The sequence below is a fragment of the Leptidea sinapis genome, chromosome 14, assembly GCF_905404315.1.
Source record: "Leptidea sinapis chromosome 14, ilLepSina1.1, whole genome shotgun sequence".
NCBI lineage: Eukaryota > Metazoa > Arthropoda > Insecta > Lepidoptera > Pieridae > Leptidea > Leptidea sinapis.
The window spans coordinates 7,789,573-8,295,691 of record NC_066278.1 but is presented as its reverse complement, the minus strand read 5'-3'; the positions used below and the strand labels follow the sequence as shown (position 1 = coordinate 8,295,691).

General features: G+C 37.5%; 7 protein-coding genes and 3 long non-coding RNA genes across 11 annotated transcripts; 6 read left to right on the top strand and 4 right to left on the bottom strand.

The window, feature by feature from the left end:
• Positions 1–4,092: 4,092 nt before the first annotated feature.
• LOC126968131 (3-ketodihydrosphingosine reductase) lies at positions 4,093–11,657 on the top strand. The gene is made up of 3 exons (XM_050812997.1): positions 4,093–4,779; positions 5,953–6,194; positions 9,500–11,657. The coding sequence occupies exons 1-3, from the start codon at positions 4,230–4,232 to the stop codon at positions 9,707–9,709; spliced, it is 1,002 nt and encodes a 333-aa protein (XP_050668954.1). The 5' UTR covers positions 4,093–4,229; the 3' UTR covers positions 9,710–11,657.
• A 1,286-nt stretch (positions 11,658–12,943) lies between these two features.
• Positions 12,944–23,774, bottom strand: LOC126967848 (uncharacterized). The gene is made up of 9 exons (XM_050812533.1): positions 23,746–23,774; positions 22,658–22,815; positions 21,991–22,148; positions 21,335–21,443; positions 18,456–18,541; positions 17,478–17,618; positions 16,162–16,261; positions 15,257–15,409; positions 12,944–13,055 (listed from the first exon to the last, which is right to left on the bottom strand). Exons 1-9 carry the CDS (start codon positions 23,772–23,774, stop codon positions 12,952–12,954), a joined length of 1,038 nt encoding a protein of 345 aa, XP_050668490.1. The 3' UTR covers positions 12,944–12,951.
• A 6,964-nt stretch (positions 23,775–30,738) lies between these two features.
• Positions 30,739–35,058, top strand: LOC126967845 (pupal cuticle protein C1B-like). The gene is made up of 4 exons (XM_050812532.1): positions 30,739–30,750; positions 32,903–33,082; positions 34,391–34,546; positions 34,912–35,058. Exons 1-4 carry the CDS (start codon positions 30,739–30,741, stop codon positions 35,002–35,004), a joined length of 441 nt encoding a protein of 146 aa, XP_050668489.1. The 3' UTR covers positions 35,005–35,058.
• Positions 35,059–37,297: 2,239 nt separating this feature from the next.
• LOC126968139 (protein farnesyltransferase/geranylgeranyltransferase type-1 subunit alpha) lies at positions 37,298–43,650 on the top strand. The gene is made up of 5 exons (XM_050813013.1): positions 37,298–37,732; positions 38,289–38,412; positions 39,315–39,405; positions 40,331–40,470; positions 43,033–43,650. The coding sequence occupies exons 1-5, from the start codon at positions 37,603–37,605 to the stop codon at positions 43,532–43,534; spliced, it is 987 nt and encodes a 328-aa protein (XP_050668970.1). The 5' UTR covers positions 37,298–37,602; the 3' UTR covers positions 43,535–43,650.
• Positions 43,651–49,401: 5,751 nt separating this feature from the next.
• On the bottom strand, positions 49,402–52,040 carry LOC126968130 (asparagine synthetase [glutamine-hydrolyzing]). 2 transcript variants are annotated; one of them, XM_050812995.1, is made up of 2 exons: positions 51,966–52,040; positions 49,402–51,120 (listed from the first exon to the last, which is right to left on the bottom strand). In XM_050812995.1, the coding sequence occupies exons 1-2, from the start codon at positions 52,001–52,003 to the stop codon at positions 49,455–49,457; spliced, it is 1,704 nt and encodes a 567-aa protein (XP_050668952.1). In that variant the 5' UTR covers positions 52,004–52,040; the 3' UTR covers positions 49,402–49,454. The 2 variants fall into 2 exon arrangements, with proteins under 2 accessions (XP_050668952.1, XP_050668953.1); XM_050812996.1 differs by lacking the exon at positions 51,966–52,040 and adding an exon at positions 51,613–51,908.
• Positions 52,041–94,054: 42,014 nt separating this feature from the next.
• LOC126967844 (uncharacterized) lies at positions 94,055–155,074 on the bottom strand. The gene is made up of 6 exons (XM_050812531.1): positions 154,870–155,074; positions 151,990–152,116; positions 149,875–150,020; positions 140,878–141,019; positions 138,910–139,051; positions 94,055–94,105 (listed from the first exon to the last, which is right to left on the bottom strand). The coding sequence occupies exons 1-6, from the start codon at positions 154,904–154,906 to the stop codon at positions 94,055–94,057; spliced, it is 645 nt and encodes a 214-aa protein (XP_050668488.1). The 5' UTR covers positions 154,907–155,074.
• Positions 137,807–358,189, bottom strand: LOC126967924 (uncharacterized). Its single transcript, XM_050812628.1, has 6 exons — positions 358,068–358,189; positions 355,077–355,203; positions 353,336–353,481; positions 344,070–344,211; positions 340,739–342,243; positions 137,807–137,889 (listed from the first exon to the last, which is right to left on the bottom strand). The coding sequence occupies exons 1-5, from the start codon at positions 358,102–358,104 to the stop codon at positions 342,024–342,026; spliced, it is 672 nt and encodes a 223-aa protein (XP_050668585.1). The 5' UTR covers positions 358,105–358,189; the 3' UTR covers positions 137,807–137,889; positions 340,739–342,023.
• On the top strand, positions 270,088–271,016 carry LOC126967925 (uncharacterized). Its single transcript, XR_007730097.1, has 2 exons — positions 270,088–270,236; positions 270,784–271,016. It is a non-coding gene; the product is annotated as an uncharacterized LOC126967925 (long non-coding RNA).
• On the top strand, positions 273,074–274,001 carry LOC126967928 (uncharacterized). Its single transcript, XR_007730099.1, has 2 exons — positions 273,074–273,222; positions 273,768–274,001. It is a non-coding gene; the product is annotated as an uncharacterized LOC126967928 (long non-coding RNA).
• A 79,355-nt stretch (positions 358,190–437,544) lies between the features above and the next one.
• LOC126967927 (uncharacterized) lies at positions 437,545–438,471 on the top strand. Its single transcript, XR_007730098.1, has 2 exons — positions 437,545–437,693; positions 438,239–438,471. It is a non-coding gene; the product is annotated as an uncharacterized LOC126967927 (long non-coding RNA).
• Positions 438,472–506,119: the final 67,648 nt, after the last annotated feature.

Genomic DNA, 506,119 nt, shown 5'->3' with positions numbered 1-506,119 from the left:
ATTGCTGCCATCTATTAGGAAGGTCATTTATGTCTTTGCGATAGAACTGTGGTGATCTAGATTAGACAAACTGTGTAAAAGCATTTAGAACTGCCTCCTGAGAATAAAACTTTTTATCACGTAGAAAATTGTCCAAATCACGAAAAATAGTAGTGCGTTGTAGGAAGGTCTGGCGAATATGGAGGGTGACCATTGGTTTCTAATTGCAGTTCCTGTAGAGTTAAAACGGTTTCTCGTGCTGCTCATACAACACATAATCATGGAGCAATAATGTTGAAGAGCGATTCATGAGTTGGTACTGTTTCACTACTAGTTTTGCTATCATTGTTCGGAGTCCGGCACAATAGACATCTGCCGTTATTGCTTGACCAGATCGGAGAAAGCTATAGTGAATAACACCATGCTGAGATCACCAAACAGTTACCATTACCCTTTATCTATACTTCTACACTAATATTATAAAGAGGAAAGATTTGATTGTTTGCTTGTTTGCATTGAATAGACCCCGCAAATACTGAACCGATTTGAATAATACTTTCACTGTTGGGAAGCTACATTATCCCCGAGTGTTATAGGCTTTATTACATTTCCAAAAAAATAGGGATCCCTACTAAAAGTCCAGTCCAGAACGTACGTATTTTTAGGACGGGGTATCAGCTAGTAATATATAAAATTCTCGTGTCGCGGTGTTTGTAGTTAAACTCCTCCGAAACGGCTTCACCGATTCTCATGAAATTTTGAGTGCATATTGGGTAGGTCTGAGAATCGAAAAACATCTATTTTTCATCCCCCTAAATGTTAAGGGAAGTTATTATTTTATATTGATTATTATTTTTTTTAATTTTTTTACATTTATTTTTTAAATATGTTCGATTATGAGTCATCATTACATACAACTTCAAATTTTCACCCATCTACGAACAACAGTTACTTTTGTATCGCGATTTTAATATCGGCAATACAACGTTTGCTGGGTCAGCTAGTATGTATATATAAATAAATAAAATAAGAAAGAGATTTAAGTTTCGCGAGACTTTGACACGCGAATATTAAATCTCTTTATAGCACATATTTTGCTAATAAGCGCCATCTCCTTGCTCTAGATTTCATTAACTACTAATGTATGTTGGGAAATATTAATATCTAGTACCTACACGTAACTTTGCTTCTAAGCTATACGTAATTTTCAAACATCTTTAGATTATTACTAAAATGCGTACCTATTTAAATCAATCTAAAATGTGTAATTCATTAGTGGTACAGTGTGTTCTGAAAATATTTCTTAATAATATTTAAGATTTAATATTAGTTTTATATTTAATTGTTTATTGTTAAAATTTAAAAATCCATTAGGTTGATTCCAATTAAATGTAACGTAATTAAAATAAGTGTATTATTTATCGGCATATCAATAATCCAAACATTTATGTATCCCAAAATTACAGTGCAAAAGTTTCATACGATCTACTTCAATAGGCTTGCAACATAAACGCAAGAAAACTGCTGTCATTATAGTTCAAATGTCAAAATAATTAAAAAGAATACGATTTTTCCTACAGTTTCTGCACCGCAGCATTCCTGCAAAATAATTTCAAAAAGCCCGCCGAGTGGAATACCGATATGTCAAAATTGTACATTTATTACAGGCGTGGCGTTGCAGTTGCAGTGAGTGAGTGCTGTTGCAATTTATTATTGGAAAACCTCTAGAGAATGGCGCCGCCTCGAACTTATTGAGGAATTCCTGCCTGGAAAAATGATATTTAAAAGTATAGATAGGTTATGTAGACAACATTCGGTGTTTAAAAATGATACACTAACGCACACATGAATTTAGCATTGCAATAGCACACTACAATACAATAGCGATAGTAAATGCAATTATCGCAAGCAAAAAAGTACATTAATTAATTCATCAGATATGATTTTTTACCGTACACTGTGATTTATGCCTAAATTATAAATAGTAAAAGCTATAAAGTAGTAAGACTGCATTGAACATAGGTAGATAATGTGTTATTGATTTTATAAAAAAAAAAGACGTGTGGCACTCGAGGACTGCCGCGGTAAAGCTATTGCATAGCATTTTTATGAACTTATGCAATTATAATTATTTATTTATTTTATTTATGCAGTATTTATTTGATAAAATTATTTAAAAAAAAAGGAAACGGGAAGTGAGTAACATTTTACTTGCCAGATTTGATTACAGACAGACAACGGGACAGGTGAAACTAAATAAAAATGCTTGTCATAATAATAAAAATTAAAAAAACGTGATAAAAAAATAATGAAATTAAAACCCCAGGCTCGAACCTGTGACCTTCTGCGGGAAAAGCATGCGTGTAGCCGCTGTTCCGACCGTGGCAAAATATCTATATAGATCTAGTAAGTAAGTGTTAGGTTATTTTCGTTACGAAATTTCTGGATTCGGTCTCCACGCTCAAGGCCCGCGATAGTAGCTATGCAATAGCTTAAAATATTTAATATAATATATAGCCACATTGATGATATCAATTATATATACATAAAATAATAAGAAACATACAGACACCAAAACAAAACCGAAAGGTCTACAGTAAGAGTCCCATTTTTACAATTTTACTAACGACGGCTCCCAAAAAGTTCTAAAATTACAATTATTATTTTTTGTATTTTTTATTATTTATGATTTTATTTCTTCTTAATTTTTAAAGAGTGAAAGTTGCAAGGTAATTATGTGATAATTTATTTTATTTTAATTTTTTCTCCTTTCAAATTTTTTCTAAAACTAAACCTAATATATAAATGCAGAAAATATAATTTTGCTAGAATTACCATATCCATTGTCTTTTTCTGTTATTAAAGATCATTAACATATGAGTCACGTTGAGATCAATGTTAAGATTCTGTTTTAAGTTTTTGCATTTTTAAAGTAAAAATCAATCAAACTATAAACTAGGTAATAAAAATAGGTTCTAAGTAAGTAATCACCAACATATTATATACTAAAACTTTCTCCGAAACACGATGCATCTAATGGTGCAAGAATTATTCGAATGGTTCAGTAGTTTTCGGAGTATAACCGAAGGAAAAAACCGGCCATACATTTATTAGTACAATATAGATTGCAGAGTCTATCTATATTGTACGTCACAGATTCCCCGCGCAAAATGGCGCGTTTGAATAGCCGAAATATATTGCCGGGAAAGAATATTTATTTTTTAATTGAATAATAATAAGTTAATAATATATAAATATAAAGTTTTTATTTATAATTTGATGTGTTTGATAATTTTGAGGATGTAAGATATCGAATTTACGTATTTCTAAAATTCATGTATATACCCTATCGGCGCTCTCTATCGGAGGTTTCATGTACGTCGAACTAATAATATAACGCCATTTGTATCAAAGAAAATGTAAATATTACGTAATAAGGACTGCCTAAGCAAAAATTGAAATTTAGTTTAGTATGAAACGTGCAGTCATTTGACATAAGTTTGATATAGTAGTAATTACAGTATCGCGATTGGCCACGAAGTATAATCTGGCTAAGTTTGAAAGCGAGTTGCATAAAACCTAGTGGATTTCGGCTATATCCTTTTTTTTACAAGATTATAGCCGACAATATGTCAATAAATGCACGTTTCATACAATCGAGTGAATGACTTCACTCGATTGTACAAATTCACAGTCAATCAGTTTGTCGTAGAGAGTTTCACTATTTATCTATGACTTAACGTCCGGTGGTGGGGAAAGCGCTTGGGAAAGGTAAGCCAAAGATTGTTTTTACTCTGAAAGGTAGGCCTTTGAGTCAGGGACTCAGTTTGGCTCCGGATTTTGGAAATAAAACATTGTAAGCAGAAGCTATGTCAGTTTTAACTAAAAACTTTAATTTGCTTTCAATTGACTATCCCAAACTTGCATCCCGTGCCACTAAATAAATGTCAAATCACTGCACGTTTCATAATAAACTAAAAATCAATTTTAACACAGTACTGCCTCACATTTTTAAATTTATTTAGTGGCATGGAATCCAAGTTCATAGGCCTCCCGCCTCTTATATTATTATTTACATCCTCTTTGAGCCGTCATCTGTCATTCTTTCTTTTTTTTTGAGTTAATATATAAAGTGCTACTACTAAAATGATATTTTTATGTTAGATTAAAAAGATCATTACCTAATTAATTTACTACTATCACTAAAAGAAATAAATGTGGGTATTTTAAGTCTTTATAAATTAAGAGAAATGGAATTACTTACACTGTTGTATGCAATTGTGACCATAATAGTAGTTTTTGTTTGCGTATTATATTTTTCATTGGAAAGAAAAATTGTTTACAAGAATTTGTGGAATAAGCATGTTATAATTACGGGTGGATCAAGTGGAATCGGTAGAGCTGCATCAATTGAAGCTGCAAAATTAGGTGCTAATGTTACAATTATTGGCCGAGATGTTAATAAATTGTCTGAAGTTGTTAAAGAAATAACTGATAAACACATAGTAAGTAAGGAACAGAAAATTCAGTATGCTTCATTGGATATAACGTCTGATTATAAAACTATTGAGACTTGTCTATCAGAACTAGAGTTAAAAGTAGGCCCAATCTTCATGTTAGTAAATTGTGCTGGAATGTGTTTATGTGGTCAGTTTGAAGATATGAATGTTGATGATATAAAACACATGATTGATTTAAATTACTTTGGTACGGCATATCCCACAAAATATGTTTTACCTGGAATGAAAAAGCGTAATGAAGGCTTAATTGTTTTTGTGTCCACTGAAGCAGCATTATTAGGTAAGATTTAAATGAATATTAATATTTATGGAAATAATTATATTTATATATAAAGTACAACTGTACCTATAGTTTTATGCTAGTGTAACTCAATCATCAATAATGAATTGAGATCAAGTTCAGAATTAAATTTGTATTGGGCTAACCTATAGTGTGCCAAGTATTTATAGGTTTTTTCTTTGATAAAGATCCTACAAAATAAAATTGAATTCACACAAGGGGATTGACCATGGAAGTATGGACTTTGCTTTCACATGTGCCTTCATGAAACAGACCTAATAAGTAGAATATAATATTAACTATACATCATCAAAGTAATGAAATCTGTAGTTTGCTGTATTTGCAAAAAAAAAGTTTAAAAATGTTAATGAGTTTAGGTTATATTTTTATGAATTTTTGTCAAAATTGTAACATACATAAATATACAGCTGATTGTAGATCAATTCATATTACCAATAAATATATTTTGTGTTGAGTTTTTATCAGAGAATACATAATTAGTATTACATTCTTATTACTTCAAGAAAAATAGAATACCTTTGTCTAACCTTGGTTAAACCTACTTTTAACGTAATTGTTCCAACTTTGTCTGTTTGTCAGTAGTCACTGATTGACACAAAATTCAAATTGATTAATCTTCTTGTTCAATGTTTTTGAATGTTATTTAATTATTATAATAAAATACACTATATTTTAATATGCCCCTTTTATTGTAATTTTTAAGATTTGATTTGAATTAAAAAAAATATTTTATTTAAAGGTAATAAAAAAATTGTGTACAGTACTTTTTATCATAAAAACATTTTTGTCCGGTGAAGTTATGGCTTCATATTTAATTAATCCTAATTTGTAAAAAAATAAATAATTTTTGACACTATTTCAATAACATATCTCATTGCTGTCATTGTTTAATGACAAGATTTTATCTATCCATACTTTTGTCCAATATAGTTATAGTCCAATGCTTTATGTTTTTGTAGATAGGTTATTGAATGTATGTAAGCATAAAAGGATAGATTTGTCTTACCATCAGTAAGTAAAACTAAGGATAGATAGGTTATTGAAAACCGCCGTTAATGATTTAGAATTTCATTGACTTTTGTGCTTATTTTATAATTAACTGAGCTTTACCAACAGTGTCTGTAGAATAAATATGTAATACTAAAATTATAGGTATTTATGGCTACAGTGCTTATGGAGCAGCAAAATGGGCGATCCGTGGTTTGGCAGAATCTATTTTTATGGAGCTTGTCGGCACTAATGTGAGACTTACATTGGCTTTCCCCCCTGATACTGACACTCCAGGATTCAAAAATGAAGAACTGACAAAACCAAAGGAAACTAAGCTTATTTCTGGTTCTGGTGGCTTGCATTGTCCAGAAGAAGTAGGCAGGAAGATGATGTATGATGCTTTGGTAAGCATTATGTTTATTCTAGTTGCAGTTAGTGCTGAAATACAATGATGCACTAGATTAACATCTTTGAGTGCCCACAAAAATGGTTTTGATATTAAGCCTTCATAGCCTTTGAGTTGAACTGCTGGTTAAGACCTGGGCGTAGCCAGAAGAACTCTGTAATGGAATGATGCACAACCTCTAATTTGCTAAATAATCTCATGAGATTTTGAAGACTGTGATGAATCTGACACATCCCATAGTTTAAGCGAATTAGTGTCTTCTTGCTTTGTCATACAAACATAAAAAAAAAATTAAATGATAAAAAATATCAGCAAATGTTATTTTTACAATAAAACAAAAATTCATCAATTCCATACTAAAATAAACATAAAAAATTCGATATTAAGATGTTAGTGATAGTGATATTCAAATGTTTTTTTTGTGAAAAGGCAGGTGTTTAAAATTATTTTAATCATCAAATAAGGCTAGTTTAGAATGCCTTAATCTAAAAAACTTTCATTACTTATACAAGTTTTTAAAATAAATATATTAAAATACCACTTACGGACAAGTCTTGAAAGTCCGACACTGCCCTGCAGAGGTCAAATCAGAGGAGCATTTAATTTAATGAACTAATTTAAAGCCTTTAAGGAAGGTGTACTCGCTTTTTTGAAAGTACCCATGTCGTATTGTCCCGGAAGCACCGCCAATCAATCAAGGAAGATCATTCCACAGTGTTGTGGTAAGTGGAAAAAAGTTCCTTGAAAACCTCACTATGGAGGAACGTCACACATCCAGATGGTGGGGCTGAAATCCTCATTTGTGGCGTGTTGTACGAAGGTGGAATTCGGCGGCAGGAATCAGGTGAAACAGCTTTTCGGAACAATCCCCGTGATAAATACTATTTTTATAGCGGATAGGATATATATAGGAGACACACAAAAAAGGGATGTCTCTATGCAATGCGAAGTGATTTAGCTTTCGCCCTGGATTCCCGACAATTCGAGTAGCTCAGCATTGTACGCGCTCAAATGGTTCGAGCTGATACTGGGGTGATGATGTGGCCGGGCCTGCGCGTATTTTGGGTAGCCTTGAAGTATGCCGCCCAGCTTCCTCTAAGCCAATTTGGCTTTGTCTTCCAGATGACCGCGGAAATGGCCATCGCTCGAGATTTTAGGACCCAGAACCTATTCCGATACTAGATGAGGCATTAAGGGAAGTGTTCTGGAAGAGCAGTGATACAACAAATGGGGTTTTTTTTAGTAGTAAACGCGCAAACTTGAGTCTTGTTGAATTGGAAAAGGTTGCACTGGTCGATAATTTCCCCAGAGACCTGCATGCCTCGTGTATACAGCATCACCAGTACTGTCGTATACATAGGAATGTATGTTGGAGGTGTCCATCATATCATCAGAAGAAAAAGTGTAGGATATAGCATACAGACTTGGGGCACTCCGGCGTTCACGGGCTTCAGGTTCGAGCAATAACTGTCGATAACGACCTGTATTTTGCGCCCAGTAAGGAAGCTGGGAGGTCCAGTTGCATAAACTCTCGGGAAGCGCAAATGATGGATGTTTTGAGAGTAGCACCTTGTGCCATAAACGATTAAAGGCCTTCACAATATCCAGGCTAACTGCCAGACCTTCTCCCTTGCTTTCGATAACCGCCGCCCCTCTATGTGTTAGGTATACCAGAAATTCGCGAAAAATCCAGTAGCTGTAAGGCCTCTTGATGGTCACACGTTATGATCAGGTTGGTCATTTACATATAAGGGATGGTGCAAATACTGTACGAAGATTGTGTTGAGTGGAATGCCGTAACTGTTACCTTACATATCATCCTAAATAGGACGGAATATGTTATGGTTACATCATTTACTTTCGAAGACTTACTTTTTGGAAAATATTCCAGTAGTTTTTAATGTTATATTGATTAAGTATCTTAGAATTTACATGATTGAATCACGTACCAGTGGGAGGCTCCTTTGCACAGGATGCCGGCTAGATTATGGGTACCACAACGGCGCTTATTTCTGCCGTGAAGCAGTAATGTGTAAACATTACTTTGTTTCGGTCTGAAGGGCGCCGTAGCTAGTAAAATTACTGGGCAAATGAGACTTAACATCTTACGTCTCAAGGTGACGAGCGCATTAAATGTAGTGCCGTTCAGAATTTTTGGGTTTTTCAAGAATCCTGAGCAGCACTGCATTGTAATGGGCAGGGCGTATAAGTTACCATCCGCTCCTGCTCGTCTCGTCCCTTATTTTCATAAAAAATTACTTAGTAAGGTTTATTGTTTTGAAGAATTTATTGACTTCAAAGAGGATTCAGTAAGAATGTTGGTTTAGTTGAAGAAAAAATAGCTTATGACATTTTTTATTTCAAGAATTGATCGTTCATATACAGTAAAACTACTATATATTTTGAGTAAAATATATTGATTCTTGGTTACTAGGTAATCGGACAGTGTGTGTTATGGGATACACACAAATTTCCTAGTTGATAGAAGCCGACTTGGCAATGTCCATTTAAAGACACATTCAATAAGTTAAAAACTAAAAGTAAAATATTTTTTTTCTCTACTCCCTTTAAACCCTAGACAACAATACTGCGAAAAAAATTAATAAATCGAAAAAAAGGCCTGCCAAGTATAGGGGTTAAGAAATGCCATTCCAGTATCCATGGTTTACTTTCCCCTGGTAAAACCGAATGGCTTGGGATGTAATAGTTAATTTACCGTAAAGTGTGAAAGCAATTGATTTAGTAAGTTAAAAGGTAGTAATTTACACCTCAACACCACCGTAAAATATTGTATGCGCTGGTTCTAGGTGATGATTTTTTATTAGGAGGCCGGTGTAAGGAAACAAGAGAGCAGGACTTGCCAGAGCAGCAGCGATTCTTCCACCACGTGCCGGGTCGCGAATTTCCCTCTTTAGTTTATGAACTCTTTGAATGGCCACTCTTTCTTCCGGAATACAATAATAATGAAACTAGGGATCACAAAACACTTGATCACGAGATTACACGTAACGAGACGAATTAATGAGTTATCACGGCGTTGACAAGTTCAATACTAATTACTCCTCGCGGAACGCAACGACCAGCTGTGCTCGCGCTCGTAAGAGGGAGGGAGAGGGTAGCAGGTAGGAAAGAGAAGGAATTAATGCTCTTCGTGCACCCACAATATTTAATGTATTAATAAATTAGTTAATTAATTCTGTGACTGTATCACTATTTATAAAAACCCTTTAGGCATATTTGGCCTTAACACATTATTTCTGTTTTATAAACAACACTATTAAAAATTATTTATTTCTTTTTCAGAATGGTAAATCATACTCCGTGTTTGGCCTGAGTGGCCAACTCCTGTCATTGATGTCGTGTGCGAACATAGACAGCGTCACTCAGGTGTTGTTACAGATAGTGTCCATGGGCCTTCTCCGAGCAGTTGTGGTGATGACCATGATATCCTTCCACAAGATAGTAAGAGATGGACTTAAGGAGAAGAGAAAGAATAATCTGAAACAGGATTAAATGCAAAACTATATTATCTTGTTCGCTCCAGAGAGAGAGAGAATAATACAATATCGTCTGTCACACTTTCATTTCACGTCTTTCAATTCAAAACTTTAGCCATGTTTCCAATTTGTGAATACGAAGCCACGTCCTACTGACTGGAAGCTAAAGAGAAAACAGTCCCGATTGTAATTAGTTAAAACTGTTTCTTCGTGAAAATTTATTGAAGTAGGCGTTACTTTGCGGAAATCCATAATTATTCAAATGATTTGAGTTTTCATTAGTCTTAATGCCGCCAATATTTGTCTTTAAACAATTCGACACGTATTTCGCCTCTACACGAGGCATCCTCAGGACATGTTGAGTCGCCAAAATCTGGCACGAGACTGAAACAAATGAGCCAGAAACCGCTCTGTTATACCCTCGCCCCATGAAATGACGCGCTGTGATTGGTTGACTGTTGTGACGCCTTACCCCCGGAAGAGATACGTAACAATGGTGAAGGGACCAAATTTGTTTGTTCATTCAACAATGTAAACATGTCAGTTTTGTGTTTTATTATTTTTAATTGCTCTAACAAATTCAAGCGAAACGCTTTTTCACATGTATGTAAAATATTTAAATTATTATTGTTTCCGAGTGAGTGACCGGTGTCAATTAAATGTTCCGCGAAGTGTGATTTTTCGGGATGATTATTCTTAAATGCATTTGTCGAATTGTTTAGAGACAAATATTGGCGGAATTAACACTAAAGAAAACTCAAATCATTTGAATGTTTCTTCGTGTGTAAGAGCTAGTTTTTATTTTCTCAAAATTGATTCCTTTAGAATTGTTTTTCATGTCATTTCTAATATACTAGATACTACTACCGCTTCGGAAACAAATGGCGCACTGAGAGAGTAGAAGCGGCGCAAGAAACTCTCCCAGCATTTTTTTGCGCTCTATTTAAGCAAATATACAATATTGTATTGTCATTGCTATTGCTATAAAATAATCATAATCTAGTCTCAGGCTGTCGGCTCACTTACATATTCAGCTATGGAGTAGTACGATTTACGACAGAGTCGTTTTTTAATAAAACATTTAAATTTATTTATAAATAATGCCTGAACAGTGGCTGGGACTTAATTATAAAAGTGTATACATTCACCCTTAAAGCTATTGTGTATCTTATGAAGCCTACTAGAATTAGTTACAAGGAATCCCTAATTCCTAGTGTTATAATAATAAAAATCAGTATTAAGAGCAAAAAGGTGACGATTTTTGTAAACATATATTAAAGTTTCATAAATGTAATGACAAATTAACAGTCATAATATTTATATCTTTAAACTTTTATTTGAGAGACTGTCTATAATCAAGCTGGTATATAGCACGAACAGCTCTCTTTTGCAGAGCAAACACTATATCAATGTCAGCAGCATGACTCCACAGTTAAATACCGTACGTCCATGATGCTGTAAAAATAACTCAATTACACTATTCTAGCGGTCGCAACATTCGTGTACTCTCTAATATTTCTAACAAGATCTCATTCAAATGCACATCTACATTTATAGGTATCTATTTATATTGTGGCTTTTAGGTAATCATATATACTTAAGTTGTTATTCGTGCCTTAATATGCACATAAGTGATAAGGGGACAATAGTTATTAATATTACAAATATATTATGTATTAAACGGGTGTAGCCATGAAATGTTAATAACCGCGAGTGGCATAAGAGATCTCTACAACAAACAATGACAACCTTTACCTTGAAAAACACTCCGTAAATCTATACATTCAAAGCCCAATTAAAGGTCTGCATTAAAAGTTATTATTACCTATATTGCTGAGACTTAAAAATAAACACACATAAGTAAGTTACATTAGGTTATAAATAATGCATTTATTATATTTGTAACAAAGTGCATACTATGTATATATTATTATGTTATGTGGATATTATATTTTAAATATAAATGTTGTTTTAGTCGTTGTATCCCAAAATAATAAGTGTTCTGTTATGTTTACTTTTGTCTCACTTATTTGACGAAATTATTCTTAGATTATGTTTTAGACTAGACTTTTCTATGACGAAATTTGAATTTACTACCTAAATTAACAAGAATATTGGGGGGATGATTGTCATTTCCATTGGACTACGTTTCACTTAATAATAATAACTAATGTTAAAATTGTGTTTCGTTACAAACTCCAAGAACTATTAAACATGGCTGACGTAGGGAAGACATCGAGATATTTATAAAATGTATTCCACTCCACTCTATACTAAACAACATATTTTGGTTCATGTTTGATCCTCCTGACAGAACACCGCCGCAGCCCTTCCTGGGTGAGGTTCTCATTGGCCAGCCAGCTCTATTAAGAGCGACTGGCGCGACAGACATGAAAGAAAGAAAGAAGTTGACACTGACTCATGTATACCAGTGGGAGGCTCTTTTGCACAGGATGTCGACTAGATTCTGGGTACCACAACGGCGCCTATTTCCGTCGTGAAGCAGTAATGTGTAAACATTATTGTGTTTCGGTCTGGAGGGCGTCGTAGCTAGTGAAATTACTGGGCAAATGAGACTTAACATCTTTTGTCTCAAGGTGACGAGCGCAATTGTAGTGCCTCTCAGAATTTTTGTGTTTTTTAAGAATCCTGAGCGGCACTGCTTTGTAAAGGGCTGGGCGTATGCAATGACTATCAGTTGATCGTCAAGCTCGTCTCGTCCCTTATTTTCATTAAAAAAAAATGCAAGATATGCGCTTTAATATTATATTATATGGGCCCAATGCTGGTCACAGGAGTATTGCTGGCACACGCCGCACGGAGCGTTACGTTTCGTCAAACTACATCGAGTCGAAACTCATTGTAAGGGAGACGGTGCCATAGATTATTCTAGAATCTCGACCATGTTTTGGTGTGAACGGAACTTCGGCTGTACAAAAATACTTAGAAAGTTACGGTCTACTGGGCGGTTCGACAATTAGTAGGTACCTAGGTAGTTATTGTTAAATTGAGTAGGAATATAGATACCATTGATTGAAGTGCAAAACACAGAGATACGAAACAAATCAACTGAAAAATTGGTGTAGCTTTAGCTTACATAACGAACTGTGACTTCGTTTGCACTACCGCTACAAACCATTAACAAACAGTTGGTGTTTGAAGTTTGAACGATCGTGGACACGAACATCTGTTACAAGTAATGATCACCAAAGCAATAGCACTCCAATTTTATTTAAACAGAATAATTCAAGCGTCAGTTCAAGTTGAAGAACAGGAATTCTGCTGATATTGAAGTTTAAAGCCGCGGCCGTTGTAGACACTGTCTGACCGGAACCACACCACGACCGGCCCGTTGCTGTCGTCTGTAACACACAATAGTTGTATATATACAGGATGTCCCAAAGTTATGGGACATGCAGGGAAAGTACCTTAAATATCGAAGATAGGCTATTTTACTGAAAGAAGACTTTATGTTATTTTTAATAGTTAGTAATTCTGCATTCAAAGATTTTCTAAAAATTACATGCCTCGTCTGGGAATCAAACCGACTTAAATGTAAAAAAACACCCCTACTTTTATGATGTCAATCGAAAGAATGGCCAAAAACTAATAACTCTTCTTAAGTAACATAGTATTTTAAAATAAAGTAGTCAATTAAGTGGGTGTTTTTTTGTAAAATAATTAATTAAATGCTCAAAATGTGATCTCTCTTGTCTTACGCAAATCGCCAATCTTTTAATGAGTCCGCTGCCTGTTGATTTTCTTATCATTTTATGGTGAATACTCGATATGATATGGCACAATTCTGTTTGTAACTCGCCCTCGTTCTCGTATCGCTTTTTGTATAGGATATCTTTCACATATCCCCAAAAGAAGAAATCGAATGGTGTAAGGTCTGGGCATCTGGCCGGCCATCTAATCGGTCCATTCCTACCAATCCAAGTAGGAAAACATTCATTTTACGTTGTTTCTTTCTTTTAAAATATTATGTTACTTAAGAAGAGTTATTAGTGTTTGGCCATTCTTTCGATTGGCATCATAAAAAAGGGGTGTTTTTTTTACATTTAAGTCGGTTCGATTCCCAGACGGGGCAAATAATTTTTAGAAAATCTTTGAATACAGAATTACTAACTTTTAAAAATAACATAAAGTCTTCTTTCAGTAAAATAGCCTATCTTCGATATTTAGGGTACTTTCCCTTCATGTCCCATTACTTTGGGACATCCTGTATATTTTTTTATATAATCCCTTATAAAATTCTCACACAATACCTTTATTTATTTACGGTGTGTGTGGATGATGCAGCTACGGTACTCAATAACTTTTGGTTTTGTATTAATTAACCTTTACTTTTTTGACTTACTCGTGTAAGGCATTGGCTATTTGACGTTTGAGTATGTTTGTTGCATCACTTTACATATTATATTGTAATTGAAATGATTTGTAAAACAATGAAAATGTAAAACTGGATTAAAAAGAGTGGCAATGAGTTTCTTGCTAATCCTTCTCATCAGCTCAATCCTTTACGGAGTAGCGGTAGATTCAATAAGAAAAAATATTTTGCTTTGACATTCATAAGTGTCATTTCCTTGACCTACATGAATAAAGTGATTTTGATTGGATTTGATTTGTACCTTCTACATCTGTCCATGTTGCTTTTATTTCAGTTCAATGTAATATATTTTTAAATTTTGAGTGCTCAGATGCAACGACTAGTTGTCCGAATTAATTGACACAACAAAATTTTACAATATTGTTTAGGTAGTATCCCAAATATACATACTTATTATATTTATACCTGTTACCCGCGACATCGTACATAAATATGTCACGTGTGTGAAACTAAGACATGAAACTTCTTAATGAAATATTATTAATTTTTTTATAAATATAATAAAAAATGAAAAAAATCCATTTTCGTTCTGCTACACCGACAATCTTGAAAATATATCCATATTGCTAAAATCATAATTTTGCGCGGATCTTGGAATTCAAAAATAATCCTTATTAAATTCATTCTCTGCAACCCTCAGAACTGAAATGATATCCTGATTGTAACAACGATTATTGTAATGTTAGTAATCGGCCATCTTAGATTTCACAAAATAATCCCGGACTCGTTTTACAACATTCCAAAAATCTCGGAGGTTTTATTCGAAAGAATACGATATGCCCTTCCTGTAACAATGCATTGCCGCTCAGGATTCTTGAATTGAAACCATAATTTTTAGGAATGGCATGAGCTACGGCGCCTCTCAAACGGAAACACAATGCTTGCACATCACTACTTGACGGCAGAAAGATAGGAAGATATAATTTTATTGGCCGTTTTTAAAAGACGCGACGCTGTCCAAAATAAGACGAAAATTTAAATCTACGCTGCCTAGCCCATGCTTCTTGTTGGCCACATTGGTGCAATTTATGATGAAAAGGCTTAATAGGGCCGAGTGAATCGAGAACCTAAATCGTAATCGTAAAACTAGTGCTCGGGTCGTTTGGACCGCGAAGGACAATTTCTTGACTTTCGCATTAAAAGAATAAGTAGGTACTTAGGTATGTTTACCAGTCACGGGCGCATCTAGTGTAAAGTCCTGAATTACGGTTCCATCGTTGAATCTGTCACCACAAAGCCTGACTGCGGCTATGAGGAGCCAGTCTGTAGGGCAGTTGAACACCTCCACTCCGGCCTGTCGCGGAGGAATCACTGGTAATCCTTCTGCAATATATTTTACATCGAAAAATGTCTCGGTTGAACACCTATCTCAACTTATTTAGTGGTAAAATTATGTATTTATTGATTTCAAATACAAATGTAAACATAATCATAGATTCACACAAATATAAATATTCAGAATGAGCTCATTCGATTATATACACATGAAAATAATTACAGTCGTAGCAGAAATCACCGTCTTCTGGCCGTACCCGCGTGTCGCACGGCAGCACCCACTGCGGCGCCCGTGTCGCGAGTTATGAAATTGTTTAATCGCCTCCTAGAAGCCCGCTCTGATTGAGTGTGTGCTCCAACTGTGTGAGTCCTGGCTCAATAGTGTCTAGCAATAGCATTATACTTGTTTAATGTAATTGGTATTGTAATCTTTTTAATCAAAATAAATAAATAAGACTGACGTCTAGAATTCCTCGACGGAACATGTCGAAACAAACTTTCTGTCTTACAGATTACTTTCTGACATCATCGCCACCCGCCGGTACAGTATTAGTGGTAGTATTATACGGCTAAGAGACCTTGAAGCTCATCTCTCATGGTCTCTTGACGTCTCTGATATGGATGAATTGTATTTACTGTGCCTGTCAGGCGAGCCACTAGCCCGTTTGTCCAGGTATTCTAATATAAAATATTGCACAGGGCGCATGTAAAATAATTGACTAAAATAACCATCTAATTTATGACACAACCTACAGAGTACAATAAGAAATTTTGCACTATAAATAACTTATAAAACATACCATTATCAAAATTTACGATCTGCATAGCACCAGCATTTGTATACGTGATGCTACAGGTGTCCGGTCGTCGCTCTACACACATGGCGTAGTTCAAATTATTCTGAAATGACAATAGTTTTTGTTACATGCTTGATTTTTAATTTTGGTTGTTTGTAACAACCATTTATGAATTGAATTCATTACCATACACTCATGGACAAATTTAAAGGAACGCAAAAAAATGTTTACTAAACAAAATATACATATTTTCCACAGAAATTATCTTTATTAATTTGGTTTTACAAATTATTTGCTTATTTCAAATTACAAAGGTCAAGAAAACTATTGGTCAATTTAGAAAAACAACAAAATTAAGTTAAAAATATTAGGAAACAAGCACATTTTATTCTTTTTTTTTGCTTATAGTTTAGGAAAGTTCTCTCAAAGTAGTGGTGCCAGGATTACTTTTCCTAATTTATCTTCCAAGCCTGTCCCAGACATGCTCTAAAGACTTTATGTCAAGCGAGCGTGCTGGCCACCTCACAACATCGATATCTACATCTCGATGGTATTCAACAACTACGGTCGCAGTGAGGGGTCATCCATAATCATCCATAAAAACAAAATCATCTCCTTTTAAATGTCAATCACATACCGTGCCGCCGTTACGTTTCATTCTCAAGACGCAAAGTTCCGTACTTCTCCCCATACCATATTTACCCTACACCATTTGCCTCTTTCCAATGATGTTGCACTGTGGGTACCTCTCCACCGGGCGTCTCCACACTTTAATCCTTTTATCATCTGGCTCATCTTTCTTAGGCACAGGACACATCTGTGAATAGAACTTGACTCCAAGCCTCATTGTTTCAATTTTCACGATTTCGACTAAAATCAACTCGAGCTACTCGATGACATGTGGCAAAATGTGTCTTTAATAGGAAATTGTGAGTTTATTCGAGCTGATTTCAGTCTTCTCACAGTTTCAGTACTTTATAACGCCTCAAATTCCTTGCAGCATCGTTCTTATCTCAGAAGTCCTGTTTCTAAGCACGCTATTGACAATAAAACGGTCATCTCTGGTAACAGTTCTCTGTTTATGTCCCTGTCCTTCTAGTCTCGTAAACTGTCCGGCCTGCTGATTCGTCTTGACAAATCGGTGTATCACATATTTGGGTAATCGTAATGTTTGGGTCACATGTTTGTAGGTATGCCCAGTTTCAATTAAAGTAACAGTCCTTGAGTAGGAATCAGATCTGGCATTCTCAGTTTATTTGCCGCAAAGATTCACATTATGTATAATAAATACAGGTACAATACCTATTTAAATCACTCACCAGATAGCTCGGTTTCTTTCCTACAATTGTATCAGATCTATCTCTATAGTTAAATGACTCTAGATGCCCTTGTACTGCCGTGAAGTATTGGATGCAGCCAACTGGAGCTGCTAGATCATCCGCCGGTGTTAATTGAGTAACCTGTAAACACTCAACAATAGGTTATTACTTTAAAGATTGCTACTACCTAAGTGGCACCGAGTAAAGGGTATACCCTTAAGCAATAGCTTTAACTGAGATCAGTTATAATACCTTTGCTCTAGATAGAGCAAAGGTATTATAATTACCTCACGAATAAATTAAGTCCAAAGACAAGGTAGCTACTCCCTCGACTGTCTGACCGACCAGATCAATACGGGTTTCTAGACGTTTTCGCTTAGAAAAGTCGTATCGGCAAAGAATATCAAATAGTACAAGTATTTTTGTTATGGAAAAGGAGGTCACCTGGTGTTAAATGATCACTGCCACCCACATTCTCTTGCAATACCAGAGGAATCACAGGAGTGTTGCCGGCTTTTAAGGAAGGTGTACGCGCTTTTTTTGAAGGTACCCCTGTCGTATCGTCCCGGAAACACCGCACAAGGAAGTTCATTCCACACCTTTGTAGTACGTGGAAGAAAGCTCCTTGAACGCCGTACTGTGGAGTAATGCCAAGTGATCTAGCCTTTCATAGAGCCCTGGACAATTCGAGCAGCTCTGCGTTGTATGCGCTCAAATGGTTCGAGCCGTTCATTCACACGTTCTTCGGAACACTCGTATCAAGTAACAAGTAGTATCAGCGTCGTCGCACTTCGGGGGCACGAGGTAATGACGGAAAGCAATATCGCGAGCGGGAGTGAGCGCGTATTTCGTCGAGGTCCACAGATGTTTGCGATGCGTAATATTGTGTGCAATATTGCTATAATCGGTTTCATTGTAATTATGCAAATAAAAAAAGCGGTCCCTTAATATGCTAGGTAACGTACTTTAGGGACATACCTTTATAGAAAATAATCTATTATCAGCGGTTATACTTTGAATAGACAAGTTGACTGGCCCCTCCACGTGTCCAACGTCGATGTAAACTGTCAAAGTACATATTTACAATTAATGATCTGTCTCTAACTGAAAGCTCGTCGTAACTCTTTAGCAGATTTAGTTCTCTTCTTCTGGGTTCTGTGTCCGAAGGGCGTTCTTCCATCCACCTGTGTGGATCTCAAACACGGCGTCATTGTCGTCCTCAATCATTATCCGACCTCTAACTGCTAACCCAACATTATTATTTTAGAATTCAGTCAATCAATCCTGAATTTGAATATTATGTCCTTCTTCAATTCCATATCGTACTATAGAAAACTGTTATCTATCATATTAAAAAACATAAAAACAGATAACTACCTACTTCACCTATATGGATTGAAAAAGAGATCAAAAAATAGCTAGCAGTACTCTGCTTTGCATGCGTTAAAATATGGTTAGAGCTGATTCTAGTGTGTAGCAGACCTAATATTACACGAGTGGCCGGATCTGCGTTATGTAGAGCCCTGGAATGTGGGCTGACTTGAACTATTAAAATATGTTTCTTTTTATGATTATATTATATATTTCGAGACCCAGTATTCCGAAACGAGGCAAGGCATTACGGGAAGTGTTGTCTAAGATTAGTTAACGCACAAACTTGAGTCTTTTGAACACGGTTAATTCCGCGACAGAGGACACAAGCTTGTTCCGTCATGAGGCTGTATGTTGACGACACGTTGTACGACGGTGTGTTGTGCTTGACCATTTGAACAAACCGATATTTTAAAGTCAAGAGCGCATTCTACTATATTTGAAATAAGGTACTTGATGAGAATATTACTTTAAAGATTAGAATACTACTTAGATTAGAATAATACTTAGACTATACATAGGCTGCACTTTTTCCACTGTTCCTGTCATATTAAAATCTTTTTAATTGAAAACTCCTTGGTTTTAAAAATCGAATACCATTTATTTATTTAAAAAAAGATTCTCGGTCTTGTCACAAGGTCTTGTCAAACTTGTTTAGTCGTTGAGAAAATGGAATTGACTCGAGAAAATTCTTGAGCGATGATTTATTATGACTTTCGAAGTGGTTTAACACAAAAACAGTGTGTTGGCTGGATGATTTCTGCATTTGGTGATGAAGCTCCATCTAAAACCACAATTTATCGCTGGTTTGCTGAATTTCAACGTGGACTTGTCAAGCTCAGTGATGATACCCGTCAAGGTCGTCCAAAAACTGCAGTCACCAAAGAAAACGTTGATGCTGTGCGTAAGCTGATTGAGGAAGATCGACATGTGACATACCGCGATTAAGGCAACTTTAAACATTGGCATGAATCAAATACAAATAATCTTGCATGAACCATTAGCTGTAAAAAAATTGTTTTCCCGATGGATACTGCATTTGCTCTGTGAAGAGCAAAAAGCGGCTCGCGTTACTTGGTGCGTCAGGACTCTCGAAAGATTCCTCGCAGGATCCTCAAATGCTGTGTACAACATCGTATCAGGTGACGCATCCTGGATATACGCGTACGAACCCGTAACAAAAAACCAGTCACGAGTTGGGGTGTTCGAAAATGAGTTAAAGCCAACAAAAATTGTTCGTTCACGGAGTGTTGCAAAAAAAATGGTGGTCACGTTGTCTCCAAATCCGGCCATGTTGCGACTATTCCTCTTGAGGGACAAAGAACGGTTAATGCAAAATGGTATGCTAGCATTTGTTTGCCACAGGTCGTTTCTGAACTCCGTAAAATGAACTGCAACCGCCGCATCATCCTCCATCACGCCAATGCAAGTTCTCACACCGCGCACAGAACAAAAGAGTTTTTAGAGCAAGTAAACATAAAATTATTAGACCATCCGCCGTACAGCCCTGACCTAAGCCCTAATGATTTCGATACTTTCCCTAAAATAAATAATAAATTGCGTGGTCAGAGATTTTCATCACCTGAAGAAGCTGTGGACGCCTATAAAACGGCTATTTTGGAGACCCCAACTTCCGAATGGAATGGTTGCTTCAATGATGGGTTCCATCGTATGGAAAAATGTGTCAAATTTCGCGTAGAATACTGATCTAAAAAATTTCCATTCTTTGAGTTAGGAAGCTAATCAAATAGGTACCTACCTGTCTTTATTTATTATTATGAAATGTACAATTTATAAATATATTGATATGAAGACGAGTTAAAGGAAAGACGGCTATGAAAAAATTTTCAGACAATTTCAGAGCTACCCTGGTATAATTTTCAGGAAACTGGTTTCCAGGCAAAGACATGACTGGTTATACCCCTTTGGACAAAGGTCAATCTAGAGTGAATGTGATACACTTCATGACAAGAATGACAAGATGTGCGAGAGAGAAGGCATCTAAGAATTTAGAAGAAGCTCGAGCGAACGTTCTAGATTGTGCACCAAGTACGTAATGTTGCGTGGAAAGAGAAAATTCTAGACTTGTGTGTTACAATAGAACATTGGCAAGCCTGCTTAGGAAGCAATCATTAATGTTGTTCCCAGGCATTAAGAAGCGGACCGGAACGCGGCCACGCAGTTCAGTCGCAAGAGCACCAAACCTGGTGTTTTATTATGTGTAGTACTTATGAAGCATATCTATTTTATTAACTCATGTACTATGTACGCGTTCCGGGGTGTGCCGGCCTCGTGCGTTATAATGACACCCTCGCAGGAATCGCTGCCATTCTCCCCTTGGTGAACTTTGTAATTATATATGACATATCTACCATCACCTGCAGTCACCCGTGTACGGTGTAGGTACATGCTCATACTTCATTTTGTTAATACAATCAGACCCTTCAATTGATAGCTGCGTAGAGTTGTACAATATGTATAGTTACCGTGTTGTCCTGTGTTAATTCCACATAAGATGGGGATCACGTTATTGGCGTTTTGTCCGGTAACTATGAATTGGTCCTGTTCGCAGTTACCACCTGTTGGAGGTAGCATCTGAAGATTTAAATTTTTCCATATTTATTTGGTTTTAGGTCTACTATTAGTAATTAGAACAAAAAAAAATATAAAAAAGTATAAAAATGCGTAGATACTACCCATATTATACTCAGGGGTGTGCATTGGTTTTCTAGCAAGACTGTGGATCTAACTAGTCGTAGTTGAGCTTTGGAATAAGCAAAGATTGCTCACTGTAGGTATTTAGTATTCAGCGTAAGGAAAAATTTTATAAGTGGGTGTTCAGTAGAAGTTTGGTAATAAAGTAACGGAGCCAAATTAAACTACATTAACTTTAACATTAGTACTATATTTATTTAGGTACATAACAAGGTAGGCACTGCCTAATTGCCTATATGATATACACGGCACTGATTATACTATACCATATTAAGGCGGATGCAACCTCCATGTAAACTCTCTTGATGAGTGGCTAAAGCTGATTTGTGTGGTTTAGTGTTACCGTGTTATAACATCACAACCTTTCGATTGATTGCAAATTGTATGTTGCTAAACATATTGTTTGATCTACACTCTAATTGCTTACCTCAAAACTCTGAAAATCCAATCGAATCTGTGTAATATCACGTGACGCCTTATCGATAGATGCGGTACATGACATTCTGTTAGAACTTGGAGATGGGAAGCCAGGATTTGTGAACCATCCGACTGGCGCCGATGTTCTGCTATCACAACTAAATTGAACTGAAATATACAATAGATAACTTTTCTATTCTTATATTTTTTAAATCATCGCAGCAACGCAGAAGAATTGTTCCAGATGTATTTCTGGAAGAATTGTTGCAGATGTACTTCTGGCTGTCTACTCTGTTCTTTGGTTTCCATAATAAGTCATCTACTTATATCATTATCATTTAATTTTTATTTTGCTATCATCACAGTTCTCACCAAAGAGTAAAAAATTCTTTTAATGGATACGCTATCTACATCGGCTTTGAAGGAATCTCTTTCCATGGTTTAGAATGACTCGATAGCAAGGTACATTATGTATATAGAATATTATATATATTTATATAGAAAGGTATTATAGAATATGAAAACAATATAGCACTGGAGGCTACAGATTAACAATTAAAATAATAAATAGGATGTACTCCACTTGCGACCAAATTGTCAAGTTGTAAAACCAGCATCTGATTATGTCTTTTCTGTTTCTGATTCTATAATTCTATTCTTTTATGTTATCTACTTACCGACACAACAAGATCCGAACCCGTCAGCACAGCTACCCAATACCATTCCGCCAACTTTTTGGCAGTCAAACTCATGCAGACAAGTCCCTTCCAATCCGTTGCTCGAAGAGCACGCCACGTGATCAAATTCAACAACTTCAAATATGTCCAAGAATCTTCTATCAACGGGTTTGTTGTGATATTTGCGTTGCTTTGCATCTCTTGAGATCGGGCACGGTTTTCGAATTATTTTCCGTTTTGGACGTAATTTCGTAGAGTTTGAGTTAATAATTTCAATATGGTTGTTAGCTTGTTTTACATTTCCGTTTTCAACAAAAACTGGAGTGTCCTTATTTGGCCCATATTTATAAACATCGATAGTATCTTTAGTCAGATTTGTTAGTTGGATTACTTCTTTATATTTCTTGCTTTCAAATTTCGTTTGATTAACAACTGCTACTGGTTCAAATGTCTTGTAGTAAACGAAAGGCTTGTTTGCATTAAGGTTCACATTTTCTATATTAGCCGAATACCAAACTTCACTGCGGCTGGAAACTACAAATAAAATGCTAACAAAAGAACACAACCTCGAGTGACCCATTACGAATTATATCTGTATCAGGTAAAGAATGAAGTTAATTTTATAATAACGTAATTGGTTCAGTACCCCCGGTTGTAGTGACGGATCTAATAATAACTTAGACAACTAGAAATTGTGCCATACTTATTTGATCTACTTTTCCTTATTCTAAACACGGATTCTAACAAACGTTGGGTTCACTACTACGGGTAGAGTTGGGTTTTTGAAATTGGTCGTAAATCGATCATAAGATGTGTATTAAAAATTGTCACCCAATATATTCAAAAAAATTAAGGACAATATTTATTTATCACACATAGCAACTATCATTACAGGAGACCTAATACGACAGTTACAAACAAACAAGAATAACATATGCAATCAAGAAACAAATGAATTTAAAACTAATCATACAATATCATTAAAAAATAAACCAAACATTACATTAGAAATAATAAATCATACCAAAAAGTATAAAAAAACTTGAACATACAACTATTTACCATAACATACTACATAGTACATATACCCTTGCGAGTTCACTCCTCGTATATACATCATCCAAAAATGTTCACTTTGCTGTGGAGTTGATTTATATGGCGAAGGGCTCTAGTTAAAAGCGACTTTGCCGACACATTTGTTCTCTCCATCGGAACGATAATATGTGTCCTCTGGTTTGCCTTTAGTATATACTGCTGAACTAGTTATTCAATTTAATTAAATGCATTTGTAACACTTGCGTATAATATGATACATACGAGTATGTGCTAAGTTGCTTATTATACTCGAGGCTGTGGGTCGCAGTAACGTAAATCATTCGAGTTATTATCTACAGTGATTATTGATCTCTGTAGAGCTAGGAATTAAGGAACTGGTGATGGTTCATCACCTAACATCAAATGAATCTGTGAATAACGGACCGTCGTTGTCCTAAAATATACGGGTATCCTCTATCATACGTCGCACAGCACTGATGTTATCTTCACTTCAGTAGTCGCTGTTAAAGGACGTGCCTCACGCGGATCATCATTGAGAATTAAGATTGCTACGTCCACGCTTAAAATCGTTAAACCAATAATTGTAAATAGTGGTGGCTTCATTAAGAAATGCTAATCGCGGCCTATCATAACTTTGTTCTTGAGTAAGTCCACAACGAAAGTCATAATAAATCAGTGACCGGAAATTCTCACGTGTAAGTTTTAGATTTGCCGCCAATTCACAAAAACAAATGAATGCAATATACTACATTCGGTTACCAAAGAGTTCTAAAATTTAAATTCAAAAAAAGTTTTCATTAGCAATGTTTCTAACTGGCCAGTTCTAAACATTTTCAGTTTTACCTTGTGCAACCGCCAGACACAATATCATGAAGCGATATTATCTTGCTGTTTTGTTGTTAATATTCAAATCCTAATAGAGAGTGATATTTTGAAAGGTTATGGTTAGTAAGTCTGTGGAATAAAAGCATAAAAAAACAATACGTTTTCAACAGCACGGCACAGAACGAGACATTTCTAACAAATGCTCTCATTTTCTTACTGTACAGTTTCGGTTTTCATGTACGTACTGCTACTGAGTAGGTATTGAACGATTATTATTTTTACAGTACCTACCTAGAGATTAATATAAACAAATCGAAGATAAGTAAATTTAATATACTCTTATATTGCCCTTATATTGTATCCGTAAAACAGAGCTGAGTGTAAGCTAAGCGTAACTTTGATTTCGTTTTTATTGTAATTTGACAGCTGAAATTAAACTGATGTTAAGGTATCCCAATGCAAAAGTCAAGTTCACGTTTTATCACACTCATCTATGCTTTACGTAAGTATAGCCTGAGTAAAGTCTAACAACGCTTTATAGATCTCAGCCTCAGCGTAAGTGCGGCGCAGTGTGAACTTCGTATCGGGGTCATATCATAATACTATTATATGATACCAAGAATATAAGTACCTACCTCAGGTCGTTTTGTATTATATTACGACACAGATCATCTTCTTGTACTCATATGCCATAAAAAATAAACTTGCCTATGTTATTTCGTGTGATAGAAAAATATTACTAATATGAATGAGCAATGAACCGCCGCGGCCGTTCGCATATGATATTCGGTAGGAATGTAGGAATTAATTTTGCGGCGGCAACAAAATATAATTAATAGGTCTTAACCTATGAAATTGCCGTTCTGCAGTACTGGCCATTTCAAATCAAAATAATTTTTGTATGGCTAAGAATTCTAATTTCAAATAAATTTTATTTTAAAAACATGGAATTCCTTTTCCAAAAGTAGTCATTTGTATATTGATTCATGTTACATTTTTAGTGCACTTCAATCTTTTTCGTCATCATGGATACGCTAAAAATTCCAGTAATTATGGCATATGAGTACCGTCGTGGCAGCTACGCGGCACAAGCGGCACACAACATCAACGACGTTTACGGAGCTAACACTACAAACCAAGGCACCACCGTTATTGGTTTGCTCGCTTCCGTTCCGGAAATTTCGACCTGAAAAATGAGCCTCGCAGTCGTCCGAAGACTCTGACTGGTCGACAACGACGAATTATAGGCGATTGTGGAAGCTGATGATACACAATCCCCGGCTGAATTAGCAGTAGCTTTTGACGTTAGCGTCAAAACAATATTGGTCTATTTGCGTCAAATTGGCAAGGTAAAAGAGCTTGACAAATAGGTGCCCCACGAACTCAATGATCGCCAGTGCGAAGCACTGCTCAACAGACACACAAATGAAGGAATTTTGAACCGCATTGTTACCTGCGATGAAAAATGGATTCTGTTTGATAAGCGCTCAGCAAGTTGGTTGGATCCTGGTTCAGCACCTAAACAATGCCCTAAACGAAAACTTTCTCCTAGAAAAGTGATGGTCACTGTTTGGAGGTCTAGCACCGGTGTGATTTATCACAGCTTCTTACGAAACGGGGTGAGCATTACTGCAGATGTGTACTGTGAAGAACTGAACAAAGTGATGGAGAAGCTGGCACATCTTCAACCAGCATTGGTCAATCGCTCGTCTCCGCTGCTCCTGCACGACAACGCGCGACCTCATACTGCACAGCAGACGGTCTCCAAGTTGCAAGAACTGGGGTTGGAAGCTCTCCGTCATCCGCCCTATTCACCAGACCTTGCGCCTACAGACTTCTACTTTTTCCAGAATTTGGATAACTTCTTGGCGGGAAAAAAATCAATACCCGAGAGGCAGTACAAAATGCCTTTGTAGAATTTGTTGCCTCTCGTCCAGCTGATTTCTTTAAGAAGGGCATCAATAAACTGCCACTGCGTTGGCAAAGATGCATTGATTGCATGGGTGATTACTTCAATACATACAAATAAAAAATACATGAAAAAAAAAATCGTTTAATTTTTTTCATACAAAACGGCAATTACATAGGTAAAGACCTAATATAATGAGTTCCCATTTTATACTTTACAATAATCAATTACTTTCACAGCTAACACTATAACGGTAATACGCGTGGTAAAAGCCGCTACGTGAAGAAATAACAATAACACTAGATAAGGTATTAAATACTCTGGGTATACAAAAATACATAGTTTTTAAATTAAATAGTTTCGGACACCGTATATATATTAATATATATCGTTTGACGGCGCTAAATCTGACTTTTTCGTGTAACGCTAGAAAATCTGACGCTAAGCTCGTGTAGACAGCCCGCGCGAAGAGCGGTCCAAACGCGCGCATCCGGGGTTGGTACAAAAGCTTCGTATGGCTTCTAAGACGGTATTTGTAGCGACATGGCGTCGCTACGTTTCGCAAGGGTGAAAATATATACTCATAGGCTGTGGTAAATCGGCATTTGACGACGTTTGCTCAGCATCCACTCGCTGCAATCGTAGTCTTGACGACTTGACGACGTCGACTTTGCGACTTATTGGTTGGCTACGCAGGGCGATCTAGGCGTGGATGGCCACACGCCGTCCTTATTGGACCTTCTGCTGAATACACATCCTGGTTACTACCAAGACCGGCTACTGCCAGATATACGTCATGCTCTTGGGACGTCCAACCATTACCAGGTCAGGAGTGTAGTGCGAATTAGAATTTATTGCATCCTACCCTTGGTGCAGGGTTTGTTTCTCTTCTGATGACCCGAGTGCCTTCACGATCGGCGATGTAATCCGATCGGTGGCAGATCACAGCACTAGAGTTCAATTTATCATAAAACAGCAGCTGGCTGTAAACAACAGACTTATTGATTCTGGGTTGCGAACCAAAATACAACCGTGCCTCTAGAATCTTAAAGTGGCAAAGATCTTCGAAGGAAAGTCCTTGTAGGTTTGGGCTAGGTGTGAAGGTGGCTGTGAGGCCGTGGTAGACAATTACGTATTTAAAATGGATTTAATTTATTCACACAATTTAATACATTGAAATAGTATTTAGTAGGCAATGAAAATAATAGAACTAGATTTAGAAATCAACTAGACTGACTGCTCTCTGAATGTGTTTTATCTATACTTAATAATATTAATAATAATCCATATTAATATATAAAGAGGAAAGATTTGATTGTTTGTTTGTTTGCATTGAATAGGCTCCGCAACTACTGAACCGATTTGAATAATTCTTTCACTGTTGGTAAGCTACATTATCCCCGAGTGTTATGGGCTCTACTACATTTTCAAAAAATTAGGGATCCCTACTTAAAGTCCAGTAATGTAACCCAAGGTGTAAAAATACGCACGCGAACGACGTCGCGGGGTTTCAGCTATATTATATAAATCATAATAATAAAACATCATCAATTTACAAATTATTTTATTAACAGTCTGTGTAAAGTGAGTAAGTCATTACTTACTGTATGAGTGTGTTAAAAACCGGATGTTAATTTAAAAAATAATTTAAGAGTATTATTTATATAAGAGTGGACGGGCAAGTGTCTCAGAGATGGGAAGTGGTGAGACAACCGCCCATGGACATCCGCAGCAACAGGTGTCAAGAGATGCGTTATCGGCCTTGAAGGTGGGAGTGTGTCTGTAAGGTGTCTAATTCGTATCGGTTCGGGAAAACAGCAGCCGGTAATTGATGCCACAAATTGGCTGTACGAGGCAACAAGTTCCTCGCAAATGCTTTGCACTGGATGTCGGCTAGATTATGGGGTACCGCAACGGTGCCTATTTTTGCCGTGAAGCAGTAATGTTTAAGAGGGGACCCGGGTCAAGCGTAATTTGAAAAATAGGTATTTGAAGAAACTATTGCCCTCGCGCCGCGCCCGATATACTGGGTATCGGTCTGAAGGGCGCGGTAGCTAGTTAAATTACTGGGCAAATGAGACAACATCTTATGTAGGTGACGAGTGCAATTGTGCCACTCAGAATTTTTGGGTTTTTCAAGAATCCTGAGCGGCATTGCATTGTTATGGGCAGCGCGTATCAATTACCATCAGCTGAAAGTCCTGCTCGTCTCGTCCCTTACTGTTATAAAAAAAATGGTGTGACTGTACCGGACGTAACGTGGGTGGCAGTTTGACGTAATAACCGATGGGATCCGGCTGCTAGTATCAACCTGAACAATTCCTCTGAGCGCTCCCCGTGTTAAATGCGGAGATGAAGAGAGAACCCACATCTTTACGCAACGCCAAAGAATCAAGCCTATCCGATATTACTTGATCGTCGATGATTCGAGCCGCTCTTCGTTGCATGCGGTCAAATGGAAGAAGCTGGGGAGCGCCCGCCCAGAGATGAGAACAGTACTCCACGTGAGGCCGAATTAGTGCCTTATATAGTACCAAGTGGTGGCTTGTAGCGAAGTAGTGTCGCCTTACTAGATGAAATGAAATGACACCGCAGGCTCACTAATAGGGTTCCCGTTGATTACTATTCAATCACGGATCTCTAAACACTTAAAAAACAATTAGTTATAACCAAAATATTATGTTTATTGTTTTTCAAAATACTCTCCTTAACATTTTAAACATTTTTTCAAGCGATCGAACCATTTTTTAAAACAGCAGGACCACAGATCTGAAGGCATGTTTTCTACGTGCTGATTGAACGCTATCACTGCCTCTTCGGAATTGGTAAAAGTGAAACCTTTCATCAAATGATTTTGGGGAAAGTACAGAAATCACAGGGTGCTAGGTCGGGGCTATGTGCAGGATGGATGACGAGTTGTACTTTTTCGGAAGCTAATAACTGAGGTTTGTTGGCCGTCTGTGAACAAGCGTTCTCATGATTTAGGTCGTAGGAGAATGCGGCTTTTTAGTCGTCTTTCGCGAACATTTTTAACACCCTGGATAAACAAATGGTAGAACACCACTCGGCATTAATATTCTATTGATCTTCAAGTGGAATTGTGTAGGTGGAATCCGTAGCTGAGAAAAAAAAAGCGATCATTTTTTTGCCAACGTTTCTTGCCTGCCTCGCTCTTGTTGGCCTGTTCTCATTTCCAAACACCCATTCACAAGTTTACTGTTTTTTTTCGGACTCAAAATAATAAATCCACGTTTCGTCTCCTGTGACAATGTCATAAACAGCATTAGAATATCGTACTTCATTAGCATCCGTGAGCACCATTCCACGCGAGCCCGCATCTGCTCCGCTGTCAGTTCACGAGGGATCCAACGACAACAAAGTTTCCGTACTTTCAATTCTTCGTGTAAAATTTTCTAAATTTGGCTCATATCAATCCCCAATAGTCCCCAATAGTCCCCAATAGTCGTCGATTTGTTTCATAGGTAATCCGCGGGTTTTCTTCAATTAGCCGCTTAACAATAGCCACATTATTTTCGTTGACGGCAATTGAAGGCCGCCCTTCACGAAATTCGTCATGTAAAGAAACCCGACCTCTCTCAAATTCAGCAACCCATCGCCTCACGGTGCTCAAGCAAGGTGCTTCTCTCCCAAAAGCATTTTGAAGACAAGCGGCACAGTCTTGCGGAGAACTTTTAAAATCATAAAAAAATCATCGCTCTAAAATATTTTCGACTTAATTCCATTTTCGTTGCGTACGTAGAACTTTGAGGTGTGATAAAAAACAATTGAGAAATGATTTACCGCAAATTGTTTTTTTTTTATTACTAAGAAGGTTGCACCGTTTCAAAAAGTATAACATTCGAAATTCAAATAGATTCGATTACCTAGAAGTGCAAAGCTTTTAGTGTGCCCCATGTAAACTGTGCACGAAATATACACAAACTGTGCACGATTTCAAAGTGCATTTTATAATCTCAAATAATTACATTACCATAACACAGCGAAGTTGTAAATATATTAATGGAAAATGGGTCACACGTCACACATGAGCAGCCTGCTATCATATTGTTAATACTAATGCAGTTGTCTTGACCCAAGCCGCTAGCGTGGTGTCCTTGTCGACCACACCTGCGTGCTTACTGCTTTTATCAAAGCTCAGCTGACACGTTATGTATGAATGTGTGGTACTTGGCCCCTGTTTACTAATCAAGCCTGTACCACGTTAATGGTATAAAAGCCCAACACCAGCTCTGACAAGCCACATCTCTCCTGAGCTTTGATGGATAGAAACATGATTGCTAAGGTAAGGTTATTTAATATTTAACGACATTTTCTTAATTATTGTTTGTTACTTGTCTTTGGAAATTGATTTTATTATATGAACACCATATTTTATGATTAATCTTCATATCTTTACATAAATTCGATCTGCCGATCTAGTTTAAGCTTTCACTTCGAGTGCTTCGGAGAGTTACTGAAACTGAGGCCAAAACGTGTAATCAGCATTTGTGAGTGGTTTCTTAAATGTCATATGGATAAGGCTAGTTACTGAATATTTAGTAGGTATACTATCAGCATAGGAAGTTTTGCCACCATATTTCAAAAAGAGGTATACACCATTTTAGAATGCGCGGAGTCCAATATCTAATAAGGCTACTTAAACCAAAGCATATACATTTACTCTGACAGTCAGGCAGCATTGTTGTATTTAAATTTTTGTCAAAAACTGCCTGCCTAAACACATTAGGCATGAAAAATAGAGTGATCCTCAGTTGAATCCCAGGGCATGCTGGAATCATAGGCAATGAAATGGCCAATGCGCTCGCAAGAGCTGGAGCTAAAGAAGTCAAATATGGTCCAGAACCTATTTGTGGACTGCCTAAGAACGCCATTCGTCACACCCTGAGGAACCAATGTATACAAGAAGCACTTAAACGCTAGAGGATCTCAACAGGCTTAAACCATTCCAAAGCACTGATAAAGGCATTCAATAATAGAAATGTGAATGAAGCTCTATGATTGAGCAGGAAAAACCTTGCATACTTACCAGGATGCTAACTGGACAATATCGCCTAAACAAGCTTCTCAGTGTGGTCGGAATAAAAACGAAAGAACTTGCAGACTTTGCCTTCACGCCGATGGAACGCCTCTTCATCGCCTCTGCGATTGCGGTCCACAAATGCATAAGCGTAACAAAATGTTTGGCGACAATACCCTGCTAGGTGAAGTTTGTAATACTCGCGTCAAGAAGATACGGCGGTTCGTAAATGCGGCAGGGCTTGATGACGAGCTATAATTGTTATGAGTGGCGAACACTATAGTTAAATTCTGGACACGGTTTCACTCTCATTCGGACTCGACAAATATCCACCCTCTCCAAATAATAATAATACTATCAACAATAATTCAATAGGAAGAACAATGCAATCTCTTTTCTCATTTTGTCAATTGTTGTATTACTTATAAAGTGATATATGACTTGTTATTTTAAATATTTCACATATTTTTATTAATAAGAAAATTTAATAATCACTGACATATGAATATCGGCCAATTTATTTACACGCTTTTTATTAGCTTTACCTGTATGTATGTTTGTTCAAACCTATGGGTTTATCAAGGACCGATGACAATACATTACTTTGTTAAAATTATCCTATTTTTCAAATTGCAGAATAAGATTTTATTTATATAATTTTCATCTATCGTCTAAGGCATATTGATGTTAATTTTAAATTTCAACCGTTATTGTTAACCGATTCATCTCATATTAGAACATTTTCGAATACCAAAGAGATTTATTTAAATTAACAATTCAAATAATAGTTTTAAAAACACGCTTTTATAGAGAAACTAAAAAGTAGGAAATATTTTCTGTTTTCGTTCGGATTTCTATAAAATGTTCTTAATTTCTTTTCAATTACTATTTATTTTCTTTAATATATTTTTTGCAGTAAGTTTTTGCTTTAAGTCTTCGCTTCAACATAATATAATATAGGAGTCGGACGGCTGCCTGGGACTACACTTACGTAGCTACGTAGATAACGTTTTTTTTTATTTATGAATATATTTATGAAGTAAAATATTTATGAAAATAAGGGACGAGACGAGCAGGCCGTTTAGCTGATTATAATCGATACGCCCTGCCCATAACAATGCAGTACCGCTCAGGATTCTTGAAAAACCCCAAAAATTCTGAGCGGCTCTACAGCTGCGCTCGTCACCTTGAGACATAAGATGTTAAGTCTCATTTGCCCAATAATTTCACTAGCTACGGTGCCCTTCAGACCGCAACACAGTAATGTTAACACATAACTGCTTCACGGCAGAAATAGGCGCCGTTGTGGTACCTATGAACTAGCCGGCATCCTGTGCAAAGTATCCTCCCACTGGCTTACATAATAGCTTATAACTCCTTGGGTTTTTTTCGATATGTACATCTAATCTTCTTTAAGGTATTATTGATCGCGAGCGTCGCCGTGGCTGCCCAGGCAGGTCTGCTGGCTCCCGCCGGCGCCGTGTTTGGGTCTCCATACGCGTACAGTGGCTACAGCGGCTACAATGGTTACCCGGCACAGCCCGCCATCGCAACACAACAATCCAACATCATCCGCTCGCCATTCAACCTGGGACAGGTGAGTGTTCTATTATTTAAACACGAAATAATTTATATTATTTATACACGACTCATATATTAGATGCTTTCTCCTTCGTCGGATTACTCTTGACAGAGCAGTCGTGGTCACGTCGTACGACGAACGATTCTATGCCAGTTATCCCTGGCTGTTGCTTCTCTGGCACATGTGTTGAGGGGAGTATTGGTTAGGGCTTTGATCTGGTCTGTACAGGGCATAGGGGAGCGTCCTCATGACCTACTGCCGTTGACCCTTCCCTGAACAACAACAAGTCTCTATATGGCATGCTCTCCACGTCGTGTGATATGTCCGAAGTATCTGAGGATACGGGCTCTGACTATAGATGAAAGCCTTTCTTTCACCTTGCGCTCTTCAAGTATCGAGACTATATAGAATGCAGCACCTTACAAACTAATTTGCTATGTATATTACAGCTATTGTAAAATACTCTATTTGATTGAAAAGAGTGCCTGTTGAGTTTCGTTAAATGTTCTTCTTACGAGCTCAACTTTTTACGAACATATGGTAAATTCAGTAATTTAAAAGAAATATTTATTATGACGATTCAGAAGTTTAAGCCTATTTCAATAAAGTTTAATTGTCTTTGACAATGTAACGAGATATTTATATCATTTTATTCAGGGCATGTATTATCGTGAAAGAAATCGAGGCGGTGCACATATCTTAAAATTAATAATGCGTTTTTGGTCAAGTTGTTACATTATTATTTGTTTTTTTTTTTTTTAATTTTGCTAGCGACTTGATGATTGAAATGTTTAAGGAATCAACAATACACGATCTGCTCTTGGTACCTATACCGGTATTGTAATCGTATCGACTTAAAGTCTATAAAGTCCCAGCCTATGTTCAGATAATGTAGTCTCAATAAATTTAAATATTTTATCTTTTATTTTATATTTTATCGCTGTAAAAGTAATTGCTCAGCTGCGGACAATCTAAGAATGAGACAGCCTGGAACAACATTGTGACTGTCTTCACAAATATCATTCCAATGTAATGTATAAAAGAGCGCAAAATATAAAACTGGAAGAGTTTCATGCGCCCGCTTCTTCTCTCTTGGAGCGCCAATTCTGTTCGAAGCGGTTGTACTGATTTAATTGACAATAAAATGAATTCTCAAGGAACCAATTTGAAGAAAAGTTAAACAAAAAAATATTTACCATTGAAAGTACATTTTAAATAATTTTCAGTGTGTCCGACGGACGCAACTGTTGACAGATAATATTATGTTTTGGTTTGACCCCGGTAGAGTTCAACACAAATTAAAAGTTTAGTTTATTGTCGCAGGTATCAACATACTCCAAGGCCATCGACACGCCGTTCTCCAGCGTTCGGAAGGCTGACATCCGCGTGAGCAACCCAGGGGTGGCCATCGCATCGACGTACCCTGGACTAGCGGCTCCTCTTATAGCTCACGCGCCGGTCGTGGCGCCCGCTGCCAGGGTAATTCATTCATTGCTTAATGCTAGGAATGTGGGAGTGACAAGTTTTCAGGTCACGTGACGGTAAAGTGGATCGAAAAGTGCCGCTGCCTGTCGAGCAACGTCTGAAGAGATTACAGATGCTCCAGGGTTTAAATAAGGAAGGGCTTGTTTGGAAGACCTCGTCAGATCGACCTGGAAACACTGCGCCAGCAAGTTCGTTCCAAAGTCTTAAAGATGATGCTGTAACTTGGTATGCGTTAACGTGTATAGAGTTAGTTATATTTATATGAAAAATACTTTAAAAGAGTAATCCTGTTCGCTTGTTGATGCTAGCTGTGAACGACTCCAACTTAACATTAATGTGAATGTTTGACATTGTCACAGGTTGGAGGACTGTTAGGGGTGGCGTACTCCGCAGCTCCGGCCGTGTCCCACATGACCTACACTAACGGCTTAGGACTCTCCTACGCCTGGTGATCTTATCCTCTTTCATTAGTATTAAGTTTAACATCATAATCAAATGAAAAATTCCTCGTTATTTGTTACCTGTTAAGTGTTAACATTTTGTTCGTGTGTACTGTCTTATATTTATTGTAATATACTTTTTTAACATACTATTGCCTTTTACTTAAAGTGGGAATGTCAGTTAGTTTATTTTACATCATGTTATCAAAGGATATTTAATACGGTATATGAAAGACTTTGACCTATGAAACAAACATACTTACAGGCGGACTCAACATATGCAATGCATTCAATTTAAATTTGAATATTCCAAAGTCACGTTTTCCACTTGCTGACCTCTCAACATCAAACAATTTATCCAAAATGAACTCAAATAAACATACCCCATTGAAACTCAAACTCTTAGCTACTGATAACACAAAAGGTGTTGGTGGTAATGTGCGTGTGATGTCGCACTGGAATAGCACCACCCTATTTCCTCCTGTGGGAGTCGTAAGAGACTAAGGGATAGAAAGAATGGAGGATGGGCAGCAGCGTCTTTCTAAGAGAGCATCACCATCAACTGCGATCACCAACCCGCCTGCCGCGCTCATGGTGCCTACGGTAGCAGCCACATAAGCGACGGGGCAGGGTGTGCTAAGAATCACCAACGAAGACCATTGGCCCTAGCAACATATAATGTCAAGACACTGCGGACCGACGAGAAGTTGGAGGAACTGGAGGAAGCTTTGAGCAGATTACGATGGGATGTCGTGGGGTTATTATCCTAAATTCCGGACACCTGCTCTACTTTCGGAGGGGCGTCCAATTGTCCCAGGGTGGTGTCGGGTTCCTCGTCCCCGGGGAAGGCTTTCCAGTATAGGCAGCTAAATATATAGATTCACCATTGAGCTTAAGTCATTGACTCGCAATATACGCCATAACACAGATTATGAGAAGGCGGCAGGGGCGTGTATATCATATAGGCAATTAGACAGTGCCTACCTCGTTAAAATTATAGAACCAGTGTTAAAGTTAATTGAGTTTAATTTTTTTTCGTTATTCTTTAATCAAACTTATATTCAACACAAACTTATTAAATTTTATTTTACGCTAGATATTAAATACCAAAGCTACCTTCTGCCTACCTACCTGTAGGCACTCTCCATATTGCATATTCGAAGCAAGAAGCATTTCATACAACTTATATCGTACTGGCGGTCTAAGACGCAACAGCGACTAGTTAGATCTACAGTGCCCACCTTGATAGAAAAACCAATGCACATACATGACCGCACCACACCTGTTACCAACAAGGTTGAAGAACCAAGAGCCAAAAAAACCTTACATTATAGCGAAGTTATCCCAGACGTTAGCCTGTACGAGATTAGTATGGCTCTAAAACAGCACAAAAACAACAAGGCGCCGAGTGATGATGGAATTACAGCTGACCAACTGAGAGCTGGTGGTACTCCTGAGCTTAAGATCCTCCAGAAGCTATTCAATTCCGCCATCCTTGAGGGCAAAATGCCGCTAGCATGGCAAAGAAATATAGTGGTGTTGTTCTTCAAAAAGGGCGCCATGTAGGTACATAAGCTGTTTTCTAGGGTTATCACGATTCGTCTCGTACGCAGGTTTGACGACTTCTCGCCCCCCGAACAATATGGATTCCAAACTGGCTTTAGCACCATAGACCACATACTTCCGCTGCGGTTATACAGAAGACGGAGGAGTATAACCAGGCAAAGAAAGCTTTTGATTCGATCGAGACCTGGGCGATGCTTCAGTCTCTCCAACGGTGCCATATTATTTATCGATATATCGAAGCGTTGAAGTGTTTGTATGGAAACGCTACCATGTCAGTCCTTCTCCAGGCAGAAGCATCGAGAAGATATCGAAGCATATCCCACTGCAGTGGGGAATCAGCCAAGGCGATGTCGTATCGCCGAACCTGTTCCGCTGCGGTGGAACATGTTAAAAACATAGTTTACAGCAGGTAGTGGCCGGAGTCACCTTTTAGGCAAATAATGCCTGTTAATTGATAGCTCAGTTTGAACTTTTACTAGAATGACCTAGACTATTGTTAAATGAAACTTTACGTATTCACTTGAACTATTCTAGTTTCTAGCTCCTAGCTTATTATTATTACTAGTTGCTAGCCTCATTAACAAAAACAATATATAAAATAACAAAAATATACTACTATTACTATTACTAACTTCCTAGTTGCTACCAAAGATAATTTAAACACTACGTTCAGTTGCTACTATTCTACTAACTACTATCAAAGAGAATATAATGACTACGTTACTACTATTAGGTACTAAACTGAATAATATTTATTAGAAATTGGACAAATAATTGGTGAAATTAGTGTGTAATGTTCTAGCAAATTGCAAGCAATGTACCAAAATTACATATCAGAGTCTTGAGTCTTATCATATCAAACTCATTAAGCCTTTTGGTTCTCAGTCACAGATAAATTAAAAGTTCTATTTCTTTAGATAGTGTAAAATTCTTAGTATAAGTTAAAGTAGGGTCCTTGGTCAATTACAGTCATTCAGTAACTCCTAACTGAGTAGTTACGCGGTACTCACATATCATATCACACCTAATATTTAAACTAACATTATGTCGGATTACGGAGACAGTGATGCTAATTGGATATTTTACCAAGACCGACCAGAATGGAGCGACGTAACCCCTGTACCCGAAAACGATGGACCAACTCCTGTTGTTGTTATTAATCACTCAGAGAGATGTGAGTATAATTTACAAAATTACTATTAAATTAAATCATAAAACTGTAAATTTATAACAATATGTTGTATGTTCCTTTTTTTCTTACTTTTTTATGATGATCGTTTAACTTTTAACTTGATCTTGTTTAAATTTTGTTAATATAGACTAATTTATTAGATATAGATTATGTAGTTTTATTACTCTATTCCATCTAATTTAAAATTTAATCTGGACATGTTAGAAAGGCAGACAAAATCCAGACTAGAGTCTAAAAGTCTGGAGATATCTGGATTGATCTGGACACATGGTAAAATTATGAAAATGGCGCATTAACTTGTAATACGAGTGGTAGCATTATAATCGCTGACTAAAGCTCTATCAACTACAATATTTTAACCTCCTATTTCATGCCAAGAGATACTAAGTTCTACCCCTTTTTTGAATCAATACCAATTCCCACATATATGATGTCCTAGATATATTTTGTTTTTATCATTATCAAAGATCTGTCATATTAACCTAGGAACACTCCTAAATGTGACAACACATACATAATATGATAATTTTAATTACAGTTGTAGATGTGTACAACTACTTTAGGGCTGTTCTTCAAAAAGATGAGAAGTCGGAAAGAGCATTAGAATTGACTAAAGATGCAGTAGAACTGAATTCAGCTAATTACACAGTTTGGCAATACAGGTTGTAATTTATTTTATTTTATGAGCTGACTTACTCAGGATTTACTAAGCAAAGATATATATTAAATTGAAACTCATTAAATGGTTTATTTCCATAATAATTTGGATTTTATTGGTCCCAATTAGGTATCAATGTGTTTGCAGCTGATCTGATACTAGGTGATCACAACATACCTGGGGATTTAAGATTGTTCCCAGATGTAAGGCTTGTTTATATAGACAATTTGTTATGTTTTTAAAGTGATAACCCTCACTTCTAGGATTAATACACAAATTAAATTTGATAACAAAATTTTATAAATGATGGATGACTCTAAAGCCACAACCTCTGATAGATGAAGCCACAACCTGAGAGTTGAAGAAAGCATACAAGATTTTATGACAATATGTCATTCGAACGGTTAGCTCAGTTGGCAGAGCACTGGCACGGAACGCCAGAGGTCGTGGGTTCGATTCCCTCATAGTTCATAAAATTTTGTTTTCAAATTTTATTTGTGTATTAATCCTAGAAGTGAGGGTTATCACTTTAAAAACATAACAAATTGTTTATATAAACAAGGCTTACATCTGGGAACAATCTTAAGTCCCCAGGTGTGTTGTGATCACCTAGTATCAGATCAGCTGCAAACACATTGATACCTAATTGCTTGTTTATATTTCAAACAACCTTTTAATTTTATTTACTCAAATACTACATTTTAAACTGTTTATTGACACATCCATGGCTGAATTGCAAGGTGTTTTTGTTTGGGTTGTTGTGTTTTTACATCCAAGCTCACTGTAAAAGCTATTTCATATGAATGTGTGTTAATATTATATGGATTGTAATATGTAAAATGTAGACAGTTGGACCTTCATTTACGCAATAAGCTTTTTGAATGACTAAAAATATTGATGTTTCAGACGAGATTTATTAAAAGCACTGGGCACTGATTTAAGATTAGAATTGGATTATGTAGAATCTGTTATAAAGTTGTCACCTAAAAACTATCAAGTAAGTGTAAAAAAATTTACTGTATCTTTTTCATAATACTTACACTTTTCTGCTAAGAGTTTTCCATACATGTAAGTGAAAATGGAGATGATTATTAGTGATTTTAACCAAATGCAATAATTAATTAGTTGTATTTTAATTTTATTTTGTTTCAATTGGAAAATATTAATACTAGAATAGTCTAATAAATTTTGGTTGCATTGGTTTCAAACAATAAATATATTTATTAAAAAATGAAAACAGTCTTTATTCTCTGGTCTAACATACTAGCACTATTAATAATAAAATTATCTTATTCTAATGTGTACAGTCTATTATTAACATCAGTCTCCTCCAGGCATTGTTGATTTCTATCACTTGCTACTCTACACCATCATCTTGGAAGGTCTATATTAGTATAGTGTACCCATGACATTTCAATGTCACTAAAAGCAGGCCGTTAAACTGTAAGAAATGAAGTCTATTGACAACCTACCATTCATTATATAGCTGATAGAATAGAATGGTTAGTGACCCTGACTACTAAGCTAGAGGGCCCGGGTTCGAATCCCGGTAGGTGCAATCATTTATATGATACATATGGATGTGTGTTTCCGAGTCATGGATGTTTATATGTATTTATGTATGTTTAAGTAGGTATATTCTATTAAATATATTGTTGTCTTGTACCCATAGTACAGGCTATGCCTAGTTTGTGGCAAGATAATTTGTGTAGAAGTGTATCAATATTATGTTATATAATATACTAGTGAAATTGTAATATCACGGCTTTGACTATGCCTGTGACATATCTACTGCACTCAATAACTCTAGTGGTTTTTATTTATTTATTTATTAACATTCATTTGTGTCATTTCTTTGACCTATATGAGTTAAGTGATATTGATATAATTTGAATAACCAAATAATTGTAAATTAATTTCAGGTCTGGCATCACAGGAGGGTACTGGTTGAGTGGCTACAAGACCCTTCACTAGAACTTGACCTCACAGGCGATGCCTTAGAACAAGACCCTAAAAACTATCATGCCTGGCAACATCGGCAATGGGTGATAAAAACTTTTGGGTAAGATTAATGCACATATTTATTGTTCTTGGTTGATTGGATTGGAAGACAATCAGGCCTTTGGTCACTTGATGTTGAGTGTCTACTGTGACCACGCTAGAGATATTATCTGGACTCATTATTACATACATACAAAGAGACAAACACTTTATTTAAGGACAGGCAAGTATTCTTTAAAAAATATTCAATGTACAGTTTTTATTTTCTAAAGACTTAATATACTTTACTAGCTTTTATCTGCTACTTTAGGCAGTATTTTTTATTTAATTTAATATACTTACTTTGCAAATAATACACTACAAACTGCTGTGGGTAATACATTTTTATAAGCTACCAACTATAGAACTTTCATCCCACACAAGTCTAACTTTTAAAAACTCTAGAGAGAGATGTATTTATTTATTTCTTTATATGTGCCTAAATACAAAGTTTCATGGTGCCATCAAATTTCGACACCCTATTTATTCGCGATAAAAGGTCCTTTCCCAAGCTCTCTTCTATGCCTGTAATAAATTTCATCAAAATCGGTTCAGTGGTTTAGGCGTGAAAGCGTAACAAACAAACTTACATTCACATTTGTGATATTAGTAGGGATGTTTGAGGAGAAAAAGTGCTTGACAAGCAACATGTTCATCTGGTGGTAACATTACAAACCCAACATTATGAATGGCACCGCAATTCCGCTCGTCGGTTTGAGACATATGTATGGTCTCATTTACCAAATAATATCACTAGCGACAACACCCTTCAGACCAAATTCAAATATTTTTATTCAAAATAGGATTTAAAATCACTTATTGAATGTCAAAAACTAACACCCATTCAAAAGAGACTGCCTCAGACCTGAGAAGAATGGGCGCAAGAAACACAGCGGGCATTTTTTTTAAATATAAAATATGGATTACAATGTGATATCGTACAATAAACATTTATAATTAAAGAGCCTGAGGGTATTCGCTTTATTCCCAGTCCGTGGTGTCATTAAGAAAATCGTTTATGCTATAGTAATATTACTACTTTACTTCAGAAAAAGGCCCCGCTACCTTTCACTGTTAAAAATATATTTAAATGGTGCTTCAAATTACTTGTCTATCTGCCCTATGCCTTAATTTTAACCAACAACTGAAATCTACAGTAGGTTCCAATGAAATTGTAAAAATGTCATATAAGAGATGTTGATACATGATAAGTAATATATTTCTGATAATGTTATATATGTCAATAGGCATATAAGTGAATTTGCTAGAAACTGTCATAACCATAATGTAAACACCAGGAACAAACATAAACTTATAATGCCTACTTATTAGGCTAAGTCGAGTAAGTCAGTCTTTTGTCTGGCGTTGTATATGCTTTTACAAAAAGATCCCAAATAAAGTTCAAAACAAATGTATGGCGAAATTCAAAAGAATTGTTAAATAATGTTTGTGTGGTAAAGGTTACTACGGACAACATAAATGACTTTCTTAATGATACCACTGATTGCGAATAATAATAATAATATTGACACACTTTTTACACAAATTATCTTGCCCCAAGTTAAGCATATTATATAGCCTGTGTTATGGGTTACAAGACAATAATATATTTAATACAATATACTTACTTAAACATACATAAATTCTTATAATCATACATAAATACATTTAAACATCCATGATTCGGAAACAAACATCCATATTCAACATATAAATGCTTGCACCTACCGGGATTCGACACAAATAGAATAGAATAGAAATAGGGCGACCGCCCACAGGCTATTAAATAATAAATTTTATTGTACGATTAAACATTATAACCATATTTTTATTAAAAAAAAAGAAGCCTGCTGAGTTTGTTACGCCCATCTTCTCAGGTCTGAGACATACCTTTTGGAATGGATGGTAGTTTTTGACATTCATTAAGTGATTGTATATCCTATTTTCAATCAAAGTCAAAGTCAAAAAAATCTTTATTCACTGTAAAACTTTATAAGTTATTTAGTGCAAGTCAGGATGAAGTACGAAAGTTACAGTAGCATTCAAATGAGTATAACAATTTTCATTAACAAAATTAAGAACATTTATTCCAACTATCTTTATCATTCAAATAATCTTTCACATTATAATAGGCCTTAGATGTTAATTTATTTTTTACGATACATTTAAATTTTTTAATAGGTAATATTTAAATATCATTTGGGAGTTTATTATAAAATATAACACAATCCATTTTAAAAGATTTAGCAGTTTTACGTAGCCTAAGTAGATGGAATTGCGAGTTTATGTTTGTTTCGAGTCAAAATAAGTATTTGAATTTGAGGACAGTACAATATGCTAAAATAGTGACGCACTGTTTGCTTTCTAAATTACGGGGCCAGAAGAATATCATAGTACGTGATATCAGTAATGATAAATAGACCAGTTTTACATTTTTATTACATTAATGTGTGCTTATCTTCTGGTAAACACTTTGTTATAAGAACCTTATAAAAGACCTTCAATTCTGTGACATAGCTTAAAATTGGTTGTAAATTTAATGCCTATATTAGCTACCATTTACACATTAAATATTTCATTTCAGGCTCTTTGATAACGAAATGGATTTCGTAGATAGCCTTATCTCTGATGATGTTCGAAATAATTCTGCTTGGAATCAGCGCTACTTCATAATGAACAACCACCATGGATGGACGGATGAGAACGTGCAAAAGGAAGTCGCTTACACATTAGAAAAAATTAGGTTTGTTAAAAACAATGAGAGCTCTTGGAATTACTTGAGAGGTGTTCTGTTGCATGATTGTAAAGGAATGAGTGGGAACAACGCTGTCAAATCATTCTGTGAAGAACTTTACAACAAGGACTGTCGGTCTCCTTACTTACTTGCTATGTTGATAGACTGCTGTGACGAAGCTGTGAAGAATGAGGAAATGAATGATTTGTACAATGCTGAGCGGGCTATCGAGCTGTGCCAGGCTTTAGCGAACAAGTATGATAGGATGCGCTGCAAATATTGGAATTATTTGTGCAATAAGTTCAAGAACTTTAAAAACAATGCTACAAATAAAACTGATACGAAGAATTAAACTATGTATTTATTTTAATAATAATTAATATAATCTGGTCGCAACAAATGCATATTAAGCAAAATTGTCAAATGCTGTTAAATAATGTATTATGTCAATGAATATAGTTATCCGGTCAGCTTGTTTTATTGTTTGTCACGTGACACTGCATGGCTCGCGTGACGTGTTACCACCTCGCACGTGCACATGTCTGTCTGTTGCATCATGTCCAAAATGCTCGTTTCATTTTCTTTGTCCATGGCTGAAGTGTATTGTGTGTGTTTTTTTAATGAAAATAAGGCACGAGACGAGTAGGACGTTCAACTCATGGTAATTCATACGCCATTACAATGCAGTGCCGCTCAGAATTCTTGAAACACTTCAATAATCTGGCACCACAATTGCGCTGTTAAGTCTCATTTTCCCTGTAATTTCACTAGCTACAGCGCCCTTCAGACCGAAACACAGTAATGCTTACACATTACTGCTTCATGGCAGAAATAGGCGCCGTTGTGGTACCCTAAATCTAGCTGGCATCCTGTGCAAGGGAGCCTCCCACTGGTGGTTAGTAGATAGTGATAGTAAGTTTATGATACGTGAGCAACACTGAAAATGTTTAGAACTGGCCAGTTGCTAATGAAAACTTTTTATGAATTTCAATTTTAGAACTCTTTGGTAACCTAATGTAGTATATTGCTATATTCATTTGTTTTTGTGATTTGGCGGAATTGGAGAAAATTTCCGGTCAATGATTTACTATGACTTTCGTTGTGGGCTTACTCAACAACATAGCTATGATAGGCTGCGATTAGCATTTCTTAATGAAGCCCCATCTCGTGCCATTATTTATAATTGGTATAACGAGTTTAAGCGTGGATGTAGCAACCTCAATGATTGTCCGCGTGAGGGACGTCCTTTAACAGCGACTACTGAAGATAACATCAGTGCTGTGCGACGCATGATAGAGGAAGATAAGAGAGTGACCTATCAGCAGATACGGGCAAGCCTAGGCATTGGTATGAGTCAAGTTCAAAAAATATTACATGAACATTTAGGCGTCAGGAAGCTTTGAACCAGATTGGTTCCCCATACTTTAACCGACGACCAGAAACACCTTCGTATGGACTGGTGTCGTAAAATGTTAGATTAGTTCAACGGCGGTAACTCAAATGCTGTATTTGACATCGTCATAGGTGATGAAAGCTGGATATATTGCTACGAACCCGAAACCAAAAGACAATCAGCTCAGTGAGAGTTTCCTTTCGAGGATCGGCCAACTAAGGTAAAGAAAGGAAGCAGTCAAGGAAAAAAGATGATTGCCTCATTCTTTGATCGGAAAGGTCATTTCGCGACAGTTGTGCTAGAAGATAAGGAAGGAAGGAAGGACAGTTACGGCAGACTGGTATGTTAATCGCTGTTTGCCTGTTGTCTTGGAAAAAATTCGACGCCAGCGCCCTCGAAGCAGGATGCTCCTTCACCACGACAATGCTTCAGCGCACTCCGCAAAACGGACTGTTGAATATTTGACTATGACAGGTGTCGAGATAATTAGTCATCCGCCATACAGTCCTGACCTGGCGCCCTGCGACTTTTATTTATTCCCAAGAACTAAAGATAAAATTCGAGGTATTCGCTTTACGAGCCCTGAAGATGCGGTGTAAGCGTACGAAAATGCCATAGAAGAGACCCCTAAGGAAGAATGGGGCCACTGCTTTTCTCAGTGGTTCCATCAAATGCGGCGTAGAGAGGAACGGAGATTACTTCGAAAAACAAAAGTATGGGCAACTTTCTACATTAAGCCGTTTGTCATTTTATAAATATTTTCAGTGTTACCTGGGTATCGGGGCGTTATTATTGTTCAAGCTCATTATCAAGTGCGAATGTTTGTATGTGTGGATGTATGCGTTTGCTCATTCTCTCAACAACTACTGAGTGGATTTTATGAAACTTTACAATATACATCAGAATAACACATATCTCACAATTTATAAAGATATTGTGTGAATTATCTAAAATATAACGATAAGTGTCAAGCAAGTAGGAAAAAATCTAGCATTTGCGACATATTCTGGCGTGCGCCACATTGACATATTTTTCAGTTACATTTATGTGAAGAACGTGTGATGGTGAAATACTAACATATGATTTATATTGTCTATTCTATTCTTCCTACTGTGGCTTCTGTGGAAGATATACCACAGATTTGCCAGAATCACGTTAGATTAGACTACCAAGCCTTGAGTATATGTCTTCTAAGTTTAACGGTAATAAGTAATCGGTGTTGAGATTACATAAAGTTTAATTTTCTAATAATATCTGAAACAAATAATATACATGCTTGTAAGACTATAAACGACATACACAAATAGAAATAATTAATTAATATAAGTACTAAATAATATTTACAACTTAATCTTATTTATTTTAATATATTTACACAAAACATTTACAAAAGGAGTGTAAACTAGGGAGAGGAGACATTTAATGGAGGTTGGACGGGGGACTTCAGCGGGTATATAATTGTACAGAGAAGATTGCATTAAGGGACAACTAAAGAATAAATTATCCATGTTTCCCTCATCAAGGCCACAATCACATAGAGAATGATCCCTAATTCTACGTTTAGCTAGAAAGACTGGAGTGCAGGCGTGGTTTAAACGTAAGCGGCATATAGTTGAGATTATTGTTTTATTATGAATCCTACATTTTGAGAACCAAGGTTTTTGAGGAATTTCTGGTTTCTGAAACGGGCAAGAGGCTCACGGGATGGGGAGAGGTGAGGAAACCCCCCATGGACCTCGCCGAAAAACTAAAACTAAAAAAAGAGACCAGTAGGAGGCTCCTTTGCACTGCATTATACGGTGTAAGCATTATTGTGTTTCGCTCTGAAGGTCGCCATAGCTAGTGAAATTACTGGGCAAATGAGATGAAACATCTTGTCTCAAGGTGACGAGCGATAGTCTAAACCCATCGAGATATAATAAAATAATGTATGGTGGAATTGCGTATCTTACATAGTTCTACAGAAAAGTCCGCGATGGCATAATATGTCTATCTCTTAAGGATAACATAGGATAACATCCATATCCATTTTAAATCTATAAAAATTAGCAATTACATATTAAGCGGTAATGTATAAGCTGTTTAGGTACACAAATACGATATTAATCCGTAACAGTTTATTACTACATATTATAAAATCATTATTTTCCGATGGCTTTAGACTGCATTATTCCCGAATACTTAGGTACATAATTTTTACCGTTGGGTCAACTAGTATCTCATAGTTGTATAAAAATTATCTAAGATACTATAGCTTATTGCAGGATCTTTTGGGTATGGCCTTAAATTGGCCAACTTGTATGTACCTACCAGTTATTTATTTATTTATAATAAGATTTTGCCATCGTCTGTGACAGATTAGTTTGCGTCGCAATTAAATATTTTAAAAATGCCGTTGTGCGTTGTGAAAAAGTGTAAAAACAATAATATAAAAGTATTTGTGGATATAATATGATTATCTAAGAGAGAAAAAAATGTGTAACTGATATACCCCGTAACCGCACACACACTAGCATAAAGGTGCTTCACTTGCTAATGTCACGGCGCGGAGTCCTTCTTTTTTTACTAGTCCGCGATTATTTATTATACTTTCATTAGTTCACCAATTTGCCACATGCACTTGACAGAGTATTGTCATTGTAGTATTTTAAAAACAAATAGCTACTACTTTTGTATTGAATACTTATTATGTTTTCTTTGCCGAGATTTAAAGAAGTCAAATTATACGTGTTTCTGTCATATTTATTTAGGCAAATCAGTCATTGGCTAAAAGTGAATGAAAACAATAATAATATAAGTAGGTAAATAGTCTAAATCTTATAACAGTTAGTAGTAAAAAACTTCAAGCCGAAAATGTCGACAATCAATAAAATGAATTGAGTATTATATAAAGACTGAAACAATAGTACCCATGGCGTGATCTCCGATAACTCACCTAACTTTCAAGAGCTGATCCCAGTCAAAATGTGTCAGTCCATAGCAACAGACGCTGAACGCGATGAACCGACGGTACTAAGGTCCTTAAAAGAACAATTAAGGCGCATCACTTGTTCGTGTAAATTTTGTGAAAGGTATCGAGATAATCCAGTTTGTGTCAAGGAGGAAATTATCCCTAGTTTGAATAACCAAGAGGTTCAAACAGTTGAAGGTCGTACTCGTGACCATACCTTTCATGAACATCATAAGGAAGTACAAAGTGAACACTTCTGTCCAGGATGCTTTGTGGCTTACCACTTATTAAACGAGCAACCGAAAACATTTAAAGATGAAGAAACTAAAACTGATATTATGTCTAGTGACAAATCTACGGAGAAAAATATTGCAAACCTCGATAGAACGACGTCTATGAATAAGGTATTTACTGTAGATCGGACAGCCATGGGCAATATAATGAGTGAAGATATTCCTGATGTTAAATTATGTATGAAACATTGCTGTCGTAAGCGGAGTCAGGATAAAGTTAAATTTAATATTAATTGTTTATATAACGACAGTACTCCAGTAGACGACATTATATTATGTAACAATAATAATTGTTCTGGGTTCAGCCTTGAAAAGTTTATGAAAACGATTAGACCACCACTTAATGTTGATTTTTTTACCGAAAAGTAAATAAACTCTAATGAAAGGTATTTTATTTTATCAAGAATTGAAATGAGTAGTGTCTTTTATTCGGCAAATTTAAATTAGCATGCATAAAGTTACTTAAAATTTAAAAATCCTTAACAATATAATTTTTTTTGTCCTTTAACCATTTAAACAGGAGTCCAGTAAATCGCTTCTGTGGTAAGTTTTTTATTTCCAGAGGTAGATGATTGAATAGTTTTATACCCATTGCATAGCTACTAGGTACTATTTAGGTATAATGTTGTTCTGGTACAGTGGCCATACACGAATCACTAGTCTTCCGATAATCCGTTTGATCGAGGATTCAATTCAATGGCCCTTCCAAATAAATGTTTATTGTTTTACAAATTAACATGCTTCAAATATATGGATACATATTGAGCAATGTCTTAGATTAAGGATTTGTCTCCACTCCAATCCAACTAGATACCGTATTACCTAGGAACAATAGCTTTTTGTATTGTGGCATAAAGTTGCCATTTTAGTTTCAATTATTAGTGTTAGTTAATTACTAGTTATTAACAGAACTAGTGGCACGTCAACATCCCACATTTTTCGAGACAAGCTCGAGTACGCCCAATTGGGCATAGTATTAGTTGCCGCACATTGCGTCTACGCCTGCTGTATCTAGTTGGAGCGGAGCGGAGACCAATCCTTAATCTAAGGACAAAATATTTAATTTTTTAAAAGTCTACATGAAAAGGTCGGACCAACTACACATATAGAACGAATATATTTTTTTTGGGCAACAAATGCTTGTTGGACTGTGCTATTTCCCCATATGATAAGACCGTATCTGAGGACTGACGACATATCCGTGGTACGGCATTAAAGATTCATCTATTTTTTTTATGGAATAGGAGGACAAACGAGCGTACGGGTTGTTAAGTGATCACCGCCGCCCACAATCTCTTGCAACACCAGAGGAATCACAGGAGCATTTCTGTCCTTTAAGGAAGGTGTACGCGCTTTTTTTGAAGGTACCCATGTCGTATCGTCCCGGAAACACCGCACAAGGAAGTTTATTCCACAGCTTAGTAGTACGTGGAAGAAAGCTTGAAAACCGCACTGTGAAGGACCGCCACACATCCAGATGGTGAGGATGATATCCTAACTTGTGGCGTGTTGTGCGAAGGTGGAAGGTGGTCTTCTAAGGACATACTCAAATCTACAAATTCTAGAGCGAAGAAATGAAATAATTTTGTAAAAATAGTATTTATTGATAAGTCAATTTTTTTAAATAATCATTTATTCACGACTTTGCAGCATAATGTTTAATAAATCGCGCTGAAGGATCCGTCACTTGTACCCATTTTGGCATCCAATAATAAGGTGTAAAGTTATATTGATCTGGAAATGATTTTTCAAAAATATACCTATAATATTTTGCTTCAGGTGTAATGGGAGGAACACCACTCGTATATACAGTCTCATTAGATGGCAATCTTTCTGTAACTATTTCTGAAATTGTTGTAAACAAAGATTTCTTGATAGAAGCGACTCCATCACTAAATGCTTCTTTGTGTCTCCAAAGTATTGAATCTGGTATAAGTTTACTGTTTGCGAAACTCTTTCGAAGAAGATGTTTTTCGACGCCTTCCTGAGGTTGTCTTAATAAAGAGTCTATACTTAGATAGTGGCTAGTAAACTGGATATCGAGGAAGGGTACTCTTAGTTCTAAGCTAAATGCACTAGTTGTTCTATCTGCTCTCAGACCGTCATACAAGTAAATATCTGATAACAATCGAACACTTTCTTCGTGTCCATCCGTTGAAGTTGGAGCATCCCTGAAATATATATATCCTTGTGCTAATTCATCAGCGCCTTCACCACTGAATAATACAGTGGTGTTTGTTTTTTGTTTAATATATCTAGATAAAAGATACATAGGTAGGCTTGCCCGTATAGTAGTTATATCAAAAGTTTCCAAATGATAAATGACGTCGTCTATATGTTCTCTGACGTCGGCTTCGTCAAATATTACTTCATGATGTTCTGAGCCAATATATTGAGCTACTGTCCGAGCAGCAATTATATCTGGAGAATCACCCATACCGATGGCGAATGTTTGTATGTCATATGGCAAGTTGATTTCTTTTGCTAATTTAACAACTAGAGCTGCTACAAGTGATGAGTCTAAGCCCCCGCTTAAAAAGCAGCCTATACGTCTATCGGACATTAGGCGCTTTTTACACGCCGCTTCTAATAACAAAGCAGTTTTTTCATAAACGTCAACGTTAAGCCCAATTTCAGAAACATATGGTACGAATTTTGGAGGTGTACCTGGCTGAAAGTATTGTTCAGTTTTGACTTGTTTTACCGTGTTGTCATCTAAAATACTCCATTCTTCAAAATGTCCAGGCTTAAACTGACCAAGGAACGACCCATTGGCGGATTTTTGTTTTAGGCCAATAAGGCCTTTAGCTTCGGAACAAATAGCCATAACACCGTTTGTCTCATCGCTCAATTTGAAAAGAGGCCGAACACCATAAGGGTCCCTGGCTATAAACACTTTTCTTTCATCACCATCGACGAGGCAGAAAGCGAACACTCCATCGAGCTGTCTAACAGTTTCAGCAATTCCAAATTTTTTGTAACAATGTATTATTGCTTCGACGTCGCAGTTGGTTTCGTAAGGAAAGGCATATTGCTCGCCCAGTCTCTTGTAGTTATATATTTCACCGTTGCAAATGAGAGTGACGCGGGGATACTTATGTAGGCGCATAGGTTGCATACCATGCAGACCATCGACAATAGCAAGCCTGTGGAATCCTAATACGACCAGCTGTTCACGAGCATCTTGCTCGATACGCCACGCATCAGGACCGCGGTGCACAATATTGGAAAAGCATTTAATACAGGTTGGTGACAGCCCTCCCTTTATTCCAAATGTTGCCCATATGCCGCACATTGTTAACCTGAAATTTGATAAATAAATAATTTAGGTACGTATGTATTTTTTACACATGTGAGTACCTATCAACGTAACTATTTTCACATCAACCAACATATTTTCATGTCTTATAAAGATTGTTTTTATTAAACAGGACGTCTAAATTTTTAAAATTAATCTAAAACAGCTGGTAGATAATGTTTAATAATAATACTTGGCAAACATGTTATATGGTGCCTTATAAGCAAACAATTTCTAGCAAGTTAATAACTTTCATAGCTCCTATTTCACTGTTATTTTAAATATCGACTTCTCATTTATTCTTGGCTCTAATACAAAATCTTTCAAGTCTTCAAGGGAAATTAACAAATGCACAAATTTCATAACCAAACATTATAAGTATTACAACAAACCTTAATGATTACACGAATTTAATTCTTAACCAAACCAAAAACCAAAGTTAATAACTTAAACAACGTATTTTAATACATCAAACTGAAACTCATTGGTAAATTACCTTGCAATCCGTAACCGTTTCAGTAATCACAGTACCTGCCTACCAATAAATACTAGATACTAAATATTTTAATTTTATTACTATGGTCGAAGGATCGGATTCAAATTTCAATTTGTAGCCACTGCTGTCAGCTGTGCTAACAAGTAACAACTATTATTGAACAGGTTATGTTTAATTTAATCGAATAACCTTGACTTTATTCGTTCATTGTATAGTGTAGCAGTGAACACGAATTTAAATACAGACATGAGAAAATTTCAAGTTTCAACCTTATGTCACGTCTGTTAGGGCTTTTACGTCTGGGGATATCTATTATTATTATGTAGTCGAGGTACGAATGTCATAACTCATACCTCGACTTTATTGCATCAGCTTGTTTCCAATTTAGCATAGAAACAAATATCGTAGAAATGTGACACCGTCATCATCCACCATCAAATACAAATATCGACAGCTGTCACTTGTCAGTAAAATCACGCCTATGACATAGTATGTCGTAATAATACAGACAGTACAGTCAATGTCATACTTTAGTATTCTTTTTTTGATGTCATGGGCGATGGACCATAGACTATAAACTATCGAAGTTTTAGATAAAACTTAGTTCAATTTTTTTTATTATATATTTATGTATATATATAAATCATAATATTATTTACATTTGAACATACTTGTTCTAAAATAATAGTGAGTAAATAAAATCAAATATCTCACTTACTCATGTAACGTTCCATCCTCAATTTACTTTTAACCACGTAATTTGTTGAGTTTTGTTTTCTTTTGTTATTGAAGTGAAACTTCTTTAGAATCTTTGTGATTTGAAAGTCGATAAAATGAAAAACACAAACAGGTAAATGAGACAAAAACAGGTAAATGGTTAGGATTCAGCCGGGGAGAGAATGGGATAGAATACGCCGTCGCCACTACTATTGTTTGTATGAAATTGTGCATTGTAAATTACTAAATGACTATATTAAACTTCATGTTTATGGTGAATTTTGTTATGGTCAGGTAAATTTTTGCTAAGTCTATTATTAAAGTCCGATCGGTGATCAGCACCATCTATCGAAAACCGTAATGTTGTCGTATTATACCTACTCGATAGATTAAGTATTCGTTTTGGAAAGACGAAATAGTAACAGAATGTGACACTAGATGTGTAATCTATTACTTACTATTTATTTTTAAATTGAACCAAGATGGGGTCTATGGTTCAACGCCATCTAATAAAGTTTAGTACACTAACGTACCATTACCAAGAATATAATATTATAATAGTAATATATTCAGTAAGTAAATAATTCAGATCGCACAGCGCGATTAACCTATATTTTTATTCACCCAGAAGTTGCCTCTCTTTCTATCGCGTGACTGACGACATTTGGGTTGTCTTCTCTACCTAAAACTGTACCTAGTATGAGGTCTTATAAAAATAGCTCAGATCTTTTTATAATATAAATCTGTAAGTAATCGTAATCTTAAATCTTTCGTTTTCAAACGTACTTTAGTTGCAGATAGTAATGTTTGCGTTGGAAGACCACGACATAGTTGAACTTATTTAGTACAGGAAATACATAGGTAGCTATCATGAATGGTAATTTCATTAAAATAATAATCACTCTAAATTTTATTGTTTCAGCGTCATTAGGAAGCTATTAGGATCGCTATGACTTTAAACATGCTTTGCTTTATTTATGTTTCTCCATTTTTAAAAGATCAGTCGGATCGCTAACCAAGTGACTAACAAAGGTCGCGCGTGCGGCAATGCTCGCTGTGGGTCCTTACTGGCAAAGAGAATTTAAACACTACGTCTACTGCCTGGCACACTACGTCTACTGGCTGGCATACTGTGTAGAGGCTACCACGCGTACTTACGATTTCGATACCTTTACGGGGAGTGAGCCTGTCTCATCAGCATCATGTCATGATATCTCTCGGCCTGCATTACCCACAACACTTAATTTTTATAAGTAACGCTAGGCAAAAGGAAAATACAAAGAAAATTGTTGCCTTATCTGTAAGGAAATAAAGTCTACGTTTTATGGAATGAGAAAAAAAAGCATTTTTATCTTATTAAACCTTAGAAATATTGATCAAATTTGTTATTTATGACATGAGTGTTCGCTTTCTGCCTCGTCGATGGTGATGAAAGAAAAGTGTTTATAGACGGGGACCCTTATGGTGTTCGGCCTCTTTCCAAATTGAGCGATGAGACAAACGGTGGTATGGCTATTTGTTCCGAAGCTAAAGGCTTTATTGGCCTAAAACAAAAATCCGTCAACGGGTCGTTCCTTGGTCAGTTTAAGCCAGGACTAATTTAGGTGAGAGTTTTGAAGAATTAAGTATTTTAAATGACTACACGGTAAAACAAGTCAAAACTGAACAACACTTTCAACCGAGGTACATCTCAAAAATTCGTACCATATGTTTCTGAAATTGGGCTTATAGTTGAAGTTTATGAAAAATTTGTTTTGTTATTAGAAGCATCGTGTAAAAAGCGCCTAATGTCCGATAGACGTATTGGTTGCTTTTTAAGCGGGTGTTTAGACTCATCACTTGTAGCAGCTTTAGTTGTTAAATTAGCAAAAGAAATCAACTTGCCATATAACATACAAACATTCGCCTTCGGTATGAGTGATTCTCCGGATATAATTGCTGCATCAAAATGGCTGGCCGCTATTACCTATAAGATAATTCGCATCAGCAAAAAAGGCATGGCAAATCTTCAACCCCAGCATTGACTGAAGACAAGGACAAAAAACTTGCAACGCCAATTAAAAAAAGGGAAAAGGTTGCTCCTGACACAAAATTTTACAAAAAAACAACTGTGACGCCTAAAAATAAGATTGATCTTACTAAAAATAAGTTTTCTTTTAAATCGCACAACTGGTTTTGCTGAGATTCTGTTCGCACTGATTAAAAACATAAACTTTGTTATGTTTCTCTCTTGTTTCTCTATTGATATGTGACATCTGACGGTCACACTGGAAACTTGTGTCCAAAGAAGATGTAAATACTACGTAGTAAGAGGCGGAACTGCCTAATATTGCCACAAATAATAACAACTTACAATATTATTATAAACCAAGATGGCACAGTACCAAATAATCGCGATGCAAATTAATTTTTTTTTAACAAAAGTAGTAATTTATAAAAAGTATAAAGTTAAAAAATATATTATACTGAACGTTACTTTTCATGTGTGTAATTATTATACAATATAATTAATTCGCAATTGTTGCATGTTGTATGGCCTTTACCCGTTGCCTCATCAGAACTTGACAAAATAAAAAAAAACATTATGTTATCTATCTTCGATTGATGAGGCTGTATGGCTGACGACCCTTTAATTACATAAAAAAACGTTCTTTTTTATGTTAGGTGGCGGGAAATTATTTTGAATATTGTGTATGTACTTTCATGTAATAAAATTATAATTTTAAACTAATTACTAAAATAAATTTTATGTTTCTGCGAAAGTTACAACACTTCTTATAAAATGGATTCTCCCGCTGACCTACAAATGGAAATATGCTTCCTTAAATCAAATCTTGAAGAAATTGTGGACGGCTTAATTGCTCAGGTTTATTTTGCTTATTAGGTATAATTGATATTTTTACCTATTATTTATCATTTTTGATAATCAGGTATATAAAAATTTTAGGAATCTTCAATTCCGACATTGGGTGCTGAATACGAGCATAAGTTGAAGGAAACGTTAAGTGCGTTGCGCAATCCGCGTTCACTTAATAATGAAATTGAACGTCTAACACAGGAAAATAGTAAGTGATTTATAGTTATCTTTCTGATATACATTTTAAATATATAACGTACCAATAATTATATTTATGTTGAACTGTGAACATGTGGTCTTAGATCATATATACGTCTAGATAGACGATGACAGCTGTGAAAACGACGAAAAAAATTGAGTTTAGAACTAACCTTTATTATGAGCAATTCATGCACTAACACAGTGTCAAACAAATCGCGAGTATAAGACGTAGCTTGTCTACTTACTCTAAACTATTATTCCTGGCCTGTTTTATCGGCTGTCTAACAGCAAGAGACTCGTAGAGTATCTAGACGTATAATAATTAATGATCTAAGCGTGTGGTCTCTGGCTTGTCAGTCATCTGTGGAATATGAAACAAATCAATATGGCCGAAGTTATTGAAACTATAATAAGTAAAAATAATGAAATGATTTACCAAAGAAGGCTTGTTGCCAGTGACGTAGCGTGCCTGGGCGGGGCCCTATGTAAAAATTTGCTTGGGGGCCCTTATTTAAGGGTTAAGATTTATCACAAAAGAAAAAAAAATGTTTGCATAAAATTAAAATAAATATTTATTCATCATAATTACCTATCTGTCAGATTTTCCAAATTTTTACAAACAATTCAAATTAAATATACACTCTCTTTGCCTTTTTTACGGCAATCAGCAAAAGTTGTTATTAATAATTATTACTTGCGCACGTCGGGGGCCCCGTATAATTTATACGGCACATACGGTGGTAGCTACGCCCCTGGTTGTTGCCTCCCGAGTAACAACCGATAAAGAAATAATGTTAATGCTTGTATGTGGTGCGTGTGAGAAGGAACTTGGAATCTTGGGTCTCCGAAATATTCTGAGAGAGATAGAAATTAAGACGAATGATATAATTATTACTTTTAATATAAGTCTATTTTATATATAATATGACTTTAATAGTTGCGGGCGCCGAGGAGTCCACACACTCATGGACCTACGGCTGATGACTTCATCAGCCGTAATTAAGTGTCATATGCCGTTTACTTAAACGGCATATGACACTTAATATATTTGTTTTTTCAAGGTGATGAACTATTACGTTTGCATTTCAAGAGTCCTGTGAGACTCGTCGAAATAGCCGAGTGAACGCTACGTTCACTCTGTCACTTCATATCATAAAAAACCTTTAAAAGTAGAAGATAAACTCCAGCCTTTTTATTATACATATTAATGCTGTTTTAAATAATATAAATTATAATAAAATATAGCCTGTACAAGTACAAAATATATTTTGAATAAGGAGAGTTCGCTTTATATATATAGCGACATGAAGGTAGCGGGTTACTATAAAATGCAGGACTTTATTGGAGCCACTGAACGAGTACTACACAGTTAAAAAAGTTTTTTTAAGCTATTTTTGGGAGCCTCTTTTGCACAGGATGCCGGCTAGATTTTGGGGACCACAACGGCGCCTTTTTCTTCCGTGAAGCAGAAATGTGTAAGCATTACTGTGTTTCGGTCTGAAGGGCGCCGTAGCTAGTGAAAAAATAAGGCAAATGAGACTTAACACCTTATGTCTCAAGATGACGAGCGCAGTGGTAGTGCCGCTCAGAATTTTTGGGGTTTTTCAATAATCTTGAACGGCACTGCATTGTTATGGGCAGGGCGTATCGATTACCATAGCTGAACGTCCTGCACATCTCATCCATTGTTTTCATAAAAAAAATGTATTCAACATATTATGCGCGCTTCATATTCAAAGAAGACGTATTATGTAACGAAATTATGATAACCGTAATAGTAATGCCACTCCAGTGCAGTTATCAGCACAGCGCATGCAGCTGAAGCAACAGTGTGAAGACATGAACGGTCGTCTCGCCAGAGCCCGCGCCGCTCAGAGTGAACTTGTGACGTCACTGCAGCAAGACGAACAGGACATCGACATTGAAGTGTAAGTTTATTGTGTTATAATTCGTTTCAAATATGTCTCGCCCAGTATCGGAATAATGCATCGCATCGCTTGGCGTTGTGAAGAGCCGTCGGTTCATTATGATTATGTCTCTTATCAACTTACAGTATAATATCTAAAGTGATGTAACAAAAATACTCAAACGTCATAATTTTTATTTACACAAGTAAGTCAAAAAACGTAAACGTAAATTAATTAGTAAAAACAAAAGTTATTGAGTACTGTAGATGCGTCATCCACACACCGTAAATAAAAAATAGTATTACGCGCATTTTATTAGCGATTACATAAAATATAATAACTTTAATTTTAAAAACATGAAGCGGAATTTTTGGCAACAAGATCATCCTGCCTCCAAATGCAATAAAAGTTCACAAAAAATCACAAAAATACTATTCGCTAGCTTATCGCCAAACGATGACATAACAACTCTTTGTTTATTTGTCCCAAAGTTGAAATTGGGACAAACAATGATGATGCAATGAGATGCAAGCTCTGTCCCGTTCTATCTCAGCCTAAGTTGTATATTGCTTGTTCTTTCTATTTGTAATGAAGTAACAGACGCTACTTCTGCAGAGTTAATATTCTAAGGCAAGTATACACTGCTTCACTGCACACGATAATATTGGTTTAATTTTTGTGTAAAACCGTTATGTTATTAACCCTGTAAATAAAGTAATTTGTTTATTTTCAGACGCAAATACGAAGATACTTTACGTGGAGTGGCAGACCAGTTCCGACAACATCGGGCTTATATCGTAAGTTATATTTTGATCGTTTAAATATTATTATAGATTTGATCGTTTGTTCATTGTCTAAGCTTTTTGAGACGTTGCGACTTAAACGACTTAAACCTTTACAGATATTAAGAATCTGATTTATTTTTATTTATTTATTTGTAATATTTTCTAAACCATATCTTATAATTTGTTGGTCTGAAGTATACTATAAGATAAGACAAGTACGATGAACATAAAAATTGCAAAAATACTCCCGTATTACTTTTGAAAAATAAAATAGCTACAATAAAAAAAAAACTAAATAACCTATTAATTGAAATAAAAGAGAGAATATAGAATCTGACTCCAGAGCATCATTTTGGTTTCCATGTAAAACACTCAACCATAGATCAAGTGTATAGATTTTCCAATATTTAAAGAAAAAGCATTAGAAAATAAAAAAGTGTGCTCCACAATAGTTTTTGATGTGGTGCAGGCTTTCGATAAAGTTTGGCACGAAGGGCTTATTTACAATAAAAAGGGCTTTACCAACATCATTTGTGGATATTCTTGAATCTTACCAATAGATATTTTAGGATTAGGCAATAGGATATTTGTTCAGAAATTAAGGAGATAAACGCTAGAGTACCTCAGGGAAGTGTATTTGGTCCGGTCCTGTACCCACATATGACATTTGCGACGTTGACATAATTATCCCTATTGCGACCTTTGCTGATGATACTGCTCTAATGCGCGTGGGTTGTAACCATAAAGAGGCAGTAGAGAATGTTCAAATAGCGGTAAAGACAGTAGTGGACAAATAAGGTTTGTAGTAAATTAATTGTAGAAAAATGGAGAATTAAACTTAATGAATGCAACAAGAAAATTAGAAAATAGTACCATACGAATTAAATACAAAAAAAACGAAATATCTGGCATACCCAAACTCTTGACATAAAGCTCCGTTGGAAGGATCATGTCAAGAAAAAAAGAGAACAATTAGAACTTAATTTTAAACATATATATACTGGCTTCTAGAGACTCTAAGATGTCAGTATAAAATAAAGTTTTATTGAACAAGCAATTCTTTCAACGTGATTGATATAGAACTGTTTATACAGTTCAATACGTTGAAATATATATGCTAAGCAATTTGAGGTTGCGTGTGCCCGTCATTTCGACTAAATATCGAGCCTGAACTATATTTTATTTAATTTTGATTTATTTTAGAGTACCTATCTTGTAGGTACTTGTCTTCTATAAGGAAGCAAATTCCTTTTGTATAAGTACCTACATGTCATTACAGCTAAGAGTGGCAATGAGATTCTGGCCACTTCTTATATCATATGAAGCTCAACTTAACCGAAGTGGCGGTAAATGGTAAAATGTTTAACTTTGATATTCATAAGTGTCATTATTTTGAGCTATATAGAAAATAGATTTGATTTGAATATGTGATTTTAGTGTTTTTCAATAGTAAATTTTCTCAAATTAAGTAAAACTATAACTTTAGAACAAGGATGAAGTTAAGTCAAACATCGAGATGATGAAGAATTCAATGAGTGAGTTAGAATTGGAAGAGCACAGAGTTGAAGAGCTGGTGAAAACCATGGAGCGACAGCTGAGCGATCTACAGCCCGCTGTTCCTGAACATGTGTTGGATATCCTGTAGTTATCAAACTCTTTATATCTATTTAAAATTATTTATACACTGATACACCTTCTGGGAATGTGCCTCCGTCTTGAAGTGACCACTGGGCTGAAAGTGCGTTACTATTTGGTATTTGTTATTTATCCAACAGTGATATAGTTTAGTTTATGGTTGGTCGCGGGCCCTGGTGTAGTACACGGCTCTATGTATCACTCGGGCTATCTCGTGCTCGCTTCTACAGACGGCACCCTCCTCTTGGTAATCAGTGTATGTAACGTTCTGCCTGCTATCTCCTATTAAAACTTTCGTCACGTCCGTCTACTACTCTCTACTGATATGCCGCGGCCGCTCGGTGGACGCGCCCTATCACTGCCTTAAATATTTTCAATTCAAATGTAGTTATTAAAGTTTGTTACTTCATAACTTAATGGACCGCATTGCTTTTTACATTCCTGACACATTGTGATATACTTATATTAATATATTAATTACTTTTTAAAATTGAATTGCAACTACAAAGAAGTGACTGCTCTTATCGTACAACTCGGATGCGGTAAGAGACTTATTCTGCGACAACGCTGAGGTCGTGCGAGTATCGATCATTTGCACGAATATTACAAAACTAAAGAGTATTTTGTTTGTTTGTATCTACGCGCTAATCCGAGGATCTACCAGTCGGATTTGAATAAATATTTTTGTAGCAATCTATAGTTGTTATGTCTTTCAGCATTTTTGTAACACGAGCCGGAAAGGAAAGCGTTCGTTGTCGTAATAGTAGTAGGTACGGTATACAAACTCATCCTAAATTATTACTAATAGTCAAAGAATAATCCGCGGTGACATAATATTAAGCTTATTTTTATAAATACTACATACAAGTACCACAATATTATGTTCTCTTGCAAATTATTCTATACTACATCCTATTGATATTATGTGATATATGTTTACTTTTGTTTCTCTTATTAATATTCAATATTTATTGTTTTAGTGAGATTTGTATTAGGTTTCAGTTGCATGTATTGCAAGTTTATGCCTATGCACAACTGTTACTGTTTGTCTCCTAATAAAGTAAATAAATAAATATGGTTTAATGTGAAAACAAATCCTAAAAAGTTTATGAGCATTATTGTTAGTCACGACGTCGCATCCTCACGAGTTGGTGTCGTGAGGTTAGGGGAGTCGTGAGGAGGTACTGCCATCTCTAATAATCCAACACTCGGGTCGGGTCTGTCTGTAGCAGCAGTGCAGCAGTGGCGTGCGACACACTCCCACACAGAATAGGTAATCCACCCAGTCGTATGTATAAACTCAAGGGCCCGCTGGGTTACTTCAACACGCTATTGTTTTTATACTTATATTGTGGTAAATCGCAGTGTTTGCGTAACGCTCGTGCTTCACTAGTATTCGCCGTAGCGTGTGATGCGCCCATTTACCGACTTTGCCCGAGCAAGGCTCTTTGTCGCGACAAAATTCGCCGCTTCATAATAGCCTATACACATGATCGGATTTGGTACGGCCGAACCATCGGACGCGGTCCAGCCGCAAGTTTTAAAGGCATTTGTTTGTTTAAATATTTGGTGTTTGTTTATTTATTTAATACGAAAAGACTCAAGAAATTGACTCCACAATAAACAACAAAAGCACAACTGCTACTTAAAACGATAATAGCAACGACAGCCTAGAAGGTGTCGTTGAGATTATCGTAAAAGTGACGTTTGATTATTTGTTCAATTCGAATATTCGTCTCTGACATTTTCAACTAAGAGTAGGTTAGGACCGATAACATCGAATAATGTTTCGTTTGTTCAATCATCGTTTCGACATTGAATGCGATGTCACGATATATCAAATATCGATTTAAGGAGTAGGCCCCCATTAGTGGACCATATTCGATGGTATGTCTCATTGTCCATCGCACAAGATTCCGGTCAAACCAAATCCGACCATGTGCTTGGGCTATTATAATTCACATCGGTCGCGCGGTAGGCGATCTAGTTGACTGCGTAGAAGTAGCCAAGAACACCGCGCTAACTATGTTTTTGGCGGATCTTCGCCCGCTAGTGAAGCCGCGCCATGGGACACGAGCGATATGGAGAACGATAATCGGTGACACGCGTTTTAATACGAATCAGGAACTATTTCCATCCAATCAATACTTATCCGAAATTAAGTAGCAATCATTATGAGTTTCTTATTATCGTGTTCCACTTAGGTGTAAGTTTCATTCCAGGGGCAAAAGTGAACTAGAAAAGAAATTGAATGATTTGACAACTCAGATGGAAGCTCTCCAACGTGAACAAGATAAGATCTCTACATCAAGAAAATAATTTTAAATTCCCTACATTTTAAACATTTTTACCTTTTCGGGCAAATGCTCTTTGTTTGATTATTGAAATAATAAATTGATGTTTTTGCATTGCAATATTATTTTATTTATTTGAGTTAGCTCACTTTATTAAGCAATAAATCGTACAAACTATTGTAGAATATACTAGTCTTATAATATAATAAAAAATAAAAATGAGAATTTATTTGCTATAGGGAATGACAATAGCAACATATTGCAACAATACCTACTTAGTTAACGTCATGAAGTCACATCAGTTCGTAAAGGGTCTTTGACATCGGGAGAAGAACTGAAAAGAAACTCACAGCCCAATTTTTAAAACAATATAAAAATTGCCAAGCCTACTACAACAATACTATACAATATTAGGTGGCCTGCGCAGAACTATTCATTATTTTCTTCTACATACTCTACTTTACTAAGAAAGTCTTCTTTGTTAAAGAAGTCTTAATATGTTTTTTAAATTTGCGCTCAGTGAGTCCTAGTACAGTCTGGCATATATACCTATGAACGAGTACTTAACACTAGCTAACCTATTACACGGTGGGAGGTTGTCTATAAAGGCGATGTCTCACAGATGGCGTCACCCTCAGCTTTTACCAGTATTTTGCCACGTCGAACCGGGATCGCCTGCAAGGATATGAAAACTTTCCGTTGAGTGCTATAGTGAGGGCATCGTGGTACGTAAGGAACGCTACGTTCGCCAAATACCTAATTAATAAATAGAAAATATAGACGCCTTCGTATCAATACAGAGGAGAACAACAATCAAACAGGAGTTTTGTTCGAATATTTATTAGTATCGTATCATTCTTCTAAGAACCTTAGCATATTTATTTATTTTGGTTTTGCAATATTTTTCTATTTAGGTGGAAACCTAAATAGAAAAATATGTAAATAATTAAACTGAAAAGTTTAATTATTTGCATGTTTTTTTAGAAGAGAAGGACAAACGAGCGTACGTTTCAACTCGCCTACATTCTGTTGCAATACCAGAGCAATTACTCGAGCGTTGCTGGCCTTTTAGAAAGGTGTGCGCACTAGTTTTGGAGGTAGTAGGTACCCATGTCGTATCGTCTTGGAAACATCGTACAAGGAAGCTCATTCCACAGCTTGGTTGTACGTGGAAGAAAGATTCTTGAAAGCTGCACTGTGGAGGAACGCCACACATCTAAGATGGTGGGCATGGCAACTAATTTGTGGCGTGTGGTGCGAAGAAGGAATTCGGCGGCAGGTATCAGGTGGTACAGCTCTTCGGAACACTCCCCATGATAGATGCGGTAGAACACACACAATTAAGCGACGTCACTACGCTACGCAAAGTGATCCAGTCGTTCACAGAGCACTGTGTCTCAGACAATCTGAGCTGCTCTGCGTTGTACGCGATCTAATGGTCGAGCTGACACTGGGGTGCGCCAGACCAGTGTAGTGTGAGAATTACCTTTTAACACACAAAATGTACACATTGATCTCTCCAACTCATATAGAGCCAAGGTCGTATAGAGCACATTAAAGGGGATTATAGTCACAGTCAAAGTTTTCAATTAATACCCGAATCTCCAACATCGCATGGCGACCCTGCCAGTGCTGCCTGTCGGTCGCGCTGCACAGATGGTTTAATTGTACAGTTTACAGATGTGAAGTTAAGTTAAAAAAAACTTTAAAATCTATATAACATATAAAAGAGAATGTATGTTTGTATGTTCCCTAATAACTCCTAAACTATTCAACCGATCTCAATGAAATCTTTTGTAATAGATTCGTTGAAGCTCAAGGAAGGTTTACATATATAATTTATATGGCAAAACAACGTTTGTCAGGTCAGCTAGTTATTAATATAAACTTAATCTTAATAAATTCTTCATAATCACAATAAAACCTAGTAATCAAAATTCAAGTAATACTAAAGTGAGAAGAAGTACTTGTTGGCGGTTGCTGTGCTCCTGCTGAGGAAAACTGATAGCCTGATGATATGGGTGCCTAGCAAGGTACCGGGAGATGCAGGTGTCTGAAAAGGATAGTCAATATGAAGGGGTTGATACATCAATCAGGTCACAGGACAGGAAACAACGAAATTTTGGCAAGGATAATACTATATTTTCGGTTTAATTAATTGTAATAATGCCTCGGCTAAATCGTGTAAAGCTTTTGAGGGGTGATGTATCTGTTTTACAAGATCCTAGAAAATTATCAGAACAAATGTATTACGAAATTCAAAAAAGGTGTTCGTTTGTAACAATATTTTTTATAAAAAAAGAAGCTGAGTACCTATGTTGCGCCCATTATTCACAGGTCAGGTTTTAGGAATGGGTGGTACTTTTTGACTTTCAATAAGTGATATCATATGCAATTTTGAATAAAAATATTTGCATTTGTAATTGTTATGGATTTTAGTCTAATCGCCACTTTGTGTCGTCGCAACGCAGTAAGTCCTTCGCGGCCCGAACCGCTCGCCGAATTTTGGTTCATTTGTTCTTACCGCTCGCCGCCCTGCGCTCATCTGTGTGTGTCCGTCTATCAAGGTGGCCCGTGAGCCAGTTAAATTTATGTTTTTTTTCTTCATATTTTTAAGGGTTCTAGGTCTCTATTAATTATAATAAGATTTTTAATTCCCGAGGAAGCATTTATGGCTGACAATGTTGTGGATAAAGCTAATAATATACATATCATATAAATTATAATTTAACATTTACCGGATTGTTAAAACAAGAAGTTAAAAGTAAAGTTATTTTTCATGTAACGGTAGATTTGCTTGACTGAAAGATTATTCTATTAATCAGATTGACGAAAACGAAATTAATTAAATTATATAATTCTTCAATCTCATTGGCATTTTAACCTTTTTATCAAGAATTTTTAAACAGATATCAAAAATTTGAAAAGTTCATTTATTTTAAGGTGTTTAAATGACATTGAAATGGAATAAAATGAAATATATCTTAATTTCACACCACAAAATAATTAAATATAACAAAAATTAAGAGTACAAAAGAAGCAATACGCGGCCTTATCGCTTAAGAGCAATTTCTTCCAGGCAACCTGTATCTACTGGCTAAACTGAAATATTTTTAAATGATAAGATAAGAGAAGGTGGTGTTATACATATAATATAAACACACACATACAGTAAATGATACCAAGAAAAGAACGAATGAATTTGTCACAGTGATGATAATTAATAATTAAGGGGCATTGTTTTGAAAGATTGGAATATTTGAGCCTTTCTGATTTCTGTGGGAAGATAATTCCATAGCTTACGCAGTAAATGAATTGTTAAATAAGGAAGTTTTGTGAGCAGGCGTACAAAGCAAGAGATTTTCGACAGACCGAAGATATAGTTGGTGAGAATTTAATCCTGAATATTATTCCTTGAGATATATACGAGTTTAAAGATCAAATAGGACACAATAGAGTATGAAAATTCCTACGCAAGCTAAAAGGAACCCATTCGAGTTTTTTTTTGCGATATACAGACACGTGGTCATGCTTCGATGGTCAAAATATAAAAATATGTGCACTTTGCACAGGATCCCGGCTCGATTATGGGTACCACAACGGCGCCTATTTCTGCCGTGAAGCAGTTATGTGAAAGCATTATTGAGCTCATCATCAAACATCGTATCGTAGTAGGGTAATTATTCTATAATATTATGGGGCACCCATTTTTTAAGCTTTTTTTATTTGATCGATTTGATGTAAATACCTTAATTACCAGTCTTCTTTGCTTCTTTGCACAAGATGCCGGCTAGATTATGGCTATCTCAACAGCGCCTATATCTGCCGTGAAGCCGTAATGTGTAAGCATTAATGTGTTTCGGTTTGAAGGGCACCGTAACTAGTGAGATAACTGGGCAAATGAGACTTAACATCTTATTTATCAAGGTGAAGAGCGCAATTGTAGTGCCACTCAGAATTTTTGGGCTTTTCAAGAATCCTGAGCGGCACTGCATTGTAATGGGCAGGTCGTATCAATTACCATCAGCTGAACGTCCTGTTTGTCTGGTCCCGTATTTTTATAAAAAAAAACAAATACACATGTTCTGCAATCGTTGAAGCATCCAACTGCAGTTCGGTTAAATGGGCATATGAAACATCATCAGCGTAGTCAAGAATGGACAAAAGAAGGGATTGAGCGAGCCAAGTTTGCGTGGGAATAAAAATTTTAGAGTATTTTTTAATCAGTGAGAGGCAGCATAGAGCTACCTACTAACTTCTTTTATATGATGGTGCAAAGACAAATTTAAATCATATGAATAAGCCCAAGGTCTTAACAGAGCATCAAGCATCAAGAATAAGAGTTCCTCCTATGTGTAGGAGGAACTCTTATTCTTTGGGGGAAATGGGAGTTAGATAACCCCATTCAATTTTATAAGTTAGTTGTGAGCTACCAACAATTGAGTTTTCGACGGATTCACTTTTGGACCATGGGTGGTAGGTACTCCATTCCATGATTGTTGTAAAGTAATGGCACACCCTCACGAGAAGATAGTGAGTATATCTGGAGATCGTCTGCATACAAATGATAGCAGTAAGTTACATTTTTTGATATATTGTAAACAAAAATTGCAAAAAGAAGAGGACACAGTACACCACCTTGTGGAACTCCAGCGGATAGGTTAGACCAGGTCGAAGTGTTATCATCAATCTTAGTCCTTTGCCCTCATAAATATCTTCGAAACCACCCTATTATATCATTGTTTGAGATACGTAAGTGGAACTCAACAACCTCAGCAATATATCAAATTCAACAGTACAGAAGCCATTACTGAAGTCGAGTCGTGTAAGTATTGCGAGCTGTTGCTGAGAATTTTGAAGTGAATGAGAAGTGCAGTAGTCGTACTATGTCTTGGACGAAAACCAGATTGGAGAGGATTAAGAACACAATGTTTGTACATTTATAATAAAATTAATTACTATTTGCAAAAATACCGAATGCAGAATATAATATCATAAAACTAGCTGACTAAAGATAAAAAAAAATATTCTTAAGACACATACTCTGTATCTTTACGAATAAAATTTGCAGAGTTGGTTTAAGATGTATTGTTTTTCAGATACTAAAATTACACAGTTATGAAGTAGGTACATTAATATCTAAAAAGCAAAACGTGTTAATATCTAAAAGAAAAGTGAAAACGTAAATTGCAAGACTTATGTGCAATAAGAAGGCTTAGCAGTGTCGGCGTCAGAATGTTCAAACCGGTATGATCACAGAACACAGAAAAATTGGTGTAATAGAGACATCCATCACGATTAACACTTAATATATTCGACCTTGATAGATAAGCATAAGCGGCATTGTGTGAGGATTTGAGGCTCTACTCGGTGGTGACGTTCCGAGCTCGCATTCCAGCAACTTATAAATTATTTTCTTTCTCTTTGCTTGTAACAGATATATTAATTAACATATTTACATCAAATAGATCAAATAAAAAAAGCTTATAAAATGGGTGCCCCATGATATTATATAATAATTGATCTACTACGATACGATGTTTCACGAGTGTTTCGTGATAACGCAAGACCACAGACGGCTCAAGAAATCGTCGTAACTCTCGGAGCTGCTGTTAGAACCCGGCCGTCCTCATCTGTCCTCGCCACACCTGGAGTCAATCGACTACCATTGTTTCGAGGTTTGGACAATTTTTTACTTAGTACAAAATTTTCTGCTCAAGAAGCTGCAATACAAAATGTCTTCACAGAGTTTCTTGAGTCCAGGTCCCTAGAGCTCTACCGCAAAGGCATGACCTGCCCGAGACGATTCTATGCGATGCCAGCAATGCATAGATAGATAACGAGAGTTAATGCTTCGTTAAGGAATAATATATTATTTTAAGCAGCTGCGATGTTTAATATTTTATACAGTAAAGCTAAAACGTAAAAAAATTTAAAATTTTAAAATTGATGTTTACTTTTTGAGAAGACTGAGACCCGGTTTGTATCGACTCTGTAAGATAATAAACATAAATAGAAGGATACTAAAGATAAATATTGTGATGGCTATAAATATTTTGTTGTGTCATTAAATTTATATCATACTTTCCAGCAGTAATAAACTTTTCAAACATCAGCTCAGCGTTGGATATTATTTTTATATCTTAGCCTAACTAAGATTCGTATCAGCAGGCTGGTCCACAAAAGAAAAACGATAAACGTTCTCTCGATCATAAACTTTATTCTATCGTCGTTCGTCATAGGAAGCCATACCTTAATAACGAACTAGGATGAGTGACTGCCGAGGAAACCGAACGACAGTGAAAGATGATTCAGTGTGGAATGGTCAACGATCGAGCGAGAGAGATGAGAGGCTTACGGAGTGCGGTCGCAGGAGTGGGTCTCAGTAACTGCGAACAACGAACGAAACAAAGCCGACGAAAGGTTTAATAAGGAGACCATACCCACGTTTCTTATACCTATATTATTATGTTGCCTGTGCCGTCCACAGACTAACTCCTTACCACAGACTTACCTCGTAGATTATAATATAGTGTTCTGTCCTGTTTAATAAATACCAGCGAATATAGTATTATGAAGTTTTATTCGTGCAAAAAGGAATAAATATGGTTAAGCACAATTTGTATATTTAATTACATAAAAATTTCTAAGCGATGTACTTCAAAGATATATTTTAACCTAATAATTTACTTTGTATGCGGCTTCAAGCGAATACTTTAATTAAGCATACACAAATTAAAACAAGACTGCAATCTTTAAAATCGTTTTTTCATGAACACTGTTTGACACATTTCTGTTCTCTCAAGTCTCGGAGTTACGAAATGCGAGCCAATATGAACTTGTAGTTTCAAATGATACCTAAATTATTGAAATGAATCATTGTATCAATAGTGGCAACCTCAAGAGATTTCTTCCCCGCACTGTTATTTGCTGAGATCATCATTCATGTCAATGTAAATGTGTCTATTCGTTTTTAAACCTTAAAATTGACTCATATTAATCAATTACTACGACAAATATACCCTTCCCTCAAACAATTTGCTTATTGTCAGAAAAAATAATAGGCCCTTACCTACATATGAAATTGGCATTGTGTATGAAAGGAGTATAAAGTCGATTTTTCTTTTTCATTAATTAATCAAAGTACATACTTTGATTACCTACTATATAGATAGCAGTGGTACCTACATAGGTACCACTGCTATCTATGCACCCCATAGGTAGTTCATTGATCCTTTTATTAAATTTTTAAATACTTACTACTTTGATTAAAATAACTCTGAAGGCGGTTTGGGCTGACACGTCGGAGTTAAATTTTTATCCTTCTAAGAAGTTATCCCCTACTGGCTCAAAAATTTTTCAAAAATTTCCAACGATAAACTTTGGTAACGCTGTCATGAAGTCCCAATCAACCAACGAAAAATATAGTCCGTAGGGATCCCAAACGTATACCAAGGCAACCCCAAGACTGAAACCCTCAAGGAACACGTTAACGCGGCCGTCGAAAGCAAACCTGGCGGAGGACTGTCAATGACGAAGCGAAAGACATCAGAAAGACCTGGAGTCAAGAAGAGAGTTGCTCAGGATTGATCGCGATGGAGATGCACTGTGGATGCCCTCTGCCCCAGCTAGGGGTTACAGGAACTCAAATGAAATGAAGAAATTATCCAAATTCCGGAAAAAAATGGTAATCTATTAGAGCAAGGTCCGGAGAGCAAGGTGATGTCGCAGACATTCGTATCTGCTTTAGTTTAGTGTGCAGTGTGTATTGTGTTGTCTAGCGTTGTCCTGAAGCAGCAGTGGCCCAGAGCGATTGACCAGTCTCGGTCGTTTAGAGCAGTTAGTTCTTCCATCATACACTGGCCTGCAAAAGTAAGTATCACACTTTTCAAATTAATTTTTTTTCTTAACTATAGAAGGTAGAGATTTAAGATTAAAAACGTTTTATTGCAAATTTTATAGGCTTTAATTCTTAGAAACTAAAATTATCTTTGTAACATTTTTAACCTAAAAAAGATAAAACAATGAAAATAGACATTTTTGGTTTAGTGTAAAAAAATTCAACTAAAATGTATTACATGTTATTTAATTTTTAATAACTGGTATTGCCTCCTCGAGCTATGATTACAGCTTCGAGCCGGTTTGGCATACTGAACACTAGGTTTCGGAGCCGATGTTGGGGAATATTCTCCCATTCTTCTACCAGGGCCTGCTTTAGTGCCCTGAGGGTAGTGGTGAGGGTGGTCATGAGGGTGGTGGTCTGCGATTTCTGACTAGCCTCCCAAGCTCATCCCATGCATGTTCAATCGGGTTGAGATCAGGACTTCTTGATGGCCAAGCCATCACGCTGATACCGACCTCCTGAATATACTCTTTTACGATATGAGCCGTGTGTGGCCGGGCATTATCATGCATCAGCATCGATCCATCACCCATATTTGCTAAATACGGCCCTGCATACTCATTGAGAATCTCTTGAGCATATCTTTGCCCAGTGAGGGTGCCATTTTCTATGACTACTTGCTCTGTGCTCCTTCTGAAGATATGCCAGCCCATACATGTACACTGCCTCCACCGTATTGGACTCTTTCTGAGATGCAGGCTTGAAGGTATCGCACACCAGGTCGACTGTAAACACTTCGCCTTCCATCAGAAGTGTAAAGGGAGAATCGAGGCTCATCTGCAAACAAAATTCTTGACCATTCTTCTTCATCCCACTGCATGTGTTCACGGGCGTATCGCAGTCTCGCACTCTCGATGCTGTCTCTCGAGTTTTGGGCCACTCGCTGGTCTTCGGGGTTTCAAATTTGCTTCAGCAACGCTTCTTCTCACTGTACTGTCACTAATGTAGTCCCTCCGGGTTTGAAGTAGCTGTTGCTGGACTTCAACTGCATTTTAGTGGCGATTTCTTAACACAGTAGAAATAATATAACGATCTTCTCGGGCACTGGTACACCTGGGTCTGCCATTACAAGGTCTCCTCAGATGGTGTCCAGTCTCTTCGTACCTTCGCTTTACCTTCTGGACCGTTCGTACCGTCACACCCACCATTCTTGCAGTGCGACGCATACTGATGCCTAGTTCCAGAAAAGCCATGATCCTAGCACATTCTTCAAATGAAAGAGACTGATATGTGCTTTTTAGCATAAATTTTTAAAACAAGACCCATCGATCTCGAAAAAAATTTAAAACAGAAAGAAAAATGTGAATGGTAAAATTGTAATTTGGAAACGTCCACTTTGAAAAAGGAATGGTTTTGTTTTTGAAGTTTTTTTTCAGCCAATTCTTAAAAGAAGGTTACCGACTATAAAGTTTTTATGTACAAAATTAAATTCTCTTCGGAGTCCTTTTTATTTCGAAAGTATGTCTTGTGAACTTTTTAAGTTATCCCAATTTTAAAAGTGTGATACTTACTTTTGAAGGCCAGTGTAGTTTGCTAACAATATATACCTGCTGAAATCGTTTGGAAAGCAGAATTTGTAAAGCTGTATTGAGCGACACCATCACTAGTTCACCTAACACTTACAATTTAGTTTTTCTGAGTAAATTGCTTGGGAAAGGATTTGGCTGATCCTCCAGGGTTCAGCCATGGCGACGAGCGCTACTGATTATCGTACAGGATCCCATTTTCTCCCCAGCTAATGATCCTATCTAAAATCCCATCATTATTGTGCAGGTTTAGCAATGTAACGCAGCAGTCGACAAAGATTCAATATTTTTTACTTCCTCGATTTGCTTTAAGTGGATTAACATTTCTATCACTCACGCCGAAACCTGCATCTAACTCTTAAGTAGTTTGGAATGGATCCCCTTCTAAAAATGCCTTTAATTCTTTTTAGACCAATTTTAATGTGATATGTAAAAAAATACAAACAAATTACCGACTTTAAATGAACCCACGAAACGCTTGATGGATTTATGAGGTTTTTATTGTAACCCTTGTCTTAATTATACTTCAATCTTTAGTAAGTAATATACGAGAATAAGCAATGGGATATTATTAATCAGGCGATGGCATTGTTCATATTAAAACCTATTTATTGTTCACTTAAACAATGTTCTATTCCAATTATTAGCGACGTGCTAACAACGCTAGAATATCAAATATACATTTTGTTGGATCGAATCAACAATAACTTCAGAAAAATTATGTGTCACAGAACATTGGCAATATTCTCGTGTTACACACGTTGATTTACTTTGGCGTTATATCTACAATACAAAAAGAGCGAAATAAACGTGGAATCATTCAAGTGGATATATTTGATAACCATTTCGGAACACTTTTGATCCTTTTCCCAAATTATTGTGTCGTTGATTTTCAATAGAATAGTTTTTTGGTAAATACCTGCCTTCATTTTTGTACTAATAATGAAGTATTGCTCAACGGCGCGAGTTGTTTTTGAAATCGTTAAAACATTAGTAGAAATTTTAGTTTTTCTGAATATGTGATTATTACATAACACTAGGTACAGAAGGTACGTCACTTTGTCAGTGTGGAAATATTTATTGAAGTAGGCGTTACTTTGCGGAAATCCATAATTATATAAATGATTTGAGTTTTCTTTTGTGTTAATTCCGCCAATGTCTTTAAACAATTCGACACGTGTTTCGCCTCTACACGAGGACTACTCAGGACGTGTTGTCTCGCCAAAATCTGGCACGAGACTCGTCCGACAAATATTGTCGGAATTTACACTAAAGAAAATTCAAATCATTTATATACGTGTGGAAATAGGTTATATCGCAGTCCATTAGGATCTCAAAATTTCACAATATTAATTGGCCTATACTCAACCTGTTCCACAGACAAACTAAATTAGTTAAACAAAACTTCACTCATATTCAATATTAAAAGAAGCCAAGTTACGTATGGCGAATGAAACAATATTCTATCTGTAGTCATGTACTTAGTAGTTTATCGTAAGTAGTCTGTTGGGAAATATCAAGAAAACTTAGTATATATAATGTACATTAAATGATAGCATTTCTGTGATACAGAAAAAGGATTGTGTGCTTTTATGAAACCACGGTAAAAGTGAAACTTTTTTTCACATTATGGACATTTAACTAATTTTATATTTACTACCTGTAGAAAGCAAAAAATAGAGAGTTGTGGAAGAAGATGGAGGAGGCATATACCCCGATGGGATCAAAATTATAATTTAAGTAATATCATTAGTTTAAGGTATATTTTTAAGTTACTAACACATTAAATTATGTAATCTATAACTCTTGAATAAATATGCTATTATTATTATTATACCATACTCATCCATGCACTGCAATAGGGCGTCGTGCTCCAGCGTGTCACAAGTCTTTTTAAAATCTATAAAAATAGCTACCACCAATATTTTTTTTTCATTTATTTTATAAGTATTCACATCATTAGTAAATGAAGTAAGCGCTGTTGTTGTACTTCTGTTTGTTCTGAATTCATGTTGTATGTTCAATATAATATTATTGTTTTCCAAAAATGCTACTATTTCTCTGTATTTTTTTTATCGTGTTTACGATTATAAAGAGTCTGTAATTTGTATAGTCTGTGTGTAGTCCTTGTTTGTGTATTAGTCTAATTAGTGACAGTTTTAACTCTTTTGCGTACATTCCTGTCTTAATAGTTAGATTGATAAAATGTGCTATAACCTGAGATATGTCTTATAAGGTCCCGAACCCTAATACCATTGGACGCAGGCGCCTTATTTGCAATCTTGTTAATTGGTCGATAATTTTCTCTGCTCTAAACTGAGTTAGTTCGTATCTAAAACTAAATTAGGATTCCTTTATATATGTTTGCCTCTCGAAAAACTTGCGTTGACTGATTTTGATAGGAAGGAGGCTATTTTTATGCGGAATATTAGTCAGGTTCCGCTAAAAAATAAAAAACAAACAAATGAAAATTTAGTTCCACTTCAGTTTAGTTTGAACAGTATATAAAATACATAAAATTAAGCACGTACGTAGGTACTATGTATGACACAGCTTATGCTCTCAAAAACTCAACGTCGCAAGTTACCACTTGTTATCAAGAATATATCGTCCTCACCTGTGGCGTAGCGTGCTTTGGCGGGGCCCCAAATAAAAATTTGCTGGGGGCCCGGGTTAAGATTTCTCACAAAAGAAAAAAAATGTGGCATATAATTAAAAGAAATATTTATTCATCATAATTACCCAAATTCTTTACAAACAATTCAAATTAAATATACACTGTCCTTGCCCTTTTTTTCGGCAATAAGCAAAAGTTTTTATCAATTTTTGTTTACGCACGTCGGGTCACAATTATCATGACAATATGATGCTACTATTTTTATCACGTTCCTTACATTCACATCTGAAATTCATACTTAAATTCCCAGTGAGTTTCGATCTTATTTGTATCAATATTAAACAACATCCACATCGGAAGTAATGGATAAAATTTGGAATATAACTACAGACAAACAGACGGCTAGCTGACGCTGAACAAATACTATAGATAACATTATTAATTACAACAAAACAACCATTTGTAAGCGATTGTCTCAGGAGATGCCTTAAGTACTTGAACATTTAAGTCGACTTAAACTTAACTTAAACCGCTTAGATTGCTTAGAGAATTATTATTCACTCTCAAACGGGCTTGGCATTTAAAATAAAATTAACTGATGCTTACCTACGGTCTACTCGTTATATACATTATATAAGTATTTGGGTTTGGGTTTTTGCAATTCAGTGAAAAACAGTGGCAAACCGAGTAATCATCATTATCATGGCAGTCGCCAGTCGATCAAGATAAATACATCGAGCATTGGGTAGTGCTCCAGGGGATGGTAAGATATTCGCGTTATTTATAGCTGAAGTACTGGGGCACTGACCTTACGGCCTGGCCACGACTTTACGAGCTTAGCGGCGAGCGGAGCGACTGCCATGCCACGCACTCTCTATTAGCGTTTGAGTTGCGACCGAGGTGGAAGTATTCAGAATGGTGTTATTCAAAGCCTTTGCCTGATTTGCCTATTTTTATGAAATTAAGGGAGGAGGCGAGCAGGACGTTCAGTTGATGGTATTTGATACGCCCTGCCCATTACAATGCAGTGCCTTTCAGGATTCTTGACAAAAATTCTGAGCGGCAATACAATAGAGCTCGTCACCTTGAGACATAAGATGTTAAGTCTCATTTGCCCAGTAATTTCACTAGCTACGGCGCCCTTCAGACCGAAACAATAATGCTTACCTACACATTACTGCTTCACGGCAGAAATATTGTGGTACCCATAATCTAGCTGGCATCCTGTGGAAAGGAGCCTCCCACTGGCCTCAAAAGCAAGATATATAAATTCGAGGGAAGCAGTTCATGAACTTAATTAAAATAATCAACACAGTGTTTTACTAAACATCTGTCTATTAGAAACAATAAACCTTCAGAACCTTACTTTTCATAGTAATATATAAAATAAAATACAAAAAAATATTTATTATTTAGAATAATCAGCCTTCGTAATCTTAAGCAACTAGTCATATTTATATATAATAATTTGTTTTTTTATTGAACATTTTAGTTCATTTGTTCTTACCGCTTGCCGCCCCGCGATTTCTAATCCGTTCGACTCCTAACACGCATAATATGTCCGCAATGCAAACAACTAAGTCAACCAATAGAGTTGAACGGGTGCGTGCACGGGAAACGATCAACATATTGCAAACATTAATTACTGCCAACTGTCAATAACAGGCTGATGTCCTGGGGAAGAAGTCATTCAAATATAAGTTGGTCTGTTAACTGTTCCTTCTCAATATAACTGATGATGTATATTGTAAGTAGTGCATGCATATAGACACTTTAATAATTATCCAGAAACGTTGTTATGGGAGTTTTATGGAAGTTGTGGTACGCGTATCTGATGCTAAGTAATCACCGCACATTCTCATATACATTCTATTTGTTCCACTTGGGTAAGACGACTCTGAAAGTCTTTAGTTGGGCGCAGCAGGTATAATCAACATGATCCCAGAAAATGTACAAAATACAAATTATGTTCGTAAGCGTTTTTATGGTCAAGACAACTTTAGAAATATATTAATTAATGTTTGTTTCTCGCGAGATTAGTGCGTTAATTTTCCTATCCTAATCATTTTGGAACAAAACGGGTTATGACAAGCATTATAATTGTCTATTAAAACTTTTCTATACATCTAAAAAAAGTCATTTATACCTTTTCTAGATTTTAACAAAATAAAAAGTATTTGCAAAATTCGTGAGTGGCCAAGTTTCCATACCGGTGACTGAATCTCTAAGGCTGTCTTGCACATAATATATTATATTCTATTAAAGCTCCCAGCTCGCTTCATATTTTCCATCATCAACAACACTCGTCACTTTTCAACATTCTACTTAAAACCTTAAGATACTAATATTTTACAAGTAAACCTTCCTCATGAGTTACTGCGTCCTTGAATACCGCGTTAAAATCAGTTCAGTAGTACAGTATTTTCGCGTATGTTACACATTTAAATAAAACACTTAAAAAATTGAAACGCATGTAATAATTGTAACTGTGTTTTTACATTACATTTTTGAGTAAAGGTTACATTTTTTTTTAATTTTAGTGATGCGACGTTTCAAGATCTTTCCATACCTCGTTTTGGAATATTGGAATACAAAAAAACAAAGGTATCGTTTAAATAAAAACCTTTTTAAAGGATTAAAACGCGTGAAATAATTATTGTAACTGTGTTTCTTCATTAGATTTTTTTTGTTCAGTAGTTTTTGGGTTTGTAGCGAACAGACGGACAGACACGGCGGGGTCCTTATTTTATAATATTATGTTGGTTGTTATGATTTACTGCTATAGCGGCTCAATGTCAACATTTCCGCTAAATTGAAGTTTGTGAGAATTACTTACCTTACAATGGAGTCTTAGTAATGCAATTTTGAAGGTTCTGTTGTCTAAAACTTAACAAGCACCAACAACAACAAAGTAAAAAAGTTTGCATCGGCATTAAGTAAATATTTCTGAAGCTGTTTCGTCAGGTTTCCGTACCTAATATAACTTTTTCAATAACAGTATTTGTTGAAAATAACGAAGTTATATCACGCGCTCCTCTTTAGGTAAGACAAAATATGTTTAGAATATTAATGAGAATAATGGAATAAAATCATTTCTTTCATTTATTATCATTTTATAAATGTTTGAGCGTTCACTTTGTTGCGTTTACTTTTATTTTATACATTTTGTAATAATTTTCATTTTAAAAGAGGATTTAGTGGCCAATACAAAAGAGGCTGTGTGTTGTCAAAACGTCCTTCGTGGAAGTACCTCAATATTTTCATGGATATTTCTGATAAAATTCAGCCACTGCCTCGTTTTTCACACGCTCTTGAGAACATGAATTACGACGTAATGGGACTCTGAAGTAAGAAGAAACAACTGTACCTAGGTAACACTGAAAATGTTAAGAAAATGAAAAACGGCATAATGTAGAAAGTTTTACTTTACCACTACTTTTATTGTTTTTCAAAGTAATCTCCGTTCCTCTCTACACATCGTCGCATTTGTAGGGGCGTTGGTGTTAAATTAAATTACTTGTAACAAACAAACGCACTATATTCACATTGATCAGAAGGTTATATATATCTAATCACTATGTGCCAACAATCATAATATAATTTACAGAACAATGTATCTCAATCAATAACGCCGGCAGTGCACAGGTTGAGTTGCCACGTAATCAATCTGACGTAATCCAATCGCATTCAGTAAAAGTCTAAAAACGATGGAACCACTGAGAAAAGCAGTGCCGCCATTCTTCCTTAGGGGTCTCTTCTATGGCATTTTCGTACGCTTTCACCGCATCTTTAGGGCTCGTAAAGCGAATACCTCGAATTTTATCTTTAGTTCTTGGGAATAAATAAAAGTCACAGGGTGCCAGGTCAGGACTGTATGGCGAATGACTCATTATCTCGACACCTGCCATAGTCAAATATTCAACAGTCCGTTTTGCAGAGTGCGCTGAACCATTATCGTGGTGAAGGAGGATCCTGCTTCGAGGGCGCTGCTATCGGATTTTTTCCAAGACAGCAGGCAAACAGCGATTGACAAACCAGTCTGCAGTAACTGTCCTTCCATCTTCTAGCACAAATGTCGCGAAATCGCCTTTCCGACCAAAGAATGAGGCAATCATCTTTTTTCCTTGACTTCTTCCTTTCTTTACCTTAGTTGGCCGATCCTCGAAAGGAAACACCCACTGAGCTGATTGTCTTTTGGTTTCGGGTTCGTAGCAATATATCCAGCTTTCATCACCTATGATGATGTCAAATACAGCATTTGAGTCACCGTCGTTGAACTAATCTAACATTTTACGACACCAGTCCATGCGAAGGTGTTTCTGGTCGTCGGTTAAAGTATGGGGAACCAATCTGGTTCAAAGCTTCCTGACGCCTAAATGTTCGTGTAATATTTTTTGAACTTGACTCATACCAATGCCTAGGCTTGCCCGTATCTGCTGATAGGTCACTCTCTTGCTCTATCTATATATATGCTGATCTTCCTCTATCATGCGTCGCACAGCACTGATGTTATCTTCAGTAGTCGCTGTTAAAGGACGTCCCTCACGCGGACAATCATTGAGATTGCTACATCCACGCTTAAACTCGTTAAACCAATTCTAAATAATGGCACGAGATGGGGCTTAATGTCTTTTGGTTTCGGGTTCGTAGCAATATATCCACCTTTCATCACCTGTGAAGATGTCAAATACAGCATTTGAGTCACCACCGTTGAACTTATCTAACATTTGGCGACACCAGTCCATGCGAAGGTGTTTCTGGTCGGCGGTTAAAGTATGGGGAATCCAGAACACAACTGCTCTGAGCACTCCAGTGGAAAATGAACCCACGTTTCTACACAATGCCAAAGAATCAAGCCGACCGGAGATGACGTGATCGTCGAACCTTCCATACTAACCTGCAAAGACTAAACCTACAGATTGGTTTACCAAGAATCGAGGCATACATCTACAAACTGTTTGAAAAACTACTAAATTGATTGAGACTGACTGATTACTTGAGAAGAATTAAAAAAATAATACTTAAGTAACATAGATGATAGTAATAATATACTTCGGTACCATAGATAAGAGTAACAATATACTTCAGTTGCATAGATAACAGTAATAATATAGCTCAGTTGCATAGATTACAGTAATAATATAGGTCAGTTGCATAGATAACAGTAATAATATACTTTAGTAGCTTATCTAAGAGTTTTAAAAGTTCTAACACCTGGGGGCAGGAAACTCTATACTTTATAACCTGTAATAGAACAAATATTTTAAGATTTAGTCGAAATGGTTATAATATTTTTTTAATTGAAATAATGAAATCTTGAAAGTATTGTCAAGGGATGACAGGACGTTTTGACAATTAGGGGTTAAAGTTATTGAATAATATTGAATATTATACAATAATTTATATTTAGACTTCAGGGCTTCAATGAACGTTATTGCTTTGATGATGAATTTATTTTTCGATTGCTTCACCGGTGCCTTAACAAGATCCCGTCAAAATGATACGTAAAATTTTTTGTTAAGTTTAATTTTATTAACATTAAAAACAGTATGAAAATAGCTGTGGAAGAGATCTAACTAAAATACCCCGAGCCCATTAACCGCTTTATTTCCACGTATTGCTACGACCCACACTTATTTAGAAGGGTCCCTGTCCACATTAAAGGTTCCATTAAGAAGGGCAGTAACTAAGTGTCAATAGAAATTTCATTATTAAAGATGTGACCTCGATTCAGGTCTTATTCATCTACGACATCAAATACATTCAGATAATGTACTAATTTTAAGGTACAATGTAAATGGCCCATTATTAAGGTCTGAGAAAATGGGGAAGACAAAAAGGAGTCCGGCAAGGATCAATTCTAAGACCAACTTTTTTTACCTTATTTTTTCAGCGAACATAACGTCTCAAATAAAACACTAACTAATATTATGCAAATGACTTACAGGTATACATTTCGTTCAAACCTTCAGAAATAGATAGCACTGTTTCAAAACTAAATGAAGATCAATCGAGAATGTCTACTAACAGTAGTATCTTAGATGTTTTATGCTGTAAAGACCAAAAACGATTACGATTATTACACGATACCAATATGATTATTGGTAGTAAACATCAAATATCTCCCTCCATATATTGTGCTACACTTAAGAATAGCCCTAGGACTAATACTCTAGGATAGCTCTAGGACAATGTGAGTGAGTCTAGAACTATGTCTGTGACTCTAGGACTACTCACAGAATATGATCATCGCTTTGAAAAGTATATTTCTAATTTAAACAGGAGCTGTTTTTTCAAATAAAAAAAATACATACAAAATTTGACCCTACCTTAAGGAATGTTTGGGTATTCAACTGGCAGAGTCCCTTTTTTTATAAAAACTTAACTACACGGATATAATGTTCGCTCCAAGTTTACTCGCAAGAACTCAAAAACTTATTGAAAGAGGTTGGCCCTCGTGCGCCCGTTTGTTTTAATATCTCCACAGCTGAATATCTAAGTGATCGGACAGCCTGGAAGTAGATTATGATTATTTAATAGCAATAGCAATGATAGTACAATATTGAATATTTTCTTAAAAAGAGCGCAAAAACGCTGGGAGAGTTTCTTGCACCGCTTCATCTCTCTCAGAGTTTGTTTTTTTCCGAAGCGGTAATAGTAGTATCTAGTATATAACACATAACGTCAAAAATAATTCTAAAGGAATCAATTAAAAAAAATGCCTTTTAAGCATTTCTATCTCTATCTATAACAGCCTACTTAAATAAACACTCAATGTCGCTTGTCTTCTCTTGGATGTAATTAATCATAGAACACCTTCATATTTGTATGACTTGTACTACAGCGAGTACAAGTAATCGACCAGAGTCATGTAACGGCTGATTTTAGAGGAAGCCTCTGGTTTACGTCAGGGAATGTATGGAATAACATCCGTCATCAAATCTCGATCCTCGCCGGCCAGGTAAAATGTGTTTTCTGTTTTCGAATTCGTGTGTCAGTTTTATCAACGCTTTATAATATTGGCAACGCTTTCGAGATACCTCTGGTGTTACAAATGGGTATGGTCTGCGGTGATCACATACGATCATACCCATCTATCTTACCCATATGCTCATTTGTCATCCTCATCCATAAAAACAATCCAATAAGAAACCTGCAAAATATACAAGGTTTTCGTACATGTAAAGCGTTCCCTAAAAAACCATAAGACCCAACCAAAACCCATCAAAAAGAGTATTTAACTGACATAAATCTATAGTTAACACGTTCGTTGCATTACGAGATCTATCAGAGAACTTTTGTATTGTGCGTTGAATATAATAGTGTTGTTTCACTCCTTGCGGGAGGATCTAACGTGTAAAGTTCTTTAGGTATGAGTAGGACAAATATACATATTTGCTTCCTACTTAAAGATGAATTCAAGGACATTAAAAAAGAAATTAGAGATGGATTAGGTCCCTAACGCACAGTACTGTAATTATTTTCATTCCTTGCGTTAGAAGGTATGTCGGTACTCGTGGAATCGTACGCCTCGTAGACGCAAGAGAGGGAAGGTGGGCGGCGCGGGCGCTGCGTGACTCGTTTTAGTGTTGTCCTAGCATCGACGTGGGAGGTCAAGCGCACATTTGCGAAATAACACTCGCGTATATACCTACGTGTTGATTATCATTTTTGTTATACAATGAGTGCTTTTAAAAGAAAAAAGTGTAAAAAATCTATTTATTTTGGTGAGATTTCCAACAAAAAATCAACGCCGGATTATACTGCTGCATCGTCCAGTAAAATAAAAATTTTGGAAAATGTTGAAATTTGCCCTCCATTGGCTAATAATGACAGTGATTCTGATTATGAAATATTTGACGCACCTAAAAAGAAAATGGTGAACCTTTCTACGTTGGAGCACACACAGCTAAGTAATGAAAATAATATATATATCAGCCCATGTACTGGAAAACGATTTAGTGTGCTTCAGATATCCAGTCCAAAAAGTAGTAACAATAATACCACATTATTGATGACGAATATTACACCGACTATACCTACTGATCCTATGACACCTACTCGAAGATTTTGTGGTACTGTTTTTCGTAACCATAGTGGTTTATCTACTCCTAGCTCGTGCACTCAAATGCTAACAGAAACATCCAACACAAATGCTAAAGCTTCTCCTGCCTCATTGAATGCTTTATATACATCAAGTAGGTGCTCGTCTTTGAATAATATTTCATGTTCGAACTTATTACCTTTAGAATTTAATGAAAGCAGTATGCAAAAATTGATTAAAACAACTATAAAGGAAAGAAGAACCACAGGTAATACAAACAATAGTCCATTTTCTTTTGAGTTTACTTTTGAGGATGATGCGCTCACTTATGACGAAAAAGCAGAAAGAAAAACGTCTAAATGCAACTTGAACAATAATTCACAAAAACATTTAGAAGAGAGAAACACTGAAAAGCAACAAGAAAATAATATAATAGGACAAGATAAAGACCAGAATAAGCAAAATAGAAGTCTAGAAATACAGAATGAAAAAGTGGAAGAACTTGATCAGGACGTAGAAAACGAAAAAATACAAGAAGACGCTCCGGAGACGCAGACTGATGAAGCAACCAATACTGAAATAGAAGAAATCGTTTCAAATGGAAGTGATGATGATACAGGTGAAAATCTCTCATCCGATATAATAAGTGAAGATGAAGATAATATGTCTGAAAATATATCAGAAAGTGAGGGTGGAGAGCTTGAGGGTGATAAAGATTGGATTGACATTCCCGACAATGACGTATTGAGCTTCGATGAGAGCATACTTGATAGCGTGACAAATGTTCCTATTCGTAATAAATTGCCCGTCGATATTTATAGTTTGTTTCTAACTGACGATATTATTGATAAAATAGTAGAAGAAACTAATAAATACGCAGATAAATATTTATTAGAAAAAGAAATTATAGCAAAATCACGCTCTAAAGCTTGGAAACCTACAGATGCAAATGAAATGCGTCAGTTTTTCAGTGTCATACTTACGATGGGCTTAAATAAGGTTCCACATTTTCACGATTATTGGTGAAAGAAATCCATTTACAGAAATGAATATATATGCTCTCTCATGGGAAGAGATAGATTTATCTTGCTTCTAAAGTTTTGGCATTTCAGCGATGAAAGAAATGATACTGAAGATAGACTCTACAAAATTCGACAACTACTTAATATGTTAAATAATCGTTTTAGAGATATTTTAACTCCAGGAAAATTTATCGTGATAGACGAATCAATGATTCCCTGGCGCGGGAGACTTATTTTTCGCCAATACAGCAAAAATAAATCGCATAAATATGGAGTTAAATTATATAAACTATGTACTCCTCAGGGGTACACTTTAAAAACCATAGTATATACAGGTAAAGAAGGAAATAGCAGAGAAGTGAACCATGGAAAAAATGTAGTTATGAAGCTCATAGAGGGTCTAGAAAATGAAGGATGAGTTTTAGTAGCCGATAACTTTTATTCTTCTCTTGATTTAGTACAGGAACTCTTACAAAAGAAAACATTTTACTGTGGCACGCTAAGATCATCAAACCGAAGAGGACTTCCCAAGCAATTTATGTTTAAAAAATTGAAAAAAGGCGAAGTTGAAGGGATAATGCTGCCTAGTGGTGTGAAAGTTATTAAATGGCACGATAAATATATAAATAAAAACACTTTGCATAATTAATAAAACTTTTTCAATCGACAACTGAGATATTATTTTATTCCCATCACTACTTACTACACATATTGAACTATCTTCCGTTGCGGTACGAGATACAATCGATATCATTTTTTCTTTGGTATTTGTAGTTTATTCAAATGTCATAACTGCGTGCGAACCTAGCAAAATATAAAGCAATAGGCTATCTTTCACCCACAAAAACTTCAAAATATATTTGATTGTTTTTTTGGAAGATATAAACTATTTTGAAAACTGTATCTTTAGGAGACCGATTAGGTCTCAAACGCACCAAATGGTAGGTTAGTTTGGAGATCTTTTAGGTCTCCAAAGCACCAGCTGAAAGTTTTTTGAAAGTGATGGCGCAGGGAACGTGTTAAAGTATAAACCTCATTTAAAGTAAACATTAACAAAAAACAACTTTACATTAATAACCAATATTTTAAAGGCACACTTTTATGAATAATGTTTTATGTGGTTGATTGTTTTCACTACAAACTTAAAATAAGAATTAGTATAATATAATATTAGGTCTTTACATATGAAATTGGCGTATTTCGTACTGGCCACTTTAATCACGATGTTCTCCTCTTTGGTAAGGAATTCCAAAGTCAAATTTGTACGCCTATTTACTCATGTATTTGTGTTTCGATGACCGTCATTCATTAATTGTTTTTTTCGTCTGCTTTTTTCTGTTTGCGTCACTCATTTTACAAAATCGAAAACTTAAAGTATCGCATTATTTACGAGTACGAGTTCCGCCGTGGCACTAGTGCTGCGGAAACGACTCGAAGGGTGAATGATGTGTATGGCGGTCATGTTGCAAAAGAAAACACAGTTCGATTTTGGTTCCAACGTTTTCGTTCTGGAAATTTCGACCTGCAGAACAAGCCCCGTGGACGGCCTGAGACCCAAGTTGATAATGAAGTATTGAAGGCTATTGTGGAAGCGGATCCATCGCAAACCACGTCCGAGTTAGCTGCAGGCTGCGGTGTTAGTGATAAAACTGTTTTAATTCACTTGAAGCAATTTGGGAAGATTAAAAAGCTTGAAAGGTGGGTACCTCACGAATTGACTGAAGCAAACCGGCAAACGCGCGTCGACTGCTGCGTTACATTACTGAACCGGCACAATAATGAAGGTATTTTAAACCGAATCATTACCTGTGATGAAAAATGGATTCTTTACGATAATCGGAAGCGATCAGCGCAATGGTTGGAGTTGGCTGGCCAGCCAGCCAAATCCTGCCCCAAGCGAAAATTAACCCCAAAAAAGTTACTTGTAAGCGTTTGGTGGACTAGTGCCGGTATTGTTCATTGCAGTTTTCTCAAATCTGGCCAGACTGTTACGGCTGATATCTATTGTCAGCAATTGCAAACCATGATGGAAAAGCTAGCGGCTAAACAACCTAGGCTTGTCACTGCTATTTCAAGACAACGCTAGACCACACACTGCACAACAAACGGCTATCAAATTAGAAGAGCTTCAATTGGAATGTCTAAGACATCCTCCGTACTCCCCGGACCTTGCTCCAACAGATTACCATTTTTTTCGAAATTTGGACAACTTCTTGCAAGGGAACAAATTTAACTCTGATGGGGCAGTCCAAATCGCCTTCACAGATTTTATTGATTCCCGTCCGACTGTTTTTTTTAGTAAAGGGATCAATGAACTACCTATGAGATGGAAAAAGTGCATAGAAAACAATGGTTCATACTTTGATTAATTAAATATATTATATTTAAAAATATTCGACTTTTTGTTCCTCCCATACAAAACGCCAATTTCATATGTAAGGACCTAATATTTGCATGCCTACCCAGCAGATTGAAGCACCTATAATTATAATGCCACACCAATGTACCCACACAATCTATGCAAATAAATGACTTGATTTGATTTGATTAGAAAAAAAAATACGAGATAAACTTTTACAAGAAGCTAATGCAAGTAATTATTTGAAAGTTGAAAAATACCATTTCATAGCAAGCCAAAGTAGAAAATAATTATCAAGAAGCATAAATAACGATTCGTGTGGTTATTTAAGAAAAAAATATATTTGACTGTGAATTAGTCTTTGTAATGCCGGACAGACGTTTCAACGTTTTGTTGATGAGATTTTGTGAAGGCTAGATTTTACTTTAGCTTATCTTGACGATGTTTTGGTCAGACTTCGAGGCATGGTCATCAGTCGATCAGAAGGGTCAAAACAAATACCTTGGAAGGTGAAATAAAAAAACTAAAAAAGAAAAGAAAAGAGGCTAAAATAAGCTATAGAAAGCTTTACAACTCCCAAGACATTCCTTTGAATCTGCTAGAAAAAAAGATCTTTATCTTCACCGATTTCCTTGCATGTTGAATTTTTACCGGCGATTTTTAACTGGAGCAGCAGCCCTCCAAGCGAGCTGGCTCTGTTAAAGGAAATCTATTTAACTTTACAGATGTTCAGCATAGAAGATGCATTCGTTCTGTTACACACGATCTGTGGTGCTAAATTGGCAGTTGTTACGGATACGTTGACAGAACAATCGGCGCAGTCCTCCAGCATCTCAAAGCTCAGCTCATTGCATTGTCTTCTCGAGAGCTTAGCCCGTCTCAGGTGTAACGATTCACCATACGATTAATGAAAGTATTCAATATGTCCGGCACATGTTAGAGGCTCAGCATTTCGTATTTTATAAAAATCACAAGCCTCTGTCATTTGCTTTTAACACTAAGAAGCGAATATGCTCACCTAGACCGTTTCGACATCTTGATTTTATTGCTCAGTTTCACAGGGATATCATATCGGTTTATGTTGAATTCCTCGGTGGGAAAGTAGACGTGGTTACTGACATTATTTTGAGAATAGAAGCCATCGCTCAGCCGCTGGAAAAGGTAGCAGCATGACAAGCGCTAGAAAATTATAAGCAAAATCCAGTCCAACTAAGTAAGGCAGGCAAAGTCGCGTGCGGGCTCTTGTTTTGCAATATTTATGGCTATAATAATGCTTCAAGCTGCAGGTGGTCTTTATAATATTAAACTTGTTAACTAAATTTACAGTTTATAATAACAATGTTAGTTGGCGCAGGGTCGCCTATAATGTTTACGTGTCACTTGTATCTCATTTGACCAAATAAAGCCTGTTTACTCAAAATATACTAATCAAGTAGTCTACAACTAGAAAATATCTATGAGACAGGTTAGCTGGTAGCTATTTGGAAACGTTTATATTTATTTATTTATTTATTTTTTTGAGAGGAGGAAATACTGTTACGTATTTACGCCCCGGAACGGGGCGTAATATGTCGGACTCGAGTGTCCGCGTAAGCGGACGCCCCATACCGACTAAAACCTCCTCTGTGCTGTTAGCAGCCCTGGCTTTCACAGCGAAGTAGGACGTGGGCCGTCGAGGCCGCAAAGACGGTTTGCGATGGTTGACCGCGCCTACGCCTGCGAAGGCGGTGTGTGCGTGTCTGTGTCGGTGTTTGTGTGGGTGTCGCGTTCGCGATGGTGATGTCGTCATCCGGGTCTACCGTTACGTGTCTAGGACGTCTTATTGGGTTGAGACTATGGTGAAGGGGGGTGTACCCGCATGCCTTCCTAACCAAGATGTTGGGATGGTTAGGCGCCTTGTCAAAGAAGCGTCGCGAGATCTCTTTAAAGTGTTGAGCTATCGTCGGAAGCTCTAGGTCGCGGTGAAGGTCAACGTTTCGGATGAACCACGGGGCTCCGGTTGCCATGCGCGTGAATTTATTTTGAACTACTTGCAAACGACGTAAGTAGCTCGGTCGGGTGTGCGCGAAAACGACGCTTGCGTATGACAGTATGGGCCGTACGATGGTTTTGTACAGCGTCACTTTGTGTTTGAGCGGAAGTTTGCTTCGCCCACACACAAGAGGATAAAGGCGACTGAGGACAAATCGGGCTCTATTGCATACCGTATCAATATGTTTCTTGAAGTTCATATTGCTGTTGAACGTGACTCCTAAGTATTTGTTATCCTTCACCCACGGTATGGGTGTTTCATACAATTTAATGACGTCGGTCGGTCGTTTTTTAGCGCGGATGCTATTCGCGTTACCGAAGAGTACCGCTGCACTCTTGGTGGGGTTCACTTCAATCCGCTATTTTCTGAACCAGTTGCCTAGTTCATCGACGGCGGCTTGAAGTACTTTAATGTTCCTGCTCAAGGTTGAGCGGCTCAATAGAGCGGAGCCAAAGTAGAGTGCCGTATCGTCAGCGTACTGAGCGAGCTGGACACTCGGAAACTTGGGAATGTCGCTCGTGAAGAGCGAGAAAAGAGTGGGAGAGAGGACTGAACCCTGTGGCACGCCAGACCTGATGGGTCTGGGTGAGGATAGGGTGCCCTCTACTCGATATCGGTAGGAGCGATCAGTAAGGTAGGCTCGTATGATGCGCACGAGCCTGTCTGGCACTCCCAGTTGATACAGCTTGAATACTAAGCCGTTGTGCCATACCTTGTCGAATGCCTTCGCGACATCGAAAAACACGGCTGCCGTGGTAGCGTGAAGTTGACGCCGTACGAGAATGTACTCGGTGAGTCGGTGAGCCTGCTGGGGACACGAGTGAGCGGTTCTGAATCCGAACTGTATGTCGGGTATCAGGTTGAGCTCCGCGATGTAATGATTAAGACGCGCGAGAATTAATCTTTCGTAAAGTTTCCCGATCGAGTTAATTAAGCTAATAGGCCTATAGCTACTCGGATTAGCTTTAGGTTTATTGAGTTTTGGGATACCGATAACAATGGAATCCTTATAGAATATTAAAAATGGTAACCAATAAAGTAATAAAAGTCGAGGGTAGGATTTTAAGAACCCTATTGTTTATAGTGTCAGGCCCCGGGGCCTTCTTGGAGTGAAGCTCCTTAATGATTAGCTTCACCTCTTCGTAAGAGGTGGGTTTTATTACATCGCCTGAAGGGCTCAGAGAGGAGCGACGTTCAACTTCACAATCAACTTCGTCAACGTGTGTCGGGTCGGCTGCTGCATTTGGAGAGCACTGACTCTCGAGACTATCGGCGAGGTATTCAGCCTTCTCATCGTCATCGAGCGCCGGCTGCAGCGGTCTGTCCAAAGGAGGCATGACAGTGGGCGGCTCCTGTTTGAACGCGCGAGGCAGCTTCCAGAAAGCCACATGTGATGGCTTAAGGTTGCCGAGCAAGCGGTCCCAACGTTCGCCGCGGAGTTCCGCGATACGTTCCCGTACCACCCGCTGTAGGTAGCGGAGGTGGCGCCTATTCTCGACCGATGGATACCTGTCGTAAAGTCTAGTGGCTCTGTGCTTCTGTGTGAGTAAGTTCCTGACCTCTGGAGGCAGGTTTAGGCGATGCGGTTGCATCGTCGGAACCTGCCTGGAGCAGGCCTTGATCCTATTCTGTATATGTGACGTCACATGAGAGATAGCACTGTGAGCCGTGTCGACCGAGTCGATGACGTCCGGTATAAGGTCAAGGTCGTCGGACTTGATAGACTCGAGATCCTTTTCCAGCCGTTGCCAGTCGATCACTGTTTTCGTCGGTGGTTGAAAGTTAACCGGTGGGCCTAGATTTAAGACGACGGGCCGGTGGTCTGACTCTAATTCGTGAAAAACCTCGATTGAATTTACATTGAGCGTTACGTTCTTAAGTAACGCAACGTCTAGAATGTCGGGTTGGTGCGCGACGTTATCCGGATAATGTGTTGGTTCGTCGGGTGCTATTACTGAAAAGTTCAGCGTGTCTGTCAGCAAATCTAATAAGATTCCGTTTCTATTTGTGGCTCTACTGTTCCAGCTGGAGTGTTTGGCGTTAAGATCGCCGCCCACTATGACTGCAGCCCCGTGGCCGAGGAATGCTTCTATATCTGTGTATAATACTTTTTTATTGGGCGGAAGATAAGCTGAAATAACATTGATCGGCTGGTGAGTCGCCATACTGACTCGGATGGCAGAGGCCTCGATGTTAGTGAGGACCGGAGGATCTATAGGTATACAGTGTAGAGACCTTTTAAATAAATGAGGGTGTCGCACATACGGGTGGTGCGATCTTTTCTGACTAAGTTGTAATTAGCGATACGCGGATCGCGTATACGTGGTTTTAGAAATGTCTCTTGCACTAAGAATAGGTCTAATTGATGTTCGTGAGCGAACTCCTTCACCAAGTCTAGTTGAGGCTTAAGGCCTTGGGCGTTAAAATACGCTATACGGAGCGTATGTGGTTTAACCCGTCCGCTTACGTAATTAGGCATCGCGAATGTTTTTATACTTTCGCCTTATATCGGTGAGGGCACGGAATATTTTGCCGTTGTCTGCCATAACTTGCAGGAGCGACGGCGGGTCGCCCCGGACAGCCTCGAGCCTGCTGGCCAGCGCTGTGATTCATCTATGTCGAACAGCTCTGACAGTTCGAACATGAAGGTAAAGGTGCTGCCGCCTTGGTTACCTGTTGCCGCGGACGCGGGCGCCGGTGGCCTCGGTCGCGGGACCGACGCCGCCGGGCGGGACGCTAGCGGTGGCCGGAGGGGCGCGGGGGCCGCGAGAGTGGCCTTTGTGGCAGCGTTAGCAGCCGGAGGAGACCTCGCCCAGGCGTTTACCTTCGGAGGCGGCCCAGGTTTGAAGGTCGGAGTGAACTCCACCTTCTCTGCTCTGCCTTGCGGCTGGCGGCGCCCTGGGTGACGCTTGTGTTTGGGTGCCTTGAGACACCCGCGATAGCTCGCGGGGTGCCCCTTCTCCCCGCACAAGACGCAGGTCTACAGAATGTCGGCCTCGTCTAACTCTCTGGGGACGTTTTTAATAACGACCCTCAGACGCTTCTCCTCAGGCAGGGCGTACGTGTGGAAACCCACACTCAGCTCTCTAAGAAGAGATGTCAAAGCGCGGTGGTCCACTACCTCTTTGGTCTCTAATTTTATGAGAGATTGGTACGCCCTCGCCTGGAAGGAGAGCGTCTTCGGGCTCCTATTTTTGATAACCAACCAGCGGCCTCGGTCTCCTATAAAAACAGGAGGCGGGCGCTTGGTCGGAGGCGGTACGCGGGCTTTAGCGGGCGCGGGCGCGGACGTGGGAGTGGAGCCAGTCGTGGCCGCGGGTTTCTTGGCGGGTGTGCCATCAAGAGAAGGCGATTCGCGACCGCGCTTCATCTTGCGACTGACGGTGATGAAGCCGTCAGCATCCGACGCGACACTCTCCGCTCTCGACGGTAGAGCGGTTTCCCGCTGGGCCGGTGAAGCACTGGAAGCCTGAGGGGCTTCGGTGCGGTCAGGACTGACCGCGGGGACCTTAGGGGTCGCCTGCGCGTCAAAGTACGCTTGAAGGACAGGCGGACGGGCTGATCGGGTGATCATTTTCCTTGGTTTGACCGAAGCTACGGAGCTTGCGTCGGAGTCATTACTTAGTTCCATTTCGGATTCCCCGTCGGAACCCGAAACGTCAGATGACGAGTTATATTTTTTGGATTTCACTCTAAAAGCGGGATCCACTGTCTGATCTATAGTTTTTTTAATAAGCGGAGCGATCTTCTCCGAAAATAACCTATCTAAGAGAGCGCTGAAGAAGCCCTCGTCGGGAACCATTGGTGAAGCCATGGTTGTCATATTTATTAACTAGGTTGGGCGGGCAACAACCCCCGCTGCCCGAGTCAGGCAGAGGGGGAATATAATAATTAAGTGGACAACTATAGTTAAGTTGTACACTTGCACATTAATAAATAATATTAATAATAATAAAATATGCAAAATTAAAAAAAAAAAAATAATAATAATTAAGCCTAAGACTTAGCTTTGCTGGATGTAGACTGGCTGGGCCGGAACCCCGATGCACGCTGTGCAGGCCCCCGCGGAGAAGACACACACGGCACGAACTGCAACTCACAAAACACACGATTAGCGTGCAGAATCGCGAAACACAGCACAGGTGCTAACTAACACGATCGTAAAACCGGGTAATTAACACAGATAATAACTAAGCTACGTTCCGCGAAGGAACGCAACAGGTGCGAGACTCAAATAGTCCCGAACAATAGCGCGCGATAACAATAGCTAGCCCAGGTGGCCTGAGCAGATAGTGCGATAACGCAGGTAATAAAAATATTCGAAGGAGGACAGATAACGCGGCACGTGTGCTCGCGTTGCCTGCCTGAATCGAACTTGTTTATATTTATATTATTAAAATTATACTGGATTACTCAAAATCAGATAAACTTTATTCAAATAGGCTTAAACTAAAGCGCTTTTGAATCGTCACTATAAATATTTAATTTTAAATTACTGAATCTACTATATATGTGGAAAAAGTAGAGCTCGTGAGAACAACACACAGGAAATCAAAAGCCACTCCTTTTAATCAACATTAATTAGAGTATTTTGTAATAACTCTAATATAAATATAACATAGCAAATTAGTTCGTAGACTGCTACATCCATTGTCCATTAAAGTTTGAAATCATTATTTGAGGAAGGTTGTGATTACTGTCAAAAATAGTAATTGTGTCCAACAAATACAATAATTTATTAACTGACTGAGATTGTTGCTCGACATGCTATATGTCGAGCAACAATCTCAGCACCAAACCGCTTCCGCCATCACGTGGTGACCTAATTGTATTTATTAAATTTAACACTATAATTTGAATTAAGTAATAATAGTGAAACCAGAGATCTACTGGTATACATAACATATTGGCTTGGCAGAGATATAGGGAAGGTCTTTAAGAACGAGGTGTGTCTCCACTTCAATGATTTTGGCAGCCCGAGAAGACTTTACTGGCACGGCAGACAGGTCATTGTCAATGGTGGATATTATGATACATTGGATGCTTCCAACTTACATAGTTAGACCGATGGCAATAATGATGACGCCGTGTGTCCAGCCTTGCCGACTGCACATCTCTCTCGGATACCGTTGACCTGTGCCGGAATAAATTGTCCAGCAAAAAAGTAAACTTACCACTTTTTATATAATCCTCTTAAGAACATTTTGGCATTTCTTAATCAATAAAGACATGGTCCAAAATACGTACTTTACATAATTGGCGGTTTTTTTTATGAAATAGGAGGACAAACGAGCGTACGGGTCACCTGGTGTTAAGTGATCACCTCCACCCACATTCTCTTGCAACATCAGAGGAATCACAAGAGCGTTGCCGGCCTTTAAGGAAGGTGTACGCGCTTTTTTTTAAGGTACCCATGTCGTATCGTCCCGGAAACACCGCACAAGGAAGCTCATTCCACAGCTTTGTAGTACGAGGAAGAAAACTCCTTGAAAACCGCACCGTGGAGCACCGCCACACATCCAGATGGTGGGGATGATATCCTAACTTGTGGCGTGTCGTGCGAAGGTGGAATTCGGCGGCAGGAATCAGGTTAAACAGCTTTTCGGAACACTCCCCGTGGTAAATGCGGTGGAAGACACACAATGAAGCGACGTCTCTACGTAACGCTAAGTGATCCAGCCGTTCACAGAGATTGGGTTCCCGACAATTCGAGCTGCTCTGCGTTGCACGCGGTCAAAATATTCCAATACAAAAATTGTCCGAAACATGAGCTTTAGTTATGGTAAGCTTATTTATTATGATAATAATAATATTAAATTTATAATATAAAATGGAACCTTAAACAAAAAAGTAATTTAAACATAATTAATATGTTAACTAAAACTATATAATATATCCGACAATTCATTTTAACTCTACAGGAACTGCACTAAGCCATTGGTTAAAAAATATTTCACTACCATTTTTGACTTACATTTTTCGTGATAAAAAGTTTTCTTCTCAGGAGGCAGTACAAAAATGTTTCATATAGTTTGTAGAATCCAGATCACCACAGTCCTATCGCAAAGGCATAATTAATGATCTTCTAATAAGATGGCAGCAATGTATTGATAATATTAGGAATTATTTTCATTAATAAAATATGTTCAATAAAAATAAACGAATTTCTATTTTACAAGTACCCACTTTTTCAGTACACAAATCGGCAATTTCATACTTTAACCCCTAATATATGCAAACTAAACTTAAACTATAAAGAAACCAAAAAAATAATTAAAAGAGACCTAGTGAAATTGAAAAAAAAAGGACAATCAGATTGGAGCAGTGCAATCACTATACACCCTAATATAACTGTTTCAACACCATGTAAGGATCCTTAGTTATGGGACTATATCGTATAGGCAATATTGTTATTCTCTCAACAAAACCACTGAACCTTTTCGAGTTTCCCACTGTGATTTGTTTCTGTCTTGTCAGTGTAATTGTTGGCATTGCTCCAGCTATTGTTAAACAAATTCTTGTTTCAGCAACTCACCACATTGCTCAGCAAATATTATTTTCAATTGTTGTGAAGATTGTTGTGCTCGTTATAAACTGTAGAATACATTAAACCTTTATATATCTATATTTATTCCGTTCCATTTGAGACATTTCATTTTAAGCTCAGGTAAGCTGAAAATTTGTAAATATTGAAATATAAATTACTAACTTTTACCCGCGATTCCGTCCGCGTCGAATTGTAACAATTCCAATTAAATTGGATAGCAAATTTTATTTTTAGAATACTTTGCAAATAATACACATACAAACTGTGGCAGCTAACTATAACTTGCTTATTTTAATACATTTTTAGAAACTACTTTATTTTGTTTTTCCATTTTTTGCTAAAACATAAAAATTATGCGGGTTTGATACTCGCCCCTTAAAGTGTCTCATGAGAAAAATATTATTTTCTTAAAGTACCTACTTCTGTTGTATACTTTTTAGCGTTATATTTCTTACTTTCATCCCTTATTTCAACCCTACACAGGTCGAAATTTCAAAAACGCTCGAACAAATATTCATTTATTTCTTATCAAGTACCTAAGTACAAAGATTCATGGTGGCATTTTTGATAATGACGAACTACCATACACACTTCCACCCCCTTTTTCAACCCCTCCAAACCTCTTATTTAAGATAAAAGTTAGCCTATATCCTTTTCCAAGTTCTAGTCTATCTCTGTACTAAATTTCATGACAATAGTTTCAGTGGTTTAGACGTGATAGCGTCTAACAGCGACAAACAAACTTACATTCACATTTGTAATATTAGTAGGGATAATTTCAACAGCTTTTATGAAGTTAGTGCTAATATGTAAAACGTTATATATCAAGAAAAACGGTTACGATTAAATAAAATAAGATTACACCAGTAAATCCATCCCCATCATCGATGTGTGGCGGTCCTCCACAGTGCGGTTTTCAAGGAGCTTTCTTCCACGTACTACAAAGCTATGGAATGAGCTTCCTTGTGCGGTGTTTCCGGGACGATACGACATGGGTACCTTCAAAAAAAGCGCGTAAACCTTCCTTAAAGGCCGATAACGCTGCTGGGATTCCTCTAGTGTTGCAAGAGATCGTGGGCGGCGGTGATCACTTAACAACAGGTGACCCGTACGCTCGCTTGTCCTCCTATTCCATAAAAAAAGTAAAATGTAGCTCCTAGTTATAAATTATTGCTTTATCTATATTATAACAATCTCAATTATTACGTGAGCTATGCCCACGGCGGCGGCGTCATCGCCAAAAATCAAACTATTATTTTGATTATTAATAATTAGAAAAGCTAAAGTAATTGTGCCAATCAAATTAATTTGATCGGTAGATCGACAACGCATTTCTTACAAAACTTAGCCTTTTTTGGTCTTACTGCAACTGCCACACGTTTTGTGTAATAATATGTATAAAGGTATGAAGTCGCTACATAAAACTTTGATACAAAAAAAAGCGGCCAAGTGTGAGTCGGACTCGCCCATGAAGGGTTCCGTAGCAGCCCGTAACATAATATAAATGTTTTTGTAGGTCGTTGTAACTATTTATGATATATTAAAGAAACTACTTACTAGATCTCGTTCAAACCAATTTTCGGTAGATATTTGTATGGTAATGTATATCATATATTTTTAATTATTTATTTATTTTAGAAGTTACAGGGGAGGGGGGGACACATTTTACCACTTTGGAAGTGTCTCTCGCGTAAACTATTCAGTTTAGAAAAAAACTAATATAAGAAACCTCAATACCATTTTTGACCATACGTACAAATAATTTTGAGCTTCAGTGGATACTTATTCTAAGGAACCCCCAAAATTTATTGTTTTTTTTTTCTATTTTTGTGTGAAATTTTAATGCGGTTCACAGAATACATCTACTCTCCAAAATTTAACAGTAGGAAAGAATTGGCTGTGACATACGAACGGACAGAGATGACGAATCTATGAGGGTTCCGTTTTTTGCTATTTGGCAATGGAACCTTAAAAATGCCTTGAAATTTAAACAAAAACAACCGAAAAAAGGTATATAATACGAACAACTATAGCAGACGTTTGATACATTTTACCAAATAGGAAATTGCATCCGACCCCACCACAAACACTATATATTGTCAATAGTTCGAAGCAGATTTCACAAACGCCATGATCAACTTATCGAAACAAGGTTGAAATGTTTGAAATAACCTCGAATTATAGCTTTGAGTGGTTATTTTCTTCAAAACATAACAACAGTGTTATTTAAAACACAACGTATCATTTGGAAAGTGTCAGATCTGGATATCTATTGTAACATATCTAAATTTAATTTTATGCAGTCATAGTATTGTAAATATAGTTATAAAATTTGTTTTGTTTGAATATATATATAATAAATAAGTAATATAATATATCTTCTTATATTCAGGCGAGGTGCTACAATGGCGAAATAAAATGAACACCCGGTACAACTACTTAACCTTAAAAACCATACCAACCTTAAAAAAAAAAATAAGAATATATAATTCACCTAAATAAATAAATGTTCCATAATATCATTTCGGAACATAAGTAATGTAGTAGCCGCGAGCTTGCGTAGGTACTTACACTTACTTCAGCCACGCTACGCTGTAGCCGTCAGAACTCGTAAGCGAATAGCGTCCATATAAGCGAGAAGAAGAAGTCTTAAAAATTTGTTTTTTGTTTTATAGATGTATAATTTCTTTGTTTGAAAATATCAATTATTTGCTAATTTGCTAATGGGTAGAGAACTTACAGTAACACTTAAATGTAAACATGAAAATTATTTGAAACCATTATTAAAATTTCAATTCAACAACTCATTGTCTTGACTAATAAAATATAGATTTTGTTTTTATCAAAAATTCTGTGGGACAATTTTTTGATTGACATTATATTTTGAAAAATTTGAAATTTATATTCGAATAATTGAATTGACTAAACCCCTTATTCATAATGGTTCGCTTACTTTAAACAGCCGCTTAGGAGTGTTTTTTCTCATTCTGACTTAGGTCAATAGAAGAAGACAGAGTTAGAATTAGCAATGCTTTAAGTTAGCAGACTATTATGAATATGGGGGTAAGCGTTTACGACATCTTAACCCATTTGTATTTTCTTTATAATTACTATGTTTGATTCTAATTACTTTTTTGTGTAATTTATTACTTCTTTCAATGGTTTAGACTTTTAACAAATTTATAAAGCAGCACTTTTGTACTATGGACAGAACAACATCTTTTGGGTCAAATACTAATAATTAAAAAGTACTATAAATGTATACATGTAGGTAGATATTATATAGAGTGTCTATGGACTTCACAACTTCTGGATGTTTTAACAAGACACAGTGAATCAAAGAGGACGTAAATACTACGTAATAAGAGGCGAGACTGCCCAAGTAAAAATTGAAATTTAGTTTAGTATGAATCCTGCAGTCATTTGACGTAAGTTGTTAGTTTGAGTTTGTTTTTAAAAGTAGTAATTACAGAATGGCGATCGGCGAGAAATTATAATACGGCTAAGATTGAAAGCGAACAGTTGCTTAAAACGTAGTGGATTTCGGATATCTTCGTTTTATACAAGATTATAGCAGTCTTCTGTCAATATATTAATGACTGCACGTTTCTTACAATCGCATTTTTCTTAGAGAGTTTCGCTAGGCTGCAATGAAGTGTGACTGGGTTTGACCAGTAGCAGTGGGCAACACTATGACTTGTATAAAACAACTGAATGTTTCACTGGCAGCCACCTTCCTATTGTAATCGGTGTGAACATCTTCAACATGACAGTTGGCGTTGTTCCAGTAATTGTTGAAGCGATTCTTGTTTCCGCAAAACATTCTGTATTTGTCACTGTTTCTTTGTTGTAACAGTGACTACCAACGTGTTGAGCTGTGCTATTATTTCATTAAATATAAATTAAGGCTGGGGACTGAGCCAATAGCCTTGAGGAAACGAGCGGAGCTAGGTTACCTCTCTCGCAAAAGATCGCCATAGTTTTAATTCGAAGTTAGAAGCATTTTTAATTTATTACAAACATAATACAATTTTCTTTACAAAAATAACAAAACTTTGCCATATTAAATAGTATTGGTAAACAGTTAATAACTTTTCATACAATTGTTATGAAGATAGAATAATTAGAATGGCTCCAACTGAAAGAGTTAGGGGTACATTAGTGATTTTTTTCGCAATGTCTATTAAAGATACACATATAAGGAAAAAAACAAATTCCTTATAATATTCTGTAGACATATAATTATTTATTATAAAAATAAAAGCTGTACATAAACCGTTAATAAATGGTTTCGATTATGCGCTATTATGACGATTTTTCGGGATAGCAGACTTAAAGTTTCATTTATAACTTCCATAAAAATTTACAAGCATATGAGACCTATAGACATGAGACATAATATAGAGAAAATTATCTAAAACTGCTTTATCCTGTGTTGTTCCTGAGACTGTTTATAATTGAACCTCCCGTTATTATGCCGCTAACGACTTTAGCTCCTGTTCCCTGAAAATTTGCAAATATTTATTAATTTATTACTTATCACAATTAACCATAATATCATAACTGAAAAGTTAATTAAAACTTATCAGTTAAATCAAGGAAAAATCCAAATTTATTGGTTGTTCGCCCTTTAATTCATAAATATGAACCGAAATACTCCTCCGTCTCCAACTAAGCGATTGTGAACATTAAGTCAAGTAAATCTACAAGTGGGTGGCTCCTTTGCACAGGAAGCCGGCTAGAATATGGGTACCACAACGGCGCCTATTTCTGTCGTGAAACAGTAATGTGTAAACATCACTGTGCTTCGGTCTGAAGGGCGCCGTAGCTAGTAAAACTGAGGGCAAATGAGACTTTACAAGGTGACTAGCGCACTTGTAGTGCCGCTCAGAATGTTTGGGTTCTTAAAGAATCCTGAGCGGCACTGCATTGTAATGGATAGAGCGTATCAATTACCATCAGGTGAACATCCTGATCGTCTTGTCCTTTATTTTCATTAAAAAAAAAATAATAAAGTATGTAGGACAGGTACTTACAATAGCTTTGCCAGCTTTCTTTAGTCCACTTGCGCTTACTTTAGGGTCTGCCTCCACCTCGTTCATAAATAGACAAATGAATGCAACAAAAACAATAAGGAAATTGAAGAATTTCATTTTAAATCTTGAAATAACGATTAAATTAACGATATAGACGAACAAAGTAGAATCCTGTTCTGCGTTTTATTGAAAATAATCCATCATTAAATTAGTTTTTACAGCCATGTTAAAATTATTTTAATGACAAATATTCAATAAATTATTTGCACGATTTTAGAATTATTATAACCATTATAGTTATAATTATTATAACCATCATAATCAGCCACCAGTGGGGGGCTCCTTTGCACAGGATGCCAGCTAGATTATGGGTTCCACAATGGCGCCTATTTCTGCCGTGAAGCACTTATGTGTAAGCATTACTTTGTTTCGGTCTGAAGGGCGCCGTAGCTAGTGAAATTTCAGGGCAAATGAGACTTGATATCATATTTTTTTATGAAAATAAGGGACGAGCAGGACTTTCAGCTGATGGTAATTTATACGCCCTGCCTATTACAATGCAGGGCCGCTCAAGATTCTTGAAAAACCCAAAAATTCTGAGCGGCACTACAACTGCGCTCGTCACCTTAACACCAGGTGACCCGTACGGTTGTTTAATAATTAGGTGAAGAATCTGGTTTTAAAGTTAATTCAATATCAATAATCTGATGCAATAACTTTTTATATTCTACCCTCAACTCATCTATAGTTTCTGAATCAGCTAAAAACTGTTCATTATTTCGATTATATTGATTCGAAACTAGAAACATTGACGGATAAATTATACAAACGATTTATTCTTTTAAATATTATTTCCTTTTCACCGTTTAACATACTAAGCTGTTTAGATAATTTGTCATGATCCATTTTGTCTTTACTCATTTTACTTGAACAAAATTTATATGATTAATATTAAGCTAATTGGTTGTTGTATGAACACACATACACAACTAAGACAAAATACAAATTCACCCCTCGAGAATTTCACTTACGGTTATCTATACTAATATTATAAAGCTGCAGTGTTTGTTTGTTTGTTTGTTTGAACGCGCTAATCTCTGGTACTACTGGTCCGATTTGAATGATTCTTTCAGTGTTGGGTAGTCCATTTATCGAGGAAGGCTATAGGCTATGTTTAATTTTCAAAATTAGGGATCCGTAATAAAATTGCTATTTTGTAACACAAGGTGTAAAATCGAAAACCTATTTTTGCGTGCGCTGCAAAAACTATTGACAATAGAACAAAATGATGGACAGGCTTATAATATAGGCAATATTTTATTACTTATAAAACTATCGCGTGAATTATACTTTATATGGCAAAACAACGTTTGCCGGGTCAGCTAGTTTGATATAAATAGCTACTATTGAGGACACGTGTTCGAACATTCGAAAATTTTATGATGATAAATTAAATAATCATTTGAATTAAATATCAAATCGTGTGCTCATAAACTGGGTTATTGTAAACTTTCCGCTATTTACAATTTATAATAATCACGAACATATTACTTCTAAGGATGTATCACTGTATATTTATTATATTTTAGTGCTTTTGCCAACTTCAAGTGTCACTGTCACCGTTGTACATGGGGTACCCTGGCCAGTACGGTAAAAGAGAAAGACGTACTTCTGGGCTCTTTTATTGCCTCCTACTCGACTGTTAACGACGACAATGAACTGGCGGTTAGTGCTAAAAGAACCGTCCTGTTGCCTATTACTAGGAAGCGGAAGTTTATATTTATTATAATCGCTAATAAAATGGCCACAAAATACCTTTATTTATTTACGGTGTGTGTGAATTGATGCATCTAATGTACTCAATAAATCTTGTTTTTACGTATTAATTTATATTTACTTTTTTTGGCTTATTCGTATAAGTCGCATTGAGTATTTTTGTTGCATCACTTTACATAATATTATATTGTAATTGAAATTATTTGTAAAACGATAAAGGTGTAAATGGTGATTTACACATTGTGTGTGATTTTACACAAACAGCATTTACACCTTTTGGCAATGAGTCTTGCTACTTCTTCTCATTAAAGCTCAATTCTTTTACGAAGTGGCGGAAAATGTATTAAAAAAAGTAAACTTTAGACATTCATAAAGGTCATTTTCCTGACCTACATGAATAAAGTGATTTTTATTTTTTTGATTTATTCCAGACGTCAGCCGGTATGACATTTTTTAAGATAGTCGAGGATACTAAAATTGCACTCACCTTGAGAAATAAGATGTTAAGTCTCATTTGCCCAGTAATTTGACTAGCTACGGCGACCTTCGAGATAAGTATGAACCTAAAACAGCTTAAAAATATCAAGGCGCCGGGTGAAGATGGTACTATAGCCGAGCTACTAAGAGCTAGTGGAGGATCTTCAGCACAGGAAGTGCTGAAGATCGCTGTTCGATCCAGAAGCTGTTCAATTCTACCATCGTCGAGGGCAAAACGCCGCAAGAATGGCACAGAAGCATAGAGGTGATGTTGTTAACAAGTGGCTTCCGATAATTTAATTGTTGTTTTTAAATATTTACCTTACGCTTATATCGTGATTGCAGTAATCGTAATGCATAGATAATTGTTTTCCAACAATATTTTTCAGTGTTACGCTAGAAACACACAGTGCAAAATCCGAACTACAACACTGCACGAAGGAGGTAACATTGCTACCATAAGCACAAACCGCTGCGTTCAGAAATCAATTGTTACGATAACATCATACTTCAAACCACAACTCAAGCCAGACCCCGTTAAACGCCGAATACTGTAAAAATGGATTGTGCAGCCTGTTGCAAGCTTATCTCTGATGAAACGTTTCTACAATGCACGATTAGCACCTGCAAAAAAACATACCACGAACTCTGTACGGGTATTTTGGAATTGGCTTCTATGAATGCTGATGCTTGAATCTGTCGTGAATGTGCATGTATGTCGAAAAGAGGTGGTGATAATAGCCTGATACCCGTAGGTTCCAGTAAACAGCGCAGTTTTGCCGCTATTAATAATGTAACCTACAGGAAAAAGGCGATTGTGGTCACTCCTAAAACGGAAGAGGAAGAAACGGAAAATAATGAAGACCTGCGTCTGGAAAATTCAACAACTGCAGGAATTGTTGGCCTAAAATTTCAACTTAGTCAAGCAATTTCAATGCTGACATCATACCACGCAAAGTGCGATAGTTACTTTAGTGCGTATTGAAACTGTCACGACAGCTGTCACCGATTACGACCAGTCTAAAACGTGTGATATGGTAACCAAGAAAGCGGGGATTCTCATTACGCCAGAGGCGGACTTGTTCCGTCGTGCTGCCCCAGCCAATCAATAATCTCAAGCCAAATTCGCGTGAACCTCGGCAAATCGCCGGGCAGCACCCCTCGCGCCCCTCTCGGGCATCTATGGCTGCGTCATCGATTGCTTACCAACCGGTTGCTCTAGGTCAACAGGAGGGCCTCGAGGCAACTGAGGAATGGACTGAGGTCCGCAGGAGACGGCCTTGAAAACATAATGTACTTTGTGGCACTGCGAGCCCAGTTGCGACATTTTTAAAAGCGGTTGAACCCCGTAAATACCTACACCTCTGTAACATGGAATCGAGTACGGAAGATATATTGAAGTACTTACACCAACTCTGTTCTACGGAAACCTGCACTATTGAGGAATTAGTACCTAAAGGTCACAAGTCAACAAGTCACTATAAAATTGGAGTTCCAGTGGCTGACTACGACAAATGTTTTTCAGAAGATGTCTGGCCAATCAATGCGAGAATCAAGACCTAGATTAATTTTCGTAAATCATCAGGAAATTCAGGCAACTCGGAAGCCAGACGTCAGACCTTTCGGAACGCAAACTAACAGCTGCAATAAAAGTTCAAAAGTCCATGGTGCCCTCAATATCCTTTGATATATATATGTCCTTTGATATTTGAATACAAAATGGATGGAACTCCTATCCCCAAAGTAGATAAGGTAAGAGATCTGGGCGTAATTTTTGACACCCAATTAACCTTCAGAGATCATTTCAACACAGTAGCAGCTGACACATTTCGAAGATTAGGATTCGTTCTGCGAAATTCTCGAGACTTCCATAATCCATTCGTAATACGATTACTATATTATGCCCTAGTCCGAAGTAAACTGGAAACAAGCAACTGGCCCTGGAATCCTTACGAAAAAAAGTACAAACTAATATTATAAAAAGTGCAGAACCTTCCTAAGATATCTGTAAAAACGTTGCTATGGATATTATCCTTTCATGTATCCAACCAAATTTCTCCTAGGTTGTTTAGGTTTGAATTGACTTGCGACCTTAAAATTATGTGTCGAATTTTATGAGGAGAGGTTGATGCTCCAGATTTTCATGAGCAATTGTGTCATATACGTGTTCCTAAATTTAATAAACTTCTTAACGAAAAATAATCTTTTCGTGGTCCTGCCTCATCGCACTGATGCCCAAGCCATGGCACCTACATCGCGTTCATTGGCATCTTTCAACGCGCTCTTGAACAAGAATGCTCAATGGGATCCATTCAATGATGAACGAACTTCCCTAGCTTCTAATGTACTAAGGTACGCGGAGAGCATTGATATTGTATAATTAATTCAATCATTCTTTAATATTCGTTGTTTGTTTGTAATTTTTCCTTTTAGTGTTTCGTCCAATTAGTGTAAGGGGCACTGTCGTGCTAATTAGACAATAAATAAATAAATGTTCTTTAAAAGCGTTTTTTCGCCTTTTTAAAGAACTAACTTTTTGATGTTCTTCAAAATGGCGAAAAAACGCTTTTGAAGAACTAAAGTTCTTGACCGACTTGATGACCTATATCATTCCTGAGCCATGCTATATTAAACTGTTTTCAAGGTTAATCACGATTAGCCTCGAATGCAAGTTTGACGACTTGGAAGTCCCCTTCACATGCCTTCCACACAAGCCGGATTCCGAAAAGGCTTTAGCACCATAGACCACATACATACGCTACGGCAGGATAAACAGAAGACGGAGGAGTATAACCAGCCACTTTACTTAGCATCGTGGACTATGAGAAAGCCTTTGATTCGATCGAGATTAAGGCGGTTCTTTAGTCTCTCCAGAGGTGCCACATTGATTATCGATATATCGAATCATTGAAGCGTTTGTAAGAAAACGCCATCATGTCTTTCAGTCTCCAGGATCAGATCTCGAAGCCTATCCGACTGCAGCAGTATTGTCAGTGTCAACTTACGGTACGCCGACGTAATCGCGAACTATGGACTACTAGAAATCTTATGTTTGCTCAGATAGCAGTGGAGGGCTCATGGAGTTTCTCTTTGGGATCGAATTAGAAATGAGGACATCCATAGGTGACCAAAGTAACTGACATAGCGCAAATGGTTTCGAAACAGTAGCAGTGGGCAGGGCACATAGCTCGACGGACAAAGCTCGTATGAGATCTACCTTGACGCACGTGTGACAACATGTTCAGGGTTCCAGGCTTGTAATAAAATCTCTTCAGCTATATTATTTGTATCTGACTGGATGAAAATTGAAATTAAAATGGTCCCATCTTAATAAATTAAACAAATTAGTAAGACGGTGTTTCAAGCTATTTTTCATTTGTTTTTCCTTCGTCAAAATGAATTAAAATAGCCCTTCCGGTAAAAGAGAAAGCTTATGTACTCTACTCTTGAAGACGACGAAAAAGAACGTTGTCAGAGCTCAATGCCTGAAGCACAGTTCAGACAGAAAACTGTTCGGCGAGCTCTGTTTTCCATGGACGTCAAGTAGTCGAGCAGGCCGGATGGCATTTCTCCCATCGTGCTAAGAACATGTACCCCTGAGTTGACGCCAGTGCTAGCTCGTTTATTCCAGCACTCTTAAACAAAAGGCGTAGTTTCGGACTAATGGAAGTCCACCCTTGTCCATCCGATCCAAAAAAAGGAGACAGTTCGGATCCGGCAAGCTGCAGGCCTATAGCCATTACCTCCCTGCTCCCCAAAATCATGGAGAGCATAATTAACCGCCAGCTCATCAATAAGAAGAATAAGAATAACTTATTTAAATCGATCATTTAATATATGCATTGTCATTAAATTACTATAAGTTTGAATATTTTACAAGCTTATACGAGACTTATAAGACTGCATTGTGATTATCATTGAATCGCCACACTAGTCGCATTGTATTGTGGGTTCAAATGGAGCTTTAATTAACAATAAATCAATTACGTTGGCTCAGTACCTACGGCTTTCGCCATGGTAAGGTTACACTTACACGAAGTTAAGAACAAATGAACTTAAGTCAAAAGAGTAAATGTAAATTAATACAAAACAAAAGTTATTGAGTAGGTACAGTAGATGCATCATCCAGACACACCGTAAATGAACAAAGGTATTTTGCGGGAATTTTATTAGCAATTATAAAAAAATATAATATATGTAATTTTAAAAACACGAAGCAGAGTTTCTGGTAACATGATCACCCGGCCATCCACCACTTGAGGGTTTTCTCGCTACATTCGTAGAAGATGGAAGCAGACATCCTCTCCCTGTTGAGGAATCTTGAAGAATCTCGTAAAATAAATACACCTGCATCTGTGCTTCAGTGGGACTTTATAGTGCAGTGTTGATTTTTGGATGTTCAACCGTTCCACAGTTGGATGAAAGATCATTTATGATTCGCCGGCCGGCAGCCGCTAGAGGATTTACCTGTGAACAAGATATCTTTCATCCATCTCCCTGTCTGAGTTGGGTCTTAGCATTGCCTAGGTACGTGGGCTTAAATTGCTGCGGTTTAATTCTCTGGAATTGGAGTTTTGTTTTGAGTGAAATAGTTTAATTCTTGCTTGAGCCACAATTTTAATACCATTATTAATAGAACATCATCTAATATATAAAATTCTCGTTGGTATACCGGTGTTTGTTACCAAACTTCTCCGAAACGTCGGAACTGATTTGTATGTAATTTTGTGTGCATATCGGATGGGTCTGAGCATGGGCCAACAACTATTTTTCATACGCCAAAATATATTTTATTACTATTTTTTTTATTTTTATTTTATTATGATTTAGCATTAAAAAATACGTACAACTTCAAATGTTCACCCATCTACGATCAATGCCTATTTTTGTATCGCGATCTTAATATTATTCTATACCATCCACAGATACGTAATAGAGTTGCAATATGGAAATCGAATATAATGATTATTGTAGTACGATAAATTTTATGTACAATATATTTGTCAGGTCTTAGAATCGGTCGTAATCTATTTTCTATACCAAAAAAAAATTAATTATGAATTTTTTTATTACTTTATATGGCAATACAACTTTTGCTGGGTCATCTAATTGTTCTTATATTAATAATAAGGTGCTGGCTATTTACACGTCTCACCACGTACTTCTGTGTATATTAAGATTAAAGAAATTTATTTTAATCGTGTTTCCTCTTTTAGTGCATTTCAAAAAGCCGGAGCTGACGTCACGTCGTAATCGACATAAATCGATAAACGACGAAATCGAATAACTTTATTCTTAATGATTTGAGGCAGGCGTGACAAAGAAGTAATACGACGGAGAGACACAATAGAGATAGAGTGCATCAAGTCCAGGACGTGTCACTTTTGTAAAGGTGGTGTTCCATTTGTTAATGGCTGCTATTGTTTGAGTCTGCTATGTGTTTCATATGACATATCAAACCGCCTTGGAAAATCTTTTCATATTGATATGAAACTGGGCCGAAACGTGCGTCATTTATTTCATTCAAACATAATATGCGGGCTGAAAAGTTGTAATAATAAACTTAAATCTAACCCAGAATTTTTTTAATGAAAATAAGGGTCGAGACGAGCCGGACGTTCACCTTGAGACATAAGATGTCAAGTCTCATTTGCCCAGTAATAGTCCTAGCTACGGCGCCCTTCGGATCGAAAACCAGTAATGCTTACACATTACTGCTTCACGGCAGAAATAGGCGCCGTTGTGGTACCCATAATCTAGCCGGCATCTTGTGCAAATGAGCCTCCCACTCTCCTTGGCCAGTAGTTGTTACTGAACTATTGTTACTGAAGCACACGAACATGTTGTTGGGATGAAAAATGTGAACGTTGAAGGAGCTACTGTGTTTTTGGAGTTTAAAAAAAAAATAGTGAAAATCTAATATATCTCGAATCACAAATTATGCTTGAATAACAACAATTATTATGTTCAAATAAATGATCAAATTATGATTATATTTGCACATTTTTTTTTATATATTGACACACTTTTTACACAAATTATCTTGCCCCAAGTTAAGCATATATAGCCTGTGTTATGGGTTACAAGACAATAATATATTTTATACAATATACTTACTTAAACATACATAAATTCATATAAACATACATAAATACATTTAAACATCCATGACTCGAAAACAAACATCCATATTCATTCATATAAATGCTTGCACCTACCGGGATTCGAACCCGGGACCTCTAAGCTTAGTAGTAGGTAGGTTCGCTGACCACTCGGCTATACAGGTCGTCGACATACATAATATGTATTACGGCACAATTAGTCAGCATGTAAATTAAAAATATATATTAAAATTTTAAAATATTTTCCTTCCAGTCTCGTTGTTTAATGTGGTAAATAATATAATAATATATAGTTAAAAATTTAAATCGTACCCTTATATTTAAGCACCTACTCTTACAATTATTTGATAACTTACTACCATTTAATGGCGTTACTAAAGATCTAAGGAATCCCTTTTATCCCACGTTCGTCCGACTCAGCCGTACCGACTGTACACCTTACAAAGACGTTCTGAAATAATTTAACAATAAGTAGAAAGTTCTAGAATTTCTTGGTTCCAGCTTGAAATTGTTTAATAAACGAACTTTGAATATTTCACTGAGTTATTAGCTGATTGCAAATGTTTTCTGACCAGCTAACTAGCCATTTATTATTATACTTATTTATTTGGTCACAAAAATAGAAATACTTTGCTCACCAATGAGAATAAACAAGAAAACATTTCAATATTGATCACTGCTTCTTCCTTGTGCCACGACTGTCACCAATACATACATACATTACATAGCCACGTACGCTTGCAACCATCCGGATATTGAAGGACTTCCGCAAGAATGGTGTTGAGAATAACGGAAATACGAATAAATGACGAACATATTATGATAGTGAAACATGATCATGTTGTATACAAAGAAACCAGCAGTTTAGTTAACAAAAACTTTCAGATAAAATGTAATAATTTGATTGGCATAGGTAGTTGCAGCTTGTGGAAAGATTTCCGCAAGTACATTTACAAACATACACCATATTCACGCGTTGTTTCATGTCCGCTGTTCCTCAACTCATGGTGGTCTATAAGTCACCTGCAGGCGATATTTTCAGAGCGGCTGAGTCACTGCTAGTACTTCTAATTTATATTTCTACAGCGTACCATTTCAATTGTAACCTGTAATTCTTCTTCTCATTCGTTACACTCTTCATCATTTGGGGCAGATATGATACGCCCCACGAGCATTCGTCACTTTTCCCTGCTGGCCGACAGTCTGGTCAACTCGTACAATGGACCGCCCACTGCAGACTTAATTTGGTAGCTCCAGCATGGGTGACCTTCCTCGCCCTCTGGTGTCCTCCATTTTGCCCTGCACGACAAGGCACTCGATGGACTCACACTCGCACCCAGAGACCTGTCCGAAAAACTTAAGAATGCCACTCTGTACTTACACCGAAAGGCGTTGTTTTATGCCAAGTTCTTGGAGAATGGAGACGTTGGTGCGAAACTCGGTGCATTTAACTCCCAGCATTCTCCTCCAGCACCGTACCTCCAGAGCATCAATTTTCTTTTTCTCGACTCGTCGCAAAGGCCAAGTCTCTGTAGCATACAAAAATATGGGTAAAACAAGTGTTTGGAGCCGGATATTCGTAGCTTTTGTCATGTTTTTGTTCCTGTAATAGTCGTACCTGTAATATACATAACATACTCTGTGTAATAGCCGTATCATTTGATTTGTTCAACAAGAGGCGTCACTTCTTTAACATTTTATCTACACCCATGCTTTAAATCCCTATTAAAGATTCTGAAACAGTTAGCTTATTGCCATTGCCAACATTAAAATACCCAATGTTCTAATAACCATTACATCACCCAAAAGAGTGTTGTAATGTTGTACTTAATTTCATAACAACACCCCTATGTTTTTTTTTATCCCTTCATGCGCAAAGAGTAGCAACATACAGCCACATTCTTATTGCTCGATGCGTGGTATCTGTATGAATTTCAAAAAAAGAACCACACACCAGAACGTCGCACGCCGTAAAAAAAAAGTAGGTTATTCGAATCCCCGCCATTTTTCTTCGATATTTTTTTTGTTTTGTTTACAAAAAATGAGCGATTCATTTTAAACGCTGCAAAAGAACGTTATATTCGAGTGAATTTTAATTATTGCACTATACAAAATGTAAATTACTACTAACATAAATAATTGTTTCATTAATACTTATTTTATTTGCATATAATCAGTAACGAATGATATTAGGTTACTACTAGGACTGGTGTTTTAATGTTAGCAGTAAGCTAACTGTTCCAGAATCTTTTAGAGGATTCATATTCTGGGTGTAGATAAAATGCAACTGTTGATAATTAGGTATTAAAACACTCATGTGATACTATTATGACACTCGGCTTCGCCTCGTGAGATAAATCCACATTCGTGTTTTAATACGCCTTATTACACAACAGTTGCATAAATAACTATTATGTCAGATCCACCAGTAATGTATCCACACATCTTCGTATCTTCTATGTTAGTAACCACAGAACAGTTTAAAGTTCAGTTCAGTTCCGAGCGCGCTCGGTAACGTACATGCTCACTGAACTTACGAATATAATTTATATTCGCGATCTGCGCGGGAACCGCCGCTGCACGCTATTATGACTATGAGTTCCGAAAAACTCATAGCCAATGAATTGCTGGCATTCGTTCAGCACGCAATCGATAGTATGGGCGAGATCAGCATCATCCAGATCTGTGCATCAAATTTCAAGAGTGAGGAGATCATCAACGCCAAGACGTTCCTGTACGAGGTTTTGATGAAAACCGACCAGATGCCGTCCCGCAGGAGGGATGAAAGGTGAGAGAGAAGTCTTCAGGACATGAAATCTTCTGAAAGTGACTGATCCTGACGACGTACCGTCTTTCGTGGCAAGGAACTTGAACAAGTTACCGCCCATCACCTTCGACCATGTCGACGTCACCAGGTTGCTGAAGGACATCACAAACCTCAAGGCATGCCTGGCAGAAGTAGTGTTGAAATAAGAGGCATCTCAGAATACCATCAGGGACCTGCAAGCTGAAGTTGCGACTTTGCGCAATAATACTGTTTTAAGTAGGTCAATAGAGGCCAATAACATCAACACACGACGTGGGGCTTGCATTGCTTCTCCAGCGAGTATTGAATCAGCTAAATTCGACTAAACACCGGCCGCTGCACCCGCACGTGTAAGCGTTAATGTACTTGCCGCCCGTCCCTCACCTCCTCCCCTCTCGGAGGTGTCGCCTGCTGTCGTTACGTCAACACCTCAACGTGACTATGCTGCTGCCATCCGCCAGCCGTATGTAGCTGTATGTATGCTGCTGCCTACCCAGAAAGCGGACAGTGCTGAGGACAGAAAGTGGAAGCGGGCACGCCCGCAACGAACCCGCTTGTAGAGCTGTGTCGAAGGGTCTGACCGACAAGGATGGCTTCGTTAAGGTGGAGCGGAAGAAGAGGAGACCTCCTAGTCATAACCAATATAGCACAGCACCGATAGGACAGAACCAGCTCCTGCGTCCCGTAATCCCAGCGACGTATATCTACGTCTCTCGCTTTCACCACACCACCAAGGCCTCCGACATTGTTCAGTACTTGGTGGAGAAGACAAGGTTCTGGTTGGGGGTCGAAAAGTTGGTGACGCGTCACGCAGTAGACTTCAACTCTTTTGTTGTTCGCGTCCCGACAGAACATATATCAACCTTCCTGGACGTGCAGCTGTGGCCGAAGGAGGTCGTGTTCCGCAGGTATCGCGGACGTCGCCGACCGCCGAAAGCTACCGAACCCGCGCCTCACATCGCCGCGAAAATGCGACGTAGATTAAAGTTATATATCATATGTATGTTAGACTATAAGGTATTTATTTAATGGGCCATGTAGCCTGAAATAAAGGAATTATTATTATTATTATTAAAGATATTTAATCTGTTCTGTATTAGTAACGGCGTCGTCCAACGTGATTTTAATAATAATAATTAAAAGGTTTCAAAAAGTTTACACAGATCTTATAAGTAATAACAATATGAACATCAAAGAACCAAAAAGGAAGTCTATTCAGCATTATGTTGGGAATTTTACTTATCAACGCTGCACTGGTATTCTCTAGACACCGTAGAAGCCAGATATTGAGAATTAAATATTTATTAATTAAATAGATATCCAATCTCCCAAGTTTACTGCTACCATAAACATTGGCAATGAAAATAATAAAATTATAAAAAAAACGAAATACTTGATAATTTACACCCGTGTCACGCTATTAACTGACCGTACACTCGTGTCCTAAGCAGCATCACCAGAATATCAAATGGAATGTGTCTGTCTGTGTGTGGAACGGAATCATTAAATATTATTAAAATTTCGTTGAACATTTTGTGGTGAACAACAGAATGGCTGTTACTTCGCAATATCCAGAGATTAAATAATATTAGAACTTTTTATGTACAGAAGAGGTATTTAATATTTATCTTAATATTAAATATTTATATAACTTTTTTTTCTTTTCAACCAGAAAGCATTGTTTGAAATTAAACTTCTCCCAATTAATTTTATTAAATAAAATTTAAATTAATTGTTATATTATTTAAATCAGCGTAAATTTAAGAATAATTAAGCAAAATATATTACAAGATTCAGTGTCAGGGTGAGTCGCTATGGTATGGAGAAGAAAAAATTTGTAATAAATATAATAAAATATAGAAAAAAAAATCCTGGTTAATAAGTTACTTACCCTTAAAACATTTTGAAAAAAGAATTAAATTTTAAATAAGTCGAGTTAGCCTTTTGTGGGGCGGATGTGTTTTGCTTTAACAACAAGATCCCAGATAATGTTCAAAACAAATGTATGACTAAATTTCAAAGAAAGTTAAAAAAATTTTTGTATGGTAAAGGTAAGGTAAAGTGTAACATAAATTACTTTCTAAATGATAACACAGATTAAGAAGAAGCGACCGCCCATAAAATATTAGATATTTTAATTTGATTTATCTATGAATATCACAAGAAGCGGCACTTTAAGTATATAACAAACAGTTGCTACGGTAATAATGGTAAACAGGTTCTGTATTTAAAATTGGCTTAAAAATATGTTACAGTGTCAACTTTTCCTCGGCTAACTTTAATATTTGTACACGGGGTTGTTAGCTGTTGATATTATTCGACTTAAGTCATCATTATCATCATTTCAGGCGGAAAAGCCTCCTCCAAAATAGACTTAAGTAATAAAAATATTTCATTGTTGAATATTTTTATTGATTAAATTTTGTATCCTGAGGATTCTCAGAGTTGATTTACGAGCCCAGAGCCCTAAATATTAATTAAGAAATAAAATAAAAGTTCACACTAGTGTGAACTTTTTCTTTTTCTTATTCCCATAAATTTAGCAAATATTGAATAATTTATCGACATCAAAGAACAGCCAACATTTGCTGTTCTAAACTGAGTTCCAATTTGAAATTAAATTTCTCATAAAAAGTTCTAATTTAGGTACTTGATAAAAAAAACTTTTGCCTCCTTCCAAGTTTCCGAAGATGTTTAATTAAAACTGTGATTATAAGTAATAATTAATCGTTGTCGATACAATTATTAAAGGTTTTGTGAATTGTTAATAACCCAAAAAATTAAAATATGTATGCAATTCAAACGTGGTAGTAACGAAACTTTAAAAAAATTTGGCTTCTAGATTATCAGATGAATGTAAAATTTCGGGAAAAGGATAATTATTGTAGGTTATAAAAATTTGATAATTATTTAAATTATTTTCATATATATTACATAGATTTATTCCGACTCAGTGCTTACATTTGCAATAAATGCTACAAGATGCAGTAAACTATGAAATAAATACTTTGGTGTTAATATGGTCAAAATATCTTTGGAATACTGCGACACATACTGTTTTTGATCTTGTGCTGATACAGTCTGACTGCTGCACATTTTCAAATTAAATTTGACGCCCAATAACTCAATCAATGTTATCTCTGTATTCGATGCAAAATTTACATAAAAACTCTAAACTGCATATTAAGTCCTGGTACATGTTGCTAAGATGACATGACTATGAAAGCTATGATAGACATTACTATCACCGCTACCATAGTTATGTTCTCCTGGTGTCTATGTAGTAATACATTGTGCGCAACTAGTCGTCGTAAGTTTACTTCATACGCTTAGGCCCAAGCAAACTGTGGGAGTTTGCCTTGGTAAACACGAGTGGAGGGGGTATGAAACACAGCACAAACGAACCACTAACACCAACTAACAACAACAACAGTGGGTCAGTACTTGTATAATAATTTTAAGATGAGATGAACCTCTAAGCTGCATTCATAAGCTGCATATCAGCAATGCAGCTTAGAGGTTCAACCTCATAGGTTCTGATACATGTTGCTAGGACTAGGACACATGAACCGCTGTGAAAGACATTACTATCACCAGTACCATATTTATGTTCTTCTGGTTTACATACCTGCATATATTCCAATTGCTGTATTTAAATAATTCTTGAACAAATGTACTCAAATAGTTTCGTCATCACCTACTATTAAAACTATGATCATGGGTGATTTCAATATACCCGATACTATATGGCAAAGCTATCATACGAAAATTGCTCTCAAGAACAACGATAGGTTACATTTCCTCAATGATTTTATGAACAAAACTAACTTAATGCAATATAATAAAATTACAAATTGCTGTAATAATGTTCTTGAATTAATACTTACAGATCTGAATGTAATTAATGTGACTCGCACTGTTCCTATAAGCAGACCAAAAGATAAATTTCATCCACCAATTAATTTTACTATAGATTTATCCAAGCACTTAAGAGAGAACACACTTTTTCCTATATTAAATTTTAGAAAAACTGACTACGCGAAATGTATCACAGAAATAGGTGACATTGATTGGCTCAGTGCTGATTCATTACAATGCAATGATTTTGTAGATTTTTTCTATAACAATCTCTGGGATATAGTTAATAAGAATACGCCTTCTGGATCACGTAAAAGTACTCGACATCCTACATGGTTTTCCAAACCACTAATTAAGACATTGAAAGAGCAAAGTAAATATCATCATCGATATATTGTAGTAATACGTCGAGCGCATGACGTCAGAATATGTTAAGGTATACTCGCGTCATACGTAAGACAATCTCTTCTTCAATTATGATCGCCTGATACAAATACACTGTATAATGCTTCCTATCTCATTTTCTCCCACGTTAAATCGTTTGAATTTATGTGTCAGTCTCATTCATCATGCCGTTGTCTCTATCGTCTCGCTTTTTCGTTTCATCAAGTTTTAAATCACAACGATTCTAAAGAAGTTTTACTTCAAAAATTGATCTTTGCGAACAAATTTGAAAAATAAATAACGAATAAAATATAATATATTAATCCAAAATTTTTCGTAAATGCCAGATGCCGTTAAGAACCAGATAGATAGTTATTTTATTGTATTAATAAGTTATTTATATTAATAGAAATGCCAACATTTATTGATGTGAATGAAACATTGTACTCGTTTATTGTCTTCAATCGAATTGAGAAATTGTAAGGCAACACGCGGTTATTTTAAAAAACTTCACTGTATTCTTTATAATGTTTGGTTTTTCTATTGATATCTAGTTAGATATCTGTTTGCTCTACGAGGTGTATAAAAAGACTAATGGCAAAGAATTAACATGAAAATGCTGATTGGAAATCATAATATTATATTAACAAAAAACTTCTCGGAGTAGTTACTGAAAAATAGAGTCCTGTTGGACTCCAGACTGTAGATAATTCAATAAAGAACATTATGATTTATATACTTAGGTTAAATCTAAGATATTATAACACACTGCTTCTCCACAGATTGCTGAATATTTGTGGCATTCCTACAACAAAAAGAATCCCAAAAGGATGGAGGTTCACTCGACATTTTATCAGTTACCAACTCGGTTATATTCCGCTCGTTAAGGTCCTCGTCCTCGGAGAGACGTCATGTCAGCCAATCAGTACCGTTTGCAAGGTGACGTATATATATAACAATTTAATAGATTTAAGGTTGCAGTAAGAGATATCTCGCACCGATCGCAACAAATAACATTTTTTAATACAAAATTCCGGTTTTGTGCTGGTGAGTGATTCGAATTAGTGTTTTTGTTTATATTTAAACAACAGTATACACGCGCAATTAAAATCTAATAGAACATTGTCAAAGGTAAGGTATTGGAGCCACCATTTGCATTGCTAATTGCTTTATCAAAACATATAAACTACGAACTTTTAAACGTTAACGAAACTGATCTTGAAGATCTGTGGGCGTCTCCGTATAAATAGTTTTATTATTAATCTTCGCGTGGTTTACATACCTGCATATATTCCAATTGCTGTATTTAAACAATTCTTGAACAAATGTACTCAAATAGTTTCGTCATCACCTACTATTAAAACTATGATCATGGGTGATTTCAATATACCCGATACTCTATGGCAAAGCTATCATACGAACATTGCTCTCAATAACAACGATAGGTTACATTTCCTCAATGATTTTATGAACAAAACTAACTTAATGCAATATAATAAAATTACAAATTGCTGTAATAATGTTCTTGAATTAATACTTACAGATCTGAATGTAATTAATGTGACTCGCACTGTTCCTATAAGCAGACCAGAAGATAAATTTCATCCACCAATTGATTTTACTATAGATTTATCCAAGCACTTAAGAGAGAACACACTTTTTCCTATATTAATTTTAGAAAAACTACGCGAAATGATCACAGAAATAGGTGACATTGATTGGCTCAGTGCTGATTCATTACAATGCAATGATTTTGTAGATTTTTTCTATAACAATCTCTGGGATATAGTTAATAAGAATACGCCTTCTGGATCACGTAAAATTACTCGACATCCTACATGGTTTTCCAAACCACTAATTAAGACATTGTAAGAGCAAAGTAAATATCATCATCGATTTAAAGCCTACAACAACCCTCGCGACTATGATCAGTATGCTCTGCTAAGGACTCGCTCAAAATTATTGATGAACCAATGTTTCCGGTCTTATATATGTAATATAGAGTGCAGACTCAAAAATAATGTGAAAGCATTTTGGCGATATACCAAATCTAAGCGTATTACCAATGAACTGCCTAAGTCAATTAGATATTTGAATAAAACTGCTAGCTCTGGAAATGAGATATCGAATCATTTTGCTGAATACTTCTCATCTGTTTACAAATCTAATAACTCAACTACAGCGTATAATCCAGATTTTCCAAGTTCCAGTTACTTAATATGTTCAATTATATTTTCTGAATATGAAGTACATAAGCACATCAACAAAATCGACATTAACAAAGGTAGTGGACCAGATATGATACCACCAATATTTATTAAGATGTGTGCGTCGTCTCTGAAAGTACCGTTGACAATTATTATAAACAAATCACTAAGTGAAGGGGTTTTTCCTGAGCTATGGAAAATTGCTAAAATCACTCCCATACATAAAGCAGGTGACAAAACTAACGCAACAACCTACCGGCCTATGAGTATATTAAACTGTTTTGCCAAAATATTTGAGAGTATGGTTTATAATTCAGTCTATAATCATTTCAAGCATAGACTCAATCTGGTTCAACATGGCTTTGTCAGTGGGAAGTCTACTGCATCCAATCTGTTAACATATTCAAATTACTTATGTCAATCTTTTAATAGTAAATCCCAAGTGGATTCAGTGTATATTGATTTTTCTAAAGCTTGAGTACTGTTCCTCAGTCTGGGCACCCATTTACAAAGCTGACAAAAATAGTATAGAAACAGTTCAAAAGCGATTCATTAGAAAATTATGTATGAGAATGGGATTAAGACGAGCCATTCCTCGCACTCGCAAGCAAGCCACTCGTATGCCTACAATTTTTGCAATACCGCACTGTTACAACAATGTCGCATATAATAATCCACTTCATCGTATGTGCCAATTATATAACGAGTTAAGTAGTATTAAAAATTGTGAAATCGACATATTTAATCAAAGTTTATATAATTTTAAAATAACAATCAAGAAGCACTGTAATATAGAACTCAAATATTAGTTGTACTTACATATTTTCAATGTGATTGTAAATAATATAACGCTGTGTACAATAGTTAGATTTACAATTTTATATTAATAAGATTTTTATTTTATATTTCACATGTTTTACTTTGTAATCGTTTTGTACCTAAATTAAATAAATAAATAAACCAGTGGGAAGCGCCTTTGCACAGGATGCCGGCTAGATTATGGGTACCACATAGCAGTAATGTGTAAGCATTACTGTGTTTCGGTGTGAAGGGCGCCGTAGCTAGTGAAATTACTGGGCAAATGAGACTTAACATCTTATATCTCAAGGAGACGAGTGCAATTGTAGTGTCGCTCAACATTTTTGCGTTTTACAAGAATTGCACTGCATTGTAACATAAAAAAATAGATTTAAGGAGTTTGTATAAATTATATAATTATTTGAATCGAAATATATATTCCTTACTTTACCCAAGCAGAGTCTGCGGTTGTTTAACAAACCAGAGAAACCTTTGTTTCTAAATATTATATAGATTTGACAGTCTGTTAGAGGCACGCCCGCGCCGCACGAGTACCGAATTGACGTATTGATAAGAGAAACATGCCCTTTTGAATTGACAACTGCCTGGATTGGCTGTGTTGGCATTCTGGCTTAGATCGCTTGCTATTGATTATGAGAAAAAATACCAGTTTATTGGAGTGCCATAAAATTTGATGTAGTATTTATTTATCTGCCATTGATAATCTGTTTTTGATGACTAGGCCATATGTTGTCACCGACAGTCTGTCTGTCACACGAGTGTATGCATTTTGATAAAGATTGATTAGTGTAGTCGACATTAACAAATGATTTGTTGCAATCTTGTTGGAATGCTTTGTTTACAATATGTTAAGTAACAAGTTACTTTAAACAGCTTCATCTTGGAAAGTTCCTTGGTACTGACAACCGGGCCGAAAGAATGATATTTACTTATCACGTTCAAATATATGCACGCGGATAATTTTTGAAAATCCATTTTTATACCCCAGTTGAAAGTACGTTTCCGGCATCATTTTAGAATCGGAGTTGTGCATACCACTACGCGCCGCTAATATCAGGCAGCTATCAATTTTCAATGTGTTCCGATTTCAATGTTTGTATATTCTGTTCCGTACTTTCTACCGACCGACTGTAAAGTAAAGTAGTCCACACGGACAGCAGTTTGATGACAATATTTTTATTTAAAATAGGATTTGAAATCATTTAATGAATGTCAAAAACTACCACACATTCGAAATAGTGTAAGATCGGGCACAAGAAACTCAGCGGATTTCTTTTTAAGCCGGTTTTTTTCTTACGAATAGACTTACAAACTCCCTTACCGATTAGTAGGCATAACAAGTTTTTGTTTGTTCTTTAAGGCTGCATTTAGCGCTGACCGTCGGTCGAGCGTATCTCGTACCATACGCGCTGACCATGCTACGTTTAGTGCTCAGCTGACAGCTACCTTGATTGCGCGTGTATAATTGGGAAGACGTAGCTCTACGCGCGTAGCAATTAAGGCGACACTAAATGCCAGCGACCTTGAGCGATATGAGTTCACGGCTGCCGGCCCGCCTTCTATGTAACAAAGCCACTATTTTCAAAATTCTTAGGTGGAAAACAGTTTATATGCTTACAATCCTCTTTAATCATTACTCATCTGAATAAATTAACCTACACAAAAAGTACAAGCTATAAGAATAACTTTTCTGAGAGAAGTACCGAAAAAATGCGTCACGCCATGCCAAAAAACTTGTTTAACTTCAAAGAAAAGTGGTAGATCAAAAAGGCTCGGCAGTGTTAACTATAACCAACAGCAAGCATTAGCAACCTACAATAAGACATAAGGATATGTGTAACAGGATTAAGTAGTGTTCATAGCTCGAAATACAATACTTTCACCACAAAACTTGTCTAAAAACACCATGTTTGCGTGTTTTCTGCTTACTCTTCGCCTCAGCCAGAACTGAACGCGTTCATATGTTGTAATAGTTATAGCTACGCTCCACCGACGACAGCGTTGACCGTCAGTCAAGCACTAAATGCTGCATTATTAAAAGTCTGTCGAAAGGACGTCAAATATCTATGCGTTCAACTCGTGTTAAATTTTTCCAATGTGTGTTAAGTAGCAGATCATTTGCCAATTAATAATAATAACTTAAATAAGTTACATTCATTATTTTTGTTTTTATTTTATTCAAAGGGCAATATCAATCATTTGGGTGAAAGTGCATTTTCCACTGCTTGAGTATATTCAGGCCCTCGACTTCTTCTTCCGCTTCATCCATATTATGAATCAGTAATATTTTCCCCTTGGTGAACAAGAAATAAAAAATAAACTATTTAGCAGGTATGTTTGTTTATAATTTGGATGAAAAATAATTATGCACTAAGAGGATAAAAAATTTGCTTGAAGTTTGTAGATACACTTGATTATATCTAAGTATTTTAAGGAAATATGATTGTTTACTTTATAAAGCTTTATTTAGAAAACACATTAATATTCATTTCTTTAAGGACTATTAAAGTTAGAACTGCAGATGAATATAACAGAAATAAAATTAGTATGTTAACGTAACAGTTCATAACTATTATTGCTGAATAGCACACATTTCATGTGCTCGATGTTCTGCAGAAAACAGCAATTCCCTGAACTCTCATTGACGTGACATTATCCATTTAGATTTATTTGTTATTCTTGTGCACGATTTAATGGCACCATAATGTGCTCAATGAGATACAATTTATATAAAACTAGCTGACCCGATAGACGTTGTTCTGTACATAATAAAAATAAAATACTGTTTTTGTATGAATTTGTCAATAATGTTTCATTACATCATGAATTATTTCGTAGGAAATATGTCAATACAAAAGAAATATTGGAAATAAAATAATAATGGGTCCCTAATCGAAATGAAAACAATTTTATCTCTCAAGTTGGACTAAACTGCACCCCATGAAGTAATCCCCATTCTAATCCGTTCATTAGTTTAGGAGTTTATTATTAAGTTTATATATTACAACATATTTTTATAACAATAAGGCACTAGACGAGCAGGACGTTCAGCTGATGGTAATAGATACGGTCTGCCCATTAAGCTACGGCGCCCTTCAGACTGAAATACAGTAATGCTTACACATTACTGCTTCACGGTAGAATTAGGCGCCGTTGCGGTACCCATAATCTAGCCGGCATCCTGTGCAAAGGAGCCTCCCACTATGTTACAAACAACAATAAGTACCTAGCCATAAACACATATGGTTATTCATTCGGTTTTAAAAGTTAAGTTTAATTCGCTGGAATTGTAATTTTTGAATACTAATTCCGTCGTAAAAAGAACGCAGCAAAAACAACTGGGGATGCTTTGTTTGCTAATGAACTTTTTATTTTCGCATTTTCTCATTAATTGAATCGGTAGAGGAAATTTCGACATAAAAATGGTAGACGTGTCACTTTGGTAAATACTTATGATGAACTGAATGTTTTGGTAGAGGCGTACCAAGGAATTGGGCATAGCTTGATGCTAATATTTGTATGTAATCTGTAAAATCTGACTTAACTCAGCTACAAAAAGATGCGATGAAGCTTTACGAATGCCATGTTAAACTGGCAGAGAAATGAAGGGATTTTAGGGCAAATTGTGATGTGTGATATAAAGTGGATTCTACAATCTGCATACTAGTCGGTTAAAGGCCGTTTTCAATAACGTATCTCTAGTTACGGACGTATTGCTATCACCGTTTTAAGACAAGATCTTATCTATACATAGTTATGTCGAATATAGTTATAATATTAGTTATAGTCCAATGCTATCAGTCGATAGGTTATTGAAATGTAAGTAATAGTTAAAATCCTTTTACGATTACTTACATATCATAGAGAAATCTATCCAGATTTCTCTATCGCTAGTAAGCTAATCTAATAATCTTTTATTGGGCGATGAATCTTTGACAACATGATTGTTAATGTCGATCGAAAATAATCAAAACAAATTTTTTAATGAAATTCATATTCATGTGTTTAATACACCAGTGCCAGGTTTGTACAAATATGACTGCAGCTTCGGAGGCTTATATGTCAGACAAACAACAGGTTATAGTGACGAAAACCGACGTTAAAGCGCATAAAAAGTCCTAAAAAATCTGCACTAGCCGAGCACTTCCTCAAAGAAGACAGCTGCATATAGACAATTGATTTCCTTGGACTTTTTATTATGGAGGATGGTTTCAAACTAGCACAAGGTTAGAATCAAGTGGCCGCTCTGCCGTATAAACACTATGAAAAGATCCATATGTGTGGATGTCGTCATTGCTGTATGTCGTGAACTAGTGCGTCAAAGACCAAGATGAATTAGATTGCAGGTGGACAGATTGTTGTACTGTTGCGATTCATGCAACTGGATCGTAATATCAGCTTCAAATAAATAATATAACATCGCGAGTACCTGTATCAACGGGGTGCTACGAGAGATTCCTCCACGTGTACGAAAGGGCCTTAGGTCCGAGGTGGAATGTTCTTTTTCCTCGGAACGAAGACTACTGGCCAGTGCATCATGCGTATCTGTCAGTAAACTTCTGTAGATATATGGACTCTACGTGACTGATGGCAAAAATATCTCAAAACCCAATCCAAGGTGTCATACATGGCGTGCCGATGGATGCGTTACTGAGGGAATTTGAAAAATGAATGTACTACCCGCATTGATAATATATCTTGTTATTTTCTAAAAAAAACATGTGAAAATCTTAGCCGCTCCCCTTACATACTTTTTCAAACTCTGCTGCTCCACATGCATATTTCCTAATGCCTTGAAAAAGCTCTAGTTATATATAAAATATATAAAAATTGTGACAAGTCATGCGTCATTAATAACCGCCCCATTGCAATTTTACCCACTACACCTAACATTTTTGAAAGAACAATTAACAATCGACTTGTAAAAATAAGTTCTTAGTTTCGTCACAATACGGCTTTCGACGTGGATTATCTACCGCAGAACATAAACTTACATAATACAGCAAAAAAACATGGACTCCCAAAAAAGTGTATAGCTATTTTTCCTACATCTCGCTAAGACTTTTGACACTGTTTCAATTCCCAAGCATACATAAACTTAATGGCTTTGGAATTCGAGGGACTCCATACGATCCGATTTCAGAGCTATCTTACAAACTAAAATAGTAAAGATAGAAAGTGTCACTAGCGATGACTTGTATGTTGAATATTTCCTTTGGTGTTCCTCAAGGAAGTATTCTAGGTCCCTTTCAATTTCTCATTTATATAAACGGCCTTAACATGAACCCCCTCTCGAACTCAACAATAATCTCATACGCCGATGACACTGATTTACTTTAAACACTAAGTCTTGGGCGGACGCCTTCACACTGGCTCAGACTGGTTACGACAAAGTTGATTCAATATTAACTACTGTTCTTCTACACAACATGATCATAACACGTTTACTATGAAAGTTCATCATCACATCACGACATGGAACGGAACCCACAAGACACTATGGATAGATTTAAATAAAACACTTTTAAAGGATTAAAACGCGTATAATTGTAACGGTTTTACATTAGATTTTAGTAATTTTGAAAACGAGATCTGGAAAGGTTTTGAAACGTCTTGTTTTAATAAAACACTTTTAAATGTTTTAAAAGTGTTTTATTTAAATGTGTAACACTCGCGTTAATCAAAGAAAATACAATATTGAGTTAGAAAGAGCACAGAGAGCCGTATTACAGGTCAGCTACTTTCGTCCCTTTTAATATTACACAACACAACTACTAGCTGAGAGTGATAAGTCAGGCAGTTGTTTGTTTTACAAACAATACTCAAAATGCACCCCGAAATTCCTTTTTGTTCTACTAATTATACCAGTAACCTACGTGCAGACATCGTTTGTATATTAAATCACTTTCGTAAAACACACTCACAAAAATTCTTTTGATTTCTAGGGACATTTCTTTATAATAAATTAAATTATTTCATTAAAATGTTTCCTATGAATAGCTTCGATTGTAAACACACAGTTAAAAACGTGTTGCAAGGAAAACCATATTATGATGAGACAGAAAATATTTTAGCAGTCAGAATATTAAAAATTAGAATATATGTAATAGAATATAATATTATAATCAATAATATGTAAAGGTTACAATTTATTGTTTAGTTGTAGAATATAAGTATTTTGAAGATTTGCATTTGTTATTTCAAGTAGTTTACCTATTTAGTTTAGACATCACTAAAGTACATAATAGCACTAATGCAACATAATATTTAATGAGTTCGCTGGATAGATAACAACATGAAGTTCACTGAGACTGAACAATATAGCTCGTGTACAGTTATTTTCCGTACTAAAACGGTCCCTAGTGTGAGGGCTATGTTGCTGATGAACCGGTAAATAAAAGAACCACTTGAGCCAGTGAGCTGTGAATGTCAACAACATTAATTAATTATGATTTGTTTGTAACGCACATTTATTTATATCGGTGCCAAACATATATGGAATTACTACTACTCCATTGATTACATTTCGAAGTCAATTATACGGAATATATGGGGAAAAATAGAATGTTGATGTACACAATCATATTGATATTAACGTAGGTAAGAACTTATTAAGTGTAGAAATTAAAGATTTGAAGAGATGTTTTACAGAGTCCATAATGGAACAAATCAAACGTCAATTGTCGGGAAGGCTGACCATTGACATTGCTGCAAGACGTACGCGTGTTTGGAAGTCCGACTACGAAACAAATTCCAATCAAATCAAATCAATTTAGATTTTTTTTACCGACCTTGAAAAGGAAGAGGTGTCAATCAGAAAATTTTTAACCGACTTCAAAAAGGAGTAGGTGCCAAGCCAAATGTACAGCTACCTACACTCGTAACGCGTGACTTTGAGCGGGATAGCTTCGTCTAGAACCTTGTGTGGTTCTAGACGAATCGGACAGGCACCGACTTAAACTCTATCGGTAGCACTTACAAACAATAGTATTTTATTAATATTAAAGGTTAACCCCCGTATTCATAATAGTCTGCTAACTTAAAGCATTGCTAATTCTCACTCTGTCTTCTTCTATTGACCTAAGTCAGAATGAGAAAAAACATTCTGACTTAGGTCAATAGAAGACCTAAAGGCTGTTTAAAGTTAGAGGACCATTATGAATAAGGGGGTTAAGATTTGCAGAAGAGGAGTATTAAATTCAGTTATTTTATTCATTTCAGTTTTTGAAATCGGTTTTTTAAACGAAGTTCTTTTTTTGTAACTATTCATAATAATCTTGAATGCTTATAGTATTTTTAAATCACGCAAGAATATTTAATATTGTATTAAAATTTATAAATTTAAAGGACCCTTCACATTAAATTTAATTATCTACTAAGTGATATTTTCAAAGTAATAAGGTAACGTGAGAGACACTTTGTTTAATGGCGCCCATCATTTAACTTAATATTCGTAGGCATTACATTCACTTGTAATTGACAACATTAATTGGACGTTCACTTGATTGTAAATAATGCCCATTGACAAAATGACGTACAATTGTTTTACATATTGTTTACATTTACGAAAATTTAATATACTTACATTCACAAAAATTGTCAACTTTTTGCTCTTGATAGTGATTTTCATTATTATAACACTAGAAATAAGGATTGCTTGTAACTAATTCTAGTAGGCTTCATAAGATACATAATAGCTTAAAGGGCATACACTCTTATAATACTTACCAGTGGGAGGCTCCTTTGCACAGGATGCCGGCTAGATTATGGGTACCACAACGGCGCCTATTTCTTCCGTGAAGCAGTAATGTGTAAGCATTACTGTGTTTCGGTCTGAAGGGCCCCGTAGCTAGTGAAATTACTGGGCAAATGAGACTTAACATCTTGTCTCAAGGTGACGAGCGCAGTTGAAGTGCCGCTCAGAATTTTTGGGGATTTCAAGAATCCTGAGCGGCACTGCATTGTAATGGGCAGGGCGTATCAATTACCATCAGCTGAACGTCCTGCTCGTCTTGTCCCTTATTTTCATAAAAAAAAAAAAAGTCCCAGCCACTGTTCAGGCATTATCTATAAATAAATTTAAATGTTTTATTAAAAAATGGCTCTCGTCGTAAATCCTACTACTCCACAGCTGAATAAAGTGATCGGACGCCAACTTGTCTGTTATTTCAGAATGCCTTACAGAATACACTTTTACTGTTACAAAAACTATATATACAGACTATAAAGATAGGATTAAATCAGAGTTTGATATGTAAATGGGTCACATTACAAATGAACGGGTATTGATAGATGGTTGTAAGTAAGTTCACATCATTCACTGGGCACAAGTATATTTATTGTACTAAAGGGTCACGGAAGAGTAAAAAAATAAGGGCTCCGTGTCACCTTACATAACAGTGAGGCACCAAAAGAAGCCGGTAAACGTGGAAATATATAGCCCTGCGCATATACTTACACTAATACAAGCCGATCGGCCGCAATTATGAGATTTGCCAAAGTCTGTGACAGACCAGTTTGCGTCGCAATAAAATATTTTTTAATGCCGTCGTGTGTTGTGAAATAGTGTTAAACCAATACTATAAAAGTATTTGTGGATAAATGATTATTTAAGGGAGAAAAAATTGTATAACTGGTATACCCCGTAATCACACACACACTAGCATAAAGGTGCTTCACTTGCTAATATCACGGCGCGGAGTCCTTCTATAATTTAACAATTAATTAGAAACAGTATACAACACCCCAAGCAGTGCTTCCTTTCGTAGATTTTACAAAAGAAGATTGATTACCTACTAAATATATCTGTTTCAGTCCAATATAGAATTGGAATCAAATTTGAAGTTGATGAAGAAAACATACGATTTAATAATATTATTGTTAACTTAGATTAAGGATCGGTCCCCGCTGCGCTCCCGCTAGATACCGCAGGCGTAGTCGCAAAGTGCGGCAACTAATACTACGCCCAAGTGGGCATACACGAGCAAAATTTCGAACAATGTGTGACGTTGACATGCCACAATATGTTCTGTTAAACTTTGCTTATATTTGAAACTAAAATGCCGGGTTGCATATTAAAACTTTGTATAAATAATGCTACAAGAAATAAGAAAGACACTGGGATCACATATCGTCAATAAGTATTTTGTATTTTATTAGTTTTTAATAAAAAAAATACGAAGCGTATGTTACAAAATTTGAAAGATGCCATTCAGATGCCACGCACACAAGCATCTAATAGTTGCCGTCATAAAAAAGCTATTGTTCTTAGGTAGTACGGTATTTAGTTGGAGTGCAGCGGCAACCAATCCTTAATCTAAGTTTCTAAACAAATCTGTAGGTATTGAAACACTCTACCTACAGTTTTAGTGATATACAGAAGTGAAGTTGATTCCATTTTCACATAGAAACACGTATTTCATTCCACTGAAAACATAATCCTCTCAAGGATATCCTCTTCCGTCAAACTTAAGCATGTCCATAATCCTAGAAAATAATGGAACTGTGAATCGGTCGGAGAGATGTCTATATATATCTACGTCATCATTATGTAATGTAAGTATGTTTGTTGCATCATTTTACATATTATATTGTAATTGAAATGATTTGTAAATCGATAGAAATGTAAATCTTGATATAAAAGAGTGGCAATTAGTTTCTTGCTACTTCTTATTATTAGCTCAACCCTTTACGAAGTAGCGGTAGATTCAATAAGAAAAATATTTTTTTTGACATTCTTAAGTGTAATTTCCGTGACCTACATGAATAAAGTGATTTTGATTTGATTTGACTTAATGTTTCGTGCCATGTTCAAAAATCAAACATTTGATGAGAGGTTTCACTTTTACCAATTCCGAAGAGGCAGTATATATATCTATAATATGACGACCTGTATAGCCGAGTGGTTAGCGATCCTACCTACTAAGCTAGAGGTCCCGGGTTCGAATCCCGGTAGGTGCAAGCATTTATATGATGATGATGTTTGTTTCCGAGTCATGAATGTTTAAATGTATTTATGTATGTTTATATAAATTTATGTATATTTAAGTAAGTATATTGTATTAAATATATCATTGTCTTGTAACCCATAACACAGGCTATATATGCTTAACTAGGGGCAAGATAATTTGTGTAAAAAGTGTGTCAATATTATTATTATTATAATAGATAGCGTTCATTCAGCACATAGAAAACATGCCTTCAGGTCTTCCTGTTTTAAAAAATGGTTCTATCACATGAAAAAAATTTTAAAATGTAAAGGAGAGTATTTTTAAAAGCAATAAACATAATATTTAATTAAGCATATAATTTATTTTTTATTATTTATTTAAACATAATATTTAATTATGGTTATGGTTTGTAAAGTGGCTTTGATCCAGTTCATTTCAGCCCTGTTACACTGCGACCAATGTGATCTATTGTGATAGCCACTGTTAACTATAGCTCACTGTAAACATTGATTCCTTTCATGAATCTTATTATGTCTTTTGCAGTGAGCTGACGTATCTCAAATGGTTGAAGAATTGGACTTCCCAAAGAGATACTACGTTTACGCATTAAAGGACCAAATTCAGAGAGAATGTGTAACGGGGTTTCATCTGCACTATTACAGAATCTACACGCTCTGCAATCTCTGAGACCTAAGATTGAGAGGTGTTTGTTTAATCTGCAGTGCCCCGTTAATGTCCTGGTTAATATGCGTAATTTTTCTCTACTTAGCCCTAGTGCCTCATTCGCAGCCTTTTTGTTGAAGGCTTGTATTAGGGTTTTGGAATGGGTTAAGCCCGGAGTGTTGCTCCAGAGTTTAATGCACTCTTGTGAACATGATGTATCAAGGGTTGATTTAACAAGACTCCTTGGGACACCACAGAAGGGTTCAGGGCCAAATTGAGTACTTTTAGCGCCAATTCTTGAACTGAAGGACCTCTCTCTCTTCTCTGGAACCCATCGAAGTGTAACTCTGTTCATTCCTCCCAGGGTATTCAGTATAGTCCGGCAGTTGTCTACAAGTTTTGAGACTGTTCTGTGGGAGTCTATAGCGGACAGAGCCGCCTGACTATCTGTGTGGATATAAATACACTTGCCGACGTAGCCTTTATTTAGGACGGTTTCCGCACATTCTATTATGGCGTATACCTCCGACTGGAAAACGGAGGCAAGATTTCCCAAGTTGACAGATTTGCCAAATTTGGGGCACTCTCCGAAGATTCCACAGCCAACGTCAGATCCCGACTTGGATCCATCGGTATACCATTTAAGGCTCCTTTTTTCCAAGTAATTCGATTGTTTAACCAGTCCTCTCTTGTGGGGAAGTCTGATGAAGTCAAATTTCGGCAGCATGGCGTCACTCACCATGTCTAATACAGGATTTTTTAGTAAGGATTGCTCAAACAGCCGCAGCGAGTTTAAGAGCCAGTTAGTCCGCATATGGGTCATTACTCTATGCATGCTGGCCCTCGACTCCTTTTGTAGATATAGGTTTAGGGGCAGCAGGTTCAGAAGTGCATTTAGGGCTGCTCCCGGCGTGGACGTCATGGCTCCTGTTGTTATCGCGCATGCAGTTCTTTGTAGGCTTCCTAATTTGGCAATAACGGTCTTTTGGGCAATTTTTCTGCACCAGACCACAGAGCCATATTATATTTAATTAAGTAATAAACATAATATTTTGGTTATAACATGTTGTTTTTTTAAGTTACGCAAAACTTTTAGTGTGACCTACGTATATGTTAATATTATTAACAACTGCTCCATAATATGTGTGCGATTGCTAAATCTGTTCAAATATCTCTCATTTGTTTGGGGAGCCTATATTCATTGGCATTTATTATTGTATAATTATAATGTATAAACATTACTGTGTTTTGGTCTAAAGGGCGCTGTAGCAACTGAAATTACTGGGAAAATGAGACTTAAATCTTGTCTCAAGGTGACGAGCGCAATTGTAGTGCCGCTCAGAATTTTTGGGTTTTTCAAGAAACCTGAGCGGCACTGCATTGTAATGGGTAGGGCGTAAACGATTGATTCAATTTAAAAACTGCCTCCCATCCAATTCCTTGCTCTTGCCTCAACTTATTTATATATATTTACTACATAGTTGACCCGACAGACGTTGTTCCGTTGATTGTTTGTTTGTTTGCATAGAATAGGCTCCGCAACTACTAAACTGATTTGAATAATTCTTTCACTGTTGGGAAGCTACATTATCCCCGAGTGTAATAGGCTATATATATAACATTTTCAAAAAAATTAGGGATCCCTACTAAAAGTCCAGTAATGTAACCCAAGGTATAAAAATACGTACGCGAACGACGTCGCGGAGTATCAGCTAGTAATAAATAAAATAATATTTTTTATGAATCTGTCAATAATATTTCATAACACGAAGAATTATTTCGTAAAATATGCTCCCTGTTGTTGTTATGAAATTGTTTTACACCAGAACTGTCAAACCATGCGTCAATAATGCAAAACTATACGTTATTATTTAAGTACTCGGCCACAGTTTATTTACACAAACGTAGACAAACATTTCATAGCTTATCCTTTAGCGTTCCACAGGTACATAATTATGTTATCAAGAAACGTAACATAACACCACCGGTACATATGGTCCAACAGCGAAATCCACCCGACCTCACTCAATTTCTTTCCTTATATTGTTATCAGGAAGTGCTATTTACCTTTGACAACGGTATGATTGACATACAAAAGTTAACGGAAAAAGGTTGCGGGGTCTTCAATATTTATCGGCCGCCGACGTGATAGTGAAGTGCGTAGAATTTTTACCCAATATTTGATAAGTTGTAATTTTAATAATACATCTAGACAGTGTTTGCAAGTCCAGTGCATAAAAATAATTATGACATATATGATATTTAGTATTTGTTGATATAAATTCGACTTGAAATTGCGTCCATTCAAATTTAGCGACTATGTCGCGTTGTTTCTTGTGTCTGTTTTTTAATTTTTGTTTATCTTGGAATATGTTTACTTTACTTGAAAAACTATCGTTACATATATTTCACAAGTTATTTTGTCCAAATATAGCATAGTTACATATTATATCATACACAAGCGATCTAGTACTTCAGGCTTGATCAAGGTCAAAGGATTCTTCTTACTCTTTCTTTTAGTTTTGTTTTAGAAAGAATATTTGAAGTTGATAATATAACCATAAACACTAATAAATAAAACCAATTGTTTTCATTGATAATACTCATTTATTATAAAATATAATAGTTATTCATATGTGTGTCGTGTGTGTAAAATAATATAAAACACAATATGAATAATTTATGAATGGTCTTATAGTTTGTTTCAATAGCTTTCAGAAATATTTCCTGAAATTATGCTAATTATAAGTTTTTTTTTACTATACATAAAATAATATGCATAGATACGCGTGTAATTAGCTTATTAAAAAAAATAGTGATATAAGTAATGTCAATACTCGAAATAAACATAAACTCGTGATTCCAGCTACTAGTCTCCGTTAAATTTCTAAATATTTTAAAGTGGATTGTGTTATATTTAATAATATACTCTCAATTACAAATAAAAATATAAAATTATAACGAAATTAATTTTAATGTACCGTAAATAATAAATTAATATCTAAGATCTATCTATCTATCTTTCACATTATAATGTGAAAGTTCAAATATATTTATTCAAAATAGGATTTCAAATCACTAATTTAACGTCAAAAACTAGCCCCTATTCGAAATGGTATGCCTCAGACCTGAGAAAAGCGGGCGCAAGAAACTCAGCGGGCTTTTCTTTTTTTTCTTTATAATTTTGTTAAAATATATTATGTATTACCGTACGCTAAAACTTATATTTAAACAGCCCGAGGGCGTTGGCTCCACTCCCAGTCTTCGGTATAATTAAAAAAATCATTTATGTTATAGTAACCTTTACCACACAAACATTCCTTAAGAATTCTTTTGAATTTGGTAAAACATTTGTTTTGTACATTTTCTGGGATCATGATAATGATAATAGAAGTTGGGATCGTTCACATACTAATGTTCATTAAATTTATTGTTATTGAATATTTTGTTATAGATACTTATTTTATAACATTATTTAAGTTTAACTTAACTGTTTAACTTTTGTACTTCATCTGACTTGCACTAAATAACTTATAAACGTTTTATAGTCAATAATTTTTTTACTATATTCGATTGAATCTTTCGAATAATATCAATATCTAATATATAAAATTCTCATGTTGCGGTGTTTGTAGTTAAACTCCTTCGAAACGGCTTGAACGATTCTCACGAAATTTTGAGTGCATATTGGGCAGGTCTGAGAATCGGACAACATCTATTTTTCATCCCCTTAAATGTTAAGGGTAGTCCACGCCAATTTTTTTTTCTGACATTTTTTTTTAAATTTGTTTGATTATGAGTCGGCATTAAAAAATACATACAACTTCAAATTTTCACCCATCTACGATCAACAGTTACTTTTGTATCGCGATTTTAATATCGGCAATACAACGTTTGCTGGGTCAGCTAGTTTACTATAAAATACGTCACCATTGTGGGGTAGCATGTTTTTAAACGCAACCCCAATACAATACTGATATATAACACAGAAGCACATAACCACTGACTATGTTTGAATGTTAAAATGCCTGTTTTATTGTTGTTCATTAGCAGGCTCGCTCGGTCCGCAAGCCATTCAGGAAGCTGTTATCCCCAATCTAGCTGTGATTCGCCCACTGAGATATCCACACATTCTTGTATTCATGCCTTATTTGGTTTACCTGATTCATTTAAAAATAAAATAATAATTGTAGTTTTAGTATAATGTATTGGTTATAATAGTAAATAAAACCTCCTTAGTACGGCAGTTCTGAGTAATTTTTTTTTTCAAATGACATCTATAAACATTTTAGATATTATTTTAAAAAGTGTAAAACAGTGAATTGTTTGATATTCAATTGTATTTCCATTTGGCTTTAAAGTAAAGATGGACACATTGGAAATTGAGTGATTAGTTGATCACGAGTTCTGGCGCGCGCAGAAGAACCAGCTTGCAGTACCAATGGTGTGTTTGGAGAGAGAGGATACGTAATACGATTGCCAGACGAAGTAATCGTAAATATTGATAAATTAATTAGAAAAGTAGAAGCCGATTTGATGTTTGATGTTGTCATACCTACAATCATACCATTACATTAAACTGGACGATGCTTTCCAGCATAGGCGGCTAAATATACAGATCTCCAAGTCATTGACTCGCGATATACGCTGCCATAACACAGATTATGTGAAGGCGGCCATAGAGCATAATAACGGCTCTAAAGTATTCGCACGAGATTTGTTTATTGTATAGACGTCATTGTGTAAACTCATAAAGAAATAAAAATGATTATCGATAGTAAAAAATACAAGATAACTCATGACATTTTGTAGATATATAGCCTCAAAGATAACTATGCATATAAAATAAAAGTTAATGATGTCCTAGCGATGCAAGGAGGATAAGACAAGACAACACCTGAGATGACACTCCATTTGTATTTTGTTATGATCTTAAATGGGTCAAGAAAATAAGCTAACTCATCCTTATAACAAGTATTTCTGGCGCCAGTCCAAAGTAGAAGGGAAAGGACGACATTGAATAGTTTATAATAGTTTCTCAAATCTTCGACATAACTTGAAGATATGACCCTTGATGTGTGTACTATGTTATAAAAACGTTTAATAACAAGATTTATTCATTAGAGTGTAGAGAGGTTAATGTATGTAATATTTATCGGTTTTTCTTTCGTTAGTGCTACGGTTTGTACATAAGTATAACCTTCAACAGTTTTAGTGAGATTCACCCAATTAAGGCTCAGAATCACGCCAACGACCTTCAGAGTTTGGGCGGAGCTAGCTATCTCAATTCACAAGCGCACACCAATTACAAACAAATAATATAATTCGTGTCAAACACAACGACACGCGTCGCCCGCACACCGACCCGCGGACGTCCGTTTGTAGTGAATATAATATAAAGTCCCTTTTGTCAAAGTTATGTGGTTTTACCAGTAGTTCATTTCAATCGTTTATATTACATGGTATTTTACGTTTTACAAAAATTTTAAGCGTTCTGATTGGAGATTACAAATCAGTCCCTAACATATATTTTTTTTAAATCTCCCAGCTAACTCATTACAGAGCATTAGGCCGTCAAAGATGATCATTTCACAATACCAGGCGCCTTCAACTACTAACAAACACCCAATGTTACGGCATTCAGGAGATATTTGTAATATTGCAACAGCAAGGAAAAAATAACTAGCGGCAATTGGCAACCAGTCCTCAGATAAATTATAACTATTTCTTAGGTGAATGTGATAAAGGAAAGAAAGAAAAAATATCTCGTATTTTATAGTGTAACGCTATGAATACCGAGCTAGTAAATGCAAATTTTAGAAGGATTTCGATTCGTTACACATGAATTAACACGACATTGTGTCTCGCATTTGAATAAAATTATAATACTTTATGAAAACATAATTTCTAAATATTAACCAAGACTTAATAACCAGTTTAATATGAGTTTCATTGACAGATTGACATGTTCATTAAAGTTAATAAATATATAGGTTTATTGATAATTCGACATATTCCTGTTAGTAAGTGACAGGGGTTATTCAACGGAATCATACACAAATAACTATTTAAAGGGTTATTGGTAATTCGACGTCAAGTCACCTGACTTGAATAATATACATGATACAAAAGTGAACCGTTATCGAGTTATCATGTTTTTTAGCTTTTTTCGAAAATGTAGTATAAAAAATTTATTTAAAAAAAAGTATCAATTGGTATTACATTTTTTCAAATAAAAATATAATAGTAAATGAATGATTGTTACTTTTTTAACTCTCACTGAAAAACTTTTTTGGTTCACTTTTGCTCAATGCATATGTTGGGGTTAATACGTCGAATTAGTGGTAGGTGTTGTAATTTGGAACCCTGCTATGTTTTTTTTAGTATTTTAATAAAAATGTTTGACTAATTTCCTCGAAAAGTGACTTTCTATATCTTAAATTTTATTAACTTTTATTTAAGAAACGAATTAACAAAATAAAATCACTCATTATAGGAAAAACATTGTTTTATTGAAAGAATTAAAAAATGTGTTTATCGGCTTATTGCTGGTATTATGGAACTAGGGTTCTAAACTAGAAGTATGGACCAAATCGATTTTTTTTATTTACAAATATAATACTCTGTGTCGCACCCTGAGCATTCAATATGTGCCCACAACCCACATGATTGGCACTGAATCCAAGTTTCACCACGTTGATCGTTGGAGTAATTTTCAGAGCAAAAAATGCAACAAGTATCATTGGTTTGTTGCTTGGGCATTCCTAATAGCATATTCTAAAATTACAATGTCACCTGAAGAGACAGAAAAGAATAGAACAATTCAGAATTAGAAAAGGTAGAAGAGGTAGACTCTTGGCTATTCGGAGGAGACGAATAGCCAACAACCACCAAGTTGACGAGCTCTTCCCCGGCTTCTTCCCCTCTGCGCTATGGATTTAATGGACTCCTTAAGTTGATGTTTGCAAGGAGATCCGGTCAATAAAGTAGCGATAGATGACTTGCGCCCTCTGTTAGATTTTTTGTAGTTATACTTCTTTAAGCGCGATATGAAAAAATGATGAGAGTGAAATTTTAAGATGCGCGCGCATCATTGTACACCAAAGAAACAGGTTGAATGTTGCTTCTTAAAATTTACAGACGTTTGCGTCATTCCTTTTTTTTTTGGTTTCTTCGTCCATTATTAGGACAGGCAAAGGGTTCAAGTCCAGACAGATTATCTAATAATAAATTGTCAAATCCATCTTTGCAAGATTTTTACAAAATTCATCTTTCTAAAGACGTTGAATAGCACGAGGATAAAAGCACACATACACTTTTTATTCTTAGGTGTAAAAGAAAAACAGGGTTGCTATCAATCATTTGCGAGGAAGATCGATTTACTTTTCAACTAGGAATCAGTTGAGATTCTGGATATGGCATTTGAGCAGCAAAATGTGTACTGGTAGACGGTAGATGAGGGTCATTATCAGTAGCTTGAAGAGTGGCTCCATCAGAGCATGCTATATAGTCAGCTTATATAGCTGGTAAACCAGTCTCCCTGAACCCATTTACAGTAATCGCTCCGGTTTGGCACCTCAGATAGGCACGTCCCAATAACTCAGCTATTTCGTATGGCGTCCACATCCGGTTGGAATTTAGTAACCACTGTCTGATAACCTCATATTAATAGGTTTTCAAGGACTCTGACCAATCAAGAGGTTGCATCCTGTGTGTTGAGTGTGGTCAAAGAAATTATCCACTGCTTCTTTTTGGAGCTTCAGCTCGAGCATTGGAAGTTCCTGTTGGTAATCGATCAGAAAATTTTTCTTTGTGGTGTAATAAGAAATGATCAAGCATAAGGCAATATTATTATTAAGCGGATGTTCGATATCATTGCTTACGACACAAGGTTCTACGCAGATCTGTTCAGTGGTAGGGGAGACCGAGGGGAGTTGAAACAATTTTCACATTTTGTTTCATACACCAAATACTATAGACAGAAATCGTATGATATTAGTACCAATCGATAGGTCATTCTCTACACTTCCACATGACTAACATAAAGAAAATGTAAGCGTTAAATATTGTGGTGAAAAATTGACTTAACCGAACTCCTCTTATACCGAAGTAAGATGGAACAGGGTTCGAGGAGAGATGTGACATGTGTTTTTTGAGAAGTATAATTTCGAGTACGGTAAAATCTTTTTTCAGGTTGTAACTCGAACCCAACTCACGGAAAAGTTACTTCTAGCTACGATCACATATTTCACGACTTGCCATACCTTTGTTAGTCTTTCTTTTATAATCAGTACGCATTCTAAAATAAAATAAACAAATTAAATCAACGTAAAAAAACCATAATTTTTTTGCTCGTTATTTATTGACTGCTGCCTGATATAAAATTGAAAATGAGGAGAGTTGAAATAGACTGTTTCAAATCTCCTCAGTAAGAAAAAATCTTCCAATTTTTCTTTAATACACAATCAAGAAGCAAATAAACAGAAATCAGTTGTACTAAACATTTATATAATACATTTTTAGTTCATATGCCAAAAAACCTTATCAAAGTATAGACATCAGGGAAGTGATTGGATAAGTGCCATTTCCAACTCGCTAACGGTTTTAAGTTCCAAGAAATCGACACTGTTTCAAATCACCTTTGTTTCAAATCTTCGCGGTCTCCCCTACTATTTACATTCTTTTAATTTTTCCGGTTAGTCGTTTAACTATCTATTATATTAAACTATCACATGAAATACTTACATTACTTATGGGTGCCCGATAGTAGATGTCAGTGGTGTCCGACAAAAATAACAACAATATTTAAGACAATAATCAAAAGTGGAAACACAAATGCTGCAATACGATCATTCGTCTGTAGAATGCGTTATAGATATAATGAATACTTCACCAATTTAGATATTTTTCATCACAAGCAATCGACTTTATGAAGACGATTACAAAATTAAAATATGAACATAGAATACAGGCACCCAAAATTTGTACAACTTCCTTGCTATAGGTAAATGTGAATAATATATATAATAGAATATTCGCATATATAATATATTTGCGAATATTTAATATATTTGCGACATTGTTTCGTGTTTTTAATACTGCACACCATATTTATATGCCGATCACTTTAAAATAACGAGAACAATTTCTTCACCAAGTGATTCGATTATATTTGAGAACGATCTAAATAAACATACCAATTGGTGTGAATCTAATGGCATGCAACTCAACTGTAGTAAACGTGTACATATTAAATTTACTCGAAAAAATAATATTATTATAGTAAGATATGAACTGTATGGTAATACTCTTAAAGAAGTTGATCTCATAAGAGACTTGGGTGTTATACTTGATAGTAAATTGACTTATCTTTACTACATAGAAAGTGTAATAAACATAGCGTCAAAAAAAAATTAAAGAATATAAAACAAAAATCAGTATTTACACCAGCCTTGTCCGCAGTCATTTAAACAAACTTAAAAAATAAAGTCGAGTTGAGAACCTCCTCCTATTTGAAGTTCTTCTTATGAACTGGAATTTCCAATTCATCATCTTTTCTTTGTACCTGTATATCTCTTGCGCGTTTATTCTTTTTTCTCTTTTAACATTATTTCTGTACACTCAGAGGATCATAAAAAGATACTTCAACACATTTAAAAAAAGTTTATTTACTTATTCTTTCAGGTTACATGATTATAATTATTTAAGTAATGATATATCTACTAGAATATACCTATTGACTAGACATCACTTTTGATTTTTGTGACACTAACTGTCACTTCGGTATCACTTTATCTTACACACTTTTTTTCATGAACAAATTGCAGTAAAAGTAATTTCTGTTCAAAACTTGACACGTAGATTAAGGATTGGTCTCCGCTGCGCTCCAACTAGATACCGTACTACTTAAAAACAATACTTACCTTTTTTATTACGGCAACTATTAGATGCTAGTTTGCCTGGCATGTTTACAATTTTGGACCATACACTTCGTGTTATTTTACATTGAAATTAATAAAATACAATATACTTACTGATGATATGTGATCCCAGTGTCTTTCTTATTTCTTGTAGTGTTATTTTTACAAAGTTTTACTACGCAACCAGGCTTTTTAGTTCCAATTATTAGCAAAGTTTAACAGAACATGGTCAGACATTGTTCGAGACTAGTTCGAGTAGAGTAGTAAAAGTTGCCGCACTTTGCGACTACGCCTGTGGTATTTAGTTGGAGTGCAACGGGGACCAATCCTTAATCTAAGACTTAACAGTTTTATGGTTCGAGTAAATTATTGGTTTCGGCCCGTACACCAGAAATCTCTTTATGCAATAATATTATGAGATGTAATATAAACCCATTTGCACAAAACGAGCACCCAAAACTGTTCTATACAACTATGGATGACGATCTTAAACAAAAGAGTTTTTATAAGCATTCAATGTTTTAGAAACAATTGTCTACGTATTGAAAAGTACTGGTACATAAAATAAAATGTTCCAAATTTAAAAAAAAATCAAAAATATTCTATTCGATTCGAGCGTTTTCTTGCAGTTTGTATATAGATTCAATAAAAACGAACTTAGTAATACTCACCGCACCTAATGCAGTTTTCACTTCAAAAACAGAAACTTGGATAATATTACAGTCTCGCGTGACGCAAGAGATTGTGGCCTAGGTTTATAGATGCAGTGGGGGGTACAGCAGCGCAGTAGAGAGTAATGTTAGTGTGTGAGAGGAGAGTGTGGAGTGTGTGGCTCGACAGCGGGCCCGGGGCTGGTGGGAGCAGGCCGCGACGTCCTGGGCCAGGACCCAGGCCATGCGGCGGATTAGGTCACCAGCCGCTGGCGAGCAGATGCGGCCCACGCGGGACACGCAGCCGAGGAACGCATCACGGGCACTGGCAACACAATAGTACTGGAATCATTTCCTGTTGCGACTATCATGTCATATTTAAATTCAATCGCTGTTTACCGAAGTGAACTTTTTAGAACTGAAGTGAACAGTACATAGTCGTACACTAATGTAAAAATATCGTGAAATAAGAAATGCACTATTACGTAGGTACACATTTTTTTATGTAGAAGAGTGGAAAAAAATATAAAAAAGTGAATATTACCGAAAAACCACCGTAAATACCATCCCAGAGAAAGGCATAGTTTAAAACCAAATCTGTTTGTAACTGAATAACTTTTTAATGCATCCCTAAAAAATTTATCTTTTTATTGTATTTTTAAGTAATTATAAGTAAGCTTATACGTGAAAAGTGATTCAACAACCCTTTCGCAGACGATCCGTATGATTTCTGCACCACTATACGTAGGTCACACTAAACTTTTGCGTAACTTAAAAAAACAACATATTATAACCAAAATTTTATGTTAATGGGTTTTCAAAAAACTCTCCTTTACATTTTAAACATTTTTTCATGCGATCGAACCATTTTTTAAAAGAGGAGGACCACAGAATTGAAGGCATGTTTTCTACGTGCTGATTGCAAGCTATCACTGCCTCTTCGGAATTGGTAAGAGTGAAACCTCTCATTAAGTCTTTGATTTTGGGGAAAATACAGAAATCACAGGATGCTAGGTCGGGATTATGTACAGGATGGGTGACGAGTTGTACTTTTTCTGAAGCTAAAAATGACTTAGTTTTGTTGGCCAAGGAGCATTTACATGATGTAGGAGAACGCGGCTATTTGGTCATCTTTCGCGAACTTTTTTTAAAATCCTGGGTAAACAAATGGTAGAATATCACTCGGCATTAACACTCTTTTGAACTTCATGTGGAATTGTGCAGATGGGACCCGACCTCTCTCAAATTCAGCAAACCATCCCCTCACGGTGCTCAAGCAAGGTGCTTCTCTCCCAAAAGCATTTTGAAGATGAGCGGCACAGACTTGCGGTGAGAGAGAACTTTTAAAATCATAAAAAATTATCGCTCTAAAATCTTTTCGACTTAATTCCATTTTCGTTGCGTACGTAGAACTTTGATGTGTGATAAAAAACAATTGATAAATGATTTCCAATTGTTTTTTTTTATTACAAAGAAGGTTGCAACATTTCAAAAAATATAACATATGAATTTCAAATAGTTCCGATTAGCTAGAAGTGCAAAACTTTTAGTGTGCCCCATGTATAAGACATGAATGTTTTTGAAATCCTTGTTATATCTGTTTTTAAAATCTGGTCTGACCAGGATCCGATCGTATTGACTGATCCGCGTCCCGGTACAGTTTATAAGCCCTGCCCACCATGGTATAGTTTTAGTTTTATTTTAAAGCGTCAGAAACGCGCCCATGTCATGAGTTAATTGAGTATGAAGTTTGGTTGAGTATAACAAAAGTGAGTCTGTGATTTTAAATTTTCATTTTATGAAAATAAGGGATGAGAAGAGCAGGACGTTCAGCTGTTGGTAATTGATACGCTGTGCCCATTACAATGCAGTGCCACCCAGGATTATTGAAATACTCAAAAATTCTGAGCGGTACTATAATTGCTCTCGTCACCTTGAGACATAAGATGTTAAGTCTCATTTGCCCAGTAATTTCACAAGCTACGGCGCCCTTCAGACCGAAACACAGTAATCCTTACACATTACTGCTTACAGAAATAGGCACCATCGTGGTACCCATTACCTTACCTTTGACAATGTTCTATTAGATTTTAATTGCGCGTGTATAATGTTGTCTAAATATATACAAAAGACCTAGTTCGAATCACTCACCAGCACAACTCAGAGTTTTTATTAAAAAATGTAATTTGTTGCGATCGGTGCGAGATATCTCTTACTGCAAGCTGCAACTCATCCACGCAGCCAGTCCAGTCAGCTGACACCAACCTCCAACACGATGGCTCTTTGAGGAAATCTGTGGTAAAGAGATGATTGAGAAGAAATGATTAACAATTTAAATTAAAATCTTAATATACCAATTCTTTTAGACCCTAATGGTATTACCCGCCGCGATAGCAAGCGTCCTGATGGAATGACGCTTGTGGCTTGGGCACGGGGAAGGGCGCTGGTGTGTGATCTGACTGGCGTCGACACTCTGGCTCCTTCTCAAGTCTCTCCGTCCAAGTTACGTCAGGGGCCAGAGGCGCGGAGAATATACAAAGTACTATCTTTATTTATCTATCGCACCTCAATTGGGCTACTGGAAACCCAAGCGATGGCAGCTATTTCGGTTAACGGATCAGCCTAGCTATCCAACGCGGAAATGCTGCCAGTATTCTTGGTACGCTTCCACGTAATGATAATTTTAGTTTTATGTAGTCGTAGTATTGTAAATATAGTTATAAGATTTGGTTTGTTTAAATAAATACATTAGATAGATATTTAACGCAAAAACCTAATGTAAAAATACAATTACTATAACACGCGTTTTTATTCCAAGTCATGGCGAGAGAACTTAGACAATTGGTTCAGCTTGTTAAATATAAATATACTTATTACAACTATTACTTTATGATTTTGATGGCCGTCGTAAGTGTTTATTTTTTTTTATAAACGTAATAACGGTCTAATATACATAATATCATAATAGACGCAGTGTTAGTTGGCCCCCCACAAGATGGACCGACGATCGCCGGAATACGTTGGATGAGGACAGCGCAGGACCGATTATCGTGGAATTCTTTGGAGGAGGCCTTTGTCCAGCAGTGGATGTCTTCTGGCTGATAATGATGGTGATGATGATACATAATATCTTATAATAGGACAAACGAGAGAGTCACCTGATGTTAAGTGATCACTTACTTTGAAATATTTGTTTTTAAATATTGACGGAAATCTTTGAAATATTTGTTTTTAAACTTTGTCCGTTCCACTTCTACTATGTTCCCAGCACACAATTTGTACATTTCGTAATTTCATTTCGTTCTTGAACAATTGTATAAATTAATCTTTTATTTATAATCTCTCTCTTTTATTTTTAAAATGAAAATCAACAATTGAAATTTCATATCTCGGAACGGGAAATATTTTCCGTTTCCCATTTAATATGTGACTTAAATTGCTTGGAAATATTTATTAAACACATTATTTAGGTATATCAAATTCTAAATTTTCAAACTCAAATATTTTTATTAAAAATAGGATATAATATCACTTATTGAAAGTCAAAAACTACTATCAATTCGAAAAAGTATGCCTCAGACCTGAGAAAAACAGGCGCAAGAAACTAAGCGAGCTTCTTTTTCAACTTATATTTAAAGTTTATAATATCTACCGATATATTAAAACTATACAAGTTAGATTAAAAAGAACTGAAGGATCCTGTGATGAAGATTTGATTTAAGGAAATGTCATTTTTTGTGAAAATTTAATCAACTCGAAGTATATTTCGGAGTCGCCCGGATATTGGATTTGGTAATCCTGAAAATACTCCGCGCTTGTTGACGTCAAGTAAGATCACCACAGTTATAAAAAAGTTTCAATGGTTGTTTGCATCTGAATAATTGGGAGCTAGCTGTAGCAATATTAGGCGTATTAAAGTTAATACAGCCGGTTAATAGAACCTAATGAGATATATAATATATTAATAGTAGAGTACCTAGTAATGAAATTCTGCGAATTGGTTAAATGCTGCAAGTAAGGAAATAAATAATAAAAAAAGAAATTCTTTATTGCCATACAGAACATTGCAAAAATAAAATGTATAATTAGGCTAAGCGATACAGCAAATAGGCAAAATGAGAAGGCTCAGCTTCACCTGGCATGGGATCATGGATTCATGTCTCCATGCAACGCTGGTTTTCAGCCATCCCCTCCTCCATCGGGTATTTAGTGGGAGTGGATGTATTATGGCTTTCCCGTTACCTCCTTAAGCTTTCTTTATATTAAATACAATACTTAAAAAAAGTGTTTTAATTACCCTTGCAAGTGTGTCTATGTATGTGTACGTGCGTGTTTGTGTGCCACTCGCACACAAACACGCACGTATGTGTATGTGAACGTATCATTGTATGTGAGTGGGGGCGAAAATATCTAAAATATTATTACATGTTTATTGCAGAGTGAACGCAACTGTTATTGAACACAACTTTGTTCAATTACTATACACGAATACACTTACGCGTACATAAATAATCACGTTGTGAATTATTTTCAAGCCAATAAGCATAGTTTCAAGTTTGATTTGATGCCCTGTGAAAGTTCCGTCGTTGGTGATAATTTGTTAAAGTGAAATTTTAATATTATCTCAAAAATAGGCATTTTAGATATCTTTTTTGAGTAAAATAATATTTAGATTACCCTCTTTTTGGACTATTTACAAAATTATTGCAGTGACAGACTAGTGAGTGAGCGGCTTTGACATTTGACGTTAAGGACATTGTCAATCAAGAGTGTTTGCATTACATTGCGCTTTAGTGCATTGTTTAGTTTGACGTACATCGACGCTATCCAACTCCGTGAACAGACTGGCTGATGTTTGAATTCTAGACATTTTTACATTTTCTTTTGATTTTTGTGTAAAATTTTTTTTTTTCAAAATGTCTGAAAAATCGAAATGCGCTTGTTGCTCTCTAAACATACTTCCTGGCGATTCTACTATGGCCTGTTCAAAATGTTGCCTGCTCTCTATATATATATCTGCAAAATTAATGTTTCAAAATGGGCATGCCCTTCATGTAAACCCAGAACTGGGAATGCAGATGCAACTCCAGTACGGGCTACTAAAGCAACTTTACAAGCTGAAACTTCGAACATCACAACGAGGAAGAAATCCTCACCAGGGGCGACACTTACTGTTGATCTGAAGGACAGTAGCCCCGTCACGTCTTCCCAAGTGAAACAAATTGTTCCGAATGCTATAGACGAACTCATGAAGCATTTAAATAGTACTTTGGCTGGCTTCGTGAATTAGGAACTAAAATCTATAAAAGAGGAAATAGGGGAGATTAAGACTTTTATAAACTTCTTAAGTCATCAATACGATGATATGAAGAAGATGGTATTGACAAAATTGGATGTTGTTGATAAAATTAATAAAGAAAATGAAGAGTTAAAAATTAACTTAAGAGAATTAGATTCGAAACTTAATATCTTGGAGCAGCAATCTCGATCATCTAATATCGAGGTGCAATGTGTAGCCGAATTCAGAGGAGAGAATCTTGTTAACACAATCGTGAACTTAGGTAAGGTGATATCTTGTGAAGTTATTGACACCACAATGTAACACGTATCGCCAAAATGAACACATCAAATACACGACCTCGATCCATCGTTGTTCAGTTCGCTAGCCCACGACTCAGGGACACTTTTCTTGCCGCATCTATTAAGTACAACAAAAATAATCCCACCAATAAGTTGAATAGCAAACTTCTGGGTATTGGTGGCACTCAGGAGAACATATATGTTGTGGAACACCTGTCACCTGGAAACAAAGCTCTCCATGCTGCAGCGAGACTAAAGGCCAAAAAAAGAACTACAAGTATGTTCGGTCAGAAATGGCAAGATTTTCATGCGCAAATCAGACGATTCCGATTTTAAATATATAAAGAACCATGATGTATTAAGCAAATTAGACTGAATTGTATAATTTAGTGGTAAGTTATTTAAAAGTATTAGCACACAAAAAATTAAATTCGATCAATTAAAAATTTATTACCAGAATGTACGAGGAGTTAAATCAAAATTAAATGAAATATACTGTAACTTAACAAACTGTGACTATGACATTGTTGTGTTATCCGAGACTTGGCTTAATGAGAGTGTGTATGATAGGGAAATATTTTGTGGCCGTTATGTTCTTTATAGAAGGGATCGTTCAGTGACTTCTTTTAATCGCAAAACTGAAGGTGGGGCAGTATTAATTGCCATTTCAAATAAATTAGCGCATTGTTGATTATGAGAGCAGACGTGAAGATGTTTTTATTAAACTAAATATATCGGTAAATAATAAAAATATTAATATTTGTCTGTGTGCCGTATATTTGCCATCACCACTGAAACCAAATGTACTTGAACACTTTATTGACAATGCTGGCAGGGTTTCAGAACTAGAAGTTTACGTTATGGTGATAGGAGACTTTAATCTAGGCACCTTACAGTGGTTTGACAATAATGGATCATTAATCTATTCCCCATCCCATATTTCGTGTAATATGCAAAGAATGCTTTGGGACTTTATAATGGATAACGATTTAAAACAATTTAACAATTTGCCTAATATAAATAACCGGATACTTAACTTGCTTTTGTCACGAATGCCCTACAGAATGCATCTCATGTTATATCTAAAATAGATCCACATAATCCTCCATTTGAATTTTCGATATCTTTTAAAAAAAACATAAATTTTTTGAAGTACAATAATGTAGAAAAATTAAACTTTATACTAACATTGCTATAGAATTAAACAAAATTAATTGGGAGGAAACTTTTCGTTCTCTGACAGTATATTAGATGGTTTCTTCACTTTATAACCATATTGATAGTAAAATTAATAAATTTGTCCCAAAAATTAGACCTAAAAGTGTGAAATATCCTCCTTGGTACTCGAATGCGCTTATCAAAAGACTAAGATAAAAATATAAATTAAGAATGAAAATAAAAAAATATAATAATCCAATGGATGAAATTCAATACAAAATATTGAAAAGGCGATGCGACATGTTAATACAAAATTGCTACAATTCATATATTTCCTTTGTCGAAGCTCAAATTAAATGTAACCCAAAATATTTCTGGAGTTATCTAAAAATGAAAAGGGGTGGTTTAAGTAACTATCCGGCAGAAATGTCTTATGGTCATGCAAGTTCAGATAAAAGTTATACCATTTCAAATTTATTTGCTTCACATTTCTCATCGGTTTATACAAGGCCTTCACTAAAACGTCTGAACGATGGTCTGACGAAATCACGTGGCAATTATCGCTCGATTAATTGATACTCGGCAACATGGTTTCATTAAAAACAAATCGACAGCAACAAATCTTGTTGAGTATACAGAAGAAATTGTGGAAGCAGTCGATGGTAAAGCACAAATTGATGCCGTATACACCGACTTCAGCAGGGCTTTCGACACCGACAATCAAGAAATTTTAATATACAAATTGCAGAAGTATGGAGTGTCGGATCCCTTGTTGAGTTGGTTTCGCTCATATCTCTGCAATAGGCAACTAAGAGTGGTTATCAATGGGTATACTTCGGAATCATACATAGCGACCTCAGGAATCCCACAGGGATCGCATCTCGGACCGCACCTCTTTAATGTGTTTATTAATGATATCTCTGAGTGTTTTAAGTATTCCAAAGTTTATCTTTTTGCTGACGATCTCAAGGTCTGTAAAGTTATCAAGTCACTGAACGATTCCTATCATCTGCAGGAAGAACTTGATAGTTTGGAAAATTGGTGCGAGCTTAACGATATGTCACTTAATGTAAGAAAATGCGAACATATTAAATATAAGAAAAATAAGAATGTGCTGCCTACGTCGTATCACCTTAATGGAGTCATGTTGGAAGAAGTCACGTGTATACGTGATCTTGGAATTCATTTTGATACCAAATTGAATTTTAACACTCATACAGATAAAATCGTACATAAAGCTTCAAAATTTGTTTTAAGAGAGGCAAAGAATTTTAAGGACCCAATGACTAAAAAATTAATGTACAACTGTTTGGTGAGAAGTCATTTAGAGCACTGCAGTGTTGTTTGGTCGCCACATTATAAAGTAAATGTTGCTAGACTTGAGCGTGTCCAATAAAAGATGGTACGGCATCTTGCGTTTGGTCATGGAGTTCTTAAAAAGATTAAAACATATGAAGAGCGACTATCATATTTCCACATGAACTCCCTAGAAGAACGAAGAAATTATTTGGACATAGTATTTCTAAAAAAAATATGCACTGGCCTAATTAATTGCCCCGACTTGCTCAGCAAAGTTAGATTTCAAACCAAATAGAACTCCAAGATCATGTCAGTGACAAATCTTATTTTCATTACCAAATTGTCGCACTAATCTAAGAAAATTCTGCCCATTATCACGAATGTAGGGTATACATGATCAGTATAACAAGGATTCCTTACATATTTTCGCTTCCTCAAACTTTAAGAAAATTATTCTTGAAAGAGATATCTTTAATAATATTACCCAAACAGGATCTTAAATTTATGCTTACTAATTTTTCTACTATTTTATGTATGCAATAAAAAAATAAGTGTATTGTTATCTTAATTAAGTAAAATTCTGTGCATGCTGTGATTTCCTGTAAGTGATAAGACACTTAGCATTTTGATTTCGAATTGTATTGTTTTTATTGTTGTATTAGTGTACTTGTTGTTGGAAATCCTAATAAATAAATAAAATAAAAATAAAAATAAACATTGATGTCCTATATATTGTACTGGGATTAGTTCTAAACACAGAACAGAAAAAACTAGTATAAGTGGCATCATGTCATTTTACTATGGAAACCGACGCGGACGCCGCCAAACTCACACATTTATCTATTAAACATGTAATACACACACTGAATTCCTCCTTTATAATAGGCCTAAATTCACAATCACGAAAAGACATAACTTCAATTTTATTTACATCAATTTCGAACTTAATACAATTACGCCTAATCTCATATTCTTAAAGTGATTATGACAACCTCAGAACTTTTTCTTAAATTGCGAAAAATAACATATAAAAACTTGAAGTAATACGAACTCTGTAACCATAGATTACTAGATTACTTCTGTCAAAATACCTAGTGTTGTCCGAAAATGAATAAACATATCGATAAGTTAGTGAAAACTAGAAATGATGTCGGGATAAGGGTCGATAAAGTATATTAACGATAAAGTACATCGTAAGCTAAAATAATGATATGCTAATATTTTTCTTAGGTATAGTTTAAAAGGATGGGCATTATTTAGCTCAATTAAAAAAACAAGACAGCGTACACGAATAGTCGCGGAAAGTTACAGTATCAATGTTATATTTATATACACGCATAAAACATAGTTTTTTTTTATAAAAAAAACTATTGTATTCATGGTTATTCTGTATAAGCCCGGAGAAAGTAAGACATGAAATTTTATAAATCGTACTGCTTCCATACGTAATGCGCGTGCGGAAAGAAATTTTCCAAAACAAGCAGTAACGAATGATTAATAGAAAGAGAAGCTATAAGTACTGATAAAGTATTAATAATCTTGTTAGTCTTATGATATGTTATATTATGATGTACATATGCTACAATTATGGCAAACATTTCCAGAATTAATGGTTTTCGATCTATTTTTTACAATTCTATGGCGTATTTCCTCTACTCCATGATGTGATGAAGTTATTCTTCTACTCCATCTCGACTTAACCTTATCGGTGAAACCCCAATAAATGCCAAATATTAAAATTTAATTAAAAAAAATATTTGTCTTTATTTAAAAATTAACGCTTATTTAGTTTAACTAGAATCTTACACATATTTGTTAATTAATAATAAGCTGTACCTAAGAGACAATTAAAACTATTAATTTTAATTCGTCGTAGTCTCTCTTATACACAATTACCACAACCATATTATAACATTATGCTTACTTACACCCTTATCGCATGGAAAAGAGCAATACTCGAATACAATTTACAAAGATAAAATTTATTTCGATAAAATTATATCGATACGTACATGCATGCACTTGTTGAGAAGAAAAATATTTTTATTGTTTACATTAATTATTCTAACATAAGTTACATCGATTAAATGTAAAGGTAAATGAACCATACGTCATAATATTATGGATCATTTTTCACTGTATATTTTGCACAACACATAAAAAATATTAATTGTATTTAAATCGGCAAAAAATATGATAACTGATCATAGGAAATCCCTCCGTGGGACATATTTTAATTGCAGCTCTGATTTCTACAGTCAAAAATGGCACAATAAGGCATATTTGCATTTTTTTAAAAGATAATTATGCTTCACTTGACATCAAATGACTAGTCTCACTTGAGCCTCGAATAGGTACATTTATACACAATAGTGGCGACAGGGTAACGCCCACATGTCTTTCTACTAGTCTTTTCTGTTCCGTGGTTCTACATAATCTTGCGTTTAGTTTAATGTCATGTTTTAATTCCTTTTATCAATAGTCAACCCAAGGTGCGCGTGTTAGATCTCAATTATGTATTATTGTTGTGTGTAATTTATTATGAAGCCTTTTGTAGATATTACCCTAGCTTTACTCAGGATAACTTCAAGGTCGACCCAGTTAGGTCGTGGCTATAATTTACATAATTTCATAGCAGTCTGTCGGTATACGCGTGATGAAGACCAGTGTTAGCCTGGTGTAATGCCTAAAGGGTGAGTATAGTAAGATATGCTTCCATGGAGTTATGGACCACGTTAAAGTATCAATAGTCTAAGCGAAAATTCTTCTTGATCGATGTAAGTATCGGCGAGATCGAATCAGAAAAGAGGAGATACAAAGTCACTGACATAGCCCAAATTATTCCGAAACTGAAGTGACAGTCGGCAGGGCACATAGTTCGACGGACATATGGCCGGTGGGGCAGAAAAATCCTAGAAATGGCGACCATGTACCGGAAGACTTAGTGTTTGTAGGCCCCCCACAAGATGGACCGACGATCTAGTCAAGATCCCCGGAATACGTTTGACGAGGGCAGCGCAGGACCAGTCCTCGTGGAGATCTTTGTCCAGCAGTGGACATATTCCGGCTGATGATGATGATGAATGTTAGTATTATGAAGTTATGACCAACCTCTTCGTAACCCGGTCTCGTTGCTGCATAGGAACCTCATCAGAGCCCGCGCCCCTCCGATCTGCTGCTGCACCAGTTTCTGTCCGTCCGTCGGCAGACACCTCCTGATCCACGTGTCCATACACGACATGCCCGTCTGGTACGCCCTGGTGTACAATATAGTTCATTCGCGACCTCAATGCGGTTTAGCGGTTCATATTAATATTTTGTCCATTTTAATGTTCATGTCCGCATTATTGTGGTTCGGTCTCAAGGGCGCCGTAGATAGTGAAATTACTGGGCAAATGAGACTATATTAAGTCTGTATGCCTCAAGGTGACAAACGCAGTTGTAGTGCCGCTCAGAAGTCAGAATCAATTAAATGCCTGTTTATTATCAAATCAAATCAAATCAAAATCAGTTTATACAAGTAGGTCACGAAAATGTCACATATGAATGTCAAAAAAAAAATCTTATTGAATCTACCGCTACTTCGTAAAGGGTTGAGCTAATGAGAAGAAGTAGCAAGAAACTCATTGCTACTCTTTTATATCAAGATTTACAGATCATTTCAATTACAATATAATATGTTAAATGTAAAATGATGCAACAATCACACTCAAACGTCAAATAGTCAATGTCGTCCACGAGTAAGTCAAAAAAAATAAATGTAAATTAATACAAAAGTTATTGAGTACAGTAGCTGCATCATCCACATACACCATAAATCAATAAAGGTATTCTGTGAGCATTTTATAAGCGATTATAAATAAATAAACATGCATATATCCATACATATATATATACACAATAACTTTAAAGAATCTGAAACCGAGTCCCCGGCAACAGGATCATCCCGCCACCACAAGCAGTGACATTTAAGCGAGCATGATGAAACCTGTTACGAGAACTCAGCAAACAACAATAAAATAATCCTAATACATCCATATAATCCTACATATCATGCAATACTCACCAAATACCTCTACTTACAATTTGACAATTCTGCTTAAACTTGTAATTAATATTATATTTTTACTAACAGTAATCAAAAGCTCAATCCTTTAGGGTAATCTAATCAAAATCACCTTATTCAGGCAGGTCAAGGAAATGACTTTTCTTTTTATATCCACCTCCTTTGAGGGTTGAGCTTTAATAAGAAGTGGCAAGAAACTCTTTGTGGCAATCACTCACAAATCATTTCAGTTACAATATATGTAAAGTGATGCAGCAATAATACTCAAACTACAAATACTTAAAAAATAAAATGTAAATTAATACGTAAAAAACAAGAGCTATTGAGTACATTCACGGCCGACTACTACTGTATCAACAATAATACCAGGCCATGGTACGGTAGATGCATCAATTCACACACACCGTAAGTAAATAAAGGTATTTAGCGACCATTTTATAAGCAATTATAAAAAAAAAAAATTTAAAACCATGAGGTAGAGTTTCCGGCCACAAGATCATCCTGCCACCGCAAGTAGCGCCCGTTAACGAGCATGACGTATGGGCCAGCCATCGCCTCCCTCGACCATATTTTAGGGAAGGGAACGACCCGTCCCAGGTCGCCGCCATTATTATGTATAAATAGCTCATTTGCACTGTATGATCATTTATACGTATTAAAAAAACTACTTACTAATCCTCGTTCTAACCAATTTTCGGTAAATCAAATATTTTTTTTAGTTTTATCATTCTCTTACTTTAGAAGCTACAGGGCCCCCATTTTACCACACATTTTACTACTTTGGAAGTGTCTCTCGCGCAAACTATTCAGTTTAGAAAAAAATAATATTTGAAACTTCGATATCATTTTTGAAGACCTATCGATAGATACACACACGTATGGGCTTGATGAAAAAAATTTTTTGAATTTCAGTTCTAAGTATGGGGAACCCCCAAAAAACATTGTTTTTTTCTATTTTTATGTGAAAATGTTAATGCGGTTCACAGAATACAACTTCTTTCCAAGTATCACCGGTATTGTTCTTATAGTTTTGTAAAAAAGTTGCTGTGACATACACGGACAGACAGTCAGTTCCGTTTTTTGCCATTTGGCTACGGAAACATTCTTCCCTCCCTCCACCCCTTTAAAATCTCTCACATTTCTCTTCCACTACAACTCACAAGCAATGTGCGTCAAGTTCTTCCTGAGTCCTCGGCAGCCCCACTGGAGTCTTCGGGGTGGTCTGGACACATATCTTCAGCTCGCTGGGGTCACAGCTGTCTTCATTTAACTGAGCACCACCTCCATCTATGAACAAACAATCGCAATTACACGGAGCATAAACTTGAACCCTATCTGTCACTAAAACATACATTGACGTTTATTATAGTATACTAGCTGACCCAGCAAACGTTGTATTGCCATATAATATAATAAAAATAATTCAATAATTAAAATTTTGGGGTATAAAATTGGGGGGTAGTAAAAAATAGATGACGACCGAATCTCAAACCTACTAATTAAATTGTACATAAAATTTATTGTACTACAATAATCATTATTCTTATTCGATTGCCATCTTGCAACGCTTTGGCGTATCTGTGGGTGGAATAGAATAATATTAAAATTGCGATACAAAAATAGGTGTTGATCGAAGATGGGTGAAAATATGAAATTGTATGTATTTTCAATGCTGAATCATAATAAAATAAAAAAAATTGGCAAAAAAAATAAAAAAATATATTTAAGGGTGAGTGTTAGGGGTATGAAAAAAAAATGTTGGCCGATTCTTAGACACACCCCATACACAGACAAATTTTCAAAAAAATTGGTTTGGCTGTTTCGGAGGAGTTCCTTAATGAACACCGGGACACGAGAATTTCAGATATAAATGAGAGATCTCTCGCAACTCAGTTCTTCAACAATTCAAGTCGGTCAATTTATTCAGTCCTTACTTTAGGGTCAATTAGCCAACCTAGCACATCTCATAGACTCAATATGAAAAATCCGTCATGTTTTAAAAAAAATAGAATAACTTGGCCCATCGCATGACACAACGTATCTTTTATTTTAAATTAAAAGTACAAAGCAGATAGTAATTTCTCATCTAAATTGAAAATATACCTTAGTAAAAACTGCTTGTATTCACTAGACGTATGTTTTTATTTAAAATATTGACATATTTTTTTAAAATATATTAATAAATAATACTATATAAAATGTATTTAGCTTTAAATATTTATCTAACATAAATTTAACATGTTGATGCAAATAAAAACTTTGACTTTGATGTAACTTTGAGATAGATGGAATATCCTTTTAGAAAGACTGAGCACTGGACTATTAAGCTATACATAAGATATTGTCCTTAGGCCAGTACATGTACAATTCTTCAGAAACAATTATGGCTCAAATTCACCTATCCAACTTATTTCAACATTTTTCATTATATAACAGTAAATTCCATAGTAGTATTGATATAAATTTTAATACATTTCGCAATTTAAAAAAATACGCTTTTGAACCCTTATAATTTGGATGTATAAACTTATAGTTTTAGTAATAGTAAACATACGTATTCTAGTAGTATTTCATAATAAATGAAGACAACGCTGTGCATACCTATAAGTTAGACATAGTAAGTATTAAATATAAGAAATTTTACATTATAAGTAGTCATAATATTAATTGTATACCTAGTTGGTAAGCCTTTTTTTAGTAAATAAATAAATAATTATCAATGTAAAGGCGAGTCTATCAAGGCTTCAATAATAAATGCAATTTCTATTTATTTCCCTCAAAGTACAAAACGTTTGTATGACAACTTTTTGCAGACCATGATACAAGTGACCGGAATACTAATCCCAATAATATATATATAACAATACTAGCTGACACAGCAAACGTTGTATTACCGATATTAAAATCGCGATATAAAAGTAACTGTTGATCGTAGATGGGTGAAAATTTGAAGTTGTATGTATTTTTTAATGCTGACTAATAATCAAAGAAATTTAAAAAAAAAAATGTCGTGGACCACCCTTACCATTTAGGGGGATGAAAAATATATTTTGTCCGATTATCAGACCTACCCAATATGCACTCTAAATTTCATGAGAATCGGTCAAGCCGTTTTGAAGGAGTTTAACTACAAACACCGGTAGTTCTTTCTCACTGGTAGGTAAGCAACTGGGTTGGGAGTTTCTTATCATTGTTTCTCCCTATGTCAAAGCCACTTTACGTACTGATGTATCTTCATGATGTTTACCAGCTGTTGTTTCAATATGTTATGTTATAATTACTCCCTATTTTCTATAAATATATTTCTATCTTTCTATCATTATGATCCTAGAAGTATGTACGTATGAAGGCTATAAAGGGCTCACTTATACACACACTAAGCACTGGCTGTTTCATCCAAAATAATTATCTAGTACCTACTTACTACTTTATAAAGTAATTTAGATAGTAAGTAAATAAAGAAATTGTCTTATTTTAGTATTTTTATTAAGTACTTGTAATTTAATTAATTTCATGTCGAGTTAGCCCGTAAATCGGGTATACGATGTTATATAATATAATTTATTAATGTGTAAATTTATCGAAAAGCAACACATTGTATACATCGTGAGCTTCCAACTAAATAAATAAAAACCTGATTTTTTTTATTATGACAATAAGGGACGAGACAAGTAGGACGTTCAGCTGATGGTAATTGATACGCCCTGCCCATTACAATACAGTGGCGCTCAGGATAATAGAAAAACCTTAAAATTCGAGTGGCACTACAATTGTTTTCGTCACCTTGAGACATAAGATGTTAAGTCTCATTTATAATTCCCAGTAATTTCACTAGCTAGAAGCTACGGCTCCCTTCAGACCAAAACACAATAATGCTTACACATTACTGCTTCACAGTTCACGGGAGAAAAAGGCGCCGTTGCGATACCCATAATCTAGCCAGCATCCTATGCAAAGGAGCCTTCGGCTGGTACAAATCCCACGATTTAAATTGTTTAAACAATTAAATTGTTTATATGTTAATATAACATTTAACTCACCCGCTACATAAGTGATTACAAGAACAACGAAATACATTTTGTCTTAATTACAATGGCACAATACACTTAATTAATCAGTGTGAACTTTCATCACTTAACTCAATCTTCTAATTTGGAACACGATTACTACAAATATTATTAAATATAAATAGCGCGGTCTACACTCGATCGTAGCTCGTAGCAACTTATAACAGCGGAGCGTGTGTTCCGGAGTAAATCATGAACAATACTGAATTAACGGTGAAGCTGCGAACTGAACATCTCTCCCGTGAACCGTAACGAATTACGATGGACCTCTCAAAATATTATTTTTTCTTTCGTTGTTATACGAAACAATATCAGGGAGTTTCATTACACAGGTCTGTTCATACCGTGTATCTACAGTTTGTAAAAAGTGTTATTTTACTTCATCGCTGTAAGTCCCCTCCATAGGATCCTTGGAGGATTTTAATTTGTACACGATTTATATATTGTATGCAGCACCTTACAAACAAATTTGTTTCGTATATATAGCCATTGTAAAATACTCTATTGGATTGAAAAGAGTTGACGTCGAGTTTTTTGTATCTTTGTTTTTACGCGCTCTACTTTTTCCGGACATATGGAAGATTCAGTAATTTAAAAGAAATATTTATACTCGTAGTGACAATTCAAAAGCGTTTACTTTAAGTTGACTTTGACATGGTTTGATGTACTGTACGAATTATGGCCAGGAAGCTGTGAAAGGTATGACAGCATGGCGGTGCATTGAGATATTAATGTGTGGCTTAAAACTCTCGAAGAGAAGTTCCTAGAATTACTTGACCTGATTTTCGCTACCCAATTTCAGTCTCCAAGTGGAGTGGCAAGTCACAAAACATTGTGATTCATAAAAAAACTTTTATTTTTATATTTTTTTGTATTGTGGGGGAACTCTGATAGAAATTAGCGATCACTTGTCCGTCGGTATTTGACATAATAGAGGTCAGAATTTTTTTTTTTATGGAAAAGGAGGACAAACGAGCGTACGAGTCACCTAGTGTTAAGTGAGTACCGCCGCCCACACTCTCTTGCAAAACCAGAGAAACGACAGGAGCGTTGCCGGCCTTTAAGGAAGGTGAAGGACTTATTTTGAAGGTACCCATGTCGTATCGTCCCGGAAACACCGCACAAGGAAGTTCATTCCAAAGCTTTGTGGTACGTAGAAGAAAGCTCCTTGAAAACCGCACTGCGGAAGACCGCCACACATCCACATGGTGGGGATGACACCCTAACTTATGGCGTGTCATGCCAAGGTGGAATTCGGTGGCAGGAATCAGGTGAAACAACTCTTCGGAGCGCTCCCCATGATAAATGCGGTAGAAGACACACAATGAAGCGGTGTCTCCACGAAGAGCGGTGAAATACGACGAAAGGGTTTTTTTTAGTTATAAACGCGCATACTTTAGTGAGGAAATGCGTTGTCGGTCCTTCAATTGGGTTACTAAGGCCGGGAAACCATCTGATAAAGCAGCTGTGACAAGCATAAAGTTTCTTGCAAAATGCGCGTTTTGGAATTGCAGTCATTAGACTGATATGAATAATATTTCTCAGTTAGACGTTATGTGCGGTCATCACGTTCAGCTGAGAATACAAATTATCCATCAAAGAGTGGAATAAACTGTTTGCTAAATGACATACGGATAGTAAAAAGACGGAGTAGGGATATATACTTACGTGTTATACGTATATTGAGTTTTGCTGACGTTAGAATAATAAATAAATATCAAGTTTGCTCCTATATTCACTGATTAGACTCTGGTGGTCTCTTAGCATTTATTGATTGGGCAACAGCTGGCATTCATAGGAGTAGACAAAAGCTATATGAACTATATAGTGAGAGATCATTTTATAATCATGATGCATCTTTTCCCGCGTATGTTAATCAATACTCTTTATTATTTAAAAATGTATGTTCTATTGAAAAGTTATTGATTAGATAAATATTTGTAAGTGCATGTATTAAAATAAAAAGATATTACTTACTATACTATATTAGGTACTAAATGTGACTCTGAACAAAACGCCACTTTGATTATAATCTAACTAAGTATATACAATACTTAAAGATAACACTTATAAAGGTTTAAAACGCGTGTAATTGTTACTGTGTTTTTACATTAGGTTTTTGCGTAAAAGTTAAATTTTAATTTTAGTTTTGACAACCCGACGTTTCAAGACCTCTCCAGGTCTCGTTTTCAGGGGGACTAATACATAAACACATATACAAACATGCGTTTTAATCCTTTAAAAGTGTTTTATTTAAATGTGTAAATAAATCAAAGAAAATACTAAATGTACAATACAACAATCCACTTTGTGTAGGAAGCTGCTTCTGCTTTGAAGATTCGTTTCTGATAACCCAGTATTTATAACAAACACTCTAGTCTCCTCGCATATTTTGAATAATGTTAAGGAACGTTAACAAAATTTTAATTTTAGATTTGTTAGCCCCTCATAAATAATTATAATAAATTTCCAGCCATGAAACAAACCTTCGATACGTAGAGAATTTCGGTAAAAATATTAAGTTCGATAATTAATGAGTTTTTCATAGTTGTAACATGGCGTGTTTCATTACTTTCTGAAATATAGATACTAAAAACAAGCAAACTAACATTTAAGTCGGAAAGCACTTTGTACCCGAATAACTAGATGGTAGGTAGGTAGGTGTTCACGTCAAAACTTATAGTTCGGTGTATTTTTAATTAAAAGGTGATAAAGTTTGCGAGTGAACAAAAAAGCTTGACCGAATATTTGTAGATGCGATGTAGACATGTCTACCCCTTTGTTGCGCTTAGCCTGGGCAGCCCAAGCTAGTAGGGAAGATGTTCACTTAGTCGTGGCCACGCACTAACTACTATTAGCTTTACTAAGAGACTAACTATGACTGCAGGTATTGTTGCGCTTATCAAAGTAATTTGTGAAGCCCGGAGGGAATCACGGAATGAACTCGGTATTTGCTGTGATTTAAGTCTTATGATTGTATGTAAAATACAAGACTGGTCAGGAAGTTAGCCTCTATGACATAATAAATAAATAGAAGAAAGTGGATAATTTAGTATTAATAAACATGAAATATATAACAACACCATTAAATTCCGTCCGTTAAATTGTAAGACTTTTAAGTCGATTGACAATTTACCGTATAATTATAATATCCCTAGTGAAATTGGCGTGATCACGGCTTTGACAATATTCATACGACATATATAATACTCGTACTAGCTGACCTGACAGACGTTGTGCTGTACAAAATAAATAAAATACTGTTTTTATGAATTTGTCAATAATATTTCATAACATCAAGAATTATTTCGTAAAATATACTCCCTGTTGTCATAATTAAATTGTGTCACAGCAGAACTGTCAAACCGTGCGTCAATAAATTCTCTCACAGAAAAATGTCCATACAAAACAAATATTGGAAATAAAAATAATTATGGGTCCCAAATCGAAATAAAAAGTATCCTATCTCTCAAGTTGGACTAAACTGCACTCTATGAAGTAATCCCCATTAAAATCCGTTCATTAGTTTAGGAGTCTATCGCGAACAAACAACGTGTCATGTAATTTTTATATATTAGATTATGTAGCTATGTAATGGAATGTTAGAACGTGATTTACATCTACTTCAAGATGTCCGATGAAGTTACTAAGTTGGGAACATATGAAGCACCAATCACGTGAGCCTCTTGCCCTTTTGCCACTTCTTATATATAAAATATGATTATGCCATTTTGTTCCATGACTTTTTGCCATCTTATAGGTAGAAAGGTAGGGTACGGTGGAAGTAATAGGTAATATGATCCCCTTACTGTAGAAATTTTGAGACTTCTGATTAAAAAGCGACATGTAGTTTTGGCAGTCCTCTCTCGATGTTAACTCTGCTTTAAGAAATCTGAAGACAATAAAACAGAACTATATAACAGATGCATTAGTAATTCCCAGCCAAACCCTGTTTGTTTTTGCTGAATGGCTAAACATGTGCGTTATCCTGATGAAATACCACACTCGTTCTATTGATCAGTTTTGTCTTTCTCTCAACTTCTTCTTTAATATAATCAGTTATTCACAGTAGGGATTCAAATTGATGGAAAACTCATTATGAATAAAGCCCTTACAATCCCCCGTACACACAACATCATCTCATTGAGAGTTAAGCCGGCTTTTGGTACACTGTGTGAAGCCTGACCAACCTTTGTATACGACCTTTTTTTTAAATTCACATTTTCAAAAATGGTGTCTATAAACAGAGCAAGATCATTGACATCAAAATTCTCGTATTGAAAACACTTAAGCCAACCTTGTGACCAACTCTTACTAATACGGTGAACTTCCGTCTTCCGTCTCTAGGAAAAAAAAATCAAGTTTTGTAATATTTTCTTATAGTACGTGTACTAATAAATGTTTCAACTCAAAATACATTTTTGTTGAGTAGTCAAACGATAAGGATCGTTGCACGCGGTATGTTCCCTTAAAGCCTCGCCTAGTATACCATACAATGCTAGACTATATGGAAGGCTAGACTAGACTAGATTAAATTGGCTTCGAAGAAGTTATGCGTCATAAATAGAACACGGCAATACTTCAAGCTGGCCCACATTCTAGCGATCAACAAAGCGCAGGTCCGGCCACATATGGAGTTTTGCTGTCATCTGATCTGGCGTACCCCAGTACCGCAGAGACACAGAGCTGCTCGAATTGCCAGGGTCTATGAACGGCTGGATCACTTGGCGTTGCGTAGAGATGTCGTTTCGTTGTGTGTCTTCTATGACTATCATCGCATTTATGAAGGGGAGTGTTTCGAAGAGCTATTTGAACTTGTTTCAGATGATATGTAGAGCCCTGATTGTAGGAGGCTGTAGGCTTTAATTTTACATAATTTTAATTACTGCTGCCTATTTACTGACCCGTAATTTATAATAAAATAAAATAAAGTAATAAAAACATAGATATTTTGTGTAAATACAATAAATTGTGTTTTGTTCGTAAACATTGTGAATTCTATTGAACCGCCAAACGGACAATGACCCAGTGACCTTGCATCTAAATTTTGTTGTTTTTCTCTCTCTCTGACAGTGTTTTGTTGTTTATATAGAAATGACGCCATTTAATAATATTACAAATCGATATTTCCATGTGAAATGATTTAAAAACTTTTATATCTAACACCTGGACAGGTGTAACGTCAAATATTGCCCTCTCAGACTTTGGTCAAACAACTTTTTGGTTTAGATTTTATTTCATCTGGAGCATCAAAATGCCTATATGCCCGTAGCATGGCCTCAACTCGCCAAAAAGAGAAAAAACTCAATAAAATATGATCGAGGGAGGCGATGGCTGGCCCGTTGTAGTGGCAGGATGATCCTGTAAACAGAAACTCTGCTTCATGTATTTAAAATTAAAGTTATTATATTTTATACAATCGCTAATAAAATTATCGCAAAATACCTTTATTAATCTACGATGTGTGTGTATGATGCATCTACTGTACTCAATAACTATTGTTTTGTATAAATTTACATTTACCTTTTTTGGCTTACTCGTTTTTGGAATTGACTATTTGATATTTGTGCATCACTTTACATATTATATTGTAATTGAAATTATTTGTAAAAAGATTAAGCTGTTAATGATGATTTAAAAGAGTGCCAATGAGTTTCTTGCCCCTTCTCCTCATTTAAAGCAAAGGTAAATGTAAAAAGAAAGGTAAACTTTTAACATTCATAAGTGTAATTTTTGTGACTTACATCTATAAAATGATTTTGATTTGATTTGATTTAACCTGAATCCTGCTGCCGAACACCTTCGCACGACACGCCACCGACTAGGATAGCATCACCACCATCTGGATGTGGAGCGTTCCTCCACAGAGCAGTTTTCAAGGACATTTTTTCCACGTACAACCAAGCTGTGCAATGAGCTTCCTAGTACGGTGTTTTGAGGTGTCCAGGACAATACGACATGGGTACCTTCAAAATGTAAGCTCGTACACTTTTCTAAAAAGCCGGCAAGATCCTGTGATTTCTCTACTTGACGTCAGGTGACCCGTACGCTCGTTTTTCCTCCTCTTCCATAGAGAAAAACTATACCGGGAACATTTGACACGCCGATGGTACCTTAGATTTTAGTAATATTATATATAAATAAATAAACTTAATGTAGACACAAATGCGATAAATACTGAAAAATTAATAAGTTTTTCAAGGTAAACCTTATGATATAAAACATAAATAACTCTTGAATATTAAGTAAATGTATAAAATAGAAAACAGAGAGAGTAAAAAATAAGTATTTGAATCACGTAACATTTTACGATAAATTTACTTTGTAAATGGAACACCTAAATCAATTTATAACGACGAAGGTCTTTTGTTGGGATGAAAATTTCATATTTTATTCGAACATTAATATTAAAACCAAGCATTAACTTAGTTTTATACTTAAAGTATCGGTTCGTCGACTGGCTTGAGTTGAGTTTGAAGATTATTGATAATGATGAGATGTTACAAATATCACAAAAGATACGATTCTCGCGATTGTTGTCCAACCAACTGAACTTAAACTTAAATATCATCCATCCCCAAGAAAATGGTTATGTTTTATGGCTCTTCCAGTACAATACAACATGGGTATCTGTATATAAAGGGTATGCAAAAAAAGTTAGGATTACTTTATTTTTTTACGATTGTAGTGTCAATCATGATAGGCTTTCGTTTATGTTATGCTAGTTCATTAACTAATTATACTACCGTAATAGAAAAACCTGTGTGAAAGTGAGATAACTGTCTTAACAAAAATATCTTATCTTTACAGTGCACAGGACGCCGGCTAGATTTTGGGTGCCACAAGGGCACCTATTTCTGCCGTGAAGCAGTAATGTGTAAGCATTATTGACTTTCGGTCTGAAGGGCGCCGTAGCTAGTGAAATTACTGGGCAAAGTAGACTTAACCTCATATGCCTAAGGTGACGAGTGCTATTGTGTTGCCGCTCCGAATTTTTGGATTTTTCAAGAATCCTGAGTGGCACTGCATTGTAATGGGCAGGGCCTTTCTAATACCATTAGCTGAACGTCCTGCTCGTCTCATCCCTTATATTCATAAAAAAAATCTTAAATCCTTGCATAAAAACCTATGTGTGAGAAAGAGACGGAATAGATGAAGACCATGAAACCGAAAACGCAGTAAACACTCTATTTTCTTAAAATATAATTAATTAAGAATTATAATAAATTAAGAATTATAATAAATTAAGATTCTGTGTTAGTTATGGTTTTATTGCACAGTATGTCTGTTTGATTAATATTTCCTAATATTCAAATGGATCCTAGCTGGCTAAAAACCTCCGTTATTCCTTTCCATTCTTTCCCATTTTTTTATTGAGCTGCTTAGTCTCAGTTTTAATAAATCTTACTCCAAATTAATTTAACGTTATTTTAATTAGAATATTAATTTTAATATGTAAGTTGTTATAACCTAATTACAATACGCCAACACAAACTCTTAAATACACGATATGAACTAAGTTCGCAATAATTTCAATCGAGCGTACTAGAACCAACATCGGAGTGTTTTGAAGATATTTGAGTTAAAAGAAAAATTTATTGTTCTCTTAGTCACAACAAACTTTAACGGTTCGTCGATAAGAAAAAAAGGGACCGTGATTGTTTACATTTACTGAGCTACGATATTTTAAAGGTGTAAGAAAGTCAAAGTCAAAGTAATAGTGCGCACGTCTCATTGACCAAGGATCATATAATAAAATTTCATATTATCTGCAACGCGGTGTTCAAGGATCTATCTGCCATGCTGCTGCCTCGTATATAAATAACTAAACTTGGAATGAGATTCAGTTTTCAGGACGATTACAGCATGAGCACATTAAAAAAAACACGCACACTATCTTAAAATACTGATAATACTCCTGTGATTCCTCTGGTTTTGCAAGAAAGTTTGTGTGGCGGTGATTACTTAACATAACCCGAACACTCGATGGCCCTACTATTTTTATAGAAAAAAGTTTTGCCAGAAGGTAAATACAGCACAAGGTAGAAAAAAATCGCATCGTTCACGACTCCCGGTAAAATAGATGTTTTGATAGGCGCGTCGCTGTTTCCTCAGACCAGACGTGGCTCGCAATGGTTGTTCAATGCCGCCCGCCGTGAACACGGTACTTGGATATATAATTATGGGTTCCGTACCTACCGCACTGCCTCGCGCGACGTGTCTTACGGTTTGTTGCGCCACAGAACTTACCTCTGTAGACGCTTTAGTTAAGCGATTTTGGCAGCTCGAAGAATTGCCTAGCCCGCCCGTGTAGCGTCCCGATGACATTGAATGTGAACATTTCTACTGTTCAACTACCGAGCGAGACCCTATCAAGCGTCGGTACATCGTCGGCTTACCCTTCCGCGAAGATGTTTATACGTTAGGTGGTTCGCATGAAATCGCGCGCAAACGTTTTTTTATGTTTAGAATGTAAATTAGAAGCATCTCCTAAACTCGCCTCGCTTATGATTCTGTAATCAAGGAGTACATAAGCAAGGACTATTTATCCCCTGCCCCCGCGCTTAGAGACGAGCCCGCGCTCCCGTCTTACGTCATTCCGCACCACCGTGTCGACCACGACGATTAACCGCTACGCCCGGTGTTAGACGCGAGTTTTAAGACCACGTCTAAATTGTCTCTTAATGACATATTGCACATTCGTTCTTATTTTTTTATTAAGCGACAACTACGGTCATCAGAAATCATGTAAACCCACTGTTAAAATTGTACACATATAAGATATAATTTACTATCCTCCTGTGCTATCGTTAGTCTTATCTTCCCTAATTACAAGTTAATCCGATACATAAAAGCGTGAGATTCATCATTGCCATAAATACGGAATTATGTTTCGTGAGTCAACTTAATTGCTTAGTTTCTATATTTAAATATAAAAGAAAAGCTGTAATTATTAATCAGTCTCGCATAAAATAAGGTTCAATGACCGAAAGCCAATTTATCTCTGTTAAAGTTACAAAAGTATTAAATTTTAGTTCCTTACAAGAAATCTATGAACACCGTAATTAAAACTATCCTGAAAGATACCATTAAGAGACACATTTCTTCAAAAAATTCTCAAGGTTAGCTAATTACTTAATGCCGAAAGACAACTCATCGGAGCCCTGTAGGGCTGGTCATTGGATCACTTCTCAAATTATACAAAAATATTTCCACTTAAGTGCAGTTAAATAAATGTTTATACTTTATTATTTATCTATAGAAGTTGAAGGCATGAAGCAGGTAAGAAGGGAATCCACTAATGAATTACATATATAAGACATATTATTTACAAATATAATATATGTATGTAAGTGATGAGGCGAGCTAAACCTCGGTCTTATAGAATCAGACGTGAGCCACCCACCCATTGCAACACAGAGACACTCAGAGTTCTGGGAAGACCTAAAATTCACACTGTGCTAAGAAACCTCCAACAGGTAAAATAAATTTATTACTAACAGCAGCAGAAACAACGTACTTAAAGAGGGAAAAAAATAAAAAGGATGGAAAATAGAAGATGGAGCCACAACCTGAAAGTTAAATAAAACATACAAAGATTTACGAATCATGCGTCACTCGGATGGTTGGCTAATTAATTATTGTCGTTTTTTCTCCCTAAAAAATACAGTCCGTAAATTTTTTTGGTTTGATCAATAATTAGTCATTGTGCCTGTCTGTATGATAAATAATTAATAATGACACTATCAGCATGCAGCTGTACAGTTCTTGATGGGTCCATAGTTACCACAGCGTAAGAACGCTACAATAATCATTTGTATGGTCAACATTTTGATACTTTGACATCAAATATTTATGCTATAAATTTCTTCGTTTCGTTAATAAATAAGTAAGCATCCACTCTGTACTACTCTGTGGTTTCGGTGGCATATGAAATAATTTCTAATTTTGTTTGCGTACTTTTTGAGTTTATCCATTGCAACCAACATTACAAAAAACAAATCTTCTTTCTGTATATAATGTTTGTTAAGATGTATATACAAAACATTGCTAAGTAATAATATTATGTATTAGATTTACATTGTTGCTTGTTACATTTTGGTAGAGTTCTTGTTGCAAGCTTCGACATCCTCTCTTAAATGTCGTTGCGTGTTGCCGCGTCATGGGGCAGGTTGCTTCCTTCCTTGAAGTATGGGCGAGGGAGGCAGTGACTGGTGCACGCGTCGGGGACGTGTTCGTAAACAGGCGCTTCCCATGATCCCATTATCAGTTATTCATTTTAAAATTAACATATTAATGAATGCCTACAGTAAAAGATTGTTGCATAATGTTAATGTAAAGCCCCCATGACACCCTTACTATGTTCAGTGCGTGTGTATTAATCCATCTACTATCAATAAATCTTGTAATATTTATTTTTTATATTTTTTTAAATTATTCCTATAAAAATGACGTTTAATAATTTTTCTTGCACTGCTTCACATAGATTATAATGAAAATGATGAAATTGTAAATGTTGATTTGAAAGAGTGGCGATGAGCTGCTACATGTGATTTCCTCTCATTAAAGGTCAATCTTTTCCGAAGTGCTGGTAAGTAAGTGTGTGGTATTTTATGTGTACCTCAAAAATGTATGCGCGTGATTTAGGTGTGGCAATTACCACGTGCCAATTAAAAAACGGGCAAAAGTAAAGAACGACCTTCCTGGTATTCCTCTGTTCTCTTCTTGCAAGCGGTGTTGATGTGGACTGTATCTTGGAGCACGGCACACACTGTATTATCGAATAATCGCGGCGTAATTCACCAGGTAGCGAACATCTGGGTATTAGCGGTGTGTCCTTCGTGTTTCAACGAAGACAGACTGTCGGTGTGTTCACTCGCGTGGTGCCACGGACGAACTGTCCTTACGCTTGCACGGAAATATTTTCTCTGGCTAACCTTCCACTAGATGAAGTAGGTTGTGTAGATTGATAAGGCTTAGGTACGAGAAGGATGGATATGTAAGGAATAAGGTATGGCGCGGGAAGTATGTAAGGGTAAAATGTTAATTTGACATTCATAAGTGGCCTTTATTAATCTACCAGTGGAACTATATTGCACAGGAAGCCGGCTAGATTATGGGTGGTACCCATACAGTACTCAACGGCGCCTATTTCTGCCGTGAAGTAGTAATGTGTAAGCATTACTGTATTTCGGTCTGAAGTGCGCCGTACATAGTGAAATTACTGGGCAAATGAGACTTAACATCGTATGTCTCAAGGTGACGAGCGCATTTGTAGTGCCGCTCATAATTTTTGGGTTTTTCTAGAATCCTGAGCGGCACTGCACTGTAATGGGTAGGGCGTATCAATTACCACCAGCTGAACGTCCTGCTCATAAATTTTTTTAATAAATTTGATGATTTGTATATTTTTATAGCGTATCATGAAAGAACTAAAGTTTTATTCACCGATTCAATTCTCTTCTAAAAATGTTTTCTTAATGTAAAGTAAATTTATTGTAAAGTTTCGAACAAAGTAAAGGTACGGGATGCCGTTTCCGTTCTTGTTAAAAGCTACGAATATCTTTAAAGTGAGCGCTACGATGACCTACAAATTTGGCTAAATTTAACAAAACAACTGAGCACGTTTCACCGCACAACTACTTTTACATTATTTTAATTTCCTAGACAATGTTTTTTATTCTAATCTACCTCCTGATAACTTAACCTTCTCCTGACTCAGTTGGCTGTCAGTTGATTACTGACGTCTATAATACAAACGATTAGTAAGCCAGCTGATCTTTAATAGTTGACCAGTGTCGTTGCCTTCAAATACCATATTCGTACATTGCATTCAATTATTCACTGAAGTATTTGTAAATTCAAATAAAGTGTTTATTGTGAAGAAGGCGTTTTATTCTACTACTAAAATCTAAAACTACTGTCTGTAGCACGTAAGTAATTAATTGCTTACACAAAATTAGTTTCAAAATCAATTCATTAAACAATTCGATAATCGATTTCATTGGCAAAAAAGTATACAATTATTTTTATATTTATATTTACAGGAACGAATATGAGGCGAATTGTGAGTGGAGCTTGACTGACTGGTTTATCCGACTAATTTCCGAAACGGCTGAGCCGATTTTGACGACACTCTCAGTAGAAGTTGGCATGATATAGCCAGTAATTTCAGAATATGAAATTGTAAACAAAACATGAAAACTGTGATAGACAGACAAACTGTAACAACAATAAACTGATAAATAAACCACGATTACATCTCGCAGCGAGGATGGAATATTCCTTTGCTCAATAGTCCGGGAGATTGGCTATTTCACGCAGCCACGACCTCTGCTCATAAATATCGATATATTGGTATTAAACTCAAACGTATTGTGTACATGTTGCAGCCCACCTACCTATATACTATACCTAAATAATTGAATGAATGAATGAATTCATGAAAACCTTTATTTGCAAACAATACAGTATATTAATATGGCAATTGCTTTTACTCTCTAGTTTCTTCGTTTTCCGCTTGTCTTCGGACATAGGCCTCCTTCAGATCCTGCCATGTCTGTCTATCCATAGCAGTTCTTCTCCAGGTGGATTCTACCACCTATCCACTATTTTTTTCAATGTCTTGTATACCATTCAAAAAACATATTTTGTCAATTGTTCTTCATTGTCCCTTTTTGCATAAACTCAAAAACAAAGCCTTCAACATCTGTATTCAACCGATATAAGTGTGTTCGGTATCAGGAATAATATCTGGGACTGTACTAAGGTTTCCTATAGTCGCCGGTTTTGGCTCTTTAAATAAATGAATATATGTAGGCACTTGCAATCAACCCAGAATCATGAGGAAAGAAGTAAATGCAATCCACTAACCTTTGAACACTCCCACGTCACTCAGGTGGCGGCGGCGCAGCAGCTCCAACGGTCCTGACTCTAGTGTTCCAGGTGAACGTCACTGGCGATCGCAAGCTTGCAAAGTTTTTATATGTAGACACTAGTATTGAACGTCAACACTAGACTTGATGATCACTGGTTACTCAGGGTAAACACGGTTTACATATGTAGTGCTTTCGACTACGCCCGAGCAAAGATCAATTGTCTCTGTCCGCTTGTCAACCCAAGCGCGAATTGTGTCATCGGATAGTGGAGCACGTACAACTACCCTCATGATTCCTAATAAAAAACAGGAAGTACCGTACATACCCCCCACCGAAATCATTGTAATGATATCCAGATAAAGGAAAATTAAAATATTTATTTATGTATTTAATAAAATTAGAGTCATCTAACTAATAAGATATAAGATAAGGAAGATAATAAGTATTATAAAAAGTAAATTATAACTATGTATACCTAATAAACCTAACCTATTTATGTAACAACAATACCTACCATTACAAATGTTAAGTTCTAAATATTTAATGATAAAATGGTAACGGACATAACTTATTAACTGGCCGCTTAAAACAACGATTAACTGTCCGGACACTGACTACGCGAACGTCGCCGTCAGGACCAGGAAACGTTTCAATGACTCTACCTAATGGCCATTGCAAAGGGCGAGTTAAATCCGATTTAATTAAAACAAGGTCACCAACCTTCAAATTAGGTGGGGATACATGCCATTTTGACCGTTGTTGTAATGTGTGTAAGTAATCATGTGACCAAAGTTTCCAAAATGATTGTGAACATTTTTGAATATATTGCCACCTAGACAATAAATTAATAGGAACGTCCTCTAAATTGTGCTCAGGCACTGCGAGCAGGCTCTGGCCAATCAAAAAATGTCCAGCAGTTAAAACTTCAAACTCGTTTGGGTTATCTGAAAGAGAGCAAAGCGGTCGTGAATCATCATCACGGCTTCAACTTTACAAAAAAGTGTTGACAATTCCTCAAACGTGAGGGACTTGTCACCTGCGACAAGCAGTAAATGATATTTCGCCGACTTTATGCCGGCTTCCCAAAGACCTCCCATACTGGGGGCGCTTGGAGGGTTGAAGTTCCATGTAATACCTCGAGCTGAACAGCCATCAGAAATAGAAGTTTTTACTCCGTTATTACTAAGAAATTTAACGACGTCTTGTAAGTGCTTGTTTGCTACAAAATTTGTACCGCAATCTGAGTACAAACTTGAGCACAAGCCACGACGAGCGGTAAACCTATCTAGACAGGCTAAGAAGCAATCCGATGACAGATCAGTGAGGACCTCAAGGTGTACTGCTTTTGTGGAAAAGCAGACGAACGAACAAAGATATACTTTGTATAACTTAGCGTTACGCCTCTTGTGCTCTTTTACGTTAAAGGGTCCACCAAGGTCAACACCAACGTGATGAAAAACCTTATTGGGTTCTAACCGAGGCTTAGGTAACGTCCCCATATTCGGCTGAGCCAACCGTGGACTACACTTGAAGCACGTGACGCAACGTGAGAGAACGTACGAGGCCCTACATGTAAATAATTACGATGGAAATGTTCAATAATCAAAGTTGTAATGTGACTACGTTTAGGTAAAAGCAAGGGATGTTTACGACTAAAAGGTAGACTTGCCTGTGAGATTCTACCCCCCACCCTGAGAAACCCTGCTTCGTCCAAGAATGGAGATAAACTTTTCAAGGTTTGAATTATTAATGTATTATTTTTAAGTGAATTAATTTCGTTGGAATAAAATTGTTTTTGAGTTAATTTAATTATAAGGTTATGCGCGGAATTTAATTCAATAGTTGTCAAAGTTTTAAAATATCTATCACATTTTTTATTACGTGAGTTGTTAATGAATCGCAAGCACCAAGCGGTGACGCGCTGCAATTTATTAAAAGTTGAAAATTTTAAAAACAATTCATGATCCGACGGTTCTTTATTACTCAACAAATTAAAACTCTCTGTATTTGATTTTAACTCGTCCCTAACATAAAATGTGGTAATCGGCCACTGTTGAAAGTCTCTCGTGAGCCATTCTGGTCCATGCAGCAAGAGCTGTTGGTCGGCGAGGAGGGCCGCGGGTACTGTGCCGCGCGAGCACACGTCCGCCACATTCTTGTCGCTACTCACGTGATACCAACAGTTTGACGGCGCTGCTTCGATTATTTGGGCAACACGATTGCTAACAAACGTTTTTAATTTGTAAGGTGGCGTTTGCAACCATGCAAGTACGACACTAGAGTCTGTCAGAGCTATGATTTTGTAATTAAAATTGTTAACGTTTTGTTTTAAAAATAATATTAATTTTGATAATAAAACACATCCCATCAATTCTAATCGTGGGATTGAAAGAGGTTTAATTGGTGCTACCTTAGTTTTACAAGTGATGAGCTTAGTTTTAACAGCGTTATTCGTGTCTACGCTACGAACGTACAGACAAGCCGCATACCCGCGCGTCGAGGCATCACAAAACGCAACTATCTGAACGTCAGAAAAGTCCGTTATTAATAAATGACGCTCAATGCGGAGCTCAGACAAAGTTGACAAAGATGAAATAAACGTTTTCCATCTCTCACAAAGATCAGATGGCAGGGGTTCATCCCAGCCTTTGCTAAGTTTCCATATATCCTGCAGGAGGCATTTAGCCAAGAAAACACACGGTGCTAGAAAACCTACAGGGTCAAAAATGCTTGCTAATAATTTTAATACTGAACGTTTAGTGAAATTATTATCTCTTAAATTATATTGAAACGAGAAACAATCGTCTTTTGGATCCCACTTTAATCCAAGGATTTTTAAAGAAGACGAAGAGTCCAAGTTTATAGACGCGCACTGGTCAACTCCAACCCGAGCAAGAAGCTCAGTCGAGTTGCTCGCCCACTTCCTGAGTGTGAACCCACCGCGCTGCAATATGTCGATAACGTCATCTTGCAACATGCAAGCGTCTTGCACCATGGGTGTAGATCCCAGAAGATCGTCGACGTAAAACCCGTGTAGCAGCAAGCTTGCTGCTCGCGGGTGTCTCTTCGCCTCGTCGTGTGCCAGCTGACGTAACGTACGCACAGCTATGAACGGTGCACTACGTAAACCGTATGTATTTGTTTTTAATTTAAATACTTGTATGGGCTCATTAGGTGACTCCCTCCATAAAATGTGTTGATATTTACGCTCAGAGGTGTCTGTTAGAACGCATCTGTACATTTTTGTAATATCCGCTGTAAAACAAATGTCATAAAGTCTAAAATTGATTATTATTTTTAAAAGATCTTGCTGTAATTTTTTGCCGATTAAAAGGTTGTCATTTAACGAAACTCCATTCGAAGTTTGAGCTGAGCCATCGAAAACGGCTCGAACCGGTGTAGTTGTGCTGGCGGTGCCAACCACTGGATGATGCAGAATAAGGTATTGACTGTCCCCGGTGTACGGCTCCATGTGACCCAGCTGCTGGTACTCGCGCATGAAGGCTACGTACTGGTCGCGGAGACCATCGTCCCGGGCGAGGCGGCGCTCCAGCTGCAGCAGGCGGCGCTCGGCGACGGCGCGGGAGTCTCCCAGCGGCGCGCGGCGCTCACGCAGCAACAGCGGGCACACGTACCTGCCAGTTGCGTCGCGATACGTACGCGATGCATATATATTTTCCGCTTCTTGTTCCAGGGGATCTGGAGGTGAGGCACACGGTGAGGCTTCAATCTCCCAGAATCGCCGAAGACAAGTATCGATGACTTCATCGTCCTTAGTGTACGACACTAAATTTGACATCATAGAAACGCTTAAATTATTTGAAGCACACGGTACTTCAAGTCTCCCTGTAATTACGTACCCGAATACGCTACTCAACGCACACGGAAGGGAGGGACCGAATACGATTCGATTTCCATCATAAATGTGTGGAAAAACGTCTCCCGATAAAATAATATCAATTACAGAACGTCTGTAAAAGAAAGGATCCACTAAAACTAAATTATTATATTTTTTAACAATATTTTCTGAAATATTAGAAGTGGGTAAATCAGAAGTTATTTTTGAAAGGATTACGGCATCTATTGTGAATACCGGATCACAGTTATACCTAGGTTTTAATGTACACGTCGTCATACTATACGTTTTTACATTTTCACCCGATAAGCCATAAATATTGTAAGGACATTTATAACGTCTTAAACCTAACCGCTCTAAACAATTTATAGTAATAAAGTTAGATTGTGCGCCTGAGTCGATTAACACACGACACGGCTGCTCATTACCGAAAACATCAACAACGTTAACTATAGCCGTACCTAATATAACGGAATATTGTTTGCTATCTGATAACAATGAGTGGCAGTTGTCATTTCGCGAGTGCATGATTGGCGCGTCAGCAGGCGCGGGCGGCGCAGGGAGAGGGTGCCGGCCGGCGGCCGCGGGTGCACTGCTGTTATAGTCGACATGTAACAGAGCATGGTGCGTTTGTCCGCATGTGTAACATCAAAACTCGCTGCGGCACTCATCAGCTGTATGATTTAGTTTTAAACAATTATGACAAATCCCTAAAGTATTAGCACGGCTAATACGCTGTGTTGGTGTCAGTTTACGAAACTTTATACACCTAAAAATCATATGATTTTCGTTACAGTGAAGACATGCATAATTATTCAATTTGTTTTTGTTGTTAGTTGTTTGAATGTAATTTTTACGTGAAGTTAAGTTTTTATTATTATTATTAGTGTTTAAATTCAAATGTTGTTTGTTACGTTGTGTGCCATTATTTTGTATAATTGTATTTGAAGTATACATTTGTGAATGTTCCAATACTTTAACATGATTTTGCACAAAGGATATTAAGTTTTCATAACAAGGAATTGTTGTTTGATCAATGCTTTGCTCAAATAATTTGCGAGTATTTTGATCAAGTGATTTTAACGCAATATGGCAGATAACGTAACTATGAAGGTTAGGTATATTAAGTGAACAAATTGCCTTGTAGGAATTTTCAAAGATTTCAATAAAATTATTTAGACTTAAAGGAGATTCCTTTAAAATGGGTGGAAAAGTTAACATCAAGGTATTTACTAGCCAGCATACGTTGATCTTGGTACTTATCAAGTAGGGCTTTCCATACCACATCATAGTTCGATGATGTAATCGGTACACTTTTAATAACACTTGGGGCAGAACCTTTAACACATGACAACAAATAGTGAAACTTATCAATGTTTGATATGCCTTTTTGGTTATGAATTAAGGAGCAAAATGTCTCATAAAAGGTTGTGAAGTTTTCTATGTTTCCGTCAAAGTAGATTAACTCAAGTTTAGGTAACCTAGGACGACTATTTATTTCGGTTTTAGACGAATTATCTGACGAGTTATTTTCTGTTTTTAAGTCAAGGTTTTTAACACAACTTTTGATTTGGAAGAATAAATCATCAAAACTATCTAATTTTAGGATTTAACAAAACTTCTAGTTCAAATATATTAATTGTAACCTTTTCATATTTCCCGCGAATAGAATTAATTTCAGAGGCACGAAGTAAAAACATGTCGATGTCAATAGATTCAGGATTCGAACATATTTTCAAAGAAGTGTCGTATAGTTTTTGAACCTGAGAGAATAGTCTGCTTAACTGCATTATGAGTACAAACTTTGTGACCAATTTCTTGTTCGTCTCCTTCGACTTCAACTTTCCTGCGGGTAGCCATTTTTAAGCGACGCAGTTACAATATTACGTAGGTACCAAGTTTATATTATTTAGTATAATAATTAATTATTAAGGATTTTGCTAAGTATTAATGTTACAAATAAGTAAGTTTATCAACGAAATGATTTACGTATGTGTAGGTAGACTAAAGTATCTACTTGTAACAAAATAATTAAGATTTATCTGTAACTAGAAAGATTAAATAGTAATATTAAAGTTAAATCAAAGTATTCGAAGGACCTATAAGAATGAAATGACCAAAATCCGACTACGTAGGCCAATATCCGGCTCCGAAGGCCAATGTTCGGGCTCAGGAATAATATCTGGGACTGTATTAAGGTTTCCTATCGTCGCCGGTTTTGGCTCTTTAAATAAATGAATATATGTAGGCACTTGCAATCAACCCAGAATCATGAGGAAAGAAGTAAATGCAATCCACTAACCTTTGAACACTCCCACGTCACTCAGGTGGCAGCGACGCAGCAGCTCCAACGGTCCTAACTCTGGTGTTCCAGGTGAACGTCACTGGCGATCGCAAGCTTGCAAAGTTTTATATGTAGACACTAGTATTGAACGTCAACACTAGACTTGATGATCACTGGTTACTCAGGGTAAAGACGGTTTGCATATGTAGTGCTATCGACCACGCCCGAGCAAAGATCAATTGTCTCTGTCCGCTTGTCAACCCAAGCGCGAATTGTGTCATCGGATAGTGGAGCACGTACAACTACCCTCATGATTCCTAATAAAAATCAGCAAGTACCGTACAAAGTGACTATAATGTAAATATAGAAACTGGAATCTTCCAGTGATTGAACTAGACAGCTGTCCAGTTTGTTATTTACTAGCTTGCATCCGTGGCTTCATCCGCTGGGTTTATTGATAACTAAGTAGCCGATGTCCTGCCGCATTCTTCACACGATCGATATCATATTAATTTATTCAGGGCTGCCGCGACGTATGAAGTGGGCGGCACATTGTGCTATACACAAGTGAATCAAAATACTGGAGTTATATATCACCTCCAATCAAAAGCTCTTCATCGGTCACTGCTTTCAAGAAAAAACTCAAACGACACTTGCTAGAAGTACAGATAAACTGTTGAGTATCTTGTTGTGTTTTTAAGGTTTTGTTTACCTACTTTAAATATCCTATTAGTTGCTATTGTTAAAGCACTTACGAGATTTTTGATATTTGATTTAATAGTTTATTTATTGATGTATGTAAGAATATATTTTATTTTGTTTTAAAGGTCAAAGTTAGGGAAATGACTTACCTATTATTTATTCCAACCTATTGCTTTTTTATCTGTATGAAAACTTTTGCCGATTACTTACCGATGTTATGATATATAGTTATGATATTATGTTCCTTCAATAGATAACTAACAGATTTTTTTTTATATAAAATTGTATTATTGCATTGCCAATGTTTAGAGTAGCAGTAGACCTGGGGGATTAGATTTCTATTTTAATTAATAAATATTTAATACTCGAAGTCTGGCGTTTACGGTGTCTAGAGAATACCAGTGTTGAGAAGTAAAATTCTCAACATAATGCTGACTAGATACCATTTTGGTTGTGTCATTATTTTTATTAGTTATGATGTTTTGTAAACTTTTTGAACCAAATATACCATTTAATTATTATTATTAAAATCGTGATATTTTCAAACTAATCTAAATTTAATAAAGCTAATAAATAAAAATAAATTTAAGTTAGTTCAAATACAATAAATTCTGAAAGCGACATAATATAAGTATAAGTAAGAATTTGCTAAATACACAATAATTATATAATGTGTATCGGTTAATTTGAACAAATTAGTCTAAAGTCATAGAGATCTTGAAATCTCTTTAATGCAATACATCCCGGCAATTCACAATGTATGTGTTATTCTGACGTACAAGCTACATTGCTGTCAAGTTCCATCAAAGTCCGTTTCGCAGTTTTTGAAAAATCCATATGTCCTCACAAACTTTCGTATTTATAATTCAGTCAGTGGTATTCCATACCATATGGTATGGAATACCACTGACTGAAATATTATATTATGAAATACTGATAATATTATCATTAAAATTCCTGCAGTAACAGACATACACACACAAGCTTTGTAATTTATTATATAATGTAAGATTATATATTATACAGTGTAGAGATACAATGGCGATATTAAACAAACACACGGGTAAAGCTTCTTAACCTTAATCATAAAAAAATAAAGTACACCAATTTTCCATAACATCATTTCAGAACATCCTGTATGTAATCTAGTAGTCGCGAGCGAACTGTTATGGGTCTCTTTTGAGTTCGCTTTTTAAAAAAAACATTTATTTAACACAAAGAAATATAATATATTATAAGGAATATGAAGACTTGATTATACAATAATAGTTTTAGAGACCCTTGGGCAGAACCGTAACTTATGAGAAGCGAGCACGAACTGGCTGCCCGCGCGCAGCTAGGGCTTATATTACTGATCCAATAATGCTGGTTGAGATGGAATACCAATTAAGTCAGCATTAATACCTACATAACTGGGGTATAACACCTCCCCCCTTAGAAGGAACTTCGGGGAGAATCCGAAGTTACATCATCTTAAATTTTCGTTCTAATAGAAGGTGATGGAATTTCGTGAAGTCCGGAATTATTACTTTCTATATCTTCTGATTTTGTTTTAAATATTACTTTTGGTATCGTTACTTTAGGTCTGCTGCCAGGTCTTACACATTTATAAAATTTATACGAAACATAAAATAATATTATTACACAAATGAATATAGTTAGAACAGAATAATGTATCCCGTATTTAATAATGTGTGGACTTTCTATAATTTTGTCTATGTTCTGAAGTTGGTTTAAGAAAATGTGTTTATTTAATTTAAAATCATCTAAATCTATGTTCTGTAGTTCAATAGGGGATACATTATAACTGAGTTGATTAAATTTAGTTATGTTACAACAGTTATCACTTAACAAATTAAAACTTGGATAACCAATGGGTACAGAAACATTTAACGAATTATACTTAGGAATTAAAGTAGTACTTTTACAATATCCAATACAATTACTGGGTAGCGTGAGTATGCCGGTACCTAAAATGTCAAATTCGAAAATTTTTGAGTTTCGACAATCTATGGAAACTTTGTTCGATGCAGATTGTATGAATAACCATTTGTTGTTCTCTATGGATTTCCAAATATCTAAATGACCGTAAATAAATTGGTATTCACAATTTTTGGGTGTTTCACTTATCACTTTCGTCATAAATTCACTTTCACAAATGGGTTTCATTCCTGAGGAGTAAATGTTTGTTATATCACAAATATAGTTTCCAGGGACAATATTCTTACAAATATCTAGATCATTTAAGGTACAATAATGTGTTTTGTCTTTTGTCATTGCTATGTATTTAGAGCTGGGTAATATGAGACTAAAAGTATTGGGCTTATCTAGATTATGTGGCGTTGGTAGAGCAACACTGTGAAATAAAACATATTCAGTGATAGAGACTAAAGGTATCTGTAATATAAAAAATATCTTATTGTTAGTATAGTGATAAATTAGCCTAGATACATTTACAATAACATTAATGGAACTTAAATCTAATTTTCCAGGTAATTTCAGATCGTTAGGCAAATATTGATGGTTATCGACGAGCTCTTTAAATAATTGTTGCGGGGTAATTACTGATGGATGCAGAATATTTCGGTCGCCAAATAGAACTGCATTTGTTAAATCTTCCAGTTGGAATGATAAAGTTAAGATTGAGGTTTCTAAATTATTAAGAATTTGATACATATTAAAATGTAACAACATTTGATTTGTTGCATTAGTGACGTTTGCTAGTTTTATTGAGAGTTTGTCGATAGCCTTATTTAAATTGATTTCATTGACCCTTATTTTGTTTACTGTATCATTATATGATGAGATTGTTGATGTAGTTAATAAAATATTGTTTTTCATCAGTGAAGCCAATTTAATTTGATTTTCATGTAGAGAAGTAATGGCATCATTAAACCGGAGACCGTCGGTTTCATCTAAATTTCCGAATATTTGTTTTATTATTGTTCCTGCTCCACCTATCAAAGCTCGTTTTGATCTTTTCTCTAATAAATGTGAAATGGACGAAAATTCCTTATACATATCTGAATATCGCGCAACCAAAGGACTTATCATATTATGACAGCTTATTTCGACTTGAGCCAATCCAGTCTTTTTACATAAATCTTGAGCTATGGTCAGGGCTGAGTTTATGTTTTCAATATGTGAGTTGAAATGGGATAAGTCAAACGGCATTATGACGTTTAGTTGTCCGCTGTTGATTTTCAGGTAACCAAGATAGTCGAAATAAAGTCCGGGGCTTGAATCTATCTGTTGTATGTAATAGTCTTTTTGGTTTCGAGCCTGACATGGTATTCTGTAAATTATAATATATATATATACTTAATGTAATGGGTGTATACTAGTAATTATTTTAAACATAAAACATTATTCTAATAAACCTAGAGGCTAACTTGTGTTTCTTATTCCTAACGGTATGATTAGGTAAAGGTGAATATCGTATCTAATAAAAAGAAACAAAAACAAATTATAATAGTGAGTATATGATTAATTTTAAATAATGCAACTATGTAATCCTTACACTACGGGTCAAGTTCGACATTTGCCGGTTTCACTTGATCTACATGGTGTGTAACATGACGCCGGTTGATGAGTAATGTGAGAGTGTTATTTCCGTTTACTTTAACTATTTTGTAAGGGCCCTTCCACACCGGGGAGAGTGCCCGTCTGAGTCTAAGGTGATTTTTCAAGTAGACGTATTGACCACTTTTATATTGGACCGGACGAGTGTGAGAGTCGTAGTAGGTTTTAGATGACTCTTTTGAACTCCTTATAAATTCTAACGCTTTATCACGTGAGTGCTTGAGGCGATTTTGGAGCATGCGGACATAGTCTGGGTATGTAGCTCCTGGGGCGTCATTATAAATTGAGTTAGGGATGAATGGCTTACAGCCAAACATTAACTCAAATGGTGAATAATGCGTCGAGGAGTGTACGGATGTGTTGTACGCGAGCATGGCTGTATAAACGTATCGGGGCCAATTTGTCTGTTCGTTATTTATGTATGATTTTAGGTATTCTTTTAAGGTTGAGTGACTTCGTTCAAGAGCACCTTGAGTCTGAGGGTGGTAAGGTGAAGACCATAAATTTTTTATTTTAAGGAACTCACATGTCTTTTTGAATAGGTCTGACGTGAAATTGGTACCCTTATCAGTGAGAATCATCTTGGGTATACCAAATATAGATATGAAGTGTAACAAGCATTCGCTTGTTTCTTCGGCTGTGGTACTCCGCATGGGATATGCAGAAGAGAACTTCGTGAGGTCATCTTGGACAGTAAGGATATACTTTAACCTTGCAGTGCCAGCCTCAGGCAGTGGACCTACGACATCGAGAGATATGCGTTGGAATGGAGCAGTTGAAGTGCTTGTGATCTGCATTGGGGCTCTATTTATTTTCCTTAAAGCTTTATTTTCCTGACATGATTTACATTGTTTGACATATGTTTCGATGTCACTACGCATACCTTTCCAATAGTACGTTTCTTTAATCCTATTGAGCATACGGACGGATCCCAAATGACCTGCCGCGGGGATGTCGTGGTTTTCATACATAATTTTCTTTATTTCGGATGGGGAAGGATATATAATATTATTATGATAGATAACTATTTTTATGTTTGTTTCATGGAATAAATAACTCAACATATTATAGATTTTAATAAAGGAATGTTTTTCAAATGGGTTTTTCAAATCAGAAATGCTAATTTCGGAGATATTTTCAATTACTAGTAATTCGTTTCTAATATGTTTAAATGTTTCATAGATTTCAGGATATGTAGCATTATCAAAGTGATGAACTCTGGTGAATAAGAGGTAATAAATTTTGTTGCCGTTATTTATTTTTATAAATTTGAATAATTCCTTTTCACTGCTAGTAATAGTATCGGAATTTTCTGAGTTGCCTAGGATTTCTGAGATGTACGGGTTTGATTCATCCAAGTCAATTGAAGTGGGGATTAGGATTATTTTTGATGGGCTTTTCAACAAACTTTCATTGCGTTCTTCGATACAAGTGTCGAAGGTCTTATCCTTATTTGATATTGATTTTAGGAAAGTTGAGTAATCGTCAATTGGCACATCCGGGGATGTACTAGTGGATGGTATAGGATCATGTACCTGGATTTCAGGTGTACCTTGTTCTATTAAACAGTCGGGTAGATCGTCTAAGTTTAATTGGGGTAAGTCAGCTGATTCTTGTTGAGGTAAGTCAGTTAAGTTTTGAAGAGGTAAGTCAAGTAGTTCGTGTTCAATTTCATCCCTTAAGGTGTCAGGAATATTGGAAGGTGGATTTAATAAATCTTCCTCAGGATTAAATGAGGGTGGAGAGATGAGTAGGTCCATTAAATCTCTATCGAGATTTTGTGATCTTTGTTCGGCGTTCGGATAAGTTGTTGTGGGGTTTGTCGATTGAATTGGATTCACAGGAAAACGAGAGAGAGCGTCTGCATTGGAATTGGTTCTGCCTTTTTTATACTGAATATCGTACTCGAATTCTTCGAGTTTTAGTCGCCAACGGATGAGTCTAGATCCCGGATCTTTACAATTAAATAGCCATTGTAGTGGTTTATGGTCGGTTAAAATTTTGAAACGATGACCATACAGATACGGTCTAAAGACTTTTGTGCCAAAAATTATGGCTAGACACTCCTTCTCGGTGACACTATAATTACACTCTGCTTTATTAAGTGTACGAGATGCATAGGCAATTGGACGGTCCTGTCCTACGTTACCTTGGGATAGGATAGCAGAGATAGCAAAGTTTGAGGCGTCGCAAGTTAAAAGAAATGGCTCTGTGAAATCCGGGTAAGCTAATATCGGTGCAGTAATCAATTTGTTTTTGAGTGACTCAAAAGCCAATTGCTGTTCATTATTCCAGCTGAAAGAAGTGTCCTTTTTTAGGAGAGAAGTTAGTGGTTTGGCCAATTTAGCGAAATCGGGAATGAACCTTCGGTAATACGATACTAACCCAAGAAAGGATTTTATATCCTTGGGGGATTTTGGAGTTGGGAATTCGGAGACTGATCTAGTCTTTTCGGGATTCGGTTTAACGCCTTCTTCACTAATGATGTGCCCCAAATAGGCAACTTCTTTACGGAGAAACTCACATTTTTCAGGTTGTAATTTTAAATTGAAATTTCGGAGTCTATCAAAAACAGATGTAAGGTTTTTTATATGTGAAGCTAGATCATAAGAGTAGATAACTATATCATCCAGGTATACGAAGCATCTAGTACCTTGGAGACCAGAGAGACAATTATTCATCAATTTTTGGAAAGTTGAAGGCGCATTTTTAAGGCCGAATGGCATCCTAGTAAATTGAAAATGGCCCTGAGGCACTGAAAAGGCTGTTTTGGGTGCGTCATCTGGGGAAATGAGGATCTGATGAAAGCCCGAAGCCAAGTCGAGAGTAGTAAAGTACTTACTTTTCCCTAACTGGTCCAGGATTTCTGAAATTTGGGGAATTGGATATGTTTCCCCAATTGTAATGTCGTTTAGTTTCCTATAATCAATTACAATTCTCCATTTGCGTTGCCCCTGGGAATCGGCCTTTTTAGGTACGATCCAGATCGGTGAGCTCCAGGGTGATGATGATGGTTTTATAATATTTTGGTTAAGCATTTTATCAATTTGGGTTTCGACTTCCTTCTTATGACATTCAGGGAACCTATATGATTTTGTGTGAACTGGAACATCGGAGCTCGTTTTGATTCGATGATTAAGTGCAGTAGTATAAGTGAGCTGATCATTGGGTAGATGGAATATGTCGGAGTACTGTGAGCAGAGTTCAATTAGAGCTTGGGATTCCTCATGATTTAAATGACCAGTCCTTAAAGAGTTTATTACTTCTGTAGTTCGGTCAACGAGCTTGGTGAAGGTACTGTTAATTTGCAAGGCTGAGGGATATAGAGGTTCAAGATTAAGTTTCAAGTTTGGATTAATGGTTATAGGGGATTCCGATATGTTTGCGACCGTTACGTTAACACGTTTGTTTTCTTTGACTCTTACTATGCAGTTGGATAGAAGTAGGTTATGGGAAAGATGTTGATCCAGGATTAGGCCTTCTTTAAGGTCAGTGTTTTGAATTGAACACTCGATCACAGTCTCTGTACGAGGTGGAATTACATAGTATGGATCATAAAAATGAAGTGGTATTTTAAAATTACCTATTTTCAAAATGTCTGTGTCATAGTCGATGTTACAGCTGAATGATGTAAGGAGGTCGGTACCTATAATGCCATCATATGGTAAATTTATATTCGATATGACATGAAACCTATGACAAATCGTTTTCTTTTCGGCCAGCTGTAATTTTAGACCAAAATGGCCAAGTGTTGGTGTAGTTTCCTCACCTGGATCAATTCCTTTAATATTAATCGATTCCCGTTTTAGATGTTGTTTATATAATATACTGGACTGTTTTATTAGTGATATAGCTGATCCTGAGCCAACTAAGAGCGTAAGGGGAACATGTGAAACTTGCGTGTTTAAAAGAACGTGTGGTAACAACCTTTTAGTTGTGTCTATATTTACTTCGTAAATATTTTGATTGTGAGTGTTTCCTTGATTTGGGCTAGACATGAAATTGGAGACATCGTCGGTTTGGGGCTGGCTACCCTGTTGGTTGATGTTGGTTTTAGGGTGAATAGTACTGTCAATTTGGGGCTGGTTACCCTGTCGGTTAGTACATGGTAAGATAGTAGTAACACTGTCAGTTTGGGGCTGGTTACCCTGTCGGTTAGTGAAGGATTTAAGGTGAGTAGTACTGTCAGTTTGGGGCTGGCTACCCTGTCGGTTAGTACATGGTAAGATGGTAGTAACACTATCAGTTTGGGGCTGGTTACCCTGTCGGTTAGTGTTGGATTTAAGGTGAGTAGTACTGTCAGTTTGGGGCTGGCTACCCTGTCGGTTAGTACATGGTAAGATGGTAGTAACACTGTCAGTTTGGGGCTGGTTACCCTGTCGGTTAGTGTTGGATTTAAGGTGAGTAGTACTGTCAGTTTGGGGCTGGCTACCCTGTCGGTTAGTACATGGTAAGATGGTAGTAACACTGTCAGTTTGGGGCTGGTTACCCTGTCGGTTAGTGTTGGATTTAAGGTGAATAGTACTGTCGGTTTGGGGCTGGCTACCCTGTCGGTTAGTACGTGGTAGGAATTTGTGAATTTTGAGTGTTGTGTCGATTTTGGAAGATCTCCGGCCCGGACGGCACAAGCGCGGGCCAGGCCTTAGTTTAAATCCTGACCTTGACCGGGTTGAGCATCATCAACCTCGTCTTGGCCATAGGCTTCACTAGATGTGTTTTGAAGGAAATTGACACGTGAGGGTGGTCTGAGAGGCCCTTGTTTCTGAAAGGTATTTTGTTGGTTACGGAAACGATTGTTATAGTCGCGTTTCCGACACACTGATATATCGTGACCCGGTATTTTACAGTATCGGCAAATGATACTTGATGATGGGATTGTTGATCCCCGAAAATTAGAAGTTGAAGGCTGTGAATTGGTGTTTGGATTTGGTGACCTTTGTGGTTGCCGATACTGATTCAAAGGTTTTGGTTTGTGCTCATTATTAGGATTTCTGTTGAAAATACTTTGTTGAATTCTCTCTTCAGATATCGCGAGGTTTATGGCCTCGTTAAGATTCTTAGGCGACCTGCATCTCACAATGTTCGAGACCCGTGGGTGAAGGCCCATAAGGAAATGGTGGAGGGCAAGATCCTCCATAGCGGCTGTACGACCAGGTAACTCTTTAGCTTTAGTGTTAGATAAGGAAATTTCGGTTAATAATTGTGAGAGGCAAGTTTCCACTCGAAGCGAATACTGGCTAACGTTTTCCTGTGGGTTTTGCCTACTTTCTTGTAAGTCCGTAAGAAGATGTGAATAATGTTTGCGTTCACAAAACTGGGTTTTAAGAAATTCTCTGAGTTGATCCCAGGATGTGAATTCCTTTATAGAGCAAGCAATTTCTGCCTTTCCATGCAACTGGCTAAGAATATATTTAAAAAGAACTGGTCTTTGTGAGTCGGAAGCTAGCTCATATGCGTTATTAGAATTAATTATAAATGAATTGACTGATTCCCGGCTGCCGTCGTAAGGTTTAATAAATTTAAATAGGGTATTTAGGTCTAATTCAGCCATGACTGTTGCTGCGAGAGTGGCTCTAGTGATTCTTGGCGAATGTATTGGTGATTTAGTTAGATCGGTGGAGGCCTCGTCCACTTCGGGGATGTTAATATTTAATTTAGTATCTTCAACCTTGGAGACTTTGGGCATATTACGTCACGCGACACGTCGCAGGTGTAATGATGCTTGACATAAAATATATAAGATCTTGTAAAATAATTAACAAACTAATTGATTATAATAATTTTAACAAATAGTCTGGAGGGACCCTAATAAACAGCTCTAGACAAAACAATGACAAAAGACTTACGATAAGGCGGCTAATACGGCGAATGCCTCGAGCATTGATGCGATAAGACGTGATTCCCGAAATGCTGACTCTTCAGTCCTTCACGACGATTGTGTTGCAAGTTGCACGATGAACGACACTGCACGATCACAGGTTCACGATTTTGTGGATAGAGACTTTTTGATTTATTGGATTGTATATGATTTAAGATTACTGGAGATTTTGATTACACAATGAATAACACTTTTCACAATCACAGGTTCACGGTTTTATGAATAGCGATTTTTGATTTATTGGGTTTAAGATCACTGGGGATTTTTTGATTACACGATGAATAACACTTTTCACGATCACAGATTCACACTTTTATGAGTAATGATTTTTATTGGTTTATGAATAATTTAAGGTCACTGGGGATTTCCGTATCCCACCGCTGCCACCAAAAATGTTATGGGTCTCTTTTGAGTTCGCTTTTTAAAAAAAACATTTATTTAACACAAAGAAATATAATATATTATAAGGAATATGAAGACTTGATTATACAATAATAGTTTTAGAGACCCTTGGGCAGAACCGTAACTTATGAGAAGCGAGCACGAACTGGCTGCCCGCGCGCAGCTAGGGCTTATATTACTGATCCAATAATGCTGGTTGAGATGGAATACCAATTAAGTCAGCATTAATACCTACATAACTGGGGTATAACAGAACGTAGACACTGACACCTACTTCTCCCACGCTACGCCGTAGCCGTCTGAACTCGTAGGTGAATAGCGCCCTATAGGATGATTAAAACTTTGTTTTTCCAAAATTGTACAATTTTTTTATTTGAAAATTTGAAAATTTCTCTACCCACACATATTCTATAGCGCCACGCTATATATCGTAGAACCTTGCATATACCACAAACACTATATATTGTCGAGACAATAAGTAGCCTGTATGTTAATCCAGCGTGTATTATGTTAACAATGTCGGGACGAGCGAGGCCGTGCCATGCCCGTCTCAGTACTTACTAATTGTGCTCGAGACTCATAAATATGCATATTGAGGCTCAGTGGTGATCCGCTCGTGAACACCACCGGCTTCATCAAACTGAAACAAAATTACTCTCTGACGTCATTGACGGCACTAATTGGGAATAGAGCGACCGCCCACAGGCTATTAAATAATAAATTTGATTGTACGATTTAAATTGTAACTATAGTTTTTTTTAAGGGACGAGATGGGCAGGACGTTTAGCTGATGGTAATTGATGCGCCCTGCCCATTACAATGCAGTGCCGCGCAGGATTCTCGAAATACCCAAAAATTCTGACTACAACTGCGCTTGTCACCTTGAGACACAGGACATTTAGTCTCATTTGCCCAGTAATTTTACTAGCTACGGCGCCGTTCAGATCGACACAGTAATGCTTAGACATACTTCACGGCAGAATTAGCGCCGTTGTGGTACCCATAATCTAGCCGGCATCCTGTGCAAAGGAGCAACCCACTGGTTATATTTTTATACTAAAAAAAATAATCCAGCTGAGTTTGATGCGCCCGTTTTTCTGAGGCATACCTATTGGAATGGGAGATAGTTTTTGATTTTCAATAAGTGATTTAAATCCTATTTTGAATAAAGATATTTGAATTTGCTGTGGTTCCCACTACTACGTGGGTAACACTGAACTTTAGAACTGGCCAGTTAGAAACATTGCTAATGAAAAGTTTTTTGAATTTCAATTTAAGAACTCTTTGATAACCTGATGTAGTATATTGCATTCATTCATTGCATTGCAGTCATTTGTTTTTGTGAATTGGCGGCAAATCTAAAACTCTTGTTACACATGAAAATGACCTAACGCAAGAAAATTTTCGGTCAATGATTTATTATGACTTTCGTTGTGGGCTTACTCAACAAAGCTATGATAGGCTGCGATTAGCTGTTCTTAATTAGCCGTTTAAGTTTAACGAGTTAAAGCGTGGATGTAGCAATCTCAATCATGTTCCGCGTGAGGGACGTCCTTTAACAGCGACTACTGAAGATAACATCAGTGCTGTGCGACGCATGATAGAGGAAGTTATGAGAGTGACCTATCAGTAGATACGGGCAAGCCTAGCAATTGGTGCGAGTCAAGTTCAAAAAATATTAGACGAACATTTAGGCGTCGGGAAGCTTTGTACCAGATGGATTCCTTATACTTTAACCGACGACCAGAAACACCTTCGCATGGACTGATGTCGCCAAATGTTACATAAGTACACTTTTATTTATTCCCAATAACTAAAGATAAAATTTGAGGTATTCGCTTTACGAGGACCCTAAGGAAGAATGGGCCCACTGCTTTTCTCAGTGGTTCCATCGAATGCGACGATGTGTGTAGAGGAACGGAGATTACTTCGAAAAAGAATAAAAATATCGGCAACTTTCTACATTAAGCCGTTTTTCATTTTCTAAACATTTTCAGTGTTACCTAGGTTTTACAAGCTTATAAGAACTCCTTGCTCATTACTATTAGAATATTAGTAGGATTCCATGCTCATCCCACGGGAATACAAAAAGTATTTTCGGCATAAAAAGCAGCCAATATATTAATCCAGGATGTCAGTTGCCCCCATGCCAAACTATATTATATTTGATCCGGCCGTTTGAGCGTGAAGAACCAACACACTTCCACACTCACAAACTACCGCATTCATAGTACAAGTAGAAATAGATATATTTTAAATGTAAAGGGGTAAGGTTACAATTTGAGGCATGATTTTTCGAATAATACGTTGCAGGGTACACTATTTGGGCAAATTTCAGTGATCTTTAATTTGCTCTAATCCCACTGACACGCGAATAATATTTAAGTATGTGTTTTTGCTTTTTGTAGAAGTTAAAAGTGTTCATATTAGATGTTTGATTTTAAAAAATCTTCATGATATCTTTAGTTTACTTGACAATCTTTTTTATTAATTGTATAAAATAGGATAGAATCTTAACTGCTCTAATAAAATGAGGATAAAACAGTTGAATGTGTGAACCAAATACCTAACTTGTATCGACCCACCCAAATAAACATACAATGTAAGTTAAATTATCCTAATTATAACATTATAAAGTATTTATTATATTATGCATTCGTAGCTATTTTTATTTCCCTTAAAGAACACACCTTTTGTGCAAGAGTAGTGACGTAGATTTATAATATATAATAACAATATTAAGTCAGTTTTGTCAGTCGAAAATTTACTACTAAAACTTTTCTCGTTCCTTATCGTTATTTTTTATAAAAATAAGGGACGATGCGGTGCCGTTTAGGATTCTTGGAAAACCCAATAATTCTGAGCGGCACTACAATTGCGCTCGTCACCATGAGGTATAAGATGTTAAGTCTCATTTGCCCAGTTATTTCACTAGGTACGGCGCCCATCAGAAATCACAGTAATGTTTACACATAAGTGCTTCACGGCAGAAAAACACGCAATTGTGGTACTCAAAATCTAGCCGGCATCCTCCCAGTGGTCCCATATCGTTTGGTGGCATATTAAATTAATTCATAGAATGAGACGTAAAAAAACTTCATGCGAAATTTGTGATTATAATGCCAACATTGCCAATTGTAATAGAGAAACAATAATATGAGAAAATAAATTAATAAATAACAGAGACAAGGATAAATGATGGAATAACACAGCTCTTACAGTTGAGATGGTAACTCTATAAAAAGATTTAGTACGTGAAGCTCATTGCTCACAAAATAATATTTCATTGTCATTCCGAGGACAGCTAAAAAAGATGCTAAGAATCGGTAGCTTACATGGCATGATCTGTTAGTTATTGTATTCCATTTAAGTTCTTTTATTTTATGAAATTGGTGTTTTGTCCAATTGGTCTCTTTCGTTTCCATTATCTGTTATGAATTGTCGCGTATTAAATTGTTAGCAGTTTGAATTTCCTTTGACATCTTAATGATCACAATATGAAACAAACACACATTACATGTAACCTAACATATTATATTAGTGATAAATATACCTTCCACCATGGTCTACCAGTGGGAGGCTCCTTTGCACAGAATGCTGGCTAGATTATGGGTACCACAACGGCGCCTATTTCTGCCGTGAAGCAGTAATGTGTAAGCATTACTGTGTGTCGGTTTGAACGGCGCCGTAGCTAGTGAAATTACTGGGCAAATGATATTTAACATCCTATGTCTCAAGGTGACGAGCACAGTTGTAGTGCCTCTCAGAATTTTTGGGGTTTTCAAGGTTGTCATTATAATACAGTGCCGCTCAGGATTCTTACCATTGTCAGGGCGTATCAATTACCATCAGCTGAAAGTCCTGCTTGTCTCGTCCCTTATTTTCATTAAAAAAAATGGTGCCAACGCTGCGGCATCCGGTTGAAGTTTTAATGATGTTCAAGGGATAACTACTGTAACCAAGTAAATTTTAATTTACAAAAATGGCTACCACTGAGAAAGCTTGAAGGATTTTTCCGCTAGTGGAAATGCATCAAACCATCAGATTTAGAGAAAAAGTTCAAATAAACAGAAATGTTAAAAAGTTCAAAAATGGATTTCAGATGAAAGTTTTGCTTACCAATATACACGTGGCGACTGCAGCTTTTATCACACACAACTGCACAATATTCAAAAGTTCTAAATCATACCCTTACATTTTTCAATCTCTATATATTGTCAATGGTTGAATCCAGAAGACCAGGTCATTACCTGCACTGAGCGGAAATTGACTTAGCAAAAGCTATTGGTGAGTGTTTGGTTTACATTGCTGTCGAATCGACGTATCAGTGAGCTCAGTAAATAAATAGAAACAGTTATACTAATAACTGACTTTAAACTCAAGATTGTTAACAAGAAGCTTTTATAGCTCACGGTGGATTCAGCAGAAAATTACAAAAAAGTAATTGATCTAATTAGACAAAAAGGATTAACTACAATAAAATAAACAAAATCCTTCAGAATCGTCTCCAAAACCTACACTATAAAACAGCTCACGATGTTATTGAGAAATAAACAGAGAAAACGGGGACAAAATTCGAGGTGAAATTATAAATGCACGTTTGGGTACTGACAAAAATCCGACATTCTTTGAGCTTAACAGTTAATTAGACCTCAGCACTAATCCTGTAAGATACTTGTCATACTTTAGTGCAAGTGCTTAAGACAAACGAAGGGAAGTAGAGACAGAGATGATAATAATACCGAACCAAGATATCCAATCGTGTCTTGCCATAAAGCCATCATCGCCAAAAGAAGTAAGACTACTAAACCCCAAAAAGTCTCCTGGATTCGATCATACTACCCCACGTATCCTTAAAGGACTTCCCAAAAAAATTAACGTATATAAATAAATACCCAAAGTTATGCAAGGTGTCGGAAATCATTATGATTCATAAAGACAGAAAACCCCCACACAAATGTGCCTCATACAGGTCCAAAAGCTCGAGTCCTCTGAAAGTTATGGGGAAATATTATTTCTTCTCCTTTAACTAAAGAGTTTTACTGGAAACATAAAAGTTATTTTCCATAAGTTTTTTCCATATGTTTTAATCTATTACACTATATTTTAAAAACAAATCACATTTAAACAAAAAAACAGCTTACAGGGCCTATTTCAGGTTTTGCCATTTCTGTCAGAGAGATTTTGTTTATCTATGAAAAATTGTAACCTAAAATAATCAACTGTAAAACGCATTTATTAAGTAACATCAAATACTTTAGTCCTTTGTCGCATGCCAAATGGTACCGTCAACATTTATAGCCCGAGGATATTGGCAATATTCTGAGATACAAATTGTCTCAGAAATTCTTATCTGAATTTAGTGTTGACTCAATCCGGCAAATTCTATATTGCATGCCTTAAGCACGAAGCGCGTAGGTATGTTCTACTAGGGCCTTAAAATCAAAATATCAACGTTTCATAGCATAAAATCGTATACAACAATTTTATTTTCCATATAAGTGATATAAAAAGCACATCGTCAGAAAGTTAAATGATTGTTGGAATTATTCAAAAAAATTAAAACGATATGTGATTGATTATTTTGATGTTGTAGTTAATAAACATTTAATCTTCTCTCCGGGCTAGTAGGGGCTAACGATCACCCATGTATATTTACATATAAAAAAATTCTTTTGTAAGCAGTTGAAATGTCTCATAGTTATGGACAACTTATTTAAAAGAGCTTATTAGATGTAACTTTAAAGAGAAGTTTCAGATGCATACAAATCGTTTTAAATACTTAGTGATTATGCTTTGTAAGACTTACTGCAGTGTCGTGCTCACAGTAAGGAGTTTTACAGACATATTGTCAGATCTGTAGACATTGAAGGTATTGATATTATTTGTGGAGTTGGCGTGATTTTTATTTTAGAAGATATTTGAGATTACATCTAGTATAGCCATCAGATATGTTAGTGTGTTTACTTTCTTACGTTGCTTGCATGAGTAAGCCTCCAACTTTAGATCTTCCTTGATCCAGCGGGAATCTTCATTTGTCGGGGTAATGTTCTTGCTTGCATATAGTATTATTCGCACGTTCTTTAATAGTCTTCAACAGACCATGTCTTGGAATGTGTATTGGTAGTACGATACACTTAGCCGAGCATACGACACATCGCTGTCTTTTGAAGTGTCTTGAATATGTCCGACGGCTCCTCACTTTGTGCAATGACAATCAAATCACTTGAATTCTATGCAAAATTCAATTATTAATATTCATTCTGGAAGTAGGCCACAAAAATAACACTTAAAGAAGTCTCAAACTAATATAATAAATTAATCTTTAAAAATATTTTCCAACACGTTGTATTTTAGACTTATTATTAATACACAATTCATTTTAAGTTAAGTAAAGTTGAGCAGCTTTGATCCAAGCCAGCTTGTCGTCGACATAATCAGATATTTTGTTATTTTGCAAACGATTGACGTTTCTAACACAATGAACGCGTTCCAAGTTTGAATTAAAAATATTAGATATTTTTAAGTTATAATAATATTTTAACTGTCGAACAATGAAACAAATTAAAAATGGATAATTGTTTGTGAGATCCATTATGATAGATAACCCAGATGTAGTATGTAATATATATACAATAATTATAATTTTTTTAAATTATTTCCGAGATCAGATATTAATATATACGGCTTGAACGATTTTCATAAAATTTGGTATACAGGGGTTTCGGGGGAGATAAATCAATCTAGCTAAGTTTCAATTTAAAAAAAATGTAGTTTTATCCGTGTTTTAATGAGAAACAGCTACAATAACATTAGAATATAAAGATAAATTTCGCCACTGTATACAAGACCATTAATATAGCTCAGATGGGATATTGGGTGATCCGGAAAGCAGAAGACCCCGGTTCGAATCCAGACGTCCTATTAGTTTTTTTTTTGTTCAAGTTTTGTACATTCTTCAAAAAACCGAACAAGGCTCGGTCGTCCGTATATTATACTTTATTAAGCACATAACTTAATCTCATTGCATTTATAAGAAGCATATTTTTTTCGTTTTCTAGTAATTGAAAAAACAAAACAAATCATTTTCTTCTAATTCTAGTATATTGACTATAGCCAACGGTGTTATAATCAATCTTCTTGAATATTATCTGTAAAAAGGAGTTCCTACTCTGTGATTATTATGTTCAAGGGCTATGTGCCTAATGAGTCGTTAAATTATACCGACACTTGAACCCGGTCAGCTATAAACATCATCCATCACCTTATATTTGTCTGTGGTACATAATATTACTGATTACGTCATCATTCGCTTATATGGCTGCCAAAACTCTGACTGCTGGCGACGGTAATACAGAATATTAATAAAGGGTTATTTTTGAGCCAATTATTACTGGTGAGATATTTCTTCAGTTATACAGTCCTAACTAAGTTTTTATCCGAAAGAACGATGCCCATTAACCATACCAACTTCGACTACGATTGCGAACATAGAAAAGTATATGTTGATTACAATATGGACTCTAAATACGAAATATGATTATTACATGGGTGATAAAGAGAACCGAATCGCTGCGATTGCATTACACGAAGTAGGTATGGAGCCAAATACAATTTTTAAAACTCTCCATACGCTTGGTATAAGTAAAATATTTGAATACCAGGCTATTAATAGGTACAATGAGACCTCCTCTGTTTATGACAGAAAAAGACTTGGGCGTCCACAAAGTGTTCGTACGAAAAAGGTGGTCAAAGCAGTAAGGGAAAGAATTCAAAGGGATCTTGTCCAAAAGCAAAAGATTTTTATTTCGGGAGATGGATCATATAGGTATATGAAGATAGAACCATGTCGCGTACCTTAAAAGATGACTTAAGAGACGTACTGATCATTTCTTAACAGGTAATTTAAAAAAGAATAGGGTGGTAAAATCGAAACAACTACTGAAACGGTACGCAAAGGAAGGTGGCAGATTTTTTTTACAACTGAGCAACTTTTACACAGTCAAAATGTGCGGTTTTGTTCTCAAAGCTCTAAGGAAGCTTCCCTCTGCACTCTGTCGACTATTAGTCGACAGAGTGCAACGTGGGCACTATCCGACTTCAGTGATGGTTTGGTGGGGTATTAGCTATGAAGGAGTGACGAGGAGTACTTTAGTGAAAAAGGTATCAAAATATCGGCACAAGTGTATCAATATACCATTCTTGAGAAGGTAGTAAAACCCCTTAACAAAACCATGCTCAATAACCAAAAATGGTCCTTCCAGCAAGACTCGGCGCCGGGTCAAAAAGCTCGGTCTACGCTGTATTGGTTGGAAATCAACGTTTCGGACTTCATCAGACCTGAAGACTGACCGTCGTCTGGTCCCGATCTTAATTCGCTGGATTATGATTTATGGTTACTTTTAGAGACTATGACTTGCTCTAATAATTAATAATAATTTGGAATCCTTAAAACAATCCGTACTTTGATTGGCAGTGAAGAATTTTCCTACGGTTTTTTTTTATGAAAATAAGGGAAGAGACGAGCAGGACATTCAGCTGATGGTAATTGATACGCCCTACCCATTACGCAGTGCTGCTCAGGATTCTTGAAAAACTCAAAAATTCAGAGCGGCAATACAATTGCGCTCGTCTCCTTGAGACATAAGGTGTTAAGTCTCATTTGCCCAGTAATTTCACTAGCTACGGCGCCCTTCAGACCGAAACACAGTAATGTTTACTTATACTGCTGTTTAATACGCATTCCAAAAACAATGACTGACCTGAGAAGAACAGGCGCAACGTACTCAATGGGCTTCTTTTTTTATAAAAAATATGGTAATAAAGTAATATCGTACATTTCAATTTATTATTTAATAGCCTGAGAGCGGTCGCTCCATTCCCAATGATACCACATCATTAAGAAAGTAATTTATGTTATAGTAACCTTTACTTCACAAACGCTTTTTAACAATTCTGTTGAATGCGTAATACATTTCTTTTGTACATTTTCTGGGATCTTTTTGTAATACATCGCCCTGCAAACGACTTACTAACTCAACTTAGCCGAGTAGTAGGCATTAAGTTTATGTATGCTCTTGGTGTTAACATTCTTCCGTACATCAAAGAGAATAAGGTTCTTAATAAATATTAATTGAGCGATTAAATTTGTTAGGTTATTAGATCAAAGTTCAAAGCAACACAAAATTATGTTCAAATAAATATCTCTATGTACTGTTGAAATAACTTTAACTCTAAGAAAAATTCGTATTAAAATTGGGTTTTAAACGATACGCCCTTGGTAGAATTTGCAGTTTAATGCTTGCAGAATTTGTTCTACATGTAATATATACGTTTACAGTGAATAAATAGAGATACCACTATAAAGATGGGTAGAACAAAATATTATTTGAAAAAAAAATACCGGGCTGAACTCCAGGGTTGCCTGAATGAATGGTTGAACATTAACTTTGTTCATTTTTGAATATTTTGGACTGGCTATGGAATAATTACGCATCAATTGCTTTATTTAGTATGACACTGTCAGTAAATTTTGCCAAAACCCATCTGTCTACAGCATGACAAGTACTACCTTAATTCATTTCAACCGCAGTCCTCCTGAAAACGTTCTCTGGAAAGGTCACGAAACGTCGGGTTTACTAAAATATAACACTGATACTCCGTCTTCTGTATAACCTGCCGCAGCGTATGTAAGTGGTCTATGGTGCTAAAGACCTTTCGAAATCCGGCTTGTTAAAGAGGCTAGAAGTCATTAAGCCTGCCCATGAGCAGATTTGTGATAAACCTAGAAAACAGCTTATGTACAAGGCTCAGAATAGATATAGGTCTAAATTTCCTCAAAAGCGTTTTCTCTCTCTTTTCTATCTCTATCTAGTTTTGAAGAACAGCACCGTTATACTTCTATGCCATGCTTGCTGCGTTTTGCCCTCGAGGATGAAGGAATTGAATTGCTTCTGGAGGATCTTCAGTACAGGAGTAGCACCAGCTCTCAGAAGTTTAACTGAACATTCCATCATCACCCGACGCTTTGTTGGTTTAAAGCTGGTTTAGGGCCATAATAATCTCGTACAGGCTGATGTCTGAGACTTTTTCGGTAAATAAGTGTGCGTGCTGTATGTACACCGATTACGCTGAGATTAATGATCTGATTTACGTGATTCTTCTTTAGTTCGATGCAGAATAAATGCGATTTTGTCCCTGAAAATTTTAAAATAGTTTGGCCCAGTACTTTTCATTTTATTTAACGAAATTTTTTGTTTACGTGGATTGTGCTGTAGCTTGTGTACGGTTTTTTTAGGAGTTCTCATTCAGGTTGATTATATATTATTATTATTAACTGACACAAAAAAGTAAAAAATAAAAAAACTACTTCAAAAACTAAAAATGTATTGAATAACTTTATAAAAATTTAATATAATACACATCTTATATATTAATAAATAGTATGTAGTATATAGCTACGTATTTGATTATTAATGTGTGATTTTTATAATGATATTGAATTAGTATAACTAAATTTATAATAAGTTCCAGTCTATGCATTCTCAAAAATCGTGTGAAATGTTATTATAATGTACAAAATTAATCGTTTTTATTGTATGTATTCAATTTGTGCAGGGCTACGTTACACTACGTTTTAATCAATGAAACAAGAGTTCAGACACGTTCACGCAGGCTGGGAACAGAGACGTGTAAATAAAGGTAATTGTATAAATAAAAGGTGCCTAGGTGCAATAAAGTTCTGCATTCCATTATTAATAATTTGATGCACAATCGTATTTACCTATAATTTTATACAAATGATTTAAGTACGAGCTAAATAGTATTAGTAAATTTAATTCTTTGGAATTTTAAAATGTTTGATGAAGGCACAACATCAGCAATTTTGATTATAGCTTTATGTTGACCAAAAAAATAAGTTTATTAATGTGTATAAAAAGAACTTATTGCTTTAAGCGATTAAATAAATCAATCCCAAGAGCTATTATTGTAAGGGTCACTCAAGTAACACAATTATGTTTTATTAAATATCAGTAGACAAAGGTTTTCAACCAATGTGTGTTGCCAGTGATGACTTACGGTACGCAAATGTGGCCGCCAACTACAGGCCTGATGAGAATGCTCATGGTTGCTCAGAGGGCAATGGAGAGGGCTATGCTCTGAGTCTTCCTGCGAGATCGAATCAGAAATGAGGAGATCCGTAGGAGAACTAAAGTTATTGACATAGCCAAAATGTTTGCAAAACTGAAGTGGCAGTGGGCAGGGTACATAGTTCGACGGACAGAAGGCCATTGGGACAGTAAATCCTCGAATGGTGACCACGTACCGGAAGACGCGGGTTTGGAAGGCCCCCTACAAGATGAACCGACGATCTAGCCAAGATCGCCGGAATACGTTGGATGAGGGCAGCGCAGGACCGATCGTCGTGGAAATCTTTGACACATATTTATCCAACATAATACTTGTACATGCACTATCTGGCATAGGTGTTCCTCACTCAAAGAAGATCACAATATCTACTATCTTCCAACATTTTTGTAACTGAAAAATATCTTTACATTTTAATTTTTTTATTACACTTTGATAACGGAAACTGTTAACAAACTTTGAATTAAAATTGACTCAATGTGCGTGACTGTAATCCTGACGTGTTTGCGTGATCGGTTCATTGGTTCAGTCGTCAAAAGTAGAACAAACTCACATGCACAATTTCTTAATGAAAATTACGGACGAGTCGAGCTTCCTGTGCAATGGAGCCCACTGGTAAACTCCGATATTGAAATTGTTATCATCCAACTATGGGACGACCTGTTGATATTTTTATCTTTGTATCTGTTTATATTGTGGGTTTGCTTTGAAAACAATTTTTTTTTAATTTGAATATGTACTTACTGACATATAATGACATTCTGATTATTGTGATATTAGATTATTAGATAATTGGAATCACAACAAAAGCATCTTAAACATGAAATTATTGGTAAATTAGACACTGTTATTATTATAATGTCTTCATAGTTTTTAAATTAATCCAATAATGTTCTGTTTAAAATATTAAATAGATGACCCGCCATTTTAAGTAAAACATCAAAGAACACTGCCTCAACTTGCTTCGTAATTGAGTCAGTATTTAAATGGACCGCAGAATGGAGTGGCCGGCACTCTCTTGTGCTCTTAAAAAATATGTCAATATTACTTTTTGCCTGCCAGCTAATCCGATTTTCAAGTTTTGTTTGAAAAGTACAAGAATTACTTCACTGTTGGGAAATTGACAGTGACAGATGAAAAGTACAACTTTCGAACTTGGGCTTGTTTCATGAGCAAAGTTAGTCAACTATATACAACATTCGGCTCTTTTTGTATGACAGAAGATACAAAGTTGTTACCATATTGTTATTATATATTCACTCATTCATGCAATCTGTTCTTATATAAAAAAATTGGTAAAACTTATTGATAAACTAATTAAATACTCTTTTATTACAGTATCATTTTCTTTTGTAAGCAATGATGCAAAACAGCTTCAAATTCAAATATTTTTATCTTGAATCTGTGGCAGTGTTGTTATGGATATATAATTTCGGATCTGGATATGGATATGAATATTGGTAAAATATAATATCGGTTTCGGTTACGGTTATGGATATTAAATTATTTCGGGTTATCCGATAGTTTCGGTTACGGATATAAATTTTTTGAGGAACTGTAAAATGAAATACAAATAAGATTATATTCGACTTTAATTTTAGACTCTAAAGTTACGCCTAAATAGGCGCGCGGTAGTCTGCCAGCCGGGCAAAAACAAAAACTTGTCACGACGTGTCATATTTACTATAAAGCATAAGTGTAGTATTTAGTTAGACTCCGCTCTATCCAAAACTATCCAAATCTTTTATCTCAGATTCGGTTACAATTACGGATATTTGTTTATTTCGGATATCCGATAGTTTCAGTTACGGATGTGGATATCCATAACAACACTGATCTGTGGTAGGTACCTATAATTAAGAAAGTCATTTCACTATTTCAATTCGCTGACGGCACATGTGAACTAGCTTACGGCCAATATCCAAAAGGTGCTATCAATAATCTTCAAATAAACTTTGATAAAATAAGTAAATGGTCGCATAATATGGGATTAGCATTAAACGCCAAAATTACAAAATTAATGTACATAAGTACAAGTCACAATAGACTAAAATACGAGCCCAGATTACTAGCACACAGACACGATTGCCTTTATACTAAACATGCATAGCACAAATCACATATCAGTTGCAAATGCGAAGCCATTGAGGCTGTAAGGAAACAAAATTATCTGGGCTTCATCATTGACAATAGAGAGAACTGGAAACATCAAATTGATATAATGTTTGACAAATTAAGAGCCTTATTTGCAAAGTTCGCTGTGATAAAGGCTTAGGCTCATCTTCAACAGTACCACGACTGCTTAACCAGTACAATGAGATAAATAAAGAAATAGTGAACATAGACATATTTTCCAATAGTCTACAGGAATTTAAACCTAATCTTCGGAAACATTACAATAAATAAAAACCACTCGGTATTTATAGAAATATATAAATAAATATATTTTTTTTGTATAATTAGTAGTAATTAGTTACATAAGTTTAATATGTAATAATTAAACTTATGTATCTTAAAGTCTATAATCAACTTTAAATCGTTATTAAATTTTATTTTAAATTATGTTGGTAATTAGTTAACAGTTAGTAATAATAAATATGTAATAGTTAATAACGATTGAGTTCCGTATCAGATTCGACTGCTACTATATAAATCTTTGGCTGAATCAATTAAAGGTAGAGTAGAGGTCAAGCTATGGAGGACCTGTAAAAGTTAAGTCAGATATTAAAAAAATACTTAATAATCTTACCTTGTCACGAAAAAATAAAAATAAGTGTACGAGTATAGAGAGTACTATAATGAGAGCCTGTATTTAAAAAAAAAGACGAAAGCAATATAATATGCACTCGTAGTATGGGAGACTCAAAATTACAAGGAAAAAGAAATTAATAAAACAGGCCTTTACAAATTTGTTTCTAAAAATATTAATAAATCCAGTGTCCTGATATTTGTTTCCAGTGAACTCCTAAACTAATGAACACATTTTAATGGGCATTACTTCATAGAGTGCAGTTTAGTCCAACTTGAAAGATAGGATAGTTTTTATTTCGATTTGAGACCCATAATTTATTTTATATCCAATATTTGTTATGTATAGACATATTTTCTATGAGAGAATTTATAGACGCACATCCATAAACGACACAATTATTATGAGCTAGATAAACATACAAACAAATATGTACGCGACTTGATAACCTTTCTTTTCATTATAAGTCGGTTTAAACTGGGTTACAATGTTGTAAGAGCACATCATCCTAATATACCTTTAAGATATTCTAACGACGAGGACGTGCATTACCGTCAACGATCTCAGTTTTATTCCAGATCGTATGCTGTAACGACGCTATTTACTTTAACACAACCTGTGACGTAACTTGACGATTCAAATATTATCTATTATACTTAGTCTGGCCATAAATACTGTTACAATTAAAAACAAACGAAATATTACATTTGAATTTGGAATCTGTCATTTTTATATGATTGTTTATTGAGTTTTCTCATTTTGGCGCCAATACATTGTACAATATCGCACCGGATCGAACGGAATCGCTGTGATTGCATTATACAAAGTGGGAGCCAAATGCAATTTCTCTCCATATGATTGATTTTAGTAAAATGTTTGTGTACCGGGCTATTAATTGGTACAATGAGACCTCCTCTGTTTGTGACAGAAAAAGATCTGGACGTCTACGTAGTGTTCGTACGAAAATGGTGGCCAAAGCAGTAAGGGAAAGAATTCGGATAAATCCTGTCCGAAAGCAATAGATTTTATCTAGGGGGATGAATATAGCACCTAGAACCATGCTGCGTATTTCAAAAGATTTCTTAGAAATTGCAGCCTATAAAAGATTTACGGGCCTTTTCTTAATTGATAATAATTTAAAAAACAAAAGGGAGGTAAAATCGAAGAAACTACTGAAGCGATACAGAAAAATTTTGTTTGCCGATGAGAAAATTTTAACGATTGAGCAACATTTTAACAAACAAAATGACCGCTCAAAACTCTAAGGAAGCTTCCCAATTAGTTGACAGAGTGCAACGTGGGCACTATATGGCTTGAGTGATGGTTTTGTGGGGTATTTATCTATGAAGGAGTGATTGAGCCATACTTTTGTGAAAAAGGTATCAAAACATCGGCACAAGTGTATCAAGATACCAGGTTGGTAACGAACGTTTCAGATTTCATCAGAGCTGAAGACTGGCCGTCGTCAAGTCCCGATCTTAATCCACTGGATTATGACGTATGGTCAGTTTTAGAGATTTTTGGCTTGCTTTAAATGCCATTATAATTTGGAGTCCCTCAAACAATTCTTACGATTAACAGTGAAGAATTTTCCCATGGAAAGAGTGCGTGCTTCGAAGCGAGAGCTCTTCGAGTAAGCATTTTATTTACAATAGAAACTTTTTTCTTTGTTTCAGTATATATGGCAAGATGTATTGATTACAAACAGTATAAATAGTCCAAAAATTCTTCGTTTTGTGAAACATGTAAGCCACTTAAAATGTTATTTTATAATAAAACAAGATGTATGACTACATAAGTATGTAGTATTACATCTTATTACGTATTACTATAAAGTAAAGATAAACATTTTACTATTTACCACCACTTCGGAAAAGGTTGAGCCATAATGAGAAGAAGTGGCAAGAAAATTATTGCCACTCTTTTAAATCAATATTTACCAATTCAGTATCTCTCATTAATGTACCTCTCCAAAGTGACGCAACAGAAAAAGAAACAGTTTCAATCTACTTGTTGTGCCAAAAATTATATATTAACAAAAAGTGCTCGTTCATATTTGATGTGCACAGTACTTATTGGTATCAAAGTCAGTCATAAAACTCATTTTCTCAAACATGCATGGAAATATTGTCATTATTTTCGAAAAAAAACACGCGAAATATCGAATCTTCGGACAAAAACAAATCAAATCCATTGCAGGAGCGTTTTTTGAATTCGGAACATTACAAAAGGGCGTGCTGGGGTTATTAAATATTCTTTGATCGGATCTCTTTTGTTATTCTTACCATACCATATGGTACTCTTTGCGTTTGCCTGTCGGCACAGATGATAAATAAAATTGGTGGCAAGGCTGAAAATTCGTCTTGATTTGTTATTTACATACCTACTTAATAAATATAAATTAAATAATTATTAAAATGAGCTCCAATGGTTCAGAGAGTGAAATGGAGATTGATTGTACTTCGCCAGATTTAAGATCAGAAGCCAAATTGGCAATGGAAAACCTGCGTCCAGCGAAGTTAAAAGAACCATACATGAAAGAATATTATGAAATTTTATGAGTTGGAAAAACGAGAAAAAAGTGAGCATTTTCTCCGAAACAGTATTTTTGGCGTATTTTAATGAAATTGCAAAATTAAAAACCAGTTCATTTTAAAAACGGCTGGCAATAACTTGAAAAATTATGGGAATTTAACTACTTCAATGCATAATATAAAAGTGTGTTTTATTTCCCTGCATTCTTTTGAGAAAAGCTCTATATATGCCTCGGCGGGAAATGGCAATTGCCTGTCTCGTATTTAGCCTTCAAATTCATCCCCTTCCTGCTATTGCCTATTTCCCGGCCTTTGCAATAATGTACTATTAACAAAATTCTTTCGTTGAACTTTATAACAATTAAACTATTGAGTACCACCGTCTCAAATGAAACGACACAAGTTGTTAGGAAAAATGATAGGAATAAAAACACTGCGATGAGATTACACTTGATTTTAATACTATGAGCGATAACAAACAAGACAAGTACGTACATTACCGATGACCATTAGCAGAGAACAGGAAGTTAAAGGGCTGACGTCTATTTGACATTACATATGTCACACTGAGCACAGACAAAATAAACTTTTAGGTTGCGTTTACATTTAAGCAATAGCTTCAACACTGGCCCTTAAACGCAAGCTAAACATAAACTACAACTTAACAAAGTTACATTCTAACTTAGTTCAGTTAAAACACAAACATTATAAGTTAACCTATGAACTTGTTAGCAACTGACTTGTGAAATAATTATGCTTTTCTTTACAAAGTGCTTTAGTTAATATGTCTGCTAACATATTTGCAGTTGACAAGTATTTTATTTCAACAACACCTTTATTAACAATTTCTTTAATAAAATGATGACGTATATCAATGTGCTTTGTTCTGGAATGAAATACAAAACTTTTACATAACTTAATAGCAGATTGATTGTCATTATAAATCGTGATTTTAGCCATGGTACCAAAAACTTCAAATAAAAATTTTCTAATAAATAAAGCTTCCTTACATGTGTCTGACAACGCCATGTACTCTGCTTCAGTGCTTGACAGAGCAACAGTGCGCTGCTTGCGGCTCTCCCAAGCAACAACGGACTTGCCCACGGTAAAAATGAAGCCAGTAAACGATTTACGGTCGATGTTGTCTGACGCCCAGTCAGCATCTGCGTAGGCTGAAATGTTCAAACCTGATTTGGAAAATACAAGGTTAAAATTAATTGTACCTTTCAAATAACGTAGTATTCTTTTGGCAGCTTTCCAGTGAGTTTCGCCGAAACAATCATTGAATTGACTGAGGTAGCTAACTGCATGACTGATGTCAGGTCTGGTGCAAACTGCCACATACATCAAAGAACCAATCAAACCTCTGTAGTCGTAGGTCTCGTACTGCTTGGGTTCTTTGGTAAGTTTAAGACCTGTCTCCATGGGTGTTGCAGCTGGTTTGCAGTCCTCCATGCGAAATTTTTTCAGTACCTTCTGGATGTAGTTCGACTGATTTAGGTAAATTTTGTTATCTTCCCTCATCAGCTTCATGCCAAGTACATGCTGAGCTGGCCCTAGATCAGTGATTTCGAATTCCTCCTGTAGTTCCTTCTTTATTTTATCTTTTCCTTGAAAATCTGGTGATGAAAATACAATCAAGTCGTCCACATACAACGCTATGATCATCATTGATCCATTTTCACACTTAAAGAATACGCATGGCTCAGAAGTCAAGCGGCAGAACTTTAATTTGTCACAGAGCACCTTAGTAATTTTATCGTACCAAGACTTGGAAGCTTGTTTAAGGCCGTACACAGCCTTGTCGAGCTTATATACCATATCTTCGCTCCCTTTAACCTTGAAACACTCTGGTTGCTCCATGTATACTGTTTCCTCAAGATCTCCATTGAGAAAAGCAGTTTTCACATCAAGATGTTCCAAATCCAAGTTGTATTCTGCTGCTAGAGCAAGAAGCATTCTTATTGTGGAGTACCTTACTACAGGTGAAAAAGTATCCTGGTAATCTATACCATATTTCTGGGTATAACCTTTGGCAACCAAACGAGCTTTAAATTTTATGAGCTCACCATTAGCACCATATTTCCTTTTAAAAATCCATTTACATTGAACGGGCTTATGGCCAGGTTTACGTTTTGTCAAAGTCCAACATTTGTTCATAATGAATGAATTATACTCATCTGTCATTGCCCTCCGCCAACTGTCTGAATCCGGTCCCTTCAGTGCTTCGGTTGCAGTCTGCGGATCATCAGGGTAACCATCAGCCAGTGCCACAAAATTAGCAATTAGGCAGGACCCATCAGCTTCTTCGTAGGAGGTGTCTTCCTGCTCTGCTTGAGCCAGCGTGTCATCTCCTGGAACGTAAGTATAATCCAAACAGTTCTCCGTTTCAGAACTTGTGTTATCGCTCTCAGAATCATACAGTGTGATCATGCTGATCCTCTGTTCCTCTCTCTGTGATAATCTCATGTCATCAGATTGATCAGAACTCACAGTGGATGATTCTGATTGCTGAATTTCATTAGAAATCAGACTGTTGATGTCAACAATAGGATGTTGCTTGAAACTATCATCATGTGACATGTCTTTGTTCCAAAATTTATTTTCTATGAACACAACATTGCGAGAATTGACACAGTTTCTGTGGTTCTCAGTATCTATTAGTCGGTAGCCTTTCGACTCTTCATTGTATCCCACAAAAATATATGGTTTGCTTTTAGGATCAAGTTTCCTCCTATTCTTTACCATAGAATAAGCTACACAACCAAAAATTCTTAAATGGTTTAGATTTACCTTCTTGTTTGTCCACTTCTCCTCGGGGGTTTCACCAGGAACGGCCTTGGTAGGACTGCGGTTCTTTAAGTAGACTGCTGTGTTCACTGCCTCTGCCCAGAATTTCTTTTCCAGTCCAGCGTCACGCAGCATGCATCTAACCTTCTCCATCACCGTCCTATTGGCCCGTTCCGCGACGCCATTTTGTTGTGGGCAGTCGGGGATGGTCTTCTGGTGTTTGATCCCGCAGGTCTTTAGGTATTCCTTAAATTTAGAACTCATATATTCTCCGCCTCTATCACTTCTAAGAACTTTTAACTTCTTCCCAGTTTCATTCTCCACAAGGGCTTTGAATTTTTTGAAATTAGCAAAAGTTTCATTTTTTGATTTCAAAAAATAGACAAACTGCTTTCTTGTGTAGTCATCGATGAAACTAAGTATGTACCTAGCACCACTTATAGAGGGAACCTGTATGGGACCACATAAGTCTGTATGTATTAAACCCAGCACTTCTGTCGCTCTACTACTTGATTTCTTAGGAAAAGGGAGTCTACTTTGCTTTCCTTCAACACAAGACACACATTGCTGAAAATCAGAAGTATTAAAATGAACGCCAATTGCCATACCTTTTTGCAAAAGTTGCATACTTCTTAGATTAAGGTGACCGAGCCGCTTGTGCCACACTTCCTGGGATTTCAAGTCTGCCGCAGCTGATGCCATCATACTGCACTCCTGTTCCTCTGCAGTACAAACGCTATCAGACACAGTATCTAGCTGATAGACACCATTGACATGGGTACCTGTAGCTAAAATCTCGTTATTATCATAGATAGTACATGATGTACTATCAAAAGTAACAATATAACCTTTTTTGGTCATGGCACTGACTGACAACAAATTAGTACTTAAATTAGGAACATAATAAGTATCACTTATTGTCCTTACACAGTCTTTCAGCTGCACTTTTACTTGACCTAACCCCGCAGTGGATAGCTTTGCACCGTTTGCAATGCACACATCCACTGTTTTTTTCGGATCACATCCTACCATCACTTTTGCACTGTTACACATATGATTAGTGGCTCCGGAATCAATGTACCACTTGTTACTATTCACATTCACAGAGAGAGCCGTCACAAGCGCCTTGTTTTTAACAGGAACCTTCTTCTGCGAGCTCCTCGGTGGATGCCTCGTTCCCAGGCTGCTACTGTAGTTGCTTGCATTTGCAATCTTTCTCTCCGGACAGTTCCGAGAAAGGTGTCCTTTGCCGTTGCACTTAAAACATTTGAATTGTTTCTGTGTGTGTGTGGTGACTAAGGCTGTACCACCTTCGTTCTTGTCTTCACGCCTTTGTACCTCTTGTAATAGTTTAGAGGAGATGGTATCGGTCGTCAACTTGGAACTAGAATTCTCAATTGCCATGATGAGCGGGTCGTAGTCTTCTGTGAGTCTACTCAACATTATCACTGCAACAAATTCATCATCCAGAGGTGATTCTATTTCCTCCAGTTGGTGAGAAATCTCCTTAATTTTGTGTAGGTATGACTCCATCGAGGGATTTTCACTCAACTTGGTGCTGAAAAGACTCCGCAGCAGGCCCAATCTTCTGCTCAGACCACGTCCTTCATAAGCCTTTTTCAGTATGTTCCACGCCTCAAACGCGGTTTTGGCAGAACGGATGTACGGTATTACCGTCGGTGCCACAGAGAGCGCGATCCTCGCCAACGCTTTCTCACCTTTATTTTTGTCGCTTTCGTTATTGGTTTCAACGAAGTCCCACAATTCCTCGTGAATTAATAGCATGCGCATAGTAAACTTCCAAGTGGAGTAGTTTTCTGCCCCTTTTAGTTTCTCCATACCTTGTGCAAGCGGGGACGCCATGTTGTTCACCGAAGCAACGAAGTAACGCGTGCGTGATGAAAAATTGGTACGCGTAATCTCGCCGAAATAAATATTTTTTCCTATTCTCCCAACCACGCTCTGCTACCACGTTAGGAAAAATGATAGGAATAAAAACACTGCGATGAGATTACACTTGATTTTAATACTATGAGCGATAACAAACAAGACAAGTACGTACATTACCGATGACCATTAGCAGAGAACAGGAAGTTAAAGGGCTGACGTCTATTTGACATTACATATGTCACACTGAGCACAGACAAAATAAACTTTTAGGTTGCGTTTACATTTAAGCAATAGCTTCAACACAAGTAACTCTTTGTTACAATTATATGATATTATTATATAGCCGCGTGGGCTGCCTACTCGTACTCGAACTTTGCGTCAGATTTATCGTTACACGGGAACGTCAGATTTAGGACCACAAACCTACATGTGCCTACATGATATAAATACTTACACAGAGTGGCAGGTGCCGCGCGCTCCACAAAACCAAAATATAAACAGTTTTCGGTATGGAATGACGGTTTCGAAAACTATTTATTTTAAAAACGATGTATTTTTGAACACCAAGGGTGATTTATACCTTTAATTTGTATTTCTTATTTTTTCAAGTAGTTGTAAAGGAATTAATTATTATGAAGTAAAAATATTTATATTATATTTGTAAACAAATCTCAAATTTATAAACGATGTGGGGTGATAAGCCGCGACCATCGGGTTCCGTCCGAGCACTCTTCCAATCCAAATTCCAGCCACCGAGCCAAATTTAATTTATTAATCCCAGAGGTGCCAAATATAAGTCAAATATAATTTAAATAATTATATTTTGTTGCCGCATCAAAATTCCGTCCTAGCGAGATATATCATATGCGAACGGTGGCTACAACGTAATAAATTAGTTAAACTTTTCGATCACACGAAATAATATAGAATAGTTTCTATTTTATGACAATAAATGAGATAGATGGATAATATAATATCCAGCGTCATATCTCATCCATAACACTGTATAATTTATTATGGTATGACCCCGATGTGATGTTCTCAATTATACTCCAATAACACAAAAATCATACACATGTATAACAATATAAGGGGAATATATAAGTATATTATTTTTTTATTTTCGATTTGTTTATATTAATCTCGTAATTGACAGCCCTCCCACTGGTAAATTCCACAAATCATTGAACCAGATTAACGCTGAATATCTTTTCCGGTGGCAATTATTATTAGTACATTATTCTACCCACCTTCTACCCAGTTGTCACTTCAATACGTAGGCCCTGTCCGAGCAGGTAACGTGTTCATTATATTTGTTCTAGGTTTGAATTAATTGAATTTTGCTTGTGACGGGTTGTCAAGAGCTGCAGATCAAAGACCCCAGACCCCAGCTGGATACAAAGGTTCGACGTTCAACAATGGTTTAAAATAGAGCGAAAGTCAACGGGAACGTTTAATTACAGATTTTATAAAATTCGTTCATATTTATTCAAGAACAAACTGAATTTGTGGAGCTTTACGAAGTTTATTTGTAGCTTACACGTTTTGTATTTTGCGTTTCATCGCGGTATTTTTTTAGAATTATAATGGGATGTAATGTCTCGTACAATCATAATATTATAAAGTACTGTTTAAAAGAAGGTCACCATTATAAAACTGAAATTATTTGGAAAAACATTCTGTGACACTTTTCTCTTTTATTATAAATAACACAGTTAGCTATGCATCGATTGCTAGAAACCTACGCTATGCTAAATATATTCATGCTATTGAAAGTGTTCAGAATATTTTTTTAAAAGATTCAATTACATATTACAAAAAAGCGACATACCTCAATGAGATTATTTAACCAAATAATTGAAGTATGTGTGCCTAAAATTGAAGTAGCACTCAACTTGTATTTTTGTCTATATTATTTTGTATGTATCAGTTTATACTTTGTTGATGCAAAATAAATAAACCTTAAAACAGCGTAGAGAATACAGAAATCAAATTTCCCTTTTTATAATACTACTACAAGCGTTGTATCGTGCAGGTCTAGCGCGCAGCCGCGAGTAAGTAGAACATTTTCCCTACTAGCGTTGCATCGTGTAGGTTTAGCGAGCAGCCGCTTCTAAGTAGAACATCTTCTCTACTAGCGCTGTATCATGCAGGTTAAGCGCGCGGCCGCAATTAAGTTAAACATCTTCCCTAAAACGACTGATTAACAGATTAGTATCAGGTTAGTATAGATATACACGATATTTAAAAATTTATTTGCCAAAGTAGTTTCACTTTTAACATGTGTGCTTTATACGCACGCAATTTTTTTTTTAAGTTTTAATTGTGACAGTCGCTTGTTTTTGAATTTTTTACCTTTTTATGTACTTGCAAAAAATTTTCAAATATATATTGAAAGTAAACAGACCTCTATAATCTCACCTAAAATCTTTACAAATGGTATTGCCTCTTTCATATTAGGCATAACAAATCTGACAGATTTAGTTGTTTTTTTTTGCAGTATTTTTCACATGATTATATTTTCCAAGGTAATACATCTCTCTAAATTATTAATATAGATAGGAACCGGAAATGGCTCCAATATTAAGTCCCGTGACATTCCCATTGTTACAACTGTAACGGATGATAGGTAAATTACCATTGATGTCAGCCCACTTAACATTAATTACTCGTCACTCGATCTTGTAATCTTGTATAGCTGTCGCTAGCATCCTTGAGCACGCGTTTGTGTTATTGTCGGCTCATGGCTTAGATAGAGTATAGGATCCATAGTCTAAGGCTCATGTACATTCGTTTTACAACAAGTTAAGTGGCGCCGTGGCACTTATGTGCCCCCACGGGTGGAATAACGTGACTTTTTTTGGAGCGACGGAATTACGTCGTTTGAGTTTGTTTTATTCAATGTACCGATATATTATTGCATAAAATTGGAGTCTAATGTGATAAAAAGGGATAATTATATCACTTTTGTCCTGTTATTGATAGTATTTTGCTCGTTTTAGGCACATAGTCGTAGTTCAATAAAAATGGATAGAATGGAATGTCATATTATTGACTGGTTTCAGGAGCCTGACGATCAAAAGATAGTGGTGTAGAATACTTTGCCAGTAGTGAGGATGAAAAAGACCACTTTATAGAAGAATAACATGAATCAAAGTCTAAACAGGAAAATGATGAAGGTAACCAGATACCATGAAATGTAGTAACACCAGACACTGATATACTGCCATCGTCGTCAGGCATTTCAGATGAAGACACGCCAATAAGCAGATGTATATATAATATAAGATAATATTTATTATTTAGACAAAACAAATTTTATAACTATATTTACAATACTACGACTACATAAAAATAAAACTATCATTACATGGAAGCGTACCAAGAATAATGGCAGCATTACCGCGTTGGATAGCAAGGCTGATCCGTTGACCGCTGCTGAAATAGCTGCCAGCGCTTGGGTTTCCAGTAGCCTTATTCAGGCGCAAAGATAGTATTTTGAACATTCTCCGCGCCTCTGTATCCCACGGGCCAAGTGTTTCGACACCAAACGGCACAAAGATGTATGACTCGCTGAGACCAACATATTTGCGACGCTTGCTGTCTTCGGCACCAACTGACGTAACTTGGACATGAGGAGCCGGAGTCTCAACGCAAGTCGCGTCCCACACCAGTGCCCTTCCCCGTGCCCAAGCCACCAGCGTCATTCCATCAGGACGCTTGCCATCGCGGCGGGTAATACCATTTGGCTCTAAAACAGCTGGTATATTAAGAGCGGCAAATGCCCTGCGGATGACTTCATCAATGCTGGCGTGATGAATGATACGGCCTGCCGATTTTAGGCAGGATAACCCGTGGCGTCCAAGAGCATCTACCTGAACGCCACATCTACATTGATGTGGTTCATTCAGTTTTATACCTAGCCAGAGTGATACGCATACTGACAATGTCATATTGTCAAGTAGCGTTCCAATCGGCGCAGAAGGCAAGGCTTGTAACCAAAAGCGCGACTCATTTGGTGTCACGGCCAAAAGACGAGCACGCACTGATAAGATAATTAAATCACAAATTATGATGATGAGTCACCTATGATTACTAAAATGACAAATTTATGTTTCTATGCGGACTTGTTATAGGTTTTTTTTATGCTTTAGGAAAGAGTGTCGTATTTATTGTTTTTTTGTTGGAAGCAGATGTTTTTTAGGTTTTTGTAATAAGCGTAAATAAAGACTGATTACATTTAACTTATTTTTTATTATTAATTCTACTTCAGTAGAGAAAAAAACAAAATTATTTTGGGACACTCTAGTGCTCCGCGCGTTTAATCGTGTGATTAATACTTGCGCGTGTAACGGAGTGTTATTTGTATCACAGAGGTAGAATGTTACAATATTCAGAGCGATAACGCGGATTCCGTAATGGTATTTTCCTGAGTAACGTCGGATGTTGACGCAATCAAAAGCCTATCAAAGACGCAATCAAACGTTGGAAGAGGGCCCCGCACAGGACGGCTGTTTTCTGGTGGTCACAGGAGCTAGCCGTCCTACGCACCGAAAGCATAGGGGCTCGTAGGGCCTATGTGCGGAGTCGGCGTCGGAGAGGCGACACGCCTGAAATAATGGAGGGCCTTCGAACGGTATATTATGACCGAAAGAGGGCTCTCCAGTCTGCGATCAGGCAGGCTAAAGAGAAGGCCTATGAGGACCTTCTCGATGGCCTGGAGAGGGACCCGTGGGGGCGCCCTTACCATTCAGCTCGAAACAAGTTGAAGGGTGGGGGGCTCCGCTCACGGAGGTCTTGGAGCCAGCGCTTGTAGAGGAAGTGGTCGCGGGGCTCTTCCCCACCGCAGTGGACCTGATCCCACCCAGGATGCGGGAGGGGGAGGTTGTGGAAGAGGCGACAGGGGAGGTCCAGGGCGTGACAAATGTGGAACTGGGCCTCTGGCTTGATCGCCTCAAGACAAGGAAGAAGGCTCCGGGCCCGGACGGTATCCACGGCCGTGTCCTGGCCCTGGCCTTCCCATATGTCGAGGGGGAACTCCGGGGACTGTTCGACAAATGTCTTAATGTCGGGCGGTTCCCGGAAGTATGGAAGGAGGGACGCCTATGCCTCATCAAAAAGGAGGGTAGGCCAATTGATTCTCCAGCGGCTTACCGACCTATAGTCCTGCTAGATGAGGTTGGGAAGCTGCTGGAATGGATAGTGGCCTCACGCCTAAGTCGCCACCTCTCTGCCGAGGGCCCGGACTTGTCCGAACACCAGTTCGGTTTTAGGAAGGGCCGCTCGACGCTTGACGCCTCACAGAGCTGAGGGCTCATGTTGAGAGTGTGGTGGCGGATGGTGAGAGGGCGTTGGCGGTCTCCCTGGACATAGCCAACGCCTTCAACAGTCTCCCGTTCGGCGTAATTGCTGAAGCACTCGACTTTTTCGAGGTGCCTTGGTACTTGCGCCGAATAGTCAAGGACTACCTGGTTGGGCGCCGGGTAGCCTACGTGGCGGGAGACGGGAGGATGAGGCGGCGTCCCGTAGAGTGCGGAGTCCCGCAGGGGTCAGTGCTGGGTCCGCTCCTCTGGAACATGGGCTACAACTGGGTGTTGCGAGGTGCGCTTCTACCCAAGATGCGCATCTTCTGCCATGCAGACGACACCCTGGTGGTGGCCTCGGTCAGGACCTCCCTTGTTGTCGAGCGGATCAGGCTATTGGGGCTCAGGGTGGCGTTAAGTAAAACGGACGCCATCCTGTTACACGGCCCAAGGAGGGGCCCACCTCCTGGCACTTTCATCGAGGTGAACGGAGTGCGTGTCCCGGTGGCCCCCTGCATGAGGTACCTAGGCCTTGTGCTGGATGGCCGTTGGGGCTTTGAGGCGCACTTCAGGCACCTCGGAGAGAGATTGGTTGGGGCGGCTGGAGCTCTCGCGCGTGTATTACCAAACGCGGGGGGGCCGTCCCAAAGCGTCAGGAGGCTGTAAAGCGGGGTCGTGAAGAGCATGGCTCTGTATGGGGCCCCCATCTGGGCAGATGCCTTAAACAGAAAAGGCAATGGGTCACTCCTCCGCGGGCCGCAGCGAGTGATAGCGAACCGCATAGCCAGGTGCTATCGGACGGTATCATTTGATGCGGCTTGCGTTATCGCGGGCACTCCGCCCTGGGCCTTGGAGGCTCATATGAGCGCCGCCCTATACCGCCTTAAGGCGGAAATGGGCGGCGAAACGTGGAGGGAGGCGTCTATAAGGCGCGCGGCTGACGCTGCCATTATGCGGCAGTGGCGGGAGGAACTTGAGTCCTCCCAAGTGGGCGCGCGCACTATAGGCGCCATTCTTCCAGTCCTAAGCGACTGGAAGAAAAGACGAAAAGGAGAGATCTCCTTCCGCCTGGCTCAGGTGTTGTCGGGCCATGGCTGCTTTGGACGATATCTGTGCCGGGTTGTGAGGAAGGAGGTATCGCGAGGAGGATACGGCCGATCACACCCTACAGAACTGCGCCGCGTGGGAAATGAGGCGTCAAGACCTGAGGACAGTGATCGACCAGGACCTCTCGCTGCCTGGCATGGTCAAGAGCATGCTGGACAGCGAGGAGTCCTGGAATGAGGCTTCCTCCTTCTGCGAGCACGTAATGCTACAGAAGGAGGAAGCCGAAAGAAACAGAGAGAGGGCATCAGTTGCCCTTCAGAGGGCAGCAGGGCGGGGCAGGAGGGGGAGAGGGGTCCAAGAAGACCTCTCAACCCCAGCCCCTAGCAGCCAGTTGAGGGCCACTGATGGCCTCTTCCCCGAGGTTCTCCGATGAAATGCCCTGCAAAGATCCCGGAGAACCTCTCAAAAAGGGGAACTCTCTGCTTTCGAGGAGGTTTTAGTGGGTATTACCAAACTTGACCAAATTCTAGCTACGTAGAAGATGGTGTAAGTGGTTGAGTCCCACACTCCCTGTGCCACATAGTGCACAGGGGTAGTATGTAAATGTATTTCCTCCTCGTTAAAAAAAAGAAAAAAGTTAGGTTAGGTCCTGTCCGGGAGCTTTCATGTCCCGGCCCGCGAGCTAAACCCCTGATGTTTGTATCAGGGCCCTTCGGTATCTTTATTTTTCTATGTATTACAATATTTAGTTTCTTAATGCTAGGTATATTGCATATATTACATTATTACTTTAATTATTTTAGCTTATAGTCTTATACATCATAACATTTCGTAAACTTATTTATATAATGCTGATAATATATATTCTTAAATATATATATCACACATTTTTGCTTAACTACTTTTATTTCTATCTATTACCTTACTGACTATTCTTTCACAACAACAACACAACTCTATAAATTCAGATTGGTATTTCTTATTGCTAATTAAACTATTTACATTCTTTTGCTCTATGTCTAGCCCTAATTTTTGTTCCGCCTCGTACCTTTCCTTAGCATAGATCGGACAATGTAGTAAAACATGTTGAATGCTTTCAGGTTGTCCTGGTTCACAGGGGCACGATGGGTTATCTTTGCACTTGAATCTATGCAAATATTCAGAGAACCCACCGTGGCCCGTCAGTATCTGTGTTAATATTCCTGTCATTTTTAATTTTTTAACAACTTTGTAAGCTTCAACAGCGTCCGGGAAGAACATTTTGGTCGTGCATGCAGTTTCACTGTTTTTATATCTATAATTCCATTTGTCGAGCGATTCCAGTCGGATTTGTCGCTTAACAAATGAAATTGGGCAGCGGTCGTATGCCGGTTTCCTTTTAGTTAGGTTTTTAGGCCTTTTAGTTTAGTTAGGTTAGGTTAGGTTAGGTTAGGTTAGGTTAGGTTAGGATAGGTTAGTAGTTTATTTTTTTTTTTTTTTTTTTATCCTACCTCCAACATAATCGGAGCCTATGTTCGTCCTATTGTTCATTCATGCCAGTTCTCAGTTCTTTTATTCCTCTCGCACTTTCATCCTTCATACATGGTCTTTCTATCTTTCGTCATCATTTACTCCTTAAATGGGCATGGGTGCCCATGTCTATGTCCTATCTTATCTACTTATTTGATTATATTGTTCTTTCTTTAATGTTTTGATTATATTTTACCCCAAGGGGAAAAATAAAACGCTATATATCTTTATTTACACTTCATGTAGCCTACTATTTTACCTCTTATTACTATTAAACTTTAATGTACTTACGGGTTATTACTTTTACTTTTACATTTTTATACGTTCTAACTCTTACTATCTATGTTATGCTTAGCTCTAATATGCTACACGATATTATGCAAGCATTATTTAAATACTTTTATTTCTATTGATCACCTTTACACATATTTTTTCACAATATTGTATAAAAATGTTTCTGTTTTTTGTTTTTATAAAGGTACTAATAGAGTCGATCGTTAACTTTTCACCCAGTACTTGTTCGAGATCTCGCATGTTGCCAGCGTATGCAGGAAGGCCCTGGGGGTGTACAAAAAATTAGCCAGAGCCGCCAAAGCTAGTTGGGGTCTCCACCCTGAAGTCATAAGGATAATTTACATGGTTAAGTTAGGTTACGTTAGGTTAGGTTAGGTTAGGTTATTTTTTTTTTTTTTTTTTTTTTTCGCTCTACCTCCAACATAATCGGAGCCTATACTGCGCGGTTTTCTCTTTCATACAAGTTCTCGCATTTATTCCTCTCGCACTTTCATGCTTCATACTGTATCTTTCTGATATCCTTCGCCAAGCACGCTATATATGGGGGGGGCACCCATTTCTATCTAACTAAACTACCTAACCTATCATTTATTTGTCTTCGAAGGGGATTTACATTGATGGGTACTTTATTTCTATACATACTTATATCACTAAATTTTTTCTTAATTTTAATGCTTGACCGAAATATTGTACATAATATTAGGCAAGCATTATTTAATTACTTTTGTTCCTTAATACAACTTTCTTACATATAATTTCACAATAGTGTATAAAAATTTGCCTATATTTGCTTTTTATAATGCCACTTATGGCATCAGCGTCTAATATAACACCCACTTGCTGTTCGAGATCATATCTCTCTTTCATGAAAACTGGGCACTTCAATATTATATGGGACACCGTTTCTACCTCATCAGGATCGCATACGCACGATGGGCTAACCTTGCACTTAAAACGATTCAAGTACTCAGAAAAGCCACCGTGCCCCGTCATAACCTGTGTCGTGATATTCGTTGGGACCTGCTTTCTTATAATTCTATACGCCTCAACTGCGTCCGGGAAAAATAGCTTCGTGGTTGAAGCTGTTTCTTCTATCTTATATCTCTTATTCCACTCGTCAAGCGTAGCCTGGCGCAGGCTTCGCCTGACGAATGAAATAGGGCACAAGTCATAATCAGGTCTCCGCTTCAGATTGAGAGCCGCATTCTTAGCGAGTTCATCAGCTCTCTCATTCCCTGCTAAGCCTATATGAGCCTTAATCCAAAACAAAACCACTGTTTCGCCTTGGAGGAATGCTGATCTTAGATTTCCTCTAGCTTCTACGGCTAGGGGATGCAGAGAGCTGTAGTTCCCGATCGCTGTAAGGGCCGCCATCGAATTACTCAGGATTGCAAATGACTGTCCAGCATTTCCTAAAATCTCTCTCGTTGCTCTGCATATCGCGGAGGAGCTCCGCCTGATAGACGGTCGCATAATTCGGGAGAGCAAGTTTCAGGGCCCTAGTTTCGCGGTTCGCACTCCAAAATGATAAACCAGCGCCCACCTTGCCCTCGATCTTGCTCCCGTCCGTAAAGATACGAACATTATGTTCGCTCTCGGCATCGAACTGTTGTTGGTTTGCCAGGCTTTTAATTTCTAGGTCGATATACAGAGCTGGGTGAAGGCAATCTTTGGCGGAGACCATCAACTCTACTTCTCTGCCGCATAGCTTGTCGTTAGGCCGTCCCTTTCTAGCCTCGTATAGGGAGGCTGCTTCACTTACTCGAAGATCGAGTGGGAGCATACCGCTTAAAAGGAGCGCAGAGTTCAGGGACACAGTTCGATATGCCCTGCACATTTTTTGAGCAATGCCCCGTTGCACCGCTCCCAATTTTTTCCGGACCCCAAGCTTCTTAGCCGCCGGAGCCCACACACTGGAGGCGTATAGGATAATGGGTTCCATTGTCGCAACGTAAATAGTTTTTATGACTTCAGGGTGAAGTCCCCAACTGACCTTTGCTGCTCTGGCTAGCTGCTTATATACCCCCAGGGCCTTTCTGCAGACATTGGCTACGTGTGAATTAAAAGTCAGCTTGTCGTCGATGGTTACACCCAATATTTTTAGTTCTTTGATGATCGAAATGCCAACCCCGCCCATGGACAGACGCGGGGCGTCATATTTAAGTCTTCGGGTCAACACCATCGCGTTAGTTTTTGTGGAGCGAAGCGCAATTTATTCTTAACACCCCATGTCCGAACGTGGTCCAGTGCAGCATTGGCAGATCGTTCAACTTCCAACGTTGTGTCACCATCGAAGACAAGCATGACGTCGTCCGCGAAGGCCTGACAGTGATACCCCCTGCTCTCCAGGTCCTTTAGGAGAGGGTCCAGCAAGAGGTTCCACAGTATAGGTCCACCTATGGAGCCCTGGACGCAGCCTTTTTTTGTGGTTCTTATGTGCTCCTCACCAGCATACCTAACCCTGACCCTCCTATTTTCTAAGTAGCTATCGATGACTCGCCTCAAATTCAGTGGACAATTTTCCTCTGCCAGTCGGACCTTTATTGCTGGCCACCAGGCACTGTCGAAGGCTCCCTCTATATCAAGTGATACAAGCGTTATGATTTTCTTCTTATCAAGTTTTCCGTTTATATGCTGCATCAGTGTATAGAGGGAGTCTTCGGTGCTCCTCTGTGGCATAAAGCCGTACTGGCGAGTACTCATCCTTGGGATTAAATAGAATTTAAGACGAGCCACCAACAACTTTTCGAGGATCTTGCCCAGTATCGGCAAAAGACCAATCGGTCTATAGGCCTTTGGCGTCGTATAATCGCTTTTCCCCGGTTTCCGAAGGATAACAACGATAGCCTCCTTCCATGCTTCCGGGAAATAGTGAAGCTGTAAGCATTTATTAAATAGAGACAGAGCTAAATTTGTGGCGGTTGTAATGGCTTGCAAGCATATGTCGGCTCTGAATCCATCCACTCCTGGAGCCTTTTTGGAGTTAAATGACCTGGCAGCTAGCGTTAGCTCAAGCATCGTAAACGGTGGGTCACAAGAATAATTTTGGTCTCCAAGGTTTACTAGACCGGCCTTCCTCCTAGTATCGCAATGATCTGCTTTATCGCTACTTGCGTCATCTTCTGGATAGAAGGTTTCTGCTAAGAGCTTTACGGAGTCATTAGCATTTAGTACTTTCCCATTGCTTACTAGCGGTACGTCTTCTTTTCTTTCGCTTGTCCAGCCTATAACTCGATAAATACCCTCCCAGACCCCCTCATTGTCCTGCTTGGCGCAGAACTCCTTCCAGCTCTCAACTTGCGCTCTCGCTGCCTCTCGTTCGTACTCCTCTTTTAGTTTCAGGTATTCTTCAGAGACCTTCGACCTGCGGACTGGTGCAGCACATCGTATCCTCCGCTTTCTGGTGGAGACTTCCTTTTTCAGGTTTTCAAGTTTGTCGGACCACCACGGCATTCTCAGAATCTCAGTTGATTTCCTCAAGGGCATTGATTTAGTACAAGCATCTTTGATTGCTGTCGTGTATTTATTAACTATTTCCTCTAATTGTTTTGTTGTTGCTAGTTTTTCTATTACGTTTGTAGAGATATTATTTTCTTGAATCAATTGGCTAAGTTATTTTCGAAAGTTGGTCCAATTAGCTTTACGTGTGTTGTAAACTCTTGTTAATCTATGTATTTTGATGCCCTTGGATCTTTGCAGTCTGATGTTAAAAAGGATGCCGTTGTGGTCGGAACTCGTAAGTGCTTCGTCTATTTTCCAGTCATCCACCAAGTCCAAGATGTCAGTTGAACACGCGGTGATATCTACGTGGCTGCTGAACCGCTGGCTCCCTCTAATGGTGTCGAAGGTCGGAATTTCCCCTTGGTTTATGACGTTGAGGCCCATTTCCTCGAGAGCCCCTGACATTTCCTCACCCCTATGATCTTCTGATATGCTTCCCCACCATGGGCTTTTAGCATTGGCATCTCCCCCAATTACCAGGAATCCGGGTCCCACTTCTTCCACAATGGCTTTAAGCCTTTCTATATAAGGTTGTATGGGCTGGTCTGGCTCAAAATAGTACGAGACCAGGGCGATCCTCCAGGCGCTGGTCTGGATTCCCACTACTGTGATGTTATGTGTAGTGAGCTTGGGGTACTGAACAACGTTTAGGTCGTGGTCAAAGATCGCTATCGCTGCTTTAACAGTACCTTCTCCCGTCTCAGTGCACTGGAAGATACGCACACCTCTATGACTTCTCAAAGCCTTCTCAGCTCCAACGTAAGGTTCCTGGAGGAGTGCCGCTGCAACTCTACGCTTCGCAGCTTCCAGAAGAAGCTCATTCGTTGCCAGTTTCTTTTTTTGAAGGTTCGCTTGAATGATCTTATAGGGGTGTTTGTCCTTTGGGGTGTTCTCAGCAGTATGACACAGTTGATCTGGCGAGTTTGTCCCATTTACGGCGTAGGGGGCAATCCAAACTAAACGCATTATGTTCCACATTCTCATGTTTTTCTTTGGAACAATTTTGACATTTAGGTGGGATACCCGCAAGGCGATCAGCGCACTCTGTACGAAGATGTGGACCGCCACAGTGGCTGCACAAATCAGTCGATTCCCTACAGAAGCGCTTACCATGTCCGAAGCCTAGGCAGCGCGTGCATTGCACTAGCGGGGTTTGGTCTTCGACCTTCACCCTTTGTAGGTCTATATGTAGAAATCCAGTCTCCGTGGCTCTTCTCCAGATCGTAGGGGATACTTTGATGACTACATTATTAACATGAGGGTTCCTCGTCCTTTTTCTGTATCTAACCTCCGCCCTATCCTCTTCTTTTTTGAGGTTCTGGAATAGATACTTATTTTGACTTCTCAGGGCCCTTATTATATCGTCATCAGTATTAATGGATAATACACCCTTGAGTATTAAGAGTGGGTCCTTATTTTTGACTTCCTCTACGATCAACCCGCCCCCTTCTTCTACTATATTTTCCCTTAACTTTTTCAGCTTTTCCTTATCCTCACACCCAATTATAATTTTCCTATCTTTAGCCTTCCTTATTCTGTCTATTTTTATTCCTTCCGTTTTTGCCCTTACTATCTGCCTAATCTTATCCATTACTTTCTCCCCTGTGTCTTGCTCATTATTCGAGGTGACTATTAGGGAGTGCATACGCACTGGTGTTTGCAGCTTATCCTTTTTCTCTCCAGCTTCTACACTCGCGTAAGTTGCCCTCCCAAGTGCGGCTTGGTGATCTGCCAACCTTTCCTTTAACTCTTCTATTTGAGCCATGCTTTTAGAAATCATCTCGCTATGCGCACAGAGGAGAGATGTTACTGTTTTTTCCGCTTCCCTGTTTTCTGGTGTTGGTGGAGGTATTAGCTGTGACGATGCTGCTGCTGCTCCTGTTTTCGCGGATGTTGTTTCTTTCAGTAGTTGATAGAGGTTGTCTACCGCCATTATGATGCCTTGTTTTAGATCGGACTTTAAGTTTCGGGATTGGTTAACGCACATTTTTGCTTTTTGCACCCAGACCCGCGCCTGTGACATTCTGTCTCCCGATTTGCGCTTGCCTGGGGAAATCCCTGGTTGGTCCGAACCTCCTTGTCCTTCTTTTTGTGTCGCAGTCAGTTGAAGTGGTTGTGTTTTGGAGGTATCCGCCTGTTTTGTTGCGGAATCTTCACTCGCAATGCTTGTAGAAGCCTCCGATTTTCCAATACTTCTTCTAACGATTGACTTCGATTGACCTGCACTTTGCGGCGATTTGTCGCTATCTGTCTTTTTTGGGGGGGTTCTAATGCCAAACATATTGGAGGTGAGTGTCAAAGTGTAAAATTATTATAATTTAAAAATATAAAAATGTAAATAAAAATATGATTGTGTCAAAAAGTCAGTATATAGGGCAAAAGACTCTATATACGTTAAATTCAAAGAGATACAATCTTGCCCAGCAACTTTGAGTGCGTAGTAAAAATATATACACATGTATTAAGGGCTGAGTATATAAAGCAAAAGACTCTTAACACGTCAAGATAAAACTATACTAGCTTGCCCAACAAGCTTGGGCACGTATAAAAAGGGTCTAAGTGAGGTATTAAAATATACAACACAACGAAATTAAAACTAACTTACAATCTAAATATATCTAAATTATATAATAATAGTCAATTTGAAAAAGTTTACAAATATAATCATCAATATATGGAATCGTATTCCTGAGTGAGATACCCACAAAAAAAAAAAAATCTCTATCTGAAGCTAAATTCAAAATTGAAACCCTCTTCAAAATCGGTTGAGAAACTCCGGAGTTACAGCTAATTTTGTGTTTCCAAGGCACTAGAAATTTTTCTAAGTCCAAAGGGAATTTTGGGGGTAGGGGGCTGAGACTATGCCAAAATGATCAGGGAGGGTCCAAAGGGGTTCACCTAAGTGAAGCCGTGAGGGGGGTTGATAGGGGGGGGAGGGGTAAAATTTTGTTATTTTTGCTCTAGCACCCCTAGTTTTTGAGTTATCTGCAAAACAAATTTTTGTGCGGTTGGTTTTCGAAACAGATATTTTTGAAAAATTTATTATGAAGTAATTATAATATATAAAAGTTTAGAAAAATTAGCTTTAACTTTATAAATAGACGGAGTTTCACAAATTGTATTGCACTTTGGATTTACTACTTAAATTATAAGGAATACATTTTTTTGAAAATTGGGGGTTGAATACAAAAACCGCAAAAAGACTCAAAAATGGCCAAAACTATGTTAAAAAATGAAATGCCGGTAATATGAGTATTTTTAGCGGTAACAGTGTTATTTTCTACACCCCTGGGCGTTTAAAATTCTTTTAATTTTTGTGAATTTTGGAAAAAAATAAAAATAAATTAAAAATATAAAGAGTTTCCAAAATATATCGAGTTTGGGCTCATTAGACTCGAAAAAATTTAAGGAATACGATTCCAAAGTCAAAAATTGTAAATATCTATATACCTAAGCACAAATATACAAAATATAATGTTCATATATAAAAACAGTTTCGGTGAGCTAGCTTCCCACAGGATGGTCGGATTTTCAATTTGTAAACGGCAACGATCTTCAAATAATAAGGGCTTCCCAACGTGGTATAGTTTGATGTTCAAATCCCACGGGAACACTGACCACGTGCCACGTGGTTTCCGGTAGTAAAGTGTTAAAATCGCTGCAGGTGGCTCAAAAAATCTGTTCTAGGTGTCAAAACGTTTGTCTTAATGAGAACAATCGTTTGACGTATTTTTATATATAGGTCGTCGCTTTACTTTTTGAAAAATTTTCAATAAATGTTATTTTTAAAGGTTATTTTTTGTTTTTTGGTCATAAAAATTTTACCAATCGTTCGATTTTTATAAACGATATGTCCTTTTCTTTGTCTCGGCGTGGTGCATCCAGTGATATATATATCTGCTTGGTGTGACTGCGTTTCGAGGCACCACGTGCCACGTGGTGCTGCACTGTTTCTTGTATAACAGCGGAATGCCTGGTCGTAAAAATCCAGAAAAGGTGTTAAAATGTGCAGCACGCTAAGGTGCAGCCGATGACATCCAAAAAATATTGGGGTATCGCTTTAGTTTTTCCAGCGCACGCACTTTATTACACAGACTTGACAAAAAACACGGTTTTTCGGCACTTTTTGTCACTTTATCCACACCGATCCTTGCGAAAGAGGTATCGTTAGATTCGCCGTCGTTCGCAAGACGCTTCTAACGATGTATAACACCACTATGAAATTAAGAAAAATACTATTTCTCAAAATTTTTAACCGCGGAGAGATACGTTTTTGCTGCTCACTCGAAAGCGTTTCGAAAGGGTTCGTTCGGTTAGGTTAGGTTAGGTTAGGTTAGGTTAGGTTAGGTTAGGTTTTCTTTTTTTTTTTTTTTTCTGTCCGGGAGCTTTCATGTCACGGCCCGCGAGCTAATCCCCTGATGTTTGTATCAGGGCCCTTCGGTATCTTTATTTTTCTATGTATTACAATATTTAGTTTCTTAATGCTAGGTATTTTGCATATATTACATTATTACTTTAATTATTTTAGCTTATAGTCTTATACATCATAACATTTCGTAAACTTATTTATATAATGCTGATAATATATATTCTTAAATATATATATCACACATTTTTGCTTAACTACTTTTATTTCTATCTATTACCTTACTGACTATTCTTTCACAACAACAACACAACTCTATAAATTCAGATTGGTATTTCTTATTGCTAATTAAACTATTTACATTCTTTTGCTCTATGTCTAGCCCTAATTTTTGTTCCGCCTCGTACCTTTCCTTAGCATAGATCGGACAATGTAGTAAAACATGTTGAATGCTTTCAGGTTGTCCTGGTTCACAGGGGCACGATGGGTTATCTTTGCACTTGAATCTATGCAAATATTCAAAGAACCCACCGTGGCCCGTCAGTATCTGTGTTAATATTCCTGTCATTTTTAATTTTTTAATAACTTTGTAAGCTTCAACAGCGTCCGGGAAGAACATTTTGGTCGTGCATGCAGTTTCACTGTTTTTATATCTATAATTCCATTTGTCGAGCGATTCCAGTCGGATTTGTCGCTTAACAAATGAAATTGGGCAGCGGTCGTATGCCGGTTTCCTTTTTGAATTAGTCGCGTCTTTTGTGAGCTGGTCAGCACGCTCGTTTCCAGCCAAACCTGCATGTGCTTTAATCCAAAAAAGGAAGACCGATTTGTTCTGCTTTTGCACGACGCTCATGCTCTTCTTTATGTCTGCAGCTAAAGGGTGATTAATATGGTCATTAGTAATTGTCTCTAGTGCGGATCTTGAATCACTATATATGCCGAAGGTGCTTCCTGGAGATTTTTCGATGTCTCTCATGGCTTCGCGTATAGCAAAAAGCTCAGCCTGGTAAACCGTACAATAAGATGGCAGCTTAAATTTTCGGCTTCTGGTCTCAGCATCATTGCTCCATTGGGACAGTGATGCTCCCACTTTGCCTGCAATTTTACTGCCATCTGTAAATATGCGCACTTGTTGCTTATTATTGGCGTCGACTTCGGTCTGGTTTTCCAGGCTGGTAAACTTCAAGCTTATACGCTCCGCTGGGTGAGAAAAACTTGTGTAGGGCTCCCCTTGCTCCATCTCTCTGTCATACAGCGCCGGATGGGGAACACCCCTCTTGGCTCTATATAAAGTGGCTGCTTCGTGAACTCGGAGGTCAAGAGGGAGTATACCAGCCAGCACCAGTGCTGCGTTGAGGGATACGGTCCGGTATGCCCTACACAATTTTTGCGCGAAACCTCTTTGCACAGCGTTAAATTTCTTTTGAACGCAGATCTTATTTGCTGCCTACACCCAAGCACCTGCGGCATACAGAATGGTTGGTTCTACTACCGATGTATAGATGATCCTAATGATTTCAGGTTGTAGTCCCCAGCTTATTCGGACTGTTCTCGCTAGTTTCTTGTAGAAGCTTAAAGCTTTACTGCATATCTTACCTACATGACTGTTAAAAGTAAGTTTGTCATCTATTATGAGCCCTAAAATTTTTAACCTCCTTAACCATGCATACGCCAACCCCACCAATGTGTAGGCGCGGGGCGTCGTACTTCAGTTTATTTGTAAACATCACCGCTTTTGTTTTCTGCGGGGCGAATTTTAGCTTGTTTCTGCCGCCCCACGCCCGAACATATTCGAGAGCAGCATTTGCGTGGCTTTGGATTTGGCTGCCAGTAGCTCCATCGAATAATAGAACGACATCATCCGCAAAAGCTTGGCAGTAGTGACCTTTTTCCTGCAGTCCTTTTAGAAGCGGATCCAAAAGTAAATTCCATAACATAGGGCCTCCAATTGATCCTTGGACACACCCCTTGTTCGTAGCTCTCGTGACTTCCTGCCCCCCGTATCTAACACAGACCTGTCTATCCTGCAAATAGCTATCTATTATGCGCCTTAAGTTTATCGGGCATTCTTCTTCCGCAAGGCGGATCCTGATTGCCGGCCACCACGCGCCATCGAAGGCTCCCTCTATGTCTAGCGATATCATTGTAATTATTTTATGTTGCGCAAGCTTTGTACGTATTTGATTAATTAGGACATAGAGAGAGTCCTCGGTGCTCTTCTGGGGCATGAATCCATACTGTTGTTTGCTAAGTCGAGGTAGAATGTGCCATTTTAATCTGCTTATCAACATCTTTTCAAGGATCTTACCCATTATTGGCAGGAGTCCAATCGGTCGATAAGACTTTGGCTCTGTATAGCTATCTTTCCCGGGTTTCCTGAGCGTTATTATTGTTGCCTTTTTCCACATGACCGGGAAGTGGCTTAATTGCAAGCATCTGTTCGCTAGTGCTAAGAAAATTTCTGGGTCATGGTTTATGGCATGTTGACATATATCAGCAGTCAGTCCATCGCAGCCTGGGGCTTTCTTGGGATTGAAGCTCATTGTGGCTACTGCAAGTTCTGTCTGTGTAAACAATGGGTCATAGTTTCCATCATGATCCGATATGTTTACTTGCGCAGCCTTCTTCCTGATGCTTCTATGATCCTCGTTTTCACTATTTTCTTCATCTACAGGGAAAAATGTTGTGGCTATCAGTTCCGCTGATTCCTTTTAGCCTAGCAATTTGCCGTCTTTTATAAGAGGTACGTCTTCTTCTCTTTTTTCCAATTTTTTGATGACCCTGTAGATTCCTTCCCAGACTCCTTCTCTGTCTTGCTTTCCGCAAAACTGCTTCCAGCTGTCAATTCTCCGCTGTTGTGCCGTAAGTTCGACTTTTTTCCGTCGGACTTGTGCAGCGAATCGTACTCTGCGCCTCTTGGTGAGCGCTTCCGACTTCAACCTGGCGAGTTCTTCATTCCACCATGGCAATGTAGGTGTTATTTTGTTAGTTTTAGGTGGTATACTTTCCTTACTTGCATCTATTGTTACTTGTGTATACTTGTCTACTATCTGATCTAGTTGTGTTGTTGTGTTAATTTTGTTAATTTGATATGTGTTAATGTTATTTTCCTTTAGCAACTTACCCACTTTCTCATGAAAGAGGGTCCAGTTCGCTTTCTTGCTATTATACCTGCGTGTAGTCCTGTTAATAGTGCTGCCTTTAGATTTGGTAAGTTGGATATTGAATATAATTGTATTGTGGTCGGAACTCGTCAGGTTTGTGTCGACTCTCCAGCCCTCGATTCTGTTGCACAGGTCTTGTGTGCATGCTGTTATATCTACGATACTTGTATAAGATTTCCCACCACGGACGGTATCGTAAGTTGGGGTGTCGCCGTCGTTGAGTACCTGCAATCCTATTTCCTCTAATGTCCCAGCCATTTCATCGCCCCTCGCGTCCACTTCAGTGCAACCCCACCATACACTCTTTGCGTTTGCATCGCCACCGATGACTATGTTGTGGCCAAATTTGTCGCTGACTCGCTTGAGTTGTGCAAGGTATGGCTCTATGGGTTTAGGCTTGGGTTCGAAGTAAAATGAGGCTACTATAATCTCCCAAGCTTTGGTCTTCATTTTTACTACGACGATGTTGTGAGTTGTGTATTCTGCGTATTGGGTGACATCTATATCATTGTCAAAGACCGCAATAGCCGCTTTCACAACACCGTCGTTTTGGTCTACGCATTGAAAGATCCTTACTCCATTATAGTGCCGCATTTTACCCAATCCGCCCACATAAGGCTCCTGGAGCATTGCGAATGCGATCTTTGATCTAGTGGCCTCAATTATTAATTCTTCGGTCGCGAGTCGCTTGCGCTGGAGGTTCGCTTGCGCCACAGTGTATGGTCTGGTTCTTGTTTGTGGGCCTGGAACAACCTTAGCAGTAGGCTATGGTTGCCCTGGCCAGAGCCTCCCATCTCTTACGTATCGGGCACTCATTGCTAAAGGCATTGTGATCGACCTTATCTGTTTTGGCTTTGACACAGTTTGTACACGATGGGGTGTCTGCGGTAAGCCAGTATTCGCACTTACTTTTCATGTGATCGCCTCCGCAGTGGCTACACTTCTCTTGTGCTTCTTTGCAGTACCACCGTCCATGGCCATAGCCTAGGCACATAGAGCATTGGACCAACGGTGACTGGTCCATAACTCTAACCCGCTGCAGGTCTATATGAACTGCTTCAACCTCAACCAGGCGCCTCCATAGCTTCGGAGAAACCCTAGCGATGAGATGGCTTGTAAGTGCGTTCCTCGTGCGTTTTTTATAAGCTATCTGTATTCTTTCATCATCTTCATCCAGACCGTCGAATATGCTTTGATTTTGATTTTTAACGCACGCAAAACTTCCTCATCATTATTGTATTGTAATACGTCCTTAAATATTACCAAAGGGTCTTTATTTTTAATGTTTTCAGCTTTCGTTTCCCCCGTTTTATTTATTCTTTCTTTTATTCTTCTTCGCTCTTCTTCTGTTTTGCAGCCTATTATGACTTTTCTATCCTTTGCTTTCCTAATACGTTCCACCGCTACTCCTCCTTCCTTTGCACTAACTGCCTTCCGTATCCGACTTAGAACGTCGTCTCCAGTTTCCGTTTCATCATTGGACGTTACGACAACCGAGTGCAATGCTGTCTGCTCCGGAAGTCGCCTACTGTTTTCCACTCTATACATGCTTTTAAGAGGTCCAATTTCTCTCCGTTTTCCTTAATCATTTTGGACTGCTCGTTAATTTTTTCCAGTAGGTCGTCCATTTTCGGTTCTATTTTCTGTACCTTTTCCTCTTCCTTATTCTCGTCAGTACTTACGCTCATTTTTGTGACCTTGATCGAGTCAGCTTCCTTCACCAATTTAAGGAGGCGCTCTAGAGCTTGGAGAAGATCAGTCTTATATTCCCTTTTGAGGTTATTTGAGTTGGAAAGGGCACTTTTACCTTTTTGCACCCATGCTATAGCTTCTCTTATATAAATCTCTGAGAGAGTCAGAGATTTTACTGCCATCTGGCTTATGAGGCGTGAGGTCAACTGTAAAAGTTTTATTGGTTTGGGAGCTGCCTTTCGCCTCCATTCGTTTTGCCGACTCCCATTCACCAATGCTTTTTCTCACGTTGCTTGCATGAGAGGGCCCGGCCTTATCCTGCATCCTTGGGGAGTCACGGTCAACTGAAGAAGCTTTTTTGGGGGTCCTGTACATATCTCAGGGGTTATATATTTTAAATTGAAAATTAGCCGCGGTTTGCAATGAGAAATGATTTAAAAGATATCAAGTTTTTATGTGAATGTGTTAAAAGAGTAAATTTGTAAAAGTTGTGAATGTATAAGTCAAAATGCGAAACTTACTTTGATAGTTTCGTAAGACACGTAGGTGTCCTGTCGATTTTGGAACACCGTTCCAATTGTCCTAGTTAAAAGGTACGAGTGGTATCCAAATAAAAAGGGATACAATGTCAAAATAAAACTTAATATTAAAAATAAAAATAAAATATAACAAAATTTTTCAGTGAGAAAAGGTTGTAAAGCATGTGCATGTAACCATCTCACAATGTAGAGCAGCCTTCGCCGAGTCAAATGAAGAAAACCGAAACTCTCTACGATGCCTGGAAGCCGAGCTACACCGTTTTTTATTTTTCCAAGATGGCGGCCAATATGGCGACCACAAGTCAATTTTGCTCGTAGGTAACGTTCCAGACGTCGTACAAGGTCGTGTAGCATAGCTCCCTGAGCTCGGCTCGACTAGCTCTACAGTCCTATGATGCTAGCTCTATCGGTAGAGCTGTCAAATTTTTTGGGTAATTAGCGCCTAGAATATGTAGAGCGAGTCGGGGGAAAGTTACCCCAAAAAATCCCGGGTCTGTACGACCTCTAGTAACGAAATTATAGCTATTTTAAAATTTTCAAAATAGCGGCCAATATGGCCGACCTCGTCTATATTTTTTCTTAACTTTGCTCCCCGTTGCGCTAATTCACCCGTGTTTGGACTTGTTTTAAAGGTCCTTTGAAGACCAATACAAATATGTACAGGTTTTTCTATTTCAGCTTGTCCCCGATTTTTAAATTTACAAAAACACTTATTTTGAGACTAAAAAATTAATATTAACTAAACTACTAAGCAAAAAATTTTGAAAAAATTTATATAAGTGATGCTTATATCAATACAATTTTTAAATATAATTTTATAAATCTCACTCCCTTATTTCAACCACCTCGTGTCCATCCCTAAATTTCAAAAAATCATAACTCCGGAACTACTCGATAGAAAATTTTGAAATTTTGTACTATAATAGAGATTATTTAAAGCTTTAATAAACAATAATTTAAAAGTGGGGTCGCCATTCTTCCCACTGAGTTATGACTTTTTGAAATTTGGCCAAAATTTTGAAATGTTATAACTAAAAAACTACTTAAAATATTCAAATTCTGAAAACGTCGGGTGTCTTCGGAGTCTTGACTGCACCGATTTGCGTCACAGAATCTGGTCCACCACACGTGGAAGTGTGACTACGCCGCCACGTGGTACTTGTTTTTTTGGCCTTATTTCTTCACTCGTCGACGGGAAAAATCTAAAACCGCTACCAAAAGATAGGTCTTGTCGAGGCGAATCCGGGAACACCAAAAAACACGTACCTCACCGCGCTTGTTCGTGCAGCGTAATTTTTTGAAATTTTTTATTTCGAAAATCTTCCAGTTTTTCCTCTGTCCTACTTCGAGGAAATGTATTTAAGAAAAGCTTTTACCACAATCGTGTAGAACTTGCAATTGCGCACAATTTGATGTGCGCAATTGTGCGCAATTGTAGCACTTGTGTATACGTGAAAGATTTACCGCTTTTAAGTATTTTTAAAAGGTTTAAATATAACAATTTTATACGGATCGAGCTCGGATCAACTTCGCACGTGTGTTCTCGCTTCAGAGGGTTAGGTTAGGTTACGTTAGGTTAGGTTAGGTTAGGTTAGGTTAGGTTAGGTTAGGTTAGGTTAGGTTAGGTTAGGTTAGGTTAGGTTAGGTTAGGTTAGGTTATGTTAGGTTAGGTTAGATTAGGTTAGGTTAGGTTCACCTTAGGGAAGCGAACTGGACTTAGGGAGGCTGCTCCCAACGAGTTCTTTCTTTAAGAACTCTGCGGGATGCGGCCTGACTATGGGGACGCTCATAGTTGAGAAAGGCCGTGGGCGGGCTCGGTGTGCATTTACACTGCCCCCGAGCAGGTGGGAAAACCCGGTTTTCCTGCCACCGTCGGTAAGCCCGTCTTGGCTTAGCCGCCCGGACGGTGAGGAAGAAAACCTCTTTAAAAAATTACCCCGAATCCCGTGCTCTAGTGCGTGGCCAGGGGATGCATGGCTGATTGGTAGTTCAGTCGCAAGCTCACTCCCAGCCGAGGTACCTGCGGACCCCTCGGTTGGGCACAAATCTACGCTTGCCCGGGTATTGGGGGATCTCTGCCCGGGTCGACCTTTATTTCTCCCCCACTCGTGGGTACAAAAATGAATAAACCAAAAAATAACAAAATAAATAATGAGAAGAAGAAGTTAAGTGGAAAGAGCGGTCAGTCGTCGTCTGAGGATGAAATTGAGGTGACGCTATTGCAAGAGCCCCTAGCAGATGTTCTGGGCTCTACAACGCCAAAATCAGAGCGCCTCCGCTCGAAGGTGGTTGGGACCTTCAGAGGACGGCCTCCAACACCAGTGTCAACAGACACTATGGGCGGGAATGTGGAGCTCGAAGCCGAGACCCGCAAGCGGGGTCACTCGAGGGAAGAGGAAGGTGACGCACCCCAAGGTTTGCTGCCCCCTTAAGTGGCAAGCAGCCTAAGAGGGCGGTCACGTACTCCAGTCCCGGCCCCAGTGGGCTCAGCATTCTCAAGAGCAGGGGCCTACAATAGGGCCCGTGCGGAAGGCGAGATCATCGCCGAAGATGAAATTGAGGATCTTCTCGAGAAGATCCGGGCGCCGGTGGACGGGGATTCTGATTCCCAAGCATTGAAGGAGAGGATGACCTACGCGGTGGCCGTCATCAACAAAGTGGCCACCAAGTCCACAAACCTTAAGGGTTCCTTTGTTAGGGCCCTTAAGGATTCCTCCAAGATAATCTCTAGTGTAGTGGACGCACTAGTAGAGGAGCTGATTGGTCTCCGAGCCGCGAATGAACGCCTGACGGAGCAGGTCGCTGACCTCAGCGTTCAATTTGCCCAATTTAAGGCAGGAGCGCGGTCGGAGCAACCGGAGCAGCCGAAGTCTGAACTGCTCCCTCTCCTTCCCCGTCGGACGCACACATGCGTCAAGTTATTGACGCAGTTTGGAGGATGATGGACGGGCGGCTTGCCGGACTGGAGGCTAGACTGCCTCCAGCACCTAAAGTCCGGCCTCCACTCGCTGCATCACAACCAAAGCACGCTTCGGTCCCGAGACAGTTTCACATCTCTGGAGGCCGCGTCCCAGCGACAACAGCGGCCGTTGCTCCAAAAGCAAAAAAAGCAGCACGCTCAAATAAGACTGCTCAAATCGCGGGTCGTGCCCCTGCTGGTGCGGAAACTATGCCTGGCCCCTCCTTGTCTGCCTCCCAAAATGATGGCTGGACGGTGGTTAAGAGAGGCAAGAAGCCAAGCGGGAGGAAGATGACGACAACCGCCTCACAGCACCAGGCGGTAAACAGGAGCACTAAGAGGACCCGAAAGCTGCAGCCGCCGAAGTCGGCAGCAGTAGTGGTTACCATACTGCCGGAGGCAGCTAGCAAGGGGCTCTCTTACGCTGCCGTGTTCAAAAAGGCGCGAGACACCCTCGCTTCTGAATTCGGGGGCGTAGGTGCACGCCTACGCATCGCCCAGACAGGGGCTCGAGTTTTGGAGTTTCCCGGAGCCGAAGGCGCGAAGACGGCGGATACATTCGCACAGAAATTGTGGGGTGTATTAGCGGAGTCGGATGGAGTGCGGGTCGCCAGGCCCACCAAATGCGCGGAGATGCGCATCTCGGGCCTGGACGACTCCCTTTCTGTCGACGATATCCGAGTGGCAATTCAGTCGAGAACGGGTTGCTCCTCGGACAATATAAGAGTCGGCACCATTCGCCCTGATCAGGGGGGCCTTGGCGCAGTGTGGGTCAGCTGCCCCGTGGCAGCTGCCAAGAATTTAGCGGACGCCGGAAAAATCCTTGTCGGTTTCGTCAATGCCAGGATCACAGACCTGGCAGCGAGACCGATGAGGTGCTTTAAGTGCCTGGCGTCGGGACACACTCGTGCCAATTGCACGAGCCTCTTTGACTGCAGCGGACTCTGCTTCCGCTGCGGTCAACCAGGGCACAAGGCGGTGGGATGATCCGCTGCCCCTTACTGTGGCTTACAGGCAACTTGCCCGCAAATCACCTGACGGAGCAGGGAGGTTGCAAGCCTCCCCAGGCTTCCAAGAAGCCAGTCGGCCCAGGCTGCCCCCGGAATTCATGCGACGCCGTCGCCCATAGAGGAGGCTGTAGAGTCAGTCCAATAATGGACCCAGTCTCCAGCCTTGTCCAGACGAAAATAAACCACTGCGCCGGTGCGCAGGATTTCTTCCTGCAAACCTTGGCGGAGTGGTCGATTGGTGTTGCCGTAGCTGCAGAGCCCTACTATATTCCAACCTGTCCAAACTGGTTGGGTAACTGGGACGGCTCTGGAGCAGTCGTCGGTTCCACGGCGGCTCATTCCCCGCCCTTGTCGCTAAGAGACAAGGGCTCGGGATATGTTGCTGCTGATTGGAGGGGAATCACCATATATGTTGTGTACTTTTCCCCCAACCGGAGTTTAAGCGATTTCGAGGTTCTCCTGAGAAACCTGGAAACCTCGATACGACGACTTGCGTCTGGGCACGTCTTAGTGCTAGGGGACTTTAACGCTAAATCCGTGGGTTGGGGCTCCCCCAGAACGGACGCCCGGGGTGAAGGAGTGGAAAAGTGGGCGGCGACAATGGGCTTCTGTCTTTTAAACAGAGGCTCTAGAAATACATGTGTACGACAGCAGGGGGGGTCGATAGTGGACCTTTCGTTTGCTACCCGAGTGCTGGCCTTAGCCCTCAACCACATGATGGACCGCCTCAGGGAACTGTTCGACGCGAGCCTGGTGTTCGGACGGTTTCCTGACTGCTGGAAGAGTGGGAAGCTGGTTCTCTTGTCGAAGCCGGGGCGGCTTGCAGACTTGGTCGCAGCCTACAGGCCCATAGTGTTGCTGGACGAGGCGGGTAAGTTGTTTGAGAGGGTGATATTTACCCGCATCGTCCGACATCTGGGCGAGGTTGGCCCCGATTTGTCGGACGCCCAATTTGGTTTCCGAGCCGGGCGTTCGACGATCGACGCTGTAATGCGCCTGAGGGCTGTGACCGAAGAGGCAGTGAGCTGCGGTGGCGTGCTGTTGGCGGTGTCGTTGCACATCGCCAACGCATTCAATAGTCTGCCGTTCAGCTGCATTAGGGAAGCACTCCTTTATCACGGAGTGCCGCAGTACCTGAGGTGGCTGGTGGCAGACTATTTAGAGGAGCGTACCGTCATGTACGAGGACCGAGATGGATTGCTCAGACGTCGGCCCATGTCGTGCGGTGTGCCACAGGGGTCTGTTCTAGGACCACTCCTATGGAACATGGGGTACGACTGGGTCCTTCGAGGGGATTTTCCCCCGGGGCTGGGGGTCATCTGCTATGCAGATGACACCTTGGTCACGGCTCGGGGGAAAAACTTTGAGGAGGCGGCGTGCCTGGCTACCAGAGGCGTCTCTCAGGTAGTCGGGCGCATCGAGGCGTTGGGCTTACGGGTGGCTTTGGATAAGACTGAGGCCCTTTTGTTTCACGGGCCTCGTCGTGGTCCGCCCCCCGGGGCCTCAATAGAGGTGAACTCGGTCCTCGTACCGGTTCAGGCCCACATAAAGTATCTGGGCCTGATCCTTGACGGTAGATGGCCCTTCGACGAGCACTTCCGCCAGCTTGCACCAAGGCTGGTTGACGCTGCGTCCGCCCTCGGGCGACTTTTGTCCAATTTGGGCGGACCCAGCGTCGCTACGCGACAGCTGTACACAGGGGTGGTGCGGTCAAAGGCACTGTACGGTGCACCGATGTGGGCGGCGGCTCTGACTGCCCAAAATAGGGCGCGCCTCTGGCGTCCTCAGAGGGTTATGGCGGTTAGAGTCATACGCGTTTGGAAGCGGAAGTGCTCGCCGATGTTTATCGGCGGACGGCTGAGTTTCGAGCGGGTAGTGGCAGTCGGCCCCCGCCCGAAGAGGAAATCGAGAGGCGAAAAGCCGCCCGCCGAGCCATCCTAGTTCGATGGTCGTCCCGGCTGGAGGCTCCACGTGCTGGAATTGCTGCCGTGGAGGCGCTCCAGCCGGTCATTGTCGAGTGGGCAGGGCGACAGCACCGCGATATATGGAAGATGGTGCCGGCACTCATGCGGGCACGCGCCAGGAGGAGTACCGGATGTGTTAATAACGCCGTTCCCGGACTCTTCCTATCAAGGCGTGGTATGGTACACCGTGTGGTTTTAGTCGGTTCGATTCCGACACACCACCCTACCGAAAACCCCGGTGGGGTGACGGCCCGTGGGGGTTTCCACACGCATAAAAAAAAAGGTTAGGTTAGGTTAGGTTAGGTTTGAAAGACTACCTGGTTGGGCGCCGGGTAGCCTACGTGGCGGGAGACGGGAGGATGAGGCGGCGTCCCGTAGAATGCGGAGTCCCGCAGGGGTCAGTGCTGGATCCGCTCCTCTGGAACATGGGCTACGACTGGGTGTTACGAGGTGCGCTTCTACCCAAGATGCGCATCTTCTGCTATGCAGACGACACTCTGGTGGTGGCCCAGGGGGGGTCCTTTGGGGAGGCAGCCTTACTGGATTCGGTCGGGACCTCTCTTGTTGTCGAGCGGATCAGGCTGTTGGGGCTCAGGGTGGCGTTAAGTAAAACGGACGCCATCCTGTTCCACGGCCCAAGGAGGGGCCCACCTCCTGGCACTTTCATCGAGGTGAACGGAGTGCGTGTCCCGGTGGCCCCCTGCATGAGGTACCTAGGCCTTGTGCTGGAAGGCCGTTGGGGCTTTGAGGCGCACTTCAGGCACCTCGGAGAGAGATTGGTTGGGGCGGCTGGAGCTCTCGCGCGTTTATTACCAAACGCGGGGGGGCCGTCCCAAAGCGTCAAGAGGCTGTATAGCGGGGTCCTGAAGAGCATGGCTCTGTATGGGGCCCCCATCTGGGCAGATGCCTTAAACAGAAAAGAAAACTCCGCATGGCCAGGTGCTATCGGACGGTATCATTTGATGCGGCTTGCGTTATCGCGGGCACTCCGCCCTGGGCCTTGGAGGCTCATATGAGCGCCGCGCCCACTTTCCGCCTTAAGGCGGAAAGTGGGCGCGCGCACTATAGGCGCCATTCTTCCAGTCCTAAGCGACTGGAAGAAAAGACGAAAAGGAGATATCTCCTTCCGCCTGGCACAGGTGTTATCGGGCCATGGTTGCTTTGGACGATATCTGTGCTGGGTTGTGAGGAAGGAGGTATCGCCTCGGTGTCATCACTGTGATGACACCGAGGAGGATACGGCCGATCACACCCTCCGGGATTGCGTCGCGTGGGAAACGAGGCGTCAAGACCTCAGGTCAGTGATCGGCCAGGACCTCTCACTGCCTGGCATGTGCAACAGCATGCTGGGCAGTGAAGAGGCTTCGAAGGCGGCTTCTTACTTCTGCGAGCACGTAATGGTACAGAAGGAGGAAGCCGAAAGAAACAGAGAGAGGGCGTCAGTTGCCCTCCAGAGGGCAGCAGGGCGGGGCAGGAGGGGGAGAGGGGTCCAAGAAGACCTCTCAACCTCAGCCCCTAGCAGCCAGTAGAGGGCCACTGATGGCCTCTTCCCAGAGGTTCTCCGGTGAAATGCCCTGCAAAGATCCCGGAGAACCTCTCAAAAAGGGGAACTCTCTGCTTTCGAGGAGGTTTTAGTGGGTATTACCAAACTTGGCCAACTTGTACCTATGTAGAAGATGGTCTAAGTGGTTGAGTCCCACACTCCCTGTGCCACATAGTGCACGGGGGCAGTACGTAAAGGTATTTCCTCCTCGTTAAAAAAAAAAAAAAAGGGTAGGTTAGGTTAGGTTAGGTTCCCAAGTGGGCGCGCGCACTATAGGCGCCATTCTTCCAGTCCTAAGCGACTGGAAGAAAAGACGAAAAGGAGAGATCTCCTTCCGCCTGGGACAGGTGTTCTCGGGCCATGGCTGCTTTGGACGATATCTGTGCCGGGTTGTGAGGAAGGAGGTATCGCCTCAGTGTCATCACTGTGATGACACTGAGGAGGATACGGCCGATCACACCCACCGGAATTGCACCGCGTGGGAAACGAGGCGTCAAGACCTGAGGACAGTGATCGGCCAAGATTTCTCGCTGCCTGGCATGGTCAAGAGCACGCTGGACAGCGAGGAGTCCTGGAAGGCGGCTTCCTCCTTCTGCGAGCACGTAATGCTACAGAAGGAGGAAGCCGATAGAAACAGAGAGAGGGCATTAGTTGCCCTTCAGAGGGCAGCAGGGCGGGGCAGGAGGGGGAGAGGGGTCCAAGAAGACCTCTCAACCCCAGCCCCTAGCAGCCAGTTGAGGGCCACTGATGGCCTCATCCCCGAGGTTCTCCGGTGAAATGCCCTGCAAAGATCCCGGAGAACCTCTCAAAAAGGGGAACTCTCTGCTTTCGAGGAGGTTTTAGTGGGTATTACCAAACTTGGCCAACTTCTAGCTACGTAGAAGATGGTCTAAGTGGTTGAGTCTCACACTCCCTGTGCCACATAGTGCACAGGGGTAGTACGTAAATGTATTTCCTCCTCGTAAAAAAAAAAGGGTTAGGTTAGGTTAGGTTAGGTTTTTTTTTCTAACTAGTGGCCTACCTCCCTGGCAACTCGCTACGGCTACTTCCTCCCTACCATTGAGCGGCAGGGTTTGGAGGTGGGTAATACTTTATTTAGAAGGAAAAAAAACCTATATATAATTACACCAAACTACCTTACACCTAAGACTAAATACGCAATTTTTACTATTAACTACAAATTACTACAAAATTACAATTAACCTACTCAAATCAACTAATTATTTATTATTACAATCTATCTTAAACTAAGTCCACATACATTTTTATAGAGAGTCACTGTGTTGTATCAAGGTCCATATACATAATATAGGGAACCTTTCTGTACATTACTTACAAATAAAATTTAATTTTAATTTTCTTAACTTAGTTTTCTAATTAAGTTTACTACACATTTTTATACTAATATATTTTATGATTAAGAGACACGTAATATTTACAATTCTTAAACTATTTAATTTTAAATTTTATGTTGCTGCCGTTCCGCGGAAGCACGTCAGACAGAATCTTTAAGCAGAAACCTTCAAACGACTTCCTCAATGACTTTTCGACAAAAACTGGGAGATTTGCCTCAGCAACGGCCACCCCGCTTTCCACCTCTAGGTCGCATCTCCACCGGCCGAACCTGGGGCATTCGAGCACCAGGTGCATTGCGCGGAGCACCAAATGCACACTGGGCTATCCCTTAGTCCGAACCGGTAGAGATACGCCGCGAAGCCACCGTGGCCCGTTATAACCTGGGCCATCAATGCGGAGAAGGGCTCCTCCCTAACCAGCTTGTAAGACGCCGCGACGTCTGGCAGAAACGCCTTTGTGACACTTGCGGTTTGACCCGCGGTGTCCGCTCCTGCCAGACGTCGACGGTCTTGGCTCTAACTTTGCGGCGGAGAGTAGAAATCGGTACTCCATCGTATGCAGTCCTCAATTTCGAATGGGGCGCCGCGTCCTTCGCCAAGTGATCAGCCCTCTCGTTCCCCTCAATACCTACATGCGCCCGAACCCAGCGGAACCGAATGGTTTTACCCATTTCTCGAGCCCGCCGCATCAGGTTTTTGATTTCGAAGGCTATCGGGTTAAATGATGATCGATCCCTTAGCAGCTCCAGCGACGACCTGGAGTCACTAAGGATCTCAACCTTCATGTCGGGCATCTTCAAGATGTCCTCGATAGTCTTCGAAATTGCGCACATTTCGGCTTGGAAAACAGAGCAATAATTCTCCAATTTGAGTTTCCTTGCTCTGACTTCCAAGCCTCGCCGCCTGTATGAGATGCCGGCTCCAAGCCTGCCCTGTATCTTGCTGCCGTCGGTGTAGACCTGCAGGTAACCCTCTCCTTCTCCTGGGTCATTATGCACCTCTACCACGTCGGTCCCGGCCTGAGTTTCCTCGAGACAGCAGAATTCTACCTCAGGAGCGAGTGCTGGATGGGGAGCATCCAGGAAGCTAACCCGCTGTTCAGCCTTCCTGTCTGCCATACCATCAATGTCCTCACCCCTTTTATACCGGTACAATTCTGCCGCCTCTCGGATCCTCAGGTCGAGTGGCAATATACCTGACAGGATCAGTGCTGCACTCAAACTGAAGGTTTTGTAGGTCCGGCTGATCTTCCGCGCGAACCCCCGCTGAACCGCGTCCAGCAGCTTCCGCACTCCGACTTGATCTACGGCTGGGACCCAGACGCTTGAAGCGATTACGATTGGCTCCACAGCGGAGATGTAGATGGTCCTGACCACCTCTGGGTTCAGACCCCAGGTTGTCTTAGCCGCCCTAGATAGTTGGCCATAAATGGCCGTTGCCTTACGGCAAACTTCGGCGACATGTGGCTTAAAAGACAACCTGTGGTCAATAGTAAGGCCCAGGATTTTGGTTTCAGTTACCATCTTTATATATTCGCCGCCCATGGTGATCTGAATAGGTGTTAGTTTCAGTTTCTTAGTGATCACCATGGCGTTGGTCTTGTGTGGAGCAAATCGCAGCTTGTTGTCCAAGCCCCAGTCGTATACCCGCCGGAGGACGGAATAAGCGGTCCGCACGATAGTCTCCGGAGAGGAGCCCGAGAAGACGAGCTCTACGTCGTCGGCGAAGGCTTGCACGCGTAAGCCCTCTTCCTCGATGGCGCCCAGCAATGGATCGATCAGGAGGTTCCAAAATATGGGCCCCCCAATCGATCCCTGAACGCACCCCTTGGTCGTAGGCCTCACGCACTCGGCGCCCGCATAACGAATAATGACCTCGCGGTCATTGAGGTAACTGCACACGGTGGAGTACAGATTTCGGGGGCATTTCCTGGCGGCCAGCTGATGTTTAATAGCTGGCCACCAGGCGCTATCGAATGCCCCCTCTATGTCTAGAGACATCATCAATACTACCCTCTTTGCCCTGACCTCAGCTCTGATGTGCTCGATCAAAGCAAAGAGGGCATCTTCAGTGCTTCGCTGTGGCATAAATCCGAATTGGGCCGGATTTAGCGTCGGCAGTACGTGCCACTTTATCCGGCGTACCATCATCTTTTCCAAAGTCTTACCGTGGACTGACAAAAGTCCAATCGGACGGTAAGACTTTGGGTGATGGTAGTCGGATTTTCCCGGTTTGGGAAGTGTCACGACTGCCGCACGCTTCCACGGCTTCGGGAAGTACCCCACAGCGAGGCACCTGTTGGCTATCTCTAGGAAGAGCCGCTCATCTGCCTCAATGCTCTTGGCACTGATATCTGCCGTAAACGCGTCCGAGCTTTTCGAGCACTGAAGTCGTGAACCGCCTCTCTGAGTTCCGCAATGGTGAAGGGCGGATCATCCGCTGCACAGGATAACTCGCACAGCGGACGGTCCGCTCCCCTCCTCATTGCGGAGTGAACGGGAGTGTCATCCTCCGGCCTGTCGTCCGGGAAGAACGTAGCTGCAAGGAGGTCTGCACTTTGCTTGGGATCAAGAGTCACTCCATCTCTCACAAGAAGTTTGTCTTCTTGCTTTTTCGAGGTTTGACGGAGGACTCTGTAGATTCCGTCCCAAAGGCTTTTGCCTGTTTGCGCGGTGCAGTACTCCTTCCAGCTATGGGTCTGCGCCGCTTGCGCGGCAGACTCATATTTCTCCCTGGCTTCGAGGTACTGGCGGATGACGAATTCCCTCCTTGTTGGGGCCGCGCAGCGTATGCGTCTCTTTTTGGTGACCGCATCTCGCTGCAGGACCCGAAGTTCGGAGGTCATCCACGGGGGTTCATACTTCAATATTCGCTTTAGCTTTGGGATCGCGCCTCCTGATATTCGAGGACAACGTTTTCGATGTCCTCGGGGGCGGTTACGGCCGACACTCTTTCCACTCGGATCTGGCGCTTTTGGAGCTGTAAGATTAGTTCCTTTCGGAACTTATCCCAGTCTGCCTTGCGTGTATTATATATCCGAGTGGTTGGTGCTGGGCCGGGTGCTTTTGCATGGCCAGCGCGGAGTCCTATCCTTAGAGCGTTGTGATCGGAGCTTACCATGTCGGGGTCCACCCACCAGGACTCCGTCCTTGACAGGATACTTTGGCTGCACACCGTAATGTCGACTCTGCTTGTACAGAGCCGACCTAGTCGAACCACTTAAAAAGTGGGTTCGGTACCTGTATTCAGGATGTGCAGCTGATGGTCATCAGAGTATCCTGCCAATTCGGCTCCCCGGTGGTCCTCGTCCGTGCTACCCCACCATGGGTTCCATGCATTGAAGTCACATCCAATCACAACACTCAAGGTTTCCAATTTTGATCGGACGCTGGATAGACGTTCCAGGTATGGATCCAGGGGTTTGTCTCCTTCCAGGTAAACGGATACTAATCCAAGTGTCCAGTCGGAGAACTCAATGGTGATTGCCACTATGTTCTCCGACTGAAGGCTCGGATCACACGTTACCTGGAGGTCTTTATCAAAGACCACTATTGCAGCCTTTGCTGGATTGCTCCTATTTATCCCCTGGTCCATTTGATAGACGCGAACCCCTGGGTTTCGCTTCAAGGCACCTTGATTACCTGTATAGGGTTCCTGCAGCAGTGCCAGGCTCACCTTCTGGCTGACAGCTTCTGCCATCAGCTCATCGGTCGCCAATCGCTTCCGCTGCAGGTTTACCTGTATCATGTGCCTTGAAGCAGTATCCCTGGGCCCGCGACCTCCTGGATTTACAACCGCGGTGCCCTTAGCAGTAGCACACGCCGAGGCGGGCAATGGCATCCCATTTCCACCTCACCGGACAGTCACTGTCTAGTGTCGTGCACATAGTGTAAGGCATCATCAAGAAGGTGTTCGAAGGTCTAAAGGGTGACCTGGCACGAACCATCAGCGAGATGATGGACGCCAAGCTGGCCGGTATCGAAGACCGGTTGCTGCCGGCACCGGTGGTCCGGCCGCCCCTGGCAGCTGCCGTCAGGCAGGTCGAGCGGAGCACTAGAGCCGACACCTCAGTGCTTATTTCAGTGGAAGCTCCCCAGGGCCCCCCTAAAGTCCCAGCGGCAAATGCTCAAGCCGATTCTTGGACCAAGGTGGCGGCTAGGGGGAAGAAGAAGGTAACGCAGCCTGCTCCGCTAACGGCCAACACGACATCGACCGCGCCGGCTAATCCGGCTCCGCAGGCGCGTGCTGGTGTCCGCCGGATACGCGCGACTGAGCCCACCAAGCCAGTGGAGCCGGTGAAGCCGACCAAGGGTGATGGGCTGACAGGACCACCCAAAGCAAAGGTGAGCCTCAAGCCGCCTTCAACTGCTGCGGTGGTCATCACCCTGTCGAAGGATGCGGTAGCAGGGGGCGCGACGTATGCTTGGGCACTCACCGCTGCTAAGCAGCGGGTCAGCTTGGCGGACATAGGGGTGAAGGAGGTCCGCACGCGGAAAACGGCCCTGGGAAGCCGAATTCTCGAAATTGGGGGGCCCGAGCGGTCTCAGCAAGCTGATAGGCTTGCTGAGGAAATACGGGGAGCACTAGCAGGGATCGCGACTGTCAACCGGCCTGTGAAATCCGTGGATATACGGATCAGCGGGCTGGAAGACAGCGTGACGCTAGATGACGTGGTGGGGGCCGTTGCTGCCAGGGGGAATGTTCCCCGCGAACATGTGCGTGCGGGGCGTATCTCCATGGGCAGCACGATAGTAAAGTGCCCCACCACAGCAGCAAAGGCGATCATGCAGGATCGCCTTTGCATTGGATGGAGCACCGTACGGGTCACCCTCCTTGAGGCTAGGCCTTTACTTAGGTGCTTCCGGTGCTACGGCATCGGACATGGCAGTGCAACGTGTACTGTTAAGGACCGCAGCGGCCTTTGTTGTCGCTGTGGTAAGGCAGGGCACCTCGCACAAAGTTGCACCGAGGAGCCAAGATGTGACGTCTGTGCCGATGCCGGAGCACCCGCAGGACACCGCATGGGGGGGAGGAGGTGCAACCCCCCGCTTATTAAAAGGAACACATCGAGAACGGGGGTGAGATGGGTGATTAATCACCTTGATCGGGAATTGGCCGAGGAGGTGGCGATCATAAGATCGTGGCTGAGGCCCGGAGGCCCAGCTATGACGGACGACGTGGAAGCGCTGGCTCTTGACTTTAAGAGGGCGATGAAGTCCCTCTCGGACTCTTCGATGCCACGTTGGAAGAGGGCCCCGCGCAGGACGGCTGTTTTCTGGTGGTCACAGGAGCTAGCCGTCCTACGCACCGAAAGCATAGGGGCCCGTAGGGCCTATCTGCGGAGTCGGCGTCGGAGAGGCGATACGCCTGAAGTAATGGAGGGCCTTCGAACGGTATATTATGACCGAAAGAGGGCTCTCCAGTCTGCGATCAGGCAGGCTAAAGAGAAGGCCTATGAGGACCTTCTCGATGGCCTGGAGAGGGACCCATGGGGGCGCCCTTACCATTCAGCTCGAAACAAGCTGAAGGGTGGGGGGGCTCCGCTCACCGAGGTCTTGGAGCCAGCGCTTGTAGAGGAAGTGGTCGCGGGTCTCTTCCCCACCGCAGTAGACCTGATCCCACCCAGGATGCGGGAGGGGGAGGTTGTGGAAGAGGCGACAGGGGAGGTCCAGGGCGTGACAGATGTGGAAATGGGCCTCTGCCTTGATCGCCTCAAGACAAGGAAGAAGGCTCCGGGCCCGGACGGTATCCACGGCCGTGTCCTGGCCCTGGCCTTCCCACATGTCGAGGGGGAACTCCGGGGACTGTTCGACAAATGTCTTAATGTCGGGCGGTTCCCGGAAGTATGGAAGGAGGGACGCCTATGCCTCATCAAAAAGGAGGGTAGGCCAATTGATTCTCCAGCGGCTTACCGACCTATAGTCCTGCTGGATGAGGTTGGGAAGCTGCTGGAATGGATAGTGGCCTCACGCCTAAGTCGCCACCTCTCTGCCGAGGGCCCGGACTTGTCCGAACACCAGTTCGGTTTTAGGAAGGGCCGCTCGACGCTTGACGCCGTCACTGAGCTGAGGGCTTATGTTGAGAGTGTGGTGGCGGATGGTGAGAGGGCGTTGGCGGTCTCCCTGGACATAGCCAACGCCTTCAACAGTCTCCCATTCGGCGTAATTGCTGAGGCACTCGACTTCTTCGAGGTGCCCTGGTACTTGCGCCGAATAGTGAAGGACTACCTGGTTGGGCGCCGGGTGGCCTAGTGTCAACAGACACTATGGGCGGGAATGTGGAGCTCGAAGCCGAGACCCGCAAGCGGGGTCACTCGAGGGAAGAGGAAGGTGACGCACCCCAAGGTTTGCTGCCCCCTTAAGTGGCAAGCAGCCTAAGAGGGCGGTCACGTACTCCAGTCCCGGCCCCAGTGGGCTCAGCATTCTCAAGAGCAGGGGCCTACAATAGGGCCCGTGCGGAAGGCGAGATCATCGCCGAAGACGAAATTGAGGATCTCCTCGAGAAGATCCGGGCGCCGGTGGACGGGGATTCTGATTCCCAAGCATTGAAGGAGAGGATGACCTACGCGGTGGCCGTCATCAACAAAGTGGCCACCAAGTCCACAAACCTTAAGGGTTCCTTTGTTCGGGCCCTTAAGGATTTGTTAGGCCCGTAGGTGCACGCCTACGCATCGTCCAGACAGTGGGCGATGCGTAGGCGTGCTGCAGGAACCCTATACAGGTAATCAAGGTGCCTTGAAGCGATACCCAGGGGTTATCGCTTCAATCTCAACTCTATCGTGGTGACTTGCTAGTCACCACGATAGAGTGGCCGGACTTAGCCGGCGCCTTAGCGGCTATAGCCGCATACGAAGGTGGTCCTTTGGCCTGTGCAGGCTCCTCCAGGAGCTTAGTTGTTGTAGCTCCCAGACTTCGCACCTCACTAAGCATATCCATAGCCTCCCGTCGCATGGACTTAAGTTCTCCTAGAAGGGAGCCCAGCTCCACATCGGGTGGATGAGTGGGCAGCCTCGTGTTAATATGTTGAATTACATCGAATTCAACAACACGGCGGAGTGCCTCCAACTCCTTCCGCAACTCCGCCGTCTGCCCGCCCACATCTGCTTTCTCCACCCGTTGTGTTAACAGCAGAATCTGCTCCGCGTGGCTTGACTCCCTGCTTGAGATGTCCTCTGCGTGTCTCCTCTTGATATTTGCGATCTCTAGCTGGAGATCGCGCCACGCACTGTTTACTTGAAGAGTGGCCTCGTAAAGAAAGTTGAGGCCCTCAATCACTGTCGTTTTTATTGAGCCCTTGAGATTGCCAGATTTTTCAAGCTCTTCTTTAGCCCGCTGGTAATTTCGATTTGCGTCCTTCAGAAGGGTCGCTGTCGGGCTTTCGGGTTCCCCGGCGCTTACTGATCGCGTTCAGGAAGGCGGAGTGTGGAAATCCATACCCGCCTCCCATTGAAGCGCTTGCGCCAGGGTACTGCTACCCGGCTTACTTCCCGAGCCCGCACCGAAATCACTTCCGGTGAAGGAACCCTCCTCCGTGTCGATTTTTCGGCCAATTGCCGCACGCACTCTTCCCGGGTCTGAAGATGGACGTTTTGTGGCCATCGCCGTGGCCACCAACCCTTTGTCGCCAGGTCTAGTCGCGCGTGTAGATTTGGCTGATGAAGACATTACTGGAACGGCGGCACGCAAGTTATTTTAGAAACAAAATTAATAAATAGGGCAAACAAATCAAATGAACTAAGTAAAATATAAAATTGACAAAAATAGAAAAATTTTAATATTGGAAATATAAAGTAGCAATTTTTTTTTTTAATTTACAAATTTTCAAATTTCATCGGGACCACTCGAAAGAGCTTGCTCTCCCGATTACAACAAGTCCAAACACGGCTATTCGAAGGTAATACACACAGTAAAAATATTAAATCAAAAGGTTAGGTTAGTTAGGTTAGGTTAGGTTAGGTTCCCTTCCACCCGTGGCTGTCCATTCCCACGGGGTCCAGGCCTTGTTGTGGCGGAAGGGCTCAGTACTTGGGGTGCAAGCCAGCACCTTGGGGAAGCTAACTGGACACAGAGCGGCTGCTCCCGATTCGTTCTTATCCTAAGAACTATACCGGAAGCAGCCTTTCCTGACGTGGCTATTGAGCCTTCTCTCTTAAGGAATGCCTAAATCTTAAGCTTTGGTGTTCGGCGAGGAGATGTATGACCGGGGGGCAAAACCCGGTCCCTAGTTCACCAAAAGAGGAGAGCGACTCCTCTTTACAAAAAAAAGCAAGCATGGAGGTAAGTAGACAAGAAACTACCCCAGGGGGGTTAAATCCCCCTCACGACGTAAAAGTCGTGACAAAAGGTCCAGATCGTATTCTGGGGCTGGACCACCAAAATGCTAATATCGAAAATAAACAACGACGACCAGGCAAACGAAATACGGATAAAACGATAAAGCCAACAATACAGGACTGCAGGGTGGTACTGGAACGCTCGCCATACACAACGCCGTGCCCCACACCAACACCCACTGCTAGTGGAGAAGTCGCCAACTCGGCGACCGATGCGGCTGTAGAGTCTGACTCATCGGGCTCTATCCTGAATAGTGCAGCACAGGTACCGCAATCAGCTGTAATGCCAACCCAACCGAAGCGATTTAAGCAATGTAGGAAGAGGGCTAGACCGTCAGAAGAGATGAGTGATAGTGATACCAGTGCAGTGTCCACAACGAGTATTAGGAGCGCTTCATACAAAACGCTAAGAGCAGAGGCTGAGGCGAGGATTGAATCCGATCTTCTAGCTGGTGCCATTGGTGTGGGTGACGGTTCTGCTACAGAGGCTCAGAGGCGTATAGAGGCTCACCTCAAGCTTGTTGAAAAAGTGGCAAGAAAATCGACAAACCTTAAGGGAACCTTAACCTGAAAAACGCCGTCAAGGCAATAAAAGAAGACGCAGAGGTGTTGGCGCAACGTACAATTGCTGAAGAAACCCGCGCTCTACGCGAGGAAAATATACGACTGAAAGTACAAGTGGAAATTATTAAAAAAGAGTTGACGGAGATGCGCTTATTAATTCAGACTCCTCGAGAGGCAGCCATTAGTTCTGGCATAATAGAGCTCGAGGAAAAACTCATGAATTCGCTAAGCGACAGAATTAATGCTCGTCTGGAGGACATCGAGCCGAGGCTGAATCCTGCTCCGCGTCTCCGTCCCTCTCTGGCGACAGACCATAGCAGATCAAAAAGACCGCCCCTAAGGGAAGACTTCATGGCTGAATTACCGGTTCCAAAACCAAAGAAGTCTGAATCGAAGAAGGAGCAAAGGCGGGAGAAGAGGCTTGAAAAGGAGAGGATGCAGCGCGATAATGCCCTCATAGCCCCTTCACCCGCTACAACTGAAGACGTTCCTCCAGAATCCCGAGCTTCACAACCGGTGACACCCGCTGTTAAAAAATCTGACAGCTGGATTGTGGTCGGTAAGGGGCGCATAGGGGCACTCAAAACTAATAAAACGCCGAAGACGCAAAGCAGAACACCGTCACAGCACCAAAAAGAGAAGCCAGATATTGCTGCAAAAGCAGCACAGCAGCCGAGGCTAAAAGCATCGCGTTCCTCGGCAGTTGTAATCACGGTCCCAGAGGAGGCACAGCAAAAAGGAATTACCTACGCATCCGCCCTGAGAGACGCTAAACAGAAACTTAACCTCTTAGAAATGGGGATCGATGCGGTTAGGTTCCGTAGGGCAGTAACCGGTGCCACAATTATCCAGATTCCAGGTGCCGGCAGCTGCGATAAGGCGGACTCCCTAGCCAAAAAGCTACAGGAGTTATATGCCGAAAGAGGCATCAAGGTAGCGAGGCCAATGAAGACCGTAGATATTAGAGTATCTGGCCTAGATGATTCCGTCACCCCGGAAGAGCTAAGAGCTGCCGTGGCAGGTAAAGAAGAGTGTCCCTTAGACCAAATCCGAACCAGTGGACTCCACAGGGACAGAACGGGCCTATTTGCAGCATGGATAAGCTGCCCAGTTACAGCCGCGAAGAAGCTCAATGAGGGGCGCTTTCTGGTTTGCTGGGTGGCGGCCAAAGTGTCGATACAAAAGCCAAGAGAACTTCGGTGCTACCGCTGCCTACAAGCAGGCCATGTGGCCAGCCGCTGTAATGCCGAAATAGACAGAAGCCAACAGTGCTATCGATGTGGGTTGGCTGGTAATAAGGCAGCTACTTGCTCTGCAAAGCCAAAATGCACTTTATGTGAATCGGCTGGCAAAAAATCTGAGCACCGATTGGGAGGATATGGTTGTTCGGCCCCCATCGTGAAGGTGCCAAGGAGAAGATGGTCCCCAAAGAAAAAGGCCCCACCGAACGGTGAACAAATGGAGGTCGCAGATACCGTTATAACATAGAATGGCCCTACGGTTTCTCCAAGTGAATCTGAATCACTGCGCCAGTGCTCAGGATCTTTTTCACCAGAGTCTCGCACAGTGGTCTATCAATGTCGGCATTATATCCGAGCAATACTGCGTACCGGACAGGGACAATTGGGTCGGTGATCACGGTGACAGTGAAGCAATCGTAGTCATCAACAGCGATAACCCCCGCTCGATCGTTTCGGGAGTCGGCCTATGAACGAGTTTAAGGGATTTTTGAGTTTTTTGGGGGAGGGGTAGGTCGGGGGGGATATCTGTTGGGGCCAAACTGCTCCTTTCGAGAAGACAGACAGTTTGAGCCCAAACTCGGGGGGTCTAAGATGTCCGGGACAAAAGTTAGACCCTGAGGGGGTGAGGTCGAAAATTTGGGGGGGGGGGGGGGATGTCGGGAGTCGACCTATGGAGTGTTTATAGGATTTTTTGGGATTTTGGGGGAGGGGGAGGTTGGAGGGGAAATCTGCCGGTGCCAATCTGTTCCCCTTGAGGAAAGGAATAATTTAAGCCCAAGCTCAGTTAGTTAGAACTAAGGGGACTCCAAAGTTATCCTGGTTTTCAATTTTTTTGTCTGTCTGTCTGTATGAATCTTATGCCTAAGTTTAATTAAATTTTAATATTATTTAGATCAAGTATGCGGTTTTTTTTTTTCACCCTAGTCGGCCTACCTCCCCCGGCTACATTGTCACCGGGGACGTTGACTAAGCTACCATCCTTCCTTTCTTGCGCTCATCATCTTAATAAAACTCGCTGAGACGTATTTTTAATTAAGGGTTTTACAAAGTTTGGTATTTAAGGCTAACAAGATAATAATGCATGCATCTATTTTATTTCATTCGAAATTTCTATTTATATAATTTTACTATTTTAATTTTTTAGTCGGTGGGTTTTGGCCCGCGAGGCAGGCTGCTTGCACTTTTCCGTAAATATACCCAAATATTCATTGGCAAGTGGGCGCCCGCCGCCCCGCGGTCCTCGCCCCGCCTTTACTATTATTAAATTTACAACAGCTTTCTCATTATCTTTTTACTCAGTTTGGGGAGTATATGATGTCTTATTCTGTCTCAGTCTTCTCCAGTACCTTCCCCATTACCGGCAGAAGGCCTATTGGTCGGTAAGATTTGGCAGCCGTATAATCGTCTTTCCCAGGTTTTTTAAGCACTATTATCGTGGCTTCTTTCCAAGGCTTCGGGAAGCAGCCTACCTCAAGGCATTTGTTGAAGATAGCTAGGGGAACCTCCGGGTTCACCATGATTGCTGCATAGCAGATATCAGCTGTGAGTCCGTCGGCTCCCGGAGCTTTCTTTGGATTAAAGCTTCGCGCTACGCTAATGAGCTCCGCCTTTGTGAAGGGCACTTCATTATCGTTATCGCGTGAGCTACTGGACTTTTCCTGAGCCTTTATTCTAATATTTCGGTGGATTTCATTATCAACCTCGATATTATCTGGTGGGAAGAATTTGTGAGCCAGTAGCTGCACTGATTCTTCGCTTAGCGCCTCTCTATTTCCTCTTCGTAGATCTGCTTAGCTTCGAGGTATTCCCGTATCACGAATTCCCGTCTCCTCGGGGCTGCGTACGAGATTCTTCTCTTCTTTCTTGTCATTTCCTTCTTTAAACTTTCAATTATTTCACTCCACCAAGGTGGGCTTAAATTTTTCTTTCTAACATTTATTCGAGGAATGGTGTTATGGGCGGCTTTGGCAATGGCATCCGTGAATCTTTTTACTACTTCGTCTACTCCAGCTTTGCTGTTTATTTGATTTATAGCGCTCTCCGTTAGTACATTCTCTTCCATATTCTTTTTAAGCTCGATCTTAAAGTCCATCCTTTTGGCTTTGTTCGTTTTGTATTTGCGAGTGGTTTTAGGCAGGACTTGCAATGCGGATTTTTCCAGATCTATCTTAACTAGAATGGTATTATGGTCTGAGCTCGTCATTTCTTCATCAACACGCCACACTTTCACCTTTCCGAGAAGGGCGGTTGTGCATACGGTGATGTCAACTATGCTTGTATATCTTCCTCCCCCTCGCACGGTGTCGAATGTAGGCGTGTTTCCACAATTTAAAATGCTTAACTCCTCTTCATCGAGGAAGCCTCTTAGTTCTGCTCCTCGACTGTCCTCCGATCGGCTTCCCCACCACTCACTCCAAGCATTCACGTCCCCTCCTACTAAAACCATCTTGGTCTTTATTTGTCTCGTGATGCTTTTCAGATGTTCGAGGTGTGGTTCAATGGGTTCATCGCCTTCAAGGTATCGGAGACTATCGCTATTTCCCACTTGTCAGTTTTCAGGATGGCAACCACTATGTTCTCAGTATTCAGTGTCTGGTTTTGTGAGACCTCTATTTGTTCGTCCAGAACAATTATGGCCGCCTTCACTGGTTTTGTTCTTGTGGGACCGCATTGCACTATTCTGTAGTTGGGGCTTTCTAACATCTGTCCTTTGGCCCCCGTGTATGGTTCTTGTAACAGTCCTACTTTTATACCTCTACTACTCGCCTCCTTAATAAACTCTTGGGTCGCGATTCTCTTTCTTTGAAGGTTCGCCTGCGCCAAGAGAAAGCCATTTTTCTTATTTTGGACTTTGGCTTAACAGTACGCGTAACTGAGCCTTGCTGCTCTGTTCCAGCCGCGACGTGTCGGACAGTTATCGCTGAAGGCTCCATGTTCCGCGTTTTTGTCGCCTGACTCCTTGCAGTTCACACACTTTGGAGGCTTTCCGCTCTTCCAACTCTGGCATTCAAACCTCAAGTGTGAACCTCCACAGTGGCTGCACACTTCCGTTTCTCGTTGGCATTTCGTTTTTTTGCGGCTGTGTCCGTAGCCAAGGCACATTGTACATTGGACCAGAGGGGATTGGTCCTCGACCCACACTCTTTGTAAGTCCACGTGGATCCTTCCAACAACAGTTGGAAGGATCCATTATTAGCATTAACAACAGTTAATGCTAGCCACATTTTTGGTGTTACTTGCAGGATCACGTGGCACTCGTGCGGATTTCTCACCTTCCTTCTGTACCTTTCTATTATTGCCCAGTCTTGTTGCGTAAGTTGTGCGGTCACGTTTTTGTTTTGGTTCCTGAGTGCTTTTATTATGTCCTCAAGCGTGTTGTAGTTTAGCAGGTTATTTTTATGAGGGGATTTTTATTTGCGACCTCCCTTACCATTAGGTGGTCATCACCTTGCTCTAGTCTTTCTTTTAATTTTCTTCTCCCCTCCTCTGTTCTACAGCCTACAACTACCTTCCCATCTCTTGCTTTCCTTATCTTGTCTATTTGCACTCCCTCTTCCTTTGCTTTGAGCACGGTTCTTATGTGCTGTATTGTTATATCTGCCGTGTCACTTACGCCTTTAGGCTCCACCACGACAGAGTGCAGCGTGGGTTTACTTTTTCCCGTGCCCTCCGCCTTTTTAATTGGGTCCTGGTTTCGCTCTTCCCTTGCTGCGGGTGCTTCCGCATACGTTTTTATCTTTGCTTCCATTCTCTGCTCTCTCTCTACTTCCCTAATGGCTTGTATGCCCAGCCTTATATACGCCTCATGCCGCCCTGAGTGTGGCCGCGGGTGGACGGGACGGATTTACCCATCCACCCGCCTTAATGGTCAGCCGCGAAGGGGCGACGTCCGCGTGTACCTGGACGCCGCCTAATTAAGAGTTATATAGAAGATGGTGCCCGCACCCACGCGGGCACGCGCCAGGAGGAGTACCGGATGTGTTAATAACGCCGTTCCCGGACTCCTCCTATCAAGGCGTGGTATGGTACACCATGTGATTTTAGTCGGTTCGATTCCGACACACCACCCTACCGAAAACCCCGGTGGGGTGACGGCCCGAGGGGGTTTCCACACGTATAAAAAAAAAAAAAAGGGCTAGGTTAGGTTAGGTTAGGTAAGGTTCGGTTTTTTTTTCCTGTCCGGGAGCTTTCATGTCCCGGCCCGCGAGCTAAACCCCCGATGTTTTTATCAGGGCCCTTCGGTATCTTTATTTACTAGGTATTACAATGTTTCATTTCTTACCAATATCTTACATATATTTACATTATAACTTATATTATATTTAGCCTATAGTCTAATACTACATACATTTTTAGAGACTTATTTTAATGATGCTAATAGTATATATACTTAATATATATGTATTATTCATTTTTACTTAACTAGTTTTATTTTTAATTATTACTTTATTAACTATACTTTTGCTATACTCCATAAATTTATATTGATATATTTTATTACTAATTAATGTGCTGACATTTGTTTGATCTATGTCTAATCCTAATATTTGTTCCAACTCATACCTTTCCTTGGCGTAGATTGGACATTCCAATAAAAAATGTTCGACACTTTCAGACTGCCCGGGTTCACATGGACACGATGGACTCTCCTTACACTTGAATCTGTGTAGGTATGCAGAGAATCCACCGTGGCCCGTTAATATCTGTGTTAGGATTCCCGTCATCTCTAATTTCCTAATGATTTTGTGAGCTTCTATAGCGTCGGGGAAGAACGTTTTTGTTGTGTTTGCCGTTTCACTATTTTTGTATCGCCAGTTCCATTTGTCAAGCGATTCCAATCGGATTTGTCGCTTGACAAATGAAACTGGGCAGCGGTCATATTCGGGTTTCCTTTTTGAATCAGTTGCCTCTTTTGCAAGCTGGTCAGCACGCTCATTACCTGCCAGGCCTGCATGAGCTTTGATCCTAAAAAGAAAAACCGATTTGTTCTGCTTTTGCACAACGCTTATACTTTTTATTATATCTACAGCTAAAGGGTACTTTTTTTTGCCCTGTACTTTTCCCGAGGCGTTAAAAGAATAGGGGAGTCCCAGGCCCATGGGTGTCGTAAGAGGCGACTAAAGGCTTTTTAGAAGTGGGAGAGTCACGCTGCCGTCTTTTGACGTCAGCACAATCGGGCCAGACTCGTCCGGGTTAATTACCACACTCGCACAGAATACCGGCGTGAAGTAGCGGCCTAGTGCCGCTATGTTTCGCATAGGTTAGTGTCGAGGACCGGTGGCCATCCCCCCCCTCCACCCGAATATGACAGCGGTACTAAAAAAGATTTTACCCCAGGAGGGTACCGGCTCTACCAGAGTTGGAGAATCCCTCCCCGGGCACTCTAGCTCGGGCTGCCCTTCGTATTCTGGGGAGGGCACAGAACCGCGCATGACCAAGGACAAACGAGGCAGTATCACCACGGCACCCCGCTCCACACTCAACGTGGACTTTTGCAATATCAGGGGAATTCACTCCAATTTAAACGCCGTCCACCACCACCTTGAGACAGCGAGGCCTTGTGTTTCCTTACTGAGACGCAGATATCTCGACCTAGCGATACGTCATATTTAACGTACCCCGGGTACAAAATTGAACACAATTTTTTGCCTCATGCCGGGGTATGTGTGTACGTTAGGGAGGATATCTGCTGTCGTCGTCTCGGCAATTTTGAGGGTAGGGACCTGTCCACTCTCTAGCTCCGCGTAGATTTAGAGGACCGCGTCCGCATCTATGCGTGTGTCTACAGGTCCCATAGTGGTAACGCAGAAACGGATAACCTCATGGGCTGCGTTCAAGCGGCATTTGATGACGTGCTTGCTCAGATCCCCTCCGCTGAAATCGTTGTCTTGGGAGATTTCAACGGGCACAATGCCGAATGGCTTGGATCACGTACCACAGACTACGCAGGGCGATCTGTGCATAATTTTGCATTGGCGTATGGTCTGTCCCAATTGGTTGAGTAGCCAACGCGGCTCCCGGATGTGGTTAGCCACATGCCGTCCTTATTGGATCTTCTGCTGACTACACATCCCGATGGTTACCAGGTCTTTGTCGAACCCCTCTCGGAACGTCCGACCATTGCCTGGTCAGGAGTGTAGTGCCTATCCGACGACAACGTCGCAGACCACCAGCGACCCGCCGCGTTTGGCACTACAAGTCAGCAGATTGGGATAGGATGCGTTCCTTTTTTGCATCCTACCCTTGGGGCAGGGTTTGTTTCCCTTCCGATGATCCTAGTGCCTGCGCCGTTGCAGTAGCCGATGTGATACTACAGGGTATGGATATTTTTATACCAAACTCTGTAATACCCATCGGCGGCAGATCACAGCCCTGGTTCGATGCGTCTGTTAAAGCAGCATCTGACTGCAAAAACCAGGCGTATCGAACTTGGGTTGCGGCGCTGGGCACAAAGGATCCGAACTGCACAGTTCTTAAGAGGAAATACAACCATGCCTCCAGATTTTTTAAGTGGCAAATCGCCCGTGCAAAGTCAAAACACGTCGTCAAAATTGGCGAGCAGCTTTCCAGTTACCCGACCGGAACACGCAAGTTCTGGTCGTTGTCGAAAGCTGCTCTTGGTAACTTCAGCCAGCCGTCCATGCCACCGTTGCACATGAGGAATGACACCCTGGCCCATACGGCAAAAGAGAAAGCCGATCTCTTGTGCACTCTTTTCGCCTCCAACTCGACTCTTGACGACAACGGAAAAACACCGCCGACCATCCCGCGGTATCAGAGCTCTATGCCTGAAGTACAGTTCAGACAGAAAACTGTTAGGCGAGCTCTGTTTTCGTTGGACGTCAGGAAGTCGAGCGGGCCGGATGGCATTTCTCCAATCGTGCTTAGAACGTGTGCCCCTGAGTTGACGCCGGTGCTAACGCGTTTATTCCGGCACTCTTATTCTAAAGGCGTAGTCCCTGACTCATGGAAGTCAGCCCTTGTCCACGCGATCCAAAAAAAAGGAGACAGTTCGGATCCGGCAAACTACAGGCCAATTGCTATTACCTCCCTGCTCTCCAAAATCATGGAGAGCATAATTAGCCGTCAGCTCTAGGTATATCTAGAGGGTCACCAGTTGATCAACGACCGACAATACGGGTTTTGCCATGGTCGGTCGGCAGGTGATCTTCTGGTATACCTAACACATAGATGGGCAGCGGCTATTGAAAGCAAGGTTGAAGGCCTGGCAGTTAGCCTGGATATAGCGAAGGCCTTTGATCGTGTATGGCACAAGGCGCTCCTCTCCAAACTTCCATCATTTGGGCTTCCCGAGAGCTTGTGCAAGTGGACCTCCAGCCTCCTCACTGGGCGCAGCATACAGGTCGTTGTCGACGGATATTGCTCGAACCCGAAGCCCGTGAATGCTGGAGTGCCCCAAGGCTGTGTGCTGTCTCCCACGCTGTTTCTTCTGCATATCAATGATATTTTGGACACCTCCAACATTCATTGCTATGCAGACGATAGCACTGGTGATGCCGTATACATTGGCCATGCAGGTCTCTCTCGGGAAATCGTCGACCAGTGCCAGGAGAAACTTCTGTCTTCTATCGAGTCCTCTCTTGAGAAGGTCGCGGAATGGGGAAAATTGAACCTTGTCCAATTTAACCCCCAGAAGACTCAAGTTTGCGTGTTTACCACTAAAAAACCCCATTTGTCGTATCACCGCTCTTCGAGAACACTTCTCTTAAAGCCGCGCCTAGTATACTGGGTCTCGAAATCTCGAGCGATTGCCAATTTCGTGGTCATCTGGAAGGCAAAGCCAAAATGGCTTCAAAGCAACTGGGCGTCATTAATAGAGCACGGCAATACTTCAAGCCGGCCCACATACTAGCGCTCTACAAAGCGCAGGTCCGGCCACACATGGAGTATTGCTGTCATCTCTGGTCTGGTGTACCCCAGTATCAGCTCGATCCATTTGACCGCGTGCAACGCAGAGCAGCTCGAATTGTCGGGGACCCAGTGCTCTGTGAACGGCTGGATCACTTGGCGTTGCGTAGAGACGTCGCTTCATTGTGTGTCTTCTACCGCATTTATCACGGGGAGTGTTCCGAAGAGCTGTTTAACCTGATTCCTGCCGCCGAATTCCACCTTCGCACGACACGCCACAAGTTAGGATATCATCCTCACCATCTGGATGTGTGGCGGTCTTCCCCAGTGCGGTTTTCAAGGAGCTTTCTTCCACGTACTACAAAGCTGTGGAATGAGCTTCCTTGTGCGGTGTTTCAGGGACGATACGACATGGGTACCTTCAAAAAAAGCGCGTACACCTTCCTTAAAGGCCGGCAACGCTCCTGTGATTCCTCTGGTGTTGCAAGAGATTGTGGGCGGCGGTGATCACGGCTTTTGGTCTCCGCGTCATCACTCCATTGAGACAGTGCCGCTCCGACTTTGCCTGCAATTTTGCTGCCATCCGTAAATATGCGCACTTGTTGTTGGTTATTGGCGTCGACTTCGTTCTGGTTTTCCAGGCCAGTGAACTTCAGGCTTATACGCTCCGCCGGGTGAGCAAGAGCTGTATAAGGCTCCCTTTGCTCTATCTCCCTGTCGCACAGTGCTGGCTGGGGAACACCCTTCTTGGCTCTATACTATGCGGCTGCTTCTCGGACTCGAAGGTCTAGAGGGAGTATCCCAGCCAGCACCAGCGCTGAATTAAGGGACACAGTACGGTATGCCTTGCACAGCTTCTGCGCGAACCCTCTTTGGACAGCATTTAGCTTGTTTTGAATACAGATTTTTTCCGCTGCTTCTGCCCATGCACCTGCGGCATATAAAACCACTGGTTCCACTACCGCTGTGTAAATTGTTTTTATTATATCAGGATGTAGTCCCCAACCTATTCGGGCCGTTCTGGCCAATTTTTTATAAAAGCTAAGGGCTTTCCTACATATGTTGCCTACATGATTGTTGAATGTAAGTTTGTTATCGATAGATATATAAACAAAAAATAAAACCATAAGCGTCATGTGACTCCTCTCTGGCATAATAAATATTCTATAGTAAACGGATACTAGCGTCAATTGAAAACCTGCCGTGAGTGAAACCAAATTGTATAAATCCATGGGCGTCAGCTGTATGTTGAAATCATAAAGGACATCTTTTCCAAGGTTCTCAGGGTAGTAGAGAATGAAATTGTTATGATTTGTGAAGTTTTACATTTCCGTACGTCCCTACCTTCACACTTATGCAGGTTAGAGCGTGACAGACGACGCGCTAACGACATACCACGATTAAAATTTAGAATATGCTATATGTGTGCGAACTATAATGACCTATTAATATTAGAGTAACTCTGTTGCAATCTATTGTCAGTAGCCTGCGAAATTGCCTATTTCGCGGACACGTGTGCAATAATCATTAATATTTATGTAAAGCCGTCGTCTATTGTAGAGTGATAGGCACTCTATCGAAATTCGACTCTAAAAATATAAAATTTTTAATTTTACATTGGTAGTTCTCAAATTTGACGAACTCTGGTTTTATATTATCTTCAGATTTGCGCCTAAATGTAAAAATTATAAGATTGTCTTGAAACATTCAAGGGCCTCTTAATGTATTTATTCAGCAATAATGGAGTTGAAAAAATCACGTGAAAATTGTATTTCTATAATAGATTCTATATCATTGTTCAGTACAAAAGAAAGGTTAAGTCTAGAAAATCATACGAATATTTTTTAAATATTTTTATTATTAATTATTATTATACAGAAGTCTAAATAGAAATTTATTTACATATCTTCCAAACTGCACGCATTTTACATCTTACATCACAATAACAAGTCATATATACACATCAATATCAACACTTAACAATAGATCTCTTTACCTGGTACTTCCTCCCGATACTTGAAGCAAATTGAGGTTTCGTATGAGACGAGTTCTAAAGAACTTTCCTTGTTCAAATATCTTAGCTCTACGTAAAGCTTTGATGTTAAACAATGATTTTCAATTGAAATATATTCAAAGGAAACGTTTAATTTAGGGTTTTATAAGATTCTCACATTGTTATTTTCAATGGATAAGTAGTTATTTAATCCTGCTTAGGCATCCGTATGGTTTGGCAGTTTTTGCCGTTTGTATATTAAAATAATTTGAAGTAGATAACTACTGCCCCTATTCAAATGTATTCTAGGAAATCTATTATAATAGATGTTAAACTATTTACCAAAATATGAATGTATTAGTATAAGTCACTACAAGACAATATCAATTTAAAGAACAATTCGTTATAACTCATCATTTCGTATATTCGTCTCGTTCCACAAACCTTTTGAATTGCTGTAAAAAAATGTGGGAGTGAGGGATTTTTGTTCGTTGACCCACGTTAGAAATGGATTTCCATATTAATGTTTGAAAGAAATAAATGATGAACTTTAAGCCGAATTGTGACGACAATACGAATGGAACTTTCTGTAGTTCCGTAATTCTGATTAATCAGAACAGGGTATGCTTCTTACACCGGCCGTGTCTCTCGCGATAGCGTCGACGAGTAACAGAACAAACTCTTGTCTGAAATCAAGAGTATGCTATTTAAAATATCGGAATGGGCCTGATAAACCTAGTTCACTATGAGGTTCTTCCATTTGACAAAATACAACAAAGAGCGGCTCGTTTATACTTGTAAGCTTTTATTTATTTTCTTCTATTTCACTTTAAAAAAACAGCATTATTGACTATATTTGTTAACTGTTTTATTATCTTGGTGATTTTTATAAAGATGTTAGGCCAAATAAATAAAATTATATATTAACATAGGTCCTTGAAGGATCTCGAGTAAATCAGATGTCTTAAAGTTGGTGAAAATCACGATCTGTGCGTCCATTATATATAGTGAATAAAAGTAATAGAAAATGATTCTACGCGTCCATGATATAGACATTATAGATTATTATAGACAGAAAGAGTGCACTGGAGCAATATCAATAACTGTAATAACTTCAATATATATAATCAAATAACTGGAGACGTTGTGAAACCTGATTCATACCACGTTGTTACTCGTATTGAAATATCTCATAAGTAAAATCAGGAAAGGAACTATTCATGTACTTTATACTCTTTCGATTTTCGATTGAAATAAAACTAATAATAAATATGAAGTCATTTTATTTTTTCCACATTGATTTCTTCAGAACACTTTTGACGCCAATTAATAATATTACCGTTACATTACGAAAGGGATTCCAAAAGATAATAATTATAATCTAGTCCCAGGCTGCCTTAAATTGTGTAGATAGTCTGCAGGTAGTTTACATATTATACAAGATGTCCCAAAGTTATGGGACATGAAGGGAAAGTACCTTACATATCGAAGATAGGATATTTTACTGAAAGAAGACTTTATGTTACTTTTAAAAGTTAGTACTTCTGCATTCAAACATTTTCTAAAAATTACTTGCTTCGTCTGGAAATCGAACCGACTTCAATGTAAAAAAAAACACCCCTACTCTTATGATGCCAATCGAAAGAAAGGCCAAAAACTAATAACTCTTCTTAAGTAACAACTATGTTACTTAAGAAGACTACTTTCTTTTAAAATACTAATTTTAAATAAAGTAGTCAATTATGTGGGTATTTTTTTGTAAATTAATCAATTAAATGCTCAAAATGTGATCCCTCTTGTGTAACGCAAATCGCCAAACTCTTAATGAATCCGCTGCCTGTTGATTTTCTTATCATTTTATGGTGAATACTCGATATGATATGACACAATTCTGTTCGCAACTCGCCCACGTTCTCACGTATAAAGTCCGGGGATCTTGCCGGCCATCTAATCGGTCCATTCCAATCCAAGTAGGAAAACATTCATTTTACGTTGTTCCTTTCTTTAAAAATACTATGCTACTTAAGAAGAGTTATTAGTTTTTGGCCATTCTTTCGATTGGCATCATAAGAGTAGGGGTGTTTTTTTTTACATTTAAGTCGGTTCGATTCCCAGACGAGGCAAGTAATTTTAAGAAAATGTTTGAATGTAGAAGTAATAACTTTTAAAAATAACATAAAGTCTTCTTTCAGTAAAATAGTCTATCTTCGATATTTAAGGTACTTTCCCTTCATGTCCCATAACTTTGGGACACCCTGTATATTGCAAAGCTATTTTTAAAATAAAATTAATAATATTAAAATTAAAATTAAAAATAAGATTTAGAATTTATTTAGTGACTTCAAACTTATTCGTTACCAGGTATTCCTGGAACTTTTAGTGTACACAATACACTTACATTTGTGATTTACCCTTAAGACTTTTGTAAATTTTATGGAACTTACTAGAATAAGTGACCGGTAATTCCTTGCGTCTCGTGTTCTAGTATTATATAGCAGTGACTGTAGGCAAAAAGGGGCCGCATTTTCAAACATATACGTATTAAGTTTTCAAAAAAGTTCAAAACTAAGAAGGTAAATTTATAACATTTTTTAAGGTAAATTTATAACATGTTACCAATTTTTGCGCTATTGGTCGTCGGTAAACAAAACGTTTTATTATTTTGCTCTGCAAATTGCAAATATAAACTGCAGTGAAAAGTGATCTTGAAGATTTAAAACAATACAAAATACTAAAGTGTCATAAATAGTAAAACGGGAACAAATGTGACTGAAAAATCGTTTCATACATCCAAATAAAAATAGAATTTATCAAGAAAAATATTTCAAAAATGAAAGTAAAATATATAGGCAGTGTTATGTGTAATTCAGGTGCACAGATAACGTCTTTGAAGTGGCATGCATGTTGGATCTCATGAAGACTTGGAAGAAAATAAATATTAGATAATACTGGGGTTAAAATTTATTTAGACAAACATCGTTATAGGCAGAGGTGTTAGGCAAGCAATTGTTCATAGCTAGAGAATAATTTAAAAAAAAAGTACTGGTAAAAAAAGCTTTCGAGATAATGAACCTATACTTGTCAAACCTGAAGTTTGCGTATAAAATCGTGTTTTTTACTAAGACAGCCACCAATATTGAAGTGCTTGATACAAAACCTGAATAGGGTGAGCAAGAAATTGACCTGGATATGAACCTAACCAATATAACTAAAGCAATGACAGACCACTTATATATTATATATATTGGAAACAATCATTATTATCATTTGTAGTAGCATTTAAATTGGTCGTACATATCTGCAGAATAAAAGACAAAAGATCGACGCTGTAAGTAATAAAATAGAAGGTACCGACAGGGAAAAGACAAGTGGGAAGACCCAAGAGACTATACGGTGGGACGATGACATATTAGCGAGCGCGGGAAAGAAATGGATGAAATCAGGCCGGGATTCAGGAAGATGGAAAAAGGTGGCAGAGGCTTTTATCCGAACGGGTTCCATATTAAATCAATAAAAATTAACTGTACTAAGTTATTAATAGCAAGTTAAAACCTTAGGTATTAATACTAATATAAAATTTAAATATAACTATTTTGGAAAAGCTTTATCATTAGTATTTTACCATTCTCCACCACTCCGGAAAATTTTGAGCAGATAATATTATGTATTAAATTCGATTTTTTTTTTGTTTGTAAATAATTTGCACTAATGCCAAACATTTTTGACTTTCTTATTTCATTGCTTATGTTCAGTACGGTGACTTGGCTTATGTTTACTGCTTTTTCCATTTTGTATTGCTGTTTGAACAGCACCAATGATTGCTGCTCCTTCGAAAAATGTACCCTGAAAATATATAATAATCATTCGTGAATTTACATCTATTAATTTACATACTTTTCGTGCATGCATTTCAAACTATTTCAAGCATTATTCCATTTCCATACAGTAATTTCCGTTCTTGCATTAATTATCTTTTTATTAGCATTCTTTTATTTTATACAAGAATTATAAAACTTAAACATTATCATTTTAATAGTAGATATACCTAAGAGCGTTTATAAATCGACCGAATTAAGCTTAAGGCTATTTAAATATGGATAAATTATATTGATTAAAGAAATCCATCTATGTATGATTGACACAATAATCAACACTTATGCGCTCTGTACATACAATACTAGCTTAATAAGGCTACATTGTCGAGCAATTATATGGTATAAGGAGAAAATGTTAAATGGTAAATCATCTACGAAAAATTCCACATCGAATGTGCATATTCTGGTCACAATACGTCTGTAGTTTCTGCTTGATTGCGTCTCAAACAAAAGTGGGGACATTCTTTGATATACATACTAGCTTATGCCCGCGACTTCGTCCGCGTAGATAAAGGGTTTTAAAAAATAATAGGCAAGTTTGGAATTGAATATTATTTCATGTCTTATTCCAGTTCCGGTTCCTGTTTAGGCTCCCGTTCCCACCATATTATATGAATCTTATTTCGAGGAAGATTGCTATGGCAAACTAAACCTACTAATGGTATAGTTAAAGCTCATCGACGTGAATTTTAATTTTTCACAAATTCCTTTGGGATCCATGGATTTTTCCGGGATAAAATGTAGCCTATGACTTTTCCCAAGCTCTAGTCTCTCGCTGTACAAAATTTCATCAAAATTGGTTCAGTAGCTCCGGCGTAAAAGTGGAACATACAAACATACATTCACATTTATAATAGCAGTAGGGATAAACATTGTTATATGTTCTGATAAAAAAGAAAACTTACCAAACCATTTTTAAGCTTTGTACTCCAAGATTTAGGAGTTGTACTTGAAGAAGTACTTTGCGGTAATATTTCGGGAACTAAAGCTGTATACCCCAGAATTGTTTGTAAACATAACGCCACAACTAGTACTGTACACGAGGGCCTCATTTTATACGCAGTGTGTCTCGCTCACGTTGTAAGTGATCCGCACGCCCACGCACGTTTGTTTTTATAAAAGCAAACAGGAAAATCTTAAGTCACGTTCTTGTAGGTACCGTCTTGCGGAACGAAACTAAAATATTTTGTCAAATGTATTACCTCTTAGAGCCAAATTTATATATATATTTTCATTAGTTAATTACCAATATAATTTATTTAAATAGATTTTGCGTTAATAAATCGTTATTATTTGCAATTGCAACTTGTTTTTACATAAAGTAATAAGTATGCATACGCGCAAATAACAATAAATAGTAGTTAAAAAAAGTAAAAAACACGCTTTTTATCGAAAACCGAACTAGAAAGCTTAAAGCTAACATCAATTCCTGCGTTTTAGGCGATATATGAAAATTAATTATATAAATAAATCAAAATATTATTTTACAAATTGAAAAATAAATTTGTAAAATAATATAATTAATTAATCAAATTATTGTATTGTCATCGGTCCTCGATAAATCTATGAAGTTTGAACGAAATCTGGCAGTTTAAAGTGGGTCAAAATTGCGCCTAAATGAGTCAGTCAAAACCAAAAATACATACAGGTGAAGCATTCACCTGTATCAAATTATTTTTTATATATTATTTTATTTATTTTATTATTATTTTTTCCATTTATATTAATAAAGCGTGTAAAAATATGATTCGATTGGTTAACACTTTATCTCATCTAGGCCCGAGCTGTTTGGGTCAGTATTGAATCCATTTGCACGTCTCAATGGTACTTAAGACGAAGTTACAAATAAGACTTGTAAAATTCCAGCAGTGCATTATTGGCTGATGAGCATTGATACACCTATCTACTGTAAACAGCATTGATATAATCCCCGCATGTTGAGGTGGGGAGAGGATCTTACAAATGTCATAATGACTTCAGATCCAGACGGACCCTGCGCAATGATCACCAATAAAATATACCATTTGCACAAAAGATTGCCTGCTGCTGACAAAGATATAAATACATCGACCCAGTAGATGTCTAATACCTATATTCGCAATGTAAACGTCCCAGTAAACCAACTGAGGTGAGCGGGCGCGGGGTACTAGATACTTGATAGTTAATACTCACAACTAGCTACTGAGTAATACATAACGTGTATTTTATAAGCTCATACGAGTAGACATGAGTTATTAAAGGTATATGCGTTAGCAAGAATAAAGTTACGTAATGCTGGATTCTGTTATCTTTTAGTATCTCTGTAATTTACATTTATTCTTTTGACTTAATCGTGTAAGGCTTTCAGTATTTGACGTGTAATTAGTTTTGTTACATCACTTTTTATAATATATTAAAATTGAAATGATTAGTAAAACGATGAAGCTGTAAATGTTGATTTATAAGAGTGTCATAGAGTTTCTTGCCACTTCATCTCATTAAAGCTAGATCTATATTTCCCAATTTGACGTAGATCTTATCTGGTATCAAATTCAAATTCAAATATTTTTATTCAAAATAGGATGTGACATCACTTATTGAAAGTCAAAAAAACTACCACCCATTCCAAAATGAATGCCTCAGACCTGAGAAGAATGGGCGCAACAAACTCAGCGGACTTTTTTTTTTCATCGAATAAATATGTTTAAACTTATTATTTAATAGCCTGAGGGCGGTCACTCCATTCCCAATCTGTGGTATCATTTAGAAAGTCATTTGTTATAGTAACCTTTCCTACACAAACGTTTTTTAACAATTCTTTTGAATAACGTAATACATACTTTTGTTTTGAACATTTTCTGGGATCTTGTTGTAAAAGCATATACATCGCCCCACAAAAGACTTACTAACTCGACTTAGCCGAGTAGTAGGCATCATCAGTTTATGTCTGTTCCTGGTGTTAACATTATGGTTATGACAGTTTCTGGCAAATTCACATCATCATCATCTTTTCGCTCAATAATTGGTTCAGATAAATGCATTATTATAACAATATCTTAACTAATTTACCATATTACTGGATTACTACGAGGGTGCAAGTTAATAGTTATACGTATTAGACGAAGTGGAGAGTTGCAAAATACACGATTAGTGGCATCACACTTTACCCCGAGTGAAATATCATTATGTTTGTAAGAACTAAATTGCAATCATCAATTTTGCAAATTAAACGCAGATAGTTATGAAGAGGTGATTATAATGCACTGATATATTTAAATCGTAACGAGTTCATTATGTGGTCACATAAATTTCTTATAGGAAACATTAGTTCGTGAGCCAAAGTACATTGAGTTGATCTAAATGATCTGGCATTCGTTGTACATTACACAGACTTATTTGTAGACGAAGTACGTACATATCAGTCGACCATTTAATACTAATTGTAGCTATCTCTTCGTCTTGTTATCTTGAAATGTGTACGTTATGCGGTCGATATGAGGCATTACGCTTTTATAGCATTGCTCAATGTTAATGTGTGTTGAGAGTAATGATATATTGATGATGTGGTAATCATTGATGTTCCTTAATTTTTTTAAATATATTTTCACCCGCGTGTATTGTATAGTGGCACGAAGGCATATTTTTTTTAATTATTACTTTTTATTTAATCCACCACCAATCAATTTATTATTATTATTACAAAAACTTTATCACATATACAAATAAAATTTGAAAAACAAAATTTTATGAACGATGCGGGATTCGAACCCACGACCTCCGGCGTTCCGTGCCGGTGCTCTAACCAACTGAGATACACGTGCCGGCGGTGTCGCTTTGACTGGTCCGGCCTAGGGAAGGACATATTCAATCGATAATTAGCTTTCTTTAAAGGGAGTTGTAATCAATAAATAATAAGCTGTTTAAGTCTATTTTGAAGTTGTTCCGTAATGATTATTGTAAAAAAACTACACCTACCTAGGTATTTTAAACTAAGAAGCTTCAATTTTTATTTTTATATATTATGAAGTAGTTTAGAGATAATGATCGTGAATAAGGAAGAAATAAACAATAACAATTTATAACTTGATTGTAATTTGAAAGAAATCAAAAATCGTACCAACTTACTTTTTTTTTATGAAAATAAGGGACGAGACGAGCAGGACGGACAGCTGATGGTAATGGATACGCCCTGCCCATTACAATGCAGTGCCGCTCAGGATTCTTAAAAACCCCAAAAATTCTAAGCGGCATTACAACTGCGCTCGTCACCTTGACACATAAGATGTTAAGTCTCACTTGCCCAGTAATTTCACTAGCTTCAGCGCCCTTCAGACCGAAACACAGTAATGCTAACTCATTACTGCTTCACGGCAGACATAGGCGCCGTTTTGGTATCCATAATCTAGCCGGCATCCTGTGCAAAGGAGCCTCCCACTTGTTCGCTGCTCAGGAAATTACTCAGAAAACAGTGGTTTCGTAAGTATTGAACTTTTTTTACAAAGCTTATCCATTCATTAATTTATTAATTGTTAAAAATATTAAGACATTCGAATGATACAAAACTACTAGTTTTTAATGCCTTGCTTAGATTGTTGGTTAGTATTTGTAAATAAAGTATCGATAAACTAGAAATGTGGGGTGTGCCCTATTTGCGCCTTTATTTATTTTCGTAATTTTATTTAAGTATTTGTAATTTTTTATTCTGTTGTACGCGAGCTTTCGGAATGTGTGTCCGATGTCTGTTTTACGCAGCCCGCGATTGTTTCAAGTTTTTGTTGTAAAAGTTAAAGTTGTATTTATTAATTTAACTTTCTTAAAGTTCAAGTGAAATGTTTCAATCAGTTTTCATTTCTTCGCTAATAATTATGTTATTGTTAAGAGCTTGTTTACGAGAAGAGAAGTAACAGCCAATTCGCCGCCGTGAGCTACGTTGTCGTTCCTCGGGGTCAAAGTACGTAGTCTAAACAGACTGTTTTCTTTTTCTAATTCAATATTGATAATTAGGTTGTTTGAAAATCTCTTGTTTATAATTTAGGGATTTTAATTTAATTATTAATTTTACTATACTTCTGTGGACCAGTATCACTTGTATTTTCATTTATTTCATATAAGCTGTTTCCATACTATATGTATGTGTATGTGCGTGTGTCCATTTGCGTGCGAGTGTGTGTTGTGTCTGTTTTTTTTCTGAGGGGAAAAGTACTTTTAAGTACATCGGTTCTGCTTATAAACTCCTCTGTCTTTGTTTGTTTTTAAGTTCTGCTGGCATCATTGAAGTTTCCGTCTTCCTGTGATAGATCATCGCTAGGGGTAGCTATGATAAAGGCAGCTTCACCCAAGATTGTACGGTAAGCGCTCGCTATACGGAGAGCATTCAGTTTGTAAACAGGTGTGATCTGTGTCCAAGTGTCTACTCCATACATCACTATTGACGTAACAACCCATGCAAGAACCCTTCTTCCTTTTTTTGTTTTGGGCCTCCTACATTTGGTATGAGCCTGGCTTTATTATAAACGGCAGGCGCTTTGTCTACAGCATACTAGGCCTGCTTCTTGAAATTGAGACGTGCATCGATCCGGTTTGTCATCATTTCAATTTTAATTTTTTAAATTAATACGACTTCAATATTGTATTAAGCGATTTTTATTTACTTGACAAAATATAATAAATATCCACCAAATGGCAATCATAAAATAAAATGTTTATCAATTTGTTCAAATTAAATTGAAGAGAGTTATATTATTATTAAAATAGTACTTATAATTATTAAGGCAATTTATTTTCGTATTATTTGTTTGAAAAATTTTCAGGTTTTTTTTACATCCTTATCTATAAATAAAATACATATTGATAGTCTATTGTTTACGTTAGCAGTTATTTCGCTGAAGGTAACATACTCCTATCTACATCGCCTGTCTTAATAATCCTTGATATTCGGCATATCTATGTTAATACTTAATATGCGATAGTTGCGTCCATGTCTCTACTTAGAATATACCTCTCTGCATCGTTGTCCTATAATTACTGTATAATGTTGTCCTGCATTACTAGAATGGAATCGCAATAGTTTTGTGGTAATCAAGAGGAAAGAGATATTTTTAAGGTGTAGTCAACCTAGACGTACCAGTGAATGAAAATTAATTTTGAATATCATAATCGTTGAAATAAGCTAGTTGTGACGGATTTGTTAAATTACTGGCTGAGAAGCTTGATTTTAAGCAAAGTTTCAGTGGTCAGGGATTATTGCTGAACTTGTCATCATTTGTTACCTTGATAAGTAAAGCTGCCTGACACCAATTGGATCTTGTTTAGATTTAGAACAGGTGGCAGAAATGTAATCTAAGTTTAAATTAATTTTCTTTTGTTTAAATACAAAATCATCTGTAATTTAAATGACATTACATGAAAGTGCTACAAAGTTTTTATATTATTATGAGTACAGCTCTATTTTATTTGGGTACGCTACCTAATTTTAAAAATAAATTGATTTGTTGGTAGCCTTTAAAGTCTTTTAACAGACAGTCCTCTGCATTCACCTATGGTACTTAGATCATACTGTTAGATTTCGGATTCTCATTAATAATTCAAAGTATTTTATTAATAATATTATATTAACTTTTTTTTTTCATCACACAGTTCTTAATAATTATTACTCTCTTATTTTTTCCCTGCATAATATCATTGTAGTATGGTTTGTTGATTTGGCTACTTTTCTACTGCTATTTTTATTAAATCTCTTATTGAGGTCAATTTTATATTTATATTATTATAACTAGCGTTTTCTTTTCTTATCGCTTAAAATATTACTAAATTAAATGTTTAAATGTTGAGATCAAGTCCTTTGAGGGTTTCTTTTCCCATTCTTATTTATAATATTAATTTCGTACATTACCAAAATATGGTCTATATTTAAGCCTACTCCAGGATATACCTAGCAATATTTCACTTGTCCTTTGCATTTTGGTTTTGTAATTATAATATCATTTAAGTTGTACTTTTCCCCGTTATCGGGCTCTATCTATCTCCCATCATAAAAAAGTTATCGAAGTCCTTTACTTTTAATAAAAAAGTAAGTTATTACTATTTAATAATCTAACTTATCAAATATATGTTGCACTTCCTCGTCTGGGAACCAGTAGGTATGTTGACTTTAATCATGAACAAATGTGTCGGTTCAGACTTCAACTTTAAGGTTAAAAATTTGTCACTGATATGAACGGCATTTTCCACCCCAAACCCCATTTTTGGTTAAGTATTACCACTGTTCCATTATATCTACTTCTACCTCCAATGTATAACTTTGATGTTTTTGGTTATCACTTAAATAAATTCCACTTTCTTTCCATCTGGTTTCACTTATTCCAACTATGCCAACATTTTATCTTCCCGTTTCTTCTTTTAGTTCTTAAAGTTTTGGCGTCAGCACCGTGCGGACATTCCACGTTCTAGTGAGAAACGTAATTTATAAGATAAAATATGATAAAATTTTAACTAAGTAAGATTTGTTCATTGAATATTTTTAAGAATACTTGCTGTGTGTTCAACAAACCACACTGAATCCAAAAAAAGCACATTATATTCTTACATACTACTTACTTTTTTCTCAGTATGTACTGTACACAAATAGTAATGAATATATTATGTAATTTAAATTTAACCAGTGGGAGGCTCCTTTGGACAGGATGGCGGCTAGATTATACGTACCACAACGGCGCCTATTTCTCCTGTGAAGCAGTAATGTGTAAGCATTATTGTGTTTCGGTCTGAAGGGCGCCGTGGCTTGTGAATTTGCTTGGCAAATGAGACTTAACATCTTATGTCTCAAGGTGACGAGCGAAATAATTTGTAGTGCCGCTCAGAATTTATTTGGTTTTTCAAAAACCCTGAGTGGCACTGCATTGTAATGGGCAGGACGTATCAGTTACCACCAGCTGAACGTCCCGCTCCTTTCGTCCCTTATTTTCATAAAAAAATATCATTTTGCATGACTGTTAACAATAGGTCGAGAAAATATACAGGCTACAAATGTTCAGGCTAAATGTAAGGGATACTATTTTATTAAATATATATATATATAGTATTTTTTCCGCTTTATAACGTCCACGTGGATGATGTAGCGGGCAGTAGGTATTAAGACAATTAATACTGAGAAATATAAAGAATGCGCGCCAAACTCATACGTGATGTACATTCGTACACGTATATTTTCCTTATGGCATCTTACTAACATACTTTTGGATAAACCAACATGAATAGTTCTTAACACGCATTTACGATTCTGTTACGTGACTGACTTAATAATTACTGGCGCTTGGATTATATATAACCAGCAAAGTCGAGGAAAACGTTCTTAAAATTTGATGCATAATAATGAGACGATAATAATTATTTTATCCATAAATCAACATTTAACAGAAAGAATTTCTTAATTCGTATACATACAAAAGAGCTGCTGAAATACATAATGTAATAAATACAGTAGTGAAGCTTGGGAGCTCAATAACACATAATTATAATTTATATATCCTTAGGGGTAGAATTTCTGGGAAACCTTTCTTATTGGATGCATACGCCATACAAAAAACACACACCCTCCAAGTAACGGTTCTGTACGATCAGCGGTTTAGGCTGTCCGTTGATCCGCCAGTCAATCATGGGGAGCATAATCAACCGCCAGCTCTTGGTATACCTAGAGGGTCATCAGTTGATCATCGACCGACAGTACGGCTTTCGCCATGGTCGGTCAGCAGGTGATCTTCTGGTATACCTAACACATAGATGGGCGGCGGCTATTGAAAGCAAGGGAGAAGGCCTGGCAGTTAGCCTGGATATAGCGAAGGCCTTTGATCGTGTATGGCACAAGGCACTCCTCTCAAAAATTCCATCATTTGGGCTAGAGCTTGTGCAAGTGGACTTCCAGCTTCCTCACTGGGCGCAACATACAGGTCGTTGTCGACGGATATTGCTCGAACCCGAAGCCCGTGAATGCTGGAGTGCCCCAAGGCTGTGTGCTATCTCCTACGCTGTTTCTTCTGCATATTATTGATATGTTGGACACCTCCAACATACATTGCTATTCAGACGACAGCAGTGGTGATGCCGTATACACGGGCCATGCAGGTCTCTCTCGGGAAATCGTCGACCAGTGCTGGGAGAAACTTGTGTTTTCTATCGAGTCCTCTCTCGAGAAGGTCGCGGAATGGGGTAAATTGAACCTTGTCCAATATAACCCCCAGAATACTCAAGTTTACGCGTTTACCATAAAAAAAAACGCTCTTCGACAACCCTCCCCTTAAAGCCTCGCCTAGTATTGGAATACTGGGTCTCGAAATCTCCAGCGATTGCCATATTTGTGGCCGTCTGGAGGGCAAAGCCAAATTGGCTTCGAAGAAGCTGGGCGTCATCAATAGAGCACGACAATACTTCAAGCCTGCCCACATTCTAGCGCTCTACAAAGTGCAGGTCCGGCCAGACATGGAGTATTGCTGTCATCTCTGGTCTAGCGCACCCCAGTATCAGCTCGATCCATTTGACCGCGTGCAACGCAGAGCAGCTCGAATTGTCGGGGTGCTCTGCGAACGGCTGAATCACATGGCGTTGCGTAGAGACGTGGCTTCATTGTGTGTCTTCTACCGCATTTATCACGGGGATTGTTCCGAAGAGCTGTTTAACCTGATTCCTACCGCCGAATTCACAAGCCACAAGTTAGGATATCATCCTCACCATCTGGATGTGTGGCGGTCCTCCACAGAGCGGTTTTCAAGGAGCTTTCTTCCTCGTATTACAACGCTGTGGAATGAGCTCCCTTCTGCAGTGTTTCCGGGACGATACGACATGGGTACCTTCAAAAAAAACCACGTACACCTTCCTTAAAGGCTGGCAACGCTCTTGTGATTCCTCTGGTGTTGCAAGAGAATGTGGGCGGCAGTGATCACTTAACACCAGGTGACCTGTACGCTCGTTTGTCCTCCTATTCCATAAAAAAAAATTAAAGCATTTTATATGTATATATATAGTCTCACCATGGAGCCCCAGGTTCGATCCCCGCTCCCCACGTGCACGTACCAATGTGTTTAATCTGTATAGATATAAACATATCTATACAGATAAGATATAACATTATATTGCCATTGGTAAATAATACAATAATTTTGAAATATATATAATGATGTAATAATGTTACATTAATATGTAATTACAAAAGAAAACCCAAAATATTTCAATAAATCCATTCAAGTCAGCTATATGTAGGTACCTACATGCTCACAGACAATACCAGCACTTTGGTTTATCCAAGCGCTAATACTGGAGGAAAATATGTTAATTTACATACAATATAAGCTGTGCAAAGTTTGGTAAAGTATTACTCGTTGGCCAGACGTTACAGCTTGAACAATACATCGACTATTATAACTCAACCACACGTTCAATATGAAACTGTCAGGTTTGTTTGTATTGATAGTGGCGGTGCTCTCAATATTTGTTGGATCCAACGAGGCAGCTCCCAAAATTAGTGGAAGTGCTATCAAGAAAGGTGGTAAAGTCATTGTAAGTAGTAATAATTATGTCATAATATATATTAGGTAATATATAAGTGTATAATATAGTAAGTATTAATAGTAGATTCTGTTGTGTTGCAAAATAATTTTGAGAATTATATTCCAGATGTTTTTTTACAATTACCGTTAATGACAGTAAATTGCAATTTGAAATTTAAATATTATTTTGATATTTTATGATTTAAATTCTGAAGAACTTTCATTTCTACATATCTAATGATACTTGTTAGGACATAATTAAGTGATCAAAAACATAACTTTAAGAAATACCAAGTCTCGCAACTCAGTTCATCTACCGTAAATAGTTGGGAGATTCATGTAATATTAAGTCGGTTAATTTATTCATTCCCTACTTAAGGTTCCTTCTGCCTTAAGTTATTACGTAATTAGCAAACTTAGCAATATCTTATACCAACCATATCAATATTAAAAATCTGATAAAAAATATGACACTGAGTAAAATATGTTTTGTTTTAAATCACAAAATGTTTGTTAATATTTTATGTAATGTGGACCTTTTTATTCCTATTTTCCAGAGAAAGGGATTTGGCATCGCCAGTGCGGCGGGAACAGCTCACGAAGTCTACGAACATATCAAAAATAGGAGACATTAAAGTTATAAGCCGTAATAAGTGAAACCGACAGACAGCTACCTGATATTATCTGATGAATTAACTACCTCTATTATTTACTTTTTTTTAAATAATTAACAAGCCAGAATGAATCTAAAAGCTTACAAAAGTAGGACTAATAAATTATTAATATAAAATTTGTTTGAATTTATATCATTCATTCCCTTTGAAATTAATTAATAATAATAATAATATTAATATAGCCTTTTATTCAGATCTCTTAGTACAATGAATTTTTAAACTTATGTAAAGGATAAAAATCTTAAACTAAATAGATATGAATAAATTTAAACTAGTATTTGTTGCTTGGTAATCTTTCCTACATCTGTTTGCCATTCGGCAAAGGCCTCCTCCAACCTTTTCCATTCCTTTCTTTCTTGAGCCACTCTGTTCCATGTGACTCCTGCCAATTGTCTTAAGTCATCGTCCCATCTTTTCTGTGGTCGGCCTCTTTTCCTTTTGCCTTCCCTTGGGTACCACCATGTCACCCTTTTATGAAATTAATTACAGTGGGAATAATAATTAAACAAATTAATTACAGTGGGAAAACTATAGCAACTGTCTACTTAAATCTGATGCATCATAATATGGTGATTATAATTATTTTATTCATAATTCAACATTTAACAGGAGGAATTTCTTAACTATTACATACATAAGAGCTGCTGAACTATATAATATTTATTAAATATTTGAATACACATGGAATGACAATTTTTAGTAAACAAAGTAGTCCTGGGTGCTTTTTTGTAAACAAGTCTATTTGTATATCGTTGGTCATACATTTCCTTGGCAATGGTGAAAAGGTATTTAAGTATCTTTACAAAAATGCTTATTTCGTAAATTTATAGGCACGGCAAGGTTTACAATTTTAGTTTAATAAACAGCGGTCTACACGATTCGTACGGACCTCCCCACAAATCGCACGGATACATTTTTTTTGTGCAATAAATGCTTTTTGGATGTTTACGCCATTACCCAAAATTATAAGACCGTATCTCAAGATAGATGCAATATGAGCATGGTAAGCTGATAGACCTAAATCTGTAATTTTTCGTAGGCGCCTCAGGGCATAAACAAATTTATTTACTCTACCACAGACCTTATTTATATGTGATGTCCATTTAAGTTCATTGTCTAAAATAATACCTAAAAATGAAGTTTCCTTTTTTTCATCCATAATGACGTCATTATATTCTATTTTTAAATTATTACGTAGAACATTTGTAAATGTCATGTAGTTCGATTTAGTTAGATTTATTTTAAGATTATTCACACCAAGCCATTTAATCATTTTGTCCATATTATTTATAATGTCATTGTTAAATTTCATAATATCAAAGTTTTTAATGTCATATTCAAAAATTATCGAAATATCGTCCGTATTTAATTAGTTAGTAAATTGATTAATAACTTGACCAAGCTGTATCCGTGATGACACCCAAGTAAGGCTCCCACTGAAAACCAGCGCTGCAGCTTGCTGCAGCACAATGCTGAGTGAGAGACCTGTATTTGATCAAATACTACAATTATGGTTGATTTTATTTTAGATTTAGTATTGTTTTATTGTATATATATTTTTGTCAATTTTATTTTAGTGTTTTAAGCTGTGTGATCAAATAAAATAATTTTCTTTTCTTTCTTTCTTTCTTAGTTTTCAATGTTATTTTTATCTCCGTTCTTGAATTATCTTCTTCATTGGATGTATACGCCATACACAAAACACACCCTCCAAGTTACGGTTCTGTACGATCGGCGGTTTAGGCTGTCCGTTGATCCGTCAGTCAATCATTCAAGACAAAGCATTTCATATGTATATTTATAATCTCACCACGGAGCCCCAGTTTCGATCCGTGCCCGCCACGTACAAGTACCAATGTGTTTTATATGTATATATATGTTTGTTCTAATAGAATAGAACATTATATTGTCATTAGTAAATATTACATTAATTGAGAAATATATAAAATGATACATTAATGTTACATTAATATGTAATTACAAAAGAAAACCCAAATAATTTCAATAATAGTCAGCAATATCTAGGTACCTACATGTTCAGAGACAATACCAGCACTTTGGTTTATCCAAGCGCTAATACTGTTGGAAAATACGTTAATTTATATTATATATATACTGTGGGAGGTTTGGTAAAGCATTACTCGTTGGCCAGACGTTACAGCTTGAACAATACATCGACTATTATAACTCAAACACACGTTCACTATGAAACTGTCAGGTTTGTTTGTATTGATAATGGCGGTGCTCGCTATATTTGTTGGATCCAACGAGGCAGCTCCCAAAATTAGGGGAAGTTCTATCAGGAAAGGAGGCAAAGTTATTGTAAGTAGTAATAATTGTCATAATATATGTAATGCAATATATAAGTGTATACTATAGTATGTTTTATAAGTAGTTGTTGTGTTAAAAAATAATTGTGAGAGTTATATTGCAGATTGTTTTTTTTACAATTACAGTTAATTATAGTAAATTGCAATTTAGGATTCAAATATTCTGATATTTTATGACTGAGAGTCTGAAGAACTTTCATTTCTAGTTATCTAATGATACTTATTGAGACAAACTTATGCCATCAAAAACATAAATTGCAAAAAAACAACCATGTCTCGCAACTCAGTTTATCTACCGTAAATAGTTGTGAGATTCATGTAATACCGAGTCGGTCAATTGATTCAGTCCCAACTTAAAGGTCCTTCTGTCTTAAGGTAATACGTAATTAGCAAACTTAGCAACATCTTATACTAACCATATCAATATTAAAAATCTGATATAGAATATGAGACTGAGTAAACTATGTTTTGTTTTATATCACAAAATGTTTATTAATATTTTATGTAATGTGGGACCTATTTATTCATATTTTTCAGAAAAAGGGCTTTGGCATCGCCAGTGCGGTGGGAACAGCTCACGATGTCTACGAACAAATAAAAAATAGGAGACATTAAAGTTATAAGCCGTAATAAGTGAAACCGACAGACAGCTACCTGATATTTTCTGATAAATTAACTACCTGTATTATTTACTTTTTTTTAAAATAATTAACAAACCAGAATGAATCTAAAACCTTATCTAAGTAAGACTAATAAATCATTAATATGAAATTTGTTTGGACTCAAATCATTCCCTTTGATACCTACACAAATTAATTAAAATGGGAAGACTATAGCAACTGTTCACTCCAAATGTCACGAGGGTCTGCTGAAAACCAGTGTTGTGTTGGTGACTTCAACTCTAACACAACAATATACTGAGTCAGCTTCTATTAGCAGGGAATCACGCAAAATCAGTTTTTTTTTAAATTTAAATAATATTTCTTATATTATTACCTTGTTTAAAAAAGGTATTTTAAGATTTTTTTTTAAATTTTTCAATTTAATTAATATTGTAAATCGTTGCGTTGTGTGGTTTCTTGTTGCTAATAAAGTGTTTTCTGTTCTATTCTATATCTCCTCTTACATACAATGCTGATCCTTCAAATAATTTAAGTAATACAAATTTGCCATTCCCTTTTTAATAATAGAGGAAGCAAACAGGCAGGCTCAGGTCATGGACAGTGAACAACCAACAGCCCACAGACATTATTTTCAATTAAAAAATTAAATTCAATTATCAAAATATTGTCTAAACAATCATTATATTTATATATTTATTACACTTCTTATTTTAAAATATCTTAATTTGTGTAGCTTTGAGGCCGATTCACTTGATCCCTCAGAGTGAGTTTGCAGCCTGCAGGCTAAAAAGTTTCATGCAAACCGCGCGGCTGTCGTGGACGGTTCATATGGACGTGATGCGGGCAGTATGTCGCTTGATGACGTAATATCCGGCTCCAAGTATTTACCTAAGACCTAGCGGTCTGAGAAAATGCAGAAATAATCCACATCTATATCTTTGATCGTTGATGATTCAATCACGATCTCTGCGGCGGGGATTACACAAACCTGTGCCTTCACATTTTGTTAAAATATTAACGTTGTAAAATTCATATTACAATACGATATGTTTATTTGCGAATAATTGAGTAATAGTCCCCCTGAAAACGAGATCTGGAAAGGTCTCGAAACGTCGGGTTAACTAAAATAAATTTTTTACGCAAACATCTAATGTAAAACCGTTACAATTACACGCGTTTTAATCCTTTAAAAGTGTTTTATTTAAATGTGTAACACTCGCGTTAATAAAAAAAAATACTAATTGGATAATGTTTATAAATACACTAATTGTCTATAACGTGATACGTCTATAAAGCAATTTCAATCGCGCCTATAATACGGGCATACCCCTTATTACGCGGGTATTTCCTGCATACATGTATATGAAATTTATAATGAGCTTCACGTACCTTCGCACGTGTGTCAATTGTGTTATTACAAAATTATATTATTTTATTGAAGTTGTGTAAAAAACCTTAATAAAATAGTAGAACTTGAACTAAATAGTACAACAATTGGAAATACTTGTCACTAATTATGCTTAATTATTATTATTACGAATTACGAGGTCGTATTATCCCCCTATAACGCGGATACAATCTACCACGTTATAGTGAAGATTACCTGTATATTGTTTTTCACCAAATTATAAGTTACAACACATTTATCAATAAATCAGACATCAATAAAACAAGCCGGTGTCTAATAACAATTATCTGGGCTTCTTAAGCTGAAATACGACTCTATTGGTTACGGATTCAATTATAAGAAGTTATTGGTTTCAAATTGAGTTTAAATCAATATCGATTACGACCTTTGTTTTTGTTTTTAAATATATTATATGTACCTTTTTATGAAAATAAGGGACGAGATGAGCTGGACGTTCAGCTGATGGTTATTGATACGCCCTGCCCATTACAGTGCAATGCCGCTCAGGATTCTTGTAAAACCCCATTTATTCTGAGCGGCACTACAATTGCGCTGGTCTCCTTGAGACATAAGATGTTAAGTCTCATTTGCCCTGTAATTTCACTATCTACGGCGCCCTTCATACCGAAACACAAAAATGTTTACACGACACTGCTTCACGGCAGAAATAGGCGCTGTTGTGGTACCCATAATCCAGCCGGAATCCTGTGCAGAGGAGCCTCCCACTGGTACCTATTATGTTTATAGATTTCGAGTTCGTTATAAACCAAATTGAAAATAAATATTTATATACATATTAGTAATTTAGTAAGTTTGTATTTATTTATTTAAATCGGCTTTAATGACCGTTTATGGGTGTCGGTATTTCTTTGTATAATGATTTCTATTTTACTCTAAATTTACATTTTAGTAGCTTAAGGACGCGTTCTCAAAACAGAGAGTTATCGAATCGCACTACTACACTGACACCGCTCAAACACATACACGTACTTAAAGTTAATTGCGGGAATCAAATGAATTTGATACTTTAGCAAGTTTGAATTTTATTTTTTTAATACCTGTGTATTTTTGATAATTGGTTGATGTATTCGTTTAGTAGTTAAATATTAGAATTTTAGATGGCAATTCTGTCGCATAACGTCGTGTGCAGTAAACGCAGATTTTTTAAATCCAAGATGGCCGCTGCGAAAAATTATGATTTCAACAATATGGGTATCGTATCCGAGGTTATCGAGGGTGCAGAGAACAATTAGATAGATCTTTCAAAATCAAATTTTGAGATTTAATAATTAGATTGGTAACGGAATGTGTTTTGTACATATTGTGAGTGAAAAGTCGAAACGTAAATATTTATATATTTAGGTAATGAAGAATTAATTTAGCATGTGGGATATTGTTAGACAGACCTTTTATAAGATAATTTAAGTTTATGAATGAATTCTAATTTTGACAATGTAAATGACACCCATGAAGAAAATTTTGTAGATTTCATAGGCGCCATCATGGATTTCGATTTAGGCCCGCTATTCGTTATTGTTGTCCCCAAAATCCATGAAAATGACACCCATGATAAGAAGTTGGTAAATTTTATAGTCGCCATCTTGAATTTCGATTTTGACCCGATATTCGATATTGTTGACCCCAAAAACCATGAAAATGACACCCATGTAAAGAAGTTGATAAGTTTCATAGGCTTTTATGTAAAAGGCATTAATTATTTTCTCAAAATTGATTCCTTTAGAATTCTTTTTGATGTCATTTCTTATAACTACTACATACTACTACCGCTTCGGAAACAAATGGCGCTCTGAGAGAGAAGAAGCGGCGCAAGAAACTCTCCCAGCATTCTTTTTTTGCGCTCTTTTCAATAAAAATATAGAATATTGTACAGTCATTTCTATCGCTATAAAATAATCACAATCTAGTCCCAGGCGATCATTTAGATATTCAGCAGTGGAGTAATAGGATTTACGACAGAGCCATTTTTTTATAAGACATTTAAATTTATTTATTTATATGTGTATAGAACATCATTGGGTTTTATAGCTGATTTATTGATGTCTTATGGATATATTTTATTTTGTTTAAAAGTTCAAAGTTATGACTTATCTAGTATTTATTCAAACCTATTGTTATTTTACTTATAAGAAAAAAATTTCCGATTACTTACCAATGTTATGATATTATGATTTAATGTTATGTTATTAATATTTTCCTTAAATTGAGAAGTGTATTAGTTACTAACAGATTTAATTTTATTTTTTGTATATATATATATACTTATATAAAATTGGCATAATATATATAACATTGGCAATAAGCCAATGTTTATGGTAGCAGTAGACTTGGGGGATTATAAATATATAAATATTTAATTCTCAAAGTCTGTGTCTCGGTGTCTGGAGAATACCAGCGTTGAGAAGTAAAATTCCCAACATAATGCTGACTAGACACCATTTTGGTTCTGTAATGTCCATAATATTGTTATTAGTGATGAGATTTCTGTATTTTTGAACCAAATAAAGTATTTAATTATTAATTAATATTATTAAAAAAAAACATGAAAATGACACCCATAAAGAGAAGTTGGTAAATTTCACAGGCGCCATCTTGGATTTAGTTTTTGTTCGATATTCGTCATTGTTGACCCCGAAAACCATGAAAATGACACCCATGAAGAGATGTTGGTAAATTTCATCGGCGCCATCTTGGATTTCGATTTTGACCCGATATTCGTTATTGTTGACCCCGAAAACCATGAAAATGACACCCATGAAGTGATGTTAGTAAATTTCATCGGCGCCATCTTGGATTTCGATTTTGACCCGATATTCGTTATTGTTGACCCCGAAAACCATGAAAATGACACCCATGAAGAGAAGTTGGTAAATTTCATCGGCGCCATCTTGGATTTCGATTTTGACCCGATATTCGTTATTGTTGACCCCGAAAACCATGAAAATGACACCCTTGAAGAGAAGTTGGTAATTTGCATAGGCGCCATCTTGGATTTCGATTTTGACCCGATATTCGTTATTATTGACCCCGAAAACCATGAAAATGACACCCATGAAGAGAAGTTGGTAAATTGCATAGGCGCCATCTTGGATTTCGATTTAGACCCGATATTCGTTATGGTTAACCCCGAAAACCATGAAAATGACACCCATGAAGAGAAGTTGGTAAATTTCATCGGCGCCATCTTGGATTTCGATTTTGACCCGATATTCGTTATTGTTGACCCCGAAAACCATGAAAATGACACCCATGAAGAGAAGTTGGTAATTTGCATAGGCGCCATCTTGGATTTCGATTTTGACCCGATATTCGTTATTATTGACCCCGAAAACCATGAAAATGACACCCATGAAGAGAAGTTGGTAAATTGCATAGGCACCATCTTGGATTTCGATTTAGACCCGATATTCGTTATGGTTAACCCCGAAAACCATGAAAATGACACCCATGAAGAGATGTTGGTAAATTTCATCGGCGCCATCTTGGATTTCGATTTTGACCCGAAATTCGTTATTATTGACCCCGAAAACCATGAAAATGACACCCATGAAGAGAAGTTGGTAAATTGCATAGGCACCATCTTGGATTTCGATTTAGACCCGATATTCGTTATGGTTAACCCCGAAAACCATGAAAATGACACCCATGAAGAGATGTTCGTAAATTTCATCGGCGCCATCTTGGATTTTGATTTTGACCCGAAATTCGTTATTGTTGACCCCGAAAACCATGAAAATGACACCCATGAAGAGAACTTGGTAATTTGCATAGGCGCCATCTTGGATTTCGATTTTGACCCGATATTCGTTATTATTGACCCCGAAAACCATGAAAATGACACCCATGAAGAGAAGTTGGTAAATTTCATAGGCGCCATCTTGGATTTCGATTTAGACCCGATATTCGTTATGGTTAACCCCGATAACCATGAAAATAACACCCATGAAGAGAAGTTGGTAAAATACATAGGCGCCATCTTGGATTTCGATTTTGACCCGATATTCGTTATTGTTGACCCCGAAAACCATTAAAATGACACCCATGAAGAAAAGTTGCCAATTTTGTAAGCGCCATCTTGGATTTCGATTAGACCTTATATTTAGAGATGAACCTAAAAATCACTAATATCATAATAATAATCAGATTTTCAATAAAAACATAATTTATTGAAAATCTGACTGCGTACAAAATATGTAAAGTATCAAAGACATATTGTATAGCTTATAAAAAATATTCATGTTCGTACAGCGATCTTTCTGAGTACGAGCTGCTGCTTACAACCGACACAGAGTCTACCCACGACGGCGGCCGAGCGCGGACTGAGGTTATTTCGTTAGATCTTTCTGTGCAATGCGTACGGAGTGACAAAATAAAATAACCCTTAATACCACACTTTAAAGCTCATACTTATCAGAAATATATATGAATTTTAGACGATTCATTTTTATTTATTTTTTGAGATTATTTATTAGATATTCTTTAATTCATTTCTCTTGTTTTTGAAAATATTATATCTGCTTTCCTTACATAATTTTTAAGATCCAAAATTGTGTAAGTGGTACCAGAGAACTGATCCTGAATGAAGCCCCATTTCGTCAATTCTGTGTGAAGAGGTAACGGATAATCGTTTTTACGACATAAAATATCAAAATTTCAAAGCAAACATTTCCCGCTAATTCGAGATAAAGAAGTAATCTATTTGTGCCAATTTTTAGTTTTGTTAGACTTAGTTTAATTTCATCACAAACTCTACCGAAAAATATCTTATTTTTGTCGGATTCGTAAACGCGTCCTTAAGTGATTTGAACTAATGGTATCCAATTGTATCGCAAGACTTTAGAATCTAAAGACGGAAAGTTTGTGTTAAGAAAATAGCACAAACGCGGCCAGGAAACATCTAAACTATCAGGGAGGAGTGACGACTCCTGCCGCATATAACACCAGATCAGTTCCATGGAACTACTTTAATTCCCTTTTTTTTTCTTTTATGGAATAGGAGTGATCACCGCCGCCCATATTTTCTTGCAACACCAGAGGAATCACAAGAGCGTTGCCGGCCTTTAAGGAAGGTGTACGCGCTTTTTTTGAAGGTACCCATGTCATAATGTCCCGGAAACACCGCACAAGGAAGCTCATTCCATAGCTTTGTAGTACGAGGGAGAAAGCTCCTTGAAAACCGCACTGTGGAGGACCGCCACGCATCCAGATGGTGGGGATGAAATCCTAACTTGTGGCGTGTCGTGCGAAGGTGGAATTCAACGGCAGGAATCAGGTTTAACCAGCTCTTCGGAACACTCCCCGTGATAAATGCGGTAGAAGACACACAATGAAGCGACGTCTCTACGCAACGCCAAGAGATCCAGCCGTTTACAGAGCACTGAGTCCCCGACAATTCGACCTGCTCTACGTTGCACGCGGTCAAATGGATCGAGCAGATACTGGGGTGCGCCAGACCAGAGGTGACAGCAATACTCCATGTGTGGCCGGACCTGCGCTTTGTAGAGCGCTAGAATGTGGGCCGGCTTGAAGTATTGCCGTGCTCTATTGATGACGCCCAGCCTCTTCGAAGCCAATTTGGCTTTGCCCTCAGATGGCCATGGAATTAGCAATCGCTCGAGATTTCGAGAGTCAGTGCTCCGATACTAGGCGCGGCTTTCAATTTAGTTGGGTATAGTTACTTAACTATCTTGTCGACAACCGTAAAATACTATATTATAAAACAGGCTGTACAAGGTCTTGAGTGGAAAGAAAAAAGAATGGCCGATTAGGATATCGATTTGAATATATTTTTTTTTAATTACCATAAAATCACTACGCCCTATTAAAGTAAGCCCACCAGTAGTTTCAGACGAGCTATAGCTGACATTCGGACACACGGGGAAGCTCGTATAGCTGTCATATTATTGAAATATTGACATCACATCGCGGCCCCGCCGACACCCTGAATTCTATCATGTTTTCCGTGTAAATACTAAACATAATTTAATATATATATCGGGAATATATAATTTATGAAGCAATATTTACGTTCTTCTGACATATTCTCATCAACACAAAATGAGCCCTGTAACACAAATGCTTATATTATTATTTATTTTCCCTGTATTGAATGTAAGTCATTTATATAAATTTTATATTGAGGGTTCCAAATGGTGGAGGCATGCTCAAGAATAGAACGAACGAATAGAGCAGTATTAGAGTTCAGCGTTACCCGAAATCCTTGCAAACCCAAGCATGTGTTAGGCTTTAGATGTTATGTAGGATATATGAGAAGCATATGTTAGTGTGGAGTCCAGGACAACACCCAAATCCTTTACGATCGATACCCTATACAAAGGTATGTTGTATGATTTACAGTCGAAAATTTTTGGAATTTTTTTCCTAGTGGATGATAATATACTGTATTTTTTAACATTTAGTGTCTAAAGTTTATTATTACAATAGTTGCAAAGATTGAAGTCAAAGTATATTATTACAAGTCATATAATAAAAAACAGTTACCGAGAGCTTTTATTTAAATCATCAGCATTAAGTACAATTTTACTCTTATGAAATATCGTTTATGAAAATATTGAATAACAATGGACCTTAGTGGGAACCTTGAGGCACACCGGAAGTAATAGCACAAAAGCCAAACAGAAACCTTTGATAGTTACAGCTTGATTGCGGTTGTTAAGTTAGATTTAAACCATCGAAGTAAGTCACTCATATTTCAAATTTTCGAGTTTCATTACTAGTTTTTGTTTAAAAAAACAAGTTTTATTATTTTAGGTTCCAAATGGATAAGTTGCTCTCACCACTAAGTCAGCCTTCCGGATGATTATTATAAATAGGAGGTATTGGAATGTTAATCCATGAATCATCCATTGGTTCTGTTCTGTTCAGTATTTCAAATATAAGTATTATATGGTGCATTTAGTTTCTTCTACTTAATTGTCTAGGGTGAATGTTTTATTATGTCAATACAATAATGGATTTTCTTATTAATTAATCGATTAAGTCACGAAAGAAACCTTCCTCGTATGTCTTTTTCTTGTTCCTTATGGAGAATTCGGCTTATTTCTAGCAGTAATATTATTTTTTTAGGTTATATTATCTCAATTTACTAAATTTGGCCCCACCATTTTCTATCTTGATTATCTTTATCAATGATTTGCTATTTTCGTGAAATCATTTCATGAGAGTGCTTTGTTTTCATAATTTTCTGATGTGTTTGTTATTGAGTAACGGTAACTGTATGACTGTGTAATGAGCCAGATTTTTTATTTGAAATTTTATTTTGATAACATATTAATTAACCTTAAATATTCAACTATTTCAAGTTGATATTATTGTCCAAACTATATTTTAAGACATCTACAAAACGTAATAAAACTCCATCAGCTTTCTGACTAGTAATATTACAAGCAACATAATATTAAAGAAAATATAGTATCTGGGGATAGTAAATTGACGACTCGAACATAAAATTTCACACCACGTAAAGCTTCGAACCAATTTAGAACATTTTACGATTCACTGCCAACCTTGATCTTATTACATTTTAGGAATTCTTTCCTAAAAATATAGAAAATTTGCAAAGAATGAAAACATTACTTTTCTTAGTAGTTGTTAAACTGTACAACTAGATTTTAGCTAACTTCTAGTTTTAAGAACGATAATAAGCTTGATTAGTGCAATTTAAGACTTCTTCATTTGAGACATAGTTTTTTTTTTCAAAATCAGTAAAAACTAACTAGTTATTAGGTGATCGATATCATCTCTACCTCAGAGAAGTGATGAAATGAATAAATACTTGTAATGAGTAGGTATTTACTGTACATTAAATAAATCACTTCTTTTGGCTTCTTTTCAAATGCCTATTAAACACAAGTTGTAGTGTAGCTCGAGCATGGGGCGTTCAATAAAAAGTGTAAACGCGCTTGACAGCAGTGGCTCAGTAGAAGTTATATCTCTCCATGGTCGAGATATTCATGACCACCTCTTTGCCATCCCAGAAAAGAGAGCCCATGATTTCGGGCCGAACGACACGCCTTAAGCTTCTTAACAGTTGGAGATGCTGGTCTCTTCTACGTCATGTATACGACCTTCCATGTTTATGAATTGAGCCATGAAATGTTGAGGATCCTGTTGTAATAGCTCCAAGGAAACTCAAGAAATGTTCATTTACATTTGTTTTTGTGAATGCGCACGGCAAATTTGACTATCCCTTAGCTTTCGTGTAAAACGTTAAGCGTACTTAGAGTCAAAATCTACTACTATCAAACAAACAGCTACTACAAAAGCTACTATCACATGACAATCATAGTGCACTACATTCTCCTCGTACCTTTGTACATTCCGGTTTGAAGAAGCATTCCATTCCACATCTTAATGAGTATGGCTAATGATAAACACAGCGTGATGTGAAATAACATATATTACCAGGGTCGTATTACACTACGTTATGCCTTTGTTTGTAATGCGCTACAAATCAGATCATAATGTATCTAATATAATAAAAAACCTTACCTTAAAACGGAGATTACACTACACTAGTTTAACATTATCAAGGTTATTGATACGAAATACAACTTTAGGTCAAACAATCCGGTCTCCCTTAATCGACTCAAGCTGACTTTACCCAACGAGCCTTAAGTACAAAGGCGAGCGCGTCAGATCATTCTCATTCAATACTCACAAAATATCACTCCACGTGCTTTACAAGTTTACACTTGAGGTATTAAGTATACGTTTGTACAGCCCAGAAAAGTTGAATTAGTACAGCATTCAATTAGAAAAATTATTTCTTGCACTAGCCATCAAGCAGGCTCGAATTTGCGACCCATTCCTCTAAAACTAGAAAAGCATTACGGCTACTACGAACTATTTGACCACGTGCAATGCAGAGCTACTCAAATCGGGGATCCAGTACAATGTGACGTCGCTTCATTGTGTTTTCTACCACATTTATCACGGTAAGTGTTGCGAAGAGCTGTTTCACCTGATTCCTGCCATTGAATTCCACCTTCGAACGACAAGATGGATGTGTGACGTCCGGCTTCAGTGCGGTTTTTAAAGAACTTTCTTCCACGTACAACTAAGCTGTGGTATGAGCTACCTTGTGCGATGTTTCCGGAACGATATGACATGGGTACATTCATAAAAAGGGCGTAAACCTTTCTAAACGACCGGCAACGCTCATGTGATTCCCCTGTTGTTGCATGATAATGAGGGCGGCGGTGATTATGTCTTAACATTAGATGACCCATACGCTCGTTTGACCTCCACTTCCATCAAAAAATGCGTAAATAATAGTTAAATCTAAAGAACGTATGCAATATGAGCTCAAATCTATAAGTCGAATTTATAAGTAGAGAAGGGCTTGGTCTGCCTACATGGAGTCTATTGAGCCCCCAAGTATCAGAAACAAAATATACCCTATTAACAGTATGAATCGCGGCAAGTTTTTTTTATGAAAATAAGGGACAAGACGAGCAGGAAGTTCAACTGATGGTAATTGATACGCCCTGCCCATTACATTGAAGTGCCGCTCAGGATTCTTGAAAAACCCCAAAAGTTCTGAATGGCAATGTTAGGTCTCATTTGCCCAGTAATTTCACCAGCTACGGCGCCCTTCAGCCCGAAACACAGACATGCTTACACATTACTGCTTCATGGGTGAAATAGGCGCCGTTGTGGTACCCATAATCTAGCCGTATCCTGTGCAAAGGAGCCTCCCACTGGTAAATGTAGCCTGTGTGAAGAAGTATAGCCTGGAATATCGTATTTGCTTATCATATGCTTAGGAAGTAATTAAAATGCGATGAGATCGTGTGTAAGTCACTTATTGATCGTTAAGGCCACACGAGATCCCTTAATGATCGCACGTTCACTATGGAATGTGTTCATTAAATTCTACGATGAATTACATAATTCCATGTAGTTAGAAGAATACAAGATGTTTTTCATATTGCCACGATTATTAAGGAGAATAGTCACATAATACTTCGCCAATATGGGTAAATCTAAATATCACTTGCGACATTTTGAATGCCGAACTGCAGGTATCATTTTTCTACATCTATCTATCTACTTTACAATTGATAGGTAGATGTAGCTGCTCAACCCCGATATTTGCTTATTAGGAAATTGACTTGAGATGTCGCTCTTTCAAATCTAAAAAAATTTAGTCACGGAAGTGAGGATCACTTTAAAAAAATATATCAAATCGTTTATGTTATAGATGGTTCCTCTGCACGATATGCTGGCCAGAGTATCACGCCGAGGCTTTCTTCTACCGTTAAGCAGTAGTCATGTGAAAGCATTATTGTATTTTGTTTTGATACCGCTCAGAATATTAAGTTCAATCAAGACACCTGCACAGTGCTGTCCAAAAACTCGCTGAACTAGGACTTAAAAATGTCACTCTATGGCTCGAGAAAAACCTTTTAACCTTGAATTTAAAAAAGTCATAATTTATAACATTCTCTGCAAGTGTCAAATCACAACCAAATAAAAACTTCTCAGTTAAAGTGCACTTTTGCTCATCTTTAGACCAAAGCATTTGCATAAAACTTGATCAAATTATATATCTGGGGTTGTCATAGACAAATAGATATTTGTCTATACAACTTAGATAAGTTGGGATGAACATATTAAAACACTTTCAGGGAGAATACCCTTCTTATATGCTATACAACGAAACTAGAGTCCTGACCGTTTGACAATTATTTTTACACTGGTTAATAATAAAACAGCGCAAAAAGCATTGTCGCCTTAAAGAAAATTTGGCTACACCGTCTCGTAGATTCAAAAATATTTACTGTGTTCCAAAGTTCAATCTTGTCATGTGTCGAAATCATGTTAGCTATCTAGAACCTTCAATATATAACCAAGTATATAATAAATTAAAAATTGTGGACCTGTCTTCTTACATGGTAAGATCTATAGTACGAGAGTGGCTCTTACAATTAAGCTATGATGAAACCGAGAAAATTATTAACTCAAAATTAATATAACTTTAAATATTTAATTAGGAATATTTATTTATAACTATTTTCTTTATCTATTACTATTTAATTTTATAAAGTCCTTGCTATAAGATAGGTATGCTTTAAAGACAGATATAATAATATTGTTTAGATGTCAGTCTTAGTTCTATTGCAATCATTATTAACATTAAATTAAATTACATAGCAGACAGTAATCACTGGTTGGCTCTGCACAGGGTTTCCTAGTGAGCCATCCAGAGGAATTTTATACATTCTGTTTCTGGTTTCTGTTTTTGAGACCGAAACTGTAAATTTATATTAGACATTATATAAATTTAATAATTTAATAGACCAATGTATGCAATTATAATTAATAATAAATAAATGAAAAAAACACCTCAGCAGCTCTGCGTTCGGCCTCCAAGGCCCCCGCCCCGCTTAGTTGTTAAAGCCTTTAGGGCTATCAGCACAGAGGAGGTTCTTAGTCGGTAGGGGGTGTTTACACCAGCTACTGACATATATGCCCCACTTCGGGGTCTACAATACGTAAATGTATTTGCCTCCTCTCGGAAAAAAAATAAATAGCTCTGCGTTATGACGGACGCGGAGAATCCTCCTTTTTTTGGATCGGATGGACAAGGGCAGACTTCCATGAGTCAGGGACTACGCCTTTAAAATAAGAGTGCCGGAATAAACGCGTTAGCACCGGCGTCAACTCAGGGGCACACGTTCTAAGCACGATTGGAGAAATGCCATCCGGCCCGCTCAACTTCCTGACGTCCAACGAAAACAGAGCTCGCCTAACAGTTTTCTGTCTGAACTGTACTTCAGGCATAGAGCTCTGACACCGCGGGATGGTAGGCGGTGTTTTTCCGTTGTCGTCAAGAGTCGAGTTGGAGGCGAAAAGAGTGCACAAGAGATCGGCTTTCTCTTTTGCCGTATGGGCCAGGGTGTCATTCCTCATGTGCAACGGCGGCATGGACGGCTGGCTGAAGTTACCAAGAGCAGCTTTCGACAACGACCAGAACTTGCGTGTTCCGGTCGGGTAACTGGAAAGCTGCTCGCCGATTTTGACGACGTATTTTGATTTTGCACGGGCGATTTGCCGCTTAAAAAATCTGGAGGCACGGTTGTATTTCCTCTTAAGAACTATGCAGTTCGGATCCTTTGAGCCCAGCGCCGCAACCCAAGCTCGATACGCCTGTTTTTTGCAATCAGATGCTGCTTTAACTGACGCATCGAACCAGGGCTGTGATCTGCCACCGATGGGTACTACAGAGCTTGGTATAAAAATATCCATGCCCTGCAGTATCACATCGGCTACTGCAACGGCGCAGGCACTACACTCCTGACCAGGCAATGGTCGGACGTTCCGAGAGGGGCGTCGACAAAGACTTGGTAACCATCGGGTTGTGTAGTCAGCAGAAGATCCAATAAGGACGGCATGTGGCTATCCACATCCGGGAGCCGCGTTGGCGACTCAACCAATTGGGACAGACCATACGCCAATGCAAAATTATGCACAGATCGCCCTTCGTAGTCTATGGTACGTGATCCAAGCCATTCGGCATTGTGCCCGTTGAAATCACCCAAGACTACGATTTCAGCGGAAGGGATCTGTGCAAGTACGTCGTCAATTGCCGCTTGAACGCAGCCCATGAGATGATCGGTTTCTGCGTTACCACTATGGGACCTGTAGACACACGCATAGATGCGGACGCGGTCCTCTAAATCTACGCGGAGCCAGAGAGTGGACAGGTCCCTACCCTCAAAATTGCCGAGACGGCGACAGCAGATATCTTCCCTAACGTACACACATATGGCCACCGGTCCTCGACACTAACCTATACGAAACATAGCGGCACTAGGCCGCTACTTCACGCCGGTATTCTGTGCGAGTGTGGTAATTAATACGGACGAGTCTGGCCCGATTGTGCTGACGTCAAAAGACGGCAGCGTGACTCTCCCAAAAGAGAGTAATTCTCACGTCAGGCGCTGAGTGGTTAAACTTTCATGAAATCATATTGCCCACCACACAAAGAGCCCTACGTTGACGCTCGATATCTGCGTCATCCTTGAGCCAGTAAGGTACCTACTTGAAGCTGTCCACTATCTTGACAGGTTGTCCGTTAATGCCAACTACGAAGATATTCTGAGGCACCTCTCCCGATCTAAATATTATCATTTCTGTTTTATTTACATTATATGTAAGATTATGCTCTTTCGCATAACCCTCACATATTGTCATAAGTTTTCGCAGGCCTTTTATTGAGGGGCTGAGCAAAACCATATCATCAGCGTAGCTCAGGTTGTTGACGTATCTGCCATCCAACCTCAGCCCTACTGGAGTTCTGCTCAGCTCCCCGATCAAATCATTTATATATATATTAAATAGATCAGGAGAGGTAAGCCCCCCCTGCCTCACACCACATGGGAGCTGATAACAGTCTGACAGTTCAGAGCCCCATCTGACACTATTGGTCTGGATACGGTACCAATACTCGAGGAGGCCAACAATCTCAGAAGGGACACTTGTGTCCCGCAGCTTCTTCCACAACAGATCCTGATTAAGTGTATCAAAGGCGCGACTTATATCTAAAAAAACACGCATAGACTGCAGTCTTTCCCTACTTGTAGTAACCGACAACCTGCTTTAGCGCAAATATAGCCATGTCGGTTGAGACTTGTGGTCGAAACCCAAACAAAATCTTCAATACTTACGGCGCTTGTGTAGTAGTGGATGAGACGTTCAAGAACCTTGGCCATTATCGTAGCCAGTGATATAGGCCTATAGTTTCCCACGCTCGATATATCTCCTGTTTTATTCTTTATAATAGGAAACACCAACGCACGGGTAAGTTCCTCCAGTACGTAACTATGCTTTATGCATAGATTATAGAACCTTGCTAATACATCACAGACATACTGCCCAGCATACAGCAAGTATTCCGTACTAGGTCCATCGTGGCCCGGAGACTTACCACGCTTCATATACCTCAGAATTAATCTGTTTAGGTAAAACTGTCACGTGGCAAGTGTCCGAGCCACGTGACACAATTTACAATTACGTCTTTTGGTAACACTAACTTGTTTATTATCTGCAATAAAATGATCATTAAATAAATTCGCTATTTTCTTACAATTTCTTTCTAATTCTACACTCACCGGTAAGCAGTTTTTATTATTCAACTTCTTGTTTCTTTCCAAAATCAACAAATTTACAAGTGGAACGATGCCGAGCCAGCATTTCCATTCTAATTTGTTCTTCATTACATTGTAAATATTTGAGCGCGGCTTTAAACTCCCTTCGTGATGCCACTATTTTATCATAAAAAAAAACCCTGAGTACGTCCTACCCTGACGAGCCCACATCGCAAACTTCTCTCTAGCCTCTCTGTCTCCTTATATATTTCTTTTTTACGTTAGAACTCTGTTCAGCTGCCGATCGCAGCGCATTTATAATATCCCAGAAAAACAGGTCAATATTATATTGGGCATGATAAACTCCTACTCCTACAAAATCTTCTAGCTTGTATTTTGACGCATCGGTATAAAATATGATGCCATCCTGGCCAGTTTTCTTTACCAACAGAATTAAAATAATTATTGGCATTATATTTTTCAATATTTGCAATATAATGAACACCAGAGAGGCATCTCATTAAATTAAGAAGCTTATCACATTTAGTAACTACGTATTCACAATGAGCCATTCCTGTCAGTTTTGCATCTAAAACGACTCCCAAAAACTTGACATGGTTATTAGTTGGTATTTGACGATTATCATAAAATATGGAAATTGGAGGATGTAAACGTTGACTCGTGAAGATAACTACTTAAAAGACTGCAATATCTGATTCATTACGTGTAAAAGCCAATCGTATATCTGTCGTAAAAGTACCCACACTATCCAAAATGCTCTTACCTTTCCTGAATCCAAACTGTGATTCAAGACGGTTTTTTACCAAATTCTCAACAACTTTTGCGATTACAGCTGATAATTCTATTGAGCGATATGATGATGCTAGACTCTGTGACTTGTCTGGTTTAAGGATGGAAATAATAATTTGCGAATCCAAGAAGGCGGAACATTGTCCGATAGAATTATTCTATTAATTAAATCCAAGTAATACTGAAGAGAAGCTTGACTAAGGTTTACTAAAAAGAATATGGAATACCATCTTCACCTGGGGCAGAGTCTTTGATCGAAGTTAAAGCACCGTGTAGAAGGAAGCATATTGAAGGTAGAATTAATGATACATTGGTTTTGGAAGATGTACGAAGCAATATTACTACAAAAAAGGTTGTGTTCCGGAACTGAAGGAGCTAGACAATTCAGAAATGTTTCGCTTAAATTTGGAGCTAATGATATAATACGTGTATCACTGGTACCATTTTTAAATCGTCTTATATTTTGCCAAACAATAGATGGATTAACATGAGGAGAAATGAATAGGCAATTTTTTTTCTATCCCTGCTTTTTTTTTCTTTTAGTAGTTTGCGTGCACTTCATATAGCATCAGACACGGCGCTAAAGTTCTCGTCTGACATGTCTCTATAGTACTGTTTCTCAGCCTCTTTTCTTAATTTAACTAGTTCAGTACATACTTATCCCACCAAGGTGGAGAAGGGTTATGGCGACTAGGTGACTTTTTCCAAGGGAATGTTTCATCTGCTGCTTGTAGTAGTGCACTTGTAAATGCATTGCGACAATTATTAACTCCATGCGATAAATTGGGTAAATCCGAAATATTAAGGTCTACGGCACTTTTAAATTTATCCCATAATTTTTAATTTTTTCATTTTTCATTTCAAACGTGGCTTTCTGTAAGAATTTTGTAACGCGAATCATTAGTCGGAAATGAAATAACAATTGGGTACATATATTTACGTTAGGCCCTGTGCGTCTGGTAGGAGCACCAGAATTAAGTATACAAATATTATGAGAATCAAGTATGTCTAACAAGATTTCACCACAATATGTATAGATCATCCTCAAGAAATATGATGGGAGTTGAAATCTCCTAAAATTAAAAAAGGACGAGGAAGACGTGTGATAAGACTGTTAAAGTAGTGAAGAGCTGAAGAAGTAGCGAAAGGAATATATGTATATAGAAACTACACAAATATTATTTATCTGTTCTGCTACCACAGAAAAATTACTATGGGTAGGAAGTGATAGAGGATAGAAAGAGATAATGTTTCTTATAAGTAAAACGACACCACCATACCCATCACTATCATATCTGAAGCAAGAAAATCCGTGGATTTTAAAAGCCTTGTCTTAAGCCTGGCTTAAACCAAGTCTCAGAGAGTAGGTACAAATAAACAAGCCTTATACTTCTTAACTGCACTTCAACAGTTCCATTATAGAATCTTTTGAAGTACTGCCATTTTTAAGGGCTTCTGGATTGTTGAACATATCCATTATAGATGCAACGTTGTACGGTATTTTTTTATTAGACTGGGTTAATGTCTGAATGAGAATTTGAATGATATCTGATGTAGTCAATGTGCAAGTATTTTCCAATGCACAGCCATCTTGGGCTGCAGGAGTGTGAAATTCTTTGATTATATTTGGATGAGCCTCTTGATCATAACCATTATTTGATTTAGATTTAGATGTACGACGATTTCTATAGATTGTTTTGTGACTGATGAGACGAATGAGGGCGAGTAGATATATGGACTGGAGTATTATAAGAAACTAAGGTTCTTCCTGTTATATAAGCATAGGATTTATTAATAGGAGGAATCAATTTTGCTGCTTCCCCATATGAGATGCATTTTTGTGCCATAGAAATTTTAATTTATTTTTGACGCTCATACTCTGGACAAGATCTACTAACAAAATGATTATCTGAGCAATAGCAACAAGTAACATTCTCCTCATTTACATTAGAAGAGTCACCAGTGTGTTCAGAACCGCATTTGTAACATTAACATTTTGATCGGCATTGCAATTTCGTATGTCCAAATCGACAACAATTGAAAAATTGTATAGTTGGGTATGTGTATAGCTCTACTGGTAAGGAATTAAAACAAACGAATATACGTTCTGGCAGGACCTGGCCATCGAATGTCAGAACAACATTTTGAGTAGGTTTCCAGACAGGAGAACCCTCCACTATAGTCTTATAATTTATTTGTATAACTTTGAGAACCTAGTGGTTGTGGTTTGGTTCTCAGTGCCTAGAGGCACTGACACATTTTCAATAACGTCCTCAATTGACCAGGGCAGCTCAGTCCTGACTGAGGGCACTCCTCGTACAGAGCCCATGCGCATTAATTGGAATGATGGAATTAATGCTTTCAAGTTCATCTTTTCTATGGATTTATCATGAGAACATCCATTGACTTTAAGAAGCCCTATACTTTTTTACATTTATATAAATCCCTTGTACGTTCCCAATTGGAGTATGCCGTTCCTATTTGGCACCCTTTTTATAAAAAGTATTACGAAATGATAGAAAATGTCCAACGTAAATTCTTAAGATCCATGAGTTGCAGATGCTATGACAATTACAATATGTCGTACGCAGATTTGATAGATAAGTATAAACTACTATCCCTTCAATCAAGGCGCAAACTTCTTCAATGTATGTTTCTGCACGGCATTATACATAGCAAATTTGATTGTACAGAATTGACCAACAAATTAAATTATGTTATTCCTAGAATAGCCCATATCCGAGGACTGTGTAATCGTAAACTTTTTGCAACAGGTAAATTTCGTACTAATGCAGGAATAAGATCACCTCTGCATCAATTAGTTGACAATTACAACAAAGAATTCATTAGTGTTGACATTTTCCATTTATCCGAGTGCCAGTTCAAGTGCCAAATTAAAAAAAAAATACTGGATAATATTTGATTTATTTACATACATTCTTTTAAATACCTACTGATCATCATAAGTACTTTAGGTTAATATCATTGTATATATAGTCATAATTTAGTGTAGATTTGTGTAGATAATTATTTCTTTTGTTTTCCTTTTTGTGTTTATTAATTGTTTGATTTCTATAAATTTAATTTACTCCAACTAGCCATAATATTAAGAACATTGTGTATTTCTCTTTAGTTTCAATTAGTATTGTATAAACATTTATTTTTGTACCTAACATTGAATACCTCTAAGTTTTTCATAGTAAGATGTGGATAGCGTATCTGACTACAATTTTATTAGACTTAATTGTTATTTCTTTATGTATCTACTTTGTAAGTTGTAGTTGTTTGCTTTTCCTAATAAAAAAAAAAAAAAAGTTGGAATTATCAATGAAGGTGTCAGCATCAGCAAAACTTGAGAAAGATAAGGACATCGTGTTCCTACCTTTTTTATTTAATGAACCATTAATAATATTTCGAATATTTTTTTTAAGGAACCTGCCAAATGAAACAGGGTGTAGAGTGGTACTGTCATTTGGTGTATTTGTTTCTCTTTGTACGTGCACAATAAATAGAGCTGTCATTTTCCTTGTACTTAATCCTTCCAATAGAAATGAAAGCTTTAGGATCTGAACCAATAGAGGGTATTGAGGGAATTATTGAATTATTTTCACTAGTGATATTAGATGTTTCTAAAGGTTTATTAGTAATTTCTATTGAAATGCCTTTCTCCACAACGACATCCAGTCTTACCACCCACCGCCTGAGCGTGCTTCCTCTTTTTCATATTACAGGTTTTGCAAATTTTATGTAAATGAGATCTTTTGGGACTTGTACTTTACTTTACTTTGGGAATTATTAAATAAAATAAGATTACACCAGTAAATCCATCCCCACCATCGATGTGTAGCGGTCCTCCACAGTGCGGTTTTCAAGGAGCTTTCTTTCACGTACTACAAAGCTGTGGAATGAGCTTCCTTGTGCGGTGTTTCCGGGATGATACGACATAGGTACCTTCAAAAAAAGCGCGTAAACCTTCCTTAAAGGCCGATAACGCTCCTGGGATTCCTCTAGTGTTGCAAGAGATCGTGGGCGGCGGTGATCACTTAACAACAGGTGACCCGTACGCTCGTTTGTCCTCCTATTCCATAAAATAAAAACAAAAAAAAAAGTAAAATGTAGCTCCTGGTTATAAATGATTGCTCTATCTATATTATAACAATATCAATTATTACGTGAGCTATGCCCACGGCGGCGGCGTCATCGCCAAAAATCAAACTACTATTTTGATTATTATTAATTAGAAAAGCTATAGTAATTTTACAAATGATTTGAGTTTTCTTTAGTGTTAATTCCGCCAATATTTGTCTTTAAACAATTCGACACGTGTTTCGTCTCTATACGAGGCATCCTCAGGACGTGTTGCCAAAATCTGGCACGAGACTCCAAGTCTCGAGCAAGATTATGAGAAAAGACAAATATTGGCGGAATTAACACTAAACAAAACTTAAATCATTTGTATAATTATGGATTTCCGCAAAGTAACGCCTACTTCAATATTTTTTTTTTTATAGTAATTTTATCGGTAGGTCGACAACGCATTTCCAACAAAACGATACATCTTGGCCTTTTTTGGTCTTATTGGAACTGCCACACGTCTTGTTTATAATATGTATAAAGATATGAAGTCGCTACATAAAACTTTAATACAAAAAAAGCGGCCAAGTGCGAGTCGGACTCGCCCATGACGGGTTCGGTAGCAGCACGTAACATAATACAAATGTTTTTGTAGTTCGTTGTTACGATTTATGATGTATTAAAAAAATTCCGTTTTTTGCTATTTGGCATCGGAACCCTAAACATGCCTTGAAATTTAAACAAAAACAACCGAAAAAATGTATATAATACGAACAACTATAGCAGACGTTTGATACATTTTACCAAATAGGAAATTGCTGTTCGAAATATAAGTAATTGAAAACATCCGACCCCACTACAAATACTATATATTGTAAATAGTTCGAAGCATATTTAGAACGATTTCACAAACGCCATGATCAACTTTTCGAAACAAGGTTGAAATGTTTGAAATAACCTCGAATTATAGCAGATATCCAGCTTTGAGTGGTTATTTTCTTCAAAACATAACAACAGTGTTATTTAAAAAACAACGTATCATTTGGAAAGTGTCAGATCTGGATATCTATTGTAATATATCTAAATTTAATTTTATGTAGTCATAGTATTGTAAATATAGTTATAAGATTTGTTTTGTTTGAATAATAAATAAGTAATATAATATATCTTCTTCTTATATTCAGGCGAGGTGCTACAATGGAGAAATAAAATGAACACCCGGTAGAACTACTTAACCTTAATCATAAAAAAATATATTAAAAAATAAGAATACATAATTCACCTAAATAGATAAATGTTCCATAATATCATTTCAGCCAAAGGAAATAAACAGACAAACAAACAAAAAGAAAAAATCACAACAGCACCACCCCACGGTGAGAAGAACACACAGCATCTCAGAAGGAGTAATCAAACCGGGCATGCTAAATTTCTTAAGAAATAAAGAATTAACGATACGGAACATAGCGAGTAATAAAGAAATCTCCAAAAACAATGCATAGCAATTAGCTGCTCCTCTCCACACAGATCCAACAAAGAAATATTTCAATACAAAAAACATAAAATATCCCCCAACCCGGTTGGTCACCGTGGAGGATTATGACCATAACCCTAAAAAGAAAAATACAATCTCAACAAACACAAACACCAAACAAAATCATCTACTAAAAATATTAACATACAATGTCAAGACTCTATCTTCATATGAACGTTTATTGGAACTAGAAAAATGCTTAAGTATTATAAACTATGATATTATGGGAATCTCAGAAGTAAGACGTCGTGGTTGTGAAATTAAAGAATATGAGAACTTTATACTCTGCTACATGGGAAAGACAGCAGGACAATATGGGGTTGGCTTCATAATAAAAAAACAATATCGAGAGCTTCATTGGTATATCAGAGCGCTTAGCCATACTCAACATAGACATAGGAGACCACAAGATATCCATTCTGCAAGTCTACTTCCCTACGGCAGATGCAAAAGAAACTGAAATTGACGAATTATATGAGTTAATTGAGAAAGCACTAACAACGGCGCACAAACAAATCATACTTATGGGCGATTTCAACGCTAAGGAGCACCTAAAGAAAACGAAGATTTGGTCATGAAACAACATGGACACGGCACAAGGAATAATAGAGGACAAAAACTCGTAAACTTTGCGCTCGAACATAAGTTAACAATAATAAATACCTGCTTTAAGAAAAATCTAAATCGAAAATGGACTTGGATTTCGCCGAATGGGCTTCACAAAAACGAGATTGACTACATTCTCACAAACCAACCAAAATCATTTGAAAACCTAGAAGTTTTGCACCTGAACTACCCGTCTGATCATCGTGCAATAAGAGGAACAGTAAAGCTCTCCAAACATAAACTAAGCAGAGCCCGATTTACCAATAAACAAGGATACCAACTTAGAAGTGTACAGGAAATAGAAAAGTATAAGGGCAACCTTAAAATAAAACTATCTGAGGCAACAAATTACCAAACAAATGAATCGGTAAATACTTGTTATGATAAAATTAGTAATGCTTTTTCTGAAAGCCTTAAATTTGTAAAAATAAAAAAAAGAAATCATAAACATAAAATATTACAAGAGAAAACTGAAAAACTGCTGCAAAGAAGAAAAGTACTACAATCAACCAAAAATAAAACTCGCTCCATGAAAAATGAACTCTCTGCGTTATACAAAATAGTTAACAAATATATAAAAAAAGATTATTTAAAATACAGACAAGACACTATAATGAGACACCTACAGCTTTGCGGTAGCACGAAGAAACCATTTAAGGAGCTTCGAACAAACAATCGCTGGATAAAAGGTTTGAAAAATCTGGACAAAGATGTATACAAACGAAACGATATTGTAAATACTGCAACGGAGTTTTATAGAAATCTGTACAGTAGCAATTAAAACCCCATAAAAATACCAAACAACAGGAAAGAAGGCCAATTTAAAGATTATATTGAGATCAATGAAACCGAAGTTATAGAAACAATAAAAAAACTTAAACTAGAAAAAAGCCCAGGCTCCGACAACATCACAAACGAAGCACTGAAAGCTGCTCAGTTAATTCTGGCTGCACCGTTATCAAAACTCTTCAACATGATACTCCAACACTCGATAACTCCCACTCAGTGGTCGGAAGCAAACATCATATTGTTATATAAAAAAGGAGACCATAAAAATATTGGTAACTATAGACCAATCAGCCTACTTTCTAGCCTCTACAAATTGTTCTCTACAATTATTAATAAACGAATAAGTAAAACACTAGAAACAAAACAACCTGTAGAACAAGCGGGCGTTAGAAAAGGGTTTTCAACAATTGACCACATCCACACAATAGAGTCAATAATAGAAAAATGCCAAGAACAGCAGAGAACTCTATATATAACATTTATTGACTACCAAAAAGCATTCGACACCGTTTCGCACAACAGCATATGGGAAAGCTTGGCAGAGGAAGGAGTTGAAGAAGTATATATAAAAACTATCCAAAGTATATACAACAACAACGTAGGAAGGATCAAACTCGAGTCCATCGGCCCTCGTTTTCCCATAAAAAGAGGAGTAAGACAGGGGACCCGCTTTCCCCAATACTGTTTATATCAATCCTGGAAAATATCATTGGCAAGCTGGATTTTCACAGACTAGGACTCTATATAAAAGGTGAATATTTAAGTCATCTTAGGTTCGCAGACGACCTAATACTTCTGTCAGAGACGGCCAGCCAGATGCAACACATGATAGTGTCTCTACACCATGCCAGTGCCAAGGTTGGACTTGAGACGAACCTAACAAAAACCAACATGACTAACAACAGCTGGAAAAACCCTATAATAATCAATGGAGAACCACTAGAACATGTTGAGAAATACATATACTCGGGAAAATTGCTAAGTTTTGCCAAAAACAGCGAAATACTTGAAATAGAAAGAAGGGTTCAATCAACATGGAATAAATATTGGAACCTAAAAGAAATTTTCAAAAGTAATATGCCCACAGATATCAAAACAAAAGTTATAAACTCGAGTCTCTTACCATGCCTGACGTATGGGTGCCAGACGTGGAAGTTCTCCTCTAAAGCCACAAATAAAAACAGGACCTGTCAAAGGGGGCTAGAGAGGAGTATGCTCAACATAAGAAAGATTGATAAAGTAAGACATACTAAAATAAGAAAAACCACCAATGCGACCGACGCTCTAACTTTTGCATTAAAACAAAAATGGAAATGGGCTGGCCATGACGCGAGATGTACAGACCAGAGATGGACTGCGATAGTAACATCTTGGAGCGGCCCAGCGGGCAAGAGAAGCCGAGGGAGACCACTAACCAGATGGGAAGACGACCTCAGACGGACAGCTGGCCCTAACTGGATAGACGTAGCACAGGATAAAGACGCGTGGGCATCTTTGGAGGAGGCCTTTACCCAATCCGGGGTTCTTGCTAACAAATTTACTTATAATTAGATATTAATCTTATAGTATATATCTATTAATTTACTTACTATATTTAAAAAACTTTGTAAAAGCAAGAAATAAATGGCTTATTTAATTTAATTTAATATCATTTCGGAACATAAGTAATGTAGTAGCCGCGAGCTTACGTAGCTACTGACACTTACTTCAGCCACGCTACGCTGTAGCCGTCAGAACTCGTAGGCGAATAGCGTCCATATAAGCGAGAAGAAAATTTTGTTTTTTGTTTTATAAATGTTTTATTTAAATGTTTGAAAATATTTATAATATGCTAAAGGGTAGAGAACTTACAGTAACACTTAAATGTAAACATGAAAATTATTTCAAACCATTATTTAAAATTCAATTCAACAATTCATTGTCTTGACTAATAAAATATAGATTTTGTTTTTATTTTATTTTATTAATAATTCTGTGGGACAAATTTTTGATTGACATTATATTTTGAAAAAAAAATAAATTTATATTCAAATAATTGAATTGACTAAGCATTTACGACATCTATATCTAGACCCATTTGTAATTTCTTTAATTACTATGTTTGATGCAAATAAAGAATTATGAATATTGTATGGATCACACATAAATCCTTTTTTGTGTTATTTATTACTTCTTTCAATGGTACTTGGTTCAACAGCACTTTTGTACTATGGACAGAACAACATCTTTTGGGTCAAATACTAATAATTAAAAAGTACTATAAATGTATACATGTAGGTAGATATTATATAGAGTGTCTATGGACTTCACAACTTCTGGATGTTTTAACAAGACACAGTGAATCAAAAAATACTACGTAATAAGAGGCGAGACTGCCCAAGTAAAAATTGCAATTTAGTTTAGTATGAATCGTGCAGTCATTTGACGTAAGTATGAAATAGTAGTAATTACAGAAGGGCGATCGGCGAGAAATTATAATACGACTAAGTTTGAAAGCGAACAGTTGCTTAAAACGTAGTGGATTTCGGATATCTTCGTTTTATACAAGATTATAGCAGTCTTCTGTCAATATATTAATGACTGCACGTTTCTTACAATCGCGTTTTTCTTAGAGAGTTTCGCTAGGCTGCAGTGAAGTGTGACTGGGTTTGACCAGTAGCAGTGGGCAACACTATGACTTGTATAAAACAACTGAATGTTTCACTGGCAGCCACCTTCCTATTGTAATCGGTGTGAACATCTTCAACATGACAGTTGGCGTTGTTCCAGTAATTGTTGAAGCGATTCTTGTTTCCGCAAAACATTCTGTATTTGTCACTGTTTCTTTGTTGTAACAGCGACTACCAACGTGTTGAGCTGTGCTATTATTTCATTAAATATAAATTAAGGCTGGGGACTGAGCCAATAGCCTTGAGGAAACGAGCGGAGCTAGGTTACCTCTCTCGCAAAAGATCGCCATAGTTTTAATTCGAAGTTAGAAGCATTTTTAATTTATTACAAACAGAATACAATTTTCTTTACAAAAATAACAAAACTTTGCCATATTAAATAGTATTGGTAAACAGTTAATAACTTTTCATACAATTGTTATGAAGATTGAATAAATAGCATGGCTCCAACTGAAAGAGTTAGGGGTACATTAGTGATTTTTTTCGCAATGTCTATTAAAGATACACATATAAGGAAAAAAAGAATTTCCTTGTAATGTTCTGTAGACATATAATTATTTATTGTAAAAATAAAAGCTAATAAATGGTTTCGATTATGCGCTATTATGATGATTTTTCGGGATAGCAGACTTAAAGTTTCATTTATAACTTCCATTAAAATTTACAAGCATATGAGACCTATAGACATGAGACATAATATAGAGAAAATTATCTAAAACTGCTTTATCCTGTGTTGTTCCTGAGACTGTTTATAATTGAACCTCCCGTTATTATGCCGCTAACGACTTTAGCTCCTGTTCCCTGAAAATTTGCAAATATTTATTAATTTATTACTTATCACAATTAACCATAATATCATAACTGGAAAGTTAATTAAAACTTATCAGTTAAATCAAGGAAAAATCCAAATTTATTGGTTGTTCGCCCTTTAATTCATAAATATGAACCGAAATACTCCTCCGTCTCCAACTAAGCGATTGTGAACATTAAGTCAAGTAAATCTACCAGTGGGTGGCTCCTTTGCACAGGAAGCCGGCTAGAATATGGGTACCACAACGGCGCCTATTTCTGTCGTGAAACAGTGATGTGTAAACATCACTGTGCTTCGGTCTGAAGGGCGCCGTAGCTAGTAAAACTGAGGGCAAATGAGACTTTACAAGGTGACGAGCGCACTTGTAGTGCCGCTCAGAATGTTTGGGTTCTTAAAGAATCCTGAGCGGCACTGCATTGTAATGGATAGAGCGTATCAACTACCATCAGGTGAACGTCCTGATCGTCTTGTCCTTTATTTTCATTATAAAAATAATAATAAAGTATGTAGGACAGGTACTTACAATAGCTTTGCCCGCTTTCTTTAGTCCACTTGCGCTTACTTTAGGGTCTGCCTCCACCTCGTTCATAAATAGACAAATGAATGCAACAAAAACAATAAGGAAATTGAAGAATTTCATTTTAAATCTTGAAATAACGATTAAATTAACGATATAGACGAACAAAGTAGAAACCTGTTCTGCGATTTATTGAAAATAATCCATCATTAAATTAGTTTTTATAGCCATGTTAAAACTATTTTAATGACAAATGTTCAATAAATTATTTGCACGATTTTATAATTATTATAACCATTATAGTTATAATTATTATAACCATCATAATCAACCACCAGTGGGGGGCTCCTTTGCACATTTCTGCCGTGAAGCACTCATGTGTAAGCATTACTTTGTTTCGGTCTGAAGGGCGCCGTAGCTAGTGAAATTTCAGGGCAAATGAGACTTGACATCATATTTTTTTTATGAAAATAAGGGACGAGACGAGCAGGACTTTCAGCTGATGGTAATTTATACGCCCTGCCTATTACAATGCAGGGCCGCTCAAGATTCTTGAAAAACCCAAAAATTCTGAGCGGCACTACAACTGCACTCGTCACCTTAACACCAGGTGACCCGTGCGGTTGTTTAATAATTAGGTGAAGAATCTGGTTTTAAAGTTAATTCAATATCAATAATCTGATGCAATAACTTTTTATATTCTACTCTCAACTCATCTATAGTTTCTGAATCAGCTAAAAACTGTTCATTATTTCTATTATATTGATTTGAAACTAGAAACATTGATGGATAAATTATACAAACGATTTATACCTTTAAATATTATTTCCTTTTCACCGTTTAACATACTAAGCTGTTTAGATAATTTGTCATGAACCATTTTGTCTTTACTCATTTTACTTGAACAAAATTTATATGATTAATATTAAGCTAATTGGTTGTTGTATGAACACACATACACAACTAAGACAAAATACAAATTCACCCCTCGAGAATTTCACTTACGGTCATCTATACTAATATTATAAAGCTGCAGTGTTTGTTTGTTTGTTTGAACGCGCTAATCTCTGGTACTACTGGTCCGATTTGAATGATTCTCTCAGTGTTGGGCAGTCCATTTATCAAGGAAGGCTATAGGCTATGTTTTATTTTCAAAATTAGGGATCCGTAATAAAATTGCTATTTTGTAACACAAGGTGTAAAATCGAAAACCTATTTTTGCGTGCGCTGCAAAAACTATTGACAATAGAACAAAATGATGGACAGGCTTATAATATAGGCAATATTTTATTACTTATAAATCTATCGCGTGAATTATACTTTATATGGCAAAACAACGTTTGCCGGGTCAGCTAGTTTGATATAAATAGCTACTATTGAGGACACGTGTTCGAACATTCGAAAATTTTATGAGATAAATTAAATAATCATTTGAATTAAATATCAAATCGTGTGCTCATAAACTGGGTTATTGTAAACTTTCCGCTATTTACAATTTATAATAATCACGAACATATTACTTCTAAGGATGTATCACTGTATATTTATTATATTTTAGTGCTTTTGCCAACTTCAAGTGTCACTGTCACCGTTGTACATGGGGTACCCTGGCCAGTACGGTAAAAGAGAAAGACGTACTTCTGGGCTCTTTTATTGCCTCCTACTCGACTGTTAACGACGACAATGAACTGGCGGTTAGTGCTAAAAGAACCGTCCTGTTGCCTATTACTAGGAAGCGGAAGTTTATATTTATTATAATCGCTAATAAAATGGCCACAAAATACCTTTATTTATTTACGGTGTGTGTGAATTGATGCATCTAATGTACTCAATAAATCTTGTTTTTACGTATTAATTTATATTTACTTTTTTTGGCTTATTCGTGTAAGGCATTGAGTATTTTTGTTGCATCACTTTACATAATATTATATTGTAATTGAAATTATTTGTAAAACGATAAAGGTGTAAATGGTGATTTACACATTGTGTGTGATTTTACACAAACAGCATTTACACCTTTTGGCAATGAGTCTTGCTACTTCTTCTCATTAAAGCTTAATTCTTTTACGAAGTGGCGGAAAATGTATTAAAAAAAGTAAACTTTAGACATTCATAAAGGTCATTCTCCTGACCTACATGAATAAAGTGATTTTTATTTTTTTGATTTATTCCAGACGTCAGCCGGTATGACATTTTTTAAGATAGTGGAGGATACTAAAATTGCACTCACCTTGAGAAATAAGATGTTAAGTCTCATTTGCCCAGTAATTTGACTAGCTACGGCGACCTTCGAGATAAGTATGAACCTAAAACAGCTTAAAAATATCAAGGCGCCGGGTGAAGATGGTACTATAACCGAGCTACTAAGAGCTAGTGGAGGATCTTCAGCACAGGAAGTGCTGAAGATCGCTGTTCGATCCAGAAGCTGTTCAATTCTACCATCGTCGAGGGCAAAACGCCGCAAGAATGGCACAGAAGCATAGAGGTGATGTTGTTAACAAGTGGCTTCCGATAATTTAATTGTTGTTTTTAAATATTTACCTTACGCTTATATCGTGAATGCAGTAATCGTAATGCATAGATAATTGTTTTCCAACAATATTTTTCAGTGTTACGCTAGAAATACACAGTGCAAAATCCGAACTACAACACTGCACGAAGGAGGTAACATTGCTACCATAAGCACAAACCGCTGCGTTCAGAAATCAATTGTTACGATAACATCATACTTAATCATACTTCAAACCACAACTCAAGCCAGACCCCGTTAAACGCCGAATACTGTAAAAATGGATTGTGCAGCCTGTTGCAAGCTTATCTCTGATGAAACGTTTCTACAATGCACGATTAGCACCTGCAAAAAAACATACCACGAACTCTGTACGGGTATTTTGGAATTGGCTTCTATGAATGCTGATGCTTGAATCTGTCGTGAATGTGCATGTATGTCGAAAAGAGGTGGTGATAATAGCCTGATACCCGTATTTTCCAGTAAACAGCGCAGTTTTGCCGCTATAAATAATGTAACCTACAGGAAAAAGGCGATTGTGGTCACTCCTAAAACGGAAGAGGAAGAAAAGGAAAATAATGACCTGCGTCTGGAAAATTCAACAACTGCAGGAATTGTTGGCCTAAAATTTCAACTTAGTCAAGCAATTTCAATGCTGACATCATACCACGCAAAGTGCGATAGTTACTTTAGTGCGTATTGAAACTGTCACGACAGCTGTCACCGATTACGACCAGTCTAAAACGTGTGATATGGTAACCAAGAAAGCGGGGATTCTCATTACGCCAGAGGCGGACTTGTCCCGTCGTGCTGCCCCAGCCAATCAATAATCTCAAGCCAAATCCGCGTGAACCTCGGAAAATCGCCGGGCAGCACCCCTCGCGCACCTCTCGGGCGTCTATGGCTGCGTCATCGATTGCATACCAACCGGTTGCTCGAGGTGTAACTCAGCAGGAGGGCCTCGAGGCAACTGAGGAATGGACTGAGGTCCGCAGGAGACGGCCTTGAAAACATAATGTACTTTGTGGCACTGTGAGCCCAGTTGCGACATTTTTAAAAGCGGTTGAACCCCGTAAATACCTACACCTCTGTAACAAGGAATCAAGTACGGAAGATATATTGAAGTACTTACACCAACTCTGTTCTACGGAAACCTGCACTATTGAGGAATTAGTACCTAAAGGTCGAGTCGTATAAAATTGGAGTTCCAGTGGCTGACTACGACAAATGTTTTTCAGAAGATGTCTGGCCAATCAATGCGAGAATCAAGACCTAGATTTATTTTCGTGAATCATCAGGAAATTCAGGCAACTCGGAAGCCAGACGTCAGACCTTTCGGAACCCAAACTAACAGCTGCAATAAAAGTTCAAAAGTCCATGCTGCCCTCAATATCCTTATATATATCCTTTGATATATATATGTCCTTTGATATTTGAATACAAAATGGATGGAACTCCTATCCCCAAAGTAAATAAGGTAAGAGATCTGGGTGTAATTTTTGACACCCAATTAACCTTCAGAGATCATTTCAACACAGTAGCAGCTGACACATTTCGAAGATTAGGATTCGTTCTGCGAAATTCTCGAGACTTCCATAATCCATTCGTAATACGATTACTATATTATGCCCTAGTCCGAAGTAAACTGGAAACAAGCAACTGGCCCTGGAATCCTTACGAAAAAAAGTACAAACTAATATTATAAAAAGTGCAGAAGGCCTTCCTAAGATATCTGTAAAAACGTTGCTATGGATATTATCCTTTCATGTATCCAACCAAATTTCTCCTAGGTTGTTTAGGTTTGAATTGACTTGCGACCTTAAAATTATGTGTCGAATTTTACGAGGAGAGGTTGATGCTCCAGATTTTCATGAGCAATTGTGTCATATACGTGTCCCTAAATTTAATAAACTTCTTAACGAAAAATAATCTTTTCGTGGTCCTGCCTCATCGCACTGACGCCCAAGCCATGGCACCTACATCGCGTTCATTGGCATCTTTCAACGCGCTCTTGAACAAGAATGCTCAATGGGATCCATTCAATGATGAACGAACTTCCCTAGCTTCTAATGTACTAAGGTACGCGGAGAGCATTGATATTGTATAATTAATTCAATCATTCTTTAATATTCGTTGTTTTTTTGTAATTTTTCCTTGTAGTGTTTCGTCCAATTAGTGTAAGGGGCACTGTCGTGCTAATTAGACAATAAATAAATAAATGTTCTTTAAAAGCGTTTTTCCGCCTTTTTAAAGAACTAACTTTTTGATGTTCTTCAAAATGGCGAAAAAACGCTTTTGAAGAACTAAAGTTCTTGACCCACTTGATGACCTATATCATTCCTGAGCCATGCTATATTAAACTGTTTTCTAGGTTAATCACGATTAGCCTCGAATGCAAGTTTGACGACTTGGAAGTCCCCTTCACATGCCTTCCACACAAGCCGGATTCCGAAAAGGCTTTAGCACCATAGACCACATACATACGCTACGGCAGGATAAACAGAAGACGGAGGAGTATAACCAGCCACTTTACTTAGCATCGTGGACTATGAGAAAGCCTTTGATTCGATCGAGATTAAGGCGGTTCTTTAGTCTCTCCAGAGGTGCCACATTGATTATCGATATATCGAATCTTTGAAGCGTTTGTAAGAAAACGCCATCATGTCTTTCAGTCTCCAGGATCAGATCTCGAAGCCTATCCGACTGCAGCAGTATTGTCAGTGTCAACTTACGGTACGCCGACGTAATCGCGAACTATGGACTACTAGAAATCTTATGTTTGCTCAGATAGCAGTGGAGGGCTCATGGAGTTTCTCTTTGGGATCGAATTAGAAATGAGGACATCCATAGGTGACCAAAGTAACTGACATAGCGCAAATGATTTCGAAACAGTAGCAGTGGGCAGGGCACATAGCTCGACGGACAAAGCTCGTATGAGATCTACCTTGACGCACGTGTGACAACATGTTCAGGGTTCCAGGCTTGTAATAAAATCTCTTCAGCTATATTATTTGTATCTGACTGGATGAAAATTGAAATTAAAATGGTCCCATCTTAATAAATTAAACAAATTAGTAAGACGGTGTTTCAAGCTATTTTTCATTTGTTTTTCCTTCGTCAAAATGAATTAAAATAGCCCTTTCGGTAAAAGAGAAAGCTTATGTACTCTACTCTTGAAGACGACGAAAAAGAACGTTGTCAGAGCTCAATGCCTGAAGCACAGTTCAGACAGAAAACTGTTCGGCGAGCTCTGTTTTCCATGGACGTCAAGTAGTCGAGCAGGCCGGATGGCATTTCTCCCATCGTGCTAAGAACATGTACCCCTGAGTTGACGCCAGTGCTAGCTCGTTTATTCCAGCACTCTTAAACAAAAGGCGTAGTTTCGGACTAATGGAAGTCCACCCTTGTCCATCCGATCCAAAAAAAGGAGACAGTTCGGATCCGGCAAGCTGCAGGCCTATAGCCATTACCTCCCTGCTCTCCAAAATCATGGAGAGCATAATTAACCGCCAGCTCATCAATAAGAAGAATAAGAATAAGTTATTTAAAACGATCATTTAATATATGCACAATGCATTAAATTACTATAAGTTTGAATATTTTACAAGCTTATACGAGACTTATAAGACTGCATTGTGATTATCATTGAATCGCCACACTAGTCGCATTGTATTGTGGGTTCAAATGGAGCTTTAATTAACAATAAATCAATTACGTTGGCTCAGTACCTACGGCTTTCGCCATGGTAAGGTTACATTTACACGAAGTTAAGAACAAATGAACTTAAGTCAAAAGAGTAAATGTAAATTAATACAAAACAAAAGTTATTGAGTAGGTACAGTAGATGCATCATCCAGACACACCGTAAATGAACAAAGGTATTTTGCGGGAATTTTATTAGCAATTATAAAAAAATATAATATATGTAATTTTAAAAACACGAAGCAGAGTTTCTGGTAACATGATCACCCGGCCATCCACCACTTGAGGGTTTTCTCGCTACATTCGTAGAAGATGGAAGCAGACATCCTCTCCCTGTTGAGGAATCTTGAAGAATCTCGTAAAATAAATACACCTGCATCTGTGCTTCAGTGGGACTTTATAGTGCAGTGTTGATTTTTGGATGTTCAACCGTTCCACAGTTGGATGAAAGATCATTTATGATTCGCCGGCCGGCAGCCGCTAGAGGATTTACCTGTGAACAAGATATCATTCATCCATCTCCCTGTCTGAGTTGGGTCTTAGCATTGCCTAGGTACGTGGGCTTAAATTGCTGCGGTTTAATTCTCTGGAATTGGAGTTTTGTTTTGAGTGAAATAGTTTAATTCTTGCTTGAGCCACAATTTTAATACCATTATTAATAGAACATCATCTAATATATAAAATTCTCGTTGGTATACCGGTGTTTGTTACCAAACTTCTCCGAAACGTCGGAACTGAATTGTATGTAATTTTGTGTGCATATCGGATGGGTCTGAGCATGGGCCAACAACTATTTTTCATACGCCAAAATATATTTTATTACTATTTTTTTTATTTTTATTTTATTGTGATTTAGCATTAAAAAATACGTACAACTTCAAATGTTCACCCATCTACGATCAATGCCTATTTTTGTATCGCGATCTTAATATTATTCTATACCATCCACAGATACGTAATAGAGTTGCAATATGGAAATCGAATATAATGATTATTGTAGTACGATAAATTTTATGTACAATATATTTGTCAGGTCTTAGAATCGGTCGTAATCTATTTTCTATACCAAAAAAAAATTAATTATGAATTTTTTTATTACTTTATATGGCAATACAACTTTTGCTGGGTCATCTAATTGTTCTTATATTAATAATAAGGTGCTGGCTATTTACACGTCTCACCACGTACTTCTGTGTATATTAAGATTAAAGAAATTTATTTTAATCGTGTTTCCTCTTTTAGTGCATTTCAAAAAGCCGGAGCTGACGTCACGTCGTAATCGACATAAATCGATAAACGACGAAATCGAATAACTTTATTCTTAATGATTTGAGGCAGGCGTGACAAAGAAGTAATACGACGGAGAGACACAATAGAGATAGAGTGCATCAAGTCCAGGACGTGTCACTTTTGTAAAGGTGGAACAAATAGCTGCTATTGTTTGAGTCTGCTATGTGTTTCATATGACATATCAAACCGCCTTGGAAAATCTTTTCATATTGATATGAAACTGGGCCGAAACGTGCGTCATTTATTTCATTCAAACATAATATGCGGGCTGAAAAGTTGTAATAATAAACTTAAATCTAACCCAGAATTTTTTTAATGAAAATAAGGGTCGAGACGAGCCGGACGTTCACCTTGAGACATAAGATGTCAAGTCTCATTTGCCCAGTAATAGTCCTAGCTACGGCGCCCTTCGGATCGAAAACCAGTAATGCTTACACATTACTGCTTCACGGCAGAAATAGGCGCCGTTGTGGTACCCATAATCTAGCCGGCATCTTGTGCAAATGAGCCTCCCACTCTCCTTGGCCAGTAGTTGTTACTGAACTATTGTTACTGAAGCACACGAACATGTTGTTGGGATGAAAAATGTGAACGTTGAAGGAGCTACTGTGTTTTTGGAGTTTAAAAAAAAAATAGTGAAAATCTAATATATCTCGAATCACAAATTATGCTTGAATAACAACAATTATTATGTTCAAATAAATGATCAAATTATGATTATATTTGCACATTTTTTTTTATATATTGACACACTTTTTACACAAATTATCTTGCCCCAAGTTAAGCATATATAACCTGTGTTATGGGTTACAAGACAATAATATATTTTATACAATATACTTACTTAAACATACATAAATTCATATAAACATACATAAATACATTTAAACATCCATGACTCGAAAACAAACATCCATATTCATTCATATAAATGCTTGCACCTACCGGGATTCGAACCCGGGACCTCTAAGCTTAGTAGTAGGTAGGTTCGCTGACCACTCGGCTATACAGGTCGTCGACATACATAATATGTATTACGGCACAATTAGTCAGCATGTAAATTAAAAATATATATTAAAATTTTAAAATATTTTCCTTCCAGTCTCGTTGTTTAATGTGGTAAATAATATAATAATATATAGTTAAAAATTTAAATCGTACCCTTATATTTAAGCACCTACTCTTACAATTATTTGATAACTTACTACCATTTAATGGCGTTACTAAAGATCTAAGGAATCCCTTTTATCCCACGTTCGTCCGACTCAGCCGTACCGACTGTACACCTTACAAAGACGTTCTGAAATAATTTAACAATAAGTAGAAAGTTCTAGAATTTCTTGGTTCCAGCTTGAAATTGTTTAATAAACGAACTTTGAATATTTCACTGAGTTATTAGCTGATTGCAAATGTTTTCTGACCAGCTAACTAGCCATTTATTATTATACTTATTTATTTGGTCACAAAAATAGAAATACTTTGCTCACCAATGAGAATAAACAAGAAAACATTTCAATATTGATCACTGCTTCTTCCTTGTGCCACGACTGTCACCAATACATACATACATTACATAGCCACGTACGCTTGCAACCATCCGGATATTGAAGGACTTCCGCAAGAATGGTGTTGAGAATAACGGAAATACGAATAAATGACGAACATATTATGATAGTGAAACATGATCATGTTGTATACAAAGAAACCAGCAGTTTAGTTAACAAAAACTTTCAGATAAAATGTAATAATTTGATTGGCATAGGTAGTTGCAGCTTGTGGAAAGATTTCCGCAAGTACATTTACAAACATACACCATATTCACGCGTTGTTTCATGTCCGCTGTTCCTCAACTCATGGTGGTCTATAAGTCACCTGCAGGCGATATTTTCAGAGCGGCTGAGTCACTGCTAGTACTTCTAATTTATATTTCTACAGCGTACCATTTCAATTGTAACCTGTAATTCTTCTTCTCATTCGTTACACTCTTCATCATTTGGGGCAGATATGATACGCCCCACGAGCATTCGTCACTTTTCCCTGCTGGCCGACAGTCTGGTCAACTCGTACAATGGACCGCCCACTGCAGACTTAATTTGGTAGCTCCAGCATGGGTGACCTTCCTCGCCCTCTGGTGTCCTCCATTTTGCCCTGCACGACAAGGCACTCGATGGACTCACACTCGCACCCAGAGACCTGTCCGAAAAACTTAAGAATGCCACTCTGTACTTACACCGAAAGGCGTTGTTTTATGCCAAGTTCTTGGAGAATGGAGACGTTGGTGCGAAACTCGGTGCATTTAACTCCCAGCATTCTCCTCCAGCACCGTACCTCCAGAGCATCAATTTTCTTTTTCTCGACTCGTCGCAAAGGCCAAGTCTCTGTAGCATACAAAAATATGGGTAAAACAAGTGTTTGGAGCCGGATATTCGTAGCTTTTGTCATGTTTTTGTTCCTGTAATAGTCGTACCTGTAATATACATAACATACTCTGTGTAATAGCCGTATCATTTGATTTGTTCAACAAGAGGCGTCACTTCTTTAACATTTTATCTACACCCATGCTTTAAATCCCTATTAAAGATTCTGAAACAGTTAGCTTATTGCCATTGCCAACATTAAAATACCCAATGTTCTAATAACCATTACATCACCCAAAAGAGTGTTGTAATGTTGTACTTAATTTCATAACAACACCCCTATGTTTTTTTTTATCCCTTCATGCGCAAAGAGTAGCAACATACAGCCACATTCTTATTGCTCGATGCGTGGTATCTGTATGAATTTCAAAAAAAGAACCACACACCAGAACGTCGCACGCCGTAAAAAAAAAGTAGGTTATTCGAATCCCCGCCATTTTTCTTCGATATTTTTTTTGTTTTGTTTACAAAAAATGAGCGATTCATTTTAAACGCTGCAAAAGAACGTTATATTCGAGTGAATTTTAATTATTGCACTATACAAAATGTAAATTACTACTAACATAAATAATTGTTTCATTAATACTTATTTTATTTGCATATAATCAGTAACGAATGATATTAGGTTACTACTAGGACTGGTGTTTTAATGTTAGCAGTAAGCTAACTGTTCCAGAATCTTTTAGAGGATTCATATTCTGGGTGTAGATAAAATGCAACTGTTGATAATTAGGTATTAAAACACTCATGTGATACTATTATGACACTCGGCTTCGCCTCGTGAGATAAATCCACATTCGTGTTTTAATACGCCTTATTACACAACAGTTGCATAAATAACTATTATGTCAGATCCACCAGTAATGTATCCACACATCTTCGTATCTTCTATGTTAGTAACCACAGAACAGTTTAAAGTTCAGTTCAGTTCCGAGCGCGCTCGGTAACGTACATGCTCACTGAACTTACGAATATAATTTATATTCACGATCTGCGCGGGAACCGCCGCTGCACGCTATTATGACTATGAGTTCCGAAAAACTCATAGCCAATGAATTGCTGGCATTCGTTCAGCACGCAATCGATAGTATGGGCGAGATCAGCATCATCCAGATCTGTGCATCAAATTTCAAGAGTGAGGAGATCATCAACGCCAAGACGTTCCTGTACGAGGTTTTGATGAAAACCGACCAGATGCCGTCCCGCAGGAGGGATGAAAGGTGAGAGAGAAGTCTTCAGGACATGAAATCTTCTGAAAGTGACTGATCCTGACGACGTACCGTCTTTCGTGGCAAGGAACTTGAACAAGTTACCGCCCATCACCTTCGACCATGTCGACGTCACCAGGTTGCTGAAGGACATCACAAACCTCAAGGCATGCCTGGCAGAAGTAGTGTTGAAATAAGAGGCATCTCAGAATACCATCAGGGACCTGCAAGCTGAAGTTGCGACTTTGCGCAATAATACTGTTTTAAGTAGGTCAATAGAGGCCAATAACATCAACACACGACGTGGGGCTTGCATTGCTTCGCCAGCGAGTATTGAATCAGCTAAATTCGACTAAACACCGGCCGCTGCACCCGCACGTGTAAGCGTTAATGTACTTGCCGCCCGTCCCTCACCTCCTCCCCTCTCGGAGGTGTCGCCTGCTGTCGTTACGTCAACACCTCAACGTGACTATGCTGCTGCCATCCGCCAGCCGTATGTAGCTGTATGTATGCTGCTGCCTACCCAGAAAGCGGACAGTGCTGAGGACAGAAAGTGGAAGCGGGCACGCCCGCAACGAACCCGCTTGTAGAGCTGTGTCGAAGGGTCTGACCGACAAGGATGGCTTCGTTAAGGTGGAGCGGAAGAAGAGGAGACCTCCTAGTCATAACCAATATAGCACAGCACCGATAGGACAGAACCAGCTCCTGCGTCCCGTAATCCCAGCGACGTATATCTACGTCTCTCGCTTTCACCACACCACCAAGGCCTCCGACATTGTTCAGTACTTGGTGGAGAAGACAAGGTTCTGGTTGGGGGTCGAAAAGTTGGTGACGCGTCACGCAGTAGACTTCAACTCTTTTGTTGTTCGCGTCCCGACAGAACATATATCAACCTTCCTGGACGTGCAGCTGTGGCCGAAGGAGGTCGTGTTCCGCAGGTATCGCGGACGTCGCCGACCGCCGAAAGCTACCGAACCCGCGCCTCACATCGCCGCGAAAATGCGACGTAGATTAAAGTTATATATCATATGTATGTTAGACTATAAGGTATTTATTTAATGGGCCATGTAGCCTGAAATAAAGGAATTATTATTATTATTATTAAAGATATTTAATCTGTTCTGTATTAGTAACGGCGTCGTCCAACGTGATTTTAATAATAATAATTAAAAGGTTTCAAAAAGTTTACACAGATCTTATAAGTAATAACAATATGAACATCAAAGAACCAAAAAGGAAGTCTATTCAGCATTATGTTGGGAATTTTACTTATCAACGCTGCACTGGTATTCTCTAGACACCGTAGAAGCCAGATATTGAGAATTAAATATTTATTAATTAAATAGATATCCAATCTCCCAAGTTTACTGCTACCATAAACATTGGCAATGAAAATAATAAAATTATAAAAAAAACGAAATACTTGATAATTTACACCCGTGTCACGCTATTAACTGACCGTACACTCGTGTCCTAAGCAGCATCATCAGTATATCAAATGGAATGTGTCTGTCTGTGTGTGGAACGGAATCATTAAATATTATTAAAATTTCGTTGAACATTTTGTGGTGAACAACAGAATGGCTGTTACTTCGCAATATCCAGAGATTAAATAATATTAGAACTTTTTATGTACAGAAGAGGTATTTAATATTTATCTTAATATTAAATATTTATATAACTTTTTTTTCTTTTCAACCAGAAAGCATTGTTTGAAATTAAACTTCTCCCAATTAATTTTATTAAATAAAATTTAAATTAATTGTTATATTATTTAAATCAGCGTAAATTTAAGAATAATTAAGCAAAATATATTACAAGATTCAGTGTCAGGGTGAGTCGCTATGGTATGGAGAAGAAAAAATTTGTAATAAATATAATAAAATATAGAAAAAAAAATCCTGGTTAATAAGTTACTTACCCTTAAAACATTTTGAAAAAAGAATTAAATTTTAAATAAGTCGAGTTAGCCTTTTGTGGGGCGGATGTGTTTTGCTTTAACAACAAGATCCCAGATAATGTTCAAAACAAATGTATGACTAAATTTCAAAGAAAGTTAAAAAAATTTTTGTATGGTAAAGGTAAGGTAAAGTGTAACATAAATTACTTTCTAAATGATAACACAGATTAAGAAGAAGCGACCGCCCATAAAATATTAGATATTTTAATTTGATTTATCTATGAATATCACAAGAAGCGGCACTTTAAGTATATAACAAACAGTTGCTACGGTAATAATGGTAAACAGGTTCTGTATTTAAAATTGGCTTAAAAATATGTTACAGTGTCAACTTTTCCTCGGCTAACTTTAATATTTGTACACGGGGTTGTTAGCTGTTGATATTATTCGACTTAAGTCATCATTATCATCATTTCAGGCGGAAAAGCCTCCTCCAAAATAGACTTAAGTAATAAAAATATTTCATTGTTGAATATTTTTATTGATTAAATTTTGTATCCTGAGGATTCTCAGAGTTGATTTACGAGCCCAGAGCCCTAAATATTAATTAAGAAATAAAATAAAAGTTCACACTAGTGTGAACTTTTTCTTTTTCTTATTCCCATAAATTTAGCAAATATTGAATAATTTATCGACATCAAAGAACAGCCAACATTTGCTGTTCTAAACTGAGTTCCAATTTGAAATTAAATTTCTCATAAAAAGTTCTAATTTAGGTACTTGATAAAAAAAACTTTTGCCTCCTTCCAAGTTTCCGAAGATGTTTAATTAAAACTGTGATTATAAGTAATAATTAATCGTTGTCGATACAATTATTAAAGGTTTTGTGAATTGTTAATAACCCAAAAAATTAAAATATGTATGCAATTCAAACTTGGTATTAGCGAAACTTGCAAAAATTTTGGCTTCCAGATTATCAGATGAATGTAAAATTTCGGGAAAAAGATAATTATCATGTAGGTTGTAGTAATGATCATGGTTATAAAAATTTGATAATTATTTTACATTATTTTTGTATATATTACATAGATTTATTCCGACTCAGTGCTTACATTTTCAATAAATGCTACAAGATGCAGTAAACTATGAAATAAATGCTTTGGTGTTAATATGGTCAAAATATCTTTGGAATACTGCGATAATTACTGTTTTTGATCTTGTGCTGATACAGTCTGACTGCTGCACATTTTCAAATTAAATTTGACGCCCAATAACTCAATCAATGGAATATCTGTATCCGATGCAAAATTTACATAAAACCTCTAAGCTGCATATTAAGTCCTGGTACATGTTGCTAAGATGACATGACTATGAAAGCTGTGAAAGACATTACTATCACCGCTACCATAGTTATGTTCTCCTGGTGTCTATGTAGTAATACATTGTGCGCATGTAGTAACTAGTCGTCGTAAGTTTACTTCATACGCTTAGGCCCAAGCAAACTGTGGGAGTTTACCTTGGTAAACACGAGTGGAGGGGGTATGAAACACAGCACAAACGAACCACTAACACCAACTAACAACAACAACAGCGGGTCAGTACTTGTATAATAATTTTAAGATGAGATGAACCTCTAAGCTGCATTCATAAGCTGCATATCAGCAATGCAGCTTAGAGGTTCAACCTCATAGGTTCTGGTACATGTTGCTAGGACTAAGACACATGGACCGCTGTGAAAGACATTACTATCACCATATTTATGTTCTCCTGGTATCTATATACGTCGAGCGCATGACGTCAGAATATGTTAAGGTATACTCGCGTCATACGTAAGACAATCTCTTCTTCAATTATGATCGCCTGATACAAATACACTGTATAATGCTTCCTATCTCATTTTCTCCCACGTTAAATCGTTTGAATTTATGTGTCGGTCTCATTCATCATGCCGTTGTCTCTATCGTCTCGCTTTTTCGTTTCATCAAGTTTTAAATCACAACGATTCTAAAGAAGTTTTACTTCAAAGATTGATCTTTGCGAACAAATTTGAAAAATAAATAACGAATAAAATATAATATATTAATCCAAAATTTTTCGTAAATGCCAGATGCAGTTAAGAAACAGATAGATAGTTATTTTATTGTATTAATAAGTTATTTATATTAATAGAAATGACAACATTTATTGATGTGAATGTCACATTGTACTCGTTTATTGTGTTCAATCGAATTGAGAAATTGTAAGGCAACCCGCGGTTATTTTAAAAAACTTCACTGTACTCTTCATAATGTTTGGTTTTTCTATTGATATCTAGTTAGATATCTGTTAGCTCTACGAGGTGTATAAATAGACTAAACCAAATAATGGCAAAGAATTAACATGAAAATGCTGATTGGAAATCATAATATTATATTAACAAAAAACTTCTCGGAGTAGTTACTGAAAAATAGAGTCCTGTTGGACTCCAGACTGTAGATAATTCAATAAAGAACATTCTAAATGGATCTGCGTGCAATTCTTAGTTGAGAACGCAAAGGGGGAGACTTCTAATACACCGGTTCGTGGAAATAATGGCAACGCACAAGCATCACCTCAGTTGGAATTTTTGACACAGCGCACGAAGGTTCGTAGTGGTAGCAATTGTTCCTGCATTTCGGTTACTAGCATACGGGATATCATCAGAGAAGAACTGCAAACATTATTTACGAATAAAATTCAGCCTGAAATATTAGAAGTTCGCAACGGATTGTCTTCCCTGGAAGCGTCGATGGCTCACTTTAACTTAGAGCTAGAAACAGTGAAAGCCGATCAAGTGGAGCAATCTAAAACAATTAAAGCCTTAAAATTAGAGACCGAGTCACTAAAAGCTTCAAATCGTACGCTATCATCTCGCGTGGCACAATTAGATCAGCATGCACGTTCCTCAAATGTAGAAATTCATTGCGTCCCGGAGAATAAACAGGAAAATTTAATAAGCACTGTAATAAACTTAGCAAAAGTAATTAAGTGCTCAATCAGTGAAACTCAAATCCACTACTGTTCCCGGCTAGCTAAAGTAAACAACTCGAGTCCTCGGCCACGCTCAATACTAGTCAGATTTAACAGCTCGCGACTACGAGATGAGTTTATTGCCGCACCCAGCAAGTTTAACAGGATCAATCGAGAAGACAAGCTTAACACCAGCCATTTAGGTATCGGAAACAAAAAGATGGCTATTTATGTGGCAGAACATCTTACCCATGAGAATAAGTGCTTGCATGCGGCTGCTCGTTCAAAAGCCAAAGAACTTGGTTATAAATTCGTATGGGTACGGGACTCCAGGATATACATGCGGAAAGATGAGCAGTCACACTATGTGTATGTTAAGGACATTGACCTATTAAATAAGTTGTCATAACGCCGCTAAATTTGACTTATTTTATACTAAAGGGCACCCTAAATTGTTTTTATCAAAATGTAAGAGGATTAAAAACCAAAACTATTGAAGTTTTTAATAATGTTGCATGCTGTAACTTTGATATAATAGTTTGTACAGAAACATGGCTAATCAGTAGTGTTACTAATAGTGAATTATTTGATGACCGTTATGTAGTATATAGGCGTAATCGAGAAAGCAGCGGGTTTCATAGTAAAAAGCTGAGGGGCGGGGTCTTGATTGCTGTCTCTAAAAAATTTAAGTCTTATCGAATGCTTGCCTTTGAATCTGACTGTGAGGACGTCTGGGTTAAACTGGATCTAATTAACGAGAAGGGTGAGAATGATACTTTATATTTATGTGCTGCTTATATTCCTCCTCCTGTGCAAAAGCATATTTTGAAACACTTTATTACAAACACCAACTCGATCTTAGAAAGGCTCAGTACTAACATCATCGTGCTCGGCGATTTTAACTTAAGTAGCTTATGCTGGAACAAAACACTTAACCCCCCACTAACACCTATTACAACAAATAGCATTTTAAACAATATGATTATAGACTTTATGTCATTAAATAATCTTTCTCAATATAATTCTTGCCTCAACAACAAAAATCGAGTACTTGATCTAATAATGAGCTCTATAGCAATCCCTCATATAATGGAGAGTACAGACCCTCTTTCTAATATTGACCCATTGCATCCTCCGATTGAATTTTGTGTTAGTATCTGTCCCCAAGAAAAGCTCAAATCTCAGGATGAAGCCAGGTTTCGTTTCCACAAAGCTGACTATGAGAAAATTGTAAGTGAACTAAGTAACATCCCTTGGGAAAATGAACTATCTAATTACGCTAGCGTTGACGACATGGTGACACACTTCAACAAAATACTTAGAGTTGTAATTGCGAAATATGTTCCAAAATATAAACCACGCTCTAAAAAATATCCAGTGTGGTTCTTTGCTGACTTAGTCAGGGTAATCAACGAAAAACACAAGTATCATACCAAATACCGCAAATATGGCAACCCTCGTGATTTACTTGCCTTCGAGTTACTAAGGGATAGATGCACAAAACTCCACAACTCCAACTATAGTTCGTATTTAAGTCGCTTAGAGACATCGTTGACTAAACACCCCAAACTTATTTGGAGCTTTATAAAGAATAAACGGGGAAGGACAAGCTCTTACCCTGCCCGGATGTCTTTAGGCAACAACAAGGCTTCTTCGGGCTTGCAGATTTGCGATCTTTTTGGATCACATTTTTCTTCAAGTTATGACTTAGTTAGCAAACCCATCCCAAGTCATTCTAATTCGACCATGAGTGCAAATTATTTAACCAAACCATGTATAACTAAAGATCAGGTTTTTAGAGTTTTGAAAAGACTTGATCCAGCAAAGGGTGCCGGCTCTGACGGTATTCCATCAATATTTGTGGTAAGGTGCGCTAGTGCATTAGCACTGCCACTAAGTATAATTTTTAACACCAAGTCTGGTACATTCCCGACAGCTAGGAAAAGTGCTTTGGTGATTCCATTGTTCAAGAGTGGCGACGCAAATGAGGTGAAAAATTATAGGCCTATCTCTATACTTAATACTTTTGCAAAAGTATTCGAATCCCTTTTGTATCCACAAATATTATATCAATTCAAAACATGGTCGCACCTGAACAGCAGGGTTTCGTTAAATCACGTTCCACTTCAACCAACTTGATTTCCTTTGTCGGGGACCTTGCTGACGGAGTTGATCGTGGGCAAATATTCGATGCTATATATACCGACTTTAGTAAGGCTTTCGATAGGGTAGATCATGGAATGTTGATACATAAACTGTCCTGTATTGGAATTGCCGGCGTGTTTTTGAGTTGGTGCATGTCTTACCTGTCGGACCGACAATCATTTGTTGTGGTTGGAGGATATAAATCCAAAGCATTCACTGCTACATCTGGGGTTCCTCAAGGATCACATTTGGGACCTTATACTTGGGATATTTTTATTAATGACATCGGAAAATGTTTTCAGGAGTCAAAATTTTTAATGTTCGCTGATGACTTAAAATTTTATAACACTGTTAACTCAAGCGAAGATGCGCAGTCTCTGCAAAGTGACCTTGACAATCTGATTATGTGGTGCAATGAAAATGCAGTGAGTTTAAATCCAGAAAAATGTCACATAATTCGATTTAGTGGGAAAAAACACACACCAAAGAGACTTTATCAGATTAATCAGGTAACCCTGAATGAAGTCAACCACACCAGAGACTTGGGAGTCATTCTAGACAGCAAATTGCGTTTTAACCTGCATATCGACGATATTGCTAACAAGGGATTTAGAATGTTGGGGTTCGTTCTTTGCAACTGTAAAGAATTTAAGAGGCCCAGGACTAAAGTAGTAGTTTATACCTGTCTCGTACGTAGTATCCTAGAATATCTCAGTTCTGTGTCGAATCCGCACTACGAGATATATGTATTCATAACATAGTCCCTGTTGGTATAGCAACCAAGAAAGGCAGAACTAAGGAAAGTTTAGAGATAGACATTTTCTCGAATCCTATAACACAATTTAAGAAATTGGCGGATGAGACTATAAAAAATCATCTTAGTTAGTAGGTAGTTACTTGAAATATGTAAAATATGAATTTAATAGAATTATTTAATTTTTAATAATTATTTGTTTTTGTTTGTTGTATTAATTTGAATTATTATTTGCTGTAATTAATGTAATGAGCTTAATTTTATTTATTCTATTGTTAGTAAATTGGTTTTTTTTGTAACCTGTTATAAGTAAAAACTGTAGATTCATTTAATTATTATATTATTACTATATAATTAATAATTTAATTATGTATGTATTGTAATTTAATTTAATAGTGATTTAATTTTTAATCTAAGAAATAATCGTGATTTAATTTTTAAAACAGAAATTTTTACTTTGTAATGCTAATATAATAATGTAATGTAAATAATATTTGCTTTTTATATAAGAATGTTATTTGCGCCTATAATTGAGGTAGCACTCAACTTGTATTTTGGTCTATATAATATATATATTTTTTGCATGAATTAGTGTATACTTTGTTGGTGCAATAAATAAATAAATGAAATTATGATTTATATACTTAGGTTATATCTAAGATATTATAACACACTGCTTCTCCACAGATTGCTGAATATTTGTTTCATTTCCACAACAAAAAGAATCCCAAAAGGATGGAGGTTCACTCGACATTTTATACTATCGACATATATACTAACTCGGTTATATTTCGCTCGTTAAGGTCCTCGTAGAGACGTCATGTCAGCCAATCAGTACCATTTGCAAGGTGGCGAATATATATAACAAATTAATGGATTTAAGGTTGCAGTAAGAGATATCTCGCACCGATCGCAAGAAATAACATTTTTTAATAAAAACTCTGGTTTGGTGAGGTGAGTGATTGGAATTAGTGTTTTTGTATATATTTAAAAAATATTATACACGCGCAATTAAAATCTAATAGAAAATTGTTAAAGGTAAGGTAGTTGAGTGCCAGTACCAGCGCGAGGCGCCTTTGCACAGGATGCTGGCTAGATTATGGGTACCACAACGGCACGTATTTCTGCCTTGAAGCAGTAATGTGTAAGCATTACTGGGTTTCGGTCTGAAGGGTGCCCTAGCGATGACACTTAACATCTTATATCTCAAGGAGAGTAGCGCAATTGTAGTGCCGCTCAAATTTTTTGGGTTTTACAAGATTCCTAAATGGCACTGCATTGTAACATAAAAAAATAGATTTAAGGATTTTGTATGAATTATATAATTATTAATTTGAATTCCTCACTTTACTCAAGAATAGTCTCCAGTTGTTTTATATAACCAGAGAAACCTTTGTTTCTAAATACAGGGTAGATCAAAAGTCCGTTTATAATTGGAATGATGATTTAAAAAAAAACAATTACAGTAGATCAAAATTGTTTATTGTTTTCGATAGTAAACAAAAGGGGAATTTATTTCTTAAAAATCATATCATCCATGTGCAATCCTTCATTATTCTGGCATTGCTGCAATCTAGAGCGGAAATTTTCGATAACAGCTTTACATGTTTCTGTTTAGATGTTTTGGATTTCTGTGCGAATACGATCCTTTCATTCGTCAAGAGTTACTGGGTTGGTTGGCTGGAATGCAGGGGGTTTGATTACCATGACATAGTGTCACTGCAATAACGACAATTTTGTCTATTAACATGCCCATTTAGGTGGAAGTGTGCCTCGTTGTGGCATGGTCCTGAGGCCTTAATTCCTGCACCATTTGGATTTTATAGGAATGTAGACTTAAATCTTTCTTGAGAATGCGGTTTAATACATCATTATCTTGGCACGTTAAGGACAGCAGACCGCTTTCGAGTTGAAAGTCCAGGTTGGTCACGAACAGACGATTTTACTCGATCCACGTTTTCGGGGTCCCTCGACGTTCTAGGCCGGCCAGATCGAGGTAAATCCATTGTTGAACCCGTCTTCTTAAACTTGAGCACCCATTTTTTAATTAACACATCTGATGGAGCTTGATTTTTGTGTCGTTTCTTGTAATGATTGCAAAACTTTCGTTGAGCTAAGGTCGCAGAATCGTTGTTTCGATAGTACTCGCGTACACAAAACGCACGTTGACTACCGCTGAACGACGCCATGGTACTAAATTCCCATTTGCCGTTCTTGCAATGCGTAACCCCTCCACCCCCGCTCCCCGCCCCCACTGCTAGACGTGGCAACCGATTCAAATGTTAACAGACTTTTGGACCACCATGTATTATATAGATTTGACAGTCTGTTAGTTACACGCCCGCGCCGCACGAGTACCGAATTGACGTGTTGATGAGAGAAACATGCCCCTTTGAATTGCCAACTGCCTGGATTGGTTGAGTTGGCTTTCTGACTAAGATCGCTTGCCATTGATTATTAGAAAAAATAAAAGTTTATTGGAGTGTCATAAAATTTATTGTAGTATTTATGTATCCTACCATTGATAATCTGTTTTTGATGACTAGGCTATATGTTGTTACCAACAGTCTGTCTGTCACACGAGTGTATGCATTTATATAAAGATTGATTAGTGTAGTCGACATTGACAAATTATTTGTTGGAATCTTGTTGGAATGCTTTGTTTACAATATGTTAAGTAACAAGTTACTTTAAACAGCTTCATCTTGGAAAGTTCCTTGGTAATGACAACCGGGCCGAAAGAGTGTCATTTACTTATCACGTTCAAATATATGCGTTTTTTAAATGAAAATAAGGGACGAGACCTGCAGGAACTTCAGCTGATGGTAATTTATATGCCCTACCCATTACCATGCAGTGCCGCTCAGGATTCTTGAAAAACACAAAAATTCTGAGCGGCACTGAAATTGCGCTCGTCACCTTGAGACATAAGTTGTTGAGTCTCATTTGCCCAGTAATTTCACTAGCTACGACGCCCTTCAGACTGAAACACAGTAATGCTTTCACATTACTGCTTCACGGCAGAAATAGTCGCCGTTGTGGTACCCATAATCTAGTCGGATTCCTGTGCAAAGGAGCCATTATGCCTCGGTCGAAAGTCCGTCTCCGGCATCATTTTAGAATCGGAGTTGTGCATACCACTACGCGCCGCTAATATCAGGCAGCTATCAATTTTCAATGTGTTCCGATTTCAATGTATGTATATTCTGTTCCGTACTTTCTACCGACCGACTGTAAAGTAAAGTAGTCCACACGGACAGCAGTTTGATGACCCTGAACTACCAGAATGTCATACTTTTTGTCCTTACAAATTTATATTCCAATATTTTTATTTAAAATAGGAATTGAAATCATTTATTGAATATCAAAAACTACCACACATTCGAACTAGTGTAAGATCGGTCGTAAGAAACTCAGCCGGTTTTTTCTTACGAAAAGACTTACAAACTCACTTACCGATTAGTAGGCATAACAAGTTTTTGTTTGCACTGCATTTAGTGCTCGACCGAAGGGCAGCGCTGACGTCGCGCGTCGTTCGAGCGTATCTCGTACCATACGCGCTGACCATGCTACGTTTAGTGCTCAGCTGACAGCTACCTTGATTGCGCGTGTATAATTGGGAAGACGTAGCTCTACGCGCGTAGCAATTAAGGCGACACTAAATGCTAGCGACCTTGAGCGATATGGGTTCACGGCTGCCGGCCCGCGATCTATGTCCTCATCCTGTGCAAAGGAGCCTCCCACTATGTTACAAACAACAATAAGTACCTAGCCATAAACACACATGGTTATTCATTCGGTTTTAAAAGTTAAGTTTAATTCGCTAGAATTGTAATTTTTGAATACGAATTCCGTCGTAAAAAGAGCGCAGCAAAAACAACTGGGGATGCTTTGTTTGCTAATGAACTTTTTATTTTCGCATTAATTGAATCGGTAGAGGAAATTTCGACATAAAAATGGTAGACGAGTCACTTTGGTAAATACTTATGATGAACTGAATGTTTTGGTAGAGGCGTACCAAGGAATTGGGCATAGCTTGATGTTAATATTTGTATGTAATCTGTAAAATCTGACTTAACTCAGCTACAAAAAGATGCGATGAAGCTTTACGAATGCCATGTTAAACTGGCAGAGAAATGAAGGGATTTTAGGGCAAATTGTTACGTGTGATGTAAAGTGGATTCTACAACCTGCCTACTAGTCGGTAAACGGCTGTTTTCAATAACGTATCGCTAGTTACGGACATATTGCTATCACCGTTTTAAGACAAGATCTTATCTATACATAGTTATGTCGAATATAGTTATAATATTAGTTATAGTCCAATGTTATCAGTCGATAGGTTATTGAAATGTAAGTAATAGTAAAAATCCTTTTACGATTACTTACATATCATAGAGAAATCTATCCAGATTTCTCTATCTCTAGTAAGCTAATCTAATAATCTTTTATTGGGCGATGAATCTTTGACAACATGATTGTTAATGTCGATCGAAAATAATCAAAACATTTTTTTTAACGAAATTCATATTCATGTGTTTAATACACCAGTGCCAGGTTTGTACAAATATGACTGCAGCTGCGGAGGCTTATATGTCAGACCAATAACAAGAGCTATTGCTTAAAGTGACGAAAACCGACGTTAAAGTGCATAAAAAGCCCTAAAAAATCTGCACTAGCCGAGCAGCTGCATATAGACGATTGATTTCCTTGGACTTTTTATTATGGAGGATGGTTTCAAACTAGCACAAGGTTAGAATCAAGTGGCCGCTCTGCCGTATAAACACTATGAAAAGATCCATATGTGTGGATGTCGTCATTGCTGTGTGTCGCGAACTAGTGCGTCAAAGACCAAGATGAATTAGATTTCAGGTGGACAGATTGTTGTACTGTTGCGATTCATGCAACTAGATCGTAATATCGGCTTCAAATAAATAATATAACATCGTGAGTACCTGTATCAAAGGGGTGCTACGAGAGATTCCTCCACGTGTGCGAAAGGGCCTTAGGTCCGAGGTGGAATGTTCTTTTTCCTCGGAACGAACTGGCCAGTGCAACCTGCGCATCTGTCAGTAACCTTCTGTAGAAATATGGACTCTACGTGACTGATGGCAAAAATATCTCATAACCCAATCCAAGGTGTCATACATGGCGTGCCGATGGATGCGTTGCTGATGGGATTTAAAAATTAATGCGCTACCCGTACTGATAATATCTTGTGATTTTCTAAAAAATATATGATAATCTTAGCTCCTCCCCTTACATATATTTCAATCGCTGCTTCTCCACAGGCGTATTTCCTAATGCCTTGAAAAAAGCTCTAGTTATAAATAAAATATATCAAATGGTGACAAGTCATGCGTCAGTCATAACCACCCCATTGCAATTATACCCACTACACGCAAAATTCTTGAAAGAACTATTTTGCAATCGACTTGTAGAATACTTAGATAAAAATAATTTCTTAGTTTCGTCACAATACGGCTTTCGACGTGGGTTATCTGCCACTGACGCAGTACATAAACTTACGGACTATATAGTAAGAAACATGGACTCCCATGAAATGTGTAAAGCTATTTTTCTAGATCTCACTAAGGCTTCTGACACTGTTTCAATTCATAAGCTCCTTCATTAACTTAATGTCGTAGGAATTCGAGGGACTCCATACGATCCGATTAGATATATTACAAAGCATACTACATCATATTACATCAGAGCTATATTACAAACTAAAATAGTAGAGATAGAAAGTGTCACTAGCGATTACTTGTATGTTTTATTATGGAGTTCCTCAAGGAAGTATTCTAGGTTCTTTTCAATTTCTCAATTATATAAACGACCTTAGCATGAACCACTAATTATACCAGCAAGCTACGTGCAGACATCGTTTGTATATTAAATCACTTTCCTAAAACACACATACAAAAATTTTTTTGATTTCTAGGGACATTTCTTTATAATAAATTAAATTATTTTATTAACATGTTTCCTATGAATAGCTTTGATTGTAAACACACATTAAAAAACGGGTTGCAAGGAAAACCATATTATGATGAAACAGAAAATATATTAGCAGTCAGAATATTAAAATCAATAATATGTAAAGGTGACAATTTATTGTTTAGTTGTAGAATATAAGTATTTTGAAGATTTGCATTTGTTATCTCTAATAAGATAATTTCATGTTTAAGATACAAGTAGTTTACCTATCTAGTTTAGACATCACTAAAGTACATATTAGCACTAATGCAACATAATATTTAAGGAGTTCGCTGGATAAATAACAACATGAAGTTCACTGAGGCTGAAAAATATAGCTCGTGTACAGTTATTTTCCGTACTAAAACGGTCCCTGGTGTGAGTGCTATGTTGCTGATGAACCGGTAAATAAAAGAACCACTTGAGCCAGTGAGCTGTGAATGTCAACAACATTAATTAATTATGATTTGTTTGTAACGCACATTTATTTATATCGGTGCCAAACATATATGGAATTACTACTACTCCATTGATTACATTTCGAAGTCTATTATACGGAGTATATGGGGAAAAATGGAATGTTGATGTGCACAATCATATTGATATTAACGTAGGTAAGAACTTATTAAGTGTAGAAATTAAAGATTTGAAGAGATGTTTTACAGAGTCCATAATGGAACAAATCAAACGTCAATTGTCGGGAAGGCTGACCACATTGCTGCAAGACGTACTCGTATGTTTGGAGGTCCGACTACGAAACAAATTCCAATCAAATCAAATCAATTTAGATTTTTTTTACCGACCTTGAATAGGAAGAGGTGTCAATCAGAAAATTTTTAACCGACTTCAAAAAGGAGTAGCCAAGCCAAATGTACAGCTACCTACACTCGTCACGCGTGACTTTCAGCGGGATAGCTTCGTCTAGAACCACACAACCCAATCGGACAGGCACCGACTTAAACTCTATCGGTAGCACTTACAAACAATAGTATTTTATTAATATTAAAGGTTAACCCCCTTATTCATAATAGTCTGCTAACTTAAGGCATTGCTAATTCTCACTCTGTCTTCTTCTATTGACCTAAGTCAGAATGAGAAAAAACATTCTGACTTAGGTCAATAGAAGACCTAAAGGCTGTTTAAAGTTAGAGGACCATTATGAATAAGGGGGTTAAGATTTGCATAAGAGGAGTATTAAATTCAGTTATTTTATTCATTTCAGTTTTTGAAATCGGTTTTTTAAACGAAGTTCTTTTTTTGTAGCTATTCATAATAATCTTGAATGCTTATAGTATTTTTAAATCACGCAAGAATATTTAATATTGTATGAAAATTTATAAATTTAAAGGACCCTTCACATTAAATTTAATTATCTACTAAGTGATATTTTCAAAGTAATAAGGTAACGTGAGAGACACTTTGTTTAATGGCGCCCATCATTTAACTTAATATTCGTAGGCATAACATTCACTTGTAATTGACAACATTAATTGGACGTTCACTTGATTGTAAATAATGCCCATTGACAAAATGACGTACAATTGTTTTACATATTGTTTACATTTACGAAAATTTAATATACTTACATTCACAAAAATTGTCAACTTTTTGCTCTTGATAGTGATTTTCATTATTATAACACTAGAAATAAGGATTGCTTGTAACTAATTCTAGTAGGCTTCATAAGATACATAATAGCTTAAAGGGCATACACTCTTATAATACTTACCAGTGGGAGGCTCCTTTGCACAGGATGCCGGCTAGATTATGGGTACCACAACGGCGCCTATTTCTTCCGTGAAGCAGTAATGTGTAAGCATTACTGTGTTTCGGTCTGAAGGGCCCCGTAGCTAGTGAAATTACTGGGCAAATGAGACTTAACATCTTGTCTCAAGGTGACGAGCGCAGTTGAAGTGCCGCTCAGAATTTTTGGGGATTTCAAGAATCCTGAGCGGCACTGCATTGTAATGGGCAGGGCGTATCAATTACCATCAGCTGAACGTCCTGCTCGTCTTGTCCCTTATTTTCATAAAAAAAAAAAAATTCCCAGCCACTGTTCAGGCATTATCTATAAATAAATTTAAATGTTTTATTAAAAAATGGCTCTCGTCGTAAATCCTACTACTCCACAGCTGAATAAAGTGTATTTCAGAATGCCTTACAGAATACACTTTTACTGTTACAAAAACTATATATACAGACTATAAAGATAGGATTAAATCAGAGTTTGATATGTAAATGGGTCACATTACAAATGAACGGGTATTGATAGATGGTTGTAAGTAAGTTCACATCATTCACTGGGCACAAGTATATTTATTGTACTAAAGGGTCACGGAAGAGTAAAAAAATAAGGGCTCCGTGTCACCTTACATAACAGTGAGGCACCAAAAGAAGCCGGTAAACGTGGAAATATATAGCCCTGCGCATATACTTACACTAATACAAGCCGATCGGCCGCAATTATGAGATTTGCCAAAGTCTGTGACAGACCAGTTTGCGTCGCAATAAAATATTTTTTAATGCCGTCGTGTGTTGTGAAATAGTGTTAAACCAATACTATAAAAGTATTTGTGGATAAATGATTATTTAAGGGAGAAAAAATTGTATAACTGGTATACCCCGTAATCACACACACACTAGCATAAAGGTGCTTCACTTGCTAATATCACGGCGCGGAGTCCTTCTATAATTTAACAATTAATTAGAAACAGTATACAACACCCCAAGCAGTGCTTCCTTTCGTAGATTTTACAAAAGAAGATTGATTACCTACTAAATATATCTGTTTCAGTCCAATATAGAATTGGAATCAAATTTGAAGTTGATGAAGAAAACATACGATTTAATAATATTATTGTTAACTTAGATTAAGGATCGGTCCCCGCTGCGCTCCCGCTAGATACCGCAGGCGTAGTCGCAAAGTGCGGCAACTAATACTACGCCCAAGTGGGCATACACGAGCAAAATTTCGAACAATGTGTGACGTTGACATGCCACAATATGTTCTGTTAAACTTTGCTTATATTTGAAACTAAAATGCCGGGTTGCATATTAAAACTTTGTATAAATAATACTACAAGAAATAAGAAAGACACTGGGATCACATATCGTCAATAAGTATTTTGTATTTTATTATTTTTTAATAAAAAAAATACGAAGCGTATGTTACAAAATTTGAAAGATGCCATTCAGATGCCACGCACACAAGCATCTAATAGTTGCCGTCATAAAAAAGCTATTGTTCTTAGGTAGTACGGTATTTAGTTGGAGTGCAGCGGCAACCAATCCTTAATCTAAGTTTCTAAACAAATCTGTAGGTATTGAAACACTCTACCTACAGTTTTAGTGATATACAGAAGTGAAGTTGATTCCATTTTCACATAGAAACACGTATTTCATTCCACTGAAAACATAATCCTCTCAAGGATATCCTCTTCCGTCAAACTTAAGCATGTCCATAATCCTAGAAAATAATGGAACTGTGAATCGGTCGGAGAGATGTCTATATATATCTACGTCATCATTATGTAATGTAAGTATGTTTGTTGCATCATTTTACATATTATATTGTAATTGAAATGATTTGTAAATCGATAGAAATGTAAATCTTGATATAAAAGAGTGGCAATTAGTTTCTTGCTACTTCTTATTATTAGCTCAACCCTTTACGAAGTAGCGGTAGATTCAATAAGAAAAATATTTTTTTTGACATTCTTAAGTGTAATTTCCGTGACCTACATGAATAAAGTGATTTTGATTTGATTTGACTTAATGTTTCGTGCCATGTTCAAAAATCAAACATTTGATGAGAGGTTTCACTTTTACCAATTCCGAAGAGGCAGTATATATATCTATAATATGACGACCTGTATAGCCGAGTGGTTAGCGATCCTACCTACTAAGCTAGAGGTCCCGGGTTCGAATCCCGGTAGGTGCAAGCATTTATATGATGATGATGTTTGTTTCCGAGTCATGAATGTTTAAATGTATTTATGTATGTTTATATAAATTTATGTATATTTAAGTAAGTATATTGTATTAAATATATCATTGTCTTGTAACCCATAACACAGGCTATATATGCTTAACTAGGGGCAAGATAATTTGTGTAAAAAGTGTGTCAATATTATTATTATTATAATAGATAGCGTTCATTCAGCACATAGAAAACATGCCTTCAGGTCTTCCTGTTTTAAAAAATGGTTCTATCACATGAAAAAAATTTTAAAATGTAAAGGAGAGTATTTTTAAAAGCAATAAACATAATATTTAATTAAGCATATAATTTATTTTTTATTATTTATTTAAACATAATATTTAATTATGGTTATGGTTTGTAAAGTGGCTTTGATCCAGTTCATTTCAGCCCTGTTACACTGCGACCAATGTGATCTATTGTGATAGCCACTGTTAACTATAGCTCACTGTAAACATTGATTCCTTTCATGAATCTTATTATGTCTTTTGCAGTGAGCTGACGTATCTCAAATGGTTGAAGAATTGGACTTCCCAAAGAGATACTACGTTTACGCATTAAAGGACCAAATTCAGAGAGAATGTGTAACGGGGTTTCATCTGCACTATTACAGAATCTACACGCTCTGCAATCTCTGAGACCTAAGATTGAGAGGTGTTTGTTTAATCTGCAGTGCCCCGTTAATGTCCTGGTTAATATGCGTAATTTTTCTCTACTTAGCCCTAGTGCCTCATTCGCAGCCTTTTTGTTGAAGGCTTGTATTAGGGTTTTGGAATGGGTTAAGCCCGGAGTGTTGCTCCAGAGTTTAATGCACTCTTGTGAACATGATGTATCAAGGGTTGATTTAACAAGACTCCTTGGGACACCACAGAAGGGTTCAGGGCCAAATTGAGTACTTTTAGCGCCAATTCTTGAACTGAAGGACCTCTCTCTCTTCTCTGGAACCCATCGAAGTGTAACTCTGTTCATTCCTCCCAGGGTATTCAGTATAGTCCGGCAGTTGTCTACAAGTTTTGAGACTGTTCTGTGGGAGTCTATAGCGGACAGAGCCGCCTGACTATCTGTGTGGATATAAATACACTTGCCGACGTAGCCTTTATTTAGGACGGTTTCCGCACATTCTATTATGGCGTATACCTCCGACTGGAAAACGGAGGCAAGATTTCCCAAGTTGACAGATTTGCCAAATTTGGGGCACTCTCCGAAGATTCCACAGCCAACGTCAGATCCCGACTTGGATCCATCGGTATACCATTTAAGGCTCCTTTTTTCCAAGTAATTCGATTGTTTAACCAGTCCTCTCTTGTGGGGAAGTCTGATGAAGTCAAATTTCGGCAGCATGGCGTCACTCACCATGTCTAATACAGGATTTTTTAGTAAGGATTGCTCAAACAGCCGCAGCGAGTTTAAGAGCCAGTTAGTCCGCATATGGGTCATTACTCTATGCATGCTGGCCCTCGACTCCTTTTGTAGATATAGGTTTAGGGGCAGCAGGTTCAGAAGTGCATTTAGGGCTGCTCCCGGCGTGGACGTCATGGCTCCTGTTGTTATCGCGCATGCAGTTCTTTGTAGGCTTCCTAATTTGGCAATAACGGTCTTTTGGGCAATTTTTCTGCACCAGACCACAGAGCCATATTATATTTAATTAAGTAATAAACATAATATTTTGGTTATAACATGTTGTTTTTTTAAGTTACGCAAAACTTTTAGTGTGACCTACGTATATGTTAATATTATTAACAACTGCTCCATAATATGTGTGCGATTGCTAAATCTGTTCAAATATCTCTCATTTGTTTGGGGAGCCTATATTCATTGGCATTTATTATTGTATAATTATAATGTATAAACATTACTGTGTTTTGGTCTAAAGGGCGCTGTAGCAACTGAAATTACTTAAATCTTGTCTCAAGGTGACGAGCGCAATTGTAGTGCCGCTCAGAATTTTTGGGTTTTTCAAGAAACCTGAGCGGCACTGCATTGTAATGGGTAGGGCGTAAACGATTGATTCAATTTAAAAACTGCCTCCCATCCAATTCCTTGCTCTTGCCTCAACTTATTTATATATATTTACTACATAGTTGACCCGACAGACGTTGTTCCGTTGATTGTTTGTTTGTTTGCATAGAATAGGCTCCGCAACTACTAAACTGATTTGAATAATTCTTTCACTGTTGGGAAGCTACATTATCCCCGAGTGTAATAGGCTATATATATAACATTTTCAAAAAAATTAGGGATCCCTACTAAAAGTCCAGTAATGTAACCCAAGGTATAAAAATACGTACGCGAACGACGTCGCGGAGTATCAGCTAGTAATAAATAAAATAATATTTTTTATGAATCTGTCAATAATATTTCATAACACGAAGAATTATTTCGTAAAATATGCTCCCTGTTGTTGTTATGAAATTGTTTTACACCAGAACTGTCAAACCATGCGTCAATAATGCAAAACTATACGTTATTATTTAAGTACTCGGCCACAGTTTATTTACACAAACGTAGACAAACATTTCATAGCTTATCCTTTAGCGTTCCACAGGTACATAATTATGTTATCAAGAAACGTAACATAACACCACCGGTACATATGGTCCAACAGCGAAATCCACCCGACCTCACTCAATTTCTTTCCTTATATTGTTATCAGGAAGTGCTATTTACCTTTGACAACGGTATGATTGACATACAAAAGTTAACGGAAAAAGGTTGCGGGGTCTTCAATATTTATCGGCCGCCGACGTGATAGTGAAGTGCGTAGAATTTTTACCCAATATTTGATAAGTTGTAATTTTAATAATACATCTAGACAGTGTTTGCAAGTCCAGTGCATAAAAATAATTATGACATATATGATATTTAGTATTTGTTGATATAAATTCGACTTGAAATTGCGTCCATTCAAATTTAGCGACTATGTCGCGTTGTTTCTTGTGTCTGTTTTTTAATTTTTGTTTATCTTGGAATATGTTTACTTTACTTGAAAAACTATCGTTACATATATTTCACAAGTTATTTTGTCCAAATATAGCATAGTTACATATTATATCATACACAAGCGATCTAGTACTTCAGGCTTGATCAAGGTCAAAGGATTCTTCTTACTCTTTCTTTTAGTTTTGTTTTAGAAAGAATATTTGAAGTTGATAATATAACCATAAACACTAATAAATAAAACCAATTGTTTTCATTGATAATACTCATTTATTATAAAATATAATAGTTATTCATATGTGTGTCGTGTGTGTAAAATAATATAAAACACAATATGAATAATTTATGAATGGTCTTATAGTTTGTTTCAATAGCTTTCAGAAATATTTCCTGAAATTATGCTAATTATAAGTTTTTTTTTACTATACATAAAATAATATGCATAGATACGCGTGTAATTAGCTTATTAAAAAAAATAGTGATATAAGTAATGTCAATACTCGAAATAAACATAAACTCGTGATTCCAGCTACTAGTCTCCGTTAAATTTCTAAATATTTTAAAGTGGATTGTGTTATATTTAATAATATACTCTCAATTACAAATAAAAATATAAAATTATAACGAAATTAATTTTAATGTACCGTAAATAATAAATTAATATCTAAGATCTATCTATCTATCTTTCACATTATAATGTGAAAGTTCAAATATATTTATTCAAAATAGGATTTCAAATCACAAATTTAACGTCAAAAACTAGCCCCTATTCGAAATGGTATGCCTCAGACCTGAGAAAAGCGGGCGCACGAAACTCAGCGGGCTTTTCTTTTTTTTCTTTATAATTTTGTTAAAATATATTATGTATTACCGTACGCTAAATCTTATATTTAAACAGCCTGAGGGCGTTGGCTCCATTCCCAGTCTTCGGTATAATTAAAAAAATCATTTATGTTATAGTAACCTTTACCACACAAACATTCCTTAAGAATTCTTTTGAATTTGGTAAAACATTTGTTTTGTACATTTTCTGGGATCATGATAATGATAATAGAAGTTGGGATCGTTCACATACTAATGTTCATTAAATTTATTGTTATTGAATATTTTGTTATAGATACTTATTTTATAACATTATTTAAGTTTAACTTTACTGTTTAACTTTTGTACTTCATCTGACCTGCACTAAATAACTTATAAACGTTTTATAGTCAATAATTTTTTTTCTATATTCGATTGAATCTTTCGAATAATATCAATATCTAATATATAAAATTCTCATGTTGCGGTGTTTGTAGTTAAACTCCTTCGAAACGGCTTGAACGATTCTCACGAAATTTTGAGTGCATATTGGGCAGGTCTGAGAATCGGACATCTATTTTTCATCCCCCTAAATAGGGGTGCTCCACGCCAATTTTTCTTTTTTAATTTTTTTGAAATTTTTTCTTAATGATAAATGAGTCAGCATTAAAAATACATACAACTTCAAATTTTCACCCATCTACGATCAACAGTTACTTTTGTATCGCGATTTTAATATCGGCAATACAACGTTTGCTGGGTCAGCTAGTTTACTATAAAATACGTCACCATTGTAGGGAAGCATGTTTTTAAACGCAACCCCAATACAATACTGATATATAAAACAGAAGCACTTTACCTTCACTGACTATGTTTGAATGTTAAAATGCCTGTTTTATTGTTGTTCACTAGCAGGCTCGCTCGGTCTGCAAGCCATTCAGGAAGCTGTTATCCCCAATCTAGCTGTGATTCGCCCACTGAGGTATCCACACATTCTTGTATTCATGCCTAATTTGGTTTACCTGATTCATTTAAAAATAAATTAAAAAATAATAATTGTAGTTTTAGTATAATGTATTGGTTATAATAGTAAATAAAACCTCCTTAGTACGGCAGTTAGGAGTAATTTTTTTTTCAAATGACATCTATAAACATTTTAGATATTATTAAAAAAAATGTAAAACAGTGAATTGTTTGATATTTCCATTTGGCTTTAAAGTAAGGATGGACACATTGGAAATTGAGTGATTTGTGATCACGAGTTCTGGCGTGGAAGTAGCGCAGTAGAACCAGATTGCAGTACCAATGGTATGTTTGGAGAGATAGGATATATGGGCGCAAATCGCCACCTACCGTCAATTGTTTGCAACTATTGATATTTATGTTTTAGTTTATCGTTAAAATGAATATATTATTATAGATATATCTGAAATATATAAGATTTAAATACAAATACCTATTTGTAAACCATTATTTATTAAAGAAGTTGTATCTACTCGGTCTCATCTATTGTACGGAAGCTATAAAAGCGGTTGTTTATGTAAAGACGGTTCATATCTATACTAGCAGTTGTGCTTCAATAAACTGAGAAATTCTTAGTGTTGTATTTCTTCATGATGGACAATTCAAGGACGATTGCCAGACGAAGTCATCGTAAATATTGATTAATTTAATAGGAACGTAGAAGCATATTCTATGTTTGATGTTGTTGTTGTTCATACCTACAATTATACCATTACATTAAACTGGACGATGCTTTCCAGCATAGGCGGCTGAATATACAGATCTCCAAGTCATTGACTCGCGATATACGCTGCCATAACACAGATTATGTGAAGGCGGCCATAGAGCATAATAACGTCTCTAAAGTATTCGCACGAGATTTGTTTATTGTATAGACGTCATTGTGTAAATTCATAAAGAAATAAAAATAATTATCGATAGTAAAAAATACAAGATAATTCATGATATTTTGTAGATATATAGCCTCAAAGATAACTATGCATATAAAATAAAAGTTAATGATGTCCTAGCGATGCAAGGAGGATAAGACAAGACAACACCTGAGATGACACTCCATTTGTATTTTGTTATGATCTTAAATGGGTCAAGAAAATAAGCTAACTCATCCTTATAACAAGTATTTCTGGCGCCAGTCCAAAGTAGAAGGGAAAGGACGACATTGAATAGTTTATAATAGTTTCTCAAATCTTCGACATAACTTGAAGATATGACCCTTGATGTGTGTACTATGTTATAAAAACGTTTAATAACAAGATTTATTCATTAGAGTGTAGAGAGGTTAATGTATGTAATATTCATGTTATGTCTATATCCAATGAATTTTTTAACCCGGTTATTTCTTTCGTTAGTGCTACGGTTTGTATATAAGTATAACCTTCAACAGTTTTAGTGAGATTCACCCAATTAAGGCTCAGAATCACGCCAACGACCTTCAGAGTTTGGGCGGAGCTAGCTATCTCAATTCACAAGCGCACACCAATCACAAACAAATTCGTGTGAAACACAGCGGCACGCGTCGCCCGCGGACGTCCGTTTGTAGTGAATATAATATAAAGTCCCTTTTGTCAAAGTTATATGGTTTTACCAGTAGTTCATTTCAATCGTTTATATTACATGGTATTTTACGTTTTACAAAAATTTTAAGCGTTCTGATTGGAGATTACAAATCAGTCCCTAACATATATTTTTTTTAAATCTCCCAGCTAACTCATTGCAGAGCATTAGGCCGTCAAAGATGATCATTTCACAATACCAGGCGCCTTCAACTACTAACAAACACCCAATGTTACGGCATTCAGGAGATATTTGTAATATTGCAACAGCAAGGAAAAAATAACTAGCGGCAATCGGCAACCAGTCCTCAGATAAATTATAACTATTTCTTAGGTGAATGTGATAAAGGAAAGAAAGAAAAAATATCTCGTATTTTATAGTGTAACGCTATGAATACCGAGCTAGTAAATGCAAATTTTAGAAGGATTTCGATTCGTTCGACACATGAATTAACACGACATTGTGTCTCGTATTTGAATAAAATTATAATATTTTATGAAAACATCATTTCTAAATGTTAACCAAGACTTAATAACCAGTTTAATATGAGTTTCATTGACAGATTGACATGTTCATTAAAGTTAATAAATATATAGGTTTATTGGTAATTCGACATATTCCTTAGTTAGAAAGTGACAGGGGTTATTTAACGGAATCATACACAAATAATTATATAAAGGGTTATTGGTAATTCGACGAGGTGACTTGAGGAATATACATGATACAAAAGTGAACCGTTATTGAGTTATCATGTTTTTTAGCTTTTTTCGAAAATGTAGTATAAAAAATTTACTTAAAAAAGTATCAATTGATATCACAGTTTTTCAAATAAAAATATAATAATAAATGAATGATTGTTACTTTTTTTTAACTATCACTGAAAAACGGCTCACTTTTGCTCAATGCATATGTTGTGGTTAATACGTCAAATTAGTGGGAGGGGTTGTAATTTGGAACCCTGCTATGTTTTTTTAGTATTTTAACAAAAATGTTTGACTAATTTCCTCGAAAAGTGACTTTCTATATTTAAAATTTTATTAACTTTAATTTAAGAAATGAAATACCAAAATAAATTCACTCATTATAGGAAAAACATTATTTTATTGAAAGAATTAAAAAAATGTGTTTATTGGCTTACTGCTGGTATTATGGAACCCGGGTTCCAAACTACAAGTATGGATCAAATCCATTTTTTTTTATTTAGAACATGATTGGCACTGAATCCTAGTTTCACCACGTTGATCGTTGGAGTAATTTTCAGAGCAAAAAAATGCAACAAGCATCATTGGTTTGTTGCTTGGGCATTCGTAATAGCATATTCTAAAATTACAATGTCACATGAAGAGACAGAATAGAATAGAATAATTCAGAATTAGAAAAGGTAGAAGAGGTAGACTCTTGGCTATTCGGAGGAGACGAATAGCCAACAACCAAGTTGACGAGCTCTTCCCCGGCTTCTTCCTCTCTGCGCTATGGATTTAATGGACTCCTCAAGTTGATGTTTGCAAGGAGATCCAGTCAATAAAGTAGCGATAGATGACTTGCGCCCTCTGTTAGATTTTTTTAAGTTATACTTCTTTAGGCGCGTTATGAAAAAATTATTAGAGTGAAATTTTAAGATGCGCGCGCATCATTTTACACAAAAGAAACAGATTGAACGTTACTTCTTAAAATTTTCTGACGTTTGTGTCATTCGTTTTATTTTTTGGTTTCTTCGTCCATTATTTGTACAGGCAAAGGTTTCAAGCCCAGAATGAATACGGCTGTCATTATCTAATAATTAATTGTCAAAGCCATATTAGCAAGATTTTTACAAAATTGTTCTTTCTAAAAACGTAGAATAGCATGAGGAATAAATCATTTTAATGATTTTTGCTTCGTTAGGCCAAACAAGCATAACTTTTTGCGTGCATACATAAGTTTACACACACTTTATTCTTAGGTGTAAGTGAAGAACAGGATTATCAATCATTTGCGCGGAAGATCAATAACTCAGCTATTTCATTTGGCGTCAATATCCGGTTGGAATGTAGTAACAACTGTCTGATTACCTCATTCTAATGGGTTTAAGGACCCTGGCCTATCAAGAGGTTACATCCTGTTGTTGAGTGTGGATGTAAACTAATTGTTGTAACATCATTAGCTCTAGCCTCCATCAAGACATCTAAATTCCTCTACTTCAATGTCAAAAAGAATGTCAAAAAACTGCTTCTTTATTGAAACCTTTAGCTCGAGCATTGGAAGTTCCTGTTAGTAATCGATCAGAAATTTTTTCTTTGTGGTGTAATAAGAAATGATCAAGCATGAGGTAATATTATTAAGCGTACCTTCGATATCATTGATTAACGAAAATTAAATGCACAAATTATATGACAATTTGCATATACGTGTACACTAGAAGTAACGCGAACATATTGTAGTACCATACTGTAATTCATGCAGCGTCTACGACACAAGGTTCTACGCAGATCTGTTCAATGGTAGGGGAGACCGAGGGGGGTTGAAACAATTTTCACATTTTGTTTCATACACCAAATACTATAAACAGAAATCGTATGATATTAGTACTAATCGATAGGTCATTCTCTACACTTCCACATGACTAACATAAAGAAAAAGTAAGCGTTAAATATTGTGGTGAAAAATCGACTTAACCGAGCAACTTGTTTCAACTCCTCTCATACCGAAGTAAGTTGGAACAGGGTTCAAGGAGAGTTGCGACATGTGTTTTTTGAGAAGTATTATTTCAAGTACGATAAAATCGAAATCGAACCCACCTGACGGAGAAGTTACTTCTTGCTACGAGATCACATATTTCGCGTCTTGCCATGCCTCTGTTAGTCTTTCTTTTAAAATCAGTACGCATTCTAAAATAAAATAAACAAATTAAATCAACGAAAATATACCATAATTTTTTTGCTCGTTATTTATTGACTGCTATCTGATATAAAATTGAAAATGAGGAGAGTTGAAATAGACTGTTTCAAATCTACTCAGTAAGAAAAAACCTTCCAATTTTTCTTTAATACACAATCAAGAAGAAAATAAACAGAAATCAGTTGTACTAAACATTTATATAATACATTTTTAGTTCATATGCCAAAATACAAACACCTTATCAAAGTATAGACATCGTAAAAAACTTTAAATACCTACGCGAATTCACACGTCAGCCTGCACAGGGAAGTGATTGGATAAGAGCCATTTCCAACTCGCTAACGGTTTTAAGTTCCAAGAAATCGACACTGTTTCAAATCACCTTTGTTTCAAATCTTCGCGGTCTCCCCTACTATTTACATTCTTTTAATTTTTCCGGTTAGTCATTTAACTATCTATTATATTAAACTATCACATGAAATACATTACTTATGGGTGCCCGATAGTAGATGTCAGTGGTGCCCGACAAAAATAACAACAATATTTAAGACAATAATCAAAAGTGGAAACACACAAATGCTGCAATACGATCATTCGTCTGTAGAATGCGTTATAGATATAATGAATACTTCACCAATTTAGATATTTTTCATCACAAGCAATCGACTTTATGAAGACGATTACAAAATTAAAATATGAACATAGTATACAGGCATCCAAAATTTGTACAACTTCCTTGCTATAGGTAAATGTGAATAATATATATAATAGAATATTCGCATATATAATATATTTGCGAATATTTAATATATTTGCGACATTGTTTCGTGTTTTTAATACTGCAGACCATATTTATATGCCGATCACTTTAAAAATCGAGAACAATTTCTTCACCAAGTGATTCGATTATATTTCAGAACGATCTAAATAAACATACCAATTGGTGTGAATCTAATGGCATGCAACTCAACTGTAGTAAACGTGTTCATATTAAATTTACTCGAAAAAATAATATTATTATAGTAAGATATGAACTGTATGGTAATACTCTTAAAGAAGTTGATCTCATAAGAGACTTGGGTGTTATGCTTGATAGTAAATTGACTTATCTTTACTACATAGAAAGTGTATTAAACATAGCGTCAAAAAAAATTAAAGAATATAAAACAAAAATCAGTATTTACAACAGCCTTGTCCGCAGTCATTTAAACAAACTTAAAAAATAAAGTCGAGTTGAGAACCTCCTCCTATTTGAAGTTCTTCTTATGAACTGGAATTTCCAATTCATCATCTTTTCTTTGTACCTGTATATCTCTTGCTCATTTATTCTTTTTTCTCTTTTAACATTATTTCTGTGCACTCAGAGGATCATAAAAAGATACTTCAACACATTAAAAAAAAGTTTATTTACTTATTCTTTCAGGTTACATGATTATAATTATTTAAATAATGATATATCTACTAGAATATACCTATTGACTAGACATCGCTTTTGATTTTTGTGACATTAACTGTCACTTCGGTATCACTTTATCTTACACACGTTGTTTTCATGAACAAATTGCAGTAAAAGTAATTTCTGTTCAAAACTTGACACGTAGATTAAGGATTGGTCTCCGCTGCGCTCCAACTAGATACCGTACTACTTAAAAACAATAGTTACCTTTTTTATTACGGCAACTATTAGATGCTAGTTTGCCTTTTTTTTTTTTTTTTTTTTTTTTTTTTTATGGAATAGGAGGACAAACGAGCGTACGGGTCACCTGGTGTTAAGTGATCACCGCCGCCCACATTCTCTTGCAACACCAGAGGAATCACAAGAGCGTTGCCGGCCTTTAAGGAAGGTGTACGCGCTTTTTTTGAAGGTACCCATGTCGTATCGTCCCCGAAACACCGCACAAGGAAGCTCATTCCACAGCTTTGTAGTACGAGGGAGAAAGCTTCTTGAAAACCGCACTGTGGAGGACCGCCACACATCCAGATGGTGGGGATGATATCCTAACTTGTGGCGTGTCGTGCGATGGTGAAATGGTCGTGCCTGGCATCTTTACAATTTTGGAACATACACTTCGTGTTATTTTACATTGAAATTAATAAAATACAATATACTTACTGAAGATATGTGATCCCAGTGTCTTTCTTATTTCTTGTAGTATTATTTTTACAAAGTTTTACTACGCAACCAGGCTTTTTAGTTCCAATTATTAGCAAAGTTTAACAGAACATGGTCAGACATTGTTCGAGACTAGTTCGAGTAGAGTAGTAAAAGTTGCCGCACTTTGCGACTACGCCTGTGGTATTTAGTTGGAGTGCAACGGGGACCAATCCTTAATCTAAGACTTAACAGTTTTATGGTTCGAGTAAATTATTGGTTTCGGCCCGTACACCAGAAATCTCTCTATGCAATAATATTATGAGATGTAATATAAACCCATTTGCACAAAACGAGCACCCAAAACTATTCTATACAACTATGGATGACTATCTTAAACAAAAGAGTTTTTATAAGCATTCAATGTTTTAGAAACAATTGTCTACGTATTGAAAAGTACTGGTACATAAAATAAAATGTTCCAAATTTAAAAAAAAAAAAACAAAAATATTCTATTCGATTCGAGCGTTTTCTTGCAGTTTGTATATAGATTCAATAAAAACGAACTTAGTAATACTCACCGCACCTAATGCAGTTTTCACTTCAAAAACAGAAACTTGGATAATATTACAGTCTCGCGTGACGCAAGAGATTGTGGCCTAGGTTTATAGATGCAGTGGGGGGTACAGCAGCGCAGTAGAGAGTAATGTTAGTGTGTGAGAGGAGAGTGCGGAGTGTGTGGCTCGACAGCGGGCCCGGGGCTGGTGGGAGCAGGCCGCGACGTCCTGGGCCAGGACCCAGGCCATGCGGCGGAGCAGGTCACCAGCCGCTGGCGAGCAGATGCGGCCCACGCGGGACACGCAGCCGAGGAACGCATCACGGGCACTGGCAACACAATAGTACTGGAATCATTTCCTGTTGCGACTATCATGTCATATTTAAATTCAATCGCTGTTTACCGAAGTGAACTTTATAGAACTGAAGTGAACAGTACATAGTCGTACACTAATGTAAAAATATCGTGAAATAAGAAATGCACTATTACGTAGGTACACATTTTTTTATGTAGAAGAGTGGAAAAAAATATAAAAAAGTGAATATTACCGAAAAACCACCGTAAATACCATCCCAGAGAAAGGCATAGTTTAAAACCAAATCTGTTTGTAACTGAATAACTTTTTAATGCATCCCTAAAAAATTTATCTTTTTATTGTATTTTTAAGTAATTATAAGTAAGCTTATACGTGAAAAGTGATTCAACAACCCTTTCGCAGACGATCCGTATGATTTCTGCATCACTATACGTAGGTCACACTAAACTTTTGCGTAACTTAAAAAAACAACATATTATAACCAAAATTTTATGTTAATGGGTTTTCAAAAAACTCTCCTTTACATTTTAAACATTTTTTCATGCGATCGAACCATTTTTTAAAACAGGAGGACCACAGAATTGAAGGCATGTTTTCTACGTGCTGATTGCAAGCTATCACTGCCTCTTCGGAATTGGTAAGAGTGAAACCTCTCATTAAATCTTTGATTTTGGGGAAAATACAGAAATCACAGGATGCTAGGTCGGGATTATGTACAGGATGGGTGACGAGTTGTACTTTTTCTGAAGCTAAAAATGACTTAGTTTTGTTGGCCAAGGAGCATTTACATGATGTAGGAGAACGCGGCTATTTGGTCATCTTTCGCGAACTTTTTTTAAAATCCTGGGTAAACAAATGGTAGAATATCACTCGGCATTAACACTCTTTTGAACTTCATGTGGAATTGTGCAGATGGGACCCGACCTCTCTCAAATTCAGCAAACCATCCCCTCACGGTGCTCAAGCAAGGTGCGTCTCTCCCAAAAGCATTTTGAAGATGAGCGGCACAGACTTGCGGTGAGAGAGAACTTTTAAAATCATAAAAAATTATCGCTCTAAAATCTTTTCGACTTAATTCCATTTTCGTTGCGTACGTAGAACTTTGATGTGTGATAAAAAACAATTGACAAATGATTTCCAATTGTTTTTTTTTATTACAAAGAAGGTTGCAACATTTCAAAAAATATAACATATGAATTTCAAATAGTTCCGATTAGCTAGAAGTGCAAAACTTTTAGTGTGCCCCATGTATAAGACATGAATGTATTTGAAATCCTTGTTATATCTGTTTTTAAAATCTGGTCTGACCGGGATCCGATCGTATTGACTGATCCGCGTCCCGGTACAGTTTATAAGCCCTGCCCACCATGGTATAGTTTTAGTTTTATTTTAAAGCGTCAGAAACGCGCCCATGTCATGAGTTAATTGAGTATGAAGTTTGGTTGAGTATAACAAAAGTGAGTCTGTGATTTTAAATTTTCATTTTATGAAAATAAGGGATGAGAAGAGCAGGACGTTCAGCTGTTGGTAATTGATACGCTGTGCCCATTACAATGCAGTGCCACCCAGGATTATTGAAAAACTCAAAAATTCTGAGCGGTACTATAATTGCTCTCGTCACCTTGAGACATAAGATGTTAAGTCTCATTTGCCCAGTAATTTCACAAGCTACGGCGCCCTTCAGACCGAAACACAGTAATGCTTACACATTACTGCTTACAGAAATAGGCACCATCGTGGTACCCATTACCTTACCTTTGACAATGTTCTATTAGATTTTAATTGCGCGTGGATAATGTTGTCTAAATATATACAAAAGACCTAATTCGAATCACTCACCAGCACAACTCAGAGTTTTTATTAAAAAATGTAATTTGTTGCGATCGGTGGGAGATATCTCTTACTGCAAGCTGCAACTCATCCACGCAACCAGTCCAGTCAGCTGACACCAACCTCCAACACGATGGCTCTTTGAGAAAATCTGTGGTAAAGAGATGAATGAGAAGAAATGATTAACAGTAGATCTTCATGGTAATCCTTGACGGGGAGGCAAAAATTATAGTACGTGGTATGTTGTAGCTTGGGCACGGGGAAGGGCGCTGATGTGTGACGTGACTGGCGTCGACACTCTGGCTCCTTCTCATGTCCAAGTTACGTCAGGGGCCCAGAGGCGCGGAGAATATACAAAGTACTATCTTTATCTATTTATCGCGCCTCAATTAGGCTACTGGATCAGCCTAGCTATAAAAACGCGGAAATGCTGCTGGTATTCTTGGTGCGCTTCCACGTAATGATAGTTTTAATTTTATGTAGTCATAGTATTGTAAATATAGTTATTAGATTTGGTTTGTTTGAAAAAATACATAAGATAGATATTTAACGCAAAAACCCAATGTAAAAATACAATTACTATAACACGCGTTTTTATTCCAAGTCATGGCGAGAGAACTTAGACAATTGGTTCAGCTTGTTACATATAAATATACTTATTACAACTATTACTTTATGATTTTGATGGCCGTCGTAAGTGTTTATTTTTTTTTAATAAACGTAATAACGGTCTAATATACATAATATCAGTGTTAGTTGGCCCCCCACAAGATGGACCGACGATCGCCAGAATACGTTGGATGAGGACAGTGCAGGACCGATCATCGTGGAATTCTTTGGAGGAGGCCTTTGTCAAGCAGTGGATGTCTTCTGGCTGATAATGATGGTGATGATGATACATAATATATAACGAGAGAGGGTCGCCTGATGTTAAGTGATCACTTACTTTGAAATATTTGTTTTTAAATATTGACGGAAATCTTTGAAATATTTGTTTTTAAACTTTGTCCGTTCCACTTCTACTATGTGTCCCAGCACACAATTTGTACATTTCGTAATTTCATTTCGTTCTTGAACAATTTTATAAATTAATATTTTATTTATAATCTCTCTCTTTTATTTTTAAAATGAAAATCAATAATTGAAATTTCATATCTTGGAACGGGAAATATTTTCCGTTTCCCATTTAATATGTGATTTGTAAATTGCTTGGAAATATTTATTAAATACACTATATTATATCATATATATCAAATTCTAAATTTTCAAACTCAAATATTTTTATTCAAAATAGGATATAATATCACTTATTGAAAGTCAAAAACTACTATCAATTCGAAAAAGTATGCCTCAGACCTGAGAAAAACAGGCGCAAGAAACTAAGCGAGCTTCTTTTTCAACTTATATTTAAAGTTTATAATATCTACCGATATATTAAAACTATACAAGTTAGATTAAAAAGAACTGAAGGATCCTGTGATGAAGATTTGATTTAAGGAAATGTCAATTTTTGTGCAAATTTAATCAACTCGAAGTATATTTCGGAGTCGCCCGGATATTGGATTTGGTAATCCTGAAAATACTCCGCGCTTGTTGACGTCAAGTAAGATCACCACAGTTATAAAAAAGTTTCTATGGTTGTTTGCATCTGAATAATTGGGAGCTAGCTGTAGCAATATTAGGCGTATTATAGTTAATACAGCCTGTATACTAGAACCTAATGAGATATATAATATATTAATAGTAGAGTACCTAGTAATGAAATTCTGCGAATTGGTTAAATGCTGCAAGTAAGGAAATAAATAATAAAAAAAGAAATTCTTTATTGCCATACAGAACATTGCAAAAATAAAATGTATAATTAGGCTAAGCGATACAGCAAATATTCAAAATGAGAAGGCTCAGCTTCACCTGGCATGGGCTCATGGATTCATGTCTCCACGCAACGCCGGTTTTCAACCATCCCCTCCTCCATCGGGTATTTAGTGGGAGTGGATGTATTATGGCTTTTCCGTTACCTCCTTAAGCTTTCTTTATATTAAATACAATACTTAAAAAAAGTCTTTTAATTACCCTTGCAAGTGTGTCTATGTATGTGTACGTGCGTGTTTGTGTGCCACTCGCACACAAACACGCACGTATGTGTATGTGAACGTATCATTGTATGTGAGTGGGGGCGAAAATATCTAAAATATTATTACATGTTAATTGCAGAGTGAACGCAACTGTTATTGAACACAACTTTGTTCAATTACTATACACGAATACACTTACGCGTACATAAATAATCACGTTGTGAATTATTTTCAAGCCAATAAGCATAGTTTCAAGTTTGATTTGATGCCCTGTGAAAGTTCCGTCGTTGGTGATAATTTGTTAAAGTGAAATTTTAATATTATCTCAAAAATAGGCATTTTAGATATCTTTTTTGAGTAAAATAATATTTAGATTACCCTCTTTTCGGACTATTTACAAAATTATGACAGTGACAGACTAGTGAGTGAGCGGCTTTGACATTTGACGTTAAGGACATTGTCAATCAAGAGTGTTTGCATTACATTGCGCTTTAGTGCATTGTTTAGTTTGACGTACATCGACGCTATCCAACTCCGTGAACAGACTGGCTGATGTTTGAATTCTTTTGATTTTTTGTAAAAATTTTTTTCAAAATGTCTGAAAAATCGAAATGCGCTTGTTGCTCTCTAAACCTACTTCCTGGCGATTCTACTATGGCCTGTTCAAAATGCTGCCTGCTCTCTATATTTAATTACAAAATTAATGTTTCAAAATGGGCATGCCCTTCATGTAAACCCAGAACTGGGAATGCAGATGCAACTCCAGTACGGGCTACTAAAGCAACTTTACAAGCTGAAACTTCGAACATCACAACGAGGAAGAAACCCTCACCAGGGGCGACACTTACTGTTGATCTGAAGGACAGTAGCCCCGTCACGTCTTCCCAAGTGCAACAAATTATTCCGAATGCTATAGACGAACTCATGAAGCATTTAAATAGTACTTTGGCTGGCTTCGTAAATTAGGAACTAAAATCTATAAAAGAGGAAATAGGGGAGATTAAGACTTCTATAAACTTCTTAAGTCATCAATACGATGATATGAAGAAGATGGTATTGACAAAATTGGATGTTGTTGATAAAATTAATAACGAAAATGAAGAGTTAAAAATTAACTTGAGAGAATTAGATTCGAAACTTAATATCTTGGAGCAGCAATCTCGATCATCTAATATCGGGGTGCAATGTGTACCCGAATTCAGAGGAGAAAATCTTGTTAACACAAGCGTGAACTTAGGTAAGGTGATATCTTGTGAAGTTATTGAAACCACAATGTAACACGTATCGCCAAAATGAACACATCAAATACACGACCTCGATCCATCGTTGTTCAGTTCGCTAGCCCACGACTCAGGGACACTTTTCTTGCCGCATCTATTAAGTACAACAAAAATATTCCCACCAATAAGTTGAATAGCAAACTTCTCGGTATTGGTGGCACTCAGGAGAACATATATGTTGTGTAACACCTGTGTAACACCTGTCACATAAAAACAAAGCTCTCCATGCTGCAGCGAGACTAAAAGCCAAAGAAAAGAACTACAAGTATGTTTGGGTCAGAAATGGCAAGATTTTCATGCGCAAATCAGACGATTCCGATTTTAAATATATAAAGAACCATGATGTATTAAGCAAATAAGACTGAATTGTATAATTTAGTGGTAAGTAATTTAAAAGTATTAGCACACAAAAAATTAAATTCGATCAATTAAAAATTTATTACCAGAATGTACGAGGAGTTAAATCAAAATTAAATGAAATATACTGTAACTTAACAAACTGTGACTATGACATTGTTGTGTTATCCGAGACTAGGCTTTATGAGAGTGTCTATGATAGGGAAATATTTTGTGACCGTTATGTTCTTTATAGAAGGGATCGTTCAGTGACTTCTTTTAATCGCAAAACTGAAGGTGGGGGAGTATTAATTGCCGTTTCAAATAAATTGAAGTCTAAGCGCATTGTTGATTATGAGAGCACATGTGAAGATGTTTCTGTTAAACTAAATATTTCGGTAAATAATAAAAATATTAATATTTGTCTGTGTGCCGTATATTTGCCATCACCACTGAAACCAAATGTACTTGAACACTTTATTGACAATGCTGGCAGGGTTTCAGAACTAGAAGATTACGTTATGGTGTTAGGAGACTTTAATCTAGGCACCTTACAGTGGTTTGACAATAATGGATCACTAATCGATTCCCCATCCCATATTTCGTGTAATATGCAAAGAATGCTTTGGGACTTTATAATGGATAACGATTTAAAACAATTTATTAATTTGCCTAATATAAATAACCGGAGACTTTACTTGCTTTTGTCACGAATGCCCTATTGTGTTAACCTACAGAATGCATCTCATGTTATATCTAAAATAGATCCACATCATCGTCCATTTGAATTTTCGATATCTTTTAAAAAAAAACATAAATTTTTTGAAGAACAATAATGTAGAAAAATTAAACTTTTTTAAGGCTGATTATACTAACATTGCTATAGAATTAAACAAAATTAATTGGGAGGAAACTTTTCGTTCTCTGACAGTAGATGAGATGGTTTCTTCACTTTATAACCATATTGATAGTAAAATTAATAAATTTGTCCCAAAAATTAGACCTAAAAGTGTGAAATATCCTCCTTGGTACTCGAATGCGCTTATCAAAAGACTAAGATAAAAATATAATTTAAAAATGAAAATAAAAAAATACAATAATCCAATGGATGAAATTCAATACAAAATATTGAAAAGGCGATGCGACATGTTAATACAAAATTGCTACAATTCATATATTTCCTTTGTCGAAGCTCAAATAAAATGTAACCCAAAATATTTCTGGAGTTATCTAAAAATGAAAAGGGGTGGTTTAAGTAACTATCCGTCAGAAATGTCTTATGGTCATGCAAGTTCAGATAAAAGTAATACCATTTCAAATTTATTTGCTTCACATTTCTCATCGGTTTATACAAGGCCTTCACTAAAACGTCTGAACGATGAAAATGTTATATGTGAGAGCAATAACGTTCTGCGTACTGTACATATCACTCACAACCAAATCGAAAAAGCTGTAATACGACTAGACAAAGCGAAGGGTGCGGGCCCAGATGGTATTCCACCTGTGTTTTTGATCAAATTAGCTGCTGAACTATCTGTTCCTTTAGAAATAATATTTAACACTTCTATTCAAAACGGGATCTTTCCAAAGGTTTGGAAAGAAACAAAGATATTACCCGTTTATAAGGATGGAGACAAAATCTTGGTTTCGAATTATAGACCCTATTTTATCTATCTTAGCTAAAATATTTGAATCTTTTATTTGTGAAAAAATCACGTGGCAATTATCGCAATTAATTGATACTCGGCAACATGGGTTCATTAAAAACAAATCGACAGCAACAAATCTTGTTGAGTATACAGAAGAAATTGTGGAAGCAGTCGATGGTAAAGCACAAATTGATGCCGTATACACCGACTTCCGCAGGGCTTTCGACATCGACAATCAAGAAATTTTAATATACAAATTGCAGAAGTATGGATTGTCGGATCCCTTGTTGAGTTGGTTTCACTCATATCTCTGCAATAGGCAACTAAGAGTGGTTATCAATGGGTATACTTCGGAATCATACATAGCGACCTCAGGAATCCCACAGGGATCGCATCTTGGACCGCACCTCTTTAATGTGTTTATTAATGATATCTCTGAGTGTTTTAAGTATTCCAAAGTTTATCTTTTTGCTGACGATCTGAAGGTCTGTAAAGTTATCAAGTCACTGAACGATTCCTATCATCTGCAGGAAGAACTTGATAGTTTGGAAAATTGGTGCGAGCTTAACGATATGTCACTTAATGTAAGAAAATGCAAACATATTAAATTTAAGAAAAATAAGAATGTGCTGTCTACGTCGTATCACTTAAATGGAGTCATGTTGGAAGAAGTCACGTGTATACGTGATCTTGGAATTCATTTTGATACCAAATTGAATTTTAACACTCATACAGATAAAATCGTACATAAAGCGTCAAAATTATTAGGTTTTGTTTTAAGAGAGGCAAAGAATTTTAAGGACCCCATGACTAAAAAAATAATGTACAACTGTTTGGTGAGAAGTCATTTAGAGCACTGCAGTGTTGTTTGGTCGCCACATTATAAAGTAAATGTTGCTAGACTTGAGCGTGTCCAATAAAAGATTGTACGGCATCTTGCGTTTGGTCATGGAGTTCTCAAAAAGATCAAAACATATGAAGAACGACTATCATATTTCCACATGAACTCCCTAGAAGAACGAAGAAATTATTTGGACATAGTATTTCTAAAAAAAATATGCACTGGCCTAATTAATTGCCCCGACTTGCTCAGCAAAGTTAGATTTCAAACCAAATAGAATTCCAAGATCATGTCAGTGACAAATCTTATTTTCATTACCAAATTGTCGCACTAACCTAAGAAAATTCTGCCCATTATCACGAATGTAGGGTATACATGATCAGTATAACAAGGATTCCTTAGATATTTTCGCTTCCTCAAACTTTAAGAAAATTATTCTTGAAAGAGATATCTTTAATAATATTACCCAAACAGGATCTTAAATTTATGCTTACTAATTTTTCTTCTATTTTATAATAGCAATAAAAAAATAAGTGTGTTGTTATCTTAATTAAGTAAAATTCTGTGCATGCTGTGATTTCCTGTAAGTGATAAGACACTTAGCATTAATTTAATTGTATTGTTTTTATTGTTGTATTAGTGTACTTGTTGTTGGAAATCCTAATAAATAAATAAAATAAAAATAAAAATAAACATTGATCTCCTATAAATTGTCCTGGGATTAGTTCTATACACAGAACAGAAAAAACTAGTAGAAGTCGAAGGCATCATGTCATTTTACTATGGAAACCGATGCCACACAAACTCACACATTTATCTATTAAACATGTAATACACACACTTAATTCCTCCTTTATGATAGGCCTAAATTCACAATCACGAAAAGACATAACTTCAATTTTATTTACATCAATTTCGAACTTAATACAATTACGCCTAATCTTATATTCTTAAAGTGATTATGACAACCTCAGAACTTTTTCTTAAATTGCGAAAAAAAAACATATAAAAACTTGAAGTAATACGAACTCTGTAACCATAGATTACTAGATTATTTCTGTCAAAATATCTAGTGTTGTCCGAAAATGAATAAACATATCGATAAGTTAGTGAAAACTAGAAATGATGTAATAAGTATATTAACGATAAAGTACATCGTAAGCTAAAATAATAATATGCTAATATTTTTCTTAGGTATAGTTTAAAAGGATGGGCATTATTTAGCTAAATTAAAAAAAACAAGACAGCGTACACGAATAGTCGCGGAAAGTTACAGTATCAATGTTATATTTACATACACGCATAAAACATAGTTTTTTTTTTATAAAAAAAACTATTGTATTCATCGTTATTCTGTATAAGCCCGGAGAAAGTAAGACATGAAATTTTATAAATCGTACTGCTTCCATACGTTATGCGCGTGCGGAAAGAAATTTTCCAAAACAAGCAGTAACGAATGATTAATAGAAAGAGAAGCTATAAGTACTGATGAAGTATTAATAATCTTATTAGTCTTATGATATATTATATTATGATGTACATATGCTACAATTATGGCAAACATTTCCAGAATTAATGGTTTTCGATCTATTTTTTACAATTCTATGGCGTATTTCCTCTACTCCATGATGTGATGAAGTTATTCTTCTACTCCACCTCGACTCAACCTTATCGGTGAAACCTCAATGTATGCCAAATATTGAAATTTAATTAAAAAAAATATTTGTCTTTATTTAAAAATTAACGCTTATTTAGTTTAACTAGAATCTTACACATATTTGTTAATTAATAATTAGCTGTACCTAAGAGACAATTAAAACTATTAATTTTAATTCGTCGTAGTCTCTCTTATACACAATTACCACAACCATATTATAACATTATGCTTACTTACACCCTTATCGCATGATGCATGGAAAAGAGCAATACTCGAGTACAATTTACAAAGATAAAATTTATTTCGATAAAATTATATCGATACGTACATGCATGCACTTGTTGAGAAGAAAAATATTTTTATTGTTTACATTAATTATTCTAACATAAGTTACATCGATTAAATGTAAAGGTAAATGAACCATACGTCATAATATTATGGATCATTTTTCATTGTATATTTTGCACAACACATAAAAAATATTAATTGTATTTAAATCGGCAAAAAATATGATAACTGATCATAGGAAATCCCTCCGTGGGACATATTTTAATTGCAGCTCTGATTTCTACAGTCAAAAATGGCACAATAAGGCATATTTGCATTTTTTTAAAAGATAATTATGCTTCACTTGACATCAAATGACTAGTCTCACTTGAGCCTCGAATAGGTACATTTATACACAATAGTGGCGACAGGGTAACGCCCACATGTCTTTCTACTAGTCTTTTCTGTTCCGTGGTTCAACATAATCTTGCGTTTAGTTTAATGTCATGTTTTAATTCCTTTTATCAATAGTCAACCCAAGGTGCGCGAGTTCGACCTCAATTATGTATTATTATGTATTATTGTTGTGTGTAATTTATTATGAAGCCTTTTGTAGATATTACCCTAGCTTTACTCAGGATAACTTCAAGGTCGACCCAGTAAGGTCGTGGCTATAATTTACATAATTTCATAGCAGTCTGTCGGTATACGCGTGATGAAGACCAGTGCCAGCCTGGTGTAATGCCCAAAGGGTGAGTATAGTAAGATATGCTTCCATGGAGTTATGGACCACGTTAAGGTATCAATAGTCTAAGCGAAAATTCTTCTTGATCGATGTAAGTATCGGCGAGATCGAATCAGAAAAGAGGAGATACAAAGTCACTGACATAGCCCAAATTATTCCGAAGCTGAAGTGACAGTCGGCAGGCCACATAGTTCGACGGACATATGGCCGGTGGGGCAGAAAAATCCTAGAAATGGCGACCATGTACCGGAAGACTTAGTGTTTGTAGGCCCCCCACAAGATGGACCGACGATCTAGTCAAGATCCCCGGAATACGTTTGACGAGGGCAGCGCAGGACCAGTCCTCGTGGAGATCTTTGTCCAGCAGTGGACATATTCCGGCTGATGATGATGATGAATGTAAGTATTATGAAGTTATGACCAACCTCTTCGTAACCCGGTCTCGTTGCTGCATAGGAACCTCATCAGAGCCCGCGCCCCTCCGATCTGCTGCTGCACCAGTTTCTGTCCGTCCGTCGGCAGACACCTCCTGATCCACGTGTCCATACACGACATGCCCGTCTGGTACGCCCTGGTGTACAATATAGTTCATTCGCGACCTCAATGCGGTTTAGTGGTTCATATTAACATTTTGTCCATTTTAATGTTCATGTCCGCATTATTGTGTTTCGGTCTCAAGGGCGCCGTAGATAGTGAAATTACTGGGCAAATGAGACTATATTAAGTCTGTATGCCTCAAGGTGACAAACGCAGTTGTAGTGCCGCTCAGAAGTTAGAATCAATTAAATGCCTGTTTATTATCAAATCAAATGAAATCAAAATCAGTTTATTCAAGTAGGTCACGAAAATGACACATTCATATGTGTCATTTTCATTTATTTTTTTTGACATTCATATGTCAAAAAAAAAATCTTATTGACTCTACCGCTACTTCGTAAAGGGTTGAGCTAATGAGAAGAAGTAGCAAGAAACTCATTGCTACTCTTTTATATCAAGATTTACAGATCATTTCAATTACAATATAATATGTAAAATGTAAAATGATGCAACAAACACACTCAAACGTCAAATAGTCAATGTCTTACACGAGTAAGTCAAAAAAAATAAATGTAAATTAATACAAAAGTTATTGAGTACAGTAGCTGCATCATCCACATACGCCATAAATCAATAAAGGTATTCTGTGAGCATTTTATAAGCGATTATAAATAAATAAACATGTATATATCCATACATATATATATATATATATCCATACACATATATATACAATAACTTTACAGAATCTGAAACCGAGTCCCCGGCAACAGGATCATCCCGCCACCACAAGCAGTGACATTTAAGCGAGCATGATGAAACCTGTTACGAGAACTCAGCAAACAACAATAAAATAATCCTAATACTCACACACACCGTAAATAAATAAAGGTGTTTAGGGACCATGTTATTAGCAATTATAAAAAAAAAATTAAAACCATGAGGTAGAGTTTCCGGCTACAGGATCATCCTGCCACCGCAAGTAGCGCCCGTTAACGAGAATGACGCATGGGCCAGCCATCGCCTCCCTCGACCATATTTTAGGGAAGGGAACGACCCGTCCCAGGTCGCCGCCATTATTATGTATGAATAGCTCATTTGCACTGTATGATCATTTATACGTATTAAAAAAACTACTTACTAATCCTCGTTCTAACCAATTTTCGGTAAATCACATATTTTTTTAGTTTTATCATTCTCTTACTTTAGAAGCTACAGGGCCCCCCTTTTACCACACATTTTACTTCTTTGGAAGTGTCTCTCGCGCAAACTATTCAGTTTAGAAAAAAAAAATATTTGAAACTTCGATATCATTTTTGAAGACCTATCGATAGATACACCACACGTATGGGCTTGATGAAAAAAATTTTTTGAATTTCAGTTCTAAGTATGGGGAACCCCCAAAAAATATTGTTCTTTTCTATTTTTATGTGAAAATGTTAATGCGGTTCACAGAATACAACTTCTTTCCAAGTATCACCGGTATAGTTCTTATAGTTTTGGAAAAAAGTTGCTGTGACATACACGGACAGACAGTCAGTTCCGTTTTTTGCCATTTGGCTACGAAAACATTCTTCCCTCCCTCCAACCCTTTAAAATCTCTCACATTTCTCTTCCAATATAACTCACAAGCAATGTGCGTCAAGTTCTTCCTGAGTCCTCGGCAGCCCCACTGGAGTCTTCGGGGTGGTCTGGACACATATCTTCAGCTCGCTGGGGTCACAGCTGTCTTCATTTAACTGAGCACCACCTCCATCTATGAACAAACAACCGCTTAACTACACGGAGCTGAAACTTAAACCGTATCTGTCACTAAAATATACATTGATGTATTTTTTATATTACACATTATTATAGTATACTAGCTGACCCAGCAAAAGTTGCATTGCCATATAATATAATAAAAATAATTCAATAATTAAAATTTCTGGGGTATAAAAAATGGATGACGACCGATTCCCAGACCTACCAATTAAATTGTACATAAAATTTATTGTACTACAATAATCATTATTCTTATTCGATTGCCATCTTGCAACGCTTTGGCGTATCTGTGGGTGGAATAGAATAATATTAAAATTGCGATACAAAAATAGGTGTTGATCGAAGATGGGTGAAAATTTGAAATTGTATGTATTTTTCAATGCTGAATCATAATAAAATAAAAATAAAAAAAAAATGTAAAAAAAAATAAAATAATATATTTAGGGGTGAGTGACCCTTATCATTTAGGGGTATGAAAAAAAAAATGTTGGCCGATTCTTAGACACACCCCATACACAGACAAATTTTCAAAAAAATTGGTTTGGCTGTTTCGGAGGAGTTCCTTAATGAACACGAGAATTTCAGATATAAATGAGAGATATAGATACCATCAAAAACATAACTTGTAAAAAGACTCTCTCGCAACTCAGTTCTTCAACAATTCAAGTCGGTCAATTTATTCAGTCCTTACTTTAGGGTCCTTCTGTCTTAAGTTATTTCGTAATTAGCCAACCTAGCAACATCTCATAGTGAAAGTTTCAATATGAAAAATCCTTCATGTTTTAAAAAAAATAGAATAACTTGGCCCTCGCATGACACAACGTAATTTTTTTAAATTATAATACAATGCAGACACTAATTTCTCATCTTAATTGAAAATATACCTTAATAAAAACTGCTTGTATTCACTAGACGTATGTTTTTATTTAAAATATTGACATATTTTTTTAAAATATATTAATAAATAATACTATATAAAATGTATTTAGTATAATTTGCACGTCATAAATCTTTCGAACATGTACCTTTAAATATTTATCTAACATAAATTTAACATGTTGATGCAAATAAAAACTTCGACTTTGATGTAACTTTGAGATAGATTGAATATCCTTTTAGAAAGACTGAGCACTGGACTATTATAAGATATTGTCCTTAGGCCAGTACATGTACAATTCTTCAGAAACAATTATGGCTCAAATTCACCAATCCAACTTATTTCAACATTTTTCATTATATAACAGTAAATTCCATAGTAGTATTGATATAAATTTTAATACACTTCGCAATTTAAGAAAAAACGCTTTTGAACCCTTATAATTTGGATGTATAAACTTATAGTTTTAGTAATAGTAAACATACGTATTCTAGTAGTATTTCATAATAAATGAAGACAACGCTGTGCATACCTATAAGTTAGACATAATAAGTATTAAATATAAGAAATGTTACATTATAAGTAGTCATAATATTAATTGTATACCTAGTTGGTAAGCCTTTTTTTAGTAAATAAATAAATAATTATCAATGTAAAGGCGAGTCTATCAAGGCTTCAATAATAAATGCAATTTCTATTTATTTCACTCAAAGTACAAAACGTTTGTATGACAACTTTTTGCAGACCATGATACAAGTGACCGGAATACTAATCCCAATAATATATATATAATAATACTAGCTGACACAGCAAACGTTGTATTACCGATATTAAAATCGCGATATAAAAGTAACTATTGATCGTAGATGGGTGAAAATTTGAAGTTGTATGTAATTTTTAATGCTGCTCATAATCAAAATATAAAAAAATTAAAAAAAAAATTGGCGTGGACCACCCTTAACATTTAGGGGGATGAAAAATATATGTTGTCCGATTCTCAGACCTACCCAATATGCACTCTAAATTTCATGAGAATCGGTCAAGCCGTTTTGAAGGAGTTTAACTACAAACACCGGTAGTTCTTTCTCACTGGTAATGAAGCAACTGGGTTGGGAGTTTCTTATCAGTGTTTCTCCCCATGTCAAAGCCACTTTACGCACTGATGTATCTTCATGATGTTTACCAGCTGTTGTTTCAATATGTTATGTTATAATTACTCCCTAATTTCTATAAATATATTTCTATCCTTCTATCATTATGATCCTACAAGTATGTACGTATGAAGGCTATAAGGGGCTCACTTATACACACACTAAGCACTGGCTGTTTCATCCAAAATAATTATCTAGTACCTACTTACTACTTTATAAAGTAATTTAGATAGTAAGTAAATAAAGAAATTGTCTTATTTTAGTATTTTTATTAAGTACTTGTAATTTAATTAATTTCATGTCGAGTTAGCCGTCGTAAATGGGGTATACGATGTTATATAATAAAATTTATTAATGTGTAAATTTATCGAAAAGCAACACATTGTATACATCGTGGGCTTCCAACTCAATAAATAAATACCTGATTTTTTTTTATTATGACAATAAGGGACGAAACAAGTAGGACGTTCAGCTGATGGTAATTGATACGCCCTGCCCATTACAATACAGTGGCGCTCAGGATAATAGAAAGACCTTAAAATTCGAGCGGCACTACAATTGTTTTCGTCACCTTGAGACATAAGATGTTAAGTCTCATTTATAATTCCCAGTAATTTCACTAGCTAGAAGCTACGACTCCCTTCAGACCAAAACACAATAATGCTTACACATTACTGCTTCACAGTTCACGGGAGAAAAAGGCGCCGTTGCGATACCCATAATCTAGCCAGCATCCTATGCAAAGGAGCCTTCGGCTGGTACAAATCCCACGATTTAAATTGTTTAAACAATTAAATTGTTTATATGATAATATAACATTTAACTCACCCGCTATATAAGTGATTACAAGAACAACGAAATACATTTTGTCTTAATTACAGTGGCATAATACACTTAATTAATCAGTGTGAACTTTCATCACTTAACTCAATCTTCTAATTTGGAACACGATTACTACAAATATTATTAAATATAAATAGCGCGGTCTACACTCGATCGTAGCTCGTAGCAACTTATAACAGCGGAGCGTGTGTTCCGGAGTAAATCATGAACAATACTGAATTAACGGTGAAGCTGCGAACTGAACATCTCTCCCGTGAACCGTAACGAATAACGATGGACCTCTCAAAATATTATTTTTTCTTTCGTTGTTATACGAAACAATATCAGGGAGTTTCATTACACAGGTTTGTTCATACCGTGTATCTACAGTTTGTAAAAAGTGTTATTTTACTTCATCGCTGTAAGTCCCCTCCATAGGATCCTAGGAGGATTTTAATTTGTACACGATTTATATATTGAATGCAGCACCTTACAAACAAATTTGTTTCGTATATACGAGTATTAGCCATTGTAAAATACTCTATTGGATTGAAAGGAGTTGACGTTGAGTTTTTTGTATATTTGTTTTTACGCGCTCTACTTTTTCCGGACATATGGTAGATTCAGTAATTTAAAAGAAATATTTATACTCGTAGTGACAATTCAAAAGCGCTTAGTTGACTTTAAAACTCTCGAAGACAAGTTCCTAGAATTACTTGACCTGATTTCCGCTACCCAATTTCAGTCTCCAAGTCACAAAACATTGTAATTCATAAAAGAACTTTTATTTTTAATATTTTTTTATAGTGTGGGGGAAATCTGATAGAAATAAGCGATCACTTGTCCGTCGGTATTTGACATAATAGAGGTCAGGATTTTTTTTTATGGAAATGGAGGACAAACGAGCGTACGAGTCACCTGGTGTTGAGCACCGCCGCCCACATTCTCTTGCAAAGAGAAACCAGAGAACCGACAGGAGCGTTGCCGGCCTTTAAGGAAGGTGAAGGACTATTTTAAAGGTACCCATGTCGTATCGTCCCGGAAACACCGCACAAGGAAGTTCATTCCAAAGCTTTGTGGTACGTGGAAGAAAGCTCCTTCAAAACCGCACTGTGGAGGACCGCCACAAATCCAGTTGGTGGGGATGATACCCTAACTTATGGCGTGTCGTGTGAAGGTAGAATTCGGTGGCAGGAATCATGTGAAACAGCTCTTCGGAACACTCCCCATGATAAATACGGTAGAAGACACACAATGAAGCGGTGTCTTCACGAAGAGCGGTGAAATACGACGAATGGGGTTTTTTTAATGGTAAACGCGCATACTTCAGTCAGGAAATGCGCTGTCGGTCCTTCAATCGGGATTACTACGGCCGGTAAACCATTTGATAAAGCAGCTGCGAGAAGCAAAAAGTTTATTGCAAAACGTGTGGTTTTGGAATCGCAGTCATTAGACTGATATGAGTAATATTTCTCAGTTAGATGTTATGTGCAGTCATCACGTTCAGCTGAGAATAAAATGATCAATCAAAGTGTGGAATAAACAGTTTGCTCAATGACATACGGACAGTAAAAAGACAGAGTAGGGATATATACTTACGTGTTATACGTATATTGAGTTTTGCTGACGTTAGAATAATAAATATCAAGTTTGCTCCTATATTCACTGATTAGACTCTGGTGGTCTCTTAGCATTTATTGATTGGGCAACAGCTGGCATTCATAGGAGTAGACAAAAGCTATAGTAGAACAGTAATAACTATATAGTGAGAGATCATTTTATAATCATGATGCATCTTTTCCCGCGTATGTTAATAAATACTCTTTATTATTTAAAAATGTATGTTCTATTGAAAAGTTATTGATTAGATAAATATTTATAAGTGCATGTATTAAAATAAAAAGATATTACTTACTATACTATATTAGGTACTAAATGTGACTCTGAACAAAACGCCACTTTGATTATAATCTAACTAAGTATATACAATACTTAAAGATAACACTTATAAAGGTTTAAAACGCGTGTTTTTGTTACTGTGTTTTTACATTAGGTTTTTGCGTAAAAGTTAAATTTTATTTTTAGTTTTGACAACCCGACGTTCCAGACCTTTCCAGATCTCGTTTTCAGGGGGACTAATACATAAACACAGATACAAACATGCGTTTTATTTTTTAAAAGTGTTTTATTTAAATGTGTAACACTCGCGTAAATCAAAGTAAATACTAAATATACAATACAAAAATCCACTTTGTGTAGGAAGCTGCTTCTGCTTTGAAGATTCTTTTCTGATAACCCAGTTTTTATAACAAACACTCTTGTCTCCTCGCATATATTGGAAAATGTAAAAGAATGTAAACAACATTTTAATTTCAGATTTGTTAGCCCCGCTTAAATAACAAAACCGCTGATACGTAGAGAATTTCTGTAAAAATATTAAGTTCAATAATTGATGAGTATTTCATAGTTGTGACATGGCGTGTACATCATGACTTTCTGAAATATAGATATTAAAAACAAGCAAAACTAACATTTAAGTCCGAAAGCACTTTCTACCCGAATAACTAGATGGTAGGTAGGTAGGTGTTCACGTCAAAACTTATAGTTCGGTGTATTTTTAATAAAAAGGTGATAAAGTATGCGAGTGAACAAAAAAGCTTGACCGAATATTTATAGATGCGATGTAGACATGTCTACCCCTAAGCTAGTAGGGAAGATGTTCACTTAGTCGTGGCCACGCACTTTAACTACTATTAGCTTTACTAAGAGACTAACTATGACTGCAGGTGTTGTTGCGCTTATCAAAGTAATTTGTGAAGCCCGGAGGGAATCACAGAATAAACTCGGTATTTGCTGTGATTTAAGTCTTATGATTGTATTTAAAATACAAAACTGGTCAGGAAGTTAGCCTCTATGACAATTATGTCATAAACAAATAGAAGAAAGTGGATAATTTAGTATTAATAAACATGAAATATATAACAACACCAGTCCGTTAAATTGTAAGAATTTTAAGTCGATTGACAATTTACCGTATAATTATAATCTCCCTAGTGAAATTGGCGTGATCACGGCGTTGACAATATTCATACGACATATATAATACTCGTACTAGCTGACCTGACAGACGTTGTGCTGTACAAAATAAATAAAATACTGTTTTTATGAATTTGTCAATAATATTTCATAACATCAAGAATTATTTCGTAAAATATGCTCCCTGTTGTCATAATTAAATTGTTTCACAGCAGAACTGTCAAACCGTGCGTCAATAAATTCTCTCACAGAAAAATGTCCATACAAAACAAATATTGGAAATAAAAATAATTATGGGTCCCAAATCGAAATAAAAAGTATCCTATCTCTCAAGTTGGACTAAACTGCACTCCATGCAGTAATCCCCATTAAAATCCGTTCATTAGTTTAGGAGTCTATCGCGAACAAACAACGTGTCACGTAATTTTTATATATTAGATTATGTAGCTATGTAATGGAATGTTAGAACGTGATTTACATCTACTTCAAGATGTCCGATGAAGTTACTAAGTTGGGAACATATGAAGCACCGATCATCATAATAATAATAGATATTTAATTTGGACTCGTGTCTCAACCAGGATCAACAGAGTATTAAAATATATGACACATTCATAACGGAGTCTTAAAACAGTATCGTGACATGACATCCCACTTCAAGACCTGTTTAAAACGTAATATAAAACTTTTATGGAATTCAGTAGGATGAAAGAAAAGTAAGAGCTCCGTAGACTAATTAATATACTTTATATACAGATGATGTATATTATTTTAAGAATATTACAATAAAGAAAATTACCTAGATAACATTAATAGCAAGGGTACATCTTAAACCAATTATACAAATTTTCGATGCTTTAAATATTCTAATTGAAATAATATTAACCTTTTACATAATTCATGTTTATAAATTACAATGTCAATAAAACCAGGCCGTTAAATGGTAAGAAATGAAGACGATTTACAATCTACCGGTAGATTATAATATCACTATATTATGCTAGTGAAATTGTAATATCACAGCTTTGACATTATACCTACAAATATATACATACGACATACATGCAGGTGAGGCTACTATAAAACGTATAAACAGGCGTAAGTCGTTTCCCATGAGTTCCAAATTAATTCGACTATTCGCCGTGTAACTGTTTTATATTGATAACCTGACCCATCTCTCGTCGAGTATTAATATTCTGATATGTGTCACAACTAAAATGACCTCTTAGGCTTCATGTTTATAACATGAAGATATTCTTTATATTATATTATTGTAGCGTCAGATTAGATTCAAAAGTGTACAATAATATTTTTTTATGAAAATAAGGGTCGAGACGAGCAGGACGTTCAGCTGATGGTAATTGATAAGCCCTGCCCATTACAATGCAGTGCCGCTCAGGATTTTTGAAATACCCAATAATCCTGAGCGGCACTACAACTGCGCTCGTCACCTTGAGACATTACATTACTGGTAATTTCACTAGCTACGGCACCCTTCAGACCGAAACATAATAATGCTTAAACATTACTGCTTCACGGCAGAAATAGGCACCGTTTTAGTACCCATAATCTAGCCGGCATCCTGTGCAAAGGAGCCTCCTACTGGTAAAATAATAATAATTCCTCTTTAATCTATAACTTTTTTACACAAAACGAATTATTAGTAGCATAAGTAGATAAGTTAAAATTCTAAGTGTTTGGTGTTAGTAAGATTAGTAGCTTATGCTTCTATTTCCACGAACTGTGATTCTCGTAAGAGTAAGGGCCTGCTTTAGTTTTTCCGTAGCATTCTATTTTTGCTTTTATGCATCCAGTATTTTCCTGCAATCTCTATTATGTCATCAGTCCACCTTTTGGTTGGTCTGCCGACTCTTGTGGTTAGGATTGTCAACCAATCCGACACGTGTTTCGTCTCTAATCTCGGTCGAGACTGAGACGAGACAACATCTCTTGAGGATGCCTCGTCTAGAGGATTAATGGAAATGTCAATTATCTATTTCCGCAAGTAACATCTAATTCAATAAAAAAAAATATTACATTATTTCCCACAATAATTTATTTGATATTGCGACTTAAATGCTCATTGATGTATCGGTACATACAGCATCATTTAAGGCATAAAAGGCATTTATTTTCTCAAAATTGATTCATTTAGAATTCTTTTTCATGTCATTTCTAATATACTAGATGCTACTACCGCTTCGGAAACAAATGGCGCTCTGAGAGAGAAAAAGCGGTGCAAGAAACTCTCCCAGCATTCTTTTTATTTTCATTAAGGTGGATGCCTCTTGCTTGAGTGAGCGATATGAGAGATGTGAGCAGCTCGTTCACATCATAAAAACACTTTCTAATAATAAAAATACCTTCCAATTGTGAAGTATATTGTTTAAAACAAATATTTTGCAGGGAATCGAAACAATTGCTTTATTGAAAATCATAGATATTAATATAACAGAATAAATATTATTATAACTGACAGAATAAGAATAACGGAGACTAATTAAAATGATGTCGAATAGCGAGGTGCTCGCTGTGACAATTTACATAACAACAATTTTAAATCACTATTTTAGGTGTTGTGGTATGAAGGTAATATTGGGTTTTGATTGATTCTTAACTGTACCGGTATTAAGTATTGTAGAAGAAATTTGGAAAGAGTAGGTCATGATAGTATCATATTTAACATTTTTACAATAGAGGTCCGGTCGAGTTTCGCAACTTACCCCGTTAAAAGGCATAAAGGCATAAAAGGCATTTATTTTCTCAAAATTGATTCCTTTAGAATTCTTTTTGATGTCATTTCTTATACTACTAGATACTACTACCGCTTCGGAAACAAATGGCGCTCTGAGAGAGAAGAAGCGGCGCAAGAAACTCTCGTTCGTGGGGTAACTTGTAAAAATTGTATTATAGATGAAGATTCGATGTAAACACTAAATATCTGGTACCTACTGATGTTTTTGCGAATTGATACGGCTTAGGGACCTTCAAGCTTAGAGCATACTCCCAACCTCCCACTTCACCAGTGGAAGGCTCCTTTGGACAGGATTACGGCTAGATTATGGGTATCACAACGGCACCTATATCTGCCGTGAAGCAGTAATGTGTAAACATTACTGTGTTTGGGTGTGAAGGGCGCCGTAGCTAGTGAAATTACTGGGTAAATGAAACTGATGTGAAGATGTTATCTTATGTCTCAAGGTGACGAGTGCAATTGTTGTTCCGCTCAGCATTAACCTAAAAGCTGGCAACGCATCTCATGACCCCTTGTCTTGTGGATGTTAATGGACGGTTGCCTCACCTCTCCCAATCACGTGAGCCTCTTGCCCTTTTGCCACTTCTTATATATAAAATATGATCATGCCATTTTGTTCCATGACTTTTTGCCATCTTATAGGTAGAATGGTAGGGTATGGTGGAAGTAATAGGTAATATGATCCACTTACTGTAGAAATTTTGAGACTTCTGAATAAAAAGCGACATGTAGCTTTGGCAGTCCTCTCTCGATGTTAACTCTGCTTTAAGAAATCTGAAGACAATAAAACAGAACTATATAACGGATGCATTAGTAATTCCCAGCCAAACCCTGTTTGTTTTTGCTGAATGGCTAAACATGTGCGTTATCCTGATGAAATACCACACTCGTTCTATTGATCAGTTTTGTCTTTCTCTCAACTTCTTCTTTAATATAATCAGTTATTCTCAGTAGGGATTCAAATTGATGGAAAACTCATTATGAATAAAGCCCTTACAATCCCCCGTACACACAACATCATCTCATTGAGAGTTAAGCCGGCTTTTGGTACACTGTGTGAAGCCTGACCAACCTTTGTATACGACCTTTTTTTTAAATTGACATTTTCAAAAATGGTGTCTATAAACAGAGCAAGATCATTGACATCAAAATTCTCGTATTGAAAACACTTAAGCCAACCTTGTGACCAACTCTTACTAATACGGTGAACTTCCGTCTTCCGTCTTTAGGAAAAAAAAATCAAGTTTTGTAATATTTTCTTATAGTACGTGTACTAATAAATGGTTCAACTCAAAATACATCTTTGTTGAGTAGACAAACGATAAGGATCGTTGCACGCGATATGTTCCCTTAAAGCCTCGCCTAGTATACCATACAATGCTGGGTCTCGAAATCTTGAGCGATCGCCAATTCCGGCTCAACTGGAAGGCTAGACTAGACTAGACTAAATTGGCTTCGAAGAAACTTGTTCTATTTATGACGCATAACTATGCGTCATAAATAGAACACGGCAATACTTCAAGCTGGCCCACATTCTAGCGGTCTACAAAGCGCAGGTCCGGCCACATATGGAGTTTTGCTGTCATCTGATCTGGCGTAACCCAGTACCGCAGAGACACAGAGCTGCTCGAATTGCCAGGGTCTATGAACGGCTGGATCACTTGGCGTTGCGTAGAGATGTCGTTTCGTTGTGTGTCTTCTATGACTATCATCGCATTTATGAAGGGGAGTGTTTCGAAAAGCTATTTGAACTTGTTTCAGATGATATGTAGAGCCCTGATTGTAGGAGGCTGTAGGCTGTAATTTTACATAATTTTAATTACTGCTGCCTATTTATTGACCCGTAATTTATAATAAAATAAAATAAAGTAATAAAAACATAGATATTTTGTGTAAATACAATAAATTGTGTTTTGTTCGTAAACATTGTGAATTCTATTGAACCGCCAAACGGACAATGACCCAGTGACCTTGCATCTAAATTTTGTTGTTTTTCTCTCTCTCTGACAGTGTTTTGTTGTTTATATAGAAATGACGTCTTTTAATAATATTACAAATCGATATTTTCATGTGAAATGATTTCAAACTTTTATATCTAACGCGTCCAGGTGTAACGTCAAATATTGTCCTCTCAGACTTTGGTCAAACAACTTTTTGGTTTAGATTTTATTTCATCCGGAGCATCAAAATGCCTATATGCCCGTAGCATGGCCTCAACTCGCCAATAAGAGAAAAAACTCAATAAAATATGATAGAGGGAGGCGATGGCTGGCCCGTTGTAGTGGCAGGATGATCCTGTAAACAGAAACTCTGCTTCATGTATTTAAAATTAAAGTTATTATATTTTATACAATCGCTAATAAAATTATCGCAAAATACCTTTATTAATCTACGATGTGTGTGTATGATGCATCTACTGTACTCAATAACTATTGTTTTGTATTAATTTACATTTACCTTTTTTGGCTTACTCCTTTTTGGAATTGACTATTTGATATTTGTGCATCACTTTACATATTATATTGTAATTGAAATTATTTGTAAAAAGATTAAGCTGTTAATGATGATTTAAAAGAGTGCCAATGAGTTTCTTGCCCCTTCTCCTCATTTAAAGCAAAGGTAAATGTAAAAAGAAAGGTAAACTTTTAACATTCATAAGTGTAATTTTTGTGACTTACATCTATAAAATGATTTTGATTTGATTTGATAAAACCTGAATCCTGCTGCCAAACACCTTCGCACGACACGCCACCGACTAGGATAGCATCACCACCATCTGGATGTGGAGCGTTCCTCCACAGAGCAGTTTTCAAGGACATTTTTTCCACGTACAACCAAGCTGTGCTTCCTAGTACGGTGTTTTGAGGTGTCCAGGACAATACGACATGGGTACCTTCAAAATGTAAGCTCGTACACTTTTCTAAAAAGCCGGCAAGATCCTGTGATTTCTCTACTTGACGTCAGGTGACCCGTACGCTCGTTTTTCCTCCTCTTCCATAGAGAAAAACTATACCGGGAACATTTGACACGCCGATGGTACCTTAGATTTTAGTAATATTATATATAAATAAATAAACTTAATGTAGACACAAATGCGATAAATACTGAAAAATTAATAAGTTTTTCAAGGTAAACCTTATGATATAAAACATAAATAACTCTTGAATATTAAGTAAATGTATAAAATAGAAAACAGAGAGAGTAAAAAATAAGTATTTGAATCACGTAACATTTTACGATAAATTTACTTTGTAAATGGAACACCTAAATCAATTTATAACGACGAAGGTCTTTTGTTGGGATGAAAATTTCATATTTTATTCGAACATTAATATTAAAACCAAGCATTAACTTAGTTTTATACTTAAAGTATCGGTTGGTCGACTGGCTTGAGTTGAGTTTGAAGATTATTGATAATGATGAGATCTTACAATAAATCACAAAAGATATGATTCTCGCTATTGTTGTCCAACCAACTGAACTTAAACTTAAATATCATCCATCCCCAAGAAAATGGTTATGTTTTATGGCTCTTCCAGTACAATACAACATGGGTATCTGTATATAAAGGGTATGCAAAAAAAGTTAGGATTACTTTATTTTTTTACGATTGTAGTGTCAATCATGATAGGCTTTCGTTTATGTAATGTTAGTTCATTAACTTATTATACTACCGTAATAGAAAAACCTGTGTGAAAGTGAGATAACTATCTTAACAAAAATATCTTATCTTTCCAGTGCACAGGACGCCGGCTAGATTTTGGGTGCCACAAGGGCACCTATTTCTGCCGTGAAGCAGTAATGTGTAAGCATTATTGACTTTCGGTCTGAAGGGCGCCGTAGCCAGTGAAATTACTGGGCAAAGTAGACTTAACCTCATATGCCTAAGGTGACGAGTGCTATTGTGTTGCCGCTCCGAATTTTTGGATTTTTCAAGAATCCTAAGTGGCACTGCATTGTAATGGGCAGGGTCTTTCTAATATCATTAGCTGAACGTCCTGCTCGTCTCATCCTTTATATTCATAAAAAAAATCTTAAATCCTTGCATAAAAACCTAGGTGTGAGAAAGAGACGGAATAGATGAAGACCATGAAACCGAAAACGCAGTAAACACTCTATTTTCTTAAAATTATAATTAAATAAGAATTATAATAAATTAAGATTCTGTGTTAGTTATGGTTTTATTACACAGTATGTCTGTTTGATTAATATTTCCTAATATTCAAATGGATCCTAGCTGGCTAAAAACCTCCGTTATTCCTTTCCATTCTTTCCCCTTTTTTTTATTGAGCTGCTTAGTCTCAGTTTTAAGAAATCTTACTCCAAATTAATTTAACGTTATTTTAATTAGAATATTAATTTTAATATGTAAGTTCTTATAACCTAATTACAATACGCCAACACAAACTCTTAAATACACGATATGAACTAAGTTCGCAAGAATTTCAATCGAGCGTACTAGAACCAACATCGGAGTGTTTTGAAGTTATTTGAGTTAAAAGAAAAATTTATTGTTCTCTTAGTCACAACAAACTTTAACGGTTCGTCGATAAGAAAAAAAGGGACCGTGATTGTTTACATTTACTGAGCTACGATATTTTAAAGGTGTAAGAAAGTCAAAGTCAAAGTAATAGTGCGCACGTCTCATTGACCAAGGATCATATAATAAAATTTCATATTATCTGCAACGCGGTGTTCAAGGATCTATCTGCCATGCTGCTGCCTCGTATATAAATAACTAAACTTGGAATGAGATTCAGTTTTCAGGACGATTACAGCATGAGCACATTAAAAAAAACACGCACACTATCTTAAAATACTGATAATACTCCTGTGATTCCTCTGGTTTTGCAAGAAAGTTTGTGTGGCGGTGATTACTTAACATAACCCGAACACTCGATGGCCCTACTATTTTTATAGAAAAAAGTTTTGCCAGAAGGTAAATACAGCACAAGGTAGAAAAATCATCGCATCGTTCACGACTCCCGGTAAAATAGATGTTTTGATAGGCGCGTCGCTGTTTCCTCAGACCAGACGTGGCTCGCAATGGTTGTTCAATGCCGCCCGCCGTGAACACGGTACTTGGATATATAATTATGGGTTCCGTACCTACCGCACTGCCTCGCGCGACGTGTCTTACGGTTTGTTGCGCCACAGAACTTACCTCTGTAGACGCTTTAGTTAAGCGATTTTGGCAGCTCGAAGAATTGCCTAGCCCGCCCGTGTAGCGTCCCGATGACATTGAATGTGAACATTTCTACTGTTCAACTACCGAGCGAGACCCTATCAAGCGTCGGTACATCGTCGGCTTACCCTTCCGCGAAGATGTTTATACGTTAGGTGGTTCGCATGAAATCGCGCGCAAACGTTTTTTTATGTTTAGAATGTAAATTAGAAGCATCTCCTAAACTCGCCTCGCTTATGATTCTGTAATCAAGGAGTACATAAGCAAGGACTATTTATCCCCTGCCCCCGCGCTTAGAGACGAGCCCGCGCTCCCGTCTTACGTCATTCCGCACCACCGTGTCGACCACGACGATTAACCGCTACGCCCGGTGTTAGACGCGAGTTTTAAGACCACGTCTAAATTGTCTCTTAATGACATATTGCACATTCGTTCTTATTTTTTTATTAAGCGACAACTACGGTCATCAGAAATCATGTAAACCCACTGTTAAAATTGTACACATATAAGATATAATTTACTATCCTCCTGTGCTATCGTTAGTCTTATCTTCCCTAATTACAAGTTAATCCGATACATAAAAGCGTGAGATTCATCATTGCCATAAATACGGAATTATGTTTCGTGAGTCAACTTAATTGCTTAGTTTCTATATTTAAATATAAAAGAAAAGCTGTAATTATTAATCAGTCTCGCATAAAATAAGGTTCAATGACCGAAAGCCAATTTATCTCTGTTAAAGTTACAAAAGTATTAAATTTTAGTTCCTTACAAGAAATCTATGAACACCGTAATTAAAACTATCCTGAAAGATACCATTAAGAGACACATTTCTTCAAAAAATTCTCAAGGTTAGCTAATTACTTAATGCCGAAAGACAACTCATCGGAGCCCTGTAGGGCTGGTCATTGGATCACTTCTCAAATTATACAAAAATATATCCACTTAAGTGCAGTTAAATAAATGTTTATACTTTATTATTTATCTATAGAAGTTGAAGGCATGAAGCAGGTAAGAAGGGAATCCACTAATGAATTACATATATAAGACATATTATTTACAAATATAATATATGTATGTAAGTGATGAGGCGAGCTAAACCTCGGTCTTATAGAATCAGACGTGAGCCACCCACCCATTGCAACACAGAGACACTCAGAGTTCTGGGAAGACCTAAAATTCACACTGTGCTAAGAAACCTCCAACAGGTAAAATAAATTTATTACTAACAGCAGCAGAAACAACGTACTTAAAGAGGGAAAAAAATAAAAAGGATGGAAAATAGAAGATGGAGCCACAACCTGAAAGTTAAATAAAACATACAAAGATTTACGAATCATGCGTCACTCGGATGGTTGGCTAATTAATTATTGTCGTTTTTTCTCCCTAAAAAATACAGTCCGTAAATTTTTTTGGTTTGATCAATAATTAGTCATTGTGCCTGTCTGTATGATAAATAATTAATAATGACACTATCAGCATGCAGCTGTACAGTTCTTGATGGGTCCATAGTTACCACAGCGTAAGAACGCTACAATAATCATTTGTATGGTCAACATTTTGATACTTTGACATTAAATATTTATGCTATAAATTTCTTCGTTTCGTTAATAAATAAGTAAGCATCCACTCTGTACTACTCTGTGGTTTCGGTGGCATATGAAATAATTTCTAATTTTGTTTGCGTACTTTTTGAGTTTATCCATTGCAACCAACATTACAAAAAACAAATCTTCTTTCTGTATATAATGTTTGTTAAGATGTATATACAAAACATTGCAAAGTAATAATATTATGTATTAGATTAACATTGTTGCTTGTTACATTTTGGTAGAGTTCTTGTTGCAAGCTTCGACATCCTCTCTTAAATGTCGTTGCGTGTTGCCGCGTCATGGGGCAGGTTGCTTCCTTCCTTGAAGTATGGGCGAGGGAGGCAGTGACTGGTGCACGCGTCGGGGACGTGTTCGTAAACAGGCGCTTCCTGTGGTGGCGAGATGATCCCATTATCAGTTATTCATTTTAAAATTAACATATTAATGAATGCCTACAGTAAAAAATTGTTGCATAATGTTAATGTAAAGCCCCCATGACACCCTTACTATGTTCAGTGCGTGTGTATTAATCCATCTACTATCAATAAATCTTGTAATATTTATTTTTTATATTTTTTTAAATTATTCCTGTAAAAATGACGTTTAATAATTTTTCTTGCACTGCTTCACATAGATTATAATGAAAATGATGAAATTGTAAATGTTGATTTGAAAGAGTGGCGATGAGCTGCTACATGTGATTTCCTCTCATTAAAGGTCAATCTTTTCCGAAGTGCTGGTAAGTAAGTGTGTGGTATTTTATGTGTACCTCAAAAATGTATGCGCGTGATTTAGGTGTGGCAATTACCACGTGCCAATTAAAAAACGGGCAAAAGTAAAGAACGACCTTCCTGGTATTCCTCTGTTCTCTTCTTGCAAGTGGTGTTGATGTGGACTGTATCTTGGAGCACGGCACACACTGTATTATCGAATAATCGCGGCGTAATTCACTCGCGGTGCGTAATTCACCAGGTAGCGAACATCTGGGTATTAGCGGTGTGTCCTTCGTGTTTCAACGAAGACAGACTGTCGGTGTGTTCACTCGCGTGGTGCCACGGACGAACTGTCCTTACGCTTGCACGGAAATATTTTCTCTGGCTAACCTTCCACTAGGTGAAGTAGGTTGTGTAGATGGATAAGGCTTAGGTACGAGAAGGATGGATATGTAAGGAATAACATATGGCGCGGGAAGTATGTAAGGGTAAAATGTTAATTTGACATTCATAAGTGGCCTTTATTAATCTACAAGTGGAACTATATTGCACAGGAAGCCGGCTAGATTATGGGTGGTACCCATACAGTACTCAACGGCACCTATTTCTGCCGTGAAGTAGTAATGTGTAAGCATTACTGTATTTTGGTCTGAAGTGCGCCGTACATAGTGAAATTACTGGGCAAATGAGACTTAACATCGTATGTCTCAAGGTGACGAGCGCATTTGTAGTGCCGCTCATAATTTTTGGGTTTTTCTAGAATCCTGAGCGGCACTGCACTGTAATGGGTAGGGCGTATCAATTACCACCAGCTGAACGTCCTGCTCATAAAAATTTTTAATAAATTTGATGATTTGTATATTTTTATAGCGTATCATGAAAGAACTAAAGTTTTATTCACCGATTCAATTCTCTTCTAAAAATGTTTTCTTAATGTAAAGTAAATTTATTGTAAAGTTTCGAACAAAGTAAAGGTACAGGATGCCGTTTCCGTTCTTGTTAAAAGCTACGAATATCTTTAAAGTGAGCGCTACGATGACCTACAAATTTGGCTAAATTTAACAAAACAACTGAGCACGTTTCACCGCACAACTACTTTTACATTATTTTAATTTCCTAGACAATGTTTTTTATTCTAATCTACCTCCTGATAACTTAACCTCCTCCTCACTCAGTTGGCTGTCAGTTGATTACTGACTTCTATAATACAAACGATTAGTAAGCCAGCTGATCTTTAACAGTTGACCAGTGTCGTTGCCTTCAAATACCATATTCGTACATTGCATTCAATTATTCACTGAAGTATTTGTAAATTCAAATAAAGTGTTTATTGTGAAGAAGGCGTTTTATTCTACTACTAAAATCTAAAACTACTGTCTGTAGCACGTAAGTAATTTATTGCTTACACAAAATTAGTTTCAAAATCAATTCATTAAACAATTCGATAATCGATTTCATTGGCAAAAAAGTATACAATTATTTTTATATTTATATTTACAGGAACGAATATGAGGCGAATTGTGAGTGGAGCTTGACTGACTGGTTTATCCGACTAATTTCCGAAACGGCTGAGCCGATTTTGACGACACTCTCAGTAGAAGTTGGCATGATATAGCCAGTAATTTCAGAATATGAAATTGTAAACAAAACATGAAAACTGTGATAGACAGACAAACTGTAACAACAATAAACTGATAAATAAACCACGATTACATCTCGCAGCGAGGATGGAATATTCCTTTGCTCAATAGTCCGGGAGATTGGCTATTTCACGCAGCCACGACCTCTGCTCATAAATATCGATATATTGGTATTAAACTCAAACGTATTGTGTACATGTTGCAGCCCACCTACCTATATACTATACCTAAATAATTGAATGAATGAATGAATTCATGAAAACCTTTATTTGCAAACAATACAGTATATTAATATGGCAATTGCTTTTACTCTCTAGTTTCTTCGTTTTCCGCTTGTCTTCGGACATAGGCCTCCTTCAGATCCTGCCATGTCTGTCTATCCATAGCAGTTCTTCTCCAGGTGGATTCTACCACCTATCCACTATTTTTTTCAATGTCTTGTATACCATTCAAAAAACATATTTTGTCAATTGTTCTTCATTGTCCCTTTTTGCATAACCTCAAAAACAAAGCCTTCAACATCTGTATTCAACCGATATAAGTGTGTTCGGTCTCAGGAATAATATCTGGGACTGTACTAAGGTTTCCTATAGTCGCCGGTTTTGGCTCTTTAAATAAATGAATATATGTAGGCACTTGCAATCAACCCAGAATCATGAGGAAAGAAGTAAATGCAATCCACTAACCTTTGAACACTCCCACGTCACTCAGGTGGCGGCGGCGCAGCAGCTCCAACGGTCCTGACTCTAGTGTTCCAGGTGAACGTCACTGGCGATCGCAAGCTTGCAAAGTTTTTATATGTAGACACTAGTATTGAACGTCAACACTAGACTTGATGATCACTGGTTACTCAGGGTAAACACGGTTTACATATGTAGTGCTTTCGACTACGCCCGAGCAAAGATCAATTGTCTCTGTCCGCTTGTCAACCCAAGCGCGAATTGTGTCATCGGATAGTGGAGCACGTACAACTACCCTCATGATTCCTAATAAAAAACAGGAAGTACCGTACATACCCCCCACCGAAATCATTGTAATGATATCCAGATAAAGGAAAATTAAAATATTTATTTATGTATTTAATAAAATTAGAGTCATCTAACTCTATATAAAAAAATATTAAAAAAACTTATGTAATTAGGAAGATAATAAGTATTATAAAAAGTAAATTATAACTATGTATACCTAATAAACCTAACCTATTTATGTAACAACAATACCTACCATTACAAATGTTAAGTTCTAAATATTTAATGATAAAATGGTAACGGACATAACTTATTAACTGGCCGCTTAAAACAACGATTAACTGTCCGGACACTGACTACGCGAACGTCGCCGTCAGGACCAGGAAACGTTTCAATGACTCTACCTAATGGCTATTGCAAAGGGCGAGTTAAATCCGATTTAATTAAAACAAGGTCACCAACCTTCAAATTAGGTGGGGATACATGCCATTTTGACCGTTGTTGTAATGTGTGTAAGTAATCATGTGACCAAAGTTTCCAAAATGATTGTGAACATTTTTGAATATATTGCCACCTAGACAATAAATTAATAGGAACGTCCTCTAAATTGTGCTCAGGCACTGCGAGCAGGCTCTGGCCAATCAAAAAATGTCCAGCAGTTAAAACTTCAAACTCGTTTGGGTTATCTGAAAGAGAGCAAAGCGGTCGTGAATCATCATCACGGCTTCAACTTTACAAAAAAGTGTTGACAATTCCTCAAACGTGAGGGACTTGTCACCTGCGACAAGCAGTAAATGATATTTCGCCGACTTTATGCCGGCTTCCCAAAGACCTCCCATACTGGGGGCGCTTGGAGGGTTGAACTTCCATGTAATACCTCGAGCTGAACAGCCATCAGAAATAGAAGTTTTTACTCCGTTATTACTAAGAAATTTAACGACGTCTTGTAAGTGCTTGTTTGCTACAAAATTTGTACCGCAATCTGAGTACAAACTTGAGCACAAGCCACGACGAGCGGTAAACCTATCTAGACAGGCTAAGAAGCAATCCGATGACAGATCAGTGAGGACCTCAAGGTGTACTGCTTTTGTGGAAAAGCAGACGAACGAACAAAGATATACTTTGTATAACTTAGCGTTACGCCTCTTGTGCTCTTTTACGTTAAAGGGTCCACCAAGGTCAACACCAACGTGATGAAAAACCTTATTGGGTTCTAACCGAGGCTTAGGTAACGTCCCCATACTCGGCTGAGCCAACCGTGGACTACACTTGAAGCACGTGACGCAACGTGAGAGAACGTACGAGGCCCTACATGTAAATAATTACGATGGAAATGTTCAATAATCAAAGTTGTAATGTGACTACGTTTAGGTAAAAGCAAGGGATGTTTACGACTAAAAGGTAGACTTGCCTGTGAGATTCTACCCCCCACCCTGAGAAACCCTGCTTCGTCCAAGAATGGAGATAAACTTTTCAAGGTTTGAATTATTAATGTATTATTTTTAAGTGAATTAATTTCGTTGGAATAAAATTGTTTTTGAGTTAATTTAATTATAAGGTTATGCGCGGAATTTAATTCAATAGTTGTCAAAGTTTTAAAATATCTATCACATTTTTTATTACGTGAGTTGTTAATGAATCGCAAGCACCAAGCGGTGACGCGCTGCAATTTATTAAAAGTTGAAAATTTTAAAAACAATTCATGATCCGACGGTTCTTTATTACTCAACAAATTAAAACTCTCTGTATTTGATTTTAACTCGTCCCTAACATAAAATGTGGTAATCGGCCACTGTTGAAAGTCTCTCGTGAGCCATTCTGGTCCATGCAGCCAGAGCTGTTGGTCGGCGAGGAGGGCCGCGGGTGCTGTGCCGCGCGAGCACACGTCCGCCACATTCTTGTCGCTACTCACGTGATACCAACAGTTTGACGGCGCTGCTTCGATTATTTGGGCAACACGATTGCTAACAAACGTTTTTAATTTGTAAGGTGGCGTTTGCAACCATGCAAGTACGACACTAGAGTCTGTCAGAGCTATGATTTTGTAATTAAAATTGTTAACGTTTTGTTTTAAAAATAATATTAATTTTGATAATAAAACACATCCCATCAATTCTAATCGTGGGATTGAAAGAGGTTTAATTGGTGCTACCTTAGTTTTACAAGTGATGAGCTTAGTTTTAACAGCGTTATTCGTGTCTACGCTACGAACGTACAGACAAGCCGCATACCCGCGCGTCGAGGCATCACAAAACGCAACTATCTGAACGTCAGAAAAGTCCGTTATTAATAAATGACGCTCAATGCGGAGCTCAGACAAAGTTGACAAAGATGAAATAAACGTTTTCCATCTCTCACAAAGATCAGACGGCAGGGGTTCATCCCAGCCTTTGCTAAGTTTCCATATATCCTGCAGGAGGCATTTAGCCAAGAAAACACACGGTGCTAGAAAACCTACAGGGTCAAAAATGCTTGCTAATAATTTTAATACTGAACGTTTAGTGAAATTATTATCTCTTAAATTATATTGAAACGAGAAACAATCGTCTTTTGGATCCCACTTTAATCCAAGGATTTTTAAAGAAGACGAAGAGTCCAAGTTTATAGACGCGCACTGGTCAACTCCAACCCGAGCAAGAAGCTCAGGTGAGTTGCTCGCCCACTTCCTGAGTGTGAACCCACCGCGCTGCAATATGTCGATAACGTCATCTTGAAACATGCAAGCGTCTTGCACCATGGGTATAGATCCCAGAAGATCGTCGACGTAAAACCCGTGTTACAAGCAAGCAAGCTTGCTGCTCGCGGGTGTCTCTTCGCCTCGTCGTGTGCCAGCTGACGTAACGTACGCACAGCTATGAACGGTGCACTACGTAAACCGTATGTATTTGTTTTTAATTTAAATACTTGTATGGGCTCATTAGGTGACTCCCTCCATAAAATGTGTTGATATTTACGCTCAGAGGTGTCTGTTAGAACGCATCTGTACATTTTTGTAATATCCGCTGTAAAACAAATGTCATAAAGTCTAAAATTGATTATTATTTTTAAAAGATCTTGCTGTAATTTTTTGCCGATTAAAAGGTTGTCATTTAACGAAACTCCATTCGAAGTTTGAGCTGAGCCATCGAAAACGGCTCGAACCGGTGTAGTTGTGCTGGCGGTGCCAACCACTGGATGATGCAGAATAAGGTATTGACTGGGCTCGTCCCCGGTGTACGGCTCCATGTGACCCAGCTGCTGGTACTCGCGCATGAAGGCTACGTACTGGTCGCGGAGACCATCGTCCCGGGCGAGGCGGCGCTCCAGCTGCAGCAGGCGGCGCTCGGCGACGGCGCGGGAGTCTCCCAGCGGCGCGCGGCGCTCACTGTCTGTAAAAGAAAGGATCCACTAAAACTAAATTATTATATTTTTTAACAATATTTTCTGAAATATTAGCAGTGGGTAAATCAGAAGTTATTTTTGAAAGGATTACGGCATCTATTGTGAATACCGGATCACAGTTATACCTAGGTTTTAATGTACATGTCGTCATACTATACGTTTTTACATTTTCACCCGATAAGCCATAAATATTGTAAGGACATTTATAGCGTCTTAAGCCTAACCGCTCTAAACAATTTATAGTAATAAAGTTAGATTGTGCGCCTGAGTCGATTAACACACGACACGGCTGCTCATTACCGAAAACATCAACAACGTTAACTATAGCCGTACCTAATATAACGGAATATTGTTTGCTATCTGATAACAATGAGTGGCAGTTGTCATTTCGCGAGTGCATGATTGGCGCGTCAGCAGGCGCGGGCGGCGCAGGGAGAGGGTGCCGGCCGGCGGCCGCGGGTGCACTGCTGTTATAGTCGACATGTAACAGAGCATGGTGCGTTTGTCCGCATGTGTAACATCGAAACTCGCTGCGGCACTCATCAGCTGTATGATTTAGTTTTAAACAATTATGACAAATCCCTAAAGTATTAGCACGGCTAATACGCTGTGTTGGTGTCAGTTTACGAAACTTTATACAACTAAAAATCATATGATTTTCGTTACAGTGAAGACATGCATAATTATTCAATTTGTTTTTGTTGTTAGTTGTTTGAATGTAATTTTTACGTGAAGTTAAGTTTTTATTATTATTATTAGTGTTTAAATTCAAATGTTGTTTGTTACGTTGTGTGCCATTATTTTGTATAATTATATTTGAAGTATACGTTTGTGAATGTTCCAATACTTTAACATGATTTTGCACAAAGGATATTAAGTTTTCATAACAAGGAATTGTTGTTTGATCAATGCTTTGCTCAAATAATTTGCGAGTATTTTGATCAAGTGATTTTAACGCAATATGGCAGATAACGTAACTTTCGTAATAACGTAACCTTCATAGGTTAGGTATATTAAGTGAACAAATTGCCTTGTAGGAATTTTCAAAGATTTCAATAAAATTATTTAGACTTAAAGGAGATTCCTTTAAAATGGGTGGAAAAGTTAACATCAAGGTATTTACTAGCCAGCATACGTTGATCTTGGTACTTATCAAGTAGGGCTTTCCATACCACATCATAGTTCGATGATGTAATCGGTACACTTTTAATAACACTTGGGGCAGAACCTTTAACACATGACAACAAATAGTGAAACTTATCAATGTTTGATATGCCTTTTTGGTTATGAATTAAGGAGCAAAATGTCTCATAAAAGGTTGTGAAGTTTTCTATGTTTCCGTCAAAGGAGATTAAATCAAGTTTAGGTAACCTAGGACGACTATTTATTTCGGTTTTAGATGAATTATCTGACGAGTTATTTTCTGTTTTTAAGTCAAGGTTTTTAACACAACTTTTGATTTGGAAGAATAAATCATCAAAACTATCTAATTTTAGGATTTAACAAAACTTCTAGTTCAAATATATTAATTGTAACCTTTTCATATTTCCCGCGAATAGAATTAATTTCAGAGGCACGAAGTAAATAGATTCAGGATTCGAACATATTTTCAAAGAAGTGTCGTATAGTTTTTGAACCTGAGAGAATAGTCTGCTTAACTGCATTATGAGTACAAACTTTGTGACCAATTTCTTGTTCGTCTCCTTCGACTTCAACTTTCCTGCGGGTAGCCATTTTTAAGCGACGCAGTTACAATATTACGTAGGTACCAAGTTAATATTATTTAGTATAATAATTAATTATTAAGGATTTTGCTAAGTATTAATGTTACAAATAAGTAAGTTTATCAACGAAATGATTTACGTATGTGTAGGTAGACTAAAGTATCTACTTGTAGCAAAATAATTAAGATTTATCTGTAACTAGAAAGATTAAATAGTAATATTAAAGTTAAATCAAAGTATTCGAAGGACCTATAAGAATGAAATGACCAAAATCCGACTACGTAGGCCAATATCCGGCTCCGAAGGCCAATGTTCGGGTTCAGGAATAATATCTGGGACTGTATTAAGGTTTCCTATCGTCGCCGGTTTTGGCTCTTTAAATAAATGAATATATGTAGGCACTTGCAATCAACCCAGAATCATGAGGAAAGAAGTAAATGCAATCCACTAACCTTTGAACACTCCCACGTCACTCAGGTGGCAGCGACGCAGCAGCTCCAACGGTCCTGACTCTGGTGTTCCAGGTGAACGTCACTGGCGATCGCAAGCTTGCAAAGTTTTATATGTAGACACTAGTATTGAACGTCAACACTAGACTTGATGATCACTGGTTACTCAGGGTAAAGACGGTTTGCATATGTAGTGCTATCGACCACGCCCGAGCAAAGATCAATTGTCTCTGTCCGCTTGTCAACCCAAGCGCGAATTGTGTCATCGGATAGTGGAGCACGTACAACTACCCTCATGATTCCTAATAAAAATCAGCAAGTACCGTACAAAGTGACTATAATGTAAATATAGAAACTGGAATCTTCCTGTGATTGAACTAGACAGCTGTCCAGTTTGTTATTTACTAGCTTGCATCCGTGGCTTCATCCGCTGGGTTTATTGATAACTAAGTAGCCGATGTCCTGCCGCATTCTTCACACGATCGATATCATATTAATTTATTCAGGGCTGCCGCGACGTATGAAGTGGGCGACACATTGTGCTATACACAAGTGAATCAAAATACTGGAGTTATATATCACCTCCAATCAAAAGCTCTTCATCGGTCACTGCTTTCAAGAAAAAACTCAAACGACACTTGCTAGAAGTACAGATAAACTGTTGAGTATCTTGTTGTGTTTTTAAGGTTTTGTTTACCTACTTTAAATATCCTATTAGTTGCTATTGTTAAAGCACTTACGAGATTTTTGATATTTGATTTAATAGTTTATTTATTGATGTATGTAAGAATATATTTTATTTTGTTTTAAAGGTCAAAGTTAGGGAAATGACTTACCTATTATTTATTCAAACCTACTGCTTTTTTATCTGTATGAAAACTTTTGCCGATTACTTACCGATGTTATGATATATAGTTATGATATTATGTTCCTTCAATAGATAACTAACAGATTTTTTTTTATATAAAATTGTATTATTGCATTGCCAATGTTTAGAGTAGCAGTAGACCTGGGGGATTAGATTTCTATTTTAATTAATAAATATTTAATACTCGAAGTCTGGCGTTTACGGTGTCTAGAGAATACCAGCGTTGAGAAGTAAAATTCTCAACATAATGCTGACTAGATACCATTTTGGTTGTGTCATTATTTTTATTAGTTATGATGTTTTGTAAACTTTTTGAACCAAATAAACCATTCAATTATTATTATTAAAATCGTGATATTTTCAAACTAATCTAAATTTAATAAAGCTAATAAATAAAAATAAATTTAAGTTAGTTCAAATACAATAAATTCTGAAAGCGACATAATATAAGTATAAGTAAGAATTTGCTAAATACACAATAATTATATAATGTGTATCGGTTAATTTGAACAAATTAGTCTAAAGTTATAGAGATCTTGAAATCTCTTTAATGCAATACATCCCGGCAATTCACAATGTATGTGTTATTCTGACGTACAAGCTACATTGCTGTCAAGTTCCATCAAAGTCCGTTTCGCAGTTTTTGAAAAATCCATATGTCCTCACAAACTTTTGTATTTATAATTCAGTCAGTGGTATTCCATACCATATGGTATGGAATACCACTGACTGAAATATTATATTATGAAATACTGATAATATTATCATTAAAATTCCTGCAGTAACAGACATACACACACAAGCTTTGTAATTTATTATATAATGTAAGATTATATATTATACAGTGTAGAGATACAATGGCGACATTAAACAAACACACGGGTAAAGCTTCTTAACCTTAATCATAAAAAATAAAGTACACCAATTTTCCATAACATCATTTCAGAACATCCTGTATGTAATCTAGTAGTCGCGAGCTAACGTAGACACTGACACCTACTTCTCCCACGCTACGCCGTAGCCGTCTGAAATCGTAGGTGAATAGCGCCCTATAGGATGATTAAAACTTTGTTTTTCCAAAATTGTATAATTTCTTTATTTGAAAATTTGAAAATTTCTCTACCCACACATATTCTATAGCGCCACGCTATATATCGTAGAACCTTGCATATACCACAAACACTATATATTGTCGAGACAATAAGTAGCCTGTATGTTAATCCAGCGTGTATTATGTTAACAATGTCGGGACGAGCGAGGCCGTGCCATGCCCGTCTCAGTACTTACTAATTGTGCTCGAGACTCATAAATATACATATTGAGGCTCAGTGGTGATCCGCTCGTGAACACCACCGGCTTCATCAAACTGAAACAAAATTACTCTCTGACGTCATTGACGGCACTAATTGGGAATAGAGCGACCGCCCACAGGCTATTAAATAATAAATTTGATTGTACGATTTAAATTGTAACTATAGTTTTTTTTAAGGGACGAGATGGGCAGGACGTTTAGCTGATGGTAATTGATGCGCCCTGCCCATTGCAATGCAGTGCCGCGCAGGATTCTCGAAATACCCAAAAATTCTGACTACAACTGCGCTTGTCACCTTGAGACACAGGACATTTAGTCTCATTTGCCCAGTAATTTTACTAGCTACGGCGCCGTTCAGATCGACACAGTAATGCTTAGACATACTTCACGGCAGAATTAGCGCCGTTGTGGTACCCATAATCTAGCCGGCATCCTGTGCAAAGGAGCAACCCACTGGTTATATTTTTATACTAAAAAAAATAATCCAGCTGAGTTTGATGCGCCCGTTTTTCTGAGGCATACCTATTGGAATGGGAGATAGTTTTTGATTTTCAATAAGTGATTTAAATCCTATTTTGAATAAAGATATTTGAATTTGCTGTGGTTCCCACTACTACGTGGGTAACACTGAACTTTAGAACTGGCCAGTTAGAAACATTGCTAATGAAAAGTTTTTTGAATTTCAATTTAAGAACTCTTTGATAACCTGATGTAGTATATTGCATTCATTCATTGCATTGCAGTCATTTGTTTTTGTGAATTGGCGGCAAATCTAAAACTCTTGTTACACATGAAAATGACCTAACGCAAGAAAATTTTCGGTCAATGATTTATTATGACTTTCGTTGTGGGCTTACTCAACAAAGCTATGATAGGCTGCGATTAGCTGTTCTTAATTAGCCGTTTAAGTTTAACGAGTTAAAGCGTGGATGTAGCAATCTCAACCATGTTCCGCGTGAGGGACGTCCTTTAACAGCGACTACTGAAGATAACATCAGTGCTGTGCGACGCATGATAGAGGAAGATAAGAGAGTGACCTATCAGTAGATACGGGCAAGCCTAGCAATTGGTGCGAGTCAAGTTCAAAAAATATTACACGAACATTTAGGCGTCGGGAAGCTTTGTACCAGATGGATTCCTCATACTTTAACCGACGACCAGAAACACCTTCGCATGGACTGATGCTGCCAAATGTTACATAAGTACACTTTTATTTATTCCCAATAACTAAAGATAAAATTTGAGGTATTCGCTTTACGAGGACCCTAAGGAAGAATGGGCCCACTGCTTTTCTCAGTGGTTCCATCGAATGCGACGATGTGTGTAGAGGAACGGAGATTACTTCGAAAAAGAATAAAAATATCGGCAACTATCTACATTAAGCCGTTTTTCATTTTCTAAACATTTTCAGTGTTACCTAGGTTTTACAAGCTTATAAGAACTCCTTGCTCATTACTAATAGAATATTAGTAGGATTCCATGCTCATCCCACGGGAATACAAAAAGTATTTTCGGCATAAAAAGCAGCCAATATATTAATCCAGGATGTCAGTTGCCCCCATGCCAAACTATATTATATTTGATCCGGCCGTTTGAGCGTGAAGAACCAACACACTTCCACACTCACAAACTACCGCATTCATAGTACAAGTAGAAATAGATATATTTTAAATGTAAAGGGGTAAGGTTACAATTTGAGGCATGATTTTTCGAATAATACGTTGCAGGGTACACTATTTGGGCAAATTTCAGTGATCTTTAATTTGCTCTAATCCCACTGACACGCGAATAATATTTAAGTATGTGTTTTTGCTTTTTGTAGAAGTTAAAAGTGTTCATATTAGATGTTTGATTTTAAAAAATCTTCATGATATCTTTAGTTTACTTGACAATCTTTTTTATTAATTGTATAAAATAGGATAGAATCTTAACTGCTCTAATAAAATGAGGATAAAACAGTTGAATGTGTGAACCAAATACCTAACTTGTATCGACCCACCCAAATAAACATACAATGTAAGTTAAATTATCCTAATTATAACATTATAAAGTATTTATTATATTATGCATTCGTAGCTATTTTTATTTCCCTTAAAGAACACACCTTTTGTGCAAGAGTAGTGACGTAGATTTATAATATATAATAACAATATTAAGTCAGTTTTGTCAGTCGAAAATTTACTACTAAAACTTTTCTCGTTCCTTATCGTTATTTTTTATAAAAATAAGGGACGATGCGGTGCCGTTTAGGATTCTTGGAAAACCCAATAATTCTGAGCGGCACTACAATTGCGCTCGTCACCATGAGGTATAAGATGTTAAGTCTCATTTGCCCAGTTATTTCACTAGGTACGGCGCCCATCAGAAATCACAGTAATGTTTACACATAAGTGCTTCACGACAGAAAAAGACGCAATTGTGGTACTCAAAATCTAGCCGGCATCCTCCCAGTGGTCCCATATCGTTTGGTGGCATATTAAATTAATTCATAGAATGAGACGTAAAAAAACTTCATGCGAAATTTGTGATTATAATGCCAACATTGCCAATTGTAATAGAGAAACAAAAATATGAAAAAATAAATTAATAAATAACAGAGACAAGGATAAATGATGGAATAACACAGCTCTTACAGTTGAGATGGTAACTCTATAAAAAGATTTCGTACGTGAAGTTCATTGCTCACAAAATAATATTTCATTGTCATTCCGAGGACAGCTAAAAAATATGCTAAGAATCGGTAGCTTACATGGCATGATCTGTTAGTTATTGTATTCCATTTAAGTTCTTTTATTTTATGAAATTGGTGTTTTGTCCAATTGGTCTCTTTCGTTTCCATTATCTGTTATGAATTGTCGCGTATTAAATTGTGAGCAGTTTGAATTTCCTTTGACATCTTAATGATCACAATATGAAACAAACACACATTACATGTAACCTAACATATTATATTAGTGATAAATATACCTTCCACCATGGTCTACCAGTGGGAGGCTCCTTTGCACAGAATGCTGGCTAGATTATGGGTACCACAACGGTGCCTATTTCTGCCGTGAAGCAGTAATGTGTAAGCATTACTGTGTGTCGGTTTGAACGGCGCCGTAGCTAGTGAAATTACTGGGCAAATGATATTTAACATCCTATGTCTCAAGGTGACGAGCACAGTTGTAGTGCCTCTCAGAATTTTTGGGGTTTTCAAGGTTGTCATTACAATACAGTGCCGCTCAGGATTCTTACCATTGTCAGGGCGTATCAATTAGCATCAGCTGAAAGTCCTGCTTGTCTCGTCCCTTATTTTCATTAAAAAAAATGGTGCCAACGCTGCGGCATCCGGTTGAAGTTTTAATGATGTTCAAGGGATAACTACTGTAATCAAGTAAATTTTAATTTACAAAAATGGCTACCACTGAGAAAGCTTGAAGGATTTTTCCGCTAGTGGAAATGCATCAAACCATCAGATTTAGAGAAAAAGTTCAAATAAACAGAAATGTGAGTTCAAAAATGGATTTCAGATGAAAGTTTTGCTTACCAATATACACGTGGCGACTGCAGCTTTTATCACGCACAACTGCACAATATTCAAAAGTTCTAAATCATACCCTTACATGTTTCAATCTCAATATATTGTCAATGGTTGAATCCAGAAGACCAGGTCATTACCTGCACTGAGCGGAAATTGACTTAGCAAAAGCTCCGCTTATTGGTGAGTGTTTGGTTAACATTGCTGTCGAATCGACGTATCAGTGAGCTCAGTAAATAAATAGAAACAGTTATACTAATAACTGACTTTAAACTCAAGATTGTTAACAAGTAGCTTTTATAGCCCACGGTGGATTCAGCAGAAAATTATAAAAAAGTAATTGTTCTAATTAGACAAAAAGGATTAACTACAATAAAATAAACAAAATCCTTCAGAATCGTCTCCAAAACCTACACTATAAAACAGCTCACGATGTTATTGAGAAATAAACAGAGAAAACGGGGACAAAATTCGAGGTGAAATTATAAATGCACGTTTGGGTACTGACAAAAATCCGACATTCTTTGAGCTTAACAGTTAATTAGACCTCAGCACTAATCCTGTAAGATACTTGTCATACTTTAGTGCAAGTGCTTAAGACAAACGAAGGGAATGAAGTAGAGACAGAGATGATAATAATACTGAACCAAGATATCCAATCGTGTCTTGCCATAAAGCCATCATCGCCAAAAGAAGTAAGACTACTAAACCCCAAAAAGTCTCCTAGATTCGATCATACTACCCCACGTATCCTTAAAGGACTTCCCAAAAAAATTAACGTATACCTGACTTGCCGATTCAATGCCACCTTTAGAGTTTATGGGAAATACCCAAAGGTGTCGGAAATCATTATGATTCATAAAGACAGAAAACCCCCACACAAATGTGCCTCATACAGGTCCAAAAGCTCGAGTCCTCTGAAAGTTATGGGGAAATATTATTTCTTCTCCTTTAACTAAAGAGTTTTACTGGAAACATAAAAGTTTTTTTCCATAAGTTTTTTCCATATGTTTTAATCTATCACACTATATTTTAAAAACAAATCACATTTAAACAAAAAAAACAGCTTACAGCGCCTATTTCAGGTTTTGCCATTTCTGTCAGAGAGATTTTGTTTATCTATGAAAAATTGTAACCTAAAATAATCAACTGTAAAACGCATTTATTAAGTAACATCAAATACTTTAGTCCTTTGTCGCATGCCAAATGGTACCGTCAACATTTATAGCCCGAGGATATTGGCAATATTCTGAGATACAAATTGTCTCAGAAATTCTTATCTGAATTTAGTGTTGACTCAATCCGGCAAATTCTATATTGCATGCCTTAAGCACGAAGCGCGTAGGTATGTTCTACTAGGGCCTTAAAATCAAAATATCAACGTTTCATAGCATAAAATCGTATACAACAATTTTATTGTCCATATAAGTGATATAAAAAGCACATCGTCAGAAAGTTAAATGATTGTTGGAATTATTCAAAAAAATTAAAACGATATGTGATTGATTATTTTGATGTTGTAGTTAATAAACATTTAATCTTCTCTCCGGGCTAGTAGGGGCTAACGATCACCCATGTATATTTACATATAAAAAAATTCTTTTGTAAGCAGTTGAAATGTCTCATAGTTATGGACAACTTATTTAAAAGAGCTTATTAGATGTAACTTTAAAGAGAAGTTTCAGATGCATACAAATCGTTTTAAATACTTAGTGATTATGCTTTGTAAGACTTACTGCAGTGTCGTGCTCACAGTAAGGAGTTTTACAGACATATTGTCAGATCTGTAGACATTGAAGGTATTGATATTATTTGTGGAGTTGGCGTGATTTTTATTTTAGAAGATATTTGAGGTTACATCTAGTATAGCCATCAGATATGTTAGTGTGTTTACTTTCTTACGTTGCTTGCATGAGTAAGCCTCCAACTTTAGATCTTCCTTGATCCAGCGGGGCCATCATTTGTCGGGGTAATGTTCTTGCTTGCATATAGTATTATTCGCACGTTCTTTAATAGTCTTCAACAGACCATGTCTTGGAATGTGTATTGGTAGTACGATACACTTAGCCGAGCATACGACACATCGCTGTCTTTTGAAGTGTCTTGAATATGTCCGACGGCTCCTCACTTTGTGCAATGACAATCAAATCACTTGAATTCTATGCAAAATTCAATTATTAATATTCATTCTGGAAGTAGGCCACAAAAATAACACTTAAAGAAGTCTCAAACTAATATAATAAATTAATCTTTAAAAATATTTTCCAACACGTTGTATTTTAGACTTATTATTAATACACAATTCATTTTAAGTTAAGTAAAGTTGAGCAGCTTTGATCCAAGCCAGCTTGTCGTCGACATAATCAGATATTTTGTTATTTTGCAAACGATTGACGTTTCTAACACAATGAACGCGTTCCAAGTTTGAATTAAAAATATTAGATATTTTTAAGTTATAATAATATTTTAACTGTCGAACAATGAAACAAATTAAAAATGGATAATTGTTTGTGAGATCCATTATGATAGATAACCCAGATGTAGTATGTAATATATATACAATAATTATAATTTTTTTAAATTATTTCCGAGATCAGATATTAATATATACGGCTTGAACGATTTTCATAAAATTTGGTATACAGGGGTTTCGGGGGAGATAAATCAATCTAGCTAAGTTTCAATTTAAAAAAAAAGTGTAGTTTTATCCGTGTTTTAATGAGAAACAGCTACAATAACATTAGAATATAAAGATAAATTTCGCCACTGTATACAAGACCATTAATATAGCTCAGATGGGACATTGGGTGATCCGGAAAGCAGAAGACCCCGGTTCGAATCCAGACGTCCTATTAGTTTTTTTTTGTTCAAGTTTTGTACATTCTTCAAAAAACCGAACAAGGCTCGGTCGTCCGTATATTATACTTTATTAAACACATAACTTAATCTCATTGCATTTATAAGAAGCACATTTTTTTCGTTTTCTAGTAATTGAAAAAACAAAACAAATCATTTTCTTCTAATTCTAGTATATTGACTATAGCCAACGGTGTTATAATCAATCTTCTTGAATATTATCTGTAAAAAGGAGTTCCTACTCTGTGATTATTATGTTCAAGGGCTATGTGCCTAATGAGTCGTTAAATTATACCGACACTTGAACCCGGTCAGCTATAAACATCATCCATCACCTTATATTTGTCTGTGGTACATAATATTACTGATTACGTCATCATTCGCTTATATGGCTGCCAAAACTCTGACTGCTGGCGACGGTAATACAGAATATTAATAAAGGGTTATTTTTGAGCCAATTATTACTGGTGAGATATTTCTTCAGTTATACAGCCCTAACTAAATTTTTATCCGAAAGAACGATGCCCATTAACCATACCAACTTCGACTACGATTGCGAACATAGAAAAGTATATGTTGATTACAATATGGACTCTAAATACGAAAATAGTTAGTAAATTGGTTTTAAAAAAAGGATTGATTTTGAAGAAAAAAATGTTTTTACTACTGTTGTTATAAGCAGGGCATGTACCTTTATACCTAACAATTGCACTGTGCAGCAATATACTTAGTCTGGTCATAAATACTGTTACAATTAAAAATAAACAAAATATTACTTTTGAATTTGGAATCTATCAATTTTATGTGATTGTTCATTGAGTTTTCTCATTGTGGCGCCAATACATTGTACAATATTTTGCGATATTAATATGATTATTACATGGGTGATAAAGAGAACCGAATCGCTGCGATTGCATTACACGAAGTAGGTAAATACTAAAAACATTAATTATAGAATAAAGGATTACCTATTACATAAATTATAGCAGCTAAGAGAATTTGAACCTGCTAAGTCATATTTATAAGTTATATTTATTCGTTTTTAAGTCTTTTAAAATATTTTCACTGTGTTCATTTAATTTATAGCATAAGTTGTTGTTGAGTTGTGACGTATTATTAAGTGTTATTAGCATTAGTTGTTAACCTTTGTGGTTTTTTTTAGATGCTAATTTGACCTAGTTTTATATTGGTATATGTAATATGATAAATAAATAAAAAAAAAAAAAAAAAAAAAAAAGGTATGGAGCCAAATACAATTTTTAAAACTCTCCATACGCTTGGTATAAGTAAAATATTTGAATACCAGGCTATTAATAGGTACAATGAGACCTCCTCTGTTTATGACAGAAAAAGACTTGGGCGTCCACAAAGTGTTCGTACGAAAAAGGTGGTCAAAGCAGTAAGGGAAAGAATTCAAAGAGATCTTGTCCAAAAGCAAAAGATTTTATTTATAGGTATATGAAGATAGAACCATGTCGCGTACCTTAAAAGATGACTTAAGAGACGTACTGATCATTTCTTAACAGGTAATTTAAAAAAGAATAGGGTGGTAAAATCGAAACAACTACTGAAACGGTACGCAAAGGAAGGTGGCAGATTTTTTTTACAACTGAGCAACTTTTACACAGTCAAAATGTGCGGTTTTGTTCTCAAAGCTCTAAGGAAGCTTCCCTCTGCACTCTGTCGACTATTAGTCGACAGAGTGCAACGTGGGCACTATCCGACTTCAGTGATGGTTTGGTGGGGTATTAGCTATGAAGGAGTGACGAGGAGTACTTTAGTGAAAAAGGTATCAAAATATCGGCACAAGTGTATCAATATACCATTCTTGAGAAGGTAGTAAAACCCCTTAACAACACCATGCTCAATAACCAAAAATGGTCCTTCCAGCAAGACTCGGCGCCGGGTCAAAAAGCTCGGTCTACGCTGTATTGGTTGGAAATCAACGTTTCGGACTTCATCAGACCTGAAGACTGACCGTCGTCTGGTCCCGATCTTAATTCGCTGGATTATGATTTATGGTTACTTTTAGAGACTATGACTTGCTCTAATAATTAATAATAATTTGGAATCCTTAAAACAATCCGTACTTTGATTGGCAGTGAAGAATTTTCCTACGGTTTTTTTTTATGAAAATAAGGGAAGAGACGAGCAGGACATTCAGCTGATGGTAATTGATACGCCCTACCCATTACGCAGTGCTGCTCAGGATTCTTGAAAAACTCAAAAATTCAGAGCGGCAATACAATTGCGCTCGTCTCCTTGAGACATAAGGTGTTAAGTCTCATTTGCCCAGTAATTTCACTAGCTACGGCGCCCTTCAGACCGAAACACAGTAATGTTTACTTATACTGCTGTTTAATACGCATTCCAAAAACAATGACTGACCTGAGAAGAACAGGCGCAACGTACTCAATGGGCTTCTTTTTTTATAAAAAATATGGTAATAAAGTAATATCGTACATTTCAATTTATTATTTAATAGCCTAAGAGCGGTCGCTCCATTCCCAATGATACCACATCATTAAGAAAGTAATTTATGTTATAGTAACCTTTACTTCACAAACGCTTTTTAACAATTCTGTTGAATGCGTAATACATTTCTTTTGTACATTTTCTGGGATCTTTTTGTAATACATCGCCCTGCAAACGACTTACTAACTCAACTTAGCCGAGTAGTAGGCATTAAGTTTATGTATGCTCTTGGTGTTAACATTCTTCCGTACATCAAAGAGAATAAGGTTCTTAATAAATATTAATTGAGCGATTAAATTTGTTAGGTTATTAGATCAAAGTTCAAAGCAACACAAAATTATGTTCAAATAAATATCTCTATGTACTGTTGAAATAACTTTAACTCTAAGAAAAATTCGTATTAAAATTGGGTTTTAAACGATACGCCCTTGGTAGAATTTGCAGTTTAATGCTTGCAGAATTTGTTCTACATGTAATATATACGTTTACAGTGAATAAATAGAGATACCACTATAAAGATGGGTAGAACAAAATATTATTTGAAAAAAAATACCGGGCTGAACTCCAGGGTTGCCTGAATGAATGGTTGAACATTAACTTTGTTCATTTTTGAATATTTTGGACTGGCTATGAAATAATTACGCATCAATTGCTTTATTTATTATGACACTGTCAGTAAATTTTGCCAAAACCCATCTGTCTACAGCATGACAAGTACTACCTTAATTCATTTCAACCGCAGTCCTCCTGAAAACGTTCTCTGGAAAGGTCACGAAACGTCGGGTTTACTAAAATATAACACTGATACTCCGTCTTCTGTATAACCTGCCTCAGCGTATGTAAGTGGTCTATGGTGCTAAAGACCTTTCGAAATCCGGCTTGTTAAAGAGGCTAGAAGTCATTAAGCCTGCCCATGAGCAGATTTGTGATAAACCTAGAAAACAGCTTATGTACAAGGCTCAGAATAGATATAGGTCTAAATTTCCTCAAAAGCGTTTTCTCTCTCTTTTCTATCTCTATCTAGTTTTGAAGAACAGCACCGTTATACTTCTATGCCATGCATGCTGCGTTTTGCCCTCGAGGATGAAGGAATTGAATTGCTTCTGGAGGATCTTCAGTACAGGAGTAGCACCAGCTCTCAGAAGTTTAACTGAACATTCCATCATCACCCGACGCTTTGCTGGTTTAAAGCTGTTGTAGGGCCATAATAATCTCGTACAGGCTGATGTCTGAGACTTTTTCGGTAAATAAGTGTGCGTGCTGTATGTACACCGATTACGCTGAGATTAATGATCTGATTTACGTGATTCTTCTTTAGTTCGATGCAGAATAAATGCGATTTTGTCCCTGAAAATTTTAAAATAGTTTGGCCCCGTACTTTTCATTTTATTTTACGAAATTTTTTGTTTACGTGGATTGTGCTGTAGTTTGTGTACGGTTTTTTTAGGAGTTCTCATTCAGGTTGATTATATATTATTATTATTAACTGACACAAAAAAGTAAAAAATAAAAAAACTACTTCAAAAACTAAAAATGTATTGAATAACTTTATAAAAATTTAATATAATACACATCTTATATATTAATAAATAGTATGTAGTATATAGCTACGTATTTGATTATTAATGTGTGATTTTTATAATGATATTGAATTAGTATTATCAGTAAACTAAATTTATAATAAGTTCCAGTCTATGCATTCTCAAAAATCGTGTGAAATGTTATTATAATGTACAAAATTAATCGTTTTTATTGTATGTATTCAATTTGTGCAGGGCTACGTTACACTACGTTTTAATCAATGAAACAAGAGTTCAGACACGTTCACGCAGGCTGGGAACAGAGACGTGTAAATAAAGGTAATTGTATAAATAAAAGGTGCCTAGGTGCAATAAAGTTCTGCATTCCATTATTAATAATTTGATGCACAATCGTATTTGCCTATAATTTTATACAAATGATTTAAGTACGAGCTAAATAGTATTAGTAAATTTAATTCTTTGGAATTTTAAAATGTTTGATGAAGGCACAACATCAGCAATTTTGATTATAGCTTTATGTTGACCAAGAAAATAAGTTTATTAATGTGTATAAAAAGAACTTATTGCTTTAAGCGATTAAATAAATCAATCCCAAGAGCTATTATTGTAAGGCTCACTCACGTAACACAATTATGTTTTATTAAATATCAGTACTTTTATTAAATATACTTACGGTACGCAAATGTGGCCGCCAACTATAGGCCTGATGAGAATGCTCATGGTTGCTCAGAGGGCAATGGAGAGGGCTATGCTCTGAGTCTTCCTGCGAGATCGAATCAGAAATGAGGAGATCCGTAGGAGAACTAAAGTTATTGACATAGCCAAAATGTTTGCAAAACTGAAGTGGCAGTGGGCAGGGTACATAGTTCGACGGACAGATGGCCATTGGGACAGTAAATCCTCGAATGGTGACCACGTACCGGAAGACGCGGGTTTGGAAGGCTCCCTACAAGATGAACCGACGATCTAGCCAAGATCGCCGGAATACGTTGGATGAGGGCAGCGCAGGACCGATCGTCGTGGAAATCTTTGACACATACTTATCCAACATAATACTTGTACATGCACTACCTGGCATAGGTGTTTCTCACTCAAAGAAGATCACAATATCTACTATCTTCCAACATTTTTGTAACTGAAAAATATCTTTACATTTTTATTTTTTTATTACACTTTGATAACGGAAACTGTTAACAAACTTTGAATTAAAATTGACTCAATGTGCGTGACTGTAATCCTGACGTGTTTGCGTGATCGGTTCAGTGGTTCAGTCGTCAAAAGTAGAACAAACTCACATGCACAATTTCTTAATGAAAATTACGGACGAGACGAGCTTCCTGTGCAATGGAGCCCACTGGTAAACTCCGATATTGAAATTGTTATCATCCAACTATGGGACGACCTGTTGATATTTTTATCTTTGTATCTGTTTATATTGTGGGTTTGTTTTGAAAACAATTTTTTTTTAATTTGAATATGTACTTACTGACATATAATGACATTCTGATTATTGTGATATTAGATTATTAGATAATTGGAATCACAACAAAAGCATCTTAAACATGAAATTATTGGTAAATTAGACACTGTTATTATTATAATGTCTTCATAGTTTTTAAATTAATCCAATAATGTTCTGTTTAAAATATTAAATAGATGACCCGCCATTTTAAGTAAAACATCAAAGAACACTGCCTCAACTTGCTTCGTAATTGAGTCAGTATTTAAATGGACCGCAGAATGGAGTGGCCGGCACTCTCTTGTGCTCTTAAAAAATATGTCAATATTACTTTTTGCCTGCCAGCTAATCCGATTTTCAAGTTTTGTTTGAAAAGTACAAGAATTACTTCGCTGTTGGGAAATTGACACTGACAGATGAAAAGTACAACTTTCGAACTTGGGCTTGTTTCATGAGCAAAGTTAGTCAACTATATACAACATTCGGCTCTTTTTGTATGACAGAAGATACAAAGTTGTTACCATATTGTTATTATATATTCACTCATTCATGCAATCTGTTCTTATATAAAAAAATTGGTAAAACTTATTGATAAACTAATTAAATACTCTTTTATTACAGTATCATTTTCTTTTGTAAGCAATGATGCAAAACAGCTTCAAATTCAAATATTTTTATCTTGAATCTGTGGCAGTGTTGTTATGGATATATAATTTCGGATCTGGATATGGATATGAATATTGGTAAAATATAATATCGGTTTCGGTTACGGTTATGGATATTAAATTATTTCGGGTTATCCGATATTTTCGGTTACGGATATAAATTTTTTGAGGAACTGTAAAATGAAATACAAGTAAGATTATATTCGACTTTAATTTTAGACTCTAAAGTTACGCCTAAATAGGCGCGCGGTAGTCTGCCAGCCGGGCAAAAACAAAAACTTGTCACGACGTGTCATATTTACTATAAAGCATAAGTGTAGTATTTAGTTAGACTCCGCTCTATCCAAAACTATCCAAATCTTTTATCTCAGATTCGGTTACAGTTACGGATATTTGTTTATTTCGGATATCCGATAGTTTCAGTTACGGATGTGGATATCCATAACAACACTGATCTGTGGTAGGTACCTATAATTAAGAAAGTCATTTCACTATTTCAATTCGCTGACGGCACATGTGAACTAGCTTACGGCCAATATCCAAAAGGTGCTATCAAAAATCTTCAAATAAACTTTGATAAAATAAGTAAATGGTCGCATAATATGGGATTAGCATTAAACGCCAAAATTACAAAATTAATGTACATAAGTACAAGTCACAATAGACTAAAATACGAGCCCAGATTACTAGCACACAGACACGATTGCCTTTATACTAAACATGCATAGCACAAATCACATATCAGTTGCAAATGCGAAGCCATTGAGGCTGTAAGGAAACAAAATTATCTGGGCTTCATCATTGACAATAGAGAGAACTGGAAACATCAAATTGATATAATGTTTGACAAATTAAGAGCCTTATTTGCAAAGTTCGCTGTGATAAAGGCTTAGGCTCATCTTCAACAGTACCACGACTGCTTAACCAGTACAATGAGATAAATAAAGAAATAGTGAACATAGACATATTTTCCAATAGTCTACAGGAATTTAAACCTAATCTTCGGAAACATTACAATAAATAAAAACCACTCGGTATTTATAGAAATATATAAATAAATATATTTTTTTGTATAATTAGTAGTAATTAGTTACATAAGTTTAATATGTAATAATTAAACTTATGTATCTTAAAGTCTATAATCAACTTTAAATCGTTATTAAATTTTATTTTAAATTATGTTGGTAATTAGTTAACAGTTAGTAATAATAAATATGTAATAGTTAATAACGATTGAGTTCCGTATCAGATTCGACTACTACTATATAAATCTTTGGCTGAATCAATTAAAGGTAGAGTAGAGGTCAAGCTATGGAGGACCTGTAAAAGTTAAGTCAGATATTAAAAAAATACTTAATAATCTTACCTTGTCACGAAAAAATAAAAATAAGAGTACGAGTATAGAGAGTACTATAATGAGAGCCTGTATTTAAAAAAAAAGACGAAAGCAATATAATATGCACTCGTAGTATGGGAGACTCAAAATTACAAGGAAAAAGAAATTAATTAATTAATTGTTAATTAAATAATTAACAGGCTCAATTACTTGGTTTCTTATCCTATAACAGAACTGCCCACATTCATAAAACAGGCCTTTACAAATTTGTTTCTAAAAATATTAATAAATCCAGTGTCCTGATATTTGTTTCCAGTGAACTCCTAAACTAATGAACACATTTTAATGGGCATTACTTCATAGAGTGCAGTTTAGTCCAACTTGAAAGATAGGATAGTTTTTATTACGATTTGAGACCCATAATTTATTTTATATCCAATATTTGTTTTGTATAGACATATTTTCTATGAGAGAATTTATAGACGCACATCCATAAACGACACAATTATTATGAGCTAGATAAACATACAAACAAATATGTACGCGACTTGATAACCTTTCTTTTCATTATAAGTCGGTTTAAACTGGGTTACAATGTTGTAAGAGCACATCATCCTAATATACCTTTAAGATATTCTAACGACGAGGACGTGCATTACCGTCAACGATCTCGGTTTTATTCCAGATCGTATGCTGTAACGACGCTATTTACTTTAACACAACCTGTGACGTAACTTGACGATTCAAATATTATCTATTATACTTAGTCTGGCCATAAATACTGTTACAATTAAAAACAAACGAAATATTACATTTGAATTTGGAATCTGTCATTTTTATATGATTGTTCATTGAGTTTTCTCATTTTGGCGCCAATACATTGTACAATATCGCACCGGATCGAACGGAATCGCTGTGATTGCATTATACAAAGTGGGAGCCAAATGCAATTTCTCTCCATATGATTGATTTTAGTAAAATGTTTGTGTACCGGGCTATTAATTGGTACAATGAGACCTCCTCTGTTTGTGACAGAAAAAGATCTGGACGTCTACGTAGTGTTCGTACGAAAATGGTGGCCAAAGCAGTAAGGGAAACAATTCGAATAAATCCTGTCCGAAAGCAATAGATTTTATCTAGGGGGATGAATATAGCACCTAGAACCATGCTGCGTATTTCAAAAGATTTCTTAGAAATTGCAGCCTATAAAAAACTTACGGGCCTTTTCTTAATTGATAATAATTTAAAAAACAAAAGGGAGGTAAAATCGAAGAAACTACTGAAGCGATACAGAAAAATTTTGTTTGCCGATGAGAAAATTTTAACGATTGAGCAACATTTTAACAAACAAAATGACCGCTCAAAACTCTAAGGAAGCTTCCCAATTAGTTGACAGAGTGCAACGTGGGCACTATATGGCTTGAGTGATGGTTTTGTGGGGTATTTATCTATGAAGGAGTGATTGAGCCATACTTTTGTGAAAAAGGTATCAAAACATCGGCACAAGTGTATCAAGATACCAGGTTGGTAACGAACGTTTCAGATTTCATCAGAGCTGAAGACTGGCCGTCGTCAAGTCCCGATCTTAATCCACTGGATTATGACGTATGGTCAGTTTTAGAGATTTTTGGCTTGCTTTAAATGCCATTATAATTTGGAGTCCCTCAAACAATTCGTACGATTAACAGTGAAGAATTTTCCCATGGAATGAGTGCGTGCTTCTAAGCGAGAGCTCTTCGAGTAAGCATTTTATTTACAATAGAAACTTTTTTCTTTGTTTCAGTATATATGGCAAGATGTATTGATTACAAACAGTATAAATAGTCCAAAAATTCTTCGTTTTGTGAAACATGTAAGCCACTTAAAATGTTATTTTATAATAAAACAAGATGTATGACTACATAAGTATGTAGTATTACATCTTATTACGTATTACTATAAAGTAAAGATAAACATTTTACTATTTACCACCACTTCGGAAAAGGTTGAGCCATAATGAGAAGAAGTGGCAAGAAACTTATTGCCAATCTTTTAAATCAATATTTACCAATTCAGTATCTCTCATTAATGTACCTCTCCAAAGTGACGCAACAGAAAAAGAAACAGTTTCAATCTACTTGTTGTGCCAAAAATTATATATTAACAAAAAGTGCTCTTTCATATTTTATGTGCACAGTACTTATTGGTATCAAAGTCAGTCATAAAACTCATTTTCTCGAACATGCATGGAAATATTGTCATTATTTTCGAAAAAAAACACGCGAAGTATCGAATCTTCGGACAAAAACAAATCAAATTCATTGCAGGAGCGTTTTTTGAATTCGGAACATTACAAAAGGGCGTGCTGGGGTTATTAAATATTCTTTGATCGGATCTCTTTTGTCATTCTTACCATACCATATGGTACTCTTTGCGTTTGCCTGTCGGCACAGATGATAAATACAATTGGTGGCAAGGCTGAAAATTCGTCTTGATTTGTTATTTACATACCTACTTAATAAATATAAATTAAATAATTATTAAAATGAGTTCCAATGGTTCAGAGAGTGAAATGGAGATTGATTGTACTTCGCCAGATTTAAGATCAGAAGCCAAATTGGCAATGGAAAACCTGCGTCCAGCGAAGTTAAAAGAACCATAAATGAAAGAATATTATGAAATTTTATGAGTTGGAAAAACGAGAAAAAAGTGAGCATTTTCTCCGAAACAGTATTTTTGGCGTATTTTAATGAAATTGCAAAAACTAAAAACCCAGTTCATGTTAAAAACGGCTGGCAATAACTTGAAAAATTATGGGAATTTAACTACTTCAATGCATAACATAAAAGTGTGTTTTATTTCCCTGCATTCTTTTGAGAAAAGCTCTATATATGCCTCGGCGGGAAATGGCAATTGCCTGTCTCGTATTTAGCCTTCAAATTCATCCCCTTCCTGCTATTGCCTATTTCCCGGCCTTTGCAATAATGTACTATTAACAAAATTCTTTCGTTGAAGGTTAGTTCATTTTATAACAATTAAACTATTGAGTACCACCGTCTCAAATGAAACGACACAAGTAACTCTTTGTTACAATTATATGATATTATTATATAGCCGCGTGGGCTGTCTACTCGTACTCGAACTTTGCGTCAGATTTAGCGTTACACGGGAACGTCAGAATTAGGACCGCAAACCTACATGATATAAATACTTACACAGAGTGGCAGGTGCCGCGCGCTCCACAAAACCAAAATATAAACAGTTTTCGGTATGGAATGACGGTTTCGAAAACTATTTATTTTAAAAACGATGTATTTTTGAACATCAAGGGTGTTTTATACCTTTAATTTGTATTTCTTATTTTTTCAAGTAGTTGTAAAGGAATTAATTATTATGAAGTAAAAATATTTATATTATATTTGTAAACAAATCTCAAATTTATAAACGATGTGGGGTGATAAGCCGCGACCATCGGGTTCCGTCCGAGCACTCTTCCAATGAGCCACCGAGCCAAATTTAATTTATTAATCCCAGAGGTGCCAAATATAAGCCAAATATAATTTAAATAATTATATTTTGTTGCCGCATCAAAATTCCGTCCTAGCGAGATATATCATATGCGAACGGTGGCTACAACGGAATAAATTAGTTAAACTTTTCGATCACACGAAATAATATAGAATAGTTTCTATTTTATGACAATAAATGAGATAGATGGAAAATACATAGATCCAATATAATATCCAGCGTCATATCTCATCCATAACACTGTATAATTTATTATGATATGACCCCGATGTGATGTTCTCAATTATACTCCAATAACACAAAAATCATACACATGTATAACAATATAAGGGGAATATATAAGTATATTATTTTTTTATTTTCGATTTGTTTATATTAATCTCGTAATTGACAGCCCTTCCACTGGTAAATTCCACAAATCATTGAACCAGATTAACGCTGAATATCTTTTCCGGTGGCAATTATTATTAGTACATTATTCTACCCACCTTCTACCCAGTTGTCACTTCAATACGTAGGCCCTGTCCGAGCAGGTAACGTGTTCATTATATTTGTTCTAGGTTTGAATTAATTGAATTTTGCTTGTGACGGGTTGTCAAGAGCTGCAGATCAAAGACCCCAGACCCCAGCTGGATACAAAGGTTCGACGTTCAACAATGGTTTAAAATAGAGCGAAAGTCAACGGGAACGTTTAATTACAGATTTTATAAAATTCGTTCATATTTATTCAAGAACAAACTGAATTTGTGGAGCTTTACGAAGTTTATTTGTAGCTTACACGTTTTGTATTTTGCGTTTCATCGCGGTATTTTTTTAGAATTATAATGGGATGTAATGTCTCGTACAATCATAATATTATAAAGTACTGTTTAAAAGAAGGTCACCATTATAAAACTGAAATTATTTGGAAAAACATTCTGTGACACTTTTCTCTTTTATTATAAATAACACAGTTAGCTATGCATCGATTGCTAGAAACCTACGCTATGCTAAATATATTCATGCTATTGAAAGTGTTCAGAATATTTTTTTAAAAGATTCAATTACATATTACAAAAAAGCGACATACCTCAATGAGATTATTTAACCAAATAATTGAAGTATGTGTGCCTAAAATTGAAGTAGCACTCAACTTGTATTTTTGTCTATATTATTTTGTATGTATCAGTTTATACTTTGTTGATGCAAAATAAATAAACCTTAAAACAGCGTAGAGAATACAGAAATCAAATTTCCCTTTTTATAATACTACTACAAGCGTTGTATCGTGCAGGTCTAGCGCGCAGCCGCGAGTAAGTAGAACATTTTCCCTACTAGCGTTGCATCGTGTAGGTTTAGCGCGCAGCCGCTTCTAAGTAGAACATCTTCTCTACTAGCGCAATATCATGCAGGTTAAGCGCGCGGCCGCAATTAAGTTAAACATCTACCCTAAAACGACTGATTAACAGATTAGTATCAGGTTAGTATAGATATACACGATATTTAAAAATTTATTTGCCAAAGTAGTTTCACTTTTAACATGTGTGCTTTATACGCACGCAATTTTTTTTTTTAAGTTTTAATTGTGACAGTCGCTTGTTTTTGAATTTTTTACCTTTTTATGTACTTGCAAAAAATTTTCAAATATATATTGAAAGTAAACAGACCTCTATAATCTCACCTAAAATCTTTACAAATGGTATTGCCTCTTTCATATTAGGCATAACTAATCTGACAGATTTAGTTGTTTTTTTTTGCAGTATTTTTCACATGATTATATTTTCCAAGGTAAGACATCTCTCTAAATTATTAATATAGATAGGAGCCGGAAATGGCTCCAATATTAAGTCCCGTGACATCCCCATTGTTACAACTGTAACGGATGATAGGTAAATTACCATTGATGTCAGCCCACTTAACATTAATTACTCGTCACTCGATCTTGTAATCTTGTATAGCTGTCGCTAGCATCCTTGAGCACGCGTTTGTGTTATTGTCGGCTCATGGCTTAGATAGAGTATAGGATCCATAGTCTAAGGCTCATGTACATTCGTTTTACAACAAGTTAAGTGGCGCCGTGGCACTTATGTGCCCCCACGGGTGGAATAACGTGACTTTTTTTGGAGCGACGGAATTACGTCGTTTGAGTTTGTTTTATTCAATGTACCGATATATTATTGCATAAAATTGGAGTCTAATGTGATAAAAAGGGATAATTATATCACTTTTGTCCTGTTATTGATAGTATTTTGCTCGTTTTAGGCACATAGTCGTAGTTCAATAAAAATGGATAGAATGGAATGTCATATTATTGACTGGTTTCAGGAGCCTGACGATCAAAAGATAGTGGTGTAGAATACTTTGCCAGTAGTGAGGATGAAAAAGACCACTTTATAGAAGAATAACATGAATCAAAGTCTGAACAGGAAAATGATGAAGGTAACCAGATACCATGAAATGTAGTAACACCAGACACTGATATACTGCCATCGTCGTCAGGCATTTCAGATGAAGACACGCCAATAAGCAGATGTATATATAATATAAGATAATATTTATTATTTAGACAAAACAAATTTTATAACTATATTTACAATACTACGACTACATAAAAATAAAACTATCATTACATGGAAACGTACCAAGAATAATGGCAGCATTACCGCGTTGGATAGCAAGGCTGATCCGTTGACCGCTGCTGAAATAGCTGCCAGCGCTTGGGTTTCCAGTAGCCTTATTCAGGCGCAAAGATAGTATTTTGAACATTCTCCGCGCCTCTGGGTCCCACGGGCCAAGTGTTTCGACACCAAACGGCACAAAGATGTATGACTCGCTGAGACCAACATATTTGCGACGCTTGCTGTCTTCGGCACCAACTGACGTAACTTGGACATGAGGAGCCGGAGTCTCAACGCAAGTCGCGTCCCACACCAGTGCCCTTCCCCGTGCCCAAGCCACCAGCGTCATTCCATCAGGACGCTTGCCATCGCGGCGGGTAATACCATTTGGCTCTAAAACAGCTGGTATATTAAGAGCGGCAAATGCCCTGCGGATGACTTCATCAATGCTGGCGTGATGAATGATGCGGCCTGCCGATTTTAGGCAGGATAACCCGTGGCGTCCAAGAGCATCTACCTGAACGCCACATCTACATTGATGTGGTTCATTCAGTTTTATACCTAGCCAGAGTGATACGCATACTGACAATGTCATATTGTCAAGTAGCGTTCCAATCGGCGCAGAAGGCAAGGCTTGTAACCAAAAGCGCGACTCATTTGGTGTCACGGCCAAAAGACGAGCACGCACTGATAAGATAATTAAATCACAAATTATGATGATGAGTCACCTATGATTACTAAAATGACAAATTTATGTTTCTATGCGGACTTGTTATAGGTTTTTTTTATGCTTTAGGAAAGAGTGTCGTATTTATTGTTTTTTTGTTGGAAGCAGATGTTTTTTAGGTTTTTGTAATAAGCGTAAATAAAGACTGATTACATTTAACTTATTTTTTATTATTAATTCTACTTCAGTAGAGAAAAAAACAAAATTATTTTGGGACACTCTAGTGCTCCGCGCGTTTAATCGTGTGATTAATACTTGCGCGTGTAACGGAGTGTTATTTGTATCACAGAGGTAGAATGTTACAATATTCAGAGCGATACCGCGGATTCCGTAATGGTATTTTCCTGAGTAACGTCGGATGTTGACGCAATCAAAAGCCTATCAAAGACGCAATCAAACGTTGGAAGAGGGCCCCGCACAGGACGGCTGTTTTCTGGTGGTCACAGGAGCTAGCCGTCCTACGCACCGAAAGCATAGGGGCTCGTAGGGCCTATCTGCGGAGTCGGCGTCGGAGAGGCGACACGCCTGAAATAATGTAGGGCCTTCGAACGGTATATTATGACCGAAAGAGGGCTCTCCAGTCTGCGATCAGGCAGGCTAAAGAGAAGGCCTATGAGGACCTTCTCGATGGCCTGGAGAGGGACCCGTGGGGGCGCCCTTACCATTCAGCTCGAAACAAGTTGAAGGGTGGGGGGCTCCGCTCACGGAGGTCTTGGAGCCAGCGCTTGTAGAGGAAGTGGTCGCGGGGCTCTTCCCCACCGCAGTGGACCTGATCCCACCCAGGATGCGGGAGGGGGAGGTTGTGGAAGAGGCGACAGGGGAGGTCCAGGGCGTGACAGATGTGGAACTGGGCCTCTGCCTTGATCGCCTCAAGACAAGGAAGAAGGCTCCGGGCCCGGACGGTATCCACGGCCGTGTCCTGGCCCTGGCCTTCCCATATGTCGAGGGGGAACTCCGGGGACTGTTCGACAAATGTCTTAATGTCGGGCGGTTCCCGGAAGTATGGAAAGAGGGACGCCTATGCCTCATCAAAAAGGAGGGTAGGCCAATTGATTCTCCAGCGGCTTACCGACCTATAGTCCTGCTAGATGAGGTTGGGAAGCTGCTGGAATGGATAGTGGCCTCACGCCTAAGTCGCCACCTCTCTGCCGAGGGCCCGGACTTGTCCGAACACCAGTTCGGTTTTAGGAAGGGCCGCTCGACGCTTGACGCCTCACAGAGCTGAGGGCTCATGTTGAGAGTGTGGTGGCGGATGGTGAGAGGGCGTTGGCGGTCTCCCTGGACATAGCCAACGCCTTCAACAGTCTCCCGTTCGGCGTAATTGCTGAAGCACTCGACTTTTTCGAGGTGCCTTGGTACTTGCGCCGAATAGTCAAGGACTACCTGGTTGGGCGCCGGGTAGCCTACGTGGCGGGAGACGGGAGGATGAGGCGGCGTCCCGTAGAGTGCGGAGTCCCGCAGGGGTCAGTGCTGGGTCCGCTCCTCTGGAACATGGGCTACAACTGGGTGTTGCGAGGTGCGCTTCTACCCAAGATGCGCATCTTCTGCTATGCAGACGACACCCTGGTGGTGGCCTCGGTCAGGATCTCCCTTGTTGTCGAGCGGATCAGGCTATTGGGGCTCAGGGTGGCGTTAAGTAAAACGGACGCCATCCTGTTACACGGCCCAAGGAGGGGCCCACCTCCTGGCACTTTCATCGAGGTGAACGGAGTGCGTGTCCCGGTGGCCCCCTGCATGAGGTACCTAGGCCTTGTGCTGGATGGCCGTTGGGGCTTTGAGGCGCACTTCAGGCACCTCGGAGAGAGATTGGTTGGGGCGGCTGGAGCTCTCGCGCGTGTATTACCAAACGCGGGGGGGCCGTCCCAAAGCGTCAGGAGGCTGTAAAGCGGGGTCCTGAAGAGCATGGCTCTGTATGGGGCCCCCATCTGGGCAGATGCCTTAAACAGAAAAGGCAATGGGTCACTCCTCCGCGGGCCGCAGCGAGTGATAGCGAACCGCATAGCCAGGTGCTATCGGACGGTATCATTTGATGCGGCTTGCGTTATCGCGGGCACTCCGCCCTGGGCCTTGGAGGCTCATATGAGCGCCGCCCTATACCGCCTTAAGGCGGAAATGGGCGGCGAAACGTGGAGGGAGGCGTCTATAAGGCGCGCGGCTGACGCTGCCATTATGCGGCAGTGGCGGGAGGAACTTGAGTCCTCCCAAGTGGGCGCGCGCACTATAGGCGCCATTCTTCCAGTCCTAAGCGACTGGAAGAAAAGACGAAAAGGAGAGATCTCCTTCCGCCTGGCTCAGGTGTTGTCGGGCCATGGCTGCTTTGGACGATATCTGTGCCGGGTTGTGAGGAAGGAGGTATCGCGAGGAGGATACGGCCGATCACACCCTACAGAACTGCGCCGCGTCGGAAACGAGGCGTCAAGACCTGAGGACAGTGATCGGCCAGGACCTCTCGCTGCCTGGCATGGTCAAGAGCATGCTGGACAGCGAGGAGTCCTGGAATGAGGCTTCCTCCTTCTGCGAGCACGTAATGCTACAGAAGGAGGAAGCCGAAAGAAACAGAGAGAGGGCATCAGTTGCCCTTCAGAGGGCAGCAGGGCGGGGCAGGAGGGGGAGAGGGGTCCAAGAAGACCTCTCAACCCCAGCCCCTAGCAGCCAGTTGAGGGCCACTGATGGCCTCTTCCCCGAGGTTCTCCGATGAAATGCCCTGCAAAGATCCCGGAGAACCTCTCAAAAAGGGGAACTCTCTGCTTTCGAGGAGGTTTTAGTGGGTATTACCGAACTTGGCCAAATTCTAGCTACGTAGAAGATGGTCTAAGTGGTTGAGTCCCACACTCCCTGTGCCACATAGTGCACAGGGGTAGTATGTAAATGTATTTCCTCCTCGTTAAAAAAAAGAAAAAAGTTAGGTTAGGTTAGGTTTTTTTTTTTTTTTTTTTCCTGTCCGGGAGCTTTCATGTCCCGGCCCGCGAGCTAAACCCCTGATGTTTGTATCAGGGCCCTTCGGTATCTTTATTTTTCTATGTATTACAATATTTAGTTTCTTAATGCTAGGTATTTTGCATATATTACATTATTACTTTAATTATTTTAGCTTATAGTCTTATACATCATAACATTTCGTAAACTTATTTATATAATGCTGATAATATATATTCTTAAATATATATATCACACATTTTTGCTTAACTACTTTTATTTCTATCTATTACCTTACTGACTATTCTTTCACAACAACAACACAACTCTATAAATTCAGATTGGTATTTCTTATTGCTAATTAAACTATTTACATTCTTTTGCTCTATGTCTAGCCCTAATTTTTGTTCCGCCTCGTACCTTTCCTTAGCATAGATCGGACAATGTAGTAAAACATGTTGAATGCTTTCAGGTTGTCCTGGTTCACAGGGGCACGATGGGTTATCTTTGCACTTGAATCTATGCAAATATTCAGAGAACCCACCGTGGCCCGTTAGTATCTGTGTTAATATTCCTGTCATTTTTAATTTTTTAACAACTTTGTAAGCTTCAACAGCGTCCGGGAAGAACATTTTGGTCGTGCATGCAGTTTCACTGTTTTTATATCTATAATTCCATTTGTCGAGCGATTCCAGTCGGATTTGTCGCTTAACAAATGAAATTGGGCAGCGGTCGTATGCCGGTTTCCTTTTAGTTAGGTTTTTAGGCCTTTTAGTTTAGTTAGGTTAGGTTAGGTTAGGTTAGTAGTTTTTTTTTTTTTTTTTTATCCTACCTCCAACATAATCGGAGCCTATGTTCGTCCTATTGTTCATTCATGCCAGTTCTCACTTTTATTCCTCTCGCACTTTCATCCTTCATACATGGTCTTTCTATCTTTCGTCATCATTTACTCCTTAAATGGGCATGGGTGCCCATGTCTATGTCCTATCTTATCTACTTATTTGATTATATTGTTCTTTCTTTAATGTTTTGATTATATTTTACTCAAAGGGGAAAAATAAAACGCTATATATCTTTATTTACACTTCTAGTAGCCTACTATTTTACCTCTTATTACTATTAAACTTTAATGTACTTACGGGTTATTACTTTTACTTTTACATTTTTATACGTTCTAACTCTTACTATCTATGTTATGCTTAGCTCTAATATGCTACACGATATTATGCAAGCATTATTTAAATACTTTTATTTCTATTGATCACCTTTACACATATTTTTTCACAATATTGTATAAAAATGTTTCTGTTTTTTGTTTTTATAAAGGTACTAATAGAGTCGATCGTTAACTTTTCACCCAGTACTTGTTCGAGATCTCGCATGTTGCCAGCGTATGCAGGAAGGCCCTGGGGGTGTACAAAAAATTAGCCAGAGCCGCCAAAGCTAGTTGGGGTCTCCACCCTGAAGTCATAAGGATAATTTACATGGTTAGGTTAGGTTACGTTAGGTTAGGTTAGGTAAGGTTAGTTTTTTTTTTTTTTTTTCGCTCTACCTCCAACATAATCGGAGCCTATACTGCGCGGTTTTCTCTTTCATACAAGTTCTCGCATTTATTCCTCTAGCACTTTCATGCTTCATACTGTATCTTTCTGATATCCTTCGCCAAGCACGCTATATATGGGGGGGGGCACCCATTTCTATCTAACTAAACTACCTAACCTATCATTTATTTGTCTTCGAAGGGGATTTACATTGATGGGTACTTTATTTACAGTACTTAATTTCTATAATCATATCACTAAATTTTTTCTTAATTTTAATGCTTGACCGAAATATTGTACATAATATTAGGCAAGCATTATTTAATTACTTTTGTTCCTTAATACAACTTTCTTACATATAATTTCACAATAGTGTATAAAAATTTGCCTATATTTGCTTTTTATAATGCCACTTATGGCATCAGCGTTTAATATAACACCCACTTGCTGTTCGAGATCATATCTCTCTTTCATGAAAACTGGGCACTTCAATATTATATGGGACACCGTTTCTACCTCATCAGGATCGCATACGCACGATGGGCTATCCTTGCACTTAAAACGATTCAAGTACTCAGAAAAGCCACCGTGCCCCGTCATAACCTGTGTCGTGATATTCGTTGGGACCTGCTTTCTTATAATTCTATACGCCTCAACTGCGTCCGGGAAAAATAGCTTCGTGGTTGAAGCTGTTTCTTCTATCTTATATCTCTTATTCCACTCGTCAAGCGTAGCCTGGCGCAGGCTTCGCCTGACGAATGAAATAGGGCACAAGTCATAATCAGGTCTCCGCTTCAGATTGAGAGCCGCATTCTTAGCGAGTTCATCAGCTCTCTCATTCCCTGCTAAGCCTATATGAGCCTTAATCCAAAACAAAACCACTGTTTTGCCTTGGAGGAATGCTGATCTTAGATTTCCTCTAGCTTCTACGGCTAGGGGATGCAGAGAGCTGTAGTTCCCGATCGCTGTAAGGGCCGCCATCGAATCACTCAGGATTGCAAATGACTGTCCAGCATTTCCTAAAATCTCTCTCGTTGCTCTGCATATCGCCAGGAGCTCCGCCTGATAGACGGTCGCATAACTCGGGAGAGCAAGTTTCAGGGCCCTAGTTTCGCGGTTCGCACTCCAAAATGATAAACCAGCGCCCACCTTGCCCTCGATCTTGCTCCCGTCCGTAAAGATACGAACATTATGTTCGCTCTCGGCATCGAACTGTTGTTGGTTTGCCAGGCTTTTAATTTCTAGGTCGATATACAGAGCTGGGTGAAGGCAATCTTTGGCGGAGACCATCAACTCTACTTCTCTGCCGCATAGCTTGTCGTTAGGCCGTCCCTTTCTAGCCTCGTATAGGGAGGCTGCTTCACTTACTCGAAGATCGAGTGGGAGCATACCGCTTAAAAGGAGCGCAGAGTTCAGGGACACAGTTCGATATGCCCTGCACATTTTTTGAGCAATGCCCCGTTGCACCGCTCCCAATTTTTTCCGGACCCCAAGCTTCTTAGCCGCCGGAGCCCACACACTGGAGGCGTATAGGATAATGGGTTCCATTGTCGCAACGTAAATAGTTTTTATGACTTCAGGGTGAAGTCCCCAACTGACCTTTGCTGCTCTGGCTAGCTGCTTATATACCCCCAGGGCCTTTCTGCAGACATTGGCTACGTGTGAATTAAAAGTCAGCTTGTCGTCGATGGTTACACCCAATATTTTTAGTTCTTTGATGATCGAAATGCCAACCCCGCCCATGGACAGACGCGGGGCGTCATATTTAAGTCTTCGGGTCAACACCATCGCGTTAGTTTTTGTGGAGCGAAGCGCAATTTATTCTTAACACCCCTTGTCCGAACGTGGTCCAGTGCAGCATTGGCAGATCGTTCAACTTCCAACGTTGTGTCACCATCGAAGACAAGCATGACGTCGTCCGCGAAGGCCTGACAGTGATACCCCCTGCTCTCCAGGTCCTTTAGGAGAGAGTCCAGCAAGAGGTTCCACAGTATAGGTCCACCTATGGAGCCCTGGACGCAGCCTTTTTTTGTGGTTCTTATGTGCTCCTCACCAGCATACCTAACCCTGACCCTCCTATTTTCTAAGTAGCTATCGATGACTCGCCTCAAATTCAGTGGACAATTTTCCTCTGCCAGTCGGACCTTTATTGCTGGCCACCAGGCACTGTCGAAGGCTCCCTCTATATCAAGTGATACAAGCGTTATGATTTTCTTCTTATCAAGTTTTCCGTTTATATGCTGCATCAGTGTATAGAGGGAGTCTTCGGTGCTCCTCTGTGGCATAAAGCCGTACTGGCGAGTACTCATCCTTGGGATTAAATAGAATTTAAGACGAGCCACCAACAACTTTTCGAGGATCTTGCCCAGTATCGGCAAAAGACCAATCGGTCTATAGGCCTTTGGCGTCGTATAATCGCTTTTCCCCGGTTTCCGAAGGATAACAACGATAGCCTCCTTCCATGCTTCCGGGAAATAGTGAAGCTGTAAGCATTTATTAAATAGAGACAGAGCTAAATTTGTGGCGGTTGTAATGGCTTGCAAGCATATGTCGGCTGTGAATCCATCCACTCCTGGAGCCTTTTTGGAGTTAAATGACCTGGCAGCTAGCGTTAGCTCAAGCATCGTAAACGGTGGGTCACAAGAATAATTTTGGTCTCCAAGGTTTACTAGACCGGCCTTCCTCCTAGTATCGCAATGATCTGCTTTATCGCTACTTGCGTCATCTTCTGGATAGAAGGTTTCTGCTAAGAGCTTTACGGAGTCATTAGCATTTAGTACTTTCCCATTGCTTACTAGCGGTACGTCTTCTTTTCTTTCGCTTGTCCGGCCTATAACTCGATAAATACCCTCCCAGACCCCCTCATTGTCCTGCTTGGCGCAGAACTCCTTCCAGCTCTCAACTTGCGCTCTCGCTGCCTCTCGTTCGTACTCCTCTTTTAGTTTCAGGTATTCTTCAACGACCTTCGACCTGCGGACTGGTGCAGCACATCGTATCCTCCGCTTTCTGGTGGAGACTTCCTTTTTCAGGTTTTCAAGTTTGTCGGACCACCACGGCATTCTCAGAATCTCAGTTGATTTCCTCAAGGGCATTGATTTAGTACAAGCATCTTTGATTGCTGTCGTGTATTTATTAACTATTTCCTCTAATTGTTTTGTTGTTGCTAGTTTTTCTATTACGTTTGTAGAGATATTATTTTCTTGAATCAATTGGCTAAGTTATTTTCGAAAGTTGGTCCAATTAGCTTTACGTGTGTTGTAAACTCTTGTTAATCTATGTATTTTGATGCCCTTGGATCTTTGCAGTCTGATGTTAAAAAGGATGCCGTTGTGGTCGGAACTCGTAAGACCTTCGTCTATTTTCCAGTCATCCACCAAGTCCAAGATGTCAGTTGAACACGCGGTGATATCTACGTGGCTGCTGAACCGCTGGCTCCCTCTAATGGTGTCGAAGGTCGGAATTTCCCCTTGGTTTATGACGTTGAGGCCCATTTCCTCGAGAGCCCCTGACATTTCCTCACCCCTATGATCTTCTGATATGCTTCCCCACCATGGGCTTTTAGCATTGGCATCTCCCCCAATTACCAGGAATCCGGGTCCCACTTCTTCCACAATGGCTTTAAGCCTTTCTATATAAGGTTGTATGGCTCAAAATAGTACGAGACCAGGGCGATCCTCCAGGCGCTGGTCTGGATTCCCACTACTGTGATGTTATGTGTAGTGAGCTTGGGGTACTGAACAACGTTTAGGTCGTGGTCAAAGATCGCTATCGCTGCTTTAACAGTACCTTCTCCCGTCTCAGTGCACTGGAAGATACGCACACCTCTATGACTTCTCAAAGCCTTCTCAGCTCCAACGTAAGGTTCCTGGAGGAGTGCCGCTGCAACTCTACGCTTCGCAGCTTCCAGAAGAAGCTCATTCGTTGCCAGTTTCTTTTTTTGAAGTTTCGCTTGAATGATCTTATAGGGGTGTTTGTCCTTTGGGGTGTTCTCAGCAGTATGACACAGTTGATCTGGCGAGTTTGTCCCATTTACGGCGTAGGGGGCAATCCAAACTAAACGCATTATGTTCCACATTCTCATGTTTTTCTTTGGAACAATTTTGACATTTGGGTGGGATACCCGCAAGGCAATCAGCGCACTCTGTACGAAGATGTGGACCGCCACAGTGGCTGCACAAATCAGTCGATTCCCTACAGAAGCGCTTACCATGTCCGAAGCCTAGGCAGCGCGTGCATTGCACTAGCGGGGTTTGGTCTTCGACCTTCACCCTTTGTAGGTCTATATGTAGAAATCCAGTCTCCGTGGCTCTTCTCCAGATCGTAGGGGATACTATTGGAAATATAAAGTAGCAATTTTTTTTTTTTTAATTTACAAATTTTCAAATTTCATCGGGACCACTCGAAAGAGCTTGCTCTCCCGATTACAACAAGTCCAAACACGGCTATTCGAAGGTAATACACACAGTAAAAATATTAAATCAAAAGGTTAGGTTAGTTAGGTTAGGTTAGGTTAGGTTCCCTTCCACCCGTGGCTGTCCATTCCCACGGGGTCCAGGCCTTGTTGTGGCGGAAGGGCTCAGTACTTGGGGTGCAAGCCAGCACCTTGGGGAAGCTAACTGGATACAGAGCGGCTGCTCCCGATTCGTTCTTATCCTAAGAACTATACCGGATGCAGCCTTTCCTGACGTGGCTATTGAGCCTTCTCTCTTAAGGAATGCCTAAATCTTAAGCTTTGGTGTTCGGCGAGGAGATGTATGACCGGGGGGCAAAACCCGGTCCCTAGTTCACCAAAAGAGGAGAGCGACTCCTCTTTACAAAAAAAAGCAAGCATGGAGGTAAGTAGACAAGAAACTACCCCAGGGGGGTTAAATCCCCCTCACGACGTAAAAGTCGTGACAAAAGGTCCAGATCGTATTCTGGGGCTGGACCACCAAAATGCTAATATCGAAAATAAACAACGACGACCAGGCAAACGAAATACGGATAAAACGATAAAGCCAACAATACAGGACTGCAGGGTGGTACTGGAACGCTCGCCATACACAACGCCGTGCCCCACACCAAAACCCACTGCTAGTGGAGAAGTCGCCAACTCGGCGACCGATGCGGCTGTAGAGTCCGACTCATCGGGCTCTATCCTGAATAGTGCAGCACAGGTACCGCAATCAGCTGTAATGCCAACCCAACCGAAGCGATTTAAGCAATGTAGGAAGAGGGCTAGACCGTCAGAAGAGATGAGTGATAGTGATACCAGTGCAGTGTCCACAACGAGTATTAGGAGCGCTTCATACAAAACGCTAAGAGCAGAGGCTGAGGCGAGGATTGAATCCGATCTTCTAGCTGTTGCCATTGGTGTGGGTGACGGTTCTGCTACAGAGGCTCAGAGGCGTATAGAGGCTCACCTCAAGCTTGTTGAAAAAGTGGCAAGAAAATCGACAAACCTTAAGGGAACCTTAACCTGAAAAACGCCGTCAAGGCAATAAAAGAAGACGCAGAGGTGTTGGCGCAACGTACAATTGCTGAAGAAACCCGCGCTCTACGCGAGGAAAATATACGACTGAAAGTACAAGTGGAAATTATTAAAAAAGAGTTGACGGAGATGCGCTTATTAATTCAGACTCCTCGAGAGGCAGCCATTAGTTCTGGCATAAAAGAGCTCGAGGAAAAACTCATGAATTCGCTAAGCGACAGAATTAATGCTCGTCTGGAGGACATCGAGCCGAGGCTGAATCCTGCTCCGCGTCTCCGTCCCTCTCTGGCGACAGACCATAGCAGATCAAAAAGACCGCCCCTAAGGGAAGACTTCATGGCTGAATCACCGGTTCCAAAACCAAAGAAGTCTGAATCGAAGAAGGAGCAAAGGCGGGAGAAGAGGCTTGAAAAGGAGGGGATGCAGCGCGATAATGCTCTCATAGCCCCTTCACCCGCTACAACTGAAGACGTTCCTCCAGAATCCCGAGCTTCACAACCGGTGACACCCGCTGTTAAAAAATCTGACAGCTGGATTGTGGTCGGTAAGGGGCGCATAGGGGCACTCAAAACTAATAAAACGCCGAAGACGCAAAGCAGAACACCGTCCCAGCACCAAAAAGAGAAGCCAGATATTGCTGCAAAAGCAGCACAGCAGCCGAGGCTAAAAGCATCGCGTTCCTCGGCAGTTGTAATCACGGTCCCAGAGGAGGCACAGTAAAAAGGAATTACCTACGCATCCGCCCTGAGAGACGCTAAACAGAAACTTAACCTCTTAGAAATGGGGATCGATGCGGTTAGGTTCCGTAGGGCAGTAACCGGTGCCACAATTATCCAGATTCCAGGTGCCGGCAGCTGCGATAAGGCGGACTCCCTAGCCAAAAAGCTACAGGAGTTATATGCCGAAAGAGTCATCAAGGTAGCGAGGCCAATGAAGACCGTAGATATTAGAGTATCTGGCCTAGATGATTCCGTCACCCCGGAAGAGCTAAGAGCTGCCGTGGCAGGTAAAGAAGAGTGTCCCGTAGACCAAATCCGAACCAGTGGACTCCACAGGGACAGAACGGGCCTATTTGCAGCATGGATAAGCTGCCCAGTTACAGCCGCGAAGAAGCTCAATGAGGGGCGCTTTCTGGTTGGCTGGGTGGCGGCCAAAGTGTCGATACAAAAGCCAAGAGAACTTCGGTGCTACCGCTGCCTACAAGGAGGCCATGTGGCCAGCCGCTGTAATGCCGAAATAGACAGAAGCCAACAGTGCTATCGATGTGGGTTGGCTGGTCATAAGGCAGCTACTTGCTCTGCAAAGCCAAAATGCACTTTATGTGAATCGGCTGGCAAAAAATCTGAGCACCGATTGGGAGGATATGGTTGTTCAGCCCCCATCGTGAAGGTGCCAAGGAGAAGATGGTCCCCAAAGAAAAAGGCCCCACCGAACGGTGAACAAATGGAGGTCGCAGATACCGTTATAACATAGAATGGCCCTACGGTTTCTCCAAGTGAATCTGAATCACTGCGCCAGTGCTCAGGATCTTTTTCACCAGAGTCTCGCACAGTGGTCTATCAATGTCGGCATTATATCCGAGCAATACTGCGTACCGGACAGGGACAATTGGGTCGGTGATCACGGTGACAGTGAAGCAATCGTAGTCATCAACAGCGATAACCCCCGCTCGATCGTTTCGGGAGTCGGCCTATGAACGAGTTTAAGGGATTTTTGAGTTTTTTAGGGGAAGGGTAGGTCGGGGGGGTATATCTGTTGGGGCCAAACTGCTCCTTTCGAGAAGACAGACAGTTTGAGCCCAAACTCGGGGGGTCTAAGATGTCCGGGACAAAAGTTAGACCCTGAGGGGGTGAGGTCGAAAATTTGGGGGAGGGGGGGGGATGTCGGGAGTCGACTATGGAGTGTTTATAGGATTTTTTGGGATTTTGGGGGAGGGGGAGGTTGGAGGGGAAATCTGCCGGTGCCAATCTGTTCCCCTTGAGGAAAGGAATAATTTAAGCCCAAGCTCAGTTAGTTAGAACTAAGGGGACTCCAAAGTTATCCTGGTTTTCAATTTTTTTGTCTGTCTGTCTGTATGAATCTTATGCCTAAGTTTAATTAAATTTTAATATTATTTAGATCAAGTATGCGGTTTTTTTTTTTTTCACCCTAGTCGGCCTACCTCCCCCGGCTACATTGTCACCGGGGACGTTGACTAAGCTACCATCCTTCCTTTCTTGCGCTCATCATCTTAATAAAACTCGCTGAGACGTATTTTTAATTAAGGGTTTTACAAAGTTTGGTATTTAAGGCTAACAAGATAATAATGCATGCATCTATTTTATTTCATTCGAAATTTCTATTTATATAATTTTACTATTTTAATTTTTTAGTCGGTGGGTTTTGGCCCGCGAGGCAGGCTGCTTGCACTTTTCCGTAAATATACCCAAATATTCATTGGCAAGTGGGCGCCCGCCGCCCCGCGGTCCTCGCCCCGCCTTTACTATTATTAAATTTACAACAGCTTTCTCATTATCTTTTTACTCAGTTTGGGGAGTATATGATGTCTTATTCTGTCTCAGTCTTCTCCAGTACCTTCCCCATTACCGGCAGAAGGCCTATTGGTCGGTAAGATTTGGCAGCCGTATAATCGTCTTTCCCAGGTTTTTTAAGCACTATTATCGTGGATTCTTTCCAAGGCTTCGGGAAGCAGCCTACCTCAAGGCATTTGTTGAAGATAGCTAGGGGAACCTCCGGGTTCACCATGATTGCTGCATAGCAGATATCAGCTGTGAGTCCGTCGGCTCCCGGAGCTTTCTTTGGATTAAAGCTTCGCGCTACGCTAATGAGCTCCGCCTTTGTGAAGGGCACTTCATTATCGTTATCGCGTGAGCTACTGGACTTTTCCTGGGCCTTTATTCTAATATTTCGGTGGATTTCATTATCAACCTCGATATTATCTGGTGGGAAGAATTTGTGAGCCAGTAGCTGCACTGATTCTTCGGCGCTTAGCGCCTCTCTATTTCTTCTTCGTAGATCTGCTTAGCTTCGAGGTATTCCCGTATCACGAATTCCCGTCTCCTCGGGGCTGCGTACGAGATTCTTCTCTTCTTTCTTGTCATTTCCTTCTTTAAACTTTCAATTATTTCACTCCACCAAGGTGGGCTTAAATTTTTCTTTCTAACATTTATTCGAGGAATGGTGTTATGGGCGGCTTTGGCAATGGCATCCGTGAATCTTTTTACTACTTCGTCTACTCCAGCTTTGCTGTTTATTTGATTTATAGCGCTCTCCGTTAGTACATTCTCTTCCATATTCTTTTTAAGCTCGATCTTAAAGTCCATCCATTTGGCTTTGTTCGTTTTGTATTTGCGAGTGGTTTTAGGCAGGACTTGCAATGCGGATTTTTCCAGATCTATCTTAACTAGAATGGTATTATGGTCTGAGCTCGTCATTTCTTCATCAACACGCCACTCTTTCACCTTTCCGAGAAGGGCGGTTGTGCATACGGTGATGTCAACTATGCTTGTATATCTTCCTCCCCCTCGCACGGTGTCGAATGTAGGCGTGTTTCCACAATTTAAAATGCTTAACTCCTCTTCATCGAGGAAGCCTCTTAGTTCTGCTCCTCGACTGTCCTCCGATCGGCTTCCCCACCACTCACTCCAAGCATTCACGTCCCCTCCTACTAAAACCATCTTGGTCTTTATTTGTCTCGTGATGCTTTTCAGATGTTCGAGGTGTGGTTCAATGGGTTCATCGCCTTCAAGGTATCGGAGACTATCGCTATTTCCCACTTGTCAGTTTTCAGGATGGCAACCACTATGTTCTCAGTATTCAGTGTCTGGTTTTGTGAGACCTCTATTTGTTCGTCCAGAACAATTATGGCCGCCTTCACTGGTTTTGTTCTTGTGGGACCGCATTGCACTATTCTGTAGTTGGGGCTTTCTAACATCTGTCCTTTGGCCCCCGTGTATGGTTCTTGTAACAGTCCTACTTTTATACCTCTACTACTCGCCTCCTTAATAAACTCTTGGGTCGCGATTCTCTTTCTTTGAAGGTTCGCCTGCGCCAAGAGAAAGCCATTTTTCTTATTTTGGACTTTGGCTTAACAGTACGCGTAACTGAGCCTTGCTGCTCTGTTCCAGCCGCGACGTGTCGGACAGTTATCGCTGAAGGCTCCATGTTCCGCGTTTTTGTCGCCTGACTCCTTGCAGTTCACACACTTTGGAGGCTTTCCGCTCTTCCAACTCTGGCATTCTGATCTCAAGTGTGAACCTCCACAGTGGCTGCACACTTCCGTTTCTCGTTGGCATTTCGTTTTTTTGCGGCTGTGTCCGTAGCCAAGGCACATTGTACATTGGACCAGAGGGGATTGGTCCTCGACCCACACTCTTTGTAAGTCCACGTGGATCCTTCCAACAACAGTTGGAAGGATCCATTATTAGCATTAACAACAGTTAATGCTAGCCACATTTTTGGTGTTACTTGCAGGATCACGTGGCACTCGTGCGGATTTCTCACCTTCCTTCTGTACCTTTCTATTATTGCCCAGTCTTGTTGCGTAAGTTGTGCGGTCACGTTTTTGTTTTGGTTCCTGAGTGCTTTTATTATGTCCTCAAGCGTGTTGTAGTTTAGCAGGTTATTTTTATGAGGGGATTTTTATTTGCGACCTCCCTTACCATTAGGTGGTCATCACCTTGCTCTAGTCTTTCTTTTAATTTTCTTCTCCCCTCCTCTGTTCTACAGCCTACAACTACCTTCCCATCTCTTGCTTTCCTTATCTTGTCTATTTGCACTCCCTCTTCCTTTGCTTTGAGCACGGTTCTTATGTGCTGTATTGTTATATCTGCCGTGTCACTTACGCCTTTAGGCTCCACCACGACAGAGTGCAGCGTGGGTTTACTTTTTCCCGTGCCCTCCGCCTTTTTAATTGGGTCCTGGTTTCGCTCTTCCCTTGCTGCGGGTGCTTCCGCATACGTTTTTATCTTTGCTTCCATTCTCTGCTCTCTCTCTACTTCCCTAATGGCTTGTATGCCCAGCCTTATATACGCCTCATGCCGCCCTGAGTGTGGCCGCGGGTGGACGGGACGGGTTTACCCATCCACCCGCCTTAATGGTCGGCCGCGAAGGGGCGACGTCCGCGTGTACCTGGACGCCGCCTAATTAAGAGTTATATAGAAGATGGTGCCCGCACCCACGCGGGCACGCGCCAGGAGGAGTACCGGATGTGTTAATAACGCCGTTCCCGGACTCCTCCTATCAAGGCGTGGTATGGTACACCGTGTGATTTTAGTCGGTTCGATTCCGACACACCACCCTACCGAAAACCCCGGTGGGGTGACGGCCCGAGGGGGTTTCCACACGTATAAAAAAAAAAAAGGGCTAGGTTAGGTTAGGTTAGGTAAGGTTCGGTTTTTTTTTCCTGTCCGGGAGCTTTCATGTCCCGGCCCGCGAGCTAAACCCCCGATGTTTTTATCAGGGCCCTTCGGTATCTTTATTTACTAGGTATTACAATGTTTCATTTCTTACTAATATCTTACATATATTTACATTATAACTTATATTATATTTAGCCTATAGTCTAATACTACATACATTTTTAGAGACTTATTTTAATGATGCTAATAGTATATATACTTAATATATATGTATTATTCATTTTTACTTAACTAGTATTATTTTTAATTATTACTTTATTAACTATACTTTTGCTATACTCTATAAATTTATATTGATATATTTTATTACTAATTAATGTGCTGACATTTATTTGATCTATGTCTAATCCTAATATTTGTTCCAACTCATACCTTTCCTTGGCGTAGATTGGACATTCCAATAAAAAATGTTCGACACTTTCAGACTGCCCGGGTTCACATGGACACGATGGACTCTCCTTACACTTGAATCTGTGTAGGTATGCAGAGAATCCACCGTGGCCCGTTAATATCTGTGTTAGGATTCCCGTCATCTCTAATTTCCTAATGATTTTGTGAGCTTCTATAGCGTCGGGGAAGAACGTTTTTGTTGTGTTTGCCGTTTCACTATTTTTGTATCGCCAGTTCCATTTGTCAAGCGATTCCAATCGGATTTGTCGCTTGACAAATGAAACTGGGCAGCGGTCATATTCGGGTTTCCTTTTTGAATCAGTTGCCTCTTTTGCAAGCTGGTCAGCACGCTCATTACCTGCCAGGCCTGCATGAGCTTTGATCCTAAAAAGAAAAACCGATTTGTTCTGCTTTCGCACAACGCTTATACTTTTTATTATATCTACAGCTAAAGGGTAATTTTTTGCCCTGTACTTTTCCCGAGGCGTTAAAAGAATAGCGGAGTCCCAGGCCCATGGGTGTCGTAAGAGGCGACTAAAGGCTTTTTAGAAGTGGGAGAGTCACGCTGCCGTCTTTTGACGTCAGCACAATCGGGCCAGACTCGTCCGGGTTAATTACCACACTCGCACAGAATACCGGCGTGAAGTAGCGGCCTAGTGCCGCTATGTTTCGCATAGGTTAGTGTCGAGGACCGGTGGCCATCCCCCCCCTCCACCCGAATATGACAGCGGTACTAAAAAAGATTTTACCCCAGGAGGGTACCGGCTCTACCAGAGTTGGAGAATCCCTCCCCGGGCACTCTAGCTCGGGCTGCCCTTCGTATTCTGGGGAGGGCACAGAACCGCGCATGACCAAGGACAAACGAGGCAGTATCACCACGGCACCCCGCTCCACACTCAACGTGGACTTTTGCAATATCAGGGGAATTCACTCCAATTTAAACGCCGTCCACCACCACCTTGAGACAGCGAGGCCTTGTGTTTCCTTACTGAGACGCAGATATCTCGACCTAGCAATACGTCATATTTAACGTACCCCGGGTACAAAATTGAACACAATTTTTTGCCTCATATCTGCTGTCGTCGTCTCGGCAATTTTGAGGGTAGGGACCTGTCCACTCTCTAGCTCCGCGTAGATTTAGAGGACCGCGTCCGCATCTATGCGTGTGTCTACAGGTCCCATAGTGGTAACGCAGAAACGGATAACCTCATGGGCTGCGTTCAAGCGGCATTTGATGACGTGCTTGCTCAGATCCCCTCCGCTGAAATCGTTGTCTTGGGTGATTTCAACGGGCACAATGCCGAATGGCTTGGATCACGTACCACAGACTACGCAGGGCGATCTGTGCATAATTTTGCATTGGCGTATGGTCTGTCCCAATTGGTTGAGTAGCCAACGCGGCTCCCGGATGTGGATAGCCACATGCCGTCCTTATTGGATCTTCTGCTGACTACACATCCCGATGGTTACCAGGTCTTTGTCGAACCCCTCTCGGAACGTCCGACCATTGCCTGGTCAGGAGTGTAGTGCCTATCCGACGACAACGTCGCAGACCACCAGCGACCCGCCGCGTTTGGCACTACAAGTCAGCAGATTGGGATAGGATGCGTTCCTTTTATGCATCCTACCCTTGGGGCAGGGTTTGTTTCCCTTCCGATGATCCTAGTGCCTGCGCCGTTGCAGTAGCCGATGTGATACTACAGGGTATGGATATTTTTATACCAAACTCTGTAGTACTCATCGGCGGCAGATCACAGCCCTGGTTCGATGCGTCTGTTAAAGCAGCATCTGACTGCAAAAACCAGGCGTATCGAACTTGGGTTGCGGCGCTGGGCACAAAGGATACGAACTGCACAGTTCTTAAGAGGAAATACAACCATGCCTCCAGATTTTTTAAGTGGCAAATCGCCCGTGCATACTCAAAACACGTCGTCAAAATCGGCGAGCAGCTTTCCAGTTACCCGAACGGAACACGCAAGTTCTGGTCGTTGTCGAAAGCTGCTCTTGGTAAGTTCAGCCAGCCGTCCATGCCACCGTTGCACATGAGGAATGACACCCTGGCCCATACGGCAAAAGAGAAAGCCGATCTCTTGTGCACTCTTTTCGCCTCCAACTCGACTCTTGACGACAACGGAAAAACACCGCCGACCATCCCGCGGTATCAGAGCTCTATGCCTGAAGTACAGTTCAGACAGAAAACTGTTAGGCGAGCTCTGTTTTCGTTGGACGTCAGGAAGTCGAGCGGGCCGGATGGCATTTCTCCAATCGTGCTTAGAACGTGTGCCCCTGAGTTGACGCCGGTGCTAACGCGTTTATTCCGGCACTCTTATTCTAAAGGCGTAGTCCCTGACTCATGGAAGTCAGCCCTTGTCCACCCGATCCAAAAAAAAGGAGACAGTTCGGATCCGGCAAACTACAGGCCTATTGCTATTACCTCCCTGCTCTCCAAAATCATGGAGAGCATAATTAGCCGTCAGCTCTTGGTATATCTAGAGGGTCACCAGTTGATCAACGACCGACAATACGGGTTTCGCCATGGTCGGTCGGCAGGTGATCTTCTGGTATACCTAACACATAGATGGGCAGCGGCTATTGAAAGCAAGGTTGAAGGCCTGGCAGTTAGCCTGGATATAGCGAAGGCCTTTGATCGTGTATGGCACAAGGCGCTCCTCTCCAAACTTCCATCATTTGGGCTTCCCGAGAGCTTGTGCAAGTGGACCTCCAGCCTCCTCACTGGGCGCAGCATACAGGTCGTTGTCGACGGATATTGCTCGAACCCGAAGCCCGTGAATGCTGGAGTGCCCCAAGGCTGTGTGCTGTCTCCCACGCTGTTTCTTCTGCATATCAATGATATTTTGGACACCTCCAACATTCATTGCTATGCAGACGATAGCACTGGTGATGGCGTATACATTGGCCATGCAGGTCTCTCTCGGGAAATCGTCGACCAGTGCCAGGAGAAACTTCTGTCTTCTATCGAGTCCTCTCTTGAGAAGGTCGCGGAATGGGGAAAATTGAACCTTGTCCAATTTAACCCCCAGAAGACTCAAGTTTGCGTGTTTACCACTAAAAAACCCCATTTGTCGCATCACCGCTCTTCGAGAACACTTCTCTTAAAGCCGCGCCTAGTATACTGGGTCTCGAAATCTCGAGCGATTGCCAATTTCGTGGTCATCTGGAAGGCAAAGCCAAAATGGCTTCAAAGCAACTGGGCGTCATTAATAGAGCACGGCAATACTTCAAGCCGGCCCACATACTAGCGCTCTACAAAGCGCAGGTCCGGCCACACATGGAGTATTGCTGTCATCTCTGGTCTGGTGTACCCCAGTATCAGCTCGATCCATTTGACCGCGTGCAACGCAGAGCAGCTCGAATTGTCGGGGACCCAGTGCTCTGTGAACGGCTGGATCACTTGGCGTTGCGTAGAGACGTCGCTTCATTGTGTGTCTTCTACCGCATTTATCACGGGGAGTGTTCCGAAGAGCTGTTTAACCTGATTCCTGCCGCCGAATTCCACCTTCGCACGACACGCCACAAGTTAGGATATCATCCTCACCATCTGGATGTGTGGCGGTCCTCCCCAGTGCGGTTTTCAAGGAGCTTTCTTCCACGTACTACAAAGCTGTGGAATGAGCTTCCTTGTGCGGTGTTTCAGGGACGATACGACATGGGTACCTTCAAAAAAAGCGCGTACACCTTCCTTAAAGGCCGGCAACGCTCCTGTGATTCCTCTGGTGTTGCAAGAGATTGTGGGCGGCGGTGATCACGGCTTTTGGTCTCCGCGTCATCACTCCATTGAGACAGTGCCGCTCCGACTTTGCCTGCAATTTTGCTGCCATCCGTAAATATGCGCACTTGTTGTTGGTTATTGGCGTCGACTTCGTTCTGGTTTTCCAGGCCAGTGAACTTCAGGCTTATACGCTCCGCCGGGTGAGCAAGAGCTGTATAAGGCTCCCTTTGCTCTATCTCCCTGTCGCACAGTGCTGGCTGGGGAACACCCTTCTTGGCTCTATACTATGCGGCTGCTTCTCGGACTCGAAGGTCTAGAGGGAGTATCCCAGCCAGCACCAGCGCTGAATTAAGGGACACAGTACGGTATGCCTTGCACAGCTTCTGCGCGAACCCTCTTTGGACAGCATTTAGCTTGTTTTGAATACAGATTTTTTCCGCTGCTTCTGCCCATGCACCTGCGGCATATAAAACCACTGGTTCCACTACCGCTGTGTAAATTGTTTTTATTATATCAGGATGTAGTCCCCAACCTATTCAGGCCGTTCTGGCCAATTTTTTATAAAAGCTAAGGGCTTTCCTACATATGTTGCCTACATGATTGTTGAATGTAAGTTTGTTATCGATAGATATATAAACAAAAAATAAAACCATAAGCGTCATGTGACTCCTCTCTGGCATAATAAATATTCTATAGTAAACGGATACTAGCGTCAATTGAAAACCTGCCGTGAGTGAAACCAAATTGTATAAATCCATGGGCGTCAGCTGTATGTTGAAATCATAAAGGACATCTTTTCCAAGGTTCTCAGGGTAGTAGAGAATGAAATTGTTATGATTTGTGAAGTTTTATAATTCCGTACGTCCCTACCTTCACACTTATGCAGGTTAGAGCGTGACAGACGACGCGCTAACGACATACCACGATTAAAATTTAGATTATGCTATATGTGTGCGAACTATAATGACCTATTAATATTAGAGTAACTCTGTTGCAATCTATTGTCAGTAGCCTGCGAAATTGCCTATTTCGCGGACACGTGTGCAATAATCATTAATATTTATGTAAAGCCGTCGTCTATTGTAGAGTGATAGGCACTCTATCGAAATTCGACTTTAAAAATATAAAATTTTTAATTTTACATTGGTAGTTCTCAAATTTGACGAACTCTGGTTTTATATTATCTTCAGATTTGCGCCTAAATGTAAAAATTATAAGATTGTCTTGAAACATTCAAGGGCCTCTTAATGTATTTATTCAGCAATAATGGAGTTGAAAAAATCACGTGAAAATTGTATTTCTATAATAGATGCTATATCATTGTTCAGTACAAAAGAAAGGTTAAGTCTAGAAAATCATACGAATATTTTTTAAATATTTTTATTATTAATTATTATTATACGGAAGTCTAAATAGAAATTTATTTACATATCTTCCAAACTGCACGCATTTTACGTCTTACATCACAATAACAAGTCATATATACACATCAATATCAACACTTAACAATAAATCTCTTTACCTGGTACTTCCTCCCGATACTTGAAGCAAATTGAGGTTTCGTATGAGACGAGTTCTAAAGAACTTTCCTTGTTCAAATATCTTAGCTCTACGTAAAGCTTTGATGTTAAACAATGATTTTCAATTGAAATATATTCAAAGGAAACGTTTAATTTAGGGTTTTATAAGATTCTCACATTGTTATTTTCAATGGATAAGTAGTTATTTAATCCTGCTTAGGCATCCGTATGGTTTGGCAGTTTTTGCCATTTGTATATTAAAATAATTTGAAGTAGATAACTACTGCCCCTATTCAAATGTATTCTAGGAAATCTATTATAATAGATGTTAAACTATTTACCAAAATATGAATGTATTAGTATAAGTCACTACAAGACAATATCAATTTAAAGAACAATTCGTTATAACTCATCATTTCGTATATTCGTCTCGTTCCACAAACCTTTTGAATTGCTGTAAAAAAATGTGGGAGTGAGGGATTTTTGTTCGTTGACCCACGTTAGAAATGGATTTCCATATTAATGTTTGAAAGAAATAAATGATGAACTTTAAGCCGAATTGTGACGTCAATACGAATGGAACTTTCGAGTAGTTGTAATTCTAATTAATCAGCACAGGGTATGCTTCTTACACCGGCCGTGTCTCTCGCGATAGCGTCGACGAGTAACAGAACAAACTCTTGTCTGAAATCAAGAGTATGCTATTTAAAATATCGGAATGGGCCTGATAAACCTAGTTCACTATGAGGTTCTTCCATTTGACAAAATACAACAAAGAGCGGCTCGTTTATACTTGTAAGCTTTTATTTATTTTCTTCTATTTCACTTTAAAAAAACAGCATTATTGACTATATTTGTTAACTGTTTTATTATCTTGGTGATTTTTATAAAGATGTAAGGCCAAATAAATAAAATTATATATTAACATAGGTCCTTGAAGGATCTCGAGTAAATCAGATGTCTTAAAGTTGGTGAAAATCACGATCTATGCTTCCATTATATATAGTGAATAAAAGTAATAGAAAATGATTCTACGCGTGCATGATATAGACATTATAGATTATTATAGACAGAAAGAGTGCACTGCAGCAATATCAATAACTGTTATAACTTCAATATAACTGGAGACGTTGTGAAACCTGATTCATACCACGTTGTTACTCGTATTGAAATATCTCATAAGTAAAATCAGGAAAGGAACTATTAATGTACTTTATACTCTTTCGATTTTCGATTGAAATAAAACTAATAATAAATATGAAGTCATTTTATTTTTTCCACATTGATTTCTTCAGAACACTTTTGACGCCAATTAATAATATTACCGTTACATTACGAAAGGGATTCCAAAAGATAATAATTATAATCTAGTCCCAGGCTGCCTTAAATTGTGTAGATAGTCTGCAGGTAGTTTACATATTATACAAGATGTCCCAAAGTTATGGGACATGAAGGGAAAGTACCTTACATATCGAAGATAGGATATTTTACTGAAAGAAGACTTTATGTTACTTTTAAAAGTTAGTACTTCTGCATTCAAACATTTTCTAAAAATTACTTGCTTCGTCTGGAAATCGAACCGACTTCAATGTAAAAAAAAACACCCCTACTCTTATGATGCCAATCGAAAGAAAGGCCAAAAACTAATAACTCTTCTTAAGTAACAACTATGTTACTTAAGAAGACTACTTTCTTTTAAAATACTAATTTTAAAATAAAGTAGTCAATTATGTGGGTATTTTTTTGTAAATTAATCAATTAAATGCTCAAAATGTGATCCCTCTTGTGTAACGCAAATCGCCAAACTCTTAATGAATCCGCTGCCTGTTGATTTTCTTATCATTTTATGGTGAATACTCGATATGATATGACACAATTCTGTTCGCAACTCGCCCACGTTCTCACGTATAAAGTCCGGGGATCTTGCCGGCCATCTAATCGGTCCATTCGTACCAATCCAAGTAGGAAAACATTCATTTTACGTTGTTCCTTTCTTTAAAAATACTATGCTACTTAAGAAGAGTTATTAGTTTTTGGCCATTCTTTCGATTGGCATCATAAGAGTAGGGGTGTTTTTTTTTACATTTAAGTCGGTTCGATTCCCAGACGAGGCAAGTAATTTTAAGAAAATGTTTGAATGTAGAAGTAATAACTTTTAAAAATAACATAAAGTCTTCTTTCAGTAAAATAGTCTATCTTCGATATTTAAGGTACTTTCCCTTCATGTCCCATAACTTTGGGACACCCTGTATATTGCAAAGCTATTTTTAAAATAAAATTAATAATATTAAAATTAAAATTAAAAATAAGATTTAGAATTTATTTGGTGACTTCAAACTTATTCGTTACCAGGTATTCCTGGAACTTTTAGTGTACACAATACACTTACATTTGTGATTTACCCTTAAGACTTTTGTAAATTTTATGGAACTTACTAGAATAAGTGACCGGTAATTCCTTGCGTCTCGTGTTCTAGTATTATATAGCAGTGACTGTAGGCAAAAAGGGGCCGCATTTTCAAACATATACGTATTAAGTTTTCAAAAAAGTTCAAAACTAAGAAGGTAAATTTATAACATTTTTTAAGGTAAATTTATAACATGTTACCAATTTTTGCGCTATTGGTCGTCGGTAAACAAAACGTTTTATTATTTTGCTCTGCAAATTGCAAATATAAACTGCAGTGAAAAGTGATATTGAAGATTTAAAACAATACAAAATACCAAAGTGTCATAAATAGTAAAACGGGAACAAATGTGACTGAAAAATCGTTTCATACATCCAAATAAAAATAGAATTTATCAAGAAAAATATTTCAAAAATGAAAGTAAAATATATAGGCAGTGTTATGTGTAATTCAGGTGCACAGATAACGTCTTTGAAGTGGCATGCATGTTGGATCTCATGAAGACTTGGAAGAAAATAAATATTAGATAATACTGGGGTTAAAATTTATTTAGACAAACATCGTTATAGGCAGAGGTGTTAGGCAAGCAATTGTTCATAGCTAGAGAATAATTAAAAAAAAAAGTACTGGTAAAAAAAGCTTTCGAGATAATGAACCTATACTTGTCAAACCTGAAGTTTGCGTATAAAATCGTGTTTTTTACTAAGACAGCCACCAATATTGAAGTGCTTGATACAAAACCTGAATAGGGTGAGCAAGAAATTGACCTGGATATGAACCTAACCAATATAACTAAAGCAATGACAGACCACTTATATATTATATATATTGGAAACAATCATTATTATCATTTGTAGTAGCATTTAAATTGGTCGTACATATCTGCAGAATAAAAGACAAAAGATCGACGCTGTAAGTAATAAAATAGAAGGTACCGACAGGGAAAAGACAAGTGGGAAGACCCAAGAGACTATACGGTGGGACGATGACATATTAGCGAGCGCGGGAAAGAAATGGATGAAATCAGGCCGGGATTCAGGAAGATGGAAAAAGGTGGCAGAGGCTTTTATCCGAACGGGTTCCATATTAAATCAATAAAAATTAACTGTACTAAGTTATTAATAGTAAGTTAAAACCTTAGGTATTAATACTAATATAAAATTTAAATATAACTATTTTGGAAAAGCTTTATCATTAGTATTTTACCATTCTCCACCACTCCGGAAAATTTTGAGCAGATAATATTATGTATTAAATTCGATTTTTTTTTGTTTGTAAATAATTTGCACTAATGCCAAACATTTTTGACTTTCTTATTTCATTGCTTATGTTCAGTACGGTGACTTGGCTTATGTTTACTGCTTTTTCCATTTTGTATTGCTGTTTGAACAGCACCAATGATTGCTGCTCCTTCGAAAAATGTACCCTGAAAATATATAATAATCATTCGTGAATTTACATCTATTAATTTACATACTTTTCGTGCATGCATTTCAAACTATTTCAAGCATTATTCCATTTCCATACAGTAATTTCCGTTCTTGCATTAATTATCTTTTTATTAGCATTCTTTTATTTTATACAAGAATTATAAAATTTAAACATTATCATTTTAATAGTAGATATACCTAAGAGCGTTTATAAATCGACCGAATTAAGCTTAAGGCTATTTAAATATGGATAAATTATATTGATTAAAGAAATCCATCTATGTATGATTGATACAATAATCAACACTTATGCGCTCTGTACATACAATACTAGCTTAATAAGGCTACATTGTGGAGCAATTATATGGTATAAGGAGAAAATATTAAATGGTAAATCATCTACGAAAAATTCCACATCGAATGCGCATATTCTGGTCACAATACGTCTGTAGTTTCTGCTTGATTGCGCCTCAAACAAAAGTGGGGACATTCTTTGATATACATACTAGCTTATGCCCGCGACTTCGTCCGCGTAGATAAAGGGTTTTTAAAAATAATAGGCAAGTTTGGAATTGAAGATTATTTCATGTCTTATTCCAGTTCCGGTTCCTGTTTAGGCTCCCGTTCCCACCATATTATATGAATCTTATTTCGAGGAAGATTGCTATGGCAAACTAAACCTACTAATGGTATAGTTAAAGCTCATCGACGTGAATTTTAATTTTTCACAAATTCCTTTGGGATCCATGGATTTTTCCGGGATAAAATGTAGCCTATGACTTTTCCCAAGCTCTAGTCTCTCGCTGTACAAAATTTCATCAAAATTGGTTCAGTAGCTCCGGCGTAAAAGTGGAACATACAAACATACATTCACATTTATAATAGCAGTAGGGATAAACATTGTTATATGTTCTGATAAAAAAGAAAACTTACAAAACCATTTTTAAGCTTTGTACTCCAAGATTTAGGAGTTGTACTTGAAGAAGTACTTTGCGGTAATATTTCGGGAACTAAAGCTGTATACCCCAGAATTGTTTGTAAACATAACGCCACAACTAGTACTGTACACGAGGGCCTCATTTTATACGCAGTGTGTCTCGCTCACGTTGTAAGTGATCCGCACGCCCACGCACGTTTGTTTTTATAAAAGCAAACAGGAAAATCTTAAGTCACGTTCTTGTAGGTACCGTCTTGCGGAACGAAACTAAAATATTTTGTCAAATGTATTACCTCTTAGAGCCAAATTTATATATATATTTTCATTAGTTAATTACCAATATAATTTATTTAAATAGATTTTGCGTTAATAAAGCGTTATTATTTGCAATTGCAACTTGTTTTTACATAGAGTAATAAGTATGCATACGCGCAAATAACAATAAATAGTAGTTAAAAAAAGTAAAAAACACGCTTTTTATCGAAAACCGAACTAGAAAGCTTAAAGCTAACATCAATTCCTGCGTTTTAGGCGATATATGAAAATTAATTATATAAATAAATCAAAATATTATTTTACAAATTGAAAAATAAATTTGTAAAATAATATAATTAATTAATCAAATTATTGTATTGTCATCGGTCCTCGATAAATCTATGAAGTTTGAACGAAATCTGGCAGTTTAAAGTGTCAGTCAAAACCAAAAATACATACAGGTGAAGCATTCACCTGTATCAAATTATTTTTTATATATTATTTTATTTATTTTATTATTATTTTTTACATTTATATTAATAAAGCGTGTAAAAATATGATTCGATTGGTTAACACTTTATCTCATCTAGGCCCGAGCTGTTTGGGTCAGTATTGAATCCATTTGCACGTCTCAATGGTACTTAAGACAAAGTTACAAATAAGACTTGTAAAATTCCAGCAGTGCATGATTGGCTGATGAGCATTGATACACCTATCTACTGTAAACAGCATTGATATAATCCCCGCATGTTGAGGTGGGGAGAGGATCTTACTTATGTCATAATGACTTCAGATCCAGACGGACCCTGCGCAATGATCACCAATAAAATATACCATTTGCACAAAAGATTGCCTGCTGCTGACAAAGATATAAATACATCGACCCAGTAGATGTCTAATACCTATATTCGCAATGTAAACGTCCCAGTAAACCAACTGAGGTGAGCGGGCGCGGGGTACTAGATACTTGATAGTTAATACTCACAACTAGCTACTGAGTAATACATAACGTGTATTTTATAAGCTCATACGAGTAGACATGAGTTATTTAAGGTATATGCGTTAGCAAGAATAAAGTTACGTAATGCTGGATTCTGTTATCTTTTAGTATCTCTGTAATTTACATTTATTCTTTTGACTTAATCGTGTAAGGCTTTCAGTATTTGACGTGTAATTAGTTTTGTTACATCACTTTTTATAATATATTAAAATTGAAATGATTAGTAAAACGATGAAGCTGTAAATGTTGATTTATAAGAGTGTCATAGAGTTTCTTGCCACTTCACCTCATTAAAGCTAGATCTATATTTCCCAATTTGACGTAGATCTTATCTGGTATCAAATTCAAATTCAAATATTTTTATTCAAAATAGGATGTGACATCACTTATTGAAAGTCAAAAAAACTACCACCCATTCCAAAATGAATGCCTCAGACCTGAGAAGAATGGGCGCAACAAACTCAGCGGACTTTTTTTTTCATCGAATAAATATGTTTACAAAGTAATATTGCACAATTAAACTTATTATTTAATAGCCTGAGGGCGGTCACTCCATTCCCAATCTGTGGTATCATTAAGAAAGTCATTTATGTTATAGTAACCTTTACTACACAAACGTTTTTTAACAATTCTTTTGAATAACGTAATACTTTTGTTTTGAACATTTTCTGTGATCTTGTTATAAAAGCATGTACATCGCCCCACAAAAGACTTACTAACTCGACTTAGCCGAGTAGTAGGCATCATCAGTTTATGTCTGTTCCTGGTGTTAACATTATGGTTATGACAGTTTCTGGCAAATTCACATCATGATCATCTTTTCGCTCAATAATTTCACTATTTTGTTCAGATAAATGAATTATTATAACAATATCTTAACTAATTTACCATATTACTGGATTCCTACGAGGGTGCAAGTTAATAGTTATACGTATTAGACGAAGTGGAGAGTTGCAAAATACACGAGTAGTGGCATCACACTAAACCCCGAGTGAAATATCATTATGTTTGTAAGAACTTTGCAATCATCAATTTTACAAATTAAACGCAGATAGTTATGAAGAGGTGATTATAATGCACTGATATATTTAAATCGTAACGAGTTCATTATGTGGTCACATAAATTTCTTATAGGAAACATTAGTTCGTGAGCCAAAGTACATTGAGTTGATCTAAATGATCTGGCATTCGTTGTACATTACACAGACTTATTTGTAGACGAAGTACGTACATATCAGTCGACCATTTAATACTAATTGTAGCTATCTCTTCGTCTTGTTATCTTGAAATGTGTCCGTTATGCGGTCGATATGAGGCATTACGCTTTTATAGCATTGCTCAATGTTAATGTGTGTTGAGAGTAATGATATATTGATGATGTGGTAATCATTGATGTTCCTTAATTTTTTTAAATATATTTTCACCCGCGTGTATTGTATAGTGGCACGAAGGCATATTTTTTTTAATTATTACTTTTTATTTAATCCACCACCAAACAATTTATTATTATTATTACAAAAACTTTATCACATATACAAATAAAATTTGAAAAACAAAATTTTATGAACGATGCGGGATTCGAACCCACAACCTCCGCCGTTCCGTGCCGGTGCTCTAACCGACTGAGCTAAACGTGCCGGCGGTGTCTCTTTGACTGGTCCGGCGTAGGGAAGAGTATATTCAATCGATAATTAGCTTTCTTTAAAGGGAGTTGTAATCGATAAATAAAAACATGTTTAAGTCTATTTTGAAGTTGTTCTGTAATGATTATTGTAAAAAAACTACACCTACCTAGGTATTTTAAACTAAGAAGCTTCAATTTTTATTTTTATATATTATGAAGTAGTTTAGAGATAATGATCGTGAATAAGGAAGAAATAAACAATAACAATTTATAACTTGATTGTAATTTGAAAGAAATCAAAAATCGTACCAACTTACTTTTTTTTTATGAAAATAAGGGACGAGACGAGCAGGACGGACAGCTGATGGTAATGGATACGCCCTGCCCATTACAATGCAGTGCCGCTCAGGATTCTTAAAAACCCCAAAAATTCTTAGCGGCACTACAACTGCGCTCGTCACCTTGAGACATAAGATGTTAGGTCTTACTTGCCCAGTAATTTCACTAGCTTCAGCGCCCTTCAGACCGAAACACAGTAATGCTAACACATTACTGCTTCACGGCAGACATAGGCGCCGTTTTGGTATCCATAATCTAGCCGGCATCCTGTGCAAAGGAGCCTCCCACTTGTTCGCTGCTCAGGAAATTACTCAGAAAACAGTGGTTTCGTAAGTATTGAACTTTTTTTACAAAGCTTATCCATTCATTAATTTATTAATTGTTAAAAATATTAAGACATTCGAATGATACAAAACTACTAGTTTTTAATGCCTTGCTTAGGTTGTTGGTTAGTATTTGTAAATAAAGTATCGATAAACTAGAAATGTGGGGTGTGCCCTATTTGCGCCTTTATTTATTTTCGTAATTTTATTTAAGTATTTGTAATTTTTTATTCTGTTGTACGCGAGCTTTCGGAATGTGTGTCCGATGTCTGTTTTACGCAGCCCGCGATTGTTTCAAGTTTTTGTTGTAAAAGTTAAAGTTGAAAAAGTTATTAATTTAACTTTCTTAAAGTTCAAGTAAAATGTTTCAATCAGTTTTCATTTCTTCGCTAATAATTATGTTATTGTTAAGAGCTTGTTTACGAGAAGAGAAGTAACAGCCAATTCGCCGCCGTGAGCTACGTTGTCGTTCCTCGGGGTCAAAGTACGTAGTCTAAACAGACTGTTTTCTTTTTCTAATTCAATATTGATAATTAGGTTGTTTGAAAATCTCTTGTTTATAATTTAGGGATTTTAATTTAATTATTAATTTTACTATACTTCTGTGGACCAGTATCACTTGTATTTTCATTTATTTCATATAAGCTGTTTCCATACTATATGTATGTGTATGTGCGTGTGTCCATTTGCGTGCGAGTGTGTGTTGTGTCTGTTTTTTTTCTGAGGGGAAAAGTACTTTTAAGTACATCGGTTCTGCTTATAAACTCCTCTGTCTTTGTTTGTTTTTAAGTTCTGCTGGCATCATTGAAGTTTCCGTCTTCCTGTGATAGATCATCGCTAGGGGTAGCTATGATAAAGGCAGCTTCACCGAAGACTGTACGGTAAGCGCTCGCTATACGGAGAGCATTCACTTTGTAAACAGGTGTGACCTGTATCCAAGTGTCTACTCCATACATCACTATTGACGTAACAACCCATGCAAGAACCCTTCTTCCTTTTTTTGTTTTGGGCCTCCTACATTTGGTATGAGCCTGGCTTTATTATAAACGGCAGGCGCTTTGTCTACAGCATACTAGGCCTGCTTCTTGAAATTGAGACGTGCATCGATCCGGTTTGTCATCATTTCAATTTTAATTTTTTAAATTAATACGACTTCAATATTGTATTAAGCGATTTTTATTTACTTGACAAAATATAATAAATATCCACCAAATGGCAATCATAAAATAAAATGTTTATCAATTTTTTTCAAATTAAATTGAAGAGTTTTATATTATTACCTATATTATTATTAAAATAGTACTTATAATTATTAATGCAATTTATTTTCGTATTATTTGTTTGAAAAATTTTCAGGTTTTTTTTACATCCTTATCTATAAATAAAATACATATTGATAGTCTATTGTTTACGTTAGCAGTTATTTCGCTGAAGGTAACCTACTCCTATCTACATCGCCTGTCTTAATAATCCTTGATATTCGGCATATCTATGTTAATACTTAATATACGATAGTTGCGTCCATGTCTCTACTTAGAATATACCTCTCTGCATCGTTATCCTATACTTACTGTATAATGTTGTCCTGCATTACTAGAATGGAATCGCAAGAGTTTTGGGGTAATCAAGAGGAAAGAGACATTTTTACGGTGTAGTCAACCTAGACGTACCAGTGAATGAAAATTAATGTTGAATATAATAATTTTGAATAGAATAATCTTTGAAATAAGCTAGTTGTGACGGATTTGTTAAATTACTGGCTGAGAAGCTTGATTTTAAGCAAAGTTTCAGTGGCCAGGGATTATTGTTGAACTTGTCATCATTTGTTACCTTGATAAGAAAAGCTGCCTGACACCAATTGGATCTTGTTTAGATTTAGAACAGGTGGCAGAAATGTAATCTAAGTTTAAATTAATTTTCTTTTGTTTAAATACAAAATCATCCGTAATTTAAATGAAAGTGCTACAAAGTTATTATATTATTATGAGTACAGCTCTATTTTATTTGGGTACGCTACCTAATTTTAAAAATAAATTGACTTGTTGGTAGCCTTTAAAGTCTTTTAACAGACAGTCCTCTGCATTCACCTATGGTACTTAGATCATACTGTTAGATTTCGGATTCTCACTAATAATTCCAAGTATTTTATTAATAATATTATATTAACTTTTTTTTTCATCACACAGTTCTTAATAATTATAACTCTCTTATTTTTTCCCTGCATAATATCATTGTAGTATGGTTTGTTGATTTGGCTACTTTTCTACTGCTATTTTTATTAAATCCCTTATTGAGGACAATTTTATATTTATATTATTATAACTAGCGTTTTCTTTTCTTATCGCTTAAAATATTACTAAATTAAATGTTTAAATGTTGAGATCAAGTCCTTTGAGGCTGTCTTTTCCCTTTCTTATTTACAATATTAATTTCGTACATTACCAAAATATGGTCTATATTTAAGCCTACTCCAGGATATACCTAGCAATATTTCACTTGTCTTTTGCATTTTGGTTTTGTAATTATAATATCATTTAAGTTGTACTTTTCCCCGTTATCGGGCTCTATCTATCTCCCATCATAAAAAAGTTATCGATGTCCTTCACTTTTAATAAAAAAGTAAGTTATTACTATTTAATAATCTAACTTATCAAATATAAGTTGCACTTATATTTGATAACACAACATAACCACTGGGAACCAGTAGGTATGTTGACTTTAATCATGAACAAATGTGTCGGTTCAGACTTCAACTTTAAGGTTGAAAATTTGTCACTGATATGAACGGCATTTTCCACCCCAAACCCCATTTTTGGTTAAGTATTACCACGGTTCCATTATATCTACTTCTACCTCCAATGTATATCTTTGATGTTTTTGGTTATCACTTAAATAAATTCCACTTTCTTTCCATCTGGTTTCACTTATTCCAACTATGCCAACATTTTATCTTCCCGTTTCTTCTTTCAGTTCTTAAAGTTTTAGTGTCAGCACCGTGCAGGACATTCCACGTAAGAACAAGAGTGAGACAAGTAATTTATAAGAAATAAAATAATAAAATTTTAATTAAGTAACATTTGTTCATTGGATATTTTTAAGAATACTTGCTGTGTGTTCTACAAACCACACTGAATCCAAAAAAAGCACATTATATTCTTACATACTTTTTTCTCAGTATGTACTATGTCTACACATGTCTTGGCAAAACGCAAATAGTAATGAATATATTATGTAATTTTAATTTAACCAGTGGGAGGCTCATTTGCACAGGATGGCGGCTAGATTATGCGTACCACAACGGCGCCTATTTCTGCTGTGAAGCAGTAATATGTAAGCATTATTGTATTCGGTCTGAAGGGCGCCGTACCTTGTGAATTGGCTTAGCAAATGAGACTTAACATCTTATGTCACAAGGTGACGAGCGAAATAATTTGTAGCGCCGCTCAGAATTTTGGGTTTTTCAAAAACCCTGAGTGACAAAAACAACATACAGGCTACAAATGTTCAGGCTAAATGTAAGGGATATTTTTTTATTAAATATATATATACAGTATTTATTCCGCCTTATAACGTCCACGTGGATGATGTAGCAGGCAGTAGGTATTAAGACAATTAATAATACTGAGAAATATAAAGAATGCGCGCGAAACTCATACGTGATGTACATTCGTACACGTATGTTTTCCTTATGGCTTCTTTCTAACATACTTTTGGATAAACCAACATGAATAGTTCTTAACACGCATTTACGATTCTGTTACGTGACTGACTTAATAATTACTGACGCTTGGATTATATATAACCAGCAAAGTCGAGGAAAACGTTCTTAAAATTTGATGCATAATAATGAGACGATAATAATTATTTTATCCATAAATCAACATTTAACAGAAAGAATTTCTTAATTCGTATACATACAAAAGAGCTGCTGAAATACATAATGTAATAAATACAGTAGTGAAGCTTGGGAGCTCAATAACACATAATTATGATTTATATATCCTTAGGGTTAGAATTTCTGGGAAACCTTTCTTATTGGATGCATACGCCATACAAAAAACACACACCCTCCAAGTAACGGTTCTGTACGATCAGCGGTTTAGGCTGTCCGTTGATCCGCCAGTCAATCATGGGGAGCATAATCAACCGCCAGCTCTTGGTATACCTAGAGGGTCATCAGTTGATCAACGACCGACAGTACGGCTTTCGCCATGGTCGGTCAGCAGGTGATCTTCTGGTATACCTAACACATAGATGGGCGGCGGCTATTGAAAGCAAGGGAGAAGGCCTGGCAGTTAGCCTGGATATAGCGAAGGCCTTTGATCGTGTATGGCACAAGGCACTCCTCTCAAAAATTCCATCATTTGGGCTAGAGCTTGTGCAAGTGGACTTCCAGCTTCCTCACTGGGCGCAACATACAGGTCGTTGTCGACGGATATTGCTCGAACCCGAAGCCCGTGAATGCTGGAGTGCCCCAAGGCTGTGTGCTATCTCCTACGCTGTTTCTTCTGCATATTATTGATATGTTGGACACCTCCAACATACATTGCTATTCAGACGACAGCAGTGGTGATGCCGTATACACGGGCCATGCAGGTCTCTCTCGGGAAATCGTCGACCAGTGCTGGGAGAAACTTGTGTTTTCTATCGAGTCCTCTCTCGAGAAGGTCGCGGAATGGGGTAAATTGAACCTTGTCCAATATAACCCCCAGAATACTCAAGTTTACGCGTTTACCATAAAAAAAAACGCTCTTCGACAACCCTCCCCTTAAAGCCTCGCCTAGTATTGGAATACTGGGTCTCGAAATCTCCAGCGATTGCCAAATTCGTGGCCGTCTGGAGGGCAAAGCCAAATTGGCTTCGAAGAAGCTGGGCGTCATCAATAGAGCACGACAATACTTCAAGCCTGCCCACATTCTAGCGCTCTACAAAGTGCAGGTCCGGCCAGACATGGAGTATTGCTGTCATCTCTGGTCTAGCGCACCCCAGTATCAGCTCGATCCATTTGACCGCGTGCAACGCAGAGCAGCTCGAATTGTCGGGGACCCAGTGCTCTGCGAACGGCTGAATCACATGGCGTTGCGTAGAGACGTGGCTTCATTGTGTGTCTTCTACCGCATTTATCACGGGGATTGTTCCGAAGAGCTGTTTAACCTGATTCCTACCGCCGAATTCACAAGCCACAAGTTAGGATATCATCCTCACCATCTGGATGTGTGGCGGTCCTCCACAGAGCGGTTTTCAAGGAGCTTTCTTCCTCGTATTACAACGCTGTGGAATGAGCTCCCTTCTGCAGTGTTTCCGGGACGATACGACATGGGTACCTTCAAAAAAAACCGCGTACACCTTCCTTAAAGGCTGGCAACGCTCTTGTGATTCCTCTGGTGTTGCAAGAGAATGTGGGCGGCAGTGATCACTTAACACCAGGTGACCTGTACGCTCGTTTGTCCTTCTATTCCATAAAAAAAAATTAAAGCATTTTATGTGTATATATATAGTCTCACCATGGAGCCCCAGGTTCGATCCCCGCTCCCCACGTGCACGTACCAATGTGTTTAATCTGTATAGATATGTTTGTTCTGATAGAATATAACATTATATTGCCATTGGTAAATAATACAATAATTTTGAAATATATATAATGATGTAATAATGTTACATTAATATGTAATTACAAAAGAAAACCCAAAATATTTCAATAAATCCATTCAAGTCAGCTATATGTAGGTACCTACATGCTCACAGACAATACCAGCACTTTGGTTTATCCAAGCGCTAATACTGGATGAAAATATGTTAATTTACATACAATATAAGCTGTGCAAAGTTTGGTAAAGTATTACTCGTTGGCCAGACGTTACAGCTTGAACAATACATCGACTATTATAACTCAACCACACGTTCAATATGAAACTGTCAGGTTTGTTTGTATTGATAGTGGCGGTGCTCTCAATATTTGTTGGATCCAACGAGGCAGCTCCCAAAATTAGTGGAAGTGCTATCAAGAAAGGTGGTAAAGTCATTGTAAGTAGTAATAATTATGTCATAATATATATTAGGTAATATATAAGTGTATAATATAGTATGTATTAATAGTAGATTCTGTTGTGTTGCAAAAAAATTTTGAGAATTATATTCCAGATGTTTTTTTTACAATTACCGTTAATTACAGTAAATTGCAATTTGAAATTTAAATATTATTTTGATATTTTATGATTTAAATTCTGAAGAACTTTCATTTCTACATATCTAATGAAACTTGTTACATAATTAAGTGATCAAAAACATAACTTTAAAAAATACCAAGTCTCGCAACTCAGTTCATCTACCGTAAATAGTTGGGAGATTCATGTAATATTAAGTCGGTTAATTTATTCATTCCCTACTTAAGGTTCCTTCTGCCTTAAGTTATTACGTAATTAGCAAACTTAGCAACATCTTATACCAACCATATCAATATTAAAAATCTGATATAAAATATGACACTGAGTAAAATATGTTTTGTTTTAAATCACAAAATGTTTGTTAATATTTTATGTAAAGTGGACCTTTTTATTCATATTTTTCAGAGAAAGGGATTTGGCATCGCCAGTGCGGCGGGAACAGCTCACGAAGTCTACGAACATATCAAAAATAGGAGACATTAAAGTTATAAGCCGTAATAAGTGAAACCGACAGACAGCTACCTGATATTATCTGATGAATTAACTACCTCTATTATTTACTTTTTTTAAAATAATTAACAAGCCAGAATGAATCTAAAAGCTTACAAAAGTAGGACTAATAAATTATTAATATAAAATTTGTTTGAATTCATATCATTCATTCCCTTTGAAATTAATTAGTAATAATAAAAATAATAATAATAATATAAATATAGCCTTTTAAACTTATGTAAAGGATAAAAATCTTAAACTAAATAGATATGAATAAATTTAAACTAGTATTTGTTGCTTGGTTATCTTTCCTACATCTGTTTGCCATTCGGCAAAGGCCTCCTCCAACCTTTTCCATTCCTTTCTTTCTTGAGCCACTCTGTTCCATGTGACTCCTGCCACTTGTCTTAAGTCATCGTCCCATCTTTTCTGTGGTCGGCCTCTTTTCCTTTTGCCTTCCCTTGGGTACCACCATGTCACCCTTTTATGAAATTAATTACAGTGGGAATAATAATTAAACAAATTAATTACAGTGGGAAAACTATAGCAACTGTCTACTTAAATCTGATGCATCATAATATGGTGATTATAATTATTTTATTCATAATTCAACATTTAACAGGAGGAATTTCTTAACTATTACATACATAAGAGCTGCTGAACTATATAATATTTATAAAGTCGGCATTCTGTGTAAAGAAGCTCAGCAGTGAAGCTAGGGAGCTCTATAACACATATGATTTATACAATATACCCCCTTAGGGGTTGAACTTCGGGGAATCCTTTCTTATTTTTTTTTAAATAATAATATTTCTTTATTTGCATAATGTGTGTATACAAGTAACAAAATAATTCAATACGAATCAACACATTAGCCAAAAGGGCATGCAAATTACATTAACTCCATGTCATTATATAATAATAAAATTCTAAGATTACAGCATATAATATTTCATTGTTACATTATATTAGCATCTACACATATATACATGTCATATACATATTATGTAGGAAAAGTTAAACACAAGTTTATAAATAAGAAAATCACAAATTTAAAAAGACGGATACAGCATAAAAATTGTAACTAACTAGCCATTGATATAATTCAGTTTTAAAAGGACCGATATTCAACAATAAACATCAATTTTAATAGCATCTGGAAGTTTATTAAATATTTGAATACACATGGAATGACAATTTTTAGTAAACAAAGTAGTCCTGGGTGCTTTTTTGTAAACAAGTCTATTTGTATATCGTTGGTCATACATTTCCTTGGCAATGGTGAAAAGGTATTTAAGTATCTTTACAAAAATGCTTATTTCGTAAATTTATAGGCACGGCAAGGTTTACAATTTTAGTTTAATAAACAGCGGTCTACACGATTCGTACGGACCTCCCCACAAATCGCACGGATACATTTTTTTTGTGCAATAAATGCTTTTTGGATGTTTACGCCATTACCCAAAATTATAAGACCGTATCTCAAGATAGATGCAATATGAGCATGGTAAGCTGATAGACCTAAATCTGTAATTTTTCGTAGGCGCCTCAGGGCATAAACAAATTTATTTACTCTACCACAGACCTTATTTATATGTGATGTCCATTTAAGTTCATTGTCTAAAATAATACCTAAAAATGAAGTTTCCTTTTTTTCATCCATAATGACGTCATTATATTCTATTTTTAAATTATTACGTAGAACATTTGTAAATGTCATGTAGTTCGATTTAGTTAGATTTATTTTAAGATTATTCACACCAAGCCATTTAATCATTTTGTCCATATTATTTATAATGTCATTGTTAAATTTCATAATATCAAAGTTTTTAATGTCATATTCAAAAATTATCGAAATATCGTCCGTATTTAATTAGTTAGTAAATTGATTAATAACTTGACCAAGCTGTATCCGTGATGACACCCAAGTAAGGCTCCCACTGAAAACCAGCGCTGCAGCTTGCTGCAGCACAATGCTGAGTGAGAGACCTGTATTTGATCAAATACTACAATTATGGTTGATTTTATTTTAGATTTAGTATTGTTTTATTGTATATATATTTTTGTCAATTTTATTTTAGTGTTTTAAGCTGTGTGATCAAATAAAATAATTTTCTTTTCTTTCTTTCTTTCTTAGTTTTCAATGTTATTTTTATCTCCGTTCTTGAATTATCTTCTTCATTGGATGTATACGCCATACACAAAACACACCCTCCAAGTTACGGTTCTGTACGATCGGCGGTTTAGGCTGTCCGTTGATCCGTCAGTCAATCATTCAAGACAAAGCATTTCATATGTATATTTATAATCTCACCACGGAGCCCCAGTTTCGATCCGTGCCCGCCACGTACAAGTACCAATGTGTTTTATATGTATATATATGTTTGTTCTAATAGAATAGAACATTATATTGTCATTAGTAAATATTACATTAATTGAGAAATATATAAAATGATACATTAATGTTACATTAATATGTAATTACAAAAGAAAACCCAAATAATTTCAATAATAGTCAGCAATATCTAGGTACCTACATGTTCAGAGACAATACCAGCACTTTGGTTTATCCAAGCGCTAATACTGTTGGAAAATACGTTAATTTATATTATATATATACTGTGGGAGGTTTGGTAAAGCATTACTCGTTGGCCAGACGTTACAGCTTGAACAATACATCGACTATTATAACTCAAACACACGTTCACTATGAAACTGTCAGGTTTGTTTGTATTGATAATGGCGGTGCTCGCTATATTTGTTGGATCCAACGAGGCAGCTCCCAAAATTAGGGGAAGTTCTATCAGGAAAGGAGGCAAAGTTATTGTAAGTAGTAATAATTGTCATAATATATGTAATGCAATATATAAGTGTATACTATAGTATGTTTTATAAGTAGTTGTTGTGTTAAAAAATAATTGTGAGAGTTATATTGCAGATTGTTTTTTTTACAATTACAGTTAATTATAGTAAATTGCAATTTAGGATTCAAATATTCTGATATTTTATGACTGAGAGTCTGAAGAACTTTCATTTCTAGTTATCTAATGATACTTATTGAGACAAACTTATGCCATCAAAAACATAAATTGCAAAAAAACAACCATGTCTCGCAACTCAGTTTATCTACCGTAAATAGTTGTGAGATTCATGTAATACCGAGTCGGTCAATTGATTCAGTCCCAACTTAAAGGTCCTTCTGTCTTAAGGTAATACGTAATTAGCAAACTTAGCAACATCTTATACTAACCATATCAATATTAAAAATCTGATATAGAATATGAGACTGAGTAAACTATGTTTTGTTTTATATCACAAAATGTTTATTAATATTTTATGTAATGTGGGACCTATTTATTCATATTTTTCAGAAAAAGGGCTTTGGCATCGCCAGTGCGGTGGGAACAGCTCACGATGTCTACGAACAAATAAAAAATAGGAGACATTAAAGTTAAAAGCCGTAATAAGTGAAACCGACAGACAGCTACCTGATATTTTCTGATAAATTAACTACCTGTATTATTTACTTTTTTTTAAAATAATTAACAAACCAGAATGAATCTAAAACCTTATCTAAGTAAGACTAATAAATCATTAATATGAAATTTGTTTGGACTCAAATCATTCCCTTTGATACCTACACAAATTAATTAAAATGGGAAGACTATAGCAACTGTCCACTCCAAATGTCACGAGGGTCTGCTGAAAACCAGTGTTGTGTTGGTGACTTCAACTCTAACACAACAATATACTGAGTCAGCTTCTATTAGCAGGGAATCACGCAAAATCAGTTTTTTTTTAAATTTAAATAATATTTCTTATATTATTACCTTGTTTAAAAAAGGTATTTTAAGATTTTTTTTTAAATTTTTCAATTTAATTAATATTGTAAATCGTTGCGTTGTGTGGTTTCTTGTTGCTAATAAAGTGTTTTCTGTTCTATTCTATATCTCCTCTCACATACAATGCTGATCCTTCAAATAATTTAAGTAATACAAATTTGCCATTCCCTTTTTAATAATAGAGGAAGCAAACAGGCAGGCTCAGGTCATGGACAGTGAACAACCAACAGCCCACAGACATTATTTTCAATTAAAAAATTAAATTCAATTATCAAAATATTGTCTAAACAATCATTATATTTATATATTTATTACACTTCTTATTTTAAAATATCTTAATTTGTGTAGCTTTGAGGCCGATTCACTTGATCCCTCAGAGTGAGTTTGCAGCCTGCAGGCTAAAAAGTTTCATGCAAACCGCGCGGCTGTCGTGGACGGTTCATATGGACGTGATGCGGGCAGTATGTCGCTTGATGACGTAATATCCGGCTCCAAGTATTTACCTAAGACCTAGCGGTCTGAGAAAATGCAGAAATAATCCACATCTATATCTTTGATCGTTGACGATCTCTGCGGCGGGGATTACACAAACCTGTGCCTTCACATTTTGTTAAAATATTAACGTTGTAAAATTCATATTACAATACGATATGTTTATTTGCGAATAATTGAGTAATAGTCCCCCTGAAAACGAGATCTGGAAAGGTCTCGAAACGTCGGGTTAACTAAAATAAAATTTTTACGCAAACATCTAATGTAAAACCGTTACAATTACACGCGTTTTAATCCTTTAAAAGTGTTTTATTTAAATGTGTAACACTCGCGTTAATAAAAAAAAATACTAATTGGGTAATGTTTATAAATACACTAATTGTCTATAACGTGATACGTCTATAAAGCAATTTCAATCGCGCCTATAATACGGGCATACCCCTTATTACGCGGGTATTTCCTGCATACATGTATATGAAATTTATAATGAGCTTCACGTACCTTCGCACGTGTGTCAATTGTGTTATTACAAAATTATATTATTTTATTGAAGTTGTGTAAAAAACCTTAATAAAATAGTAGAACTTGAACTAAATAGTACAACAATTGGAAATACTTGTCACTAATTATGCTTAATTATTATTATTACGAATTACGAGGTCGTATTATCCCCCTATAACGCGGATACAATCTACCACGTTATAGTGAAGATTACCTGTATATTGTTTTTCACCAAATTATAAGTTACAACACATTTATCAATAAATCAGACATCAATAAAACAAGCCGGTGTCTGATAACAATTATCTGGGCTTCTTAAGCTGAAATACGACTCTATTGGTTACGGATTCAATTATAAGAAGTTATTGGTTTCAAATTGAGTTTAAATCAATATCGATTACGACCTTTGTTTTTGTTTTTAAATATATTATATGTACCTTTTTATGAAAATAAGGGACGAGATGAGCTGGACGTTCAGCTGATGGTTATTGATACGCCCTGCCCATTACAGTGCAATGCCGCTCAGGATTCTTGTAAAACCCCATTTATTCTGAGCGGCACTACAATTGCGCTGGTCTCCTTGAGACATAAGATGTTAAGTCTCATTTGCCCTGTAATTTCACTATCTACGGCGCCCTTCATACCGAAACACAAAAATGTTTACACGACACTGCTTCACGGCAGAAATAGGCGCTGTTGTGGTACCCATAATCCAGCCGGAATCCTGTGCAGAGGAGCCTCCCACTGGTACCTATTATGTTTATAGATTTCGAGTTCGTTATAAACCAAATTGAAAATAAATATTTATATACATATTAGTAATTTAGTAAGTTTGTATTTATTTATTTAAATCGGCTTTAATGACCGTTTATGGGTGTCGGTATTTCTTTGTATAATGATTTCTATTTTACTCTAAATTTACATTTTAGTAGCTTAAGGACGCGTTCTCAAAACAGAGAGTTATCGAATCGCACTACTACACTGACACCGCTCAAACACATACACGTACTTAAAGTTAATTGCGGGAATCAAATGAATTTGATACTTTAGCAAGTTTGAATTTTATTTTTTTAATACCTGTGTATTTTTGATAATTGGTTGATGTATTCGTTTAGTAGTTAAATATTAGAATTTTAGATGGCAATTCTGTCGCATAACGTCGTGTGCAGTAAACGCAGATTTTTTAAATCCAAGATGGCCGCTGCGAAAAATTATGATTTCAACAATATGGGTATCGTATCCGAGGTTATCGAGGGTGCAGAGAACAATTAGATAGATCTTTCAAAATCAAATTTTGAGATTTAATAATTAGATTGGTAACGGAATGTGTTTTGTACATATTGTGAGTGAAAAGTCGAAACGTAAATATTTATATATTTAGGTAATGAAGAATTAATTTAGCATGTGGGATATTGTTAGACAGACCTTTTATAAGATAATTTAAGTTTATGAATGAATTCTAATTTTGACAATGTAAATGACACCCATGAAGAAAATTTTGTAGATTTCATAGGCGCCATCATGGATTTCGATTTAGGCCCGCTATTCGTTATTGTTGTCCCCAAAATCCATGAAAATGACACCCATGATAAGAAGTTGGTAAATTTTATAGTCGCCATCTTGAATTTCGATTTTGACCCGATATTCGATATTGTTGACCCCAAAAACCATGAAAATGACACCCATGTAAAGAAGTTGATAAGTTTCATAGGCTTTTATGTAAAAGGCATTAATTATTTTCTCAAAATTGATTCCTTTAGAATTCTTTTTGATGTCATTTCTTATAACTACTACATACTACTACCGCTTCGGAAACAAATGGCGCTCTGAGAGAGAAGAAGCGGCGCAAGAAACTCTCCCAGCATTCTTTTTTTGCGCTCTTTTCAATAAAAATATAGAATATTGTATAGTCATTTCTATCGCTATAAAATAATCACAATCTAGTCCCAGGCGATCATTTAGATATTCAGCAGTGGAGTAATAGGATTTACGACAGAGCCATTTTTTTATAAGACATTTAAATTTATTTATTTATATGTGTATAGAACATCATTGGGTTTTATAGCTGATTTATTGATGTCTTATGGATATATTTTATTTTGTTTAAAAGTTCAAAGTTATGACTTATCTAGTATTTATTCAAACCTATTGTTATTTTACTTATAAGAAAAAATTTTCCGATTACTTACCAATGTTATGATATTATGATTTAATGTTATGTTATTAATATTTTCCTTAAATTGAGAAGTGTATTAGTTACTAACAGATTTAATTTTATTTTTTGTATATATATATATACTTATATAAAATTGGCATAATATATATAACATTGGCAATAAGCCAATGTTTATGGTAGCAGTAGACTTGGGGGATTATAAATATATAAATATTTAATTCTCAAAGTCTGTGTCTCGGTGTCTGGAGAATACCAGCGTTGAGAAGTAAAATTCCCAACATAATGCTGACTAGACACCATTTTGGTTCTGTAATGTCCATAATATTGTTATTAGTGATGAGATTTCTGTATTTTTGAACCAAATAAAGTATTTAATTATTAATTAATATTATTAAAAAAAAACATGAAAATGACACCCATAAAGAGAAGTTGGTAAATTTCACAGGCGCCATCTTGGATTTAGATTTTGACCCGATATTCGTCATTGTTGACCCCGAAAACCATGAAAATGACACCCATAAAGAGAAGTTGGTAAATTTCACAGGCGCCATCTTGGATTTAGATTTTGACCCGATATTCATCATTGTTGACCCCGAAAACCATGAAAATGACACCCATGAAGAGATGTTGGTAAATTTCATCGGTGCCATCTTGGATTTCGATTTTGACCCGATATTCGTTATTGTTGACCCCGAAAACCATGAAAATGACACCCATGAAGTGATGTTAGTAAATTTCATCGGCGCCATCTTGGATTTCGATTTTGACCCGATATTCGTTATTGTTGACCCCGAAAACCATGAAAATGACACCCATGAAGAGAAGTTGGAAAATTTCATCGGCGCCATCTTGGATTTCGATTTTGACCCGATATTCGTTATTGTTGACCCCGAAAACCATGAAAATGACACCCTTGAAGAGAAGTTGGTAATTTGCATAGGCGCCATCTTGGATTTCGATTTTGACCCGATATTCGTTATTATTGACCCCGAAAACCATGAAAATGACACCCATGAAGAGAAGTTGGTAAATTGCATAGGCGCCATCTTGGATTTCGATTTAGACCCGATATTCGTTATGGTTAACCCCGAAAACCATGAAAATGACACCCATGAAGAGAAGTTGGTAAATTTCATCGGCGCCATCTTGGATTTCGATTTTGACCCGATATTCGTTATTGTTGACCCCGAAAACCATGAAAATGACACCCATGAAGAGAAGTTGGTAATTTGCATAGGCGCCATCTTGGATTTCGATTTTGACCCGATATTCGTTATTATTGACCCCGAAAACCATGAAAAGGACACCCATGAAGAGAAGTTGGTAAATTGCATAGGCACCATCTTGGATTTCGATTTAGACCCGATATTCGTTATGGTTAACCCCGAAAACCATGAAAATGACACTCATGAAGAGATGTTGGTAAATTTCATCGGCGCCATCTTGGATTTCGATTTTGACCCGAAATTCGTTATTATTGACCCCGAAAACCATGAAAATGACACCCATGAAGAGAAGTTGGTAAATTGCATAGGCACCATCTTGGATTTCGATTTAGACCCGATATTCGTTATGGTTAACCCCGAAAACCATGAAAATGACACCCATGAAGAGATGTTGGTAAATTTCATCGGCGCCATCTTGGATTTCGATTTTGACCCGAAATTCGTTATTGTTGACCCCGAAAACCATGAAAATGACACCCATGAAGAGAACTTGGTAATTTGCATAGGCGCCATCTTGGATTTCGATTTTGACCCGATATTCGTTATTATTGACCCCGAAAACCATGAAAATGACACCCATGAAGAGAAGTTGGTAAATTTCATAGGCGCCATCTTGGATTTCGATTTAGACCCGATATTCGTTATGGTTAACCCCGATAACCATGAAAATAACACCCATGAAGAGAAGTTGGTAAAATACATGGCGCCATCTTGGATTTCGATTTTGACCCGATATTCGTTATTGTTGACCCCGAAAACCATTAAAATGACACCCATGAAGAAAAGTTGCCAATTTTGTAAGCGCCATCTTGGATTTCGATTAGACCTTATATTTAGAGATGAACCTAAAAATCACTAATATCATAATAATAATCAGATTTTCAATAAAAACATAATTTATTGAAAATCTGACTGCGTACAAAATATGTAAAGTATCAAAGACATATTGTATAGCTTATAAAATATATATTGTATAGCTTATAAAAATATTCATGTTCGTACAGCGATCTTTCTGAGTACGAGCTGCTGCTTACAACCGACACAGAGTCTACCCACGACGGCGGCCGAGCGCGGACTGAGGTTATTTCGTTAGATCTTTCTGTGCAATGCGTATGGAGTGACAAAATAAAATAACCCTTAATACCACACTTTAAAGCTCATACTTATCAGAAATATATATGAATTTTAGACGATTCATTTTTATTTATTTTTTGAGATTATTTATTAGATATTCTTTAATTCATTTCTCTTGTTTTTGAAAATATTATATCTGCTTTCCTTACATAATTTTTAAGATCCAAAATTGTGTAAGTGGTACCAGAGAACTGATCCTGAATGAAGCCCCATTTCGTCAATTCTGTGTGAAGAGGTAACGGATAATCGTTTTTACGACATAAAATATCAAAATTTCAAAGCAAACATTTCCCGCTAATTCGAGATAAAGAAGTAATCTATTTGTGCCAATTTTTAGTTTTGTTAGACTTAGTTTAATTTCATCACAAACTCTACCGAAAAATATCTTATTTTTGTCGGATTCGTAAACGCGTCCTTAAGTGATTTGAACTAATGGTATCCAATTGTATCGCAAGACTTTAGAATCTAAAGACGGAAAGTTTGTGTTAAGAAAATAGCACAAACGCGGCCAGGAAACATCTAAACTATCAGGGAGGAGTGACGACTCCTGCCGCATATAACACCAGATCAGTTCCATGGAACTACTTTAATTCCCTTTTTTTTTCTTTTATGGAATAGGAGTGATCACCGCCGCCCATATTTTCTTGCAACACCAGAGGAATCACAAGAGCGTTGCCGGCCTTTAAGGAAGGTGTACGCGCTTTTTTTGAAGGTACCCATGTCATAATGTCCCGGAAACACCGCACAAGGAAGCTCATTCCATAGCTTTGTAGTACGAGGGAGAAAGCTCCTTGAAAACCGCACTGTGGAGGACCGCCACGCATCCAGATGGTGGGGATGAAATCCTAACTTGCGGCGTGTCGTGCGAAGGTAGAATTCAACGGCAGGAATCAGGTTTAACCAGCTCTTCGGAACACTCCCCGTGATAAATGCGGTAGAAGACACACAATGAAGCGACGTCTCTACGCAACGCCAAGAGATCCAGCCGTTTACAGAGCACTGAGTCCCCGACAATTCGACCTGCTCTACGTTGCACGCGGTCAAATGGATCGAGCAGATACTGGGGTGCGCCAGACCAGAGATGACAGCAATACTCCATGTGTGGCCGGACCTGCGCTTTGTAGAGCGCTAGAATGTGGGCCGGCTTGAAGTATTGCCGTGCTCTATTGATGACGCCCAGCCTCTTCGAAGCCAATTTGGCTTTGCCCTCAGATGGCCATGGAATTAGCAATCGCTCGAGATTTCGAGAGCCAGTGCTCCGATACTAGGCGCGGCTTTCAATTTAGTTGGGTATAGTTACTTAACTATCTTGTCGACAACCGTAAAATACTATATTATAAAACAGGCTGTACAAGGTCTTGAGTGGAAAGAAAAAAGAATGGCCGATTAGGATATCGATTTGAATATATTTTTTTTTAATTACCATAAAATCACTACGCTCTATTAAAGTAAGCCCACCAGTAGTTTCAGACGAGCTATAGCTGACATTCGGACACACGGGGAAGCTCGTATAGCTGTCATATTATTGAAATATTGACATCACATCGCGGCCCCGCCGACACCCTGAATTCTATCATGTTTTCCGTGTAAATACTAAGCATAATTTAATATATATATCGGAAATATATAATTTATGAAGCAATATTTACGTTCTTCTGACATATTCTCATCAACACAAAATGAGCCCTGTAACACAAATGCTTATATTATTATTTATTTTCCCTGTATTGAATGTAAGTCATTTATATAAATTTTATATTGAGGGTTCCAAATGGTGGAGGCATGCTCAAGAATAGAACGAACGAATAGAGCAGTATTAGAGTTCAGCGTTACCCGAAATCCTTGCAAACCCAAGCATGTGTTAGGCTTTAGATGTTATGTAGGATATATGAGAAGCATATGTTAGTGTGGAGTCCAGGACAACACCCAAATCCTTTACGATCGATACCCTATACAAAGGTATGTTGTATGATTTACAGTCGAAAATTTTTGGAATTTTTTTCCTAGTGGATGATAATATACTGTATTTTTTAACATTTAGTGTCTAAAGTTTATTATTACAATAGTTGCAAAGATTGAAGTCAAAGTATATTATTACAAGTCATATAATAAAAAACAGTTACCGAGAGCTTTTATTTAAATCATCAGCATTAAGTACAATTTTACTCTTATGAAATATCGTTTATGAAAATATTGAATAACAATGGACCTTAGTGGGAACCTTGAGGCACACCGGAAGTAATAGCACAAAAGCCAAACAGAAACCTTTGATAGTTACAGCTTGATTGCGGTTGTTAAGCTAGATTTAAACCATCGAAGTAAGTCACTCATATTTCAAATTTTCGAGTTTCATTACTAGTTTTTGTTTAAAAAAACAAGTTTTATTATTTTAGGTTCCAAATGGATAAGTTGCTCTCACCACTAAGTCAGCCTTCCGGATGATTATTATAAATAGGAGGTATTGGAATGTTAATCCATGAATCATCCATTGGTTCTGTTCTGTTCAGTATTTCAAATATAAGTATTATATGGTGCATTTAGTTTCTTCTACTTAATTGTCTAGGGTGAATGTTTTATTATGTCAATACAATAATGGATTTTCTTATTAATTAATCGATTAAGTCACGAAAGAAACCTTCCTCGTATGTCTTTTTCTTGTTCCTTATGGAGAATTCGGCTTATTTCTAGCAGTAATATTATTTTTTTAGGTTATATTATCTCAATTTACTAAATTTGGCCCCACCATTTTCTATCTTGATTATCTTTATCAATGATTTGCTATTTTCGTGAAATCATTTCATGAGAGTGCTTTGTTTTCATAATTTTCTGATGTGTTTGTTATTGAGTAACGGTAACTGTATGACTGTGTAATGAGCCAGATTTTTTATTTGAAATTTTATTTTGATAACATATTAATTAACCTTAAATATTCAACTATTTCAAGTTGATATTATTGTCCAAACTATATTTTAAGACATCTACAAACCGTAATAAAACTCCATCAGCTTTCTGACTAGAAATATTACAAGCAACATAATATTAAAGAAAATATAGTATCTGGGGACAGTAAATTGACGACTCGAACATAAAATTTCACACCACGTAAAGCTTCGAACCAATTTAGAACATTTTACGATTCACTGCCAACCTTGATCTTATTACATTTTAGGAATTCTTTCCTAAAAATATAGAAAATTTGCAAAGAATGAAAACATTACTTTTCTTAGTAGTTGTTAAACTGTACAACTAGATTTTAGCTAACTTCTAGTTTTAAGAACGATAATAAGCTTGATTAGTGCAATTTAAGACTTCTTCATTTGAGACATAGTTTTTTTTTTCAAAATCAGTAAAAACTAACTAGTTATTAGGTGATCGATATCATCTCTACCTCAGAGAAGTGATGAAATGAATAAATACTTGTAATGAGTAGGTATTTACTGTACATTAAATAAATCACTTCTTTTGGCTTCTTTTCAAATGCCTATTAAACACAAGTTGTAGTGTAGCTCGAGCATGGGGCGTTCAATAAAAAGTGTAAACGCGCTTGACAGCAGTGGCTCAGTAGAAGTTATATCTCTCCATGGTCGAGATATTCATGACCACCTCTTTGCCATCCCAGAAAAGAGAGCCCATGATTTCGGGCCGAACGACACGCCTTAAGCTTCTTAACAGTTGGAGATGCTGGTCTCTTCTACGTCATGTATACGACCTTCCATGTTTATGAATTGAGCCATGAAATGTTGAGGATCCTGTTGTAATAGCTCCAAGGAAACTCAAGAAATGTTCATTTACATTTGTTTTTGTGAATGCGCACGGCAAATTTGACTATCCCTTAGCTTTCGTGTAAAACGTTAAGCGTACTTAGAGTCAAAATCTACTACTATCAAACAAACAGCTACTACAAAAGCTACTATCACATGACAATCATAGTGCACTACATTCTCCTCGTACCTTTGTACATTCCGGTTTGAAGAAGCATTCCAGGTACATCTTAATGAGTATGGCTAATGATAAACACAGCGTGATGTGAAATAACATATATTACCAGGGTCGTATTACACTACGTTATGCCTTTGTTTGTAATGCGCTACAAATCAGATCATAATGTATCTAATATAATAAAAAACCTTACCTTAAAACGGAGATTACACTACACTAGTTTAACATTATCAAGGTTATTGATACGAAATACAACTTTAGGTCAAACAATCCGGTCTCCCTTAATCGACTCAAGCTGACTTTACCCAACGAGCCTTAAGTACAAAGGCGAGCGCGTCAGATCATTCTCATTCAATACTCACAAAATATCACTCCACGTGCTTTACAAGTTTACACTTGAGGTATTAAGTATACGTTTGTACAGCCCAGAAAAGTTGAATTAGTACAGCATTCAATTAGAAAAATTATTTCTTGCACTAGCCATCAAGCAGGCTCGAATTTGCGACCCATTCCTCTAAAACTAGAAAAGCATTACGGCTACTACGAACTATTTGACCACGTGCAACGCAGAGCTACTCAAATCGGGGATCCAGTACAATGTGACGTCGCTTCATTGTGTTTTCTACCACATTTATCACGGTAAGTGTTGCGAAGAGCTGTTTCACCTGATTCCTGCCATTGAATTCCACCTTCGAACGACAAGATGGATGTGTGACGTCCGGCTTCAGTGCGGTTTTTAAAGAACTTTCTTCCACGTACAACTAAGCTGTGGTATGAGCTACCTTGTGCGATGTTTCCGGAACGATATGACATGGGTACATTCATAAAAAGGGCGTAAACCTTTCTAAACGACCGGCAACGCTCATGTGATTCCCCTGTTGTTGCATGATAATGTGGGCGGCGGTGATTACGTCTTAACATTACATGACCCATACGCTCGTTTGACCTCCACTTCCATCAAAAAATGCGTAAATAATAGTTAAATCTAAAGAACGTATGCAATATGAGCTCAAATCTATAAGTCGAATTTATAAGTAGAGAAGGGCTTGGTCTGGCTACATGGAGTCTATTGAGCCCCCAAGTATCAGAAACAAAATATACCCTATTAACAGTATGAATCGCGGCAAGTTTTTTTTATGAAAATAAGGGACAAGACGAGCAGGAAGTTCAACTGATGGTAATTGATACGCCCTGCCCATTACATTGAAGTGCCGCTCAGGATTCTTGAAAAACCCCAAAAGTTCTGAATGGCAATGTTAGGTCTCATTTGCCCAGTAATTTCACTAGCTACGGCGCCCTTCAGCCCGAAACACAGTCATGCTTATACATTACTGCTTCATGGGTGAAATAGGCGCCGTTGTGGTACCCATAATCTAGCCGTATCCTGTGCAAAGAAGCCTCCCACTGGTAAATGTAGCCTGTGTGAAGAAGTATAGCCTGGAATATCGTATTTGCTGTATATGCTTAGGAAGTAATTAAAATGCGATGAGATCGTGTGTAAGTCACTTATTTATCGTTAAGGCCACACGAGATCCCTTAATGATCGCACGTTCACTATGGAATGTGTTCATTAAATTCTACGATGAATTACATAATTCCATGTAGTTAGAAGAATACAAGATGTTTTTCATATTGCCACGATTATTAAGGAGAATAGTCACATAATACTTCGCCAATATGGGTAAATCTAAATATCACTTGCGACATTTTGAATGCCGAACTGCAGGTATCATTTTTCTACATCTATCTATCTACTTTACAATTGATAGGTAGATGTAGCTGCTCAACCCCGATATTTGCTTATTAGGAAATTGACTTGAGATGTCGCTCTTTCAAATCTAAAAAAATTTAGTCACGGAAGTGAGGATCACTTTAAAAAAATATATCAAATCGTTTATGTTATAGATGGTTCCTCTGCACGATATGCTGGCCAGAGTATCACGCCGAGGCTTTCTTCTGCCGTTAAGCAGTAGTCATGTGAAAGCATTATTGTATTTTGTTTTGATACCGCTCAGAATATTAAGTTCAATCAAGACACCTGCACAGTGCTGTCCAAAAACTCGCTGAACTAGGACTTTAAAATGTCACTCTATGGCTCGAGAAAAACCTTCTAACCTTGAATTTAAAAAAGTCAAAATTTATAACATTCTCTGCAAGTGTCAAATCACAACCAAATAAAAACTTCTCAGTTAAAGTGCACTGTTGCTCATCTTTAGACCAATGCATTTGCATAAAACTTGAACGTGTTCATCAAATTATATATCTGGGGTTGTCATAGACAAATAGATATTTGTCTATACAACTTAGATAAGTTGGGATGAACATATTAAAACACTTTCAGGGAGAATACCCTTCTTATATGCTATACAACGAAACTAGAGTCCTGACCGTTTGACAATTATTTTTACACTGGTTAATAATAAAACAGCGCAAAAAGCATTGTCACCTTAAAGAAAATTTGGCTACACCTTCTAATAGATTCAAAAATATTTACTGTGTTCCAAAGTTCAATCTTGTCATGTGTCGAAATCATGTTAGCTATCTAGAACCTTCAATATATAACCAAGTATATAATAAATTAAAAATTGTGGACCTGTCTTCTTACATGGTAAGATCTATAGTACGAGAGTGGCTCTTACAATTAAGCTATGATGAAACCGAGAAAATTATTAACTCAAAATTAATATAACTTTAAATATTTAATTAGGAATATTTATTTATAACTATTTTCTTTATCTATTACTATTTAATTTTATAAAGTCCTTGCTATAAGATAGGTATGCTTTAAAGACAGATATAATAATATTGTTTAGATGTCAGTCTTAGTTCTATTGCAATCATTATTAACATTAAATTAAATTACATAGCAGACAGTAATCACTGGTTGGCTCTGCACAGGGTTTCCTAGTGAGCCATCCAGAGGAATTTTATACATTCTGTTTCTGGTTTCTGTTTTTGAGACCGAAACTGTAAATTTATATTAGACATTATATAAATTTAATAATTTAATAGACCAATGTATGCAATTATAATTAATAATAAATAAATGAAAAAAACACCTCAGCAGCTCTGCGTTCGGCCTCCAAGGCCCCGCCCCGCTTAGTTCTTAAAGCCTTTAGGGCTATCAGCACAGAGGAGGTTCTTAGTCGGTAGGGGGTGTTTACACCAGCTACTGACATATATGCCCCACTTCGGGGTCTACAATACGTAAATGTATTTGCCTCCTCTCGGAAAAAAAATAAATAGCTCTGCGTTATGACGGACGCGGAGAATCCTCCTTTTTTTGGATCGGATGGACAAGGGCAGACTTCCATGAGTCAGGGACTACGCCTTTAAAATAAGAGTGCCGGAATAAACGCGTTAGCACCGGCGTCAACTCAGGGGCACACGTTCTAAGCACGATTGGAGAAATGCCATCCGGCCCGCTCAACTTCCTGACGTCCAACGAAAACAGAGCTCGCCTAACAGTTTTCTGTCTGAACTGTACTTCAGGCATAGAGCTCTGACACCGCGGGATGGTAGGCGGTGTTTTTCCGTTGTCGTCAAGAGTCGAGTTGGAGGCGAAAAGAGTGCACAAGAGATCGGCTTTCTCTTTTGCCGTATGGGCCAGGGTGTCATTCCTCATGTGCAACGGCGGCATGGACGGCTGGCTGAAGTTACCAAGAGCAGCTTTCGACAACGACCAGAACTTGCGTGTTCCGGTCGGGTAACTGGAAAGCTGCTCGCCGATTTTGACGACGTATTTTGATTTTGCACGGGCGATTTGCCGCTTAAAAAATCTGGAGGCACGGTTGTATTTCCTCTTAAGAACTATGCAGTTCGGATCCTTTGAGCCCAGCGCCGCAACCCAAGCTCGATACGCCTGTTTTTTGCAATCAGATGCTGCTTTAACTGACGCATCGAACCAGGGCTGTGATCTGCCACCGATGGGTACTACAGAGCTTGGTATAAAAATATCCATGCCCTGCAGTATCACATCGGCTACTGCAACGGCGCAGGCACTACACTCCTGACCAGGCAATGGTCGGACGTTCCGAGAGGGGCGTCGACAAAGACTTGGTAACCATCGGGTTGTGTAGTCAGCAGAAGATCCAATAAGGACGGCATGTGGCTATCCACATCCGGGAGCCGCGTTGGCGACTCAACCAATTGGGACAGACCATACGCCAATGCAAAATTATGCACAGATCGCCCTTCGTAGTCTGTGGTACGTGATCCAAGCCATTCGGCATTGTGCCCGTTGAAATCACCCAAGACTACGATTTCAGCGGAAGGGATCTGTGCAAGTACGTCGTCAATTGCCGCTTGAACGCAGCCCATGAGATGATCGGTTTCTGCGTTACCACTATGGGACCTGTAGACACACGCATAGATGCGGACGCGGTCCTCTAAATCTACGCGGAGCCAGAGAGTGGACAGGTCCCTACCCTCAAAATTGCCGAGACGGGGACAGCAGATATCTTCCCTAACGTACACACATATGGCCACCGGTCCTCGACACTAACCTATACGAAACATAGCGGCACTAGGCCGCGAGTGTGGTAATTAATACGGACGAGTCTGGCCCGATTGTGCTGACGTCAAAAGACGGCAGCGTGACTCTCCCAAAAGAGAGTAATTCTCACGTCAGGCGCTGAGTGGTTAAACTTTCATGAAATCATATTGCCCACCACACAAAGAGCCCTACGTTGACGCTCGATATCTGCGTCATCCTTGAGCCAGTAAGGTACCTACTTGAAGCTGTCCACTATCTTGACAGGTTGTCCGTTAATGCCAACTACGAAGATATTCTGAGGCACCTCTCCCGATCTAAATATTATCATTTCTGTTTTATTTACATTATATGTAAGATTATGCTCTTTCGCATAACCCTCACATATTGTCATAAGTTTTCGCAGGCCTTTTATTGAGGGGCTGAGCAAAACCATATCATCAGCGTAGCTCAGGTTGTTGACGTATCTGCCATCCAACCTCAGCCCTACTGGAGTTCTGCTCAGCTCCCCGATCAAATCATTTATATATATATTAAATAGATCAGGAGAGGTAAGCCCCCCCTGCCTCACACCACATGGGAGCTGATAACAGTCTGACAGTTCAGAGCCCCATCTGACACTATTGGTCTGGATACGGTACCAATACTCGAGGAGGCCAACAATCTCAGAAGGGACACTTGTGTCCCGCAGCTTCTTCCACAACAGATCCTGATTAAGTGTATCAAAGGCGCGACTTATATCTAAAAAAACACGCATAGACTGCAGTGTTTCCCTACTTGTAGTAACCGACAACCTGCTTTAGCGCAAATATAGCCATGTCGGTTGAGACTTGTGGTCGAAACCCAAACAAAATCTTCAATACTTACGGCGCTTGTGTAGTAGTGGATGAGACGTTCAAGAACCTTGGCCATTATCGTAGCCAGTGATATAGGCCTATAGTTTCCCACGCTCGATATATCTCCTGTTTTATTCTTTATAATAGGAAACACTAACGCACGGGTAAGTTCCTCCAGTACGTAACTATGCTTTATGCATAGATTATAGAACCTTGCTAATACATCACAGACATACAGCAAGTATTCCATACTAGGTCCATCGTGGCCCGGAGACTTACCACGCTTCATATACCTCAGAATTAATCTGTTTAGGTAAAACTTGGCAGGTAAAACTAGGTAAAACGTGGCAAGTGTCCGAGCCACGTGACACAATTTACAATTACGTCTTTTGGTAACACTAACTTGTTTATTATCTGCAATAAAATGATCATTAAATAAATTCGCTATTTTCTTACAATTTCTTTCTAATTCTACACTCACCGGTAAGCAGTTTTTATTATTCAACTTCTTGTTTCTTTCCAAAATCAACAAATTTACAAGTGGAACGATGCCGAGCCAGCATTTCCATTCTAATTTGTTCTTCATTACATTGTACATATTTGAGCGCGGCTTTAAACTCCCTTCGTGATGCCACTATTTTATCATAAAAAAAAACCCTGAGTACGTCCTACCCTGACGAGCCCACATCGCAAACTTCTCTCTAGCCTCTCTGTCTCCTTATATATTTCTTTTTTACGTTAGAACTCTGTTCAGCTGCCGATCGCAGCGCATTTATAATATCCCAGAAAAACAGGTCAATATTATATTGGGCATGATAAACTCCTACTCCTACAAAATCTTCTAGCTTGTATTTTGACGCATCGGTATAAAATATGATGCCATCCTGGCCAGTTTTCTTTACCAACAGAATTAAAATAATTATTGGCATTATATTTTTCAATATTTGCAATATAATGAACACCAGAGAGGCATCTCATTAAATTAAGAAGCTTATCACATTTAGTAACTACGTATTCACAATGAGCCATTCCTGTCAGTTTTGAATCTAAAACGACTCCCAAAAACTTGAGATGGTTATTAGTTGGTATTTGACGATTATCATAAAATATGGAAATTGGAGGATGTAAACGTTGACTCGTGAAGATAACTACTTAAAAGACTGCAATATCTGATTCATTACGTGTAAAAGCCAATCGTATATCTGTCGTAAAAGTACCCACACTATCCAAAATGCTCTTACCTTTCCTGAATCCAAACTGTGATTCAAGACGGTTTTTTACCAAATTCTCAACAACTTTTGCGATTACAGCTGATAATTCTATTGAGCGATATGATGATGCTAGACTCTGTGACTTGTCTGGTTTAAGGATGGAAATAATAATTTGCGAATCCAAGAAGGCGGAACATTGTCCGATAGAATTATTCTATTAATTAAATCTAAGTAATACTGAAGAGAAGCTTGACTAAGGTTTACTAAAAAGAATATGGAATACCATCTTCACCTGGGGCAGAGTCTTTGATCGAAGTTAAAGCACCGTGTAGAAGGAAGCATATTGAAGGTAGAATTAATGATACATTGGTTTTGGAAGATGTACGAAGCAATATTACTACAAAAAAGGTTGTGTTCCGGAACTGAAGGAGCTAGACAATTCAGAAATGTTTCGCTTAAATTTGGAGCTAATGATATAATACGTGTATCACTGGTACCATTTTTAAATCGTCTTATATTTTGCCAAACAATAGATGGATTAACATGAGGAGAAATGAATAGGCAATTTTTTTTCTATCCCTGCTTTTTTTTTCTTTTAGTAGTTTGCGTGCACTTCATATAGCATCAGACACGGCGCTAAAGTTCTCGTCTGACATGTCTCTATAGTACTGTTTCTCAGCCTCTTTTCTTAATTTAACTAGTTCAGTACATACTTATCCCACCAAGGTGGAGAAGGGTTATGGCGACTAGGTGACTTTTTCCAAGGGAATGTTTCATCTGCTGCTTGTAGTAGTGCACTTGTAAATGCATTGCGACAATTATTAACTCCATGCGATAAATTGGGTAAATCCGAAATATTAAGGTCTACGGCACTTTTAAATTTATCCCATAATTTTTAATTTTTTCATTTTTCATTTCAAACGTGGCTTTCTGTAAGAATTTTGTAACGCGAATCATTAGTCGGAAATGAAATAACAATTGGGTACATATATTTACGTTAGGCCCTGTGCGTCTGGTAGGAGCACCAGAATTAAGTATACAAATATTATGAGAATCAAGTATGTCTAACAAGATTTCACCACAATATGTATAGATCATCCTCAAGAAATATGATGGGAGTTGAAATCTCCTAAAATTAAAAAAGGACGAGGAAGACGTGTGATAAGACTGTTAAAGTAGTGAAGAGCTGAAGAAGTAGCGAAAGGAATATATGTATATAGAAACTACACAAATATTATTTATCTGTTCTGCTACCACAGAAAAATTACTATGGGTAGGAAGTGATAGAGGATAGAAAGAGATAATGTTTCTTATAAGTAAAACGACACCACCATACCCATCACTATCATATCTGAAGCAAGAAAATCCGTGGATTTTAAAAGCCTTGTCTTAAGCCTGGCTTAAACAAAGTCTCAGAGAGTACAAATAAACAAGCCTTATACTTCTTAACTGCACTTCAACAGTTCCATTATAGAATCTTTTGAAGTACTGCCATTTTTAAGGGCTTCTGGATTGTTGAACATATCCATTATAGATGCAACGTTGTACGGTATTTTTTTATTAGACTGGGTTAATGTCTGAATGAGAATTTGAATGATATCTGATGTAGTCAATGTGCAAGTATTTTCCAATGCACAGCCATCTTGGGCTGCAGGAGTGTGAAATTCTTTGATTATATTTGGATGAGCCTCTTGATCATAACCATTATTTGATTTAGATTTAGATGTACGACGATTTCTATAGATTGTTTTGTGACTGATGAGACGAATGAGGGCGAGTAGATATATGGACTGGAGTATTATAAGAAACTAAGGTTCTTCCTGTTATATAAGCATAGGATTTATTAATAGGAGGAATCAATTTTGCTGCTTCCCCATATGAGATGCATTTTTGTGCCATAGAAATTTTAATTTATTTTTGACGCTCATACTCTGGACAAGATCTACTAACAAAATGATTATCTGAGCAATAGCAACAAGTAATATTCTCCTCATTTACATTACAAGAGTCACCAGTGTGTTCAGAACCGCATTTGTAACATAAACATTTTGATCGGCATTGCAATTTCGTATGTCCAAATCGACAACAATTGAAAAATTGTATAGTTGGGTATGTGTATAGCTCTACTGGTAAGGAATTAAAACAAACGAATATACGTTCTGGCAGGACCTGGCCATCGAATGTCAGAACAACATTTTGAGTAGGTTTCCAGACAGGAGAACCCTCCACTATAGTCTTATAATTTATTTGTATAACTTTGAGAACCTAGTGGTTGTGGTTTGGTTCTCAGTGCCTAGAGGCACTGACACATTTTCAATAACGTCCTCAATTGACCAGGGCAGCTCAGTCCTGACTGAGGGCACTCCTCGTACAGAGCCCATGCGCATTAATTGGAATGATGGAATTAATGCTTTCAAGTTCATCTTTTCTATGGATTTATCATGAGAACATCCATTGACTTTAAGAAGCCCTATACTTTTTTACATTTATATAAATCCCTTGTACGTTCCCAATTGGAGTATGCCGTTCCTATTTGGCACCCTTTTTATAAAAAGTATTACGAAATGATAGAAAATGTCCAACGTAAATTCTTAAGATCCATGAGTTGCAGATGCTATGACAATTACAATATGTCGTACGCAGATTTGATAGATAAGTATAAACTACTATCCCTTCAATCAAGGCGCAAACTTCTTCAACGTATGTTTCTGCACGGCATTATACATAGCAAATTTGATTGTACAGAATTGACCAACAAATTAAATTATGTTATTCCTAGAACAGCCCATATCCGAGGACTGTGTAATCGTAAACTTTTTGCAACAGGTAAATTTCGTACTAATGCAGGAATAAGATCACCTCTGCATCAATTAGTTGACAATTACAACAAAGAATTCATTAGTGTTGACATTTTCCATTTATCCGAGTGCCAGTTCAAGTGCCAAATTAAAAAAAAAATACTGGATAATATTTGATTTATTTACATACATTCTTTTAAATACCTACTGATCATCATAAGTACTTTAGGTTAATATCATTGTACGCATTGTTAATATCATTGTTGTTAGGTTAATATATTGGACCACTACGCTGTAGGTATTGCTATGAACATTCCGCAAAGCAACAGCTGTGAAGGTGAAGACGTACGAAAAGTTTTATATGATGAGAATCTTATCGCAGATAAACTAGATAAATACGATTGGCATAAACTTTTAGTAATTACGTGTCCACTAATTTTATATAATAAAATTTATTCTATTTTTAGCAGTATTTATTTGGAATCTCAAAATGAAATTATAGTAAAACAGAAGCGAAAACCTCAACCGTGGGTTACCAAAGACTTATACTGCATGCTTCTAAAACGAGATGCTTTATTTCGCGCGTGGAAAGCGTCCTATAATAATATTAACAAACGATTACAGTACACAAAATTCAGAAATAAAGTAAATAAAGAAATAAATGCTGCTAAAAATAAATATAGGCAGAGTCAAATAGAATTATGTAAAGGAGATTATAGGAAAATATGGAGGAATATTAATAGCTGGATAGGAAGGGTGAAACCTAATATAGATAGTGTAATTATGAAGTACATAGGAAAAACCAATAATTTGATAAATATTTGTGATGAATTTTCAAAAAGTTTTACGAAAGAAATCATAGATTTAAAACATGTTTGTAATATGAAATTGTTAGACCGAACGACATATGTAAATCTAAATAATGTATCCTTCAGATTTGCTAAACCCTCATCGAGGGATATTTATAAAATAATCAACAGACTTAATATTGAAAAATCTCCTGGTATAGATAAGATAAGAGTTAAAGACTTAAAATTTATAAACGAAAAGATTAGTCCAGTTTTAGCGCATTTTATAAATAACTGTTGTAATAAATGTTTTAACTGGATTATATCCGAATATATTAAAAAGTGCATTAATTAGACCTGTTTATAAAAGTGGTAACTATTACGAATATACTAATTATAGACCAATAGCAATATTATCAGTGATAAATAAGATTGTTGAAAAAATAATTGTAGGACAAATTTGCTCCTTTTTAGAAAAATTCAGTATGTTGACACCTCACCAGCACGGCTTCAGACAGGGGCGCAGCACTAAAACAGCGCTTAACAACTTTTCCAACTTTATAAATGATAGTCTAAATAGTGGAAAGCAGGTAATAGCTCTCTTTCTAGACTACAAAAAGGCATTTGAAACTTTAGACCATGATGTGTTGCTGCAAGCCATGGAAGAATGCGGAGTGGGGGGTAAAATGAATCAGTGGTTCAGAAACTACCTCTCTAATCGGACAATAAACACGATGATAAATGGAACCACTGGTGAAGAGGCTAAGGTGACCCTAGGGGTGCCGACTGGCTCTGTATTTGGCGCTATTGGGTTTACAATGCTTGTCAACAGTGTAGTTAACGTCGTGCAAAAATGTAATATTTATATGTATGCTGATGACATGTGCCTATTATATGCGTCTGAAAACATAGAAAGTGCACAAATGGCAATCCAAGACGATTTCGAAAATATTATAAAATGGGCGCATGACAACAGCATCATATTGAATCTAGAAAAAACTAAGTGTTTGCATATTTTTTCCACCTACAACAGAAATGCAAAAAATATAAACTACAATAATATACCTATAATAGGCCATACTTACGAATGTCTACACCGAAATAAAGCAAATTGTAACTGTTCCGCAATAGAATATGTAGAAAAATACAAATATTTAGGATTAGTAGTTGATAAGAACTATAATTTAAAATTATGCTATGCGCTATGCATAAAATTGAGAGCTATTTTAAGCAAATATTATCAGCTAAGGTACGTAAATAATAAACAAACACTTCGCACTGTGTACTATGCGCTAGTTGATTCGCTTATCAACTACGCTGTTGGTGTGTATGGTCGTACCTACAATACATATACTAAAGAGGTATATATCTTGCAAACCAGATTTATAAAATATTTGGTAAGCAAAAAAGATAAAAATAATTGTAAAGGTGATTATCGAAAACTATATTCACTAACTAAAATACTACCTGTTGATTTAAAAACCAAATTCCAAATAGCAATAGATTTTTATTTTAACGATAGTTTGAAAGTTCCTATAAAAAATAAATATAACTCCAGAAGCGTGAGGGAGGGAAAGTTAATGGTTCCAAAGATTAAAAATTACTACGGCAAAAGATTGAATGAATATGTGGTGCCAGTCATATACAACGAGATAGCGTGGCTGAGGAGTGTTCCCAAACTAAATAAAAATGCAGTTAAATTTAAGATGAAAAATGCGCTGTTGAATAGCATTGAATAACTCTCACTGAATGTTGTTCAATGTTATTCAACAATAACAAGATACAATAATAGATTTAGTAAATGTTTTCTTTTGTCTAATTTGAATAATTCTAATAATGTTTAGTTGTAAGTCCTAATAGTTTAGGTTATAGTACGTAGTAGTTAAGTATGTACACATAATTAAATGTTTTTTAAGCGCATTAACTTGCCAACAAACTGTTGAAGTTTGGCAAGATATATTAATAAGTTAAAAGTGTACTTATTTAATTAAAAAAATTAATAAAAAAAAAAAAAAAAAAAAAAAAAATATAGTCATAATTTAGTGTAGATTTGTGTAGATAATTATTTCTTTTGTTTTCCTTTTTGTGTTTATTAATTGTTTGATTTCTATAAATTTAATTTACTCCAACTAGCCATAATATTAAGAACATTGTGTATTTCTCTTTAGTTTCAATTAGTATTGTATAAACATTTATTTTTGTACCTAACATTGAATACCTCTAAGTTTTTCATAGTAAGATGTGGATAGCGTATCTGACTACAATTTTATTAGACTTAATTGTTATTTCTTTATGTATCTACTTTGTAAGTTGTAGTTGTTTGCTTTTCCTAATAAAAAAAAAAAAAAAAAAGTTGGAATTATCAATGAAGGTGTCAGCATCAGCAAAACTTGAGAAAGATAAGGACATCGTGTTCCTACCTTTTTTATTTAATGAACCATTAATAATATTTCGAATATTTTTTTAAGGAACCTGCCAAATGAAACAGGGTGTAGAGTGGTACTGTCATTTGGTGTATTTGTTTCTCTTTGTACGTGCACAATAAATAGAGCTGTCATTTTCCTTGTACTTAATCCTTCCAATAGAAATGAAAGCTTTAGGATCTGAACCAATAGAGGGTATTGAGGGAATTATTGAATTATTTTCACTAGTGATATTAGATGTTTCTAAAGGTTTATTAGTAATTTCTATTGAAATGCCTTTCTCCACAACGACATCCAGTCTTACCACCCACCGCCTGAGCGTGCTTCCTCTTTTTCATATTACAGGTTTTGCAAATTTTATGTAAATGAGATCTTTTGGGACTTGTACTTTACTTTACTTTGGAAATTATTAAATAAAATAAGATTACACCAGTAAATCCATCCCCACCATCGATGTGTAGCGGTCCTCCACAGTGCGGTTTTCAAGGAGCTTTCTTTCACGTACTACAAAGCTGTGGAATGAGCTTCCTTGTGCGGTGTTTCCGGGATGATACGACATAGGTACCTTCAAAAAAAGCGCGTAAACCTTCCTTAAAGGCCGATAACGCTCCTGGGATTCCTCTAGTGTTGCAAGAGATCGTGGGCGGCGGTGATCACTTAACAACAGGTGACCCGTACGCTCGTTTGTCCTCCTATTCCATAAAATAAAAACAAAAAAAAAGTAAAATGTAGCTCCTGGTTATAAATGATTGCTCTATCTATATTATAACAATATCAATTATTACGTGAGCTATGCCCACGGCGGCGGCGTCATCGCCAAAAATCAAACTACTATTTTGATTATTATTAATTAGAAAAGCTATAGTAATTTTACAAATGATTTGAGTTTTCTTTAGTGTTAATTCCGCCAATATTTGTCTTTAAACAATTCGACACGTGTTTCGTCTCTATACGAGGCATCCTCAGGACGTGTTGCCAAAATCTGGCACGAGACTCCAAGTCTCGAGCAAGATTATGAGAAAAGACAAATATTGGCGGAATTAACACTAAACAAAACTTAAATCATTTGTATAATTATGGATTTCCGCAAAGTAACGCCTACTTCAATATTTTTTTTTTATAGTAATTTTATCGGTAGGTCGACAACGCATTTCCAACAAAACGATACATCTTGGCCTTTTTTGGTCTTATTGGAACTGTCACACGTCTTGTTTATAATATGCATAAAGATATGAAGTCGCTACATAAAACTTTAATACAAAAAAAGCGGCCAAGTGCGAGTCGGACTCGCCCATGACGGGTTCGGTAGCAGCACGTAACATAATACAAATGTTTTTGTAGTTCGTTGTTACGATTTATGATGTATTAAAAAAATTCCGTTTTTTGCTATTTGGCATCGGAACCCTAAACATGCCTTGAAATTTAAACAAAAACAACCGAAAAAATGTATATAATACGAACAACTATAGCAGACGTTTGATACATTTTACCAAATAGGAAATTGCTGTTCGAAATATAAGTAATTGAAAACATCCGACCCCACTACAAATACTATATATTGTAAATAGTTCGAAGCATATTTAAACGATTTCATAAACGCCATGATCAACTTTTCGAAACAAGGTTGAAATGTTTGAAATAACCTCGAATTATAGCAGATATCCAGCTTTGAGTGGTTATTTTCTTCAAAACATAACAACAGTGTTATTTAAAAAACAACGTATCATTTGGAAAGTGTCAGATCTGGATATATATTGTAATATATCTAAATTTAATTTTATGTAGTCATAGTATTGTAAATATAGTTACAAGATTTGTTTTGTTTGAATAATAAATAAGTAATATAATATATCTTCTTCTTATATTCAGGCGAGGTGCTACAATGGAGAAATAAAATGAACACCCGGTAGAACTACTTAACCTTAATCATAAAAAAATATATTAAAAAATAAGAATACATAATTCACCTAAATAGATAAATGTTCCATAATATCATTTCAGCCAAAGGAAATAAACAGACAAACAAACAAAAAGAAAAAATCACAACAGCACCACCCCACGGTGAGAAGAACACACAGCATCTCAGAAGGAGTAATCAAACCGGGCATGCTAAATTTCTTAAGAAATAAAGAATTAACGATACGGAACATAGCGAGTAATAAAGAAATCTCCAAAAACAATGCATAGCAATTAGCTGCTCCTCTCCACACAGATCCAACAAAGAAATATTTCAATACAAAAAACATAAAATATCCCCCAACCCGGTTGGTCACCGTGGAGGATTATGACCATAACCCTAAAAAGAAAAATACAATCTCAACAAACACAAACACCAAACAAAATCATCTACTAAAAATATTAACATACAATGTCAAGACTCTATCTTCATATGAACGTTTATTGGAACTAGAAAAATGCTTAAGTATTATAAACTATGATATTATGGGAATCTCAGAAGTAAGACGTCGTGGTTGTGAAATTAAAGAATATGAGAACTTTATACTCTGCTACATGGGAAAGACAGCAGGACAATATGGGGTTGGCTTCATAATAAAAAAACAATATCGAGAGCTTCATTGGTATATCAGAGCGCTTAGCCATACTCAACATAGACATAGGAGACCACAAGATATCCATTCTGCAAGTCTACTTCCCTACGGCAGATGCAAAAGAAACTGAAATTGACGAATTATATGAGTTAATTGAGAAAGCACTAACAACGGCGCACAAACAAATCATACTTATGGGCGATTTCAACGCTAAGGAGCACCTAAAGAAAACGAAGATTTGGTCATGAAACAACATGGACACGGCACAAGGAATAATAGAGGACAAAAACTCGTAAACTTTGCGCTCGAACATAAGTTAACAATAATAAATACCTGCTTTAAGAAAAATCTAAATCGAAAATGGACTTGGATTTCGCCGAATGGGCTTCACAAAAACGAGATTGACTACATTCTCACAAACCAACCAAAATCATTTGAAAACCTAGAAGTTTTGAACCTGAACTACCCGTCTGATCATCGTGCAATAAGAGGAACAGTAAAGCTCTCCAAACATAAACTAAGCAGAGCCCGATTTACCAATAAACAAGGATACCAACTTAGAAGTGTACAGGAAATAGAAAAGTATAAGGGCAACCTTAAAATAAAACTATCTGAGGCAACAAATTACCAAACAAACGAATCGGTAAATATTTGTTATGATAAAATTAGTAATGCTATTTCTGAAAGCCTTAAATTTGTAAAAATAAAAAAGAGAAATCATAAACATAAAATATTACAAGAGAAAACTGAAAAACTGCTGCAAAGAAGAAAAAAACTACAATCAACCAAAAATAAAACTCGCTCCATGAAAAATGAACTCTCTGCGTTATACAAAATAGTTAACAAATATATAAAAAAAGATTATTTAAAATACAGACAAGACACTATAATGAGACACCTACAGCTTTGCGGTAGCACGAAGAAACCATTTAAGGAGCTTCGAACAAACAATCGCTGGATAAAAGGTTTGAAAAATCTGGACAAAGATGTATACAAACGAAACGATATTGTAAATACTGCAACGGAGTTTTATAGAAATCTGTACAGTAGCAATAAAAACCCCATAAAAATACCAAACAACAGGAAAGAAGGCCAATTTAAAGATTATATTGAGATCAATGAAACCGAAGTTATAGAAACAATAAAAAAACTTAAACTAGAAAAAAGCCCAGGCTCCGACAACATCACAAACGAAGCACTGAAAGCTGCTCAGTTAATTCTGGCTGCACCGTTATCAAAACTCTTCAACATGATACTCCAACACTCGATAACTCCCACTCAGTGGTCGGAAGCATACATCATATTGTTATATAAAAAAGGAGACCATAAAAATATTGGTAACTATAGACTAATCAGCCTACTTTCTAGCCTCTACAAATTGTTCTCTACAATTATTAATAAACGAATAAGTAAAACACTAGAAACAAAACAACCTGTAGAACAAGCGGACTTTAGAAAAGGGTTTTCAAAAATTGACCACATCCACACAATAGAGTCAATAATAGAAAAATGCCAAGAACAGCAGAGAACTCTATATATAACATTTATTGACTACCAAAAAGCATTCGACACCGTTTCGCACAACAGCATATGGGAAAGCTTGGCAGAGCAAGGAGTTGAAGAAGTATATATAAAAACTATCCAAAGTATATACAACAACAACGTAGGAAGGATCAAACTCGAGTCCATCGGCCCTCGTTTTCCCATAAAAAGAGAAGTAAGACAGGGGGACCCGCTTTCCCCAATACTGTTTATATCAATCCTGGAAAATATCATTGGCAAGCTGGATTTTCACAGACTAGGACTCTATATGAAAGGTGAATATTTAAGTCATCTTAGGTTCGCAGACGACCTAATACTTCTGTCAGAGACGGCCAGCCAGATGCAACACATGATAGTGTCTCTACACCATGCCAGTGCCAAGGTTGGACTTGAGACGAACCTAACAAAAACCAAGATGACTAACAACAGCTGGAAAAACCCAATAATAATCAATGGAGAACCACTAGAACATGTTGAGAAATACATATACTCGGGAAAATTGCTAAGTTTTGCCAAAAACAGCGAAATACTTGAAATAGAAAGAAGGGTTCAATCAACATGGAATAAATATTGGAACCTAAAAGAAATTTTCAAAAGTAATATGCCCACAGACATCAAAACAAAAGTTATAAACTCGAGTCTCTTACCATGCCTGACGTATGGGTGCCAGACGTGGAAGTTCTCCTCTAAAGCCACAAATAAAAACAGGACCTGTCAAAGGGGGCTAGAGAGGAGTATGCTCAACATAAGAAAGATTGATAAAGTAAGACATACTAAAATAAGAAAAACCACCAATGCGACCGACGCTCTAACTTTTGCATTAAAACAAAAATGGAAATGGGCTGGCCATGACGCGAGATGTACAGACCAGAGATGGACTGCGATAGTAACATCTTGGAGCGGCCCAGCGGGCAAGAGAAGCCGAGGGAGACCACTAACCAGATGGGAAGACGACCTCAGACGGACAGCTGGCCCTAACTGGATAGACGTAGCACAGGATAAAGACGCGTGGGCATCTTTGGAGGAGGCCTTTACCCAATCCGGGGTTCTTGCTAACAAATTTACTTATAATTAGATATTAATCTTATAGTATATATCTATTAATTTACTTACTATATTTAAAAAACTTTGTAAAAGCAAGAAATAAATGGCTTATTTAATTTAATTTAATTAATTTAATATCATTTCGGAACATAAGTAATGTAGTAGCCGCGAGCTTACGTAGCTACTGACACTTACTTCAGCCACGCTACGCTGTAGCCGTCAGAACTCGTAGGCGAATAGCGTCCATATAAGCGAGAAGAAAATTTTGTTTTTTGTTTTATAAATGTTTTATTTAAATGTTTGAAAATATTTATAATATGCTAAAGGGTAGAGAACTTACAGTAACACTTAAATGTTAACATGAAAATTATTTCAAACCATTATTTAAAATTCAATTCAACAATTCATTGTCTTGACTAATAAAATATAGATTTTGTTTTTATTTTATTTTATTAATAATTCTGTGGGACAATTTTTTGATTGACATTATATTTTGAAAAAAAATTAAATTTATATTCAAATAATTGAATTGACTAAGCGTTTACGACATCTATATCTAGACCCATTTGTAATTTCTTTAATTACTATGTTTGATGCAAATAAAGAATTATGAATATTGTATGGATCACACATAAATCCTTTTTTGTGTTATTTATTACTTCTTTCAATGGTACTTGGTTCAACAGCACTTTTGTACTATGGACAGAACAACATCTTTTGGGTCAAATACTAATAATTAAAAAGTACTATAAATGTATACATGTAGGTAGATATTATATAGAGTGTCTATGGACTTCACAACTTCTGGATGTTTTAACAAGACACAGTGAATCAAAAAATACTACGTAATAAGAGGCGAGACTGCCCAAGTAAAAATTGCAATTTAGTTTAGTATGAATCGTGCAGTCATTTGACGTAAGTATGAAATAGTAGTAATTACAGAACGGCGATCGGCGAGAAATTATAATACGACTAAGTTTGAAAGCGAACAGTTGCTTAAAACGTAGTGGATTTCGGATATCTTCGTTTTATACAAGATTATAGCAGTCTTCTGTCAATATATTAATGACTGCACGTTTCTTACAATCGCGTTTTTCTTAGAGAGTTTCGCTAGGCTGCAGTGAAGTGTGACTGGGTTTGACCAGTAGCAGTGGGCAACACTATGACTTGTATAAAACAACTGAATGTTTCACTGGCAGCCACCTTCCTATTGTAATCGGTGTGAACATCTTCAACATGACAGTTGGCGTTGTTCCAGTAATTGTTGAAGCGATTCTTGTTTCCGCAAAACATTCTGTATTTGTCACTGTTTCTTTGTTGTAACAGCGACTACCAACGTGTTGAGCTGTGCTATTATTTCATTAAATATAAATTAAGGCTGGGGACTGAGCCAATAGCCTTGAGGAAACGAGCGGAGCTAGGTTACCTCTCTCGCAAAAGATCGCCATAGTTTTAATTCGAAGTTAGAAGCATTTTTAATTTATTACAAACAGAATACAATTTTCTTTACAAAAATAACAAAACTTTGCCATATTAAATAGTATTGGTAAACAGTTAATAACTTTTCATACAATTGTTATGAAGATTGAATAAATAGCATGGCTCCAACTGAAAGAGTTAGGGGTACATTAGTGATTTTTTTCGCAATGTCTATTAAAGATACACATATAAGGAAAAAAAGAATTTCCTTGTAATGTTCTGTAGACATATAATTATTTATTGTAAAAATAAAAGCTAATAAATGGTTTCGATTATGCGCTATTATGACGATTTTTCGGGATAGCAGACTTAAAGTTTCATTTATAACTTCCATTAAAATTTACAAGCATATGAGACCTATAGACATGAGACATAATATAGAGAAAATTATCTAAAACTGCTTTATCCTGTGTTGTTCCTGAGACTGTTTATAATTGAACCTCCCGTTATTATGCCGCTAACGACTTTAGCTCCTGTTCCCTGAAAATTTGCAAATATTTATTAATTTATTACTTATCACAATTAACCATAATATCATAACTGGAAAGTTAATTAAAACTTATCAGTTAAATCAAGGAAAAATCCAAATTTATTGGTTGTTCGCCCTTTAATTCATAAATATGAACCGAAATACTCCTCCGTCTCCAACTAAGCGATTGTGAACATTAAGTCAAGTAAATCTACCAGTGGGTGGCTCCTTTGCACAGGAAGCCGGCTAGAATATGGGTACCACAACGGCGCCTATTTCTGTCGTGAAACAGTGATGTGTAAGCATCACTGTGCTTCGGTCTGAAGGGCGCCGTAGCTAGTAAAACTGAGGGCAAATGAGACTTTACAAGGTGACGAGCGCACTTGTAGTGCCGCTCAGAATGTTTGGGTTCTTAAAGAATCCTGAGCGGCACTGCATTGTAATGGATAGAGCGTATCAATTACCACCAGGTGAACGTCCTGATCGTCTTGTCCTTTATTTTCATTAAAAAAATAATAATAAAGTATGTAGGACAGGTACTTACAATAGCTTTGCCAGCTTTCTTTAGTCCACTTGCGCTTACTTTAGGGTCTGCCTCCACCTCGTTCATAAATAGACAAATGAATGCAACAAAAACAATAAGGAAATTGAAGAATTTCATTTTAAATCTTGAAATAACGATTAAATTAACGATATAGACGAACAAAGTAGAAACCTGTTCTGCGATTTATTGAAAATAATCCATCATTAAATTAGTTTTTATAGCCATGTTAAAACTATTTTAATGACAAATGTTCAATAAATTATTTGCACGATTTTATAATTATTATAACCATTATAGTTATAATTATTATAACCATCATAATCAACCACCAGTGGGGGGCTCCTTTGCACATTTCTGCCGTGAAGCACTCATGTGTAAGCATTACTTTGTTTCGGTCTGAAGGGCGCCGTAGCTAGTGAAATTTCAGGGCAAATGAGACTTGACATCATATTTTTTTTATGAAAATAAGGGACGAGACGAGCAGGACTTTCAGCTGATGGTAATTTATACGCCCTGCCTATTACAATGCAGGGCCGCTCAAGATTCTTGAAAAACCCAAAAATTCTGAGCGGCACTACAACTGCACTCGTCACCTTAACACCAGGTGACCCGTGCGGTTGTTTAGTAATTAGGTGAAGAATCTGGTTTTGAAGTTAATTCAATATCAATAATCTGATGCAATAACTTTTTATATTCTACTCTCAACTCATCTATAGTTTCTGAATCAGCTAAAAACTGTTCATTATTTCTATTATATTGATTTGAAACTAGAAACATTGATGGATAAATTATACAAACGATTTATACCTTTAAATATTATTTCCTTTTCACCGTTTAACATACTAAGCTGTTTAGATAATTTGTCATGAACCATTTTGTCTTTACTCATTTTACTTGAACAAAATTTATATGATTAATATTAAGCTAATTGGTTGTTGTATGAACACACATACACAACTAAGACAAAATACAAATTCACCCCTCGAGAATTTCACTTACGGTCATCTATACTAATATTATAAAGCTGCAGTGTTTGTTTGTTTGTTTGAACGCGCTAATCTCTGGTACTACTGGTCCGATTTGAATGATTCTCTCAGTGTTGGGCAGTCCATTTATCGAGGAAGGCTATAGGCTATGTTTTATTTTCAAAATTAGGGATCCGTAATAAAATTGCTATTTTGTAACACAAGGTGTAAAATCGAAAACCTATTTTTGCGTGCGCTGCAAAAACTATTGACAATAGAACAAAATGATGGACAGGCTTATAATATAGGCAATATTTTATTACTTATAAATCTATCGCGTGAATTATACTTTATATGGCAAAACAACGTTTGCCGGGTCAGCTAGTTTGATATAAATAGCTACTATTGAGGACACGTGTTCGAACATTCGAAAATTTTATGAGATAAATTAAATAATCATTTGAATTAAATATCAAATCGTGTGCTCATAAACTGGGTTATTGTAAACTTTCCGCTATTTACAATTTATAATAATCACGAACATATTACTTCTAAGAATGTATCACTGTATATTTATTATATTTTAGTGCTTTTGCCAACTTCAAGTGTCACTGTCACCGTTGTACATGGGGTACCCTGGCCAGTACGGTAAAAGAGAAAGACGTACTTCTGGGCTCTTTTATTGCCTCCTACTCGACTGTTAACGACGACAATGAACTGGCGGTTAGTGCTAAAAGAACCGTCCTGTTGCCTATTACTAGGAAGCGGAAGTTTATATTTATTATAATCGCTAATAAAATGGCCACAAAATACCTTTATTTATTTACGGTGTGTGTGAATTGATGCATCTAATGTACTCAATAAATCTTGTTTTTACGTATTAATTTATATTTACTTTTTTTGGCTTATTCGTGTAAGGCATTGAGTATTTTTGTTGCATCACTTTACATAATATTATATTGTAATTGAAATTATTTGTAAAACGATAAGGTGTAAATGCTGATTTACACATCGTGTGTGATTTTACACAAACAGCATTTACACCTTTTGGCAATGAGTCTTGCTGCTTCTTCTCATTAAAGCTCAATTCTTTTACGAAGTGGCGGAAAATGTATTAAAAAAAGTAAACTTTAGACATTCATAAAGGTCATTTTCCGGACCTACATGAATAAAGTGATTTTTATTTTTTGATTTATTCCAGACGTCAGCCGGTATGACATTTTTTAAGATAGTGGAGGATATTAAAATTGCACTCACCTTGAGAAATAAGATGTTAAGTTTCATTTGCCCAGTAATTTGACTAGCTACGGCGATCTTCGAGATAAGTATGAACCTAAAACAGCTTAAAAATATCAAGGCGCCGGGTGAAGATGGTACTACAGCCGAGCTACTAAGAGCTATTAGAGGATCTTCAGCACAGGAAGTGCTGAAGATCGCTGTTCTATCCAGAAGCTGTTCAATTCTACCATCGTCGAGGGCAAAACGCCGCAAGAATGGCACAGAAGCATAGAGGTGATGTTGATAACAAGTGGCTTCCGATAATTTAATTGTTGTTTTTAAATATTTATCTTACGCTTATATCGTGAATGCAGTAATCGTAATGCATAGATAATTGTTTTCCAACAATATTTTTCAGTGTTACGCTAGAAACACACAGTGCAAAATCCGAATTACAACACTGCACGAAGGAGGTAACATTGCTACCATAAGCACAAACCGCTGCGTTCAGAAATCAATTGTTACGATAACATCATACTTAATCATACTTCAAACCACAACTCAAGCCAGACCCCGTTAAACGCCGAATACTGTAAAAATGGATTGTGCAGCCTGTTGCAAGCTTATCTCTGATGAAACGTTTCTACAATGCACGATTAGCACCTGCAAAAAAAATACCACGAACTCTGTACGGGTATTTTGGACTTAGCTTCTATGAATGCTGATGCTTGAATCTGTCGTGAATGTGCATGTATGTCGAAAAGAGGTGGTGATAATAGCCTGATACCCGTAGGTTCCAGTAAACAGCGCAGTTTTGCCGCTATAAATAATGTAACCTACAGGAAAAAGGCGATTGTGGTCACTCCTAAAACGGAAGAGGAAGAAAAGGAAAATAATGACCTGCGTCTGGAAAATTCAACAACTGCAGGAATTGTTGGCTTAAAATTTCAACTTAGTCAAGCAATTTCAATGCTGACATCATACCACGCAAAGTGCGATAGTTACTTTAGTGCGTATTGAAACTGTCACGACAGCTGTCACCGATTACGACCAGTCTAAAACGTGTGATATGGTAACCAAGAAAGCGGGGATTCTCATTACGCCAGAGGCGGACTTGTCCCGTCGTGCTGCCCCAGCCAATCAATAATCTCAAGCCAAATCCGCGTGAACCTCGGCAAATCGCCGGGCAGCACCCCTCGCGCACCTCTCGGGCGTCTATGGCTGCGTCATCGATTGCATACCAACCGGTTGCTCGAGGTGTAACTCAGCAGGAGGGCCTCGAGGCAACTGAGGAATGGACTGAGGTCCGCAGGAGACGGCCTTGAAAACATAATGTACTTTGTGGCACTGTGAGCCCAGTTGCGACATTTTTAAAAGCGGTTGAACCCCGTAAATACCTACACCTCTGTAACAAGGAATCAAGTACGGAAGATATATTGAAGTACTTACACCAACTCTGTTCTACGGAAACCTGCACTATTGAGGAATTAGTACCTAAAGGTCGAGTCGTATAAAATTGGAGTTCCAGTGGCTGACTACGACAAATGTTTTTCAGAAGATGTCTGGCCAATCAATGCGAGAATCAAGACCTAGATTTATTTCCGTGAATCATCAGGAAATTCAGGCAACTCGGAAGCCAGACGTCAGACCTTTCGGAACCCAAACTAACAGCTGCAATAAAAGTTCAAAAGTCCATGCTGCCCTCAATATCCTTATATATATCCTTTGATATATATATGTCCTTTGATATTTGAATACAAAATGGATGGAACTCCTATCCCCAAAGTAAATAAGGTAAGAGATCTGGGTGTAATTTTTGACACCCAATTAACCTTCAGAGATCATTTCAACACAGTAGCAGCTGACACATTTCGAAGATTAGGATTCGTTCTGCGAAATTCTCGAGACTTCCATAATCCATTCGTAATACGATTACTATATTATGCCCTAGTCCGAAGTAAACTGGAAACAAGCAACTGGCCCTGGAATCCTTACGAAAAAAAGTACAAACTAATATTATAAAAAGTGCAGAAGGCCTTCCTAAGATATCTGTAAAAACGTTGCTATGGATATTATCCTTTCATGTATCCAACCAAATTTCTCCTAGGTTGTTTAGGTTTGAATTACTTGCGACCTTAAAATTATGTGTCGAATTTTACGAGGAGAGGTTGATGCTCCAGATTTTCATGAGCAATTGTGTCATATACGTGTCCCTAAATTTAATAAACTTCTTAACGAAATATAATCTTTTCGTGGTCCTGCCTCATCGCACTGATGCCCAAGCCATGGCACCTACATCGCGTTCATTGGCATCTTTCAACGCGCTCTTGAACAAGAATGCTCAATGGGATCCATTCAATGATGAACGAACTTCCCTAGCTTCTAATGTACTAAGGTACGCGGAGAGCATTGATATTGTATAATTAATTCAATCATTCTTTAATATTCGTTGTTTGTTTGTAATTTTTCCTTTTAGTGTTTCGTCCAATTAGTGTAAGGGGCACTGTCGTGCTAATTAGACAATATATAAATAAATGTTCTTTAAAAGCGTTTTTTCGCCTTTTTAAAGAACTAACTTTTTGATGTTCTTCAAAATGGCGAAAAAACGCTTTTGAAGAACTAAAGTTCTTGACCGACTTGATGACCTATATCATTCCTGAGCCATGCTATATTAAACTGTTTTCTAGGTTAATCACGATTAGCCTCGAATGCAAGTTTGACGACTTGGAAGTCCCCTTCACATGCCTTCCACACAAGCCGGATTCCGAAAAGGCTTTAGCACCATAGACCACATACATACGCTACGGCAGGATAAACAGAAGACGGAGGAGTATAACCAGCCACTTTACTTAGCATCGTGGACTATGAGAAAGCCTTTGATTCGATCGAGATTAAGGCGGTTCTTTAGTCTCTCCAGAGGTGCCACATTGATTATCGATATATCGAATCACTGAAGCGTTTGTAAGAAAACGCCATCATGTCTTTCAGTCTCCAGGATCAGATCTCGAAGCCTATCCGACTGCAGCAGTATTGTCAGTGTCAACTTACGGTACGCCGACGTAATCGCGAACTATGGACTACTAGAAATCTTATGTTTGCTCAGATAGCAGTGGAGGGCTCATGGAGTTTCTCTTTGGGATCGAATTAGAAATGAGGACATCCATAGGTGACCAAAGTAACTGACATAGCGCAAATGATTTCGAAACAGTAGCAGTGGGCAGGGCACATAGCTCGACGGACAAAGCTCGTATGAGATCTACCTTGACGCACGTGCGACAACATGTTCAGGGTTCCAGGCTTGTAATAAAATCTCTTCAGCTATATTATTTGTATCTGACTGGATGAAAATTGAAATTAAAATGGTCCCATCTTAATAAATTAAACAAATTAGTAAGACGGTGTTTCAAGCTATTTTTCATTTGTTTTTCCTTCGTCAAAATGAATTAAAATAGCCCTTCCGGTAAAAGAGAAAGCTTATGTACTCTACTCTTGAAGACGACGAAAAAGAACGTTGTCAGAGCTCAATGCCTGAAGCACAGTTCAGACAGAAAACTGTTCGGCGAGCTCTGTTTTCCATGGACGTCAAGTAGTCGAGCAGGCCGGATGGCATTTCTCCCATCGTGCTAAGAACATGTACCCCTGAGTTGACGCCAGTGCTAGCTCGTTTATTCCAGCACTCTTAAAAAAAAGGCGTAGTTTCGGACTAATGGAAGTCCACCCTTGTCTATCCGATCCAAAAAAAGGAGACAGTTCGGATCCGGCAAGCTGCAGGCCTATAGCCATTACCTCCCTGCTCTCCAAAATCATGGAGAGCACAATTAACCGCCAGCTCATCAATAAGAAGAATGAGAATAAGTTATTTAAATCGATCATTTAATATATGCATTGTCATTAAATTACTATAAGTTTGAATATTTTACAAGCTTATACGAGACTTATAAGACTGCATTGTGATTATCATTGAATCGCCACACTAGTCGCATTGTATTGTGGGTTCAAATGGAGCTTTAATTAACAATAAATCAATTACGTTGGCTCAGTACCTACGGCTTTCGCCATGGTAAGGTTACACTTACACGAAGTTAAGAACAAATGAACTTAAGTCAAAAGAGTAAATGTAAATTAATACAAAACAAAAGTTATTGAGTAGGTACAGTAGATGCATCATCCAGACACACCGTAAATGAACAAAGGTATTTTGCGGGAATTTTATTAGCAATTATAAAAAAATATAATATATGTAATTTTAAAAACACGAAGCAGAGTTTCTGGTAACATGATCACCCGGCCATCCACCACTTGAGGGTTTTCTCGCTACATTCGTAGAAGATGGAAGCAGACATCCTCTCCCTGTTGAGGAATCTTGAAGAATCTCGTAAAATAAATACACCTGCATCTGTGCTTCAGTGGGACTTTATAGTGCAGTGTTGATTTTTGGATGTTCAACCGTTCCACAGTTGGATGAAAGATCATTTATGATTCGCCGGCCGGCAGCCGCTAGAGGATTTACCTGTGAACAAGATATCATTCATCCATCTCCCTGTCTGAGTTGGGTCTTAGCATTGCCTAGGTACGTGGGCATAAATTGCTGCGGTTTAATTCTCTGGAATTGGAGTTTTGTTTTGAGTGAAATAGTTTAATTCTTGCTTGAGCCACAATTTTAATACCATTATTAATAGAACATCATCTAATATATAAAATTCTCGTTGGTATACCGGTGTTTGTTACCAAACTTCTCCGAAACGTCGGAACTGATTTGTATGTAATTTTGTGTGCATATCGGATGGGTCTGAGCATGGGCCAACAACTATTTTTCATACGCCAAAATATATTTTATTACTATTTTTTTTATTTTTATTTTATTGTGATTTAGCATTAAAAAATACGTACAACTTCAAATGTTCACCCATCTACGATCAATGCCTATTTTTGTATCGCGATCTTAATATTATTCTATACCATCCACAGATACGTAATAGAGTTGCAATATGGAAATCGAATATAATGATTATTGTAGTACGATAAATTTTATGTACAATATATTTGTCAGGTCTTAGAATCGGTCGTAATCTATTTTCTATACCAAAAAAAAATTAATTATGAATTTTTTTATTACTTTATATGGCAATACAACTTTTGCTGGGTCATCTAATTGTTCTTATATTAATAATAAGGTGCTGGCTATTTACACGTCTCACCACGTACTTCTGTGTATATTAAGATTAAAGAAATTTATTTTAATCGTGTTTCCTCTTTTAGTGCATTTCAAAAAGCCGGAGCTGACGTCACGTCGTAATCGACATAAATCGATAAACGACGAAATCGAATAACTTTATTCTTAATGATTTGAGGCAGGCGTGACAAAGAAGTAATACGACGGAGAGACACAATAGAGATAGAGTGCATCAAGTCCAGGACGTGTCACTTTTGTAAAGGTGGAACAAATGGCTGCTATTGTTTGAGTCTGCTATGTGTTTCATATGACATATCAAACCGCCTTGGAAAATCTTTTCATATTGATATGAAACTGGGCCGAAACGTGCGTCATTTATTTCATTCAAACATTATATGCGGGCTGAAAAGTTGTAATAATAAACTTAAATCTAACCTAGAATTTTTTTAATGAAAATAAGGGTCGAGACGAGCCGGACGTTCACCTTGAGACATAAGATGTCAAGTCTCATTTGCCCAGTAATAGTCCTAGCTACGGCGCGCTTCGGATCGAAAACCAGTAATGCTTACACATTACTGCTTCACGGCAGAAATAGGCGCCGTTGTGGCACCCATAATCTAGCCGGCATCTTGTGCAAATGAGCCTCCCACTCTCCTTGGCCAGTAGTTGTTACTGAACTATTGTTACTGAAGCACACGAACATGTTGTTGGGATGAAAAATGTGAACGTTGAAGGAGCTACTGTGTTTTTGGAGTTTCAAAAAAAAAATAGTGAAAATCTAATATATCTCGAATCACAAATTATGCTTGAATAACAACAATTATTATGTTCAAATAAATGATCAAATTATGATTATATTTGCACATTATATTTTCAAATTATCTTGCCCATCAAGTTAAGCATATATAGCCTGTGTTATGGGTTACAAGACAATAATATATTTTATACAATATACTTACTTAAACATACATAAATTCATATAAACATACATAAATACATTTAAACATCCATGACTCGAAAACAAACATCCATATTCATTCATATAAATGCTTGCACCTACCGGGAATCGAACCCGGGACCTCTAAGCTTAGTAGTAGGTAACTACTCGGCTATACAGGTCGTCGACATACATAATATGTATTACGGCACAATTAGTCAGCATGTAAATTAAAAATATATATTAAAATTTTAAAATATTTTCCTTCCGGTCTCGTTGTTTAATGTGGTAAATAATATAATAATATATAGTTAAAAATGTAATTTGTTTTAAATCGTACCCTTATATTTAAGCACCTACTCTTACAATTATTTGATAACTTACTACCATTTAATGGCGTTACTAAAGATCTAAGGAATCCCTTTTATCCCACGTTCGTCCGACTCAGCCGTACCGACTGTACACCTTACAAAGACGTTCTGAAATAATTTAACAATAAGTAGAAAGTTCTAGAATTTCTTGGTTCCAGCTTGAAATTGTTTAATAAACGAACTTTGAATATTTCACTGAGTTATTAGCTGATTGCAAATGTTTTCTGACCATTAGCCAGACTAACTAGCCATTTATTATTATACTTATTTATTTGGTCACAAAAATAGAAATACTTTGCTCACCAAAGAGAATTAAACAAAAAAACATTTCAATATTGATCACTGCTTCTTCTTACATACATTACATAGCCACGTACGCTTGCAACCATCCGGATATTGAAGGACTTCCGCAAGAATGGTGTTGAGAATAACGGAAATACGAATAAATGACGAACATATTATGATAGTGAAACATGATAATGTTGTATACAAAGAAACCAGCAGTTTTTATAAAAAAATTACAAAACAAAATGTAATAATTTGATTGGCATAGGTAGTTGCAGCTTGTGGAAAGATTTCCGCAAGTACATTTACAAACATACACCATATTCACGCGTTGTTTCATGTCCGCTGTTCCTCAACTCATGGTGGTCTATAAGTCACCTGCAGGCGACATTTTCAGAGCGGCTGAGTCACTGCTAGTACTTCTAATTTATATTTCTACAGCGTACCATTTCAATTATAACCTGTAATTCTTCTTCTCATTCGTTACACCCTTCATCATTTGGGGCAGATATGATACGCCCCACGAGCATTCGTCACTTTTCCCTGCTGGCCGACAGTCTGGTCAACTAGTTCAATGGACCGCCCACTACAGACTTAATTTGGTAGCTCCAGCATGGGTGACCTTCCTCGCCCTCTGGTGTCCTCCATTTTGCCCTGCACGACAAGGCACTCGATGGATTCACACTCGCGCCCAGAGACTAGTCCGAAGAACTTAAGAATACCAATCTGTACTTACACCGAAAGGCGTTGTTTTATGCCAAGTTCTTGGAGAATGGAGACGTTGGTGCGAAACTCGGTGCATGAAACTCCCAGCATTCTCCTGCAGCACCACACCTCCAGAGCATCAATTTTCTTTTTCTCGACTTGTCGCAAAGGCCACGTCTCTGCAGCATACAAAATTCTGGGGAAAACAAGTGTTTGGAGCCGGATATTCGTAGCTTTTGTCATGTTTTTGTTCCTGTAATAGTCGTACCTGTAATATACATAACATACTCTGTGTAATAGCCGTATCATTTGATTTGTTCAACAACAGGAGTCACTTGTTTAACATTTTATGTCAGGTTGACCAGTAATGTATCCACACATCTTCGTATCTTCTATGGTAGTAACTACAGAACAGCTTAAAGAGATTTTACCTGTTCTGTATTAGTAACGGCGTCGTCCAACGTTATTTTAATTATAATAATTAAAAGTTTTATTTGGTTCAAAAAGTTTACAAAGATCTAATAAGTCATAACAATATGACCGCTGCACTGGTATTCTCTAGACACCGTAGAAGCCAGACATTGAGAATTAAATATTTATTAATTAAATAGATATCCAATCTCCCAAGTTTACTGCTACCATAAACAATGGCAATGAAAATAATAAAATTACAAAAAAAAAAAATACTTGATAATTTACACCCATGTCACGCTATTAACTGACCGAACACTCGTGTCCTAAGCAGCATCACCAAATATCAAATGGAATGTGTCTGTGTGTGGAACGGAATCATTAAATATTATTAAAATTTTGTTGAACCTTTTGTGGTTGAATTTTTATGTACAGAAGAGGTATTTAATATTTATCTTAATATTAAATATTTATATCATTTTCTTTTCTTTTCAACCCGAAAGCATTGTTCGAAATTAAACTTCTCCCAATTAATTTTATTAAATTAAATTTAAATTAATTGTTAAATTATTTAAATCAGCGTAAATTTATGAATAATTAAGCAAAATATGTTATAAGATTCAGTGTACTATAGGGTGGGTCGCTATGGTATGGAGAAGAAAAAATTTGTAATAAAATAAAATATAGACAAAAAACTATCCTGGTTAGTAAGTTACTTTAATCTTACCCTTAAAACATTTAAAAAAAAAAATTAAACAAGTCGAGTTAGCCTTTTGTGGGGTGGATGTGTTTCGCTTTTACAACAAGATTACAGATGATGTTCAAAACAAATGTATGACTAAATTTAAAAGAAATTTTAATAAAACGTTTGTGTGGTTAAGGTAAGGTAAAGTGTAACATAATTTACTTTCTAAATGATATCACAGATTAAGAAGAAGCGACCTTTACATTTACCATTTACCTTCCTTAAAGGTTCTTGTGATTCCTCTGGTGTTGCAAGAGATTGTGGGCGGCGGTGATCACTTAACAACAGGTGACCCGTACGCTCGTTTGTCCTCCTATTCCATAAAAAAAGCGACCGCCCATAAAATATTAGATATTTTAATTTGATTTATCTATGAATATCACAAGAAGTTGCACTTTCAGTATATAACAATAAGATGCTACGGTAATAATGGTTAACAGATTCTGTATTTCAAATTGGCTTAAAAATATATTACAGTCTCAACTATTCCTTGGCTAACTTTAACATTTGTACACTAGTCAAGAACCGGGGTTGTTCTGTTGATAAGATTCGACTTAAGTCATCATTATCATCATTTCAGGCGGAAAAGCCTCCTCCAAAATAGACTTAAGTAATAAAAATATTTCATTGTTGAATATTTTTATTGATTAAATTTTGCATCCTGAGGATTCTCAGAGTTGATATACGAGCCCACAACCCTAAATATTAATTAAGAAATAAAATAAAAGTTCACACTAGTGTGAACTTTTTCTTTTTCTTATTCCCATAAATTTAGGAAATATTGAATAATTTATCGACATCAAAGTACAGCCAACATTTGCTGTTCTAAACTGAGTTCCAATTTGAAATTAAATTTCTCATAAAAAGTTCTAATTTAGGTACTTATCCTACTTGTTAAAAAAAACTTTTGCCTCCTTCCAACTTTCCGAAGATGTTTAATTAAAACTGTGATTATAAGAAATAATTAATCGTTGTCGATACAATTATTAAAGGTTTTGTGAATTGTTAATAACCCAAAAATTAAAAAAAAATTAAAAATATGTATGCAATTCAAACGTGGTAGTAGCGAAACTTTCAAAAATCTGGAAGCCAAAATTTTGGCTTCCAGATTATCAGATGAATGTAAAATTTCGGGAAAAGGACAATTATTGTAGATTGTAGTAATGATCATGGCAATAAAAATTTGATAATTATTTTACATTACTTTCGTATATATTACATAGATTTATTCCGACTCAGTGCTTACATTTTCAATAAATGCTACAAGATGCACAAAAATATGAAATAATACTTAAATATGGTCAAAATATCTTTGGAATACTAGGACAATTACTGTTATTGATCTTGCGTTGATACATGTTCCGACTGCTGCACATTTTCAAATTAAATTTGACGCCCAATAACTCAGTCAATGGAATATCTGTATCCGATGCAAAATTTACATAAAACCTCTAAGCTGCATATTAAGTCCTGGTACATGTTGCTAAGATGACATGACTATGAAAGCTGTGAAAGACATTACTATCACCGCTACCATAGTTATGTTCTCCTGGTGTCTATGTAGTAATACATTGTGCTTCATACGTTTAGGCCCAAGCAAACTGTGGGAGTTTTCCTTGGTAAACACGAGTGGAGGGGGTATGAAACACAGCACAAACGAACCACTAACACCAACTAACAACAACAACAGTGGGTAATAATTTTAAGATGAGATGAACCTCTAAGCTGCATTTGAATGCAGCTTAGAGGTTCAACCTCATAGGTTCTGGTACATGTTGCTAGGACTAGGACACATGAACCGCTGTGAAAGACATTACTATCACCAGTACCATATTTATGTTCTTCTGGTATCTATTGTAGTAATACGTCGAGCGCATGAGAATATGTTAAGGTATACTCGCGTCATACGTAAGACAATCTCTTTTTCAATTATGATCGCCTGATACAAATACACTGTATAATGCTTCCTATCTCATTTTCTCCCACGTTAAATCGTTTGAATTTATGTGTCAGTCTCATTCATCATGCCGTTGTCTCTATCGTCTCGCTTTTTCGTTTCATCAAGTTTTAAATCACAACGATTCTAAAGAAGTTTTACTTCAAAAATTGATCTTTGTGAACAAATTTATAGATAAAAAATAAATAACGAATAAAATATAATATATTAATCCTAAATTTTTCGTAAATGCCAGATGCCGTTAAGAAACAGATAGATAGTTATTTTATTGTATTAATAAGTTATTTATATTAATAGAAATGCCAACATTTATTGATGTGAATGTCACATTGTACTCGTTTATTGTGTTCAATCGAACTGAGAAATTGTAAGGCAACCCGCGGTTATTTTAAAAAACTTCACTGTATTCTTCATAATGTTTGGTTTTTCTATTGATATCTAGTTAGATATCTGTTAGCTCTACGAGGTGTTTAAACAGACTAAACCAAATAATGGCAAAGAATTAACATGAAAATGCTGATTGGAAATCATAATATTATATTAACAAAAAACTTCTCGGAGTAGTTACTGAAAAATAGAGTCCTGTTGGACTCCAGACTGTAGATAATTCAATAAAGAACATTATGATTTATATACTTAGTGTTAAATCTAAGATATTATAACACACTGCTTCTCCACAGATTGCTGAATATTTGTGGCATTTCCACAACAAAAAGAATCCCAAAAGGATGGAGGTTCACTCGACATTTTATCAGTTACCAACTCGGTTATATTCTGCTCGTTAAGGTCCTCGTCCTCGGAGAGACGTCATGTCAGCCAATCAGTACCGTTTGCTAGGTGACGTATATATATAACAATTTAATAGATTTAAGGTTGCAGTAAGAGATATCTCGCACCGATCGCAACAAATAACATTTTTTAATAAAAACTCTGGTTTTGTGCTGGTGAGTGATTCGAATTAGTGTTTTTGTTTATATTTAAACAACAGTATATACGCGCAATTAAAATCTAATACAACATTGTCAAAGGTAAGGTATTGGAGCCACCATTTGCATTGCTTTATCAAAACATATAAACTACGAACTTTTAAACGTTAACGAAACTGATCTTGAAGATCTGTGGGTGCGTCTCCGTATAAATAGTTTTATTATTAATCTTCGCGTGGTGTACATACCTGCATATATTCCAATTGCAGTATTTAAACAATTCTTGAACAAATGTACTCAAATAGTTTCGTCAACACCTACTATTAAAACTATGATCATGGGTGATTTCAATATACCCGATACTATATGGCAAAGCTATCATACGAACATTGCTCTCAATAACAACGATAGGTTACATTTCCTCAATGATTTTATGAACAAAACTAACTTAATGCAATATAAATGATCACAAAAATGATCACAAAATCGTTTTGTGCACTCTCGAGAACCTCGGATACGATAACCATATTTTTGTGATCATAATCTTACACGGCCGCCATCTCGGATATAAAAATGATCCCAAAATTATTTTCTGCACCCTCGAGAACCTCAGTCACGATATCCTTATTGCTGAAATCATAATTTTGTGCGGTGGCTATCTCGGATTAGAAAAATGATCACAAAATCGTTCTCAGCACCATCGAGAATCTCTAATACGATACAAATAATGTAGTTATCATAATTTTGAGCTGCGGCCATCTCGGATATAAAAATGATCCGAAAATTGTTTTCTGCACCCTCCGAGAACCTCGGACACGATATCCATATTGTTGAAATCATAATTTAGTGCGGCGGCCATATTGGTTTTGAAAAATGATCACAAAATCGTTCTCAGCACCTTCAAGAACCTCTGATACGATACCCGTAATGTAGTTATCGTACTTTTGAGCGGCGGCCATCTTGGATTTGGAAAATGATCACCAAATTGTTCTCTGCACCCTCGAGAATCTCTAATACTATACCCATAATGTAATTATCATCTTTTTGAGCGGCGGCCATCTTGGATTTGAAAAATGATCACAAAATCGTTCTCTGCACTCTCGAAAACCTCGTATACGATACCAATATTTTTGTGATCATAATCTTGCACGGCGGCCATCTTGGATTTGAAAACTGATCACAAAATCGTTCTCTGCACCCTCGAGAACCTCGGATACGATACCGATAATCTAGTTATCATGCTTTTGAGCAGCGGCCATCTCGGATTTAAAAATGATCCCAAAAATATTTTCTGCACCGTTGAGAACCTCGGACACGATATCCATATTGCTGAAAACATAATTGTTTGCGGCAGTCCTCTTGGATTTCAAAAATGATCACGGAATTGTTCTCTGCACCCTTGAGAACCTCGGACACGATATCCATATTGCTATAATCATAATTTTGTGCGGCGGCCATCTTGGATTTGAAAAATGATCACCAAATCGTTCTCTGCACCCTCGAGAACCTCTAATACGATACAAATAATGTAGTTATCGTAATTTTGAGCAGCGGCCATCTCGGATATAAAAATGATCCCAAAATTGTTTTCTGCACCCTCCGAGAACCTCGGACACGATATCCATATTGCTGAAAACATAATTGTTTGCGGCAGCCCTCTTGGATTTCAAAAATTATCACAGAATTGTTCTCTGCACTCTCGAGAACCTCGGACACGATATCAATATTGCTAAAATCATAATTTTGATCGGCGGCCATCTTGGATTAGAAAAATGGTCACCAAATCGTCCTCTGCACCCTCGAGAACCTAGGAGAAAATATCCATATTGCTAAAGTCATAATTTTGTGCGGCGGCCATCTTGGATTTGAAAAATGATCACAAAATCGTTCTCAGCACCCTCGAGAACCTCAGACACGATATCCATATTGATGAATACATAATTGTTTGCGGCAGCCCTCTTGGATTTCAAAAATTATCACAGAATTGTTCTCTGCACTCTCGAGAACCTCGAATACGATATCAATATTGCTAAAATCATAATTTTGTTCGGCGGCCATCTTGGATTTGAAAAATGGTCACCAAATCGTTCTCTGCACCCTCGAGAACCTCGGGTACGATATCTATATTGCTAAAGTCATAATTTTGTGCGGCGGCCATCTTGGATTTGAAAAATGATCACAAAATCATTCTCAGCACCCTCGAGAACCTCAGACACAATATCCATATTGTTGAATACATTATTGTTTGCGGCAGCCCTCTTGTATATCAAAAAAAGATCACGGAATTGTTCTCTGCACCCTCGAGAACCCTGGACACGATATCCATATTGCTAAAATCATAATTTTGTGCGGCGGCCATCTTGGATAAGAAAAATGATCACAAAATCGTTCTCAGCACCTTCAAGAACCTATGATACGATACCAGTAATGCAGTTATCGTACTTTTGAGGGGCGGCCATCTTGGATTCGAAAAATGATTACCACATCGTTCTCTGCACCCTCGAGAATCTCGGACAAGATATCCATGTTGCTGAAATCATTATTTTGTGCGGCGGCCATCTTATATTTGAAAAATGATCACAAAATCGTTCTCAGCACCCTCGAGAACCTCTGATACTATACCCATAATGTAGTTATCATATTTTTGAGCGGCGGCCATCTTGGATTTGAATAATGATCACAAAATCGTTCTCTGCACTCTCGAGAACCTCGGATACGACACCAATATTTTTATGATCATAATCTTGCACGGCGGCCATCTTGGATTTGAAAACTGATCACAAAATCGTTCTCTGCACCCTCGAGAACCTCGGATACGATACCGATAATCTAGTTATCATACTTTTGAGCGGCGGCCATCTCGGATTTAAAAATGATCCCAAAATTGTTTTCTGCACCCTTGAGAACCTCGGACACGATATCCATATTGCTGAAAACATAATTGTTTGCGGCAGCCCTCTTGGATTTCAAAAATGATCACGGAATCGTTCTCTGCACCCTCGAGAACCTCGGGTACGATGTCCATATTGCTGAAATCATAATTTTGTGCGGCGGCCATCTTGGATTTGAAAAATGATCACAAAATCGTTTTGTGCACTCTCGAGAACCTCGGATACGATTACCATAATTTTGTGATCATAATCTTACACGGCGGCCATCTAGGATATAAAAATGATCCCAAAATTATTTTCTGCACCCTCGAGAACCTCAGTCACGATATCCTTATTGCTGAAATCATAATTTTGTGCGGTGGCTATCTCGGATTAGAAAAATGATCACAAAATCGTTCTCAGCACTATCGAGAACATCTAATACGATACAAATAATGTAGTTATCATAATTTTGAGCGGCGGCCATCTCGGATATAAAAATGATCCGAAAATTGTTTTCTGCACCCTCCGAGAACCTCGGACAAGATATCCATGTTGCTGAAATCATTATTTTGTGCGGCGGCTATCTTGGATTTGAAAAATGATCACAAAATCGTTCTCAGCACCCTCGAGAACCTCTAATACTATACCCATAATGTAATTATCATCTTTTTGAGCGGCGGCCATCTTGGATTTGAAAAATGATCACAAAATCGTTCTCTGCACTCTCGAGAACCTCGTATACGATACCAATATTTTTGTGTTCATAATCTTGCACGGCAGTCATCTTGGATTTGAAAACTGATCACAAAATCGTTCTCTGCACCCTCGAGAACCTCGGATACGATACCGATAATCTAGTTATCATTCTTTTGAGCAGCGGCCATCTCGGATTTAAAAATGATCCCAAAAATGTTTTCTGCACCGTTGAGAACCTCGGACACGATATCCATACTGCTAAAAACATAATTGTTTGCGGCAGCCCTCTTGGATTTCAAAAATGATCACGGAATTGTTCTCTGCACCCTCGAGAACCTCGGACACGATATCCATATTGCTATAATCATAATTTTGTGCGGCGGCCATCTTGGATTTGAAAAATGATCACCAAATCGTTCTCTGCACCCTCGAGAACCTCGGGTACTATGTCCATATTGCTGAACTCATAATTTTGTGCGAAGGCCATCTTGGATTTGAAAAATGATCACAAAATCGTTCTCAGCACCCTCGAGAACCTCGAACACGATACCCATAATGTAGTTATCATACTTTTGAGCGGCGGCCATCTTGGATTTGAAAAATGATCACAAAATCGTTCTCTGCACTCTCGAGAACCTCGGATACGATACCCATAATCTAGTTATCATACTTTTGAGCGGCGGCCATCTCGGATTTAAAAATGATCTTAAAATTGTTTTCTGCACCCTCGAGAACCTCGGACACGATATCCATATTGATGAAAACATAATTATTTGCGGCAGCCCTCTTGGATTTCAAAAATGATCACAGAATTGTTCTCTGCACCCTCGAGAACCTTGGATACGATAACCATAATTTAGTTATCATACATTTTGAGCGGCGGCCATGTTCAATTTGAAAAATGATAACAAAATCGTTCTCTGCACCCTCGAGAACCTCGGATAAGATACCCATAATGTAGTTATCATAATTTTGAGCGGCGGCCATCTTGGATTTCAAAAATGATCACAAAATCGTTCTGTGCAATCTCGAGAACCACGGATACGATACCCATATTTTTGTGATCATAATATTGCACGGCGGCCATCTCGGAATTAAAAATGATCCTAAAATTATATTCTGTACCCTCGAGAACCTCAGACACGATATCCATATTGTTGAATACATTATTGTTTGCGGCAGCCCTCTTGGATTTCTAAAAAAGATCACGGAATTGTTCTCTGCACCCTCGAGAACCTCGGACACGATATCCATATTGCTGAAAACATAATTGTTTGCGGCAGCCCTCTTGGATTTCAACAATGATCACAGAATTGTTCTCTGCACCCTCGAGAACCTCGGACATGATATCCATATACCTAAAATAGTAATTTTGTGCGGCGGTAATCTTGGATTTGAAAAATGATCACAACATTTTTCTCAGCACCATCGAGAACCTCTACTATGATACAAATAATGTAGTTATCATAATTTTGAGTGGCGGCCATCTCGGATTTAAACATAATCCCAAAATTGTTTTCTGCACCCTTGAGAACCACGGACACGATACCCATAATGTAGTTATCATACTTTTGAGCGTCGGCCATCTACAATTTGAAAAATGGTCACAAAATCATTCTCTGCACCCTCGAGAATCTCGGACACGATATCCATATTGCTGAAGTCATAATTTTGTGCGTCGGCCATATTGGATTTGAAAAATGATCACAAAATCGTTCTCAGAACCCTCGAGAACCTCTGATACGATACCCGTAATGTAGTTATCATACTTTTGAGCTTCGGCCAATCTTGGATTTGAAAAATGATCACCAAATCGTTCTCTGCACCCTCGAGAATCTCGGACAAGATATCCATATTGCTGAAATCATTGTTTTGTGCGGCGGCCATCTTGGATTTGAAAAATGATCACAAAACCGTTCTCAGCACCCTCAAGAACCTCTGATACTAAACCCATAATTAAGTTATCATATTTTTGAGCAGCGGCCATCTTGGATTTGAAAAATGATCACAAAATCGTTCTCTGCACTCTCGAGAACCTCGGATACGATACCAATATTTTTGTGATCATAATCTTGCACGGCGGCCATCTTGGATTTGAAAACTGATCACAAAATCGTTCTCTGCACCCTCGAGAACCTCGGATACGATAGCCATAATCTAGTTATCATACTTTTGAACGGCGGCCATCTCGGATTTAAAAATAATCCCAAAATTGTTTTTTGCACCCTCGAGAACCTCGGACACGATATCCATATTGCTGAAAACATAATTGTTTGCGGCAGCCCTCTTGGATTTCAAAAATGATCATGGAATTGTTCTCTGCACCCTCGAGAACCTCGGACACGATATCCATATTGCTAAAATCATAATTTTGTGCGGCGGCCATCTTGGATTTGAAAAATAATCACCAAATCGTTCTCTGCACCCTCGAGAACCTCGGGAACGATATCCATATTGCTAAAATCATAATTTTGTGCGGCGGCCATCTTGGATTAGAAAAATGATCACAAAATCGTTCTCAGCACCCTTGAGAACCTCGGATACGATACCCAAAATGTAGTTATCATACTTTTGACTGGCGGCCATCTTGGATTTGAAAAATGATCACAAAATCGTTCTCTGCACTCTCGAGAACCTCGGATACGATACCCATATTTTTGTGATCATAATCTTGCACGGCGGCCATCTTGGATTTGAAAACTGATCACAAAAATCGATCTGTGCACCCTCGAGAACCTCGGGTACGATACCCATATTTTTGTGATCATAATCTTACACGGCGGCTATCTCGGATTTAAAATGATCCCAAAATTATTTTCTGCACCCTCGAGAACCTCAGACACGATATCCATTTTGCTAAAATCATAATTTTGTGCGGCGGCCATCTTGGATTAGAAAAATGATCACAAAATCGTTCTCAGCACCTTCAAGAACCTCTGATACGATACCCGTAATGTAGTTATCATACTTTTGAGCGGCGGCCATCTTGGATTTGAAAAATGATCACCAAATCGTTCTCTGCACCCTGGAGAATCTCGGACAAGATATCCATGTTGCTGAAATCATAATTTTGTGCGGCGGCCATCTTGGATTTGAAAAATGATCACAAAATCGTTTTGTGCACTCTCGAGAACCTCGGATACGATTACCATAATTTTGTGATCATAATCTTACACGGCGGCCATCTCGGATATAAAAATGATCCCAAAATTATTTTCTGCACCCTCGAGAACCTCAGTCACGATATCCTTATTGCTGAAATCATAATTTTGTGCGGTGGCTATCTCGGATTAGAAAAATGATCACAAAATCGTTCTCAGCACTATCGAGAACATCTAATACGATACAAATAATGTAGTTATCATAATTTTGAGCGGCGGCCATCTCGGATATAAAAATGATCCGAAAATTGTTTTCTGCACCCTCCGAGAACCTCGGACAAGATATCCATGTTGCTGAAATCATTATTTTGTGCGGCGGCTATCTTGGATTTGAAAAATGATCACAAAATCGTTCTCAGCACCCTCGAGAACCTCTAATACTATACCCATAATGTAATTATCATCTTTTTGAGCGGCGGCCATCTTGGATTTGAAAAATGATCACAAAATCGTTCTCTGCACTCTCGAGAACCTCGTATACGATACCAATATTTTTGTGTTCATAATCTTGCACGGCAGTCATCTTGGATTTGAAAACTGATCACAAAATCGTTCTCTGCACCCTCGAGAACCTCGGATACGATACCGATAATCTAGTTATCATTCTTTTGAGCAGCGGCCATCTCGGATTTAAAAATGATCCCAAAAATGTTTTCTGCACCGTTGAGAACCTCGGACACGATATCCATACTGCTGAAAACATAATTGTTTGCGGCAGCCCTCTTGGATTTCAAAAATGATCACGGAATTGTTCTCTGCACCCTCGAGAACCTCGGACACGATATCCATATTGCTATAATCATAATTTTGTGCGGCGGCCATCTTGGATTTGAAAAATGATCACCAAATCGTTCTCTGCACCCTCGAGAACCTCGGGTACTATGTCCATATTGCTGAACTCATAATTTTGTGCGAAGGCCATCTTGGATTTGAAAAATGATCACAAAATCGTTCTCAGCACCCTCGAGAACCTCGAACACGATACCCATAATGTAGTTATCATACTTTTGAGCGGCAGCCATCTTGGATTTGAAAAATGATCACAAAATCGTTCTCTGCACTCTCGAGAACCTCGGATACGATACCCATAATCTAGTTATCATACTTTTGAGCGGCGGCCATCTCGGATTTAAAAATGATCTTAAAATTGTTTTCTGCACCCTCGAGAACCTCGGACACGATATCCATATTGATGAAAACATAATTATTTGCGGCAGCCCTCTTGGATTTCAAAAATGATCACAGAATTGTTCTCTGCACCCTCGAGAACCTCGGATACGATAACCATAATTTAGTTATCATACATTTTGAGCGGCGGCCATGTTCAATTTGAAAAATGATAACAAAATCGTTCTCTGCACCCTCGAGAACCTCGGATACGATACCCATAATGTAGTTATCATAATTTTGAGCGGCGGCCATCTTGGATTTCAAAAATGATCACAAAATCGTTCTGTGCAATCTCGAGAACCTCGGATACGATACCCATATTTTTGTGATCATAATATTGCACGGCGGCCATCTCGGAATTAAAAATGATCCTAAAATTATATTCTGTACCCTCGAGAACCTCAGACACGATATCCATATTGTTGAATACATTATTGTTTGCAGCAGCCCTCTTGGATTTCTAAAAAAGATCACGGAATTGTTCTCTGCACCCTCGAGAACCTCGGACACGATATCCATATTGCTGAAAACATAATTGTTTGCGGCAGCCCTCATGGATTTCAACAATGATCACAGAATTGTTCTCTGCACCCTCGAGAACCTCGGACATGATATCCATATACCTAAAATAGTAATTTTGTGCGGCGGTAATCTTGGATTTGAAAAATGATCACAACATCGTTCTCAGCACCATCGAGAACCTCTACTATGATACAAATAATGTAGTTATCATAATTTTGAGTGGCGGCCATCTCGGATTTAAACATAATCCCAAAATTGTTTTCTGCACCCTTGAGAACCACGGACACGATACCCATAATGTAGTTATCATACTTTTGAGCGTCGGCCATCTACAATTTGAAAAATGGTCACAAAATCATTCTCTGCACCCTCGAGAATCTCGGACACGATATCCATATTGCTGAAGTCATAATTTTGTGCGTCGGCCATATTGGATTTGAAAAATGATCACAAAATCGTTCTCAGAACCCTCGAGAACCTCTGATACGATACCCGTAATGTAGTTATCATACTTTTGAGCTTCGGCCAATCTTGGATTTGAAAAATGATCACCAAATCGTTCTCTGCACCCTCGAGAATCTCGGACAAGATATCCATATTGCTGAAATCATTGTTTTGTGCGGCGGCCATCTTGGATTTGAAAAATGATCACAAAACCGTTCTCAGCACCCTCAAGAACCTCTGATACTAAACCCATAATAAAGTTATCATATTTTTGAGCAGCGGCCATCTTGGATTTGAAAAATGATCACAAAATCGTTCTCTGCACTCTCGAGAACCTCGGATACGATACCAATATTTTTGTGATCATAATCTTGCACGGCGGCCATCTTGGATTTGAAAACTGATCACAAAATCGTTCTCTGCACCCTCGAGAACCTCGGATACGATAGCCATAATCTAGTTATCATACTTTTGAACGGCGGCCATCTCGGATTTAAAAATAATCCCAAAATTGTTTTTTGCACCCTCGAGAACCTCGGACACGATATCCATATTGCTGAAAACATAATTGTTTGCGGCAGCCCTCTTGGATTTCAAAAATGATCATGGAATTGTTCTCTGCACCCTCGAGAACCTCGGACACGATATCCATATTGCTAAAATCATAATTTTGTGCGGCGGCCATCTTGGATTTGAAAAATAATCACCAAATCGTTCTCTGCACCCTCGAGAACCTCGGGAACGATATCCATTTTGCTAAAATCATAATTTTGTGCGGCGGCCATCTTGGATTAGAAAAATGATCACAAAATCGTTCTCAGCACCCTCGAGAACCTCGAATACGATACCCAAAATGTAGTTATCATACTTTTGAGCGGCGGCCATCTTGGATTTGAAAAATGATCACAAAATCGTTCTCTGCACTCTCGAGAACCTCGGATACGATACCCATATTTTTGTGATCATAATCTTGCACGGCGGCCATCTTGGATTTGAAAACTGATCACAAAAATCGATCTGTGCACCCTCGAGAACCTCGGGTACGATACCCATATTTTTGTGATCATAATCTTACACGGCGGCTATCTCGGATTTAAAATGATCCCAAAATTATTTTCTGCACCCTCGAGAACCTCAGACACGATATCCATTTTGCTAAAATCATAATTTTGTGCGGCGGCCATCTTGGATTAGAAAAATGATCACAAAATCGTTCTCAGCACCTTCAAGAACCTCTGATACGATACCCGTAATGTAGTTATCATACTTTTGAGCGGCGGCCATCTTGGATTTGAAAAATGATCACCAAATCGTTCTCTGCACCCTGGAGAATCTCGGACAAGATATCCATGTTGCTGAAATCATAATTTTGTGCGGCGGCCATCTTGGATTTGAAAAATGATCACATAATCGTTCTCAGCACCCTCTAGAACCTCTGATACTATACCCATAATGTAGTTATCATATTTATGAGCGGCGGCCATCTTGGATTTGAAAAATGATCACAAAATCGTTCTCAGCACCATCGAGAACCTCTACTACGATACAAATAATGTAGTTATCATAATTTTGAGTGGCGGCCATCTCGGATTTAAAAATGATCCCAAAATTGATTTCTGCACCCTTGAGAACCTCGGACACGATACCCATAATGTAGTTATCATACTTTTGAGCGTCGGCCATCTACGATTTGAAAAATGATCACAAAATCATTCTCTGCACCCTCGAGAATCTCGGAAACGATATCAATATTGCTGAAATCATAATTTTGTGCGTCGGCCATATTGGATTTGAAAAATGATCAGAAAATCGTTCTCAGCACCCTCGAGAACCTCTGATACGATACCCGTAATGTAGTTATCATACTTTTGAGCGTCGGCCATCTTGGATTTGTAAAATGATCACCAAATCGTTCTCTGCACCCTCGAGAATCTCGGACAAGATATCCATATTGCTGAAATCATTGTTTTGTGCGGCGGCCATCTTGGATTTGAAAAATGATCACAAAATCGTTCTCAGCACCCTCGAGAACCTCTGATACTATAACCATAATGTTGTTATCATATTTTTGAGTGGCAGACATCTTGGATTTGAAAAATGATCACAAAAACGTTCTCTGCACTCTCGAGAACCTCGGATACGATAACCATATTTTTGTGATCATAATCTTACACGGCGGCCATCTCGGATTTAAAATCATCCCAAAATTATTTATGCACCCTCGAGAACCTCAGACACGATATCCGTATTGCTGAAATCATAATTTTGTGCAACGGCCATATTGGTTTTGAAAAATGATCACCAAATCGTTCTTAGCACCTTCAAGAACCTCTGATACGATACCCGTAATGTAGTTATCATACTTTTGAGCGGCGGCCATCTTGGATTTGAAAAATGATCACCAAATCGTTCTCTGCACCCTCGAGAATCTCGGACAAGATATCCATGTTGCTGAAATCATAATTTTGTGCAGCGGCCATCTTGGATTTGAAAAATGATCACAAAAATCGATCTGTGCACCCTCGAGAACCTCGGATACGATACCCATAATCTAGTTTTCATACTTTTGAGCGGCGGTCATCTCGGATTTAAAAATGATCCCAAAATTGTTTTCTGCACGCTCGAGAACCTCGGATACGATACCCATATTTTTGTGATCATAATCTTGCACGGCGGCCATCTTGGATTTGAAAACTGATCACAAAAATCGATCTGTGCACCCTCGAGAACCTCGGATACGATACCCATAATCTAGTTTTCATACTTTTGAGCGGCGGTCATCTCGGATTTAAAAATGATCCCAAAATTGTTTTCTGCACGCTCGAGAACCTCGGACACGACATCCATATTGATGAATACATAATTGTTTGCGGCAGCCCTCTTGGATTTAAAAAATTATCACAGAATTGTTCTCTGCACCCTCGAGAACCTCTGATACTAAACCCGTAATGTAGTTATCATACTTTTGAGCGGCGGCCATCTTGGATTTGAAAAATGATCACCAAATCGTTCTCTGCACCCTCGAGAATCTCGGACAAGATATCCATGTTGCTGAAATCATAATTTTGTGCGGCGGCCATCTTGGATTTGAAAAATGATCACAAAATCGTTCTCAGCACCCTCGAGAACCTCGAATACGATACCCAAAATGTAGTTATCATACTTTTGAGCGGCGGCCATCTTGGATTTGAAAAATGATCACAAAATCGTTCTCTGCACTCTCGAGAACCTCGGATACGATACCCATATTTTTGATCATAATCTTGCACGGCGGCCATCTTGGATTTGAAAACTGATCACAAAAATCGATCTGTGCACCCTCGAGAACCTCGGATACGATACCCATAATCTAGTTTTCATACTTTTGAGCGGCGGCCATCTCGGATTTAAAAATGATCCCAAAATTGTTTTCTGCACGCTCGAGAACCTCGGACACGACATCCATATTGATGAATACATAATTGTTTGCGGCAGCCCTCTTGGATTTCAAAAATTATCACAGAATTGTTCTCTTCACCCTCGAGAACCTCTGATACTAAACCCATAATTTAGTTATCATATTTTTACAGCAGCGGCCATCTTGGATTTGAAAAATGATCACAAAATCGTTCTCTGCACTATCGAGAACCTCGGATACGATACCAATATTTTTGTGATCATAATCTTGCACGGCGGCCATCTTGGTTTTGAAAACTGATCACAAAAGCGTTTTCTGCACCCTCGAGAACCTCGGATACGATACCCATTATCTAGTTATCATACTTTTGAACGGCGGCCATCTCGGATTTAAAAATAATCCCAAAATTGTTTTTTGCACCCTCGAGAACCTTGGACACGATATCCATATTGCTGAAAACATAATTGTTTGCGGCAGCCCTCTTGGATTTCAAAAATGATCATGGAATTGTTCTCTGCACCCTCGAGAACCTCGGACACGATATCCATATTGCTAAAATCATAATTTTGTGCGGCGGCCATCTTGGATTTGAAAAATAATCAACAAATCGTTCTCTGCACCCTCGAGAACCTAGGGAACGATATCCATTTTGCTAAAATCATAATTTTGTGCGGCGGCAATCTTGGATTTGAAAAATGATCACAAAATCGTTCTCAGCACCCTCGAGAACCTCGAATACGATACCCAAAATGTAGTTATCATACTTTTGAGCGGCGGCCATCTCGGATTTAAAAATGATCCCAAAATTGTTTTCTGCACGCTCGAGAACCTCGGACACGACATCCAAATTGATGAATACATAATTGTTTGCGGCAGCCCTCTTGGATTTCAAAAATTATCACAGAATTGTTCTCTGCACCCTCGAGAACCTCGGGTACGATATCCATATTGCTAAAATCATAATTTTGTACAGCGGCCATATTGGATTTGAAAAATTAACACAAAATCGTTCTCAGCACACTCGAGAACCTCGAATACGATACCCATAATGTAGTTATCATACTTTTGAGTAGCGGCCATCTTGGATTTGAAAAATGATCCCAAAATTGTTTTCTGCACCCTCGAGAACCTCGGACACGATATCCATATTGCTGAAACATCATTTTGTGCGGCGGCCATCTTGGATTTGAAAAATGATCACAAAAACGTTTTGTGCACTCTCGAGAACCTCGGATACGACAACCATATTTTTGTGATCATAATCTTGCACGGCAGCCATCTCGGATTTAAAAATGATCCCAAGATTATTTTCTGCACCCTCGAGAACATCGGATACGATATCCGTATTCCTGAAATCATAATTTTGTGCGGCGGCCATCTTGGATTTGAAAACTGATCACAAAAATCGATCTGTGCACCCTCGAGAACCTCGGATACGATACCCATAATCTAGTTTTCATACTTTTGAGCGGCGGCCATCTCGGATTTAAAAATGATCCCAAAATTGTTTTCTGCACGCTCGAGAACCTCGGACACGACATCCATATTGATGAATACATAATTGTTTGCGGCAGCCCTCTTGGATTTCAAAAATTATCACAGAATTGTTCTCTGCACCCTCGAGAACCTCGGGTACGATATCCATATTGCTAAAATCATAATTTTGTACAGCGGCCATATTGGATTTGAAAAATGATCACAAAATCGTTCTCAGCACACTCGAGAACCTCGAATACGATACCCATAATGTAGTTATCATACTTTTGAGTAGCGGCCATCTTGGATTTGAAAAATGATCCCAAAATTGTTTTCTGCACCCTCGAGAACCTCGGACACGATATCCATATTGCTGAAACATCATTTTGTGCGGCGGCCATCTTGGATTTGAAAAATGATCACAAAAACGTTTTGTGCACTCTCGAGAACCTCGGATACGACAACCATATTTTTGTGATCATAATCTTGCACGGCAGCCATCTCGGATTTAAAAATGATCCCAAGATTATTTTCTGCACCCTCGAGAACATCGGATACGATATCCGTATTCCTGAAATCATAATTTTGTGCGGCGGCCATATTGGATTTGAAAAATGATCACAAAATCGTTCTCTGCACCCTCGAGCACCTCGGATACGATACCCATAATGTAGTTATCATAATTTTGAGCGGCGGCCATCTTGGATTTCAAAAATGATCACAAAATCGTTCTGTGCAATCTCGAGAACCTCGGATACGATACCCATATTTTTGTGATCATAATATTGCACGGCGGCCATCTCGGATTTTAAAATGATCCCAAAATTATTTTCTGCACCCTCGAGAACCTTGGACACGATATCCATATTGCTGAAAACAAAATTGTTTGACACAGCCCTCTTGGATTTGAAAATTGATCACAGAATTGTTCTCTGCACCCTCGAGAACCCTGGACACGATATCCATATTGCTGAAAACAAAATTGTTTGACACAGCCCTCTTGGATTTGAAAAATGATCACAGAATTGTTCTCTGCACCCTCGAGAACCCTGGACACGATATCCATATTGCTTTAATCATAATTTTGTGCGGCGGCCATCTTGGATTTCAAAAATGATCATCAAATCGTTCTCTGCACCCTCGAGAACCTCGGGTACGATATCCATATTGCTGAAATCATAATTTTGTGCGGCGGCCATCTTGGCTTTGAAAAATAATCACCAAATCGTTCTCTGCACCCTCGAGAACCTCGGGAACGATATCCATTTTGCTATAATCATAATTTTGTGCGGCGGCCATCTTGGATTTGAAAAATGATCACAAAATCGTTCTCAGCACCCTCGAGAACCTCGAATACGATACCCAAAATGTAGTTATAATACTTTTGAGCGGCGGCCATCTTGGATTTGAAAAATGATCACAAAATCGTTCTCTGCACTCTCGAGAACCTCGGATACGATACCAATATTTTTGTGATCATAATCTTGCACGGCGGCCATCTTGGATTTGAAAACTGATCACAAAATCGTTCTCTGCACCCTCGAGAACCTCGGATACGATATCCATAATCTAGTTATCATACTTTTGAACGGCGGCCATCTCGGATTTAAAAATAATCCCAAAATTGTTTTTTGCACCCTCGAGAACCTCGGACACGATATCCATATTGCTGAAAACATAATTGTTTGCGGCAGCCCTCTTGGATTTCAAAAATGATCATGGAATTGTTCTCTGCACCCTCGAGAACCTCGGACACGATATCCATATTGCTAAAATCATAATTTTGTGCGGCGGCCATCTTGGATTTGAAAAATAATCACCAAATCGTTCTCTGCACCCTCGAGAACCTCGGGAACGATATCCATTTTGCTAAAATCATAATTTTGTGCGGCGGCCATCTTGGATTAGAAAAATGATCACAAAATCGTTCTCAGCACCCTCGAGAACCTCGAATACGATACCCAAAATGTAGTTATCATACTTTTGAGCGGCGGCCATCTTGGATTTGAAAAATGATCACAAAATCGTTTTCTGCACTCTCGAGAACCTCGGATACGATACCCATATTTTTGTGATCATAATCTTGCACGGCGGCCATCTTGGATTTGAAAACTGATCACAAAAATCGATCTGTGCACCCTCGAGAACCTCGGGTACGATACCCATATTTTAGTGATCATAATCTTACACGGCGGCTATCTCGGATTTAAAATGATCCCAAAATTATTTTCTGCACCCTCGAGAACCTCAGACACGATATCCATTTTGCTAAAATCATAATTTTGTGCGGCGGCCATCTTGGATTAGAAAAATGATCACAAAATCGTTCTCAGCACCTTCAAGAACCTCTGATACGATACCCGTAATGTAGTTATCATACTTTTGAGCGGCGGCCATCTTGGATTTGAAAAATGATCACCAAATCGTTCTCTGCACCCTGGAGAATCTCGGACAAGATATCCATGTTGCTGAAATCATAATTTTGTGCGGCGGCCATCTTGGATTTGAAAAATGATCACAAAATCGTTCTCTGCACTCTCGAGAACCTCGGATACGATACCAATATTTTTGTGATCATAATCTTGCACGGCGGCCATCTTGGTTTTGAAAACTGATCACAAAAGCGTTCTCTGCACCCTCGAGAACCTCGGATACGATACCCATAATCTAGTTATCATACTTTTGAACGGCGGCCATCTCGGATTTAAAATGATCCCAAAATTATTTTCTGCACCCTCGAGAACCTCAGACACGATATCCGTATTGCTGAAATCATAATTTTGTGCGACGGCCATATTGGTTTTGAAAAATGATCACCAAATCGTTCTCAGCACCTTCAAGAACCTCTGATACGATACCCGTAATGTAGTTATCATACTTTTGAGCGGCGGCCATCTTGGATTTGAAAAATGATCACCAAATCGTTCTCTGCACCCTCGAGAATCTCGGACAAGATATCCATGTTGCTGAAATCATAATTTTGTGCGGCGGCCATCTTGGATTTGAAAAATGATCACAAAATCGTTCTCAGCACCCTCGAGAACCTCGAATACGATACCCAAAATGTAGTTATCATACTTTTGAGCGGCGGCCATCTTGGATTTGAAAAATGATCACAAAATCGTTCTCTGCACTCTCGAGAACCTCGGATACGATACCCATATTTTTGATCATAATCTTGCACGGCGGCCATCTTGGATTTGAAAACTGATCACAAAAATCGATCTGTGCACCCTCGAGAACCTCGGATACGATACCCATAATCTAGTTTTCATACTTTTGAGCGGCGGCCATCTCGGATTTAAAAATGATCCCAAAATTGTTTTCTGCACGCTCGAGAACCTCGGACACGACATCCATATTGATGAATACATAATTGTTTGCGGCAGCCCTCTTGGATTTCAAAAATTATCACAGAATTGTTCTCTTCACCCTCGAGAACCTCTGATGCTAAACCCATAATTTAGTTATCATATTTTTCAGCAGCGGCCATCTTGGATTTGAAAAATGATCACAAAATCGTTCTCTGCACTATCGAGAACCTCGGATACGATACCAATATTTTTGTGATCATAATCTTGCACGGCGGCCATCTTGGTTTTGAAAACTGATCACAAAAGCGTTTTCTGCACCCTCGAGAACCTCGGATACGATACCCATTATCTAGTTATCATACTTTTGAACGGCGGCCATCTCGGATTTAAAAATAATCCCAAAATTGTTTTTTGCACCCTCGAGAACCTTGGACACGATATCCATATTGCTGAAAACATAATTGTTTGCGGCAGCCCTCTTGGATTTCAAAAATGATCATGGAATTGTTCTCTGCACCCTCGAGAACCTCGGACACGATATCCATATTGCTAAAATCATAATTTTGTGCGGCGGCCATCTTGGATTTGAAAAATAATCAACAAATCGTTCTCTGCACCCTCGAGAACCTCGGGAACGATATCCATTTTGCTAAAATCATAATTTTGTGCGGCGGCAATCTTGGATTTGAAAAATGATCACAAAATCGTTCTCAGCACCCTCGAGAACCTCGAATACGATACCCAAAATGTAGTTATCATACTTTTGAGCGGCGGCCATCTCGGATTTAAAAATGATCCCAAAATTGTTTTCTGCACGCTCGAGAACCTCGGACACGACATCCAAATTGATGAATACATAATTGTTTGCGGCAGCCCTCTTGGATTTCAAAAATTATCACAGAATTGTTCTCTGCACCCTCGAGAACCTCGGGTACGATATCCATATTGCTAAAATCATAATTTTGTACAGCGGCCATATTGGATTTGAAAAATTAACACAAAATCGTTCTCAGCACACTCGAGAACCTCGAATACGATACCCATAATGTAGTTATCATACTTTTGAGTAGCGGCCATCTTGGATTTGAAAAATGATCCCAAAATTGTTTTCTGCACCCTCGAGAACCTCGGACACGATATCCATATTGCTGAAACATCATTTTGTGCGGCGGCCATCTTGGATTTGAAAAATGATCACAAAAACGTTTTGTGCACTCTCGAGAACCTCGGATACGACAACCATATTTTTGTGATCATAATCTTGCACGGCAGCCATCTCGGATTTAAAAATGATCCCAAGATTATTTTCTGCACCCTCGAGAACATCGGATACGATATCCGTATTCCTGAAATCATAATTTTGTGCGGCGGCCATCTTGGATTTGAAAACTGATCACAAAAATCGATCTGTGCACCCTCGAGAACCTCGGATACGATACCCATAATCTAGTTTTCATACTTTTGAGCGGCGGCCATCTCGGATTTAAAAATGATCCCAAAATTGTTTTCTGCACGCTCGAGAACCTCGGACACGACATCCATATTGATGAATACATAATTGTTTGCGGCAGCCCTCTTGGATTTCAAAAATTATCACAGAATTGTTCTCTGCACCCTCGAGAACCTCGGGTACGATATCCATATTGCTAAAATCATAATTTTGTACAGCGGCCATATTGGATTTGAAAAATGATCACAAAATCGTTCTCAGCACACTCGAGAACCTCGAATACGATACCCATAATGTAGTTAACATACTTTTGAGTAGCGGCCATCTTGGATTTGAAAAATGATCCCAAAATTGTTTTCTGCACCCTCGAGAACCTCGGACACGATATCCATATTGCTGAAACATCATTTTGTGCGGCGGCCATCTTGGATTTGAAAAATGATCACAAAAACGTTTTGTGCACTCTCGAGAACCTCGGATACGACAACCATATTTTTGTGATCATAATCTTGCACGGCAGCCATCTCGGATTTAAAAATGATCCCAAGATTATTTTCTGCACCCTCGAGAACATCGGATACGATATCCGTATTCCTGAAATCATAATTTTGTGCGGCGGCCATATTGGATTTGAAAAATGATCACAAAATCGTTCTCTGCACCCTCGAGCACCTCGGATACGATACCCATAATGTAGTTATCATAATTTTGAGCGGCGGCCATCTTGGATTTCAAAAATGATCACAAAATCGTTCTGTGCACTCTCGAGAACCTCGGATACGATACCCATATTTTTGTGATCATAATATTGCACGGCGGCCATCTCGGATTTTAAAATGATCCCAAAATTATTTTCTGCACCCTCGAGAACCTTGGACACGATATCCATATTGCTGAAAACAAAATTGTTTGACACAGCCCTCTTGGATTTGAAAATTGATCACAGAATTGTTCTCTGCACCCTCGAGAACCCTGGACACGATATCCATATTGCTGAAAACAAAATTGTTTGACACAGCCCTCTTGGATTTGAAAAATGATCACAGAATTGTTCTCTGCACCCTCGAGAACCCTGGACACGATATCCATATTGCTTTAATCATAATTTTGTGCGGCGGCCATCTTGGATTTCAAAAATGATCATCAAATCGTTCTCTGCACCCTCGAGAACCTCGGGTACTATATCCATATTGCTGAAATCATAATTTTGTGCGGCGGCCATCTTGGCTTTGAAAAATAATCACCAAATCGTTCTCTGCACCCTCGAGAACCTCGGGAACGATATCCATTTTGCTATAATCATAATTTTGTGCGGCGGCCATCTTGGATTTGAAAAATGATCACAAAATCGTTCTCAGCACCCTCGAGAACCTCGAATACGATACCCAAAATGTAGTTATAATACTTTTGAGCGGCGGCCATCTTGGATTTGAAAAATGATCACAAAATCGTTCTCTGCACTCTCGAGAACCTCGGATACGATACCAATATTTTTGTGATCATAATCTTGCACGGCGGCCATCTTGGATTTGAAAACTGATCACAAAATCGTTCTCTGCACCCTCGAGAACCTAGGATACGATAGCCATAATCTAGTTATCATACTTTTGAACGGCGGCCATCTCGGATTTAAAAATAATCCCAAAATTGTTTTTTGCACCCTCGAGAACCTCGGACACGATATCCATATTGCTGAAAACATAATTGTTTGCGGCAGCCCTCTTGGATTTCAAAAATGATCACAGAATTGTTCTCTGCACCCTCGAGAACCTCGGACACGATATCCATATTGCTAAAATCATAATTTTGTGCGGCGGCCATCTTGGATTTGAAAAATAATCACCAAATCGTTCTCTGCACCCTCGAGAACCTCGGGAACGATATCCATTTTGCTAAAATCATAATTTTGTGCGGCGGCCATCTTGGATTAGAAAAATGATCACAAAATCGTTCTCAGCACCCTCGAGAACCTCGAATACGATACCCAAAATGTAGTTATCATACTTTTGAGCGGCGGCCATCTTGGATTTGAAAAATGATCACAAAATCGTTCTCTGCACTCTCGAGAACCTCGGATACGATACCCATATTTTTGTGATCATAATCTTGCACG

Bases quoted from the DNA above. Each gene is read 5' to 3' on its own strand.
- LOC126967924 (XM_050812628.1), bottom strand. From the start codon at position 358,104: ATGTATTTCGTTGTTCTTGTAATCACTTATATAGCGG. The intron at 355,204-358,067 runs GTGAGTTAAATG...GTTTGTTCATAG, and splicing joins TGTAATCACTTATATAGCGG to ATGGAGGTGGTGCTCAGTTA. The intron at 342,244-344,069 runs GTGAGTGATTCG...TTGTGTTGCCAG, and splicing joins AAAAACTCTGAGTTGTGCTG to TGCCCGTGATGCGTTCCTCG.
- LOC126968131 (XM_050812997.1), top strand. From the start codon at position 4,230: ATGGAATTACTTACACTGTTGTATGCAATTGTGACCATAATAGTAGTT. The intron at 4,780-5,952 runs GTAAGATTTAAA...CTAAAATTATAG, and splicing joins CACTGAAGCAGCATTATTAG to GTATTTATGGCTACAGTGCT. The intron at 6,195-9,499 runs GTAAGCATTATG...TTTCTTTTTCAG, and splicing joins AGATGATGTATGATGCTTTG to AATGGTAAATCATACTCCGT.
- LOC126967844 (XM_050812531.1), bottom strand. From the start codon at position 154,906: ATGTATTTCGTTGTTCTTGTAATCACTTATGTAGCGG. The intron at 152,117-154,869 runs GTGAGTTAAATG...GTTTGTTCATAG, and splicing joins TGTAATCACTTATGTAGCGG to ATGGAGGTGGTGCTCAGTTA. The intron at 150,021-151,989 runs GTGAGTTGTAGT...ATTGTACACCAG, and splicing joins GAACTTGACGCACATTGCTT to GGCGTACCAGACGGGCATGT.
- LOC126967845 (XM_050812532.1), top strand. The intron at 33,083-34,390 runs GTGAGTGTTCTA...TTATTGTCGCAG, and splicing joins CGCCATTCAACCTGGGACAG to GTATCAACATACTCCAAGGC. The intron at 34,547-34,911 runs GTAATTCATTCA...ACATTGTCACAG, and splicing joins TCGTGGCGCCCGCTGCCAGG to GTTGGAGGACTGTTAGGGGT.
- LOC126968139 (XM_050813013.1), top strand. From the start codon at position 37,603: ATGTCGGATTACGGAGACAGTGATGCTAATTGGATATTTTACCAAGAC. The intron at 37,733-38,288 runs GTGAGTATAATT...TTTTAATTACAG, and splicing joins TATTAATCACTCAGAGAGAT to TTGTAGATGTGTACAACTAC. The intron at 40,471-43,032 runs GTAAGATTAATG...ATTTCATTTCAG, and splicing joins TGGGTGATAAAAACTTTTGG to GCTCTTTGATAACGAAATGG.
- LOC126968130 (XM_050812995.1), bottom strand. From the start codon at position 52,003: ATGCTAAATTGGAAACAAGCTGATGCAATAAAGTCGAG. The intron at 51,121-51,965 runs GTATGAGTTATG...ATCAAATTTCAG, and splicing joins GCTGATGCAATAAAGTCGAG to GTTAACAATGTGCGGCATAT.
- LOC126967848 (XM_050812533.1), bottom strand. From the start codon at position 23,774: ATGTATATACGAGGAGTGAACTCGCAAGG. The intron at 22,149-22,657 runs GTAAGTAGATAA...TGTATATTTCAG, and splicing joins GTTCGGATCTTGTTGTGTCG to TTCAATTTAGTTGTGATAGC. The intron at 15,410-16,161 runs GTATGTTTTATA...AATATATTGCAG, and splicing joins GATCGTAAATTTTGATAATG to AAGGATTACCAGTGATTCCT.